The following is a 576,716-nucleotide window of genomic DNA, read 5'->3' as shown; positions in this document are numbered from 1 at the left end:
TAAGTACATATTAAAAATAAAAAATGATAAACGAGAAATTCTGCAAACTCTTTGCAAGGCAGTATTCATAATCATGGCATTACTTCTGTTTCAAGGGTTGCTCTGCGACATGTGTAAGACATAATTATGAAAGTAATGAAAATGCTCTCAAGTAGGTACGAATTAGGTATGCGAGGTAGAAAAACCTAGTATAAAATAGAACCATCAAAAAGATCAGATTCTGTCACCCTAGAAGTCTCTGTCATTTCTTATGACATCTGAATACTTTAGTCATGCACTGACTTGCTGACCTTATAGCCTGTTGGTTCCCATCACCTCTGGAATCACGAAGGTGGGAGATAAGAGCTAAAAGAAGTTGCCTAACAGGAAGACATAAAGCCTATAGGTAGAGTGTGTGTTATTAGTTGTCTGATGTAGGGATGCTCAGTTCACATCCTAAACTTATTAAGTAACCTAACTAACTTAGTAACTAAAACTGAATACAACTCTCAAAGCCAATGAAGTACTAAAGGTTGGATTAAGAATCTCATGAGATGGGGCATTCTAAGAAAATCCTGATTCTTCTGATTTCACTAAGAAAATGAACTTGAAAAACAATTTTTTCTTGACAGAACTGGTTTGCATTATTTTGTCAGTGTACGAATCAAAATTAGAAGTGGAAATGAATTTACCAGATAGAAGGAGCATCAAAAGGTTTGCTGTCCAGGTGTTCTAAGGAAATTTAAAAAGGTGATTCTTGGGACCCTCAAGGAGCAGTACATCATAGTATTCTGTTTTCCAGTGTCTCTAGTTCTAGTTTTGTACTAGAATGCATTTTTGCCATGAAGATTAGAGGGCATGTGCTTTCAGATCTCTTTAACTTTGCATAATTTATTCATGCTTAGCTAATGACAAGTAACTAGTTAACTGGTCTGAAGTGAGATAATTGAAGCCAGGCATTTTACGTATTTTTTACATGAAAGTCTACTGCTTTCATGTAGTTTCCATACATTCTCAATGTGCAATAAAGCTTGTCTGAAAATATCAGCTTTAAGGTATTTACAAGAAGAGCTTTTGTCCACAAGTCAAGATTAGTGAAGTGCCAGTAGGGAGTGAATGACTCAGTTTTGTGACCAAATTACTTGGTCATTTCTATCTAAGGTCTACCTAAGGTCTGTCAGTCTATTGGTCTGCCAAAGTAAAATTGGCACGACTTTGCTGAAATTTGATCCATTCACAGTTTATCATTCCAAAAGAGCAATTCTGTCCATCACAGAGAATTACCAATATACAGCTCACTATTTCAATCACATCTTATGAACTAGAACAAGAAACAATTATTAAAATTTCCTTCCAATCTATAAGGTTGAAATTTAAGCTCTAGGTCTGTTTTGTTATGTTCTATTTGCCAGGATACAATCTGCCTCCTGTTACAATAAACTACTAATAGCCTTGAAATCAGCGAAATACCACCTGCACACCGCTCCTTTTAGGTTATATGCTGCCATGGACACTAGAGAAACTTTCTGCTTCTGAAGGAACTCTTAAGCAGAACTGGGCTCCAAGGGGAAACACTGAAGACAGAATGGGATATTCTGTTATATCACTTCAAAAATGAGCAGCATGTGCCTCTGGCAAGCTTGTGCTGCCAGTTGTGGGAGTGGATAAATCTCATGGCCAAGAAAGCTGCTGAGTGTTTGGTTTTATTTTTGAACACTGAAGAATGTCTTCCCTACAAGACAAAGGGACATATTCTATACAGGCATAGCTCTTGAGTAAGCAAGATCTTCAATTTCTCTAGGCTAGATATGATTTTAATTTGAAGTTGGGATAAGCACAAAACTGGGCAGGATAATCTCTTCCAGTTTTCGGACCAGTGCCTATGAACATGCTTTTATTGATATCATTATTGATCCCCTTTTCTAATATCAGCAGTACTATTTCTAGAGAAGTTATCTGTCCACTGTTCTGCAGTTTTGTTATATTTGGATAAGTGTAAGGAAAAAATTCATATTCTGACTTATGAGTTTTTCTGAAAAGCCTAAATGTTATGATTAGTGCAAAAGTGCTTTGAATGATGGATCTCTGTTCTTTTGCCCTTTTTTATGCAAGTAATCTAAACTACATGACAACCCTCCTGGTAGTTGTCAAGAGTAGCAGTGAGGCCCTGTCAATCAGTGCATGACTTGTGACTGTTTCCTAAACAGCAACAGACAAAGCAAACCCCACAGTGACAGTATTTTCTGCTTACTTATCTTGGCAGTAGCCATCAGCTCTTAGTATTTAAAACATGACTAAAAATATCCACCAATTCAGAGAATGATATAAATCACCTTGCAATGTACCACATAAGCCAACATTACTTATCACCAAAAAGTACAGAGAGGGAGAAGCATTAAGAGCAAATTTTGGTAGAATTAGCTGCACACTAAGTTATCAATAAGCAAATAATTAAAATTAGTAGATTGCCTTAATGTTTTGTTATTGACTAACCTACAGCTTCCTATTTAAAAATAAACCCTGCAAACGTTTGGTTAATGGCTGTTCTCTGGACAACTCTGCTTATATCTTTCAGGGGTATGCTGATTCTCAATATAATTGACATGAAAGATTTATTCTAAAACCCTTCCTTACACTTTTATGGTCGCTAAATTAGAGAGTATTTATTCTTTGGTATAAATCAGAAAGGAAGCATAATCATATTCACCTCATTTGAAGATTTTATAAGGAAACAGGAAAAAGTTCCACAGTACCCATGATGATTTTCATACCTCAGTTAACATTTTGCATCCTGAAACAAGTCTTAGATTACAATATCTCATTCATAAGCAGATCCCCAGGAGCTTGCAATTAGGGCAAGGAATATACATGTTTAATTTATATTCCTGAAAATGTGCTGCTTAAGACTAAAATAACAGTATACTGTTATTTATATACTATATATTATATACTGCAGTATATAATGCAATCACGAATAAACAGTGTAAGATTCATCCCTGGTATTGGAATTGTGAAGGTATGTGAGAATATGGGAGAAAAGGTCAATAAAAACCTCTTTTTGCTACAGAGTCTCAGAAAAGACAAACAGTAAAGGCGGTTAACTCCGAAAATTTCTTGTAAAGCGAAAGTAGGAATAAAGAAAAAATATGAAGAAAAAGTTCTGTTTTTTTTATTATTATTAATTTATTCTCCACATGCATAGCTTTTTAACAGACCTTTACCCCCAGAACAGTTAAGTCAAATCACTTCATGATCACACCTTTCATACTGTATGCAGGCACATTCAATATCACCCCCATTTTAGAGGTGGAGAAATGAGACAAAAGAGTAAATATGGACGTCCTTTTTTTGAAGACCTGATTTTAAAAAAAAGACTAGCGCTGTGTCTCATTATCATCAGTTATTACATTGCTTCATATAAATCTCACTCTCTGACTCTTGAACTGCTCTGAAAATCTAGCTCTTGTCAGGTGATAAGAGAAGAATTCTGTAAAAAGCCTGGCTTCACTCTGAACAGTGTTCAGGACACTGCAGAAGGCTTGATTTCAAGCAACTGATCCAATCTCAGACAAGAAACCTACTGCAGTGATAGAAAGCTTCCATCACTGATCACCAAAATGTAATCGGTCAGCTGCTGAGGTGAGTAGCTCGAGAGAGGACGCCTTCAACACCGGAGCGGGGGGGGGGGAAGGGGTAGATCAGCGTCCAGGAGCCTCAACTCGGAGCGACGAGACCCACCGAGGGAGCCTCAAGTCCTCGACAGGAGCTGCCCGGGAGCCGGCAGCTCAGCTGACGACAGCGAGCAGCTGACTCACACGGGGCGGAGCCTGAAGCAGCGGCGGTTAAAAACCTGCCCCAGGGAGCGCGAGGGACTGGGAGCGCAGCCGAGGCAGTTGCCGGCAGGCGGGCGGGCGGGATGGTGAGCACCCGTCGTGTGAGCAGGGCCCGGTCCGGGAGCTCTGCTCTGGCTGCCCCGGCGGTGGCCGGCGTAAGTACCCAGACAGAGCCGATGAGAGGGGAGGCTGCAGTGCAGAGCTCGGGGTGCAGAGAGGATAGTGCCTGCACTGGTCTGGTGAGGGGAGGGCGCACAATGGGCAGGGCTGCACTCGGTGCTCCCTGGTGGAGGCCCTCCTGCAGCAGGGGCTGAGCTGCGGGATGCTGTTAACAGGCTGCGAGATGTCAGGGAAGCTGAGAGGAAGCAGGAATGCTTGCTCCCGGCCCAAACTGTGCAGGGGCCTCGAGTTTCACCTCTAGCTCATGAAGGAAAGAAGGAGGCCGTTAACCTGGGAAGCTGGGAATTAGTGACAACAAAAAAAAAGAAGGAAAAGGACAACCAAGAGCGAGGGGCTTCCCCCTAAATCCCCTGTCCCCACACAGAACCACTTTGCTGTCCTGCAGGGGGCTAATGAGGAAACGCACTCAAGCCAGAAACAGCCGGCTGGTGCACAGCTAAAGAAGATCTCTACTGGTGCTGCTAGGAAAAAGCGGCGGGTCGTAGTAGTAGGGGACTCTACACTGAAAGGGACAGAAGCACTCGTCTGCCGGCCAGACCCCGCCCCAAGGGAGGTGTGTTGCCTACCGGGGGCACGGATCAGGGATGTGACAGAGAGGCTGCCTGCTCTAGTAAGTCCCACGGACTATTACCCACTCCTGGTGATACATGTGGGTGCTACGGATATAGATAGCAGTAGCCTGGGGAACGTAAAGAAGGACTACAGAGCCCTGGGGGAGGTGGTTAGGGGCTCTGAAGCTCAGACAGTCTTTTCATCAATTCTCCAGGGTACAAGGGAGGACCTAAAAAAAGCTAGGAGGATTGGCCAGGTTAATAAATGGTTAAAAGGGTGGTGTCATAGTCAGGGGGTTGGGTGTCGTGAACATGGGACCCAAGCTTGTAGGCCGGGTCTAGTGGGGGCTGGTGGAGCTGGTCTGATGATAAAGAAGGAAAAGAGCAGTTTTGGTAGGAGGCTTGCCAGACTGGTCAAGGAGGCTTTAAACTAGATGTGCTGGGGGAGGGGGCATCATTTCATTCCAACACACCCAGTCAGTTGCCAGCACCTATAATAAATGCTCGGAGCAATGTAGAGATATCCCAGCCGCTCCAGCCAATGAGCCGGCTTCAGTTGGAGCTCGGCTCAGATGCCTCTGTACAAATGCCTGTATCATGGGGAACAAACAAGAATTAGAGATGTGTGCACGTCTACGGGGGTATGATATAATAGGCATCACAGAAACATGGTGGGATGGCTCCTATGACTGGAGTGTTGGAATGGAAGGTTACAGGCTCTTTAGAAAAGACAGGCCTGGCAGATGGAGAGGGGGAGTTGCCCTTTATGTTAGGGATAGGCTGGAGAGTATGGAACTCTGTCTGGGGACAGGTGAGCAGTCCACAGAGAGTTTGTGGGTCAGGGTTAAAGGGATTATAGCTATGGGAGACATTACTCTGGGGATCTGTTACAGACCACCTGATCAAGGAGAACCTGCGGATGAAGCACTCCATAGACAGATAGGAAAAGCCTCACGCTCGCAGGCCCTTGTTCTCATGGGTGACTTCAACCACCCTGACATCTGTTGAAAGGACGGTACGGCCTGACACAAGCAATCCAGGAGGTTGCTCGATTGTGTGAAAGACAACTTCCTTCTGCAAGTAATAGAGGAGCCGACAAGGAGAGGTGCCATGCTTGACCTCGTGCTCACCAACAGGGAAGGGCTCGTTGGAAATGTGACGCTCCAGGGCAGCCTTGGATGCAGCGATCACAAGATGCTCGAATTTGAGATCCTCAGGACAGTGAGACGAGCTTGCAGCAAGCTCACTGCCCTGGACTTCAAAAGAGCAGACTTTGGCCTCTTCAGGAACCTGCTTAGGAAGGTTCCATGGGATACAGCCCTAGAGGGCAGAGGGGCCCAAGACTGTTGGTCAGTATTCAATGATCACCTGCTACAAGCTCAGGAGTGTTGCATCGTGACCAGAAGGAAGTGCAGCAGGAGGGCCAGGAGACCTCCTTGAATGGATAAGGAGCTTCTGAGGAAAATTCGATTGAAAAAAGAGGGTTATAATAAGTGGAAGCAAGGACAGGTGGCCTGGGAAGAGTACAGGGATGTTCGGGAAGCTAGGGACCAGGTTAGGAAAGCTAAGGCCCAGTTAGAATTAAACTTAGCTAGAGGTATTAAAGATAACAGGAAGGGATTCTACAAGTACATAGCAAATAAAAAACAGCCTAGGGAGAATGTAGGCCCCCTCAGGAAGCTCTCAGGAGAACTGGCTAAGTAGGATTTGGAGAAGGCTGAGGCTCTGAATGACTTCTTTGCCTCTGTCTTCACTGGCAAAGGCTCTGACCAAACCACCCAAGTCTTGGAAGGCAGATGCAGGGACTGTGAGAATGAAGACCTTGCGCCCACTGTAGGAGAGGAACTGGTTCGAGACCATATTAAAAATCTGAATGTGCACAAGTCCATGGGTCCTGATGAAATCCATCCGCAGGTCCTGAAGGAGCTGGTGAATGAAGTTGCTAAGCCGCTGGCCATCCTATTTGAGAAATCATGGCAGTCAGGTGAAGTTCCCGATGACTGGAAAAAGGGAAATATAATCCCCATTTTCAAGAAGGGGAAAATGGATGACCCGGGAAATTACAGACCAGTCAGTCTCACCTCTGTGCCTGGCAAAATCTTGGAGCAGATTCTCCTGGAAGGCATGCTAAGGCACATGAAAATCAACAAAGTGCTTGGTGACCGCCAGCATGGCTTCAGTAAGGGGAAATCCTGCCTGACCAATTTGGTGGCCTTCTATGATGGGGCTACGGAACTGATAGACAGGGGTAGAGCAGTTGATGTCATCTACCTGGACTTGCGTAAAGCGTTCGACACTGTCCCACACGACATCCTTGTCTCTAAACTGGAGAGACATCAATTTGATGGATGGACCACTTGGTGGATAAAGAACTGTCTGGATGGCTGCACACAAAGAGTTGTGGTCAATGGCTCAATGTCCAGCTGGAGACCAGTAAAGAGTGGCGTCCCTTAGGGATCAGTGTTGGGACCGGTCTTGTTTAACATCTTCGTTGCTGACATGGACAGTGGGATTGAGTGCACCCTCAGCAAGTTTGCTGATGACACCAAGCTGTGTGGTTCGGTTGATACGCTGGAGGGAAGGAATGCCATCCAGCGGGACCTCGACACGCTTGTGAGGTGGGCTGATGCCAACCTCATGAAGTTTAACCATGCCAAGTGCAAGGTCCTACGCCCGGGCACAGCTACAGGTTGGGCAGAGAAGAGATTCAGAGCAGCCCTGCAGAGAAGGACTTGGGGGTATTGGTTGATGAGAAAATGAACATGGGCAGGCAGTGTGCGCTCGCAGCCCCGAAAGCCAACTGTATCCTGGGCCGCATCAAAAGGAGCGTGACCAGCAGGTCAAAGGAGGTGATCCTGCCCCTCTACTCTGCTCCTGTGAGACCTCACCTGGAGTATTGCGTGCAGTTCTCGTGTCCTCAACATAAAAAGGAAATGGAACTGTTGGAACAAGTCCAGAGAAGGGCCACGAGGATGGTCAGGGGATGGAGCACTTCCCGTATGAAGACAGGCTTAGGAAGTTGGGGCTGTTCAGCCTGGAGAAGAGAAGGCTGTGTGGAGACCTCATAGCAGCCTCTCAGTATCTGAAGAGGGCCTATAGGGATGCTGGGGAGGGACTCTTTATTAGGGACTGAAGTGATAGGACAAGGGGTAATGGGTTAAAACTTAAACAGGGGAAGTTTAGATTGGATATAAGGAGGAAATTCTTTCCTGTTAGGGTGGTGAGGCACTGGAATGGGTTGCCTAGGGAGTTTGTGAATGCTCCATCCCTGGCAGTGTTCAACACCAGGTTGGACGAGGCCTTGGGTGATATGATTTAGCATAAGGTGTCCCTGCCCACGGCAGGGAGGTTGGAACTAGATGATCTTCAGGTCCTTTTCAACCCTAATTATTCTATGATTCTATGATTCTAATCTCATCTGCCTTTTTTTCTGTAATAACTTACCAGGGAGAAACCAAATTATTTTCCTGCTGTCAGTATGGGTTACACAATAAGATACTATTCTCAGCTTCACCTAAAAAACTTACTAGGAGCAAATCAGAGCTGTAACACACATAAATTTGTAATGCTATAAAATATTACTTTTGCAAAGTAAAATGAAGCATAGTAGAAAAGGTCTATTGATCATCATGCACATTCTTATTATGGCTGTTATTATCACTGTTCAGGGTAAGAGAGAACTCTATCCACCATCATTTTACAATACTCCCTTATTCAGGTTACTGCTTCAATTCAACCAGATTTTGATTCTGGCTAAGCAATTTCATGCCAGTCATCAATAAAATTATTTCTCTTATACCAAGAAAGATTAAAATTACAGGAAAAGTATAAACCAGAAATATTTTAATGATACTGTACTGAATACAGGTTTGCAGTCTAAGAAGTTATAAGAGGAACGCAGCATTTTTTTAATACTGGCAATATCACTACTTCATACAGCCAAGCTCACAATGAAAATGTTTGCTTTTCTTGTTGAATAAACTATATATCTGTCAGTATTGCTGTTGCTGTATTTTAATTATATGTCACCCTTTAGCCTTCAGAATTTGTTTTGAAGCCGCAAAAATTAGTATTTTTTTCCATACTTATTTAATTATTTTGTATCAATAGGTATCACTAATTTTAGTTCTTTTTCTTAATATATATATTAGTTACATGCTTACCATCTTCTTTCAAACTGAAAACTCAGAATTGATGTTTTAGGATAAAGATCCAAGTCAGAATCTCACAGTAATCTGCCAGTTTTAATCTCCAGTCCCAGACCCAAATCAAAATCTTGCTAGAGACTTCATTAGCTTTTTCTTCAAACTCATTTTCAGTTTGTATGCTCAGGAAATTAGGATAATGAGATGCATGTCTCCTGTGTATTTTCACTTTATGCAGACTCCGGTTTTATAACAATATAAGCTCACAGTTGTCTTCCCTGCCTAGGCTAACTGAAAAACACAAAACTCTTTAAACCCTTTAAAACTAAGACTACCTTCAGTTTTTCTGGTGCACTCCGCAAATAGAGAATGACAGGACTGTCTGAATCTCCTTCCATTGGTCTCCCATAGTAGTGTTTAAATTTGATCTCCCATATTTAGAGTTTCATGGAATTTTTAGCTCTTCCATTCTTTCTTTCATGTTCTTCATCCTGGTTTTATTCCTGGTACTATGTGCTATTCAGTTACCAGTTTGCACTGAAGAGTATGAAAGACTGAAGCAGCTCTAATTGCTTCACCTTTCTGTGGTCTCGCCAATGTTCTCCCTATGTCTGCCTGGATGTTAAACCACCTGCAGGTTCAGATCCAGCACCCTGGAATCACTCTCACCATGACACTTGCCTGATTATATCCCTACCTACTTCAGCATTGCTAAGCTCACTAGAAAAGTTAAACTTGTGGAGCTGCACTCCGTGACTTGAACGAGACTCAGTCAGACTGTGACTGGATTCACAGGGCATGTTGTCTGTGTTTCCTTTGTAGGGCTACAGAAGGGGAAGTTCTTATTTGCAGGATACAGCAAAGCTGCTGACTAAGTCAGCAAAAATGGACTTAGGCAACAACCTGCTACTTTTAAGTAATATGAATGCTCAAAAGCATCCTGCTGAGTTTCCCTCAGGGAATCATATCCTGAGGAGTCAGTGTGCTATTAGATACATTGTGATTTGCAATATTAATTAGAAAAACTACAAATGAGAAAATCCCAGGCTCAGTATAAGGTTTGAGAAAGTGAGCTGAGAACATGTCTTTCTTCATGGCTGAAGGACAGCAAGAAAGGACAGCGTTAAGAACTCATTTTGCATTTGAACACTGTCTCAGGGTGTGAAATGAATCATGCACCCAACCTGTCTACCTATCGCAAGCTAACAAATAGGGCATCACAGAATCAGGCTAGTGCTGTATGTTATTCTTGTTCTCAAATACAAAAGCTAAGTCAATAATTACTCTGCCTCTATGTGCGTTTTTTTTTCTTTCACAGCAGACTGAATCCATGTAGCTGCATTGATGTCAATCCCACTGCTAAACTCTTAATCTCTGTATACTCACTTTGTTTCATGCAGTGCCAAAGAGATCAACCCTGGAACCAGTTCTGAGGTGTAGAGGTGGTATAAACTTCTGCTTAGGACCTGGTTGTGGCCTTGGCCCTTCCCTGTCTTTCTGACAGAGCTGTACTCATTTGACAGCTGTCACAGCAGCAGTCACAGCCAAAAAAGCTGGGTTGGCACTTTTCAAGATACTCATGCTCTCTCTAAGGAATATTTGCAGGCCAGAAAGTAAAAGTTGCTTCTTTATTTCTTTTTTATTTCTTTTTTATTTTTTTCCTTCCCAGCAGGGACTGTCTCACAAGTGGAAGGTATTGTTACCTCAAAAATTCTCGTTTTCTTTTTCTAAAAGCAGCTGTGTTGTAAGTCAACATCAGTCTCTATTCGGCATGTACTCAGAGTCAGAGTCTTGCAGACACCAAGGAAATTTGCAAAGGGAGAATGAAGTGGCAAAAGAATAATCTCCTCCCCTTGTGTTTTTCAGAAGTTTGAACGTGTACCAAAGTGGACAAAAGTGCCATGGTGCTTAGAGAATGTTCCATTTGATCTGTAGGAAGGTTTTATTGAAAGACATTTTGTCTTTGTCAACTTTCTGTATATGCTAGAAATGTTTTGGACAAAACCTTTGTCCAGTTCTATCAGGAATATGTGATCTGTTCCTGCCCTTAGAACAGTAAGCATGCCACAAGGCACCTGGGGAGATATAAACCTGTTAAACTTTTTCAAGTAGTCGTTTCAATTCCATTTTCTGATAGAGATTTAAAGAAATTATGTTTATATCCATGCATGTAATATGCATTCTGATATAGGTAATGATGCAATTAAAGGAAGTCTTTAGAAATATAGATTCATGTAGAAACGAGACTAAATTAAGAGTGGTAAAGAACTCAATTTCACAACAGAAATGAAAGTCTTTATAATTGTTTTCTTTTCAATGTTTTGTTTAATCTATTTTTTTTAGAACTGCAGGATTGTTGCCTAAGAAACCTTCCTTGGCAGATTATTTTACTCTAATTATTCTACCTGTCTTTTCTCATATTCCTGCTTTACGTGTATATGACTGTTTGTAGTTTAATGACCTTTATTAATCTGGAATTATTCACCTCTCAATTCTATTATTGCCTCCTAGTGTTTAATTTCTGACCTGTCTTTAATATCTGTGAGTACCAAGATCATAATTTTCTAACCAAAGTCCATTACCACATCATTTGTCTGTTTTAAGGAAATTGCATTCATTTATTAGATAACAGCAGCAAAACCTTACAGATTCACAGATTCATCTAGGTTCTGTAAGCAGTAACCTGGATCTTTATGCAAAATTGAAAATGATCATTGAAATTTGTATCTTGTTTCTATTTTTCTTATCATTTGGCCCCAAACCCATCTTTGGTACTTCAGAATGTGATTCTCTTCCTTCTATGAAAAGAATGACCTCTCCTTCCCTGACATTTGCCTTGCATTGGATATCTTTCAGCTACTGTTAGATGTGTAGACAAGATGTTTAAAGGAATGATAAATGAGAGCTTAGAGGCATTCTGGATGTAATGGCAAGTATAAGGAACCTCTGTCCAGAGTTACCATTCCTTGGCATGTGCTTAGAGATCACAGATGTGAAAGAAAGCAAGCCCTATCTATGCAACTGTACAACACAACTGCAGAGGAAGGTAGTGGCAGTACAGGTCACATATAAGTAGAAGAAAATGAGACTGACTAGCAGAGTAGAAAATGTAGAGCAGGGTTCTGCTTCTGTGTGGAAGGAGCTCCCCTAATGATGGTTCTAACTGCAGAGTATTCATCTAGGCTTGATTAGGAACTTCAGAAATTGCAGTGTTTCTTCAACTGAAAGGTATTTTTCCCAACTGGCTTTAAAGTTAGATAAAACAGACTGTACACTAAAATATAAAACTGTTGGTAGCTTTAAACAGAGTTTTCATGTGATAGCTGGAAAGAGAACTGTGCTGATCTTTCTGAAGCTTTCTTTCAAGACAGGCCAGAGGTGGAAATGATTGCAACTAGTGTTCTCTGTTCAGCACCTTCTGTCTTTCAGTTCTCCCTCACTAAGCCATAAATAAGACCTCTTCCTGAGTATTATGAGAATTTGACAATACAGAATAAGGAGATAGGAATTAGAAATATGAAGGTTCTATTTTCTTTTACTTTTCATATTAAAAATATTTTTCATAAAAGTCACAGAGTCTGATACTATGCAGGAACAGCACAATATACTTTCTTGAACCGCATGTTTTTTTTACCATTTGTATCATTGTGAACAGGGATTTTTTTCATCTAGCTCTGGGGTTTTATGGCTTTTTAAGAGCTCCTTTAGTCCAGTTCCTCCAGAAATGAGCCCCCATGTGTTTAAAGAACCACAACAATGTTGCATGAACAGATAAGGGAAAAGATAAAGTGAGGGAGGGTCTTCAAAATGGGTTCATATTTTTTCTTAACAGAAGTGGCAGAGGTTACAGCCATGGAAGTGGTATGCTAACAGGATATGGTAAAACTTTCCTGTCAAGATAGTAGTGCTTGAAGCTACAAAACAAAGTGCAGACTAGAATGTTTCCAAGCTCAGAAACCATCTCAGACTTACGGTGGAGAAATTCTAATAGTTACAAGAAAATAGTGAACCATTACAAGTCAAGAATCAGCACAGTGTCCTGAAGAATGAGGTACCATAGAAAAAAATATCTTTTCCTAATGAGCACAATGAATGGAAACATATTGTCGTGACCTTTAGCAAAACAGGTGAGAAATGCACAGGAAAAGTAGATACTTAATTGAGTTTGAAGACATATAATTAGTGGTCCAGAAAATGCCATTTGAGATCAACTTCAAAAGACGGGATTGCCTTAAAGTAAAATAGTAGAAACAGTGGTTCACTGTAGTCTAACTTCTCTGTATACACTGACCCTGTCAAGCATGCCACGGGAATTATTTTGTGTCAAGTTATTCTGGAGATACATGTCCTGCACACTGCTGAGAGTGAGCCAGTATATCTATTAAAACCCCTTATTTTCAGATAATATAATCCTATTGTGCTAGGGTTCTATTTTGGATATTCTCTCAAAGTTTCTTATTAATGGTTACGTTAAGTCATTTAATTTGCAGATGCATTTTTTCTTATCTCAGCTGTCCGATATGTCAGTAAATTCAGATTCTCTGTTGGTGATACATAGTCTGTAAACAGAGTAAATGCTCTTTTTAAAGTAGTCCTGTGCAAATAGTATGTAAATAATTCATTATTCCATAATCTCAGTGCAAGACCAGTGTATGATGCTTTGGGAGATTCTAAGACAAACTTCAGAATCACCTTTTGATCTGAAGATTTCTTACCAATGACAATTGCCTTTACTCAGAACCTCAGACCCACCAGAGACTATATAATTTGAAAGTGTTTTAATATGACTCTTTTTTGTTTTTTAAATTGCAGTGTAGATCATGTAGCATAGGTGGACACTGCAGCAAATATTTGTGACAGAATATTTTTCCAGAATTCCTAGGAAACACCTTAATACAATCTCAAGATTCAGAACTATTTAAGCCTTAAAACTCTCCATAAATATTATCCTTAAAATTTTTATGAAAACCTTGGCCGAGCAGGACTACAGTTATTCTATTCTGAGTTTAAAAATAAAATTTCCTCAAGTCAACTGTCAGACATTGATTCCAGCTGGAGCATTCATGATGTGATAAAATTAGAATGCTAAGAAAACACACTCAACACAAAAATTGGATTTATGTAAAAGACTTCACATTTCAGCATCTCTGGTGATATCAGCTGTGCTTCTCTATGTGACATCTGCATGTAGCAGAGTACGCTTCTAATAGTGAAACTGTGTACCAAGCAGAAAACCTTTCTGTGGAGAAGGACAGGCCCAGGGACATATGCCTGGATGTGAGTAGTCTGGTGTTTCCTTAAGCTCTTTCAGCATTCACCAAGTTCGCACCAGGCTACAGGACCTTGAACAAATGTCAGTGTTGAAGCTTCAATGAAGGAAACAATGAAAGCAGAAAGAAAAACAAACACTGAAATTAAAACATTATAACAATTTGATGCCATCCTTTAGAAGAAGGTTAGATTTTTAAAAGAATCTGGTATATTTCTTCTAGTACCGCAGGAATAGGATACTGCAGATTTAGTCTCATGGGCAGCCCTAAAAAGTATTTATCTGAGACTACATATTTGAATTTCCTCTGTCCTGGGCTTTTGCCCTAATCACTTGCTCATTATCTATAAAACTTTGAAATAATACTAAAGGAATAACCAAACCAAAAGAGTGTTTGTAAAAATATTTGTCACCTGGCTAGTACAATATTAAGAAAGAAATCCAGTCTTGAAGAGGTGTCTGGGGCAACAACACCCTGCTCCATGGCTAAGTTCTTTATTACACAGCTTCTTGAGTACAGCACTGTGAAAATGCTCAGTCACTTCAATATGTGGCTTCTTAAATCCTTCTTAAGTCCACTTCTCATTTAATATCAGTGTTCCTCGGAGCAAGAAAACTCTGCTCCAGGTAACAGACACGGCAGGCAGTAAGAAGGAACGAGCTCATACACTATGGTCTTCACCCCTCCTAGGCCCCATTTTTAGTTCTGTCTCAGGAAGAAATGGGAGAGAGGGTCATTCAGTCACCTGTCTGGAAGTTAAGGATTCTTGTATAATAACTTGTTCTGACTCCTGAAATGAGCATCCTTAGCTAAGTGAGACAATCCTCACCAAGCGTATTCTGAAAGAACGTGTTTTAACCATCCAGTCTAGGTTTCCCTGGTTCATCACATACACACACACACACATAGGAGAGTCAAGTGCCTGATTCAAGACATTTTAAAATAGAATAGAAATTAGAAACAAATAAAGCGGAAAAAAAGTAGTTGTCACTTGAAGTGTATGTGTTTGGCAACCAGTCTTTGACATGTTTTTCATATGGATGTATTTGGTTTTGGTTTATATCCCAATTATCTTCAAGGTTCTTCTCCCAGTACAAGATTTTTTTGATAAATTCAGCTGGTAACTTTGCGCAACTTATTCTTTACAAAGAGAGGAATTTTGAGCCTGAAAAAATTACCATGGGCACTAGCCAGTAAAGTTAATATTTTTATAGATGCTTTAATATGAATACATGAAATAGATATTATTAACAGGTTTCTGCTTACTAAAGAGAAGTCTATATACCTGTTAAACATCACTTTATGGCACTTAATAATCTAGCGCAGTAAGATCAATATAGAACGTGCTTTTATCATACAAATGCACTGCATGATTTGTACTTTAAAAATTAATCTTGTTCAAATTCTGAATGTACATCTGTGATGATCAGAGATACACGTATTTTATAAGATTTTTGTATGAATTGTCTTACAGTGATTTCGTCTGATGAAGGAAGCTGTAATGCTTAGAACCCAAAGTCATGTAGCTTAGAAAAAATGTAGGTACTAATAGAGGATCACAGAGAGGTTTTAATCTTTAAAGCAGTTCTCTCAGTGAGCTTAAAGAGAGCAACAGATCTTTGAGCATTTTGACAAGAAAACCCACCATCCAGAGAGGAACAGATTTGTTTGAATATATACAACCCATAAAAAATGAAACCTGCTTAGATGAGCAAGAGTTTAATTTTGTTTTTTTTCCCCCCAAAGTCTTTGACAGAGTCAAAAATGAAACAGACTTTCAAATGCTAGGGAAAAAAAAATGAGAGCAACAGTTTTCTTTTTTTATGTTTAAATACTTCAGATACAACCACCAGGAAACAGATTTTGTTAGCTTAACAAGAGAAGCTGGAAAGGTTTGTTTTCTCTCTCACACAGACGCACAAATATACACCAACAATCAAAAGAGCCAGAGTTTGTGCTTAAGTTCTCCAACCAACTTCTTTTATTTCTTAATCCTGCCACAACTAAATCCTCCCTGACCTTCTGAAGTAGAAAGTGACACTGGATCTGGACTAGACTGACATCATTCAGAGCCAGAGGCACAAGTGCATTCTCCATTTCATGCATCCTCTTTTTTATCTGCTCAGTACTCACAACCATGCTGCAAAACCAGGAATAGCTACTGTAATGTAAGAGTCCCATTGTGTCTCAACCATACAACCTTGACTAAAGATGTTCAGCAGCCAACTACCTCTTCAATTTCCCAGTGAAGTGACTCTATAACTTTCTTCTTAAAATATTCTGTGCTCCCCACTGTGTTCAGGCAACTCCAAAAGCTTCAGAGAGGAGCAAGGCTAGGGGTCTAGTTTCTTAAACAGTCATTTTAGAAAATGCCGAACTCAGTCCAAGAGGAAAAGTAAACTTCAGTCTCTCTGGCTAATGGAGGAGAATTCTCTGGCTGTGAGTTTATTTTTATTCATATAATTTTCTGGTGCACTTACACAAGAACCAGTCATTTTAAGAACTTAAGGTAGGTTACCCTGATTTGACTGTTGGCAAAGCTCTCAGATATAGTAAGCTTGAAAGCGCAGCCCACTCAAACATGCTATTATTAGAACCAGGTGGGAAAAATTTCCCCAATTTAGGAACACTTTTGAAATTATGAAAAAAGAGAAACTCTTTCCACTATAAATTGGGACAAAAAGTCAAAATTTCCACAAAACCTGAAAATTGTAAAACTTGGGAAATCAGTGGAAACAGATACTTTTGATCTGCTTTGCTTATCCTCTAGGTTTTTATTTACATATTCTTCATTACAATTCATTAAAATTTTCAGATGAAAAGTCATTCTGAAATAATAGAAGTAACTCTCAATTTAGAAAATGTTGAAATGAGAAAATTTTTAGTGAATAGTTTAGCAAAATATACCTCATTGCAATTGAAAAAAAATTCTATTCCAATTAAGAACTATTTCAATAGAAAAGTTTTGCATCTGTAAATTCCATACAGCTGTAGTTACTATTGTTATATTCTGTTGAGGATGCAATGCCAAAACAACAGGGCACACTGAAGTGATCAAGTTAGGAAAAAGGATTCAGAAAATGGAGATGTGGTAGAAAACACACTGTAAAAGGCTTTGGTGAAACCATTCTCCTTATAATGATACAAATTAATAATAATTATTCCTAAGGATAAATAAATACATTGGTGAAAATCTGCTATATTTCTTAAAGCATCAGACTCAGAGAGTTCTAATTTTCTTTTTCCTTTAACATTCATATACTTGCTCACAGAAATTGGCTGCAAGGATGATAATATTTCTAACATGGTGTAGATTCAATTTTAGAAATAACAAAAGCAGAATCTCCAGGCTTTCAGACTGAAATTGTTTCATAAAACCCTGAATAAAAAGGTTGAAACAGTACAGGTTCATGTGCCTATTTTTCAGTTTCAAAAAGAAGTACAGTATACCACGAAGCATACGAGAGACTGTGGAAATAAATATCACCTTTGAAATGTGTCTGTATTACATGAATGTGAAGGAGAATTTCAGTCCAGAATATCGGATATCTTGTTAGAACCATACTCCTGGGGAATTTGTACAGGAGCTTTCCCTATCACTTTCTGTGCTAGGCAACTTGACAAAATTGAGTAAAGAACCATACAAATAAAACAACTTCCATCAAAAGCAATTTTTGAAAGTTGTCTAGCAAAAAAAACAATGTGGCTGTCTGTATGCATTTCATGATTTTTTGTTTGGCTGCACAATGTCATATACTGAATACACGGTCAAATTCACCTGTGACATGGGAGGAAAAGTTTGACTGAGATTAATAGGTAATGATCATCTATGCTTGTGTTTAAACTATAATCCCAGCTCATGCATTTTCTTATTACAGAAAAAATACAGACATAGTAAAAATCAAGGTTTGTAACTTCTCCAGTTTTTATGTTGTTCTTCTTTAACACTCCACAGATATTTATGAAATGTAGATTTAAGAATAGTATATTTAAGTAAGCAATGAAATTCTGTTGCTGAGAAAGAATGGCCTTATGGCAGAAACTGTAAAGTTTTCAAGTCTGATGGTGTCGTTTTTTTCACTTCCATGAAAAAAATCCAACATTTTTCTAGTTCTTAGTAACACCTCTACAAGAGCAGCAGAGCAGGATACCCTAAATATCTGCTCTGCTGCTCTTGTACTCAACTTTCAGTGATACTGGGATGGAATAGATGCATACTCTAGTATTAAACTGACTTTTGCCCCAGGATATGGTTATGATGTCAAAAATAGAGCTAGAACAAACAAGTTGGAATCAATAGCATAATTACCCCCATGATTGCAAAGGTAGGTATCAACTAAAGCAACTGAAGTTAATCATGCTGTCTGATTTTTAGTGCTGTTTCTTTTTTTCATGTTAAGGAAAAAAAAAAAACCACAGAAAGGTTTAGTAGAATATCAGGTTAAGGAACCTGGCTTTTAAAAATAATTTTCTGAACATTTTGCCATCAGAGATTTCTAAGGTGACAAAAGGTTTCACAACAGCAGATGATAAATAACAGAGGAGATAGTCTTCAGCATACGTATTTGAAAAACTGACTGCTGTAAACATGTCTAAAAAAAGACAAATGAATCTGATATGCCATAAGAAATATCACCATTTCTTTACTTACATTTTAAAATATTTTGTAGTCAGCCACCTCAGTGTGTTGGAAAGTCTACATACTTTTAAGCAACAAAAGATACTGGTTTTATATGCAGTAACTCTAACATGCTTCTTTACTGTTATTCTGCTAACCTCCTGATTTTTATACGCTGCAATAATCAATCATTCCCCGCTAGAAAGAAACGTGCTATTCCTAACGTTTTATTTTTAACAGCATGTTTCATAATAGATCACATTCAATTCCATTTGTGAGCTCCCCAAAGCCCAAAATAGCTGTTAAAGATGGACAGCTTCTGGGTAGGAAAAATACTTTGCCTGAGCATGTTTACAACTTGGAAATATTTAATCCTTAATAAAATAAAGGCTAACTGCTGTGAAACTGATAATTACAGCTCAGAAATGCTGAGGCTGCCTGCCTGAAATACAGGTCCAGAAGTTCTGTCTATTTTTTTATAAATCTTACTAAATTCTGCAGATGATGATTTGAACCAAGAGGCTAGGGCTGAAAGCATGAAAAGCTATTTTTAGCTCTCATTCCCTGGGAGAGGATCAGAGCAGGGGCTACACAGACCCCAGTAATGGCGCCTTATAAAAAATTAGGATGGGGATAGATGTGAAAGCCAGAAGTACATGTATAGCATGGAAACCTCTGCTCAGTAGACCCATGGTTCTTAAATTGTCCTAAGTAGCTTGGATAACTACTGCAATATGCTAAATTACACTAAATGTATTGTGAGAATGAGCAAAGAGAATATACTACTATTTGAGATTTCTGAATGTTCAGCAACAGGACAGGCCATATTCCTATTTTACATGTGTTTAGTAATACCATAGAGATGACTCAATATACCTTGGCTATCTAGGGTTCAATGACCCTTTGATTTGTACGGTCATCCTGTGTTTCAGTATATTTCATGAAAAAATACAGGCAAAGGAACAAGTTACTACTAGAACTTTAGAGTCATTTTCAAGTCTTTATACTTGGGCACATAAATCAGGTTTTCAAAAAGGCTCACTCTGTCTGGGAGCTCAATACTTCTGAATTCTGATCAGTTAATCTGGTGGTAAAAGTGAGCTGAGCTGAATTTTATTGATAAATTATGACCTACTTATTAGGGATTGAATCAGAAAAAGAAAAATGAAAGCATATATGAAAAACTATACCCAAGTACTGGTAGTCTAAGGTCTGAAGTGTCCAAAGTAATGTGGCCTTACACTAGAGCTTATTATAATTAAACAAAAGGTGGTTAATCATATAGAAATGATGAAATTAATATACTGACCCAAAATAATAGTTATTTGGAATAAAAAAAAGAGGATGGCAACTTTAACCCTCTTAGAACTGTAGAATGCAATTTGAACCCTGTATGAACTTTTAAAAACTGAAATAAGCATGTGTCTGATAGAAGCAGGTAGAGTTTGTATCCCCATACTGTATCCCCATCACGTAACAAAAGAAAATTGTACTGCATCCAGGATTAAACAGGAGAAAAAGTCATTTTAAATATACTTGCAGTGGGTAATTAAATAATGATTTATTTTTCACCTTTTAGCAATGCTTTCTAAAGGATGCTTGATAGTGATTGGCTTTATTTTCATTGGCTAGTCCATAGTTATCTGTAACAAAGTCTGTGAAGTACATTTGAAAATCCCATCTGCTAGATTTATAGTCATGGAGGTAAATTTTCCGTAGATACTCAACATTCACAGTGTTAAAATGCTTTATTTCTATTTTTCAACTTTTTTTTTAGAAGTGATGAAAGAAATTCTTTCCTTCGTGCCTTGCTACTCCACTCTCTTACCTCTTACTTGCAGCTGTTCTAAACATCTATTTGGGCATATGTTTTTGTGGAGTGTCAGGGTTTAAACCCAGACAGACAGCTCGTTCACTCACTCCCCCCATTCTTGCCTTCATAGAATAATAGGTTGGAAGGGACCTCAAGGATCATCTGGTCTAAACCAGTTATACTCACCGTGAAGAATTTTCCCATGGTGTCCAATAGGAATCTCTCCAGAAGCACCTTTAGGTACACATTACCCCTTGCCTTTTCCACGCGATTCCTTGTAAAAAGGGAGTCTCCAGTTGCATTGTAGCCAACCTTTAAATACTAGAACATGGTGATAAGGTCTCCCCTGAGCCTTCTTTTCTCAAAGCTGAACAAACTCACTTCTCTCAGCCTTTCCTCATACAGCTTCCCAGTCCTTTGATCATTTTTGGAAGTTTTTTGGACTCTCTCCAGCCTGTCCTCATCTTCTTTTGTATGGTAGGGACCAAAACTGAATACAGTATTTCAGGTGTGGCCTGACAAGTGCTAAATAGGGTAGAGAATTATCTCTGCTGGTGATGCCTTTGATGTAACCCATCATCCTGTTGGCTTTTATGTGCCAAAGCAAAAAAATACTGCTTAACACCGCTGTGATGTCTTTTTGCTTGGTAGAGTGATCAGATATTTTATAAAAGTACTTAGCAGAGTAAAGCAAATTATCTTCCCTAGCACTGTCTGCTGGACTTGTCAATGGCAAAGTGTCATGTTGTTAGAGATTTCTTCCATGTAATTGGAACAGCTCTAAAACATTTAACAAGCCACTGTCTCCATTCACTAATGAAGCCCTTAACAGAATCTCTTAGATGTGTGCATGTGCTTGGTAAAGGTTTTGGACATTTACAGCAGTCTTAAAAGTGCTTCTGTGTTTTTATGTGACTTTAAACATCTAGAGAATCCTCCTGGAAAAGTCAGATTTGAGCACTTAACAAAACAGAAAAACTGGACTTTATATTTTCCCCCGATATAAAGAAGAAAAATAAATACGTCTCCCTGTTTTATTATGAAATGACATAATAAGTTGTATATCTCAAACCAGCAGAGGCTGACAGAGCAGAGAGTGGGTTTATGCATGCTATATGAGAGTTGTGGGATGTAATGAGAAGCCAAAAGCTCAGTGTATTCTGAAAACCAGAAAATTTCAGTTAGAGTTTAGAGAAATTAGTCTTGAATGCAGACTACTACCTATTTCTTTCTCCTGTGATAGTAAGTGATGTTAAAGCTTTTCTAGAAAGGACTTAGAATATGTCTGCTCTTTTTTGCCCCTCTGACCATTGTTGCAGATAGGTTTAGCAGGAGTTTGTCTCATTTTACCAGTGATGCAAATGAAATTATACATTCAATATATGATCTGGTTGGAAGTCCCTACACTGTTTTACAGATGTCAAATATATCACTCCACTGCAGGATCACACATGTCCATTTGAAAGTCAATTTTTTATACATTTGGTAGAGTTCAGATGTGTGAATGGTATGAATTTTTGTGGCACATTTTCCTTTCAGGAAAACAAACTTGGCTCTTCTGAGAGGTACCTGACTCACAACTCCTAATTCCAATATTTTGACAATAGCAGCCATACAGTCTGTGTGGTCTCCTCATAATGATTCTATACGTTTTCTTTACATTTTCATGCATCCGTAATGCCTATTTCAGGATTTCTCTTAGGCTTGCTTCACTTAATCTAATGAACTTTTATTTTGATTTTTTGCTCATATTTTCTTTCCAGTGACCAAGCTCTTCTAAGACTGCAAAATAATATAAATCACTAGGGAACTTTTTTATCGTTCCAAAATTTTGTTTTGTATTTACATGGGTGTAATGTAAAAGTTATGTATAAATAATATGCGTATATAACAGAAATTTAACACATGATATTTCATAGGTTCCATAAGCATTCTTAATATCGCAGCATTTCTGGAGGCAGGATATTATCATTTGATCTGTTTTACCTTTGAATTGATAACCTTGGCTATGGGAAGTTAATTGAATGGAGCTACTTCTGTAAGGAATGCAGGACTCCACATAATGCCAGGATTGCAGACCTCTTTTCCAGTGAGTTCTCTCCAGCTTTCTGGTGTTAGTGTGTGATACCTGTTAACATATCAATAGTTTTAGATCTAAAAAAATCTTGGTACTGACTTCCTCATTCTGGACCATCTGTTGTCCTCAAATCACATATGCAATTTACTTTTCCCTCCAGCTCTACATTTGTTTCCGCAGTCAATTTGAGCACCAAATCCAGAAGCGATAGGATATAGGAAGCAAAGTATTTGACTTCTGTTGAATTAATTATATGATTGTATTTTGCCAATGATACAGATTTCTGTTAGAATGGAAATTGTATTTTAATGCCCTTGACCAGTGCCAGTTTCAAATACAGCACACTGTTGCAATATTACTTTTCTTTTTTTTTAATGCTATTAACGCAAACCTAAGGAAAATATTTTAAGCTCTTTAAAGATAAATTATGAAATCATGCATCAGAATTATGCTCATACTCCTACAACATTGCAATCTCTATACACACAACAGCAGTGCGTAGGTAAAAGCACAGTCATTATACGCTTTGCAACCTTTTCTCAGTTTAGAAAATACAGATTAGCAAGTAAGGAAAAGAGCAAGCACAGCAGTTTCCTCTTCTGTTGATTCACTGTCATTACCGTGTCAGGTTCTTTGTTTTTCAAGACTGGCCTTTTCCAGCAAAGTGAAATGCCAAATTGATCAAATCATGAGAAATAATCAGAAAGGACTACATTAATTTTAGAGCACTGAGTCAATTTGTAGTGGAAAGTGAGAAAAAAGGGCAGTGTCTCCCCTCTCCAACATAAATGATGTGACTGATTTTTGTCTCAATTATTTTGCTAAGAGAAAGGGTAAATTCTGCTGGAGTCTTCCACGCCATCAGTATTGTGTTACTTTCTTGGAGCTGAGAGGACAAAATGCAAACACATTTTACTGTTGTATTAATCAAAAAGTTGTCTTCATGATTTGGTATGTAGCAATAATCAAAAAATAAGACTATCTTTATTGCTACCAAAGTTTCTATAAAAGAAATGTCTTAATGTTCTTTCATATAGCAAGCAGTTAGGTACCCACAGCGGATGCAGATGACACATCATATACAGTATTACTAGTAAGAAGTTCTATTACTCAGCTTCACTTTGAAAATGACAAGAGAAGTTCAACACTCTACCAGTATTTTATTTTTTTTTCAGGTTAGTTCATCCATACTGTTAAAATAAACTGGCTAGAACAAGGAGGTTATGGGGAACCTAGAATATCATTCTCCACCAAGTGAAGGGAAAAAATACTTGCATAAGAAATTCTTCCTCATTATATAAGCAACGATAGTGACCACACGGTCATTATGTCTGACTTAAAGAATGTGAAACTAGTTCTAACCAAGATTTTAGGATAAAAACTTTCTTCTATCAGTTGTCCTATCTCCAGAAAAAGAAAACAAACAAACAAAAGTAAACAAAAAATAGAACCAAGCAAAAACCAAAACCAACCCCAACAAAAACAACCAAAGACTAAAAAGCTCAAATCCCCAGTCTTTAATTTAAGACTCTTGTAGCAGAAAAACAGCACTGGTTTAAAAGGCAGGACGGAGAAATCCTCTTTCTGAGAAGACTGCATTAAAGCATTAAACTAAAAACTCACCTACCACCCTTTCTCAAATTTCTTTTCACAACAACCTTACTTTTTTTTGCTGGTAGGGTGCCTTTAAAGGCAAGCAGTATTTTTTCTTCTAACGCCTGCTTCATAAGACAAATCACTAAGTGAACTTCTGCTCTGCCTATAGCTCACAAATCAAAGGTTCCCAGCAGAGAAACTGAGCTTCTGCAAAGTAGAAATTGAACATGAGTCTACAAAGTGGCAGAGCAGAGTGCTCAAAATTAAAGTTTCCTCTTTTTTTTTTAACTCCATTCTAGCAAATTTGCTAGTTTAAATCATTCTGATTAAATGAGAAATGTGTCTATGACTCAGATGAACATAATCTATGGAACATTGTCTGGAATGCTCACATGGTTAATTTTGCAGCTAAAATATGAGCTGCAAAAATTTGACAAATTCAAACCTTTGCTAAATCTATATGGCTTTTAATGCCAATGAAGACTGTAGTTTTCTAATTTCTGTAAAGTGTCTCTGTGATCTCGTGAGTATACATCGATTAACCATAAGGATATAATTCAGAATAAAATCTGATTGAAATGAGTGTAATCCTGCCTAATATCAATTCTGTTAGTTAAAACTATTTCCCACTTGCCACTGTGCAAACATCTTAATCAATACCACAAAAAATCTTACACAGAGAGGTTAACCGGCCACAGAGAAAACACAGACTAATTAGTGCTGCAAACACTTTTCCTTTAAATGGTTTATTTCCATTCAACCTTGAAAAGAATCTTATCCAAAATTGAGGTTAATTTAGATAAACACCACCAAAATTTTACATCACCAAGTCATTATTACTGGTTTGGAAATTAGAAGAAAGAAATTAAAAGTTTAGATGCTTGTGGAAGTGAGATTTCCTCCCCTTTAGATCAAGATGAAATTCAAGAAGACCTGTAAGTGAAATGCCATATCCCTGCTCTGTGATTCTCCTTCACTCACAATATTCAGGCTGCTGATTTCACCATACAACATAAAATGTTTATTTTTTAAAATGCTAATTAAATTAGGAGCTCAAATTTTAAAGCATTATAGATAGTATTCATGGTCTAATGTTTGTATTACATAGTGGTGAGATTAATTCTGAGGTTTTCAAACATATACTTTTTGGCTTGTATGTCCACAAAATTTCAAGGTATGGTGTGAATGATGAAGCACTGGAACAGGCTGCCCGGAGAAGTAGTGAATGCTCCATCCCTGGCAGTGTTCAAAACCAGGTTAAACAGAGTCTTGGGTGACATGCTCTAGAATGAGGCTATGATTCCATAAGTGCTTCTTCCAACCTGCCTAGCAGTTTCTCAGGCGGCCTGTTTTGCTCTCTAGTAGTATAGGGATGGAACATCAGTCTCAAGATATAGCAGATAGTCTGCTTAATGTATTCTATGTGCACTGTTGTAGTTGGTGGATAGGTGAGCAAATAGGTGCCTTCCTGAGTAATCAGGTTCAATAATGTTGTCGTGTTTGGTGTTAGATCCAAAAGACTAAGCCAAAACAGCAGAACTTTTTTTTTTTTTAAATCTAATCATATAACCATTACTTTCATAAGGGAAAAAAATCAATTCTTGAATTGCCCATAAATCTCCAGAGAATAAATATGCAAGTATTTCACAGCTATATTCTGCCCTCAGAGTACGTGGGCAGCTCTATTCAATTACAAAGGATACAGATGAAGGGTATGATGTGTCCTGAAGTGATGACAATTTGATGCTTATTGTGTTTGATTTGTAACTCTACCCTTATCATTGAACTTATATTTCTTTTATAAAGCCTGTTTTAATGTGGTTACAGAAAACTTTGTCTCATTTCACCCAAGGCAGAAAATAGCATGTAAGCCTAAAAGCAATATTTTTCTTTCTTCTGACAAAATTAGAGACAGACCATAAGAAAAAAACAGACTTGTCTACAATCTGTCCTCCATTTTCTATTAAGTCCTTGTATACTGAGATGTTCAGATTGCAGTTTAGTAGATCAGGAATTAAATATCCTGATGTGATCCTTTTAAACCTGGAAAAATACTTCATGAAGGTAGATTGTTTTTCACATAAATGTATTGATATGAGGGAATGATTTGTATCAATTTGCAAAACTCTGTTCATTTGAGGAAGGATAGAAACATCCTTCCCTTTCCCTCCAAATCGGAAAGTTGCTTTCAGCTTTGATGGCAAATATTTGGTTCCTCCAGTTCAAAAGGGCATTTTATTTCAAATTTTTAATTGAATTAATACCTGAAATAGCCACAAAATATTTCCTTAGGATGAACCAAAAAAATTACTTCAATATTAGACACAGTCTTTCTTTCTCTTTCTGACATTTTAGAATTGCTAGTGATTGGATGCCCCCCAGCCAGAGAACCACACCGCAAAAAATGTGACTTGTCAGTGAAATGTGACTGTCTCTGATCAGTGATGCTGATTTTCAATTTAATACATACTTTCTAAGCATAAAAAGAAGAACTTCATTGTTCTCATTATGCATGGAAAATCAGTGTTTTAACTGCAGTAACCATAAGCATCCATGTCATATGAAACAATGATTTCTTCCTGAATATTTTAATAGTTTTTAGCAAAATTTCTGCATCACACCAAACAATAAGTTGACAATTCCCATCAAAATAAAATGTAATTTAAGCTAAATCAGGAATCAGAAAAAAATCTGATTTCCTGGCATGAACAGACTGGCCTCAAAGTGTTATTTAAAAATATTTTTTTTTTTTTTTTAAAAAGAACTGCAATAAATGCATAAAACAAAGTAGTTGTAAAATTCAGTCTTATCAGAACTGACTTATAAAATTAATTTCTTTCATTAAATTATGAGATAAATTTTGTAAAACTGACCTTTGGGAGCTTTACCCAGAAAAGCATTGCAGTAACAATAGAACAGCTAGACATTAAACAGGAAAATATTCATGTATTACATTTCATTCAGAAACTTAAATGAGATGTGCATGACTGAAAAGAAAGTGCTGTTAGGCTGTGTACAAGAAAAAATTCTAGACTTGCTGCAAGTTTCTTTCCAGAACCCTATGATTCTATGATTCTATATACATCCTTGGTTTACAGAAACCTTCTAATTTCATTACCAACTTTGAGACTTTTCTTTGTATGATGCTTAGTCTCATTACAATATGCAAGACATATTTTTAGATGTACACAAACATAACAAATAAAATGAGCAGACTACAATTTAATCAATGCTTGCTAAACTTTAATATAAATTTACTGATCCTATCAAACTCAGCAAATTTGACACAGATTTGAAGTCTAAAAAAATTCACCTTTCTTTGGGTAACAAGTAGCTTTCATAGGTAATTAAAGCTTTTTAATAGAATTCACCATTCAAGCAGTGGTTTACCAGGAGAATTACATAAAATAGTAAACCTCTCTGGGCATATGTAGGAAGTGTTGAAGGGAAGACCCTCTCCTTCACATATTTACAAACTCGAGGCCAAGAACTTGCAGTTAGGAATATGTTTTTGAAAGGAACTTGCAGTTAGCAATATGTTTTCTAAAGGAACTTGCAGTTTGGGATTCTTCCATTTTTTCAATGTTCAATTTTAGAAACTTAAAGGCTCATATCAATCCCACAAAGTAGTAAATACTAGTCTGGTGAAAATCCTTCCCTGAGATAGATACTCAAAATTTCATGTGCTTGTGAGGTTTAGTTCATCTATAAATTTTAAGTGATAAATTACAGGACATTCCTCAGTTAACATCAGATGTCTTGGATATGAATGCTCATTTTTTCTTCTCGAATCATACTCCTTGTTAAGCAGGCATATCCAAATCATTATCCAGTGATGATTAAAATACATTAAGAATGTAAATAAAGAGGAATTATAAATTACAAATGACATAGTAATGGGGATGACTGGCCCTCTTTTATGTATCCACTTAACTTCAGAAGCAGGACAATTCTTTTTTTTCAGGTCTTTCAGTTTCTCTAGTCTTTACTTCCTATATGTCTTCACATAATCATAGGAAAATTTCCAAATGTTTCACAGGATTACTTGCAGAGAAGAATTTTTTTTTTGCATTTTGTTTTGCTTTTATATTTCCTTGAGCATTCATTTGACATCATTTAATTTTCCCTGTAATCTATTCTGATTTTCTTTAACATAGATAATGTTTCTGTTGCTGGATGATTTGCTTTGTTCAGTAGCTTCTTTAATAGATAATGTTCATTTGCTTCAATTTTTTATTTTGGCAATTGGTCTCTTAATAGTCTTGAAGATTTTCCAAGTTGTGCAAATAATTTGTCACTTAACACTGGAAGTGCAGTATTTTACTTTTCTTCATTTTCCTAAAGAACAAAGGAATCCCTCTCTCTAGTCAAAACTGCCTTTCAGTTATTAGAAACTGAAGCTGTGATTTGCCCTCAGAAAGATTAGGATAAAAAATTGTAGAATAAAATGAGAGTTAAATTCCAGTTTAATGAATCATTTAGAAACAATATATCTTTCCCAAATAATCAGCAATCTTCAATGTCAAAACATAGCTTTGCCAGGCTTTTAATTTGACATGCTGTTTAAAAGAGACAAAAATGGTATCGTCTCATTTTCTGGTTCTTTTGAAAACTCTTCATTTTGAAGAGAAAAAAATAAGTAATTCATACTTTTCTCATCCATAAATGAATGAGAAGTGAAAATGAAAGCAGAACTGGGTATGTTGCTTGGTTATCACCATCACCATGCTTTGCTCAGTGGCTATGTAGCCAGTCTCCTATTTTCACTTGGAATGTGCAGATTTTGGTATAACAGAGACCATTTCTGCGGTCATTTTCTTTATTAATTGAAGCAAATTGCATTAAAAGTATAATGAACAGTGTCCCTTATTTTCTCCAACAGGAATTGTAGCCTGTCAAGACAAGTTCAGAATTCAGCTTTTCTTCAGAAGCAGTTAACCAAGGGGCCACAGATCATAGAATCATAGAATAGTTAGGGTTGGAAAGGACCTTAAGATCATCAAGTTCCAGCCCTGCTGCCATGAGCAGGGACACCTCACACTAGACCATGTTGCTCAAGGTTCAGTCCAACCTGCCCTTAAACACTGCCAGGGATGGAGCATTCACTTCTTTGGGCAACTTGTTCCAGTGCCTCACCACCCTCACAGTAAAAAGCTTCTTCCTTTTATCTATCGTGAATTTCCCCTGTTGATGTTTAAACCCACTGCCCAGTACTAATGCTACAGTCCCTGATGAAGAGTCCCAGCATCCCTGTAGATAACAAAGGTTATTATTTTCTGTCAAAACTTTGTGAACTATATTCTACAGAGTATTAAAAAAAGTACAAATTAATTCAATGATAACTAATTTTCCTTGAGCAGGTTCTCTTACTCTGCTTTCCTTTATGTGAGTGCTCTGTTTATTTGAGAGTGCTGCTATCTTTCTCATACAGTAGCTAGAGAGCACTGCTCTCCTCACTTCCCTTCAATGAAACCACAGACAAGAACCAATGCAGGTTTCTCCCAAGACAGATTCTACACAAAGAAGCCTGGATGGAGGATTAAATCTAGAACAAGACAAAAGATTTAACAGATGACAATCACAGTTTGCCGAGGTGAGCAGCTCCATAGATGAGCCTTCAACCCTGGAGCGAGAGGGAACACAGCGTCCACCAGCCTCAGTTCTGAGCCACTGAGAGAGCCTCAAACTCTCGCCAGGCCTTGCCTAGCAGCCAGCAGCTCCGCTGAGGCAAGCAGGGACTCAGAGGGGACGGTGCCAGGAGGGACAACACCACCCCGAGTGGGAAAAACACACCCCGGGGAGCATGGGGAGAGGGTTAGTCAGGGTGCGGGTTAACACCCTCTTCTTTTTCTGTCTGCACTATGGTGGATGCTTGTGGGCCCTGCACAGTTTGGGCCTGGAGCAAGCAGTCCAGCTCCCTCTCAGCTTCCCTGACCCCTTTCAGCCACTGACAGTGTCCCGCAGCTCAGCCCCTACTGCAGCAGGACCTCCACCAGCACACGCCAAGCGCAGCCCGGCCCATTGCGCACCCTCACCTTAAGAGAGGGTGCACAGGCACTTTCTGCACCCCAAGCTCTGTGCTGCACCCTCCCCTCTCATCAGCTCTGTCTGGTGCCGATGCTGCCACTGATGGGGCAGCAGGAGCAGAGCGACCAGACTGGGCCTGGCCCTGAGGGAAGCTTTCACCACCCCGGCCGCTGCCCTCTCGCGCTGCGGCACTACCTGCCTCGACATGTGCTGTTTCAGCACTCCCTGGGGGAGGTTGTACCCACTGAGGTCAGTGCCGTCCCTCCTGGCAGAGCTGTCAGCACCTGGGCAAGGCCTTGCAAGGGCTCGAGGCTCCCTTGGTGGCTCTTGCTTCTTAGAACTGAGGCCTGGATGTGGGGTTTCCCCACACACTACCATTGAAGGTTCCTCTCTCGAGTCAAACGCTTTGTACATGACGTCCACTGCTTTACCCCTGTCCCTCAGTTCCGTAGCCCCATCATAGAAGGCCACCAAATTGGTCAGGCAGGATTTCCCCTTAGTGAAGCCATGCTGGCTGTCACCAAGCACTTTGTTGATTTTCATGTGCCTTAGCATGCCTTCCAGGAGAATCTGCTCCAAGATTTTGCCAGGCACAGAGGTGAGACTGACTGGTCTGTAATTCCCCGGGTCATCCATTTTCCCCTTCTTGAAAATGGGGATTATATTTCCCTTGTTCCAGTCGTCGGGAACTTCACCTGACTACCATGATTTTTCAAATATGATGGACGTTGGCTTAGCAACTTCATTCACCAGCTCCTTTAGGTCCCATGAATGGATTTCATCAGGTCCCATGGACTTGGGCACGTTCAGTTTCTTAAGATGGTCTCAAACCTGATCCAGTGGGTCCAAGGTCTTCATTCTCACAGAGCCTGCATCTGCCTTCCAAGACTTGGGGGGTCTGACTGGAGCCTTTGCCAGTGAAGACTGAGACAAAGAAGTCATTGAGAACCTCAGCCTTCTCCAAATCCAGGGTAGCCAGTTCTCCTGATAGCTTCTGGAGGGGGCCTACGTTGTCCCTAGTCTTATTCACGTTGTACCTATATACCTGTTATCTTTCAAATCCCTAGGCGAGTTTAATTCTAACTGGGCCTTAGCTTTCCTAACCTGGTCCCTAGCTTCCCAGACAGAGTCTCTGTACTCTTCCTAGGCAGGCTGTCCTTGCTTCCACCTTTTATAAGCTTCCTTTTAACCCCTCCAATTTTCCTCAGCAGTTCCCTACCCATCCATGGAGGCCTCTTGGCCCTCCTGCTGCATTTCCTCCTAGTTGGCATGTAACACTCCTGAGCTTGTAGCAGGTGATCCTTGAACATCGAGCAACAGTTTTGGGGCCCCCGGCCCTCTAGGGCTATATCCCATGGAACCTTCCTAAGCAGGTTCCTGAAGAGGCCAAAGTCTGCTCTTTTGAAGTCCAGGGAAGTGAGCTTGCTGCACGCTCTTCTCACTGTCCTGAAGATCTCAAATTCAAGCATCTCATGACCGCTGCATCCAAGGCTGCCCTGGAGAGTCACATTCCCCACCAGACCCTCCCTGTTGGTGAGCACGAGGTCAAGCACGGGACCTCTCCTTGTCGGCTCCTCTATTACTTGCAGAAGGAAGTTGTCTTCCACGCGATTGAGGAACCTCCTGGATTGCTTGTGCCGGGCTGTACTGTCCCTCCAACGGATATCAGGGAGGTTGAAGTACCCCATGAGAACAAGGGCCTGCGAGCGTGAAGCTGCTCCTATCCGTCTACAGAGAGCTTCATCCACAGAGTCCTCCTGATCAGGTGATCTGTAACAGATCCCCACAATAATATTCCCCATTGCTGTTCTCACTTTGTCGCTGACCCACAAGCTCTCTGTTGACTCATCACCTGTCCCCGTACAGAGCTCCATACTCCAGGTTATCACTGACATAAATAGCAACTCCCCCCCACCCCCATCTGCTGGGTTTTTCTTTCCTTAAGAGCCTGTAACCCTCCATTCCAACGCTCCAGTCATAGGAGCCATCCCACCATGTTTCTGTGCTGTCAATGATATCATATCCCCGTAGCCATGCACACATGTCTAATTCCTCTTGTTTATTCCCCATACTCCAGGCGTTTATAGAGGCGTTTGAGCCGAGCTCCAAATGAAGCCGACTCATTGGCTGGAGCAGCTGAAATACCTCTGCATTACTCCAAGTATTTATTACAGGTGCTGGCAACTGACTGGGAGTGTTGTGATGGATCGATGCCCCTCTCCCCCAGCACATCTAGTTCAAAGCTGGCAAGTCTCCTGCCAAAACAGTTCTTCCCCTTCATCAGACTAGCTTTCAGAGGTAACTATGGTCATGAAATGTCTGGTGCTTGTCATATTCCATTCAATGGAAGACAGGTGATATAAAGATATAAACTTCAGATGGTTTTAAATCCATTCCACCATAATCTGGCACCCCAATAATGGGTGCCAGGAAATTGAACTGTGTCTTTATAAAGAGACTGATGAAAGCTATCAGTAATGAAACTACTACTAAATGGAATGCTTTTCCCCCCTTAGAAAACAGGGATTTGAGTTTTGAGGCTGAAGATATGAAAACACAGATCTCTGCTACGTTAATTAATCACAACTCAAGGATCACTTGCAGCTATTCATTATAGTGCCCATACATCAGAAAATTTCAATGTGTTCCCAGATTTTTTCAAATTAAAATTGAAAACTGTCTGCAGATTGCACTGGAATTCTTCAAAAATACAGTGTCATGGTTTAATCCCAGCCAACAACTATCACCACACAGCCACTCACTCATTCATGCCACAGCAGGATGAGGGGAAGAGAACTCAAAGGATTAATGAGAAAATTCATGGGTCAACATAAGAACAGCTTAATAATGAAAATAAAATATAATAATGATGATAATAATACTAATGTAATTAAAATAAAAATAACAAAAAGGAATCAGTAAAACCCAAGAAAGACAAGTGATGCAAATGAAAACAATTGCTCACTACCAGCTAACAGATGCCCAGCCAGTCCCTGAGCAGTGGCCCCCTGGCCACTTGTCTCAGAGTTGTGTTGCTGGTCATGATATGCTGCTCATGGTAGTGGGGTTGGAACTTGATGATCTTAAGATCCTTTCCAACCCTAACTATTCTATGATTCTATGATTCTATAATATCATATGCTATGAGATATCCCTTTGCTCAGGTGGGGTTAGCTGTCCCTGTTGTGTCTCCATCCAACTTTTTGCGCGCCTCCAGCCTACTTGCTGGTGAGGCAGTATGAGTAGACAAGGCCTGAACTCTGTGTAAGCACTGATTGGCAGTAACCAAAACATCCCTGCATTATCAACGCTGTTTCTAGCACAAATCCAAAACATAGCCCTATAATAGATACTATGAAGAGATTGAGCTCTACCTCAGTCAAAACCCAGCACACACAGGTACTGTAGTGCCTACGTATCAGTCTAGACAGTTCAGATGGAAATACTTGATTAATGTTAAAATGGAGAGCAGTCCTAAAATGGAAGTCCCATCCATGTTGCTTTCAGCTGAAAAGATCCTCAGTGTAGCTGGTGAACTTTTGCAAATGTAGCTCTCCGTTTATTGCCACAAGCTTTTTTTGTATCTGCACAGATAGCTCAAAATGTTCTGCAGTCACAGGATTTCCCAGTACCTATTATGGGATCTTTTCATCCTTTAGTCCAGCGCGTCAGAACAAAGTGAAGTCCTGCAGGACAAGAGTAAAGGTTTGAGCGGAACAGTGTTCAGTTTGTCATCTCACCTCAAGCTATGCCTAGCTCTGGTCAGTGTAGTCAGCACCACTGGTTTATATCAGTGTCAGCCAATTTAAGAAAAGAAAGAGAGGAAAGAAAGACCACCAATGAAAAGTATGTATTGACATAAGCGTGTGTACAGTATTGTCAGAGAAGGAGCAGGAAACTTGATAATTTCCCCATCTATAGCTATTTCTCTGGATTGTCTCTTAAAACTCCATTCCCAAATAGCAACAGTCTCAGTATTAGTGACTTTTGGCAACAGCATTTCTGTCTTTTGGGACTACATCGATTTTCTCTGGCTTCCCTGTAGCAATTTGGCATCTTATTGACCCAGAGGCACAAAGCGGGCAGTATCACTATCAGCAGGGGACCTTGAGAGACTTTTTTTAGGACAACAAACTAGAACATGAGCTGTTGCAGGCTGCAGTGAAAAAAAACATTCATGCTACTCTCTCAATTCAGGAAGTTCTGGTGGACTGACAGCCATGTTTGGCAGATGGTAGCATTGGGTGGTTTGTCTCAAGATTATTTTGTTAGCCACAGACGGTACTTGGCTTGCTTGTCTTGAACTGTGTGTCCAGGCTCTAAGGGCTTTTGTTTCACTTTGCAAAAATCCAAATGAGTAAATGCTTGTAGAGTTTTTAGAACGTATTAACATAATAACACATAAGAGCACAGAAAGTATGAACACCCTCTCAACTTGGCTTGTTTTCTAGTAATTAGTGAAACATGTCAGGCAGTTCCTAGGGATCTCTTCTATACCTGGACCATGTAATTCTGTACAATTTGTTGGGGTTTTTTTTTAATAAAAATAAATACATACTCCTTTTCCCTGTGCAATGCAATAATTCTGACACCTGTACATGTCTGGAATCCTTGCACGGATTTTCTCTCACAGTGAAATTCTCTTGTGTTCCTGTTTTAAACTGTATGATGCGCCACTTTGCTAAAGTCTTGAAATAGATTGCTTTGAATTACATCTTGTGGAAGAGAGTTTATAGCCATTTAGCCTGATGCCTCAGCCTGGATGATTTTAATCCTGCTGATCTCTATTACTCAGTAATTAAGCTGGTCTAAAACTAAACAGTTTTACAGCCTTTAGAAGACCTACCCCGATGCTTCCCAGGAGCATATCGTTCCCTAAGTACTCTCTGAAATTTCACTTATTATTATATTAAAGGAAACCAAAGCTGATTTGTAGTCTATTTGTGGGAAAACTGTTAACTGTTTACCTTTGTAGTGTTGCAAAGAACAGTATGAGTCATGAGCAAATCACAGCCTTGAGATAACTCCCCTAGATTCTTACCATCACAGCAGGCAATGGGTTCAGTCCTAGAGTAATCTTTCTTTCTTTCACAGCTGTTTTTTAACAGTTATATATACAGCTGTATTAGCTGACAGCATTAAAAGTTATAGCTCAGCATAATATTCAAACTGTACTAAAAAAAAGGAAAAAAAAGACAAAAAAAAAAAATGAACCAAAATTAAGAAAGGTAATTACTAGGCTCAGTGAGAAAATAACATAGAACGTGAGCTGTCTTTCAAAATAATTACTTATTCTGACCAAGAAATGTCTAGGTATGTATATTTCAGTTGAGGGTAAATATTTGTTGAGAACTTGACTTATTATGTAAGTCTTATTTCTGAAGTATTTGTGTATGGACCCAGCTAAAGGAACACAGAAAAGGATTTAGGGCCTAAGGATTACACAGAAAGCATCTGAAAGTTTCATTTTGGTGTTAATATTCTTCTTTCAGTAAGGCAGCAAAATTGCTGGAACCCCACTATTAGAGACTGCTGTATTTTTAAATGCCCAATTTCTTAATCTACTCAGTTGCACTTCTCTCAAATCTCTGCCTGAGGGTTTAAGAATTAGCTACTCCCTGCTACCCATTTTGCAGCTCTTCTTTAGATGTTTAATGCAGTTTTGCACTCCTTTGACATCAGTTTATTCCTGAAAAGCACAAACAAGCATCTGACACAGAATTCAAGTGAGGCACTCCAGGAAATCCTCAGAGCATGAAACGGATATAATGCCTCATTTTTCCAAATCTGCTCATGTATAACAAGGGTTAGGTCACACTTCCTCAGAGTATATTTGTCTTCCGTAAGGCAAGAAAGGAAAAGACTCCAGTGAATTTATTTAATAACTGGTAGTGGAAATAGACTCTAATGAAATTTCCATCATCCAGAAACATGAACTCTACTTTATATATACTGTCATTCGTCTGCTAATAGCTGACTTGGCAGCTTCCTTGAATTCCCTACTTGGACACAAACAGCCAATCCACTCCTGTGATAAAGCTCTGCAAATCCCAAGGAAACCAGAAAGGCACTAGGGCATTGTATGCATTGAGGCTCCACAGCAGCACAAAGAAGCAGATGCTAGGGAAGCCCCATTAGAGATGAACCCTGCTGTGGAAGAAAAACCAGAATGTTTCAGAGTGTATTTATCATTTTCTGTGTAAATTCTTTATGGGCAGGAGTTAGCAGAGGGCTTGGAAAACCTCCATACAAGCTCAGAATCCAGGTCTTTCTTCTGTCCAAGCACTTTTACTACCTACCATTTACACCTAGAAGATTTGTGGGCTGGAAGAAATTCCCAAAATACAATGTCAAACTGATTTCTCCGTATTACCTATTCTGTATTCTTTCTGTATCAAGTGGGAAGTCTCCTGCAGCTGTTGTGTTTTCCTAAGGCACTGACAGGCACTGTGTAACTACTAAGCACTATGTTTTCATATGGCTTGTATGTTTATATAATTTACCTTGAGTAAAAGTGCATGGATATTGTACGTGCTGTGAGAAAGAGGAAGAACATGTTTCTGACTGCAAGCAATCAAATGTTTGGAGATAATGATAATAACTGCTTAATTAAATTTATTTTACAAGAATCACTGCCCTTTCATCTCCTATTTGACCATGTATAAAATTGTAAGAATTCCACTGCTTCTGTCACAGAATCTGAGAACTGTACACAAGCAACACTACATTAAAATAAAAATGTATTTTTATTGCCACTGTAATATTTTTATTTCTGAAGCAGATATTTCCTATCTCTACATTCCACTAGTGTTCCGTCTTTCCAGAAGTAAGTTAAGTGAGAAGAACAAAGGAGAAAAAAAACTACTTGTTTCCTAATAAAGTATTTGTAATCTAATTTGAGGTCTCAAATGTGACATCATCCTAATACCTTTTGTCGTGGTTTAAACCCAGTCAGGTAATTCGTTTGCTCACTTTCCCCCCTTTCTTGCCCTCCCCCTGCTCCCGGAGGGACAGAGAGGAGAATCGAAAAGAATGCAACTCCCACAGGTTGAGATAAGAACAGTTTAGTAACGAAGGTATAACACAAATCACTACTGCTACCACCAATGATAATAATGATAAAGGAGATAACAAGGGAAGAGAATACAACACCTCAGCACCAGCCGACCGATAACTCGCCCCCCTCAGCCCGACCAAGCACCGACCGATACCTCCTCCAACCCTGCAGTCTCCCAGCCCTTCCGGCTAACTCCCAGTTACCTCCTGGGCATGACGTGCTGTGGTATGGAATACCTCTTTGGTCAGTTTGGGTCAGGTGTCCTGTCTCTGCTTCCTCACAGCTTCCCCTCCTCCCTGGCAGAGCATGAGGCTCACAAAGTCCTTGGCCAAACCAAAACATCGCTATCAGCTCTGTTCCCAAGCTGAAAGTCAAAACACTGCACTGCACCAGCTACCAAGAAGGGGAAAAATGACTGCTACTGCTGAACCCAGGACACCTTTACAGAATTTCTCATTGATTTTAGGAGGATTATATTATCCAGGTGTCTCCAGAGCTAGGATCTTTTAAAGCAGTCACATCAAATACTTTCAGAAGACTTTGTTTAATGATAACTTCTCTATCATCAGCTTTGTCATGCAAAAAGTAATTTTATGTGGTTTACAACAGTGCAGCTGTGTCTACAGATATCCAATTTATAGTGAATATTTTACTCTCTACCAGCAGGTGTTCAGTTCAGACTTTATACACCTCCTTAGCCAGAGAGATCTCAGGGCTCAATTTAATTTTCTGTGACAGCTCTGCTCTTCCATGGCTGACTGCACAAGGTTGCTATTGACATAATTCTTCACCTGCTACCCCCAGTAATCAATAGTCTACTGTAATATTTATACTAAGTGAAACACATCAGCCACTTACTGTAGCTTTTATACTACCTGCATGTCAACAACATGTATATATGCATGTATAAATGTCATAAAATAATGCTTTTTATAGTCTCTGATCATTTGGCCCATTTAAATAATTTCTATGTCAAAATAGGAGTTTGTTTCCCTCTCTCCTACTGCTTTTGAAGCACTTGTAAGAGCTCCTAAGATCCGAAGACACTGGGGGATTATAAACATTTCTTAAACTAGAATTAGGAACTCTAGAGGAGCATTCTGTGTGGAAAAATACACCGTACAACACTTGTGTCTATTGCAGTACTGTAATGCAACACGTTCCTATCTGGTTGGTAGCAAGCATCTTCGAGGTCAGAAGCAAAGTGAGCAAATTGAAAATGTGAGCATTATGAACACACAAGAAAAGTAAAAACTTTAGTAATGCTTCAAAGAAACAGAACCACAGCCAAAGCCAAAGGAACTCAATAGCCTCCACTGGTTAGATTGTCTTCCCATTTTGTTTTTTTTTTCCCCTTAAAGTGAGTAAAACCTACTAAGTTCAGTTCCTTTAGGTACAGGGCCACCAAAGTAAATTTAAAATACCATTTCATATACAATTGTAACATAAATAAAAGTATTTTTCCTCCTTGAACAATGTACTAAATAAAACGCAATAGCTAGTAAATGCTATAGAAGCAGTCACACTGCTATCCTTATCCAGCATCATACACTGGCAAAGAAACAGGTGGTCTAAATTGTTAATTGAAATGACAAATCAAATATGGTAAGTACATCAGATACACAATTATCAGTAGGTGAAATTGCTAGTCAACTGCTGACTTTATAAACAGGGTGATAATGTCATTTTTGTTGAGAGACACTCAATGTATTCATATAGTTTAAATATTTTCATCAATATTAAAAAAAACCCAAACACTTGACTGCAATTTATCATTTCAAGCCCTTAAGGAAAGCTTTAATTATTAAAAAATGTTACGGATGAAAACAGAAATACTTTGGTAGCGATTCTTTTCTATTTCCTGCATTCCAAATCATTAATAAATGTCATCAGTTTAGGGTTGATAAGAGACCTTACTTTTATGTATACTTGAGAATGATGTTTCTTTGTGCCTAAGGATGGGATTTACATGACTTTGTTGAAGTCCTTATGATTTGAGGATTAGTTGAAGAAGTAGAATTTGAGGTAGCTAGTTTTGGCTAACTTTCTTAGTCAAAAAGGGTGAACATTTAAAAGGACAATTTTGTGGGCAAATGATGAGATTACAAAATTGCAGAATAACCAAACATCAATTTTTTGATGCATAGGCAGAATTTTTTTTTTTTTCCTTTGAGAAAGATAAGTAATCAATAGGGAAATATGGCACAAACCAACAATTTGGAATTTGAAGAAAACCAAAAATCCTCTGAAGTAACGTTTTAACAGAACAAGAATATTATGATGTGACCATAGCACATACCAACACTGAACGAATTTATTTCAGAATAAACTTCTAATTTGCCATGTTTATTGACATGTTTATAGACCGATAACCATTCTGGTTTTTACATTGCCCTTTGCAATGTGATCTGATAAACATATATGGAGAACTGGTAGGATACCTCACAGCAAAAGCAAGCTCATGCCAAAAACAGGGGGAAATGACTTTTATTTGTTAAGGTTTCACATACAGGGCCCATAGTACTAATTTTTCCTTGCACATACAAACCTTAAATAATTTGAAACAAAATGTGAACAAAAGTTCTAATCTACAAGAAAAAAATATTCTATTTTCATTTAATGCACAGAGTAAAGGTGGGAGAAGACACGAAAAAGCAAGCACTTGGCTAACAGTATTATGCTTTTCCTCTAGTGAAAAGAGAAATCCTGCCCTGCAGATATTTTTTCTCTTGTCATCAATGTGGTAGTATCCTAGATATCTAGATTGTTACAATCATTTATCATATATGCAACAGCTGTGAAACAGTTTAGCAATCATCAAAAGATTTAGCATTTAAATATGATACTGAAAGGTCAGGATGTGCACAAATCAAGCATGGAAGAGCTGTAAGCATGAAAGTGGAATTTAAGATTTGGCAAAGTCTGGTATCATGAAGATTAGGAAAAGTAACTGATGTCTCACAGAGAAGACATCAGCCTTTAACATATGAATGGTTTTGGAAGTGACAGACACTTAGCAACAGATGCAACAGATCCTACAAGCAGGCAGTATTATACAGGTCAAATTATCAGCACTGCAATGGAACAATTAATTCAGCCAATGTTCTCAGCAAAGCAGCAGGAGAAAATCAGGAGAGAAATAAAATATAGGAAACTAAGCACAAATGGAAGTGTTTACCAATTTATTTACAGTGAATATTTCAGAATTATCCTGTAGCTAGTGGAAAATAATCTTCGGAATGCACAGCATAAACATTTTATTTTGACACTAGATAAAGACATTTTGGAGTCACTGGATCTTTGCTGTGTAACTAAGAGGAAGGAGGATGCCAGTCACAGTCCCTTTCCAGCACTGCAAAATGGAAAACATTGTCTAATCTGGAACTCCCCTCATATAAACTAGACTATCTCCATTGATACTAATGGCATTGTAATGATTCACTCATCAACAGATTGATGCATCGAATATTTGAAGATGCTAGACAAAGAATCTCTTTTCCTAAGAATAAGCATGACTGAGTAGTTTTTGTGCTTCCAGATCCCACAAATGAAACTTACCTACGTGTCTGCAGAAGCTGTAACAGGAGTAAGGAATTAAACACGGCGTAGAACATGGTGTCTGTGGTTGCATATCTCTGATTGGTGTATATCCATTTTCAGGACTGCATTTCTTTCTCTCTTCAAATCATAACCCAATCAACTGACGAGACAGCTATCTGTCAAGAGTACTACAGCAAATGGTGAACACTGTGACATGCTCTTATGGAAAGAAGATTAAGTTTCCAAATAGTCTGTAAAACACACTCATTGTGCCTGCTTCCTACTAGGAAAGCACCCTGGGGTTTGCCAGCCACGGCTTTTCCCTTGCCATTGACTGCCTCTCTGTAGCTGGCTTCTGTCTCATAGCACAACAGCTGAGCTCTGAATGTTACTGAGTGGAGGGGCACTGTTGCAGACCCTTTCCTTCTGATGGTAAATTCACAGAAGTCTCTAGACTTCTGAAATTCTTTGGAACAGAACGGGCTCTTCAGTTTGGGGACAAGGTAGAACATGCAATAAAACTGGAGCAGGCCAGGTACATTTATCAATATATGTAGAGGTTAAAAGGCCTGAGAGGATGAATAGGAAAGACTTCCCCCCAAAAAAGGAAAGGAGAAGTGGGTACGCTTTCCTCAAATAAAAAATGAATTTTATACACTTACAAGAGAAACAGAAGAGACCTAGGGATAATTCCCAATTCTCTCTGAGGGTTTCATGACAAAGAAAACTGCAGAGCAAGGAACCCATTCAGGAGCTATTCAGTTTCATTTCGTTAGATCAGGAAAGGTGATACTATAAGTAAATCCTCAGATGGATATATGTGTATCGTGTTACCTAAAAAGTGTGACTCACATTCAGCTACTTGACGGGGCTGGTAGAAATTGGAAACTGTTTCTGAGCTACATGTTCAGGACTAACTGAAAGTCTAAATGTGACAGGAGAATCTACAGAGATTTGGGGTATCCAGGAAAGGAAATATAGTTCTATGCATAGCACAGAGTTTAATCCTGCCATTAAAACCAATGCGTTGTGTGACTTTGGAAATGGCTCAGACTAGAATTATTAAAGAAATAATTAGAATTTAGGAGGTCAGTTTTTCACCTGATTTCAACATAATTGTATTGTCTAATTCCTTTAAACATCAGGAAAAAAATGCCTAAAAAAATCCTAAATTGAAAAGTTGGTATAACGATGTTAAAGCAGAGATGATTTTTCAGTTATTAAATATTCCCACTGCTTTTGTTTGTTTGTGGTATTGTTCTGATGAATGGTGAAGAAGAAGACTGTCAATGCTTGGCATTATTATTATTATTATACAGCAAGAGAAGAAAAACAGCAACTGCCAGACTCATATTTGCTATTGTTCCAAATATAATTTGAAGTTATCACAGAAGTTATATTCGTCTTTAAATAGCAAGAGAATATGGCATTATTTCCATAGTATAGTCTAATGATCTGACAACCAAGCTAAAGGTGTTAGGGCTATAGATATTCTGACTTCTATTTCTGTTTAAAAGTAGATTAATTCTATTGACATTTTCAGGTATGATAAGAGATGACACAAAAAATCTGAAGTATCAAGAGGGTTCAAAGAAAAGCAAGGCAGTATTTGGGCAGAAATTAAATTAGACCAACCTAGCTTTGATCTAACAGACTGTTGTGAGTGGTTAATGACTTAAGGGGAAAAAAACATAGTCTAGTTTGTGCATTCAAAACAGTGAGTTAACAAAATCAGACTTTCTAGATAGAAAACACAATTTACAATTGAACACAGCAAAAATAATTGTGTAAAGATATTTCCATACTCTTGAAACAAGGTACATTCAGCTTAACTTTGGTTCAGCTATTATGTTACTATAGAACGAAGCAAAAAATATTAATTTGTCATTCTATAAAGCCATGAACAAATTGAGATCACATCCCGGTCCTGGGATGATGGACTCTAAACAAAGCAAAACCACTTCTGTTGTGAATGTAACTGGAAGCAAGTCTGCGCCTCCTAGGGTGAATTTCATCAGAAAGAGTAAGATCCATTGGTTAGTGCACAGTAACATGGAGCAAGTTCAGTCTTAAAGGTTCTAATGTTGTTTATCATTGTACCACAATTTCAGACCTAGGGGTTTTCATATTTTATTTTCAGCTAAGAATGCTATTAGAAACATTATGAAGATTAAACTTAAAAGAAATAATGATCTACCATTTTATGTTATTATTATAAAAGATAATGGTAGATAAAAATCTACCGTTTTATGTTATTATTATAAAAGATGCAAAAGTGGAAAATCTTACTAAAAAATAGTTAAAATCAAATTATTGAACCCACTTTTTATATTTAGCCTTTTTTTCTAAAAAAAAAAGAAAGAGTTAAATAGATAAAAACTACTAATAGCTTCAGTTACATGTGTTTATTTTTAATAAATCACATTCAGATCAATCATACATTCCTAAACCTAACCCTCTGTTCATATCCTGAAAAAGGATAATTTCCTTATCTGGGACTGTGTTGAACAAACAGTAGTTTCACCACCAAAATGAAGCATTTCCTAGCACTTCTTACAGAGAGGTGTATTAGAGCAAACATGGCCAGCCCTTTTTAAAAAGCTGGTCTTTCAACAATATGACCATTAACATAGGTTTACATTCAAAGCAATTCATTAGTTTAGCCTCTAACACTCTAACACTAACACATAGTCATGCATGACCATATTTGCACTTAGAAATACCCCATTTTCATTAAAATACAGTAACATGTAATTTGTACCAAAACAATTAATGTCATGTTCCTTTTTTACTTTTAATGCTGATTTTAATGGGTTTTTTTGCATATTCTTGAAGACATTTTTAATAGTAGTAGTTCAACGGGGAAACACTAGCATAACGTATCAATTTCTATAGTCCTGCATTCTTATTTTTATCTTATAAACCATATGGGCATATGTTATGCATAAGGTACAAATTTCTCCTACATAGCATTCAGTAATCTTTCAGTATTGTCCTCTATAAACTCAAGAGGAATGATGCAAATTTCAGCAGCCCTTGCACCTCAGCAGTCTCCCCAGCCACACACAGTAAAGCAGATGGTTAAAACAGTTCCCTTATAATAATATTTTTCTCAGTGCTATGTAAACATCACGTTAGTAATAGAGAATAATTTCAGACAGTAAGTATTTGACTTGCATTTTATAAACTTTTGGAAAATAATGCCTAGGCTTATTACCAAACAGCTGGTATAAAAATATCTTTACACAGTAATTTGAAATGTGCTCACGAAAAAATGCTGTCTATCTTTAAGATGTCCCATTTGAAGTCTACATGCCAAACCAGATTTTTAATAGCAAATCACACCAAGTGCGTTGCCAATTTAGCTCTCATATCAAACTAAGGAAGCTGGAATTACTCATCTTCCAGAAACTGGTCAATAGTTAACCGTTTTGTGCTTCCTATAAGGGTTGGCATTTCTGTTTTATAATTTAATCAAAAGACAGTGACATAGTATTGTTTACCTGTACTTAATAACTAAATAACAGACTCACCCCTGTCATTCATGGAACTTAACTTACTGCATTAAGCACGTGTCCACAGTGCAGCATTTCATCAGAAGCAGAGCAAGTGTTTGCAGTGAGTTGAAACAGGGTCCAGATTTGTAGGATTAGAAATGTCACTGAAAAAAAGAAGCATAATTATTGTGTGTTAATAGCTGCCTCTGAAAGAGATAGGTAGTTTATCATGTAGATAGCTATTTCTGAAAAATCAAAGATCTAAAAGCTAACTTCCAACAAAAAGGAAGAGACTTTTGCTTTATATACTATCTCTGCATACAGCCTAATGGCAATAAAAGATTGATTTTAATTGTAAATTTTATTTAACTGCGAATTAGTTAATTGTAAATTTTATTTAACACTGATTATGGTTATAAATTGAAATTAAAATGTGAATTATGAATTCCTGTAGCAGGAAGGAATGGAGTCAAAATTAGAAAACATATGATGGAAATCTTTAAGTTCCTCAGTGGAAATAACATTATGAGAAATGTCTTTATTATTGCCCTAACCAAATTCTGTGTCATTTCAAAATATGACATTTTATGTGGAAATTAAGTAAAAGCTTCTGTAGTTCAAAAAACTAAAATTAAAAATTCCAGACTGGCATGTAAAAGGTATTATAAAAGTATATTTAAAGTACTCATAATGGAAACTATGAGGGAATCAAACCAAAATTTACTTTTTTTGTCACTGAAAATCTTGAAAATTAGTTTGAAAGTAATTTGTCAGCTTATTTCCCTTACTCTTTTAAATAGTATGGCAGAGTGGGTATATTTATCATACTACATGATTCAGCAATGTTTATTATTATTTGCAAAGAAGTAATATCTGGCCAAGTAGTTAAGCACCTTAAATACTTCTGTGTTTATGATTTATTTATTTATTATAATAGTTGAAGGATGATCATGAATTTCAGATTTCATAATCAGCCTTCAAAGAGAGTGGTTAAGCATTCAAGCATACATGGAATCACAACAGTAGGTTTCTTATTTCCTAACAATAAGCAAACTGGCCTTATTCACAACTAAAGTTTGGAAAATTTATGTTCTTCCACAAATAATTTTATCCACATAAGCCAGTATTGATATTTGGTATTAAATAAGAGTATTTATTATTCATTGTTCATGACTTGTTGTTTATAATTCATTATTCTGTAAAGCTATCTGAGCGGGAAGGGAAAAAAAGTGATACCATTCAACATCATTCACTCATAAGAAATAAGAATTACTCAAAAGATTAAACAAGCAGTCCATCATCTATTAATTTATAGGTAATCTACTTGTCAATAATGAAGCATCACACATACATCTTCCAAAAAATAAAAATGAAATTAAAATCAGAAATTTGTGTACTGAAAAAAAAGGGGTGTTGATTTTTTTTGCCTAGATCTGCAGTGGTATCAACTGAGATGGCAAGCTGAGAAATAGGTTTCTATTTCACTCCCAAAATCTAGGTAGTAGAAGTATAAAATGGAAGCATTAAAAAATCTCTTTTTTTGTGGCAGAAATAACATTGGGGGAGGAGCAGGAAGTTCCCCAACTTTTTTTAAATTTTGTTTTGAATAACTGGATCAGAATTTCTCTCAGTATTTTAAAAATCAGTTAGTTTAAACTCCATTTCGAATGGTATAAAAAAAACCCAACCAACACACAAAAAAGCTTATTTAATTTTATGGCTTCTATTCTAGAAGCCATTTAACATTGAAATGTTAATTTGAAAGTATTTAAAATAGAATTATATTTATAAAGCCTGCTTTATCTGCCCAACAAGCCTTTTATAGTTGACACATACATTTGTGCATACCAAGTCATTTTCAGCAAATCAGAATGTAAGCCAATGCACTGGGAAGAAAGAAAGTCAAATAATAAATTGTCTACGGAAAACTTTTCTGACCCGTGCTAGTCCACTCCTACTAGATATTTTTATCTTAGTTTCCCTAATATTCACGTGCCACTTAGGCTGGCTTCTATGGGCATTTTGAATTTGAATTAACAGCAGAGACCTCTTGTGTGGAGACATGACTGATTGTACATAATAACTCCATAAGCAGAGGTAAATTAGACAACTGCATCAGTTTGCTTTTGTGATGCTCCATCTGTTCAGTTCTGTTTATTTTGCAAAAAGCAAAAAGCAATTTCCACCAGCAAAAGTGCTGTAACATTGAAAAACAAATTGAAAGACCACAGTGGTAGGCAGAAGCAGTACATTTAACTGTCTCTGCAAGACACATGCCCAGACACCATATTAATCAGCTCGTAAGCTTCTGCTGTAGAAACACAATCTCTCATTGTTGGAATGTAAATATTTTTTTCCTGTGAGCTATAGATCCTTAGTAAAAAAATAGCTTTTCTTCAGCATTTCAACATGACTAAAGAGACTTTTGCACACCCTCCCTTTCACATATATTTCCCTCCTGGAGAAAAGGTCTTCCTGAATGCTAATGAGAATTACATTTCAGACTTTGTCCATGTCATTTTCCATTATTTAGGATAACTCTGGACAATGAAAAGTCTTCTTAGTGGTTCCCATGACAACAAGCTTTCAGTTACTAATCCTGAACATATGGTTGGAGTAAAAGGATGTTTCAGGGAGGTGCAGCACTACTTACTAACCTTGGGGATGGCCTTATAAAACTCTGACCAGAGAAATGCCCCTCAGGCTGGGGGTGCTTCGGGACTATTAATTAGTGCAGAAAATTCACCCATTTTGTCTAGTTGACAGATTATTCCAAAACTACTTTCTACATGCAAGAAATGTGTGTTACTTCAGTTGTCTTCCAGAATAAGTACAGCAACAAGTTCGGTGCTAGAAATTTTTGACAGGAGGTTGGCCACAAAATGTTTCAGGAATGACCAGTACACTTGTTGTCACAGATAACTTTATCTAAAGATACAAGCAAATCATGGTTTTCATAGAAAGAAGATACCATGTATTAAACCAACTATTATAGCTGGAAAAAAGAGGGATGACTTTGGTGCACAAAATCTTTTAGAAGACAAAACTGAGTGCGTCCTAAGTATGCAACAGGTGTCTTGGCCCTGTGATTCACTGAACTATAAGCTTATGATGCTGCAGTTTGTCTGCCTTAAGAAAATGCTGCATAAAATTATACCTTTCTCATCGTAAGTATGGCAACTGTCACCTGGACCGCAAGGCTGAACAAAGCATTTATTAAATTACAAAGTCTTAAGCTTGAAATAAGAAATCATAGTTCTTAGCAAAATTTGTAGCAGACCAGTATCCTCAGTGATTCAGACATCTAATGGTGATCTGCTAGTTACATAAGCTTATCTCTAGCTAGAGGATTTGATGATTTAATGTGTGGGTAAAAGGGAAGCTGAAGCTGAATTTTCCCCAGAATACAGTACTCTTAAGAAAACGTTGTATACAATCCTTAAATGTGTATGAAAGTGAATATAATTGACCTCACCCCCATTACTGTCAGATTATCTTCTAATTGATTATCAGCACTTGTAAGTCACAGTGAGATCACTGTCAATAAAGATGTTTAGCATCTCAGAACTTGGCTCTGAAGTAGTGGAAGCTCTAAAATGTTACTGAATTACATGATTGTCCTGGATTCCTCATGATCATCTGAACTTCCATTGTGATGGTATACCTGAATACATAGCATATTCCTGCAATCAGCATTGCATTAAATCTTTCAATTAGCAGGCACAAAATAATTGCATATAGAAAACTTTTGCTGAGAATACAATCGTTTCAGTTACTTCATGATTTTATAGTTGGGTTTGTTTGGGTTTTTTTTTCAGTGTAAGGGGGAGCATACATAAAACACAATATTCTTGCTCTATATTTTTTGTTGCAGAAATAAAACTGCAAGGCAATTTTCTGAAAAAAGTTTGGAACCCCAGTTGCAAAGGTGAACATAAGCAATGAAAAGAATCACAGCACGACTGCCTGAAAAGCCAGAGTAGCCATGATGATGCAAGATGTCTTTCCAGATGTCTTTTAAATATATTTATCCTAACTGAAACATCTTAATTACATGAAAGTACCTCTATTTCACTAAAAATAGGAAATAATAAGTAGTTACCTACATTAGCGCATTTACTTCTTTGCGCATATAAAATGAAAAATGCTTTATCCAGTTGCCTTAATTTTCACCTTACTTGAAGAAAATGGAAGCATCTTTTATCATCTTTGAATGTGGTATACTCAGTGTCCTGGGTTCAGCATTAGCAGTCATTTTTCTCCTTCTTAGTAGCTGGTGCAGTGCTGTGTTTTTGATTTTCCGCCTGGGAGCAACGCTGATAACACCAATGTTTTATTTGTTGATAAGTAATGATTACTCCGATCAAGGACTTTCTGAGCCTCATGCTCTTCCAGGGAGGAGGGGAAGCCAGGAGGAAGCGGAGACAGAACACCTGACCCAAACTAGCCAAAAAGGTATTCCATACCACAGCACGTCATGCCCAGTATATAAAGTGGAGGCAGTTACCTGGAAGGGCTAGATCACTGCTCAGGTCAGGGTGGGTATCGGTCAGTGGGTGGTGAGCACTTGTATTCTCTTTCTTTGTTGTTTCCCTTATCATTATTATTACTGGTGGTAGCAGCAGTGGGTTTGTGTTATACCTTGGTTACTGGAGTGTTCTTATCTCAACCCATGGCAGTTACATTCTTTCTATTCTCCTCCCCATCCCTGCAGGAGCGGGAGGAGAAACAAAGGGGGGAGTGAGCGAGAGGCTGCATGGTTCTGAGTTGCCGGCTGGTCTTAAACCATGACACTGAGTCTCTAAGTATAAAGACTTAGAGTCAATATTACAGAACTAATAAAGGTCCCTGTTAATTTACACTGCTGACTGCAGATTGTTGTCATGTTGAATTTCTATGTAATCTATTCTGATGTTTTTATTTAACCATCTCGAGCTACAGACAGGTTAGGTTTATGGATGGTCCTTGCATCTTAGGTAAAACAGAACCAAAGGTACAAGATCTCTGTTAGTATCCAAAGCTAGCATATGTATGTGCATTTCTCTATCGGTTGCGTATGCCTAACTTTTAACACAAATGTGTTTAGTTGAACTCTGACAATGTATTTTATATAAATACAGTTGAATGGATCCCTTATTTACAAAGCACTCATAGGATGAGATAAATAGAAACATAACTAATTTCTATATGAGCCCTTTGAACTTAATTTGTCTGCAAGAAAATTGGGAAAACTTCTTCCTGTCACTGTCAATTCCATTGCAATGTCAGTGCCAAAGTCTGAAGAACAGAGGACTATACAGCTCAGTTGGATTGAAAAGAATGGTCCTTCCTTTGCTTCCCAGACTCACAAAATTCTTTTTTGCCCAAAGAATAACTACTCTCATTTACTTCAACAGGTTACTGACATAGAGGTCAGTGAGGATAATTTAAATGTTGTTCATTCAAATACATACTGCAAAAAAGAAAATTCTTGCAGAGAACTGCAGTAGGCAACTACTCAAAAACTTAAGATCATCCTAGATTAAAACACAAAGAGCATGAGATTTGTCAGCCTGAATATTGATTAATCTTATTCATCACATTAAGCTAACTGAGAGAGCTATGACTGAAAAATACATCCAACTGTCAACAAAAGAATACAGACAAGTCAATTGTGAGCCTTAATTCTGAGTAGCTTTTTAATATCAGCTAACACATCACACAGGCAGGAAAAGGACATAATGGGTCTGTTTTCCTGAAGGAGAAAGCAAATGGCCAGATATGGAAAAAATACTGCTGAATAGAAATGAACTAATAAAATGTGGTATTTGTTACTTGTATTTGCCTTTCATAGAGTAGGTTTTTCACATTCCAGAGTAAAAATTTGAAGAATTTTCACCATATTCCTTTGGGCAATAGTGCCAAAATGGGTTTGCATTCAAGTTATCACAAAGTGCATACAGAGACAAGATTTGTCAAAACATTTTGAAATGTGTGAATGATGTCTTTAATGCATGTCAAAGAGGTATTGAACTATGAAAAAGTTAAAAAACATGAGCTCTGTTTGATATGCAAAAATGTTGCATACATATCTAAATGGATCTTTCTGTTAAGCTAGTATTCGGCATGACTTCCAGAACCAAACATAATGTAAATAGCAGCTATTAAAACAATCTTTCAAGATTTCTTAATAATAAGATCAGAATACTGGGATTTAAAAGCATCTTGTCCTTTTCACTGGTCACAAAAAATTGCCCATTTACAACATTTAAAGTGAATAAAAACTGTAGTTTGCAGAGTTAATTTAGAAACTGATGGCATCATCTTTGTCATTTATTTAACATTTCCCTACTCATAACGGTGTCTTTTTAAGGTGACAAGATACGGTAATAGTATCTGAATGCTTTGTCATTTATTTCTAGTCTTGAGATTGCAAATAATATTTGTCTATTTTAAAAGTGTGGTTTTGTCATGTTTGACTAATCCTTTTCTTTCTCCTTTCTGGTCAGAAAGGTCACCACTGCGTAATTGTATCTTTTTTCTACCATCAAGAGAGAAAGCAGTTGGAAGAGCTATAATTTTATATTTTTCTTCAGGGAATAAAAAAAAATACATCTAGCTGAAAATTAGTTCTTTCTATGGTGCAGAATTTAGACCATTTACTACATACAAACAGTAAACCAAGATTATTAACGTATGACCTATGAAAGAAAAGTTGATACTCTGTGTAATACTTGCAAGAAAATTAAAATCCTATAGGGAATCAGAGCTCTTGAGGATATAATTCTAATTTTTCAATGGAGAAAGCAGAAAAATAAAATTTGACTCAAGACAAACCTGTATGTGAATACTAATGGTCAGGGTAGGAATACATTTATAAAAGAAATTTAGAAAAATAAATTTGAAATGAGTGTTGAATGCCTACAAGAACATACTGAGCTGACATTCCTAAAGGAACTTATTCCTTTACCTAAATTCCTAAACCACCCAGCTGGCAACCCAGAACCACGCAGCCACTCACTCACTCCCCCCCACTTCCTCCCCCTCAAGGGATGGGGAGGAGAATCGAAAGAATGTAACTCCCACGGGTTGAGATAAGAACAGTCCAGTAACTAAGGCATAACACAAATCACTGCTGCTACCACCAGTAATAATAATGATAAGGGAAATAACAAGGGAAGAGAATACACCTGCTCACCACCTGCCAACCGATACTCAGTCCAACCCAAGCAGTGATCTCACCCTTCCGGGTAACTGCCTCCACTTTATATACTGGGCATGACGTGCTGTGGTATGGAATACCTCTTTGGCTACCTTGGGTTAGATGTCCTGTCTCCGCTTCCTCCTGGCTTCCCCTCCTCCCTGGCAGAGCATGAGACTCAGAAAGTCCTTGGTCAGAGTAAGCATTACTGAGCAACAACTAAAAACATCTGTGTTATCAGCGTTGTTCTCTGGCTGAGAGTCGAAGCACTGCACTGCACAGCATTGCACCAGCTACTAAGAAGGAGAAAAATGTCTGCTACTGCTGAACCCAGGACAGGCACCCTCTAGGACAAATGGTACCTCTGAAATCTTAGTGTTGGTCCCAGGGAGCGAAGGGACCTTTTTGCTCTGTCCCAACATGATAAAAACATGATATAAACTATTATTTTCCTGAAAATAATGACTTTTGCTGTGGATATACTGGTCTAGATTGAACTGTGGTCTGACATTTTCTGACTATTTCATACTACTTTCCTTATGTTCTCTATTTCTGCATCTCTCTTGCATGCACCCTGGCATAATGTTGCATCATGAATTCTTGGGGGCAGATCCTCAGCCACATAATGTCTTTTTTATGCTCTTGTAGCTAGCAAGAAGTAATTCACACTAGCAGGGAAGTTATAGCTTCCTCTTGTACAAGAAATTCTTGAAGTAGCAGAAAACCCAGGCAAGCACCCATCCTACATGAATTAAAAAAAAAATACATGAACATATCATTCCAAAAGCAAATTAAACTTATTGCACTTGCCAACGAAAGTGTACGTTTGAATTAGAACACAGCTCTTTTTCCATACTACTTTGTGCACGGAGGCTCAGTATAAAAATTAGGTCTGTATAACTTATTACAGACATGATCAACTGAACCCAGATTAGAAACTATGTTTTCAAGTTAAAAGTAAAAATTTGTTTCCAAATGTATGATTCTTTCTGGGTTGTCATTGATACATATACACTGCACTGAATTTCTGGTATCAATAGTATGAAGTTGTAGTTCATTTTTAGTCACTTCCTTGAAGCAGGATTTCATATTTAATAGACACAAGACTTTCTTCTGAACTGAAATACTTCACTTGAGCATGAAAATTTATCATTGAAGAAAACCTGAATTCAAATTTTCTTTTTTTTGACTTTTCATTCAACTTTATTCACATTTCATTTTACATCATAGGTGACATTTCATTGTCACCTACAATGTCCCTGAATTTTTCTTTCATATGTACCCATCAGTTTTTCAAAGACTGCTACTTAGAAGGCATTCGATACTAGGTCATTTTTAATTCTGCTACTTCAGCTAAAAAAGAAAAGGGTAATATCAGAGGCCAAGATGAAAGTGAATTTAAAAAAAAAAACACAAAAATCCAACAGAACTGCAAAAGGAATGATGCCACTGAGAAAAGTATCAAAATGTCTACTTACCTGAATGAAGCCAGAATTTCATATTGTCTATCTTGCATACTCTGTTTTTGATAACTGTTGGCTAAACACATAGAAAGCATATCTGGTTCTCTATTAATATCTTATCAAGGCATGAATGGAAATGTGACAGAAAATAGAAATATATTTTAAATTCAGGAAAGGTAAAGCAGCATATTCCTTAATGAACAAAGTTTACTCTACATTTTGAGGATAGGAATTCCATCAGTCATTTGGGTTGATTTTGAATTAAGTGAATCAGAGTTATGTATCAACTGGGCAGTTATTTCCTCAAGCTTTACTAAAGTATTGCTGAAGAACCTGTAATTAAAATAGGGAAGTCTCCTGTTAAGTCCCTGCTGTAACCTCTAAGAATACTGGAAATTTAAAGATGAAATTTGCATTCAAGTCAATGCAAATTTCATTTTAAAAATAAGATTCTTTAGGACAGGGTGTTAACTGAATATTCCTATTGCCAATTAGAAAAGTAGTCAGACTTATCTCTAAAGTTGGCATGGATCTTCAGGAAACAGGCATTTCTGATTAAGATATCACTGTCTCTTGGAGGAGCTGAAGCAAAAGATATTGCCCCAAAACACATTTCTATATTAGTCCAGTTGTTTATGTAGTGCTTTCATTAATATTAAACTGCCATGAAATCTTCAAGATGATCAGACAGGAATTTCTCTGAACACAAAGCTGATTTGGTTAGATCATGAAAAAGTTTAATCTCCTTTAAGTGTTTTCATTTCAAATTGCACTAGAATCTGGCCATAACTGTTCTATGATTATCCTTAAGGTATGATTGCAACTTTGTACTGAAGCTGTCTGAAACCATTTGAGAACCACTGTAAATTATTAATGAAAGAGGGAGCTGCCAAAGAACATACAAGCCAGGTTGGCCAGAGAGGTAAATCCTCAGACTTTGAAGATGGCTATGCTTGTCAGCTGAGTCCAATGAGTTACATATTTTTAATGGGAATGCAAAATTCTTTTGTGTACAGGGTCAGGAAAGTGCAGTGTCTACCCATCTTATTTACAAGGAACATCTTCTGCAATAAAAGATTTTGCTTTGATGAGAGATTCTCTGAAGATAGAGCAAATCTTTTTAGTAGGCAAGTGTATTTTCTGTTTCCTTATCTTTCCCACATGTAAACATGTGAGCAAATGCTCTGCACACTGTAAATACATTTTTATTCTTATAAAATATACAAGCACAGCATAATTCAGATTTGGAATTGGTTTTCAAACTTTTGAAGCTATTTCTAATTTATAGTTAATTAAATAATTCTATCTTATAATTTATTTTGTCTAAATTTCTAAACTCTGGATCCAGAATCTGGCTCAGGACTATCCTCTGTTTCTTGCCTGTCACCAATTCCAGTCAAAATGCTACACTTGACACAGAGAATGATATGAGATGGGTGATTTTACTCAGAAAATAATTTCAATGTTTTTAAAACAAGTTTATTCTGTATTGACTCACCATTAAAAGTTTTAGATTGACACAAAATTATAACCATGTGATGAAGTTGCTGATAGACAAGGAGTATTCTTGAAAATTTGTACTCCACTCTAGCACTGAGCTTTGTTCCTATTTCCTCTAAAGATTTAAACAGTTATGGAGATATGATGCATTTACAGCAAGCAAGCTTAGCACATAGGTCAAGTCAGCCCTGCAGGAAAGTACATGCTGCTGTTTATGATGCATTAAATCTAGGGAAAAGAACATGTTTGGAGCTCATTTAATGATTAATGATCCTTGGTCATTTGATGATCATTTTGATGATTAATGATCCTTTCTCAATTAGAACAGTGCTATGTAGATGAAGGAAAGTGGTAAATTTTATTTTCTCACATCCATCCAGTAAGTACAAAGTATTTCCTTTTCAGAAGAGGAGGAGACAAGGAGCAGTGGCAGAAATACAGCCATGTGCAATCGGCAAATGTTTCATTTACTGTAGACAGAATATGCAAAATGTGTACACCCAAACAAGCATATGCCATTTTAAGAGAACAAGCAAAATAGGATGTCTTCTCCCTAAATACAGGAAATGTATGGAGTATGAGATGAGGAGTGAATGCCTTTTAGAGTAACATTACCACATCTACTTGCAAGCAAAGTATGCTTTCCCATGGTGGAAACCTTTACTTCAGTGAGCAGAATGGAGAAACCAAGGACCTGGAGTTCTTTTATGAAGGCCTGTCCAGTAAAACACTATATGTAGGTCTCATTATTGAAGATTAAAGGTCAGGCTTTGAACTACCTTTTGGCTTTTCTTGCAAAGCTAAAAATACAACCTACCCCAAGTGACAGAAAACATTTTCAATCATGAGACTCATTTATTTCTTCTAAGCATGTGGTATTTTCTTCAAATCAATAAATCTATATTTAGCATCCTAAAAGGAGAGAATAGAAAGTGTGTTTACTAGAAAATAGTTGCATTTGAATGCGTAACTAAAAGTGGCGATCAGATACATTCAAACAAGCATAAAGATACTACGTATACAGTGGCATGAGCCTATTTCTGTGCAGAATGACCTTCCTAGCTTCACTTATCATTAAAGGTATTCAGAATATGACACTATGACTCTAATGACACATAGGTACTCTTACAGTTCCTGACAAATTTCCAATATATGAGGTAACTAACAGTTAATGACTCTCAATCCCTTGCCCAGTACAACTGCTGCTAGCAAATATTCTTAGTGTACCACATAAAATGCAAAGGAAACTTTATTTTATTTAGTTTAGCAGTACTGTTTGTGACAGATTTGTTAATAAATTAGACTGCATCAGCTCTCAAGCTCAACAAGTTCAGAGGAGGGCCATGATGATGATCAGGGGACTGGAGCACCTCCCGTATGAAGACAGGCTGAGAAAGTTGGGACTGTTGAGCCTGGAGAAGAGAAGGCTGTGTGGAGACCTCATAGCAGCCTTCCAGTATCTGAGGGGGGCTATAGGGATGCTATGGAGGGACTCTTCACTAGGGACTGAAGTGATAGGACAAGGGGTAACGGGTTAAAACTTAAACAGGGGAAGTTTAGATTGGATATAAGGAAGAAATTCTTTACTGTAAGGGTGGTGAGGCACTGGAATGGATTGCCCAGGGAAGCTGTGAATGCTCCAACCCTGGCAGTGTTCAAGTCCAGGTTGGACAGAGCCTTGGGTGACATGGTTTAGTGTGAGGTGTCCATGCCCATGGCAGGGGGGTTGGAACTAGATGATCTTAAGGTCCTTTCCAACCCTAACTATTCTATGGTTCTAAGTACTGTAGTACCCACTTGTTCACAGAATATTTTTTTAAATATCTACATATTCCATAAGAATGGTTGTCTGACTGAGAAATCATTTATGAACTGAAAAGAATAATTTAAAAAATCATAAATTCACACTAGTAGTTTAAAATACAGTGTTCTGAGGAAAAAGAAATCTAAAAAATCTACAACAATTTTCCATATTCCAAAATTCCTAAGCATATCCACTTTTGAGATCCTGCAGTTCAGGAGCTTCATACCATGGTATCTTACATTTCCACAGATTGAGAGTTCACTCTAAGCTTCAAGAAGGAAATGTAAAACTCCTTGTTCTTTATCAGCTCATTTCTGTTAATTCCATTCTAAATGGTGCCATACCTTTGGCTACTTTTATGCCTTGATATGTAGAAATGGAAGCTGTGGACTTAAGAGAGGCTGCCCTTCATATAAATACGTATAACCTTTACCTTCTAAATAACATCAGATTTTCCATGACACTCCCAAAGGTGGTAGATGTGAAATCTTCTCAATTTTGCAATTCTTTTCGTTTTTTTAGTCAAATTATTTGCAACAGAAAAGAATGGTCGTGTCTGAACAGCAGTGATACTGTGTAATGAAATGCAGATACACTTAATCATCATTGACACACTGATGAGGATAAAGATGGAAATAACCATTGACTTGCTATTAATACCATACCAAGGGATAAAAATAACCTATTGAGTTTATAAAGAGCATGGGAGGGATGGGAAAGGTGCCTGAAAAGCAGATTTTAGAAGGTAATTCAGTTGCAACAGGAATGTTAAAGTTGAAAGAACTTTGATGCCATCAAGTCCCATCTGCTTCTATTGCAGAGAATCACTCTAAATAATCTGTTTGCTAAACTTACTAAGTTCCAATTTAAACATAATTAGCGGGGTTGGACCAACTGCTTGAAAGGCTGTTTCAGAACTTGATTATTTCCATGATCATGTACCTTTATCTAATTTCCAGCTAGGGTGTGTACCCGAGCCATTAGTAACCATTCTTCTGCTGTTGGTGTTGACTTTGGCTCAAATATTTCTTAGCTCATCACCTTGTGTTTCCACACAGGATTTATCTGCCTTTTTAACCTTCACTTTGTAAGGATACAAATCAGTTTTTCTTAGCAAGATAAGCTGTCATTCCCTTGGCTACCCTTCTTTGCACCTTGAACTTGAGTGCCCAGGTTAGTATGCAACATTTCAGATGAAGCGTCAACAAGGTCTTGTAAAGTGACGTTCATATGGTACCTTATGAAATGCATTTTAGGACCTCATATGCCTTTTACATAGTTTGTTTCCTAATTAGCCACTAGATTAGAGTATCACTGTTGTTGGTGTATGTTGAAAGATATTTGTTCAGAGGACCTGAGTAAAACTACTTTATATATCTGAAAGCAGTTCCAAGACCATAAAATCCACTTCCAAACACCATTCATTCCATAGGTTAGTAGTACACCAGTATACATTTGTGACTAGTTCTCCAGGTCCATTTAGATACCTATTTAACTCACACTTTAGTGATCATACCACTGCTCTTTCCACTCTCTTACCTACTTCATTGATCAATGAAGGAAGCTTCATAAATGTAGATAAGGTATTTTCCAGACATTTTGTAATTAGCATTGCAAGATGAGCTATCATGATTGCTTGCCTGCCAGTACTTTCTCATAATTTATAATGTCTTGATATATAATGCATATCCTGTAATGCATTTCAACCAATCTGTAACTATCGCAGTCAATCATCTTGGAACAGTGTCACAGTATGAGCTGCTTTTAAGTCTACAGTAAGTGTCCTGTTTCAAAATTTTGTTATATTACAATAGGTAGCATTGTTTTACAGCCAGGCCAGCATGAACCCTGCAAGATTTCACTGAATAACTTGTCTCTCCCTGCCGGGTTTCAGTCCTTAAGGGCTAAGCATCAATGAAAGCAATCAAAGAGTAATTCAAAATATACATTTTTCTCCTGTTAGTGGAACATGACTGATGTCAACAACTTTGTTATAAAATGAAAGTTTTATGCTTGCCTAGAAAGCAGTTGAGTTCAGGTTTTTAGCTGAAACTTTCTGACATCTGTTAATATCATCATTTAAGGAATAATCAGCACTGCCTTGGCCAACATATACATAATCATATTGTAGGCACAATACATACAGCTGAGGCAAAATTTAAGCTGGAGTATTTTGTTGCTTGATACTGCCAAAAAAATGCCTGGTGCTGGCAAAAGAACTGACCCTGTATAATCTATTTAATAAGGTAATTAGGACTAACTTTCTGAAAATGATTCTGTAATCATAAACAGCTTGTCATTGATACTGACATTGATAAGTCTTGTTCTCAGTCTGGTTCAAGTGCTTATTCTTGACCCCGTGTTATCCCCTTACACAATGGGATGTATGTCTCTCTAGTGATCTGGAATAGGGAGAACTGAGTTAATATTAGCCAGCCAACAAGCAATTTAAATTTAGTTCACTGTGGTTTCGCACAGTCACACAGTCATTTGTACTTGCGCAAAGGAAGGGGCTGCATTGAGTGGAAATTAGCGGTCCAAGACAGGCCAGGACTGCTTCTGTTTGCAGAAATATTGGCTTATGCTGATGTAAAGCTGCTGCAGAATTTAGCCTTTAGCTGCAGTACCTCAAACTGCTATTCATGTAGATAGTGACTGCTCTTTGAAATTGTTAACACTGTCAAGTAGATAAAAAAATATTTATGGAAAATCTTTCAGTAATGAAGATACTTCTGGAGGTGAGAAACTGTGCTGACTACTAGCAGTTCCTAAGCAAATACATAATTATAATGACCATAATTATAGTATTTAAAACTTTAGTAGCTTTTTACATATTATTTACAAAAAACTCACAAATGTGCAGAAGTTACACATCGCACCAAATGTAATTCCTGTCAGATATTGTTTAAATATGACATAAAAAATTCTCTTGCACAAACCACCAGAACGAGCGTATGATACACATTTTTTCACAGCAAGAATAACTTATGTTCCTAAAAGCAGCAGCCTCAGTAGAAGACTCAGTTCTACCTACTCAGTAGAACTGAGTACCTACACTACTAGCCCAAAGGAAACACAGTCAAATACTCTCATGCTGCATCTTCCTGGAAGACATATGCAACCTTTCTCTCATTACTAAAACTTCTGCGGACAGAAATTCCATTCCAGTCAGGACTGTGAAAGTTTGGAATGTAGCTTTATTCAGGAAACAAAAATGAAGCTGGAAAACTTAGACTTTCTGGGAAGAAACGTCTCCCTCAAAATTTTCAGCAGTCTATCCAAAAGTCTTTCCTTGCAGTTTAATTTTTATTTATTTTTTTTTTTTTAATAGTGCATTCTATTCTATATTGTCAATGCCTCTCTTCCTTCTGAGCAGAAGAACTCTTATCATGGACTTATCCACCTTTCCCCAGAGAAGAAAACCAGCTTTATGACATGATCTAGAAGGGATCTAGAAAGGATAATTCCTTCACTGAAACTGATGGGCCCAGGATGTTCTAGAGTTGTAACTCTAAACAGTTACAGTGAATCTTAGATGCCTAATTACCTAATACTCTTTGAATCTGAGCTTTGAGAAGAATAGCTACAACTGTTGTGACCTGTTTCTCTGAAATCATATTCTTCTCTCTCTATCCTACACAATTCAACCTGCTTTCATTTGTTAACACCTTTTCAAAGTGAAAACACACTTGGAAAATAATATAGGTTTGATCAAATTTTCAAATATTTGCTGCTATCTTTTAACATCTCTCAAACTTGCACTGAAACTAAATAAAACTGGACATCTTTTACATTAAGTCATAAATTATTTCATCCCAAGATGCCCCTGTTTCACATACAGGCTTATGCATTTGAAGAGCAAATTTGTTAACTGGGTATTCCTCTGCTTTGTCAGTATATATTAATAGCTTGTGCATACAGGCAGCCTGAAGTTTCTCTCCTTCTTCCTTCACAGTCACCAGCCTGCTCCTATGTGGCTGCAATTTGTACTGGCTGACCCTCCGTACTGGTTTCATCCGTCAGTATCTAGAATCCTTACTCTACTTTCAAATGTGATAAAAACAAACAGCATATGTAAGAGTGGCCCAGGAGTTTTGCACTACAAAATCGAAGCAAAAATATATTTTAAAGAAAGCAAAAATGACACTGGATGGAAAAAATGCAAATCTAGACTAAGGTGTGGTGGATATCTCATGAGTTAAAACTATTGGCTATAGTAAATAGTAAATAAATAGTAAATAAATAATCTTTTCAGTTTCAATGACTTTCAGTGGGTATATTCTTTCTTGCAAAATAACCAATATGCAACATTCTTTCTTGCAAAATATCTAATATCCAATATTCTTTCTTGCACAACAGCCTGTACTTATTTTGAAATAAAAATTAATATATTTTTGTTGGCTAGTTATTTTTCATTATTCTTCATTTGACAAGAAAATAAATGTTCTTACCCTGGTTTTGTACAACACTGAAATAAAGACCATTTACATTAATTTTCCTGTGGCAAACTACTGTTCATTTCTTCAGTGTTGTGCTTCATTTTGTAAGCCTCCTTCCCCCACGCATCTCTGTAATTGCTTGCTGTTTATTCTTAGGGGTTTTGAGGATGTTCTAGCCAATAGCCTGTATATTGAATTAAGTAACCTTATGGTTAATAAAACTTTATTATGATAGCCTTTTTAACATAAGTATGTAGGACAGGAAGTCTGGTTAAAATGTAGCATTTAATTTGTTATCATGATTGAGTTTGTGTTTTCACTGAAGCAGTATACTATCAGGCAGGAACAGCTGTAAATACATAGTAGTTTGGTGTCTAATTTTCTTCAACTTCAATTGAAAAATAATTGAGAATCAAACACCTAATTGCTATTTCCGTCATTTAATTCCTCTTCCAATATGACTTTGGGGTCATATTTAGATACCAGGGTACCAAGGTGGACAGAAACAGGCAGATGTTAAATGGGATTTTCTTCTGTCAGCACCAATGCTTTCTGAATAGTTATATGGATAGCCTAAAAGGATTATAAATTCAGTTTAATTTACTAACACTACTAGAGTGGAAATTTAAAATTCTTCCAGTGTTGTTCTCTTTCTGAACAGGCTTTTGCACTTAATATCCATGTAAACCAAGTCAGATATATTTTATAAAAAGTACAAGGTATTTCTAAAAGGCAACATCTAGCAAATACAAACAGCTAATCATGCTGGTGTTAAAAATCTTTCCTGTTGAGAAAAAAAAAAAAAATTGCTATCTGGCTACATTTCATCCATAATCAGTACTTTAAGGGCTAAAGGTGATTACTTTGATAAAAGCTTTTTGTATATTTTAATCATATTACAAAACTAATATTTATTAATTACTTATTACTCAAATATTGTAAACAAAACCAGCTAATGCAAACATTAGTTACAGAAAAACATAGATTGGAAAGTATTTCCTGTATGTACAAACTGAACCGAAAAGATCACTGCATGTGCCATAAAAGTCATTGAGCAATGCATGTCTTCCATTGAGTTACCACAAGTCTGAGCCTTTGCATTTGTAGACAGGTTAACCGACAGTGAATCTTTTTCCACATAAAACTACATTTTGTCTCTATTCTTGCTACATTTAAATGCTATTTAAATTCAGGCCCTGCTCAGCTTCTTTCTTGGTCTGTGGAAGCCATAGAATTGGTAAGGAGGTAGGACAGGTTGCATGTATGGGTCTCTTCCCAAAGTACAGGAGTAGGCTGCAGTCAAGATAAGTATCTGCCTAGGAAGGCAGTGGTAATACCAAATACATTTCAGAAATGTTTTCAAGCCAAATTCTGATATGGCCTAAATGGCTAGAGTTCAAGGAAAGAAGCCAAATTGCACATTGTAGTTAGTTATTTGCATGAGAAGAGCTGCTGTAGAGCACCTCAACCACCAAAGCAACACAAGACTGGCAGTCAATTCCTCTTCCATGCCTGTATCTTTGGAAGAAATCTGGTCAGCTGCAAGCTTCCCGAGAGAGGCAGAAAACAGGTGCATATATACTCAGACTCCTGTTGCTAAGCACTCAGCAGAGCTCATATAAGTCCTGTCTGTTTCTGACATTTTGAATAATTACTTGAGACATGAAGCAATGTCAAAACCATCCAACGTAAGTATTTTCATACGAATGTAGAGCACTTTCATAATTCTAAGTAAAATAACTTAGCATGAAAAGAATTCGCTAGTTTACCAAGAGCCAGAACAGTAGACTTTCTTGCTATTGCATAAAACAGACAGAGAAAATAAGAACAGAGTAAAGTGGGACAGAATCCTGAAATTTAATAAAATTGTGGTTGGTAGCTGTGGCTGGAAGCGCTGTCTCACAAATTATGTGTTGTGACTGTCTGTCTGCTGTTAAACATGGAGGAGCTGCAAGCGGGTGGAAACAAAACAGTTTGTCATATCCACTGACCAGCCAAGTAGATTATTCTTAGCTATCTAACTAATATAAAAAAAAAAAAAAAACAAACCAATCACTAGTGTAATCAGGAAAAAAATACGCATCACAGTCTGAATTCCTTACTATTTCCAAACAATACTGTTAAATGGCAAAGGCAAAGAGCTGCTGAAGGGTTAAACAGAACTAAAGGATGGCAACACACAGTCGCATATGCTTATGTATATTCAGCTCAAACCATCTGCTATTCATATGTGGAAGCTGCTAAATATGATATGGCCTCATAGCAGAAATTCTGGGGGGCAGGATATTGACTTCAAGACTAACCCAGTAGAAGAGGGTCAAGCTGTATAACAAATAAGGAAAAAAAAATCCACAGCATATTTAAGAATTTAAGACACAGAAGGATAAAACCATTGAGATGATTTTACCAGTTAACTACCACTCACTGAACTGTCATTACTCAGTTTTCATGAGATGTTCAGACAAATTCTCTTTAGCTATCTACATACTGAAACAACATACTACGAACCCTTTCTACTGAGGTCATATTTTTTAAAATTATCTATACAGATAGCAGGGATGTAATTTTAAAACTTTTGCTAGTACCTTGTACATTTTACAGGTATATAGAGGATTTTGAGAGGCTAAGTACTGTTATTAGTTCTATTAATCTTTTATTTCCTAACACATCTCCACTTTTCTGGGAGAAGGACCAGTATATACTTTTGTTCTAAAATTCTTCCTCCAGTCAAGATTTAGGACTTAGTCTCACAGCTGGAAAACTACTGAGGAAGTTGTTTCTAACTCCATCTCATCTAGCAGGTGATAAAATTTATTAGTCTAACTGACTTGCAAAATAATTTTTATTTCTTTGTTCAGCAGCAGGGAAAAGATTGGAGGGCAAGGTAGGTTGCTGGTTCTGCCATTGTTGCTTTTCAATAGCATGACCAGTTTTCTCACACTGGCAGAAAGCACAGGTGTTACGTGGTCTCTTAGGGGATATTCTGTCCATTTAAGAGGCAAAATTTCAATGTATCTTGACTGTGTAGAAGAGCCTGCTTGTGTTTCCTGAGGGTGTGAATAAAGCTGAACATTTCTGGCAGATGAGAGTTGCAAAGGAAAAAAATAAAGAATAATGATATACTAAATAGTGCTAGACAAAATGAAACAGCCCTGTGTGATTCAGAAAAGGAATGTAGACAGTTATTAATATTTTGTATTTTACTGAATGGCAATTATAGATATGCAGTATTCAGCTGTAATGCAGGCATGAAATTATGAAGAGCTCAGGACTAGAAGTAATTATACATAACTGGATACTATGTATAATAGTATAAATTTATTTTCCCTGCTTTAAGTACCCTGCCAGATCTCAGAAAATCAGGTATCTGCCTAAGCCATTTAAAGGGTACATTTTAGTTTCACACCTACAGAGTTCTAATAAACTAGAAAGAGCTCTGCCACCGCCATGTGAGAAGTAATATGCATCAGATAATAGAAGTCCAAAGGAGACTGGAACGAGCCATACACTGGACTGGAGCTCTGACAGTAATACTTTATTTATAACCAAAAAACCAGTGATACTGGCTCTTCTTTTGGGTGGGAAATATAGGCAACAACAAAACAGAAAGAAGTAACTTACGAATTTTGCTCTAGGGAATAGGATAGGATTAGTGAGATGGATAGAGTGCAAAAGCCATTTAGTGAAGTGCTGCATTCCTATGTTCCTTTCTCCACATTCTAGAGTGTTGCATCAAGATATAACCCATGTGGTACTTCTGCAGAAACAGGTCTAGAAGATCACAGTCTAGCAAAAAATTAGTCCTCAAGTGTTGCATACCATTCTCAGCGTTTCTGAACAGCAATAACACTGTATATCAGAGTTATAGGGCTCCTGTATCAGATGTGGATCTATATAAATATTTTATCAAATAATACAATATTAATTGAATACACAATTATACTAATAAATTATTGCCAGAGATGCTAAAGAATGATGTGCATGTGACCTCCATTATGGAGTTTATTCCACTTCATGAATATTTAATTATAAAATAATCTGTAATGTACTAAAATAATCGATTATGTATATGAATATCACTGATAGTAACATAAATTATTAGGAAAAGAAATTTCTATTATATTTTATAAGTTATTTACAAATATTCCCTTTAGTTTTTTAATAGATTTGCAAAATTTGCATGTCATGTAGACAGGTAAAAAGAATGAAGCTTTCTTGTATTTGCAGGCTTATGCTACTCAAGAGCTTGCATCGTTCTGCTACTCAAGGCCTCCTGGCTTAGGAAGGCATTACATGCAGCATTCAACTGTAGTTCCACATCTGTAATATCAATGATAGGATTTTACTCTTTCTCAAAGTTTGGCATAGACTAGCACTTCACATATCACTTGTGGTTGTAATGAATTAAAACAAGATGCATATTTTATATTGTAACAAAACTTAGAGAGTAACATGAACTGTGCTTTGAATGCTATCAATGTCACCAACTAAAATTTTTCATATGATGGCAAAATCTGGAAATTTAATTTTATCAAATAGTTGAATCACTGAAGACTCAGCCAATCAATACAGCTTCAAGTCCTTTAAACAAGCAAACTCTTGATGTTTCAGATCAGTACCACAAAGATTAGTGGGCAGCAGAAAAATGGACATATCACTAGCATTAATGACAAGGAAAACATCTTTCTTTCTGCCAGGGCTTAAGCAGCAGTTTTCATCCCTTTTCTTGATGAGCAGTCTTTGTAAAGTGCTAATTGCTCAACCTCCCACACTGCACTTCCTGAAACAGGAAGGTGTGCTCTGCAAAGGATACTTTACTGAACATTATGACATGATTTAGTTAAAGACATTTTTCCCTGCAGAGTCTTACATTCTGCATGTAATTCTTGAGTCTTACAAGGCTTTATAAATGTGTCACAGAGAAACAAAAAAGGTTGGTTTCCATGACTTGAGTAAGACTTAGTTTTCACCTTGAAAATCTAAGCAGCTTATGGACACTTTGGTAAGCATGGCCCTTACTAAGCCCGGTTGCTAAAGTGACCTTCATATTCTTCTGAAGTGCCTCACTACCTGGTGTGGTAACTCTGAAGTGGGAGAAGCAGACCCATTCAGATGGGACTTCACTAGGCTTGTGTAATGTCTTAGGGCCCATCCACACAATCATTATAGTTTCAATGTTAGAAATTTACCTTCATTTTGCCTTCTGTGTGTATGAAATTCATCCTTTTCTAACTGTTCCAAGCACAGACATCTCATGCTAGGTATCTGTACAGATAGGAATTTCACTTACGATTTCTGCTGTTATGGTTCAGAGAAGAATTTCCCTCTATCTAATAGTGGCTCCTGACAGACAATTAAAGACCTGTACTATAAAACATTAGAACAGAACAACCATATAGCATAGTTCTAGTGTGCTGATGACTAATAATGTGGCATTAAACAAGGAAAATATTATTCTAAAATACAATTTAACAAGTGAATGCCAGCAAGTGCCTAAGTAAGGATTTTACTACAGGCTTTCTAACATCTTAAAGGAAGACTCATGGGCAAGTAATATCCTTTCCAGATTCTTTAGGGAGGAATAACCATGAAGGCATTGCTATGGTCTATTTCACCACCCCTTAAATACTTCTCTAATAGAAAAGTATAAAGAAGAGAAAAAAAAAAAAAAAAAAAAGCTACAAAATGCTTCATTAAATAACATTAATTTGCAATAGCAAATTTCAGCAAAGCACAGTAATTGAGAGTTGGGCATGCTAACATGTCTCATGGATGTGTTAGAATATATTCCTAGCTGGATCTGAACTGACTTTTTTTTTCAGACATACTTTAATCCTAATTAATGCTTACCTTGTTTTAGGCAATAGGCTTCATCAGGGAAGAGAGAGGAATTTCTTTTCTTTGCCACTGACTCTTACAGACATCTCAATCTGGAATGCTTGCTAGACTTCTATTTGAGCCTGAAAACTGCTGGCTTTCAGGACAGGTAGTGTTCCTACTCTTTTTTTTCATGTGAATAATTTCTGCTTCCGTCCATCTCTTAGTTCCCTTGCCAGTTATGGTTTAGTATGGTTAGCCTTTCTGGTTTTCTCAGATGTCAAATGGAACCACAGAGCTGGGAGAGAGTTTCAGAAGTCCACTGCAGTAATAGCAGAGGATTAGCCAGAACACACAACAAACCTAAACACAGGAACAGTAATATTGCACAACTTCAAAACTATATGGACAAAGTACATTCTTTGAAGTGAAAATAATTTGTTCCTTCCAAGGGGTATATATATTCATTCCAGAGTCATACTGCAGTTGAGTCTTTCTGACTTCAGAGTTGCCTAAGCAAAGGGAACAGCCTGAGAGTAAAACAGCAGGGAGAGAATTTTCAACCCCCCCAAAAAAAACGTTTCCTTAATTGAGGGATGTGAGTTTGGACATGTTATTTAAAACTCCACAGCACAGGTACAGTATATTAGAAACAGTATCTGCAGCTAGTCTTGGATATGCAAAGTTAAAAAACTTGATGGAAGCCCCAAAGCACAGTGCAACTCCAAAATGTATTAAATCTAAAATAATCTAATTTAGAGCTTTTTGGAGAGGAGAAGATTAATGATAAAATTTGTTAAAAAAGAAATTACAGACCAATATTTTCCAAATGAGAAGAAATTAAATCTTTAGATTTACATTGAATCAATGTAGATGGGATTATTTTAGTTTTCTATTTGAAGTTTAGTTGGCTTGGGTTTCCTTTGCAACATTTCTACAGCACTTTGCCTATTTTAAAAGTTACTCGTTCATAAGATATCATGGGAGACATAGCATGGCCAAAGAAGCCAGCAAAACAAGGAGGGTATACTATAAGTGAACTACAATTTACACCTGGCACTGTAGCAGTTTGGTACTTCCCATTTGGAAGATAAAACTTTCACAAAAAACTTTATACTTCTTACTTTCATTTGGTTCTTTTTCCAAGAAAAAATCAAAATTTTTCCCCAGATAACTTAAAAAAAAAAATCTAAATTAGTCAAAACTCTCACAGGAAAGCATTTCTGTAACAGTTTTTCAACCAGTCGTTAGTGCAACTTGGAGTCTCAAAATTGAGATACAAAGCAATTGTGAAATTGATTTTGAAAATGCACAGCATGGTTAGGAAATCCTCTCTCACGTTTTCGCAGATCAAGAGGAACTCATTCAAGATCTATGTTAGTGAAGAAAGATAAAGCTCATCCTTTGGATACTGAAATTAATTTCAAAAGACCTCAATCTTAATTAAATTTTCTGCCTCATGGATAGAAGTAGAGTTCATTTGATGTCTCTTTGCTCAGGGGCACAAAGCTTGATTTACTTCTGAGCTAAAAGAGCACTGTGGTTTCCTTATGCCCAAATTTATAGGGATGTATGGAATGTCCTGTAAAGATAAGCAAACTGACCAGCACAAGCACACAGAGCTGTAAGCTGGAATACAGATATTCTGCTGATCAACAAGACACAATGATGTTCAGGGTGAGATAGTCATGATGCTCACTCAGGGAGTGTGCTTCACAGGGCTGTGGTGCTGCAACAAAAAGGTAGAGGGCTGCAGCTACCTTTTGCTTCCTCTCCCAGAATCAATACCTGATGTAAGCACAAGTGAAATATGAGGAGAAGAGTTCTAACAAGAAGATTTTTTAAGTAGAAAAAAGCCAAGGCAGGAGTTCAGGATTTTTTTCCTAAATATATTTTTCAAGATTTAGTTAATTTCTCTTCCACACAAGTCTTACTAAATATGTGAGTTCTACTGTCATTTCAGATCTCCACAAAGAATAAGATTTTAACTGTAATGTCTAAGCAGTATAAAGTAATAAACAAATTACACATTACTGACAATATTCAGCATGACACTTAAGTCAGTGGGACTTCTCACAAGCTAAAAATTATCATCTACTTAATTGTCTAGTTGAATCCCAGCCAATGGGCCTCATTATACTCTTTATAGGTTTTATCATTTTGACCTTTACTGCACAGTAAAGTTTGCCCTTCTTGTGGTATTTATAACATGTTCTATGCCATACTTGCAAAGGAGATTACCACAGATTTACCCACTACAATTACAAAAAGATGAGATTTCAGTGGACTGTAGTGATTGCACTCTACATAAAAGTGCATACTGTGTATATTAAAAATTATTATCTTTAGACTTTTAAAAATTGTGATATTGTCAGAAATTACATAAGTAGAATTACATTTACACATTTTAATTTCCTGAAATAAAGGTGATTCAATCAGCACGTAAAATCTGTAAGAATCATAAGTCTTTCACAAAAATAATATCATCTCGGACATTTAAGAAAGTAAAAATGGAGGTTTAGGTCTGATCATTCATTTTCCCATGCAGCAAACTTTAACATTACGATGAAGTTATAGTTTTGAATATAATTTTCTCCATTCATGTTTCTCATTCTTATTTTACTATTCTTCATTTTTTTCAACTACTCAGTCCTGCATATTATGAATGAATTATTCAAGGAACCATATAGGGCATTTAACTATTGCCTTTAGGAGCAGTTTCCCTAAGATGAATCTGTAGCCTGTAAAAGAAGATAACTCATAAGACCTGAAGTTGCAAAATTCCTATAAAGTTACAGCTTTGGAGGAAAACAGCCAATATAAAAATTCGAACTGAACAATTCAGCTGTATACAGTAGTTTTACATTAAAAGGTGCCAAACTATTTTGACCATTGATGATCAGAGGGCTGGAGCACCTCTCCTGTGAAGACAGGGTGAGAGAGTTGGGATTGTTCAGCCTGGAGGAGGCTCCAAGGAGACCTGATAGCAGCCTTCCATTACCTAAATGGGGATACAAGAAAGCTGGAGAGAGTTTTTTTACAAGGGCATATAGTGATATAACAAGGGGTAATGCCTTTAAACTTAAAGAGGCTAAATTTAGATTAGACATTAGAAAGAGAGGGTTTGAGACACTGAAACAAGTTGCCCAGAGAAGTCATGGATGCCTGCTCCCTCTCAGTGTTCAAGACCATGTTGGATGGGGCTTTGAGCAACCTGGTCTAGTGCAAGGTGTTCCTACCCATGGCAGGCGGGTTAAAACTAGATGATTTTTAAGATCCCTTATAACCCAATCCATTCTATGATTCTAAGATACTAGTAAGATATATTTTACTCAGTTGCTGAGGGTCATCAGTTTAGCAAGTAGAAAGATAATCAATGCCTCAAGTTATTAAGCTTCAAAATCAAGAAGGACTGAATTCAGCAAATAGACTATATGAGCAAAATGGTTTTTGACTTATATTTGACAGAGTTCTGCTAAAGGATATTTTCAAGACTGGATACATGATGACTTAGCATCAGCCCATTTTATTCTTGACTATTAGCCAGGATTTTGTTGCAATTCAGCCCATACAAATGAGCAAAATTATAAGCAGACTTTATTTCCCATATAGATAATTAAATAAATTATGAAAGTTGTCTTAAGAATCAGCACATGGAAGACACCTTTTGACAGAGTGGACTGTGGATGTGAGCACTGTATTATTTTTTTATTATAAATTCTATTTTGTACCATGCCTGAAGCAGATTATGGCTCAAACACGTTACTGTAATGCATTAGAAACGGATGTCCAAGGAAGGCTGATAGGCTATTACAGAAAATTGAAAGCCAGGATGTCAAATAAAAGGCCTTAAACACAGAGCCCCATTCACTAGTTTTTTTTACAAAAATGTTCACAGGTGGGGTGAATGTGCCAGAGCCTCCCAGAGGAGCCTGTGAGCCAGAGCAGTCTTTCTTTAGACAGCAACCAAATTTTCATCTTCCAGAAAAAGTTAGAAAACGGATCTCGGGAACAACTTTATCCATTTGCAAAGCATTTGTTTTTGAAGTGATTTTGTGTTGAAAATTCCTCTACTACATCTTTGTTTCTTACTTTCCTGTGTTGTCCCCAAGGAGCAAGTCAGAAGCCAAGAGTGTGTCTGTATACTGTACAGTAATGTTTGCCAAGAGATACTAAGGGATCTACAGCCTAATAGGAGCTCTGAGGAAGCATTCATAAGTGATAGGAAGGAGAAGCAGCCGGCAGAGCATCTCATGTGAGAGAGCCTGAGTCAGTAGCTGTAGGGTCTGTAGTGACAGGACTTTGGACTCACCCATTTTGATGAAGTGGGTTAAGCTTGGATGTGTGCTCTGAACTAGATGCCACACAGAAGCAGTTGATAAGCACAGTTTTATTTAGCTATTTAGTCAACAATTGTGTTCAACTTGAAGAAACAAGCTGGAAAAATGAAATCGTGGTAAGGCAGCTGTATCACTATGTGAAGACCACCAAAAATCCATCCCTCCAGGAAGGATACATTTCCAATCCTCTCAATCCTCTTCCATTTAGCACATGAAAACTTAATTCTGGGGTCTGTCAATGGTCTTTCTCATTAATATTATTCATCATTGACCTTTTTTTTTTGTTTTTTGGTACATTTTTCACTTCATCCTAACAAAAAGCAATGTTTTGCTATTAAACTCTTTAGATGTAGATATTCACCTTAGAAAATCCAATTCACTCCATGGAATTACTGTTTTTCTAGGAAAAGAAAAAAAAACAAACAACACCCTAAAGATGTTCTTGATTGCACTGACTATTTCGCCTGAAGCTAATTAGGCAAATATTTTCCATCCATTTTAAAAAGGGGAGTTACAGAACACACATGCATACATCCACACAGACAAGAAGTCACATGAAGTATTAAGTAAGCATTCAGTTCTCAGCCATGTCCTAGGGCAAGAGTCCAATAACTTGTGGGAGGGCACCATGCCAGCCTGACAGATGGACATACATATGGGCAGTCAGGACATCATGTGAAGCCATCAAGTATGGGTACTAAGGGCATGATTCCAACCTAAGAACATGAGCTTTCTGTGAAGGTTAAGGGGATGTCAAGCTGGATTTACTTTAAAAAATAAAGAATAAATTCCACTGCCATGTCCATTAACAGTTACGCTCTTATTTAACCTAGTGAAGTTGCTGGTAGCTAAAAAGAGCAGAATTATTACGAGGTAAAGTTTTAACTCACAAGGGAGATTTCATGCTGACAAATAAATGTGTTATTTGGGGGGAGATGTAGTTAATGATTTTGCATTGGCAGTGCTTTCACCCTGCGTCACCATCTGGCCTGTGCCTTTCCCCTAATGGAGACAGGAAACAACTATTCGAACAGCAAATGCAGCCCAGACAGCCAAATGCATCCTCTAGCAATCATTACTGGGAGGGTCAGAGTTGGGAACTGCTGCCCTTTCCTGATGAGGAGAGAATGAGAAGAACAGAGGCACAACAACTCCACACACATTGCCCTGGAGAGTACTGAGCTACAGTTCTGATGCATCTGAGTGAAAAAACAGGCATGTGCATCCCACAGCCATCTGATGCTATGTCCATTAGAGAAAGACGTTAGGAGTCACACTTTGTGAATTTAATTCACTGCTTCAGCACCATAACCCAAAGATTGGCCAAAGTGTACAGCCACATGTGATCCCACTTCTTACTACGGTCAGAACATCAAAATTTGACTAGATCATGAAAGAGCTGTTTGGAATTTTACCTACTGACTAAGCGTAGCACATGTAATTTTATTCCCGAATACAGGAAGGAGGCAGCATCTCGGTTTATGGAGCACTGTGTATTCACAGCAAAGGTGGACCAGGAAGCACTGAATTCCTCTTTCAATTGAAATGAGGTACACAGAAGAAACATTAGAGCTTTATGAAGATGAATCATACATAGGTTTTGTTGATTAAAAGAACTTGTCTGTTTCTTCCAGTCTTGATCTAAAAACATAAAGAAAGGGAGAACTACTGCTTCCTCTGATGGTTCATTCCAGAGGATACAGCTTGAATTATCTGCTTTCAGCTTCTAGACATTTAAGTTTTTTCTACTAGACTCAACAGCTCCTTACTATTCAGCACTTTCCATGAAGTTACTGATTGCTGTGCAAGTCACTTCTCAAACTACTTTTCACTAAATAACGAAGACTGACATCTTTCAGATTCACACCAAAGGAATTTTCTGAAGAATGCTATTCCTTTGCTCTTTTTTTGTGCCCTCTCCAATTTTTCAATGTCCTTTAAGAATTCAGATGCCAGAAAATACATGCAGTAATCCAGTTTTAATCTCAGCAGTGCTATATATACATAGGGAAAGGCTGACTTCTTATTCTACCTATTTATGGAGGCTTTGCTTGCCATTCTTACGTATTACCCTATTATTTCTTTTGTGGTAATGATTTTGTGAGACAGAGAGAGTATTCCACGATATAGCTACCATTTTTTTAGTTTCGGTCTGTGTGCCCTGGTTCTATAACTGTATGATAAAATTTACAATTTCAGAATGTGGTTTTTTTTTTAATTTAATTTCCCACTTACAGAAGAATCCAAATTCTTCTATTTTGACTCATTACCATGTCATTAGCCATTCACAAGCTTTTGAAGCATCCGTACATAGAAGTTATTTTATATTTCCTCCAGGCCTTTTCAAAACAAATTAATGCAATTCTGGTCATTTCTGTGGACTTACACTAGCAACTGGCATTGAATTGTGATCCTCCATTAATGACATTTTAGAAACTCTTGGTCTGTAAACTGTGTAATTAGCTTTTCATAAATACAGTGCTATTACTTTACTAGAATATTGTATAACAATCAGTAGAACACCTTGCAAAAGCATGTGTCTATAATGGCTACTTAGTTGTTTTTTATACAAAGAATATAATAAATCAGATTTCTTTTCCATTAATAATATCTACTGAGTGACATTAATTATATTCCTGTCAGGTATTCTTTATTAAATTAATCTAACATTATAAGTTTCATTCTTTTGCTTAGAACTGATATCAGACTCACTGCCATACAGTCATTTCAACCACTATTATCCCTTTTATGAATGCTTGCACAATATTAGCTTTGTTCCAGCCTTCTGGGACTTTGCCCAGCAAGATTTGTTCAGAGGTTACATCAGAGCTGTAGACTGCTGAGTTGTAGGCTGAGACCTTTGGTTACAATTTTTCTAAGTTTACTAATATTTTAGATCTAGCAAAGACTTACCACATTTTAGAAATATTTCTTAAAGGATCTATCTGGTTGTTGCATAATCATTATCACATACTTATTAACAAAAAGAACTTTTGTTATTGGGATTTTTATGGACTTTTATTATCATTGGAATTATTTTTTGCTTAATGTAGTTACATACCTACTTACTCTCCTTGCTCTTGCCCTGGTGTTGTCACATTCTTCTGTTTACTTCTTGTATTTCACATCTCTCAGTTTCCACAGATGCGTATTTACATTCTCCTTTCTCCATTCACTATAGGTCTGTTAATTCCTATTTGTTACCTTTACTTTTGCACTCAGTGCAGGTGGACTTGCAGCTAAGATTTCCAGCATCTTTGAATCATTACTTTTTTTATTAGCCAACATTTCAAGAATTCAGATATTTCATTCATATATTTGTCTGATTTTTCCTCCCAATTATTTCCACTTCCATTTTTCTCAACCATAGAAAATTATCCATTTAGAAGAATCAACATTTTACTGCTGGGGAATGTGCTTTGCTTTTCTACACTGACTGCAATTAGGTCACAAAAATCACCCATAGGGCAGTCATGAAAATCACTCCTAGGGCAGTGAAATCACTCCTAGTGATTCTAGTCCAGGAAGTTATTCATATTTATCAATTCTAATGATATCTTAAATTAAAAATACATCATGTTGGGCATGGAAACTTTCCATTAGAAACCTTTTGTTTTTACAAAAATTTTGTCTTTTACTAGTGAGTTTGACAAAACTCCAGCACATAGACCTCCCACCACATTTGTTAATACGCATTCAAAATCCCACAATTTTGTGTTATCAAGAACTCCAGAATGCCATGTCTCTTTTAACTACTTTGTTTGTCCTTGTTCATCCATTTGTTTTATGAGCCCAGTAGCTTGACTAGTCCCATAAGCTTTCAGGATTGGCTTTCTGATTGATGAGGGTTTCGGATCACCATTTTTGTTAACAAGACCTCACAACAGCTATTGCATGCAACAAGAATCTCTCATTTTCTGTCTGTTCTCTCCCTTCACATACACTTTACTAGATTACAATTAAGTACTATAATGCACACATTATGACTTTACATCTCACACTGTATGTGCTTACTTATTTTTTTTTTTCTACAAGTTTGGGTTTTATGCATTTCTAACTGCTCATGATCAATTCTTTTATAAACCATCAGGAAGAACATGTTTCTATGAGTTTCAAGGGTGTGATTTCCATGAGAAAGGAATCGATATTTAGAAAATGGTACTCTTTCCACTTGGCCAGTGGAGTAGGATGAACATTGCACTTGTGAAAGTTTGCAGCAATGACAGCATTTCTCTTTTGCCTCAGGGGACTTGCTGTTGATCTGTTTTTCTATATCACCCTTCATACTGTGTGGTCATTTAATGCCTTCTTCTTTTTGATATCTATTAAAAACTGCATCACCAAAAGAACTTACTGTCCCTAAAACGACACAGTTTGAGTGAGAACAGAATCTGGATCATTCTTTTCCTTCATAGTACATACTGGACAAATACCTTGGACAAATGAAACAAATTACTGAAATGGAGTTCTGGCTTTTTTTTTTTTCCTTTTTTTTTTTCCCCTCCCATTCTGCTTTGTAAAGTTATTCAATTAGTTCTTACAATAGTTTATGTAGTTTAATATTGAGAAATAATTTAGGATACTTCCACAAAACCATCTTAATCTGCATTTTTTCTGCAAGATGGACAATCTGCAACAAACCTGAGATGCCTCTTCTCATGAACATATTAAGACACTTCTCGGTTTAATGCTCAGAGGTGCATAGCTTCTAATGAGGGTTTAGAAAAGAATAGCTTGGGGGGGGGGGGGGGAGGTTGGAAGGGAAAAAAAAAAGAGAGAAAAAAAGAGGAAAAAATAAAGAAAAAAGGCACCTTCAATTTTAGTACATACGGCATACGGTTAAATGCATGCTAACTCTTAGCCAACTAGCTGAAATAGAAGTAAGTAGAACCATTATTTGTCAGCTAGTTGTTTTTTGTAAAGATTTATCTTTAAGGTATAATTAACCTTAACTAAAATCATCACACTTTTTGTAAACAGACACCAAAGCTCTGTACTTTATTTTTCTGTTAAAAAAAAGTGCAAGAATGTTTCTTACCATTGTTTCTCACCTTGAGCTACACGTTATTTGCTGATGCTACACTATAGATAAGCTTAATGAAAAAAGTCAAAGCATTTTCACAACGAAATCCAGTTGTTTTCAAAACTATTCTAATTACATGTAATTCCACTGAATTAATGTAAACTCTACTGCTATGACCTTTCCTAATTAAAAATCTTCTGTCTTGACACAGACTGAAAAATAAGTTAAAATTACTTAAACTAATATGTAAAGGTCTTTTGATAAAACTGAAAACATACTATAACAAACTCATTTTCACAGTGCTTCATTATTATTACTTGGACTAAGTTATTTCATTTGTTTTGACCTACCTCTTCAACTTAAGAGAAGCATCTGATATTTCATAACTGATCTTTCTCAGGTGGTACTGATCGTTGTCCAATGACACTGGACAATGACATTGGACATCAGTAATTTTTTATTGTCTACTGTCAAATATTGAGATGTTCTGTGGTTTATGGCATTACATTCTGATTTCTCCTTTGTTAACGGACATAAACTAGTCAAATATATCTGCATTTTAGTACTTAACAAAAAGCTGTTATTTTAATATGTCCTCAGCTCAAGTATATCATGCAGCTGAACATGAATTTTCTATTCACTGCTAATCATGAAAATTATTTATATATATATATATACAGTGAAATAAACATTTCAAAATATTAATTTTGACACACAAGATCACAGGAATAACTTGTGCATTGTAGAAAAATCACTTTTTCTAGAGACTCTTGATCCTAGTTTCAAAATGGTATTAGTAGATAAGTCACACATTTTTAAAATGTGTCTAGTATCCACACAGAACATTGTACAATTCTTTTTATCTTTTTCCTATGTCTTCTGAGCCATGTCTTTATGTCACCATTTTCAAATTCCATTTGACTGAAAATGAGCTACTTTGTGTGGCAAGAATGGGGAATTCACAAGCTTCCCATTAAACACACTGAACATGTATCAGTATGACTGTCTCTTTTAAAAGATTCATTGCAGAGAACAACCAAAAATAGATGGCAGGTTGAAATGTATTATATCCCTTTTCAATTGAATAGCTATCTTTAAGGGGGATGGGTAGAGACAAGAATATATTTGGCTGATATTTATTAGGGAGCTTACAGTGATTAATGGGACCTGTTCCCTTTGACATTTCACTCCACCCTTCATTTCAAATAGATATTCATTCTGTCACTAAAATTGTTGCTGATACTAAGATATGCTTATAAGACTGATGTAAGTATTGTAAGATATTAAATTACAATGTTTAGAGATGAGGAAAAGAACTCTAGTATGAAGTCAACCTGTTGTGTATGCAGCTACATAGCAAATGGGGAACGGGGAGGAAAGGAACATCCAAGGATAATTCTTTCCTTTAGAGCCAAAGTTCTGACAAAATTTGAATAGAATCATAGAATCATAGAATAGTTAAGGTTGGAAAGGACCTTAAGATCATCCAGTTCCAACTCTCCTGCCATGGGCAGGGACACCTCACACTAAACCATGTCACCCAAGGCTCTATCCAACCTGGACTTGCACATCGCCAGGGATGGAGCATTCACAACTTCCTTGGGCAACCCATTCCAGTGCCTCACCACCCTCACAGTAAAGAACTTCTCCCTTATATCCAATCTAAACTTCCCCTGTTTAAGTTTTAACCCATTACCCCTTGTCCTGTCACTTCAGTCCCTAATGAAGGGTCCCTCTCCGGCATCCATATAGGCCTCCTTCAGATACTGGAAGGCTGCTATGAGGTCTCCACATGGAGCTGCTGGAGCAAGTCCACAGGAGGGCCACGGGGATGATCAGGGGGCTGGAGTATCTACCATATGAAGACAAACTGAGAAATTTGTCTTCAAATTGGGAGGGACTCTTCATTAGGGAAGTACCCTGTTGATATTGGAAGGCTATGAGTTCTCCACACAGCCTTCTCTTCTCCAGGCTGAACAGCCCCAACTTTCTCAGCCTGTCCTCATATGGGAAGTTCTCCAGCCCCCTCATCATCCTCGTGGCGCTCCTCTGGACTTGTTCCAACAGCTCCATGTCTTTTTTATGTTGAGGACACCAGAATTGTACACAATACTCCAAATGAGGTCTCACGAGAGAATAGGGTCTTTACAGGTCAGATATCTCCGCAGAGCTGAATGACATTGAGTGCAAAGATACAAACAGCTGCAGATAAAACCAGACAAAAATATTTGTCTGATATTTCTTTCGTAGGGTTGTTACTGAATTGAGCAAGTAGCTAGGTGGTATCTGTCACCAGTGATCTGATTCTACATCACTAAGGGCTGGGAAATTTTCTCAGGGTAGATTAAGTCACTCTTCCACTCATTTTTATTATATAAACAGGCAAGCTAAGTTGTGAAAATCTGTTAGTAAATAGTTTTAATTGATACAGAAATGGTCTTGCAAAGGCATTTGGAGCCCTTCAACATCATATGAAATTCTTCAGGATTTTTGCATGACTATTCTCAACCTAACACTACAAGAATAGAGTTCTTAGTATGATTTGAGAAAGAAAGCGAACCTTTCTAGTAAGTCCACTGTAAATAAGATTCCTTGTGACATACTGCATTGTTCCTGGCTTGTTCTTGAATAGAAATATAAATGAATAGATTTTCAGCCCTTGATTACTCATGTTGAATCCCCACATCATGATACACATCATCCCTCAATATTTGACAAACTGGCTTTTGCTTGAATATTCAATACACATCCCCAGTGCAACTGTCCCTAAATGTCAACAAAAGCTCAACCAAGTACCCTGTTTGCTTAGAGTGGACCTCAAACCAGAGGTAAATAGGCTTCTGCATTTTAAGCATAAAACGACTTTCTTCAGTGAGAAGTCACAGAAATCCACAAGGCAGAGCAAATATTCACTGGTTACTGCTTTTCTTCTGATTTCCTTTTCTTTGTTTATAACCCTTCAAGGGTACAAGATGCTTTGCTTTTACCGGTCTCATTAGTTAAGTTACAACTAGTTGTTTTCTGGTGTCATTCTTCTGCACCATTCAGTTGATGAGAGCACTTGCTTGCTAAAACAATTTTTTAACACATTTGTTACCAGACTCTTGACAACATGTAGACAAAAAGTTTCGACTTGCTTTCATTTGTTTTCTTAAAGTTCGGCTGAAAGTAGATTTGGAGCAACGGGGAATAAGGTCACAATTTCAGAAGATCACACATGAAGCTGCTTCAAGTAAGAGTATTCTGCTTTTCTTTAGGGCATATCAAGAACCCAGAAGTCTTAGCAGCATGCCAGACAGAGCTTTATTTCACAAGAATTTGTATCCCACTTCCCATCTTGCTTTCTACTCAATTCATCTACCACACAGTCCCTGTGACACTAATACATAGGTCCATATGAGGAGCATGTCTATGTCCTTTATCTGCTGGCATTTGGTAACAAAATAGATTATAAACAGTAATTTGACCAGGAAACAAGATTTGAGTTATCAGCATTTCATATGCTTGTAAGGGGCTTGTTACTACTTGTATTTGCAACACTAAGCATGGTGGGCAAAACCCACAGCTTCAGCTTTTCTGAATGTCTGACAAGCAGGACAGTCTTTCTTTTCCCAAGACCAGAGCATACGTTGAATTTCATTAAATTCCCTTTACTTTCTTCCTGGACAAGAATTGCCCTGTACCTGAATAAACAGAGTAACCTGTCCCAGTCTGGAAGTAGTATAGAGAGATGCCTTTTTTGTCCATTAGGGAGAAATATTGAATTTGGGGAGTTAAGGAGTTAGTAGAAAGCCATGCCTTCGCTTTTCATCCCAAACACAAAGACTCCATGAAGAATGGGCAAAGTCAGAGAAGGTCTTCTGACCTTCTACAGTAATTCTCCCTCAGATTATCTCCCTTTGCTTTTGCCAAAGAACTTCTTATTAACATTGGGAAATCCCCTTGAGCCGTGCTGTGATGTAAGGACAAATAGAGCTGTAAATATGAACACAAGATAGTAACAAAATTCCATTGGTTACATTTTATTACATGGTGTTCTTTGTATTTATGGAAGTCAGCTCTTTCTTAACAGAGAAATGTTAAGTTTCTACTTAGTATAACTGATCAGACTGTAATAATGTCAGAGTAAATAAACAAAAATTAATCTATGAAAACAATGCATATTTCGCATTACTAAAAATATGTAAACTATGCAGACTTCTCTGTGCTCCTTTTCAGTAAAATACTGATAGAATACTAAGCTTAGTACACAATTTAATATGAAGTGCATTTAGTTGCATTTTTAATATAATCGGTAGTTTAAGATTTTAATTTAAAATGTAAGGTATAAACTCTGTGTTTGTGATTAATATGTTCTAAGTCTATGCCTCTGAGAGAAGGGATTTTGAGCATTCATTTTGATGGCAAAATGTGAATTATATTAGGGGAAGTGGAGGGTAATTATTTCCAGAATAAACATGCTGATTATTTAATAAAAGTACAAAGAACACCCAGCTTCCTTCTCTTGTCCCTGTATTATCGTAAAGTTGTCATATTGCAAAAGTGTCTCATTCAGATCTGAATTTAGACAGAGAACAGTACTGCTTGGCTCTGGAAACAGGTACAGCACCTCTGTCTCTAATTTTTAACTGTCTTTGATCTTGTTGTAGTAGGCAAGCTGTTGTTGGCCCTTCTTTTTTGTCCTGTTTTGGTTTATTCCTTCTCACCCTCAATCTTATACAAGCAAAAGTGCCTATGGATTGTAAAGATACCTACACTGTTCTATTTGTAGGTTGCAGCAGTAAAAAAGTATCATAATCCTAGAAAACTCTAGCATAAAGTCAGCCTGTCCAGAAATTTATATATGCACACAGAGGACATACTCATCGTCTTTCTTTATATAGCCTTAGTCAGTTGTCCACAGCAGCTCTGGTAACAAAAAGTAGCTGAGAATTCATAAATGCTTTGGTGCAGGGAGCCAACATTGGCTCCAAAATATGTTGGAACCAGTCTCAGTCCCAGTGAAGGCAGTCCTTAAATCTGGACTAAGGTAGGGAAGTCTGAATCTTTTAATTGTGAAATGCAGATAGCAACTGTCAGACTCATTCAGGGCAACAGGGCTGCAGAGCCATCCTGTAGAACCATGGTGGATTTTCAAGGATCTCTATTTGTGAAACGTGGGGCTTCTGCATAATTAGGACAATTGCCTAAATGCCACGCTGTCTCATTTTCAGAGATCCTTTGAGCTTGGCATATGTAATGGCCTGCGAAAATTTTGTTCCCAGGAAAGCTGAATCAAAATAGTTGCTTGGGATGTGTCATTTCTCAAAGTCTTCTTGTCAGAATTTTTTATACAGGAATGGAGGATCCTTAATTTGGAATGCCTCTACTGTTGTATTAATTGTATTGCCCTCTCCCAATTGCTTATAAAGGAAGCTATTGCAATTCAAATAAATTACTAAAGTTGTATCTAGAAGATACAGCCTGATAAAAATCTTTCCTAAAATCTTCTATAGAAAATCACTGGAAAGGTGAGTAGAACCAGAAAGAACCAGATTGATTGGGTTTGATGTGCCTACTTTGTACTGCTTTCATGAAGCAAGTCAACTTTAAATACTATGCAGCCAGATATTTAAATAGGCTTTCCTTCACCAGAATTGCCAAATGATGCAATATATCCTTATATAACACTAACATATCTTAAATCTTTATTTCTTAAATATTTATTGACACTTATGTATGCATTTTGGTGGTTATTTGTTAAACACCAGCCTGTCTGGTCTTGCGAAAATCACACTGTTGAATGCATAGCTATAGAATCATACATCATGACTGCACAGCGTTTAGGGGACCAGAATCTTTTCTTCACATATGGATGTTTTGCCACTTATTTAACTAGATGAAATAGTAGGCTTTAAAATAGCAGAGACAAAAGAAAACAATCCCTTATAACCATGGAATTCAAGCTGAGAAGAAAATATCCAGCTTTTCTCTTTATCTCCAATGATGATAACAAGAGAGCACAACAGGTATATTTCAATATTATTTCTCAATGGCAGTCTTTAGAAAATCCAGATATATTCCTGGATATTGAATCTTTTAATTATAAAGGTATACTTATTCTGCTTATATCATCCGCTTGCCCTGTTCCATTACATGAGAAATGCAGATTCCAGAAACCTCATTACAATTTTCATTGCTCATCAGAAGCATTCCTTACTCTTGAAATACTCAGTGTAGAGACAGAACAGGGAAAACATGCTGTGTGCAATGAAGAGCAGTGGAATGCCAGAGTGTAAATACCAGATAAGATTATTTATAGACTACTTACTTGCTAATATTTCTTTACTGCCATCAACTACAACTCTGAGCATATCTTTTGAATTTGCTAGTATTCTTTCTTTGCATCCAAATCTTATTTTTCTGTCAACGTAAGATCTTCCTTGTTATTTTGTATTTTGTGTTTCTTTATTGCCATTTCTATAGAGATAGATACTGATAAATGGATAGCAGATAACAGTTTCTGCACTGAAGACAAACACCAACAGTGACTACAACAGGCATTGTATTTTGGTTAATTGTGGAATTCCAATTCCAGTAATTCGCACAACGGAAATATTCTGTGCCTCTTAAAAAGTCTAGATGTCTTGGAAAAACTTAAGGTTAATGAACTACTGGACTCATTCATTTGCATGCTGGTGTAATTGGTCTTCAAAGGAACTCTGTTGAATTATACCAGATATGAATCTTTCCCATTTTTTGTTCCCAAAATATTTCTATATCCAGCTTAAATTTTTAACCCTGTGCTCTTTTTGCCCTGTTCTTAAGCTATAGACTGACAAACAGCTTCTGCATCTCCCCAGAGATATGAATCCGTAGCTCCAGTACAAAAGAGGTTTGTAAATACTTGAGGGCGGAATGTTCTACATAAACGGGAGATAGTGTCATTACTTAGCACTGTGGGGAGCATTTCAAAAGCTGCAAAAAGCAGGAAAGTTTTTAACAAAGCCCTTGTCATCCTCATTTGCAAAACAAATAAATATTTGATCTGCTTGAGTCCAGTGTTCTTCAAGGCAAGGTGTGCCTCAGCCTAGCTCCACTTCCAGTCCTTTGTGTTTGAGGGATATCTCCTCAACCTATAAATCTGCATTTCAAAACATAGCCTATATCGTAAAATAGTGTTTCCTTCCAAACAAATCAATAAATATAATTTTGACTGTTTAAACTCAAAATGTATTTTTATAAGTTAGCTAAAACCACAAAGATTATTTCTAAATTCTTTTCAGACCCTCAGTTTAAGCAGTCTATGTTGCAATGCTTGGCCTGCAGCACTTCTATTTTTAGCTCTAATGGAACAGTCTTAAATTGCTTATTTTCTGTTTACTAAAGTCATTGAGCTTGTAACCATGGCAACTGTGGCAAGTGCCACAGCTTAACTGTTTTATTAAATGGATTGAAGGTACAGCTGCAAAACTTGAAAGGCTAGCATGTCAATTTTATACATAGCTCAAAGTGGCATATATACTACATTATAGCAAGCACTGTATTAAATATGAGGAGCCAGAATCCGACCTTGGTTATAATGATATAAATCTTTAATATCTCTCTCCTCAACAGGAAAAAAAAAAAAAAAGGGAAAAAAAAAAAAAGAAATTATTCTTGTGTAACCCAGATCAGTATCTGTTTTTGTCAGATTGCACAGCCTGTCAAGTTTCAGTGATTACTGCATTTGAATGCATAAATTGCAGATGATGTACATTAAACCAGTCCCTAGTTATCATGGAAATGCATTATCTCACAGTTGTGCTTGCGTGAAGCTTTTAGCACATTATTTGTATTGCTTACAGCATTCACATTATTTTTGGAACCACTATGTTCTGTTAGGTTAATAGAAAGAATTAAATCAAACTAATGATTCTGTCAAATTAAACTTCTTAAGAGTTATACTGGAAGAATTAACACAAAGAATTTTTTAAATCTCTAATTAGGCATTTGAACGAGAACACCCTGAGTACAGAAGTGTTGAGAAGTTAGACTTTCTGTTCATTTCAGTGTAACTTGGATATGCTCCATATATATGAAAACTAGGGTACCTTTAAATTCATACTTCAAATTGTGTATGGCAGTTAAGTCAAATACTTCTGAAGATTATTGAAAATTGTTACCACAGTGTAGAAGTCTTTTGTGAGAATATAAAAGCCCATGGGATCAGATAAGAAATATAACTTTTAACAAAAACTGAAACAACATTATACAGCCCCTGAAAGAGAATAAAGAGTGTTGAGGGTTAAAATAAGGATAGTGATATATTTACACCCATAAATATTTGATGCATGATTCATCCTGTTGTAATAGAATAAAAAGCTCGAAGAATGTGTGACATTTAGAAGAATGGGGTTCTGCTTTCTTCACTAGTGTTGTGTTTGGAACAGTGTTTGCATTGCTACTTTTGGTGCTAAATGTCTCAGATCACAAGTGTGTCTATCTATCTAGATACTCCCAGTGAATAAAAAACAAAAGGTAAAATTGACATTTTAAAGGAGAAATCTTTTAGAAGAGCTAATAATCTAATAAATTATCAAAAAATGTATTTCTTTCTGTGAAAATATTCCTGTTTAAGTATAATGCGCATCATGTTCAATTAGTAAATTTAAAGAAATATTCTTCACTATCGATGTAACTGGAATTACTGGAGTGAAAAAAAAATAGTGAAGTTTTCTTTCATTTATGTATTTTTTTTCTCCATTTGCAGGATCTACTTTCATTTGCAACACCCACATAATTCCAGTGAAAAATCAAGAGGGAGTAGCAATGATGTTTATTATTAACTTTGAGTATGTTACAGATGAAGAGAATGTGGTATCTCCTGAGAAGTGCAAGCCAATATTGCCATCCAAACTTGTAAATCGTAAGTTTTTAAAAGTTGTCAGTTCTCTGCTTACCTCTACTTTTAGCTGGGACAGTAATTAACCTGGACAATAATGATGCCAGAGAAATTACGCAGTTCACATTGCTTGATTCATTTAAGATAAAATTCAAAACAATGATGAGTTATATATAGCAAACCTGATGTAATGTTGGCAAGATAATCTATCAAATCTTTGGTAGCACTAACAGCACAGATCTTGTGAGTACTACTAGGAAATGTAAAATCATTAAAACATTTCAGAGAAATACATTGCCCTTGACAAAAATTATTATGAATAGAAAATTGAAAAAAATAAATCATTATGATACTGCCCAAATATTTCATCTTAGCTTATTCAGAATTGAATATTTCTATCTTCCTTTCTGATTAAAAATAGTTGGTGGAGTGTGTGATAAAAAGGACTAGAAAATATAAATCACAGAATCATAGAATAATTAGTGTTGGAAAGGACCTTAAGATCATCTCGTTCCAACCGCCCTGCCATGGGCAGGGACACCTTACGCTAAACCATATCACCCAAGGCCTCGTCCAACCTGGTCTTGAACACTGCCAGGGATTCACAACCTCCCTGGGCAACCTATTCCAGTGCCTCACCACCCTAACAGGAAAGAATTTCCTCCTTGTATCCAATCTATACTTCCCCTGTTTAAGTTTTAACCCGTTATCCCGTGTCCTATCACTACAGTCTCTAATGAGGAGTCCCTCCCCAGCAATGTGGAAAACCAAGTTAAAACATAATTAAACATTCTGATTTTACCAAATTGAAGTATTTAAATTGGCTTGAAGGATGTGGGTGTTTTCGGTTATACAGAAAAGGCTTTTGTTTCAGTTTTACTCTGGAACATTAAGTATTGTCAAAATCAGAAAACTCTGCACAAAACAAAGTTGATTTCTTACACAGATACACTGTGCAGCTTTCTGTCACACTATCTGCAGAACGTGTGCTCTTTTCCTGACCTTCACTTTGCGCAGAAACAGCACATGATCCTTCTGCTTTGCATCTGCACTCACATAATTGCTCCCACTACAAGATTTCCCAGGACATGTCCCCGTTTGTACAAGCTCTTAGTAAAGCACAGCATGCTCTTATGGTGAGCATTAACACTCTCCCCTGGCTGGCTCAGCAACTGTTGGAAAACACCTTTTCACAATGTAATAATCTTTAATGTTAGTACGATAAAGGGACCTGGAACCTAACTTGCTGATTGTTATATCAACACTTAGCTTTCTCTAGATAGGAGACAAAGACCAGTATGATCTTCACTGCAAGAATCAAGGGGAGAATTTTCCCAATGTAAGCGCTGTGCTACCTGAAGTGATGACATGCTATATTATTTTTCCTGCTAGTTATGTTGAGAAGACTATAAGGAGGAAGCCTGTATCTGTGCATGTAACACCACTACCAGGTTCCTTCTGATGAAAGCAGTCTTTGCCGTTCTTCATAATCTGGATATTCTGCACTATATCTTCTGGACAAAATGCAGGATCTCACTCAAAGCTCTGTAACTTCTGAAAAAAAAATACATAAATTCCCCCCATCATTCACATTTTTAAAAAGTTACAATTTATTTCTATGACTAATTGAGATACTAAGAAATATTGTTTTCAGTAAGCATGGAGAGAGAGTTCTGACTGAATCACTCCAGATGGGCCAAAGTCCTTTCACTTATGTCTGTATAAACCTACAATGGCAGTCAGTGCAAGACTGTGGAAAAGAAAATTCCCATTACTGGAAACTAGCAGTCTGCAGATAATTATTGTTCACCAAATATCACATGATTTCAAAGAGCCTTTGCAAATATTCTTTACAATATGTATTTAAAATCTCGTGCTTTTATGCTTCATTCGCTTATTCTGTTTTGCAGGGGGGGGTTGTTGGTTTGGTTTTTTTTAATTGTTTTTTTTTAATAACCAATACAGCAGTATTTTTAATTTTTCTTGTGATATAAAGAACACATTTTTATTTTTCTAGTAAAGTTATTGGAAAAAATTCCACTAAGGATTATCAGAAAAATAATAAAATTGCATCAGAAAAAAAATTATAAACAATGTATCAAGTAAACCCCACTCATACTCTCTTTATTTCAGGATGCCATGATTTTGTGAATTTTGAACATTTTACTTCCTAGTTTAAAAAAAAAAATAAAAATTGCTGAGCTGTTCCATGCTTAATATGGTTTATTTTATTATGAAAAGTAGAAAGTAAAATACCAATTGGGGGGAGAAGAGCTTTGTGTCCTGAAAAAGAGCTGCTATATGTGAAACATCACTGTACATTTTCAAGTGTTGTCACTTGCTGTATTTTAAAGTGAAAAGCCACTAGAGAGGACATCTGCAAAAAAAAGCAGTCAGAACATCCTCTCTTGGTTTACGGTATTTATGCCTGACATAGACAGAGGATTTCCTTGCTGAGAGTTCTTGAAAAATGAATAGCTGGGGCTCCAAGCTCAGTGCATAATAGAGAAGGATCAAGGTGCAAAAGGAGGCAAAGAGAGGTGACTCGAACCATTTTCGTGCTAGTGGGTACAGCCAGATGCCAGAAACTGGCAGAAACTAGAGCAGGCAAATGGCTGCTCTTACTCCTACCTAGTTGCTTGTGGTTTCAGAGCAGACTGTTGTGTGGGCAGGATGGGAAGAATGGTGATACAAAATATGCTACAAAGCCCAGAATCCTTCTTGGCAGAGAGAATTCTCAAGAAAGAGGACAACCTGTGCAAAAAATGCAGAAATAACTGCAAGATATTGCGCACAGTCCAATGGGAGGTTTGAATTACAAAAACAACCCAAACAAACAAACAGAAGCCTCGAAATTTAGAAAAGACAGAAAGAGACCAATAAGCAACAAAAGTCACAGAAAAGATATATTGTTTACCAGCAAAACCATGTTTTTTAAATCATGTTCTCACCACAAGGCAAATAGCAGATCATCTAGGAGGAAGTCAGTTTTTCGTCATCTTACTTCTATTTGGAACATACATCAGCAGTTAAAGCAGGTGATCTTTTCTCATTGGCTCACACACAAAATGGACAGTGATGGGAATTGGTTCATCAGAGAAGTTGGGGAGAAGCAAAGAAACAAAATCTCTTCAAATCCAGCACCAATTTAGCGGATAAAAATAGAGAGAACCAGCCATATAGCAAATGCAATACATCTCTGATAAACAACCAAGCAATAGCTAATGACAAAAGACAAAAGATTTCAGATTGCATTACCATCTACTACCCCAAAGTACACAGATGAAGAGAAATTTCTTCCAGAGCTCCTCAAATGGAGTTTTCTCATATTAAAGTGTGTTTTCAACATGAGAGTAAATAAAAATGACTGAGTCAGGTTGCAGCAGAGAAGACCAAAAAGTGAATACGAAAGATTATAGTTATTTTCCTGACCCTAGAAAATAAGATAACACTTCCATTGTGTCATTCTTCCTCTAATTGATTTATTAAGAGCTGACATCAAATTTATCGAGTGTAACTTTGAAAAAACTTTCCTTTTTATAAAAGCATCTATACTGCTAGTTGTAGCAAACAGTTTTGAATAAGATTGCTTACCACAGTGCTTCTCACGACTGAAATCTAACACAGTGTAACAAAAGAAGCATTTCAATCGGTCCGTAACATTCTAAGCAGACAAGAGGGATTCCAAACTGTAAAAGGTCTGAGGGCCCTCTGAAGAAATTAAATACCTACAGAAAGCAACTGAAATTTGCTAAGTTATGCTCAGAGACTACATTTAGTTCTGGATAGGCAGAAAATGAAAAGTTACCAGCTGAATACTGACAGATCTTTAAACAGTGTTTGTAAGCTCTTTAGGACAGGAAGCCTGTCTTCTTTTTATGTGCCATTATGATGGCTAACACAGCTAGGTTTTGATTCTGCATTGCACTTGGCAGATTATGATAATAATAGGTTATTAAAAAAAAAAATCAACAGTACACTGCCAGGAGTTTAATGACCACATTTGAGTATAAATACAGTTCTTTCTAGTCTGATGCTTAAGAGCTCCTATCTTATACACACCAAAAAGATGAATAGGAAGTAATGTGAAAAGTGAAGATACTGGCTTCACAATAGCAGTGTAAAAATCCATTCAGTTGATCCTTTTGTACCATTTATTCTTCCCTGAAAGAATTTATCATCAGTTCTCTATGGCAGTCTGACTAGTTTGACTATAATCAAATAGCTAAATTTTGGAAAATCCTAGCATGCACCAAATCTGTAAAGAAATACTAAGTCACAGCCAACTGATTTTTCACTCTTTTCTGTTTCACTGCTTTTGTGATTTGCCACAATTCTATTTTTTAATGTATGCCATTTTACTAGTAAAACAAAGGAAGCATTTGTTCAAATATAACTCTTTTGGGGAAAAAAATCCCCAGACATTTGTAGTATCTTTTCATTTAAACTTCTAACTAAATCTATTTAATATTATGCCTCTTCCATCTTTATTCAGAGAGATGAGGAAATGTCTTCTGTAAGCACTTACTCCATGGCTGGGTAACATCATCTTCTCCAATGAGGACGTGTTTGTACAATGTGCAGTTAAAGTGAGATTTATAGAAAGTAATTTCTGCTACAGGTGTCCATCATCCAATCACTCTTATTCAGTCTTATTTTAAGTCTTTTCTAATAAATTTACTTTTTACACTGCCTTTTCTCAGATTATGTAATGTTTTATAATTCCAGAAATTAACTTCTGTACTCAAAGATGAAAACACTTAATAACTTTACCCCACCTCACTTCATCTGTGAAATGCTTAAAGAGAGAAATACCAGTTTCTCAAGGGGAACAATTTTTGTTTAGCATATTAAAGTGTTTAAATCAAAAGCTTTAACCTAAATAAGCCCTAAAAATGGATTTTACTCATATTGTAGCAGTTCTTATGGACTGTTCTCTACCACATCTGATAACATACTAACATTTGCTTGATTGTCACTATGATGATAAAAAATTATTCCCAAAATTGTTGTTCATAAATTTTCATGAATCTAATAGTTTGCCAAAGTTGTATAAAATGTTTAACTCCAACTGAAATAATACATAAATAATATATATCTAGCAAGACAAAAAGAGAACTCCTTCCTGTTAGACTCACCGCAAAATACTAAATTAAGAAGAGATGTGATTTTGTACTGGCTTAGCAAAAAACTATGTGAACACTACTGAATTATAATTTAAATTTGTATATAGTAACAGTTGCCAACCAAAATAAGATAAAATTCCTGTACAATGTGTTGTACAGACTGCATTAAACTCTTTATTATAAAATGTTAAGCTACTATAACTTCTGCATATAAATATGGCTTTTAAATTATCTATTGAGAAAAGGGAATGTAAGTGTCCAGTTTTATTCCCAAATATGTCAAGCATTCTAATCTGACATGTTCATCTACTCCACTAATTTTATGAGGAATTTTTACATAAATTTACAGAATGAGTGGTATGAATTAATACCTGATTCTCTTCTTCAGAGTGGTATGAATTAATACCTGATTCTCTTCTTCAGACCTGTCAAATACTTTGTGCTTGTAAAGCTAGTAACTGTAAAATATCAACATTAATCATAACACAGAATGAACACAGAGAAAATAAACAGCCATTTCACACTGACAGAAAGTCATAGATTTGAGGATACTGACTTCAATATGAAGAACATAACTGCAAATTTTCTAGTCAAAGTAGACCATTTGTAGGGTTCTAATGTATACATACAGAAGATGAGAAGAATCTCTCAGAGCTTTAATTCTGATTTGCCTTCAAAGACTGCTGTATTTTACTGACCTATAAGTGCTTTTTCTAGCATTTACTCTAGTCCTGTCTGAAGCAAAACTCCTATTAATATATAGGCTAAAATAGTTAAAGTCAGATGAGCCAACTTTATCAAAGGTTTTATTGAATTAACTTCAAAACATTATGACTAGCTAGAAGTACTAACCTATAAGCTAATACTGGTTCCAAAACTCAGTGTTCATTATCTCATGCGAGAAAGCCCAAAAGTTATTTGATTAATCATATAATTACATTCTGCCAGAGAGGGATATTTGAGGATTGTCTTATCATTTTCTCACTTCAAAAATCTATGAGACTATTAAAGACACCCTGGAATAATTTCTCAGGTCTTTTCCTTTAAAGGAAATGAAAGGATGTTATACATCCAATAAACACATACTTTTTGGTTAAGGTTCAAACAAAATGAGCAGGATAATAATATTCTTAAAATAGCTAAATACCTTCCAATCAGTAACATTTTTTAAGGTGCTTACACTTTAACAAGTTTGCCTCTCTCCTGATCCTAGAAATGGAGTTATATTTCAGGATTAAAGATCACTGAATCCACTGAAGTTACAAATAAAACAAGTACATCTGAAATGAAAATCAGGCCTTTAATTCAAAGAGCTAACTCAATAAACAGTATTTGTTTTCCTCTGTGCAGAGCATTTTGCCATATAAGTGAGAGGCAAGAATATATTGTTTTCTAAACATATCTGGAAAACAATGTTGTCATGAAATATTGTATATCGTTTGAGGCATACAAGTTTGCCACATAGAACATGGCATGTATAAGCAATAGTAATCCCCTGACTTTGCCCAAAATGTAATGAGGAATTTGTTCAAAGTCTTATTTTTAGCTGCACCACAGGGAGCAAATTTATCATAAGTGAGGGCTAGTCAAGAAAAATTGTGTCCAGGAGGACAAAGGTTTCTATCTAGCCAACCAGCAAAATAGTTCTGACAGCCCCAGTGTCAATATGTATATTTGTCTGCAAGGTAAATTACTGTGAATGCTAGGTAAACTGAGACTGCGTTGAACTCTTAGCAAAGAAATATAGCCAAAAAGCAATTACCAGTAAAAGACAGAAGAACTTCTAACAGAAGAACAAATACCTAACAGCCTAATTAACAGAATAGCCATTAAGATAAATGAATTCTATTAGTCCTATTTTACAGACAGGAATACAAGTGGCTATATTTCTGTTCCCTCATGATGGTTACTGTTGGGGCTTAGATTAGAAAGGAAGCCTCCCTGGATTCTGTTCAACCACTGTAATTAGCTGTTTGCATTACAGCCTCTACCAGCCAGGATCACACAGCTACTGTGCTATATCTTGTACAAACATTCAGTAAAAAAGGCAATCTATGCTTAAAGAGATTACAAACCCAAATGAGGAATTGACCAAGCTTTCAGTCACATTCAGTGGAGCTGACTTGTGCACATTGAGCAGGATAAGGAACACAAACTGACAATACTCTGGCTATGCAGAGACCCTGCAAATTTTCCTTTTCCTGTTTAAATAAATACATGTCCAGTATGAAAAGTGAGTATGATAAAGAGCCTTAGATTGAACTAGATACAGAAGATTTCTTCCAGTCCTATATTTTTATTCATTTCTAAGAGGTCTCTTATCCATCTGTTCTTTTCAGGACATTTAAAACAGGTGCGTTCTGTGACGTAGCTTGAAGGCTAGGATAGTGATTTTGAAAAGTCATCCCACATTATAATACATGCCCTCAGGAAAGTATAAAGGCAATGAGTTTTACATCATTCTCTGACAGATGAGAGAGTCATCTGTCTCTATTATTCATAATAAGGACTAGCACAGAGAACTTAACATATTTGTGCACTTCTGAAATTGAGTTAGAGATTTTAACCTTGAAGAGGGAGAAATCAAAACAAACAAGCTATCTCAAGCTTAGACAAAGAGGACTCTAATAGGAAGTAGAAAAAAAAATAATTAAATGGATTTAAGCAGCTTTCAGATGGACACTGGTCATAAGGAGTATATTTTGTTATTTATATTACTGAACAGGGAGTAGACATTATTTTAAGGTAAGCAAACAATATAGATCTATAGATAAAAATAAGGGGATTTACTACCACTGCATCTCATTTCTTAGGCATAGATTCCTACCATTATTACTTGATTATATTAAAAAGCATAACACCCAGGCAACTTGAGCATTTCAAAGACCGAAAGCAATCGGCAGAGATGTATAGTCTGACTTCTTCCCATAAGGTCATGAAATAAGTGAGCCTTATCAAGATCATGGAACTTCTCTAATGTCATGCTCTGAACAAGTGTCAGTGAATAGTCTGTTCTTCTTAAGGAGATTATGAATTCTTCAACTTTTCAATAACTTTCTTCCAAACAAAATTGGCATTTCCTAGCAAAGAAATTATCACTAAGAAATTGGAAGAGGTTCCATTTCATGAGAAATAGCATGTTAGTCTGGATACACCTTCTTTAGTTTTCTGCCAACTTTAAAACTCGATAATTGGAAATATATATTGATCTATGCAACAAACTTAGTAATTATAAAAGTACTTCTTAATGGAATAGTTATTACATTTGCCAAATAAAAACGCAATGTACTTTTAGAACAATCCTTCTGCAGATCACATACTTTGTATATGAATTGAAGCTGCCTGAATTTGCTTCTAAAATGTGTGGAAATTTTATATTCTACCAACTTTTCTTAATAGTCTGTTTATTTTTTGAATCTGTGTCTTTTTAAGCTAAAGCTTTTTGTAAATCTAGTTTAATTGTGTTTCAGATGGTAACAACCTTTCGAGTGGCTCTTCTTCAGGTAAATCTATCTTCTAAAATTCTGTCTAATAAAGTCCTTTTATTGCTTTGTTCTGGTTCTATTGTTTCAAGATCTCATTACATTTTATATAACTCTAGAAGACTGCAAGTCAAAATATGGCTCTTGCTCCCACTCTCTAAATACTTATTTCTGCAAAACTATGGATATAACAGCAAAACTATTAAATTTAGTATAATTATATGACATATAAAATCCAAATGTAGTGTTGCTTTTCAGCTTATTATCACTGAAAGTTCTTGTATGCAGAGCATAAAAAAAATTCAATCAATATGAGACAAAACGCGCTGCAGAATTTGGTACTGTTATACAAATTCAGTGTTAAAAAATAAAGATAACTTCTCCAGGCTTCGTGTCTCAGACAAAGGCAATATTTTTTTTATTCTATGAAGCCTGGCAACCACGGTGATGAAGGGTTGAGAATTTCTTGAGAACTTGGTTTAATAGATGGAATGAATTCTTCTTTTTGAGCTATCAAAAAACCCACTATATTCTCAGCAAGACTAAAATACTGAGATACCCAATTTTTTTGCATATAATATTTGTTGTAATGCTTGCTATTTTATTACAGTTATTTACCTTTTTCTTCTTTTCCACTTCTGATTATGTCTAAGAAATAAAAATGCAAGAAGTCTCTTTTTTTAAAGGGACCAAAAATTATTTTTCTTATGGCTTTTTCACAAAAAAACTGTAACTCCTATAATCTTAACATAACAAACAAGATTCAATGTAGTAATATCTCTATCAACAAATGGGAAGAAAACCAGACAGGTAAATGTACAGGGTCATATTAACATCCAAGGATATAACCATTCTGTCTTTTGAGGGAGACCTTGAGAATGTTGTTCAGACTAAATTCACTGGTCAACCACACACAGCATAGCCCTACCTTTAGCCCTAGGCTTCATTCCCTTCCTTTCATGTTTTGACAGGCTGCCTCAGAGGCCTATGTGTAGACAGGAGGATCTGGAACCATATTGTTCTCTTAGCTGTTCTCCTCTTAGGAGAAGCATAGCCTGAAGACAAAAATGTGCCATCATTGGCACAGAGATAAAACCACTTTCTCACTTAGAATGTAAAGAAGACTGCTGTTACTGATAAAACTCAAGTGCAACCTTAAATTTCAGAGAAAACTAAAAGAACTGAAGTGCCAAAATTAAACCATACCAGAAGATTCAGAAAAAAGTGTGTATGCAGTATCTGAGAATTACAAATTTGAACGTATAAAGTTAATAATTGGATATACCTTCCCTTTCCTGTCTGAAAAGAAATGAAGATTATTTCATAGCCACATCATAATTTTCATAATCTTGCAAATCAAGAAAATGACCTACTTATATATGCTTCTCTGCATTTGGGGGGAAAGAACTGAAAAAAAACAACCCAGCAATTGGCCCTTCCTGTAATTCTTTGTCCTAAGACCAGCTGAGCCCAGAAAGAAAATAAGGCAGTATCACTTGCCTCAGTGTTTGCATACAGTACATGCAAGTATTTGCTGCTATTTTAGACTGTCAGCGTTTAGGGATTCCGTTTCTCAAAAGCAATTGTTTCCTTCACTCTATTGCATGAGCTCGTAAATGGTATTTCCAAGTCTTTGAGCAGCAATTTAGTAATTGCCTGTGTCTATATTTCTGATAAACTAGATCCTGAAATTCCTTGACAGTAGACATTCGGTTGTCAGAAAACCTTTCAGCAAAGAGCTGACTCCTGCCTCCTTTGTGAATGTAATTTTGTTCATTGTTTGGGGAAGTTTCAGAACAAAAGTATTGTTGAATTAGCCCATGCTTTGGAGGATAGTCTGCCCTAATCGACCTGCTTTACATGCCTTTGTCAAGGAAATCTGTCTCTGTCTAGAATAAGTTGATCTTTGTGAATATATGTGTTGTATTCTTTAATCTTATAGACTAAAAACGTAACATTTTATACTAAAAAATTAGTAGTGTTTCATATTATAACCAAACCCGTCATCCACTGTGATAAAACTATCCAAGACTTGACTTCTTCAACATTCTACCATGGTTAATAGGTTATACTGGCACATGGGCAGCTCAGAGTTTGGGTTAATTTTCAGCCTAGAACAGGTGGCATGTCGTACCACAGGAAAGAGTTCTGACAGTTTCTACATTTCACTTAATTTATCTTTTGCAAACTTTTTGTGCATTTGAGTGCATTTGATTCTTGAAATTCTAAATCTAGAGAAGCTTGAGAGTTTAATAGACGACTTATCTGAAAGCAGCTTCAGACACTGGTTTCTGGGTACTTACTTCTCTGCATCATCATGAAAGTAACAGTGCTACTAGAGATGCTACAAAAAAAGGCTGAGCAATTCTTTGAGGAGCCATCATGACTTCCCAGCTGCTGTCTCTTAGGGCTACCTTTCTGCAGTGGTCAGGATAGGAAATCAGGAATCCCATATACATTGACATGGCCGAAACAGAATTTGGGATAGCACATAGCATCTACCAGTAGTCCTAAAAATACTAAAGAAAATGTAGTGAAAGTACAGCTGTCTTGGTTGTAGGCATTTCTCCGACTTTGCCATCGTGTCTAGTATGTAAGTATCCATTTTTCATCACTAGAAGTTTGAGCAGTACCTTCACTGTAGCAAGGCAATATTCAGACCAAATATCATTTCCCTTCCTTGTTACAGAATGCTTGCACAGAACAGATAGTGGATTAACTTGCCGTGCAAATGTATTAGGCTACTAAAAAAATCTTCTTATATGTTTTTACTGGAATACGCCACTTTCAAAATGAAATTTGTGTTGATGTGGCAGGAAATTTGCAAACGTGATCATAACTGTTGATAAGGTCTTTGAACTGTCCTGGGTTCAACTGTCATTTTTTTCACTCCTGCAGAATTCTATATGATGGCATATAGTGTTTAAGAATTGCAATTTTCCATCAATGTTAACATTTCCCATTTCAATACTTACAGGAAAGCAAGGCTATTATTTTTTTTCTTATAAAGATGGGGGTTTTCCTACACTTTTTCACAAAACCATTAAACAAAGCATTTTATTTACTATAAATATCTTCTCCTTTGATCTCCCCAGAAATGAAATAGAAATAAAAAATAAACTCTTTCAGGAGGCAAGAAAAGTCAATTTGAACTTGGGACTTTGGAGATAACTATGTCTGCAAACAGTTTAGAAGTGTCCTTTCTTATCTGCAGTATATTTTTGGGCTGAGTTCTACTATTTAGAAACTCTAAGGGTTAGCTGAGCTAGCACAAGGAATAAATGCAGCTAACAGATTATCTCATTTGCATATTGCTTATTCAGAGAAGCAAGGTTTGAAAGGAGGAGGTGGAACATAAGCCTGGAATTGTGACTCAGATTCAACTACTTTCTTCAGTTGCTCTTAGCAAGCCGCGATTATACAAATTTCTGACTCAGCACTAAGAAGAACTTGGCAATCTAGACTCCAACTTCAGTACAATATAAGGATTTTAATGTAATATTATCTGTATATTTATGGCAAATAGCTAGTTGCATCTCAAAAACATTTTAGTATCATAAGCCAAGATAAATCTGCTCTGATATCATAGCTACACAAAGCAGGAGTTGTCCACTTTCAAACAAAAGATTTTCCCCCATACTCAGTATGCCAGGAAAGCTTCCACTTACTTTTCTAGTATGTACTGGAACAGTGGGCCTAAAGCCATGGATTTTCTTCTTGACAAATTGTAATATTACTGTACTGAGTAAGGAAGTGTAACATAGACCAGACAAATTCTGAATGGGCCTCCTGGTAACTTTAGCTGCAGTACTGCAGGAGAGAACTGGATTTCCAACGTCATGTAGCTCATTATCTATGCACTGAAGAAGAGTAACAGTACTCCTCCTCTAAAGCATATTCAAATTAAAAAATAGAAATAGGGATTTTAACTTTGAGACCATTTATTACAGTTAAAGAAGAGCAGCTCATTTAAGCTTTCTATTTTGTGCCCAAGAGTCTTAGCAAGAAGCAAAATTCTCACTGAGTATTCTTTCCAGCTGAACTGCAGTTAGACAGCTAAATCAGTAATGCAGTACAACATGGTCATATTAACTTGGTGAAGCAGAAAAGACCATCTGCACCACCATGAATATGACTAAAACAGAGTGCCAGCAAAAAGCCTTTAATGGTGTCTAATGCCAGAAAACCTTATGAATGGTATTTTTAAGTTCAATGTAATTGATGAAAAAATAATTATAGTATTTGTTTCACTTCTGATGCAATAAGCTTTCAAAATTGATTTAGAAGCTGCTTTATAACTCAATTCTGCATGCATTTTAAAATAATATTTTTTTTTATATACTTTACTAATTTCAATTGTAAGCAATTTGCTAAAGTATACTTAGTAAGTAAAAGAAATACACATGTTCCCAAAGTGCACTCTGCTGATTATCACTATGCAGACTGAAAATTGGCACCTCTAGCTGCTGTTTAAAACATGCATGACTCTGGTTTTATGTCACAGAGGTTTCTGCCTGCTGTACTGTTTGCATGTATATGCATTGGAGCAATAGATTCAATGCTAAACACTGGAATTCAACAAGCTTTTTCAGAAGCTGTCAGGAAAAAAAAAAACAAGAAAAATTGCTACATGGATTTATACTTTAAAGTAGGGGAGGAAAGGGTGGAAATAAATGGCTGGATTTCTAAATACTGAGATGTTACAGGTAGACACTCCCTGGTTCTTTATTATTTAACACATTATTAATTACTTGGATAAAAAATATGCAAGCAGTGAGGGAAGAATGTTTGCAGATATCACAAAATTATTCAGAATATGATATGAGATTTACAGACATATCCTATGATACTGAGCGGCCGAGTGTTAAAACAGGGAACAAAATTTTTTACAGACTAATGATAGACTAATACAGACTAATAATACAGACTAAATTATCTGTTACCAATCAAGAAAGAAATCTCTCAGTTTTTGTGAAAGTATCTAAAATCAGCACAGGCTAGGAAGGTAACTCAAAAAGGCAATCAAATATTAGGAATTACAAGGAAAGGAACTAAGATCAAATCAAAAGCCATTATGACACTACACTGATCCCAACTCTGGAAGTACCTCAGGTCACTGTCAAAATTGCATGCATTAGAAATGAAAAGGAAGTAAGAAGAGTGCAAAGGATGTTCAGAAGTACACAATACAGTTACAGTAGCATTCTTCTGCTTGGAAAGGAGGTATACAAAGAGGAATGCAATAGGTGTATAAAAAGCTATAAACACTACTGAGACTATAAAAAGGGAGCATTTAATAGCTATTTTTCTTATCATAAGAACCACCAAAGCAACAGGTTTATAGCAAGCAAGGAGAAGTACTTTTTCACAAAGGAATGCCAAAAATTATGGAACTGTTTCCCATAGGATCCTTTACAGGTAAAGTACAACTGTGTTTCAAAAACATTGAAACAAAATCATGTAAGGTACACCAAACATTCAGTTCCAACACAATAAAAGTTTCTAACTGCAGATAGACAGAAACTGAGTAAGTTTACTGGGAGAAATAACACAGTGTAGTAGCTCTTAAACAGTGTACTAGATGGACCTGTGTAGTCAGGTAGTATAGCAACTTTAGCTCTTACGCAGGTTTTCCTTTAACAAGTGCAGGGCATTCTCACTTTCATTCACTTAGAATTTAAAATAAATTAAATATTAAATATATAGGACATTCATTTTAAAATATTAAATGATTCAACTGTGTCATCAGTTGCACTACACTTACTGTTGGGCATAGGCACCAACGAAAGACTTTCAAAACATTTCATTATGGGAAGATAAGTTTTAGTGCTAAATATTAATGAACATTAGCAGGTTACGAATGCTGGTGGTTAAAACTGACTGAAAAAAAAATTAAATGTTATCCAAAACAGAAGTTCTTATCCTAGTAAGAGGGAAAACCAAGACATTTCAAAATGTCCTCTGAAAAATAATGTTGCTATTGATTCACTGTGGAAAACACTCATGCAGCAGTGTTGAGCAACAAGAAGTTATTATATAAGTCAGACTTGTTTATGCAATGGCATCTGGTAATTTCAATTATTTTATTTTTCTGTTCTTAAAATATTTCTTTCTCTAAATTATTTACTATGCTTTCTGTACATCAGAAGTCCCTGTGCCTCCATCTGTGAGTTGTGTTACACTATACCTTAAAATATTTGCTATCTGGGCTTATGTTTTTTATGAGAGATAGTCCGTAGATTTTACAGTTCTTTCCTTATATTTTCTTTATTTGCACTATATTTTACACCTCCTCTCAGCTATTGACATTTCTTACCACTACCTCCCCACAGCAGGGCAATTGGATCTAAATGGTCTTTAAGTTCACTTCCAACCCAAACCATTCTATGATTACACAAAGTTGTTTGTTAGTTTTCCACACATTCAGAATAGCCTACCCTGCTATTCAATATACCAAGCCCAACTAAGTCCACTCTCATGCAAAGTACAAAAGATAATTGCATTATACAGGTGCAACTGAGGCTTGAGAGCTGTGTCACGGTTTTTTTCTTCCTGCATGTTCCTTTTCATTTTAAACTCATTCAAAGTACACATCTCATTCAACTGTAAGATGCAAGTATTGGAAAGGATTACGATAAAACTGTTACACAACTTATTTTTCTTCCCTGAAGGATTAACACAAGTATCTTCCTGATTAATTTGTAGCAAAAAAATCAGCAGTTCACTTTTAAGCACACAGAGTTCCACTAATAACAGAGTCCACAAATACCTATTACAGGACAACAGCTACCAAGCAAAGTAGTTTGATGTGTTCTAGCAGCCTTTTATAGATTTATAGATTTTTAATTTAGAAAGGACGATCAGAAACGATACCTTCTCTCTTTTAAAAAGGGGACTGCAGAATAAATGCTGCTAACCTTATCCTGAGTTCAGTAATTTGGGTCTGACTGAAATATTACATCCTTTAAAACCATGACTGTAACAAACTTACAGCTAAATAATATTTCCATATTTACACATCCCATTGCTAAACATTGTAATTTATTAGGAATAGGTCAATTATTTATCACTATAATTATGCATGTTGACTGTGTTTGAAAAAAAGACAATTTTCATGACAAAAAAATAATGTAATATTTTCTTCTTTTTTTATGTATTGACATGTAGGCAGACTTCTTGGGTTCCGGTTACCTGGATTGAGACTTTTAACATACAGAAAGCAGTCTTTACCACAGGAAGACCCCGATGCAGTGATAGTCGATTCATCTAAGCACAGCGACGACTCAGTGGCAATGAAGCACTTTAAATCACCTACAAAAGAAAGCTGTAGTCCTTCAGAAGTGGATGATACAAAAGCACTAATTCAACCCAGTAAATGTTCACCTTTGGTTAATATATCAGGACCTCTTGACCATTCATCACCTAAACAGCAATGGGACAGACTTTACCCTGATATGATACAGACAAGCAATCCACTAACCCATTCCAGATCAAAGGAAAGCATTTGTAGCATACGGCGAGCGTCTTCAGTACATGACATAGAAGGCTTTAACGTCCATCCCAAGAACATTTTTAGGGACCGTCATGCAAGTGAAGGTATGGTAGAAAGTCAATCTAGTATTCCCTGATGTACTAAGAAAATAATTATCATTACTTCGTAAGCAAAACTAAATATAATCACCTGTAACATTCTAAGGCACACTAAAAATATTAAGGTCCCAAATATAACAGGTTTATTTACACCAAATACTGCTTTTCATGTCTACACAGACTAGTGAAATCAAGGGGCTACTCACAGTACCATCTGCCTTCTCTATGCAATATAGCAAAATAGGGCCCAACCTTCCTAAAGCTAATATTGGTATTGGGGAGGGGGAAGGGAGAAAGTCAGGTTATCAAGTTAAAATTGTTTGCATAGTTCTGTCCCATAATCTCATATATTAGATTATCTTTGATGAAACACTACTTCAGAGATTGAACAGTTTATTTTTCTTAAATCTCTAATATGTTCCTTTTTATATTCACCAATCCAACACTTAGATGTGATTTTCTCTCACACTGGACAAAATATCTTTAGCAACTCCACTGAAATACTTTGTGTAAGGCTTAGTGAAATACTCAATGAAATGGCAAAATACTTAGCGTAAAAGTCACGTTAAGTGTGATTTTCTCTTTGTGTTAGTACGCTCTTACAACCAGCAAAATTTACAATGATGTATTCTCTGTCTTTTCTACTGTCTCTCCTAATTATACAAACTCATGGAGTGTGGTCCATGATTTCTTGTTAGAGATGGGGAGTTTGAGAAACCTGGAAAAACATCTTAGCAGAGGTTTGAAAGCCTTGTGAATGGAGAGGCACCTCTGAAACTAGCTTTTGCAGAAAAAGTGCCACATATACAATACTTTAGCAGCTACTGGTGGTCTAATGACTCAAATTGTGTAATTTTTATTCAAGCCAGATGACAAGAAATATATGGGGAGTATTTTAAGATTTCAAACACATATGTCATGGAAGACTGTGTGCAGATACACAAATAAGCAAGAAAATGAATTTTCACTTTCAGTGATTGCCTGTTTTTCTCCTATACATTGACCACAAATATAAAATTCCTTTAAGTTCTCCTGCTTTCCAGAAGATCTGCCTCAAGTGCTCTTTGCTTCTGTACATCTCCTAAAATATAAGTCCGAATGCTTCCCTGCCACCCAGATTAACTCCTAGAATAGCAGAACTAATTATTCCATCCAGTTACTCTTCCTGTATTAAATATAATGGTTAAATACGTCTTTTCTAATTTCTGTTTCTTTTGGACGCTGATTTTTGTCAATTCAGATGAACCCCAAAGTTAAATTAAATCCATCCCAAACCATACCATTTTGCTATATTTTATGTTCACATTCAAGCCAAGATTTCGAAATCAGGATGTGGAGAGTTGAACCTTGGCCTGTCTTTTGGACCACTGCGTAAGCTTTATCTTGGGTTCAATTGACACAGATATATAAAAAAAAAAAAGTTCAAATAAAACATATTTAAAGATATCTGTTATGTCAATTTTTATTTTCAGAACTTATTTTCATTATAGCACTTCTCAATTGTTCAATCTTCATATAGTTCTATGACAAAAAAGTGTAAAAATAAGTTTCTTTGGTTATGGTGGTACAAAGCTCATGCAAAAATCACCACATAATTTAATGCTAGCTGCATTGAGAAGCAAAAATTTCTAGCTTTATTTCACTGAGTAATGTTTTTTCAAATGCTAAAAACTAAGTAAAATAAATTTTACTATGAGGAGTAAATAATTCATTTGAATTCCTATGGTCTCTCATGTAATGTGATAATTTACAGTGTAAATTGATAAAGCACTGACACTCTGACTTCACTCTTCATAAGCTACAAAATAGTAGAGAATTTGGCCCTAATTTTTGGTCATACATGCATATTCTAAGACAGTACAGCAGGACAGAGTATGGCTGTCAGAGTTGCATTAGAATTAGTAACCATACTTGTTGCCATCTGCTTCCGAGCATATTAGAATTTGGCACCTTATGCTGAAAAGATGTTTAAATTTAGCCAGCAAGTCCTGCTTGCCTTACTGAACATTGAGCCATAAACCCCTATTGTTGCTAAAAAATTATCCATGTAAGTTAGGCAACCAAGATTCAGCCTAAGTCGTCTTCTCTGGACTCAAAGATTCTGAGCAGAAGTTGAAGATACTGTGCTGGAGTATGTAAAGACCAAAGCAAAAGTAAAATACAAAAAGCAAAAGTAAACTACAGTCCCAGTGAGCTAAATTACTACACAAGGAAGCACAAAGTTTAATATATTTTCCATTCCATTTTTATTTTGTTTACTGATCCTAATAACGGTGATTTTTCCTGAGTCCACTGAAAACTACTATTCTGTCTGAAAATGCAGTTCAGGACTGCATTTAATTTTTTTTCCACTTCTTCCAGTTCAAGTAATATTAGTTGAACCAGTATAATAGAATTCTGACAGAACAGCATTATTTAGCTCAATATTAACTACAGTAATTCACCCATGGTCAAATTTTTTTCTTGCAAGATAACGCAATTGAGAATACAAATTATTTCATGTGTTAAATTAATTTGTGTAGCCTAGTCGCCTATCACTGTAAAATTATCATAGCTGTGGCACTTACATGCTGAAAGGTATTACAGTAAAAATGACAATTTAGGATTTTAAATTCATTTGAGTGTATTCAATTGAATTCCATTCTAAATTTGCCTATTTACAGCAAAAGAAGCAGGGCAGGAACTGTGTCTCCCACCTACAACCCAAACTCCAAGCAAGCCCTTCTCACCTGAAATGCCAGCAATCCAGATGTTGCAGGCTTGTACCTGTTCACAGGACTCTTCAGAAAGTTTGTTCTCTTCAGAAAGCTCCCTCAGCAACATCCCTGCAGTCTTAAAAGAAAAAGGGGGGGGGAGGGGAACGACACACCAAGCTTTTGAGCGTAACTCAGCCTACAAAATCTGCATTACAGCTCAGTGTCCCAAACTCCCTGGTCCATGGGAAGCTGAGGAAAACCAGAGAGGCAGCAGGTGTGACATAACACCATAGACAAGGCCCAGATTCATCCCAGTTCCCCTCACAAGCAAAGGCCATAGCCTTTCTCCAGAGTGGGGCTGAGGCTAGACCTCTGCAGGGACAAGCCTGCTGCTGGGGTGGACAGGGGCACAGTCACCTCAGCCCTCAGCGGTGGCCTACCAGCGGGGCAAAACTTCAGGTGAATGTCAGTTCGAGCCCAGTGCACCTTTGAAAGCCGGCAACCTGTTCACAGTGGCCAGCGGCACAGAGGGGCAGGGCCATGTCCTGTGACTGGCCCCGGCTCCTTCGCTACCTCACCCAGCATTATATCCATTCTGAGCTGCAGGAGCCAGGTAGGGGGGGCCTGTGGGCCACCTTGTACACCCGTGAATAGCGGTGGTGCTTACCTATCCACATGTGTAGCTTCTTTACAAAAATATTAAATAATAACAACAAGAACAATAATATTCTCCCCAAATAGGGTTGATGTCATGAGAGGATTCAGGGGTGGGTGTGCCTGTGAGGACAGAGCTTTCCCACTGCTACCTTGCAGAAAGGCACCTAAGAGCTGAAGAAGCTTTTAAGATACATCTTTCTCCTCAGTGTTGCTCAGAAAGGTGCTGCTCAGCTTGCTGCTGTGTTAAAAACCTTTCGTCCTGCAGGTCATGGGCATGCATGGGGCCTGTGTAGGGCCACCTGCACAGCCCCACACCCATTCAGTCATCCAGTTTGCACTGCCACCCGCAGCTGGGGTGCCTCAGCCAGTCCTACTACCTGCTGATCTACAACAAACAGTTCTACAGATTATCTCTCAGCTGTCAAAGCGATTTCATTTTAACTAAAAGTCTACATACATATTTTGAAGCAATATTTTCTGCTTTTTCTGATGTAGATTTTAGTTGTCTTTTTTTTCTCTCTTTTTCTTCACTTTTATTATGCTGAAACCCAGATAATGGTCGCAATGTCAAAGGTAAAGTATACATCTAGACTGTACCTTCCAGTGTTTCAGACAGCCACACTTTATGGCATGTTACTTTGCCTGCTGTATGAAATGTTCAAATGCAACATTCTCATTCTGATTTCTCTAGGGCCAAGCGCATCATTTAAATTATGTTTGTTAAACATGTAGTTATTCCCTTAACTATCCTTTGAAAGCACTAACTACCAATCCCTGGAAAAAGTGAAGGCATATCTCTTAAATGGCCATCTGACTTAATTATCAGTTCATTCCAAAAAAAAGGAAGGGAGAGAGATAGAACATAGCATAGTTCTTTACCTCAGTTATTTAACTCAGGTAAAAATATTGAAGCTACTAGGAGTTTTCCTGTCAAAGTTGGGCAGGAGCCACTAACAATCTGTTGGTTTAAGGTGCTTAGTTTTCAGTTAACTATCTCAAAAATGAAGTAGTTGGTAATAAGAAGCCTTGTGGAAGTATCTTCACTTATTCCTCCTTTCTCTCCTTAAAACTAGTTTCACGTTCTTGGATGGCAGGGGGTATGGTTTCAAGCTTCATGTAGTATTAAAATGTGCATGCATGAACTTCATTGCCAATTTCATGTATAAATAATATTTAGTGCAGTTTTTCCTATTCACCAGCACTGAGCTACGTCTTTTGAACATATTTTTAAGTGATTTCCTCCATTTCTAGAAAGCAATTCAGAACAAAAGTATTCAGTTTAATTGCAATGTTTGTAGCTATGTCTGAAAACTGGTTTGTGACTTCATGCATGATGCAAAAAGTGTGTGTACCTAGTAAAGTCTTCTCTCTATAAACTGCATGCAGTGCATGACGTAGATTCTGTAAAGCAATTTGTGGACTACAAAATCATTGCATTTGCTTCATGTGTATGTTGGCAAAATGTTGTGGGGAAAAAAAAATACAGTCTCTGTAATCTAAAACAACTTTTATAAATGTATTTACTGATGGTGGAAGATGATGGATTGACAGCTCAGGAGAGTGAAATCAATTCTCAATGCATTGTGAACGCAGGGACAATGGAATCCTACTGTAAAAACTTAAGTTCAAACTTAACCTTAAAGAATCTCCTTTGTAGGGTAGGCAGAAACATGCCATTCTTCCTGCTCATTCAATTTTTGGCCACTCTGCTGAAACTGTCAATCAGGATGCCAATTAGTGTCAACTGTAATTGTGATTTGTTATTGCCCTCTTTTTCTGCTTCTGCTATGAGAGAGACTAGCAAAGGCCCACTACCTGTCAAGTACCAGCTCAATAGCTGCCAGCCTGGGCTCTACTTAAGCTAGTAATGTCTTTCAATTAATTACCATTATCAATGAGATACATACATACCTATCACCACATTCTAAATCAAAAGAAGGTGGAAAAAAACCCCAAGGTTTTATTCCCATGTGCAGTTAACTTAAGTCTAATGTCACAGGCTAGAGCATGAGTTTTAGGTAGCAAAGGAGAGAATAATTCCCTTTGGAATAGAAGCAATAAAAAATTTAAATCCCAGAAAAGAAAGCTTCAATACCATTTAAACATCTATAGAGTTACTATTAAAAAAATAAATCTTCTACTAATTATGGATTTGCCTAAGCTCCCTTAGCTTCCTCTTACCTTTGAGTTCCCTAAGTATCAAGAATTTTGTTCACCTAACAAACGGCCCCAAATGAGAGCAAGCTCATGTCTAAACCTACTCAATATTCAAAAATTTTTAATTGCTATAACTATGTAGGGAAGTAGAGTTGAAAAGCTGCAATCTGACCCTACATGCATAACACACACCAGCCAGATTAGCCATTTCACTAATTTGTGAGGAGACAGCCCTGATTTATTTTGAAACCCACTTTTGTACAGACTTATGTAGATGACGTAAAAGATAAATTCAAGTTCTACCTGGGCCAAAAGATGTCCAAGCACAATATTCCAATTCCTTGGCACTGTCCTCAGTACCAGGCTTTTTAGGATTGCTTGTGGAAGAAAAGTAGTGCTTTCTTCCTTTTTCCAGTGAAACTGCTCCAAAAATAATATACTAGGTTCATTGGCCTAAGGAGGAAAAGAAGAACTGATTTTGTAGTTTAGTGGTTAGAGCACTTACCCACAACTTTTTGTCTATCTCACATCAGATGATCCTTGGACAAAATAAAGGAAGTCTTGAGAACGGAACCACTGGATTGCTCTCTCCCAGGAGAGTACTCAAATCGTTATCATGCTACCCTTGTTATCTCAAATTCCTTTCTGCACAGTGGCTAAATTCAAAATGGAGTAGTAGCAGATTTCTATCGCTAGCCCAGATTAACATAAAATTAACATGAATTTAAGAGGTAGAAAGCATGTGTATAAATCCTTCTAAGCTAAGAAAGCAAATAAAAAGAAGAAAAAAGAAAAAAAAAGAAAGATGTAAAATTCAGCACTGCCTGATATATTTCCCTCCAGCTATCTGCAGGCAGCTGGTTGCTTTGAATTTCACTTGTTCACACATTACAAACACAATGCAGCTGTTCTGCTGTTGACTCTGCAGTTTACCCCAAAGGCCAAATCCTGTCCCACTGGCTATTCCTTAATCATAGCACCCATACTTGTTTCCCTCTAGGCAGACCAAATAAAGCCCCCTCAAAACAGTCAAAAGGAAAAGCATCACATTTTTGCCTGTAATAGTAGTAGGATGCAGTAAGATTTTCGTGTGGATATGAGAAGTACTGTTGGATCCCAGACACAGACACATTGTAACTGACTCCAACACCTGGATTTTTTCTTAAATACATAACAGGATCCAGTTTTCACTGCCTAAACTTCTTCATAGTTCTTCTGTTACCAGTATTACTCTCAAAAGAAAATCTTTCTTGCTGTGAGTACCTTTGGCTTCTGGACAAAAATTATGAAGAAAGTACAAAACAAGTATTCTAATCTGTTGTATTGTTTTCTTGTTGCACAAAGAACTCTGTCCAATATTGAGAAGAATAATTATAGTGGATATGTACCTCATGAAGTATACAAACTCTGCATTTTTTTATCTATCACGAGGCACTAAAGTAGTATGTTTAAGTGTATATTAAATACTCCAGTAATATTCTACATAAGGGTATCCCTGTTGTTTTCAACATTTTGCTGGCAATGACAATTGAAGAAATAAATTTTGTGAGTTTGTGACATGCCAAAACTAAAGGCTTTTAGGACAATGTGAGGTTAATATTTTTATTGGTTAAGTATGGAGTTACTTGATGAGTCAACAGGGGTAGAGCAGAGGTCTACTCAATTTTCCAGTTTACCGAAAGGTGTTTCTAACTATCATGTAAGCATGAGCAACAGTACAGATGTGATAATAGAGCCCTTGCTCAGTCCAGACACATTTATATAACTGTATCTCATTTCCACTTTTATAAAGAAATGAGAATATAGCCTTTATGTTCAGCCAGCATTACAATGGAGCATACTAGCATATCCAGTAGTATAAAAACAAGTAAGGCTGGATGCATTGCATACTTTGTAATCCACTGACTTTTTAAAAAATATTGAGGGCTCTATGTAAAGGATTTTTTCTATTTACATCCAATACTAGATTTGATTCTCATTAGCAACAGAGTTATTTTTAAAATGTAGATAATTTGTAAAATTATTTATTAACAACTATCTATCCCTTGTCATTTTGACATATTCCACTTAAACATTAATGCTAACTTATTTCTCTGGATTTGTCAGATACTGAGTGTATGTTCTTATTTTTTAGGGCCTTTTAATCATATCAAGTCAAGTCTATTGGGATCCACATCAGATTCAAATCTCAACAAATACAGTACAATCAACAAAATTCCTCAACTCACACTGAACTTTTCAGATATCAAAAGTGAAAAAAAATCTTCATCTCCTCCTTCTTCAGAGAAAGCGATTATTGCACCTAAGGTGAAAGACCGAACGCACAATGTAACAGAGAAGGTTACCCAGGTAAGGTAATACCCATTATTTTAGTTTTGTGGAGGCAATTAGCAGTGTATTCAGTAGATTGATACTTTTTTCATGAATGATTTGCATATTTAAAAGACAATTTGGAGGGCTTAAGTCATTACTTATTTTACCTCCAATTCAGTCACACATGAAATAGTTCATATTACATGATACTGCTAACAAACTTCATTTTTTTTCGTCTGTTTTTCAATGATAAAAGCTGCACAAAGTGCTCCAAATAAGTCCACTAATGTCAGTGATTCCTGTCATTCATAAATGTTAGTTTCATTCTTTTTTCTTTTTCTCAGCTTTACGAATTACTGACTAGTGCAAAGCACATCAGGATAATACATGGTCAGTGATTGTGCCACTATTATGAGGATCACAATTATGTCTTGTAATTTCTGTCCCATTTCTTTGGCTTCTCATAATTGCTCTTTCCTGTGCATCTCTTCTATATGTGTATATCAAAAAGGCTGTTAAAATGGAAAGCAGATACCTGAATGGACTGAATATATGATATATTCTGTCATACTTGGCAATGAGGCATACAATTGAAACAAAACTGAAAACAATTCAAGATAGCATATTTCTTCACTCTAAAACAGATACAATGCCCTCTGAAGGAAATAGAAATATTCAGCTCTATTCAGTGTCATTATTACATTTGTGTTGTAATGTATGTGGAGATTGGCTAGGACAGGTTACCGAAGTACAGCATACTGAAAAAAAATATTAAGACGTGACAGTATCATAGAATCATAGAATAGTTAGGGTTGGAAAGAACCTTAAGATCATCTAGCTCCAATTATAGCCTTAGTAAGCAGAGTGTCGGCCCTGGAAATCATCCACTGACAGGCGGAAAGAAGTTAGTAGCGCTTTGTATTAGAATGAAGATAGAGATTGTACAAGGAAGATCTTGTCAAGAGCAGCTTTTGACTTACTGCTGATCTGCCTTCAGAACAGACTGCAGCTTCTCTACAGTGATACTATGCCAGATGTTGTCCATGCTCTTACTCCTTTGATGGGTATAACAAGGAATGTATTGTACACCCTCCTAGAGAAATAGAGATAAAAGTTCTACCAGTTCTATTTCAAGATCAGTTACTGCCTAAAAAGTAATTGGATTTTTATCTTTTATATATTTTGTCTTTGATACATAACTTGAATCTGCAACCATTGTGCTTTTTTCCCTGGACAGTTGTGAGAGATTTGATCACTTCTGGATCCATTTTGATATGTTTTAAATTATTTATCGTAGTCATACATAAAAATCTTTTCACAGATACTATGGCAAAAAGTCAAGCTTGGTTAAAAAAAATAATTTTTCTAAGTAAGCATAAGCCAAGCTTGATTTATTAGTTAGCTGTTTTTTTTTCTTTTCAAAATTCTAACTGGATATTTAGTGCCAGAGTGCCAAGTTTCTATGTACTAATGAAGCTGTTATGGGTAAAATTAAGTAAATGAATGAATGAATGAATAACTAACAAGTATATTTATTCTCCAAACAACTTAGGTGTTATCAAAAGTTCCAATATAAATGGCTTGGATCAGCTAAACTTTCCAGAAACATTGATGCTAACAAAATTAAATAATTATAAAGAATTTCTCACAGCTGTTCCTTTTTTCTTTTATTATATTCAGTTATCAATGGTTCTAGTTGCAACTGCAGCCTAAACTCTAGGATTAGGGAAGAACTCCTAGAAGATATAAATAAATTTAGGTCTACTGAATTTGATAATCAAAGATCTAGTTAGCTAGCTATTAATGAAATAGATTAGAAATAGACATTTAGAAGACGAAAGTGGTTTATTTTAGTCCTGTTTATGAGTCCTGTTTATGCTTCTAATCCCCAGTGATTTCAATATGTTTTATCAGAGTCAGGCTCTGATAAACTTTGAAGGCTTCACTGCATGTCTGCCTGTAAATCTCTTCATAAAACTCTTCATAGGCCCATAGATCCATTTTGTATCTGCAGAATAACGCAAAAGTGGTTTTGGAAGGTTCTAGCACAGTGTTTAAAACAGAATATGGCAGAAATGTCAGATGAGATAATTAAAATATGTTCACGCTGACATAGTCCACGTAAATCTTTGAAACAGCATCAAAAATGTACAGAGGGCAATATGATTGTAGAGTGGCCATGGTAAGTTAAAAGATCACCGGTAATCAGAGTAGCCTGCAGGGAAGTTCTGCACATGGGATGGTCCTGAATAAGTAGATACCTCAATTACTTGGCCTTTCACCTCGGTCTTTGCTGATCAAGACAAGTAGCATAACATCTTCTGGATGCCCATTTCAGTACAGCAATGACTTTTCCTCAGAAGACTAGCCCAGTAATAGCTGCCATATAAGACCTATTGAAAAATTGGCATTGTCATATCTCAATGTAGGCATTTGTCACTAAAGTAAAATTTAAGTTTCAAATCTGCTTTACTAAAAGCTTTTTCTTTTAATGTTTCACATTATAATTTCCAGAGGTGCTAAGCTAGACTCTCTTCTAAAAGAGTCTCAACTTTTTAAAACAATTTTTTTATTATTACTTTATGTTATTTTTTTATTATACAGTCTGTTCAGGGAGCAGTACAATTTCTGCACTCTTCTGCACTTACAGGTTCATTTGGGGTCCTGACACTGATTGTTAGAAAGAGACACGTCTTTCCTGAAGTATAAAAAGTAGACTTTTAATTAAACAAAGCAGTGGGACAAAAATTTGCCATCTGAACCTTAACATTTTTGATGAATTTTAAAGAAGACTCCTCACCTTCCAATTACAGTGTGTATATGTGCAAGAGTAAGCAGTTTTATACTCTGTTTAATACTGATCTATTTTAAATGTTCTTACACATGCAGTTCATGCTGATTTATGACTCCAAAGCTGTGAATGCTATTGTGGACAGACTCAGAGCATCATGAAAATTACATATGTAGTACATAGATAAGCAGTACGTTTGCTTATATTCAAAGAGAGAATTCCTGAATACCCATAGATTAACACTGGCAACAAACTATAGCTGGACTAGTTAATAAGCTTATAAATTATCTCTTTGTTGTGTAGTTTAAGAAAAACTGCTTTGTGGGCCCTGATCATTAACGTTCAGAGATTATTGATCTCTTTGAAATTTATCACTGTTGAGATATAGCATGTGGTTGAAAGACCCAGCGTGTATCTGTTGTTTATGATTTGTCTCAATAACTGACTTACAGGGAGGTAAAACTCTATGATCCTTAATCATCTTGTAAATAATACTTTTAAAATCGGTTTCATCATCCACCACCTATAGGAAATATATACCGAAACTGGTTATATGGCAGAACTATAAATATATACCTTAATGGACTACACTGATGATTTGAGAATGTAATCTGATTTGCAGGCACGCTGAGCACCCACAGCTCTTCTGTCCTCTCAGTGAAGGTTGAAGTTACGTATGAAGTAACAGACATTGTAGTTTCACTGCATGTTTTTGTAATCTGGCCAGACTCTATTCTGCTCCCCAAAAGATTAAGAAATAAGTAAAAATATCCCCCTAGGCCAGTCTCAGCTGTCGATATAAAAAGAACTATTATGTGATCATGACTTCAAACTGACCTTCAGGTTTTCAGTCTAAAAGAAGACTAGCAGGATCTAGGACAGAGAGGAGCAATATAAGACCTAAATATAAATCAAATTATTGATCTATACTTTTTCAGCAGTCTGATTCAGCTGACACACTACGCTGTTTACAACATCATGCAGTAGCTCACACAAACAACATTTCAAGACTGTTCATTTTGGAATGCAAGCTGACCTGAAGAAGAAAATCCTGAATTAAGGGAAAACAATTTTGATATGTCTTCCAACTACAGAGCCAGGCACATATATAATAATGAAATCAAAGGGTAAGCAGAGCCAAAATTCCCTAGATACTGTATGGAAAGTTTATATTACTGTTTCCTAATGAAGTGAGAATTTTATTTTTTCTATTATTTACTCTTCCTGTTCTCAATCATCAGTTGACATAGCTTATGCAGGAATTATTCCCTTTGTTTACAATCACACTTAGCACCCTCATGCAATAAAATTCCATCTTTTATTGTCATTATAGAATTAATATTTGTAATTACTACAGGTGTATTTATAGAAATAGTTTATGTGTGTGTAATTTCATTACCATTCAGGAGGTGTGACACACTGTATGTGAAAAGTAGAGAACATCATGGTGATGGCAAAACTAATAAAAATACCCCAGTCTTGGGGTAGTTACTTATACCTGTGGAAAGATGTCACCAAAACTGGAGAACAGGTTCTTTACAGCAGAGCAAGTAGCCATGCAAAGTACAAGGAAGCATAAAATAAAGCCCAGTGTTTTGATTAGTTTCAGAAGAAAACGTGGCATTTTCATTGGAGTTACTTGCAATTGCATCAAGTAATAAAATGACCACTATAGTTACATATTCACAGAAACTGGGAAAGACAAAATATTCCTTCCTTCCAATAGAACCTCTTCTCGTTGTGACAGCTGAATAGACTAAGGCATCTGAACTGCTGCAGTGTTTTGAGAAGATTTCACAACATATGGAGCAGTCGGAAAGCCCAGCTGCTTTGAAGCACGTAACCTGGGTGCATCCTTAATTAGTCCATGTCCTTCCCCCAAGATCTACCCTTCTGAAAAAGGGATTGCCTGACTGTGCTGACTTGGGAAAAAGTATCCAGTAACTCCTATGAATCATACTTTTGCGTAATCAGTGTTTTGTGTGATCTCTTTTTTGTTACTACCTTGAACCAAATACTCAGTGATCTGTTCTGTGATGCTAACATGGAATGGAATATATGATTTCTTTTATTATTATTATTAATGCTAGTCCATTTTCCAAAGCAACATTCTTCTTTTGTGTTAAGCGAGGGAGAAGGGGGGGAGGGGGAATAGGCAGACACAGACCATCAGACTGCATTGTAGTTCATTGTAGTTTGCACATAATTAATCTTCTGAGTATGTTGACAGTGTAAGAAATAATGCCCTACAACATAAGCAATACTGATAAAAACAAAGGTGTAGGCAACACTTAGGCAAACCTGATTTCTCTAGACTTGAGTTCTAAAGTCCAGAACTCCCACTTCATGGTGGATTGACTTTGGAAGTTTCTACACTTGGTAGGTTACTGTGTTGAAACCATGGGTTTGACACCCAACAGAACTGTCCCACCAAGAACTGCAATAAATTAAGCCCCTGTTTAGCCCTTGTCAAGCCCCAGTGAGACCCACAGAACTGGCAGAATCCTCTGATCCACTTGGCATTCACATCCTGAAATAATATCTTTCACACATGTGGTTAAAGTTGCCTTATAACAGCCATGAAATGAGTCACAATCTCTTTCACTTAACCTTAGAATGATACAAAAATGTAGTGTGGAAGAGACCTCTAGAGGCCATCTAGCCCAACCTCCTACTCAAACCAGCATAACTTCAAAGTTTATATCAAAGTCAGGAGGCTACCATGTTAACTCAGGAAACAGTTTCTATGTTTATGTCTGTATAAGCATACATTTTCCTAGAGAAAAACACCCAGTGATAGACAGCAATAGCAGCTGGTGTGCAGAAAGAGGGAGGGAAGAAGGTAGAAGGGTAGGGATCTCATGGGCTGGAAGGAGCTGGCGTTTTGCAGGGAACATTGATGGTATAGCTAACATTTAGGGTGCTTACTTAAAAAGAGGCAGTCCCAGAGTATTTTGCCTATTACTTATCTTACATAAATGACCATCTGTTAAAAAATCCACAGAAATAACCTTGGGTACCAGGCACTCAGACTCCAGACTCTTCCTTCCCTGTCTGAGTGTCATTGCCCTTCAAACAGTCTGTGTTCTGAATTCCATTCTGGTGCCAGCCACCTCACGTGTACCCACTGTAGTATCAGTGCTGGATCTAGCCACAAAATGCCACAACCTGGACTGGCAATATTTATCATATACCGAAATTACATATTCACCCCTCTTAAAAGTCATTTTCATCAGACAAAAAAGGCAGATATGTTCTGCTAAGAATTTAATATTCATTCCTTGCAAGTCACACATTTTCCCTTAAATGTAATACTATCTAAAATGCAAAGTGAAAAAATGGCGGGTAATTTGAAAGATTAACTTTTTCAAGGAAATAGTTAGGTTCCTACACATCACTAATGAGAGAAATGAGGAATAAACTAAATATGAGAGCAGAAAGTTGCTGCAATTTGCAGCTAGTAAGGTGATAATTATAAAGCAGTTATCTTCTACTACTGATTAGAAACCAGGTGGCTTTAAGAGTATAAAGGAGAAACAGCAACACAACTATTATTTGTTTGGCTTGGGACGGGGACAGGGAAGAAGCATGTGGATTGGTTGGGTTTGATGTATTGGCATCTGACGAAAATAATTTTTGGTTAGGGTTTATTACAGCTTGGGATTTATTTCATAGGATTAGAAACAGTAAGAAAAAGAAAAGACCATTAAAGCCAAGTCAGCCCAGGATTTTTTTTGATGAATTCTGAGTGCCCCTAAAATTAATAATGTAATTAATAATGTAGCTGGTAATAGAACAGTAGAAAAGTGTGTACTCAGAATAGTTCAGAGACAACACTTTTCAGAAAAAATTGTTTTCATGCAATAGCTTGCTAATCACTGTGATAACATGTAGTTGTGAAGCATTTTTTGAGTGTTATGGGTGGTATAGTTTTGTTACTTATCACAAAATTAATGAGCATTGCACAACAAAAATCTCTAGAAAATATTTACTGAAAGTGGCTAGTTCAAGCCATCTAGAGTATAGGAATATACAATAAAATTCAGATCTATCTGAAATAAAATAACTGAATTGCATGGATATTTATTTGGTATTCACAGTACATGGAGAACTCAAAGAATTTTTTCCTAATATCAGGGTGGTCTTCTATTAGATTTATCTTTGATAAGTCTGTTTTTCTTCAACAGTTGAACAAATATGTCATTCTGCACATGGTGGAATTGTCTTTAAGGTACTTCAGGTGTATTTTCAAGCATAAGTTTACTATTCAAAGGATCGCTAATTTTACATTAAGACAGCATCTTTTTAAATATGAAAATTGCAATAACTACTTTTCATCTTGAAAGCTGGCATGAGAAGATATGTTCAGCTCCAGGCAGCGTGTTCAGATTTCTACTAATAAATGAGAAACATTCATTAAATGAGAAGAAAAGTTCATTTCACAGCTTTTCTTTTTTTTTTTTTTTTTTTTAGTCTAAGTAGCCATCTTCTTTGAAAATTCTATAATTCTATTAATTATGAAGAAACCTACTCTCTTTTGAAACAAAAGAACTACTGTGTGGAATGGTCTCTCATCTGTACCAATCTGTTCTGTTCGCAGAAGCATAGTTCATAGAGTTTGTTGGTGGGTTGACAATAGAAAACTATAATCAAAGGAGAGCCTATTGCTGCAGCTTAGTCTCTAATGATGTTTGGAAGTGAGCAAGAAATCAGTGCCTGTGGTTCATGGTCATCCTATAGAACTTGTTAGAGGCCAGCTAATTTATTTTGATTAATTTTGTTAGGATAGCACGCAGACTGTAGCCTCCTTTTAGGCTTTCAAACAAAGCTTGAAAAATAAGTTCTGTATAGGATAGTAATTTCCAAATATGCTACGCTGTCTACTTTTTGTCTTTACACCTACAATATCAAGTAAGCTAAGGAAACTCAATAGTGAATGACCCATTCTGTAGCTTACACAATGATGCGATAAATTAATCAGTCTAGAAAGCAAAGAATATTAAAGCTTACAGTCAGGCTTCTGTCCTAGGCAATTTTCCACTGGATTGAGCTTTTGATGCCTGCAATCACACATGTGACCAGCCATAGTACTGAAAAGATTCCCATATCTGCCTGGTTAAATCCATAAATAAAAGGTCCTGTTCTTTCCTGAACATGAACTTCATTTAGCATAACACAGGTGAGACAGAGCTTCTCAGGGAGTTATTTTTGGTTCATTGGTGCTGTGCTGACACATTTTGGTTAAAGTACCACAGTAGCTAGTGAGGAATCATCATGAATGTCCTACCTTGTCTTACCACAATTTTCAAAACCAAAAACCAAAATATGTTTTTACATTGAAAAAAAAAAAAGAAAAACCAAAAAAAAATCTAATGTAAGATCAAGCTAGCGGCTGAGGAAAGGCAAGTTTGTCTGCCAGTCTATGGCTACAACTACACCTTTTTGTCTGCCTAACTGGTATGAATTGAATGGGTAGTTCTAGGATTCTGGATCATGCTTTTATAGGTTGGTTTTGCTAGTGAATGTGATTTGTATCATCACGTTGTGTTTACATGTGTATGCAATCTGTTCCATCTCCCCTTGCCAAATGTCTTTTTGATTAGAATGTTACTGACCAAATTTGGTAGAAGTTTGGGTAATACACTAAGCATTCCTACAAGCAGAGTGAAGAGAGGAACCTGAGCAGAATGCTAAGACTAAATGTCTCCTTTAAGTGAATCAGGTTAGCATATGTTCATTAGGCATAAACACTGAAGAGCTACAGGGAAGATGGTCATTTCTAAATTAAGCTTTTCCCCAGCTAATAAAGCAGTTTCAACTGCAGTTCACACCTTTTTAAACACTAAGGTGTCTAATAACAAAATGCAGATTTTCTAGAAACTAAAGTTTGATTATTTTGCTGATTATGGAAAAAGTATTTATTATGAGACTGAAGGTTAAACTTAAATCTGAATGTATTCATATGGATCTTTTCTCCCTTTCTCCTTTACTCCTGACAATCACATCAGTATGTACTATAGACATAAAACCAAACTATGGATGTAGCTGCTTCATTTTCACTTCATGCAATTCAGCTATTCTTACAGCCTTTATGTTCTACATCAAAATGTTTGGCAGCTACCAAACCAGTCTAAATGGAAAATGAAAGATATGTTTTTCATATATATTGTGAGGAAGATGTGATAACACCACTGAGAACAAAATCCTTTTGCTTTTTGGCTATATGATGAACAAGAGATAGAAAATATCCTTTAAGTGACTAAAAACCATTGCAATAATTTAAGCCCTTATTACAAATGTGTCCCTTGATGTTTTGTTGTCAGATACATGAATGTTTGTTAACAGGTTAGTGTTGCCAAAAGAACAACAAATAACTCACAAACTCTTTAGTATTTTGAATGATGGCATTTTCTGTCTTCTGAAATAACACCTTATAGTGAATTTTAAAGAAGATGGTTACACAACTTTTAATACATATTCTGGCATTAACATTTGCTAAAAATAGCCAGTTGTTAATATCTCCTTCTTTGATAATCTGTATATCGCTAATTTAGGACTTAAAGTTCAGTAAAGTGCACTCAGTAAATTTGTATGCTTCTAAGTATTTCTCTGATGATGTATTACCCATTAACATGAAAGTAATTACATACTGACTGGCAGGAAGAGGCTCCTGAGGTTTAAGATCTATAAGCCATTTCTTAATTTTGACATGGAATATAATGGATTGACAATGAACCATAAAAATACTTCCTCTCTTTTAATATATATCTTCATATATCATATGAAAAAATAAGTGATAGGTTAGAGATATGGAGTTTTCTAAATTATTACATGTATTCAAGTTTGGTGAAGCACTTTTGCTTGACAGTAATAACCACATAAATATTATTCTATAAAACTTGCACAATTATACTGAACAAGCATGAGAAGTCTTCTACTGCTTTAATATAATAGCATGCATAATTTTCCTTGACAAGTTGAAGGTTTTGGGTTACTATGTATTTAAATACATTGAATAGATTTACCTTGATAATCTTTAGAAAATGTGACACTTCATGCCCTCAGTGCCTGTAAGGCACTCCGCACTCCCAAGAAGTCCCAGTGCTCTCAGATCCGAGTCAGATTTGGAATTTATTGTCATCACCAAGGAAGGGTGCTACCCTGTAAAATAGACTAATTGAATGAGGAATCTTTGTAAATATTTAAGCCCATGAATAGTTTTGTAATTTGCTTCACATGGAAGGTCAAACTTGATAATGAGGCCTGACTCTTTGCTTGGTAGTGCGGTATTGGTTTTGTTCTCTGGTGTACTATTTAATTTCTGGAGATTTCAGTGTTCATGGATATAATTACTTTTATATGGTGCAAGCACTAGTGAGACTCCAATAACTGTTCAGTACAGCTGCTACAATTTCAGGGCAATCACTGTATGCAGATAGATCATGTCACTGATGAATAGATGTACTGTGTGAGTGTGTGCCTCAGCCATAGGATCAGATCTTAAATTTGTTCTCCATTTCATCATATATTTTAGATGACAGGGTGTAAAGTATTATCATGAGTATGATGAAATGTATTTTAAAGGCATTCCTAAACAGAAAATATGGAGACCAGAGGAGAAACATATACAGGGGGATCCTTTTTAATTCTAAAAATATTAGAATACAAATATATGATACACAGAAGGAGAACCATAAAGGTATTCTGATGTTCAGGCCGATCCTTATATAACTACCTCATTTTACAACCATACACTCTAATTCACATATTTATAGTGGGGTTTTTAATGTGTCTTTTAAAAGACCCTCTATTTCCAGGTCAAAAGCAACTTTCTATTACAGTACTATAACATTGAAGCTACAGGAGACAAAAGTTAAAACTTCAGCCAACAGGGACAGCAAAGAGCCATGTTACGCCCTGTTGGCAACATATTATTTGCACAATGCTGTTTTCCCCAAGCTTCCCCAGCTGGAACACATTTCTCTTCTTTCTTGGAGGAAACAAGTGATTATGAACCAGTTGTTTTGAAGTAGGCTTGAGATGACAGACTTTCAGTCTGAAAAGGCATGCAGCTTCAGCTACACAAAAATTGCACATATTACAATGCAGGAGATAATTAAAGAGAAATCAGAACACCAGAAAGCAGCCATGCAGGCAGCAAAATATTCACCTGTACAAGCGAATCCATATCAAAAGCATAAAAGATGGAATTGTAACTAAACTACCTAAGGCAGAGACAGAGCAATTCAACCAGTGTAACTTGAACAGTCACAGCAGCATTGATTGGTATACTCATACACGACCAAGACCTTTTTAAATCAGTGTCAGTCTATTCTTTGTGGATTTACCAATATCAAATTATCAAGTTTTATGGCAATACATGAAGACTTTAGGTCTCAGAATTTGAGGTGTTTTTTTTTTAAATCTTAACACCATCAAACATGAATAGAATTCAACTTCACTGAGATTTTTTTGATATCTATTATAAAAATTACTTAACACTAAATCAAATAGGGTTTTCATTGCCTGCCAAATCACAGGTCCTTCAAAACACTAATTGACTGAATACCCCAAACCCTTTCCAGTGGTTCTGCTTATCAGTTAGGTTGAGAATGACACAAAGTCTCTCTTTGATGTATTCAATAAAGGTTTATTTATTTGGAGATTGACTTCTGGAACAAAAAAATATTAAAATACCCTCAACTAAGCTTTGAGTTTTCAGCTTCAGCCGATAATAATAAAACTGCTGTTTCAATACCTGCCTCAAATTACATTTGGTGAATATTTGGGCATAGTCCAAAAAAGAAACCAAACTACTGTGTTATTAGTGACCCCACAAACAAAATAATATCTAGCCCATTGTTTAAATAAGAAAGGTTTATATCCTCTTGGATCTGAAGTCCCAAATGGGAAGCATACAGAACAGGCATGGACAAGTCATATTTTCATAAATTAAATTAAATTAATAAGATATGCATAAATGAAAAAGATATGGAAGACATTAAGACACCTGTGTTGCAAGACCTCATGATTATACTTCAAACTGCCTGATAGACTAAGTATCGGCATTATAGGCAAATAACTACATAATTTTAAAATATTTATTACAGACGAAAAAGTAAAACAAGTATGAACATTCCCCAGCAATAGTAATTCTTGGTTTAGATGTTGTTAAGTGGCTATCCTTTGAAAAACATGTCAAAGTATCTTTTATATGTAAAAATGCATTTCCGTGCTAATATGTGAAAGCAGCACGTAATGCTGTGTACACAGGGTGCACTGAATCAAAAGCACTTCAGCTTTTTTTTAGCACTGGTGTAATCTTATCAGTTTTTCATGTCAGCATCAAGGAAGATGATTATCAAGATTACTGCAATATTAAAGAACATTACAGACTTCTGGGGAATTAGGTAATGCCTGCCACCGGAGAACAAATGTTGATTTAATTTCCATTTGCTCACTCGTACTTGTGTAATATTTATATTTTGGTCTTACTATATTCAGAGATCTCTTTAACAGGTCCAGTTTGTAGGGGTCTCATGGTGATGGTGTGAATAGAGAAGATAGGTGAAGAGATGTCCTTGCTAGTTATAGCTTTGTAGCTTTGGTAGAGCTAATACACAGGAGAAAAGAGAGCCAGGAAAGGTTATGTCAAGAGTAGCTCCACAAACCTAATAAAATCTCAAATGCAAAATCATATCCTCTTTTAAAGCTGAAGTAATACTGCTTCAATATTTGAACTGTGCTATCGTTCAGATGTAAGGTCTATGATCATTATAAATAGGGGTAATTATTAGAGAAATATGGATTTAGCTTCTGTTTCTCCTTCATGTTTCTTGGGTTTTTCGTGGTGTTTTTTTTTTTTTATTTCCAAGTTTTCCTGTTCAGTACTGTTATTGGCCTTGCTAATAAAGATCTAGAAATGAGTTTAAAACTTCCTGTTAAAAGGAAGATATTTTACTCAAGGTTTAAGGGGGGTTGGATAATATTGGCAGTGGTCATTCTGCATCATGAACTGCATCAGAGAACAACAGGAATAGTAATTTAGCTTTACTCGAATTTAGCAGATGCTACCTTGATTTTTTAGTCAATCCCAATAAACTTGTACAGAGTTAAAAATACTGCTGGGTAAAAAAAAAAAAAAAAAGAAAGAAAAAAAAGAAAAAAGTCCAAATAGCTGTTAATTTTTGGAGGAAATTACTTAAAGGTAATTGAGATTCATTTAGAATAATAATCTATGGAAATTTCCTATAAAAATGAGAAGGATATGAATGTTCTCATATCACTTCTTGCCTATGTTCATTGAGAAAATAGAACATACTTTAATGTAGTCACCTTCCACTGTTATATTCAGATAGCAAGTATGGATAATTTTTGCTTTCTGATTCAACTTTGAGGTACATTTGGATTAGAAGATCTGAAAAGTCGAAAGATGTTCTGAATTCCGTCTCTTATTTTTACGAGCCACAATAATGCCTCTACTAGAACTATCCTGATTCCATTATCATCTTGTTTACATTATCATGTAAATCTCATAACTTCTCTGCTGAATACACTTTATAAAATGAGACATTTTAAAGTTTCTTCAATACCTACTTAAAGATATTCAAGTCGCTCGACATACAAGAAGCTGACATGTTTCTTGATTTGCTACAGTTTCCCTGACTTAAAGATGAAGGAGTGATCATCCATTCATCTGTCAGGACTGTGCACCTAACGTTGGACTAAGCCCAGCAAGATATTGGCAAAATAATATTTTTTCATGTCACACAGTACTTCCTAGATATAAATCTTTTTAACACTGTATTCCAATGAGTGCACTGGTAGCATCTTACATAGTTTTATGCAAGATGTTTTGTGGTTGAGATAAATGTTTATTTTAAATTCCCCAAGTAATTTGGTACTATATTTATAGTTCGAGTTTTATTATATATTTACAAAATTCTCTTAAAATGAAAGTTGCTATGCAAGAGCTAACCTTGTTAATGAAAGCTTTAATTCATCTGTAACTAAAGCAGAAGTGACAAAACAGTATTTAGTACTGTTTATAACTACATCATTTATATAGTTCATAGGAAACACACTTTGTCATGAGACATAGGAAAGTACCTTTCTGAAAAGCTAATTTATTAAGCATTGCACCCATCAAACTTCCGCATCCACCTTTTTCATAGATATACTCAGTATCCATCTACCTTACAAACGTTGGGTTTCCCTCCACTCCACATACCTCTCATTTTGTCACCTCTAAACATTGCTCTTTCTTCAAATTTTCCAAATGTGCATTAGCTCTGCTGCTGATAAAAGGTCTTACCTACATGGTAAAAATGCTATATATCATTTGTGTGAGCGTACATTAACCATGTATCTGCTGTCTGTTTGGAAATGCACAGGACAAAAATATTGTGAATACCTAGTGAAAGTGCAAAAGCTCCAATGCTTTCTGAATAATTTGCTTATAGCGTGTAGTCCATGCAGTCACAATATCCTCACAGAATAATTTCAGTACATCTTGAAAGCATCAGGCATGCTTTCTTGGTTGTTCTCCATGTTCATGTGCTTTGCATAGCTCTACAGTTGCTTCAAGAGCCATGGTACATCATACAATAACCCTAACCCCACACTTGGCTCTCATGCAGTGCTAGGAAATAGTAAAAGCTAGGAAACCATCATGTAAATCCTTGCAGTGGTTTGACAGAAGTATTTCTTTAACAGTTTGTGGTGATATTCATAACAGATGGCTTATAATTTATTTCATTTATGATTTATTAATGCACTATTATGTTTCTTTGGTTTTAGTTCTTTGGTTTTTACTGTATGCATTTGCATTCCTTAACAAATTTAAATTGAAAATGCCTCAGAACAAAACTTATGAATATGCAAGTGATGGATATCAATATGGGTCTCCGAGTCTCTTGAAACTGTACAGTTTGCATAATAGATAATGAAAACAAAGTGTTTTCATGCAGGAAATAAAAATAAACTGGAAATAAAATAAACCTGATGTCCCCATTAGGTTAAAAATTCAAAATTAAATGCTAAGAGGACAAACACTTGTGTGAATTAATCTTAGAAATAAAAATAATCAACTAAGTTTAGAGGAGTAAGGATGTTGATAATTTATGGTAACTGTTGTGTAATGGCTCCTATTGATGCTTTCCATTCATTATTCTTTGGAAGATGCTTTCAGTTTAGTAAGTAAATATTATCCTTGCCAGAATTTAGACGTTAAATGTCACCTTGCCTAAGATCACTAAGAAATTCAGCGTCAGAGACCAGATCACCCAACATCTTGCCTTGCGTTTTGCCTACATATTCTGTTTTACAAAAGAAATTGTACAGGGAAGAAGTATCTTTGAGAAACTAAGAGCTACCAAATACTTCAGAAAGATAAATCTGCCTAAAACTGTGAGAATCTGTCACATTTACTTTGATCTCACTGCATATTTTATTATGTATCTGGTTGCAGCCCTTCTATAATAAATACTACCTTGAACTTGTGATCTTAGAAAGTGCACACATGAACCTAGAAAGAGCAAAAGATGTTCACCAGCCCTCTCTGCATGAAGCACCTAAAGCAAGACTTCTAGCAAAAAGGGGTTTGAATGAAAAGTCTTCTAACTTGCAGCAGTAATACAGTGAATGGGATAACAGGAACACACAGGAAAAGTTGGATTTTAGATCTTTACTCAAAGGCAAAACACACGCAGTTTCTTTAACTTTGAATTTTTCTGACTGTAAATAGAATAAATCTTATCACCTAATACTGCTTGTAAAACACACCAGTTATAAATACTTTCCCGATCTCGCCAGCAAAACCAGTGTGAGATAGTATTTTGTGAAGGTGGAATACCCCTCAACTTTTTTTAAGAGAAAACCCATTCGAGCTAGTATGGCTTTTGCCACTTCTCATTATAGTCTTCTCTTTAGTAAAATGAAAGGAAGTTTGGCTTTCTTATCATATCATGTACCAAGGTTCAGAGATGTTTTAATATTGCAATACTTTAGTCATCATGTGTCTTACAATCCAAACTATAAGGAAAATTTCACTGTCCAGAAGAGATAAGTTAATAAAATGTCACTAGCAGTAAGTTTGTCAACATTTATTATAGGCAAGTGGCAATGGTAAAGGTCTTTTGACTAGACCACTAAGTACACTTGAAGTCTTCCATCTAGCCATGATGGCCAAGAGTAGCCAACATCAGTACCCAAGCCTTGCAAGTACATTACACAAAGCAAAAGGATAAATTCCATGAACACTGAAACCTCATATTCAATAACTTTTCATTGAAACCACCAACATAAAAAAACAATAATGTGTTTCCACTTTTTTATGGATGTGCAACTGTGATTTTTATTCAAGAAACAAAGTCTCATATTCTTTCTCTTGATCTAGCAAATAAAAATAGTTACATAATGAGCGTTCGTTTTCACTTCTCACTGCATGGGAGCAAACAATGCAAAATGTAAAGCTCTATATCACATTATAAATATAAAACTCACAGCCATCAGTCAGCCTCTGCTTTTGTGTATGTCTAAAAAGATAGCATGGAAAAGTTAGATCCATTTCTGCTATTACAACTTTTATGCTGCTGTTCCCAAATTTTGCCCTATTGGTTTGTTTTGTTGTTTTGTTTTGCTCTTCAGTTTCACCTAGCTCAGCCTAAACCAACCTAAGAGTAAATGTGACTAAAATGAGAAAAGGAGCCATATTTCAGGGGAATAAGTCTAATTTACATTAAGTGTTGCTCTGAAGTGAAGTATACTGGCTGAAATTTTCAAGCAAATGCAAGAAATGTGAAGTAAGCTTTATTGTTCTTGTTGTCTAATCCATTTCCTTCATTGTCTGAAAATCCTGAAAGAGAACACTGACATAAATTTTATAAATGGCAGTTCCCTTGCCATATATACTCACACTGCTCTCAAATACTAGGAAAACATTCTTGTGAACTCACCAGGTGCGGATCTAAAAGTATTAAGACTGCTTAAAAGACTAAGCAATGCCTATGCTTCAGCTTGCTCTCAGCTAGTGTGTTTAATGCACAGAAAAATAGCTAGCGCCGTTAGTTAAGTGCTACTCCTAGTTACAATATGAAAAATAGATGAACAGCCTCTGTCATCACCTCAGCATGGCGCTTAATGGCTGCTTGAAGGTACCATAAAATCTTTCGGATGGCTTAATAGTTCTTTTCTTCACAGTTCAAAAGAGAAGAGTGGTTATTAACCCTGGTGTTCTCACAACATTTTAAGAGTAGAACTTCACTGAATAAGAAGTGCCATTTAGATTATTAAGGATAGAATCTAAGGTTTATACAACACTTGCTTTTGGAAAGGTAAACAGAAAGGAGTGTGCTGACCCTTATAATCTTATACAATTATGTTTGAGGAGTGTGAAATTCCTCAGTCTTGAACAAACTGAAATATCAAATCCCAAACTATTTACTGATAAACAAAAAGCAAATAAAAGCGGACAATGTTGCTGACAACATATTTGTTCTTCCAGTCATCATTTCATTTCAGTATAATAATTCTTTGTAATTACTTTGTTTTTAATTAGCAGGGGGATAAGGAGTAAACAGAAGTAACAGTGGAAAATGGGTATAAGATTTCTTGAATATATCACTTGTCCAAATAGCTAGTAACTGAAGGTAGTCACATGTGATGTTCATTGGTCTGTATAAAATGAAGCGGTAACCTGGGTCCCATAGGCTCTGGAGAGCACTTGCAGCACAGAAGGCAGTAATTAACATCAGTCCTGACAGTCTCTATAACTACACCAAGCATTGAATAAGAACAAAAACTTAGTTTACCTTCTTATCTTTAAAGGTTTTGTTCCTTCATGTCAGAGTTCAGTTAGACTGGAAAAGCAGCCAAAAGAAATTTGTTTTATCTGGTGCCCACACTATACTTGCTCTTTGCAACAAAGCAAACATGTCAGTTTCTAGAGCCAGCAAATCAAGCAGTGCTTACAAACGTAATCCCTTCCAAATAAAATTGAAATCCAACTTAGATAATGCCAACAGGTAACAAATCCATACTTTTAAAGGAATGATAACCAGCTTTAGGCACTGACAAAAGTAGAAGTGGGGTAAAATGGCAATAATTCTGTGCAAGACTTCATCACACTTTAGCTGTATTAGAACTATAGCCTCAGTGAAATTTATCTGTGTGTAAAAGTTTCAAAGAGCTTTCTTTCACTCTTTCATTTCTGGTTGCGTGAACATCGTCTGGTGAGAGTAGACTTGTAACAAATTTAAGCCTATGATAATAGATTCGCTTTGGAGAAAAACCACTACATCACTGCAAGAAATGTCATTCACTGGCTATGAACAGGCTGGCAAGGTTGCCATGTGGTGGATAAATTAATTTGATTACATGCTTAATTATGCAGATTTTATGGACCAGACATGCAACTTATTGGTAGGGAACAAGAATCAACCTACTGTGTAAAATTGTTGATGAATTTATTGAACCTGGCAGAGATCATGAATTTCACAGAAGTTTAGTTTACCAAAACACAACGTAATTGAAGCCTAATCCACAAACCAACAATATATGTTTAAAGTTTGTTCTGTATTTGCTAAGCTTACAGAAAGTAGAAATAGAAACACTGTGTGATTATTGACATAGTATGTTTCTCATTCCAGGTTCTATCCTTAGGGGCTGATGTTCTACCAGAATATAAACTCCAGACACCTCGCATCAATAAGTTTACTATATTGCACTATAGTCCTTTCAAAGCCGTCTGGGACTGGCTCATTCTGTTGCTGGTAATATACACCGCCATATTCACCCCTTACTCTGCTGCCTTCCTTCTGAATGATAGTGAGGAAAGGAAGAGGAGAGAGTGTGGATATTCTTGCAGCCCACTGAATGTTGTAGACTTAATTGTGGATATTATGTTTATCATTGACATTCTGATAAACTTCAGAACAACATATGTGAATCAGAATGAAGAAGTGGTAAGTGACCCAGCAAAAATAGCAATTCACTACTTCAAAGGCTGGTTCCTAATTGACATGGTTGCTGCAATACCTTTTGACCTGCTGATTTTTGGCTCTGGCTCTGAAGAGGTAAGCTTAAATGAATACGAAATCTTAAATCTTAGATCCTAAATTTTTACTTTACTACTATAATCTGTATTTCCTAATATACTTTTTGCTTGCCAGTTAATATCTGTTTAGTAGTTTTGCCCCATCTTTTAAAACAAATTAAACCTTCCTTAATAGAATAATGTAGAATGTTAGCTTTCAATGGCAGGAGGGCAAGTTGAATGATTCAGCTAGTATTTTTCAGTTACACCGCATTTGACACTGATTTTACAAATAATTAAATAAATATATCATTTATGAAGGATTTGTTCAAATGCTTTTATTTAAGAACTGCTTCTTGTATTTGCTGCTTGCTTTTTTAAAACTGTGCATAATGCATAGAAGTGTTTTGTTGGCATTAAAGCATTAAAATAATTTTTCTCTGTTCAAACTCTTTAGGTCAGATGCTTACTCAGTGTGAAACAGAGGAGTTGTAGTGTAAACTATACTAGTTAACAAAAAGATTTGTCTGTTGTCTATTTTATCAAGAATTTGGACTACCAAAAGAAAGAAAAAAGATTATATTGGGTTAACCTTGCCAGACATGACAGATGTCCTCACCCTTTCTGTATGACAGGTTAAAAAAGTACTCAAAATATGCATCCAAAACTTGCCCAAAGATATATAAAGCATACACTATATTCTGGATGCCTGACCCAGTTCTGCCTCCTTCCAAAGGACTTTATTTAATTTAAGAAGGACTAAAGTTATAATATATTTTTTGATGAAAAGTGAACTGACAAGTAGAGAATTAGGGGGTTTTGTGAGGCTTACAATACAGCAGTTAAAAAAAAAAAAAAAAGCAGCAAACCAAGACAAATATGAACCATTCACTTTTCAAAGGGCACAAATCCATTTCTTCAAAATAATGTTTTGTACATATTGACATAAGGGAAGCAGACAGTTCTGTTGACCGTATGTGCATCTCATTAAATGAGAAGAGAAAGGCAAAAAGCTACAAATTAATCAGTAGTTGCGGATTTAGCATGAAAATTTACTGATCTTATTGTAAGCCTCCGTGTCACAATACAGAAATATAAAAATGTTTTCATTTTAAAATTAATTCATTTTTATTGAAGTCATTTGCTGTGACAGCAAATATTTTTATGTCCACCCCAAAAGCCTGATCTGAGCATACTCTAGCTACCCTCATAGATTACATTTAAACTTCATTAAGTATGCCTTTGTAGGTCAGCATAAAACAACTGGCACATACCTACATGCACCTTGACAGTCTTTTGAGTATATTTAGCCTTAAAAATTTCAGAATTAGGATGAACATCAGTCATGCTTTTCTTAAAACCGTTTTCCTAAATTTTATATAATGAGAATGTTTTCCTGTCTCCTGCACTTCTGAAGAATCATTATAATAATGTGGTCTAATTTGGCAGTCATAGAAATCAATAGTAACATTCCTAATGAACTCACAATGTAAATGAGGAATCTGGAGAAACATGTAGGTAATAAAATGCAGTAGAAATAAATTTTGTTAAGGAAATGCAATAAGAAGAGAGACAGTAACATTAAGGACAGAGGAAACGTTAACAGTCTCCCAAAAGAGAACTTTTCTAGTCAGAAGGTGACTAAAAAGCTTAGAGATTCAAGGGAAATTTGATCACCTTTGCATTCATTATCTGTAGTAGGTCTCAGTCTTTCTGCAGATTTTTTTCTGTGGTTTTGATATCACAGACACATGAAAGACAAACATTTTGACAATTACACTGCTTCTAACTTGGACCACATCATTCATCCTCAGGTGTGGTCTGCATCCCTTTCTGATCACTGAGCACTCATCACTGCCAAAAATTACATTCAGTGATTGGAAGTGTGGAAAATCAAGAATTACAACAGGGGCCAATTCCAGAGTTAATTGAAGGAATGCTCTTTTGATTTGACCCTGAACATCATTCTTTTGCACCTCCCCTTGTTACAGATGTTAAGAGTAAAGTGCCAGGTGTTAAATGCTGTTAAAGGGATAACTTTAACATAAGATAATGTTACAGATTAGTAGTAAACAAGTACATTCTGACAGGTGAGTGCACAAATACAGAAACATGAAACTTGTAACAGCAATTATTGGACCATGAAATTACTTTTTCAATATTGAAGGTGCAAGTAAATTAATGCTTTATTCCCTCTAAACCTAGCAATTGAACAGTTTCACTATCTGGAAAACTATTTTGTTTACCGAAGCAGCAATAAAACTATACAGATTATGACCAGTTCACCATGTCATCATGACTTCTCCCTCTCATTCAGGGTGTTGAATATGTCAATCACTTTTTCTAAGCTGCTACTTACTACAGTTTTGTTTCCGACATTACTAACTATAATATTTCCCTTATGATCCCTTTTTGATAATTTAGCAGGAAGAAGCAAACATAAAACTATTACAATGGAGCATTTTTCATTTAATAGAATTTTTTCAGTCATAAGGTTATCTTTTTTATGAAACAGGTCTGTTTTGTTATCTGGAGATTCTTCAAATAAGATCCCCTATGAACAATTGTACTGAATAGTCTTTTTATTAAGCAACATAAGCTCCAAAGAGAGCTGCATGTGTGCTCACCCAACTTTAAAACACCTTGATACCAAACCGAGTCTGGAAAGGGCAGGAGATAATAATCCAAATACCACATGCAGCCCTATCTGAATGCTTCTATTTCAGCCATACTTTATCAGCCAAAGGAAAATAACAGAGTAAGACATTTAACTTTCCAGTTTCTAAAATAAGGAATTAATATAATTTTACATATTTTTTTTTTACTTTCAGTAGACTCAACACAAAATTATCATGGCTGGTAGTAAGCCATTCTCTTTTTTTGTGCGTGCATTGTAAACGTTAAGTGGCATCCCTGATACTTGGGATAGACTTTTTACTTTCTGCTCTTTTTGTAGTTTATTTTTAATGATTCTGCTCAGCTGAGGAGCTTAGGTTAGGTTTTAAATTATAGTTTCAGTGGCTCATATCCTTTAAGCACACACTTAGATGAGATTCATGTACAAGTGGAATGCTGCTGAAGTTTACTAGATATTTTTAGATATATGCATTTAAAATAATGTGCTTTTTAATATATTGATCAGCTTTTCATTTCGAAGACAAGTACACTGAAGGTAAAAATCAGATGGATATATAGATAACCAGAGTTTCTTACCTTTCATCTAGAACCTACTGCAATAAAACATACAAATAAGTGATGGTAATAGCTTCAGCAAGAAAAAAATCATATTTATAGATCTATTAAATTGAGGTCAGAGAGAACATTGTGCTAAAATATGCTGAAAAGCGTATTCCTTTTTCTGTTTTTACAAATAATAGCGATCAAAGCATTTTTACAGAGCTAAAAAGCCTACCAACAGGAAAAGTGATGCCTTAGAAAACAAAAAGAAATACATCATGATGTATCTATCCAGCACAGTAACAAAATTTAAAAGTGAATGTGTCTTGTATTCATAGGAATAAATCAAGAAAATAAATGGGATTTGGCTAAAATGAAGACATATAAATCAAAGTACTCCTCTTAGTTCTGATATCTTCATTACGCAGTACATCTGTTAAAGCAAACTAAAAAGAGCCCCTCATTTCTAGAATTGGGGATTGAACCTCATAGTCCTGACTGCATCTCCACTGATAGAATCAGTACACTATCCCCTTTGAAATTAAAATATATTTGAAAATCAAGCTCAGAAAACATCTCAGGAAGAGATTAATATAGTTTCCTGTGCTCAGTTTAGCAATTCACTGGATGGTGCAGCATTAGGGAAATTATTTCAGTGGCTGGAAATTATTTCAGTGGCTGGCTAATATCAGAAAAGCATTTAGTATCAACTTTTTCTTCCCTTGTTTTTCAAGATGAAGCAAAGAGGAACACCAGCGCAACTTGAGCAGGCAGTTATTTGTAGACCATTTGGAAGTCCTTTATCAATAGCAGTTGAAGTACCAGTACCCTGCTGTAAATAAGAAGTTTGGGTTAGTTGTAATATTTTTGTTTAATTGCTGTTTGTACTAACACTTTCGAAATCATGATCCATACATCATAAAGATCTTCAACAATGACACAGTGCTCAGAAGAGGCTATTTAGGTTATGGATCATAGACCGAAAGACCAAATTCTGGCATGTATTAGAGATTGTTCCAAGACAGAGAAAAGAGTTAACTATGGTTGATGCTATAGTGCTCATGCTTAATAGGTTTATTTACAAGCTGTAAAAAACGTAGATGGTTGACGATGGTTTTAACATAAAATATAGGCAATAGGAAATTGTTGAGAAACTGAGGACCTTACAATACCCAGAAACTGGAGATGAAATACTGTGTAAGCAAATACACATTAATGCACATTGGAAGAGACAGTTTGAGCTACACATACACATCAGGGGGCTATTTGGTTTAAAAAAAGAGACAAAACCAAGATGACACTATAGATTTATACATTAGCAAAAATGGATATCATGAAGAAAGAAATTAAGAAAAAAAACCTAAAGTAAACCTAAGGGTTTGGCCATCAGTGAGTATGTCATGAGTCATAAATGGCTTTTTGCTCAGGCGGAATAATATTTATGCAGATAATTAACTAAGTGATACCAAATCCCTCTCCCAGTCTGATACAATAATAACTTCTGAATTACACTCTGCAATCAAATAGGCTGATGACCTCTTCTTTCAAATCATGATGTAATCAATTGCTGTCCATCAAAATAGGCCACTGCTGTGGTCATTTCAGCATCAGGGCTTGAGAAATTGAGGGTATAAACTAATCTCACTATTAAAAAAAGAAGTCTAATCAGATAATAGGTGATTAAGAATACCTCCTTGTAATATATAAGGATTTTGTAGAATATATGTAAGTATATATATTTCCACATACATATACTTAGAAAATGTATTATCCATGAACTCCCATTTTTAGAAAGTAATTTGTTTCCATGGAAGAGAAAATAATTGACAAACTGTAACCTTTCTCAAGCTTCTAATTAGTAGAACTGAATAATTATTCTAAAACAACTAAAGATGTGGTTCTATCCCTCAGCTTGCAGTACTGACTGATATGGGTCAGGCAAAGAATAAAGTCAAAGCCCTGAATTTTAGGAAAGCAAACTTCCAGCTCTTGAAGGAGTAATTAGGACCCCATAGGAAACTACCCTCAGAGACCAGGGACAAGGCAGCAGAACAGAGCTGGCAGATCTTTAAGGATTATTCTCATAGAGCACAAGAGCTTCCAATCCCCAGGTGTAAGGAATCAGGAAAGGAAAACAACAGACTGGCATGAATCAGTTGAGACCAAACCAAAGGGGCCTAAAAAAACCCAATACACTTCTTAATCAGGACTCCCTCCAGTACTATAGCTAGAAAAAAAACCAAAAGGTATTGAATGAACAAAGAGCAACTAGACAAACTCAAACACAAAAAGGAAGCCTACAGAGGGTGTAGGAAGCAAGGTCAGGTGGCCTGGGAAGTATACAGAGAGATTGCCCAAGCAGCCATGGATCAGGTTAAGAAAGCTAAAGCCCTGATAAAACTAAATATGCCCAGGGACATCAAAGGCAACAAAAAAAGCTTCTATCCATACATCAGAGATAAAAAGAAGGAAAAATGCAGGCCCCCTCTGGAAAGAAATGGGTGACCTGGTTACCCAGGACATGGAGAAGGCTCAGCCTTCCCTGGCAAAAGCTCCAGCCACACTGCACAAGCCACAGAAGGGAAGGACAGGGACTGAGAGAATGAAGAACTGCCCACTGTAGGAGATGATCAGGTTTGAGAACATATAAGGAACCTGAAGGTACACAAGTCCATGAACCCCATGAGATGCATCTGCAGGTTCTGAGGGAATTGGTGGATGAAGTGACTAAGCCATTCTCCATCACATTTGAGAAGTCATGGAAGTCCAGTGAAATTCCCTCTAACTGGAAAAGGGGGAAATATAACACCTATTTTTAGAAAGGGAAAAAAGGAAGACTCAGGGAACTACAGGCTGGTTAGTGTCACCATGGTGCCTGGCAAGATCGTGGAGCACATCCTCCTGGAAGCTATGCTAAGTCACATGGAAAATAAGGAGTTGATCGGTGACAGCCAACATGGCTTCAGTAAGGGCAAATCATGACTGACAAGTTTGGTGGCCTTCTATGATAGGATTACAGCACTGGTAGATAAAGGGAGAGTAACTAACATTATCTACCTGGATTTGTGCAAGGCATTTGGCAGAATGGATTGAGAGCAGTCCTGAGAAGGACTTTGGGGTGCTGGCTGACAAGTAGCTCAACATGTGTGCGTGCCACCCAGAAAGCCAACCGTATCCTGGGATGCATCAAAAGAAGTGTGACCAGCTCGTCAAGGGAGGTGATTCTCCTCCTCTACCCTGCTCTCATGAGACCCCACCTAGAGTACTGTGTTCAGCTCTGAGGTCCCCAGTATATGAAGGACATGGACCTGTTGAAGGTGATCTTAAAGGGGGCATAAAAGAAAGCTGGATGGGGGCTTTTTATAAGGGCATGCAGTGATATAACAAGTGGGAATGGCTTTAAACTGAAAGGGTAGTTTCAGAGTAGGTATTGGGAAGAAATTCTTTACTACAAGGGTGGTGAGGCACTGAACAGCCTCACAGCCCAGAAAGACTGTGGATGCCCCATCCCTGGAAGTGTTCAAGGCCAGTTTGGATGGGACTTTGAGCAACCTGGTCTTGTGAAAGGTGTCTGCCTCTGCTGCCAGCTGTATTTTAGAGTCAAAGCTTCCCCACTGTGTTAAAGAAAATTCAAACTCAGGATGAGTTACTTGATGCTTTAAAGCATATCTACTCCCAGTCATACTGATTTCACCAAAGAGAAATGGAGTTTGCTTATATTATACACCTCCTGCATACCCCAGAGCTCAAACTGATACAGTATCTAAGCATGGTATTGACAGTGAGGATGCATAATATTAGCAAGTCTTACCTTACGAATGGGGTGGAACAGTGTCGACATATTTTGGATTCACAAAATCCTGATCTGTTTAAGGGGCACTGTAAAAATGTTGCCACTTTCATGCTGTAGAGAAATGACTACACCTGTGATAGAATGATTCCAACACCCCACTAACAAAAAATGCTAGATTTTCTTACAATCACTTTCTTCCTTAAGGGATCATAAATATTTAAGCCTGATCTGGCTTACAAAAAGAAAAACCCATACCTAATGGCAATATTCACATGCTGAAGTTCAGCCTAGGCATAGAGTTTTGAAGAATATTGTCTTTCACACTGTTGAGTTCACAATCAGTGAAACAACCGCCTTTATTTGGCAATGAGAAATTCACACTGAAATTACTTTCTGTGTCGTTAAGTTGAACCAAGGAGTGTTACACAGTGTTACCCTACATTACCTTCCTGCTCATTTGCTCAGAAAAATGACTATATTGAGCTATTCACTGACAAATGAAAACAGGAAAACCTCTTTTTTCTTCCAAAGGCTTTTGGATATTACTCAGAAAAATGGTAAAAGCAAGGATCTAATAAAACATAAAAACTACTCTAATAGTCACTTCAAGAAAGCTTTAACATGACACATACTGCCATCAGAGTGGTTTGTAAGGCTTGAAAATTTTTCCAGTTGTGTTATGTAGTATACAGGCATGTTAAAAAAAGGAAGAAAAGAAATATATTGAAAACTTATTCAGTCTTGACATTTACTGAATACTTTAACATATGTTCAGATTTAATGGAGATAAAAAGGTGTCTGAGTTCTTTCTAAAGTCAGGTAGTATTTACAGTGCTTTCCCTCTCTTTTACAAGGAATTCACAGCTACAAGTCACTGAATGAAAATCATAAATTTACATTAAAAACTTCAAAAATATCAGAGCCTCAAAGAAGCTGCAATGAATCATAGTATGGTCTGCACTAAAAATCTTGTAATACATTCCTGGTTTATAACTGACCCGTAGTTTTTTAATGGTGTATTATTTTTATCATTGGCTTCTACTACTACATCTGCAAGCTCCAGGATGAAAGATGCAAAAAGCAAATTAATCTGAGGTCTGGCAACAGTAACTTTTCCATGATTTTCAGTTCACAGTGGTTCATCTTCTTTTACCTGTATAGTGTTCGGACCATTACAAACAGGAAGAATATTTTCAGAATAAGATACTTTTTGAGACATTTCTGCTATATCGATTCTCTTTTATGACATTTGTGCCAGAGTATCACAAGGAGTCTGTAAGTTAAGATCGAATATATGCATAGAATCATAGAATCAAAGAATCATAGAATAGTTTAGGTTGGAAAGGACCTTAAGATCACCTAGTTCCGACTCCCCTGTCATGGTCAGGGATGCCTCACACTAGACTATGTCACCCAAGGCTCTGTCCAGCCTGGCCTTGAACACTGCCAGGGATGGAGCGTTTACCACTTCACATAGCTTTGCTGAAGCATCATAAATACTTTTTACCTACAAGGCCAGTCACATGATTATGAGTAGTTCCAATAACTTACTGACTCCATCATGCCAAAACATCATGAATCCAATGAATCATTCAAGTCCATTAGAGTGGATCCAAGAGTCCAGATGAAGTATAATGTTGAAAATGAAAGAGTATTGAGCAGATAACGACAGCTTTAATATATCTTAATTTAAAATGTGTGTTTCTTATTTTCTTCACTGTTTTTATACTGAAATTGATAGTTTAAAGAAAATCCAATGAAGATTACATTTAAATGGGTTAATCTACTGGTTTTGTTGATTCCCCAAAATAGTTTATTCATGCTGACTACTAATGTGCTACAGATAATTTGCTAACAGATAAAATCAATTTCTATTTTATTTTTACAGACAACAACTTTAATAGGTCTTCTGAAGACAGCTAGACTACTGCGTTTGGTGAGGGTAGCAAGGAAATTGGACAGATATTCAGAATATGGTGCTGCAGTTCTGATGCTCCTTATGTGCATATTTGCATTAATTGCACACTGGCTTGCTTGCATTTGGTATGCCATTGGAAATGTAGAAAGACCTTACCTGGCTCACAAGATTGGCTGGTTGGATTCTTTAGGAGAACAATTAGGAAAACATTACAATAAGAGTGATGCAAGCTCTGGACCATCCATCAAGGACAAATATGTTACAGCACTTTATTTTACCTTCAGCAGTCTGACAAGTGTAGGATTTGGAAATGTGTCTCCAAACACCAACTCAGAGAAAATCTTTTCCATTTGTGTCATGTTGATTGGCTGTAAGTAGTTTTATTTTCTTAATTTTTATGGTTTTTTTCCTCAGTGTTTGAGAAAATGACTTAATAGTCTAATAAGATTATAAAAATGCAGCCAGAAGGGCAAATTCCCAGGGAAAGCCATGTTATATGCAAAATATGTTGTGACTCATGCAGTGTCAGGAAGTAGTCAAGTTGCTTGACTACTCAAAATCTGTTACCCAAACTGTCAGAAGTTTTGCGTTGTGTATCTGTCTGTAAGCAAATCTTATAGAGGGTAGGAAGCAGAGTTTTGAGTGGATTTAGCAAAGTATAGCCCAACAGTTTTTGGATAATCAAATTACATTTTATTTGTCAATTTAAACTCTGATCCTATATATGTGTGTTTAGCTTCTTAACCCTGCTTTTTGTTCTTAACTTGTACTGAATCTTAGTTCCTAGTTCTTAGTTCTACTGAAGTCCATAAAATGAGATTAACCTAATTTACAACATTAAATTGAGGACTACAAATCTCCAAAGAGAAATATTAACAACCTGATTATGATATAGTATTTAAGCTTCATCTGCTGAGTTAGTGCTAATACAATCAAATCAATAGAAAACCTCAGTTAAATCAATTCCACATCTCTGAAAATATTAATAGTCTCATCTAAGATGTTTTACATACAAAGTACATTAAAAGAATTGTTGCATTATCTGCAAAACCCAACGATAAGACTTAAGTAACATATGTTTCTATTTAATCCAGCTCTAATGTATGCTAGCATTTTTGGAAATGTATCTGCAATAATCCAGAGACTCTACTCGGGAACTGCACGCTATCACATGCAGATGCTGCGAGTAAAGGAGTTTATACGCTTTCATCAAATCCCCAACCCTCTGCGGCAGCGACTTGAGGAATACTTCCAGCATGCATGGACATACACCAATGGCATTGACATGAACATGGTATGTTGTTCTGTTTTTCAGGCACAGATAATGAGGAATAGATAAATGCATCAGAATTTAGAAAGATATTGCAAATCTCCATTATTTATGAGCTGTAAAAGTGCAAGCGTAAAAAGGTGGATATTAGCAATTATTGGAAATCAAGCCATTACAAGTTTGGCATCCAAATATTTAACTGCCTAGATTATTACAAACTGTATCAGAAATCTGAACTTGCACTGTGTGTAGGACAGCTTGAGAACTGCATCTGACTATTATAAGCTTAAGACAAGAAAAAAACATTATAGGTTTCATATTTCAGACATAGCTGTTCCAGAATTTTGCTTGTTCTTTGGCCTGATTTTCTACTTCCAGTATCAAATAACAGTACCTTTGTTGCTGTCTACAGAGTTACTCTTCTGTATATCCTGTGCAGATCTTTTTCAAAACACTATTGTATAACTTAGAAGAGGTATATTGGGGAGGGGTGGAAGACAGGAGCAAGCATGTGGATTACCTGGTCTTTTCAGAGTGAAATAGTCTAACCATATGATAGTCTGGACAGAAGTTTGCTTGCATTCATAACCACGTAATTCTGCACTTAAAGTCAACACAGTACCATTTAGCAATCCGCAGTTCTCATTTCTAGGAAGTGGCAACAACCCTCATATTTTCTGTTCTTGATAAAAAAAACTGTAAACACTTCTTATATAAAAATATATTATGTGGCCAGCTAAAAAAGAATAACAATCTGCTAATGAGCGAAAATAAGCATCTCTATTTCTGGATGATTTTCTGAGGACAGCAACATTTTTTCTGAAAAGCTGACATCAGTCTGAAGACACTGAGAGCATTGTGCATCTTAAGGATCTGTGAATCTGTGTCTCTAGTGGGATGCTTTCCAGAGCTATTCTCAGTTATAGACTTTGCAGAGCTCTCCATAAAGCTGGCAAGAACAAGAAAATCTATACATTTTTGTAATAATTTAACTAGAAATCAACCTCAAAAATTTTGACATAAATTGAGACATCTTCCATGTGGTATCTATACATATATTTGTGAATGACTGTCAGAGTGGTACACTTTCATGCAGTGAGCAGAAACAATGGCCTTGATTAAAAGCTTTTATAAAGCTGAATCACTGACAGCCTGACTGTTAATGGTTACCATTAAGTAAAGCAGATCTTAAAACTAAGACAGGAAATTAAATATATTGGGCTTCACATCCCACTTCTGTGAGTGTCCCCTCCAGAGGGATATTATGCCCAGTGCAAGACAAGGATACTTGCACAGACCTCTGCTGGGGATTACTGCAGTGGAAGGCAGCATCAGGAGCTTCATCTTGTGTGGCACTGAATGGGCCTAATTTCCTGTGATGGCAATGGGGTTGTGGGGTACTCAGCACTTTGCAGGATCAGGCCCTTAAGCTGCGGGTGGGTGCAGCCTAAGCCTAAAGTAGCTCATGGAATTATTTCTGAAGATATTACAGAATCATTTACGCCATAACTAATTCATTACCACTAATGGATGTACTAAGAACACCTGTTTCATATGAACTAGTAACTAAAACTTGATGTTGTCAGGTTAAATTTTGTGTAATGAAGGAATTGGTGTACTGGAAGTAGTCTTGGACTTGTAATAAATGTGAAATACTAACTAAATGGATTAAACAGCTCACATTCTGCAATCTGATTGTGAGGAAGTACAGAGGCTTTGTTTTAAATAAAATGTGAAAAAATCTAGTATCTTGCTTTGTTATATTTTATTTCTTATTCTTTTCACAATTCTATCCCTCAAATTTTATGGCAGTCAATTTTCTTTAAAAGTGAGTTGAATATGTTACATCTAGTGCAAGGATAATATAAGAATTATGTGATATATGTTGTACTTATGAAAGATTTATCTCTTTCCTGTCTGCTTCATACCTAAATACATGGAATAACACCACCCACTGGTAAGAGCAGGAGGTATTTATATCAAATTTAATTCCAGTATAAAGTGTGGAGTATATCCATGTTATCTGTCGGGTTTAGAGCTTGTTCAGTGCTTTTCTAGTTTCAACTGTAACTTTTTGCATGATGAAGGGGTAGATAGCAAAGGGAAATATTCCAAGTAAAATCAGATGTGGGGCAAAATGGTCACTAAAAATTAGGCATTAAGAAATGCTAATCTAACCACATTTATTAATCACTGTTTTACCCCACAACTCAAATCATGCTTCTCTGCCCAAAGAAGGTCATGTGCATATTGGTTTGCATCAGATAGTTGCTCTGTAGGAATGCCACTCTGACAAAGTTGCCATGCTGATCATTCTGCATTTTCCTTTGCGTGAATGCTTTTACTTCAAAGCATATATGCATGTTAGCACAAGCAGCAATGAAGTTTTCTTGGCTATAAGCCATGTGCATATGAAATGGACTTGCATGTGGTGTTAACTTAATTTTGCATGAAATATTTGCATTTACACACCAAAGGGCTAATACTGTCCTCAGACAAATGTTTGACTCCTATCGATATTTACTGGGAGTTTTCGCAAATATCTGAAGGCAGAATTTGATCCAGTGTCTTTCTTTTTCATTTCATGACTAAAATCCAAATAAAAATCAGAAACTCAATCCTCTTTCTCCTTCGAAATATGAAATGCACAGATAATTTACATTTTATATATATATGTACATACAATATATAACACACACATATATATATGATATTAGCAAATACATTTCAAAAGATGCTTTTAATTATCATTAGTAATCTAAGAATTCAGGATAAGTGGAAAAAAATGAACAAAATCAACCAAACAAAACCAAACAACCACACCAGCCCCCCAAACAAAAAAAACAAACAACCAAACACAAAAACAACCAAACAACAACAACAACAAAAAAACCACACTACTAAAAAAAAAACCCAAAACCCTTTTGATCTCAGGAATTATACTGCACTAGGACTAAATAAACTTGATTTCCTAAGCAAAGTCTTTCTATGGAAAAACAGAAAATAATAATTTATGCTTGTTTGAAATGGCTGAACTTCAAATTAGCTTTAAAGATCTTCAGGTGAAATATGCCTAGAACTTGTTTATTTTTTTCATTTGTTCCACTCTGCTTCATTTCTACATCTCTTTGATCATGTTTCATTACAGAAAGCATTTTGATAAAAACAGTTCCATACGATTATTCATGGACTGGATAAACAGGATTTGGGATTTATTTTAATCTGGATAAAAATCTTGAGTCTATAGAATAAGCATTATTTAAATAATATCCCTGTGGTACACACTGGCAAAGTTAAATTTAAAAAAAAAATATCTACAGTGTATATTGTTTTGTGAAGGATGTCACCAGTCCCAAAGATTCAAAGACATTACTTTTATTTTTAAAATATCCTGTTCTGTTTTTCCTAAACTCTCTCTGCCTCTTTCCCCCATTCATTCCCATGTTATCAGTCCAGCACTGATAATAGCATGCCTGTGATGCTTACCCTAAAAAGATTACATCTTTCGGTGTTTGAGGTAATTTTTTAAGTTATGCATGTATTTTTACATTCCTCCCCCCTTTTTTCCATGGATCTTCTATTCATCTGGATAGCCTTATTAGTTTATTTTACCTTTAAAAAGAGTTCAAAGAAGTAAGTAAGTGGGACAAGCTTTGGAAAGTGTTTAGCCAAATGTACATGTAATTAAAATTTTGGATGTAGGACAGATGACTTTTTATTTTGGGTTTTACTTAGTGCCATGCAAAAAGAGAGCAATTCAGAATTTTTATGTATAAATTTATGGAACCTTCTCCTGCAAGCATCCAAGCAAAGTGTATGTGACCATCCAAGCGTACGTGACCCTGCACTTGGTCACAGTGATCATGCAAGTACAGCAGAGCACATACCTGTCTTGAAGCTTCAGAGCCAGCTATGCTACTGTATCAAATAAAGGGCAGGCTCACCATTGCTTTGGTAAGGCTTCTTTTGTGAGAAACTGGCCACTGGTCACTGATGACACCACTACCTTTGTTATTCTTGCTTTTCCTCCCACTGTGACTGCTTCTTATGATGAAAAGAGTTCCACCAATAGAACTAGCACCAGTAATAGCTTTGAACCAGAGAATTAAGAAACTACATTAACATTTCAAAAAGAAATAGCAAGACAAAGTTCCTTATACCATCAGAAGGGTAATCCAAATTAGAAGTGTTTGGAACAAAAGCAGTAGCAATTTATTAAACAGAGGGAACATGAAATCATGGTGGAAAGTGGTACTGCTATTTGTTTATATGTCATAGTGGAAATCCTAAAACATACAAGATTATCAGAAAGTACCTCAGATATGGTTAGTGGTAAAGTCGTTCTTTCATTGGAAAGGCGTGGGTCCGGTCAACTTCTAGAGACATTGAACTTTTCTGTTGATGAGGGACTAAACAGTCAAAGAAACTGAAATAATTTTCTGTCCTCCTCACCCAGCAATATATCATATCTCAGAGATCACCTTTCAGATGTAAAAGAAATGGTATTACTCAGAAACTGTAATGAGATTGTAGATGAAGAATGATCCACTGCAGCTCCAGTAATTTCAACATAAAAATGTCACAGAAATCAGTGTCATGGCAATGACTGAAAGCAAGAGATCCTAATTCTTGATAAGGTTGTCAGGCTTCAAATGTCATTAAAAGGTGAATTAGCTCATCATCACACACTGCTTCTCTCTCAGCTGTTGTAAGGACCTCCTTCATATTCTGAAAAATAAAAAAATGAAAAAAAAAACAAAAATCTGCAATATTTTTGTGTATGAAGAAGAGGAATCATCAGAAATAACTCTTATTCTGTGCTAAGCCCAAGAGCTGCTGGAGCAGAATTATTATCACTTGTGACTTTCTCCATTCTTTTCAAAATGGTGAAAGCCCTCAGAAATATTTTGGCCCTCTGCTTATAGCGGTAGTTCATTTCTGTAACTAACTACCATAGAAATACTAAATTCTAAATTCTTTCTAGAAATGGAACTATGTCGAATTACAGCAATTTTTAGTCCAGGTGAAGATGTTATTAAAATCTGAGAGACAATTTTTTGTAACAGAACTAATTCTTGCATTATTCTTTCCATCGGAGGGCACAGCTACTGGGGGACAGAGATCCTAATTCAAAATCTATATGGTGCAATTTGTGCAGCTCATCTCAGATTGTTGCAAAAATTAGGTGGTAGAAAGATGAAAGTTAAAGACATGAGTTATTTGACCAAATACATGAATTACTATGAATTAATTTCACTCACCCTTACAGAACTAAGACAAACAAAATTGTTAATTTTTAATATAAATCCCACTAAAGTGAATGATCCATGGTGTTTGCTCTCAGAAATTAGTTTAAAAATTATGCTCAGATTGTTTGAGAACTTTATTCAGTGTTTAGTGATGTGAATTTCAACATATCCTGAGATCTATATTATGCAGATGACATCCAAATAGAGTTCAAGTATGTGTCTATGAGAGAAAGTATATTTATTCCTGACTCTTTGTACCTTCAGCTGCTCACTATATTTTTGCTAGGTTAGTTTTTGCATGGAACAATTTCTCAAACCATTTCATGAGGAGAGATCAAAACAAGGCAGGAACAAGCAGATAAGGTAGGGAAGGACTAGAACTTCTTTTTCAGTTTATGCCATCTTAAATTGTCAGATTAATTTGAGAGTCTGTCTTTCCCTCTATATGCTGGATACTTGCCACTCATGTATCAGTAAGTCTTACTGATTTAGGACAAGAAAATCTTAGTCAAAATGAGTTTCAACACCCCCCAAACAGACCCACAATACACAAGAGCCCTCTTGTGATCTCCTCAAAAATGTCTTGGCTTTTAATGTTTGGCCCACTATATTTCAATAGAGAAAAATATTATGTGCAGAATTAAAAGATCTTTGACTGCCAGACTGCAAGGACTGAAGTATCTCTCCTACTATGAAAGCCTGAGAGAGGCAGGACTGTTCAGCTTGAAGAAATGAAGGCTCACAGGGGATCTCATCAACACAAACAAATACCTGAAGGGAGGGTGTAAAGAAGATGGAGCCAGGTTTTTGTTCAGTGGTACCTGGTGACAGGACCAGAGTCAATGGGCACAAGCTTTAACAGGAGGTTCCATACAAACATCAGGAAACACTTTTTTACTGTGGGGACAACAGCATTGGCACAGGTTGCCTAGAGAGGGTGTGGAGTCTCTGCCCTTGGAGATTTTCAAAGGCCATCTGGACATTGTCCTGGTATACCTGCTTTAGGTAGCCCTGCTTGAGCAGGAGTTATAAGGATAAGATGACCTCCAGAGGTCCCTTCCAACCTCAACCATTCTGTGATTTTGTTGGTATAGAACATGGTATTTCCATTGTTGCTAATATCCTGCTTTGCTTTAGCTTGGATACTTTCTAAATACCTTCTATGGGACAGATGTCAATACCTGTTCCAGAACAGAGGATAGAAGAACCTAAAAATTGTCATGAATCTTGCAATTTACCCAAACAAAAAAAAAATGATCATTGCCCTAACATTTGATAGTTGTCCGAGGTTAGGATACATAGACGTCTCCAACTGACTTGTTGCAAAGGTGTCTAATACATGTGAGTGAAACGTTGTCACCCTGAAAAGGAGAAGTTAATGAAGCTGAACTCCCTCTCCTCTTGTGAAAGACCACATTCTTCAAGGCAATGTGAAGTGTGTCCCTATTATCCTCACTAAACTTCAATCACTTATTCCACCTAAAATGTTTTTCTGCTCTCTGGCACCTTCCTCCTCTCATGAAAAGTAGATAAACCAACGTTATTTGACAGGGAAAAGTTTTATTCCAGACAGGAGGACAACTGAACTTGGACTTCATAACTACCAGTGAGAAACAACTGGAGTTTATGGTCACAGAATCATAACTGAGTTTCCTTTTCTGTTGTTTTTCTTTTGGTTTGGGGTGGTTGTTTTTTGTTTGTTTTGTTTTGTTTTGTTGTGGGTTTTTTTGGGGGCGGGGAGGGAGGATGAGGGTGAAGCTGATTTTATATTTTGTAACCTGTGTATTTTAGCAAATCTCTGTCTCTTGAATTATGCATAAATTCTGATTCTAAAGATGAATCTAACCATGATAATCCAAGATGTTACTCACCAGGGACCAGTGGAATCGCTAATAAGGATATACTGAGTGTAACAATAGAAGCATGTTGGGAAAGAACAGAGCAATTGAAACCCAACCTGTATTCAAATGATTTATTAATTTTGTATTTCTTATTGACAATAATGTTATTAGAAGAGCAATTCTAGCTTTATAATTTTCAAAACCTTATTGTAATTTTTTTTTTTTTGCATTACCTAGTGCTGTAATTTCAAGATTATGCTGACTTTTAGTTGTTTAGAAAAGCATATTTTAATTTTTTCTTATCACGTTAGAATGGGACTTAAATGTCTCTAAATACTCAGAAATCTCACAACAACTAAACATAAATGAAATGTAATGTTTAGAATTTTATTGCTTTAAAGATAATATGATTTTGAATATTGGATGATTTTCTAATATTTAGCATTGTCAGTATGTGTTTACAGAATATATTGATGCTGACTGCCACATTGTAAGAACTTTATTTTCAATACAATTGCTCCTTCTCTACACAATCAAAGATACCTGTGGGAATCAGATGCTTGTTTATTAATGCATGCTAAAAACAGATGAGTAAAAAATATTTTCTCAAAGTAATTAAAATCTGAATATTGGGAATGTACTTTGGAGGCTTGGGTTGGCAAGAGATTGTCTGTACTGCACAACACGTAACTTAGTTTGGAAAAATCAAATACTGTATAATGTCAGCAGCTGGACTTGGATTACATACCTAACTACAAATAATGTGCACAATATGTTAAGCTTCTTTTAGTAATGTTGTCTACAGGAATGTTTTAACAAATTTATCTTCAAATCAGATTCTTGCTTGCATTTCTAAACTTGCATTAGTGGAGTAATCTCCAAAACTCCATTGGAAATCAATGTTATTTGGGCACCTGTCTTCCTTCTAGCCATTTGACAGTTGTGGTATTCAAGAGTAAATGTTCTTCCTGTCTGATGCATAACATCTGTTTTAGAGTGTAAGCTCCATGGGGCAGGGACATTTTAATCACAGATACTTGAACAGAAGCTAGTGCCTTTCAGATGTTATTGGCATATAAATAGCTATTAACTAATATGCAATGACTTTAGAAAAGTTTCATGTTAAGTATAAATTAATTATCAAACTTTTTGTTTCTTTAAAGAAATACCCAAAGTATCTTCAGAAATATAAATTAACACACGGTCTGCATGGTTTTTGCTTAATGGTAAAATACAATCCCTTCATAAATATGATAAACTGAAGTTGATGTGAAAAAATAATACAATTTATACTAAGGCTGTGCTCTTGTCTTTCTAACAATTCAAATACGTTTTCCTGTATGCACCTCTGAATTGAAAATGTATTTCCTGTTTTGCATTCTATAAAAATGGAGCTCTTCTAAATCATATTCAGATAGATGTATAACAAAAGAAGTAATTCAAAATAGGTCTTTTTTACTCACATGACTATAGAACAATTTTAAAATAAATACCTGCAATTTTTTCCACCCGTATCATTGACCAAATGTATTTGGTCATGAAGTTTCTCAGTATCACTCAGTAAATAAGTTGTTACAACCCACAATACTTTTATTTCAATATAATGACATTAAAATAAAAAAGTAATTGCATAATAAACTATTTCTAGTGGTGTGATAGATATTGTAAACAGAGCAGCACCACAGATGCTTTTCATTTACCATATTTTCCTTTGCTTATTGTTGTTGAATGCTGGCTTTTTCTGAGGATGTGTAAATTTCATTTGGTAATGCCCTATAGCTCATAAAGATTTTGTATTATATGTGTGTTAAAACATTCTGTTTGTTATTTCACAGCACTGATTTCCATTAGCAATCATAGAAACATTTCAACTCAGTTAAAGGTATTGATATTTCATTTGTAAACCATAGCTTGGCTTATTTGGACAGAAGCCTCATACCAAAAATGTGTTCATCTTCTCTGTTAGCAGGGGATATGAGTTGTGAATATCTTTATGCAATCAGAGTGAGTGCACAGACCTTTATTGTGCTGAAGTAAGAATTAATATAGCAAAAAGTGAATGGATTTTATTTTTCTGTGCAGTAATATTTAGGTGTTTATAGAAAAACAGGGCAGAGGATAAACAGGAATGAATTCATAGGCTACTCTGATAACAAAAAGACACATTCTGTTCACACATTTGTAAGACTGGTAGCATCAGTTCATGTTTTGTCCTTCAAAATATGCAACAGATGTAGCAGGTCCCAGGAAAGCATATGACCCATTAATATAATTGACAGCAGATAACAGGATTTAACTGCAAGAAGGGGTGGTACGTAATAATGTCAGGCCCATTCCTTAACACAGTGGGCAGTCACAAGGTGAGCAGAACTCCCATAGAAGTCAGTAGCCGAAATGTTTATTGATTCTAAAAGAATCAGAGGTAATATGATCCTAGACAATTTAGTTCACACATAATGACCATGTTGTAAGTAGCACAATTCTTTCTTCTAAACAAAATTAACATGTTACCATGGTACCCAGGAGGAATCCCAGGGTTCTACTGCAGGCAAACTCCCATTGTTCTGAGTAAGGGATGAGCGAGGACCATAGCAACTAGCCCCGTGGTTTGCTGAACTAATCATCTGCCTGTGTAAATCTGCATAACACCATTGTTTCAGTGGTATGTGTTGCATTTTCTGATAAAAATCTAAATTCTAAACTTGCAAGCAGAATATATTTAACAGAAAAATCCCATTAAAATGCTGTCTTTCTGAAAAAATATTTGATCTTGTTCACAGAGCTCTCATTTAACAGATGTCATGATTACTTCAGCAAAAAAAACTTCCTTATTAAATGTAGTACTTTCATAATTGATATAAAGGAAGTAGACATATTAGTCCAAATAGGTGAATTCAGTAGAGTCTTCCATTAGATGTCTTATTTGTTATTTAACGGCAGTATATACATTCATATACCTTAGTACCATTTCTTGTAATGGGAGAAATCTTAATAATGAATTTTGTAACCACTACATCCACTAGTATGTACATTAGTATTCACACTGTATAAACTTTGCAATATAGATTACACTATGCACTTGTTGAATTGTAAGCCTCTGACAGCTCTTAGGGCCACCTCTATTTGTATGTTACTTCTTTCTGTCCAGGAAGAAAACAAAAATTATATAAAGCAACTTTCATATTATTCACATGAAATCCTTATGCTTATATTTCCAGGTCCTGAAGGGCTTTCCAGAATGCTTACAAGCTGACATTTGTCTGCACCTCAACCAAAATTTACTTCAGAATTGTAAAGCTTTCAGGGGGGCCAGTAAAGGCTGTCTTCGAGCTTTGGCTATGAAATTTAAAACAACACATGCACCTCCTGGAGACACTTTAGTGCACTGTGGAGATGTTCTCACTGCTCTTTACTTTGTGTCAAGAGGCTCCATTGAAATCCTTAAGAGCGACATTGTTGTAGCCATTCTTGGTAAGTACATTGCTACAAGGCATGTTGAAAGAATCAGGGGATTGAAAACAAATATCCATTGTTGTTTCTGGTGAAGGAAAATTGTAAACTTTTTACTCACTGTTATTTAAAATCAAGAAGAGAAATAATTTAAGGAGCAAAGTCTACATTACTGCAACAATTCATGTGCACCAAAGAGCCCATGTCTTTGGATATAAGAGCAGGAATGAGCCAGATTTATCCCTAGTTAAGTGGTAAACTGCAAGTTGAATAAAGAAGATATCAAATTACTCCAGTTCTGATTTTACTGTAAGAACCAAAGTCAAGGACACCCTTTTCTTGAGCAGTGTATGAGGGTTCTGAGGCACACAGACCCCTTATATGCTAGCTGGAGAAAAATATGTATCTACTTCAGGCATTCAAAATGTCTTCTAGAGGTTTTCAGAAATGTCTATTTCTGCCCACTGAGCATATAGAAAAGGAAAGGAATAACAGAGTAATCTGATCTAGATTGACACTTAAGTGAAATAACACGTTTCCCCTATGTTTCTGATTAACACGTTCTTGTTTGTATAGCATAGGGAGTGTCTTGTTTTCTTTCCCAATGACGATGTCTCAGAGCAGTGTTCAGTACAGCTGGGAGTTCACCTGCTCACCTGGTGGTGGCTCATATGAAATCACTAGCCACAGCATTTCAAAAGTAAAATAACTAAAACACTACCTAAACAAGACTACTAATTTGTTTCTCCAATTTAATATCAGGTAATAAGAACACAAAGAATAATTGAGTAGATGAGGAAGGATTTTCCTGTACAGAAACCTACATCAGCTGCATCATCATGCGTATGTTCTCCTTTTTGTTTATCATCCACTATAGGAACTTGAAACCAGAAAAATAGCTGAAACAAAATCTGGATTGGTAGCAGTATGTTGCTATTAATCCACTTGTGACTGAATATTCTGATAGTACTTTGCAGGGTGGATGCAAGAACAGAAATACACAGGTGTGCCTACAGCAATCCTTCCCTAGGTTTAGATGGTGTTATCAAGGTAATTCGCTATCTCACGCTGTTGCATTTCATCAGCTGTACCAACTTCAGGGACAAGCAAAGAGATGATCATCCAAGTATAATACTGTGAGGTTTTTACTTACTTGTGCGTTTTCCATTGATTACGAACAGTGTGGTTCATTGAGGATTTCATCTTTTATATCAAAAAACAGGCAAATTTCTATAGCACTCACAATCAAGAATAAATGACAAGTTTATGAACTCATCAATTTCTTCCTGGACCAAAGATGCAGTCTGTTCAATTTTTGCATGTTAGGCACATCAGATCCCTGTGCTCTCGCACTGCAGCAATGCCATTATGTCTCTTCCAGGCTACAGCTCTTCACACTAGGTGCTGCACTTTGGAGCCTAACTGCCAGGGAATGGTGGGTCAGACAGAAAGGGAGACAACTGTGCACAACTGCACCCAAAAGGAACTGCTCTGTGGGCCCACATGTTGCAGGATCCATGAGGCAAGAGCCTGCCTGATAGCTGACTCCAGTCAATAAATCTGTGGTATCTTGAAGAAATCTGCTACAAAAGAATACAACATAATACAAACAAAAATTACTTTGCAATTGAAATGACACAGAAGCCTAACAAAGATTATCAATACTTAGCAAAATATTTGTAGTTAATTCCTCTTTCTGAAAAACGTACACATAGAAATGGACATAGAAAACATTCAATGTTTTATCCTCTGGGGTTGAAAAGACTTCAGTCCAACAGAGGTAGCATGGATAAAGTTTTCATACTTAACAAGTATTGCAACTTCATCACAGAAATCAGAGCTCTGAGAAATGTTTCTTTTGTTCCCAAGTTTTCCTCAATTTGTTGGCACTGTCTAATGCTGCTGAGTAAGGTCTCATCAGTACTGACTTATGCAGTCTAATGCAATTCTGTGCCAAATCCTTAGAAAACACAATAGCTGTGGACCCTACAGAATCTATCATCTCTTTTAGTTTGCAGGCAAGATATAAAAATACTGTGATCATTCAATAATCATATTGCAGAGAAGGCATTATATACCTTGAATAAGAACCTCTGCATTCATAAACATTAAGATCAGGACTGTTAGACTATATTGGCTAACCTTTGTTATAACTCTGACTCCTGTTATATTTCATATCTTTAACTATCAGTTGTGTCTAATGAACTGTGCTTGATGAAACAAAAGTAAAAGGTTTTGATCTGAAGACATAATGGGATGAAAAAGTGATCACTTTTCTTGGCAGTTTATTTCCATAGTTAATAATTTTTATTGTTAAAAATGTGTGCTTTATTTCCAGTATAAAATAATCTGCTTCAATTCCTTTAATTCCTTTCCATTAGTTCTTGCTATGCATTCGTTATCATATTCTAGAGGCATTTAGTTCCAAGTATTTTTTCCTCTCTATAAGGTCATATGCAGTATAATCAGTTACCTCTTAATCTCCCTGTTGATAAGCTAAACTGACTGTGCTCTTTAAGATGCTCACTGAAATCAGCCCTTAAATTATTTTTTTGCAGCTTTTAACTGCTTGCTCACTGAGTTTTCAGCTTCCTTTATAGAAAATGGAGAAACCAGAACTACTTTTAGTAAGCTTATGTAAAAGCCACAAATGCTTAACAGAAAGGCAAAGTCGCCTGTGTATTTCTTTACTAGTCTCCTGTTACTCAGTTGCTATGACCACTATTCTATTCCACAAGTGTTTTTCTAGTTCCCTTCCAAACGTTATTTTGCAGGTAAGCCCTGCAGCCCTTAGTTTAGAGCATGTTTTCACTGGTCTATGGCTGCAACTGCTCTATGTTGATGAAGGTTAGGTGCAAATCTGGGGTAAATGAGCAATCAAACAGAGAGGGTGATTTTAGCAAACAGGTACTGGAAATGTGTCAACACGGACAGAAAGAATTTTAATAATTTCAAAACAGAGGCAGCTATGTTTAAAGAGGCTCTTCAGAGCAATTTCTGCATCATGGAAGTTTTGCATTCCCTCTGAATAACATAAGAACTAAGCTATTTTCTACTTAAATATATTTGAAGTTTCTTCATGTATTTCCTTGAACACTGCCAGGGATGGAGCATTTACCACTACTTTGGGCAACCTTTTTCAGTGCCTCACCACCCTCACAGTAAAGAACTTCTTCCTTCTATCTAATCTGAACTTCCCCTATTGAAGTTTAAATGCTTTTCCCCTTGTCCTATTGCTACCATCCCTGAATAAGAGTCCCTTTCTAGTATCCTGTTGATATTGGAAGGCTTTGAGGTCTCCACGCAGCCTTCTCTTCTCCAGGCTGAACAGCCCCAACTTTGTTTGACTTCATATGGTAGATACTCCAGCCCTCTGATCATCCCCGTGGCCCTCCTGTGGACTTGCTCCAACAGCTCCATGTGGAGACCTCATAGCAGCCTTCCAGTATCTGAAGGAGGCCTCTAAGGATGCTGGAGAGGGACTCTTCATTAGGGACTGAAGTGATAGGACAAGGGGTAATGGGTTAAAACTTAAACAGGGGAAGTTTAGATTGGATATGAGGGAGAAGTTCTTTACTATGAGGGTGGTGAGGCACTGGAATGGGTTGCCCAAGGAAGTTGTGAATGCTCCATTCCTGGCAGTGTTCAAGGCCAGGTTGGATAGAGCCTTGGGTGACATGGTTTAGTGTGACATGTCCCTGCCCATGGCAGGGGGTTTGGAACTAGATGATCTTAAGGTCCTTTCCAACCGTAACTATTCTATGATTCTATGGTTCTGTGCTTCTTATGCTGAGGACAACAGAACTGTACACAAAACTCAAGGGGGGTCTCATGAGAGCAGAGGGGCAGGATCACCTTCTTCAACCTGCTGGTCATGGTCCTTTTGATGCAGCCCAGTATACTGTTTAAAATAATAATCTCCATTGAATTCTCTTTCTGCAGGGAAAAATGATATTTTTGGAGAGATGGTACATCTTTATGCAAAACCAGGAAAGTCAAATGCAGATGTGAGAGCTTTAACTTACTGTGACTTACATAAGATCCAGCGAGAAGATCTACTAGAAGTTTTGGATATGTACCCTGAATTTTCTGATCTCTTCCTCACCAATCTAGAGCTGACTTTTAATCTGAGAGATGAAACTGCAAAGGTACATACAATAAGTTATTTGTTTTTTTCTTAACACTGGGCTGAATCTGTCCCACAGTAACAAAACTTGAAAACAGCAATTGAAAAAAAAAAAAACAAAAAGGTTAGCAAAATTAAAAGCTAAAAGCTAAGGCCAAATCCTATTTAAAAAAAAATACACTCACCTTATTGCTTCTTCTGAGGTCAGTTAAGCTCAGCAGAAGTCAATGAAATTATTCAGATTATGTTAATCTAACAGGATTTTGTGCTATATTTAAATGTTGGATGTTTTGTGAAAGCCATGGAAAATATGTTTTTTTCAGATGACTATAGCCTGGGTCACCACAAGGGGAACTTTTGACACTAAATATAATTGTACAGCCATAAAATAGAGATAAATCAGATTATCCGCATTCATTTTGTGTCTAACAATAGAAAATATTTAATTGCCTTTCAAACATGAATTGTTAATTCTCTTATCTTGGAGTGCACCCTACCACCTAGGAGACTAAAAGCATACAAGGGATTTTTCAGATTTCACTCAGTCTTCAGATTTGCAGGGATTTCATGGTCTCTTTTTCCCACAGTGATTGTCCTAAGTGTCCCCATTTGCACAGATCCTATCTTCAGGGAAGTAGAAAAATTACCCAGTTTTCGTTTTTTTAGACTGCCAGGATCAGTCTGAATTGGGAAAGAGAGGAGAAGTTTGGCCAGGAAGGGAGAGGGAAAGAGCTGTTGGCCACCTTATGCTACTACTGAAGCTAAAGCTTTCTCTAGAATGTTGCGGGTTACACCAGCACTGGCCACGAACATGGACTATACTGCTCACAGAAAGAACGATCAGTTTATATTTCATTCTTTATGAGATACTGCTGTTTTGTGTTTTCTGACTATACTTTTAAGGAAAAAAGGTTCAGTGAGAAGGAGCTGTCGTAATTTGGCCTCAAAGGCCTTCTGCAAAACAAGGAGGAAAGAATACTAAGGTTTGGGCTGCAAATGATAGGGAAATCTTTGCTAATCATATGTGGATCTTTAGTTTAAAAATCTAAAATAAATGTAACTTCTGACAAGAAATGTCACTTCTTATAATGCTGAGTCTTTTTTATAATATCATTCTGAAAATAGAAGATATTCTATTTTTTATTTTAAAAGTAATCTATTTTGTGTTTATTTAAAGGGCCATCATTATTAATTGCATGTGAAATACAACAAAATGAATTCCTAGTCTAGTGATAAATTTAAGTTAAAACTGAAACTTCACATATTTGAAAAATTCCTTGAAGTTCACATTAACGATTCTAGTCTGAGCAATTGTTTCCCGCAATTACATTGTCATCAATATTTTACCATTATTTTTTCCTTAGATCTGAGATAATTGAAAGAAAACTCCATCCTCTGTGTTGTGGTGTAAAATACACAAAGAAAGGCCTCACTGCTCATGTTTCCTAGAAAATTTTCAGTTGTTATTTTTTTACTGCTGTACCAGGCACTACAAAAAAATCACTAGACTTCATAGAGAAAAGGAAGGGAGGACAGGCTCACCGATGACTCTGAGCTTGCAGCCAATTTTCTCTAGCAGTTCCACTTGCTTTCCACTGTTTATTACAATCCAGAAAATCATCCCCCAAAAGAAGTGATGAGCACATTCTGAACTTCAAAACATCACTCAGATTCAGATCTATTATAAGAATGATAGATGCTTCTGCCTCGACTTCTGCTCTTGTCCTCCTATTTATGTAAAAGTGCCTTTTTCCTCCTGCAGTTTTTCTACCAGTGGGCCACCACTGAAGAACCTTACCCACCAGGTTTACAGTGAAGGAAATAGAGAAAGATGTAAACACTGCCCACTTCTTTCCCTCTGCCCTTCTCCCATACGCAAATCTGCTTACTTAAGTGGTATGGGAAACCTCACTAGCACAGGGAAGTAGGCTGAAGCCAATGCCATGCGCATGTACACAAAGAGCATAAGTGGTGTTATATTTGCTTATTTGTAAATTCCACGGTTTTAAATAAGTAGAAAAAGACTTAAATGTATCTTGCATTTATCATGGGAAAACAAAATCATTTTCTATAAGAAGGATTAATAAAGCCAACATAGTATTCTGCTTTGAAAATAAGTACCTGAATTAAGTGGATCTGATTGAGAGGAAGAGAGGGTCTGGAAAGATGAAATAATGAGGATTTTGCCAGCCTTACTGTTGTAAAATGTAACCTTTATAATCATTACGGTATAGTTAAATATAAATCTAATTGCAATCAGTTACCACATTACTTCTTGCAATAGTATACAGTCTTTGTTAGAGGTTAATTTCTTTTTCTTTAATTTCTCCAAGATTACTCAAACCACATCTGTGCAGTTTCAGAAAACTGGTAACACATAAACTCATGTCTTTCCATGTAAACTTATTATCAGAATACTTTCATTTCACCATCAGGTGGTGACGTTGATGGTTTTGATAGATCAGCATGAACTTTTTGACATTAGCATTGAGCAATGCCATTAGCTGGGGATGAAGAGGTTGATGAATTCTGATTTGTGTAATATTACCTTTCTTAAAGCTTGAATATGATTAACAGTCAATCACCAATTGAAAACCTATTCTATTTAGATGGGACTAATCTCTCATTGTGTTTCATATTTCATTAATCAAGTCTGACCTCGTAATAAGATCACAAACTGCTAATGATATGGATGGAGATAACTGCAAACTACGAAGACGGAAATTGTCCTTTCAAAGTGAAATAGAGGAAGGTAATTAACTTAATTTCTTACATTAGGCAGCACTGCTTCATTATTCATTGGTATTTTACTTGGTAATGCTGGGTACAGGAGGGTCCCATGTTGGCTGTTACTGTAGTAGCTCTTGAGAATCCAGCTGAGAAACAAACACGCTCTCTTCAAATACTAAGCTATCTTATTGGCTTGGAGATGTACAAACATATATGTATATTATGTCTTAATATATATTTTCTGAGACACCATGATTAAAACTGTTTTGAGAAACTAATCTATTGGATTATTGATTAGCAGCACTGATTTTATTCTCTTAGCAAAGGGCTTTGTTGAACTTGATGCTAGGTAGTGTTTCTCCCTAGAATTAAAATAATTTGTTTTCAGGACACTTTAGGTTCACCATGGTCAGATTTTGATTCATGTGGTAATGTGTAAATGGTTGTCCTGGTAAGAGTTCAGATAACATCTTCTGTGCTTACATGCATCTTAGAGGCTTTTAGGAGTAATCCTAATGAAAGAAAATTCAGTGAAATATTAAACTATGTCACCAGTAGTCAATCCTATAAATACCAGGAACTGTAGATAGTTGCTGTGGTCAGACAGCAGCAGTCATGAAGACAGCTAAACTGATACTCACAGGATTTTCATGTTCATGGTACGGAAAGCACAATTCCTTCAATAAGATTACGCTTTCACGGTCCAATGGTTTGTCTGAAAATTACTGTTTCTGATATGTCTGCCTTTCACACTCCACAGTTAAACCCCAACTCTAAATGCAGCATAATACCATTTTATATAGTTTCAGAGTAGCTGATAATAAATGGAAACATTTTAAACATACATAGCAGGTATAATGAAGGAAGACTAATCCAGACTGTGGCTACTCAGAACAGTGACATTGCATTCAATCAAAAAAGCGTCTTTAGGGCAGTAAGCCAAGGCTGACAACAAATCTGTCAGGAAAATGTCCCTATGAAACGTTCAATCTGCTCTTCACGAAGAATCTGTTGACAGAGGCGCTTTGCCTGAATAACCTTCACGTTTCTTATCAGAAAACATATGCTGCCACCTAGTCAAGATAGGAGTGATCCTTCGTGTTGTGCCTGCTGCAGAATTACAAATAGGCCTTCTCAGGTGTCAGCCTGGTACCAAGACCCCCTATGCTTTTATGGTTCTTGCCCAGTAGATCGCACTGAACATCCTCTCGGAGATACTTATTTGAATTACTTTTGAAATAATGTAATTTCCCACAGTTTTATCTTTGAAAAAAAAACCACAAAACCCAAACTTGCACCACTGGGGAAGAAGAGACAAGGCTGGCAACAAGTTCCTTAGTCCTGGTAATGACTGTAAAGTATCTGGTAATGTCCGAGTTAGACACAAGTGTGGTACATTGAAAGTCTGTCTGGTCAGATTCAAGCATAAAAGTCCTTTGCTGAGAATTGTGTAAACCACACTAGCTTACTGCCCCTCTCTGGTACCTTTTCAGATTCTCTATATGTTGCCATAGCCACAGCAGACACCTTGTAGTCATAGATCTTCAGTGTCACTTTTCTGTGGCTCATCCAACATCCTGTATGAGGCTGCAGAGTATACTACACGTTACTACTGGCCTGTAAAATAATATTCTATTGATTTCATCCCTTTAGATATAGAAGGAAGTGGCATCATATTTTGATCCACCATAACTGGTCTATAATGATATATATTTAGGGATGATCCTCCAGAGTGCCTCAGAAGAACTGGAGTAGATAAAATAGAGTTCCTGAACACATATCTGGCAAATTCATTTCTGGTCACAGTATTCCTACAGTAAAAAAAAAATGTGTTGTATAATGAATTTTAACAATCATCTTTTGATTTCCGTAGAATTGTAGAATGATAGAAAGGTCTGGGTTGGAAGGGACATTAAAGATCATCTAGTTCCGTCCCCTGTGCCATGGCCACAAATGCCTTCCACTAGACCAGGTTTCTCAAAGCTACATCCAACCTGTCCTTCAGCAATTCCAGGGATGGGGCACCCGCAGCTTCCTTGGGCAGCCTGTTCCAGTGTCTCACCAGCCTCGCAGTAAATAATTTCTTCCTTATATCTAATCTAAATCTACCCTTTTTCAGTTTAAAACTATTCCCCTTTTTCCTATTACTATCTTCCCTTATAAAACTTTAGAACTATACTTCAAACAGGATAGAGACACCCAGCATTCTGATTTTCTTATTTTGATATTTTACACCTCGCTAAATTCATCTTGATTTGTAAATTTTTTTGGAGGGGAAGGTTGTTCTCAATGAAATGGTCTTCTTGTGGGCATTCTTAACTTTCAGCTGATGACCTACTAGTATATTATGCAGCTTGAAAGTATATTGTTTCTGTCTTTACTGTGATTGTTAGTGATTTTCTCCCTTTTAGAGTGCTAAAAATGGGATTGTGTTATCTCAGCCCTTAGTTCATGCTAGCCTGATTTGGACCTTGTTGCCATGGTAACTCTTTCTGCATGAGTTTTATCAGGGGTTAAACAAAATCAACGCAGCTCTCTGTTATACATCTGCAGTTAGCACCATAACTTTTCCAATTCCATGCAAGACCTTCTCACTCCACCTACACATATTTCCACCATTTTTACCTGTGTTAACAAAATCTGATCACTAATACATTGCACTCTGCCATAATGTGATTCTAAAGGGTGTAAAGCTACTTGAGGGACCAGTTTGTTCTCTGGTTTCCAGAAAGGACTGCAATACCACAAGAGATCCCCTGCAAAATTTAACACATACTACATACCAGCTTGTTCTTGCTCTCACACAAAAGAAATTCACTGCAGGTCTTTCAGCATAATGGATAATATTCCTTGCACAGGTGCAGGTTCAGCCTTAGCCAGTTGCCATAGGTGCTTGACAGTCAGCCAAGAAACTCTCTCATGACTGCTTAAAATGAGCAGGATTCCTGCCTGGCAGTTCCAAACAAAGCTCTCATCTGGATTGGCAAGTTAGTCTCCTGCTGAAAACTAAGGGACAACAGGCTGCTTCATCTATATTGCTGTCTCTTTCAGCAGTGCACAGTGTGATTCTTTCTTGCCCATTTCTCATTTTCCTCTAGTAGTTCTATGGGAGTTAGCCAATTTCAAGGGAAATACATAGGGGCAAGAAGTTTCTTTTGCTCTGCTGTTTCTGAGCATGGATCTGTTATCACATGCTGAACAGCACACAACTATAATTGGTTAGATCAATATGAAATTCAAACATACAGATGAGAGATGCAAAAGTTACAAAAGAGTGAACAATCAGTGAGAGCTTGAAAAAAAATGAAGCTTTGAAAAGATTTTTCTGGGGTTCAAGCATTACTAATCTTGCTAGCAGTTTCTTTAACTTTTTTTAATGTTCGCTCTAATTAATTAAAATACTGGCTAAATCAGCCAGTGGGGACTTACTAACTGGGAATGTAATGATGACCTCAGTGAAATAAATCCTTATTCTGGGTTTTTCGTTGCGATCCATAAAAAAGAAGATCATTCCATGGACTCTAGCTGAAAGGACTAAACGACTAACCAGAGATATAGGTAGCTAGCAATACTTTAACTTTTGTCAGCTCACCAAGGGACCTCATTACAGGGAACTTTTGTTTTCATGGATGTGTTTATAAAAGATCAGAAAAGAAAGTTCTTCTGAAATCTTATTACACAATTGTTTCATGTTGACACATACTGTAACAATCATGTGGGATATAAAATGCATTTTACAGAGTTTCATTTTTAGCATATTGTTAGCTAAATAAACTTATATAGTACTTAATTGTGTTTGAAGAGTTGTGCTCTTTGACCTGACTTTTTACCTACTGATCTATTCTCAAAGTAGGCACAGAAGCCAGAGCTCTAATAAACTTCTAACTCAATCTTGATCACTACAGCTATCTTAAGTGTGCAGTGCTTGTCGGTACTATCTAGGCTAAGAAGCTAAACCATATTAACATAGCTTTATTACAAAAGTTAGCCAGAGGCCATGGCTGGCAATGTAGAAGACAAGGAAATCTTTTGGGGACTGATTCCCCTGCCTGAAAGTATGAGGTGACGCAGTACTGACAGAATGGGAAAAAAAAACCCTCCTCCCATGTCCCTGCTCTATCCCATTCTTGTCCACTTCCACCAGCTGATTTATTTAAATGGCTACTTTATGAATAGATGACTTACCCAAGCAGTGTGCTGTGTCCCCAGCAAGAAAGTAGGATAAGAATCCAGACAAAAATTGAAGCTCTTACATAACTTTGTTAAACTGTTAGTATTATGCTGATGCATTTTCTTTGGACTTAATTAGAAAAGACTTTCTATTATTCAGCTACAGTGTCGGGCAATTAAATAACCAGGAAGCAACTAGTCTCTTGGCAGGCAGCATATGCTTGAAACAAGACCTCATGTCCCCAGAATCTTATCTTCAGCATGAAACCCCTAAAAAGTACATACATGGTCATCAGAGAGCCCATCACTGCAGTGTCCCATCTGCTCCTATTATTGTTATTGTTATTGCTGTTATCACAGTGCCGAGGAGCCACCTCGGGGATCTTCCACAGAAGAGTCTTGTTTCCAGGAGTTGCTCCCAAAGAGGCTGTTTCCAGAGGCCAAATCTGATCGAAATTGTGTATGCAGTCACACATATCCATATCCATCCTTTGAAAAAAGAAAAGGTAATAATAGTACTACAGTGAAAGCTGAATTCCTTGTAAAAAAGAAGACAATTCTAAACTTGATAGGAGAATAGCTCTGGCCTTTGCCCTGAATCCCTTCTGAGGTGCATGTTTATAATTCTTTGTTTCTGATTTTTAAGTACAGTATTATTTCCTGAAGTATAAAGCAAGAACTGTCCTTCCATTATTGCCTGTTTAACATTAAAGTCAATATCAAAGCCAGACAGAGAAAATTCAGAGATAAGGCTGTCACTCCATTCATATCTCATCTCATTGTACTAAAAATGGCAAAAAAGAATAAATGAAGGATTGCATACTTTAACTGTGAAATTCTTGGCTTTTTAAATGTGTCTCAGTTATTCAAATGTAGCTCCTTTCTTAGTCCATTTAAAAAAAAAAAAAAAAAGGAACATGGATCCTTATGGGAAAGTTAGCCAGCGTTTAGTTCAGGATAATCAGGGGAGGTTTCTGCTTTTCCCTATTTCCAGAATCATCCAACATAGCTCAGAGAGGAAACACAACAAAGGACACATTAATTTACTCTCACAGGCAGCACTGAGACCAAATAGTCATTCAAACAGTTCTTTCCAGAACAGTTAATTTTCTCCACCATCACTAACCAACCCACTGGCATCTTTCAGCAAAATTGACAGGACTGTCTATAACAGAGGAATTTCACTACTTCGTTTCTTTAGGTCCCCAGTGAAGACTTAGGGCATCACAAATTATGAATGAACTTTGAATTAAAGGAATCTACTGTCACTAAAAACAATCATAGAAGAACAAAAACTTTAAACCTTTTTTACTACCAGGAGGATAAAATGTTTAACTTTCCTAAAATACCACAAGTAACCTACTTATCCTAGCAATAGGAATATTCCTGCATCAATTTCTAGGCAGACATCATTTTTTCTTGCTGTTAGTCAAATACCACACACACGTGGCAGTACATTCTGTAAGTAGGGGTTCCTAAAGATAGATGGGAAATTTGAAGGGAAGCATAATGAGTGAAAGTGAGGAAGAAGGAGGAAAACAAACATGCACTGAAGAATATAAGGATTTCCACACCCCAGGTTCTAGGAACCATTGTAAGTCTTTGGCATTGTTTCAGATTTTAAGGTCTGATGGGTCTACAGACATCTGCTTTACCAAGGTGCTGAACAAGGACTTACACAAATCCCTGTACCTGGTGGAACTTTAGATAAAACCTTTCTACCAGTTTAAGAAATGTCTCAAAGAAATGTGTGTGCACCTTTAAGAACTTGTCTCTGCCATGTTCTGAAAATGGCCAAACTTTAATATAACGGTATGCGTTTCAAAAGATTATTTTTATGCCCAAAATATCTGATGGAAAATATCTATTTTCACTTGTTCTTTATTTCACCTAAGTTCTGCTGGATATTATGCTGTAGAAGGATGTAGCTATATATGATGTTCACAGAAGGAAAAATAGTAGCAATGTAGCCAGTCTTCATCTTACCATAAAAATCTGGCACTGTTGTTAAATTAAATTGCTAATGAATATGTGATTTCTTCAGGATTGATCATATTGTTTTTTTGTTTCTAAAATTTATAATCCTGTGTTCCTCAAACATGAAGAAATATCTTTATCACTGAGTAGGCACCATGTGCTTTACTACTTCCTCTAATTATAACTAAAAAGCTGCAAATGCAACTTTCTACTTTTAAAAGTGAATTCTAGTGCAACTAACCATCAGAATACTATGTGATTATTTAGATTAACAAAATTAAACAAAGTGTATATGAAAGTCAGCCTTCCTGTTAATTCTCACTGAACTAAACATTTTTACCATATTATATGTTATATATAAATAATTTCCTTCTTCAGAGACCCTTGCTGTAAAAAGTGCTCTGAAGATTTTAACAGCACAGTGTGTTTTCAGATCTTTAGGACCCAGTGCTTCTCCTGAGCATAGCAATTTCTACCTTTTTCAGATTGTTTGGAAATATTTAGATCTGAAGTTTTCAGGCTATCCAATGGGCATTTTACAAAGCTTTCAAACTACTTTGTTTTTTTTTCATGCACACTAAATTTGTGATTTTTCCATAGAGTTTTTGGGCATGAAAACCCATCCAAAAAGTAGGTAATTTTTCTAGTATTAAGAATTAGATATTCTGTGTACTTGAACAGTGTTATAATAATCAATGATGTTTCACCAACAAGCAAGAAAAGCCTCTAGAGATACTAATTTATGCTATCTTATCACTTTGAGTTGTTTGTTATAAGGACGTTTTGACTAAACATTCCTTAAAAGTTTTTGCTTTTTACTGTACTATTTTGTCCTCATGGATGTCTTGGTAATGTTCAGGTGTTGGCGCAAGCTATGCTTTCAGCAGACATTCAAAAATGTCTATGCATGTAGCACTTCTTATTTTCCCTAACCATCAGTCATGAACTGAGCTGATCATGACACAACAGAAGACTGTCCTGACAACAGGCAAATTTCTCTTCAGCTGAAAAATGGTAGAGTGCTTTGTTCAAGTTGTTCATCTTCTGGAATGGACTTTCAGATGTCTCCTTTCCTGGTACATGTTCCTTGTCAGAACATGAGTTAAGGCTGGTTTTGACAAACATCCCGATGTCATGATATACATCAGGACTCTGAGGCTGAGCATAGGCCAAGTTGATTCTGAGAGACAAGAGCTCAATCACAAAAATTCAAGATTTCTAAATGTCAGGTTTGTTTACGTGAATTCAGGGTAAGTTATAGTACCTTATGATGTTTGAGAAGGGTTAAATATCTTTATAGACAGGGCCAAAATTAATCGTTAGACAAAGTTTCTGGTAGCAAAAGTAGAGTAGCTCTCATCTCAAATGTTACATACAACTACAGAGTCCAAAATTTTTCTGTTGCTTGTCATGCATTTGTAAAGATTGGGCAGTTCATATCCTTCTCCCATGGGAAAACAGATCCACTAAAATTCTTCATACTGTTTCCCAAAAGACTTTGCAAATCAGTGTAGTTTTGTCTCTGAAGATTTTAAATTCACCAAAATTAAGCAATAAAGAGTTCACGGAATTTATGAATTAAAAATCCATTCTGAAGTCTGCCATTGGAAGGTTCTTCATGAAGATAATTTTCAAGTAAAAATGTTAATTGCAGATTCAGTTAAGAGACCCAATTAGAAAGACCCAATTCAAAGAAAGGTTGGCAACAGGAACAAAAGTGTCAGACATGATGCCTGTGCATTGCATTGCTATAATATAATGCAAATTAACTTTTTTCATTTATTCATCAATATATGAAAAACATGGCAAAAAGATCTATCTTCACCATAGCATCAGTTATCTGTTGAATGGTCAGCCACTGGGTTGCTTTTCAATTTCATGTTTACAAGCAGTCATCCTCCTTCTTTTTGATATTTTTCCATTACCTAGTCTATCAGAAGGCACTCAGTTATATTTAGTGACATAATCCATACCACTCATATTCAACTAAGTATGAAGCAAACAGCAAGGAAAAATAATTAGGAGCATCTTAATTGGCAGTTTAATAATCCTAAAGTCCCTGATTGGCATTCTATAGAGTAGTTGAACCTGTATAAAACTTGAGTAGACTTCTCTGGAATCACCCCTTATTATATATTGGTCTCGTTCCACAGTACCAGTAACTTTTGAAATAACATAAATACCGTGTGTTGATTATATTGTTTTTACACCACTAAGTGAAAAGCAGTGATTTCAAAAATAAGGATTATCATTTTTCCTGTTTGATTTTATGCCTCTCCCCATCTAAATGATGAAAAACATAGGCATGGGCTGAACATCAGTGTTGAAGTTATGCATCAACTTCTTTTGATTTTTTGAGATTTTTGAGATTTTGCACTTTTTCAACCCTGTTTGTGGTATTGCATTTAACATACTACCCAAAATGCTTGGTTACTCACTTTTAATTCCAAATATTTGCTGCCCTGTGATGCACAGGTGGACACATAAGGCATTTTCCTGTTCTCTGACAAGGTAACTGGCATTTAAAAATTAAAGAACAGATTACAAATAGTCACGATGAGCAGCAAATATTTTATTCATATGTAGGAAAGGCAGCTTGAGCACCACAGGAATATTTGTGAATATCACATAAGAAAGAACTAATAGCAGTTGAACCAAATTACATGCTGGTAATCTGAGTCTGAAGACCTGCAGACCTTTAGAGCAGTCAACCCTCCCTCCTTCCAGGTCACAGTCTGCATTCATCTTACCAAGGAATGTACTTGGTGTCATGTAAGATAATACAGTAGCTTTTTTTGAAGGAAAGAGAAGATGTCATATCTGCTGAACAGATTTATATTTATGAAGATCATGTTAATGATAAGGATTATCTTTCATGGTTTATTATGGTAATCCATAATAAGGATTATGTTTCATGGTTTGGAATATATTTTTTTTTTTTTCTGCAGGGGCGAGGAAGTCATTCACCTCATTTCCTGCACAAAATTGAATTTGTCTAGGCATATTATGGGACTTTTTATTGGATGGCTGAAAAAGGGAGTAAAAATTTACCACCTCCTGAACACTAGGCTATATAACTAGTCAGATTAATGATATTAGTAATATTAGACAATGCTGCTCCAAATGTAATACATTACTGATACTTTCAGCAATATTGTTTGCAGCAGAATAATAGGTTAAGAGGAAAAAGGTCATGCAGACTGACACTGTCTGAATAATACAAAAATAATACTAAAGGCTGACCATGACATACAAAAGAAATTTGTTTGATCTCTGGTAACCATCCCACCAACCTGGATTTTATGCCAGCATTTTTGTGAGTCTATGTCATACCTATATCTCATTGCCGTCATGACAACCCCATTTCTTCCCTTCCTTTGCCAGTCCAAGTGTGAAAAGCAGAGCACAAACCTTCTGATAATTACTATGAAGATTTTGGAATTTGCAGACAGCAAATAACAGAAGACATTGCCCGTAAACTTGGCAGGCGCCCAAAACACACATCAGGCTAAAATAAGTCACATAAAAAATGTAAATGATGTTTGTACATGTTTGGTAAAGCAGGAAGTTACAAAATAATCATCTTCAGCGAAACATAGTTTCTAGCAATCAGAGTCAGAGACCAGAAACCTGGAAGTCTGTGTAGTAGATAGTGAACTTATCCATGCATACACAGATAGAAAACACTTCTTTTCTGAGAAATCCAATCCAAACCAGTGACTGGATTTCATTATAAGAAGAAGGAGAAACTTGAGAAATTCACACTCTGAATTAAGCACTGGGTGGATATTATTTGTAACATATACCCACTGAGCTACAGAGGCACTACTAAGCTGTCAAGCTGAGGTACAGATCTTGCACCATCATCAGGTACTGAAGAGCCAAATAAAAAATGCATTTTCTATTTTAATTCTTACTCTAGGTGCAGAGTATCACAGGATTATTCTCCAGACAGAGGAATCATTAGCATTAAATAAGAGTCTTTTAAAAGGAAAACAACTTGACTCTCTGAATGTAGCCAGATGGCTAACAGATAAAGCAACGGCAGTAAAGCCAAAGATGTATATTTTTAAATCGATCAGCTGATGAGCAAATCTTCTCTGATTTCAATAGGCAAAACCCTACATTCAACAGATCTCTGCTTTCCTTCTGTTGTCAGTGAGTTCTTTATACTTGGACAGCATTTGGAAAAGAATATGTTCCTTTGTTCAGTTATAGATGGAGATTAAATGCAGAGGTATCGATTTAATTATGTTGATTTTACAGCAGTATTATTGTTAGCAGAATCTGGCTTCTGGTTTCTAGATATTTTAGTATTCTATGAATATGACAGATAAGGCAGTCTGCTATACTTCAGCTGCTATGTAATTTTTTTCATTAGAGTCTCAATGACTTCCTCTTAAAATTAGTCCACTGATTGATTTGTATTCCACAGGGCACTCATTACAGCTTCTGTTAGTGCACAAAATCCCATGAATATAAAAAATTACCCTAAAAATGGAAAAGTCAAGCTTTCATTGAAAGGTCTTTTTCACAGGTTGAAGTCAGTCAAGCAGTAAGTAATTAAGACAATTTACTGTAGCATGAGTGTATGTATTTGACCATATATTCCCAAAGGAAAAGCCATGGGAGAGAGCTACATTAGAATTTTCTTGTGAAGCTTTCTTTTGGTTTTGTACTTTTTTGGAGATGGGATTGCAGAGAACATGGCATGATTCTATGATTCTACGGTACTTGACTCTGCAGTCAGAGCATAACCCAAGAGCTGTGTTGATGCCTTCACAGTATCAGAGTACCACCAGTATCACTTATAGCTAGTAATCCTGCCTAACAGAAGCCAAATAAAGTCACTTCATGCCAGTGCTATATTAATTACTCTCAGAGACTCTAGATGGTACAATTACAGGAGGTCTGCTTTGGTATTGGTTTAATTTTGTTCCTCATTACCTGCCCTCACTGTTCACAGATGTCTGGACTCCTGCAGAGTGCTCTCTACAGACACTGCATTCTTTTTATGTGCAGATAAAGAGGGCTATATGAGGCCACAGTTTTATTTCCCTATAGTGACCAGAAAACAGAGAAGAAACCTAGGGAATACACTAGTTGTTGTATTAACCACTGCTGTAGGCTTCAAAGACTACAGACATTCTAGAGCTGTGTTGATTAGTAATTAGCACAAAGCAGATGGGAAATCATGCTGTCTCCCCAGGAAGTTAAGGCAAACTAGTTACAGTATTTATATGTTGTTGAGACTACCCTGCTGAAATGTGTTTTAAATAAATAGCAGAACTGGAATTATCTTGACATTTCAGTTAAAAGTAGGTAAAACCAAATATTGAATTGGAAATTAGCTTCAAGTTTAGTCTGAAAAGAGATTAGGAGCTCTTCATATTCATAATGATCACTCTTGGTTTAAAGTTATATTTAATTTTTACAATATGCTTTTAAAGGCATCTGCTTTAAACTTAGTTTTATTTGCCACTTCTTAGGACTGAATTTGCCTTTCCTCATTACAGATCTTGCATGTGATTAATGAAAGATTAATTCTGAACTTGATTGGTACTCTGCCTCCATATGTATCACAGCATGTTATGTACTTATTCAAAAGTCTGGATGTTCAGAGAATTGCAATTAATTCTAAAGGCTAAGGAATTTGGCCTACTTTGGAAAGTTGTTTTGAGACTATCCCACAAACACAGACAAGAAACCCCCTTCTTGTACCAATAGGATTTCTTTCTACCACATCAATCCTAAATATCGGTTTGACAGTAATGAGCATGGAGAAATATGTTCTCTATTTAGGTGGGCCCAAACATTTTGAGGTTGAGTGGTTGATTAATACATTTGCCTTTTCTGGGAAAAGAATCATCAGCAAAGATGCTCTTATGTGGGCATAATTTAAATGAGTAGTTCTGATACTGAGTCTGACATCCATGACTGTTAGCCTGTCAAGACTATGAGAAATGCCCAAGAATGTGAGAAATTGGAAGAGGGAATGAAATAATAAATTATTTTTAAAAAATTTGGAATATAAAGCTTTCTCAAACCTCATCCTCATCTGGAAAAAGCAGTGAGTAAACAGGAGGATTGTGATGGATAAAACCTTTGCTGTTTTAATATAAGTGACTTTTTGCATGAGTTATGGGTTAGGGACTATGAATCCTTACAATATAGATGCAAATGTCTTCTAGGAATTCAAAAGAAAGAGAAATCTCCTCTGATACAGGAATCAAAAAAGTTGTTAAATTATTCTAATAGATGGTGAACTTCATAACTGATGTAATAATCATCTCTAACCTCAGGCCAGAATAAACTAGAACTGCATTAACTGCATACTACTGTACACAATTATTTCTGTTTAACAGATTATTTCAAAGAGAATGATCAGAGTGATCCTGAACCCTCAGGGGACACCACCAGATACTATCAATCTGTTAAGAAACACTTTGAGGAGAAAAAAAGTGGGTCATCATCTTTTGTATCATCCATTGAAGATGAGCAAAAGCCCCTGTTCTCTGGGACAGCTGATTACCCATCTGTAACAGAGAAAACCACAGAGGTGGACTTTGAAGAAATGGTTCATGCCCCAGAAGAAATTCTTATTGACAAAAGAAGCAATTCTTGCAAAGGTAATCTAGCCGTTGCTATTTTGTAAAGTTTGAGTAGGCATCTCTTTCAGTCTGATTATCAAAAATATTTTTCTGAATGTTACTGTTGAGTCTTTACATAATATTTACTTCTGTGTTTCCTGAAAGTTTAACAAGACAAAATCTTTTAGATCAAAAATTACTATTTCTTAAGAGGATTAATGTAGTTTAACATACTGGCTGTGGGACTGGATGACAGAACCTCCAAAAGATTATTCCAGGCTCTGTTAATAAATCATCTTGTAACTGAACTATCTAAGGAAATTCCTTTAAACAAACTCTTTAAAATTGTTATCTGGCTCTGGACTTTGTTCAGTGCCCATGGATAAAAACTGCAATCAAAGCAGTAAAGAATCCCTCAAAGGCTGTTTGATGTCCCAGGGTTGGGTGACAGCAAAAAATCCCAGCTAATGACAGCTAGATAAACCTTTTGATAGCTGCATATGCACAAAAAAAACATATTTTCAGGTAGCTACTTTAATTCTCTGTATTGACAAGGCAGAAAAAAATATGTGAAAGTGGAAAAAATTTCATAATAGCTTAAAAGGACGTTATCCCATGTTGCTACACTTGCTGGTTAAAAGGAGTGCCATTTCATTGCACAGAACAAATCCTGACTTCCATAAGTAAAACACAGGAACAAAGATTTGAGCTTTTGTATATGACAAATGATCAGAAATTATTACATTGAGTTAAATCACATAATTAAAATTACATCTAATATACTAAAATATTTATTTGCTCAGTAATGTGAAGGGAAATTAATGAAAAGCCCCAGATTAATATATGATTTAAATACTGCTGAAAGTTCATTTGTAATTGTTTCAGTCTGAAGGGAAGAATTACATATTTTCTGCTTAATGCTGTTTTCCCAAGAAGTTTCCATTGAGGCAATTTAACCATTTAACTATCATTCAATAAAATTTAGGCATTTAGGCTATAGTTTTAAATTAACTTAATGATTAATCAGGCAAAATAATATATTTTTTTATATCTCAAAGGTATGAATTTCTGAAGTCTGCTCTTCTCAGGTTAAGGCTATATAAATCTGCACCACCTAAACTTGTTGCATACGTACTGCAATTTGAAAGCTTACCTTTCCCCTACCAATAGCCAGAAATGTGTCCTTGCAGCTATAGCAACGTTTTCCAAGGCAACCTATTGCAGATTTTGTTTGAGCTAAATTTAGCATGTCTAAAGGTTACGTATTTTGATTAAGACCACATTCTTCTTTCATGTTTGTGATCTAGCACTATTGGTAATGTGTATGAAAGCTCTTTACCTTTCTTGCAACTTCCATAAAAACTTGAATAGCAATCAAATAAGATCAGCTTTGACTGATATATGTTTTAAACTAAATTCTTACTCCTGCTGTTAATTAGAGATTGATTTTAACTTACCATAAAGGCAGTTATAAATATAATGCAATTTTGAAATAAACTATGCTTGTATGTATGTTTATAATCCTCATATAGTACCATATAAATCTTGAATGCAAATGCACTTATATAAAGCTACCACTGTGACATACATATTTAATTATCTTTAGTTTTGTTTTAAGCTTCAGTCATTACTGTTGATGAATGGAAAGATTATTAATAATGTATTGTATAATGTGGACAGAAACTGCATAAACCTCTCTTTCACAATCCTAAAATGCAACTTTTACCATTAAAAAAGTATGTCTTTTTTGAGAAGACCTGATAATTTTTCTGGAGCTGGTAATCTATATGTTGCAGAAAAATGCTGTTTTCCATTTTCACTTGGTCATTATTTGGTCATAATCAGTTCATTGATTCTTGAATAGTGAACCTACTTATGCATTTATGAACTAGTTCTTAGTCTAGGATTCTTCAAGACCTGCAAAATCATAGTTGGTTATAAACTTGAAACTGCTGTTAGGCTTTTCTGGGGCTACTCAGGTATGTGGAGGTACCTGAAAAGATGCTTAGAACACTTACGATACTGTTATTTATTGCATGTTAACTTGCTTGAACTTATTTTACAATTTCAGTGCCTATTGTTTTGTCGCATATCAAATGTTTACTGTAATAGTCTACAAATACATATTCTTGGACAAAACCCAGCTGTGATTTCCTCTGGGATAATCCACAGCATTGAAAAATATGTTATTTTTTATTTATTGTGTAAAATAACCAAAAACTTGGGTTTTACAGGACATTAAAAAGCAGTGAAATGTATAGCCTATATTTTTGGTTTCTAATTAATCCTGAAATTCACTGCTTAAATATAAGTCCACTGGATTTACAATATCATTGCACCCACACCCATAGTTTAAAATTTTACCTCTGAATTTGTCACAGTGTGTTCCTTCCACTTTGCCAACAGCTTTCCAGCTTCCTTGGACATGCAAATTGTGCCATGTGTACCTGCTAAAACCGTATTACATGCTTTTGTGACACCGTTTGTGTCTGTTGGCTTAAGTGGCTGACAAGCTGAACAGGTTTCTGTGCAGCCAAGGTGAAATCTCTTTCCCCTTTCTTCTGCCCAGTGCATAAAATCAGTTATAGGTCATGTCACATGAAATCCAAACACCCTTTACAACATCAGGAAACCTTCTACACCTGCTTACCAAAGAATAGTTAATGTAGTAAGTACCATTCTCCAGCAAGAAAAAGAGAAGTCTGCTCCTCCAGTTGGAGTCATGTAGTGAGAGCTCCCCTTCCTGGCTAAACCTACATAAAATATTAAATCTGAGCAGGACTTATTCTTTCCAGGTTTGTTTTTTTTTTAATTTCTTTACTTAGAGCAACACTGCTCAGAAATATGTTCGAAAAGGAGCCGCTAATGGCATTTGGACAAACCTCTCGCATGTCACCCGCGCTGTGGGTTTTATTCTTTTCTTTGAAACATGGCTCTGGCTGCTACGGTTGCTTAGAAAAATTTCACAAGTGTGAAATGAATGTAACCTATGCTGAGTTATGAGTACACAGTGCCAAGTGTTAGAAGAAGCACTGAGCAAACCAATCAGGGACTACTTGGGGCTGTAGGATTCAAATCCAATGGCTTATACAACAGAGGCTGACACTTTATCAGCAGTCAAGGATTTTGTCCACCTGTATCCTGAAGCAGCAGCCTGAGGGAAGTAAGAACTTTTAACACATTCTGCAATTTTGTGTAGTTAAATAATTACAAATACATCTGGAATGGGAGTTGTATTGAGCAGGTGTTAAAGCTTTAACAACCTCTTTTATCACAGCAGAGGAGAATCTGAGTGGCACTAACCAATTTTTGACTGCATGACAACAGGTTGACTCAAAGGAACAAAGGCTTAGGGCAGGGGTATTTGTAGAAAAAGCACTGTTCAACCTGTGTGTTACCTGTAGGCTCTGCAAAACTCACAGCAAGATCTTCATTCTGTATCTGATAAGGATATGTACAACTAGTATATCCCATGATAAATGATTTGTAACCTTTCCAGCTTGGTGAAGAGGAGAAACAGCCTAGAGCCAAGAATGTAAACTGATTAAAATTCCAGAGGTGTGCATTAAGCAAATTGAAACAGGAAGGAGAAATAGCTCAAGCCAGAAATCCAGGCAAAAGCAAGGAGTGCCCCCAAGTTCTGTTTGGGTGGTAAGGTGCAGTGTTTTATCACAGAGATCCAAGAACTGGGAGGGCCAAGAGGCATGGAATTTGGGCAAAGAGGTACAGGGTGAGACCTGGAGTAGTCATCATTATTGTTTTACAAATGGCTGGAAATATAGAAATAAATCTAAATTACTTCTATAAAGAGTAATTTTAAATGCTTTATATATGATATAGACAACATGTAAGGATTAGAAAGGTAATTAAATTCAGCAAGATAGCTGAAACTCTGCAGTAAGGTCCTAATAATGTAACAGGGCTATTTTTAGCTTGAAACATTTTTGTTTTTTTTACTCCATCTTAATCCAAAATTTTATCTGCAGTTCAATCAGAAAATAAAAGAAAAAAGAAAAAAAAAGAATTATTATTTACCATGAAGCTTCATTTAATATCAAAGTGATCTCTGACAGACCCAGCAATGATGATTATTTCATTCTTTTAGGAGTCACAATTTCTTAAAATTAACTGGCACCTTTCACCCCACAGTACTGTAAGAGTCTCTGCGACATGCTTTACACAATGATGCAAGGGCTGGCTTGGAGACTAGTAATGCTAAATGAAAATCAGTTTCCTTTTTGAAAATACTAATTGGTATCCTCTTGCAAGCAGCATGACCTGCATTAGGTGGCCCCGGTCTCAGAGAAAGTGTACTACACTTCACCAACCTTAAGACAAGCAGTGTTACAGTTATCGGTAAGAAAGGCAGCTAGCTGAGGTCTGGCAAATTTCTCTAGAGGAGGCATTCCATTGCACTATAATGCATGCCCAGTGTTGTAAATGCAATGCAGCAAGTCCCCCTTTTACACCAAAAAGCTAAAGTAAATATATTTCAGTAGCATATTATAGTCTTAGCCAGGCCTCTGAAACACACAAAGACATTTAAGTACATTATTGAATGGATTTAGGTTAGAACAAATATTTCTAATCTCAATGACTAATGTATTGCTAAAAACACCTTGAGAAAATTGGAGATTCATTAGTAAAATAATAGAAAACTAAAGAAATAGGAACCATTCTTTGGCAAAACTCTGATGCTGACTAGACAAAGCTGTTACCTGCAGCTTTAAAATGTTATCATAGATGTGACCACATTTGTCTTTCCTTAAAAACAGTAAGGAACAGAGAAAGTTTTTCAGGAAGCTTGCCAATGTACCAATTTGACTTCCAAGGTTTTGAGAAACATGAGTAAGTGGGATGCTTGTGGGATGCCAACCCCTCTCTAATAGGATGTATATAAACATCTATGTTTTGTTTTTCATCAGATATCACTGATAAAAGAACCTGGGAGCAAGAGAACATCCAGGAGTACCAGGACTCTCCAGTTCAGTCAGCATTACCCCATGTTACATGGGGGATCTGTGAAACTGAAAGTGACTTCATATATGGGGAAGTGGAGAATCGATTAGATTTACTTCAAGAGCAACTCAACAGGTAAAACCAGAGATATGACCAGAAAAAGAAACCCATATGTGTGAGAGTATGTAATGCAACTGATATTAATGACACTGCAGGATGAATGAATTTGAACATGAATGAATGAAGTTTCCAAAAGCATTCAGATCTTCAGAAGCTGAAAAGTACAAAAATTGACTCATGGGAATATCACTTTGTTATCTATATTCTGAAAAACCTAAGTTCAGGCTTCCAGATTCTTGGAAAACCTATTCTGGGAATGCTGGATACAAAATTTTTAATTCATTGCCAGAATATTCTTGTCACCTCTATATACTCACAATGTCTACCTTTAATTGCCTTGCAGAAGAGCCTTTCTCCTTGACTGACTGTTTTTTGGGAGACCACCTTTTTATCCAAGAAGCTTTCTGAAGCACCTAGTCTTGTTAAATTTAAATTTTACTTCACCCAGAATGCTGTTTCTAGATATTTACATGTCCACAAAATGACAATTTTCAGTATTCTTCAATATCTGAAGTACTTTTTCTTTCCTGGATACCCAAAGTAAAATAGCTGTCTTCCTTTAAAAAAGTATTACAGACAAATCCTCTTTTTGGTGCATGAACTTATTTTGCAACTGTTCTATCATAAGTAAGGTACAGGAGTATATGAAGGCAAAATACTTACACACACAACAGAACACAGATGCTTTCTGTGTCAGAAACCATTATTATCCTTGCTTAGTATAATGCCTCTTCCTTCTCTCTTTAGAACATATCAGTATATGTTCACATCCGTACATGTTCTCTGATTGATATACTACTGTTCACTGGCAGCTAAGCAGCATAGCTTACAGCATCTTAAAAACATGGTTACAGAATTCTGACCCATCCTGCAAGATAAATTACTATGTAATTTCACTTAATTTTAAATTGCCCTATGCTCAGGTCTGTAGCTTTTTTGTTATTTTAACCCTGCAATTCCATTACTTTCAGTATTTTGCCATGACAAATACTGTGATATGCACTCAACCCTAATTATAGTGTAGTAGCTCTTCATTGGCATTTTGCTATATATTTTAGCAGTTTAAAGCCAGGTTAACTGCATATTGCTTCCTTCATCTACTGTAATAAATCAAACCATAGTAATTTTCACTTCTGAGTACTATATAGTACATTAAAAAAAAAAACATTTTTAACATGTAAGCCTAAATTGATATAATTTCTAATTGCAGTAAAGTCAAGTAATCTAAGTAAATGTAAAAGTCACATAAACAGATGCATGTTCCCCACCAACAGTGTGTAGTCTTTCAGTGACAGTTCTCAGAAATCTTAAGCTCTTGAAACTGAAGTTTTATCTCAAATTTACTCATAGTTTTATCAAATTCTCATTCAAGTTCTCAGTATTTTCTTGAGTGAGAAAATACCACAGTTACTGGAAACTAAAATTTGAATTGTTATTGATTTTATTAAATCATTTTATTCTCTGCCTCTGTTTTATAAAACTTTTCATGCTTTCAGGATTTGGGGCCTTGCTGGGTCTCTTGTGAATGTAGCAGACAACTATTTCCTGTTTTTGTCAGACCTGACCTGATGGACTAAAAAACATGATCACTTCTTCCTAAAATTTTCCATGCCAATTTAGAGGCTTGGCATAACATTCAAACTGTTAAATGGATATAGATGGCTGGAAAGCCATTGTATAAGGAATATGTCACTAGAGCTCTCTCTGTTTCTCCCCTTTAAGCAATCAGAATTTCATGGGAGACTGTGAGGTTCTCCTGTTTGTTCATCGTTGGGTAGCATGACATGAGCTTGTTTTAAGTTTTTGAGAAAGGGAGTTCTGTATGCAATGATGATAAATAAAGACCACCAGAGGTATTCTTTGATTTAAACTACCGAGTGCTAACAAAGTAGGAAGGGAGCAACTTTAGAGTTATTTCAAAGCCAATCATTGATGCAAGTCCTCCAATGCTAAATCCCTTTTACTCATTCAGATATTAAGGCCCAGGTTTAACAGGTGATGGATGGTGGCATGCTGCTGCTGCTGCAGTATTTTCTTTTGTGGCATCAGCATCATGCTTGTGTGAGGCCAGCATATTTGCAAGCAGCAAAGAAACCAGGGGCACTGAACAAGAGGGCAAGTAGGGCATGATTGACTGTAACATCTGGATTTGGACTTCTCTTTATGGGAGCTGGTGCCACAAAACCAGCTTCTCACAATAAAGGAAGTAACAGCATTCTACTATCCTTTGGGCATAGCTTTCAGAGATGCTTTTATAAATAAATGCCAGATGCAATGGGCAACTGCAACATGATAAAAAAATATCAGTGAAGCACCTGGTAAAAACAACTATCTGTCAGCATGGGATCAATTCTACTGCTGGTAGGGAGCCCAAGCAGTAACACTCACATTAAAGACTGCTGACAAAGATTTGTTTACTCTGCCAGAAGATGAGTTGCAGTACAGGGGCTGCATATCTCTATTACAGTCTGTCATAGCATGTTCTGTAGCCTTCCAGCAGCCAGGAGGCATAATAGGCATTACCTATTGCTGAGTTTGTCACAGATCTTGGCAAGACCATTTGGAAATCATTTCAGTGCTATGGAATTGTAGGTATGAACATACAACAATTGTAAGTATGAGCAGCTCAAGTGATTCAGAAGCCATACACATATTTATGAAAAGGGGGGAAAAGAGGAAAAAGCTACTAAATTTGAACATCAGAAATGTTGATGTTAATTCTGAGGACTGAATAAGTCTGAATAAATTTTCACAGTAAGGAGACTTGGGCTGTTGTTTCTTTTAATGATCTTGAAAGCATCTTTCATTTTCTAACTGTGGAAAAACACAAATGTAGTTTTCTGCTTATTTTGGTGCATTGTATTAGCATTGGGAATGTCAGAACTGTCAGATGCATCACAAATAGTGTCCCATCCTCAGCCAGTACAAATCAAGTTATTTACAATGAAGAAGGTACATTTCTTTCAACCAAAGCCCTGGTGCCCAGTGTTACTTTTTGTTGCAAACATAAGGGACAGTAATGAACTCATTCTTAATGTAGCAAAAAGATCAGAGACAAGCATGCAGGTACATTCTGCAAAGGAAAGGGAAACAGAAAGCTTTGGAAGGGCTCAATACTCCCCCTTCTGTTCTTTCCTATTTAAGACATGGTCATGTCATCACAGCGATAGTTCGCTTAATAAACTGCAGGTCTCTCTTGAATGCCTCTGTAATCAGCATTTTTAAATATACCCACTCCTCACCATGAGTTAACTGATTTTGTAATACTTCTCTAGGCTTGAATCCCAAATGACTGCCGATATCCAAACCATCCTGCAGCTTCTGCAAAGGCAGACAACACTCATTCCACCTGCCTATAGCATGGTGACTGCAGGTGCAGAGTACCAACAGCCAGCAATCCGGGTAATACAAAAGCTTCAGCCTGCAGCATCAATTAAAACAGACAGGAGTTTCAGACCTTCATCTCAGGTACGTACATAGCCAATAAAATTAAGACAGGTTTGCTGATCTTTTTAGCTTATGATGGAAGAAATGTGTGCCAATCTAGGTGCTTGTTCACTAGTTTAAATGAACTAGTACACTAGCAATATGAAATTAATATTTTGATCTAGCATCTCCACAATGGACTTAGAGACACAGTTTCAGAGGCCACATTTTCTATGAGGGTTATAGAGATCATACAATGATCTTATAATCAGTCTGATTTACTTTATTTTCCTGATCTTCACAAAAGTTAGCAGAAACAATAAATACTAGACACAGCTGTGAAGCACAGACATTTTCCAAGTATCAGCCTGCCTGCAATGGTGCATCTGCTATAGGTCCCATTCATGAAGTCTTGGGAAGCACCACAACTATGTTTTCCTCAAGGTACAGGCCAGACAAGTCCAGCTGATGCAGCACAATGGTTACATACATACGGAAGTGTGAGGGGCTAAAACCATTCTTATGCCCAGCCCCTTGATACTGCTGGAAATATGAACATACAGAGCTATCGCATACCTGTGCTTCCCATTACATGTTTTCCACCCCAGTTCTGTACAGGCAAAACATTTGGGTTTTCCAGATTTGTTTGGGATTGCTGAAGTTCAACAGCTTGGGCAGAGATGTGGCATATTATTTCCAAACAGGTTGCTCTATGTCTAGGAATCCCAAATCAGTCATGTAGCATACAATCAGTAAATCCATTGTGCTTAGCTGTGTCAGATTCCTCATGCATATGCTGGGACACACGTGGGCACCGTAAGCCCAACACATCCAGAAGGCAACAGTTCACACGCATAAAGATTATACAGCAGATGTATAGAAATAGTTTTGAGGTAAGTGCACTCTGCACATACCTGCACAAACATATACATGTATCTCTGAAATATGGCCACCCTCTGCAAACATCAGCAGGCACAGTGCACACTTCACACAAATTCCAAATTTGAGAGTGAAGAATTACCAGCTGCTGAGACTGGAATCCAAATGGTTATCATGTTCAGAATGATGCAATTCCAGAGTTATGTTCTGAAACAAAACAGCATATTCATAAATGTTGAAATCCATAGTCTTAGATCAGGTATCAAGAATATTCAGTCCGTCAGAAAGCGCAGTTCATTTGTGTATCTTGATGTGCATCTTGAAGTCTGAGGAGGGGACAATATATCCAGGCTTCTACAATTAATCAACAGAATTGCAGTCAATTACATTAAATCAAATGCAGTACAACATAAAAATAGTTCAGTACATTGCTTAATGTTCAAACACAATTTTCCAGCAACCATCTGAATGTGCTAATTTTGAGCAGAACAAGAGCCTTGAAGAGACCAATTTAATTATTACCATCTTGTTTCTTCTCCCTTCCAGTGTCCTGAATTTCTAGACCTTGAAAAAACAAAACTTAAATCCAAAGAATCCCTCTCAAGTGGAGTGCATCTTAACACAGCCTCAGAAGACAACCTGGCTTCTCTTTTAGACCAAGAACGTGACCAGTCTGTAGAGTGTCCCCCACAGCACTGTAAAACTTATCTCCAGCCAATTAGGCATCCTTCCTTGCCAGAATCTTCACTAACCACTGTAGGAATTTTGAGTCTTCATAGGCATGTTTCTGATCCTGGTCTTCCTGGGAAATAATACTTTTGTACTATTAGTTCACATAAAAATGTAAGTGCTTTTAATGGCTGTTTTTCCTTTTTTTTTTTTTTTTTGTATTTAAATCCTCTATACTTGACTCAGGGGCTACAAGGAATATACCATTATATGCAAAAGTACTGTATATTTTCCTAAATCTGAAGCTTGTAAGGTAAAGTTGAGCAGTTCTGATGTAAATATATATATACACACACACACTAAGTGTATGTTCCAAATGTAAAACTGCCAGCATTCTCAAGGCACCTTATTTTTTTTTTTTTAATAACATGCATGTTCTGAAATTACAGGTTACGTTGCATGGATATTACCATTTACTGCTGTCATGGAAATAGTATTTTATTGTGGATATGTGTTCAGAGCAAATAGGAGACCAATAACAATAATTCACATAGAAAAATTCCTTCCTGACCAAGCTAAAATTCAAGCAAAATCTTCTTCTAGCTCAGTTCTGAAAATCAATTTATCTTTCTTGTAGTGAGCTTTTTACAGTCAATCACAATGATTCTGAACCTAGAGAAAAAAGAAGGTAACCCAGTCTTCTAGGTTTAAAACAATTAGGACAGAGAAAACAGCCTGCTTCCAAATCAGTTGAAGTAGAGCAGCACTTTAAAAGACAGGAAAACTCTGCCACATGCTCGAAAGGATCACTGTAGATCACATCCACAAAACTGCAGGAATTGAATAATTTGTTTCCCTTTTTTTATTATTTATTTATTTTTAATTGCATCACAGAAGTTAGCTGCCATGAGCAGGCAGGAACTCTTCATCTGTCACACAAACATAATCAAATGCAATAAATCTCATTTCTGTATAATGCAGAAGACTGTGTTCCTTTTGTTTCATACAAATTATTAACAGTCTGTTTAATTAAAATTACTTTACACATTTTTGATTTCTAATTATGAGGGTGGTTGTTTGCAGTTACCTGTTTTTACTGACTGGCCCCTCCACAATGATCCTAGATAGAGTATATAGGTATGTGGATACACATACACCACACACACATTCCTGTATGTGTGCATGTGTGTATTTTATATATGTACATATGTGTGTATATATGTGCGTATATATTTATACACATGTGTGTATATGTGTATACGTTACTCTATATACACACATACACACAAGTGTGTGCTTATACCTACACTTACATGTAGGAGTATAGATATATAGAGATATATATATGTATATATGTAAAATCACTTTCAGGAACAACTGTAAACTTTCTTATTACAAAATGAGTAAGCTTAGCTTGTGTCCAAAGCTGACTACATTAGAATAAAATGATTTAAGGTCCATAGGCTTTGAATACAGTATGTACCGTATGTGCATAATGCTTTGTGAATACTTAGATTTAATTTTATTAAAATATTATTCTGCTTCAGATGTTGTGTTTATTTTAGAAGGAATTGAACTTTCTATTACTATTTTCAAATATTTGAAAATGTTCACATGATTTTCTATTCCTAAAGCTTTAATGTGAAATTCCTCTAGGAAAAGAACTGGTTTCAGAAAAGCATGTTAGTGGGGGAGCAGTGAAATTTTAGCTAAAACCAAATTAAACTCTGTTCTAAACCAGTGCTACAGAGTAATGCAATAGTAGTTGACCCTCACGTTAATAGATACGTATATTGCATGTTGGGGTCAGAATGATACATAACACTTTCAGTCATACACAGCCGGTAGATAAATCCAAGGTGGCTGAGCCTTCTGTCATTTAAAATCAGCGTGAGTGTTGAGCTACTAAGGAAGGCTCTGCTTTACCTTTCATATAAATATACAAAAATGAATTAACTGAATACCTTTGTAAGCGAAAAGATAAACCAATCCTTCCCATACAAGATCAAATTTCCTATTGCCTCATACTACTGTTGATTGTTGAAAGTTCCAAATGCTGCAGTGGGCTGATGGCTCTTACTTCTACCATGATGACTGGAGGTCTGCACTGCTTAGTGTTTTGCAGGATGACATCCTAGGTGACAGCGACATTGGGCCAGTCAGAATCTGTCTGCATAGACTCCATTGAAACAGGAGTGCTGCATAACACAGTGAAATAGTTTCTGCTTTTATTTTATTTTTTTAAATAGCAAGCATTAAGAACTTCTGCTTTATCTCAGTCTAGTAACTAATATTAATGGCTGTTACAAAGAATAAGCTAGCACATTTTTTCTAGAAAAGTATTTGTGGTTATGCTACATTTTAAAAAGCCTGGTATAAATTAAAAATAAAATTCATAAAAAAGTATAATGCATGAGCATTGCTTTACAAAATGCCTTTTGTACAGTTTTGTCACTTGGTCATTAATCCAAAGAGACTGAGCAAAACAGGTGGACTGGGAAAGGAGTGCTGGGAAAGAGGAAAAAGCATCAACTATTTCTATTACTCCGAGTGAAGGAAAAGCTCCATCCCTTACTCCTTTTCTTGGCTCAGAGAGACTTTGTTCCTTCACTTCTCTTTGTCTGTATTTATCAAGAAGAAAAATCTCAGATGGGGGCAACTAAGGGAGACTTTGCAAATTTACAGAGATTCTAAGTTCCCCAGACATCTGCCAATGAATGAAGAAACAAAACATGAAAGATGACAACTTGGTTGGCTGCCTTGGTTGGCTGGCTGTCCCTACCCTACCAAAGAAACATCTCAGATACCTTCTTTTCTTGTTGAGATACAGTGAAGCACATGAAGACCCACTGCTTAAAAGTTTATTTTTTTCTAGAGACAGGTACAAACAATTGTTTTTTAAAAAGTGTTAATTTTCTAAACAGTAAAAATTGTCTCTAATTTTTGGTTTGTTCTTTTGGGAGAAGGCAAAGAGAAGAAGAGGGCAGAGCTCCCTTTAAGCCCAGTCTGTTTCTGACTTGATAGAAATGGGTCTGTGTTAACCAAATCAGGCTGGGAATGGTAAAAGTGCTACATACCCACACACCACAATACACTGCTATAGAGGCTTGCAGGACTGTAGGAGATAGATACGTTTTGGTCTTACCTGAGCTTAGGAATACCCATCTTGGCTATTTACATTTAAAACCTGTGGCTAAAAATATATATAAATTATAAGCTCTTGATACAGAGAACTATCCTGGAAATTCAAGAATAGCTAATGTAGCTGAAGAATCAAAACAATTGGGACAATCGCTCCAAATGTGAGAGGTGAGATTGTGCAAATCAGCAGAGGTCTTTATGAAATTCATCATCTTCCATCACCAATGGGTCTAGTTCAGCATTTAAAGCAAATGATAGATTGTCATGCTTTTCAATATTTAAACTGTGCAGCAAGCTACACCATGCACATGTTCATCCACATGCACAAATTTACGGTAATACGTGTAAGACCTGTGTCTTGACCTGCATAACACTGTTGTTTCCAGGAAGTCTTTGACCAAGCATGTCTTTCCTGTCACACTCCCACTCTGCTCAGTGAACATATTTTCTGGTCTCCCATTAAACAGCTGCTGCCCATGGATGAACCTGTTTTCCCTTTTCCTGCTGCAGATTGTGTCCTAGCAATCTCTGTGGTGAGCACAGGTCACTCATCAGAGACTCTGCTTGACTCAATACAAGTAACATACAAAAAAACTGGTAAGAACTGCTTTGCATGGCCTTGGGCTGTCTGCTTAGGTGAAGCAACCTGAGCTTTGCCCACAGAGGAACTGTGTGTCCTCCTGTTTGAGAGCTGCTGAGCTAGCCTGGTCATAAACAGGACAATGGAAAACTGGAATAGCGGCACAGCAGAAGGCATGATTCTTCTAATGACCGTTGTATGTAACGCCACTGTCCTGGGTTTACTGCTACTGCTAAACCCAGGACAGTCACACCTGCAGATTAGAAGCTTTGATGTTTCTATTCTCTTCTATTAAATATTCTTACACAGTGAATAGATGTTTATGCAAGTATTTAAGGTTAGTCTCTTCATATGTTGGCTTAAATCAGAAATAATTAATTCCAATGGAGCCAAGAGTTAGATGTTCTCACATTTTTAATCAGATTGGGAACTGGGTCCGGTGGCCACTTCCTCTCCATTCACCTACAGGCTCTCTCTGTATTTATACACAAAATTTTTGTGCCATCAGCAGTACAGTGACATTTTCAGTACTGCTGAAGAATTAAAAATATTATTTTATTAATGAAAAACTAAGAATCTTTCTCCACAAAAACAAATGCACAGACTCCACAAATGTACCACTTAAGTGCAGTATATTTCGATCTAGTTGTACCAGGAAATTACACCTAGCAGTTTGTAATTCATTGCTACCTTGACAACTTTACATACTTGTCATTAAATAATTTTTACATTTTGGGGCACTATTATAGACATTATTTTCCTTCCTCTTACATTTTGCAGAGTCTCAAATTGATGTTATTTGTCACAGCAAAAATAAAAAAGGCTACAATTCCTAGAGTTCTTGGTTCCTGTAGGGCAATATAATCATCTTCAGTCACCTAGAATTGACTAAAATCAAGTAAAATTTTGACAATGAGAGAAATTATGGAACTGAACAGATGATGTATTTTAAAAAGCATTATTAATTATGCTGACATTGTACACAATGTTAGCATCTTCTGATTGTTACAGATACGTTCTGCTGTGTTTTGTTAATTAAGACATTAGGCACAATCAGTTTCTAGCTAGCAAAACTTAACTGATCAAAACCCAAAAAACTGTTAAAGCTGCTGCTTCCAACAAATCTCACTGTTTCTAATAAGTTACTGTAAGACAGTCTCCTTTGGAAAAGATGTTAGATTAATTTCATCTGTGGACACTCCAAGCACAACTCACACTTTCTACTTATGTAAGGTTAAAAAAATCCCTGCATATTTAAACTGACATCAAATGTGATGCATGGAGCAGAAAAATCTGTTCTGCTCAACACAAACAGTTTTTTCTGGTTTTTGTTCAGACAGGCTTTCAGCATTCTTTGAGCCTACATGAAACCAAACCATTACAATATAGGACACCCACAAGAGCTCACGGACAAGCCTCATAGCCAGAAATAAACAGTAGATATCAAAATTTAGTATCTTTTAACATCCTAATCCTTCACAGAGGTTAGAGAAGACATGAGGCAAGCCTAATGGAAGATAACTGCATTTCAAACATTGCCATTTACTCCCCATTTAGAGCCACTAGTTGCCAGCTATTTCCAAGAATGAGAAAGTGGTGGCCCAGCAGATGAGACAGCAGAACTCACACAGCAGGTTTTATATTCAAGGAGGAAATTTTAAGCAACCAACCACACCTCTTCAGTTCTGATTCTCAGTTTGATCTTCTCTTTGACCAATGCTGACATTTCTGAGGCCCAGCACCCTAGCACCAAGCTCTTCCGAGAAGGAAGCAAAGCTTGTCACTGAGCCCTCTTAGTATTCAGGCTATACGTTCACTGCACTACATCTGTTGCAGAATAATGAACTTTCCTTGTAGGAAATTTCTGCCAAATTAATCTTGTGCTGTCATTGGTAGAGCCCAGGTTAATTCAGGTAGCCTTCCCTCCCCTTTTGACAAAGAGCAGTACCGGATTCAGTAAGAGTTAACAGCAGTGTACTAAAAGCATTACAACGACCAACAAACACTGAGCTGGTGCTTATGTTCACCAACAGAAACAACTACAAAGTAAATTGAAATGGGTCTGATAAGCAAGGTCCATGTGCTGAGGCTACTGGTTTGTGGGTTCAGGTTTTTCTGCTTTCTGGCTGTGTTGGGTTTTTTTATTATTTTGGATTGTTCTGAAACTTATTAAATTATTCAAAATTATTAATTTTTCAATTTTTAATTATTATTAAACTTATTAATTATTCAAATATTCGAATTATTCAATAATTATTCAATTATTCAAACCCACATCATTACTTGCAGCTACTCCAAACTGTTGCAATCATGCATTTAATAAATTTCCAGAGTTGGGTGAAGGCATCTTACTCTCCTTATTTGCACATAAGCAGAAATGCAACCTCAATGCTCCCTATTAGTTTACTCTTACCTTATTATCACAAATGCAGACCTCACTAAAATACAGGGGGATGCACTTGTTTGATCTGTAGTATTAGCAGCCGTGCACAAACAGCAAGGGACCTAATCTCATTTTTAAATTTAACACCATTTTTTTAATGAAAATTGTAAAATTGATTCAGAATGGAGGCAGATTTGGTGTGCAGCCATTGCTCTTTTCAACGGATGCTCAGACAGAACTAATTTTTAAGTAGCTTCTTACTCAGAATAAAAAAAGAGCATGCAAAAAGTTTTTTAACATGATTACTCTGAACCTAGAGTTTCCTTCAGTTTTATTAGGAAAGATATGTACTTATACAGCTGTCCCAGTGTCACTTATATACTACATCTACTCAATACACCACTTTTGGAAAATACACTTAAAAAAGAGTGTATTAGAAGTTGAACAGCAAATAGCTTAATGGGAGAAAAGCAAACAAGATCCACAGAGTAGATCACGTATGAAAATCAAGACAACACTGAGTTTTATGAATGATATTAAAGGAGCATGTTCAAGAGTTTGTACCTGCCTGCAGCTTCCCTTCTCTCCTTCTGCCTCTGCATACGAGTAGTAGATAGAACTGCATTATTAATAAAGAAACATTTTTCTTCATTTAGCTATTTGGGTGTGTTTTTTTTAATGCCCACATGGGACATTCTTTGATTACTAATGAATGCAGAATATGGCTATTCTCTTTGGAATGCAAATTAGATGGACCAAATTAAAGCCTCCCACAGGAAGCAGTTTATGCATTATTTACATTTCCTATACTGAAACTTTATGATATTGTAAAGCTGGAAATACAAAGAAAGTTTTGAAAACTTAGTCTACATAAATACTCCAATACTATGAATTGTAGCAAATCCTGTTTGAAGAATGCAGTTAAAGTTATTATTTTGCTTTCAGAAAAGATCGCCTGGAAAACTGTTTACTGTACAAATGAAAGCGCTTGTACAATGTACATATATTTTGTATTTTATGTCACCATGAAAACTTACTTGCAAGAAATCTAAATATGCACAAATAAATGCAATGCACTCATTTCCACCCTAAGCAACAAATGTGAACATTTAATTTGTGACCTACTTGAATTTAGTTATTATGATGCAAACATCACTAACAGGGATTCAAAGAGGCTGAACATAAATCTCTAGCAAAAACGGTGAGAAAAAAAATAATATTTAGTATACTCATAACATCATGGGAATAAACACACAGGATTACATAGGACAGCACGCACTGGCCTGAAGCACGCAGGCTAGAGACACTAAACTAGACCTTTTCAGAAAATCCTATGCACACAGCAATCTCCAGGTATCACATTGATCTCCACCCCTCAAGCAGAACTGGAAGTTATATCCATGTCTATTCCCTCTACCTTCACCGACTGAGGAATTCAAAAATCTAAGATAGCTTCTATTTACAAAATCTGAGTATTAAAGCTAATAATTGCTTCCATTGAAGCCCAGATTTTCCCAAAATATTTTGATCAAAGCTGCTGTCTAAATATCTGTCTTCAAGCCAGACAAATCCATTGCTTGAATCATTTTCTTTTAAAGAATTTAGAGTGAATCATACAACAGGTTTACCAAGCAAGACCTATTCAGCAAGGGATTCTACTGATCCAGATGAATAGTCATTGAAAGGTTTTGAGACAAGATGAGCTCCCTGGGGAAAAGACTTAGGTGGGATTAAACAAACACAAGCAGTTGAAGGCCATTCCACCTGTATTCAAATAGTATTATCTGAGATTGCCTCACCAAAAAAGGCATGACCTATTATGTATGACCATAAGCTTTCACTTTTCATCAAGCTCTTAACACAGAAATTTACTTGTCTGGAATCGTACAGATGAAAAAAAAAAAAAAGCTATCTTCTAAATATAGGAAAATGCAAAAAACTTTTATTGCTTTGAATCATGCACTTAAAAACAAAAGCATTCAACATGCTCTGTCTTATCGAGCAGGAAGTTTAACAATTCTACAACAGCTTCCATTCACAGCAGTTCTTCCAAGCATGAACTCTGACAGGTTGGTGATCCTCTTTTTTCTCCAGCAGTTCAGCATTCCTAATGCCATGGTGCACTGCAAGAACTAGAAGAGGCAGTAACAGGCAAGTCAGTGTTTGGGGATTTTGGAAGTATGACAAATACTATTACAGTAACCGTCCGTGAGATTCAAAAGAAATGGCCCACTTCCATCCTGACAGATGGAGGGACCCACAAGTTTAAATATTAGATGCTACTGCTTCTGGATTTTTAGCAAGAAAACTGATGCCTCAATCTCATTTCATAGTATTAGAGCATGTTCAAAAATTATTTAGTCAACTGATCAGTTCACATCTTGCTACCTATATTCTACCAATAACTCCCACAGTCTACTGCAGTGATCCAGCAACAACTTCCATAATAATAAAGTAACAACACTACTAACAAGCAGGACTATGCACAGTGATAATCTGCAATGGAATAGAAGAGCAGTGATTATCAACGGAAGAATTATGCTTTCAATACTGAGATTCAAATTGAATTATATGTTAATACTAAGGTAAATTATTTCTATAGATGTTTTGACAATTTCATCACAGTTGCATGCATTAAGCTAAACCCACCTTCAGGAATGATAAGCATCCCTTTATGTTCATTTTCCTTTTGAGAAACTACTGAAATTTAATGGAAGCTCCAATTACTAATGCTCATACTGATGGTGGTCAGCTTAACATGAATGAGACCACTCTGTAAAATTACATAGTGCAAGACATGCAAATCAAATAAAGCAGTTATACAGATAATACATCTCCATAACCAGTATCTACACCTCGTTATAAATGCTCAAACAAAACTAGTATCAAAAGTTACCAGTTTAAGAGAATTTAAAATTCAAGTTTCCCGTAATTATCAACAGGTTCAAAGCGATACGAAGATTACACTGAAGTCCTAGTAAGTACAAGGATACGTCTTACATGGATATCATCAGTCTGCAAGTTTTCAATCTGAATGTTGAAAGGGTAATTAATAAAACAATCAGAAGTTTGTAACTGATATGATTTTTAATAGTTTCAGCAATGACAGCAATCAATTGCCTTTTAAAAGAAACCAAAAACATTCAAGTAGCCTGATATTAAACACACATCCCCCCCTTTTTTCTTATTTAAATCTGCCTACTACAGAACCAACAAGTACATTACACTAACTTGCTATCTTGGAGTAGCCTCCTTAACATCATAATTTAATTTTAAAGGGTGTCAGAGTTAGATTAGGCATAAAAGCCTAGTCCTTTCCTCTTTGCACCTCAACTCTTACATACTTTATAACAGTCTTCTAGTACCTAAAGGTGGCCTACAACAAATCTGGAGATGGACTTTTTACAAGAGCATGTGATGACAAGACAAGGGGGAATGGCTTTAACGTGACAGAGATATTCAGGTCAGATATAAGGAAGAAATTCTTTGCGTGAGGGTGGTGAGGCACTGAATAGGTTGCCCTGAGAAGCTGTCGCTGTCCCATCACTGGCAGTGTTCAAGGCCAGGCTGGACAGGGGGCGCTTGTAGCAACCTGGTCTGGTGGAAGATGCCCCTGCCCATGGGAGGGGGTTGAAACTAGATAACCTTTGCCACCCCTGCCATCCCACACCATTCAATGATTCTACGATTCTCCCTCTGAGTTGTATTTTTAAGTGCTTTCACATTTGCTGATGACTCCTACTAGTGTTTCTAGATGTACTGTCAGTCTGTCCTAGAATACTACTTTTACAAAAGATAGCGCAGTGTACGTAAGCATTGTAGTCCCGACCCTGGGCACAAGAAACACCAAATATGATACATTTTACCATCAGGGCAATGACCACGTTACCGGATGCAGGCAGTCCATAAGCAGTGACCCCGCTGCTGCCGCGCTGGGTTTATTCATCACAGGACCCCCGCTCTGCCCACTGGCACAGGGCCCACAGACACCACCGGTCGTTCGGCTGCCATAGTGCAGCCGCTCGCCTCTCCTCGCAGGCCTCCTCCGGCACTGCTCCGCCGGGTAAGCAGCCCGGTTCCGCAGCTGGCGCCGGGAGGAACCCCGCCCCTCCGTCATCCCTAACGGGTGCGCGGCAGAGAGGGGCGGAGAGCCGGGACGGAGCTGGGATGAGCGGGCCCGGCTTCACCGGAACCGCACCGCGAGGGCGGCGCTGCCGAGCCCCGGGGGCAAGTCCCCGAAGAGGGAGGCGACACCCGCCCCTTCTGCGCCGGGCCGGCAGCAACCGCAGCGGCGCCGTCTCCAAGGCAACGCCGCGCCGTCCCCGCGCCTGCTATCGACACAGGCGAAACCGCACCCACCGGCGGCTCCCGCGAGCCCAGAGAGCCCTTTGGGCTGCCTCAGCCGCCCAGCACGTAACCGCGGTGTGTGTGGCGGTTACTGCGTTACCTTGGCGTGCGCTCCACCCGCCGCGTCCGAGCAGTGTGCCCGGCTGCACGCCCGGACTGCTACCGTGCGGGGACGGGAGCTGGCGCCGCGCCTCTGCACAGCCACGGCCGCCCGGTGGGGCAGGCCTGCTGCTCCTCCCGGCCCCTGAACCCCGGGGGCTAACCTCGGCCTTACCTGAAAGGGACAAAGGCCTCAGAAATCAGTGGGTTTATGGGGGTTTGTATCCAGCGAGAGCACGGCCATAGTCGGGATATGTGAGTGATAGGACAAACGGTTTTAAACTAAAAGAGGTGAGATTCAGGCTGGACATGAGGAAAAAGTTCTTCACGATGAGGGTGGTAAAGCCCTGGCACAGGTTGCCCAGAGAGGTGGTGGATGTACCATCCCTTGAGACACTCAAGGCCAGGCTGGCTGTGGTTCTGGGCAACCTGATCTAGTTGAAGATGTCCCTGCTCATTGCAGGGGGATTGGACCTGATGAGCTTTGAAAGTCCCTTCCAACCCAGACTGTCCTATGATATTTGTGTCACCAGTGCACAGAGCAGGAGCTCAGCCATCTGTGCAACCTAGCAGCACCTGGAATAAGTACTGATTGGGGTATAAATAACACTGGGCCTGGTTTACCACTGCTACATACATAACTTGGTAAATGAAGCAAAAAACCAACCTATCTACACACACTACACCCAAGTAACCCATGCAGGCTCCTGAGGCCTGACTAGAAAGACTGACATGTCATCCAAATTAAGTGCTGAAGACAGATGGAGGGGGTGAGGTGGAAAGTAGTGAGACTTTCTTTAGAAAGCATTCAAAGGAAAGTTGCATAAAGCAGTATGATGAAATGAGAGTGAAACTAATAAGGAGAAAGCACAACAATGAAGTGAAAGTAAAACAAATTAAGTTCTTTTACAAGAGAAGCTTCTAACTGAAGCAAGCTCCACCGAGAGCACAATGCTGTAGCACGACAAGCAGCTGAGGGCATGATTTGAGTTACAGGAATGAGGCTGGGAAAGGACCTCTGGAGATACCTGGCTTCCTTCTAAAAGCATGGCATTAAATCAAGGCCCCTGTCAAGTTCTGAATATTTTTTTTGAGGAAACTCCCAATACTGCTCTGGCCAATATATTCCAGTGTCTAATTGTTTTCACAGTGGAGAATATTTTCTCTTTTACCTGGATAGAATTTCTCCAGAAGAAACTTAATCCAGTTGCCGCTTGTGCCGTGTATCCCTGTGAAGAGGGATGCAACTTTTAGGAGTCCGAATGGACCTCCCAAGACTTCTTTTCTCTAGGCTGAATAAACCCAGTTTCTTCAAATACATGTAAGCATTGTGCTGGCTCTTCTCTGGGTCCTTTTCAGTTTTTTACTCTCTCTCTCTCTTGAGCTGTCCAGGTCTGAAACTGAAGACAGTAATCCTGTGTGTTCTCTGTTTACTCTATCATCATGCTACAAACCATGAAATTGAGTCATGAAATTGAGTTACCTCGGAATCACACTGAAGTTCCCTAAAAGCTCACAATATAAACCAAGCCTGCTTCTGAAGCTCAGTGACATCTACCATATGGGGGAAACCACATCTCAATGGGAGACTGTTCCAACAATCTCAGACTATCCAACAAACTCCTCTAGGAAGTTTATCATGTGCCTCCTGCTTTGTATGCAAGGTGAAATCCTTCAAACAAACAAACAAAAAAAAGGCACAAAAATGTAAAAATCTCTTTAAGACATGCCCGAAGTAAACCATTAGCGCATACAAGTAAGCTTTACTTCCTTGATGGCTTCTTGTGGGTGTGTATTCTGCAAAAAGGCTTAACCTGCAAACGATCGAAGACACTCCTGCACCCAAGCGCCTCATTTCCCTGTGGGTGCATACCTGGAGAGGCACCCTGTGGGGACCCCTGACATGCCAGTGACCGGCCTGAGAAACTCATGAGTGATAGTACTCTTGGTTTATGTTTGGTTGTTTTGTTTACCACTGCTACACACACGATTTGACAAATGAAGCAAACATACAAACAACCTGTCTACACACACTGCACCCAAGTAACCTACGCAGGCTTCTGAGGCCTGACAAGAAAAACTGATGTATCGTCCAAATAGGTTAGCTTATGTTTGGTTGGTTTGGTTTTAAACTCGCGGCTTCTGTTAAAGGTTTCCAGGTAAACGCTCAGCAGTAGCAGCACTGCCATGTGCCCGGCCCTGCAGCTGCCGGGAGAGGCAGGCCGGTGCCGTCACATGCCGAACTGGCAAGCGAAACCGAAAGCGGCGCCGGGGTTGGGATAAACCGGGGGTGGCCAGGCGGCAGCCTGAGGAGCCGTGGAACGAAACGGGGCCGCGCTCCTCGCTGACGCCGAGCCGGACCGCCGCCTCCAAAGACCCGTGTCGGAGCAGCAGCAGGCACCTCCCCGCCCCTCCGTCCCCGGTGTCCTGTAGCAGCGCCCCTGGGAGCCGCCAGCGCGGCGATGGCAGCGGAATTGAGAGACGAGCGTTTCCTCTACATGACCTCGTGCTTCAGGCCGCGGCTGAAGCAGTTCATCCGGGTGCAGCCGGTGCTGGACCGGCTCCCTTCGCTTAGCGCGGAGGACAGGGAGAAGGTGCGCGCTGCTGCGCTGCTGGGCTGCAGCGGGACGAGGTGGAAGGGGCGGAGGAGCTGCTGCGGGCCGTGGAGCGGGGACCGCGCGGGTGTGGCTGATTCCACGAGTTCTTGCAGGCGCTTGAGCATGGCGGCTGCAGCATGGCCGCCTGCTACGTGAACCCCAGCCTCAGCCGGCTGCCCTCGCCGGCCGAGGAGGCCGACCACGACCTCTGCGTGCAATTGGTGCAGCTGCTTCACAGCACTCTCGTGGATAGTATGCGGACCGTGCAGGTGGCCGAGAAGTGCCTGCAGATGGGCATCTTCCAGGATGAGGACCTGGATGGTGTAAGTGGCCTGCCCACCAGGCCAGGTACCAAACAGTGCCACAGACACAGGCAGTTCCCAGGAGCTTTGAGGCAGATAAGAAGCCACAACTAGAAATGGCGTTGCAAGTGTAAAAAGAAAAGGGGAGTGCCCAAACTTGAGGTAAAAGATGGTGCTCCAGGTAAGCCAGTGAAGACTTGTGAGCAGCAAGTAGGATGCCAGGTAAGAGCCAGGCCACTGTCAAAGGAATATGGCTGGCTTTGCTGTTATTTACCATTTTCCACAGACTATAGGCTCAAAATATCAGTATCTTCCAGCCCCTGAACCATACCAGAAGTAGTGATGGCCTGTAAAGTCATACAGACTGTTTGAGTTAAAATAATGCAAGTTTCCTTTCCCTTTTTCTGCCATAGTTTCATTAAGGAGTATCATACTAGACACTGAAGCTGAGCAGAAATACCAGTTTGACAAGAAAGCAAAACCATAATGAAAATATTTGCTGGTGTTTACCCCATTTGGCTAAGAATGACTGTCCTGGACTAGTGTGAAACTTAAAAAATGATACCCCAAAAAACTAATACCATGAAACAGAGCTAGAAAAAGAAATTAAAGTAATACTTGCTGTAGCAATAAGGGAGAAACTAGCAGACTAAGCGTGGATTACATCATATTTGCACTCTCAGCTTTTGCATCCGCTTTTTAGGTAGTTCAGTGCTCCATCTCAGTTAAATAACAGTCATATACGTAACTGGCTGGTGACTGCCGGGTAGCAGCAAGGGCCGGCTGCACCCTAGTGGATGAGGAGCCAAGCATGGTAATGTAGCAGGCAGAGGTAAGGTCCTTTTTGGAGGTTACTGGCTCCATTCCCTGGTAGTGGGTTCACCTGTTCCCTCCAGGGTTGTAATTTTTCTGCTGCTATTTCCATTAAGCCCTTTACAATCCTGCTGGTTTCAACAACAGTGGCACCTAGGCCTTCTTAATATGCTTCTATATTCCTTTTTGTTTACTTCTCCCTGCTCCCAATTCCCATGCACTTTCTCATAGTATTCAGTCTCAGTCAGGGCTTCCCACTGCTGTGCCTGCCTGTTGTCTTGCTAATCAGGATGGGTGATTCTTAAGCCTCAAGAAAATTGCCCTTGAGGACTGAACACCTCTCTCAGGCTGCTTTGTTTTTGGGGTGGTCATTTTGTTTCTCATGTGATCACATGTCAATTCCTGCTCTTGACAACCTTGGAACACTTTTCCATAGCTTCTTTGAAGGTAATAGCCGCTTTCTAGGGGCTTACCTGTTGTACCTTTAAGTGGGAATTGAGGTGATAAAGTCAGTTTAAGAAGGAAAATGTTCCATCTTATGTTTGAGGTCGTGTTAGCAGATTAAGTCTGAGCGCTGCTAAGATATGCAACATCATTTCTCCTTAATCAGGATTGTCTGTTCCTTAAACCAATGTGAACACCAATTATTATTCCATATTAATAATTATTATGTAATAGTTATTTTTATAACAATTGTCCAAAACTATCAGTCTCTCCGGTTACATTTCAGCTCTAATAAGTTTTATATTTCCTATCTGAAACCATATGGGATAAATACAAGGTTGGACAAAACTGTAGTATCTGTCTTCTGATAAATGGCAAGCCCACTTTATACCTTTATTAAGTATGTGTTGTAGTTTAACCCCAGTTGGCAACTAAGCACCACACAGCCACTCGCTCACTCCCCCCTCATGGGATGTGGGAGAGATCTGGAAGAGTGAAAGTGAGAAAAATTGTGGATTAAGATAAAGACAGTTTAATAGGTAAATCAAAAGCTGCACTGTAAGCAAAGTAAAACAAGGGATTCAGTCACCACTTCCCTTGGGCATGCAGGTGTTCATCCATTTCTAGGAAAGCAGGGCTCCATCACATGTAATGGTTACTTGGGAAGACAAATGCTGTAACTGTCAGTGTCCCCCAGCCTTCCTCCAATTTTATATGCTGAGCGGGGTGCCATATGGTATGGGATATCCCTTTAGTCAGTTGGGCTCAGTTGTCCCAGCAGTGTCCCCTCCAAACTTCTTGTGCACCCCCAGCCTGCTTGCTGGTGGGGTGGGGTGAGGAGCAGACAAGGCCTGGACTCTGTGGAAGCCCAACTCAGTAGTAACTAAAACGTTCCTGCATTATCAATGCTGTTTTCAAAACAAATCCAAAACATAGCCCCATAATGGCTACTATGAAGAGAATTAACTCCACCCCAGCCTAAACCAGCACAGTATGTTGTAATGATGAGAGGGAAACGCATTTGTACCTCTACAATTCTTACTAACTTCTCTAAACCATTTCCAAAGTCTGTCTCAGGATTGTGTTTGTTTTTTTATTTTTACCACATCCATACTGTTACTGACAGTCGTGGGAACAGAGAAGGTGCAAGGGAGCTATTGAGCAGATTAGTGCAGAAGAAAGATTGGTTCTCTCGTTTTTTGATTGCTCTGCATGAAACCCAACATGGAGGACTTGCAGATGATTCAAGTGGAAATATAGGAGGTAATAATCTTATTTCACTAGCACTAATCTGTGGGTTTTTTTAATACCTCCTTTCTGTTACTCGGGAAACAATGCAGGATTCTCTCTGCATTGAATTCACTATGACATTGAGACTAATGCTTTCACTTGTCTGGGGATTTCAAGATCAAGTTATTTAGCAGCTTATTTGATAGATTCTTAAACACTTAAAATCCTTATAATATCAGAATTACAAGAGTAGGCATGTAGTTGTAATTAAACTGAATCCTTACCTTTTATAACCTATTGGTTTTCAATGTGATGTTTTTATAATAATGAAAAATATCCTGAAGATTAATTTGAACAAACAAAATTAACCTTTTCTATATTTCTCCGTCAACAAAAGGATTAGTGTTTTCCTTTTAGAATGGTTTACAAATATATGCAAGATTTTAAAGTACGCTGCATTATGTCTCCTCGGGGATAAGACAAGTAAGTCTCAAGACATTCTATGAAATTTACTATGAATAACAGAATAATTTAGTAAAGAGATTATTAGCATAAACCTAAAAGAGCTACGACTTTTAATTCTTGTACAATAATTATGATATTGTAAAATGATCCCAGTGCTCCTCTGGATTTTAAAGTATGAAAAAGGAACCAGCCCCCAAATACTCTATCCCTCATTTTTTTTACAGGGCTTCACGTATGTTTTATAAGATTTTTGAGACTAAAGTTTAACAGATTTCCCATTTAGCAGCTTCAGCCTTCTCAAGTTCACCAGAACTATGTACTTTTATTTGCTGTATATGGGACAATGCAGTAAGATTGGGATAAAGAGGGGTGTGAAGGTTCCAGCTGAGGACAAGAATCAACCTGTCTTCTGCCAGATACAAATAAGCAGATAAGATTGAGTTCAGTTGTTCAATGCAATATGTAAATGAATGCATTTATTCCACAGTTTCTCAGTAATCTTGGGCAATGCAGGCCCCAAGATAGTTAATTGCAGATTATTATGTAAAGCATAAATTGTGTTACTCTTACCAGAGGATAAGAAAGTTTCCATGTACACAGTCGTATATGTGTGCAGATATGTAAATTGTCTGATTGCTGTAGCATCCACTGATACAAGGTCATGGAAGGGAACCACTAAGAAAGGTTCATTGGGTACCTTGGAAGGGGAAGAGTGGTGCTACATTTTATCACTCCAGGTTGATTTGTTACAGTGCTGTTAGCAGGCACCTACGTATAGATATAAATTAACTCTATTAAATTCTTTGCACTTAATTTTTAATTGCAGAGTAATTGAATTCCAAATCTGGCAAACCCTGGAATGCAGTCTTAATGCAGTTTGATTTGGTGGTTTTTTTAAAGTTTATGATTTTTTGAACAATTTTTTTTGCCCTTGGAGGATGCCTCGTTCTGCAAGAGCCTAGTAAAAATAAAAGAACAGAGAAGTCAAAGGGAAATTATTCCATAAAAGATAAAAGAAGTGGAAGGAGGCAAAACATTTTGTGAAAGCTTTCTCAGGTATTCTGTTGTGTGGGTAAGTTTTGATGTCCTCTGTAAGATACATCTGTTTGTGAACTTACAAGACCAATGGAATTGAGAAGGTAGCAAACACAGTCTAGTCCACAAATTCAGTTTTCAGATCTTTATCATGACCACAGATATTTGAGATTTATGATCAACAACTTTATTAATAAATATTTATAAAAATATCAAACTTCCAAACTGTCAGTGGAGGTGTTTGAGACCAGGTTGTGTGAGGCTTTGAGCAACCTGATCTAGTGAAAGATGTAGCTGCCCATGGCAGGGGCTTTGGGACTAGTTAATAGTTGAAGGTCCCTTCCTATTCAAACTAGTCTGTGATTCTGTGATGTGTAAATCAAGACTAAGACCACATGTTATGCTATTATGTGTGTGAGGTTTGTTCTATGTTTTCTATGCTCCACACTAAAAGAAATTAGATGGTTTATAGTGCCTTGAAATTTATTTTCTAGGAACAAAGGATAAACAAAATGGGATGAAGAACAGTACAAACGAAGAAACAGAAGTTACAAGCCAACCAGGTTATGCCATAGTGGAGGATTTAAAGCAGGAGGAAAATCTGAATGATAGTTTCAGCAGTGAGAACAATTTATTGGAAACATCTATTGGAAAGAATTCTGTAGTTTCAGGTATGTTTACTTGTGCTGTACCAGTTAAACTTTAGCAACTGAGAGAACGTTCTTGATGCATCAGGAACATATGGTACTGTCAAGGGGAAAAGAATGAATGAAAAAGTAAATCTTGATTTTTTTGGAAGCAGAAAATGCCATATCTTCCTATGAATTAACAGCAGTAGCAATTTCAAGGGCCAGATCTACAAATTTCTTCAGTTCAAAGAGCTGCTGTAGAACAACTATATGTTGTCATACTTGAACTAATTAATCTGAAAAGTAAGAGCTGGTTCAGAAATCGATTTGCTAGCACGGTACTGAATGGCTTAGGAGGACATGGCCCAGAAATCTGATCATGCTATGTACAGCCTTCACGTAGATGTTTTCTGTATCCTGGTTGTAGTGATGACATTTTATATGCTATGGGCTGATTGATTTTCTTATAATTGACCAACATCAGTGATCCTTCCTTTCCTCTTAAATAGCACTTTTAACAACTTTGTATTCTTTTTTTTATTTACTGTGTGAAGAAATTAGTAATTTTCAAACATTTAATATTTTAAATTTAAACTATTTGTATTTTTAAATTCATATTTATATCAAATTATATGAATATATTAAATTAATATCTTATGTCAGATCTATTCATGGTAGGTTTATACTATCCAGTGAAACCATTAGGTTTACATTGACAACTTCCAGTGTAAATCAAGAGGAATGTTTCTGGACCAGTATAACTGCAGCTGTATTGTCATTCATTCTAGAAGTCTTATAATTCTATACTGGAAAACATTTTTGGTTTTGGTCCAACAAGCAATTTTTGTGTTTATTTTAAGTTTTTATATTTACAGAGCATCAAACAACCTTTGTCATTTACATCACATGCTCAGAAGTACATTTTCTAGTACAAATTTTTAGAAATTGTTATGGCCTGTTGTTCATATGGACCCACTTTTAAAAACGTGCCTTGGGAGTTGATTGCGAGCAACAGCAATTATCGGCAACAATTCCCAGACATAGCTGGGAACCAATGTTTCAAACATATGCTGCATGATTAAGGAACCATTCATATGTGTTACAAGTTCAAATGGAGCTCAGACAATAGTTACAACTGAGATAAATCCTGCCTGAAATGATTTTAGTGGGCTTACTCAGCCAAAAGAGTAAGACAGCTAAGGCTGCTCTTTTTTTATCAAACATGAATAAATAAGAAAAAAAAAATTGGCTCTAAAAACTGCAGCCTTTCAGTGTGCAACAGTAGTAGCCTATTTCTCATTTAGCATGATATTAACAGCATATCACAATGTTTTGTAGCAAGTAGTGAATTATTAACTACAGCAAAAATATCTTGGTTTTCCTGGATTAGAACATAATTTGGCAGTATAAAGAAGAGGTGCCAAATATTTAATGATGATATAGAATGGATCAGACTTTTATCCTCACTCTTTCAATCCTTTCAGGGCAAGGGTAAGGCTCTTAATTACAGCCTCACTGAAAGCATGTTGCTGTTAGCCTGACCTTTCACCTGACTCTTGTCAGGTTGAGGGTTACAGATAGCCAGATCTATTCAATATTAACTAACCTGCCACAGGCTAATTCTAGCCTGAAAACTATGGTCTGCTCAACACTGAACTGTGCTTAAATTTAAAAGACAGTGGGTATTAGCAGTTTGTGCAGTTGAGTGGTCAGAGAAATGGTGTTAAGGGCATACATAGTATATGAATTCTAGCGGTTGACTTCAGTCTGGTGTGGACTGTATGCCTGCAGGTGGCTGGAACACACCTAATTTCATTTCAGCTGGCAGGAATTCATTTCTTCTGATCCAAACCAGCTCTGTGATATGAACCAGAGTACTATAAGTGGGAACAATTGATAGGTTCACTGTGAGCATGTGCTTTGAAGTCACACTAAGCTGTCAGAATAGATGCAATGTACCAAGGCTGCCAGGAGACAGTGCTGCATGAAGATGGCTGTAGAGGGTCTGGCTCGCATTGAGCCATCCTGAAGTGCAGTAAGCTTTGATCTCTATGCACTCGTACATACAGACTTAACTGCACTCAAATCCTTTTTCCATTTCCATCCTTTCTGGTGATCTCATAAGATTGTATTTTTAGACCAGGCAGCTGAAAATACAACTGGAGCCCAGATTCTACTTCCAAGTAGGCTGGGAACCCACTTAATTTGCAATTTAATGCTGTCAAGTGTTGTCAGTTTTGCAGCACACTCCCACCATTCCTTCATGTATGGAGAAGGACAATTTTCAAGGAGGGCATATTTCAGGGAGAAATTTTTTCAAGCCACTTGGAATTACTGCTGTGTGCATTGTATCTAGTGTCCTCTTACTGGAGTAGCTTAGGCAGAGGGAGTGTGAAGGTATGAGGGCATTGGGGTCATAAAGATGAAACAGAAATAGATTGCTTAACCTAAGTCAAAAATAGAGACATATTGTGCATGCAAAAGCACAGATAAGAAATTGCACACACAGAAACCAACACAAAAGCAGTAGGTTTGCAGGGTCAGAAGTGAAACGAGTTAAAGCCACAGTTACCTGTATAAACAACAATTTAAATAAATAGCAGGTCTGTTTTTCAAGGCCTGATTCATGAAAAAAGTTGACTGGAACCTGGAACAAATAATTACATTGTAAATAAGACTGGAGATTTCAGTAATGTCTCATGAAATGTCTCTTAATTTTTCAGATAGAAAAACTGCCCATTGAATTGAAAGTAGGACAAATTTTAATAGCCTCTTTATATTTTAGTCCTTCATTTATGTTTTCCAGTGTCTGACACTTATTCTGTGACATAATGTAGCACAGGACAGGAAAGAAAGACTTCTTTAATCTTGCAGAGATCCTTTTTTTTTTCCCCCACTGCATTCCCTTGTCTATTCTTACTTAGTGTAAAGTGACTGAAAATCTTCCTGTGGAATATGCTGCGTTACAATGTGTAAGTAGCACTGTAAGGGAAGACTAGTGAAAGTGGTGAAAACAGCTGTTGGAATAATAACTCTTTCATCTTCATTGCTTTAGAAAGGGTTACTGTTGTATTTATTTATTTATTATAAAAAGAAAGTTGCCATAGTTTACAATGACAACATTATTCTATTCACCTTTCGTTTGGAAGATGAGTATTTTATGTTGTACTTCACCACTGACATTTTCTGTTGAGATATTATTTTATAGTTGTCCTAGGTTCAGCAGTAGCAGTCATTTTTTCTCCTTCTTAGTAGCTGGTGAAGTGCTCTGTTTTTGACTGTATCAGCCTGGGAACAGCGCTGATAACACCGATGTTTTTAGTTGCTCCTCAGTCATGTTTACTCTGACCAAGGACTTTCTGAGTCTCATGCTCTGCCCGGGAGGAGGGGAAGCCGGGAGGAAGCAGAGACAGGACACCTGACCCAAGGTAGCCAAAGAGGTATTCCATACCACAGCACATCATGCCCAGTATATAAACTGGGGCCAGTTACCCAGAAGGGTGGGATCACTGCTCAGGTCAGGCTGGGTATCGGTTGGCGGGTGGTGAGCACTTGTATTGTCTTCCCTTGTTATTTCCCTTATCATTATTATTATTATTGGCAGCAGCAGTGGGTTTATGTTATACCTTAGTTACTGGAGTGTTCTTATCTCATCCTGTGGGAGTTACGTTTCGATTCTCCTCCCCATCCCTCCAGTAGCGGGGAGGGGGAGCGGGGGTAGGAAGCGAGTGGCTGCGTGGTTCTGAGCTACTGGCTGGGCTTAAACCACGACAGTAGTGCATGCTGAACATTGTAATTCAGATAATTATGTAAAAAACACTTTGTAAATGCATAGCATCTGCTGCACATACATCTTTCAATGTGTCATTTTAGATGGGAGACCACATGGAGTAGATACATAAAATTTTAATGAAGTCCTCTCTTTCCTATCCACATGGATTCCTAGAAAGTGAAACAAGAGATTGCAGTTCTTTATAGTTTGAATTCCCACTACTGCTATTTAGTAGCTTGTCGCAGGTCTTTCAACATAGATTATAGCCGGTGAAGTTTTCTTCATTTTTCCAGGACAATGCTGTCTTTTAATGTGATATTAAATGCATAAGAGGGAAATCTTGTATCATGATTCTGCTGAGAATATATTTTGATTGCATTGATTTCTAGGAGACAAGGGTTTTAATTTAGGTAGAACTTATCTCTAACCTGAACTTCCCCCATTTGAGTTTAAACCCATTCCCCCATGTCCTGTCGCTGCAGTCCCTGATGAAGAGTCCCTCCCCAGCATCCCTATAGCCCCCCTTCAGATACTGGAAGGCTGCTATGAGGTCTCTACACAGCCTTCTCTTCTCCAGGCTGAACAGCCCCAACTTTCTCAGCCTGTCTTCATACAGGAGGTACTCCAGCCCCCTGATCATCCTTGTGGCCCTCCTCTGGACTTGTTCCAACAGCTCCATGTCCTTCTTATGTTGAAGACACTAGAAATGCACACAGTACTCCAAGTAGGCTCTCACAAGGGGAGAGTAGAGGGGCAAGATCACCTCCTTCGACCTGCTGGTCACACTGCTTTTGGTGCAGCCCCATATACAACTTTCTATATGCACTATAAGCTCAGTTGCAGCTGCTGCATGTAAGCTGACAGTGTAGGATGAGGCAGATTTTTCCAGAAGAACTGTGTATCTCTTTAGATACTAAAAGGACTAAGTTTTGGAAAATCCACCTATGCAAGTTACACTTGATACTGAAAAAAGTCTGTGTAATATATTGATTGTCCAGCAGAGGGAGATCTTAACATTAGAATGTGTACAGTAAACCTGCCAGATTTTATGTGAAAGTGTCCCCGTATTCTCTTGGGTGCAATGGGATTGTCAGTCTCTGATTTTACTTGTAAACACTTTGGAAAATTTACTAATTCCCTTCTGCTTTTATTTACTGGGAACTGTGTTTTACTCTTTTCATGTTACATGAAGAAACCCTTTAAAAAAAAAATCGCAGTTATTATTTTGAATTTTCTTTGACTACAGATGTAACTCACTTGGCTTGCAGGGAGCAGAAGACAATGTCTTCAGTTTTCCAGCAGCACAGTGTATCCGGTAGGCTAACATGTTTTTCCTTTTTTTTTTATTTTTTTTTATTTTTTTTTATTTTTGGGTTTTTTTGGGTGTGAGGATGTTGGTTCTTCACTCCTCTGAAAAGTTACAGTAAAACAGGACTAGAGGGGATCATGCAGTTGGTCATGTATGGACCCTTGCTTTCAAGCAAACAGAACATAGATGCCTGAAAAAAAATCAACCATGACCCACATTGCCTTACCTCTTCTATGTTTTGTTTTTTCATCTTCCCATCCATATTTTCTTCTATAAGAAAATTCATCATATTGTTCCAGATTTTTTCTTTAACTGAGATAAAGTTTAATAAAGGTAGTTATAGTTCAGACATCTTTGCGAGACATTTGTCTAGCTTATTTTAACAACTTGGGGAGAAAGCAAACAATATGCTTTTGGTGTTTGTATTTGTATAACACATTACTACATTTTTTGTGCTTTTCTTTTAGAGTCAGATGTCTCTATAGGAGCTGGAAGTGTCAGTTACTTGACGGAAAACCTGGGATGGAACTTTACAAGCAGTGATTCAGGTATGTTTCCCTTTTGTTATTTAGTAATTGCAAAAGGAATTTAGAACAAAAATCAAAAGAAGGCTTTCACTGAACTCTAATTCACAGTACGTAGACGCCAGACTTCCTCTTATTTTGTTGGGAAATAGATGCCATTTTTATGGGTCTGGACTTAAGTCCCAGCCCCAAAAGAGCTAATTTACTGAGATCGTCTGAATAAGCCTCTAGGCATCATCATCGCAGAAAATGGTCAGTGATGCAGAATGATAGAAACATATAGACTATAAGGGACTTTCTGAAGTCATCCAGTGCAGTCGGCTGTACAGATACCGATAATGCTGCCACATATATATGCTTCTTTTCCTCTTAGAGAGGAGCTAGATTGTGCCTGGCACCCACATAGGGTGGGAGGAAATAGGACAATGCTTTAGGGGCATCTAAGAGTGAGGAGATGCATTTCCATTGTACTTTCAGAACAGCAATGAAAGTCCACTTTGGACCCAAGTAGTTTAGTAGCCATGTTTGTAAAAGCAACCTAATCAGTGGAGGTTAGTATCTGAAGACATTTGCAAATCTCGCATTTAAACATATTATGCAAGTTCTTGATATAGTTTGAAACTAAATGTTGGGCTGTGTTTACATAATACTGTGCATACAGTTATGAATTTGCTATAAATGTATATATGCACACCCTGAGCCCAATTAAACACTGCTGCTGTAAAAGACATCCCAATTTTAGTTCTTTTTTTTCAGTCTTAGACCTCAGGCAGGCAGAACAAGATTTACAGCTGTCCACTGTGGTGAACAGCCTGAGCATGCCTACGCAGAATTCAAGAGGAACCGCTTACCTTTTGGAGCTTAGCCTTTATAAGGTTTGTGCTGGGACTGTCTTGTACAAGAGCTAGAAACAATCTGGGTATCTTTCAGGCCATCTTTGCCTAATAATGCTAGTATTAGATCAGCAAAGTCAACACAAATATTATAGATCATAATGCCTGCAAAATGTTTATTGTTAATGGTTTTAAAATAGTTTCAAGCTTTTAAAATATTAAAATCCACGTATTTTTTTAAATACACAGAAAATTCAAGATACGTGAAACCTAAACTGCAACCCTCTAGCTAAGATTTTAGCCTATCTATTGCTAACTCTGAAGAATATACCTTGTACTTCTGCATCAACTGGTGACTCATCAGTCACATTGTATTTATTTCCTTACTGTGTCATATGAAATGTCTGAGCACAGAAGTTTCTGTTCTGTGGACAGTCACACTACATTGTCAGGCAGACACAGGCTACTGGTATGGGGCAGCACATAAGTATGTATGGCTTGATCCTTTAAGATTCCTCTTTAAGATTCCTGCAAAAACTCAGTAAACTGGGCATTGCCTATGTCCAGTAGTCCAGCAGTCCAGCAGAAAGAAAAACCTCACTACATTTATGTGAAGAAAGTAGAATAGATTCCCCCCCCCCCCCCCCCCCCCATGTTTACTCACTATCTGTTCTGTTGCTTACATGTGGGCTTTAAAAATAACTAGTGAAAAAAATCATGCTTTTTAATCATGCCTGGTAAACTCAGTGAGAGCAACTATGAGAAAAAAGCTAAGGAGATACAGATGGACTTTGTGATATTTATGGATTTTATAATTTAAAATTTTGCAGTAAGCCTGTTCTGTTAACAGAAATGTTTGGATAGTGTCTTAATGCACTGACATGATTTGGATTTTAATGCAAAAAATCGTGGATTTAGTTGGAGTCTTCTGTGCAAGGATTATTTTACAGAAAAGAAAAATGGTGGAATTAGGACAATAGAAGAATAATTATCATGCTTCTTTTGTCCCAGAGAGGCAATTCATTTGAGCCTTGTACAAAGGCAGATAACTTCCCTAAAGTTATACTGTGCACAATGAAAGTTCTTTAATGGAATCATATCCTGTGAAAAGATTCCTGTATTAGCCTTTCCCTAAACAGTGGCTGAGGAAGCTAGGAGAGAGCTAAGTTAAATATTCTTTAGGCCTGGACAGTTAATTGAGGATGTTAAGGAGCTGAAATTTAACCAAACAGATGGGTGATAAAGTGCTAGTTTCAGTATGATTGAACTATTGAATTTAGCCAACCAGAAAGCAAACAACCTTCTTCTTCAAAAGAGAGTACTAGAAGTCAGATAAGTAACATCAAGTACTCTCTGGTGTGAATTTCCATGTGTTCCAGGTAGTAGTGCACTCACACTAAAAGGCAAAACAAGCAAAAAACACTTAAGAGTGGCATTCAGATGTTTCCATCAGCAGTATTTTATCAAGCTTCATTACTTTTTGTTAGTTTAATTTTATTTAATGGAATCAGGGACACTAGAAAGATACACTTGCTTTGTGTGTAATGTATCAGTGATAATAAAATCCTCATGATCCTTCACTTAAGGATATCATCAGGAAATGAAACTATAGGGTTTTCCCCCTCATTTTTAGTCTCGTAGAATGAATTGTGCCTTTTCTTCACTGAGGACAGTTAATCCTCGGAGGGTGATGTAAACATATCTGCAGGAGAAAAAAAGCCCCAAGCTCCTTTAAAATAAATCCTTCTGATATTCATATATGCAACTTCTGACTTCCTAAATATTTGTAAACTCGTGAGATCTTTTTACGGCCTGAAATAATGCAACAGCATTTTCTACTTTTAACTTTTGAACATTGTTTGTTTCACCTGTGAGCCACAGATTTGAACTCTCTGCCACTGCATTTTATATGATAGATGGAAGGTTTGGGCCTTCATGTGACACATGTATATGGCTTTTTAGCGAACAGCTCAATCGCATTATCTGTGAGTCAGTCTGGAAGCAGCGCAATTTACCATGAATAGGTGTGATACATTCTGCAGTTAGCTCTATCTTGTATGGGCAATTGAATTTTCTTATCTGTTTGATCTTTATATTTTATAACTCCCTTCATCATTTTTTAAGTGGTCCCTGTCTCTCTTTCTTTCTGTGACTCCATCCTTTCTTTCATCCTCTGGGAAGTATTTAAAAAGGTGGCTCACAATCAAATAAATTTCCGTACTGATGAAAGAGAACGTCACATAAGATTGGCTGGTTTATAAATGCTGCAGCTCTGAACACAACCTTTGTTGGTCCCAGTGCTACTGAACTGTGTCATTTGAATTCATACATGATAATAGTTGTGTCAACAGAGATGGCTGAAGACGTACAGTGGCTTATGCTGCCTACCCTGGTTGGTGACTGAATGTAAGCAGTTCTGATTCAGAATTGCACAGGTCCACAGAGCAGCATTGCCTATGCTAATATGCACTATTTATTCAGAAGATGTTTCTGATAGGAAATTAATAATTTTCCCTTTGACATTTGTTGAATAATCTGATAAATGTTCTATGCCTCTTGTTTGATACTTACATTTCTTTGTACCCTCAGATGAAGAGGAGAGCAGAGCTTCACCTGAGCCAGATCTGGTCCTGAGGGATTACCAGATGGAAGTTGCAAAGCCAGCACTGAATGGGGAGAATATTATAATATGTCTCCCTACAGGCAGTGGTAAAACCAGAGTGGCTGTTTACATTACCAAAGATCATTTGGATAAAAAGAAAAGAGCATCAGAGCCTGGAAAAGTTATAGTCCTTGTTAATAAGGTATGTTTGTCCATTTTTTAAAAAACAGTATTTTTTTTAAACCTCATGCACTATTAATACAGAACTTGTAAAATTAATATAAATGCATAACTTGGCTTCTCCAGATCTGGCTATGTTCAAAGGTATACAGCTCTAGGCTGTCATCTCCATTGCACCATCATCATGCTGCAAGCACAATTGGTTTTAGTTTACCCCAATGCAAATGCAAATCTAGATTTTCCCTAATAACCACATTATTGGAAAAAGTACAATTTCATTTTAGAATGAATAGAACTGAAATAATCTTTTAAAAAAAAAATATTTTTCACGTTCTGTGTTTGGATTTGGTAGTGAAGGCCACCTAATGAGTCTCACAGTAGTTAGGAATATTCTGTCAGATTTTCTGCTAATTACTGTAATTTTTACAGTTAAATTTAGTGCATATAATATAAAGTAATATTCTGTTGTAACACTGAAATATGGAAATATATTTATTTTAAAATTTTATAAAACCAATAAAAGGTATGGATATCCTTTTGTAAGAATAAAATTGGTACCATGTTGTAAATTTGGCTTAAGAGCCAGAGCATTCGTGATTTGTTTGTTCTTTCTAAGGCACAGTTACGCCAAAGCTCTTGGACAAAAAGGTTTTGTAGGAGCAGTTGGAGGGGAGGGATTGCTTTGAAAATTTTTAATGCTTGGTTTTGTTTTTCTGTGTTTGCAGTTTTTTTAAATCCTACCCTGCAGAGAATAAAGGGGATGTTTGCTCTTTTAGCGAGGTACATTTTGTGCAAAGTGTGTGTGTTCACCTAACAGCATATCTGGCAAACAGGCATTTAGTTTTTAATCCTATATATGTTCTGATTTAAATTCTTTGGAAACTTTTATTCAGGTACCATTGGTAGAACAGCATTTACGAAAGGAGTTTAGTCCATTCCTGAAGCGCTGGTACCATGTTATTGGTTTAAGTGGTGATTCTCAGCTGAAAATCTCATTTCCTGAAGTTGTCAGAAAAAATAATGTCATCATCTGTACAGCACAGATCCTTGAGAATTCACTGCTAAATGCAGGCAAAGAAGATGAAGAAGGTGTCCACTTATCAGGCAAGCTTTTAATTCTAAAATACTTACAGAAGGGCTAAAAGTATGTCTCTATTCTAGAAAATATTAGATTTGCAAAAGAAGTACTTGCCTGGGTGTTACAAAAAGCAGCAGAGAAACCTGAGGGATCAGTCTGTGTCAGTGCCTAGAGCTGACTGGAGTATTGCTTGATCCAAACTAACTACTACATACAGAGCTGCTTGGGTACCCCAGAATTGCCTCCCCTTCTTCAGATTGCTTTTTTATTATTCTAGGCAGAGCACCAGAGATTTTCTTATACTTACTTCCTTTCCACTGCACCAAACTTAATAAACCTACCCAAATCTGAATCATTTGGGAATGCTTTATAGAGGCACCTGAACAGGAACTGCTGACCTGATCACAATTGGGCTGAGTCCCAGCCAGCTTGTGTTATGAAGTGGCTTTTTGAATGGGTTTCACACCTTGAAGTTCCCTTCATAAGGAGCTATATTTTCTCCAAACTGAGATGGCCCTGCAAACAGGGCCATGTTTCCTTGCTGTTACACCTATGCTAGAAAGTTCAGCTGGACTAAAGCCAAGCAAGCCTGAACAGAGGCAGCCCCATTATGATGGCTATGATTTTGTTAACTTACAGCCTATATAAACCATCCTAATTAGTTATAAAGTTTTTATTCCTAATTTCTGTTCATGCTTTTTTCATCTGTTTTTACAGAGGTCTGCATATATATAACATGAAATTCCAGCCTCAGTGAAATGGAGGAGGCTCTCTTAGTTGTGTTTTACCAAATGTTTAACCTTTTCACTAAGGGCTGAAGTCACTGTGTGGACTTTCCAAAAGCTGTGTATAATTTCTTAGTAGAAGCGCATCTCTCGGTGGGTTAGGTTCTTCCTGAGTAATAATAGGAATATGCATTGCAAAGATAATGGTCAAGATCAGAGGGAGTAATTTCATGTTGGCAAAATAACTGAGTAACTGCCAGCACTGCTTCTGAAGTCTTGTAAAAGTAGAAATCTTAGAAATAAATAGAAATTTGGATTTGTAACCACATCACTGCAGTCCAACTGCCTTCCTGAACCACCTGTGCAAAGAAAATCAGATTTCCCCAGTGACATGGCGCACTAGTTTGTTTTCCTACTTATAGTTGTTGGTTTAGCCTTTAAATAAAATTTCCATTGTTCAGTCTCCACCTTTCTGTAGGTTCTTCAGAGGTGAAGTTACATGATATTTTCTCCAGTAGAAACATGAACTGGGAATGTTCTAGCTCTACATTAATTTCCAACATCTGCTTCCAGTTTTTACAAACCCATTGGTAGTGATACAATTTGAGCACACTAATGTGTAAACAAGACCATGGAAATTATCAGGATTAAAAAAGAAAATAGGGAAAAAAAAAAGAAAAGAGAGTTTAACCCTGATCATTGCAGTGATCTGCTTTACAGTAATTTCTGCAAACATTTGTTGAATTGTAGGAAACAGCATCAAATTAGTTACTAGCCAGCTATGGGAAGAGTGGGAGCTCTATAAACCAGTTTTGCTGTTCAAGAAACAGAGAAATATTCATAAGTCTGTCAGATCAGAACCTTAAAATACATGTCACTGGCTGCATATGCAGGTAGATTAAAAAAAAAAGTTTTCTATATTTGTAAGAAATTGAAAACAAATGAAAAATAATCTTAATTTTCTTTTTCATATAGTACTCTATTTGTTGCATGTAAATATGATCTGTCTAAAAGCACATAATACCTGGCTGAATCTTCATCAGTTTGCTCCACTACAAAAGAAAGATGATTGGTAGTACTCCCACCATCTGTTTTGTTCTTTCCAGTGACACATCCATAAAGCAATATAAATCTTTTAATTGAACAGGAATATGGACGAAATCTCTGTGTTGCTGTAAAATAGAAGCATATTTTGATCAGGACAGGTCTTTCTAGAATGTCTAAAAGGTTGTAACGTATTAGGTATCTTCTCATAAACAAACAGGATGTAGTTTGTCAGATGCAGTTGTAGATATAAAAGATAGGATTGAGTTAAACTGTAATGTGTTCTTACCACTGTTTACTAAAAATATCTCTCTGAAATTCTTTTTACCATCAGGGTTTTTTTTTTGCAAAAATAGAAAAGCTTTTTGCTCTTCATGAAATGTGAAACTACTTGACGTATCAGCACTGCAGCAAAACGTCCAAAATCTGTTAAATATATACAACCTCCATCCATGCCTTCCTCCAGCACTACAAATTTCTTAGTAAGGTAGGGCTCAAACAAACCAATGGGTTATCTTCAACAGTCTCCTTACCTGTAACCTGATTTAGTCACACAAATTCTACATTTGACAGAAAATTAATAATTTGGGGCTAATTTTTTGGAGTTTTGTTTTGTTGTTTTTTTTCCAGATTTTTCACTCATCATTATTGATGAATGTCATCACACTCAAAAGGAAGGTGTCTACAACAACATAATGCGACGTTACGTAAAAGAAAAAAAGAACAGGAAGTTGGCAAAAGAAAACAAACCACTGATCCCACAGCCTCAGATTCTGGGACTTACAGCCTCACCTGGTGTAGGAGGTACAACATCTATTCCAAAGCTGAAGAACATATTCTGAAAGTAAATAGCCCTCACACTTACAAACCATGAAAGAGATTGTCTGGTTCAATTAAAACTTTCAAAGTCAGTGTTAGTCTCCAAATACATAAACTGATTCATCTTTTTCATGTGTATATGGGAGTTCAGCTCACACTATACAACAAATTGACCCACTACAAAGTAATGAAAATCCATGTGCAAATAAAGATTACTTTACAGGGAAGTAGGATTATTGGAAAGGAAAGTGAAAAGATTGTCTCACTTGAAACAATATTCTCAAGATCAGAGGTAAGAAATGCAAAAAATTGTGAGGCTTTAGTTAATAAAATATTATTTTTCCACTGATGGATTAGGATTTGCTGTGTATTCCTAAATCCTAGAGAGAACACACTGTTTTATATCTGTATATCTAGCATGACTAAACTGGGCTTTGGCTGCAAGAAAGTGAAAAATAAATTTGAATACTTAAGCAGAAACCACTTGTGAGATACAGGTAGTATACAAATGTGTTTCTTTACAGCAGTTAGCTGCTCACTGAGAGGGGAGTACTGTGTACTTTCATAAATACCTGACTGAAGATAATTGGTTATATTCTATACTTAAACTATTTTACTTGAAATTCAATGGATTTATGTTAGTAATACAGAAGTAGAGTTTAGCTCAGTACTTCTGTGAAAACTCCTGACTAGCAGATTGCACAAGAACAGAATGTGATATTGAATAGGTAGGCGTGTAAGAAGCTTTTAGGTTCTATGGGTGTAGATAGAATTGTAAGGTATTTTGAGACAAAAACTTTCTGGCAATGGAAAAAGCAGAATTCCTTTTCATCATCTCTGAAATCTCAATGATAGGATATTGGGGTTTATATTGAAAGAAATTAAATTTGAATACGCAAACTCTAATAGATAACTACTGCTGAAGACATTAAAAGGTTGCCTTCCAGACTTCCTTTTCTGTTTTCTCTGCTCATAACAATTTTAAGGTTTGCCATTATTGCTTTAGACTTAGTGACAGAAATGTATGTATTTACTTCTTGGAAGAGATCAAAAGCAAGAGAAGTCCAGTTTAGTTGTGCAGTTAGCAAAAACATTTCCTCCATCTTTTCCAAGAAGGATAATTCAAAATTATCTTCTACTCTCCTGACCAGCTTTGACTTTTACGATTACTCACTAGCAACATTTTTTTTTCTGTTTCATTATTGATTTTGTTTGGTTTGTACTCCAAAATCTACTCTTCCAAAGTATTGATGGCATGTTTTCTTTTTAAAAAATACCTGGCTTGTACCCTGATCTACAAGCTTTTTTCCTGTGTGCAAGGATCACTTATGGCCTAAAAAGTGACTTGTTCAGCTTATCTCAAATGCTTTTCAAAGACTTGACCTTTCTTATGATGGTAGGGTCTGAATCCAATTTTTGTAAGAAGAAAATAAAGTTATATAAACCCCAATATTTAAATGAGAAGCTCTGCTGCATTAATTCATTAGATGGTTCAGTAGTTTTCATTAAATGTTAAATAACATTGTGTTTTCTCTCAGATCTGTGCCAATCTTGATGCATGTAGAATCATGACTGTTGAGGAGCATGCCTCCCAACTGAAGAATCAGGTGAAGGAACCTTTTAAGAAGACTGTGATTGCAGATGACAAAAAAAGGGTATGGTTTTTTTTCAAATAAATCACTGTTCTATTGCCCTTTAAAAGTGTGTCGTACAGTATTGAAAACTTTTGGCTAATGCTCTTTTTCTATAGATTTATGGTGCTAAAAGTGCTGATTTTAATATATGTGTATTTATCTGCTGCTTTCCTCTGTATGGCAAAGTAAAGTAAAGTCAAATAGAACTAATTTTTTGCTTGTTTGAGTTATATTTTTAAGATATCTGGTCAAAAGACTTTCTGAACCATAGTTGAAATGCTTGCACTGGAGTAATATTACATTCACACAAAAAAAAAAAGTTGTTTCACAGTATCATCTTTGTAATATTCTGAACTATTTATTTCCATAACTCTAAGTGCACACAGCAACCTTAGGTTTAACATTTTAAAAAATTACTCTGTGTGGTACGAACGAGTGTTTTTGTTGCCAGAAGATGCTTACTTACTCTAGTAATCAATGTATTTCTAGGATCCATTTAGAGAGAGAATAACTGAGATCATGACAGAGATTCAAAACTATTGCTAGCTTCATCCAAAATCTGAGTTTGGAACTCAGCCTTATGAACAGTGGGTGATTAAAGAAGAGAAAAAAGGTAACTGCATAGCAAAAATACCCCAGCTTTGGATTTCTTTGGGCCATCCTATACACAGGCATGTTTTTGTATTTTTTGTTCACTTTTAGCTGCAAAAGAAGAAAAACGCAAGGAACGTGTCTGTGCAGAGCACCTGAAGAAATATAATGATGCTCTCCAGATTAATGATACCATCCGAATGGTAGATGCGTACAATCACCTGAATAACTTTTATAAGGATGAGAAAAGTAAGAAGACAGTAAGGAGTGCTGCTGATGATGATGCACCAGCAGTATCAAAACAGGATGAAACAGATTTATTTCTGATAGGTTTATTTCACGGTAAGTTAGACATACATTGTGATATTTAATATTTGAAATCCATAGATTATGCATTAACATGATTTTCACGGGCCCATTAATTATTACATCCTAGAGGTTGCCATGTTGTTTATTATGACAGTATCTGATGTTCCAGTTCATACAGTGTGGAGTACGTTAAACAATATAGTGTGATCATATCCCAACATGTAGTATTCTTCAGCTTTGGCCCAAGGGCACTTTATTTTTGCTGAAAGAGTATTTGCTGATCATAAGTAAAAACTATTCTCTGCTTTTCTCCAGTAAAGTGTCCCTGAGGACACTCTGATAGATACTTCGAACATGTAATCCAGTAGACACTCTAGAGGGGCAAAATGTTGAGTAAATGGAATATAAAAGTAATGAAATGACACCTTTTATCCAGTCCTTTCTGCCAAGCTTTGTTTGTCTATATACTAAGAGACGAGAGTGATGGTCCTGTGTAAGTTTCAGGTAAACAGCAATTAGTGAGAGAATTAAACAGAGGATTAAATTGCAAAGACCAAAATTATTTGCTCTTTGTTCATACCATTCAGACCACTGAACTAGGATTCATTTATTCCTTCACACAGTAATCTTTTTTTGCCTCTATTTTGCCCTTTACTGCATTTTCAAGGAGGAAGAAGTAGACAAGTTTGCTCCCCTTCCCTACAGCTCCTGGGCAGTACACAGGAAAATAGATTTTACTATAGCATGTACCCCAGCTTCATGTATCCTATGAACTACAAATTCAGAATCCCATTGTTAAAAAATTCAGGAAATGTTAAAAAAAATCTTTCTGAAAAATAGATTAGATTAAATAATGTCATCGTGGTTTTTAATGACTCTTCATACCCATCTCAAGGTAGAAAATTAACTGTATCCCAGCTGAAACCAGGGCATTAGATTGATTTCATTTCTGCTGGTAAATGAAATTCAAGGAACCTGATACTGAAATTTATTTTTTTTATTTTTTATTTTTTTTATTTTACCACTGAAGGTGGCAGGAGTAGCTTTTTAGAATATCTAAAACTTCTCTTTCCAGCTTTAGAGTGGATTTAATCTTTGGGTGATAAACTCACTGCAGCCCTTGGTATGTTTAACTAAGGGGGCATCATGGGAATTTGTTATATCTACCTACTTTTTGTATGTATTTGTATGTTTGATTACATTCTAAAATATGATAAGAATATAGTTAGAAAGCCACTGCCTAAGTGGCGTAGTAGTTTGTGATACATTGACTACCACTGCATTGGTACTACACCTTCCACTAGACCAGGTTGCTCAAAGCTCCATCCAACCTGGCGTTAAACACTTCCGATGATGAGGCATCCAACAGTTTCTCTGGGCAACCTGTTCCAGTAATTCACCACCCTCACAATAAAGAATGTCTTCATAATATCTAACCTAAATCTACCCTCCTTCAGTTTGAAGCCATCATTCATTTAACATTTCACTGAGCATATTGAAATGCCTTTAAAAAGTACAGTACCAGTACCAGTGTGCCCATCCTGGTGTCTATTACATTGCATGCTTCTAGTGAGGATTCCCGCTTCAGTGAATGTCCCAAGGAGAATTTATGTCTAAATTTATAAAAACATTATCAGCTCTGAGGGCTGTGCATATTAATCTGTTTCCCCTTGAAAAACTTCCTGTTATTTTAAAACTGCTTTGCAGAAATTGTAAGGTGTGATTTAGCTCTTTAATACAGTACACATAACTCTGTGCCACTTCTGATGTGTAGACAGTGTTTTTTTCTTTTGCTTATTTTTACCATGAAATATAGATCAAGTGTATGTTTAAAAGTTAATGATGATTTATTTTGATTGATTAGTGTATTTTTAATAAATGTAAACGTACTTGGAAAAATAATTGGTGTGCCACTGCTCTTCAAACTGGTTGCGAATTAGCCATGCTGGGAGTTGTATAGAAAGCTGGCCTTTCCCTTGTTGTTCTTTTTTTTTTTTTTCTAGAGCTGTTATTTTACATGGTTACTTTTCCTTAATTTATGTCTGCTATTTTTAAAGCAAAAAAGAAACAGCTGAAAGAGTTGGCTAGAATGCCAGAATATGAAAATGAGAAGCTAACACAGTTGCGAAACACTTTAATGGAGGAGTTCACGAAGACTGAGGCACCTAGAGGAATTATTTTCACAAAGACCCGGCTAAGTGCCTTTGCTCTATTCCAGTGAATTAAGGATAACCCAAAATTTGAAGAAGTGGGAATTAAGGCCCATTATCTTATTGGTGCTGGACATAACAGTGAAATGAAACCCATGACTCAGGTACAGAACTATGCACTACAGCATTAAAATCTTGTACATGATTTGAGAAAAGAACTTAGTTTAGTACTAGAAAGCAGACTGAGGTTTGGAACCCTGGAGAGCTCTGGTTTCATACCTGCCAGCAACTTACTTTCATAATCTTCAGGATAGATCAATAACTGTCAGAACAATTCTCTTTCTACAACAAACAAGTTTTTTGGTTTTGGATTCTGTGGCAATAGGAGTAACAGCCAGCCATTTCCTAGAGGAGTATGTAGTCAAAAAGGACAGGAGTTGTAATGAGGCATGGGAAGAAGTGAACAAAATTACAGTAGCAAAAATGCGATAGCTAAATGAAATTATATTTACCGGGACAACAGTAATTCAAATTATATTTAGTCCCTACATTGAAAAAAATTACAATGTTGATTATGCCTGTCTTTTTCTGATACCATCCCTTAATCAACTTACACAGGTTTATATGCATGCTTTACACTGACACATAACCATTGAAAGAGTATTTGCTAAAATTTTCCATTGAAATATCCCAATTGATCACTCAACAGTCCATCTAGTACCATTGTGTTGACTTCATATACAATATCTCTGTGATGATTTATACCTCCAGATTAAACATTTCCAAAACAAAATATGTCAGTATCCTAAAACCTCTTTACTGTTCTGCTTTTTACTGCACATAAAATTGCAACCTCAGCATTTTAAAAAAAATGGTGTGGTTTACTGCTGGTCCATTTCCTTCAGCTGTTCTCAGTTTAAAAAAGAGTTAAGAATTGTTCTCTCAAAGTTTCTTGTTTTCTATTAAAATTTTATATTTAATTTGTGCACCACATTGCACAAACAAAGCCATAGCCTGTACATTTTGAAATTGAATATAGCAGACAGGAAGTTCCTGTCCTATGCTCAAGCTTCTTTGAAATACCTAACTAATTCAGAAGCCTGTGTTTTGGATGCTTTATTTTTGAAGTGTATAATTTTCTGTGCTTTTTGTGCTGCCCAGATCACCCAAATTACAGTCCCCATTTATTACTGGGAATTTTAAGTACTTTGGAACTTGACTTGAAAATGCTGAAGTCTGTACATCAAACTGAAATTACCGAAGTGTTAGAAATCCAGAACCTCTGAATAAGTACTTAAAGAATTCAAAAATGATAGAGCAACTACATTATCAAAACTCCTAGTGCCTATGAAATAGGATACAAATCTCCAAGTTTGGTTACCTTGGAAAGTTTGACGTCTGCTCCCTTATCCCTCAAAAAAGGAACTGAACACCTATTATATTCATAAGAACTCTGTTTGTGATCTTGAAAGATGCTTAAATGCAGCTGTTGAAGCCACTTGATGTCTGGCACTCCACTCTGAAAGGATTGAACTATATTTCTTAAACCTCTTAATTAGAATAAACTGATGACAGAAACTAAAACTGAAAGTTAATGTACTGAGTTTTAGTTTGTTTTTTCATGTACAGAATGAGCAAAGGGAAGTTATTGATAAATTCCAAGGTGGAAATTTGAACTTACTTATTGCTACTACTGTAGCTGAGGAAGGCCTAGACATCAAAGAATGTAACATTGTTATTCGCTACGGCCTCGTCACCAATGAAATTGCTATGGTGCGGGTATGAGTTTACAGATAACTTCTTTTTTTGAAGTGCTTTTCTGCTTGGAATATGCAAGTGGTAAATCATATACCTGGGGTTTGGAGATAACTTGGAAACACTTCCATGCTAAAAGAGAAAATGTTCTTGCAACAAGGTTCATTTCCAGTTGCTATCCTCAGTTTGTATGGAGTATAATATTTGCCTCCACGTGTAAAGGTATAACATCCATTTAAAGCTGTCTCTTAATAGAAAAGCTATGAAAATATGATCAGGAGACTGGTTGATGTAAAAGAAATTTGTACCACCAACAGCAAAAGGAAATAGTTGCATGTCAGAATACCATTTTTTCCATGTTCTCACTAAATTTGTGAACACAAATATTTATACATTTAATATTTAAGTGTATGTTTACTTTTTGGTGAAAAATAGTTTCTGCTTTGCAAAATGCTATGCTAATTACAAACCTCCTGAGTATTATTTTCACAGATATCTTTGATAATGCAGAAACAGTATGTGTTATTCACTGATTCTTTATCTGTCTGAGTGAAGTGGAAGAAAGTCCTCTGTGGGGACACTGCATAAGGAACAGTACATGTCTTGCCTTACAAAACTAGGAAGACATGTTGTGTGGTGGTGGTGTGCTTTTTATGTTGCGTTCCTTGCAAAATTGCAGGCTCGTGGTCGAGCTCGAGCTGATGAGAGCACCTATGCACTTGTGGCTTCCAGTGGCTCAGGAGCTATTGAACGTGAAGATGTTAATATTTTCCGTGAGAAAATGATGTATAAAGCCATTCAGAATGTCCAGAAGATGCCCCAGGAAGAGTATTTAAAGAAGGTATTTACTGCAAGTCTGCACTTTCCCTTTAAAGAAGAGAAAGAAATACTTTCTATTTGAAATCTATTTAGGGGAGGAAAACTTAAAATAATATTAGTTACTACATATTGCCTTGAATTCTTTGCCAGTACTTGTTTTATAATTTATGTTTTCTGGGCCTTTAGAAAAGTAAGCTTTTCCATTGGTAAAGGTGGAAACACGTAAGTCAGGAAAACAGACTAGAAGCCATATTGTTAATGAACTGGGTAAAATAACTGAAAAAGAAAACTGTTACTATTGTTCCACCAGAATATTACAGTGCTCTCACTGATCTGTTTCTAGATTCAGAATTTCCAGTGTCAAAGTATAGTGGAAAAAGAAATGAAGGCAACGAGACATCAGCACAAGACATACAAGAAAAATCCTTCACAAATAACATTCCTATGCAAAAATTGCCACAAGCTGGTATGTTCTGGGGAAGACATACGAGTTATTGAAAACATGCATCATGTCAGTGTGAAAAGAGATTTCCAGTGAGTGTTTATGAACTACTTCATCTCTTTCCAACAGAAACAGATTTTTCTTTTCAGCAGGGTTGCACAGGGCCTGTAACCCTCTAGGCCCTGTGAGGGAAAAAAAAGATTATTCCCATATTGTCAAGTCCTATGCTCTGTGGAGTTTAAAGTTAATGAGTTTGAAGGAAATGTTCATTCTTACCCCTGATTTCAAGGTTGTCCTGGGTTTGGTTGGGATAGCGTTAATTTTTTTCTTAGGTGGTGCAATGCGGTGTTTTGGATTTAGTATGAGAATAATGCTGACAATGCACTGCTGTTTTAGTTGTTACCAAGTAGTGCTTACTCTGAAGTCAAGGACTTCTCAGTTTCCCGTGCTCTGCCAGTGAGGAGGGGCACAAGAAGCCAGGAGGGAGCACAGCCTTACCTGAACTAACCAAAGGGGTATTACATGCCTTAGAGCATCTTGCTCAGCATATAAACTGGGGGAGTTGGCCAAAAGGGGCAGATCACTGCTTGGGGATGGGCTGGGTAGTGAACAATTGTATTGTGCACCACTTGCGTTTCTTAGGGTTTATTCCTGCTCTTTTTTCTTATAATAATAATAATTGACTTTATTTCAATTATTAAACTGTTCTTGTCTCAACCCGTATGGTTTGCCTTTTTCCAACTCCCCTCCCCAGCCCACCCGGCACTGGTGGGGCAGTGAGCAAGGGCTGCATGGTACTTAGTTGCCAGCTGGGGTTAAACCACAACAGGTGAGCAGAGTTTGAAACTTTGGAAAAGGATACAGGGTCTGTGGTAATATTAAGTAGGTCACTTATTATATAATATAGTATGTATTTCACAGTGTAACTAACCAAAGATGAGCACCAGTTAACCACACACTTCCACCAGTAACAGGCCCACGATAAGTGTTTGACTATGACCCGTGACTCAAGCAACATATTGGCCACAAGCTGTGCATTGACAGTTGTATTTTTAGAGGATGTGCATACTGGTGACATACCTCTTTTAGTTCTTCCAGTGTTCTTGCTTCTTAGCTCCACTGCAAGAAATGCAGTCTAGTTTGGTAGACATTTGTGCTAAACTGTTTAACTTTTCCGTGCCATGATGGCAGGAGGTGACTTTTCTCTTACCACTTTTAATGGACATTTAGAGTCCAAGAAAATGTTTTAATTCAACTTCAATTGCATTTGCATACTGTGGGAAATTTGTAATGGGTAGTGTACATTACATATCACTCATGCTTAATTGTCTAACAGACATTATCCTACCAAATTACTGCCTCTAAAGTTTTAGTTTCTTTGAGATATAACTGATCTTTTACAAAAATTTGTAAAGATTTTGTGTCTTTGTGAAGAGTTAGGAGAAATTAGTACCCATATGTTGAAAAAAAATAAAGTTGAGCTGCAGCCCTAAACGTAAAACTTTTACCAGGTTTTACCATGAAATTGTCTTGCCAGCTTAATGTTGCCCTTCAAAATACAGGGTAATAATTCTTACAGTCTCTCTGCACAGGCTAGTAGTAACTAATTGATGTAAGAATGTGCTAGATCTATCCCTGATTATAACAGCCTGCTGCTCCTATTTGAAGGTGTTTAAGGATGGGTGCAGCTCCTGAAATGCTACGAAAGGAGGCATGGAAGACACCTGTATTTCACTATTACATAGAAGCATGAAAGGACCTTGCATTTTCTCCATCTCCTGAATGTTCACAGCAGTCACAGTTTATGACCTTTTACATTTCAGATCTGACTTCAGCAATTGTAGTCACTGTTTAAGTCTATATGTAGCAGCGTATCTGATGCACGCTGTCTGGCTGTTTTTCAGAAGTCTTTACCATACAAGAGAAAATAAGATGCTGCAAGATAAGAATGCTGATTACCAGACAAATGGAGAAGTTATATGTAAAGATAGTGGACAAGTGAGGGAAAACTTATTTTCATACTTTTATGGTGGTGGTGGTGTCTGTATTTATTTTTGCCTAGTGATCTTGTCTATTTTATCTGAAATGTAATTTTCATATACTTGTAGGCTTGGGGAAATATGATGGTTCACCGAGGTCTTGACCTGCCTTGTCTAAAGATTATAAATTTTGTGATTGTGTTTGAAGATAAGAAGACAAGAAAAGAAATTTTTAAGAGATGGAGAGAGCTGCCCATAGAGTTCCCTGGTTTTGATTATGCAGCTCATTGTCCTTCAAGTGATGAAGATTAAGGACTTAAAATGAAAATTAAAAGCCTTTCGTCAGCTTTTCTCTTCCTGCTGATTAGAAGCTCCTTTGTCCCATAAGAAGTGCTGCATCACATACTGTAAAAGCCCCTGGGCCTGAGGAAACTGTCTTGAAGAGGGAAGAGAAAAAAAAAAAAAGGAAGGAGAAGGACGAAGTCACAGGGCTGCTGTTTGCACTCGGATTTGCTCTGGTACTCCATGGAACAAATTCCCATTTCTACTCACTACAGTCCATCAAGGGGTGACAACACTGTCAGAAGTGTGTTAGGTGACCTGTTGTCAAGCATAGACCATAGGACAGATATCTTGAGATGTGCCATGGTGGTCATTTTCTGTTTTTCTTCCTGCTATAACCCTTTTGAAGATAAAATGTTTCAAAAGAGAAGCTGTGTTAAAAGATTAGCTGGGTGTTATTTCTGCATCAGTGTTGCTTCATCAGCATTTTCATGACTGAGTTCTTCCCCTCTTATCTTTAGCCGTAAGCTCATAGGTTTTGACAGACTAAAACTAAGTTTCTGTTAAAAGATATTTCAAAAAATCAAGCCCTTAACCTGACTTGAAATTATTTTACTGTCCAAGAAGCACAATGCCAAGTGACTTTGGGTGTTACTTTAATTGGATTGTTAACTATAATGAGGTATGTACTTTTTTCAATAAATTACTATAATGATTAACTTTTGCCAACTGTGATACTATTTATTCTCTTTCACTGTAAGTATTTTGACAATAATACTACTACAGTTTCACCCTAGAAATTTAAAGGATAGTGGTATTCCAAATGTAAAAATAGCATAATGTATCTCCATATTTATTTCATTGACAGATTTCCCTTTCCCCCTATTTGCAAGTAAGATATTGGAGAGTGGAAAGAGGGTCTGTTTGTTGTTATAACAGTCAGCTTTGCAAATTCAGGATAAAACGGTATGTTTATGAGCATGGACATGTAAATGCTTCAGTAGCCCCAGGTAAAATTTCTAAGTTACAACATAGCTGAAAAGTATATCCCAGCAAAAAAGAATCTTATTATGGCTAGATTTGTAATCGCTGTACATTTTTAAAAGGAATAATACTGTGTACACTTTCTTAAAGTCAGATTTCATTTCATGTTTGCAACAGGACCAGATTTTGGGGGTGCGTGGGATTTTCTTTATATTTTTGGCTTTGTTTCGGGGGGGGGGGTCTAATTTCTGACTGCAATTCAAAGAGCAGCACATTGCGGATATCACCAATTTGATACAGGCCATTTTGGGATTAGAGACTTATAAATGAATTACAACATTATGAAATGAAATAAATATGCATGCTGATGAGTTTTCACTCTAGCAGTCTTGTAGATTAGAAGTCACTTAAATTACAGAAATAGTGGCTGGTTTATAGGTTGAAATTATTCCACAACAGTGATTTATACCAATAATTACCTTTGGACTGTAAAAAGAAATCAGGTGTGTTGAGAGTTAAGAGATTATATATGCGAAGATGTTTCAAGACACAGCAATTTCACAGATATTTTTGAACAATACAACTAATTCACAAAGGCCACTGGGAGACAAGGAGTGTAAGCAGTTTGTAATGTATGTGTTTTGTATTTGTGTATATCTTTTTATAATGCTCTTCTTACCTTTATGTATTGTGCAGGGCAGAACAAATATGAAATTGTCACCAATTTATTTATTCAGCATTAGATACTTAGGTAAAAAAAAAAACAAACGTTCCCCTCATCTATTTTTCTTAGGAACTAAGTTATTCTCTCTTGTATTGTAACACTTTTGCTTAATACTGGAGCTTTTGGCTCCTTCTGGAATCTGATGATTTTGCATTAAGTTCTGGGCAAATTTTACACCTTTTACACACTGATCTAAGAATCTATTTTAAAATGTCAGAGATCACACATGATTGTTATTCAAGATGTAATTTGCTCATGTGCATAGTCCTATCAAATATACTACAAATTCATTATTAGAATAGTCTCTCTTGGTAAATTATCATCATCCACATCATCTCTGGATTTCTGTATTAATTAGTTGCTATAGTTATGTAACTTAATCACTGTGCATAGCATTTTCAGGAGTCTGAAGTAATTTCTTCAGCACTTTTAAAGAAGCATAAAACCCTGGTTGAAAGATTCTATTGTTACATAGGTTTCTGCTGGGTCCTCAATCAAATAATTTTCCATGAGGAGTAGATTTTCTGATATCTGAGCTTTTGACACTTCCCTTTATTTGAAGGAACAAGAGCATATGCAGCTGGATTTCTTCTATATTTAAGTGCAACAGGGTTGTATCGCAAACATGCCTAGTCTTCTTGTAGTTCACCAGTGTGCTGCTGGTACACTCCCAGTTCCTAGCGTGACTCAGCCACATTATCACCAAAGCTTAAAGAGTGTTTGCACAATCTCACTTCAGCATAACGCATTATGAACCTCAGATGAATCCTTCTGGTGTGTAGGATAAGGAATTTCCACTTCGAGTTATTGTCTCTGAATGGGGTTGTAAAGCATGCCTATATTGTTCATGCAGGAAGTATGAAGTTGTAAAATACAAGCTAAATTGCCATATTTTATCTGCTAGTTACTTTTGCATTTATTGCATTTATGGACCCAAAGTCCTCCAGGGAGTGTGACAAAACCTGATTGTATTTTCTACTTACAGCTTTTATTTGTTCACAAATGCGGAAAGAAGAAAAACTATTACTTGCTGGGAATTTGTCTAGCTATGTGTATGGCTACTTAAGAACTAGTTAAGCTTTAGTTACATTTTCATTATTTCATCAACTTTTGTTCTGATGTCATGCACAACTTATATCTGTAAATCTTCGTGTCCTCATCTATGAAATGTAAATACTGAGCAACCTTAGAGTAGTTGCATAACTGGTTGGATAGCTGCTGTACAAACTGAGTATGTTTATCTGTTAATGTATGTGTTATCTGTTCCATAATTTTTCCATTTCTCCAACTGATTCACCCTTTTTCTAACTTTGTTACACTTTTATTTCTATCTTACATTATGGAGTTCTAATGTTGCAGGAGTTAGGAAAAGCTTTGGCTGTTGAAAGAATTGCTGTTTCCTTACTCACTGGTGCTAGCATAAGCAGTTCAGAGAAGGGAGTTCAGGTGTTAAGAGCAACAGATACACAGAATTTGCCAGGTAAATTTTGATTTGCTTCTAATGCTGCGACCTTTGTGAATCTTACTACAGCACATGCCCAAATAATTAGACTTCCAAATTAGAAACAACAAAACAAAACAAAAACCAAAACCCACAAACCATAGTATGCAGCATATAGTAAGTAAAGTCTTTTAGATCATGTGAGTTTGAAGCATTTCCTTTGAGGCATTCTTTAAGTATGCATTTATTAGAGGAAGCTGCAGATTTGGAAGTGAAAAAAAGCCTGATCAAAACCTCCGTTTGCAATTTTGTGATGTTCTGGTTGTCAGAAATAACCAATGGTGGTAGGAAAAAAATCTATTTCTCTGAACTGTGTTATTGAAAATACACATGGCAGCACAGAATGCTAGGAAATAAGTAACTGTTTGGAAATATGAATAAGAAGCACGAGTTACATGGGGAAAAATAATTTGTCACAGTCCTTTTCTGTTTTGGGAATTTTGAGTAGCTGTGGTTTATCTTGTTAGGAACCTATTGTTTTTGAGCTCAGTTCTGCTCTTCATATACAGTGTATCAGTAACAATGTATTTTAGCCTTTTCAGCTCTTTTTCCTTGTATGGCTTATGTCAACAGAATGGATCTTACTCAGAAGCTTCATCTGGTATAATTCGTACTTTGTTGTTGTGACAAGAACTAGGGAGAGCAGGAAACAGGGTTTATGGGAAAACAAGACATGTTTCATATCACTTTTTCAGACAGTTGATTTTACTATCTTTTCAAAAATGCCCCCACCAAGGCTAATATAACATAAGGAATGTTGCCAAAACACTGCCCAGATGAGCTGCTGCCTAACCAAGGCTGGTGTAATGGTTAGGGTTCAAATTCCAGCCCATACTGCTAGGCTAAGGTGGTAACTTCACCATCTTTGTTGGTAATACACTGAGATTTATTTCTCTGGAAAACATTAGTCAGACTTCTGCTGGACAGTTTCATGTGACAGGGAACCTATTTAATCTCATTTTTGATTTTCAAAGAAGCCAGAGGGGTCTACTGAATTTCAGTCAGATATGGGTACTTGGTTCCTTGTTAACCTCCTCTGAAAAATCATAGTCCCCGTGTCTGACTTCACACAGAGGCACCACCATTTTGCACTTCCTTCCTCACCCTCTTATTTTTCCCTTTTTGGTGTTAAGCACAGAAGAGAAATATGAAACTAATGCAGGGAGAAAGGTGAGGTCGTTCAGCAGACTCCACATGCAAAATCAAGAATGCTGAAGCCCAACCTGCGACTTCCAATAAGTGGTCTTTAAGTCTCATGTCAAATCTAGTGACTGTTCTGTTGGTTTATGGCAGCCTTTGATGATTGACATTTGCCACGTAGGCTGAGGCAGCAGCAAGAAGGAAGCTGAGCCTGGCCTGGGGGTGCGGTTGGGACTGGCTGCCTGGAGCAGTCTGTGGAGGCCAAGCAGAGGAAGGCCCACCGCCAGGCACTGTGTCTTCTCTGGCATGGGCACCATGTGTAATGGCTGGGAAGCTACAGGCAATAAGTGGACAACAGGCTTTGTGCTGTAGCTTAGTTCAGCTGCTGCCATACCTGATGCCCTTCTGTACATAACACAAAGCCTGAACCCATGGCTGTGGGGCAGAAGACCCTGCACAGGTCCTTGGTTGGTTGGTTGGTTTGTTTGCTGGTCCTTGGTTTCCTGACAGCACATAGTAAGAATGAATACTTTGAAGAGTATGATACTGCCTCCCTTTAGGTTTGGGGGGTTTTGTTTGCTTGTTTGGGGTTTTTTATCGGTAGTTGGTTGGTTGGTTGGTTTTTTCTAATACATCTGAAATGCGTGGCCTAGACTCATCCTCAGGTTAAGTATCTGAAAGAATGATACTGGCTCTGCGGTAGGAGGACTGGAAGGATTTCCTTTTTGAGACCATCCTTCTGAGACCTGGACATCGGTAATAAGCTATTGTGGATTTCAGGGCATTTGCAGATGTGCTAAACAGCATCCAACCTCGCAGAGCAACGCCAGCAAGCCTGAAAGCATGGGCGGTGCTGGGGAAGAGCAACGAGTGGTGAAGGAAGGATCCGACAGCGCAGAGCGCTCCTGAGGGACCCGGCTACCTGCGGGATAAGGGGCTGTGCGGAGCAGGCTCAGCGCCGCTAGTACCCGAAGACATGGTGCCTCCTTTCAGCCGTTTCTGTCTCTTTTCAGCCCGGATTGAGCCGCTACGGTGCGCACTGCCGCTAGGGGGCAGCGTGCCTGCTTCCCGCAGACCGTTAGTCCCCCCTTCCCGCCCGACCGTTGCTGCCCCCTCACAAGCCCCGCGGCCCCGGCTGGGGGGAGCGGCCTCCCCTTCGCCATCGCTCCCCGGAGCGGCTCTAAGTCACACCGGGAGTAAGGAAACGTGGGTAAAGTCACCCTAATGAGCACGGCATGCTGCTGCTTCCCTTCTGGAGCGATTCTTCTCGCTGCAGAAGTATCTCTTATGTAACTTGACACTGCGGTCACGAGAAGTTTCCCGTTTTCAGTTGATCTCATTTCAGTGAGCTAAATAAAATACGTGCAGTTGGTGGTTGAAGCACTGTTTCAGAATTTGCACTAGGCCTGTGGATATTTACTTCTCTGCGTTCTCCTTACATGGCCTAAATAAGTTTATCGTTTTCTGAGAAAAAATGTAATTCTCCTCACATGTGGAAGACATTAAATTATATGTTTCTGCTTCTTGTTTTGCATTCTTACGCCATCATTTATTATTTCAGAAAGTAAATATACATGAATTATATCTAAACAATAAAGCTGTGGGTTTTTCTTTGAACTTTGCTGTAGAGAGCAGAAATAAGGTCATGATTATGTCCTGAGAATGTGAGGATTGCCAAAATACACAGTAGATACTTTTCAGAGAAAAACAGTGCATATCAAGTAACTGTTGAGTCATAAAACCCTCAAGTTAGTGTAAGCAGATGTTGGTTATAGCTCACATTGGTGGGAAGTATATAATCACCACCCATATAGCCACCCACTGTCCATTTCTGGTCCTAAAACTTCCCCAAAAGCGTGTTTCTAATTTTATGGAAACCTTTTGAAATTTGGCATAGTTTTCAAAAGTATGTAGGGGGGAAAAAAAAAAAAAAAGGGAAAAAGTCTGCCAGAGGTTTAGCCTCCAACTGTGAAAACCGACACTGCCTTTTCAAACTCCTCTCCTAGATCCACTGACCAACACCCAGAAGAGAGAATTTACATTCTTTTAGAATACAGCAGGAAAATGAAGGTCTGTATGCTGCCGTATTCTGCGTTTGGTAACATTTATATCTGTTGTTCTCAACTGTCAGCTCTGTCACATCAGGCCAGGCTCTGATGTGAAAGTATTTGTTTTAAAGAAAAAGGAAACGAAAGTACTCTCAAATGTTTTGCAGGGACGTTTTTGCTTGTTGCTTGTACGAATTGCAGCGGTTTGAGAGAGTGGAAGGATTTAATTATCTAGAAGCCATAGATGCGTGCTTCAGACGATATTAGAAATGTAATTACTGTTTGTTTCTGTCCTACAGACCCGGCTAAAAATAATTTTTGGCATGGTTATATGCCTTTTGCTTTCCTTATTACTGATGTGTATTATACTGCTTCCATCAAGAGGTAAGGCATTTGTAATGTTATGTAGTGCAAAACACAGTATCTTTAGCTATTATGGTTTCTAAAGTTCACAAAAGTTTGTTAAGTCTTCTGTAGGGTTGTCCTGTCTTTTCAGACTTGTTATGGCTTTATCACTTTACAAAAATGTACTGACAGCTGAATATCCTGAAGGTAGGATTGAAATGCCAGCAGATGCTGAAACAAGGAACTCCTTGTAGTGAAAAGCATCTGAATTAACTTTCTTGTGCATGATATATAATATTCTTGGAAGGACTGCAAAAATAATTCTGAGATCTCATATTTTATTATTTTTTATGTTAGAGGTGAAGAGACTCTCCCAAACTGTTAGTAATTTCCTTTAGCTTGGTGAACTTGTATTTGGTTTTAAATTGTTCTGTAATAATTACAGAGGTTCTCTATCCAGTTACAAGTTGAACATTTTGTTGCAGGTAGGGTATGATTGTGAATATACGTAATATTGCATTTAAAAAATAAAGTCAGTGTTGTATAAAATAGGGATGCGCAGTTTGCTCTGTTTATTATTGTTATATACTGTTTTATATATATTTGCTCTAGTATTATTATGCCAGCTGTAGGAAAATTAGTCCTCTACAAAAGTCTGAAGTGCATGTGGTTTGGAATTTAGAGGTTGAGTGGCACTCTCTTTATGGTAATATTTTCTATGAGAGATGTATTAAGGGCAATATAATTATTTATGTGACCCTTTCACTGTAGCAGATTAATTGAATGCCTAAAATAATTAAAATAATAATAAAAAGCCTTCATTCCACTAACAGTATCTATTTAAGGGGTTTTATTTTTTAATTATTATTCTTTGTTCACATGTTGTCAGTGTGACCAAGATTAAGAAATCAGTTTTGCATTTAGAACTAAGTGGTGCAAAATCAGTTATCTACTTGTCTTATGCAAGTTAGACACTGTAGGTAATATGCAGGGTTTGTGAAAGGTGAAATCTCTTTACTACTTTGTATTTCTGTGGAATATAGTCATCATGGGTTGTTTTGTTGAGAGAAGAGATGGAGGTTTCTGAAGCAGTTATGGTTGATCCTGTTATGCAGCATGTGAATATGAAGATAGATCATATCAAGGATAGATCATGGAAGGTACTGTAGGAGGAAGTGAATGTGTTTTTCCCTTCTGAGGTTATCACATACCAGCTCACTAGTCTTATTCTGAGCCTCTTTGGTACCTGGGCCATTACAAAGAACTCATTTCGTCTGTAGTTTCTTGGAATGGTGACTTTGTGTCATATCAAACATCACGTTTAGATTCAGTAAGATGATAAAGGATTTATCTTTCCTTACTGAATGCTTTTGAAAAAGTATTTTAGACAATTGTGGATTAAACAACAGATGATCTTAAGGTCCTTTTCAACCGTAATGATTCTATGATTCTATGTTGAACACAATTATATCGAACACATCTGATTATGTCCTTATTCACAGGTGGAGCTGCAAGTGATGCAGTTACCTGTTAGAATGCCTTTTGAATTCTTTGTAGTGTACTGATCAGTTGTTAATGGAAAAATATGAATTCATTTTGCAGTTATAAATTTTGCAAGTCCAAGACAGGAAATGGCTACAGAAATGGAATGTTGTTTGCACATTCCACCTTTGCTGCTGTTTAACTGAAAGGACGTGGCAATCTAGAAAGACAATTAATTGCATATGATGAATGTATAGACACAGACCAACTAAACTTCTGCGTAAGAAATCAGCAAAGAAACATGTCATATGTAATTCTGAAAGAACTGGAAGAAACATTTAGTTCTGGTTTTGTCTGCTGAGTTTCTAGTAACTTCATATTGCTCAAACATCTCAAGATGTGATAGCTGGTTTTGGTTTACACATGGAAGGGTATAAAACCGTGAAAAATTCTCAAAAGTTGTAGTGGAAAACAATTATCTGTTTGGAGATGACAGTCAGGGGGAAATACTTAGTTACAGTTATACACAGTTTCTGTGGGGCTCAGAAAAGCAAGATGGGCAATCTCAATATAGAGAGTGGCATCTATGCCTAAGAAATTAGTGATGGGGTTTTGACATTTCTTTGAGCTAGGGATGTGCTGAGTGGTTTACCTAACTATGATAACCCAGCTCTAAACTGTTCAGAAAGGTTCTTTTCACTTAAACACTGCCGTATCTAGACCAGTTCTGCAGCATAAACAAGAAAAAAAAATTTGCCTGCAGCTGAAAAGCAATAGCAAAACCATAGGCAGTTACAATTAATTGAATGTATTTCTCAGGCACCAAATTAATCTTTTCTTGTGCTATTTTTAATGAATATTCAGAATCAGAACTGTCATGGTTTAAGCCTAGCTGGCAACTGCATACCACATAGCCACTTGCTCACTCCCCACCCCGAAACCCAAGTGGGATGGGGAGGAGAATCAAGAAAAAAAAAGGCAAAATCCGTTGGTTGACGTAAGAACAGTTTAATAATTGAAATAAAGTAAAATACAATAATAATAATAGGAAATAAAGAGGGAGAGAACAAACAAAAAAATCATAAAAAACAAGCAAGTGGTGCAAGATACAATTGCTCACCACCTTCTGACCAGTGCCCAGCCTGGCCCCCAGTGGCTATCAGTCCCTTCCTGCCCACTGCCCCCAGTTCATACACTGAGCATGTTGTTCTGTGGTATGGAATGCCTCTTTGGCTAGTTCAGGTCAGGTGTCCTGGCTATGCACCCTCCTGGCTTTTTGTACCCCTCACTGGCAGAGAGCATGAGGCTGGAAAGTCCTTAACTTGGGTAAGCGCTGCTTAATAACAACTAAAACATCAGTGTGTTATCAACATTATTCTTAACTAAAGCCAAAAGAGCACTATACCAGCTACTAGGAAGAAAATTAACTCTATCCCAACCAAAACCAGGATAGTACATGTCAATGTTTCTGTCTCCATTGTACACCTAGACCTGAGACCAAGCCCCTTCCTCTGATGTTGCAGATCAGATCAGAGGCCATGCTTCTTAGTCAGGAAGTGGAGCAGCCAGTTTCTTAGGAACAGGTGGTGTTCTTTGCTACACACCAGCCAAATCCATTTTCAATAAATTCTTCCCTGTGTTCTGTTGCAAAGTCAAGCAGGATTGCTTCCATCATTGTGGAGCGGAAGAAAAATGCTTCCAGTCAGGAATTTGGTTCCTGGCATTAAAGTCAGCTAGAGACAATGCTCTTTGTTCCTGTTTTCTGATTTAAATGGGTGTCAGATATTTAACTTAAAACAGAAATAAAGAGAAATTCTCATCTTCTTGGCCATCTATCAAAATTGGCAAGTGACAATTCGAGATTATAAAGTCTCCACTGTTGCTGAAGTTTCTTGTAACTGAAAATCTGTAGATTACTGTGACAGTGTGCTTCCACAAAGATCTGCTGGTTCAGTTTTAGCTACAAGTTCAGGCTCAGATCTAAGTAAGCCTAGCTGCAGTGATCCGTATGCTGGTGGCAGGGAGCTAGCATAAGGTTGTTAGAACAAAATAATAAAAAACAATATTAAGATGGATTAAATTAATTCATACCTCTTCTGTTTGGTACTTCAGACTGCATTAAAAAAAAAAAGTAGGAATTCATGCTAAAATCTTTCTTGATAAACCCTATATTCTCCATTAGTTTATATTCCCTTAAGAGGGTTCAGTCCGCTATGCTTGTACAGCAGCAGTCTGTGACAATACTCCTAGGACTATGAGGTTGGGTGGGCCTTTTCTTTCCAAGTCTGACTAGTGGTTTGAAGAAACTCTTTGTCACTTAGATTCTTAAATTGGCATGAAGTGCCAAAACTGCCAAAACAGACTCTATTAGTTTTCTGTGCATTAATTTTCACATGCTGGTGGCAGAATAAATACTCTGATTTAGGACTATTTTAAAGAGGTTACTAAAACAATCTTTCCAAGTCTATGCTTAGAAATGCAGTATGATGGCTATGATCCAAGATTAAATTTTTATACTAGCTTTTCTTTATATTTTCTGAAAACATTATTTTCAATAACTGAAAGGGATTATAGTGATTCTTTCTTAGTCTATCATTAGAGAGGAGAGCTTTTTCCCTTCCCTAGACCCTTAGCAGTAGAGAGTTAGAGTCTGTAGTAAACTAAACCATTCTCATTCTAGCATGCTTTAGCTTTCTGTACACACTTTCTGTTCCTAACAAGAGCTGTATCATACTGAGGAACATGACTTGTTCAGACTTCATCTTTTCTTCTCATTCCAAAGGGTGTTTTTGAAGTAGCTTTCACTGGGAAACCAGTGTTACACCTCACAAAAAAATGACTGAATGTGATGTGGGTATAGAAATGCAGACTGAGCTGATGTGGAGCTGAGTGTGATCAGAAGTTCTGGAGCAGGATCAGGAGTGTTGGAATTAATTTCTGATGCTGAACTGAGCTGTGGTCTCCTCAAGTGGAAGGCTGTTTTCCTGTGCATGTTGAAGGAACTTGTGCTTTAGATATTCAGCATCAAACAGCAGATATGAGAATGGACAGTCTAATCCAGAAGCAGAATATAATACTGTGATAACCAGTTTGCATTTGCAAGGCATCTTGCCATGTAGCAGTGGATGCTAAATAAAATACATGTAAAAATACATATATATTAATTGCTTACAAATACATATAAAATACCTATATACAATTACATATATAAAAATAAAAAATACAGAAAACTGAATACTTATTATTATGCATACTTTCTTTAATTTGGCAGCAGTAGACACTATTTATATGGATGCACATTAGACCACATTGTAGAATAAGTCAACAGGGCTTTGAAATCTAATGCAAGGGTTGTATTGGTCTAGTGGTCTTTGAAAGAGAATAATCCTGATAATACAAACAGAATTTCATAGTGATGGATTGCTGTGCATAAAGTTAATCTGAGCTTAATATAACTGAAAGTTCATCCTTTTGTGTTTTATTAAGCTCTCTCACAACAGTGAACTGAACAGTAAAGGAGAAGGTGTCTGTCTAAAGCCAGTAACATTTAGTAGATGCTTACAGGCTTTTATCACCATGATTCACATGTATGTCGAATACACTCAAATGCACAAGTGAATAATTATGATCATGGAATATATAAAGCAAGTTAACTGATTTGGTGCAGAAAGAAATAAGAACTACATGCTGTAAATGGATGCAAATGGACCACAAAGGATTAAAACTGAGACAGTGGGGTGGTGAAGGGAAAAGAGCAAAGCTGAAATTTGGTAAGTTTTCATTTCTTTGGTTTGCTCAGCTATTTGCTTCCTTCTCCCTTGGCATCTTTTTTCATCTTTATTTCATAGAGAAACAAAACACAACAAAAGACTTTACCAGGCTCACCAACAGCCATCCAAATCAGTGTCTGTAGAGTGCTACAGACATGTAAAGTAATCTTCATGTTAGGGTTTATTCTGTGAGCAGTGATTTTGAATACTATTATTGAGCCAGTCTTTAGTTTTAGAAGAAAGAATCAGCAACAACTATAGAAAACTATTAAAAATGGTGCCTTTAATTAAAGCATTTAAAACATTTAAAGATAGCTTCTGTTGCCTAGAAACAAGCATTCAAAATTACAAGTAATCAAGTAAGAAATAGTTGTGTTCACATTTTTTGCAGTCCACTGGTAGAAATTCAGATAGGAGTGGACACATTTTGAAAATCATTAGCAGTCATAATAAATTATCACAGAATATTAAGTATGTATGTGAGATGACTAACAGAGTAAAAGTTTAAATTAGAGCTGTGAAAATTAGACCAGAGAAGAGACATTTGTGATATTGCTTGTCTTTTTAGTAAAAAAATCATCTTAATCTGAGGGAAGGAACCAGGAAATTTTACCAAATTAAGGTATCAAAAAGGACTGCAAATATAAGCCTCCTATACACACAGCCATAGAAATAGATCTTAACGGTGGATTTCTTTTGCAAATAGGCATATTTACATGGGGAATTTAAACTGGAAGCTAGTGATAAGTAATAGTATAAATAAAAGTGAATTCTTGTTTGGAATTATTTTCTATGCATTTTTTTAAGAGCTTGACATCTTCTATGCTTATCATTAACATATCAAAGATCTCGAATATACAGTCACGGCATTAGCTAGAAGAATTAACTTCTTATTGAACTTCTTGAGATATTTTCTGGACATACTGCTAGCTCAGAGTCTATACCAATAGGTTTTTGCCTGTGGATTGGCATTCAGTTTTATTTCTCATGACAGCTTTCTTCTGCATTAGTGCAGATAAGGCTAGTGTCAACAGTCAACCTGACATGTGTATTCTACAGTAAGTAATAGTCACTTACCAGAAGAAAACATGTATTATCATTATAAAGTACTATGGAAGAGAATATGAAGAAACATTTCCCAGGAAGTCACTGTGATCTTAACAGAGGAGGCAGCTGTAATGAGGAAGTGATGGAGCATATGAAACCTGAGGGCAACGAGTCATCTTGATTATCTGGCTGTCACCTCATTGCTCTGAAGGAACAGGGGAAGTGGCAGAGATCTACTCAGCTGCAGTGTGACATCACTATCTCTGAAGACTATGGCAAAAGTCCCCTTGATTTTAAAGGAGGAAAGAATAGAATCCAGAATGCCTAGACTTAAAAGCTGCAATTATTGTGGTACTGAACGTTAAAAAATGGCCTTTATCAGAAATGTTCCTATGTCTTTCAAGGATTAAATATTTTGAGTGCTCTTTCTCTTGTGAGCTGCATAGGTTTTTGCCTTTTTTTTTTTTTTACATTTTTGCAAAGGAATTTTTTCACTTTCATGCACTTAGCAAACCAGCATTTTTAACATTACCCAATTCCCATATAAGTGTTTGACCTTAAACTTGTTTTTTAAATTCTGCCCTAGCTTACGGTGTTTAGCGCTGGGAGGAAATATAGTCAAACAAAGGCCACAAAACCAGACACAATTTTATTCCTTATTTTTATGCAGCTATCCAATATGCTTACAAACAAAAGCCACAAAACCAGACACAATTTTATTCCTTATTTTTATGCAGCTGTCCAATATGCTTACAAATCTAATATCAGAGTACCTTTCTTCTCTCCAGAATCATTGCCAATTTTCTTTTGCAGCATGAAATTAAAAGTTGAAGTTCAGGTTCATTCATTCCTTTTCAGCTTTATCAGCATACCTTCATTTATTATTTTTTCATGTAGCTACTAAGAGAAATATGTGAATGTTGATCATTTTGGAAGCCTTATCTCCATCTTCTAACTCTGGTTGATGAGGTATTTATGAAATTTGGCAGTAGGGGTTTATAAGTACATCCTGCTGTTTGAGTCTGCTGAATATGTGCAAATTCCTATTAAAATAGTTGTCTCTACATACCACACAAGTTCATGAAACCGTGCTTTAAAAAAAAACTTTGATTTGTCTTCTGTGTGGAAAAGGCTCTTCTGGGACTCACAGGGTCTACAAGTAAATATATCTGAGTGAAAAAAATGACTGGGTGAACTAAATTAGTTTGTGGTTTTGTGTGGACCTTACCAGAACAGTAACAGAAAACTTTCTGCTGTGCCTACTTTCTGTGTACTTCCAGGATTATGCTATCCTCACTATTCTCTGGTGCTAAATAGAAAAAAAAAAACACTTCACACCGTTGTAGTAACAGAAACTTTCTATTGTCTTAGTTGTCAACACAGATGATGGACCCAGAGCCCTTACACTGGAGGATTACCTGAGTGGAAACTTCCAATATAAAACATTTTTTCCATATTGGGTGTCAGGTAAGTAAAACCTTTCCTCAAAAGTACATAAGCCTTTTTAATATGTATTTCCAAACTGATTTACACAGACGCAGAAATGTATTTTCCTTCCAGCTTTACTGTGAATGAATGCTAACTATGAAATTAAACAATCTGCTAGTCAAAACTTATGGTTGAAATTTACTATTCTGTCAGTCATTCTAGAAATTCCAGGTATTTGGTGTTTCAACAGACATGTTTGAGTCAAGTATAATTTTGCAGAGGCTTTCAGTGTTTTATTTCTTTACTGTCATATTCATTGCAGTAAGTGAAAGAAATATATCAATGTGTCAGCAATCTTCTTCTTTGTGTTTGTCACAGCCCTTTTTCACTTATCATTTGTAATAATTGAGGTAGCCTATCTTACAGGCCCCATTCTCCTTTGTTTTCATGAGTACTTAGCTCTGCAATGAGCCCAGCCGATTTTGTCTCATCTAACAAAATGCTGATACTGCTGAAATTCCAGAGTTCCAAAGAGCTGCACAGAAAATAAAGTTGAGTTTCTGAGTGAGTGTCTTAAGGTAGAAGATAAAGACATGAAGTTAATTGCTGCTGAGATACGTGTCTGTGCATGGCAAGCACCCAAAGGCTTGAGCTAGGCTGGGTTACATTCTAGTACACACACTACCACTCCATCTATGCACTGCTTCAAGCAATTGTTCCTGACTCAAGACAAGAAACATAGTGCCCATTCAGATGCGGTCTTACCGAGTTAGTTTTTACCCACAATTTTTTAACTTAGCTGAAGCTTTCCAGGGCATTGCTTGCAGCAGTTCAAATTTTACAATTAATAATTTGAAGCATATTGACATCACTTGTATGATATAAAAATTAGGTCACCATTTGTTAGAATTCTGTCTGAATGTTTGAAGTATGTAGGCAGCATATCACCTAAACCTAATATTTTCCTTCCCTCTTTATATCCTTCACACTTAGACTTATCTTTCCTCTTAACAGTCACAAAGCTCACACAAAAGTCATGCCATAGATTCCATAGATAGTCATGCCTACAGCATTCCATATGTCTATTTTTCTTCTGAAGCAAGGAGTTAAAATTGACTATCTCTTCCTAAGAGTGCCTGAGATCACCAAAAATGCTGTTAACACAAATCACAGAAGTGAACTCAAAAGATCCAAGGGTGATCCAATTTCCTAAAAATGAACACCTTATACAATGTTTCAGGCTGCCTGTTAAAGTCTCTCTTTCTTTAGCTACACCATGTAATTCCTTCTCTCTGTTTCTAACAGCAAAAATAATAATGTGAAATTAAAATTCTGACCTTCATTTTCTATCAAACCATGGCTCAGGTCTTGAGCACAGGTTGGGTTCAATTCCATTTGCTTTGAAGGTCACTCATCCTCACTGTGTGAGTAAGGGGAGTATCATTTACATAGTGTCAGTTACATGATACCGCTGTTATCTGTGGAATCTGTAGAAATGCGAATGTTCTGGTTTTCTTGAAAACAGCTACATTATGATACTGACCTTCTAATGGGTCTGTCAGTGGTATTCTTGATCAATTACTAAAATGTGGCATGTAATCATAAAGTTAACTAGCTGATTCTTTGTTCAGTGTGTCATATTGACAACATACTCAAGAACCCTGAAAGCAGTTTGTTGACAACTCTGTACTTTGGCATCAATAGGAAAAAAAAAAATTATGTAGATGCCAAAAGAGTTTGCTCAAAGCCTATTCATTGACAGGAGTGTGAATACTTTGATAAATGGATCTTTTCTGTAGTATCTTCTGTGCAAGGTAACAGCCCTTTTATCTTGTTTATAAAGACAATGAATATCTTCATCAGTCTGCAGAAGATGACATTATACTCTACAATGTTGAAATGAACTACCCCACTACCATCATGACTAACAGCACAATGGTACGTACCATTCCAATTAATAAAAAGGCAGCAAAATGCCGTTGCATTTCAAGTACCAGTTTAAAAGTGAGTGGATTAAAACTCATCAAATCCTTTTTTTTTTACTAGAATCTAATCTACTTCTGAATCTTTCAGAAACAAGTGAATGCTTCAAATTATGTGTTGTCATCTGACAAATATTTCATAGCTCTGGAAAGCAATTATTCAAAGGTAATTAATATACCACTTCATGAAATGTTTGGTTTCATTTAGTATTTTGTTTGTTGTGGCTGCTACAGATAAACCTTTCTAAGTACTTTCTCAAGAAATGATCAAGCTATGAAAAGACAGCTGATTACTTTTAGATTATCTTGTCCAAGTCAATAATATTATTTTCCTGCTTAATTTTCGCAGCTGTGGAGATACTCCTATACAGCATCATACCACATTTATGATCTCATATATGGGTAAGGCCACATATCTCTTACAGGGAACTATGGTGAATACCTTGTAGTGATGTGCTTGCATTTCCACTGAAAAACTCCACAGTAATGTGACTACCACCTTGCTTTGCTTTTACCTGAATCTATCAGGTTGGTTGCTTGACAAAAATGGCCTTTAAGAAAATCATACAGTCCTTTCATCTACTCATCTAGGTATCTAGATTGAGTTATATTTCATGCCCTAAAACTTTCACTGCTTAAGATTCTCATACATTTTTCTTCTTTGCATAATTTTCTCCCACCCTATCTTGGATGATTGAGTCTACTTCAGCTTCACACCTGATGTCTCCATGTCATTCTGTTGTCTAATTCATCCTTTTTGTGGTTGATCCAATCTTTAGCTTTCCTAGAACTCTCACATTTCCTTTAGTGCTGCAGTGATCTTGTAACAGTCAGTCCTGGGTTCCTCAAAACTTTACAGCTTCTCCCATGGTATTTGGTCTCTTTCCCAAGATCTTCCTCAAGCCACTACTCTTTCCTCCCAAGTTTGAAGGAGGCCACCTGTCTCCCCAGTGACCTTTTATACCTTAAGTAGTAATGTGACCAAATGCTTCTCAGTTCTGAGCAAAAGGGGCTGCACTGAGCTGCTCCACTCATGCGAAACTGTTGGTTCAAGGTGACAGGAAAAGATTGCTGCAAGCTAATGTGAGTAGAGAGGTGCTGCATGTGGGTCCTGATCCTTAACAAATGTTGCAACTGCTGCTGTTATGGTTGCCTTAGCATGCAATATCCTGAAAGCACATTTCCCAGTAACTTGCTGAGGCTGCAGATGGAGCAAATTACTGTAGATGGTTATGCAGTATTTAGAAAGAGGTGAGGCTGGCTTATTCGGCTGTTGAATGTTTTCAAAAGGTTGAGTTGGAAGGCTTTACCAGCACTGGTGCACACCATCACATTACTGCATGTCTCACTGCCTGCCTTGATTTTGCATGGCTCAAAAAACAATCAGCTGTTAGAAAACATAGCCCTCCATGAATTTTATATGAATTACAGTATAATGATCCATTTTCACTGTGTACAAAAAGTCATCTCAAATTCTTTCTTTTTTTAGTGGTTTTGTAACAGAAAATCAGCTTCCACATAAGATTCAGTATATATCCTGGTCACCCATTGGACACAAATTGGTCAGTAAAGATAACAAAGCACTAAAATTATTTTGCTTTGTGTGGCTAAAAAACATTTGTTTGCCTTTGGTTATTATTTTATTAGGCTATATTTTTGACAGGACTGTGTAATAACTTTGGTTGTAAGCAAGACTGACAAATAAAACAGTTTTAGCTTGTTAAAATTTAGCTTGTCTGTGTCTTGATAGAAGGACTGTGTTCTCAGCTACATTGCGTGTTTCAGTATGCTGGCCAATCTCCTATCAAGAATTGACCAACATAATTGTATATCAGCTTGAATGTAGTTTCAGGGCCTGAAAACCAATGTGTTTTCCTTTGACACTGTGTAATACATGTGTTTACTATGGAGATTTAAAGGAGCAGTGTTTAAAATCTTTTCTAAAATTTTCATCCTAGAAAATGGCTGTCAGGTTCTTATTACAAAGAATGTTATTTTCTTTTCCTTTTAATAGCTACTTGATATCTCAGTAATGATAAAAGACCTATTGCATAGTAATGAGTTTATAAGCTGATTTTATTCTTGGGTCCAAAAGATCAGCCCAATAACAATTAGTGTTTTTTAAGTATTTACCCAGATCGAAAAATATTTGCGCAAAAAAAAAAAATTAAATATCAAACTCATTTCAGAAAATACCCAGGAGTGTGCTACATATGAATGGACAATTTATTAGGAAAATTTCTCCATGTTCTAGGAGAGTATTAATTCTCCCAATTTAGTTAAATATTGTCATTTTGTTATCAAGAATTCTGAAGGCAGTTTCCTATCTTCCTGGTACCAGTAGTCTGTGATGCTTTTATATCCTTGTATCAGATCTGAGAGTTTTAGGAGTTGCTTTTAAATGAAAACATTTAAAGCACAAAGTAGTTAAATGTTACACTGATGTTGCTAACAAATGCTAATAGCTTCAGAAGGCGTGATTTTCTAAGAAAGTGATGTTTCTGTTGCTGGTTTCTTAACTACATGTCCATTCATTTGATTGATTGAAATTTAGAGATATACAAGTCCTGCAAGCATTTCTTGCAAGAACTGTCTTTAATAACTAGTTTATTAGACAAGAACAAAATAACCCAGAGGGAGTAAAACATTTTTTTGTCTCATCTCACATCAGCTAGGCCTTTTGACAGATTTTTAAAAGTCCAATTATATTCATTTTAGTCATTGTGGTTTGGTGGTTTTTTTTTATCTTCTAGTTTTGGTGGAAGCAGATAGAGAAGTCACAAAACACTTTGTCTGGGGGTCATTTATAAAACAGAGCAATTTGAATGAGTTTTTGATTATTTTTTTCTTCCTTATTTTCCAAACCAAAACTTGCCACAAAATCCCCTGAAGTTATTAAATTCAAAGGAGCTGCTAAGGATTTATTCTGACATGGGTGAACATAGAATTTGGCCTGTAATGTAACATTTATTTACTGAGGTACCTACTCTTGCAGAATTTGCAACAGCTTATAGTGTAGCATTTATTTCCCATTTTGTATTCCTTGTGTCTTCTTGTTGGTATAATGTAAGAGCATCGGCTGCAAAAGATCTTACTCTAACCTCTCTTACTGGTGCCTATATTCATAAGAAATACTTTCTTGTCTTTAGGTATATGTATATCAGAATAATATCTATTTGAAACGAAGTCCAAGAGAGGCACCAATTAAAATAACTACTGATGGAAAGCAGAATGAAATATTTAATGGGATTCCTGACTGGGTCTATGAAGGTAAGTAAATCTTGAAGAACGTCAACTAACATGTTAAATGCTTTGTTTAGATTACCTGGTTCTCAAAAAATCCAGTCTAAAATACGTGTGATGATACACTATTTTTGGAGCCCTAAAGATTACTGTATTTCCATATTTTGTTTTCCATACAATGACTGCATTTTGTATTCATAGTGTGTAACCATACTCCTAGGTCTTTTGTTACTGGAACTATATCAGACCTTATATACTGGGCTTCCTTCTGCTGCACAGGTAGTAGTTAGGCATTCAGCTTTAATGGAACTTTTAATTTTGGTAAAAATTTGGCATTTCAGTGCATAAAAAAATAATTTAAGAAACCCCACATACATACAGGAAAAAAAAAAACAACAAGCGAGTTAAATGGGATCTCTGTGCCTTTTTGGGAGTTCTTAAGACCTTTCAGAATTGAGATGCATTGCAATATGTTAAGTGTTATTTATTTAGTATAACTCACTTTATATATCTAAGTGCTAAATGCTAAAATAGATTGGAATGAGAAACAATGATAAACTATTATGATTTGGGTTTTTTTCCTCAGAGGAAATGCTAGCAGCAAAATATGCATTGTGGTGGTCTCCAAGTGGAAAGTATTTAGCATATGTACAATTTAATGATACTGACATACCAGTTATTGAATATTCATATTTTGGTGAGGACCAGTATCCTAGAAAAATAATTATCCCCTACCCAAAGGTATGTTTTATCGTTCTTTTGACTTTCTGTTGATAAATGAGTTATGGGTCATTTGATAAAATTAACTGTGCTTTAAAAATGGTGATATTACAGTGGTTAAATCCATTATGTCCTAAATTTATTCGGCGGGGGAGGGGGGGGGGGAGAAACACAAGGAAAAAAGCAAAAAAACTTAGGCCACGTTCTGAAAAGCTATAGGTACATTCAAAACTGTAGATATTTAATATCAGTGAAATAAATGAAATTACTCATGTAAGTAAAGAGCATGTGTGAGTGTATGCTTGCATGGTCAAGTCTTGTTTTTTCAATTCAGTTTACTTATTGTGATGTGTTAACTATGCTGTTGTTATTTTTCATTACAGTAAATTTTGAAAAATAAAGGCTATAACAGCTTCAGTTTATTTGCACACTTCATAGTGCTTTTTGATCTCAAGGGGATTTGGATTTTAACTGCTTTCAAGTGCCAGATCTAAGGCAAGAAGGTTTTGGTTTGGCATTTCTTCAGCATGTTATTAGCTCTCCTGACTCTTGTCATGCTCATATGATTGCAACTGATCATGTTAATACACCTTAAGAAGTTACTCAACTGTCAGCTGGGTTGCAGTTCTAAAGTAAATCTGGATGTTTTAAACCACACATGGAGGAGAATTAAAAAACTAATAATGTATGCAATGAATAAGCAAGCATGAAATCAGTTTAAGCTAAACCATTTTATTCCACAGCTGGAATGTCAAAGAGCAATTGCAATCATATGAATATACTCCTAGAGTTTTATACCAAAGTAAGCATGTGTGCTGCACAGATCCATAATGGAAATTCAGTGGTGGTTCCCATCAAGTACATTTTCTGTAAGGAAAGGCACTAAATTTGACTGTTTAAAAGGTTTTTGTCTTTGCGTATGAAATGATGCAAAGTACCATAAAACTGTTTTAGTGACATTGTGAGATCTTATAAAACTGTATTTGCCCTGTTATACACAATTGAATATGTATTTTGCACCTTGCCTCCTTTCCTCCAAAAAGTGTTGTTATTTTCCTCATTCTGAATTGTTCAGAGCCTGATTTGAATAACCTGATACATTTTCTTTGAAGGCTGGGGCTAAAAATCCTACTGTTAAAGTGTTTATTGTAGACACTATTAATGCTGAAGCATTTGGTCCTAAGAAGGTGCCAGTTCCTGCAGTCGTAGCATCAAGGTAGTGTGCCCTCAAATATGTCTTTTCTTTAAAAAAAAATAAAATTTTCTATTTGTTTTCAATGTTTGAACTTCTGAGTTGTTTTCTGTTTCTAACAGTGGAGTGCCATATTCATCTCCTAGATGGATCAGAAGCTAACTAGAAATGCATTTTGATTCTCTGTCCAGATGATTCATTGTTGCAAAGGACAAAAAAAAAAAAAAAAAATGCCTAAGACACTGGAAGCTTTGCTGTTGAATCCACAGAACACTATGGGGGATACAATCTGTAGCAGTGCTTCTATATTTTTGTTCTTTAATAACCACTTTTTCTTTCTTTTTTTTAATTATTTTTTAGTGATCACTATTTTACTTGGCTTACTTGGGTAACAGATAGTCGAGTCTGTGTGCAATGGCTAAAGAGAATCCAGAATTTTTCAGTCTTAGCTGTTTGTGACTTCAAAGAGAATTCAAATACATGGGACTGTCCAGAGGTAATATAGTTATAAATATAAGTTTAACATTGCTGAAATTAGCATTTGATTAGGTGGCTTAGCTGTCTATACCTGTATGTAAATCATTACAGATCTCATGTACAGAAGCCTTTCTGAAAAAGCATTTCTTTTAAAGACGTTGTAAAGCCTGGAGACTGTAGACACTGATAAATCCATATAGAACCTGAAGGAAAGAATAACTCTGAATTTCAGTAACTAATACAGAAGTCTCATTTATAGTCTTTTAGTATTGATGGTGTTTGCATATCTTGGTTTTAGAGTTTATGGCACAGAACACTTATAAAAACTAACATTAGGGTGAAACCTGGAACTAATGAGAAGTAAAAGGCAAGAATACTTATAAAAGTGTTCTGTATGATTGATAAATTGTAAATTCAGAGTTGACACAAACTTTCCAAGCTGAAAATAATTTTTATTCCTCTATGATATGACAGTTGTTGTAAATTAATAAAGAAAAAAACAAAAAAACAAACACCCCCCCCCAAAAAAGGGGGATTTTTTTTTTCTAGGATTCTACCACAATCCACCAAAGAACCTTAAAACAAGCTTAACTTTAAGCATGTAAGCAGTTTTATTTATTTCAGTATGTCTATTTATGTGTTTAAGATTAAGCATGTGCTTAATTGCTTTTCTGGAACCAGACCAGAACAATTAACATCTTGCAGGACTGTGTTATTATCCTTGTTTAATTGCATTTCTCCATGAAACCTTATTTATGGAGTCACTACTGACGTTTCTATAACTCTATATTTATACAGTGATACAATGCTTTTATCACATTAAAGTTTGCACAAATGGCCAATTGAAGGAGTGTGAACAGATGGGAGTGCTGCATTAGCTCTATTTGCTGTTAGAAAGTATATCTCTGTGTGTTTCCATTGGCAAAAACAGTTCTCTTGTTGATTTCAGATTAAATTGAGACTAATGCACAATAAATGTGCTAGGCTTTATGTGCTTGAAAATAATAACAAAATGTAATCTACAAGATATTCCTAAAGTGTCGATTCATCAAAAATGTTCACGTTTGAGTCTTGCTCATGTGAATAGACCATCGAAACCAATATGACTTCAGTGGAACTATTCATGTGAGTAAAAGCTAGGCATGTGTTTGTGAAATTGGGATTTCCTATGGAAATGCCAGTTCTCTAATTAAATTCTGTAAATACTTTAATAGACAGAAAAATCCCATAGAGGTCAATTGGACTACTCAAACGAGGGAAGTTAAATATATCCTTAATGGACTATGTCATCAAGATCGGAGCCTTAATTTAAAGAAAGGAAAATAAATTTAGGATGCAGATATAAAACAACATATCCTATTTTTCTTATCTTATAAAAGAAATAGAGTCCATCTTCTGAGTTAATAGCTCAGTGGAGCCACTGTGAAGTACTAAGCAGCCCTCTAAGGGGCAAGTACCTGCAACTTTTTCTCAGATAAATCACTTTGCAGGGACTAAGTTTAAAGGGAGAAAGCATGATTCTGAATGTTAATGAGACTACACTGCGAATAATAAACACAAACCATAGTCTTTAGAAAGCAAATTTGTTGAGTTTATTTCAGACAGTGAAGAAATACTGTATTCAATGAACAGCCTAAAGTTTGTAAGATAAAAAAAGAAATACATTGACTGCAGAATTGTTAAATATTAAATCACTCCATCCAACAAACAAGATATTATACTCTTCAATGAAAAAGTCTTAGGAAAGTATTGAAAATGCACTAGAAACTTTAGAAGTAAAGCATAAATAAAAATGTACCTTCAGCTGCAGGAGGTTCTGATCCATTTATGCTCAGCAGAAGTCTTTTTTAAAATCAGCTTTAAGAATGTTACAAGAGCTTGAGACCTGCTAAACTTATATCCATAGTCACAGGGTATGATAACCTGGTTGATTTTTGCTGCCTAACCCTTAATTCATTTTCTAAATACTTTATTTCTGAGATTTTTTTAAACTGTTGAAAATCAGCTCCTTTAATATCTCTAATCTGAGCACCAGGTACAGAGACCCTTGATTTCTATTTACTTAGATAAAGTCTTTGGTTTGTGGTTTTAAGGTTTGTTTAAAAGATGTACCTATTAGTCACATTATCTGTGTTATAAATCAACATTACAGCTTTGAAATGAAAGGAAATATGTCAAATTAACTAGCTGAGAATCTAACACAGATTTTTAATATTATTATTCCTGAAATTATTTTACTCAGGCTTTTTTTCTGAAAAATTCATGAGATTAAGTAGTTGTTAATTCTTGCTTTCAGTGAAAATGTTGCATAAGGTTAAAAAAAATTACTTCAGCTTTTATTTAGTTCTGATGACAGCTGTTAAAAAAGAAAATTTTAACATAATGGTATTAATACAGTAATATTATTTACCTCAGGAAATCCTCAAGTCCCTGAACATTCACAGCAAGTGTCCTAAAATACATTTTTACAGGTGGCTGTTGATTTTTTATTTTAAGATTTTGAATCTCCATAAACTCATTCTTGAATTTCTTAAAAGATTGTATATTTGGTTTTGTTTTTCAGAATCAACAGCACATAGAAGAGAGTCAAACGGGATGGGCAGGCGGGGTATGTTTTCTTGTTGTATTCCATTTTGATTTAATGAAAAGCTACAGCTTTCTGCATATTCACAGCAGTGAGTTGAAACATGAAGCACCATTCTGTGTCATACAACACTACTGCTTAAACTTCTTGTACTGTAGGATTGAGACTTTATTGCTGTGCTACGCCTAATATCTGGCTACCTCCTTTCCGAGTTTAAAAACTTTTTCTGTCCCCTTTTGCAAATTTTAGACCAACTGATTAGACACTATACTGAAGGGAGGCAAGTAATGACAAGAGGTAAATTCATACTGCGGTGTAATTCTTAGAAGCATCCTGGAGACAAAAATAGATGTAGAATTTCTCTGATGTCATCCAAGAGGGATCAGACATACCATAGCATTTTAAGAATAAAACCTGTCCATTCAGAACACAGTTTCAGTGCCAAGTGCTGCACAAGCTCAGTTAAAGAAGAGCCTTCAAGGTAAAATATCCCACTTAAAATGGTAGTTGACAGTTCTCTGTAGTTACAGTTTAAGAAGTCTGACATAACAGGTTAGAAGTTGTAGTATGTACTGAGTCCAAGATTGAATATCATAGGTAAACACTTGTGCAAAGTACTTTGTCCTGTCTGATTGAATAGTCTTGTTACTTTTAGTGTATGTACTATAATCTGCTGATCAGCTTGGACAGTCTTACTTACCATTTTCCCTCTATTGTTTCAGTTCTTTGTTTCTGCACCACATTTTACATCAGACAGCAGTTCATATTACAAAATTTTTAGTGACAAAAATGGTTATAAGCATATTCATTACATCAATGGCTCTGTGGTAAGTCAAGCAAAGTGTTCTATATTGATCTACTGTAAATTCCTGCAATAATTCTACAATATTCAGTAACTTGTATGTCTTGCTTCACAGGAGAATGCAATCCAAATTACAAGTGGAGAATGGGAAGCAATATACATTTTCAGAGTCACAAATGATGCAATGTAAGTAGCATGAAGAAGAGAATATGTTGTGAGTGTTGTCAGTAAAAGCAACACTTAATCATTTGAACACCATTTGTTAACTCATGAAGTTTTACCTAGGTATAATTTGTTTCTTATCTGAATGTATCCACAACAAATTTGTATGCAGGCAATGCACAGGTTTGCAAACTTTACTTATGCGATATTCTTTGTAAATTTTCTTCATTTTTCTATTTTCAATCACCAATCTTAGAGATACTTTTTTAGAAATACTTAAATTTAATCATGTGGTGAACCCTTAGACACTGTGCATTTACTTCTCTTTTTATGGTCTCTCAGCTTACTGTATAAGTAGATATAGCTTACATAATTACATAATTGGAGAGATTAGCTTGCGAGAATTAAAATAGAATACCTATATATATGGTTTATTTGTCATCTAATCAGAGTTTGAGCAAGATGTAAGGTATATAAGCTTAACTTACTCTTCCACCACATGCAGAAATCTCAAAAAGTCTAAGTTAACTTCGAAAATGGCTTTCTATCTTGATGCTGGTTCATAGGTCATCACTTTACGGATTGTTTACTAACATATAAATGAATTTACAGTTTCTATTCAAGCAATGAATTTGAAGGCTATCCAGGAAGAAGGAATATTTACAAGTAAGTGTTATCAACATTATCTTAATGATACTAAGTTCATAGAAGATAGCTCTGGATTTGTTAATAATTTAGTTTCAAAACGTTTAAAGTACAATTTCATAGGCTACTTTAACTAAATCTTGACCTCAGATTATATCTGAAAATTTAGGACAAATAGCATCTAAATTTTACATATACTCTTGGGAAAAAAAAAAAAAGAAAGGATAAAAAGGGAAAACATTTATTTTTAAATTGAACTGTTCTGAAAATACAGTGCCTTTGTTCTAAAATGCAAGGCAGGCACACGTGACTTTAGTTGTGGCGAAATAAATATTGTTTTGGGTTTTTTTTCCTAGAATCAGTATTGGAAGTAGACCTATCAGAAAACAATGCATTACTTGCAATTTAAGAAAAGAGAGATGCCAGTATTATACAGCAAGGTTCAGTGAACATTCTAAGTATTACGCCTTGATCTGTTACGGTATGTATAGTATGGGAGCAAACATATAATCAGTTGTTCTTTCTATTTTGTCAGGGTTGTAGATAATACTGATTATCCCAAATGGTATCACAAATTTCACAATAACCAGAAAGAAAGTTTTCCATGTCCGAAACCTTTGCGAAGATGTTTCAGAACACTGAAATATTTTCACTTTTTTTTTTTTTAACAAAAATACTGGGATTTTTGGAATTAAAAACAGATTTTTGAAAGTCCTTCATGGCCCAAAACAGATTTTAATGTGTCTCATCAAAATCATGTTTTTCTTGCAGCAACTAGAGCAGGATTTAGAAACACACATATTTCCAATTTATGTGATCAAAGTTAGCAATTAGAGACTATTACAATATGTTTCCCAACTGGAATTATTAAATTTGTGTCAGCCACAAAATGTTGGATATTTACCTGAGAACATTCTTAAGAACTGAACTAAGAAAAATTCAGCTCATCAAGATGCATGATCATTGAAACTACTTGTAAGTTTTAAATGAAGTCTTAACTCTTTTGAAATAAGTTAGGTGATTTCAGTGGTTCAACATTTTATCCATTACTGTAATCAAATAACAGTGAAGTCTGAAGTCACAATTCGAGAAAAGGAAAGAAAAATATCCATGGTTTTCCTTTTGCATACTTCATCTAAATTTTACTGTTCTTCTGATTTTTTTATTGACTGATCATCTGAAGAGTTCCCAAGAACTTCCACTGAGCAGAGAAGCAAATGTAGCAAATAATAACACCTTTCAATCATTCTTGCACAGAGTAGTCAGTGAGGTCATCACCATATGAAAGCCACTCACCTTCACAAATATGATGTGGCGTGTTCTCAGAAGAATGTTTCACATTGTTAATTCTGCATGCACCTTATATAATCACATCTCAGGTATTAACTAGATGTCAGTTCATCTGTAGAGAGGAAGAGTTTGTTAGTAAATTTAAAGTTGTTTTGATTATGCTTGATAAGCAGCTGTATGTATACCTTATTTATTTCATGTAGCAGGGACTAGTGTGTTTGTGTATCAGCTCTGACCTCTTTAACACCTTTCAGTTACCAATCTTAACGTAATATGAACTCCATCATAAAATTCCAGCTTCAAACTATAAACTGCGTTCTTATCATTCTGTGACAGGTCCTGGGATTCCCATTTCTACTCTTTTTGAGAACTACGGTAATAGAGGTACTGCAAATATCTCGCTTATTTCTAAGCAATTTTTTTTCCCATTGATCTTCACTATGCAGGTCCTCTAATCAATATTTGGATTGTGATCAAGGAGTCTTTCATCTTGTTATCAAAATACCTAGTGTCTTTTTAGATTTCTAATTAGTGAAAGCTAAATATTAGTGAACTCACTAATCCAGCACTTTTATAGCATTCTGATGTTTTTCCTGTTTCTATCCTATGGATGCAACATCATGAACATCAGCAGCTCCTTGTCTCCTAAATATTGAGTCAAACTTTGTAGAAAAGATTGTTTTGATTTCCTAACTATTCCTTTTGACATTTGGATGAACACAAGACTTTCTGAGAGTTTTTTTCATGAAGCAAACCTACCCTGTACAAAATGCAGCAGTGTACTATTTAGATTTTGCAGTTTGAGCTATTGTGCTGTGCTAATTAGAATTTGGATCAGTGACTTGCTCTTCAGCCATCAGCAGAGATGTCAGGGAAGAGCAAATGCTCTTTCAGATGATCAGTTTAAATAACTGCTTCAGACAGGGTGAATTATTGATAAAAGATGGGAACTCCAGCAAGAAACATTCAGAACCCTCATTTTTTAAGTAGCCTTTTAGTGAGGACTGTTTGCAACCAGACCAAGCAGAAACTTGCTAACCATGAAAATATTAATTACTGTGCAGTGACTTTTCTCTCTCTGTCCTTTGTTTTTCCCTAAAAAACAATCTCCAACTTACTCAGTCCTGAAGTGTTATGAAAACTAGCATGGTCCTGTAAAACACCTCAGTGATTTGGCATTCCTCCTTTCTTGCCCAGTAACCAGTAGAAATGCAGTGACATTTCTACTTCCAGGGTCTTTACTGCCAGGTCAGCAAGTATTGATAACCCACTGTTCTCAGTGTTGTCTGACCAGAAGACACATGAGGAAGACAAATGCTGCATTACTGTTAAGCTAAATTAATCAGTGGTGATTCATGTAGAAGTCAGTGAATTGCAATGTAAGATTATTTTGACTACAATAGGAGTTGCTACATCTTAGTTTTTAACCAAACTGTTAAATGTTTGCAGATGGAAAAGATTGGTCAACAGCTGTTGCAATTGTGCTATAAAAACACTATGTTATTCTGGCATTTCTTTTGCAGAAGTTTTAAATAGGTTTAACCATTTAGATACAGCTAATGCATGGATTTTTTTCAGATTTAATCCATTGCCATAGCTCACTGTTTTCTATGATTCATTATGACTTTGTGTATCAAGGGCCCCCACTACTTCCTTATCATGGAGTGCAGCGAAGTGCCCAACTACAGATACCTCTGTTTCTTAACCTCTGTGCAAAAGAGAACAGTTTCATTAATGGATCTTCACCACTGGTTTCATGACGCCTCACTCTGTTGTGCTATTATTCTTCAGGAATAAAAGCAAATTCAGGCTTCTCTTTGACTTTTTTCATGACCTTTTTTGGTTTAATTTTCTTTAAGTCCCTTGCTTTCCTAATCTCTTATGTGATGCAAAAACTATTTTTGGTAGATCCATTCTCATTGCAGTTGGCAGCATTTTGAAAATATATGAATTTTAGTAGGCATGCAGTTAAACTAACATACACTTGTTTGGGAGCTGCTTCTAACATGCCTGCAATTTGTGGCAGTGCACAAGTTTCAGGAGTTTTGAGGGGAAGTATTGAAAAGGTTCAGCTGAGTCTGGGTGAGTATCAAGTGCTAGGATGATTTTTCAGCCATAAAACCCCACTTGAATCTGCAAAACTTGTCAAGATTGAAAGAACAAACTCCAGTGTTGTATTTTTGGCATGTTCTGTATACTGTCTAGCTCAAGAAGTGCTAAGAGAAGTACTTTGAGGGTTTGTTTTTTTTTTCTGCTTTTCCAGAAGCAGGAAGTGGTTGCTATTGAAAAAAAAAAAAAAATTTAGAAAAAGAGGCAAACTAACCAAGAAGGGTTTCCATCAGTTCTAAAAGATTCTTTCATTTTTAAATTGAAGTTGAAAGTCACTGATTTCCATTATGTACAATATTCTTCATCCATCACTACTTATGGGAAAGCACATAAACAAACAATACCCAGTAGACTCGTAATACATAATTCTGCAGTCTATGCTGGAAATTATGTAAATTTTAAATAGTAATTTGTAAATCATGTCACTGTAAAATGGGTTTAAAGCAAGTAAAACAAAAATTTAAAATATTTTTTAGATTTTAAAGTAGAAACAACAAACAAAATAATACCCAATAAAACAACAACAGAAGAGGTTCACTAAGTGTGCAGTAATATGAACAGTTGTACATTAAGTTTTGTGTACTGTACAATGGTTAATCAAGGGTTTGCCACAACCCCTTAAGAAACTGAATTTCCTGCATTAGCACAGAAACAAGATATTCCCAAACATCTGTGCACTTCACCATACTGCCCAAGTCTCAGAGGTTAAACTGGTGTTACTGTGGTAAGCAAGGAAGGAAATACAGAACTGTGTTTTACAAGATGGGACAGGTTTTGCATTTACAGCTCCATATTACAAAACTGGGATGAAGGATCTGCAGGAGAAAGGAGTTTATTCATAACATCCAGGACTCTAACACACAGAGGCACCATGTGAAATGATTTGCATTGCAAAATGTACATCCTATTGAAATCTAATGAATATTTGTGTTCTATACATGTGCCTTGCTTTTATTTACCTATGTGGTCAAGCCCAATTAGAAATGTCTGAGTTGATTTCATTGCACTGCTTGTAAAACGCACATATTTCCTTTCTGCTCTAATAACACAAAAAAAAAGGAATCTTAAATAAGGAAGAGGAATTAATAAATTAGTTAATAATTCAGTCATCTCTTCTACTTAGAGCTCAGAGTATTGGAAGACAATTGGGAATTGCAGTCTGCTTTGCAAAATATCCAACTGCCAAAAGAAGAAATTAATAAACTTGAAGTGGATGGTATAAGTAAGAATTATATATCATTATTATACTTTTTATTCATACCATTTTAATATTTTGCCTTCATTTTGTTATAGTATCATTTTTCTGTAGAACATTCTTGTTAGCCTGTCAGACTGGGAAGAGGAGGGCTGGTTCTGTCCTGTTTGACAACACCCAATTTGTCTGTGTCTCAGGGCATCTCTCAGTAAAACAGTAGTTAAAATACATCTCTGCTTCACAATGCTTTTCTTAAAAAAAAAAGATATCTTTAATACTATTGTAAATATTGTGTAAAATCATTATAGGATGGTGATAATAAAATGTGAAATGTAAACTGCTGTCATGTGTTATACATTATATTGACTTGCATACACTGTTGTTTCCATAGTGACTTTATAAACAATATTCCATGGTAATGAGTCAGTATAAAGTTTCCAAAACTCATTTCTGATAATCTTCATAACAGTTACATTCCTAGTTGTGTTTTTCTAGGCACCTGGAAAACTGTGAACCTAGAGTTATGTGAAATAATAATTTTATGCATAGCTAAATTAAAATAAAAGTTGGCATTTTATTTCTTCAAAATTGTTCTTCAACAACTCAATACAGTTATTTGCATCAGTTCTGTGATTCACAGTTCACATGTTTTGTAGTTAGTGCTGATTCATTTTCATATACTATTACACCAAACTCTGGATTATGCTTGGATGAATCATTTTAACCATTAACAATATAATTTTAATATGTCTTTTCTAGCTTTGTGGTACAAAATGCTTCTACCCCCCCAGTTTGATAGATCCAAGAAGTACCCTCTGCTTATTCAGGTGTATGTACCATTTCCTTTGATCATTGCTGTTTTGTTAGAAAACATACTTCTTATAATTTAACGAAACCTAAGACTTTTGCCATATTTAACAGAACAAAAGAAAAAAACACTAAGTTCTGTTTTGTTTATTGTGATGGATTTTTTAATATATTTCTGGAACAGTAATTCAATTAATGGAAATCAATAACATTTTTAATGTTAATCTTAGCAGAGCAAGGATTAGTTCCTCAGAGTCAGGAAAAGGATAAAAACATGCAGGGTATTGCTTGGAGTGCTTGGTTCTCTTGCTGTTTCTGTTTACCATGAAGCAGGCTGACATTATTGATTTCAGCTTTGCTAATGCGGAAAATGCAAAAGCCTGCTTCATTTATTAAGAAGAAAAAAAATATCAAACACCCCCTAAACAGTGCGGACTGGCTTCTTTGACCAGATGTTCTTTCTAAAGAACATTTGACACAGATTTAATTTATTGCAGGCAGGAAAGGCAACAAAAATTGCAGTGGTGCTAAAAATTGAGAGCTGAGTGGACATCATTTTTTACTAATCAGTGATGATCCAAAAGTCCAAGAATGCCAAGTATTTTTGACTTAAGTTTAGAATAGACAATTAAGTCAGTTGTGTCTCAAACATATAATTTGCATTAGGCCATTCTCATGAGGAATGTCTCTCCATTGCTCAGCTATGTGGGGTGTGTTCAACTGCAGCTCCAACAGCACATGATACACTCTATTGAAACAAAGGTGGGGATGTCCAGAAAGTGTAAGGAGCTGTACTTTATTCTCCTCTTTCCTCTGGCATTGCTGAGTGCATGTGGGGGTCAAATAGAGAAAAGCAGTGAAAACTGGTGTTACACCTAAGGAATTTGAAGAGAAGAAAAAGGCATGACTATTCCCAGGATTACCCTTGTGACAAGCACCTGATGCTGCACCCCTTGGTCTGAGCTAAAACTAACAATTTGTCTTAGGCATAAGACCTAAAGGATTTTAATAGATTTTAGATGGCAAAATCTCATAAATATATGAAAATGGTAGTTGAACTGCTTGTCTACTGAGCTCTCTGAGCCACAGCCATGTAACAAAATACTTGTGGAGAAAATGTAAGAAGTACCTATAGTTATAGTCCAGTATCCAGTAATCATATATAAATTTAATAATATGAGTTGAAAACATGTGAATTTTCATCCTCAGGTATGGAGGACCCTGCAGTCAGAATGTAAAGGAAACATTTAGCATTAGCTGGATAACGTATCTTGCAAGCAAAGAGGGAATTATTGTTATTCTAGTGGATGGCAGAGGGACAGCTTATCAAGGTGACAAGATTTTGCATGCAGTATATCGAAGACTTGGAGTCTATGAAGTTGAGGACCAAATCTCAGCAGTGAAGTAAGTAGAATATCTCCCTGTATAACTGTTACATTTGCATACCTACAAGGAGTAATGTGAAAAAAAAAACAACTGAATATGCTACTCAGCCTTTCTTCTGGAGAGCTGAGGTCTCCAGGAAATAAGACAAGAAAACTTGTAGAAATAAAATATCATTGAGGTGCTTGATGTCAGTGAGATTTTGTGTGGTATATTAAAGTCATATACTACTAAGTCCACATTTAGACCTCACCACTTCCATTTTATAAGAGCTTCATCAGAGGCTTCAGTCCTAAGCCTACAGAAATAAAAGTGTCAGTGGTGAGAGGTAAGCCTACATATTGTCCATTATTCTTAAGTTTTCCCTGTAGAAGAAACCTACCTCAGTGACAACACTTATTAGCCAAAGATCGTAGTGATGTACCACAGTGATTAGCTAAAGGTCAAATGTGAACTTTGGAGAAAAAAAAAACTGAATCCTGAATCAAGCTTCCTGAATGTTGTTTGGCCATACAAACTTGCCTTCCATGCTATTTTAGGATAGTTATGAACAACAGAAAGTGTCTGAGGTCCTCTGATAGTTGTTCCCCAACAGTGCTCCTTTTCATAAAAGTGCTTAAAGTTTTCCAAGAAAAAATAATTCCCTAAGCAGAGGTTTTGGGAGGCAGTGAAAGCTGAGATTTTGTAAAGAAAGGCTGCCTGAGAAGCTTACAGACGCAGTAACACTGCTGAAGTGAGCATTTAAAGAAGTTTGAACTCCAGAGATGAACGCAAAGCAGGAATAAGAAATTTAGTCTAGCCTATGGTCTGGAATTTGGCCAATCAGAGCATGGTTAGATTTCCAGGTGCAAGAGTAAATACACTCTTTCCTTCAATATTAGACCTGACTCTGAGTAGCTTAGCTAGAATTGGGATCTAACAGCAGAGGTTCCATCAGTTTTCTCTACTTGTTTGAGAACACAGCCTGTATTTACAAGTGTGTGTGAGAAAGGTGTCTATTCCTTCCTTTTTCTGCTTTGTGATAATTAATTTCCTCCTCAGTTATATGAACACACCATTTTCCTTTTCTGTGATAAATGAAACGGAATTGCTGTCATGTCAGGTTTTTCTATTCATCTATTATTTGATTTTCTTTTTTAAAACTTTTAGCAGAAATGGCATATTTTAAAATATCACCAGAGAGATAATTTTTTTTATTACTCTGAATTGTCACTCAGACATAAAATGTCAGAGACAGGGAACCTAAGCTGATTCTGCATTTGTAAAATCTGCTGAGACAGGCTGTGAAAAAATTACCTCAGAGTTCACACTTCCCAGTTTTCTGTCAGCACCTAGACTAAGTTTTTATTCCGTTAAATGTACTGCATTCCATCTTCCTGATGTAATTCATGGTTTAAGATGTATGATTTTTAGAGAGCATACTATAGTAAGTTCTTGGAGGGACTTTTGCTGTAGGAGGAACCCCAGGGATTAAGACAGCAATATAACAAACCTGAATCATTTTTTGGCTGTTTGAACTTTGTCCCACCCAGATAGTATCCCATATTTTGGGTGTTGTCAGTTGTTCATGCTTGTTATAGTAAAATAAGACTAACATGTACCCAAACCTATTTTGTTTATCTGTCACTCTCAAACCTTTGTGTTTTGCCTTATCCTCTTTTCTTTGCTGTTGCTAATACAGCTCTGGAAATAGTCTTCAGACTCTGATGTGGGATTTTTGTAGGACACCTAATATTTATGATTCTCTTTGCACAGTTTGACTACTGACTGGATAAGGTGCATCTTTCATCTGTTTAAAGCTTATTACCTACTTGGATTATTAGAAGATGCCTTACTCATTATTATTTTATATTATAATAGCAGTATGTGCTCTTCACTTTTCAGGCACATGAAAAGAAAGCTTATTCATTGCTCCAGGGAATCCCTAATCTCAGAGGTTGATATTGTGCCTCTTGAGGGATCAGAGTATCAACCTATAAAGTGACTATGTTGAGCATCTTGCAGGATAAAGTCTGAATATTAATGGCAATCAGCACCTTTGGCATTAAAACAATGAAAATGATAATAGCCTGAGAGAATGTAGAGCTACAGGAAATGAAATGTGGTTATTAGTAGAAATACACAGTTTGAACTTTTTTTTTCTGCACGTTTGTGAGTGTATGCCCGTACATGTGCATATACACATACATATGCACACGTACAACGTGAGTAGAATGTGTGATGTTTAACATGAGTATCATGTATGGTGTTTAATCTAGCCTGGACTAAATATCCAGATGGCTTCTAAGGATAAAAAAATAGAACTTTTTTGCCAAAAAGCCAGTTGGTCAGAGTCCTTATCCACTGGAACAAAAATTATTATGAAGAAAGTATTAATTTCAGCATTTTTATTCTTTCAAGAAATATTCTTCCTTTGTCTCTGAAATATCAATTAATAGAATAACTCATGCTTTGTAGAAATCAGACATGCTATGCTAATTGTCAATTTGCTTAACTTAGTCTAATGTTTGGAAAAAAGTGAAAGAGAATTATTTTTTACTATTTTGTAATAGCATTATCCTTTGTAATAATGCATTTGTTTCTGTGATTTTCTTTTTCACAGGAAATTTATAGAAATGGGTTTTATTGATGAGAAACGAATAGCAATATGGGGCTGGGTAAGTGGTTGGGTTTTTTCTATCTTTAAATAATTCTGCAATATTTTTTTTTATTATTCCTTATTCTGCCCTAGATCCACATAAAGTTTCTTCTGCCAGTGTCTGATGATATTGCCAAAGGGGATAATTCCTGTTGGTGACTATATCATGCAATTGAAACCGTGCAAGCTTCCAAAAAGGGATCTTTGACAGCTCAAGAGGGCATACTGAGAAGTCTAATACATTGTTTGGACTTAAGGAAAATTGAGATGGTTTAATTACCTTTACTTTTAACTTGGGGACTTGCTAGCATGGTGTCAAAGTTCAAGTATGCTCTTTCTGATCTGAGATTAAACTATTCAGAAAATGAGCGCTTGCATTTGTCTGAATCACTGTATACTTGGCTGGCTTTGAAATAGTCAGTATGGATGAATGTGGGTCTTAGGGGTGTACAACGTTGACAGCTTCACCAAGAAGTAGAAAAAATGAGTCTGTATAGGAGTCATTCAAAATAATCAGCCAATCTATTTATCATCACTGATTTTTTCACACACTTTTCTTTGTAAAACACCCAGAACCTTGTATAGCCAGATGCACTGCAAGTCTTTCTTATTAAATGACCACATTCATGTACCCTAAGGCACTGAGAAATAGAGTAGCATAGCTCAACTACATATTTTAGTATAGCACTGCATTCTAATGGAGAAAAATAAAATTTTGGAATAGTTGGGGTTTTTTTTCCTGTGTTATCGACTTCAAGGTAGGACTATTCATAGAAATGGGATGCAGACATACTAGTGGTGTTATGGGAAAGCTGAAGTCAAAATAACTTAATGTCTAGATCAGTTCAGGTTTTGAACTCTCTGTTATAGTGCATAGATTTATCTGCCTGATCCTAATCCTCTACTGTTTAGCCTTGTGGACTGATTTTTAAAATATCAAATAAGCAATCAAATGAACTGGAAAATATTATTGCTTCTATTAGCATATTTCTCACTGTCATTTCAAGCTGGAATGTCAAGAGGAAGGAGGGACTAACTTATTTTTCTACAAAAAAATGCTTAATAGTCTTTCATGTGCTACTGAAGATGTTGATAATCTGCAGACTTCTTCATGAAACACCCCATATTTTTATCCTTCCATCCATTCCAAAGTAAACAGTAACCCATTATTTTTCAAAGACCTTATACAAGTATTTTCCAACCCCAGTTCCACATCCTATAGTCAGCCAAACAAAATGATTTTTATTTACAGAATTTCCCTGTCTCAGCAACTAGCCCCACACAGTTGCACAAATCTCTTCTCATGTCCAGGTGTACTTACTACTTTCCCTGACTTCCAGCTATGAACTTACTCTTCCTTGCTGGGTCCCAGTTTGAGGAATCAGGGCAGAAAATAACAGGATCAGTGGCAGACAGTAGGCAGGAATTGCTTCAATATCAAGTTCCCAAGTAGCTAGCTGAGCCTATTAGTACTGATGATGGGGTTGGTTCAATATGCCAGTGATTAGCAAAAGCTAGGGAGTTTGTTAAGGGAGGAAAGAACTTGTAAATCTTCTTAGGCATGAAAGGATGGAAGACAATGAAAACAAGTTGCCACAAGGCAAGTTTTCTTTCAGTTTTAGGAAAAAAAAATTAATATGAGAGTGATCAGTGTTGAAACATCTGGTAGAAAGACTGTGTAATGTGGATGTGACTCTGATGAACCTCATTTAAATCTGGTTAGCCCTGTTTTGAGATAGAGGTTGCAGTGATTACCTCAAAGGACCCTACCAACTTAAATTTTTCTATGATTCTAAGCAGTAATGTGAGGAGTATCCTGCGTTAAGCATTGAAGAAGTAATAAAAGAGAAGGGATTCAACGAAATTGTCTAATCTGTCTCACAGGAAATAATATCAGATCCATTTGAAGTAAATAAATGAAAGAAATAAAAAGCTTTTGTTGCTTTGTCTTCCATGAGTTCAAAGCAAAATATTTACTTTGGAATTGATTTGTGTAAGTTCAATTCAGAAAAAAAAAGCCCAAATCTTTACCAACTCTTTTAAACTGTGATTTCTCCCTAGTCCTATGGTGGGTACGTGACTTCTTTGGCACTTGGATCTGGCAGTGGAGTATTTAAATGCGGAATGGCTGTGGCTCCTGTTTCCAGCTGGGAATATTACGGTAGGGAAACTTGTCATAAATACTGACTTGGAAAGCAAGATGTAGCATTTAATGACTTTCTAAATTAAATCATTGCAGGAGACTGGCAATATGAAACTTAAAGCACATTGCAATTACCTAGACATAAAACTCTTAGGACCTTAAGTTTAATGTTTTCCTTGCTGAAAATAACTGACTGCAACTGGCAGTTTGGAACAGACTTTGTCACATAGAAGGTATGCCCAGATAATTCCATATGCACATCTGAAACCCAAAGTGTGTAAAGCCCTCTTGATAAACTGCTATACTCAGGAGTGCTCTCCCTAAAAATCCTGTTAAAACAGTAGTACTGAATTCAGAAACAGCTGAAATGATTTTTCTGCCAGTAATGGAATCACAGTGCACTTCAGCTTCATATACTGCAAATTATCTCTGTCAGGAATGAGTATCTCTGATGATTGAAAAGTTATTTCCCAAAAGCAGTGGAAAAGAAAGGGACTCAGTTGTATCTGATGTAATTTTTTTTTAATTCAATATTTTCCCCTTAGATGTTTCTCAGCCACACTTCCAGTGTTGCTGTGTTATGAAACATATTTTTATTTATGTTTATTGACTTAGGCTCCAAACTGTTCAGAGGAAACAACTCTGGGAGTATACTCCCAGGGCCTTACTGTGTGAATAAAGAAGGCACACACTCATGCTTACTTACAGACCTGTTAAGCTTTTGGCATGGTGTAAAGGAACCTTAGTGTAAAAAAGAATCATGGCATGCATGTTTTCAGTGAGCAAAATGTAGCACTTTGAACACATTTACTTAGCATATGGTCGTTTGCTAAGAAGTCTTGGTTATGAGAAAAAAATTTGGTTAAATGGGAAAGATTCCTTCCCTGACTGCTAGCACAGACATTCCTTGTATTTATGGTGTTTTGCAAACAAAGGGGAAAACATTTGTATGACACAGGAAGCATAGTCTTCGTGTTTTCACTGGCATCAAGATTTTTTTAAGACATTTTTGCTCATGATCACAAAATTATTTCCAGAATGCAGGCATAAAGCACTATTTTTGCAGAAGTCCTTCAATAAAAGATTTGTAAACATTTGTCTGCTGCAGAAAATATATGGACTCAATCAGAGATCAATATGATCAGATAAAAACCGTTTATTACAAAGCCTTAACCCCTTAAATACTGTTTCTTACATGCAGTTACAGTGATTTGGCATATTATGATTGGATACATGTCTTGAAGACCCTTTGCAACTAACATATAATAGGTTAAGCACAGGTGTGGGAACTTGACCTCGAAAGCTTGTCAACAGTCTACAGTTCTCATTAACTCGGTGAAATCCAGCTTCTTCTTGTCTTGCTTGTTTAGGCTTCCTCGGGCCTCTCATGGCCTTGCTGTATCTTTCAGGATTTTCAGAGTTTATGTACCAATTATCCATTCTCCTGTGAGAACACTGCCTCCACATTTGTCCAAGCATTAAAAATTGAATTAAGTTTTTAGTTAAGGTAAGACTTAATTGTACACCATTGCAATCCTTGCTTTAGATGAATTTTCATGAAGGAGTTAAAGAATCTTGCTAAAAACACATTGTCAAATCAAACAGGCAAATGTACCTCCACTAAGGAAGGAAGGAAACAGAAGGAAGTTGTGAGTCATAAGTTTTGGCAAACAAATCATGTTAACATTAGGGTGAACGGCGTTAGGGGCAAAACCACAGGATGCTACATATTTGAGTCTCTAAGTAGTCAGAGGATGTACTGGCCCCTAGAGCTTCTAAATTCTCTCCCACCCTCTTTTAGATGCACAGATCGGAGTCTGGGCCATAATCTTTTCTCTGAAACCCTCCCACTCACCTCCATTTTGTGTCAGAGTTAATAACAGCTGAACAGTTACAAGATGGCAAGGGAAATTGTGCCGGGGGACAATGTATAGTTAAAAGCATTAGATCTGTGACTGTTTTATTAAAATTTGCAATTTATCTCCTTTTTCTTCCTCAGTAATTGACAAGCCAAATCTTCCACTCAGTCATTATAATGCAATTCTGCTGACCTCTGTGGACTTGTTGTAGCTATACTGGTAGAAGAGTGGAGAATTTGGCTCAGAATACTGTTGAAATGCCAGCCATTCAAAAAGAGTCTTTTTATTGAAGACTTAAGCCCAATATGGTTGTTTGACACTGTGTTGACAACAGATATTGCACATTTTCTGTTTTCATTGAATGATAAAGGATTTTCATAAAATATAGGCTACTTGGATTTTTTTTTGGTACTTAGTTTATTACAAATTATCTTCAGGAGCCTTAGTTCACTAATCTGGGAGACACAGTACACATTGTTAGCACTCAGTAGTAACATATGTAAAGGATACATAATAAACCATGGGAGCATGAGTATATTGAGTCATTTTCCATTTCTGGGAGGATTCTCATTTCTACTTTTTAATAAAATGATTCTAATGCAGTGTACCAAACTGGACAATAAGGTAGACAATTACATTCCTTATGGATTTCAATGGCCATCACTTCTCTTATGGGAGGAAAATATTCCAGCTCTTGTCAGAAATCCTGACTCTGTTAAATAAATAAAATTCTTGCTATACTGTAGCTTGACTGCTCAATATGTGTCAGTTGCTCTTTCAAGGCAAGGTCATAAGGAAACTAATGTTCTGGTAGTGACAGCTGCTGCATCAGTTTTTCCACAAATTTTCATAATGGCTCTTAGATAAATTACAAATACCCAGACAGCTCATAGATAGCTGTTCCTACTGATTTCTTGGTGATACTGCTCAGTTATTCACATTTGTTTTGTCAAATCTGTTAACAGTCTTTGTCATAGTTAAAAAAAGAACTGAACAGAGACCTGAACAGCAATTGCACCACTTTTTTAGTGCAAGCCTGTATCATTTCCTGCTCCTCCTAATTCCTGCGTATATTCATTCAGTAGGAAATGGACAACATATATATCCATGTTTACTGTAGTTACACATACACATCCAAGGCTGGAATTCTGCTCTGCTAAATTCTTTTCAAGGTGGCAAAAAATAGGCTGTATCATCTTTTCATCATGCTCCTTTATTGGCTTCTTGGATCATTCGACTGACCTGGAGTTCAACCCAATAGCATAAAGCAATATCGGATAATTACCTTTATCCACAAAACATTGTGTTGGTTCCACAGATGAGTATCAAACCAGTATTTCTGCAAGGACATTTTGGAGGATATTTATTTATTAACCTTCATAGTTTATTTTTTAAAATGTGTTTACATTTGGTGTATTATGGGGAAACCAAGCAGAACAGATAGAGTTAAAATAAACAATATTTCATTTGCTACATGTCACTGAAGGCACAAAAATATCTGTACATTCTCTGCCTATAGCTTTTTTCTCCTTTACTATCACAGCATCTATCTACACAGAACGATTTATGGGTCTGCCTGTAGAGTCCGATAATCTTGAGCACTACAAGGTGAGAATTTTCTCTCTGTGTTGATCTGCCTTAAACTTAAATCACACTTCCATGGACAAGTAGAACTGTGAAGAAAGAAAATGACCTGCCAGGTCTCATGGTGGCAGTCCTGTAGCAGCTAAGCTACAGGAAATTCGTATCTCCATAGTTACTTGCAGTTTTGTATTTATAAATCCTAAATATGCTAAATTGAAGGATCCTTATTTTTGCACTTGGACAAGTCAGGCAGTTCTGCCAATGCAAACCATTAGACTAGAGAAGAATTTGTGAGAGAGGTTAAAATGTTGATAAGGCTTTGGTTGGTACTGTTAGCTGTGGTATGCAAACTGCTTCATGTAAATGTAACTCTCTGACAATAATAAGCATACTAAATGGTCAGAACAGCTTCCCCTATGTGGCACAGGTTGCCTTTCTTCTTTTTTTCACATTGATAGACAGTCTATAGCTTCCTCCAGCAGTGCACATACCAGCTCTGCATACAGAGAGGACTGAATTAATGCCCAAAGAAGTTAAGGGACAGACACCTATTAAAAATTTTGGATCCTGTTCTCAGTTCCTATTCTTCATCCCAACAACAGAAATGCTCAAACTGCCTGGTAGATCTGGTAGATCTGCCTAGGAATTATAACATTCAGGGAATGACACAATGGCTAATGCTGTGCTTTTCATGAACTGGCTCTTAGAAAAGGCACTAAATACATATGGTTTCTATTATAATCTCAGGTTGATATGAAGTCACTGCTGTCATTATTATGCCAGTTCAACTGTTTGATTGTTGTTCTACTAGGTAACGAAAGCCTTTCAGCTCTGTGGTTGAGTGGTTTAAATTGAAGCTGCTGAACTGTTCGTTTTTCCTCTCAACAGAATTCAACTGTGATGGCAAGAGCAAAGAATTTCCAAAATGTAGAGTATCTTCTCATCCATGGAACAGCAGATGGTGAGGTTTGCAAATGCAGTACAAATACAGAGCCAGAATCACTTTGTTTGAAAAACATGAAGCATCTTTCTATGCCTTTGATTAGGGTCAGTACTTAGATCTTTGGTAGATTTCCATATGATATAAGATGCTTACTCATTCTTAGTAATGTCAACTGTATCACTTGATAATTAGTGGACACAACTTAATGCACTATAACTTTATGCTTTGCAGTATTTACACATTTCAACAGCCAATTCCTTTTCCTTTTTCAGATAACGTACATTTTCAGAACTCAGCACAAATTGCAAAAGCTCTGGTTAATGCACAGGTGGATTTCCAGGCAATGGTAAATAACAGACTTTTTCATTTTGAACAGTGTTTTATAGCTTTATCAATAAACTTATCTGATATTTGGCAATGTTCTTAAGAACCCAGTTCTACTGAACATGCACCAAAACCTGTCAATTGCTAGTGCTTCTGTTACTCTTCATAAACAATTTCTTGCTCTAAGGATTTGCCTGCTTTCTCCCACCCCCACCTCCCACCACCTCACCCCACTGCACCCCCATGCTTTTCTTCTTGCCATTTGGATGCTAGCAGGATTTCTCTGTTGTCAAGAATAATGTTGAGGCTTTTAAAATGAGCCAGGGAGAAGAATGATAATCCAGCCTCCTTATGAAAGCTGTGATAGCTAGTAAAAGAAAGATGAAGGAGCTGGCTTCTGGGGGCAAAATCATAACTGCTCTGATGGATTCTATCTTTTACTGGACATACCTACCACAGGCACAAGGCGAAACGCACAAAAAGGGTAGAAGGTATCCAAGTAGTATATCCAGCACCAGAAAATACACCAGTTGTCCACAAAACTTGCTTGCAGTGCAGGCAAACACATAAGCAAGAGGTTAGAGGATATAAATGATGAATTTCACGTGAAGCTCTGCTTCTGCACCTTTTTTCTCATAGCTAATGACCAAAGTGTTTGCCTGCTGTCAAATGTACTGGCCTTCTGCCTGAGTCTACTTTCCCAGGACCATGAACCTCCCAAAAAGGGATCACACAGGGATCCCTCTGTACTTGGGGTTTGTAGGCCGTTTTGTGTATTCCACATTCTCTGCCTCCTTCACTGATACTTAGCAAACCATTGTTATTTCTCAAGTATCTGGAATACTGTATAGAGTTATAGTCATTCCAGTTAAGCTATAGAGGAATGGCAGTTATTTCTAAGAGTCAGCAAAATTCATATGTATTTTATTTGCAGTACACGATTCATAATGTTCATGGCCCTGATGTAATGCAGGGTGTTTCAAACAGAATCCCACAACATCTAGCTGAAAGCTTGTTGCTTAGAGCCCAGTATTCCAAAGCAAGACTGTGACCCTAACTGCCAAGGCCATGCAGCAGGTCAAGGCCATTTCATCCCTAAGGGAATCTCAAAGCTTTTTTGGCTGACTTGATACAACTGACTTGTCAGTACTGAGGCAGTAATGATTACTCCTACATTACAGAAGGTTTAGAAACTTTTTTTCAGCAATATGAACATACTGGAAAGTGCTGAAAAGAAAGAAGAGTAGCAAGTCCCTCAGTTTTCTTGAGGCATCCACTTCTATATGGTAATAAAGTTCTTGTATTGATTAACTATTCCAGAATTGAAAACATAACAGCGGTTTATGGCTTTTCTTTTTTTTTTCCAGTGGTATACTGACCAGAACCATGGAATTCCAGGCCTTTCCAGCAAACATCTCTACACACATATGACCCACTTCCTCAAACGATGTTTTTCTTTGTCAGAATGAGTAGATTATTCAGAACATGCCAAGGTATCTAACACATCTCTGGGAGTATGCAATGATAACTGCCCAGGTTATATAGTTTTCAGGTGAATTGATGACAGGAACTTTGAAGCTTTAAATTGATGTTTACGTCTACTTTTGATATTGTATATTAGCACATATTATGCTAATACATGTTTTGGTACATTTAACACCTGCTTGATAGAAAAAATAAAATCAGAATGTAAAACGCCATGTGCATTTCTTGCCATCTTGCTTAAACTTACGGTCTGTAATCCAAAGATAGGTGGTCTATCGCAAAGGCACACTGCCAGATGAATATGCTTGCATTTGTTAACTACAACTGTAAAATGGGAAAGGGCAAAGAAATCAGTGCAAGTACCTAATTAGCATCCTAACAACTGGTTTCACAGAGTTTATTTCCAATTTCTTGGAAAGAATCCAAGCAGGGATAGGAACACACAATATTTAAAGATAAAGTTTGGATAATTATTGAGATTATTGAATGCTGTGTTCAAATTTTATCCAACTCTTATTTGAAATCGTGCTTCTGCAAAACTCAAGTGTTCAGATTTAAACATGAAAGGAGGACATTCATGATAGCTATTTCATCTCAGTATTTTTCTCCCTGTATTCAGAATATGTGAACCATATTAGCCTGTTTTTAATCATCACCTTGGCATTCAAATTAATCTCAGTGTCATTCATCCCAACTGGAGGGGAAGGATCAAAGGATTACACAGGCTTTCTTTGCTTTGTTTTCCAGTGAAACTATTTTAAGGAGTCTTTTAAAAATGCTAGAGGCTAATAGTGATTGGAATACTTGTATTCTTTGGATTAGTAATCAACTCAGTCATGTCACAATATACAAATATGAACAAAATAATTAGCAACAGATCCATTGTAAATGAAATTATTCCCTGGTCACATGTTTAAAAAATTCTGCGTTAACCTGCTGCATAAGAACCGTGGTCTGTTTAAGACAGTAACTGATCTCTGCTATTAGCTGGTGAGAGTACAGAATAACCTGAAAAAGATTGTGGAGCAGCCTTCTCACAAAGCAAGCTGCTTCCTAACTGTCAGCCAGAGACTGGGTGCTGCTGCTTTGTGGAAAAGCAAGGGGTTTCATTTGACCCTCTTGACAAAAACATGGGGTTTAGCCAAAATCATTAAAATGTGGAAGTGATTTGCTATGTAACAGCTTCCTTCATTTTGTTAATGGCAATATCAAATCTAATTTTCCACACATGAGAACATTCCTCAGACACATCTTTATGTAAATGTAGTTGCCAAGCTGTTTGTAATGGTTAAATTATACTTTGATGGGAAGTCTTCAGAAAATACTCAATTAGTTCAGTTTTTTTTGGAAATGCTGCCAATTACGTGATGTTAATGAGTTTTTTGTTGGTAATGTAATTAAAATTCAACTGCTATAACGGTTAAAGGAAAAATATAGCTCTAACAAACTTAACATTAAGCAAATATAACATGAAGTGGGGCTAATTAGATGTTGATTATATGGTCCTACATGCATTTGCTGCACACAACAGTAGTCTCAGTAATGTGGTTATTTGACAGTTAAAATTACTGAGATTTAACTCTCTATTTCTTAAAATACCACAAAACCATTGCAAAAATGCAATAAAAGAGAGAAAAGTCAAGCTCTTATCACAAATGCCTAAGTTTAGATACCTGAATATGTCTAAAATTGGAGTCTCGAGCAATTTTCAAAAACATATGATATCAGCCTCCCAAAAATTTCAATATATTAATTTCTCTTTAAATTTCTGCAGCTTCATTTCTATTTATACTTTTGAAAATCCTACAAATTCTGGAAATTTGGCTAGATAAATTGGCCCTTTGTGGATACTATAACTAATAAAATTATGCAATGTTTTTTTCACACCATGCCCACAGGTCTGTAGTCAGAAGCTTCTGGAAGTATTTGGAATGAGGCACATTTCAGGAAAATGTGTCAAATAAAATAACAGAAGGTACCTCTTTCCCAAGGGATGCATTAGCTGTTTCATTATTAATCTGCCCTTATGTCTGTTTGCTTCCTAAGCAAATCAGAGTACACATCTTCCAAACTGTGCAGCATTTACCTTGGCTTTGAGGAAGCAGTTGTGGGGATAAAGCATGAAAAAAATAAGTACATCATGCTGCTGTCAGTTTTGCTTCATTTTTTTAATGTTTTTAATTTATTTGCCTTACACGGTGCTCTTGCCAAAGAATGGGAATACTTCTTCAGCAGAGTGTGACATTTACACTGACTTGCTGGAGCAGTGTCTAACCTGAAAGCTTTATGATTGAGCAATCATGTATTTTGATGACCTGCAGGAAAATGTCCTAAGATACAGTGAGTGTCAAAAAAAAACAACCCTGTAACAGGTAATGTTGCAGTCATTCATTAGAAATGGTGCAGAGCACTTCAAACATACCACTGCAGTATTGTAGAATCACAGAATGGTTAGGGCTGGAAGGGAACTTTGGAGGTCATTCCATCTCCCTGCTCAAGCAGGGCCACCTACAGCCAGTAGCCTGGGACTATGTCCAGATGGTTTTTGGATATCTAAAAGGTTGGAGACTCCACAACCTCTCTGGGCCACCTCTGCCAGTGCTTGGTCACCCTCATAGTAAAAAAGTGCTTCCTCATGTTAGGACAGAACCTTCTGTGTTTCAGTTTGTGCCTGTTGCCTCTTGTTCTGTCTCTGGCACCACTGAAAAGAGTCTGGCTCCATCTTCTTTACACTGTCCCTTCAGATATTTACATTCAGTGATAAGATCCTCTCGAGCCTTTTCTTATCTAGAAAGAAAACTTTCTGTTCTGCACTGCTGTCTACAATCACCACCCATGTTATAAGCATCACCATCAACTTTCACTGAACAGTTATTTGCCCCATTCCTTTTTAACCTAGCCTACTATATGGGCTCTTCTGTAACAGAGCTTAAACACAGTTCAAGGTGAAAGGGCTTGTCTTAAGAAAACAAGTTGAAGCTGACAAAAATATGTTTAAGGTTTAGCCTTACAGATGAATAAAATGTATATATATCTATACTGCAGACATAGAATATGGCATGTAAGAGTCAACAGTGGGACACAACTTATTATGAAACTAAGAAATTATAGCCTTCATGACAAGATTTTCTAAGCTGATGAATGAATATCCTCAAATTTTGCTTCCTACTGTCAAATATTTTAGAGGATCTGGTTTTCAGAAAATGCTGAGCACTTTCTGCTCCTGTTTTCTCTTTCAAATGAGACTCTCACACTTCAGGTACCCCAAAGACAATGAAACTTAAGTCTTCAAATATCTGCCGCATAAATAAGGTATACAAAGTTCTTAAAACAGGACGTTGTTGTTCTGAATTTAGTAGACAGGCCCTAGATAAATAGCTACAGATCGAGTTCTTTACAAATTTCTTTCCACTATGAATCCTATTTAGCTTTTATAAAATAAAGCTAGAGCTGCAAGGCAAAAACTGCTTTATTCCAGGAACCGAAGTGTACATAAATAGTAGAAAACCAGTGGTTCAACTCCAAACCATTCATTCCCAAACACCTATTTTCATCATCTACCTCAGTCATGCTGTGCAAGTTGTGCGTATCAGTGAACATGCAATCCTCATACCTCAAACATGGAGCTACATGTTTTGCTTCACTCAGGATTACTACAGCTGCAAAGAAAAAAAGGCCTGAAAACAACATTAGTAGAAAACCAAGTATAAGCACAGCCAGGCCCAAGAATATGTTTAGTGTTATACTTATTTTACTCAGATATCAAGTCAAATTCAGACTACATTCAATACTTTGCAGTTTGCCAGTCAGTTCCAATTACAAGGCACAGCTGTTTAGAGCATTTTATAGAGTCATTTGAAGGCTCTATATTTAATCTGAATAATTCATACTATTTGCTAGAGCATTTGGTATTACTTTCAATTATGAACATTGTCTTCTCAGAATGTAAGTAACTAGTACAGACTTGGCCAGCTCTTCTGCTTGCGCAAATTGATGCAGCTCCATTGACTTCAAATGGAGCAATTCCAATTTAGTGAGGAGACAGCGTGGGCTACAGCATAGTTACAATAGCTGTCTTTCCTGAGGTACAAACCCATCTGAATCCACGGCAGTAAGCATGGAGCTGCATGCTGTTGTAAGGCTTAGAGACCGGACCTAACCCTCCATTTCAGAAAGCCATTCTTGCTCTCCAAAGTGTATCCATGGAGTTGTATACATAAATATGCACACATTTGTGTGTGTAATGTATACTCACACATGTATGTATCTAACATGATGCGTGTTTTATATATGTATGTGCTTGCACATATTGTCTTCTTATATATGTTCTCAGAAGGAGAATGCAGGACTCTCTTGATTATCATGTAACAAGGATAGGAAAATAAAACGGGCTGCACAGCCCCTGAACTTAATGGTTGACAAGGTAAGGGAGAGAATGCTTGCTGTGCAGTGTAATAAAGAAAAGGGTGTGGGCCTGTAGTCATACCCCAATTTACATCCTTCTCCTTCACATGTTCTTTAGATATGCAATTTATAATAGCATAATAATATAATAATAACAAATATGAAATGAAGAAATACACAGAAAAATGTGGAGGGTTACTTTTTTGAAAGCATATGCTGGGATTTTTTTTTACTTTTTTACTTTCAAAAGTCAGCAACTTCCTAATTCATTAAACTGTTCAAATCTTGACAATTTAAACTTTTAAAATTATTTTTTTCTTGTACCAATAGTAAAAGAGTTGAGAGAAACTTCCCAGAAAATTATGATATTCGGAGCAGCTAGCCAGTTATTGCTAACACATTGGTCTTATTTTTCTGAAAGGCCATGCCAGAACTGTTACTGCTAAAGCATCAGGTTCAGTGTGCAACTGGTAAGAATTCTGCCCCTCGTTGTACCTCTTCTGTAACTTTTCCCACAGATCTTTTGTCCAGTGAGTGCAGTACACTTTCCTTAATAGCAGCCTTTACCTGGTACTGAGACCATGGTGCAGGAAACTTTGATCAACTCCAAATACAGTGAACTCAAAATAAAGATCTTTTAATGACTCCAAGTGAATCATGAAAAACATTACGATGATACTTTCCTGAAGGCAGGTCAACTTTCAGGTTGTGTCTCTAATCTGACTCAGTTTAAGTACTGTCTCATATGTGAATTATAATACAGAGGAGAGTGAGGTTGCCTTTAAATTTTGTCAAAAGGTGCCATCTACCTATTTTATTTTACAATCTGAGAAAAAAATAGTACGTATTCATATTTCATACACTAGTTACTATTTGCTACTTCTGTTTGGTAGCTTTTGCTTGCTGTGCTCTGGAATGTACTGCTATATATTCGGTTATGGCAACTGAAGGTTGCATTGTTCTTGATGGCAGTTCAGTTTTTTCATGTACTTTTTATTGTCCATGTATCACTTGCAAAACAAGTAATCAGTCTCCTAGATTCTAGATGACCTGCTAGATGATACAGCCTGTTTGACAGGTGCACTAAGCTGCTATGTCTCATATACTTTTTTCTGAAATCAAGAAGATAAAACAGAGCTAAACAAAAAGAAGTGCCTTTTCCTGGAGGGGATGATACTGTCTTACAGCCCATGTTGCCTGTTTCAAAGCCACGTATCTTTAACTCAACAAGCAGAGAGATGATTGTAGCAATCCATTTCAACAAGTGTCTGTGAGTCATCCTGGTCTAAAACAAAGTCTACACGGCCCTTTGATCACCATCTGCTGTCCCGTCGGGGTACTGCAGGGCTGGGCAGCCTGCCTTCTCCCGCAGAGCCGCAAAGCTCACCAACTTCACGGAGACAGTGCCTTCAAATAGTTGGTGCTGCGCTTACATTTAAGCCGTGATTTTGCATCCCTTATATATCGCTCATAAAATTTAAATAGAAAGTAGATTAAAAAGTAATTCTGAGGCAAAAAACTGCAAAGTATCTCAGTGAAATTGGCATCTCATGAAAATAAGCAGATTTGGGGTATAAGGTTGTTTCCAGGCTTACTTTGCCTCCTTTGGCACCATCTCTTACAAGTTACACAGTTGTCTGCCTAGGGAAGGTTGGTATATGGAGATGGTAATTCTGGTCATTTCAGAGAAAAAAAAATCTGAAAAGCCAAGTTTGATAAATACCCATAGAAGTTTGTTTAGCCTATGTCAATCAATGACTGGGAACCCATTACTTTGAACAGATGTGAAAAATACAATTAAGAGCAGGAAGAAAGAGAACATAGGGATCAGACCATGTGGAAAAGAAGCAGTAACTAAAAAGTAATAAAAAGGCAAAAGAAGGCTCTCAGAAGTGACTGAAGGTACAAACAGAAGTCAATGTTGAGAGGAACAGAAACTGTGCTCTTATGTTTTCAGCAGCAGCATTAGTAGACGCTTGCATTATAGATAGAAATGACAAAAATGCACCATGAATCTCAGTAGATGGATCCAAGAGCAGAAAAAAAATTATTACACTAACACAAGAGAAAAAAATATTTAAAAATTATTTGTTGGACTGTGTAGTGAGACAGTGTCTCCCTAAACAAATATTGTATTACTACAGCGAGGAATTTAGGATAGAGCTATAGGAAGGATCCACTAAATTTTGTTTGCCACTCTACTACTAGGATTATTACATGTACAAGCTGCCTCAATTGCATCATATGCGCTATGCCAATCAGGCTGTGGTAAGCCAGCAGAAAATTCCCTGACTGAATATTCTTTGCTGGCTTCATGGAGCAGTGTTAGGGGAAATAAAAGGGTTTGTTGTAATATGCATGCTTTTTGCCACAACTTAGACTATAGACCACACCAGACTGGAGCACAGGCTGTCATTAACATTCAGGGAGATGTTCACTGTGATTCCAGACCCTTTCCTCTACTGAGCAGGACTGAAGATGGAGTCCTTCATATTTTATCTGTCTCCTGGACTGCCTTACATATGTAATAATAATATTTCAGGGTTTGTGCCCTTTTGCATTTTAAATGTATGAAAAAGTCTGTAAAGGAAAACCTCTCCAGGAATTTCTTGAAGGGGGGTATCTCACTTATTGCTTCATACACAGGATAAAAGACCCGTATTTCTGACTGGCAGATTTTTTCATCTGCCAGAACCATTGACAAATTTTGTGTCAATCTCTCCTCCCTGTGGTCACCACATGACTGAACAGTGCTGCCCCATCACAGCTATGAAATTGTCCCTATGACTGAATGGTTTAGGACCCTGATAATAGTTGCATAGAACCTACACAGCCACAAAGCTCAAATCTGTTTTGGTTTTTAGATATTTTTGTCCTTGTAGAGAATGGAGACTAGAGCAAAAGGCTTGTCTTGCATAAATCTGTAGTATGAAACTCAATTTATAATGAATAATTCTCAAGTGGACATTAATTTTTATACAGTAGAATTTGCGAAATTGGAATTTTACATCTAAGGGTAATCAGACATTTTTGTTAGATTTGACCTGTGCCAGGCTTTGCATAGTGGGTAGACATCACTGCAGTACTTCACATCTCTTCATGTTCGTTATATTTGTATGAGATTACTTGAAGAATCATTCAAGGGCTTTGGGGGAGTTATGTTGGTTATTGTTAACTGTGCATTAAATTTATAAACCTTGATTTAAAATTGATTTAAAAGTTGATGCTATTGATATCAACAGGACTGGGATTCTAAATGTTAAATGTGTCAAATCAGAATTTGGAGAAATTGCTGCCTTAATTCCAGGCACCTTAAGCCTACTGTTTGTCATCCTAATGCCCTTCTGTTTGATATTTATTTCTTTGGACATAGCTACCTCACTCCTTTTGCAAATCCATGTTAGCATTGATGTCATAAAGTAAGCAGAATGAATGTGTGAAATTGCTTGTAAAATTATCAAACGAAATGAATAGCAAATATGATGACTTTTTTTTTAAAGTTGAACAAGGAAACTGTCAGCAATGATGCACTCTCATAATGCTTACTAGAGCTGAACAGTATATATATAAGTCTGTGCAAAAGAGGCAGCTAGGCAGATCTCGGGATCCTCAAGGCTTGTCATAGTTCCAGAAGAGAGAGTAGCAGCTCTTTCTGCAACTGCTACATATCACTTCAAAGTACAAAAAGGTAAGACTGATAAGAACTACCAGTACAATCTGTTTGAGCAGGCTAAGTGCATTATCTGAATTGTATTGCCCAAAGTTTGCAACAGAGGTGCAGGATCTTTCAGCAAACTGGTGTTTTCTTCTTTGGTTATCCTCACTGATGTTTGGAGTTAATGACATCATCATTTTAATCTTTTAATGTATTCAATTAGTTCAACAGAGACTGATCCAAAAAAGAGAAATCTACTGTTTGGGTTGCTGAAGCAATTGAAGAAAGGAAGATTAACCATAACAATATGAAAGACATGCATTGTAGTAAGATTTTAAATTGTGAGATATATAAATTATTGAGTTTTGTATTTTTATCTCCTTTAGCATCTTCTCTAGAAATGTTTAATGCACATGAGTTTAAAAATATTCACTCCTTATATATACTGCCTAAATATGAATCAACAGGGATTAAATTGGCAGAATGCAAACAAATTAAGTGGGTTTGTATAGTCACTGATTAAAAACTGTCCAAGATAGATTGTCACTCCATCACCCTACAGAATGCCACTCCACTGCCCTACTTTTAGATAAGTTTGTCTCAAAGCAACTATTATTTTCTTATCACTAAAATCTGAAAGGAAAATTTTATAACACAAAAGTAAAAATTAAAGCCTTTCAGTAGTTGCTGTGATTACTTTACAAAGTTTAATTAAGTCTTCCATCTTACTATGGAACTCCTTAGACTAGAAGCATTATATTATATAGAAGCTTCCATGAGGCATTATAGCATGCTTAGGTAAATTAGATCTAAAATACATCTACCTGAAAAAAGTGATTTCTTTACAATTAGAAATAACTTGCAGTTTCATGTTGATAGAAATTTATTTTATTAGCAGTATCTACTGGTGACCTGAATAATGTAGAGCAAATAAGATCTTTCTTCTGATCAGGAAGTAACTGATTAGCTAAAATAAACTAAGCATACATTATTTTGCTGATTGTCTTTTTCTCTACAAAACATGTTTGCGTTCCTCAGAATAAAATAACAATTTCTTCTTTAAATACTGTAGCTTCTTTAACTTGTCAAAAAAATGCTGATAGTGGTTTGGTTTACCAATAGCAAGTACTAAACACTGACGAAAATAAACTGATTCTTAATTTTTAAAAGAACATATTTGACAGAAGTTTAATACCTTTTGAAAATGCTTATTTTATTAATAAGGATTCTCTTTCTTGAAATAGTATTGCTTTCAAAAAACATTTATTTATACATCTTTCTTTTTAGTAATCTCCCCAGATTTTGATTTTAAAAAATTTACAAAGAAGCTGAACATGCACTTAATTTTAAACGTGTTTTTAAATCATAGAGTAGCCAGTGGAATTGTTCACACCTGGAAGCTGTATGGGCCTGAGGCATAAGAGTTAGATCCATGATATATTGAAATCACTAAAGATCTGTTTACTGATTACAGTGGGCTTTGAATTTGGTTTATTATAAATTTCTCACAAAATAATAGCTTTGGTATCTGGTATTACTATAAGGAGGCTGGATTAATGACTAGACTTTTCCTTTCATTTCCCCTCAATGACTTAGGTTTATGTCTAACCTGTATCAAGGTTTAACAAAGCTACAGGCAGCTGTAAACTGTTTTTATTTAGTGTTTTAGGTTAAGTAAATTATACCAAACTGCTAACATACTGTTAATCAGGGCAAATTCACTTATTTATGGTGCAATAACCAAACCTTATTTGGTGTCTGAATTAATTCATTGGCAGCCATATCAGCTAGCATGGGGGTCACTACATTACAATCAAACCATTTTATAATCACAGCTGCGTCATCACCCAAAGAACAGAGAGAGCTTTTGTTCCATTGTTGGAAGCCTATGAAATGTGAAATTATGCATTCTTTGGGATAGACATTGGATGTCAGTGTTGCACCACCAAATTAGAGCTCCAAATGAAACAGTGTTTGGTACTACAGTTAGGGATACAATAGGACTAACTATATGGCCACTACAGTATTTTTTGGTACTACAGCAAGATATGCGCAAGTGTAGAAATACAATTTCATATATCAAGACATTACAGAAGGCAGAAAAGAGTCTCCATGCACACTGATGAAAAAACGAGCAACATTGGCAGTGGCTGCTGGTGGAGAGAGGGAAATTGATTCCATTGCTTAATAGTACAATAAACAACAACAAAAAAATATATTCAATTATTTATTTTCCCTGTTTTAAGATTTGATTAATATGTTTTGATTGCTTTAAGTATTTTGATACTGCCACTGAGTTATTCTAGTAAAACATATATTATTCATTAAGATTTCTTTAAAAGTTAGGCCTACCAGAGAACCAGAAGCAATGCACTCTTCCTAACCATTGGTAAAATATCTGCCAACAGTCAAGCTTCGCAGCTCCAACTCTAAGTTATTTTTAAATAGACAGAAGAAACAGATTTCTTGAAAACCTGCTCTGAAGCTGGACAGACTACCAGGGCAGTAAGGTTTTTGATGTAGAAGTTTATTTTTCCAGTGATGCTCATCTACGGCCACCTCTACCCTAAACACACCCCCCCCCCCCCCCACACACACACACTTTCACTGCTCAGTGCAGAGACAACTCTAAATCTCAAGACAAAGTAATCTGCACCTTCCCTACACATCATTCCTTCATAACTTTCTTATAGTTTCCTCCAGGCCACAGTGTATTTAAATTCAGCCTATTGTGACAACACGTTAAAATACAGAACCGGTATGTTTTTACTCAGACTGCCTTATTTTATACATCATTGAATTTCAGTCAATAACTCCTCCAGGGGAGCTGGAGGGGTTCAGCAGAGATTACATTTAGTGGGGAGGGTGCTTTTTGATTGGGTCTTACTTTGCCATCTATTGCTTTACTTCAATGCACTCATGTTTTCTATCTCCCTTTGTTTTTCAGACTGTACTATAAAATTCCATAGGAAAGTGTCATGGATGGCAGAAGGGCTTTTTCAAATACACAAGTATCAGGCCAAGTACATGATGAAATTATTTCTAGTGACATTTTGCTGATGTGAACTCATTGCAACTTCTGTTGCTTTACAGCTTATTAATATTGTGATCCATACTGCTTTTATAGTTAGAATGAATATTTACTATTCATCACTCAATGAATGTGCATTTGCCATTGAATGAACGGCATATTCAACCTCTTTGTCAAGGTCAAAAGTACCTACCCAAATTTTAAATTCACTTCCTTTTCTGTACATCCATTCCATAAATGTAAGTGATCCAAAATAATTAAAAATTAACAACCTATGCATTTTGTAAGTAGATTTCCTCTCATTTCCTGTTTATTTAAAATATTTTTGAGTATATCAGTCATTAGCTGCTCATAGTCCCTTTTGCACAGGGTTTCTTGACCCTAAAATGAATAGCATTTCTTTTTTCAACAGTTTTTCCTATAGGGCATTATGTGTGAACAGACTAATAATACTACATTAAATAATGAAAATGGTAGCACACATAATTAGGGGATTAGACAATGCCTTATTGGTGACTATTCACTAAAATCTATAACCATACTACTTGCACGAATAAACGAATCGCTAATGCAAGTAAGGGGTAACAGCTTGGCTGTGGATCACAAAAGCATTTGTACAGACTGTAATACTCTAGTTTATTCTGAATAATCTCACATTAATGTCAGTGAAACTACTCAAGTTATTACAGTGCACATGTTGAAAACACATATAATAAGGTAGCCATTTTTCTTACATGGTCGAAGCCAATAGAATGACCTGAAACAGTAAGAATTGCAGCTGGGATACAATATTTTCTGGTACGATTTATGACCATTAATACGATGTATACACCCCATATCTTTTATATCCTATGCAGCTCCATAATGGAAGCCCTTAGGCTGAAATAAAAGTATTATGTCAATAGTGCAAGAAGCAAAACGACATAGCACTGAACACAAGCCAGTGCGTGGCTTGGTAGTTTGTTTTTTAAGAAATCAAACTTATCAATAAGTCATTATTAAGTCTAGAAGCCTAGCACTGCAATTTTTGTTATTTCAAAACAAACTTTTAAAAGGAGAGTGGAGGGCCAGAAGAATGCAGAGCAGCTAATGTGACAGTATTCTTGACAAAGACTTGCTTTGTTTTTCTCTAGTGAATGAGCTGGAAAAAAAATAAAACTAATGCAAATACCCTAGTTTTGAAAAAAAAAACAATATTATTGAAAGAGATTTAATGTTTGCAATCAGCAGAAAACAGAGCAAAGGGGATACAGACCTTTATCCTCATATTGCAAAAGTGAGGATACAATTGCTCTAAGCTCACCTTGCAGTCTAGAATACAGACCAGAACAGAGACTGTATCTTTTGAATGCCTACCCAAGGCACTGCAGTCTCCATCCACTGGACATAGGCCCCATCCTCACAGGGTCTCAATATCTGTAAGTTTAGATCAGCATTAAAGATGTCTCTTTTCAATGTAATTTATTCAGACAGATGTAAAGATGATTACATTTTTCTTTGTTGCCTTATTTCTGTTTTGACAGGCAATGAAAATGAAAAGCATTTATTTTGTTGCTGGGCTCCTTTTAATGATAGTTCAAGGCAGCTGGCAAAATCCTCTTCAGGATACAGAGGAGAAATCAAGGTAAATTCTTTAGATCAAACTCCTAGAAACACTTGGCCTGAACTTTGTTTTCTTATAGTTTTAAGCAAAATATACTATGACTTAAAGATTTTTTTTATACTATTACACAATATTTAAACTACCAGTTTTTAATATTGCGAAGTATAGCACAGAAGTTTACAAACAGGTATTACAAACAATAGCTGCCTTAGTTATCCAAGATGATCTTTTCATTGCGCAGTATCAAATCTGCTATCTTAATTCATTTTACTAGCCAGCTAGTGATTAGTATGTCACTTGCTTTCACTTTGTGAGAGTTTAAAATAGAATTTTTAAGAGAAGTCAACGCACCTGTAGAATGTACTATAACCATTGACAACTAACAATTACTAAACTTTTCACAGACCACTCAAAGCTTCCCAGTCTGAACCATTAGATGAATCGAGACAGCCGAATGAAGTGAAACGTCACTCACAAGGCACATTCACCAGTGATTACAGCAAGTACTTGGACACTAGACGAGCTCAGGACTTTGTGCAATGGTTAATGAGCACTAAAAGAAATGGGTAAGCATTTTGGTCACATTGCTGTAGAAGTCCATATACAGACACAGCTAAAAATCTAGCTGAATTCAATTTCTTGATTTTAACTTCCCATCACAGACCACGTGTAATCCTCAAATAAGTACTTAAGGAAAATTTATATATAATTTTAACATTATGTGCAAAATCATCAAAAGGATTTGGATAAACTGAGTGAATTTTACCTGTGAATTTACACCATCTAAAAAGACTATCTCAGCCTATTCAGGACAGATTGTTTCAGTGACTTAAGTTCATTAGGAATAAGATATGTAAATATCACGTAAAGGTCTGGGCCATTAGGCCTTAATAAAACTTTCCTATCTATGGATTCTCTAATCCTGGAGTTTCACTGTGAAGAGGAAACTGAGGTTTAAGTTTAAGTTGACCACTGGGTATTCTACCATTGCCACAAGTATACTCTTAAGGCATGAGTTAGCATGTTTTTAAAATACTCTTTGATTAAACACAAGCTACCAAACTGATAGCAAGAATAATGTAAAAAGATGTAAGTCTATGCCCTCTGTTCTAGAGATCTGCCCACAGAATTAACAAATCTATGACATTAATGCTTTTAAATCTCTGAGGGAGTCTTTAAAGTATAAAGTAACAATTTCTAGATATTGTACTAATTTAAACTCATAAGCCTGAAATTATTTATAATTTTCCTCTATCAGTCACGGTCGTTTATCATAATATTTAAATAATAACCAATAAAATCTCATCAGCTTATGCATGTTCTGCAATGTATTGGTAATAATGATCTAATGATTGTGGAATTCCACTACAGGCAACAAGGACAGGAGGCCAAAGAAAATGACAAATTCCCGGACCAACTCTCAAGGTATTCTAGTCACCACAACTTGTTACACAAATAGATTCTGAGATAATTTTCTGTTAAACAAGAAAGAAAACAACTAGTATTATTTACAGTGTTACCGCAATCTAAGAAATACCTATCAAAGACATCATGGTTTTTAAAAGGAAAGAGGAAATGTCTCTTTGTTATTTATTCCTGTACCTGTGTTCTATAGTTATGTGCAGTGGCTTCAAGGAATACAACACAATGAGAACAGATTCCAGAAAAAGACATTTCAAGTAATAAAAGTGATTTGAGAATAACCTAAAGAGAAAAACTTGGTACAGGAAAGGCTGAAGGAAAAAGAAAAAAATAAAAATCTGTTGAGGAAAAGAAAACATGTGAGAAGATTAATAATAATTAATAATGTTTCAGCTTCAATTGAACAGCATATCTCAACAAAATTAATGTTTCATTTAAAATGTTCCAAACAACTCTAGTTAACATGCTGATAAAAAGTGCAGATGGTACTAAATTAGGAGGAATGGTGAAATCCCAAGAAGAAGAAAAATAATAGACCTAGAGCCCCTGAAAAGTGGATAGAAATTAGCAAATTCTGAAATAGAAATGTTACTTGTGGAAAATATTCCATTATATATCTACTTCTAAGTGGAGCTTGTTCTCCTAAGGGCCAGTGTGACATAATTTGCGCTATGCCAGAGGAAGAAGCACAATGAGGTGTAAGAAAGGCAAAACCAATCATCTTTCTCTATTATGCTGAAGGTGAATAGGCTTGACATTGTTCCAAGATTACCACTTGGCCGGATTGATGATTAAAAGGGTTTTCACAAAACATTCAAAATGTAAATTCGATAGGAATTATGTCTCAACAGACTGGCTAAGAAATAATGAAGATGAAGGTAGGAGTGGCTTAATGAAAATTTTTAGGTTAACACAAGAGATAACAAAAAGTATGTCCGTATAATACAATACAGATTGTTGATCATAGCTAATTAATCTAGCAGATGATCATTACAATGCAGCTATAATTGCTTTCAGTACCTGATTTGATTTGTTCAGAACTAGTTCAGGCATCTCTGCACAAAACTATTGTACAGCACAGGCAATGCCCTCAGAACTGTAATATTACCAAGAAAAAAATAATAAGTAATTTGAGAAGCGAAAAAAAACCCTCTCACTAATAAGAAAGACTAGTCTGGTGGGTGAGAAATATAACTCAATAAAGGTTAAAAGAAAAATTAAGTCCTCATGCAGCCTGCTCCTACAGTATTGCTCTTCTTTCAGCAATGCAATCTCCAAGCGTCATGCTGAATACGAGAGACATGCTGAAGGCACCTATACCAGTGATATCACCTCTTATTTGGAAGGTCAAGCTGCCAAAGAGTTCATTGCTTGGTTAGTGAATGGACGAGGAAGAAGAGAGTAAGAATCCATTCCTATTACTAAATTTTGCTTTGCTTTTGGGGTTAGAAATCAAGTCTGATGAAACCTTGATGTATTTTTGATCATTCTTGCTGTACTTCATGTTCTTTTTTTGTAAAAGAAGATATTCTGTGGGTGTTAGGCTTCCACTTTACATTAAGTTTCAGTACCGATTAAAACAACCTGTTCATTATGCTGTTACAGTCTAAAAGGTAAAGTTATAAAGGTCAACATATCTAAAACTAAATCTCTAACATCCTCTACCTACCACCCTTGCCCCTTCACATAAGGTTGCTTAGAGTCTTCATCTATCACTGAGTTGATTCAAGTCAGCATCATCTTAAATTACTTTCTCTTCCCTTTCACAGTCCATCTTTTCCCCTGTAGTATTTCCAAGATGAAATTTTTACAATGTCATCAGCTATAGTCCATACGCTGCTGATCATTCCCAGCAGTGACTGATGACTTTTTCCCTCTCCCCATGCCCCACAAAGTGTCCCCAAGTTGCTGCTGTGAAAATAACTACAACTTCCTACAACTATGAATTATGTTCTTTTTTAAGACACCTCTACTTCTTCTGCTATAGTTCAGAGCTTCCTGGGTGCAGTGCTCCACAGTTTTGACCTACCCGTGTCTCTGGTTTCTTTCATTAATATCTTATTCTTCCCATACTCACTGCAGATTGCTCAAGCCTATTCACTTCATGTACTCATGGCTTTACACCTTTTTTCATGATAGTCTTACACTTAAAATGTCATCGCCTTCAATCTCATCTGTCTCCAACTCTGCATTTTGGAAGCTACACCATGCACATGACACTCCCCACTTTTTACCTGGTCCATACTTATTTGTGCCTTTAGACTGTAAGCTCTTCGGGGCAAGGATTTCAGTTCATCCTCTGATTATATATTCTACCAGCTGTAAAGTACTATGTAAGTCTCTTGCATTATATAAAAATAATAATAATAACAACAATAAAATACAACCTGTAAGACAAGATTGTGTGTTGTAGTCAAGGAAAACTAAATAGGTAGAAGTAACTTTTGCAAATAATGATGATTTCCTGAAAACACAGAGTTAAATAAATGAGGTCAGCTGTCAGCTATATATAGAGAGAACAGAAAGGCTGGTGCCACTTCATAGTGATGTTGAGATTTGCAGTTCTTTTTCTGTCATGCTTTATTTTCATAAGCAGAAATAGGGTATTTCAGTATCCGTAAGACAGAAATACAACCTAGCTGTGATGAACTGCACTCAGAAACCTAGACAATTAAATGTAGATCATCCTTCTGCTTTCCAATACTTAGTATTTTTTGTGGTCAAACTTGTATATAGCCTTCCCTGAAATTATTGCAGGAAAAGAACCAGTTTGCCTGTCATTGGTTCCAGAGCACAGTGTGCTTCAGCATCAGCACACCTTAATGGAACCCATTAAAATATTTGTATCTTTAATGAGATGAAACAAGAGAGAAAAGTTTCTGAATCAGGTTCTTGGCATAATGGTTTTCCAGTGGTCAAAAAAAGGATAGAGCAAGAATAAGGATCTGATTCCAAATATAAAATGCTTTTGTACAGCATATAGATTTTATACTGGTGTTGTAACTGGGTTATTTTACCCCCCCAAAAAAGTTGCTGTTCTTAATATCTAAACACTTACGCAGTATAATTTTAAGTATATAACTAGGACTAGAATACAATTAAAACAGAAAAAAAAATGGAAAAAAGTCTGAAAATATGACTATAATGCTTTAGTAGTGATATTTCTTAAATAATGATTCTTAGTAAATACACTCTGAATTTTATTGATGCTTAGTCTGCTTGGCACAGGCATTTAAGACACATACATTTTTGCATTGGCATAGGCATTTCAGACACATATATTTTTGCATGTATGGCTTTTTCAGAAATGCAAGAGAGGAATTTAGACTCACCTGAAGTCCTCATACAGTAAAGGGAGACTTCCATGCTTTATTCTATTATGAAAATAATGCCTCAAAAGATGTTCTAATATACATCATTCTACACTGAGCCATAACATCAGGCTCAACACTTAACTCCTTAAAATCAGTGGAAATGTGCAGTGTATTAGAATCCTGTCATAAGGTCCTTTTAAACAGTTTCTTTATTTCGATATGCAAATTGTTTGCTAATTTCTTCCCTTTGAAGTTTCCCAGAAAAAGCTCTTGTGGCTGAAGAAATGGGCCGAAGACATGCAGACGGCACTTTCACAAGTGATATCAACAAAGTCCTTGATGACATGGCTGCCAAAGAATTCCTAAAATGGCTGATTAATGCAAAAGTTACCCAAAGGTACCTAAATTTTGATTGTCATTCATAATATATTGTGGGTTTAAATGTATTTGTTACACATAGAGAAAGTACTGCTATTTTTTCTCTAAACTATTGACATAGTATCTAACTGTGTTACAAACTCTATTACAGACAGTGCTTAACAAGGATAAGACACAGAACTCATTCCAAATATAACTTGCGTTTTCCATCAGTAGTGAACCTATATAATAATTTCCTGTGTAACTTCAGGAGAGGTTTGCCACTGAATATTACCAGAAGTAAGGTCATATTAAATTACTGAAAAACTCTCCTTTGCATGGGCATTATGAAATCAAGGAATATTTATGGGTAAAATTACACCAAATTGATTATTTTTTAAAGACTTTGATATAAAACATTGGCTTAAATTGTGGATTGTCAATGGGGTACTGTAACCTGAGTTCCTGAAAGATAACTAATTAAGAACTCCGCTTTAGTGTGCCTGTGTATAGGCAAAAGCTCTTAGCAAAGCAACATTTTCTACGTGAGGTCTGTGAACAGTTTAATATTTAAGAATTGTTAACATTAACAAAGCATTTCAATGCCAACTTAAGGCACATGTGAGTGCCCAGATCTTTTAAAATGTTGGATATCCACTCTGTAAAAATTAATTACTTTTCATATTTGGACTACTACTGAAGCACCCAAAACAATTAGTTGATCTTCGAAATCTGAAACAACTAATATTGTCTCAAAAAGAAAACCTTTAGAAACTATAGTTAAAATACAGGTTTTATTAATATTTTAATACTTTTTTGTGTGTGTTAATAGATCATCATTGAAATAAACTACAAAAAAAATATATTAGAAACTATCCAAAAGCTTTTCCTTTAGGAATTTTTTTTCAGTCTGTTATTACAGAGAGGCATTGAGGGGTCTGTGCAACTAACATCTGCTAACTCTTAAACAGAAAAAATACGTTCCACACATATTTCATAAATCTTTGGTTGTTTATAATATGCCCTAATTGCTGCTGCTTTTTTTCCAGGGACCTTTTGGGAGAATACCAGTAAAAACGCAGAATAAAAATGGGACAAATGAAGATCTTCATTGCAGCAACTGCCAGTTATTAAGAGATTCTGAAATCTGTATTCTGTCATTTGCATTTGGTGTAACAAAACTATGTCACCTTGCATGCCAGGAAATAATTGTACTATAGTTTAGTGTTGCCAAAGGTTTATATATGGAAAACCTACTGTCTAAGGGATGAGTATCTTAACATCTTAAAATGAAAGTTCCATATCTTTATATTTTCCATTTATTAGGACTGAAGTAACTCCATTTATATTTAATGATAAAATTATTTTTCTAAAAAGTGGACTTCTACACACAAAGGATTCAATCATAAACTGTATGTGTTATTTGTAAGGGGCTGGCAGTTACAAATGCCTGAGAAGTGAATATCCCTCTTAAAACCTTTGTTATAAAAAGGCTAAGCTTTAAGGATATTAAATGATAGCCTTAAATAAATTTTTTCAAGCTTCTCGTCTGTTGACTTTTCATGCGTATATTCCTTGTGCCTCTTTGCACTCCGTTTCATTTTACTCTAATATTTTAGTGTTGCTGAGATCTTGGAAGTGGTTTGTTTGGTATGATAAAACAAACTCAACATTTTGTTTTGTCACATTTTCTCTATAATGATTCCCAGAAAAGAGCTGTGTGAACCTTGAATTATCTTTAGCTAAAAAAGAAATCATATAAGATGAAGCTAGAGGGGGGAAACAAGTCTGCCCAGACAAGTACTCTTCACTAGCATAAATTCTGGTTTCTCAGCAAAATGAGGAGGACAGCCTTGACTTTGATAGTAGTAGAAACTGCCATGTAATTTCTTCAAATTTCATAAGATTGCCAAGTAATGCCAACTCAAATGGCTCTGGGGTCACTTTAACCTGTACTGTATTCTTTTCTTCCTTCTTCCTCTCAGAACTGCTTTGTTCACCATGTATTGTGTTCAGCAACATTGTACAGTAACTTATAAGCACAACATTCCTGTAGCCTGAGCCTTCTTATCATGGTGACAGAACATTTGGCTTGCATCTTAAGTGTTTCCAGCAATCCAAACTATTATACTCCCAGCTGGCCAGGGCATGTTTTTGCAGGTGTATGATAGTAGCTACAGCTCCCAAATAGCCATGGGTGCTGGTACGCGCCTCTTACTTCTGATAACGACCCAAACATCCTTTTCTCCCCTTGCTAGAATAGCATTATGCCAGGTGTCTATATTAAAAGGTCCTAAAGAGCAAGTGGTTTAAGTGAAAGCAATGGGTTTAGCAAGTACCTAGTAGAAGTTGATGTGAAGCAGGAGTGCTGTTGAATAAGAATTAGCACCTGTGTCCATTTGTGTTTTAAAGGCATCTGAAACTTTCACTGAGGTCTAGAATTTCTGGACAAATAAGATTAGATTATTCTCCCAAAGTGCTACAAGAACCAATATTCTGATTTCAGATCAGGGCTGATCATATCCAACTTGGCATCTAGAACAGCTTCTCCACAGCAACAGAAAGCTGTTCTAACATCCCAACTTGAAACAATTAAAACTCAATAGAACCTTGCACTAAAAAAGAACAAAACCAAATATAGCATCCAAAATACCACTGGAAATTAAAAAGGGGGAGAGAAAAATGTACACATATCTGTTATTTATTTAGTCCCACTTTTACTCAGTGGTTTCATTCCAAGTGCTTCTAGAATGGAAAAAAAACTTCAGTTACACAAAGTTGGGTCCACATGGTCAAGGCTCAAATGGTGCAGTTAACTCTTCTATTTCCACAGATTTGAGCAACTGTCTTTAAAATGTCCTATTCCATTATGTCCAGAATATTTAGCGCTATGAAGGACAGGCTTCCTGAGCTACAAATCCATTTACTTGCGATGTCTGTCATCAGTGCCTTTGAGCACCTCCTAAAGATGGCTTTGTCAGCTATGAAAATACTGGTTTCCCACATTTTTACAAATTACATGCTTTTAGGAAGAGAAGAGTATAAATTACTTTCTCAAAGTTATGCAGCTTTTCTGGAACACGGCAAAAATATTTAACCTCTCTAAGTCCCAATCTAGATCACGAATCAAAAGACACCCTTTCTTCACAAATGATATGAAGTTGAGCATGTTCCAGAAGTTCCAAACATGTTTTAGCTCAACAGGACTAGGACTTACACATCCTGAAATCACAGAAAAGTCCATTTGGGATCAAAAACAAGGTATGTGCTGGATATTTCTTATGTGCTACATGAAATTCAGTTAATGTTACAAACATAGGGAAAAAAAAAGTACCAGTCACTTATTTAAAAAGTGTCTTTACTGGACAATAGCTACCCATGTCTGCAGGCTGAGAGCAGAATAGCTGCAGCATTAAAGCCTCTAGAGAATTGCTATTTTATGTCTTAGTTTTAATTTTGTGGTCTGGTAAGGGAGAGATATAATTCTAGGCCTTACATCCATGAATGGTACATTGGTAGAGAAATTCACGAACACTGGCCTGAAGATTCCTTTTAAATAATACATGGTTTTCAAAGTCCTCAGGCAATGGAGCAACAGCTGTCAGTTATCATGTTGAATGCATTGCCTGTGGTGCTGCTGCTTGAATAAGGGGGCTTGAATTTGATTTTGGCAAATAAAGGCAAGCAAGTAGCACTGCTTAAGGGAATCATGTTTCAGTATTACCTATGGGACTATGGTCTCATCCACCGTCAGAAACATTGAACTTTCTTCCAGTCAAGGACCCAAACTTGGTATAACTTTTTAACCTCAAATGCCCTGGTGTGTATGAGGGGTCTTGACTGGAATGCTATAAAAAATGGTACTGCTGCGATGCCCTTCTGCACCTGATGCGAGTTTTACATCTAGAAAAGAGTTAGGTTATGGGTTCCATCTTATTTTAAACATATTGTAAATGTATCATACATGCAGTTTATGGTTCATAAAGAGACAATCTGTCAGAGTACCACAAGCACAACCACTGAAGTCATTTTGGAGACCATGGTTATTTTGATCAGACAGGAGGAACTTGAGTTTTTTTTCAAGATGTAGAGAATTACTGCCAGGAACTATTGCAACTAAATGGAAAACATACTCTGCTAAACTGACTCCTACTGGATCACCCAGGTGGTTCTGAGTACAGAATTAGGTCCCATAAGCCCCTCTGGCACGACCAGAGTCAGAAGAACTGCAGATTATTAGACATTCTGATCTAGGCGCAGGAACTCAGATTTCCAAAGGTACCAAAAACTGTTTGCCCACTGAAACTAGCAGAAGTCAGGCATATGATTTGGCAGTGTAGGGTTTTTTTTTATTATTATTTCTTAGAATTAACCACTGAGAAGGATTAAAACCTTGCATACAATCTCTCAAAACATCAATTATTAAGTAACTTGGCTATGAAAAGCTTGGGAACTTTCAGGTACGTTTTATCATTCCATTTATCACAAGACTGAGATTATAACTTGACTGGTTTATACTTCGAGATGCAGGGATGATCACTACTTAGGTATTTAGAAAATAAAGCAGAGATTGGCTGAATTATGTTGCAATTCCCACTCACTGGGAAAAGGAAAATTCACCCCAAGGCATGGGGAGGTGTTTTTTTTATTGTTGGTAAAATGAGTGAGTGCACAGACTAACAGATAGATATTTAAGAGGGGCTATAAAACAATCTGAAATTCTGGTCATGCATCTCACAGCATATATGGCATACTAGTTTGAAAATTAATGTTGAAGACTTCTATTTCACTGTGATTTTACTTTATAAGAGTGGACTTAACAGTACACAGAAATTACCATTAAGCTAGCTGTGAATTTACACCATGTTACATCTGCCACTGTAAACATACAGAGCTGTATGGAACCACTATCAGGGCAAATTAATGGTATTTCTAAGGTAAATCGCTATAGCTAGCACCATATAAATTTAAAAGTAGTACTAACCACTACCTTCAAGCTGAATGGTACACAATAGTGAGCTGAGCATAACACTACTTAGCGATGCTCAGCTTTTCAAACAAATGCTTTATAGTTTCGATCTCCAGGTTATATTCAGTCTTTCCCACTAATTAGTCCTAATACCTCAACACATACTAAAATTCTCCTTGGAGATGGAATTGGCTGATGTGATAAACCAGGGTCATCTTCAGAGCTAGATTTTAAACTTTTATCCTGCGCTTCCCTTTTTCTGGGCATTTAAAATTCCATTTTGCAGACTTACACATCCACCTCTCTCGTATGCCAACAACCAGTGCCAAATAAATAAATACCAGCCCTTCCTGCAATTTTATTAGTCTTTCCATAACTTGCTTGCCAGAGAAAGTTCAAAGAGCAGAAACTTTACAAGAAATGCTGGTGTTATCAGAGCATTAGGAGCTTTGCCGTTAGCGTTCGAAGGCTTTTCACTTCTGGGATCTCTGTGTGGCCGTTATCTGATTTCCTACAGAAATCTTTTCAGTGTCAAAGGTCCCTCCCTTCTATCGTGCAGCCGTGTCACCGCGCTCCAAGGGTTTGAACCGAAGGAGAAAAAGCAGCTCGCAGAACAACACACGAAGCTGCAAAGCCAGCAGGAAAGCCGAGATCTCGCATAAACCCCCGGCTTCTGGCGGTACTTCCTTCCTGCCAGCGGCTGCCGTCTCCAGCCCCCCCGCAGAAAAGACCCGAGGGCAGCAGCAGAAGCACAAAGGCGTAAGCGTGTGCGATCTCCACACGCACCATGCAGGTGGGTGAGAGGGAAGGGGGTCAGCGGACGGGGTGGTGCTGGGGGTCCTGCGCAGCCGCAGCTGCCGCCTGATGGGACTTCTCCTTGCAGACCTTCCTGAAGTGGTTGCTGGGGATCCTGGGGTTTGCTGTCATCGTCACGGCCATAGCCGTGCCCCTCGCCTTGCTCACCGGCAGTAAGTCAGTCCGCGGCGGGGCCGGGCGGGGAGGGCGGTAGGGCTGGGGGGCGCTCCCTGTGGCTGCCGCGCTCTGGGGATCCGCAGCCGCGACACCCATGCGGTGGGGGCTTTTGCGGAAAGTTTGTGCCGTAGGCGACGGGGCTGATGGAGCTGGAGCTCTAGAGTCCTTGGTCTGGAGCTTGGGTACTTGTTCGAGAAGGTGTCGCACCTGAGGGGGGTGTGTGTGTGTCACTTGATTTCTGTGTAAGTTGGGAAAATACTAGTTCTAAGCATTAAGGTTTTCAGTATTTTTCTTGACTGTTGCAGCTGGAGGCTGTAGAACCAGCAGTAAAATCCCAGTTAGTCAATTTCCTAGGGTGTATTGAAGAGATAAGGTTATATTCCCTCTAATTTGCTTTGTTTGCACAACTTTTTTTTAACGTTGCTGAGTGAAATTATATATACAGCACGGTTCCAGAGGTCAGAAAAGTAGGAAAGATTTGGAATGCACTATTGGACTCTGATCCCTTTACACTTCACAGGTTATCCTTGTAACTCTAGATGTTAATGTGAAACATTGCTCATTAAGCAATGCATTGCTTTCAGCTGGCAGGACAGAGCGCCAGGGTAATCTCTCTTGTTGTGTTCTGGTGAACAGCTGAGCAGCTGCAATATGTAGTACTGCAAACTTATGGAAGCAGAGTTTTCTAGACTAGACCTTTGCTTGTCTTCTGCTTGTGAGGTGCACCCCAAGAAATGTGAAGGTGTGTGTCTTAATCTTGGCAGGGTGTTCAAATGCGGACACAGCAATTCTTTATGTGCACAGAAAGCGCCTCTACATACCTTATGGGCTAATACTTGCATCAGTAGATGCTGCCTCCTTTCTGCTATTTTGGGGCAGCTTTTTTCACTTACCTCAATAAATCAAATTTTTGAGGTAATAGAAGATAGTTTCATAAGGTGGGAGAGAAAGAAAAGAGGTCTTGATAATTTACCAGATGTATTTGTGCAGCCTAGTGAAGGTGCGTGTGTCTCACCTAGTTCAGAGGCCTGAACTCTGCTGGAGCTGATGCTTGTCTGCCTTAACACCAATGCCATGTTGTACTGAAAATCACATGTTTTTTCTTCTTTCGTAAGTCGTAGCATAGGAATCTTTTTGCAGTAGAAGTGTCTGCAATTCAGAATCAGTCACTGAGTTATATAGTAAATATATTTTAATTTAACAAAACACTTCTTTTGGATGGCATGCAGAATATCACCATGCTGTCAGCCTTGGCTTGCATATTTTTGCTTGTAAAAGAGTAGGGTACTGTGTCAGCCTCTTTACTGACGTGAAATTAATGCATGGGAAATTACCTGTCACACCCAAGTAGTTTACTAGGTCCCTCTGGATAAAATAAGGATTGAGATGGAGAGGTCCCAGTTAGGAAACTTGAATTCCAGTCTTTTCCCAAATTAGGCCACCAGTAACACCTGGATAACAAATGTGACCATTACAGTTCAGGAACCCCAGGGTGCTTTCGAATTTTTGACTGAAAAATGCTAAACAAATGGGTTTTATTATTAGCAGATGAGCGTATGCAGGTGCTGCACTTACAATTACTCCTTTATATGTCAGAGCACTTAGTCATTAACAAGTTGATTATATGGCTTTTATGAACTCCCTCAGGGTGTGTGAGTCAGCTGAAAATGCCTCCTGTGTCAATACAGGTGCTGGCCTGAGTACAGAATGAAAGGTAGCAAAACTGGGGGGCTTTGGGGAGGAGGAGCACCTCATGTGACTGTGTGAAATCAAGGTCTGCTCTGATAAATGTCATTGTCATTGCAGTCAAGTCTGTTTCATCCGGATGAGTCAAGTATTGTGCAGGGAGTAAAAATAATGCCTATTGATATACACAGATAACTTTGAGTTGAGATTCTTACTTTTGGCCTGCTTAAGGCTCTTACTTAAGCCCAGCTCTTACTTAAGCCCTGCCATGCTTCGCAGTGTACTTAGATTTCATAAGCTTAGACTAATGCATCACAGAATTAGTTTGATAAATGGACTCCAGTGATGTGAAAGACTGAGATTTTGCCACTCCAGAGGAGTTCTGGTTTGTTGGCTGAACTGTAGGCCTGGCACATGGAACTTCTGCTTCTTGTCTTGCAGTATTTAGGGTGGACAAATACTGTAGACTTAAATTTGCAAAGTTTTCGGTGCAGCCCTTCACTAACTACCTTGAGGGTCTTCAGCCAGAACTGTGTAGAAAATTCTATGTTTTTGTTTATACCTACTGCCTATTGTGCCACCTTATTTGTATTTAATAACCACATGGAGCTAGGTGCATCAAATAGTTTAATCTCAAAATAGCCTTGGGGTCGTATTTAAAGTCTGATGAAAGCATTGTTATGCTTTGAGGAGGTATGCAAGTGTTTACCCTTAATCCATGAATATTTTCTGAAAACCTGTGATCTGTCTGATCTTGATTCCATTTATCCCTTTACTTATGTGTCTCCTGTATTTTTTCTTTTTCTCCTGTAAGTTTCCATGCAAAAAGCATATCGAAATGTGCAGTGGCCATACATCTTTATCTCTTGTGTAACAACAGTTCTTGTTCCAGCCAGCTGGGCAGGAAGGCCCAGGGTGAGAGGAAGAGTAGCTAATGCTGACAGCAGGAAGAAGATGGTGCGCTATGCAGTATCATCCTGAGAAAGTCATCAACAGCCTCATAGTGGGAGGTCCTTTACAGTGGTCTGATCACAAAACTGGTTCCTGCATCCACAGGTCTAATTCTCCAAGGGTGAGGTATTCACTGAATGAGAAGGATCATCACCATCATAATTAGGTGATACAATGCTTATGTTTCTATGGTGTGAAGAGGTTGGAAAGGCACAGCAGGTGCTGGGGAACTTACTGATCGTAAGGTGTCTGAGGTTACTTTGTAAGTCTGATGCCTAATTGATGCATTGTGTATTACTAGCAGCTGGTAGAAAGCCACCCTAGAGAGAGGTGTTACTGGCAGCAGAAGACCAGTAAGTTCATGTTGTCATTCTGGACTTGCAGATGAAGAATGTTGGAAGTGCTGAGATGGTTTTGTGCTTCAAGGACTTGGTCAGGCATGTAAGCCTGCTGATTTCCTCACAGTTGTGTTAATGTATAACTGAAAAGAAAAAGAAAGAAAATCTTTAGCTAGCTCTCGTCATTGTTCTGTTGAGGATGGTCATATCTACAGGCTTCCCTGGCTTACCCTATTTGCATTCTGTCTTGAACTAAGCAAATTTGTGACTGGGTGGTGTGGAGGAGTATTTCTTGCCAATGTCAACATGCTGCTTGCAACTGAACAGTGTGTTTAAAATAGAGAGAGGCTTCTGGTTGATGCACAGTCCTTGTGTTTGGAGACTTATGCCACAAAATGAATGAATCTGGCAGCTGTGATCTGTCACAGTTTTCTTGGGAGTAAAGGGGTCCTGTATTATTCCAGTTCCTTTAAGTCATTAGGTTTAAAGGTGTTTTAAGCTAGAAAATCTGTAAGGGAATTTAAATCTGTGGATCATAAATTGGTCTTTGAAGTACAATCTCTTTGGCTCTAGGTTCAGTAAGTAAGGTTTAGATAAGAATCTTGAGTTTTTGTGGGATTTTAGGGTTTGGATTTCTTTCTCTTTTTTTTTCCTTTTTTTTTTTTTTTTGTAAGAGAACTGTTACATGAAGAGTAAGCAGTAGTTAATTCCATTCAGCTACCTTCAAAGGATTTTAATCAAAATTATGGCTGAAATTCTCCCCAGAGTTGAATGGGGGATATAGAAGATTAATTGCCTTGTGAGTATGCCATAGATTTGTCTGACCAAACAGTCTTTTGGCTTGAATTTAACTGTTCTAACTCTTCTCTTTTCCCTGTGTATTCATGTACCTTGGTCTGCATTACAGCTTTCTTGTAGTCCTCATGTTACGTGGAGGTATATTACTTTTCTAGTTAGTGAAGGAAAAGACAGGGAATGGAAATATTTTCCTGCAGTATGTCCTTGTGTTCTGTAACTGTCATTTAATTCTGGTATGTATCTTATTTCCAATGTTGAGTAATGTAGTATAAAAAACAAATATCTGCAGTGGATTGCTATCTGTAGGACACTTCTGCTATTTTTATTTGCTTGCTTTGCATGACATGGGGCAAATTTGAGAAGGATTCCAGAGCTATCGATTTCAAAGTTAATGATTACCTCCCTCTGGGGAAGCCTTTGCAGCCCCAGAGTGTGAACTGTGTGAACTGCCCCAGGAGCACTCACCTGTTACAGTGTCTTCTGGGTGTCCCAGTGTCAGCTACTGGGTATAGGTGGGATTCTGGGATAAGTGAACCTTGGGAGAGTCATTGTTACTTTCTTTGCGGGAATTCCATTTCTGTGCTGTCACTAACCTTAGGCAGTAACTGGGGGCTTGAGTGCTTTCTTACACACATTGGAAGAGAAACAGGGAAGAAGGGAGGTTTGTAAAAAATAGCCTGAAATGGCACTTACTTTTCTGACTAATTACTGAATCAGGCAGGTTTCCCTTCTTGCATCTCTCACGCTGCTCCTGAATTACATTCTTATATAGCAGATTATTCTTGGTCATGTTCTGCTGTCACTTTAAAACAGCAGTACTAGTTCACCTTTTCTGATTTTTATAATTTCTCTGGCCCTTTCTTTCTTATTGTTGCTGAGCATCATGCTTGTACTTGTCTTTTCTTTGTGGTTCATCTAGACTTTCTTGGTAGCAGTGACCATGTAATAAAGCTTTTGTTATTACTGGGTTTATAGTTTTTTTCCCTTTTAAGTTGGTTATGTAATTTCTTGCCCTTTTTTTATTATATATGGAAATTAGTAAAATATGCCTTGATACTGGGGATTAAGCAATACATATACCAGAAGTAATTTGTCAAGAACTTTAGATTTTGGTATGGTGATATGTCATATAATTAACATTACACAGTAGTTAACATCTTGCTTGCTTTACACCTTCAGAAACCGGCTCAATTTTTCCCTTGAAAAAGGATGACATTTTCAAAAAGAAATAATCCAAAATGGAAACTAAATTGTTTATCAACCTTAAATGTGTACTATTTACATAAAAGGCTAAGAGCCTTCTTCCCAGAAGGACTTAGGTTTTGCTTCTGTAACAGAGGTGTTAGCACTTAAATATCTCCAGTATATCATTATGACATCGGAAATGTGGATGAGCTGCTGGGGTAGAGATGAGGAGCTAGTTGTTTGGAATTTAGAAAAATAAGTCTGTATCTGGAATAGTGAAAATAGCAAGAAAATTCAGCCTTCGCAGCCTTTCTGAAGAACCTAAGAGTGAAAGAAGCTGTTTTGCTAAAATATGAACACACATTGACCTGTATCCAATATTCAAAGCCAATAAAATGCTCTTGAATGTCAACAACTACTTTATTTTGTCAAAATAAACCTGTTTGACGCTTTTTTTCAAATGGAATCTGAACAAGAAGTAGCAAAATGCAGAATTCGATGTATGCTGAATATCTTCAGTGGGTACCATAGTGTGGTTAAGTAAGAATATACTGGTAATGGCCGATCTTGCAAATGAAGAAAAGATTTCAACTAGAACTTTTATGAGTATACCCTTACAGCTTGGCGTATGTTTTCATATTCAGTTACTATGTGGAAGGTGTTGACAGAAAATGAAATTTTAATTTTATACGCAGCCAACAAATCTTAATAGTGTCCTGATTTTTAGTAATGAGACCTCAGCAAAATATGTATGTCACCAAGGGGAAAAACATTCATCAGTTTGGAAAAATCCCTAAACCTGTTCATCAGCCACCTGTCTTAAATGGCTCCTCCTTTTCCAAGAGAGAATTTTGTTGCTTTCAGAAGCCCCTCTAATTGTAAATGACACTCAATTAAGGAGAGAAGTGATATTCCCAACTAGACAACTGTGCATGAATATCAAATGTACACTTGTTCAAATCCATCAAATTAAGTATTCAGTTAATATAGAATAATTAACCTGAGGAATTAATATTCTCACAGAAATTTCAGGAGCATGAAATCTAAACTAGTAAATTTTTAGAGCAGTCAAATTTCAGATTGAATTGAGCAAGCAATTCTTTAAAGCTTTGCTGAGCATCTTAGACTAAAATAATTGTTTGTTATGGCTCTTCTATTGCAGCAATGGCTGTACAGTCTGCACTGTACAAGGTGCTTATTATTTGGAAATAAGAGTAGAACTGCAAAAGCTAATATAAGTATCTTCCTGCTGTGTTCCAGATGTCACATGTACTTCCCCTGCATGGAAAGAACCTGTAAATGTTACTGTAAAATGCTTTTCTGTGTGTGCATCCCCAAGGACTTTGCAGCAGTTTTCTTTCTTATCATAATGAAAGAAGAGGTTATCTGTTTAAAAGTATCTGAAAGACTGGGGCTCTTAGAACTGATAGGAGCAGGTTATTATCTTGGTTGATCAGTCGCCACATCTATACTTGAGTGTTTTTATCAGTTGGTTTTGCCCTAAGTCTTTTGGTTTATACTGATAGTAACAAAAAAGGAATGGTTTAGCTGGTTGAAATAAAAATTGCTTCCCTTCTGCACTGTGTAGACTTTTGTGAGGGTAGTTTTTAGGTTTCTATTTAAAAAAGGGCAGGGGAGATATAGGGAGAGAACTGCACACCTGAATTTGAAAATTGTACTCTTTGTTCTCAGAAAAAAAATCACAAAGACTCAAAGACCTATTATTATTATTACTATTATTATACTTTGGAAAGAGCAGCTTGTGCACTGCAGCTAGTAAGAAAGAAATATTTTCATAGAAGTTGACTGCAGTGTGCTGGAGCCGATTACCAAACTCATTAACTGGGTTCAGAGTTTCACTTAATCTTTTCATAGTAACCCAGTTAACTTGGCTTTAATTTTGCAGTCAAAATAGTAATGTTTCAGTAAATATTAAGATACCTTGGTGAAGAACATAGAAAGGGATATATATTTAACTAGTTATTTCATCATAAGCTTATCAGTAGGACTTTGTGAGTTTGTGGTTTAATTTTTTTTTTTTTTTAAATTAGATCTTCCCTGAAAATTTTACTGCTCCTCAGATTTTTTTACTTGAGGCATTCCTGAAATTTGAATTTAATGATAAGCAGATGATTCACAGCTGAGAGGTTCATGAGCAGGAACAACAGTATTACAGAATATGTGATAAAAATACATCAGCTGCTTTAATTTTAGGATATCTTTTGAGGTCTGTACATGTACTTGTGGATGACCCATTTCATTCACCTGGACAACCTTGCCCATCTACCACTCCAACATGAGCATGTACGTCTCTGCTTTGTGTGACTCACCCTGCAATTGATGTCTAATGCAGATATTAGCAGTCAGGGCTCTGTAGCAAAGTTCTCAGTGTGAGCATAGAAGGGAAAGACACTAAGATCACTTCTTTTCAATTTCTGAGCTTTACGACTATGTGTTTCCTGGGATACGAGGGCCAGAGGTCATCTGTTTATTTTTGTCACTGTCTAAAAGGTATTTTCATCTTCACAGAGAGTTTGTTGAGGGATCTCACTGATAGTTCTTTATTTTATGCTTGCTGAATTTATCTTGCAGAAAAGCCTTAGTGCCTTCTCACTGCTAATACTTTAGAGGTGGTTAGCTAAAACACATCAATAACCAGCAACGAAAACCCACTTATTTTACTAGTCAGGTTGAGAAGCTGGGGTGGAACAAGTTGCAGCAACACTGAAATTCCTTCTGTCTCTTTCTTTCAGAAAGTACCACTGAGCCTGATTCACGAAGAACCTACACTCTGCGTAATTACTTGAACAATGACTATAACTACAGAACGTATGATTTGCAGTGGATTTCAGGTAACTCATTTCTGCATAGAGTATAAATATCTAGGAAATCTACTGCCTTCAGTAAACATATATCTTCATGCTGAGGTAACTGCCGTATCCCAAAAAGATAAGGTATAGTATTTTATGGTGCTGTTACAGAATGGTGCATATCTCAAAGGTTTGTAATTTTTTTATTTTTTTTTTTGTCAACTTAGACGTTTGTGTTCATGTCAAGCTATGTTCTCCTACTAATAAAAGAGCATACTTACATCTATGTGTTTTCATGGAAGCATGTTATCTTCTGAAGTATGTCAGCTTCCTGTGCATCAGACTCTCAGGCAACAGAAGGATACAGGGTGCTTTTCCTTTTGAATATGCTTCGTGCTCCAAGGAGAAGAGGTGCCAGTAAGCAGAGGCTGTGAGTCCCAGGACTACACTCTGAACATTCTTGTACTATAAGCATCCTTTCATTACAAAAGTGGGAAACGGCTTTGACGAGTTTTTTTTTATTTCCCACTAAAAAATGTAAGGGAAAGAGGGAAATAACTGATCAGCATTTTACTTACTGTTTATTAGCAACTTTCTTGTTCTTCTAGGAAATCAGTATCTTCACAAAGCATCTAATGGGGACATCCTACTTATCAATGCTGACACTGGAACATCCTCGGTAATCTTGGCGAATACAACATTAGTACGTTGACTTGTATATAATATATATGCAGATACTGGGAAAGGTATTGAGTTTAATATTTTGTTCTGTGCTTTTCTTTGGGATCAATGCTTAATGTGTTCCTTTTGCTCTTTGTTGGCAGGATAAATACAAGGCAACCACAGTTATATTGTCGCCTGACCAAAAGTTTGCTCTTCTGCAGTATAGCTCTACAAAGGTATGAGGGCATTTCTGAGGATGATACTGGGAAATAAAGGTTTGGGAGCAACTGAGAGGCTTGAAAGAATACAAGGGAAATACAGGGGATGGATGAATGAGATGGATGTCTGCAGAGGAACAGTGAAGTTGAGCAGGCAGAAGGAGGGAAGAGAGACTGCTGTTGTCTGTGAGCTTGGCAGAAGAGTTGACTACTGAAGAAAGTAAGATGGGTAAAAAGTGGATGGAGAAATATCACAAGGAGAGTGAGGCTGAGTGATTCATCTGGGAAGACAGGCTGGAAGAGTAGATGGGCATCACTGTCCAAGGAGTTCTGTGAGTAAGGAGAAGCGATGATTAAATATGATTGTAGACACGCGGTTATACATATATGCTATATATATATGCTTATTATGCTGAGATGTTAGGACATAACTTAAAATGATCTGAATGAAAAGCAGCATGTGCTTACAAGAAAAGGTTGTCCTCTTCTGCTTGGAATGGACTCGGGTATCCTTGATGCCTACTGTCAGCAAGCACGTGAAAAAACTCCAGCATAATGCCTCATCCAGGCATGGTGGTTAACTGTTCAACAAAGGTCAACCTATGGTTTAGGCCAGGTGGCATGAAAACCTAGTTCTTCATGCCACATGAGGACAGTTACAGAAAATTAATGGAGACATTACAGTGTGTGCACTGAGAAGCCAGTAACTTTGTTTTCTTTTTTTTAATAGACAGCTGCCTGTTTTGTTTGCAAAAAGTTCAGTGCTGACTTACGCAGTGTACAAATACTCAAGCACTGTGCCACTGAGCTCTGTCTACATGTTCTAGCTTTGCAGTCCAGGAATGTCTCTCTCACTGTGCTAGCCAGAATCTGTGCACTCAGCCATCACTTTTTCAGTTTTAGCTTCCTTGCTAGGTAATATTAAGCCAGTTACCTTTTGTCTTTCCAAATTGTTAATAATTGTCTGGCTTTTCATTGTGTCATTAGTGGCCACAAAATGTTTTGCATATTTCCAGCCACCCTAGACATTCCCTCTACTCATGATGTATTGCTTTATAGTATTTTATCTGTTGCAGTCATAAGAGTTAATTTTATTTTAATGCTGAAGCAAGATCTTTTAACCTTTATGTAATAGTGTGATTGAAAGTTATTAATCTTTACTGCAAGAAAACGGTAACAAAATGAATCATGAGGATGTAGACACTTCTTATGTAATAGCCATCTGGTTGTGTAGTACTAAGTTATTGGTTTATATCTTCATACAAATCTTCCAGAACCATCGTAGAAGGGTAGCATTATTGTAACATGTCAACACCATGGGCTAAATCAAATGTCTTCAGCCCCACATAGTGAGCACATTTAAACATCTGCAGTATCATCATCATCTTTTCTCTGTAAGTGCCTACAGAGTGTTAAGACATTGAAAGGCAGGTTTTTGAAAGAACAGGTTTATTTCTGTGGCAATATGAATGGGAATACGTCACTCTTTAACTGGAGAAACTGCTAGAGAAATATTGCTGGGACTTGTGAGGACTACTGAGTAATAAGATGCCAAGTTAAATAAAACAGCATGGAAAATGAGAAATGAAAACAGCGAGTGCACCAGTAAGGCAGAAGGAGGAGAATTAACCGTGCATAGCTACAATAGTCTGCCATGTAGGTACAAGGATTTCTAAAAATCTGCATCATCTCTGGCCTCTCTGTCTCTGTCCTTAGGCAGTGGCCTCTGTCATAGTATTTAAGTGATGACCCCAGGGGGGTGGCAATTATTTAGTCTCTTCTTAAACCTTGCAGGGATTTGTTACCCTTTTACATTCATTGTGGTTTGTCTGTCTGTCTTAAGCAAAAGCATGAGGAGAGTTTCAGAGGTAATTCAAACTGTAAGGGGTGTGAATCTGGTGAAATTTAATTTCTTAATTTTCATTTTTTTCTTTGCAGTTGTGGAGGCATTCCTATACAGCTTCATATCACATCTATGATTTCAATAGCAGGTCAGTAATTTTTGCACAAGATGTAGTTTTACCAATATTTTCCAATGAGATGACATTTCACTGATTTCTCTTTGCTGCATTTTGGTTTTGTTTTTCCAGTTCAATCTTAGATGATGGACTACTGCCTAATGATACACAATATATATCCTGGTCACCTGCTGGTCACAAACTGGTTAGTAAAGATAAGTGGAACTTATATAAACAGCAGTTTTTGTACACTCACATGGAAGCTCACATTTGTCTGCACCCTTGAGGTTTTGGGAATTTCCTACTGCTGGATAAAGTAGCTGAACTAGTTCCCAAATTGACTGCTGTTGCTGGAAAAACTCCAAAATCCCTGTGTTTTTTGTTTCTTTAATGAAACTGCATTCCTGAAATTAGTAGTGGCCCCAGTAGTCATGAAATGCACAAATGCCCAGGAACTTAGTGTTTTTACAATTGCAGACAGTAGCTCATCCGTTTCAGAGGAGCCGCATTACAATTGTTTTACTCATCCACTGTGATTTTTATCTCTTAATGACATCACAATCAATAAAGTTTTACTTGATGGATGCATGTAACAGGGATTAGAATATCAAAATCTCTCTTGAACTTTTTCCCACTGTGCTTTTTATTTTCCTCCTCTCCATCCCAGTCCATGGTGATGGTGATAGCCACTGTGTTTGCAGGGTTATGGTGAGCATTGGATCTGACTAAAGAGTTGTCACAGGAGCATGTGGCAATTATTTATTCTTATTGCTTGTAGTACAGGAATTATAGAGCCCAACCACATAAGCAAAGGATGTTGAAAAGAGCTTTTTCTGTCTGGGGGCAAAGCTCCAGAACAAAACTGTGCCATTGTTGGAGAGGATGAAATCGGGATGATGAGAGAGGCAAGCAGGTGCTAAAAACTAGAATTTTAAGTGGTAGTGAGGAAATGCACTATCTTTGCAAAGTTTTACCAAAGTACTGATAGTTTTCTTTGAAAGACAAATGAGTGAAAAACAACTCCTAATAAGGGAAAATAAGCTTGTACCTCAGCAGAAAAGGAGTAGCAAAAAAAACCTTTCCAAACTTGATGTGGTACTCATGTCGTTTATCATAGTTGTTTGGTTTTTGCTCCTAGGCTTGAAGTTAGGTTGCTACACATGATTTGTATTAGTAATTCAAGATTGTTACGCGTCAGTGATGTTCAGTGAAACACAGCTTTCAGACAGTCTTTCTCATCTCTTGTAGATTTCCCAGTAGATGAAGCAAAGGAAGGAAGTAGGGTTTACTCTAATAGTAATTGTAAACACAATGATGTTTTGCAGGCATATGTTTGGAATAATAATGTTTATATAAAACCTTCACCGACAGCAGACTCTGTTCAAATCACTCAAAATGGAGAAGAAAATAAAATTTTCAATGGCATACCAGACTGGGTTTACGAAGGTAACTATGTCAAGCATATTTTACTTCGCATAAAACTTTGTTTATTTTAATTATTTTAACTTATTTCTTATAATTGAAAAGTTCAAAAAATGTTCATAGAAGTTCTTATCATTGAAAAGTTCAAAATAATCTGATAATCAACATAATCTAGTCTCTGTTTTAACAGAAGCAGGCATCCTTATCTGAGCTTAATACCTAGCTAGTGTGAGGATCTGAGAATAGAAATGAGTTCACCTAACTTGCAGTACATCACTGTAAGTCAGCTTGAGAATTAACTTCATATGATAGACCTGTAAGCATTGATCTAATGCTGTCAAACAGTCTTCACTTTGGTACCTGAGCTTCAATTGAAAAAATCCTATTAAAAACTGATGAGAACAGTACTTAGGACAAGAGCCAGATTATCAATTATAACCTAAATGCATTTCCATCTCTTTCAGAGGAAATGTTTGGCACCCATTCTGCTCTGTGGTGGTCTCCAAATGGCAATTTTGTGGCATATGCAGCATTTAATGATTCAGAAGTTCCTGTTATAGAGTATTCCTTTTATTCTGAGGACACCTTGCAGTATCCAAAGACCATTAGAATCCCATATCCCAAGGTCTGTGTTATTTATTAAACATGGTTGTTCTGCAGTTTCATTAAGAGAGTAGTCTCATTTAATCAGTTTCTGCTAATGAAAATATTGTCTGTCTCTCCTCAGCAGCTTGCTGTGATTACTCTTTCTGAAGTCAACAGCATCTGGCAATGTTAAAAGTGTTTTATTATCTCCAGGGGAAAGCAAAAAGGAAAAAAAAAGTATGATTTAAGGTTTTGTTGTTTCACCAGACAATTTTGAGGTAGCAAGTATGTGTTGGGAGAGAAAAAAAGTCTTCGGAAGTTGAAATTGGTACAGAGCATTTGGCAGATGTACATGGTGTTAGGGTTTTGCATGGTATTACTAGTAGAAACTTCTCAGCTTCAGTGTAGCGTTTTTAGTTGTTGGATGCTTCTTGTATTGGGGTGAAGCAGAGGAATCTGCTGATGGAGTTTCCTTGTCTAAACATAAAGCTCTTTTAGTCTTAGCTGTTAGAGGGAAGCCTTTAGTGTGTGCAGCTGCTTCCCTCTCCCTTCCTCTCCACATGAATTTGTGCCCACTGCTTGTGGCACAGTTGGCACTGGACTAAATAGTGTGAGAGAGTCCAATATGTTCCAGACAGATTCTCTCAGTTACTTCATAAGTGGAGGGTTTCATGTTTAATACAAGATTTACCTGTATGAAGTTTCTTGAAGTTAGTTATATGGGATTTTGATTTAGTAGGTGCATCATTGCACTTAAAAGACACAAGTACAAAGTACAGCAATTGCACTATACTGCTAAATCGTGACATAAACATGGTTCTCACTGGGGGTCTCCATAACACGCTCACTGCCGCAGTTCTGGGTGTTCCCCTTGCTGGGAAGGAGTTACATGGGTTGAAACCGTTTCAAGCCCATCACTTCCTTCAGTTCCTTTTGTTCATTGTTTGGTTTTTATAGTCTCTGTTGTGCTGAGGCACCTGTGTATGCTCCCACATGCTGGTCTGGCCAGCTCAGGAAGATAGTCTCATTCTTTTGATTAACTGGGGCAGAACAGCTGATACAGTCAACTGATGGCTCAGCTGTTTGTAAAAAGCTGCCCTCTGGTCCTCTTTGTGCCCAGGGTCAGCTTTCTGTGCAGCAGTCGTGGTCAGTCACTTCCTAACTTCAGGAACACATGGCTTTCAGCTGTCCCCTTGGAGCTTCCCCCAGAGAGGTCACTGTTGCTCACAGTGAGGCACTGGGCTTGTGGACCGCTGCAGGTGCTCTGCCCTGAGCGTGCTGCCTGTGAACAGACATAGATGTGGAATGAGCTGCCAATTTAAATTGCACCTTTGATTATTATAAAACCCCTTGTGTTTGGAATATTGCTTGACTTCTGCAGGGGGATCAACTACAGCTGTTTAACCATTATGATGAGGACTTGACTGGTTAAATTCTAGAGAATCCCTTCTTGGCACAGTTACATTACTGTCAGTAATACTACATTAAAAATAATGGGATATGTGCTGCAGTCACAGCTTTGATTGTGATATAGGCAGCTATTACGTGAACACTTAATGTAGGGTTTCCATGAAGAAGTTTTCTATCTGTTAGCAGTGGGTTTGATTCACCATTAGGTACTGTGTGTGGCATGTGGGATGAAATATTGCCCAAAACTGCTTTGGGTACAGCAAGCCCTATGTAGTTACTGGTGTTTCTAAATGTAGTAGTCTTTCTTATCTAGAGATGCATAACTAACACTTCCATATAAAAAAAAAAAACCACAAAAGATAATTTATGTACTGATCTTAAGAACTGCATTAGGAACTTGTCTTTTCAAATGTTTGAAGTTGGCTGGTTCTACCTCACTCTAGTAATTTCTTTGGCTATCGTTTCATACACTTATTTCACAAAGAATATTCTCTCTTCAAAAGTACAATGAAAAATCTTATTTTTAGGCAGGAGCTACAAATCCAACTGTGCAATTCTTTATTGTGGATACCAGATCGCTTCCTGCTTTCCACCCTGTTGAAATTTCTCCACCTGCAGAAATAATATCAGGGTAAGAAATTTTGGTTCAATGTTTGCTTGTTTCTTCTGGTGGGAGAGGAGGAGCTTTGATGTGTGACCACCTTGTATTCAGTTTACGTGGCAGTTTTTCCCAGTCCTGGGGCTCCGGTAGCAACAAGATTTACCAGCGAAAATCTGCTCAGAGATTATCCTCCTAGTGATTATATATAGATGGCATATTCCATGTATGTTATATTCAGAATTTGACAAGTTCTTGGCTCATCACATTCAGTGGAGTCTAACTATGGTGAAGTCATTTCACAGTACAACTTTAATATGAGCAAGTTTTTGTATAATCAAATTATAATATATGTATTCCAATTCACTTGGGGGGGGGGGGGGGGGGTGGGAACAAAACAAAACCTTAATGGTAAGTGGAGATTTGATTTTGTTGGAAGCAGACTCCTTGCTAAGGCAAGGTATGATGACTGATCTTCAAACTTATACTCAAAATGTTTGTTTTCTTTGGAAACATGGTGAAAACCAGCACCTCTCACAGTAAATGGAAAATTGTATTTCTCAAAATGCCACTGGAAATGCACAACATGATATAAATGTATTTGTAAAGAGCAGCTAAATTGATTTAAAATGCATGCACACAGAATTTGGTATCCCAGATCCTGGATTTTGTTTCTTTTTAACAGCACTGTAGAAATTTTTTAGAGCTTTGCACTTACAAACATGGGTATGGAAGCATAGGTTAGAGTGATAAACTTCAGGGAAAAACAAGAGAGGTCTGTTAACTAGTGCATAAAACCAGCATTTTGAACATAGTGGCCAAAAAATTGTAACTGGAATTTCAGTGCTATTCCGTTTCAGTCCTCACCATGGTGTAACTAACATCTCTGCATTAAGCAAGATTTTATGAATTTTATTCTTTATCCTTTATGTACAGTAACGCTGCAATAGCAAGGTGTTATGTAGCTTTTGTATGCTTCAGAATTTCAGTGCCCCAGAAGTAAAAGCCCTATATGGTTTGCTCAATTCTGGTTTAGGTTCTTGCTGTCTTAGAGTCACGTTTTATCTTTTGTTCACACCTAATGAAAGCTGAACAATGCTGCTGTGTGACCTGGGGAGAGTAACCATCATCTCCTTTCCAGCCTTGTATCTATTTGGCTAACATATAGCCCTGAGATTTATATGGAGTTAATCCATGTTTAAATTAATGTAACAGTGTAAACAAGTCTTGAATGATGAGTGCAAGGAATGAAATTTCATCTTTCTCACAACGGCTGCTCCAGGTAATGGTTAAGTCTCGCATGTGTCCTACAAATGTTGAGGTGGCCAGAACAAGTCTTGAGGAATTTTGCAAGAGCAAAAGTACACGAGTAGGAAAAAGCAAGTGATGTGCAATGTTGCTGTTGGGTAGGTTTGCTCCTGGAAGTGCAAAGTAATGGATATTTGCATGGCATGTATATTTATACCGCTGTTTGACAGGAAAGGTTACTTTTTTGTGATAGAAAATTCTATTTTTACTCTCTTGGAGCCAGATTCTGAGTAAAACTAAGTTTGAATTGGTGGCATACCTGACCTGCCTGGGTGGGGATTTCGAGGGGCAATGCCCCAGCAAATGGTTGCCTGTTGCAGCGCTATCCAGAGCTTGTATGCACAGCAGTTGCACCTCCACATTTGAAGGGGGCACAGCACACTTCTGTTTCAGAGGAGAAGTTTTGTCAAGAAAAGCTGCCAAAATCTGGAATGGCAGTGCCACACATCATGGTGGATAAAACCTGATATTTTTTGCGCAAATGACCAGCATGAAATCCATGCAGTGTATAAACACCACTTTTAGAATCATGGGTACAGGGGACTCCTGTTGGCTAATAGGAGGATGAGGGCAGTGGATGCTTCTTGTCTGAAGTGATCTGCCCTAAAATCGGGTCCTCTGAGTAGAGAGCTCCAGACAATTATTGCAGGAACATCCTTTCTCAGCAGCAGATGAGTAAGGGCAATGCAGAACTACTGTATGCTATACTTCATTTCAGCTTAGTTAACATTTGAGGGGCTGTTGAAAACTGAAGGTGCACTCCAAGTCCCTATAATAACCTGAAAATATTTAGTATGTTATAATAACAGTATAATAAATAGTAATTTTGTTGGGGGGATTTACCTTGACAGTCCATCTTGTCTGATAGAGGATTTATAGTCTCCAGAATTAACTTCTCTTACTTTGAGGGAACAAAAACTGTGGGGCTAATTCCCTTTTTTTAAAGAAAGGGGAGCCGGGTGTTACAGGTACATGAGGAGCACAAGGTTTGGGTTTGTTGGGTGAGTTTTGTTTTTTTTTTTTGGGGGGGGGGAAAATCAAACAAGCTCCTGCAGAGTGCTTTTACAGTATTTTTTTGTCAAAAATACACTGTTTGAAGCAGTGACAATAACAATTAAATGACCTACTAACTTCCCAGTCAAATATAAATGCAAAAATAGACCTTTTTCAAATGTGATTTCTAAGCCGCAGTTTAGAAATAAACCTGAAAGTGGTCACCAACCAGTTGGCATATATTTTTAATCCATCCACTCTAATTGTAGTATTTTCTTTTTTATTTTTTCTCCACTTCCCCACCCCCCAGTGATCATGAATATACTCACTCCATCACAAAACTTCCCACACATTTTTGTTAACTAACGGGGGGGGGGGGAAGAACATGAACTTGGAACTAAGTCAAATGTGCAAATTCCAGTTAAAAATGTATACTTGCCTTGGAGGGGAGGTTTGTTTTATTTTTAGTTCATAAGTCTTCTAGGAGATAGGAGAGATCTGAAATAAGAAAAGATGAGTACATCTAACAAATCATAATGGTAAACAAAACCACTAAATTTTATGTGGTGCCTTTTTAAAATTAATATATAGGAATATTCATGAAAATTACAGGGTTTTGGGTTTTTTTTTTTTTTTTAGATACTCCAGTACTTATGTCAACTAGTTGGTATTCTAAAGATGAAAGTAAAATATTCAAATAGTAATAGTTGTTCTGGTATGATCTCTCCCTCCATTCTAAATCATGGAAATAAGTATTAAATTGAGCAAAGATACATATCACTCAGGAAGTCCTTACAAGCAACCAACTTCATGCAGCTAAAGATAAAATTCCAAAGTCTAGGGCCCGTGTAACTCAATATTCAGAAGAATTTCCTCTAGGTGCACATAGTACAAGATTTATGAATAGTCTGGAGTAGCTATTTTATGCATTAGATGATAGTGATCTGGCTGTTAGAATTTAATTTCAGTCTTTCTGAAAGGGGTTATGTACAAAACATCTAATTCTTTATTGTGTTAATGAAAATAACCGAAACATCTACTAGTGACAAAAACAATTGATAAGAAAATGCCTCAATTAGGTTTGCATCCTTGTTTATTGTGGAAGAGTAGATAGAACTGAAAATAGCCAGATGAGTCTCATTCAGTAAATTGCTGAATGCTATTGCGTAGTATGCTATGACAGAGAGGATTTTAAGTGTCTAATGCTATTGCCGTTTTCAGGGATCATTATTTGAGTGTTGTAACATGGGTGACGGATGAAAGGATTTGTCTGCAGTGGCTCAGAAGAATTCAGAATTTTTCAGTCCTCACAGTCTGTGACTTCGAAAGTGCTACTGGAAATTGGTTGTGTCCACAGGTAAGAAAAAGGAGGTGAGAGAGTCACAACGCTTGATAAATGAAATTAGAAAGGAGCAGAATATCCCTGTATAATTGTAGAAACATAGCCTGATGTAAAATAAACATAATTGTTGTGGGATTGTTTTTTATTTCTTAGGAAAGACAGCATACAGAAGAAAGTACAACTGGCTGGATTGGCAGAGTAAGTGTTCAATTTCTAGAACTGTTATGTGCTAAGTAACACTGATAATTAAGAAAATTTCACGCGAGCTTCGCCATTTGCAGTGCCTCTTATGTGTAGGTCTCATCCATTCACTTGTTGCATTTTACATGTAAAGGAAAAAATGGTCTCAAATGGAGCTGCTACAACACCCTGCTCCCGTTTTTAAGATTTTGTGGGTCTGGAGTTTCTGAACTCCCAGGCTGGGCTGACAGTGCAGCATGGGCTGGAGCTGTAACTGTGTCCTCTATGACCTGTGCATCATGTTCAGCTTGCCAAAAAGCAGAGTGCTCCTTCCAGACTCCTTTTTTAATTCTGAGCTACCATTTTGGTAGCAGTAGGTAGGGGAGTGAGGGAGGCAGAATCAGAATTCCCTCTGTTCTGGGGGAGTTGTCAGCTATGCTGGTTTGGCGGCTCTCCAGTCTTCCCGCCACCTCTAGAATGATCTAGGGGATAAAATGTATAGAGAAGTTTATCCTATAACCTTTGAATTCTATTGGAGGAAGTGCATAGAAGACAAAAGTAATTTTTAGCATTTCAGGTTGCAACAAACCATTCTGCATTGTCTTTGGGGCTTTTTATTTATTTATTGTCCCCCCCACCTGAAATACCCATTGAATAGAATGGGGGATGATGCAAATAACTGGACAGATTAAAATCTTCACCAACTTCTGCTAAACCAATTGCTACTGTCTGGATGATGCTTTCAAAGCTGCCTCACAGTCCTTTTGTACATGGTAGAGAGTAGGCACCTAATGAACTACACAGAAGATCTGGGGGAAGTGAAGCAGAGATGCAAAAGTTCAGACTTGGAGGGAGAAATGAGTTTCAGAGTTTTTGATGAGAACACAGAGTACACTTTCCACTCCCGCATTTTCCACACACTGATTATGCTTTAGTCACTAATTCACTTTTGAAGTCAAAAATGAAAGTTTAAAGAAATGCAAAGAGGGAGGCAACAGCAGGGATGAAATCATCCGCAGTATGAAGATGAGAGATCAACCCACCTGCTGTCAAATTTGATATGGAAAGGAAGGCCTTAACGCTGACACATTTTGCTTCTCTGCAGCAAAGGCTTCACAATTAGACAATGTGATGATCAAGCTGCAGACTTTGTAAACAGTTGTGCAAAATGAGAGGGCAAAATGCAAGTCTGTGCCATTAAACTAGGTTGTTGGTTTTTTGTTTCTTTTAAAGAGACAACCCACATCTTAGGAGCTGTTGGAAGAAAAAATAATATCACTATATGATTCTTGGATTTCATAAGGGAGTGGAAAGTAGGATTAAAGAGGGGGTAGGAAAGGTATTTTTTTTTATTGTTACCTACGGATGATAAAATGACATTTGATAAGGGAGATTATATATATATATATATATATATATATATATATATGGGTGTGTGTACGTATATGCACACATACATATGCATACAATTCATATAAGTGTATATGCAAACTTAAGTAAATAGGTGTGTAAAATATAGATATGTAGTTCTCTCTTTGTGTATATATATATATATATAGTGGGTTTTTTTTTCTTTTACGCCCTCTTTCTTTTATTTTTTTTTCCCCTTTCCAAAGTAGAGATGAATTTATGCTTAATCTAAGAATGCTCAGAACAGCCTGTGTTACTGCATAAGGCTTCCAGGTCATGAGTTAAGTTAAAGCTTGCCAGTTGAGTTGAAGGAAAGTCACACTTTGAAAAAGCAAGACTGTGATAAGGGAGAAGCTAGCAAAATATTTGCCAAGTTATTTTTTGCAAAAAATATTACTAGGGATGAAGGAGAGATGATCTGGATCACTTGGGTTAGGAAGACACAAGTTGTCATTGCTTACATTGAGTGACCAGAGGCAAGTCCCTTCATCTTTCTATTTCAACCTCCATTTAAAAAATGGGTATACTGTCTCAGAGGTAATTGCATTGTGTCAGTTGCCTAATTAACATTTAGCTGGTTTGGGCATTTATCACAAAAGTAACTTGTATTTCATTCGACTCAGTTTCATTCCTCTTGTTTTTCTCTTTACCATATGGAGCACATCCAAATGACAGTCAGTAGAAAGAATCCATTCATTTCTGTCACTCCCAATTGATAAGTGGATAGTCCTTTCATGAAAATATCATTCCAGTTTGGGTTCTCTGGCATTCTGTAATCAGTTGGGTTTTTTTTCTACTTAGTAGCAAAATTTCCTCTTGGAAAGCAGCTTGAGCCCTTTAAATAAGGGGGATATTTTTCATTTTCAGGCTAAAAAAAAAAAGAAGAAAAAATTTCAAAGAATTTGTTCACAAGCACATTTTAAAATGGGAAATTTAAGGAAAATATATTTGCAGCATTGACATTGCTATAGGTTACAGCTGCATGTTGTCATTGGGCAGAATAAAACAGTGACTTTATAGATGCACATATCGTGTCCTAAAATGGAAGGAAACTAGGAACAATTGTAGGATTTCAAATTCAAGGAAGGTAGGAGGGGACTTCGATCATTACCAGGACTAATACTCAGGAAATTCTGCTATTGAAGGGAGCAAGAAAATATTTCAAGTGTTTATTTTTAGGGTAGCGGCTACGGGTTCTACCTGTGAAGTAGGCAAAAAAAAAAAAAAATCCCAGTATATTCAGTGATATGTTGTTTTAAGTATTGAAACTCCTGTTTAGCAAAATCAAAACTAAATTTATCATTTTGGAGTTTTGTTGTTTGCTTTAATAGGCATCTCTCTTTTGTTCAAGTTTCAGCCATCTGTCCCTCACTTTGCACCCAACAACATTACCTACTACAGAGTCTTCAGCAATACAGTAGGTTACAAGCACATCCATTACATAAATGGCTCACAGGTAGGTAATAAGGTGTAGGACAGCCGCTGCTGACCTGTGTTTCTCCTGGTGATTGAGGAGCTTCACTTTCTACTTTCTGCCTTGCCTTCCCCACCTCTGCAGGCTCCAGTGCCTATTACTGCAGGAAAATGGGAAGTAATCAGCATAGCAGCTGTAACCAGTAACTTTTTGTAAGTATTGTAATTAAGCTATTGATTCTTATCAGGAGGGCTTGTAACAAGGGTCTAAGCAAGCAGGGAGGGAGAACAGGCAGAAGATGTCATTTAACTCATTGAAAATCTGATCTAAACTTGTAAGATAAATCTTTAAATATTGTAATGTACTGTAAATATTTTATCAAAACCAGTATGTTTTGCTTTTATAGGTACTACATTAGTAATGAAAACGGAATGCCAGGAGGAAGAAATCTTTATAAGTAAGACTTTTTTTCTGCAGTACGAATAAAATATTTGTTAATGAAAAAGAAACTTTAAGAAAAAGCATTGTGAAATGAAAGATTAGGATGTTCACAATCTAATACAGGATCCTTTATAGGATATTAAATGGAAATTAGTGTAGGAGTATAAACTGGAAAAATAACTACAATATTTTTCTATAAATTTAGTTAATATAAGGACAATTGTGAAAAGAATTAGCAACAAATCCCTAAAGAAAACCTCTTACGCTTTTTTTGCTATGACTATAATTCCAGTATTAATTGAACTTAAAAAATTAAAGTCTGTTTTTTCTAATTTTTAAATCGGTAATAACTTTACTCCTGAATTTTAACACACACACACACACAGTATCACAGTATGCTAGAGATTGGAAGGGACCTCAAAAGATCATCTAGTCCAATCCCCCTGCCAGAGCAGGAACACGTAGATAATGTATTTCAAAATCATACCTTAGTTTAGCATATCTTACAAAAAAAAACCAACTTCATCTCTGAAATGAAGCTTGTCTATTTTGCAGAGTGCTCTTGGAAAACAGTCCAAACTCTACTAAATGTGTTAGCTGTGATCTGAATCAAGAAAGGTGCCAGTATTATTCTGTGTCCTTCAGCAGAGATGCACAGTACTATCAACTAAATTGTCATGGTGAGTATATCTCCAATTAACTGACATAAACATGATTCACTGATTAGTTGGGTGGGGAAGTTCACTTCATCAGGATCTTCATATGCACGGTGGAACAATGATATGTGTTGGTATCATTGGATAAATTCATTGGCAGCAGAAAAACTTACTCCTTCCTAGGTTCAAAAGCACCTTGTCAAAAATTACAGGGATAGATCTGTCAAATCTTATCAGTGGTCCTGAAATAGGTGCAAAAGACTCCTGTTCTCTGTGTAGCTCCTCAAGAGCTGCATGGGGAGCTTGTGTCTGTAGAAGGAATTCCCTGTAGAAGGCTCGGGGAACAAGGCAAGCAACAGGCTGGGTAAAGAGAAGTGCTTTATGCATGGCAGTAAAATTGAGATAGATGGTCCTGTTCATAAAAATCTAGTGAACATAGTCATAAGTTAACGCAATGGGACTGTAGTCTGTCTCTGACCTTTAAGTGCTTGTACTAGATACTACAGGGGAAAAATTAATCAAAGGATGGGAAAAATAAAATCTTCTTTGAAATTTCCCTTAAATTGAATTGTATGTTGTTTTTTAAGATGCCAAGGCCTTCCTTGACCTATGGGCTAGAAGGACAGCCAGCCAGCAGGGAGGGAATTGTTCTGCCAAGTTGTAACAATTGGTTGGTTGAAGAAGGCTGCTGTGGTCTCCGTGACAAGGCTTACTGATTTCCAAACTGTGGTCCACAACCAATGGGTAGACTTTGTTCAAGAGTGGAAGTTTAATTCTTCACAACCCTGTGGTTCGCCTGCAAGACACTTTGCATATTTTACAGGATCCTGTGACTTGAGTTTGGGCCCAACTAAAAATCCAGCTTGTGCAGACTGGAGGGGAACGAAATCTGAGCTTTTATGATTCACCCACTTCCAGTTACTTTGAGGGCTGTATTTTGAGACATCATGCAAACATGAAGGTTTCGTGCTCTGTTAACAGGTCCCGGCCTGCCTATATCTACTCTGCACAGAAGTAGTAATGATCAAGGTATGGGATTGTCTTAAAATATAATTTGCATTGACTCAGAAAATTGCACTGTAAATTGCTTAGTATAGTAATTAAAATGTCAGTTATAAAGGGTAAATTTAATTTCAGATGATTAGTATAGTTAACCAGAAGAATAGATTACATAGCTTGGCATACATTTAGTCATAGTTTATTTAATAATATTTTACATTGTGCTAGAAAACAGTGAGTAATGTATGACTTATTTACTGGATAATTGTTCAGTTTTTCTGAAATTGCACTTAGATGAAAAACAGGGAAACCAGCTTTCTGGTTACTAAATTACTGAAGGAAAACTATATTGTAAACATTGAATCTGAGAGGAAAAACAAAAACTGCAGTAAGCTAAAACTGCAGTGTAGGCTGCCATCATCTCAAATTGAATTTTTAAAGTTGTTCACAACTAAAGAGCTATGCATTTGAAAATAATGTTTAATCTTTTATGAACTCTGTTGTTTAGTCCTCAGATACTTGGAAAACAACACTGAACTGGAAAGTTTGTTGGAAGATATTCAGATGCCTTCAAAAAAATTTGGCTCCATTCTTATAGGTGGATACAGTAAGTTCAAAACCATATGCCTTTCTTTCTCCCTTTCACCAAGTGCTTCAAGGTCTCCTGATGAAAACAATTACAGAAGAGGTGGGTGTAGTGGGGATTACTGCGGTTATTCAGAACTTAAAGGCGAGATAAATTTAGGACTTTTTTCTTCTTTTTCTTTTTCTTTTTTTTTTTTTGACATCTCCAAACAGTCTGGGTTGTTTGTTTTATTTTTCCAGAAATCCCAAAATATTCTTAACTAAAATATACTTTTGTCCTCCTGTGATACCTTGACGTACCTTAACTGAAAAACAGAAGTCCCTAGCACCACATTCAGTAAATTACAGGAGTAGGGGTGGGGCACAAAGCTCATAAGCATCGTTGAATTTAAATTAAATTATAAATTCAGTTAAATCTTACTTTACAGGTACAAGTCCCTTTGGTTTGTGTTAGCAGGCTGGCAAGTGGAGAAGTTCAGTTAGTAACAAAAAATGTATGCAGAAACTAAATGGAAAAGCTGACAAAATCCTTTAGGCTACATTTCCACTAGATGACCTTTGACATTGTGTAGGGGAGTATTTGGATTGAACAGTCATGTTCCTAAAAGCGCGTTCATGCTGTAAGACTACATAAACCTTTGAATACAGACTATAATGAAATGGTAAAAAACGCAACTGAGGTGCCCCTCAGAATTTGCATATCTGGGTACAGCAGCTTTCTTGGTATACTTCTAGGCTGAGAAGCCAGCCGTGATAGACAGGCAGTGGGAGGCCTGGTACCTGCCTAATCTGTTCTTGCTGCAGCCTTTACTACTAGCTTTTATCTTTGTGACAAACTTCCTCTTGATAAAAAGAATGAATATTAATAGAATTATATTTTATGAACCGTACTTAGTTCTGTCAGTCATTGTTAACTGCTCTTTTTGATGCCTCCCTCCTTCCATTGTTACCTATCTATATAATAACTTTCTTTATCTTTGTGTTTTCTGTCTTTCTGTCACATTTTTTACTAGGGCTAAAGATGAACTCTTCCAGGCAAGATGGAGGTTTAAAGATGTTCTTCATGCTATCAGTTGTATATTCTTTCTTTTTTCTTATTCCTATTTGTTCTTACTAATTCATCAGGGTAAAAGCTTTTGGGTAAGGGGAATCTCTTTTTTGGTGTCACAAATAGAAGTAAACCCATTTACGTAGTCCTACTTCAGGTTCTGCTCACTAATCCATGTATGTAATCAAAGAAGAAATCTGCTCCTGTGACTATAGAGTATGCAAAAGTAAAACTAGTATTTTCATGTATTCAGTTTAGGTTGTTAATTTTTGTGTGGTTTAATGTCTTACAGAAATTTGTCCAGATATGAATATGCAAGACTTGCACGCTGGCTATTACTGCAGTGCAGTCCATTGCCATTGCTTCCTTTGCAGCACCAGTTCTTTTAGAATTCATGCATGAACAGCCAAGCCAATCATTTTGCAAAACTTACATGGTTTGCATTTAAAATATTCAGCTAACTCTCAGCCAGCTTGGGCGGAAAGAGTAACACGGATGGAACTGGAATCAATGTTTCTTGAGAAATAATAGCTATTTGGATATGTTTCTGGGATGCTTTACAAACTGTCATGCAAATCCTATCTGGCAGGTTCAAAATATTTAAAATTTCTTCTTTGTGTTGGGAGAGGAATTTGAGTAGAGAAACATTTCTGAGCTAGTGTCAGATATACTAGTGTGGAGGCCTACGAAGTTTTACATGTAAGCTTATAATGTAGAATAATGTTACGGGGCAGCATGGTGAGTCCCCTACATTACTGTAGAAACTCCAGTCCCAGACTTTCTGATAGCATAGCTATAAAACATTTTTTTAAATAATTATAAGCCTTAGATTCCTAGGAACATTTACCTGTAGATATTAGGAGAGTTCAGATGAAATTACTCTTAAGGGAGTGACTCAGATGTGCTCTTGTATGAATTGCACTGCATGCCAAATTATTTTGCTGGAGAACTGACCTAAGTCAAACTTCTTTCCCTTTCAGACCTGTGGTATCAAATGATATTGCCTCCCCATTTCGATTCATCAAAGAAGTACCCTCTGCTCCTTGATGTGTAAGTCTTCAAGTTACATGGCAATGTTGTGTTAATAATCACTTTCATCTACTTCAAATGCTCTTAATAAGATCAGGAGACACAAAACTGGCATGTTTTCTAATTACTTCTTGAAGTAGTTTTAAGAGGGAATGAAAAAAATGAAGTGTATCACAATTTGTGATAGATTCCTGTACCCTAAGATGATGTAATGCTTAAGAAGCGCCTATTTTGCTGGTGGCAGAGGCGCAGATGCATTCTGTGTCTGAATAAAAAGCCAGGATGTTAGTATTACCTCCTTCTCTGCTCTTACAGTTCCTTAGATAAAACACTAAATGAAATTATGTTCCAGAATGAAACCCTGGATAATCTGTGTATCCGAAAGCTGAAGCAGTGAGTGTGACATTGCATTTTCTCTGATATTTGACTGCCAGCTGTTGTTGGCAAATGGCATGCTGTGGTCAGGATTGCATTTGTTGGGTTTTTTCATAAATTCAAGACCATTAGCATGTGCTGTTTGGTCCATTCCTCCTTAGCACTTCTGTTCATGACGGTATGTTTCCTTCTAACTGGAGATTACTGAAATTTAGCTGTGCATTAAAATAGTAATGTTAATATTTTCCTTTTTCTACGAAAGGCTGAATCCACAAAAACACTCCTGTTAATTGTTAGATACATCTTTATGTAATGTGATTTGGTAGCACTGTAATACTTTTGATATGCCTGTTGAACTTCTTAATGAGGAGTCAGTGCTCTTTGCTTCTTAGGAATTACTTTGTTTTTCTTTTTTTATTGACTTACCTGGGCCTTTGTCAGGATCGCCTCAGCTTCATGGTGATCAGATATGAATCAGAAATCACTTCAGAAGTGTCAGGATGCATAGTGTGTAAAAAACAAAGCTTGATACAGAGAATTACCAGTTTTTTCTTTGCTTTTAATACTGAGAAAAATGCTTTGTTTTCTTTCTTTTCCTCAGCCTGCATAGGAAAGTTTAGATTGTAGGGAACACTGATAAGGCACTAAAAATGCAGAAAAAGGTCTCTTTCATTTTCCCAGATGAAGGCTATTTCTTGATTTCAGACTTTAACCAAATAAATGATGGGTAACTGGAACAGAAATAGTTGAAGAGTATTGCTTTGAAGCTCAGGTGACTAGATATGCCAACACAAAAAAAACAATTTGATTTGCATTTCTGACAACCTGCTTAAAATCAAAATAATAAAAGTTTCTTATTGGAGCAAAAAGCGGTAACACAAAATCCAGTCTGTTTTCTTGATTAACAGTTGACGTTTTAAAAAAGCGTATTGCTTTTAGTGTGTAGACAAAGCAGCAGTTTGGAGTCGGTGAGTGATGCTTTTCTTGTTTGCTCAGTTTAATTTGTCAGATAATAATCGTCATTACTGGCTGAAAATTGTCAGCAATAATTGTATTTCAAAGGCTTGATACGAGAATATGTGGAGAATTAATGCCTGAATTCTGTGGCATTTTTTCCCAGGTATGCAGGACCCTGTAGTCAGAAAGTGGATTATGTCTTCCGGATCAGCTGGGCTACTTACCTTGCAAGCACCGAGCAGATCATTGTGGCCAGCTTTGATGGCAGAGGAAGTGGATACCAAGGGGATGAAATTATGCACGCAGTAAACCGAAGGCTGGGAACATATGAAGTGGAAGATCAGATAGCAGCAGCGAGGTGAGCTACAGTGAAATGGTCAACATCTGCTCCTTCTTTTCTGTGCTTATTGGGCCGGGGGGGGGCAAAGGTGAAGGTTTTGAACGGTCATCTTGGAATCACTGTCAAAAGCATAACTAAACCCTGCATTAATTCTTTATGCTGAAGTGTGTCATTTGTAGGCAAATCATTGTTTTACACTCAAAAAAGAAGGAAGACTTAATGCTGTAATACAAATTTATTATGTCTCTGATTTTATAGAGAAGATACCTGTCACATCAGTAAAAGAGCATGCTACCAAGGAACTTGGAGCTGGAAGTATTACTCCAAGCTTTTTAAAGATTTCTGTTGTGAAGCATTTATTTGTATGAGCTACTCACCCTTTGTATCATAGTTCATGTTCATCACTTGGTTTATGCTTGTAGAACCTCACTAACTGAATGATGTCAGCATGAAAATCTCAGTATCACAAAGAAGTATTCTTACAGGGTTTGCTTTTGGGGATTATAAAATGTTAAGGAGTCTATAAACAAATAGCATTTCAGAATCTTATTTTATTTTAAACCCTGGCTAGATCTACAGGTGTTGGCCTGTCCCTTACAGCTGCAATTTGGGTGTTGCTCCTCTTTTTAAAAAAATAGTGACAAAAAAAAAGGCAAGGCAGGTGGTGCAACTTAACCTAATACAATACAAATGTCAATGAGTGTAGTTTGAGGGCTTCTACATAGTGTCCAGGGGTTTATATTCACAAGCACAGATGTTTTCCTGACTTTTTTAAAGATACACGTGCCTGAATTATTTTATGTTTTCCTATGCAGTCACTCTGAAGTAGAAAATTACTATTTCTACAATAGGAAGAGGCAGACATGATGGAAAACAGGCATGTCTGTATAATGGCAGATACTTGCAATTTGTTAAGTATTTAATTATTCTGTTTGGTTTTAGAAAATTTTCTGAAATGAGCTTTGTTGATAAGGACAGAATAGCTATTTGGGGTTGGGTAAGTACTCCAATAAGTTTGGTACTTTTTTTTTTACTTAATGGTAACAGCTGTTTGTGGTGGTGTGTGTGTGAGGGTGCTGGAGCACTTAAGTGTGAGGCATCTCTGGGGTCATGGCACAGGACAGTACATGAACTGATGAAGTGCAATGCCTGTATACATTGTCCCTTTGCAAGCGTTAAGGAGGTTTTGAAACAGAAATTAGGATTACTAGAGGGATTAAAAACAAAGGGATACTGCCAAATTCCTGTGTACAAGATGAACCAATATTTTTTAAAAATGACCCAAGTATATATTCATCAGTGTCACTCTGGATTAGTTGAATTATTCTAATTCCTTTTTTTTAAGAAGGTGTAAATTTACATGTGAAGCAGCTGCATGCCATGGTTGTCTTTTTAATAGCAGCCTGAAAATACCAAAATCTGCTATGTTGTTGTGCTTGGCTATATTTTATTTCAGCACTATATTCAAGTAGAGACCAGGTTTCTCTGACTTAATGCGTCTTTAAAACTTGACACAGTAGAGGGGGAGTGTTTAACAGAGTGTACACACCCCTCAGCTGCAAGGCGAAGTGCATATCCAGTGTTAGTGACATCTCTTTGATTCAAACTCTGAACATTTCTGTCCCAGGTAGCTGTTTCAGTGTTTTTTTCTGGTCATGGGGAGTATTCTTGCATGTTCTGTTTAAGCATAGTATGCTTAAGTAAATGCAGATCTTGCATTAAATTGCTAGCTGGAATTTGGTCACTGCTGGTGACAAGCACCAGTGAGTAAATTGCTTGACGGCAGGATGATGATGATACCTTTACTAGCTTTTCTTGTTTGGGTCAACATGTCTGTGCTGCATGAAGTCAAGTGTACTAGTATTAACCTTAGTGGGAGGGAAAAATCTTTCTGCAGAAATGGAGACTAAATGCATTACTATCTTATTCCTTATGAACCCTGGGATAAATAGTGGAATCCTCTTTGGAGCCATGTTGGATTTATGCATCTTGGATGCTGAACCTGTTAGCAAACAGATTTTCTTTATCTCTTGAGTTTTCAGATTCTCAGGCTGTCATTAGGTACATTAATTTTGTTTGCCGTAATCTCAATAATATCTTAGCAATAATATCTTTACTGTGGCTAGGTTAGGTAACGTATGTATATGTGGTTTTAATTACTATGAAGGTGAACTACTTTGCTTATCTCATTGGGAGGACTTCAGTGTGAAATTGGGGCGAACATTTAAGGGCTTTGAACAGTTCCGTTTGCCTGTCATCTGGTTTCAAGACAGGAGTGAGATCCAAAAATTGCTCTTCTTTTTGATGTGGGTGGGCACATTTTCCTAAATAACCCCTTCAGACTATAGTAAGGGCAGTCATTTGGGTGGTCAGTGACATTGTTTAGATATCTTGCTGTCTGGATGCTCAAGTGTGTGTCAGATATTTACTCATCTGTGTATCAAGCTAGCCTATGAGTGATTTTTTTCTGTGCATAGCAAGGAGTGTGTTGGTGCACAGTTCCTCCCACAGACTCTGCAGAAGATCCTTCACTCCCCAGTCACAGTCTTGCTCTCAACGCTTTGGAGGAGAGTTAGCAAGTGAGCTGCCGTAGGCCTGCTCTGAGGGAGTTGTAAATCTTCAGTTGCCTTAGTGCAACTACTCATTGGGCATGTTGTGGGCCTGAGCTCTGCTTCCACCCACTCCCCCAGCACAGAAAGGGACACAGCAGTTCAGCAGTGTCTTGTTTCCTGTTTTTCGCTGCTACCTACGGTGCTACCAAACACTGTCATCCTTAGCTGAGTCACAGTTCAGCAGCGTTTGCACCCTTTTTCCCCAGCAAGTTCTCATTCATCAGCGCCACAGCTGCCATGCACTGTTTGATGCCTTTTTCCCCAACTGAGCAGGTTGGGTGAGATCTGACCCAAATTCAGAATGGAGTTCATTAATATGAAAAACACTGAGCCTATAAATGTCTGATGAACTGTTTAGCAGATGGGCCCCATCCTTTTCTTTCCTACTAAAATAACAGCAATGTTTTCTTCTCAGTCTTATGGGGGATATGTGACCTCCATGGTGCTTGGCTCTGGAAGCGGCGTGTTCAAGTGTGGAATAGCGGTTGCCCCTGTGTCAAGTTGGCAGTATTATGGTATGTGATGGCTTCCTTGTTACAAGGATTCCCATATGTCTTGCAGTGCACATGCTGCAAAGTGTTGATTCATAGCACAGAACTTTGATTAGCTAGTAGATGCCATGTAAATGCCACTTGATCTGTTTTTATGAACTCATGGGTACTGCATTTTGAAATTAAACCACCAATTCCCTAAATCTTATTTTCCATTTTAAAGGTCAGATCCACAGTCCCAGGTAACGTCTTTAACCTCTAATGAAGCAAAACTTATTGTAATTTTGTAGGATTACTGTAATGTGTCTGTGTTTGCTTTCTGAAGCTGCCACATGTTCTGAGCCCAGTATTGTCGGTCAGAAATCCATGGCTATTAGACTTACCTTCTTCAAAATGCTACTTCACTTAGAAGAATGAACTGTGAGGCTTTATATCAAACTTGCATTCTAACTTACTCACTCAAAGTAACAGAATAGGATTTGAATTGTCTTTAGGTTTGTTCCTTTTAGAGTATAAAATTTAGATTTTTATAAAATTAATCTTATGAATAGCTTGATTTGAGGAAAACCTGAACAAGTGGGCAAGTCTGTATGTGCTTCAAGCTTACAGTCTATAAGGCTGTAGTTGCATGAGGCTATGAATACAGTTATAGGGACTCTCCTCCCAGATTAAAAGAATTATATACAGTTAAAAATATAATACCCGCTGGTACAATATGATCACATTTTTACATCTTTTCTGGTTTTGATTTGTCCAAAAATGTTCAAAAAAAAGCTTTTCCTGGCAAACCTCTGCTAAACGAGGCATAATTTATCACTCTGCAGCTAGCACAGAGTCTGTGTAATAGCATATGATATGCTCTGGCTAATTCCACAGATCAAATCGTACTGCCAGGTATTAGCAGTAGTCCATTGAGGCTCTAAGGAAGATTTCATAATGTTTTGGTGTTGGATGTGAATATTACAGCATGGCAGGAATTTTGTGGTGGGTTGGTTTTGGTTTTTTGGGTTTTTTTTATTTAACAAAGATCAGGATCTATAAATTCCACTTTTAGTTGATCAGATAAAGGAAAGGGTTATGGAGGCAAGCATATTCGGCATCAAAAAAAAAACAGCCAGTGCAACAACACTGACACTGATGAGAAGTTAAATGGACATTAGACTATGACAACAGAGCATTGATTTGTATGGCTAAAAATAAAGCAGCAAATCTGCAAAAAAGGGAAATAGACCATGCTGAAGAATCTGGAAAATCAGAGATGCATACTATTTACTGTATATAACATAGAGCTAAGGTGATTCCTAATCTACTGCTACATTTTCATTTTACAGATTTTTAGTAGAAAAATTTAGATAAAATGTGTGTTTTGTCCAATGCTAGTCATTTACTGCAAGATTTTCAGTAATTTTGTTAGGGTTACTGAAAGAATAACAATAAGGTAACACTGACACAAAGTACTTTATTAATATTCAGCATTCAGGTGTCCATGGCAACAAGAAGATTAAATATTCTGAATAATGATGGTTACCTACAAGCCTCATTGTGGAAAACCTGTTTTTATCTTTTTTTCTTCCGTTTTTTTGTATGCATTCTTACTTCTTGTATCAGTGGGTAGACTGGTAGACAGACTGACTGAAAATCAAATCGCAGATTCTGGTTTTGATTTGGTTTTTTGTTTTGTTTTTTTTTATTACAGATTCAATATACACGGAGCGATACATGGGTCTTCCTATAGCAAGTGATAACCTGAACAACTATAATGTAAGAAATACATTACTTTGTTTCTATGAAGTGGTGTTTATATTCTAAACCACTCTGGTTTTCTTTATAGAGTCTAGTTCCTTCCCTGTGGGAAGAAGTAAGTTTTTCTTCTTCCAGCTCTGTTGCATTGTGCTTTTAGAGGCTGTAGTCTCATGTGTTTGGATTTGCATGTGGTAGTTACTCCTTGCTGTATGGTGTGGGTTTTCTGTTGTTTGTTTGGTGTGTTAGGTTTTGGTTTCTTTTACATTCAGCTCCATTTGGCTACTTTGCAGACTGTAAAACAAGCTGTAAAATCTGTTTTATTTTAATCACCAAGAAACAAATTTGTTTTAAAATTTAATATGCTCGTGGGCAAACTATGCTTTATCTTAAACAACATTTCCACCAAAACAAATGTACTCTGGTTCTTTTTGAAATGCAACTTTTAAAAGATGCGTATGGTGTGAACTTTCTTGTTTTGGGAATCTGTGAGCTTCTTTCAGGGAAAGCAAAATCTCCTAAAGACTAGGGAAATTTGACAGGTAGGCAAGACTGTACTGCAATCATAGCAAGCGAATTGCAGACCAAGTTGGAGGTGGAATTTTAGCCCCATCTCTATGAACACAGGGTTTTCAAGGTTTGGTCTAATGTTTGATCAGAAGTGAAAGAATTTCCAGGTCTTCTAATGGTTGAACAATACCTGTGGATCGTTTGTCCTTGCTATGACATGATGAATTGTTTGACTTACTGTTCCTTGTGCCAGCTCTTGTTGTTGTATCAGGGGTTTTCTGAAGTAGATGAGTAATAGCCGGGCATAGGGCAGGGCAGCCCAAGCTTTCTGTAAGGTTTTGTTAAATTTCAGGTCTAGGTGGAAATACAGTGGCTGTTGAAGTGTGATGGATCTGGGGGGTTCTTTGTGCCCTGGTTTTTGGGATGTTTTACAGGGGTGTTCAGCCATGGTGATGCCGGAACCAAAGATGGGTGATGGAGGCAAAGAGGTGAGGCATTCTCAGTGTTTAGGTTGGTAAACAGGCTTAGAAAACAATTTAGCACTTGTGTCTTGATGCTTTGAAGAAGTAATTGTCATGGGAAAGTGGGGGAAAAGAGTGAGGGTTGTTGCATTGATTTAAAAGTATGGTAAAACATACAAATACATACAGATATGGACTGAAACATCTGTTTTGTCATATCGCTACAGCCATCTAGTTTTGTCAGCTGCTATATCAGATACTCCAGTCAAAATTGAGGTCAATACTAGTGACTGCTGGAAGACTTAGAGCTGTGTCCGTCTCTAACCAGCGAGCTACTCGGGCTCACCAGAGACTGACCAGCAGCCCACAGCCACCTGCCTGCCTTTTCCCAAATTTGTTTCTTTAAGGCAGTGGGAACAGTAGGAGGTCTGCGAGGTAGCAATGTAAATAGAAGTTACTGTCGTCGTGCAGAACGAACGTTAACGCTCTGGGTGCACAAAGTCATTCACCAGCTTCACAGCACAGATGGCAACAGAGGACTGTTTAATCCTTTCAAGCCAGGAGTCGGATTTTCTTGGCATAGTATCCATTGCTGGCAATGGCCACGTTGAAACTGCCAGTACCAAAGAGCTAAAGGTTTCAAATGTGTTACTCAGAGGACTAATTGGGAAGAATGGTGGCTGGATGGAGGAGGGGTAATTGCACAGATCAGATTGTCACACTTCACTGCTGCTTCTAGAGATAGGAAAATGCAACCGAAGCCCTCATTAATTGTTAGAAGCCCCAAATAACATACTACTTGGAATTTACTTTTCCATTTGAACCTGGAGGGATGGAGTAGCTCGAGCAGTAAGTTTCTTGCTTTTCATGTAGCATCAGTGGAAGGGCTGTGGGATTCTGTGGATGCTGAGGACCTTACTGCCTTCAGCCCAGCATGTTCCTGGCTTACAGCCCCTTTGTTCAATGTCCCAGTCCCAACAGCCAGCCTCCTGGCCCCCTGTCTCTGATGAGAGCTGTTTTCTGAACTGAATGTTTTTTAGCAAGTAAATGCAAAAACATGTACTGAAAGCTCTCCTAGCTGAAGCTGTTAGAGCCTTTTTGAACTGTTAACTGTACTGTCAGGTTTGTGCACTGCATCAGATATTCTCTGTCCTACTGCACAAGCTCTCTTGAGAAGTGAAAGGTTGCATAAACTCTGTAGGGTGTATGCCCTAACTGAAAAGAAATGAGACTGTCTACAGACCTGCTTAAAGAAGGCGTATGCTGCTAGGTGCCTTCCTAATGCACAGAGTATAATTAATGAGTGAATATTTAGTCTGAAGAAACGAGTTATGGTGAGAGGGGTACACCGTACCTTTGTATTACTGGGACACAGAGCTTCACATTTACTCAAGGAAGAGAATCTGACATGTTAAATGCTCTTTGTCAAGAGACAAGTCTGAGGGATGACTCCCACTCCTTTAAGTTAGCCAATTAGATGTGATTGATTGTGCCTTTTAGGGTAGTTGTGAACTATTAAAAATTAGAGATTTGTGAAAGAAAGGAATAAGCATGGGTGGAGCTCCGAATGGAATTGTGCAGGGATCCTAGGCTGAATGGAGCAGAGGCTGTCTGCCTGGGAGGAAACATCCCTGATGTAAAGACTAAATCATCAGGGCAGAGCTCGGGAGGTCAGATGCAGTAGCCATGTAAAGCATACCAAAGAGACTGTTCAACTTGTGAGAAGATTATTTTGCAGTTCACTCTGAATTTGATATGCTTCTGGCAAGTGTTTGAAACAGTCATAGATTTGGCAATCTTTTTCTAGCAGATTTGAAATGTTCAGTCCTTAAGAACTGCTGCATCATTAGGTTATGCAAAACAGGGTACAATTTTGTAAATATGCCATCTTGTACTGATTTGACATTTGTTCTATTATCTGAGAATATGCTAAAGGGAGAGAGACCTTCAGTTTCAGCCAAACCTTAACTTGTTTGTGGAGTGCTGATAAAATGTTGACTGCTGGGTGATCTTTAGAAGAGGCAGTTACACTCAGCAGGGCCCAATTCTCAGCACTTGTACACATTACCTTTTCAGATCCTTTGTCCCAGCAGTATAATTGTGGATAGGGTAATTTTTTATTTGCTGTCCACTTCAGGTTTGTTTAGCTGATGGAGTTGTTGCTTTGTGCTGTAACTGTGCCTACCTTGAGATTGATCCCAATCTTGCAACCTTTTCTTTTGGCAGTACTCTATCTGTAAAGCATGTTTTATGGGAAGGGACTCTTACTGTTGAATATGGGTACAGCAAGTGAGACATCACTTGTTAAGTGACAAAAAAACTTAGAAGGTATCATCTCCTTTGTGTGTTCCTTCTTTCTGAAGTATTTAGCAAATAAATAGCTTTATTTTGTTTAAGGCTTGGAGAGGAAAAATAACGACATCCTTTCTCAAACTGCTTTTGGAAAGTTGAGTTCGCAGAAGCATAGCTCAAGTCAGGCTCCCACTCACAGAAGGCTGGCTGTCCCTTTAATCAGCACTGATTTGCTGGAAGAAAGCTTGTAAAGGCAACCTATCAAGTTTCCCTCTGCACATGTAGAAAATGATTCACTCAAAGGATACCACTTAGTTTTTCCTGATTTTTTTTGTTTTGTTGTTGGGGTTTTTTGTTTGCTTACTTGCTTGTTTATATCACTGGGCCATTACTTTCTGAGTCATTCTTTTTGTTTGGCTGCTGTACCAATGCTCACTGAATCAAAGGCCTCTCTCCAAATTTTGGCACTCTCATAACTATCTGTTCTTACTCCATGATACCAAGTCATTGCAGTGGATGTCATCCTTCCAGTGTGTGTGGATTACCACCATACATTAGCTGGGATTTCTGGTGCTCTGCAGCCTTTCGCTATTAAAAGAGGGCAATTGCAGTGTTAGGGATTGGAGGGTGCTGTTTTTTCCCCTCTGTATTGAACTTGTTTTTTAAATTTGGTTGAATTAAGGGAAATCAGATCTTTGCAGTGATGAGAGGGTTATGGTAAATCATTCTGCCATTTAATTAATATTCATGCTTGCTTTAAAGATTCATGAGTATACAAGAGACATAAAGAAATTAGAACACTTCTGTGTCTTGGTAATACAATGTTTTGGGGGTACTAAATGAAAATCCATATGCAAGGATACAGCCTTAGTACATGGTGCAGAAGAAATTAAAAAAACTAAACCACAACCAAACCAAAATTATTCTTTTTTTTTTTTCCTAGCCATAGTAGCTTTTAAGGTCTTGTAATACAGAGAAAAGTCCACAGGGATTCAGTTATTTTCATCAGAGAATCCTTATAATGCTGCTAATAGAAAGAAATGTAAATCAGTGTATTTTTGCCCCATTATACTGATTGCCTTGTCAAACCCAAAATACCATCTCTTGTCCCTTGTCGTCTTCCCATTCTCATGGCAGAGCACTATCCCATTCCCTTTCCTTTCCCAAATTAAACATCTTACTTGCAATTCTTACTTTCCTCATTCTTTAGTACCTAGTCACATTATGATCAGGTGGTTATTATGTTTTAGGGAGTATGTTGTTACTGTGTTTTAAGTTTCTTGATTAGTTGCCTTTTTTTTTTTTCATCACCATATTGTCTTTCAGTTCCCAAAATGGAGCTTCACATCTATTTATAGATGTCATCTAGTGTCTCTTCCTTCAGGCATTTCTCTACTGTATTGGGGGAGAGCATTGTTTTAAACTTTGACACCCATTTTTACTTGAGACTGGTGGAATATTAGCTCTGTTGACTTACCTACATGTGAACTAGTGTATGTTTTGGTGGGGAAGATAACACATGTAGGCTCTGCAAGATTTCCTCCTTGCTATCATAGGGTGCACTGTTGCCATGGCAACATTCTTTAACTTGTCTGCAGTCGCACAGGAAACCTATGGCAAGTGGTGTGCTGCAGGCTAACAACATGTTAGCGATGCATTAAATGTGTATCTCACTCGCAAAACTCTTCCCCTCTGGAATTGCCTGTTACTTTGCAGACATAACCCTTGGTAATAATGGCAGATCAGTGCAGAATGGTTTGAGTGCGAGCACAGTGCTGCTGGATATGTGAACATGCTACTTCAGGGTGTGGAGGGGGGAGCAGGGGTGGTTGTTTTTATGTGAAGGACCCCAGACTATGTCAACAGGAATCAAAGTCAGTTGGTAGCAAATCATCTTCTAATAAGTAGCACCTTTTTTCTTCCCCCCTCCTTCCACCCCCCTTTTCTGTAATTTCAGAGTTCAACAGTAATGGCCAGAGCTGAAAAATTCAAGGAAGTTGAATATCTCCTTATTCATGGAACAGCAGATGGTGAGTTGCAGTTAATTAGACATTTTAGTATTACAGACAGGTTCGCAATTCTACTACTGACAAAACAAAACCATGAAGGGGCAAGGCTGTTAAATTTACGTCAATAAAATAATACTGCTTTCTGCAACTGATTTGTGTTTCACTCAGCAGTGCTGGGGAGTTTGCTGTGTTCGTTGCTTTGCTTTTCCCCTAGAGTAATACAGAAGCTATTTTTTGTTTACCTTTTTCTTCTTTCTCTTCCACTTTTCAGATAATGTTCACTTTCAGCAAGCAGCACAGATTTCCAAAGCTCTTGTTGATGCTGAAGTGGATTTTCAGGCAATGGTATGGTTGTTTTGTTTATAATCATAAAAATGGGTTTGTACTATGAGACTAGTAAAAGCTCTCTGTTGTAAGGTTTAAATTAACTGCAGTCTTAAAGTTCACATACTCGTATTTCATTTTCAGTGACTGAAATTTTAACATAACCCATCCATGTATCTTCTGTACAAGACAAAATGTAAAGCAGCAAATTGTATTTGACCCAGCTTACCTAATCTTTCACCTTGTTATTTTTGTGCTCTCAGACAAACAGACAAAACCAATCTTTGCATATACCCGAAGTCCAGTGAATAGTATTTTAGAGATAGATAGCTGAAGTTAAGCCTTCCTTATATCCTAAAGTCCAAGATAATCTGTCCAGGTTATCTTCCTATCCAGAGGTAATGTTTGGTGTTTCTCTGTTGAACTGGTAAGACAAGTAGTTATTTGCCCCTTCTTACGCTGTACATGAAAACTCACAGACTAAGCTGCAAGCTCTTCCTTTCCTCCCTTCTCCCAGCTCATGGGGAGCAGTGCTGAAAACTATGAAATACAGAAGGAAGTGCACCAGTGCGTGGTTGTCATTCAGACAAATACACGGGCCTTACAGGCTCAAGAGATGAGGTGCTGTTCTAAACTGTAGAGCTGCATCTACCCTCCCTTTGGACAAGCCACATATTCATTTCGTACTTTTAGTACGACTAGATGGGGCATCCCACACGCAAAGCGGGGATTGAAGTATCATGCCTCCATGCTGGGCTAATTTTAAAGGGCTGCACATGTTTTTATGTCTCTCTATCTTGTTTGATTTAGATGTAGCTAGAACTAACATTCTCTGTATTTTTCTTTCCCGCAGTGGTACACCGACAAAGACCATGCCATCAGTGGTCAAGCACATAAGCATATTTATACCCACATGAGCCACTTCATAAAGCAGTGTTTCTCACTGCCCTAGCACCAGCAAGTGATGGTACTTCCCTAGAATACTCTCTAGTTAATGTACACTGAGCCAGTATGAATTGAGATAAGGATCAGCTCTTGGGATACCTGTGTACACAACAAAATCCTAATCTTTATAATGATTGATTGCTTTTGTCACGCAGCTACTGCATTTTTATCCATTATGTTTAATTAGGTCTTGTCACCAGAACGCAGGTATGTTGCAGACTTCTGGAAAGCACAGTACTTGCTTGAATCAGTACCTTCTGCTATTTCAGCATAAAACAGAAACAGTCCAGTTTCTATAGTAGGGTAATGAATAATGAAAATGTCACAGAGGAATCAACATGGAGATCAGTTGAAGAACAAATATAATAATGTTTCCCACAAAAAATAAAATTAACCCTGTCATCATTTCTGTGAAAGTACTGATAAAATTTTAACCAGATTTTGCAGAAATTACCTAATGTTTGATCAATTATTATTTTGGAAGTAGTACCAGGAATACTGCAATGTTAATATGCATTCGTATGTTAATATTCTCTATGCAGAATGAAACACTTAGCAGAAAAATACTGACTTGCTTACTGCAGTTCCTTAAGTAAATAATCTCATGTACAATTGTAGAAGCCTTGCAAGGAAGGCATGTAAGCAGCCTTCACCAAAGTTTTTGAATGATACCTGTTCAAACCAGTGGCACTGGATTTCTTTGTTTCCTATCATAGTACTGTGAGTTTTGCTTACTTTATAGTCAGAAAGGCTGCTACTGTGGAAATCTGCCCTGGTAAACTCTTATCTGGGAACTCTAGGACCCCACCATTGTTTCTCTATGGGAGAAAATCGGTTGGTTGGTTGGTTGGTTTGTGGGGTTTTTTTCAAGTTTCCCATTTACTGATGAAAGGATACATTCCTTGCACTCAAAACATAAAACATTACAATGAAAAGTAGCATTCAAGCAAAGGCTGGACTTTCATGTAACTAACTCTCATGTGAACATGCTGCTTAGCAAACTTTCTTTTCTTTGTAGCCTGCCAGTAACCATCTGCTTTATCTTTAGCATTCCAGGTAGACTTCTTCAGCTGATGATTAGTTTTCTTAATTTCATATAGAAAAGATACAACCCACATGTACTACAAACTGTGCTGCTTTTAAATAAAAAAAGATACTAAGTTATGAATAGGCGGTGTAGTCTGTATCATTGAAAATGCTGCTCAAGAAATGAACTCTTAGAATTTAAAAAAAAAATCACTGTTAATTTTGAGAGAATAACAGTGAAACTTCTGCTTTTGTTTAATAGTATCATGTAATGGAGGGTGACATGATTATCTGACATTAAACTTCTTGTTATTAGATGCCAGCATGCAGTCAGGTATGTATTGTGGGTTACTGGGGACACTAGGTTTGGATGTAAAAGTACACGGATAAATGTAAATGCACACAGATAAAGCACAAGGGAGGTGGGGAAGAACATCAAGACAAGTTCATGCAGCTTGTCCTTAAATGAGAAAAAAGAAGGGGTTCATAAACAAACCAAAACCTCCTTGACTCACAAAATAAAGAAGTTTGGGCTCACACTACTAGTCATTCTAATGCAGACTGGCATCACTGTTAAAGCAAGCTCTAGAGGTAGGATGAAGGCTGTCAGTTGTCTCCAAGAGGTTATAACAACCTCATCTCTGATTCTTTTAACTGAAGGGAAAGAAACATAGATCAGTTTGAAGATAGATCACAGCAATGCAGACAGGCTATAAAAAAGATGATCATTATGAACTTCTGGATCACTTGCGAAGCAAGGGGCAATAGTGTCATATAGACCAAAAATAGTATTTCTGTAATCCGACAACTACATTAACTAGGCTCTCGTACTTAAAGAACTACATGTGTTCCCTTACTGTAACCTCTATCAACTACGCACAGCAAGCCACCACTGTTGGCTTGTTTCATGTTTCAGTGACATTTCACTGAGCAGAACTGCACTCTACAGTGAAGCATATTCAAGTGTCAGGTAGACATTTAAAATACTGTACCATATTACATAGGTTTTCTGAGGTTTGCAGTGTGAAAATAAAATTGAAAATTAGTTAGGATAAATATTTATTTTCACATAACATGTCTTGTGAAAAACACAACAGTCTATTCACATGTACACATAAACTTCTGTAATAAATTACATCCAAGAAATTGAGTAATTTTGACCAGGAATATTAAATTAGAAGTAAATATAGCACTACATTTGCTTTATATTGTGTGTGATTTCAGAACGTTAAGATTAACATTGGAATAGCATTTAAATTCACACAAGAACAGAGTGCTTTAAAATAAAACCACTCTGAAATACTGAACAGAAATACAGAATGCCATTGAATATACTGATTTCTTAATATTCTAAGAGTTGGTCAAGTGAAACTAATACATTTTGATTGTATATGTTATCTGTAACAAAGTCAGCAACATATTAAAACACCACCAGGCTGCTCTCGGGACAAACCAGTATTGAACTTCTATACTAATCTTAAAACAATTGGAATCTTACAGTTTATCAAGTACACAAAACAAAGCATTTTAGCTTAATGCATCAGCTTTTTTTTTTTCCTAAATTTACAAACATTGAGTTAAATGTAAATCCTTGTGTCCATTATATTTTTTTTCCTCCATAAAAATGGCTTTAATGGGCTTTGATAATGCAAAGTCAAATTCAAAACAGCAACCCTATTAGTTTGCAGCAAAATGCAGTTATCATTTATGGCTACAGTAGTAAAACATCACACACTCTCGCACACACAGAAACATTAAAAGGAATAATTAAAATGTGATGCATCTGAAATGTTGTTTGCATGAAATCTGTGGAAAGATTATCATATTTTAGAAAGCTGGGGAATGCTAGATTCCTGTAGATGAATTATTACAAAGATTACAAGACTAATTCGTATTGGTAGGATTCAAGGTAATAGCATAATAACGAGAGTTATCTTTCATTTAGTAATTTAAAAACTTACCTTAAAAAAATTTAAAAATCAGTGAATTCCAAATTACTCAACAAAACTGTTTCTCCACATCTCTATGAATTCAATACCTAATCTCACAGTCCTTGTTTTACACAAAAGAATGGCATGAAGGATCAGGCAGTAACAAAATCCATTATGAAAAACATCTTTGCAATAATTTTAAAGCCACATTTTACTTTGTAAAGTTGTTTTTATCTTTTAATCAATGTACTTGATGGAATAGTGAAGAACTGTAACAAAATCAACATCAGCATATTAAGTATTATACACTTAATCTCTGAAATTAAGAGGTTTACAGTTGTTGGTAGAGAGGCCAATATAAATATGCCCTTTATGTGGCTGTATTTTAGGCAATGAAGAAGAAAAACATTGGGCAGGTGATATAACTGCATGTGGGATATAGCTTGTATCTACAAATTTTTCTTTATTATAAAATAATAGATTGATTATTGACATAATTTAGTTGTTTGGCCAACCACAGCAACAGTCATACAATACAAGATAAGATACTGTAATCACAGATTGAATATTAAGAAATACCGTACCCATGTTTCACACATCAAAGGATGTGGTGGAGTTTTTCAACTAAGGTAAGGGAATGTTCTAGTACATATTTTTAAATATATATGACTATGTTCCATCTACATACAAATTTGAATATTAAATACACTGTATTAAATCAAGGAAAATTTCACAAATACAGAATCTAACCCTGCAATCCTCATCGCAAGAGTAATCCATGACTTCAGAAGGACAGCTTGAGGAGGAAAGGATTATCCTTGTTAGTTTGTTCACAGGGTCAGATCAGCTGTTACTTTAAAAACTTCTTTAATGTTTGCTGTCAGTTTGGCTTTCCTGAAATCATTTACGTGAGTTAGGTGGTTTTTAATCTTGAATAAAGATTAGTAAGTATTCTCACACAGAAAAAAGTAGTAAAATACAGTACAAACCTATTACCACTAAAGTTGAATTTGAAAGAAAAATTTGCTTATTAGATTTATGGTACAAACACTGATAAATGGCCAGTATCAGCAAAGAACATAAAGACTTTTTGCACTGGCTACTGCAGACATTTACACAGATACTAGATGATACAGACATGTAGACAAGGTGAAATGAAACAAATATTGCACTACATTACCTGTGCTAGTCTGAGATGAAAGACAAAAGTTACACGGTAAATCATATATATTTAGTGGTTGTGGCACTCCTTTCATTCATTTGTAAAAAAATTAGTTGAAGAACAAGTCATAGACAAGTCTCCCGGTCAACACCTTTCCCTGAGTCAGCTTTCTTCTCTTTTCTGATTTCAGCACTAGGAAAAGAAGGGGGAAAAAAAGAGTTACAGTAGCACTACTGTGTATATTAATGATGTACCTGAAAACCAACACTGCACTGATACTTTAATTTTTCTTTCATGCTGCACAGCACAAACTGGGAAGCAAGTGAAAGTTTGTGCCGAATGGTGCAGAAGACATCAGCCAGCATTTTAGTGATGAGATAGAGAACTTAAGATGTACAAACAGACGTCAGCCAGCATGCAAGCAAAGGCAGACACTTTCTTCTTTTTCTTTTTTTTTTTTGGCAAATACAACTGTTAATTGATTAGATGATGGCAGTGGTACAGTTCTCAGACAATACTGGCATTCTCTTAAATGGCACAAACAAGAGGTCACAAGTACTTCTTGTCTTTAAAATGTATTCTGTTGCTCAATGTAAATTTAGAAGGAATGTCTCTGAACTATAGCGGTGCAAGCCAATTTTCAGCTGTAGTATTTGGCAGGAAAAAGCACGGGGGCTGGGGAGTGACAATATTCCCCATTTTGACCCGTAAAGCCTGAAAGATCTATCAGAAGCCATATCAATAAGAACTCTGAAGCAGAGTTCAGATTTGGATTCAGCTTCCTTCCAGTTATGACACTGTTGATTTGCCTAGAGAAAGCAATATATGTGCAAAGCAGATGATTTTTTTTTTTTTGGTGAAGAGTGTCCTAATTTAAAACAGCATAAATAAATAAAAAATCACGTTCTCGCAATGAGTTCAGTCACACTAGGAAAATGCAAAGAGGCTTCCATGACATGGGCACATCAAGCCTTTAACAAAAGAGTGGCAGGGTATCTAAAAAAAAATAAAGATGGTTCTGAGAACAAACCTGTATCAAGCACATAACCTACCAGGTTTCATGGGAATAATTCCTTAACTAGAATGAATGAGAAATAGGCTGTTACACAAGGTTTAAAAAAAGCAAGATCAATTCTCAAATTCTTAAGGTGATTCATGCACAATTTTACAATCATCTGACATTTTTCTTCACATAAAAATTGCTTTAAGGATACAATTCAGTTCAGCCAAAGCTTACTTCTATGCCTGTGGCAGCTTCCAGAGGTGTTAATGGAAATAGCTAAAGAATACCAACTTCTGCCACTTCAACTGCCAAATCTATCACCTTCTGTAGAACAGTGATAGAATTGGGTATGTTACACTTTCTGCACACAAAGGGTATGCAAACAAATTCCTGGGGGGTGAATTTAAAGTGCAGCAGTACAGCAGGCTGAGAGTTACCTGTGCTTAGTAAAAGCAAACGGTGAAGATGCGTTGTTGCCTTACAGTCTTAAAATATTCCCATGATTTAGGGGCCTCCATGATACCAAGAAAGTCTTCCATCTATTTAGGAAGAGTCACATCCCTGAGCATCACCTGCAGATGTGGGCTTCAGTGTCATGAGAAATTGGAAACTAAGAAAGGACAGGTCCAATATTTTACCAGTAAAACAGATTACTGCTGGATCTGTAAGAGACTTGGCACTCTACTCCTCCCTACTGAGGGAGTAGTCTATCAAGCCTGAGATGGAAGGTTTGGGAAGAGGGATTTGCATCCTGCATCTTTTGTATCATCTCTATCTTCAGGTAGGGAAGGGGACTCACACAGTCTACAAAGTGATAGATTTCTCCAGTACCCTTCCTTCTATACATGGTCAAATCTTCTGCATGTATTTTGACACTGCTGTCTGAAGGGCTTAATATTATAAGCAAAGACAGAGGAATAGTTAATTGTATGTACCAAAGAGGGCTATGTTTCAGATAGGTGCCTAGGTGTTCAGTTTTACCAAGACATGCTCAAAAGGAGAGACCTGTAGGGCCCTAGGAGTTATAACAGTGAAAAATTAAGTTTGGAAAATTGTAAACTATGGTTAAACAACAGCTGATTAAAATTGACAAATGCTGCTGTGAGTCTGGGATGTAACTGTCACACAACTGTACTGCTACACAGATGGTATGATAGGTATTATCCATGCATCAGGCTGAGAAGTCATCTGTGTAGACCCTTCGTGCTTGAAATCTCTTTGAAGATGATCTTAGTTTATTATTGGCCAGTCTTTCATTAGCTTTGTCAACTGAATATTTAATTAGTACCAAGAATTTCCAGATTTTACAAATTCCAGAAATCACCCTATGTTGTTAACTGATCAGTGCCTTACATAAAAGCATAGTACAGAATCATAATTTAATTGTCCCCATTTAGTAGTATGTTGGGATATTAGTATAAGAAAGCAGACCTGACAAGAGGAAAAAGAGTATTAAACAGTGCTGTAGCTGAACTTCAAAAGGCATCAGCAAAATTAGTCAGAAAACAACACAATTTTTTTGCACCTATGGTAAGATACCCTTTCACTGAAGGGAATTGTGTAATGTAATATTGGTCAGTTTGATCATTTGCAAAAATTATCCTTACAACTGCCACCATTCCAAGCTTTCTTTTTCTCAGTACTTAACCTAGGATTGAAATATATCTTCATGTAGTGATACATTCATTTAGGAATATAATGTTTCTTTAGCTCTGTCTCTAGTAAGATTTAAGATTAATGTGTTACGGTTTTGCCTATCAGAGGTTTAAAGTTCTTTGAATCTACTTTTGTCTGGGAATCTGAGACAAGCTAGAGCACGTGAAAAAGCAGGTTTCAGATTCTTTAAGAGGTTGTTCCTTTACAACAGGACACTCATACCTAAAATCATCAAACTGTTCCTTTCCACCTGAGTCTTTGTTTTCACAACCAAAGATAAAAGATTGAAAATGAGCTCATTAGAAAATTAGTTACTATTTTACTGCAGTGGAGAGGCCAAATTTTTTTTGCCAATACTGTCTCAGCCACAGTCTTAGGTAGATGCTCTTTGCTCAAAGGATCTTTGAAAATTTCAGCTAAAACCAGTACATGTTTACGTAATCTATTACACCATCAAAGAAAGCAATATGCACTAGAGAAAAACAGAACTGCTGCATACCCAGTGGCTGCGAATATACCACATCAGTTTCTTCTCTTTCTCCAGGCTTTCACAGCCTGGACAGAGAGGCATATAATGTAAGAAGACCCTACTGTACATTCTTCTCCCATGCACCACATGGATTTCACTGTGACATGGTCTTTTCAGCTGAGAGTGGAAAGCAAATCAGAACTACAGTGCTATTTTGGCTGTCAGTGAAACAGCATTAAAATGATCACATTAATCAGCTGCTCCATGGGTGTCTGAAATGATTTATCTGGTCATCAGCTGATCATTTTGTTTATGCTATTTACGGGTAGGAACAACACTGAAAGGCAGCATGCCATTTTGGGTTAATAACATTTTAAACAATTTATTTTCCTACAGGATTTTTTCTCTTACTGCATGTTTTCACCACAGATCAGTGAGAAGCTGTTTCAAACATGGTGCTTGTTTTGAAAACTAGATATAGAAACGGGCAGAATATAACTTTATATTTTGAAATATTTGATTAAGAGTTCTAAGAATAAATTCCATTTAATATTTAAATATACTACATCTACAGCTTCTATTTTTAATACAAAATAAATTTTAAATTGTAATATTAAGGACTTTAATGAGTATATTTTACATTCCTATTCAAAATTTTTCATTCTCTGTCCCCAAAAACTACAGAAAGTCAAGTCATTTGCGTTCCTAGCTGAAGTTTGAATTCAAAGATACAATCAAGGAAAAGATTGGGAGATAGGGTCTTACCTTTGGGGAATCAGCTTCTAGAGTAATTAGGAAGGGGAGCTTATGACAAAATGTGATATGAAACAATTAAGTAGAAACAGATAAATTTAAAATCTATGAAGAGGAAAATTTATCTTAGGATCCTACTGTGCTTGTGCTTACTATTATTCACATAATAACTATAGCACAGACAGAACATCAGTGCTTCATTTTACATTTGTCTCGACTAAAATTTAAACGTATTTAACTGTTTTGAGTACAAGGCAAGAAGGCAAAAGAAATGAAAGGAAGTAATGCAATCTTGAAAGTATTTTCACTGCAAATATTAGTCAATTGCATTCAGAGTACTGGGTCCTTCATATAAATATTTCCAGGGCAGTGATGGCCACTTATTTTTCAAGAGGAAAGAACAAAAGCAAGCAGAACACACAACAGCTGTTGTGCAATATCCAGGTGTAGGCTGGTGATCCGTCACACAAGCATCACTCATGCTCAACTTCATTTTTCACTGTAGCATAACTAAGTAGCATGCAAATACTTGTGGTCTGGGGTGGTTTTTTTTAAATAAATAGTGCATTTGTGGGTTTGTGAGCTCAGAATATTATGACTGGATGTAAATAAAAAGAAACCTCAAGAAATAAAACTGCAAGATGCTAGAAATCTTTCTAATCCCTAGCACAGTATTCACAATATTCTGATATTGGTTTGACACCAATACATAAAGTACAATGAAGTATAAAAATGTTAAAACCTTTTAGAAGGAAAGCTTGACTCCTTATCTTTTGCATTCTCTGAGGATATCAACAATGTCTTCCACACAGCAGTTTTTGCCATTTCATCCGAAATGTTTATCACAGATGGGTCATCTCTAGGCAAGAATAAAAATAAATACACAATAAAACAATGAGCAATCAGTCTTTGTTACTTATAAACTATAAAAGTCCTTGAAAATTGATAGTGATGACAGTAAGCGCAATGTAAGTTAAGAAATTATGTTTAACTTAAAAAATCCTGAACAATGACTTAAATATTCTCTTAAATCTTAAAACACCTTCGCACTTTTTAGTATTTTCTTCCTCCAACAGCAATTAATCACAGTAATGTCAATAAAATACGTTGTGTAACTTCCAACTAACAGAGAAAAATGAGGAACTGTGAAATTAAATATTGCCCAAGATATCTCAGCATGCCAGTGGTATAGATGGATTAAACAAGAATCCTAAGAGCTCCTATAACAGTTCACAAAGTACTTATGCTCTGAAACTCCATCTGCTTTTAAAACAATTTTAAAAGCAATCAAAAATCTTGACTCCTCCAAATACATATTTATACACTTAAGAATAATAGTCTCAAATGTTTAGAGGGCTTGCTTGTCTTGACTTATATATATATGGACATTCAGTAAGCCCTCAGTAAAATTGTTTGCATATTGTTTTGGGGAACCACTTTATTAACCGGTATCTTGACTTCTTTTTAGCTGTAGGACTGTGACCCTGACAGTAGAGAAAGTCAGGTACTATCCAGGCAACTCTATCAAAAGAAACTACAGATCAATATAGATCACACCTCAAAATAAATTAAGCTAACCACTGCTAATATAAAGTAGAACACAAAGGTATGGACAAAAGAATAAAAAAACAGACCATTTAGGGTGGTGTGATGCATCAAAAGTAAGAAATAGACTGGGATTTTTCAGAGACACAGACTGCTATTTGCCTTAGGAGACCTTAGGGTAACTTTGTGTTAAAATATTACAGAGAAAGCCACTCTGAGATCGTGTTTCTATAAACTGTCATTAATGCAGAGGTTACTATCACCAGATATTTCAAATCTTTATTAAGAACTTTCTGAAAACTGAAAATGAGAGTAAGTCCTTATGGGCTGGCCATGTGTATTATTACTAGCTATAACATGGGTGCTCGTGGTTTTTAAGTTGTGTCAACCCCGCATTATGCTTTATCTACCCTGGACAGATCTTGATTCATTTATTATCTCAAATGGATAGAGTCTTAATTAGAATGTTTTATAATGTAATACTGTAAGAACCTAGCTTTTCTGGGGTGTGTTCAAAACCTTTCCTGGCTCCCTGCTAGCATCAGAGTGAATGGTTTGACCTCCTCTACATCTTCTTTCCCTGCCATGCATGTCAGAAAGCTCGTTATGAATGGCCTGATCCTGCAGTCCTGCCCAAGGGAAAACTTCACCCAATGTGGTATTTTCTTAGGGACCATGAGATCATGTGGAAAGACTAGAAAAGGGTTGAGATTGTTGAATGCTGATGGTTCAGTTCACCCAACTGTACTCTACTACCAAACACCCTAACATTTAGTAAGCATTAAGAATAAATATTGTGGCATGTTTATTTGATTTGTTTAATTGTAACTCACCTAAAAGAGGAAAGGTATATTTTACCTGTAATGTCCTTCCAGTGGTAACTGAACAGTTCCTTCCTCTTCCATTGCTAGCATACTTTGCTCTTCCTAAAAGGAAAAAATTTAGATACGAGACACGATACGATGCTGTGAAATTTATGTACTTTAATCCTCTTTCCGTTTAAGTATTTATCTGAACTTCTTAAAATAACATACTTTTCAACTTTCTTAATGTACATACTTGACATTTAAAACCTCTTCTATTTTAAAGTATGTGTCTTCACCTAATGTTATTTTCCAATGCCAAATAGAGGAGACACTTTTGTAACAAGAAAGAGAAAACTTAGCAACACTAAATGAGCAACAGTATGGCAAATTTTAAATACCATGCATAACAGGATATATGCATTGTAATGCTAACATGCAAAAAAACAGGCAAGTCAAAATTAAGGCTGCACACACAGTTTTAATATTGATGAAGTTTTATTGCAGTGAAAGGTAGTGAAACAAGACACCAAAATCAGTTTTCATAGGAAGGTAGGAAACTTCTCTGAGTAACAGGAAATTAAGACCCCTCTACCAACAATCCTTTTGTGAAATAATTACAAATTTAGAAAATCTGTCTTAGGAGGAGAACAAAGCAACACCCCTCAAACACCACGTCCTGCCTGCAAGAACACAGGAAAAGAGTCTGTCTCTCTGACATCAGCACAAAGCTCCACAGGAGGATTCTCAAGGTTCACACCTCTGTTAGGTCAGGGAAACCACAGCCAAGAGCCTTCACATGAATGTAATGGTCAAATCCTGCCCTAAACTGTTGCACTGTGTATGTGTATGTACGCACTATGAGCATAACAAGACGCCCAGAGACCTCCACATCGTTTTTTCCCTTTATAGGGCTTTGTATCAGTTTACCCTGGTGCCTGTCTGAAAGCGTGAGTAGGCTCTCCCAAAAAGAGAGCTTACCATTTCCTGGCAGACCACCCGAAACCCCACATGCATCACACACACTGAAAAGTTGGTATTAGCTGGAAGAGCCAGTTATCCAAAATAGTAAAATTTAAGTCCTCTATGCACAGATTATTTTTCCCTTCTATGTTTTCCTACTACAGCTATTTTATAAATCACAACGTTCTTTTTCTCCAAATGGGAGAAGCCACTTTGTTCATTCCTAGCTTGAAAAGACTTAATTGGTTAACATCAAAGTGGCTTCCAAAGGAGGTCTGTGAGGAGAAGGCATGTATAATTTCCACTATAAATCTAAAGCCTTGAAAAAACATGGCCTAAAAATACAAAAACAACTTAAGTGATGAAATGAGGATCCAATCAAATAAGTTTCAGATCTTGTCAACTATATTTCTGAATATTCTTGTGGGTAGAATACTTCTATTTTTAAAAGCCGTGTGATAGCAACTCTCCAATTAATTCCTTAGGCTACATGTCAGAAGTTTTATTACTAGTTAATTTTGTCATTTCCAGGCTTCACAGCTTCCTAAGTTTTTGACAGTTGAACAGTTTTAATAATAGCTCCAAATATTTAGAAATGCCAAAATATGTAAAAATAACCTCTCAAAATAGACAGTGAATGAAATAAAGTAACACCAGTATATTTCCCCAGGTTTGTTTTCTGATGCCATCCTATCAAGCATGGGAAGAAAAGTGACATATAACCAAAACGTAAGGATAACAAGGAAATAGTTCCAGTAACTAGAGCCACAAGAAAAGAGCTACTACCTAGGTTACTTCTGGTTACTCTGAATTGTGATGACAACAGATACTGTGATGAAACAACTCTCTTCAATTCAAGGGGGAACACAATGACTCACATATTTTAATTGCAGATGGTAGTTTTACAGGCACATACTAAATAGTAAATAGTCATCATGATGTTTATCACCTTGGTAAAACGTTTACCCCAAAACGTACTCTATGAAACTAGAAAGTTTAATGTGTCAAGAAAAGCAAAGTTATTGTTCTCCAGCTTAAAGATAAGGCAGTGAATTATCAAAGGTCACAGAAGAATCCTAGAGGCAGAGAAATCTAGTTTTCAGAGTTACTTGTTCAAATTATTAGTTCATGTCCTATTTCTGCAAATAGACTTACCAGTGGGAAGCTTTACACACACCAATTCACTAGTCTTGGATCATATCTCAGGGTATCCCTAAGGATAAATTGCTGATCTAGCCATTCACATTGTCTAGTTTTTGCGGTATCACTGTACCACCAAAAGATCAAGTCTCACAGGTCTTTAGGGAAACTTAGAGGTCATGTGCACAACTGTCCCCAGAGCAGTCCCACCTAGAAGTGACCACAGCCTGCCAACACCACATGCCATTATCTACACCTTCACTTCCCACTGCCACCTCAGCCTCACACCATGCTACCATTTAAAAGTGCTGATGCAGAATACACGACTCCCATTTAAAACAGCCTAGCACCAACGTATTCTACCTACTGCTCCTGCACTTAGTGATTGGACCCTCATTTATTTGGGCCCGATACTGATGTTCTCTAACCGTTGACACTGAACAGGTGGCTGATAACCAGGGACAAAGGATGAAGACCTCCATCCTTTGCAAATAAAGTTACTTAGTATTCCCACAGTTTCATGAGATATTCAAACAAGCTGCACAAAGCAGCAACTAGATGAAAATACCATCAAACTGATGAAAAACTGGTTAGAAGGCTACAGTCAGAAAAATCAGTGTTTCACTGTCAAAACACAGGAAATTTCTCAGTAGAAATCTGTAAGAATCTGTCCTGTATCAAGTTTATAAGAAATGATTTTAAATGCATATTCTTTGAAAGAAGACAAGGAGTACAGATCTGAAACAGTCAGCAGTGCCTCAGGCACCTGAGGACTTTCCTACAAGTTCACCCCTGCACTTCATCTGAGCAGATCTCAGACGCAATCCCCAGGAACACTGTAGATACTATCTTATATGATAGTATGGTAGCATAAGAATCTACACCTATTAGACATCCCCACCTAAGTGGGATTAGACCTATTCTAATTAGATTTGCAACCTTAAAAGGACTTCTGTAAAATAGCACGATATTACACTTTGGATAATATTAACAAGTCTGCCTGCTGCATGGAATATGCCTTATTTACAGAATTTTCCCGAAATTTCTTTTTAATGAAGGGGAAACACCAAAAAAAAAACCCTGAAACCATGACTCACCTCTTTCTCAGCATCTTCCAGTTTCTTTTTCTTGCTCTCAGGCATCAAATCATCTAACCAGCTGAGCTCCCGCTTAGTAAAAAAGAAATCCATGAGTTTTCTGACAAACACCAAAGCTAGGACCTGTAAAGATATTAATTCAAACTATTAAGAAATTAAGCAAGTAAAACTGACAAATATGCTTGTAGAGAATTACTTTCAAAAGTGACCATAGTTTACAGGTAGAATTTCACCCTTTAATTTGGACAGGCCAACAGCTGGTCGTCCTTTGTTCAGAGGAAGTCTGACTTGAAACATTTAACAATCACTGAGGTCAGAGATACCTCTTGTTTTGAATTAGTGAGATAATCAGATCTATTAAGCAGCAGAACAGATTTTTATTGCAAGCAAGACACAGAACTATCAGTAAAGTTCCTCAGTGAATGAACAACGTCCTTAATGGGTGAATGTTCCTTTTGTAAAAGGATTAAGCACTACAGCTTGAATAAAAATATCTTTCTTTTTTTTTCCAAGAGAATTCTCCCTAAGAGAATACACACTTGGGCTATCCCCACACATTAACAGAGTGCAACCCAGACTCAAACAAGAGGTGATGTGTAAAATGTTTCCTTAATACAGCATGAACTGTTCTTGAACACTGAGTCGAAGCAATTTTGTAATTATCTGCCCACAATTAATGTTTTTCTTCAATAATAAATATCCACAAGTAAAATAAAAGTCATTTTTAGAAGAATTAAAAGACATTTCATACCATCATAGGAAAGACAATGGCAGCTCTTGAAACCTTTATAATCCACAGAAGCACAAGACAACTCAGCTGAATTATGGTGAAGAGATGGACCTTTCTAAGAGGAACATGCCTCAGATAAATAAAATCTGGCTGGTGCTTTGCAGGCATCCAGAACAACTTTATCCTGTCAAAAAGCTGAAAGATAAAGTTTTTAAAGTTTGCATCTAAATGAGCTGTAGGATCACCTATGCTGACATTCACACACTGACTGAATATCCTTCATTTCTGGCTCATACTAAAGGCAAAAACTGTGCGGAAGTTTAGGAGCACATGAGTCATGAATCTATACTAGTCCAAAGTATATAGTAGTAAAGGACTCATCTTCTTTTCAGCTGAGCCGAAAGAGTAAGAATTTAGTCAGTCATACTTCTTAAGTTCCTTTCAATTTTAATACACATTTGCTTCCTTACATCTTTCTATGTGCTTAGATACTGGATTCCACTGAATTACACTGCATAGTCATATGCCAAGAAACATCCTGCTCATAACTATATAATATGTTATACATAAAGAAAACAGTTACTTTAAAATAATACCGCTAAGATTTCAAGTCAAGAATTCTTAAAGTTAGGCAAAGCCAGACTTCAGAGTAGACATGAATCAATTATGATTCAAACTGAATGGAAGCTCATTGATCCTGCTGGGCAAACCCACTATTACACCATCTTTCTAATACATTCTAAACTCTGTATTTTCAACAACTAAGCTCTGTTTTCTTTAGCACACAAAAAGCTGATCCTGGAGGGATCTCTTCAGTCTTCTAGCTCCTGTGTGTACTTCAGCAGACACTTTATCCCAGGCTGTTCCCTGTTATACTTTGTTCATAAAACCAGGAACAAAACAAAAATACCCAAACAAACCAACCAACCAAAGGAATGCCAGACAGCCGACTGTCATGCTGTTAGGAATGTACATGAGAGGTTATTGTTTTTCAGACCTATTTGGTTCCGCACTGATCCAAGATTTTGTGTCACGTGCTATGGCACAGTGAAGATAGTAATGCACCATTTCTCCTTGCATGGATGAGCTATGCTATATTCAAACAGCCTTCAGAAATTTCAGGCTTCAGGAATTTTTACTGAGCATGTGCAAAATGCGTTTTTTTTAAAGGCAGATAATTTGGCCAGATTTGAGCAGATTTCTTTTTCACAGAAACGGCAAAAAGCACATCCTCCCACAAAATACATCTTATCAAATCTCCACTCCTTGTCCCAGCTTGGGGGAGAGAGGAAGGAAGGGGGATGCTATCACTTTTCCAAGTAAAGGCAGCCAGATTTTAGCATGCCTTAAAACGACTCCTCAATGGAGTACTTTCTCATACCCTTGTTCTGAGAAACAGCTGAACCACATTAAGCTTAAATTATCTAAACCTTAGTAAAAACCAAACTACACTCCTTAGAATATCAAGGAGTTTTATATCAAACGGCAAGAGCTAGGAAAAGTTATAAAAGTCCCTGAACAGAAAAACACTAACCAAAAACTAAGAGATGTTCCCAGCTTTGCCTACAAATAATAGGTTAAAAAAGGCAAGACATTTTTAACTCTCAGCAAAGAATTTAAATATAATGAAAGAAACAATCGGGCATTTTGTTTGCTCTTTGTATTTGACAGCCTCTTGTACAGTACAATTCATGTTTCCATCATGTGATTGTTCTTTCTCCATTGTCTTGGAAAATGTACACTTCCTCAACTTTCAACAAAAACACAATTGAAAATTTGAGTGTGTCAGGCTAAAAGATTTGACAACCATGCCATTTAACACTGCAGTCATCCAGGAGAAATGGTACACAGGATATCATGACCAAACCTGACCTGAATGCTGGAGTGCCTGGTTTTGGTCAGGGACTCCTTAAGGCCACCGCAGGAATGCTGCCCTTCCACTAGACTTGTCCTTCATCCCTGAAGCCAGAAATTAAGTAGTACAGAACTTGCAAGAGTTCCACTTACCATGGAACTTGCAACAGTTCCATTTTCCTGCCCATGCCCTTTATTTGCACAGGAAATACCTTCAAAATGTTAGCTGTGTTAGTTTGAGGGCAACTCAGCCAAAAGCCTCCTAAAGGCAAAGTTCAAGATCAAGTGTACCACTACAAAGACACCACCCTGGAAACTGAAAAGGCAGCAGGCAAGAGTGAACAGGGAGGCAGGGGAGAGGTAAGAACCCCTGATAGATATCAGTTTTTAGGCTCAGCCAAATACCCTTGATAACAAAGGAGAACAGAAAAATCAGCACCTAAGAAATAAAAAATTGGAGCACATTGCCTAAAGGGAATACTCTATTTAGAGAGAATCAACTTTCTTTTGTAAGTGAGCCACTTTCAAGAATTTAAGGTTGGCAATATTCCTTTAAGAGGATACCCAAAAGATAATAAAATAATGCAATAACTACACACTTTATAGAAAGCATCATCAGTAACACACTCTTCATAAATCCATTTTACCTGAATTCCCTTTAGAGATGAAGCACCCATGTAAAGAAATACTCCATAAAGTACCGGCATAGGAATAAACTGCACAAACAAGCAGAGAAAAGGAAGAGCATATTAAATACCATTTATCAATTTGAAATGCTTCTAGAAAGACATTCTAAACAGTTGAAATTCAAAGTGCCATATGCCTGCATTAATCAGACAAGTTGTAAATTCAGAGTCACTCAATTACAAATTAATAATGTTTCTCAGCATAAAGCAAAAGAAGAATCTGGCTCTATAGTTTTGTTTTCCCTTCATAGCCAGTTATTACAAAATACTTTATTCACTATTAGAAAAATTAACAGAACTCTGTGAAAAAAATAAAGGGTTTGATAGATAAATTCCTTACTTAAAAGACTGCTCAGGAGAGTATCTGAATAAAAAGTAAAACTATAATCCTCAGAAAAATCTTCAAGACATACACAAAATACTTCATACTGCTAAAAGAAATGCTCTGTACTGCAAGCATTTAAATATGGGTAAATTACTTAAGGAATGGTTTTGTAAAAGGCTGTTTTAAATGTTCAGCCTCCTAGTGCAGAGTGTGTAGGTAAAGGAATATTTCCACAGATAAGTATCTGTTTTAAATACTAAATACATCAAATGCATGTTTCATGTGTTTTCAAAGTGAAGATTTATGATATACTTAGTAAAATACTACTGAGAAGTACAAGTTCTAAGGGCTTATTGCCTTCACTGTGACAGCATGCAAGGCTAAAGTCTGGCCTTACTGAAGCCAGTGGCCAGATAATTCTTAAAAAACAGTATTATGAATATAGCTGCCATTACATAGACATATAAGTAGACACCCAGTTTCAGGACACTGGTGAGCTGTGTTGTGTATGCAGGCAGCATGAGCAGATTTCCATGTTTGTTTCCAAGAAAGGAGCCACAAAACTTCTCTTGCAACTGTGAAAATATTTTTAAATTATCTAGAAATCACAAAATGTTTTTAAATTTTCTAAATAAATTTACTTCTTGGTACAATTTAGGCAAAACCATTTCATGACAATTTGCCATGGGCCCAAAGTATAAAAAAAGGGCGAATCTCTATATAGTGCAGGTCAATGGCAGAATTCCTTTTGACTTCAGTCAAGCCAGATTTTCATTATAAGGTTTTTGTTTTAAGAATGTTAGATGACCCTGACCATTTTATTATGCAAAATTAGAATTCACTTTAGATTATCATTGTGTAACATGCACTTGTGAGTAACATGCCTGGAGAGGACACTCATTAAAGAATACAGTAATGTCAGTGAAATGTTCAGCGCAGTGCAGTATTCTTTAGCTTTTCCTTACTTCCCCAAATTACCTTCAGGATACTTGTCAAAAAGACAGATGAGCCCATAAGGATAAAAATCATGAGCCCTGTGACTCTTTGCTCACGGATTCCAAGAAATTTTGGCTGCTCCCCTGGAGCAGAGCACTCTGATTCCAGTTTTAAGCTATTCACATGGGAAATAGAGAGGACAGTAGCTGCAACAAACCACGGCAATCCCATAATAGAGCACACTCCAAGCATGACTGCCACCATGAGTAGGTCGAGATGGTATCCACATCCTTTCTGTTAAGAAAAGTAATGACAAGAAGATATAAAATGGTATCTGAATAGAGGAGAACACTCCTCGCTGGCATTCCTAATGAACAGTTAGAGACAATTAAAAGATTTGTGACTTGTAGCAAAAAATAGCTTTACGTGTTATCCAGGTTGGGGCAGTAGTGATGGCAAACTGGTTATCGAAGAGGAATTACTGCTAGCTCACAAGAAATGCTTTATGTTATTAGACTCATTCCAGTTACAAGTTAAGGGCATATATTATAACTCCACTTTACAATGGGTACCAAATACCTTTCCTGCGTATAAAAGAGATACTAGGAAGACAATGGAAAAGATATATATTTTCTGTTTTAACTCAATCTCTTTTGTGGATAACAGTAAGCAGAACATTCAGCCACACTGCCAACTTGTCACTGCACTAATCTTACTAGAAACTCCATCCCTCATTACATAGGAGCTCAAAACAATATGTATTTTGATTCTTTTCTACACAAAAATTCTTTAGTTAATGTTTGCAAAGTCAGTTTATTCTATAAAGAGCCATAAAACCACAGAAATTCTTTTAAAGTTTTTATACATGGTAAGCACATGTATAGAACTTGTATAGCATGGTAAGCACATGTATAGCACATGTATAGCATGGTAAGCACTAATGCACTTTCATCTTCTCTAAGAGCAGATAGCTATAAATTAAAAGAAATTAAACTATAATTAAGCTATACATTAAACAACAAATCAATATTCATCCTCAGGCACTGTTTTACTAGTTTCTCTATTCAATACTTACAAGTTGTATCAAAAATTCACATGAGAAGTCAGCACAAAACCTTTGGGTTTGGATCATCTCTGTAGTAGTCAAATACTCTATAAATTTACCAACAGGATGATGTTGCTTTGCTTTTATAGTAGGGGATAAAACCCTTTGGTAAAATCTTAAGATACATTTATAAACCTGCAAGTACAACCTGCGCTTGAAAATGACCAATGATATGCATCAAGCCTGGTTGTACAGATACCTGTTACCATAGCTGAGAGGGATATTTCTTTTCAATTTTAGGAAGTATCCAGGACCCACACAGCTGCAAGCAGGCACTCAAGCTATCTTCCTTTAAAAAGTCAGGTAGGTAGTTATCTCCACTTAATTTCACAATATGGCAACAAATCCAGTGTCATGGTCTGATGAAACAGTGATGTTCATGCAAACAATGTGAGCATGTTGAACCATAATTCTGCCTGTAAACCCATGCAAATGCCTTTTGACATAAAAAAAGTAACTAAACTAAACTTGGAAGGGTTTGCTACAGAGACTGCCAAAAGCTGAAATGTGCACTATTCAGAATTTGCTATGGGAAGTATAAAAAAAGAGGGGAAAACGAGTTGGAAGCAAACAAATCATTTCTTTCTGAAGACAACTTTTACTTCTAAAATGGGAAGCGTCTGGGTTTATGAAAATGTAAGCCACATATCAAAATGAAAATGCCATCTTATTTGCTTACATTACTTAAAAAGGGGAATTCATGTAAAGAAAACGAAAAGAATCAACTCCAGCAACCTTCCCTCACTCCCGAAAGTGCTTTTGAGTCTTATCTCCATGACACATCCTGACAAACGCTGTGATGTGTCAAACGCAGATATTAGTTACATGCACAATGCACTCAAAGAAAGAGTTTAATTCTAAATCCTAACAGAGACACCTTTTTTTACCTTCTGACACATTTATGAGGAATGTATCTGCTAATGCATACAGAATCCGAGAGCATTTCCTCACATTCATACATGATCTGAGGAACCTGACATATGGGAAGAAAAGGAAGCATAGCAACAGGTGATGCTACACCAGACCCCAGCAAAACTAAAACGCAGCAAGACAAGGGGGCAGCCAGGAGGACCATCTGACTCCCAGATGCCAGTGCTGAAAAAACGCATTCCAAAGCTTGGCAGCAAATTCCTGCATCTGTCAAGTTAACCACATGCAATGCTATGGATTGACATGAAGAGCCAGGCTGACAAAGAGGGCAAAAAAAGAACATATCAAATGTCACAATCATCCAAGAAGAGGCAGTGCAAAGTGAAGGTTGCAAATGCATTTGCTTAAAGCAACTTGGGATTGGATTGCTCCTTATTAAAAGTATGTCAAAAAAAGCCTAAGCTCACTGCATATACATGTACAGAAACCTGCTGCTAGATTTTGCCCAACAGTTTTTCAGAGGGGTGATGTCCCTTTTTCTCTCTCCATCTGTAGGCAACTAAAGTGTTAGAGAACAGAGCAGGAAGTTGTCCTATGCTTTAAGAACCCATTGTGCCTCTAAAGCTCACTTTTATTATTCTCCCTTTTTTAACATAGGAAGGGCATAGAAGAAATTGGACTGGTAGAAACACAGAGAAGGACAAAGAGAGGAGAGGAGATAATTTTATATCACAACATAACCCCTGAATAGTTTTTCAAAATACAATCCAGTGGAACAAGTCAATACCTGAAAAGGCAATTAATATTATGGCACATAAGGAAATTATTAACTTCCAGATTCTTTCAATCTAGGTGAACGGGTATCCTACTCTATTAAAGCATAAAGGATAGCACTTTCTTGATTGAGAATCTCTGTTCTAAGTTACATTCATAGGGACTTCTGTAAGGCAGCAAATCACTGACACAGGGCACAGGTACTACATGCACCAACAGAGAAAAAGCACAATTTAAAAAGGTACTATATAGCATAAATAAACCAGCATATTCAAGTAGATGAAGGCACATTACATAACCTGGAGCAGAAAACAACAGCAAAGATACAACTTTTGACTGAATACCTTCAGTTTGTGTTCTTTTCTATTGATAATGACAGCTGTGATCTGCTGGTCCATAAAGATAAGGATAGTGCAAAGTAGGGCTGGAATTACAGCAGCTATCACTGTCCACCAAGGATTAGGCCCCAAAGGAGTAATAAACCAGCCACGATCATCTCTGGTGGGCTATAAAAACAGTCATGCATGACCAGTCAGAACTCTCAGAATTATTTGCATTCAAACTTCACAAGAATACACACAAGAACATTATTAGGATATGACTTCCTTTAAAATCAATCTATGTAAGAGCACAGAAAAATGCTAAACTTTCTATGATACCAAACAAAGAAGTTATACAATAAAGTCAAAACAGATTTGGTTGGTTTTGACACAATAAGCCCAGAATTTGGAAGGAGATCTAGAACATTACAGCAGTTTACAATTTGGGTAATTTGAGCCATGTTGGTCCTCACATAGAAGACACCAGGAAGCACGAAAGGGCCTGATGGGAGACACTCACTTACGTGGGCCTCTAAACAGAAAGGTTGTGTAGTACTTGGTGAACATGAAAAATTCAGAATAGTATCACTACTCCCTGATGATAAAAAAAAAAACGAATAAACCCACTATAGCCCAGTACTTTGTCAACATAACAATTCTTTTATCGTTTATCAATTACCTTAAAAGCATTCGGAACTTGAAGTTTTGGTGATGGAATCCCAATGGCATAGTCAATTAAAACCATGGACAAAATAGTGAGAAAAACAGCAAAATCGCTGACAACAGATCGTACCTACGGTTATTGAGAGAAACAGCAATTTTAACTAAAACATTCATATGTGATTTAGGATTTCTTTTTCTTCATTACCTTAAGCTATTTTGTGCTTACAGCTAAAACCACGCTTATTCTGATACAATTTCTAACAGTAAAAGATGTGGTGTCCACTTCACCAGCAGTTAACTGAATCTGCAATGCATATGGAATTAATGCTTACACACGACTAACAACAACTTTTGAATCCAAAAAAATGGCACACACCTTTGTTGGGAAGTATCGGCTAGTTTTGAACTGCTTCAGTGTGGATGACAGCGTTACTGTAGAAAAGAATAAGATGACAGACCAGAAGAGGACATCTGGAACATAAGGGCCATGATGTCCACAGGCTCGTCCAACAAACTCTCCATGAAACTTTTTACATTCCTATCAGAGAGAGCAAAGTAGCATTGTTCTGAAAAACACCCATGCTTACACTGATAGTTTCTTTCCTATTACACACCTAAATTGCAGGCAGATTTTATTACTAGGAATATTATTTTAGATATTTATCGTTTTAAAAATTAAAACTCCTAATGCTTGTATCTACTCTGCATGGAAAACTCTCAAACCCTCAAAAGAATCTCTTTTTTTAACCAGTATTAAATGATGAACTCACTAAGACATATCATAATGTCATTAAAAACCAAATATAATAATGTAAAACCAGATTTATTTCAGACACACAAATTTATTTGCTGTTTGCAAGGACAGATTTGCACTTCTACAATTCTTTCTAAGAAAGGAAAGCAAAGCTCAAAAGCTACCAAGAGGGAGGCTGTTCTTGGTGCATTCTCAAGAACTGATTTTTAGTTTTAACTTCACAGGCCAAGCAATTAAAGAAAAAGGTTTTTAGAATGTACAGTATTAGGCTACAAGACGACCAATCCATTTAATACCACACGGGGGCAGCACATTCCACAAATTATCGTTTTCTTTAAAAGCAGCATTCTGATAAAATGCAGCAAAACCCAAAATGTGTAAGATTCATTCTATCCAATATACTATCAAATACACAGGTACAGTAGAGAACATGTCTACAAAAACTCCAATACCATCCTTAGTTGTCTAAAATCATACCTGCTCCAAGTTAACAAGCAGAAGAATTAAGAGTGGCTCTAAAAATGTGAGCTACAAGCTCTGGATTTGCAATCCTTCCCAAATCCTTCCATACCTATTATTAAGCAAAAAGAAATGCAGCAGCCAGAACTAGAGATTCCAGGCAGCAATCTCCTGCCAGATAAGGATCTTTTAGTGACAAATAAACTAGGTCATTGGCTCATCATACTCATGTCACAATACTGTGGCTTGACATGTTATGAGAAACCTGGGCTTTGAACAAAGGCTGGCTTGAAAACAACAGTTAATAGATTTGATGACTGTGAAACAAAGGAGTGCAAAACTTTTTATACTGGTATAGCAATAAACCTGGGATAAACATGATGCACTTCTGATTGATGAAATAAAGGCTTCAGGTGGGGAAACATTTTTCAGGAAATCCAGAAGAAATTCTCAAGATTCTGGGACATCAAATAGAAAACTTGTCCTGGCCTGAGCTAGACCCTGATGCTGGCACAGCACAGAAATGAGAGGATTTTGCAACCGTCGGAATAAGGACTGCCCGCACTCATTTTGTCCTACAGAGGGAAAAAAAAGCTGTTGATGCTACTGTTCTTTTTAAGAGAGAGTGCCAATCTGTATCTTCAAAAGCCTGAAACTTAAATCTGACACAAGAGGAAGAAATGAGTAGTAAAAAAGACAATGGGGGAAAACTGACCAAATATTTACAGACAAGTAGGTCTAATCTTTAACTGCAATTCTCCAGAACAGGAGAATTGAAGTTTCCTGATGATGCTTACAAGAAATAAATACACGAAAGTGCGAAAAACTTCAGTTCTTTCTTTAACAACCATAGGGACTCATGGGAAAAGCTAGTCAGTTATACTGCTACACGTGTAAACTGAAGTTTCAGTAATAAGCTTTTACAGAAGTTTTACAGGGTTTTATATAATGCAGCCGGTCTTTTACATTTATAGTTAAAACAAAATCTGTTATTTTAGATTTCCTCAGATGCAAATGTACTCTGAAAAACACTGTCAGAGATCTGAGAAAGTGAGAGGAGGAGTCTGCCCCTGCACAGATGCTCTTAGAGTGTGCTGCAATTTTGAGAATATTCATTCTGGACTGCTGGAATCTCTCAGGCCAGCAGTTCTCAACTTCCTCTCTGCTGTTGCCACACCAACAGAGTTGAGGAGCAGTCCTTGCTATCAACACAGGGCAGCCACAGAAGGCTCCTCTCGCTTAACTCCTGATTGGAGGACACCAGTTCTGCATTCCTACCTTTGCAAGAAAAAAAAAAAGCACGTGATGGAGACAGTCCACCGGACTGGCTTTTAAGTGTTTCATTTGGTTATGCCTACAATGAGGTTAATGCAGATATATTTTTGCAAGAAGACTTCAATTTGGTGTCTTTTGCACTCAATTCCCTTTGGCTGTGTGTGTAATGAAATAATGTATCTGTGAGGGAAAGAATCAATGCAGTACTTTAATCAAGTTGCATATATTGCTTTAAGGAAGGCAAACCTGAAGTAATAAATCTTTCAAACCTAGAATGCACCATTTTGAAACAGGCTGCATATCCATGCAAGCCCCCCAAACTGTCTGTAGCTTGGCTATTCCCCACAAAAAAAAAAACATGACACAACTGACACAGCTAATACTTAAGGTCTATTTAAGAGATAAATTTGTTCACTTAACAGAAATCGTGACAAAATTTCTTCTCCTACTCTCCTTTATAGCCCATCCCGCTGTAAGAATGTTTTAGAGGAAGTAAATGCATCTGAATATTTCTACTCAAAGGGGCTTTGGTTTTGTCATCTGGCAGAATTTAGGACAAATCCATTGTCATTTGACATGTTTAGACTTAACCCTAGTCAAACTCTTGTGCTAGTGTGTCAAGAAGTTTCCAAAGCAGGGCACAAAATGCACAATACTTGCTCTAATGTGTACCATCAAGGGCTGCAAAATGGTTACAATGAGGTCAAGCTACAAACTGTTAATCTTTGTTTAATTAAATATATTTTATGTTTTAATTGAACAAATATGATCAGAAAAAGTTTGGGGTTTTTTTTCAATATATTTGCTGCTGTAGGAGAGACAAAATTATTTACGCTTATGCCTTTAATTATTAAGTCTCAATATTTCACTTACTGACACAGTTAGGTTCCCCCATGGCACATCAGATGCAGATATATTGTAGTCCTGCCAGTATCGTAAGGTTTTATTGCTAGGATGTTCTGGTTCCACACAATTGCATCTGAAAAGACAAAGTAACATTTTTTCCTTAGTAATAAAAAAAATCTATCAGCTCTTAATCCAAATTATCAACTTTATGACATATTGAAATTGTGCTCTGCTTTGCCAGATAATTTTAGTTCAAAAGAATTCAGGAAACGCATGCTTTGAAGCAGTTTGTAGCTCAGTAGCTGTGCTATTACTAGAGTATAATTTGCCGTGAGGTGCAAATGCATATATAGTACGTAACGTGACATATTTAAACCACTGTCCACAGCAAGTTTTTCTACATATTTTCCTCCTGTTCTATTGATACCTCCAGGCACAGTTTGTAATACTGAGAAAGTGCCAGTCCTGTTCCACCCCCTTATACCTAACACTCCTCTACTACATGGGATATATTTCTCAAAGGCAAACTGTCCGTATCCTCTTTCTCTTTAGCAGAGCACCTTTGCATGCAAAACTGTCAAACTGCCCAGTCAACCATCTCTGCAAGATCACCAGCACCAAAGGTGCTGTGAACTTCTGTGTCCATTGTTTTTTCTTCCCCCACAGCTTTTCATTCTATATTGCATATTTTAGCATACACAACGTGATGAGGCAGCGTGGGAGGACAATACTGCAAATAGGCAATCTGAAATCAAAATTAAGTCTTTAAAGCCTCTGAAGCAACTGTGGGAAGTTTTTTGCTTAACAAAGCCTTTAAAATATGCAGGATACTCAATAGGTTCCAACATGTCAAGTGTGTTTTGCAGTTCTCTTTAATACCACTTTAAAAATTTATAGTACTATCTATCCTGCCAGCATTTTAATGTGCTTATGATGGCTGTAAATAAACTCTGTACTCTCTGATAAAGTCTTCAGGAATAGCTGGGGACAGGACAACATCTGACTATGAAGCGGAGATCCAGTAAGCATGTATTTGCATTCCAGTTCTAGAAGGCTATCAGTTTATTCACTTACCCGTGCCATCTATTTTCTACATGGCTGTTTATATTTCCACAAAAGGACAATTCTCATCTGATTTGTAGTATTTTTGATGTAAGGAATTCTACCATCTACATTATGAGTACAGAATAGTGCCACTGTATTTTGATTACAATACTATACATGTGACAACAGCTGCATTTGTTATATACATAGAGAGAGATGCAGGTTGTCTTTGTGCAGCTCCTTGCTTTTGTTTTAAATGCAGCTATTTACAAAAGAAAGAACAAACCCTTACAGCCCATCAGCAAAAAGCAATTAAAAAAATAAACTAAAATGAAGCAACAGCATTCACAGAAACAGCGGGCCTGAGCCAAAAGTCCTTAAAGAGGACTGATCTTTCAAATGTATTTAATGTTTTGGATCAGGCCCCAGGTGCAGAACGGATGTGTGCTCAATGCATAGTTTAAAATATTACAGAATGGGTCAAATGAAGCACGTCACAACTAGTGAGCTACAGTTAACGTAAAAAAGTCAACAGTATGTCTATGTCATTGCAAGGGAGTATTTGAGGTTCATGCAACAATACAGAGGTGGCTGTTTCAGGTTACTACTGTTTCCTGTGAGCACAGGAGCTCCCTGCCCCCTGACGTCCATCGCTGTTCGCAGACTGGCCAGATGCTAGGCGATGGCCCATTGGGGTTTGATTACAGTAGGCCAAGGTGACGTGGGCTGTTCAATCACAGTCACTTTCTCACTAGAAGGGAAGACTGTGCATGTCACCAAGACTACATGGTACAGCTACACTTACTGCAAATTGCAAAGCTACATTTAAATGTTAAAGGAGTCAAATTTTCTATTACCTTAGTCAGAAACCTGACAATTGAAGCTATAGCTTAACACAGCTCAAGTAATTTACCTTCAAATGAGATCATCACCCTGTTTATTTCTGTATCAATACCACTTTCCTCCTTCACAGCATTCCAGTCTAGCCTTTAACAAATTTCGCAGGCTTACCAATGGCAGATTGCTCATCAGCAATAAGTGACTTGTGCAAACTCCAATCATGCAAGCCAAAATCACCCACACCCAAGCACAGAATTAGGCCCTAACTGTAAAAATCAGATCCTGCCTTCTACTGAGAAGATAATTCAAACAATGACCTCAGTGGTTTTAAACATATACACAAAAATATATATATATAAAAATTACATAGTTTTCAATATTATGCATCCTTTGGCAATACTGACCTTTTGATGTGAGATAGCACCATGGTATAACTGTCTTCTAGCATCACACTAAACGTTTAACTTTACAGAAAAGTGAGACAGTAAGAAATTCCCTATCAAGCCCAAAACCAGCACAATTGGAGGTACCATATGGTGCCAGAACGTAAAAGATTATCTACCAAAATGTGACATTTCATAACAGATGTAACTGCTTTAATGATGGCTATTTCCCAACACAACTGACCTGTAAGGAGAAACTAACATTAGTGAAATAAACTTTCTACTTTAATCTTTTAAAACTTTGATTCTCTTTCATTGTCATTTTTTACTCTGAGAGGTCAGCTCTCAGGAGAAAAGGTAAGCTAGGCTGAACTGTTAACCACTAACACATCTTTCTACTTACTTGACAAAATATTACTCAGAAGGCTGGAAAGAAAAAAACAGATTGCCTCTTGGAGGTTCAAATGCTCTTGAGTTCTTGTAAAGTTGTTTAAAAGTGCCGAGCACTTGCCCACTACAAGATACATGTGGAGTTTATGCTATTATCAATGAGTATATATATACCTGTAAGTATATTTTCTAAGCAACATATTCAGCTCCAAATACAGTACCAACTATTCTAGAGTGAAAAAAAGTCTCTGCTGCCAATCTCGCAATACACTCATTTTATCACACTGATGACAGAACAATTCTTTTTGCATCTTTACATTCTTGGCTGCTGCAAGACATTCTGATCTCCTGGGAGCAATTCAGATATCTGAACATGGGCACCTACATACCCCATGGTATCTGTGACATCTATGATCAGCTGGCACATATGTGAAAGAGTCTATGGTGATTCACGCTTTTGCTTTCAAGCGGATGAAGGCTGAAATGTAAAATGGCACTAGTTACCCAGACACAGGTCACTCTCTACTGCATTTTAAATGTCCATATTCTGTAACCAGGCAGAAATCAGTGGAGCTTGATTTCTTCTAGGGTGTTTAAATATCTAATACAGCCTATTACAAAGTAACTTATAAATCTGAGGTATGAACCAATTCACACAAGACATACTTCAGGAAACTGCAGGAGAAATGCCACAAGATCAGAACTGACAAAAGGAGAAGGTAAGAAAAATAATGGCCTGAACCTGCTAGCTAGAAAAGTAACTACAGCAAGGAGTCTTTATTGCCGTTACATCTTCCAAGATGCTCAAGAAGTCTCTGGCAAATCAAGATGGGGTACAAAGGTAGATTAGAAACAATACACTTCAGGACTGGCTGACAATCTGGTACGATATAGAGTCTGTACCACTCTCCCTTTTACAGGAGGATGATGACTGGAGCTAAATCTTCAGCACCAATCCAACTGTAACAATGTAGGCAGTACAGGTCACTGATGGCACACCCCTTCCCTTCTTAGTCCTTTCGACCTCCCCAAGTTTTTCCTAGCTCTTTTTGCTTTTGTTTCATAAGTCTTAATTTGATAAATTTCATTAACTTGAGGCAGCTATCATACAGTGTGCACCATCTCCTACAACTTGTCCTGTTTTCAAAGAACAGAGCTAGGATCTGATAAGAACAACTTTGGGACATCTCACACAACCAGCAGTGTTCTTTGTTCTGCAAAAGGAACAGATATTGCTGTCCTTAATGGCACTAAAAAGACGGTATGATCCTTCTTTCTATGGACAATCACAGAATCGTAGAATCAACTAGGTTGGAGAAGACCTTTAAGATCACCAAGTCCAACCATTAAATGGGAAAGGGAATATGGGTTAGTAAAATAGGAACCTTTTAGATGTAAAGCCAGTGAGTATTTCCCCCCTCCTTCATAGATTAGCAATAAAAGATAAACATCACTGTTGCACAGCTAGTCAGGTGAAAGGTTCTGCAATAAAAACACTTTCAACCTGACTGCAACTTTCTGTTTACTATAAAAGAAGAAACTTATTCCCTATACCTATTTGTTCAACTGAATTTAACCTGAGTCTGCTGGGGGAATCCCTCAGATTTCCACATCTTACTCCTAGTTCTTCAGGCATGTTCTTCGCCATTTTCTCTCTTCAACCTGTCACGTGCACTCTCCTCCCCATACAGACCTTAAACATGCAGCATGGTGCTAGTCCATTCTGCTGCCATTACAGCCAGTAAAAGAGTTTTGAACAAGAACCTTGTACATTGGTTTTGTGAGTAAATAAAACACACGTAAATGGCGCAGCTTCTCCAAAAGCCCCATGGCCATTCATCCTTAGGCTCTTGCTATTTTTCAATGTGCTGTTTTCAAGACCAGAAGGCACTTACTATTGATTTTTATTCAATTCATAAGGCACTGCTTTGGAGCTCCTATTTTTCCAGCATGTACATACTTCAAGCCACACCTATTTATACTAACTAAGGATCAGATCTATTAAAAGATGCAACTGCAGCTTCTTCATCATTAGCTAACATACCATTTAGCCTCCCTAGAAGAGCAAAATCTCTTTCTGGCTCACTTAAGGTAGAGAATGAGATTTGCTCAATATGAATATTTATCTTATTAAAAAAAAAAAAAAACAACAGGCAAGTATGACAAATAAGGTACAAAACGTGCTTGTTTAAACAATGTCTTGCTGAATACCAAAGCACATATTTGCCACAATGTGTGCCAAAGGACACAGGGTATGCTCTACAAGTGTTCTATGCACTGATTACATAACAGACAGAATAATAAGATGGTATGAAATGGAAGGCAGCATCACTAATTTTGTTTCAAGGTATAAGAATATATGCATAAGTATTCTTATAACTGCCTTTATAGGGTTGAAGGAAAGTACATCAATAGCAGAATGCTATGCATGCTTCAATTGTCTCCAAATACATCATCTTCATGTGAATTATGGACACTCACAGAGTCCTTCTATTTGTCCAACTACTGCTATGGAAAGGAAACAACGATATCACTGAGGATGACTTTTCTCTGTTATCCCTTACCTACAAAAAAAACAAAAAAAAACCAAAAAAAAACCCAAACCTGTATATCCCTAGCATTAAATTTACCATATTCCTTCTCATGTCAGAATTCATAGCGACGATCAAAGTCTCAGTGGAGAAGAGACTGGAAGCAAAATAATTAATACTGATGGGAAATGGACTTGTCAGTTAAATTCTATTCTCAGTATCAAAAAACCCTTTCAAAGTACAGCTGTCATGGCAAGACAAGATTTTTTCTTCATTTATTCATGAGATCTGCCATCCTGAATTAGACCACTGAGTCATTAAGTAGCCCATTTCTGACAATCACGAACATCAGAAGGCATCCATGTACACTATTCTCTGAAGTTGGAAGTATATATAGTTTTGTTAGTGAAGTTCAGGAGGAAGACAGAAAATTCTGTAAAAGTACCTAGACAATGAACTCAGAAGCACAACAATTTCACACATAGAGATAAATCTGAGGGGGTGAAACTCATGTTAGAGTGAGGAAACCTCAAAGAATCAGATTTCTTTGGATAGCACATCAGAAGGAGACTGCTGTTCTGTCAAGGGGAAAGTTCAGAAAACAGATTTTTAATCACACTGGAGCTCTGTTAACCTTGACTTTCACTCATAAATGTTGGCCTTTATTAGCTACCTGGTGCAGTATGCAGTCCGTGCATTCTTAGCAGTACTATGATACGTAACTAACATACACAGACGTTGATGTGCAGAACAGTGTAACTGTGTGATATTGACAATCCATGTAAAACCTTTCACTGAGAAACAGTTCTAGGATGTTGCTTCACCATGTTTCCAAAGTTCAAAGATTCATACACCCAAGGAGAAGAGATTCAGTACAATGCTGGTTCAGAAATAATATAAGGGAACGGAAAAGGAAAATCTATACTCATATTTGAGTTCAAAGAAATCCTTACAGCAACTGGAATTCAATTACATGCCTGGTATCCTAATGAGAAATTCTGTGCTTATCATCACTAACTCTTCTCATTCCACCAGCAGCAGCTTAAGGAATACAGGGTATAAAACAACACAATTTGCATCCGATAATAACGTATTTAGATTTAGTTATTCAGAAAAGAACGATTTAAAACTTGCCTGTGCAAACAGTAGTATGCACAAAATTAAATCTTTGCAATGCCTTCTAGAAGCAATGGTTTCCATAGCCTGCAAAAGATACCAAGATTGACATGATCTTGGCTCCTTAATTACATCAGAGTGGGATTTTCTACTCCTAATGCTTAAGTGCATGTCAATACCAAGACAGATTGCAATATGCATATTACTATGCCAAGAAATCACTTTAAAATTATTCAATGTAATCTGTTAATAATTGAGTAACTTCTGGTAAAGAATTATTAAAAACAACACAAATTCATCACTCTGAAAAAAAAAAAGAATTAATAAAAACCAAACGGTATATGGAGTCCCAAGATCTAAGCAACCTCACACTGAGAAATAACTATCTTCTGTATTCTGAGAGAACTATCTTAAAATGCTTGTATTTTTAAAATACTGGATTGCTATCTAAATCATGTTCCTTTCATTCCATTCCATTCAATGCTTACTTTGTTCTCCTTTTGAGAACCTCTGGTTTTAATCCACCCAGTTGTAGGGTTCTCCTTTCCTAGCAAAAGTGATATCCTAATATTTAAAATTAAAAATCCTAATACTTAAAATTAAGTGAATCCTAAGTGATAGCCTAATATTTAAAATTAAAAGTGATGTGCATCAGTGTTCCAGACAGGATTCACTAACTGGAGATATATTTGCTACAGAGGTAGGAAAAAGCAGGAGGAGGAGAGTGCAGAAATAAGAGTTGCTATGCCAACCCACAAATGCTAATGGCATGAAAAATACAAAAAGGTCACAGAAAAAAAGCGAAAGAAAAGCCCAGATCAGAGTGTATGTGTATTTCATTTACTAAACAACACAGCCACTGTATTTAAAATCCTTCAAAACAATATAATTTGAAAAGAAATTGCAGCACAGTAGCCCATTGAAAATCAGGTTGTCTTTGTCCCTTCTTCTGATCTAACTCTTAAATGCTTTATTCTTTAGAGTCCTTATCGTTAAAATGGTGTTTTAAGGAAAAGTTACATATGAATTAATGGATTGGCCTGCAGGAACACCACCTAATGATTAGGGCAAATATTTCAACACAGAATAGCAAACAAGCATAATAAAGAAAATGAGTTAAAAGTGCATTCAGATTAGTTCTACATTAATTAGATCATGCATAAAGATATTTTTTGTTTTTTTTCGAGACAGAATTCTGTAACAAACTCAGACTCGTATCTCCCACCTAAATGGTAAAATGATAAATACAAATTTTTGAGAAATCTTTTATGAGGACTTTCAGCTGATTTTCAAATATTTGGGTCTGCTTCATTAAAAACAAAAAAAAAAAAAACAAAAACAAAAACAAAAAAAAAAAAAAAACAAAAAAAACACACCAAACAAACAACTGTTCTGTTTTTTCTATACTCTTCTAAGATTTGTTATGGCAGATCCTAGTAGTAACTCCTATACTCAAATATAATTCAAGGAGATGCATGCAGTACAGTCTTTTACATGAAACTCCTGCAACAGAGACTGTTTATGACAGAATTCAAACCCACCCAAAATACAGAATGGGTTTTCTTTCTCACTTGAAATATGGTTCCAATCTGGTTGAAATACCGACCATTTTAAATTACAATTTTCTTTGTTTTTCTAGTACTCTAGTACTAACAGCATGCCAATGACTTTTACCGGGTCAAACTCATGCCTTCTCCAGGGCAAAGGCAACAGTACTGGGATGTAGAAGGACTACCTGAGGACATCATCAGAGTATCCTCAGAAAGCCCATGGGGGAAGAGAGGAGGGCTGGGCCACAGCATACACTTAATGTTTTTGATGTGTACAGTGTCCTGACCTATTTATTATCAACTTTTTGAGTGGGCAGCAGGCAGAACATGGAAAATACAGAAATTCTACAGTATAACCTGAGTTTTCTAGCATAGAGTTGCAGATCCAAGATAAAGTTTTACGTAAGCTTTGGCTGAGCATTCAAAGAGAAATAAGTCGCACAACCTTTTGAAGTTCACTCATCGCTAATTAAAGAACTGCCAAGGCTTTACTAACAATTAAAAACTTGTCTTTAAAATCCCCAAAGAGGAAAATGCAAACAGCTGTTTTAATTAGCAAAACAGCAGATACTAATTAGCTTCTGTAACAGAGTATGCTGGTCCTTTAAGGAAAGGACCAGTTTCAGCCCAAGTTTGCTAGCAATTTAAACTGCAAATAGGACTGGAGTCAGATGCTGCAGAAAAAGCTTCTAATTCCTTGTGAAAGCAATTTCAAGTACACAAAAATGAGATTTTTATTTCAAGTAAGCTTTTATTCCTATTGTTCTTCTCGTGTCTGATCTTTATGGAACTGAGGCGTGTACAGACATTTAAACAGGGATTAAGGGTTATTTGAAATGTCTTTTCTTGTGATGATCCTGTGGGGATGATAACTGTAATATCTTCTGGGCAAATGGCCACTGTGTCTGGACACAGTAATATGTGTGTATCTGCACAGGAAACCCATCCAGTTCAGCAAGCCTGCTGTGAAAGTACGGGTCATTTGGGCAGCCGATGCAGAATTGCTCCAAAAGAGCACATCTTTCTGTTCTCCCAACCTGCCTGGGATGGTTCTGAACAACTAAGAAAAACTCAGATGAAGGAGAAGGGAGGGAAGATAAAAGAGGCTGGAATTATCACCGTGCTGTGTTCAGAGTACAGATCCTTGGAATCAGCACATGTGCTCTTACAAGGTAATTGATGGCATTTCCACCAATTTTAAGGTTAAAAAAAGATAAGCCACATCCCATGAGTTATGTTGCCTATACCTATGTTTAGAGATAAACATTTTGGTATTAGTGGGGTCAGTTGCCATGGACATGATATCAATAATAAAGAGGATATTGCTGCAAGTAGAAGATACAACATAAATGCCAAAAGAGAAATGCAATACAAGAGTTTTAAAGTCAATTTATTTGTACTATCTACATGGAGTGAAAGAATATTTGACACAATAGGTATGAAATGATGGCCTCAAATAACTATAAAATTATTATATCAAATAATTTTGATAGCCATATATGTGTTTGAAACTACCAGGCAGTGGTCAAATCTTTCTTCCAAACATCTGAAAGACACATCTCCTTCAGGAATGGTGTTTGGAAAAATCTAAAACTGTTGTGCCGGTATTCCTACACTGTAGGACATGACAGGTCAACAGCTGTAACTGGAGGAAGAGAATTGCTGCTCTTTTACCATTCTGCATGCTTTGCAGATTCTACATTCAATAAGGAGTTACCAAGGTCAGATGGGAAATAAACGCCACTCTTCAAAAATTAATATGGGATTTTGATTAATGAATGGAATTTTAAATAAAACCAAAACCATTTCTTTGTAAACACAAGGATTGTGATGATAAAATGCTTTCGTAAGATATAGAGAAATGTATGAATGTACCCCCATACAAGCAAGACTGTTAATCTTATTTCTCTGGAATCTCAAGCAGTGTCACAGGATTCAGCTATCCACAAATAAAGCTACATAGCCAGGAATCAGTATTGCTATTTGTGTTTATGCTTTCATGACATATTTTAACATCTCAGCTCTGCCTCCTAAATGGTTTCTGAATAATTTTATGTCTTTGTATAGTATTTCAACACCTGTCTTTCAAAACCATATGAGAACATCTTATTTTCTTTCTCTTTGAGACAAGTACTTTTAAGTAGTTAGGAAAAGAAAACTTAATCCAGAAACACTGTGCTATATGAGGCTCTTCAGAGTAAAATACCAACTTCATAGGATTTAAGTGAAATTAAATGAGACCAGGATATAACCTCACCTGCATACATGGTCTGTTCTTGATGTTTACTGCTTTCTCTTCAAATTAGTATTCCTTTGTCTACTGATTAAACTTTCAGAGATAAATAAGTTTTTCAGCAGGATGAGAGAGTATGTCACAGCAGAACTACAATTTCTGTAATTTAACTTGTTCTGCGTATTAAGGTATATAATGTGCATTCAGAACCAGGATTTTCTAACTATTTTTCTAGTGATAACATATACAAAGCTCAAATGTTTTCTCCGTCACTATGTTTTGTTTTTCCCAGCTTAAAATGCAAATGAGACATTTGGTTGAGACACTCCTGTTTTTCCAGTGAACAGAAGATGTGGCACTGTTCAAGCATTGTTCCTTTTGGGCCCCACCCTGCTCATGAAGAGGGTTCAAATGAGTTCAGTGAAATAACAAAGACATTTCTAGAGGGGAATCTTCTCTGGAAATACTTTTTAATGACATTCTAGTTGCTGAGGTGACCAGGCTTAATTGGCCTCAGGACAGACGAGGATCTTGTCCTTTACTAGAAGGACATTTTTGTTCTCGTATTACAAAAACAAGAGGGTTTACATCTAAATGAAACTGTATTGATTAAAACCATTCACTTTTTTATTCCCCAGGTAGAATAATACCTGTCAAAACTCCACAAATACACTAAAGCTGCTTAAATGGACTTTTATTAAAAATCTTGTTATTAACAACAAACTGATTATGACAAAATCAATCACTGCTGAGAAGCACCTAAGAATTCCAAATCCACTTCAGTTATAGAAGCTTGATCCTTAACTGTGAGAGAGGTTAAAACACAGGAGGAGGAGTTAAAATACATCAAATTATATCCTTTTTAGTTAGATCAATACTTCAGTTTGGGAGGGGAAAACACAACCCAACAACTAAAAAAACAGACAAATATTATATTAAAATGTTGAAGACCCAATAAAATATTATAAATAATGAGTACATGGTTATAGTAACAGATCATTGAACTATACCTCCTTAAACAAAAATGTGAATAAGGACCTACTCTTTCAATCTGTCTTCCCAGTTGCATGTGTGTAAGCTTTTCCAAACTCCAAGTCAAAATATTTTTCACTTATCTTAAGTAAATGCTTACTTCTTGTAAACATACCTCTAAAAATTACTGCTTCCACATGCCAGCATCATGCCTAACTCAAGAGGTTCCACATGTTAAGTTTACAAGTACTGCAAACCTTTCCTGCTGCGCACTGGTTTGCTTTCCTCATAGAGAAAACACAACATATGAAAAAACAAAAACAAAACCGTGTTAACAGAAAAAAGAAAAAAAAATCTTACTTACGAGTACTTTGTCAGCAGATCCAAATTATTATGCATGTTGATTGGATATGTCTCACTGAGATGAAATAGCTTCTCTAAGGCCTCATAAATGAAAATGATGCAGATAAGAGAAGCAAAAGCTTCTTCAGTAAACCGGGTAATGTAGCAGACTAGGGAGCTTGCATCAGTTGCAACAAGGATGATGCACAGGATTGCAGTCCACAGTCCAATGCTAGCTCTCAGAGAAAGGTATGACAATCCGTACTCTCTAAAAATAAAAACAAAACCCAAACAAAAAAAACAACCCCCCACAAAAAAAAACATTAAACACAGTTTATGTTATGTTTTGTCTAGCCATAGTAATGCAAAAGAGATGCCTCCAAAATTTCCTTTGCCTAGGGATGGATGTGTGATTCTGGGGGCAGTCCGAAGTGGAAATTATTTGCCTATTGTGAACTGAAGACACTGTCAAGTCACCTCTTGACCTGAGCTGTCCTCCAAGTTAATGGGATACAAGAGAGCTCTATCTCTACTACAATGAGCGAACAGCTTTGAGAGTAGTCACACTCATGAGGTATGTAAGGTCCACCCACTTTTATCCCATATTCTGGCTTGTGCACAGTCAGCACCTGCCAATTTCTTCTTAAGCTGCGAGAGTAGCTATAATAACAACTTTCATCAAAACCTTGTATGATTATTGAATCTGACAGTAGAGACTCTGTGTTGCGTGACACTATCACAGAGAACTGAAAGGTCTACCTGAAGGTGAGAAAAAAGTTTTTTGGGGTGGTAAGCAGGGTCTCCTACTGTATGTTGCTCAGGAGATTTTGATGAAGAAGTCCCCGTCACAGCAATGAGGCAGAAAAGCAAATATGACTGCAGAGAAGCATGACGGTTGCTGAGATTCAGACATAATTTTTACCCACTCTGTGGCAGAGGTATGTCATGTATAGCGCATTAACGTAAACATGGGGATATGCTGCTCTGGTATGATGCTTCACCCCTTCTTTGTTTAGGTGGAGGGAGGGCATAATTAGTGATTATTGAAAGACGGCACCACTGCCACTGCACTTAATTCCTGGGTGAGAGGTAAAACCTTTTCCATGAGTTAGGGATGAGAAAAACCACAGATTGAAATGTATTGTCTCAGAGTAGAAAATGATACAATAATAAAACAACAACCAAAAACAACAACAAATCAACCTTTTTGCATTAACACCAATTCACTTTTCTCAATTCCTGTGTATTTTTCAGACTTTGAAATCCTAAGCAGTGCACTCAAAAAAAACCTGTTGATCTCATTCTGCAGATGCTGGAACTTTGGGATCAGTGTCTCTACCTAACAACACCCAAGGGATGATGCGTATCAATCTTCACTTACTTGCAAAATTTGAATAAGATCTTCTCGAACACTAAAACTGGTCCTGTGCTTCCAAGTATAGTGAGAGGCTGCCCGCCAAAGAGGGAGTAGGCAATTCCAGTCATGGATGCTCCAAACAGCGATTCTATTGCACTCTGAATATGATACAGAAAGAAGTGTCCATACATTTTTAAACAGATTCTTTTTGCAATATCTTACTCTGTAGCCTTCTAAACATTGAATATAAACAAATATTTAAAGGTGATTCATGCAACAGTAAGCAAATACTAACCACAAACCTAGGAAAATTCGTTTTAAAAGTTCAGATTTAACACATACTATACGACCTTCAGTTGCTTCTCCCAGCAGACCACCAAATGTGATGACAGGAGACATGCAAGCACAGTAGAGAAATAAAAATGATGCCAGACACTGCAGACTGAGAGCATCCCTGAAGTCACTCCAGAAGAAGGGAGCTTTCCTTTTTATATCTAAAATCAATCCTCCAAAAAATCTAAAAAAAATTAGAAGAGGTCAAATTAATGAAAAAGGCATCTCAAACTTTCTTCCATAGTATTGCTTTAAATAAATTGAAGAGAAGTTATTGTTCCTTGATCAAATGATACATACTCTTACAATTCATCTTCCCAGAAAAAAAGCTTCTAGGAACCCTGTCTTGATAACTTTAATCAGGAAATGGCATTTTTAGAACAAACTGATTTGCTTGTTTCTCTCATAAAATCTTCATCTGATCATCCAGATGCAAAGCTTCTGAACAATTGTTAGCTCCCACACATAAAACCTTATTTATTATGTGGAATAATTCTTTCCATTTGTTTAATCAGCCACCACAGTGCCCGCTTGCCTACATGTCTACATATAGAGTTTCACATTATTTATGAACCTGTTCCTCAATACACTTGATGATAGAATTGAATGTAGGCCACAATTTTCCAAGGACAAGAACTGACATCTTTTGTCATTTACACTATGCTAAATATAATCACATATTTAGGAACAGATGCTCCCTTACAATATAGTTAAAGTAAATATCCCCACAATGCTCTTTTTCTCACAGGCACCCGAAGTATCAGATGTTGCTGGGTTAAAGAGGAAGATAAAGTGCTACCATCTCCCTAAATATCAGAACAATCCTTCAAGCCATCAATTACCAGGTTTATTGGTAAGAGAACAGCTTACAGGCCATCACCTCCTTTGCCTCACTGTGCACACCAAAACTGCAGCTGAATCTTTTAGCCTTATGCAGGCAGGAATTGGCAGCAAAGTAAAAGAAAAGCCTATAGCACAACTAGACTGCACTATGGTCCCCACTAACAGCTGATGCGCGTACACCACAAGATATTAGATGAGAGAACTTAAGTATTCCTTGGGGCAAGTTCTTGCTTCTGATGTGTGTATATTGCAGCCACTGTGGTAATCATAGCCTCATGTACCAGGACGTATCATGGCTTACTGAGGTAAAAAACAAACGCTAGAGCAGCACAACCCAGAAACTTCAACTACAAAATAATTGTAAGCATTCGTAACGCATGGCACAAGAATATTCCCAACTTTTCCTTTGTGCTGTGCAACAGTAAGAAATATTAATAAGGCTTAAGAAAGATCTGAACTTTATAAATGAGAAAGCAGCCTGCAATAAATACAATGTGAAAACTCAAATCCTTTTGTCCTCTCTCTCTCTCTGCAAATTAGCATGTAGTGTCATTTTCAACCATGTGGTTCATGAATCAGGAAAAAATGCCCAAATAAAAATCATATGCCAAGCCAGTCACTTGAGCGAGAACCAGACCATTATGATTCATTTGAAGTGCATCACTTAAAACACCTAAACTCTTGCATATGCTTTCACTAACTTTCCAGTGCGTTGCAGTTCTGGTCCAGAGTGTCCTCCAGGTTGCTCTGCTTCCCCATGGGCTGCAGTTCCATTTGGCACGCCTGGGATCTTGCGCTTCTCCTACCAGAAGGAAAAGATATTTTGCATAGGTCTTAGCAACCAAAACATAATTTTAGCAAAGGAAACAGGCTTTGAGAGTTGAAAGACTAAACATGCAAATTTTATTCTAAGAGAAGTTCTTTAACCAGAACAGAAGGAATTGTGGTCTAAGAAATTTAAAGAATTGATCACAGACAATTTTGTATCAGAAAACATTGTAAAGAGTAGCAAGCCAGGCAGCTTTGATCAATTCTTGCAATAAGCTTAGAAGAAAAGTAAACCATGCCTGATCAACATAATCAAAGATCCTTATGACCAATTACCCTTGAATCTTTAGATACAACTATCTGTCTTCATTCAGGAGCGAATTAATATTGATCTACACAAAATGTCATTGCTATACCGTATGCTTGCAAGACAAGGGTTCTTTTAAAGCAAATTAAACAAAAGAGCACACAAAATGTCTATACAGTGACTCTGATAAATGCTAAACTCATGAGACTTAATTCTACCTAGTAAAAATTCATCACAATGTTTAAAAGTGTCTGAATTTTACAGTGTACAAACCTGAGAGGGAACATTTTTTGGTGGTTCTATTCGAATTGTTGGGTCCCACTCTCCGGGAGGGAGAACAGTAACCTGATCAAGAAACTCATCAATTCCAGACACCAAGTCATTGCGGTCTTTTGCTTTGTAAGCAACATCATGGAACACCTGTGAAAAATGGGAGACAAGTACGCGGGAGGAAAAGAGATGGAGAAAGAATACTCTCATAACCTTTTTCACAATGGCCCCTTTTCTCTGGAACAGAAAGCACTTCATACAGCTCCTACCAAACAATCTCGGCTTCAACTGACTATAGAGTTTCTATTAAATAGTTTTCATAGCAGCTCCAGCTGCCATGGAAAAACATCCTTATGGGTGCTAAATGTTATAGAGGTTCTACAGTTTAAATACAATTCAACTAGAAGGTAACTGTGTAAAATGGAATCTTCTCTTTAAGGATAATTTTGCTTATGAACATTGTTTCTCTTTTTGTTATCTCCTTATGGCAGCATAATCTGGGCTGTTACAGAATCATGAAACGAAGTAGAATGCAATTCTGTGCCTCATTAGAATGATTAGCTACATTTCATTTGGACAATTCCACACTGGAGATTCCATATCAAACCTCCTCAGCCAGTACAAAATGACTAAAACCAAGCCATGAATAAAAATACCTCATCTGTCATTAGTGTTGCAATTGATCTTCCAATCTCATGGTACTGTTGCCCTTTACCCAGTGGTCCAAGAAGAATAAACAAAAATCTGGAAATAAAAGGGAAATTGCAATATTTCAAAGGATAGATGATTGAAAGTAACTATATACACTGCCGAAAAACTTAAAAACTGGACTAGAAGAACTTCTAAGACAAATATTATATATAATCTCCTTCAAGATCCTCACACATGCATTTAAACATGAAGCTCTAGTTAGAAAAAAATATGAAAATAACTTCCAAAAATATACCATAAGCTTCACAGTCAGACTTGACTGAGACTATCAAAGCCTCCTTACATAACCTCATCTTACATAATAAATACATGCAATTATAGTCTATGTACAGAACACATTAATTTATTTAATTCTATTAACTCAATAGAATCAACTATTTTCTGATAGGGCTACTTCAGTGCAATATTGGGGAAGTTAAATTACCCTGAATAAAATGAATTTTTAAATCATTCTTACTCCCATTAGGGCTCTGGATAGCATCTACTCTAGGCCTGGGGCTAGTGAGGTTCAATAAAATGTGGAGGATAGGTCCACATGAAATAACTGAAGTTCTCAGATGTGTCTAATAAATGTCTTTGTTAAAGAAAGAACTGAATTCGCAACTCAGTAACTGACAAAAGCTGAAGGTCACATCACCCTGCCTCCACAAACTGAGAAAAACACGAAGAGAAATAAAAACAACTGTACCTCGTTGGAATCGGAACTTCTGCTACTCCTGTAAGCAGCACTGCAGGGGATAACCTAACAAAAGCAACAACCGCACGGTCCAGGAACTCCAGTTCACCAACTAAGATGTTTGATGCTTCAGCTCCAGGCGGTATCTTTTTCATAAAGTGTAGGTCAACCTGGGAAAAGTATATTAAATTATAACCCAAAAGCTATTAACAGGTATTTTTTCCACTATTTGTTGATAAAGACTCTCTGGTCACTGCACTATGATCTTAGACATTTCAATTATACAGTTTCTACTCTTCTTGTCTGTTGAGTATTTTTTTTAAGTAAAAACGTGTCTCAAAACCAAGCAACTGGTCTTTCATCATTTGACTGATTTTTTTCTTGGAAACACAGTTTACATATAGTAGAATTAATTTATAAAGACAAAAAAACACATTTGAAATTTTGTTAGGAATACAATATTAATTTCCTAGTACTACTTTTTATCAAGAACCGTAACAGCATCAGTAATTCGTAACAGAATCGCTAAGTCATAACAGCAGAAGAAATGAAGACACCTAATTTTTCTATAATTAAAAATTCTGGAAATCATGAATTCATACTTCACAGTTCCCACACTATGATCTCAGTGAGAACAAAACCAGGTTCCACTACACGTAATTTTCCTTCTACTACTCTGACTGAGATGTATTTTTGTTTTGGGATTTAATGAAAGATGGTTGCCCTTCTGCTGAAAATAACTGAAAATAAGCTATGACCATGACTGTCTCAGGAGTAAATTGAAAGAACAAAGCAGAATAAAAGCTTTGGAGATTTAAGGCAGTGATGTTGACTTTCTTGGGGACAGCAGAACATCAGGAAAAGACAAACAGCTTCACCATGATGTCGCTACATAAACTCAAAGTATTTGCCTAGGAATGTGTTCATTTGTATTTATTTCCTTCGTATTAGTCCAGAGTTTACTCTGTAACAAAGTTCAACATGCAGTAATAGCATATATAATGTATGTTTGATTTCACTATGCACCAGTATTGTCTACATTTCAAAATGCATGAATTTTGTCATTTGCTTTCCTTTTATTAATCTAAACACAACAACAGCAACCAAATCCAATATAAACTGTTAAAGTGGACCATTTTAATGTCTATCTTACAGCCATCTGTCAGTACTAGTTTGCATAGTTTTTGGTAATATTTAGAAAATTGTTTTCTTGCAAATGGCTCTGGCACTAAATCAGAATTCAGATATAACACAGTTGCCTGTGTAATGAAATCTTATTTTTCTGAAATCACAGAGAGATGTCTAATGCCTTCCAAAAGTAACCTAGAACCATGATCAAACGCCTCATAAAGCTAAACAAGCAACAAATCAACCCAGAAGGTTGGAGACCAAGTACTTTTTCCAGGTAAAGTATCAGTGAGCTAAATTCTATTTCCCACTGAAATCACAAAATAAGTCTTCAGGGTTAAATACAAAACCAACACAGATTCACTCTGCACCTAATTTTGGTGTCATAGATCATTTATAGCTGAGAGAAAGGAAGCAGTCTTTCAAGTCTATAGCAATGTGCATTCAGTACAAATTTTACCTTGTGAACAGTTTTAACACTTAATAACCAATGTCTTATGTACAACATGTTACAGTTGTCACCTTAAGGTCCCACTAACATACAGATCACACAATCAAGATTCAGACCTGAAGGAAAACATTCAGTCTTCTCTCTACCAGAAAGTATTTCCAGTTACGTTTCCTGTACTATTTATCATCTCGAGAATCCACAATATTCTAAGTAGTAAAGGGAGCCCCAGTTAAAAGGAAAGTAGCTGGCAGAGTAGAATCAAACTGGGAAAATACACCTGAAACCCGGGTGTTATTTCCACTACACAACAAGAGCGGAGGTGGCCCTCACGTGAATTTAGGGCAAAGGCAGAATCTGCATCTTTCAAAGGCTTCATCTAACTTATCCATCATACATCCCTTATCACAAGCAGTCTTAAGCTGTAGAGACCTCACGTGGATCTTCATCTGCACCCTAACCTGAGCCACATTTCATGACCTGGCACTAAATAGTCCCAGTACGCTCCAAATAAACATGGAACTAAACAACTGATGTGGAGGCCATTCCACTCCAGGGCAACTCAAGGACTGAAAATGGTGGTGGAGGCCTTCCCCAGAACCAAACATAAACTGACATGAAGACAAACAGAAAATACCCAACATCACTTCTTAGGAAAGCCGTGACACATATTAACCAGACTCATTTATAGGCAAGGCCAACCAGTATTCAAAGCAAGTCAATTATTTCACATGGTGTCTGAAAAAAGCAAACTGTCAGTACGGGATCAGGGTTTAATTCAGAAATAATGTTTCCATGTGGAGCATAGGAATGTTGCCATGAGAAGGGACGAGACTACGGACTCTTCATATATTTTGTATTTAAGGACAAATAGGGTTCCCTTCAGACTCTGGTATAAGAGGCAGAGATCAGCCAGATGCAGTTGTAAACTGCCATCCCTATCTTGCTCAGATACAGGATCAAGTGGTGCTGTGACAGATCACCTCCTTATCACCCCCAAAATACAAAGTCCTAGTGGTGTCCCAAGAGGGAGAGGAGTGACACATTTACAAGTTCAACCACCAGAAACTATGTCTCCCTCTCTGTGCTGCTGAAGTAACATTCAAGACAGCATTTAGTGCCATGCCTTCCATTATTCATAAATAGATGCCAATATAATCAACACAGTCTCAGTGCTGTATTCAGATTAAGTCAGCTTTTTGAATCCACTCCAAAATTTGGAATATTTGAAGTAGCCCAAGGGAGAAAGATTAGCAAGGAGAGAATATGTGAGGTAGTCAAGGGTGCTTTTTTGTAGAAGATAAATGAAATTAATATGTGGAACAAAATTAGAGCAAGAAATCACAATACTCAAGAGAAAATTAGTGTACCGCTCTACTTTCCTCTCAATCTGTGCATATAATTCCAATTATAACCATTGGGAGCTATTGCAATAGCACATTTCAAGGGGAAATTGTACTTATGCATCTTCAAAAGGATAAATGGATCTATTTAAAGGCAGTAAAAAAAGATACTTAGATTACAATCCTTTACTGTTATTTTATTCCTGCAAACAAAAGCTGTTCCTTTCATATTCCTCACTTCCTTGTGGGTATCCAATAATGCCAAAGCTAGTCAAAAAAATTACATGTCTATCTCTTCTCAGGCCAGTTTAAATAGGAAGAGTTCTTTTGATCAGAAAAGATGCAGTACTACTAAAGGATGCAGCTTCCAATCCTACTTGATACAAACATCATGCAGCTAGATAACTGACTGGGATTTTGACCCCACAACACTGAAAGCAACTGGGGAAACATGCAAGAAAAGCACTACTGAAAGTCATGTTGTTCCCATTGGGTTGTTATGAGCCTCACCTCTGCACAGCTTAATTTTGAACAGACAGCTTTATTTATATCCTTTACAAAATTTTGTATCTTGATATTCGAAATCTTGCCAAAACAATTAGCTTTATTTAACACTTTAAATACAAACATTGGGAAAACAAAATCATACTTGACTTTTTAAAGCATCATCATCTTAGTTTTAAATAATTTTAAAGTATTAGCATTACATTTTTAACAACTTGTTGCTGTTTATAGATCTCCCTGCTACCTCTGTAGAAATGTGGTCCATATCCACATCCCCAGCCAGTTTCTTCTGTCTTTGACAAAAAGATCTGTTTCTCATCTTTATTTTAGCCATATACCATTCCTAGTCTGGCATGTTCAGTCAAGAATTCGAATGGTGCAAATAGCTACTGCTGCTAGGAAATAAGTCTGGCACCAGATGGAGCAATCACATAACTCTACTTTTAGCACAGTTGCACTAACATTAAGATTCAACAAAGTGCTGTTCTTCAGAATTTTGGTTTAAATCACCTTTCTTCACTTCCTCAACCTTTGTTGTATTAATGTGTCAGCTGAAGTCATCTACCCCTGTCAGGTCTGTCATCTGTACCTAATGTGACAGTTTGTTTTAGGTACATAGAGACTTCTTAAACAAATTAGGATTCTCCTCTACATTAAAACCTAGAAGCTGTTTGCTTTTCTTTGCTATCTAACATTGAACTGTCATTGCAATCTCCACTACTGCACAGTTAACATCTTTTGTGAAGTGTACTGAAATATCTTGGCTTGCCAGAAGAATTAAGTTATAGGTTTACAGAAACACATTCTGTTTGAGACATCTGGAATCCACGAGTTCAGGTTATAAAAAGCATAGTTTGCATCCAGGCATTACTTCTAAAACAGTAAAAACTTGAGAGGTAAATGTGAATTAAAAGAATTCCGAATTACTTTCCTGCTTAGGTAATTCTGTTAATTTGTAAAAAATCCCCCTAAAAATTGCACACCTAAGATATTGTCATGCAATAAATTTATCCACACTTCTAAACTGTGATTTCCTGTTAACAGTAATTTATCAAGAAAATGAAAACTTTTTTGTTGTATACAACTGTGTTGCCATGCACACAAAACTAATGCTGGAGGAAAATTTGCACTTCATAGCTTTTGCCAATTCACATGGATTCACGTGATTTAATTTAAAAGATCTATTTGGTAGTCAGAAAGCTCTTTTCACTGTCAGCAAACACTCACCTTGCTAAAGTCAACAGTGCTGTTTTCTCTGCTCACATCATTTTTGTTTTCAATACAGGCTGGAGCAGACTGTGGGGAAACAATCTGACCTGCTAAAAAAAGTACCATTATTACAGACTACTAACAATTACTTCAATAAATAAAGCAACATCCAATTTGTTAAAGACCTACATACATTTCATATCACATGTATATGAAGCATCCAAACATGGCATTTTAATTAAATACTTACTGAGAACAGCACATTCTCAAAATACAGAGCATTCATCATGTGCAGTTAGAAATGGGAGAATGTCATTTTAAAAATGTAAAAGATACTCTTTAATATATTGGAAGACAAGCTTTCTATGCCAATTAAAGGTCATGATTTTTAAGATATTACATTTGATGAAAGTCCCACTATTCACATGGGTTTCTTAGCAATTTCAGGAGCTGCCAATTTTGGATAATCTCTGTCTACAAGAATACTCCTCACTGAATAAAACAGGATTATTAGTTTTCATAAATTCACTCATAATAATGCCCTGTTTATACCAACAGCTACAAAACCCAGCATAAAAATGGGCTGCTATAAAAACAGATGTATTGGAAATCAAGATGATTTGAAAACTCGGTATTGAACAATGTGATTATTGTCTTGTGTAAAACAAATGTTTCAGCAAATACATTTTCAAAAAATTCCAGTGAGGCTTTAGTACTTTGTAGAAGTTTTAAAAATATCTCAAGATGAGAAGCGGTTAAACATGCCTCAATCTCATAAGCAAACGGTAAAGCCTTTTGACCAATATATTCTCCCAGCAAAAGCTCAAAAACAGGATTAAGCAACAAGTATATGTCACACAAAGCATATTTTTACTTCATGCCAACATTGCCCCCGTCCGCAGTCACAGGCCACCATCCACACACTAAGGGCACACAAACCCCGCAGGTGGACCATTCCCTGCTTGCCTGCACTCTTCCTCCCTCCCTGGCATGGCAGGAACCGTGCACAGCTCTGAACACCACAACAAAGTACAGGAAAAAGTACTAAATATGTGAGCCAACTATCTCTTACTGCCCTAACGCATACCCAGGAATAACTACAGAGTCCAACTGGCCCAGAGTCAGGATCTCGTGCCCAGCATATATTTGTTTCCATAGCAAATAAAGTCTCTCATATGACTGAGAAATGATGATGTGAAAACATTGGTTCTGGTGAAAATCAACCTAAACTTGCACAGTAACTAAGACCATATGTTCACAATACTTGAAGACAGTCAGAAAGTCCTCAGCTAGGCATGTCGTCTGGGCAATTCAAAAAGCCATGGTGTGTCCCCTCACACCACTGCAAACACATGCTTTCAGTTCAAGCATGTCCTCAGCCACAAACAGGAAACAGAACACTGGATCCAGTCTAAACAGGACCAGAAACTTGCAAGAGGCTCTCAGCCACTGCTAAATTCCTTAACTATCCAGCTTCTGTCACAGCTGAGCACTACGGTATCCTTGTTTAAGCTGGTCATGAATTCCCAGTTGTATCACTTGCTCAGGGAAAAGGTTTGTTTTCATGAAAATCAACATCTCGTTTTCCACTATGCAAATCTCCCATAACACAAAACAGTTTTCAGACCCTTGTGCTGCGTCTTGGTAGCATAGCCAGAGATATTTCACTTTGATTAAGAAGTACAGGAAAAAAATGTTTTCAAATGTATTGCTAGGAATCTTATTTTTAAATGTATCAATCTTAAAAATGCAAATAGTCCAATTTCTGATCCAGGACAAAGACAGATCACAGCAGGAACAGAAATTACGGCTTTTGTTCAGCACTACAGTGAAATAAACAGAGAATGGTAAAAAAAAGCAGACATGACAAGCATGTTAAACTAACCAAGTAGACAAAAATATGTCAGGATTAGAATTTACATATGGCAAGAACAAAGGACTGATTTCAGAAAGCACCATATTAATGTAACTTAAAGGAGTTCACATTAAAAGACTTAATTCCTTAATGTCACAAGATACAACTTTTGTAAATCTGAAGCTAGAAATTATTAAATATGCAAGATGCCTATAAACGGTCATTCAATTTGCCTTTTAATTAGAACGTAAAGAAAAACACTGAGCTCTATCACTGTTACACCATCACCTTTACATTATGTATCTCCATACACTAATTCACACTGTAATTTTTTCTGTATTGTTTATTTAGCAGATTTAGGATTACTTTTACAGAAATAATCCTGTATAACTATTAAAAATAATTAACACAAAAATTTTATTTCAGTACCACTCTGAAAATTTAAAGAATATTAAAAAAAAAACACCAAACTTTCCACTAATTCTAAAAGAGAAGTCTTTAAAATGCTCAGGGAAAATTCCTCCCTTATCTTACTCCCAGAAAACTGTAAATGTAGTAATACTAGTCCTTCTTAACTCTTAACTTCTTCCTTTTACACACTCCTCCATATTTTAGGATCTATATAAAGAGAAATACTTGTAATAATTACTAATACTAATGTACATACTATATTATAAAGATGTTACAAGAAAGCAACAGAAATAGTAGTTCATTATCTTTCTGCTGCTAATTAGAGATTTACATTTATACTTCTTTTTTCTGGAACCAAAATCTCAAGAAAATGAGAGCAGGGATATCTGCCAGGGAGATAAAAATATTGACCAACAAAGGAGTCAGAGCATGGACCACCTGTTACGAATACTGAAACTTTAACATCATAATTGGAGGTGTCAAAAGCCTCTAAGCAATTAGCATAACAGTCCAAAGGCTAGCTTTTAAACATTGTGTCCACTTTTCTTTTAGGAGAAAAACATGTAAAAATATACATGGTAGGAAATAAAAGCCACAACCAGTAAGTATGTGAAGTTTATAAGAATAGCATATGTTCTTATTCTGTGCCAACAGAAGACCTCAAACTTTGATTTACCCATATGCTGGAGTAATCCGAAAGAACATGAGTTTTACCTTGAGGCAGTAAGAGACGTTTAAATAGCTCTGGATCTTGAGACAGCTTTCTGAATCTTGGAACAAGAAGTTTGGGGGGCTTACTGTATTGAATATCAAACAAAATACACGGTAGAGAAGACAGGTAATTTTACTTTTCACATGACAGACACGGAGACAGTTTTTTAAAGAGCATCTTAAACTGCAGGAATGTGTTTCTTGTGCAACAGTAAAGTCAGTAAAATATGAATCTGGAACTAGGTTTCTGCATGGCCCTTCATCAGAAAAGTTAACACTAAAAGTACTGGTTTTTTTGAGACAGTTTTGCTCCTATACACATATAGTTTACTAAATGTCTATATATTTTGCACTACGTAGTAGGTAAATGCTATGGTGACCCACTTCCTAGCAGCAGGACTGCAATGCTACATGGTTGGTTTTATATTGGGTAGCTTCCTCTACTTTTGATTAATGAAGTCATAAAAATTCATAATTTAATTTTATGTATACTTTCATACTGACTTAAAGGAGGTATCTTTGGGGTGAATACTGTGAAGCACATGAGTAACTTTCAATGGGTTAGGACCAGAATCACACTGATGACAACCTAGTGAACACTGGCACCACTATGCTAGACTGGCTTTCCAAAGTCATTAAAAACACTCAGTTTGCTAAAGTATGTTGGTAATTATAGATGTGCTTTATTTTCAAGCCCCTTTTAATTTCAGGAACTGATTTTTTTTTCCTCTGAATTAAGGACACAGTTTTTGGCACCACGATGGTCCCAAGAAGAAACAATCAATTCAAGATATATGTGAATGGAGAGCTATCACATCATATATAGACTACAACAAACCAACCTACTAACCAAACCAAACAACAAAAAACATTTCTTCTCTGATTTCCACCAAAATGTCAGCAGTCACCGCAGCATCAAACTGTCTCTGGAATACAGGTATACTGAATCCATGTTTTCTCCAAATTTAACCTTTATGATATAGGAGCTTTCAAAGCACTATGTGCAAAAAAAAATTATTAAACAAACAAAAAAAACCCACCACCAAACCCTAGCTAGGCTTGAAATACCTGCTCTGAAAAAAAATACTTACAATGGTTTCTTACTTCTTTGAGTCATCAATATAGGGTTTAAGCTGGTAAGAATGGTGAGGGCATAAACTATCAAACTCTAAGAGTAAATAAGAGCAACAACAGCCTTGCCATTTATTAAGCTCTTCCATGCCCTGTCTCTGCTAGTTCTATTCCATCTCTATTGAACAAAATTTATTTACGCATTGTATGGGGTAAATACAGTATTTAAGAGTGCAATGTAGTACTTTGAGTCCTTATAAATCTAAAGTTTAAAAACCTTGATTTATCCTGTAGTCCATATAGATAAAGCATCTGAAGAGCTGCGTTCTTTGAGAATCCATCAAAGAGCCACAGAGTTTTGAAAGTATCAGTCAAACAAATGAACAATGCGGTGCCATTGAAATATTCAGCCGCTAAACAAAGGAACTTAATACCTAACAGAAAACCACACCAAAATGGGTGCTAAAGCTTATGTATGTATTAAAAGGCCAGTATCAGAACAGTTTTTAAAATTGTATTTTCAACTGTATACATAAAAAAGAGTGGTTGTTGGGTTTTTTTTTTTCAGATAATGAGGAATCACCAGAGCTTTGACAAGAGCAAGAATTCACATAAAAATATTATATCCTGCAAAGCCAAGCCACTTAAAAATTGCAATCCATCAAAATAAGGTTAATATTTGTTACACTAATAGAAGTTTGCATTTGATGACAGGTACCACATTTTGAGACTATGAGTCCAGCTGAAAAAAAACCCAGAAAATTAATCTCAGCAAATCAATGTCACATGCAACATACTATTAGCTCCCTAAAACTTAAAGCTCAAGACACTCAACTATGTCTACTGTATTTATTAATCAAAACCCAAGAGGCATCTAGAATGCCAATGACAGACAAGAAGAACAATTTATTCAGATACAAATCAAGGTTAACAGGAACAAACTGGCTGCAACTGACACACCAAAGGAAACTGAATCAGAAAATAAGCTGCTTATTTTTCTAGACTATATGGATTCCTTTCCATTTAGAAAAAAAAAATCTTATTTGCAAGTCAGCTATTACAATCTTCAGTCCAGCGCAGGGCAACTAAGACGATTAAGGGAGTGGAGCATCTCCCTTATGAGGAAAGACTGAGGGAGCTGGGTCTCTATAGTTTGGAGGAGACTGAGGGGTGACCTTATTAGTGTATATAAATCTATAAAGGGGGAGTGTCACGAGGATGGAGCCAGGCTCTACTCAGTGGCAAACAATGATAGGACAAGGGGTAATGGGTACAAACTGGAACACAAGAGGTTCCACTTAAACTTGAGAAGAAACTTCTTCTCAGTGAGGGTGACGGAACACTGGAACAGGCTGCCCAGGGAGGTTGTGGAGTCTCCTTCCCTGGAGACATTCAAAACCCGCCTGGACACATTCCTGCGTAACATTATCTAGGTGTTCCTGCTCCGGCAGGGGGTATTGGACTAGATGATCTTTCGAGGTCCCTTCCAATCTCTAGCATACTGTGATACTGTGTGATACTTACTAATGATACATAATTTAAGAGATTTTACAAGAGAAGTTTTACAAATTGATGCAAGAAAATGAATTTACAAAGAAATGGCATTTTTTCCCCCAAACTCATCACTCCACACAAGCTTCTCTTAAGCGTGCTACAGCTGCTGACAAAGGCCTGAGGTATTTTTTCACTATTTATCACTAGACCAAGAAGTTGCATGCTCAAGAAACTGCAATGAAAACATGGGTCTAACATTTGAAATAACCTGAAGCCCAGGCAAGAATAGGTATTTATACTACCTCTGAACCTTCAGGGAGTTTAGAGAACCCAAAGGATAGGAGATGAAGGAGATACAGAGATGAGCCTGTTAGAGACAGACACAATAAAGACGGCAAAATAAAGAAATGCAAAGGTGAACGATACTGGTTTATATGTACACATTTTATCATGGGAACAAGGAAATGTAGAGAAAGAAATAATAAATATCCAATGAAAATGTTTGTAAATATAAGTTACATATTTTAGTACCAAAACCTGTGGATAAGACAAGTTGATTAACTTATATACATTTGAGAATAATATAAAAGAAGAAATAGATCATTAGCCAATTTAAGCTAGAATTAACTATCTTTGAGTTTGCCTTGTCTTCAAGGAAATCTCTTCAAGCAATCCACCTGATCCAGATCCAATATTGCCAGAAAACTTGGGTACATATATGACATTTGTTGTGACTTATTTCCAAAAAAAGGAAAACTGTCACAAACCTAGCAATGCCTCCCCCTACCCTTTTCATATGGCTCCAAGTAATGTCCATCTGTCTCCACATGGTACTACTGACATCAGAGTTTTACATGCTGTAAACTAGCTCTGAGCTGTGGCATAAATGCTTGAACTGTATTTTACTAGAGATCATAAAACTGAGGAAAGTAACAAACACCATCACATAACTGGTAATACAGATTTATTGAGATACTAATGTGTACTGTCCAAAATTAGCCACTGAAGCTTAGTCTTAAACACCTCCATGTGTGCTCATACTGCCATAAAACAATGAAGAAGGCCAGACCAGCCCATCATGCTAACTGAAACAACTGGGAAAAGGCTTGAAAAAGAGCATCTCTAAATGAACTGCCCCTGCCGCTCATGGTGTTAACTCTGAAATCACAAATTTAATATACCATTGCTTTCTTCAAGCAATTTGGTGTATCAATAAACCTTGGAATTTCAGAATTTCTCAAAATCAGACATCATATGTGGCAAAATGTAATTTTTACACTAATAATGTGTCTGCTCTGACACCAAAGGAGGAAACACAGTTATAAACAGCATATGTACGGAACAGAAAACAGGCACATGCTCATATTATAGATAAAGAACACTTCAGCAAGGTTCATGGACATACAATTTACAAGTCACTTATCCTGCCGTGCTCCTCTCCCCTGGTTACTTCCTCTTTGATTTTAATTATCAAAAAGTCTGTTAGAATTCCTCCCTTACATATATATACATACACACATACTCTGAAGTTTAGACTAGAAGTGAAACAGCCAATCAAAAAAGCTAAAATATTTACATGATGCAAACTTCTTTTTCTAACTACATTTTCATCAAACCAGCTACTTTTTGATGCCACACACACTTATAAAAGGAGAAAGGCTTATGAAATCATTTTAGCACTCTTCCAACAACAGAAAGTTGTAATTTGCAATTGTCTTTGGCTTTTTAGACCATCATGTGAGAATTTACCGACACAGCTCTCAGGTTTCACAGTAAAAAAACCTATTGATCTCAATTAAAATTGCTTTACAAACCAAACTTTTCAAAGTTTACTAATGACAAATATTCATATTTTACCTGCTTTTTACAGTATTCATGCTAAAATTACTTGTCACCCTCTATTTTGGGTATTTGGTGTCAAATTAGACTTAAAAAAAAAAAAATTTTGCTGCTTTTATGCCAAATTTGACTGTCGGTTTTTACTGGAACATCAAAAGCAGGCTTTTAATTCTCACAGTTTTGATGCTTAATGAAAAGTGAAAGTTAAACACAGCATGGCAGCATTAAAAATGCATGGTAAATCCATAGCACCCTGACATCTTAGCCCTGCAGAGGATGTGAAGAAAAGCCATTGTAAACAAAAGATAATACTACTAAATACAAAGCAAATTAATTAGATGGTCTGACACACTCTTAAACAAAGAAAAGATGGAGGGAGAACATATGTACAACTATCTTCCAGCAAAGATATCACAGTGGTCTGTCAGCAGCACAACCATATATTGAATTTAAGTTTACGTGTTTGTTTTCAGGCCTTGCTCCTGACTATCTGAAGATTGATACATTGATTAGCTGCTATAGTCCAGAACTTGGACAAAGAAGGGGTTTTGCATCCTCAGCTGTACCATACAAAGCAGATGGCAAAGACTTTTGGCTCTGAATCACCTATTGTACACACTGCAGACTGCTAAAGATGGTTATTAGTTAAACTCTGAACACTAAACCCGAATTTAACCCAACTCAGTTCCAGAAATAATGTCCAAGTTCCCCTGCCTAATTTCAACAGGGACAAGCAACTGGCCCACCTAAAGCTCCTGGCATTTGCCATTTCTGAGAACTCTGATCTCCGATAGCGGTGAACTGAGCTGTAAGCTTATCAGTAGTACCTGAGATGATCTGGTTTTCTCTCTGCAGTCTTCTAGGTATTAAGCTTCTCATTCAGAAAATAGGAGCAATACAATATTTTACTATTTTAATGCATTTTTATATTAAAATGAGAGAACAATATTGCCACTGTTTGCAATATATGGAACATTTTACATTCATACATTCTACATAATGTTTGTGCACAAATGGGAGTAAGCAGACTAAAATTATGCCTTCATTGCATTTTACCAGTTTGTCCTTAGGTAACAAAGATGTGAGTCTCAGCTCACTCTTGACAATACAATGTGTTTATATCCTTTTGCTTTGCTTTCTTTTATGCATATTTAGCTGATTTTTCTTTTGCTTTCACCTGATCCAAAGTTATATTTTAACAAATCTTATATGTATTATTATGAGAGGCTTGTACAGGCATCCCATAGCAATCTAAAGAGAAATATATAGCTGCAGTGAGCGTAACACTGCAGCTGAACTCTTAGCATTTGGGTCATGAGGCAATGGCAGAAGATCAGAAACCTCGCAGCTACCTCTGGTCAAGTTTCTAAGAACAGCAGAGTTCCTGAAAACAGAGCATTTCAGCATAGAATCATGCATAATTTATATAACATGTACTACAGCAAGTTACTCAGGGTAAAGAAAGAAGTTAGAATATGCCAGAAAAGGTAGCACTCAGTGTGCCTGAAATTAAGCAGCTCTCCAGATCCATCCCTTTCCCCACTCCTTTAACCCTGGTTTAGCGAGGCAATAGTTGCTACTCCATCCCATGTCCTGCTTGTTTGCTGCTGTCCTGAAGAGAAAAAATTGCGATTCCTTTTAAGAACAAAAACTTGGACTGAATATTCCTCTTCTAAACCTAATGCTAATTTTAGTACAATTCAGGCAAATAAAATAAGAATCAGAATTTTAATGTAACAGGGTAATGAATGGCAAAAGAGAAGCTTAAAATAACCCAAGCCCTCTTTGCTTTATTACAGGGCCATCACCTGTTTTGAAAAGGCCAATGCAGAAGATTGCCAAACATGCATTAGCACTTAAAGGATGCAAGCAGAAGAGGAATGCTTTAAACTGATTAAAAAACATCCATGTCCAAAAAGACTGGGTTTGGAACTGTTCACAGTATTTTAGATAAAATGCTGATTCACCTTTATATAAATTTTCCTAAAAAAATTTAGATTTGTACTGTTTAAGGTGCATTTAATTTAAACTAACATAGTGAAAGTGACCAAGTGATTCTTTTATCCTGGGGTTTGAGTGCTCCTAGGTATCTCTACATATGCATGTGAACTAGAATTCAGTGATTTTTCATCTTGCACAATAAGCACAGACAAACAAAAACCAGTAAGAATGTGCCTCCTTACCTACAGAATCACTTAACCACTGAATATATAAAATTAGTGTGCTTAATATGGACTTAGCTGTTGTCCAGAATCTACTCCGGGTGGAATCAGATACAAGATTTAAAGGTTCCCTGAAGAAACTTACGCTAAAGGAAACGTTTCTGTAGAGAACTGCTGCATCAGCTCCACTAACAGTCAGAAAAAACTGAGCTTATGATACTTGCTTGCCCTAAGGGGTCTTTTTAAGGAGATCTGCTGCTAATTTGTTACATAAGATTTAGTGCAAAAAGCTTATGGAATGCAAGTTTCCATCTTGCATTTTGTGCAAATTGAGAAATAGGAATATTATAGCACTTTAAATTTCTCCTGAATATTTGTTTAAAGTCATCATTCATTCGCAACAATTGCACAAATCAACAGGAAAGTTGCCTTTAAAATGATGGATGTTCATCCTACTCGCTTTTACCCTTGTGCATCAATATACATGATCACACACATCCTAATAAATCATAAAATGATTTGGGTTGAAAAGGACCCTTTAAAGATCATCTAGTTCTAACGCCCTGCCATTGGGCAGGGACACCTTCCACTAGACCAGGTTGCTCAAAACTCCATTCAACCTGACCTTGAGCACTTCCAGGGATGGGGCATCCACAACTTCTGTGGATAATCTGTTCCAATAAATAGTATTTTTTCTTTACTGTTAAAATGATATTTTGGCATAACCAATATGTTTCTATTTAACATCCTCTTCAGGTGAAATTATATGTTGCCTTTAGGTCTGAAAGTCTTCCCCTGGGAAGCAGCTAGATTCATAAGTACCTATTAAAACTTCACATGGCAATGACTGAAACAAATGGTCCTTCCTTGAAACCAAGATTAACTTTTATACCAACAGCCCCATCTTTCTACATCAGCTGCACTACTCTTTTCCCTTCCACCCCACACCTGACAGCACACAGCTGACTCTTGCACCCAGCACCTTTCCTCTGCTATGGTTCCTTCCTCACTCCCCACTTCCCAGGATAACAGGAGAGCTCAGTAGGGCCCTAAAGCAGAAAGACAGCAGAAGGGACTGAGATTTTGGTATAGCTAAGGTGATTTCTGGAATAAGAGTCACTATAGTCCAATGGTTTTCAGACAAAAGTGTTGTGGGTATTGTGATGATACTAGATACAGAGGCTCAGTAACACTGCAATGTGTAATTCCACTGAATTAATTGTAAATACTTGCAAAATTTGGCTGAAATTTTCGTAACACAGGCCCATGTTTATGAAAATAAGGAAGAGGCAATCAGAAATGATTTTTCATTATGATTAAACTATAGCAACAATACAGCTTATAAAGGCTTCTGTAAAAGCAAGAAATAAAAAGGTTAAGCCAATATTTTACTGCAGAACAACTCCACAAATGTGCTCTCTCATGTCCATGCACTTGATTTTTCAAAAACTGGTTTTCTGAAAGAATAAGGTATAGTTCTTGCAGCATCCATCTCACCAAAACTGTCATCTCGAAAATGTTCTTCTTATTTTCCAACCCCTCAAACTCAACTATGAAATCTGAAGCACCAGCTGAACACTAGGCTAATGCCACAGAAACTATTCCAACAATCCATTCCATTTTAACTAAATAGGTTCAGATAGTCAACAGAAGTAAAAAACAGTCATATCCCATTTCTGGCACTAATGGAACATGTCCACATGTCCAGAGCAACACTGAGCAAAGATACTCAAGCTCAATCTGAAGGATCACAGAGTTACTAGAGCACCACAAGTGCCCCTGAGCTCTGCTGCACCACAGGTAATGTGCCATGCCAATTATCCAGGAGAGAACGGCACACTAACAGAGCTACCTGCTTCCAACACCCGAGCTAGATCCCTTGAATATCTCTGCACAGCTCTGAATTGTGCAGGATACCTGAATTTCTAATTTAAACAGGTGTGTTACTTAATGCATTAGAGTAACAAGTCTCATGTAGCAGGTACCACTTTCACACAGTAGCTTTTCAGAGCAGAATCACGCCAAGTTCAAGCTTTGGGTACGAAGCACATGCAATACTCAACAGGTAGATATTACTGAAAGTCCAAAACACAAACTAAAGCAATGCATTACCATTTTTATCCATGGAATGAGGCTCCGATTGCTTCTTTCCAATATCAGCAAAGGATCTCACAATTGGGATCCTGTTACTCAGCTTCTTCTGGTTTTGATGGTGATGCTGTTTCAGTAATGCCTCGTGCACTCTGTGACGAACATCCTCGCTGAGCTGCCCAGAACCCACCTGCTGGTCCAGAATCATATCTGAAAACATACATAAACATGATAAAAGAGGGGAAAGTGGAAACACTTAAATTTTTCAATTACAATAATAAGAATTAGTCCTTTAACAAGACAAATTAAATGTTAAGTTTTATCTAGAAGTGTTGCACTCTCAGTAAAAATAAATAAATAAATAAATAGATAAATAAATAAGGTTACTATCAATGGAAAAAAGTCAAGCCCTCAAAAGATATGTAGTTCCCAAATTAAGGTCACCTATGTAGCTTTGAAGTCAGTCCCTAAGCGCTCTTTTTCCTTCTTTCCCCCGCCCCAAAAATAAATGCTACCCTATTTGCTGCAAAGGACTTGTACGCTGTCAGGAAACAACAGGAAACAACTTTTTTGTTCCCTTACACTTATCACAGCACATCACACTTTAGCTCTTTATTTCTTGTCACTATAATTACAATACTTTCAGTACAGTCTAAAGAAATTTCAGATAATACATGAAATTTTGCTGCATCATTTGCAAATACTTAATAGGATCTCATTCTACTGCCAGATGTACATGTTCTTGCAAGAGAATCATTACATAGAGGTGTGAGTGAAACAGATCCCCCTGCTAAGAAATTACAACCATTTTTGCAGTCCATCAGCAGAAAATATTCTTACTTATTCATATTCAAAACTACTGGTAAATATTTACATTATATATTTCAAATGGGAAAGAACCACTCAGAATTTTTCTGTGAATTATTATTTTGGGAAATCCTGCTAGCAACAGTAATAACGCTTAAGAGAAAAAGTAAGAAAAAAAAATCTGTACCAAAGCAAGTAAAACAGCAGCTAAGTACACACTGTCCTTGTACATCAATTTGAAGAAATGCACTGCACAAAAACAGTGATATAATAAGCTGAGTCAAAAACTCCTTGTACTGAAAATTCAGACACATCATGATTGTGTGCTGCAGTCAGATTCTTATCTGCCAGTAAACTCTGTGGGAAAGCAAGCAGAGCAGGGAGAAAAAAAAAGAAAAAGCAGATGCATCATCAGTAGAGACATAATTTGTCAGGTATTTGATAGTTGCCAAGAGCAAGGGAAAGGAAGAGAGATAATAAAAGGCACCCAACAATTATGCTGGTTAAAAGCAGAGTTTAATTGCTAACAGTCAACTGTGCCCTGTGCATACATTTATAAAACACAGCAGTTTTGCTGAATTCTCAATATCCACGTAACAAGCCAATACATCCTATACATAGGCTGCTTTAAGAGCTGAACAACAAATTTCACTTGCTATGTAGAGGCCACCAACAAATCTTACCTCTATGATCACACACACACACATAAAAAGAGAACATTAGGACCACAGATAAATTCAGCTGTCGGCAGATGCAAACATGAGAGATGTATGCACATCTCACAATGAACAGTAATGCAAAGGTTTTTGACACTGCCTTTGACTGTCTCCAGCAATTACATTCTGTGCAGTAGACAGAGCTGACCAAACAGCTAATACTGAAGAGTAGTACTTCCTTGTGGTATGCCTAAAGGAGTAAAACCTGTCTTCAGGGCGCTTCACCTGACTCTGAATGGAACTTTTATCTCCAGGGTCAACTCACCAGCAGGTCAATTACCTCTACACTGGCAGCCTAGACAAACACTGTTATGTTTCCATGACACTTGACTCTAATGGAAGAAATAGAGAGGCATAAAAGCAAGATGAGTGACAGAAAGCCAAAAAAGAAGGTAACACAAGTTTAAGAGAAAGTCTTCAGCAGATTTTTTTGTCAGGAGGAGCCAAGAATTTGCAAAACATGAGAAAAAGAAAAGAAAGCTCCAGCTCCAAGAAAAATGTTCATTTTCCTGCTCAACTCTACTGCCTCTTCAGGAACTGGCTTTGCCCTGAGGATAAGCCCATCTTCCCTTTAGACAGCCTTACTACATGAATTTTCATGTCACAGTTCCCAAAACAGGCCAGTACTTTCTGTAACATGAAAGGTGATCTCTAGAAGATAAAAATAAATAATACATACATAACTTAGGGCATATGTGCTAAAGCACAATTGAATTGATCCTCTCCCCACTCCTTTTAAATTCTGCTCACCAAAAGAAAAATTGTAGAAGATGCAAAACCAAAGATTACCTTCTTTGAGTCGCTCTAAGACAGAAATCAAAAGGAAGAGCTGAAAAAAACGACTCTAGAGCAGCCAAATTTAAAGTTGCAGTCATCACTTTGCTTACAGATCAATGTAACTCTACTAATATGGTGTCATTCCTGGAATTACATTTTCCATAGTAAATATTAAAACATATTAACTGCTGAGGATGATGTCAATATTTAAGATGATTCACTTGAGGAGACACAAAAGCCAGGAAAATCATATCCTTATCCTCTTTCTTGCCTAGATGCTCTGCTAGACTCATTAACAGTCACACAAGCCATGGAGCTAAGTGCCGGTGTGACTAACAATTTTTGTTTCCTGCAAAACTGAGAAGAAAGTGGCTTACCTTAAGTTTTCTCTTTTTTTTAAAAAAAAAACTTCCCCTCTACTTTAGCATCTCTGCCACATGTAAAAAGAGAAGATGCATTCAGATTTGGAAAGAGTGAAGACGTGTTTTCTTGCCTTGATACTCCCCTTCAGTTGTCATTCCTTTAATACAGACCCACTTGCAGTAGCAGCTGTAGGAGTTTAAATGCAGTCAAATTACTGCCAGATTGCTGTATTTTGACCATTTTTTCAAGACATGAACAGATGTGAATAATAATAAGAAAGACTGTCTCCTTCAGCACCTGTCATTATGGGATTCCACTTCAGTTTCTTCTCAAGTTTCTCAACATATCTTTTATAAGCCCAAGCACCTGCAATGTAGTGATAACACTCTTGATTGCAAAGATAAGCTTCAAAACAAGAGCAACACAGTTAAAGCCCAAAAGTAAATGGCAAACAGGAGCATTTTAAACATCTCCTTTTCAAAACAAACTCTATTTCCTTAATCATGTGAGAAGATTCTACATGGTCCCACCAGTTGAAGCTGTATGTTCTTTTCAAAGCCCTGTTTTTGTGTTTTTGTGTCTAGAGCACATGGCCATTTCTCCAAATTCCATGTGACAAAAAGACAGTAAAGAATACAGATCTGAAACTTTACAGCACTGTATCTCGGCTACATTCCTGTGTAGCAACAGAGACTCTCCAGGGTTCCTGTGCTCAGCAACAAAGGTTTAGGGATTGTTTGTTTTAAAGAATTTTCCTCTTGAATGACCTTTTAAATTCCGCAGAGCCAGAGACACAGCTTACCATAAGATTTTTCAAGGATGTTTCACAACCATATGGAGCTTTCAGCAAGATGCAATGTGTGGAATACCCCTCAGCATAGTGTTACCTATTCTACTAATTGCTCACACCTTACCATTTCTGCTGACATCACAAACACTGAAGTAGGATGCTTTTTCCTTAAGGAATCTTGATTCATGCCAGAACCATGAAATCAATTTTTTCTTCAGTTAAGGACAGACATTCCTCCTGCCCTCGTTGTTTGAAAAGATTCAAAGAAACTTGCGGTTTCATATCATTTCAAGAATGTTTTCTTGTTACAGTTACAATACATCATTTACATATAATTGGTTTTGTGAGTACATGTGGGCAATGTGAGAACTTAAACTACTGTAGGAACTCAAATGTAAACCCTCATCACCTTTGAACAATTTACCTCGGATGTGAATTAGAGCATCAGGCAAGAGACACTTCACATCAGTTCAGTACTGCAGCTCATGTGTTGCCCCTCACAGAAAAATGCATCTGTCCCACCTCAAGAGCCAGCAAAGATGCAAAAGCAGGTTGGCCGCTTCCACGCACTCTGGAGATGCCTATCACACACTGCAGTTTTGTAGACAGACATGCAGCCATATCCACATGGAGGCATCCCAGGCCGAAGCAAACAAGCAATATGGAGACACTCAACTGTGGACACAGGTCACAGGTTCACAGTGTGCCCATCACCTTACATACACAAAACTCCCATATAAAACAGAATAAATATATAGAAGGTAGACTGCGCTGTCTGAAAAGAAATTACTAACAGGTAAACAGGCTAAACTGGGCCTGACTTTTGCAGTGGTGAGTAAAGAAACAAGATCTAGAGATGGGTTTTTTGGGTTCAGTTTGCTTTTTTTTTTTGAGCTGTGTACCAGAAGGAATACAAGGTCTTAATTGCTGAGCTCATATTCTCCTGATAAAGGCTGGCACTGACAGTTTACAGCAGAAGAAACTGAACCCAATATATACTGGCAAAATTGCCAGTATTTACACCTTTCAATCTTCCAAATTTTGTAACTGTGCAACTGCAAGACAAAATGAGAGATTAATGACAAAAAATAGAACACATGGGTTTTTGTGTGCGTCATGACTGCCTTGACAGCTGACTACAAAACCTAATTTAAAAGCCAAGGATTGTTCGGTTTTGTGGTTGTTTTCTCTCCCTTAAAGATAGGGGAGAATAAAACACAAGTAAACCTAAGACGGTGCTTTACAGAAGACATTCAGCTGAAATGTTGTCCTTTATTTTAAGCTGTCTCTTATATCAAATATATACTTCCCTAGTGAGTTAAGACACCAGAAGCAAAACTAATTATTAGAATTCTTGGGCTGCACTTGTGAACCAAGACCCATTTACAGTGTTTACAATGGTGACTATAAACAAGGTATCTAAGCCAGTGGATTTAGCCCACTCATCCAAGGAGGCAGAACATTCCAGTGCACCGAGAAACACATTCTATTTCCAGCTCTACCTGAAATTACTTTGTTCAACCTCTCCACTGAATTACTTGAAAGACAAGAAAGTGAACAATCTTTTTTTTCTTTTTAAATTATTAGCAAAGCAATTTTACTGAAGAACAAGAGCAAGTATTTCATAAAATCATAAAATGTAGAGATGAGGCTAAAATTCCCAGCTTGCATCTCAGACAGCAAGCACAGTTCTAAGTCAGAGGTATTCTATCATGCCACAGTGGATGCTACCAAAGGAAGAATGGAGACCTTATAGAACAATATACTTTGCATCTCTAAACAGAGCAAGAGCCATGAGTGATACTGATTAATGTCTCTACACACAAGACGAAAGCTGAGATTGACCTGTGCAAACTAAGAAATTCCCAGGTTTCTGGTTATCATGGGAAAACACTAAACCAAAACACTAGAACACAATTCACCCATGGGCAAAGGAACAAAACCTGACAGGGGTTCCTTTGTAGAGATAATCACTGAATAATAAGCTATAAATAAAGCAAACAAATGGCGAAAACCTGGGTGACTGAGAAGGTGAAAGTTGAACGAAAGACAGGTGTAGGGTCAAACAGAGAAGCAGACTGCTCACAGCCAATTCCATACTTTGTTACAGTGTTGAAGTTAAAGTTACCATACAAGCACTGACAGAAATATAACACAAGTGTTGCAACTGAAACAAAAGGCTCCACGTGAAATAAAATCTAAACTGAAGCCAGTTTAAATATATCATTAATAGCACTTAATATAGCCTAAAGCAAACAGAAGCAAAAGAAGACTTGTTCAGACTGAAAGCTTAACATGATATTACTGAATTCAATAAAACTGCACACTTGGGATGTAATACCCCGAGTTGTTGAGCACAGAGTCGAGTGACCTCAATCACAAGATTAAGCTGTTACACAGACTGAAAATTCGATTGTGAGAAACATACAAAAGACTGAGAAAGGAAAAAAAGATCTCTGGACTGGAAAGCATGGAAATATTTAGAATTTAATTTAAAAAATAAACCATTTTTACATTTAATCTATTTAAAAAAGTGGGACTATCTAATATTTGAAACATGCGTAAGTCCTCAAAGCACTGCTGTGCAACGCTGAGGCCGCAGTTTGTATTTGACAAGGTTTGACATTTGTTCACAGTACACTCTGCACAACTACCAAGAAAACGCAAGATCTGTGATTCATATTGTAAAGAAAGTATTGCCATTAAAGGCTGGACCAAACAGTTTTTGAACCAAACAGCAGAAAATGGCATCATATGTTAAGTAGAAGAACCTTTTGGGTTCATTCAGTGGTTACAATCAAAAAACAGATGGTAATCTGAGAATCTACATGGTTTCAAAGGAATTAAATGAAAATATCAAAAGAGAACATTTTAATCTGCCAACTTGAACAACACTGTGAAGCTGCTCTCTAATGGTGCAGCCAGACACTGGCAAATACCTCCTCAAGAGACAAGTTCCAAAATAAATTGTTTTGATTACATAGATTTTTCAGACTTCCTTTTAGCATATGTTCTATACAGAAGTGATCGATAAAATATTACTACATCAAATGTTCAAAGGAATTCCTTGTGCATGGAGTGCTAGCTTACTGATATAGGAGCCACTGCAAAGACATATGAAAAAAAGAATGTCACATATTAAAAATAGTAACAAAAAACTCTAAAATATGTTTAATAAAAAGCGCATTTTAAAACAGGAAAAATTCAACACAGGAATTGAGCTCTTTTCAAGGAAAAAGTATAATCCATCTTAAAAATATTTAAGAAACTTCAAGAATAAATATGCTGGTTTGCTGCACGATGACAATGTTGGAAATTTATCTCAGAAGTCTCTATTACATTGTGAGTGTGAATTCAGCATCATAGGTACAAATAAGTTCTTTATTGACAAAGAAAATTGGGTGACTGCCCAAAGAAATTTAGATACTTGTAGACCAAGTCATTTTCAATAACACAGTTGGAATGAAAAAGAATCTAATAAAGAATGGACATGCTGGAAGACAAGATGATTTAAAAATTCTCACCACATCACCGGTGCCAAAATATTCTTATGCAGAGCCATCAGAGTTTCCAGGGATGAAATACAAAATGTTCTGGGAGCCATGCAAACAGTATAAAAGACATTTTTCATCTGTAGATTTTGCCACAAGCCCATTAAGGTCTTAAAACATTGGCTTTAATAAAAGAAATTTTCAAGGGCTAAGTGCTGAGAGTTTAATGCCTTAGCGAGTAAGTGTTTACAGATTAAAAGCCTTGACTAAAACAAATAGGAATTCTTTGTCTCAATTTAGCAAGGAAGATTAAGTACACCTCTTTCAAGGATACAAAGACTGGCACTACATTTGCAGAAATGTACTTTGATATTGGAATATAGCCCAGATAGCAAGACATTATCAACAAATACACAACACGCATTTTTCTTCCTAACAAAGTGTTAAGTGTAAAGAAAGTACATGCGCAAAATTATTTATTTGCTCTCAAAAGATATGATGCACTATATAATGCAGTAAAACTGTCAATAGATTGCATTAAAAAACAAAACCCATAATAATAAACTACAAACCAGAAGTACAAGAACCGAAGTTAATTTAGGAGTAACACTTAAAACCGCATGGTATAATCTCTTCTGGCAAATTCTTCTACATGCGGTATACACAGTAGCATTGAAAAGAACAACCAAAAGTGACCTTCAGTATCACGGGACTAGCAACCGTGAGAATGGCTAGCAAGCAAAACGAGGAGAGAGGTAGAAAAAAAAACAATTAAGCCAACAGGTGAGATCAACCATTTCTTTACATTCTAAAGTGCTGAGACTGTCAGATACAAACTGTAATACACAGCAACACCAGAAAACAATTTTGTACTGTGAAGCACACAATAAGTAGGACTGTAACTACTGGCAGTGAATAGCAACTGAGTAGAACAGACAAGAAAGGCTTTCCTGAGAAATACAAGTTCTGTCTAATCTTTAGGTCCAGTAGTCCTTTCTAAGGAAAAAGAGCAGCCTGTCATATTATTTGGAATAACCAAATTTCTAACATACCTAGCACATGTATCTTGGTGGCATACAGTCACCACTCGTATTAGTCTCCTTCTCCCAGCACTGCTTAATGAATGCTACACTCTTTGTAACATTTTGTAAGCACTGGAGAGAATGAACTACATATGTAGTGTTAGACTAACAAGTTACAAAAGAACTTGATTGAGGAAGAGGAAAACAGCATTAGAAGACAAATAAAAATATTAGAGAAAAGCAAACGGAACAGCAACCTTATTTCACAGGGTCAGAGGGAGAAATCTGTTCAAAAAAACCTAACACAGAACGTGGGCAATTTACAGATTCATTCACTTGCCAGAAGAACCTGCTGCAAAATAATTATATCATTCCATATTGAATTGAGGGGCGGGAGAGGAGAGTAGTGGAAATCCTCTGTCACAGACAAAGCAAGACCCATGCAAATTTATTGCATGTCAGATCACCTTCTCAGAAAGGCATGCCTACCAGTTCAAATAAGGCAACAAACAAAATATACCGAAATCTGACAAAACAACGGGTACTTTTAAAGTGAAAATAGCACATGCCCATTCATGAAAGTCATCCTAAAGCCTCTTCTCAGGACACATTTTCCTAATCAACAAATCAAGATACTGTTGTGAATGCTCAAATCTTTGGCCATGTTAACTAAACAAACAAACAAAATTACTATAGCTAATAACTAGGGATTAAGAGATTATAAACATGAATGCATTGTGGTCTTACTATACAGTATCTTCCAAAACCAGGAAAAAAACAGAAGTTTGTTGAAGTTATTTTTATTGCATTAATCCTTACTTTTTTATCTACTTAATTTTGGAAGGGATCTCTTAGTTGACTACAGAAGAAGTTGCAATTTCTAGATTAAAAATGTAAAGCTTGAACTTGAAAATTCTAATGTGCTATTTTAGCAAAAAAAAAAAAAAAAATAAAAATATCAAGCAGCTGACCTAAGTAATTCTTGATTGTTAAAAATATTAATAAAGCAGCATACTGGGACCAACCATTCTATGACTCTATACTGATAAACTTTTGTTCTTTCGAATCATCTGCTTTTTATTCTTCATGTTTATCTTTTCTCATTATAAAGACAAACTTTCAAGCTCTGATTCAGACCATGATTCATGGGAGAATGGGCTCTCAACACAGAACAGAAACCCACACAAGTTTCTGCAGATTTGGATTAATAATATCTTGCGTCAGTTTGACATAAACGATTTGGGAAAGGTAAAGGCAAAAAGCAGCTACCACTACTTGAGCCAATTTTAACTCCACTGTTAAATATAGCCCACTGAACAATATCCCCCTTACCTGATAATAACTAAATAACTAAAATTTTACCTGGCCCTTACATAGACATATATCACCCACAAAGCAGTTTTCCTGATAATTTTAGAATTTTTTCTTGATATCTTTTTTACCTCTACCTAAACAAAAGTCCAGTATTTTTATTTGTGTATTTTACACTCTCTGTTAACATGCTACTTTGCACTTGTGACAAGGCAACAAAAAGGCCCCAACAGCCACTCATGCACCATTTCTCTGTGCAGGTGCTCCTTCCCAAATTTACACCTGTTCAGTCAAGTTTGATCTTCTAGAAAAGTTTGCAGTACGGAGCATACCATAAATCTAATACTGTATTTGTATTAGATAACGAGATTCATGTAATTTGTATGAAGTGTCAAATGTATGATTTACAGATACAGCATCATTTTCAGAAATGTTGTGAAATAGAGTAAGGTAGAAGTAAGGAAAAACATTCAAGTAGATGTAAGATATGTAAGGAAACCAGTCCAGTAACCATCATGAGTGTGAGACTAGCTCATACTAAAGGAAGATAAAAAGAAAATTAGAGACCACAGATTACAAAACAGTACTGGTCTTCGCTCTATGTCTTCTCTGCAGGGAGGGACAGAGATTTTTAAATAACACGACCAAGGACACAGCACTAGAAACCCTCTAGGGAACATGAACCCTTGGACAGGGTGTTAACATTTTAATGACGAGTTTTAAAGTCTAATGCGAATATGTTTATAATACATATATTATCCTTGTCTTGACAGACTACAGAAACCTACTTTATGTTCAGTTCTTGTCTATTAACAAATTTATTTGTAAGTTATCTAAATCTAATTAGCTGCTGTATTTAGGAAGGGAAATTAATATACCAGACTATAGCAATGATCCTAACACAGCTACACAACCTTTGTAGTTTTAGGACTCCCTAAGATCATCTATTACAGGTTTGCACTATACAGCCCATAACAACCTGTTCCATTACAGTAACAAATGCACTGCCATGAAAAAAGGCCCCTGAAGTTAACTAGTTATAAGCCTTATGGGAAACACCAGGAACGCAGAAAATGGCATTCAGTCTCAATCTCACTCATACTCTTAGAAGAATCATCCATTATGTTCTCTCTTGCTTTCTGCTTTTAGGGTTCTCAAAAGCTCTAGAATTGCAACTGCCAAATACACCTTTACTGGAAAAAACACACTAAACTTTAGTTAAAGAAATTAACGTACCTGAAAATTGTTTTAAAAGTTACACTTCGTATTATCGTTCTTGGTTTTACTCTCAACTCAGAGACATGGTTTTTAAACTGTGTTACATAATTATGATGCACACTTCCCTATATATATATATATATACACACATATTTTTTAAGATAGAATGTCTGCAATTAGCATAGCAATAGATTAAGTCTGTGGAAGCTAGCACACACATCATTCACAATGTGAGGTGTCACAGCAAGAGCAGAGAACATGCCAGAGAAATACAGAAATAAATCTCAACTGTCCACTCTGCTTCATTTTAATGTTCCCCTTTACATAAGAATTGATTGTGTAAATAGCGAAGTTTATACAAAAAATATAAATATTTACTAGTTGTGTCAGATATTAGATCTTTTCTAATATATTTTCTAATATATGAGTAAAATATTTCCTAGGACTGATCATTATGCAATAGTTATCTTGTAAGCATTTTATTTTTATTATTTTCATAACTAATAAATGCAGCATCAATACTTACCTGCAATTTCTTCTATGGAATTAGCTCTCATGTCCAAAAGGACTGTGCCATTCAGGATACAGCTCCTCAGCTCAAACAAGCTATGAAGTGACAGCGTGGCAACATAGGGCTTGCTCCACCTCTCTCCACCATCCTCTACATCTTCTTCAAACTTCAACCACCTGTACAAACAACCAATTTTATAACTCCGTTGCTCATAAGAAATTAAGTATCAATTACTTCTACGGATATTGAAAGATCACTGTTAAATGTGTTTGAATTTCACTTTATTCTTCCTTTGTAGGAAATACTAGAATCTTCCCTTGTCTGGTTCTTCCTATATAATGCTGTATTATACCATTTTTGAAGATAAATTCTGATCACACAGATTAAAAGAGAAGCATATTAAGTAATTATTACTGTATTTTACAGAAAATTTGAGCAAATCTTTGGCGTACAATGATATTTCTATAATAAAACAAGTAGTATGAAAAAAATTGAGAATTTCTGGTAGAGAAAAAGAAAAGCTATACATCATCAGAACACAGGATAGAACTTTCTCCAGTTAGTCTTCATTTTGGACTAAACATAACAAAGAGACATATTTCATTTAAAGTAAACATACTGACATATTCACACTTCACAGAATTGCATCCAGTACCATCACCACAAAAGCCTATTATGAACTTGTTTTAAGTTGTTAGTTACTTACCTGCACTAAGCTAATCATAAAGGCAGTTTAAACGTGCAAAATTTAGGCTACTTTTCGCGTAAAAGCTAATTAAAATGAAAAACCTCACAGGCACATACAAGTACACACAAGCAATGTGTAAACACTTGTGAAGTCTTTCAAGCCCCAATTAAGGCCTTATTAAGGTAAAACAGTCACATGAATGGCATGAAATATCACTTCAGACACCAATAATATCATATCTCACTATTCTGAGTCTCGTTCTCCTGTTCTCAGGTTCCATGTAAATCTGCAGAGACAACATGAAACTGGCATGAGAGGATCAAGTCTTTTTTTACTAGCCAGCTGGATGAATTTCTTGCATGACTTTTTAATTTTTTACTAATTGAAATTACACTAAAATGATAAAAGAATACTAAACAAACAAAAAAAAAAGAAAGAAGAAAAGTCTGTTAACATATGCAAAAATGTTTTAAATTAAAGTTATTAAGTCTTTCAAGCATACACAGATGTTGCTGTGTGAAGCCATACAGCCTGCCAGCTTGGCAAGGTCTGAACAGCTACAGCCACAGCACAAGTCACTTGACACAATAGCACGCAGCTATTTCATATGGACCAGGCAGCAGAGGAGCCAAGCTGAGCCTCACACCTTGACAGCACCTTCACACTTACTTCCAGACAGCAGGGAAGTACAGAGCCTTAGGACCTCTGAAGCTAAGCAATTTCCAGTTTTACCAAGCAGCCCAGTAACACACCAAACACAACTGGCCTCTTCTGTTCCCAGCCCACCCGCCTATCTCTGCTCCTACTTGTTAAATATGCCCGTGTACATGTACTCTAGACAATTCTCTCCTTTCAGTCCCTGTGTATCAGACTCTTCCCCTCCTGAGGCCACCCTGCGAGCAACCAATACTTCAGTGACCCCACTCATCATCAGCATATAGGCTCCATTCCTGATGCATTCCATTTCTTCTAACTGTACAGAACATGAAGTTGGAGACTTTAACATGATCTATTTTATAGTCTTTTCTGTCTGCAGCAAAGAGCTGGAGTATACATTCAAAACCCGCTCAAGAGTCAACGTATAAATGTAATCTTACAATCTCCACATGAGTTTTGCCTTCCTATCCCAATTTGAAAATAAACAAGCATATCAGAGACAAAACAGAAGTGACAAACCTAAGTTTTTTGTGACTTAATATCTTTGAAGAATGTTCTGATCCAGTGAAGATGCATTTTCACTTCATAGTTTTTCCCTAGTACATCCATTTATTCTCACTAATAAGTTACTTTCTAACTATGGACAGAGGTTTATTTTCATTAAAACTCAAGCCTAAACACTTTCCTGTTGGTTCCAAAGTGTCTTTCTATTTTCCTTCCTACAATACATTCTTTTCTTTTCCAGAAACATAGCGATATTCTCCCTAAAATTTTCATTTTATATTAGCAGATGAGTCTTAACAGTTTGGGTAAAACTTGCCACAAACCAGGCACTATTTTCCAGCCACGATCACAAGAGGTTATTAGGATAGATTTTAACATGAACTTCTTTCCTAACAGCTGCAATCTGCAACTATACTATTGTGTGTATAAAGTACAACTGGTTTGCGTCAATGTGCTGCTCTACAAGCTTACTGGAGATATTTTTTTCAGAACAGAAACATCATGCATTCTTCACACAAAAAATATTAAAACTGATTTTTATTGATTTTAAAAGAATGTTTCTTCTGGCTTGAAATCAATTAATGGGGGAAAAAATAGTAAATTTTATCACTGTGTCCACATAACTACGTCATTCCATGGATAGGAAAGCCTAAAACAGATCCTGGAATGGAACAGGCTGCAACAGCAGTGCACTTTTTCTTGTTCTTACTAATTAATCTGCAGGAATGCTTTTGCTCATGAGAGATGTTGAGGGTTAGGGGGGGAAACCACCAAGCTTCGGTTAAATCCTATCCATGGTTCCCTTTGATATGTTACTATTTTGATCAAATAAGAACAAAACATCCCAAGTATCTTGAGCAAAAAGCATAAAACCATTTTTTAAAAATTGTAAACCTGAACTGTTTGTGCACTTTCAATCAGACAGAAAATACGAAGATGCGGATTTACTGCATCAGAGTGAACCCACCCCTTCAGTCCATGCAGAGCTTAGTGAAATGAATACAGAATTACTTAGTGCCATCATTCTCATTAAAGACAATTAATGACCTCTATCCTTTGAATTTTAATTCATCTACATGGCATTATGTCCAATGCTAGACAATAAGATTAACAAATACTGCTAGTGGCATTTTTCACACAGGTGGAAAACATGTAATAAGGCTGGAAGAGCAACAAAGGGTGCATCCTTTCCATGCCATGCTTTTAATCAAATTAGTACCTTAGAAATCCTGAATCAACCACTGAAATTGAAAGGGATCCAGTGTATTAGTTTCTAAGTATATGATCTTGCATATTGAACACTGTCCCATTTCTATTACTCAAAGTCTCTTTGCTCTTTGTGTATGATATCCTTATTTCTAGAGTAACAATACCTCCTGATTTCTTATCATCGGCAAGTTTCATTACTACAGTCCTAGTTTTGTCATTCAAGAATAAAGCTATTTATAAAGACTAATTCTTCAGAAGTTAGTTGTCACTACCTTGCACACCAATAGTTTTTAATCTTTCAGCATGACCTACTGCACCTGTTCAGTTAGTTCCTTACCCACTAATACAATTTTACACTAGAACAGTTTAAGTAATAAATTCCCACTGCTGTATCATATCAAATACTTCACTAAAATAAAGATCCACTGTTTCTTTGTCAGAAAAACAAAAATTAATTCTCTGATTAAACAGCATTATTGTTAGTCTGACATGATACACCACTGTACTGCATTTGATCCAATTTTCCAGTTAGCTACAAGTCTACAATTATTATTTCCTTCACATATTGCTCTAAGCCCTGCATAGCTCCAAAATCTGTTCATCCCAACCAATTTTATCTTTTTTTGAACAGTGCTGCTGCATTTGTAGTACAACAATGCACCCGAGAGATTCACAGGAAGACAGGATTTACCATATCCATGAAATACATGTTCTTTCATCTCTCTAGGATGGAAATTATTGCACACTCTTATTTGCACAGATAAAGCACTTCGACTCTTGTTTCAGTTTTGAATTTGGTCATTTCACTGCCATCTCTTCCTGTTCTAACAGCCAGCCACCCCACGTCAAATGCTGTCTGCAATTTTTGGATCCAAAGTGAAGATCATTTATCAGTTCCTTCTGCATGGCAACCAAACTCTTTATTTTCATCTTATTTCTAAAGTTAAAGAAATTTTTAGTATTAGCTATTATACTTCACTTTTGTATTTTCTGAATATAGTTTTCTTGGCTGTGCTTTGATGTCCTTTTTCAACAATCTCATCTTGCTCCTGTTAAACATTTTTGATTCTTTAGTTCCCAAACGACAACTGGAAAGGCTGTACATAGAGACAGATCAAACCGTTTATATAGACAGAAAACCCTTTATTTCACCTATTCCTTTCAAATTCTATCTTATTTATGTTAATAAAAATTGTTCTCATTTTTCAGAAACACAATTCTGCAAAGGATTTTTTTTTTTTAGCTGAACTAAAGAAGCTTTTTCCCTACCTAAAACTAACCTAAGCCATGGTGATTTTTATTTTTAATCACAGTAGAAGCTGATACCCTTCTTGGAAGGTTCTATATATTCTTAATCAGTATGAGAACACTGCAGATGATTAACTTGAATAGATTTACTCTCTCTGAATATTAATAAGATTAGTTAGGAACATTACTACATTAATTTTGCAGCACAACCCCCATATGAGAATTTTGTACATGTTAAGATCTATATTTAGCATCTGTCTATGCCTCTTATAGACAGATAAGGAAAGTGAAGGTCATAGAAAATTCTGTGTCCCTCTTGGAAACCTGGAATTTGCAGTAAAACTAAAGGGAAGCTAACAGCCATATTCATTCTAAGCAGCCCACATATGTAGCTCCTCACAAAATCAAAAAAAGGGGGAGGGGAGAGGAAATAAAAACCTCATACAACCAGAAGAAAAAAAAAAAAAACAAAATAACCCAACATTGAATACTCAAAGTCCCAAAATCAACTGTTCATTGATAGCTAGAATATGTAAAAATTTTATTGCTCCAAAGTAATCTCATTCCTCACTTCAATCTTTTTATAATGGTAACTTTATCTGCTTCTTGAGGATTCAAACAGAATACAAAGTTTGAAAGTTTCTCAAAATGATGAGCTAAAATATTAATAAAATCACTAATTTTTAATTTATATATACAGATGATATGTTTACTTTGATATTTTTTCCCCTTGATATTCACTCTGACCTATATTTCATAAATCCAGATCAAAACATTTGGCTCTGGGAAACAACAAATACAGTTGTAATACTAGCAGTCCAAGGATTAAAATTATGGTTTTATTTAAGCTTTATACCCAAAATCTGTTCCTGATCTCACCACAGCTTTCAAATCATTCTTCAATATGCCAGCAACCAATAGCTACAGATAATTTTTAAAAACTCACGAGAACACTCACCTTGCTGTCTCCCTCCACTCCGCATCCTCTCCTTCACGCCAACAAATTTCATCAAGCTCAGTAAAAAGATCATGAGGAATGTGTTCCTCATCATCGTCTTCTGTACCCAGAATAAACTGCACCCTTTGTGATGGGGTATCTGGGGAAAAACAAAAATATAAACTCCAGAACACCATTTTTACTTTTCCAAGCAAGCAAATATTTAAAATTTCATGAGATTATCACTTAGTGCCACACAGAAAATATGATTATAGTTATACTGTAAAAATATTCATATACAAACACCTTCAGACTGAGGCCTCTTTATTTATCATAGTTGTCTAGTCTGCTAATTAAACAATCTCATCTAAAGATAGAATGTGATGTACAGAAATAGTGATTATTGGAACCTGGAATGTTATCTCACAGAAAATAGCACAGACAGCAGCATAGATGTTGCTGATAAAACTATTTTACTCCAGTGTTACAACTACTCTGCCACATCTTAAGTCTAAATCTACAGATCCAGCTGAGCTCACAAAGCTGGTATACTAAATGTACATTCTTTGTTTTACCTTTTCTGCAGAAAGAAACCGGAAAAAAGCTCTATAATGTCAATATACACTGGGAAGTTCAACAAGAATACATCACCATCTACACACCTACCACTCCCTGCCCCTTTGTAAACTGTTTCTACATGGTTAGGCTGTTACAAATGAAGAAGTCGTTTATCTGTCCCAATTTCTCTATTTTACTCTTCCTATCTCAGTCTTCTCTTTGCTAGTTATTTTTCTTCATAACCTTTCAGTGCAAAACACTAAATGCATTTTAGAGAAATACTATTTGTTTTTCACATCACTCAGAAAATTTCCAGAACTCAAAAGGTACCTTAACATACACGTATATTCAGTGTTCATAGCTCAAATTCTGTAAGGCTCTTTAAGAAAAATAAATCCTATTTGTTTATTTAGATGTAAATCTCAAATGAACAAGCTCCGGAGGAAATCCAGTCTCTCTGAAAATACACAGTTCTTTTTTCTGATAATGTATTTTGTATTTCTAAGAGGAACCAAAAGCCCTTTGTAAGAGCTGATAGGGTCCAGGCTGCCAGTCAACTGAAAAATTGATTATCCAGCAGAACAGCTCAGCGATTCCTTGAACACTCTCTAAATGAAGTTCTGTTCTACAACTGTATTTGTATGACAACCTACAGTATTTTCCATATACCAGTGATGAGCATCAACGCATAGGATCCTCAAGCTCACTGAATTTTGGAAAAACTGAGATAATAGACTCACCAAATGCTAGCTGAAGGGCAAATACAGCTCTAATCAAAAATAATTAAATGGGCAACCGATTCAGAAGATTAAATTCAGCAGTACAGATACCTTTTTTGGTAGCAGTAAATTTGCTATAGCAAAAAAATACAAACAGTACCTGACAGTTTTCACGTAAGGTCTATTTGCTTAAGCAGAGTGTAAAGATATGGTATGGTCTAGGCTACTTACTCCTTCACAAAGCAAGGAAATGAAACCCAGGAAGAAATACTGGAGAGAAAGGAGAGAAAGACAAGCTCAGATACTACTAAGCTTTAGGGGATGGAACTGCAGGAGGACAGGCAAGAGGACAGAAATCACTAGTGGTGAAGCATTGAAGAATACCCTTTCTTTTGTTACTCTCTCTCTTACTCTTCAGTCCTCTCTTTTCTTTAAGGCCATTTCAACCTCTATTCTAGACCCCCTCCAGCCTCTCTTTACATATTTCTGTTTACTTGGGGATTTTTTTAATTCTTTATGTTCTTGATATCCACATGTTGGTATGTTCTAGAGAAGGATAACGTAAACACAAACATCAAGATTTAATCCGAGACTAGATAGCATATTCTGGTCAAGAAGGGTGCAACTTGTTAAGATTATTTCCCAAAAGGAAAAAATTCAGTGACATACGAACTTGCAAAGGGCAAGTGCACATGACAAGTAACAGAACATGGAGAACAAGCTGCTCTGGTAGAGAGCTGGACTGCAGTGAGAATCTGAGAATAAGCATTGCCAGGAACATCCTGTACTCTTGATAAAATCAGCACTAGAACTGATTTAGAGCAACAGCTACTATTAAATAATAAATGAGTAGTGCTATACAGCAGAGCTGCAGTTTTATGAAAGTTATGATACTCATACAAATGCACACTTTCAGCGTGGCAAAGAAAGCAGAGGATCAGAAATCTCTTGAAGTCAGGTGAGCAGTAACAAGGAAACATGTTACTGCTGTGACCTGTTCTTACCAGGTCTTCTGTGTAACACAGCTACTTCACTGACAACAGTGAAGAATCCATATATGAAGCCATATAAGAAGCCATATATGTTAATCCATATATGAAGCCATATAAGAAGCCATATATGTTAATCCATATATGAAGCCATATAAGAAGCCATATATGTTAATCCATATATGAAGCCATATAAGAAGCCATATATGTTAAAATATGCACTAAATTATTTTCATCCTCTCTAAGACAAGAGTAAAACTAGCTTGTAGATTCTGGCTAACTTTCTTTGCTGCTGTAATTTGTACTGTTGTCTGAAACCTGTAAACCATAGGTGGAGTTTCAGATGCCAAGCTGGGGGGGGGGGGGGGGGGGAAGAACCTATTGTTTGCTTCATAGTACAATAATTTTATTTCAAGGGCAAACCCCTAAGAAAATTAAACAATAGGAAAACAATAAAATTAAAAAAGAAAATCTGTTGGTTCCACTTGTAAAACTGAGTTAACAGGATTACTCACGTGAGCAATGCCAGATGGATTTGGCTCTTATTCATCAGAGTAATAAATACCAAATATGTCATTAATGTATTATATGGAAAATGAGTAATCTATGATTCAAAAACAGAATGAAAGAATACTTCAATTGCTGACTGTCAAACTATGATAACTTAATCCACAATCTAGAAGCATAATATCTGCAATTTAGGACACTCAATGTTTTTGAAGTCTGGGAAAACAGAAATCAGCCTGAATACTACCTGTGTCTATCCCTATTTCAAGCAGTACAGCCAACATTAAAAAAATCCTTTATATTATTATTGCTATTTCTAAAAAACAATGAAAGTAATCTAGATTAAGCTAAAAAAATAAAAATAAAATAAATTAATGGTACTCATTTGTTACATTAGTATTTCTATAACTGCAGTTATTTTATATCAGAGCACAGATGTATTAGAAGCAATTAGAACTCGAGTTCCACAGAAAGCAGCTGCTGATTCTCCCAAGTAAATGGCCCATCACCAGCTCAGGAAATCCTCCAGGATCAGCTGGGACTGGGCACAAAGTCTGGTACATGACAGGAGCAGGAGTACCACCAACAACAACCAATGCTTGGCTAATGAGCAATCTCAGTAAGGAAAAGCCAAAGCAGCTTCTGTTTGCTGTGGCTCCACAATGGGAGCCTCCTGCCAGACTCTGTGTTCCTCTGGGCTTGCACCCACATCGTATGTGTAGCACTCACACAGATAACAAAACTACCTCTGATACATCAATTTCATTGCCTGCATAGAAAACCTGAATATTTTAGTTTTAAAAATCTGTATAACTACTGCATTGTCAAAAGGGTAAAAATTAAGGCCTGGTGCATAAGCTCTTGTCAAAAGCACAAATTCACACTGGAGTTCAGAGCCGCAGAAAAGTGACTCTGCAGCAACCTGACATACTGCTCACTACACAGGCTCTTTGTAAAGTCATTAGCAACTCTAAAACGAAAGCAAGATATGGGCACAGACATACCAAAACAGCTGAACTGAAAGCCAGAAATGCTAGTAAGCTGACTCCCAGAGGGCAACACAATGAGCTGCTCCCTGGAACAGCGCTGTATGCAGGTAGCGGGAACAGTGGCCTATATCACCATCACACCTTGCAGAAGACAGGTAGGAAAGAACCATAACTGCCCTTTTCTCCTTTAACATATCCCCAGGTGCAACCACAATTCTGGGTCAGGACTGCTCCCTCTTGCCCAACAGAACAAGGTTTCTGAGATAAGACAGCAGGATCATTCTCTGCCCCTCCACATAAATGCATCCCAGCAAACAACCTGCTCCATTGCACCAGAGTGAGCCACATCTCCTCCTCAGCGAACACCAGGATTTCCCATGAGACAAACCACCCTGCCATCAGTCAGAACTGCACACAATCTGTCCAAGCCATACCACAATAAAAAACACATGGAAAATGTATTGAATTTATATTACAGAAGTTCACACAAGGTAGCAAACATCATAGATAAAATGGAAGGAAGTATTCCCTTGCTTCCTCCTTTGCGACTTCAGCCCTATATGTATAATCTTGTTTCAGGAAGCTCTCTCTGCATTTTCTTCCCATTAATTGTTTCCATCACATCAAGGCTACGACAAATAATCTTATATTTTGGATCTGACAATACGGGCAATTCCCAAGCTTCAATTATCATCTGAAGCATAACTGAAGTTATGGTACTTTATATTAATCCAGATTTCCTGCAATCTGTTCCACAGCTGCCCAAAGATTCAAATTTCTAATTCCATTGTTCAGCAGACAAAGCCTATATAGTTAAGGTTAGGAGTTTCTCTTAACAGCCCTATTCTTTACAAATAATTCAATTTGCACCATTAATACCCCTTCAACATTTGAGGTTAGGTACCAAATTGCCAGCGGAGTCCTTTTATTACGCTTTCTTCAAGCCCCTCTAGTAACCAAGAGAAGTTCCCCTTTGCAATTCATTTTTATTTGCATTACCTTCAAAGAGCCTTTTCTGAACCGTGTGTGCAGTCTTCTGTTAGCATCACCTCCAGAGCTGCTCAGCTTCCCTTGCCACATCCAATAGCATGAATTACAAATTTAAGCCTATTTAAAACTAGAGATTATTAAAGCCAGATTTCTTAACAGAACAAACCAAACCTTGCAAAAGCCCCAACAGTATCTAGTCCTAGAAAACACCACAGGAGAATGAAATCAAACCCCAGTATCCACAGCTGTGTTCACTTCACTCTTACAAAACCTGTCCTTAAAGACACCCTGCTGAGAGCTAAAGTCTTCCTTTTCCAGCCCATTTTAAAACAGAAACATATCTTTAACTCATGAGCGGAAGTACATGAGCAGTTTCACTGATTACAGGCAAAATAACCAGACATCAAGAAAATACTGAATATTGCCACTAAAATCCACACGCATACTGAGCAAGTGCAACCTAACCAGCCAAAGGGAAATCTATTGCAGAATTTCAGCACCGCCATGACCCATAGCACTGACAGAGCAGTCCCAGGCAGCTCGTGGCCATGCAGCCCACCAGGGCTGGCACGCATTGCCCTTCCAACAAGATGCACAAGGAGCTACTCTAGACTAGAAACAGCTTCTTTTTTTTTTTTTTTTGCCAAACTAGTTTTAATTTATATCAACTCCCTAATTCACAGAGCAGTTGAAACACTTGAGCCATGCAAAAAGCTGTGGAGGAGGGGAGCTTAAAGAGGCCATGAAACTGGGTCTTTAATTACAACAGCAGCATTTCAGCTGGAAACAGTAAACCTCTTCAATAAAGCAAACAGTGTTACTGCATTTTTAACCAGAGTGGTAATTTCACTGGATTTCTCTTTTTCTTCCAAAAAATTGTAAGGCAAGTTGGTGGAAATCCAGAATAATGAAATCACTTCGCTTTCAATTTTTACTACCCAAAAAAGCCTCTCCATGAGCAAGCCATGTAATCTGCAAATCACGTGATTCAAAGACACATTGTTATGGCAAAATGGAAACATCTTGCACAACCTCATCTCATCAGGAGGCAACAGACAGACAACAAGAATCAGGTGTGGTGGAAACAGAAATAAAACTTGAGTAACTGATCTGTGCCCCCAAAGGGCACATTACCTATATATTCTTTGTATTATTTGTCTACAAGCTCTGAATCTAAGAGAACACTGAGAATACTCAAGGTACCTTTGAAAAGTGACAGTAGGAGATCAAGAAAAAGCTTATGAGCTGCCGTCAGAATGTTCTAAAAAATCTGTTCTCTGCAAACACTATCTCAGGAAGTAGCTGGTACAGCTTTTCCAGACAGGACTCAAAGAAAGTGACACGAAGCTTCCAGCCGTGGGCATTACACTGAATACAGGGGTTTTCTAGCCATGCTGATGCAAAGAAAACTGTTTAAGAAATTGTTTTTCACTGGGTAGGAACCTGGTGGCACTTGTCCACTGAGTGGGGCCTGCACAGTCTCACAGCACTATGTACTGCACAGCTAATTGAAGCAGTAACAGCAGAGCAAGATCTGCACCTAATGGTACTTCACAGATGAAGTTATAACTTACAAAGTTATAGATTATGACAAAAAATAATGCTTCGCCCCATGCTTGGTTAACTGAGCAGTCTGGAGCACTTCATGTCTGAATATTTCAGGCCTTTACTTGTTCCAGCATCTCTATTATTCAGTTGGTGCATCGTTTATTATAGCTCCTTTCATACTTCACTGCTTCAAAACACTGCTAATTTATTCTCTTGTACGTAGAAATCCAATTTATTTTTCTGACTTATCTCAAGCACGGCTTTCTATCAGCTGCGCCCACAATGCTTATTTTCTCTGTCTTTATTCTTGTACCTGCTCATTGAAACATTTTCTTTCCCTTCCTCCCTCTCAGTTCTCAAGAATACAGCCTCCTACCATTCAACAGAAATATGTTAAAAGGCATCTAGAGAAGAGGCAGCTAAGCATTTCTGCGTGTTCAATTAAATCAGAATGATTCACAAATTAAGGGAATATTTTGGATCCGATCTCTTAGGTAGCAGTACCTCACAGTAAGTTATGCATCAAGAGTAAGAAGTGCATTTGTCTTCCTTGCAACTTCCTTCAGCCTCTGGATACTGATATAACCTTGTGGTCACTGGGAGATGAGAGCTAAGAAGCATTACTGAGGTTTAGTGGATTCAGATTTAGCGTGAGAAGTATCTGTTGCTCCCTCTGAGTAAATAAAAGCATAGAAAAACTATGTTTATATTCTCTTGAAAGGAAATGCTTTTCCCCAGGCAGCACAACCACCTATTTGAAACTCCTGTAAGGAAAATTCACTGTAAAATCAAGGATGTGGATATAGACTATGATTAATCCCTGTATAATTTTGTCTGTCTGTTTGCTCTGTGTTCAACCCCTCCATCACTGTATAACTGTCAGATTTACCTTCGTAAGACAAATCCCTTCCACTGCTGTCTATGCGATGCCACATTTCTGCCTGGCTGGACAGAAGTCAACACTCAAAGTCTGGGTCTCTGGCCAGTCAGTCAAAGGAAAAAACCCTCAAATTTCTCTAAATAGATATTATTTCAGGGTGGAAAAATTGGATACTCCCAGACCTTTCTGAATGTTTGGTAGTTCTGTATTTGGCTTGTTATCACCCAAGTATTTTGCAGAGTATCTTCAGCATTCTGGATCCAGAGATTACTTCTATATCTTATGTGTCCTGGGCTTTTTTATAAAAATAATGATTTATGTTACCTACACACCGCTTAATTCATAGCTGTAATACCTTTACAAGTGAAAATGTGACTTGCAAAAGTGCATTCCTGTTACTTCAAACAAGTACGGCTGTAGAAAAGTGATGTGAACAACATTTTACAAATGCACTTCAAAATGCACTTGCATTTTGCTCACAAATGCTCATTGGAGCATTCTTGAACATAGGTTGATTTCAACAACACAGAGCTGCGTTGATCGGTGCATTTTATTGCACAACTGCCAAAAGACTATTAAGGACACATTCAATCAGGTTTGGGGTTTCGGGCATTTTTGGGTTGCTTTTTTTTTTTGCCTTGGGCCTTTTTTTTTTTTATTTTGACATTAGGAAGGACACAAGCCTAGGTCTCCAGAAGTAGAAAGAACAGAGCTAAGTTCTCAGCCAAAATGTGTCACATACTGGCACTTAAATAAAACCAGATGACTTAACATAAGACATTGCTTCATAGTTTAAGATATCTCACTTCTTGTCTAATGTAACTTTCAATTGTTTCTTTTCAATCTGACATTATATGTATATATGCATATTCTTTTTGAAAACTATTTTAATAATTTATGAACTTTGCTGTTTTACAAGAAACTGGATTCAGTACACTATTGGGTCTTTGTAAATTCAAAATACATTCCAGACAGAAACACCACAGCCAGTATCTACTGAGCCTGAAAAAGGCTTGACTTTGTTTCATTCTCTGTAACCATCAGCACTTATAATCTACTTGCTCCAGATCTTTCTACATACATAATACAAATTTCAGATTAAAATGAAGTCTTATCATTACTATTCTGTAACTTGACATTATATTGGCACATTTCCCTAATGATTTAAAAACATTCTTCTGTTGTACACTGACAAATTGTTTTCTATATAGATTTCTACTATACTTTCAACAGTTACTGGATATTTCAGCACATGGGCTTTTTATTTTTGAACAGCAAATAATATTCGCACATGTTTTGAAACAAAGCTTGACTAATTTATTCATTACTACCTTTTTCTGTTCTCTGTAATGTTTTTTAATTTAAAATTTTGAGAATTTTAGGAGTTTTGTATGAGGTTTGTTAATGGAAAAGTATTTTTTCCTGTTTGATCTCAAGTCCTCAGCAGACTCATCTCACAATGGCACATTATGGTGTCATGTAAGGAAAAGGCAAACACAATCTGGATCATAGTTCACATCTGATAAAACACTGCAGCTTCAGTAACATGGACATTATTACAAAACTAAGTCTAAAGAACCACCACTCCAGCATCCAGCACATTATGGTTTTAGAGGCAAATACTCCAGAGCCTTCACTGAGGGCAGCTGGTGCCATAAAGTGCTCAGTCCTTCTCAATGGTGGTGGAAGTCTACCTTTATGAGAACACTTATGGACTGTCTCCTACAGTCGTAGAAATTACTGAGATTTCTCATGTACTGACTGTCACTGTCTGCTGTTCTTCGTGAGAGGAATAAATCTTGGCTCTCCATCAGAGACTGGAGAGGCTCTGGTGGGTTCTCCAAAACCCCACTGCTAATGGTACTCAAGATGTAACAGGGTAAAGTATGCATAATCAATACTGATGTTTATTATTAAAAGATCTATGCAAAGATAAAATTTATCTTACCAAACGGAGGAGACTCTCTCCCATCTTCTAATCCTGAATCTCGCTCTCTGTCTCTCTTTCTGTGTTTATGCCCACGGTGCCTATGGCGTCGGTGACTTTTTCTTCCACCCAGTGGCACATGAACTCCAATGAACAATGTTCGATGGCCTATGGGGAAAATAAAATTACGTTTTAAAAAGTGGCTGTGGCAACATAATAACAATATTAATAACCATAATAGCATTAGTGGTATAATAATCATTAGAACTGCTTAATCATATAATATTGATTATTCTAATGTCATAACGTTATTGACTACAGTAATGATGATGCAGTGGCACATGTATACAATCCCTTGATAGAGGTCATGCTTGATACAATCCTTATGATGCAGTGTCAGATTTTTAAAGTTTTTTCTTCAAATTTGCATTTCTGTGTGTGAACTTTCATTAAAGCTAGACAGGTGTTCTGTAAAATGTCTTCCAAAACAGTAACATGAAGAGACACATGGATCTCTCTGCGTTGAACATTTGGTGAAGTTGCTGTTTGCTTTGTGTGTACAGGAACTTTACAAAACTCACTGCTATTTATGAGCCAAACCTTGACAGAATTCTTGTGGGAAATTAACCGAAGGGAAAAGAAAAAAGAAAAAAAAAGAACAGAAAAAAAAAAAGATTACTTAAAAAAAAAAATAAAACACTCTGAAAGCTAGACTGCAAAATCCCCATACAATTTTATGCACTCACTTAACAAATACATTGCTGGTAGCTTAGGGTGCTTTCGTTTCTTTTATTTCTTAAGATACATAAGAAGGTATATTGCCATGCCTACCACCATCTTTGAGCCTGAGGAATTTTATGTTGCTGATCAAGCCCAAAAGATTTAGCTCTTAGCTATATGGGATAACAGGATCAGAGCACAGTAAATCATTTAGGAGGGGGAGAGCAGAAGGGAAGCAAGCACAAAGTACCACAAAACAGAACAAATGGGAAAGGAATCATGACTCAACACAGGCAAGTCTCCTACAGTTACTCAGCAGAAAGACACAGTCCAGATTACTCATCTCAAATAACATTTATTTTCTCCTTGAAATAAGCATAACACAGCTAGCAGATAATTGCTGCTTTGCTGTAATCATTCAGCAGTGTCAATCATCTGAGAAAGGTCAAGAACATTAAGCTAAGGTAGCATGTGATCTCTAATCCCATGGAGACTCCAGCAGGGACAGAAAACAGAGCAAGGCAGCATTTGTCACAATACATCAAAGAAATACAAAGCTCATAGGAATTATCTGCAAAGGTGGAGCCAAAACAAGCTGGAGAAAAGGCCTGGACACCCCACCAGTTACCTCCTCAACTCTGATGCATGCAGAGGACACTACAAAGCAGAGGCATCAATTTTTAGGAAACTATTCTTGTAGAGTCAGGAGAGTTTTCAGAAGCAAAGACCATGAACTGAAATTGTTGGGGATTTTTTAATACTTATTTATTAGACTCCTCTTTCTTCGTGTTTATTACATTTAACTCAAGAAATGGTTTAACAAGAACTGATGGCTTTGGTATATTTCAAATATATTGCAAGGAAATATGTATTCCATAAAAAGAATACATTAAAAAGATACCAAAGGACAGTAATGTAGTATTCAACACTTCTTTGTCCCCTTCCTTGGGGAGAAAAGAAACCCAAAATATTTTGAAAGGAATCGGGTTATCTTCCCTAAGATTTAATAATTTCCCGAGGTGCAGATAGATTGCTTTTTTAATTCAGTAATTTAATACGTTCCTGCTGCTTTGTGATAGAAATGGGCATGATGATCCTTCAATTCATGATTGAAGTTCTGTGCCACTTCAATGCTCAGGCTGTACCTGCATCAGGAAATGCAGGTTCAAGTTCACACGCATTAATTTCCAGGGCTGAATCCAAGACCCGAGTCCAGACTGTTCTTTATTCAGTGAACTAGAAAACAGGCCCTAAAATTCCAGAACATTCATCTATGTCTGAATACCACAACAATTTTCCCTATGCAGAAAGAATTGGTTCACACTGAACACAAAAACAGGAACCTGGAAACCGAAATGGATAACCAAGAAATTGCAAAATGGATCTTCTTCCTTCTGTGTGAACCTACTGAGGCCAACAGAGTACCATCAAGGTATAATCTGAATAAACAGAGAGAAGAATCTAGACTCTTGCAACAAGGTTCAGTGAAGCACTACAACAGGTTGACTTTTTACAAGGGCATGTACTGACAGGACAACAGCGAATACTTTTAAACTGAAAGACAGTAGATTTAGATTAGACACATGGAAGAAATTCTCTACTATGGTGTTGGTGAGACAATGGAACAGGCTGCCCAGAGAAGCTGTGGCTGCCTCATCCCCGGAACTGCTCAAGGCCAGGCTGGATGGGGCTTTGAGCACTCTGGTCTAGCGGAAGGTGTCCCTGCCTGTGTCAGGTGGGTTAGATATCAGTGAGCCATAGGATTTTATCCTACGGTCTTCCTGAGCTTTTTCAACTAACCTTACCTTAACATCAATAGAGTTTTATCATGGAAAGACTATAATCTTGTTCCTGCAAAAATGCACTCTGAACTAAAATACTGATTTATTCCAGATGTGCCTCTAGGAAAGCCAAGCATAAACAAGCCAAGCTTAAGTATTTTAAGTATTAGGATTTAGGAGCTAATAATTTTTTAAAACTGAACCTCTGAGAAAATAAATTATTATGAAGTATTATCTACAGTCTGAAAGCTTATTAATGAAATGCAATACACGGAACTGATCCGCTCTGCAATGTCCCCTTTATACAATCTTACCTGTTCTCTGTTAAACTGCATAAATATTGCTTTTTAAAAAAGACTGGTTTTAACCAAATTGCACATAGCTGGGGAACAAAAGCCAGAATATAAAGTTAGTTCAAATCCATGCATTTATAGCATAAGAGGCTTTGACCCCTTGTGGTTTACCTTCAAAGCATCAAAACACTCCTTAGGTAAAAATCTTTTAAGGATTTAAGGCATAATGACCATTTTTATATAGTGTTCTAACTTTTATAGAATTATATTAACAAACCCAAATTATATTATAAAATGTTTAAAAGGAATCATGTTAATTACATTTAATTTTCATACAGATGAAAGTATATAATAGCATATGTAAAAATCAGGATTTCCCCTAAACTTTTGAAGAAAAAGTGTACTGTGCTATAAATATCTCCACTTTGCGGAGGCAAGAATTCTATGCCCTAGAGAAGACAGATATGAAATATGCATTATTAATATGAATACATCTTTGAGACATTTCTCAGAATAAAATCTAAGTAGAAGGGTTGTTTGGGGTTACTGTATTCCAAAGAAGAAATTTTTACTTACACCTAAATTTTATTTTAGGGCCCCAATATTAAATTAACAATCTAAAAAGGCAACCTCGGAAAATAAAATAGGATTTTATCCTACGGTCTTCCTATTTTATTTTATTTTATTTATTTTATTTTATTTATTTTATTTATTTATTTTATTTTATTTATTTTATTTAATCCTATTTTATTTTCGGCACAGCCCTTGAAAATTACAGATGTAACATCTAAAACTGATTTTCAGAACCTGGCATTCTGGGTCATTAAAACAGAAGCTTGCCCTAGCCACTTATCTTATTCATTAAGTAAATGGGAAGGAAAGGAAATGTAGTGGGATTTCTAAAGCCCTGAAAACATGCACCCATTATAATTTATGGCGCTTGATGACTTCACTTAGGAACTTCTGGAAATCTCATTAGAATTGTTTGAATGAATGTGACATTGCAACAGAAAATGGAGATTGAGAGAAAGGGATTCTAAATGTTTCCCTTAATTTAGAGGAATTAAGATCTTTTTAATGGAACGCTAAAAGTACACATATTTTTTGCCCCAGTGCCTACTATTCTTCTTCCAAGCACAAATTTAACACAGAAAAAACACAGCCATCTGGTAAGAAAAAAAAATACAATCTACATTCACCTCCCTGCTTCCCCACCAGTAAAGGTTCCACAGGCCTCCATGCTACACCATTCATGTGGGACTCAAGCAAGTACTTTAATTGCTCCATAGTGAAGGTGATAACTACCGCATAAAAAAGTGACTGCCCTGGATGTGAATGTTTGTAAGTGCCAGGCGCACATGGTACATCTGCCTGCGCTGCCTTCAACCTGGAAGGTTCTGAATCTGTGTTAGGCACCTACTGAGACCAAGCCTTTCAGATCCCTGCTCACAGGCATGACATGAAGGGGCAGATAACGGAACAGATGGGTCTTGAAACACCTCCAGAAGGAGGAAAGGCAGACTTCTGTGACCTACTAAGGAAACACACTGCAAAGTCAAGATGCCTTGAGAGAGAATACTTTGCCAGTGGTTTGAGCCAAGTCTCAAATCACTGCTGACCTCAGCAGGACTAGAGGGCTTTCTTCCTCCTCTGGAAAGAGTGCTTTGAAGCCTCTTTTATGTATTGCCAGCTACAGCTAAACCTAACGCAATTTTCCATCCTCTCAAAAATCAACAGTGAGTAGAGACAGAAATCCAGCAGTCCTTCCTTATAGAAGAAAAAGTGATTATAGTGAATTGTGTAGGAGTAGACAATACATGACTCATGATTCGTTACTGTAGTGTAGCAGGGAGGCAGAGCTAAAGCGAAAGCAGAAAGAACAAAAACAATACTTCCTAAACCAGCAGTTACATTGCTGTTTGTGGTTATGGTCTGCTCAGGGGACATTTTTCACCTTTTTGCCATGCTGGGAGGAACTGCCAAGAAAGCCTTCACAAAATTTTTACATCATGCATGCAACTTATGTTTTAGGTTAAATTACAGCAGAAATTATATAGAAAAAAGAATAAACAACATCCCTGGCTCAAGCAAGCATTAAGGACATACTGAATATGGAGGATAAGCGCATCTCATTGAAGTCATTAAAGTTAAGGACCTTTTAAAGAGCCCTCATCAATCATTGCCATCCAGACAAATCTCTCCTTTTAACGAAACATTTTTCCATTTTGTGGCTGGGTTAAAAAGTCTTTTTAACTGTACTTATGTTCATTCCTGATTTCCTCATGTTGCTCCACAGCAGTTCAGGTGTGCACAGTCCTGTCATGAGATCAGGTCTCAGACCTTGCCAAAAACCTCAGCAGACACAGAATGTGAACATGTCCTGCAGAGTTGTTCATGAATCCTCAAGGCGAACCATCTTCCCACAAACAAGGGACAAGAGACCCATGTGAAGCAACAATATGAAAACAGGCTAAGAAAATTGGGGCTGCTCAGCCTAGAGAAGGAAAGCTGTGTGTGGACCTCCAGCAGTCCTCCAGTATCTGAAGGGGACCTACAAGGATGCCAGAGAGGGATTCTTCATCAGGAACTGTAGTGACAGGACAAGGGGTAATAGATTCAAACTGAAACAGGGGAGATTTAGGTTGGATATAAGGAATAAATTCTTTACTGTGAGGATGGTGAGGCACTGGAAAAGGCTGCTCAAGGCCTGGAGCAACCTGGCCTAGTGGGTGGTGTCCTGGCCCATGACAGGGAGGTTGGAACTAGATGATCTTAAGGTCCTTTCCAACCCTGACTATTCTATGATTCTATGATTTCAGGTGATTGCAGGGCAAGAGTGCAAGCATAGCTCAGGAGAACGCGAGATCTTGACAAATATTGAGAGACACAGCAAAAAGGAGTCAAAAATAGAGAAAGATGTGCCTTAGAAATGACAAATGGAACAAACTAGAGCACGTAATACCTCACAGGCAACAAAATGAAAGAATTTCATGCTTATAAAGCTGACATTACAGGCATAGACTAACCTGAATCTTTCTCCAACTCTTTACTTCCACACTTTATATTCTACCCCTCTAAATCTAACAAACATTGATACAAGGAGCACAGGTAGGTGTGCGTGCACATTAGGATGAATGGGGCATCCAAGGGAAGCAGAGGCAAGGAAGCTTGGAGAGGGGATCTGTACTGATGGGGTAAAAAATTATTCACAATAAGCTATACCAAGCTGTTATTAAAAGGGAGGGGAGATCTTGGTCAGTGTTCCTGTCTAGCCTAGAAGAACTAGTAACTGACTTGCTTCTACATGGGGGCAAAGCAGAATCAAAGCCGGCAAGTTAATAAGATTTATCTCCTCTCAGTCCTGTGAGCTGCTATTAACTCTCAGGTAAATAATGTTAGTGGCAGACAGGTCCACTGTCATGTTATTTCTATTAATAATATATGGCGATTTTACATATATTGACCCTAACTGTGTATAGTGAAATTGTCATCAAAATGATTTTTTTAATTACTGTCACAAATTGGAAGAAATCTAGAAAGTAATAATAACTAAAATAGCCATTTTTAAAAGAGAATAATTAAATACTCCAGGATTTCTCTTTTTTTTGTCAGCAGAACAAAATCTACTACCTAAATCAATCTTCATGCAGGCTGTTAAATACAAAGTATCGCTACAAGCATGCTTAACATTTTGAATTAATTTCTCATTTATTAAGTTTAAATCCTCAGCTTTTGCATCCTATTCAGGGTTGTTTATTTCCTAATTTAGCTTGAAGTCTTTTGCGACTTTCAGTAATCAGTCCACATAATCTAAATTTTGTCAAAAGTTTCAGAATGAATAATCTGATGTACAGCGATTTATATACTGCATACGGCATGTTATGTATCCTGAGAGACATGAAAGATGACAAACTTGATTTCCCATGAGACAAATTTTTCCCACACCACTTAGACAGATAAAATGTATGAAACATAAAAAAGCTTAAGCAAAATCCTGACTTCTCTGAATCAAGGATCATTTTGTGATTTCCTCCAACAGAGCCAGAATTCATCCCTGAACCTCCACATAATAATGCTGTCTTCAGTCATCTCTCTATTGAAGCTTCTTCTCAAACCACAGCAGTTCTGAAATCCTGCCACAAAAATCCGGGATCTGCAGCTGAACACCACTAACAAGGACAGCCATGGAACAGTCACTTTCGTTCTCAGGTAATATGGTGGCTGTAAGCAAAATCCTTCAGTGAGAGTGCACTTAGTGCCAATCCTTTTGCGCACCTATATAGTCCAAAAGTTGCAACACATGGAGATCGATCCAAACATTATTAATCTATGAGAGAAAAAGTAGGTATATACATTTTGTCAGAAAACTGTTACTACTGAACATCCACTGAAGCAATGGCAGACAGCCAGAGATGACAACAGGGAGTAAGCTGAGTGCAACTGTGCACATCTGTTTATGAAAACTTGCCTACCTGCTCCCAGTTCAGGTACATGTACAACCTGTCCTTTTGCAATTAAGTACTTTACTATCCAGAATCAATGCCCAATTCTCATTTAGGAATTTCACCACTGATCTGCGCACATACTGAAAGATAACATGCAAAGTATGTGATTAAAACCAGGAGAGACAGGCTTCTTGGTTTGCTTTTAGAAATGCCTTCTCTGTCCTTTCAATAATGCAACAGTCAGACAAATGATCTCTTTGGTATTAGTGACCGATCTTGACCTTACAATTCAGAACAAAAATATAGAATCATAGAACAGTTAGGGTTGGAAAGGACCTTAAGATCATCTAGTTCCAACCCCCCTGCCATGGGCAGGGACAGCTCCCACTAAACCATGAGCAAAAAAATGAATTACATGATAAAAATCATCCATGCTGAAAATCTGAATGCCAAAGTTCTGCAAACAGTCTACTTCTGAAGCACTTAAATAAAACAATACAATTCAAAGTATATACTGCAAGCATCATTACTGGCATTAAGACAAGCGCCACACCTCTTCTGTTCCTGTAAGTACTGCAGTTCCTGTCCTGTCTCCCCAGATTTTCATTATACTGCTCAGGGAAGATAAAAACACTGATCAAAAGAGACCAAGGCAAAATTCTGATCTTGTGGATGTTCTTCTAGGCAGCATTAATCACCAGGATATTTTCATGCTTTCAGCAAGATTTATACTTATATTTCCTCAGTGGCTGTGCCAAAATACAAATATGTGCTGGGCGAAGAAATTTCAGATAGAAATTTCAGTACACATTTAAATCAGTATTTCTGTCATTTGAATGATGATCGTATAAAATAAAAATATAGAAAAATACTTAAAATTTTAAAATTTCATCAGAAGAAATAGAATAATGATTTTCAGATTTAAAGAACCTTTAGTTCTTCATATGAATTGCAGGTTTGAGGTGTTGTTGATATAAACTTAAACCCTGTCAGAACTAGTCTTTGCTAGAATATTCAGTAACTACCTATTTATATTTTTAAAACATAAAACCAATTAAGTATCTGTCAAAGAACTAATTAGACAATACATATTAATTATCTAATTATATGATTTTTTACTAAGCTATGCAATTAGCACCTGATTATATAATTTCATATTTTATATCTTTTATGTCATTATGAAAAAGGTAAGCTTTCAGCAGAACCCAACACAATGTACATTGGATAAAAATAAGAAAGTGACATTTCTGAGTCACATCCACTGCTTCCAGATGGAAAAGTGCCTCGTTGTCCTGCAAAACAAATGGACATGCTATTAACAGCAACTGGATATTAAATTTTACAATCTCTTATGATCTTTTTATTTCACTTGGTATTTCTGGATGCAGTTATATATTTATACACACACTGATCTGATCTTAGATTGGACATGAAATTTATCTGAGAAAGCTAACCGCATTATGAAGGATTCTATACTGAATGATTGTTAGAACATTAGGGAGCAGTGTGATTTTATTTTAAAGGAAAGCAGACTCATTGGCTAGCTACAAAATGTTTCAGTATTCTAAACAATTTAAACTTACGGAAAGATTGGGGGGGGGGTCACTGTCACGTTCTGATTTCTATTGATAATACCCTCGGAGCAGATTTTTGAAAGAATATTTCACTGGTATTTCACAGGAGCAACTCCATATATATACAAGATGGTGGTGAAAAATAGTAATTACATAGTTTTTTGTCCTGGGTTCAGCTGTAACAGTTATATTTCTATGTGCATAGTGCTGTGTTTCAGCTTTAGCCTGAGAACAATGCTGATAACACACCAATATTTTAGTTGTTACTAAGTAATGCTTACCCCAATCAAGTACTTTTCAGTCTCTCATGCTCTGCCAGTGAAGAGAGGCACAAGAAGCCGGGAAGAAGCAGAGACAGGACACCTGACCCAAACTAGCCAAGGGAGTATTCAATTCCACAGCATGTCATGCCCAATATATAAACTGGGAGGAGTCACCTGGAAGGCCCAGATTGCTGCTCAGGTCAGGCTGGGCATCAGTCAGTGGGTGCTGAGCAATTGTATTGTCCATCACTTGTGTTTATTGCCCAGGGAGGTTGTGAATGCTCCATCCCTGGCAGTGTTCAAGACCAGGCTGGACGAGTCATTAGGTGATATTGTTTAGTGTGAGGTGTCCCTGCCCACGGCAGGGGGGTTGGAACTAGATGATCTTAAGGTCCTTTCCAACCCTAACTATTCTATAATTCTATGATTATTGGTGGTAGCAGCAGCAGTTCTGTGTTATACCTTAGTTACTGGACTGTTCTTATCTCAGCCCGTGCGGTTTACACTCTTTTGATTCTCCTCCCCATCCCACCAGGAGCCAGAGAGGAAGAAAGGGGAAAGTGAGCGAGCGGCTGCTTGGTTCTGAGTTATCAGCTGGGCTTAAACCACAACATTTTTAAACTACATACTTGTTCAAATTTTGAGATGAAGCTTTAGGTTCCATGCAATCACATGCGCAACATCACAGTCATCCTGATTTCCTTAACACCTGAGTCTACCCAGGTGACTGACTTAAAGATGTCATTCTCTAGAAAATTGTACATCTCTATAATGCCACCTTACCATCAACTGTAAAATGACTCAGCAAAAGGAATTTTTGGGGGTAGGATAACCCAACAGAAAATTCTGTGAATCAGCATTATGGAGATGGAGAATGCAGGGAGCTTGCATTCTCTAAGGACACCAGATACAATAGTTTCACTCTGTCCAAAGACACGATCAAGGGACTGAATACTACAGAAGACTAAGCGTTGAGATTCAAAAAAAGGGGTTGCGCTCTTAAGTTCAAAATTGTCATAGCCAGCCTGATCCACTGGTAGCCATTTACCCCATGAAGACACAGAAAAACCCTAAATGCCACTTTGGAAACATGTTACCCGAGATCTACCCTTGCACGTATACAGACTTGCCACAGACTGAGCAGAGAGCTGCCTATCTTGTACATACTACACTGAGCGGCACATCCTTCTGTAAGAGATTACCTCATACAGACTAACACATCCAGGCCCCTTTCAAAATGCTTTTTGAGGCACTGCTGAGGGAAGCAAAACAGGGAGTTGTGCATCATGTTGATATTCACATGAAATCAATATGGCCACCACGTAGCAAAGAACACAAAATTCATACAGCCAGAGTGAAAGGAGAAGAAAAAAAATATGATGAAGTAGTCAAGGGCAGGCATTTAGAAAGCTCAAGTATATGCACAGATAGAGAGAACTCTCTTTAGACATGAGGCAGATAACTTTTCAGATGTAGGAAGTTCAAATACACTCCAGATCTTAGTATTTCACTTTGGCTAGTTCTGGTGGCTGTGTATGACAAATACAAGAACCTTCTACATCCCACCACAAGAAGCTAACAAATAAAACCAGTAAGTTCCAGTCTCTGGGATGGGATATTATATGTGCAACAGAAATTCAGTTTCATCCAGTAGTTATGATCTGGGGGAGGGAGGGGTGTTACACAACTTCATACAACAGTGTAAGTAAAGAATAAGTTTGGGATCCACTAAACAGAGTGAAATGCAACTCTGAGACTATCTGAATTATTAGGCCAATATAATAAGATAGTTCTCACAACTTCTCACTTTCTTCTACATGACGTTAGGTGGTTTCTGGAGTGTGTATTATCAGGTATGTGTAAAATCTGAGTCACTTCAGAATATTTTTGTTCAGCTGAAGATGTGGCAAGGCAACTAGATGGGGATGGTAAAGCAAGCGTAGAAGGCATTATACCCCCTAAATCATCAATCCTGTTTGCATTTACATATTTCGAAACTTAAAGGTAGAAAGACTTATCTAAAGTCATACACACATGCTGACAGGATTTGATTATAGATTACTGAGAACCAGCCAGCTCTTTCCACCATCATCTCTACCTGAGCACCAGTGTGAGAAGAGAGTAGTATTTCTCTTTTTAAAATGAATCGTAGGATTCTACTCTCTTGTTCACTCTTTTTGTACCCATGCTCAAAGTAAGTATACACACTGAAACTGCATTTCAGTACCTTCAGAAAAAAAGAGACAATGTAATGCACAGAAAAACTCTCTCTCACCTTCTAGATCTTCCTTTTCAAAATGTGTCTTGAGAATGGAGCGAGTTCCACCTCTATCCACAACAGCCTCTTCATCATTCCTCTGTAAAACACAAACAAGGACAGGTAAGCTGCTGCTCATCTGGAAAATTTGCAAGCTTGTATAGTATTATGAAACAAAAATGCTTTTAATATTTAATTTTTTCTACTCAGGAACAAAAAAGCTTTTAAGAATATAATTTTTCTTATTAAAATCTATTCTTCATGCCTCAGTTTTTACTGAAGAAAGATTATACCTAACTGACATGTGAAGAAATGTTAAAACCTGCAAAATGATGAATAAACACTGGTTACTGGGAACTAAGAAAAAGATGAGTCAATAGGAAAACAAAACAGATGAGGGAAGAAATGTCTGGTAGAGGCAGCTTTATTCCTGTACTCTTGAAGAAAGGGACTGTACATGTATTTTTGTCTTTTGACCAGGATCCTGAGCTACATATAGAATTTCTAAATCATTAACACAAACACTCCCTATACTTTGGCAAAGCTAGAGAACGATACTCATTGACAACATGGTAAGAAAGAATACTTTAATACCATGAAAACAACTGACTTTGCTTACTGGTGAATTGCAAAGGTTTTGCTTTTCTTTACAAACACCAACTGTAATTACAATTAAGGAAGAGAGAAAAAGTAATAGTAGAAAAGAGAGAAGCTGTTCTTCCTTAAGAACATATATTTCTTGTTTAATTTTATACTGTGATCATACATGCATTTTAGCTATTCTCTACTGCACTGTAAAAGTACCACGTGATGAATTAGTGTATCATGTTTAGTCTAAAAAAATTGCAGAAATTAGTTATTATGGTCACTTCTGACATGAAGAAGGGAAGGGGAGGAAATCACATTTCCCTAAGTAGAGAAATCTTTCGGGATTTCAGTAACAGGGCTAAAACAAATACTGGCTTTACTATGAGCTTGACATCACCAATTGTAAAAATACAGTTACTAAGCACAGCCTATATTTCACAACATGATTTAGTGTTGGTTTCCAGTAAGTTATGATGAAGACAAAAAGATGAATTATACAAAAACATGAACTAATGTATCATGAATACATATTTACTTGTCATTAGTGAAAGGGTTTTAGTAAGCAATAATAGAACTAGAACTGCTTGATTCCAGTGTATAAAATTCGTACTTTAATAGAAGTCTGAAGCAAGGGAATTTGAATATCAATGTTACATGCTAAATATCTGAATCTATATATAGAATGAAACCAAATATAACAAGAAATTAACTACATAAGCATCTCTCCTTAAAGAGCAGATGCCCCAGGCAAAAAGATTCACATCTAGAGCTGGATATCATGCATTCCGGATATAAGTTTTTGTTTCAGGCTCCTCTCTTTTTTAAAAATAGCTATCATGCTGTATCCATGTTATACAGAAAAATCCTGGGAATGTGTCAGCTCCAAGCATCTGGGCTGTTAAAGAAAGAAAGAGAGACTTAGAGTGTTACAGGATCTTTACTAGAGCTTTCCCACAGATAACAGTATGTAACTACAATGTGGCAATGAGAAGAGGCCTTCTATTGAAACCGGTTTGTCTTTTAATAATTTAGAACCTAATAATCTATTAAGGTGTACCAGGGCAGTATAATACAAACAAACCATTTTATCATCTTAGGTAAAAATGAATCCATTATTTTAAGCAGTTTAGACACAACTGGGCGTTCGTTACGTTGGCATGATGCCATGCCCTGGGTGAATGGTTAGGCAGGATGCCAAAGTCCATATTTGTACTGCAGCCGTATCAGAAATAGTGTTATTCTAGTATAAGACAGCCATCAGTATTTTACTGATACCGAAAAGGCCTCATGGAAACAATGTTAGGAGAAATTTACAGTGGGGAACACATTAAATCGCTGGACAGTTTAAAGCCTTTACAGATTATCTAAGTAAATTAAATACAAATTAATTCATTAATATTTATCAAAATATGCTCATACACTTTGACTTCTCCTTTCCCATGTGTTCAATTTTCAGCTTCTGGCAATCTTTTCCTTCCCTGCCTCCTCTTCCTGTAATGTCACAGCAAATCTCAGTCTCGCCTCATTCTCAGAAGTGGGTTTATTCCATTAATATTATAGGGAAAAACAGCTTAATTGGGAGTATTGTGTTGTTGCCAATTCACTTGTCAAAGTCTGAGCAAAGACCAATTAAACAGGCCTTGCACTGTACACTCTCACTTCCAGGGAGCAGTATGAAAGCCACCTTGCATTTACCAGTACAGAAGTTATTTCTGTTATTCCTGTACTACCTCCTTGGAGGAGGGGAGACAGGAGGGAAGGGCTCACTATTAGCTTAGTGCAATTAGGTCTTAATCTTAGTTGGAGGTAAACACTATTGCCATACAAGTAAAAATAGAGGCAGATCCACTCCACTCTCCCATGATGTCTAGAGACTAGAAACCTAATTTTAGTTTATAATCTGCTTTTTATTACCTTTTCAGAAAAACTATAAAATCGTTATTTTTAAGTGTTGCAATAAATGAGAGTTTCAAACCGAAAATGTAGGCAAGACTAACTATAGTCATGGAAGATAGAATTCAGGCTCTGGATGACTTTTAATGTACCAAGCAGTCAACCAACCTCTACACTAATAAAGCCATGAATCCACTGCAGTTTTGCCCATTAGTTTCAGCAGGATCAGAAGTAAGCATGAAAACTCAATGCTTTTCACAGCCATGCGATGCTTATTTCAGAATTCTAACACTTCTCCTTTCACCTATTTGAAGATGATGAAGGTCAGAAATTTTACACAGTGCACAAATCTGCTAGAACTAGGGTATTCAAATCATACTGACTTATTGCAGGAGTCTGCAAAAAAATGTATGGACACACTGACCAGGTACGAGTCCTTGGAACTGTCCATTATTGCAATGAGTTGCTTGCTGAGTCCAGTGAACACTGTGGTCTACTGCTTAAAGCATGGGAGAGGGATCCAGGAAGTCCCCGAGCGCTAATCCTGGATCTGCCACTGACTTGCTGTGTGGCCTTGGGAAATTCACTTAATCTCTGTGCCTCAGCTTCCCCATCTGTAAAATAGGGATAATAATACTTACTTACCTACCTTCCTGACCAGGCTGCTCTGTGCTACAATATATTCACACAGCATTTCAGAACTGTAAAGCACCACAGAAGTGGAAAATCATTCAATTTAGGAAACTCTACCCACGTGAAGATACGATGATAGGAAACCACAGACTGACAAAAATCAACATTTAGGCATAAAGTGTTTTGGGTTTTTTCATCAAACCAATGTATATTAATACCTTCTAATACTTCTAAGGTGCACAGCTTTAACAACTTAACTGGACAAAGTTCACACAAAAATAAGCATACTGGGCTTGCATTCTATTAGCCTAATTCAAAAGCAATCTGCAGAAGAATTATATTTATGTGAAGCTGTAATCAGAGCACAATAAACATGGCATATATTTATAAACAACCTAACACTTCTCTCTCTTTTTAATTGTATTTGTAAATATTTTATTGTTTTATATAGTTATCACACCATGGTTTATTTAAACGTAGGTACAAACCTTTTATTTCCCTAAAGCAATAAAATATCAGCAAACACATAGTAAAAGAAATAATGTATCTGGGATAAAAGAGTAAGTAAAAGCTGAGGCTTTCACGTGGAAACCACAAGCTCCTTGGAAACCAGGGCTCAGCAACTCTACTCAGTCCATGATTTCACCTCTTACATTTTCCAAATGAATGCTGAAATGACCTTCACCACATAGCAGCATCTGCTGCACATATTTCACAGAGAAACCTAACTTAATGAGTCTTACAGACATAGTTGTTACTATTTTTGTCTCCTTACACTAGAAATTTAAATACAGTGGTGAGTATAGAAAAGCAGACAGTAGAGTCATCCTCTGCATCCTTCACAGTGCCACCACACACTGTAACACTGAAACATGTATTTGAACACAATTAAAAGGCAATCAACAACCTTCAAAGACATCTGACTTCCACTTTTTGGTATTCAGTCATGAAGGAAGAAGGTCACCATGAGTGGTAGGAGTACTGCTTTTCAACCTTAGATCAACAACCGGCTTATCAGAGTACAAAGTGAGGCTGCAGCTGTTGCCAGGAATTTTAAGTCAGAAGGAATAGAAAGGCCCATGGTTTAGAAACTTAAATGTCTAAAGTGCCCTTTCTACTAATGTATTGATAAAGATCACTACCCGGGATATTTCAAAGCTGTATAAATGACCTCCTGGAAAGCTTCCCAAAGCTTCCTCTTTAGCTATGATACAGCCCTAACTGTAATTCATCTTGTGTTGCAAAGAGGCTGATCCTTAAACCTGTCACCTCCCAGAACCATGCACTGCCCTTCTACACCTCAGACCACTTAAATTAATGGAGAAACCACACATTTAGAAAAGCTGAGAAGCATCATTGTATGACAGATGCTTTGGGGCATTTTTAGTTCTAGCTCTTGGAAATGTTGGTGCTTTCATCATGTGGTAGATGAATGGAAGGAGGAAAGTACCTCTTTTCAAAGATGGATCCACACTAAAGCATTCTTAAATACCAATGTGCTAACGTAGACACACTTGTAGAAGTTTAGGATATTTCTGGATGATGGAATTAGGACATATTCCACATATTCTAAATGACAAGAAGGTAGATTAAAGTGTAGGTGACAATACACAATTTTTATTATATGTATTTTTATGTGTATTTACTAAAAAAGGAAAACCAACGCATGATCTTAAAAGACACTATTGCTTGTATCATAAAAGCTACCTGAACATTACACAAACATCTACTGAAGATCATCTGCGCTGATCACCACCATAAATATAAATGAATAAATGAACAACAATAAATACACATTAGGAAACAGGAAATTGTTTGGACAACAGAAAATTATTAAACAGTTGCAATAAATATGTCTCGCTGACCTTCCCTTAGTAGGTACTCTGCTCCACCTGTATAGTATTTGGTGCCAATATTTTGAACAATGGATAGCACTAAAATTTTCATTTTACATGGAAAACCAGAAATTACTCATTTTCTTAATCCTTCTTTCTACCTAATTTTCTTCATACCTGGCTACTTTTATTTTCTGTCTCTGATATTTGGTCAGTGTTTTCAATAAACTGGATGATTGATTTACTCTGAAACACAACACAAAAAACAGCTCCAGAGAGTATTAATATTACAGAAAAATTTTCAGCATTTTTATACCTTCAGGTAAAATCCTTTTCCTTTTTAATTACATTCTTAATACACCCACAGCACAAATAAAAACATAACCAAAAAGAATCCTTTTTGGTATACTTTTATACAGCAGAACAGAAGCCATTTTGATCTTTTCCTCAGTAGAAATTCTGTATGACACACCTGATGACTCATAAGAAAAATAATCATGGTATTAATTACTTCTCCATATAAGCCACTTACTGATGATTAGACAACCTACATAATTCTCCAATGCCATCTGGAACTCAGGAACACCTGTCAGCATAAAATATTAAATATTGCATTCCTATGAACAATAGAAAGCTATAATATAAAATTATTCTAGTTATTTCATATTATCAATAAACACAAATTAAAAGATGGAACTCCGTAATATATTATAAAATACATAATCTGAAATAAATAAAGTCAGTGGTGTAAACCTTGTGTATTCAGCTTTCAAATGGTCTGTAATGAAATTCTAAACACTTATCCAGAGATCACATACACACCGTGATTGCCTTCCCAGTCTGAAGATATTCCAGCATTATTGTTTTGTACTGTATTTATTTCGCAGACCCATGACACAATATTTCTATTTTTAAGATCCTTTTGTCAAGTTCAGCTTGACATTTCAGAAAAAAATGGCATTATTAAAAACATAGAAAAGTGAGTTACTGAACTCAGGATCTGCCAAGAGCCTTTTGGAATTATCTTGTAAAGATAATTAACCTAAATGGCTAAAAAGCTGTTTATATGTAGATGGATGCTTCCCTGTTGTAGGATGCAAATCACTGGTGACTGCCATGTTCAGCCTTGTCCTTTAAACTGCCCTTGAACACACACAGCCACACAAAACTAGTTCAGTGTACAATATGTACGCCCACAACTTAGATGCTACAATTCTCTTCACTTTCTGAAGACAAGCACAGGGAAGAAAAAAATACACCCTAACATCCAAACTTTTTTAATAGAATCGCATTTAATTATTTATATTACATATAATCATATTTAGAAATCTTTCGAGGTATGAAGTACAGTGAATTTTATCTTTCTGATTAAATATAATTGCTTTTCTGTTCCACTAGCTTCACTATTATCACCCTTTTCCCTCTCTATCCACCTATCAAGGAAGACCCATCAAAGCACATTTATAATTCAATAAGGTCTGGGTTTGTGGCAGCTTTCTGCAGTAATCACTACTAGTTACCATAAAGCACATACTCCTTTTGGTCAGCCCTACTCCACATAGCCCAGGCTATGCAACAAAATAGAAAGCAATTAGTTTTCATTCCAGATTTGCATCTTCCCCAAGGCTGCATTTCATATGCATAGAAGCACCCTTCTCTGCCTCTTTTTCCCTTTTCTCTTTACAGCAAAAGCCAAGATATTGTTTAGCATGGCTTAGTAAAGAAATACCATCTTCTTCAATCCTGCTAAAAATTGCACTAATCAGCACTAGCTCCAAAGAACTCATTTGCTACTGACCTGAGACTAAGCACACATTTAATGTAATAATGCAATTCCTGTAACATGTAAACATAGATAATCACTGCAGACATTAAATCTAAGCACATACTATTGTTATAAAATTAATGATATGAAACGCATGCAGAAAATGCACACACAAATAACACAAAGCAGTTCTACAGACTAGTAAATGCTCACAAATATATGCAATCCCTGTGTTTATCTACTTTGAATCATCCTGTGCTAGTTATTTACCATTATACGCAATACAGCCAGTAAGAACTGATGCATAAATGGATGCATAATCACTAAAATATTTCCCTATCATTTGATAAGGAATCTTCTTTCTTAGAAAGCCATGTTAGGTAGAAACAATATTTTGTACATTTGCAAGGCAAATATGTTACGTTATCTATTCTTCATACACCTATTGTACTGATAACCGCAGCAACAAAAGGAGGGGAGGGGATCACAAACACACAATGTTCCCACTAAGGCTCGATAAACCTGTTGCAGCATTGGATATTATAAGGAAATAATGAACTTTTAAATTCTTTCTGGATTCCAGTACCTGTTTGAAGCATGCCCATTTAATTGCAGCTGTGCTTGTCATCTTTTGTATGCCTCAGAGTAAAATTATCAGGTATGCCTAAATGATGTGAGCGCCTTACGAAACCTGAAGAAGGCACCTAGCTTATGGTGTTTTTATGAACGCTTGCAGTCATGTTAAGATTCCCGTAACTTCTCCCCTTCCTTCCTACTATATTGTATCTGCTGGTTTTGTAAACTAATCTTTCTTCAGTTGCTAGTCTCAGCTAGACCTCCAAATAAATAAAATAAAGTGTTCCTTGCTGCTAGTTAAGCTGGGTCACATCTGCATGACTGAGATTTTATTCCCTTTGCTTCATATTTTTCTTTACTACACTGTCAAATATTTACAAATTATGAAGGCGAGAACAGCACAGAATTCAACCTGAGGCATGGCTATTTTTTATCTCTGTGATTACTATTCAAATGTCTTACGTCATCCCAGTGAGTCCCGTTAGCTGAAATCCTCTTTTCTCATTCACAGCAATGGCTCTCTCAGATACTACAGAGAAGTCCAACAGCATGAAGATGGATGCGAGGACTTTATCCAAAGCCCAAATGAGATTTACTTTTAGCATGTCTAGGCTCTCTCTTGGCCCAATGCCAGGTGAGGACAGATCCAAAATAACAGCATTATTTCCATGTAGTTAAACACGCTGAGTTTAGCCCACTATGCAACAGGATATTAGATGCTGGGCAGCAAATAGAAAACCGTAAGTTATGTTAATTGCTAGTTTCTTAATCAGCATTAAGATAAATTGGTTTTAAGTTAGATGCATTTCCCACCTCCTAAGATCTGCCTTCAGCCTCGGAAAAGTTGACGTGTTTTGAGACTTCTTTACCTAGAACTAGGGTCAGAGAAAAGAATCATAGAAGGCAGTCTTCTTGCAGCAACTACTCATGCGGAAGTAGCAAGTGCAATGAAGAAAAGAGGTCATGACCAACTTATCAGAATCTGTCTTAGCAGCTAGAACACAGGAGAGAGGTCTTTCTTTACAGCCACAAAAATAATGTAGTCTGGAGTCTGCATCTTTTACATACAAATGTATGCCAACTACAGTTCAACACATCACTTCTGTTTCTCAGACCTATCCACAATTTTCAGTTGACAAACACTCTTGACAAGCACAATACAAGGATTAATTCCATAAAACTTTTGGTAGCTAACTGAAGTTGCCTTAACCAGAGATGACATCACCATCCACTTTTTCAATAATCAATGCAAAGAGATGGGTGCTTCCACCGGATACACAAGATCTTAGGTAGACTGACTGTCACTGAAGATGGGCTGGAAACTGTTGAGACTTAGAACAGTCAAATTACGACTGTCTGGAGAGACAGGGTAGTAAACTAGACGGACTGTTAGTTTGATCAAGTGTGACAATTCATATGTAGCCAAACTCATCACTAACCTTCCAAATAAGTTTGCCAACACTCATGATACTAGTGCTCAACCAGCAGCAAAACCAAACCTGAGGTGTTGAAAAATAATATGGCCCTTTCATCATCCATTGTCAGAAAAAAAAAAACAAACAACTCAGACTACCATACAATTTTCTGTTGCATTTCTGAAGATTAAATTAAATTCCTGTAGTCTTTCAGACTTGTCTTCTATATGATCTATTACTCTTCAGAAGAGAAAAGATGATTGTGTTTGGTTAACTTGGTTTTTTTTTAAATTGAAACATGTAAATAACTTCCTTGAAGACAACTGGTAAATTTTCTTGGCCAAAATGTACAAATTCAAATGGAGGGGTTAGTCTGATGAATTCCCAAATCACCTATATCATCATGGAGTAACTTCAGCAGAAAATCCACAACAAATGACCCAGTACTTTTCATCTCCAAAGATTTAGGTTGATCTATGTGATCTTGTTGTCATGAATGATTTTGTTACCAATGCAACAGTTATTGATGTGATTGGGGGAAAAAAACAAACAAACAAACAAACAAAAAAAAAAAAACCAGATTTGTATCACCCAGAAATATTTGCTGCATACAAACAAACTGTTAACGGAAAAGGAAAGGCCTTTTGCACTGCCTATATAGTCACAGCATAAAACAAGAAAAAAGTCTCCATCTCATAATCAGACAATGACATTCTGACTGTCTTTGCTCTCATTATTCATCTCTCTCAGGGCATCAAGAAGCCATGGTGACTGGGGAGGGCAATGCCAGAGAAAACAGTCAGAAACCACTCTATTCACAAAGATAAAAAATAACTGTGTCCTCCAAGCCACTGATGATATGATCTGCTACCTGAAAGTTCAGATACTCTAATTAATTCACATAGGAATTATGAAAAGCAGTACACAGTGCAGAAGCAGTGGGGAGAAAAGCAAAAGGCAGAAAACAAGTGAGATAATGAAATTGATAATGTGTTCTGAGAAGTAACAGGACAAATAAACAGATCTGAGACACCAATTTTGAAGTTACTTGTGCATCACTTCTGCCCAGGAGATGAAATACTGCACTGTAAAGAGAATTTTTATATCAAAGACTCACTGAAAATATATTGGGAAAGTGATCATGACAATGGACTAGACAATGAGGTATCTGTACAGTTTAAAAGTCTGGACAGCACAAGTGCACAAGATACACATTCAGGAATTTGAACTGCACTGCCAAAAAATCAAAGGTAAATATGAATTATAAATAGTACTTCAACTGGTCTTCCTAACTCTTAGAGATCTAAGAATTAGACTTGTACATATTACACATCTGCTGTAATCTGGAAGCTTTAAACATCATCACCTCCATGACCTTGTTGTTCTAGACTAGTTAAGATATTTGACAATAAAAACAAGCAATAGAAAGTTAGAAACAACTGATACGGCTTTAACGGTGTGCTTTATATAGAAATTACAGAACATAACTTTTAGAAAGGAAAAAGGACAAGTATTACTGTATAGTAGAAAGTAAATGTGAACATGGCATTACCAGCTTATACATGTTTTGTGCTTCTGTATTAAAGGATTTTATTGTTAGAAAAGAGCATCATTTTCATTGTCTATTTTCTCATAATGCTACTCAACCGACAGACTCATAGGCACCTGCAGATAGAGAACAGCAAGGGAAGATAAAACCATCAGAGCTTTGAAAGGTATTAGCTAACCTCTAACTACTCTCTTCCTTCAGAATTTAGGAGTCTTTCTGGTGGTGATAGATACAGTATTTTGAACAGAAAGGCTGTTAGGACTGCATTCCCATTTTGGTAATGGTAAGGAAACTTTTCCAAAGCAATTTTTTTTTCAGCCCTTCTCATAGGCATAGTATTTACTTGTTTATATATTTACTGGATAACTAGTATCCCATTAAATTTCACCTTTCAGACTCCATCTCCCTGATCTAAGTGTCCCCAGTGTTTAGTATTTTGAGAAAATGGCAGAAATTACTAGATACCAAGTATTACTGGCACAACACAAGTAATGAGATTTCTGAATTACATATCACTACTTGTATTTCACTATACTACTCTAAAGTGAAAATAGTTAAAAGCACAATGATGAAAAATAATATTCAGCAGATGCTTTTCATAGCCTTCCTTGCCAAGACAACACCATCTCCTTGTATTAAGGAATTTTTATTCAGTATTTATTTAATTATTATTTCTTTTTATTTGTTAAAGGATTTCTCTGTGATAAATACAAAAAAGAAAATTTTTGTCATATAAACATTATGCCACAAGCTACTTGTAATAAATGAAAGACTGAACCAAGTTTGTATCAGGCTTAGCAGAATAAGCTCCTCCTCTTCTGGCAGGATCTCAACACAGGTACTAAAATAATAATACCTTCTGATCTGTATTTGGCCTTATAAGCATCCCTCCTTATACCTGCAAATTCTGCCTACCTTTTCTTTAACTAGCATTGTTATTAAACACACCATGTGTGGAGAATGAAAAACTGTCTGTGGGCTCTGTTGCTATATATACTGAAATACATGCATGATGTGATAGTCAATACTTCAAATAAATTACCATATTTATAACTATTTCAATGGTCCTATAAAAGACACATTACAGCTTCTAGGCATACAAACAAGATATAGCCTTAAGTTAAGAATTCTTGGCAACTTAAGTATAACAAGATGCACACAACTAACACCTGCCCAGTCATTAACAGGCTATACTTAACTTTACAGACTACAGAAGGAGTTTTGAGGAGGAGCTTCAACAAAGATTGGGCACATTAAGAGCAAGTGTACTAATGACTGTAAAATGAACAGCATTGGAAATCAAAACCAACACTACCAGCAGAGAAAACACAAAATTCAACTTTGTTATAAAATCTCTCCCTTGGAAGGGAAAGGGGAAGGCAAATTTAATGCTTTTCAAAGAAAGAAGTTTGTATTTCAGAAGATGAGTAAATAGACAAAAAAGCAAGTGATGCAGGCAGAATGGTAAGTGAAGATGATATTAACACCAGTAATTAAGTAAAGCAAAGCTGTAAGTAGTAGCGTCAGACAGGCAGATGAGATCATAATAATCACAGTGTTGAGGCAAGCAAGCCTCCAATCTGATTTATGGCTACGTGGACAAACAGGAAATGACAGACCTTGGAACTGCACAGTGCAAGAAAAGCACATGAGGAAAGTAAAGAAAACTCAGTAATTCTTCCTGATATGATTATATTCAGATGACCACGAAAGACCAAGAAAATTCTCTGAGATACGTATAGTTTAACTGGATTGGAGGAAGACCACTAAAAAGCAAAGCAGGGATGCACAAAGAAGCCATGTTTATGGCTACATTAGCTGAAGTAAGGTGTGGAGGAGGATGCAAAGACTGAGGATGGATTCTTGAGAGATCTAAACACACACCTACAGACAAAAAGAGGAAGAGGGGCAGAGAAGACCCACCCTATAAGAAACTGAAAAGAAAGAGAATCAACAAGGACAAAATGACAAATGTCGAAGAACAAGAAATGACAAATATCTAAGAACAACAAAATCTAGTGAAGACTACAACATAGCATCGCAGAGAGATGACAGATGGAGTGGAGGAGAATAAAGGACTAGCCTGGAAATCATCCAGGAAGAAGTGGAACATTAGTGAGACAAATTTCTGTGCAAAAGTCAGAAAACAGAAGTGAGCAGTTCTAGAAAGACAAGTAATTAAGACAATTGTACAAAGCATAGTCAGGGTATGGCGAGATGAGGGAGGTCTAGGGGTAAAATGCTAATCTGGTGAACAGAACCTTCTGAAATTGAGAGTTGTTCTGTGTTGGGTTTTTTTAACATGAAGAGACTCGGATTTCTTGTGTATGCGAAGCAATTCAAGAAGAGAAACGGAGATTGGAAGAAAAAGAACAGCAGAAGGTCAGAAGGTGAATAGGGATAAGGATGGGTTCATTGGAACAGGTTCAAAGACTACAAAACAAAAATTTAATGTCTGTTTCACTAAATGAAGAGGAAGCTTGAATTTCAACATTGGTTGGTTTTAAGAAGTTCACATGGAGAGAGAGGGGAATAGATAAACTGAACGGAATGTATATGATTAATAAAAAAAAATACAGAACTGGCAAAACTGCAAAGAAAGATACTCATAACAGATGATAAAAATCCCAGAGATTAGGAAATGCAGAAAGTCAACAGAATCAAAAGATTTTCACCAGAGATAGTCTGCAGTATCTCTGAAGCATGGCAGATGGCATTAGGAACTGAGAAAGTGGATACTGGGAGTCAGCCAGGACCATGCATTGTCAAAAGGGTTTGGAACTGTATGAGAAGAACAAAAAAATCAGAGCCTGAAGGGAACTGATAAGCTGATAGAGGAAAGTACAGAGGAATAAAGGAAATATGAGCAGAAATGATGTTATTAAGATAGACAAAATGAAAGTTTTGCAAAGTCCCGTTTTTGGGGAGAGGCAGAATAAAAATGGTGAAAGCGTTTAAACAGTTATCACAGAAAAGGAACTCAAAGAACAAGTGCAGAGGAAAGACCAACTTGAGTGTGTAGCTGATTTGGCACAGTTATACAACTCAAATGAGAAACAACAGCACCAAGGCAGCTATAGAGTTGGATGGACATCCCTAAGGAAACTGAAAAGTGAGAAATTATGAATGAAAGTCAGACAGATGAGAATAGGTAGAGTTGTGTGCATACAGACCATAAAAACATCAGCAAAACAGACAGAAGGTAATTCAATTGTTAAATAAAGTAAATTAATAAATAAAGCTGGGAGCAGGCAGAGCTTAAGAATAACAGCAGAGAAGTACCAATTTCCCTGACCTAAATTCACAGTAGATATTGCTGAAGGTAACAGTCTCCACAGAAAGGATCACAGATGATGCCATGTTAATAAACAAGGGAACATACTTCCGTGGGCTGGAGGGAACAGTAGGAGGTAAAAAGACAACCTCCAGGTTCTTTCAGACCAGTAACATTCCAAAACCATCAAGAAAATAGACAGATAATGGAGGAGATGAGGAGCTTTGCATCTGTGGGAAAAAAAGAAGTGACAGGAACACCAGAGAGGAAGCTGAACCAAAGGCAGCTATAACTCAAGGGAGGAAGGACAGAGTATACCAAAGGAAGTGTAGTCTGGGCACAGGCTGATATAAAAGCAGGAAAAGTATCAGAAAGCATAATCAAGTACCAGTAAAGCAATCAAAAAAAACAACAGAAAGGAAACACTACTGTCCTGATTGTTGTTTTCATATACCCTGAAACGTCTATATCTGAAGCTGTTACATATACCCTATCTGACACACATTAGTTGTTTTAACAAATCACATGGTGATTTAAAATTCTAGTTGATAAGGATGATTTGCTATGACGTAGTTACACTAGAAGAGTATTTAATCCACTGAAGTTTATATTGCATGCCAAGTCCATATAAGCAGTACCAGTTGAGGCATTTTATACTTGTATACTCTATAACTGTATTAGAAATTCATGCCAAACATACACTAATAAATCTTTAGTAATGCACAACTGGACTAATCTGAGCCCTGTTTTCCCAGGAATTTTAATTGTATTTATGGATCGTCTGCCAGAATAGCATACTGATTGCCTAATTCTTCACAAGACATAGTACACAAGAGAGTAAACAACATCCCTGGTAAAGTGTTATTCTGCAACCTTGGATGATCAGATGTCTGGGTTCTTTGGAAAGGAGCGTTTGTCATTTTTTTAAGAAGCTTGTATTGTTACTTGGAGCATACTTATTCTTTTCCAAGCTCAACATCACAGCTGGCATGTCTGATACTTATCTTTAGTAGAAGATTTCTGAAGTCAAAGGACTGTAAACAGAAGAATGCCAGCTAATGTATTTTAAACCATACCTATCCCAGGAAGTTACACAGGGCTTTCAGTCCCCAAACAAGGGTGCAACCAGGTGTGCTATATATGGGAAACACAGACTGCAGCTAACACTTAAAGTTCTAGGAGCTGATCTGCCTGAGAAGAAGAAAAAAAGGAAAAAAATAAAAGTGTTACTTGAAATTCACTCCTTCCCTGTCACTCTGCTGCATTATTAAAGTCACAGATACGCACACTTAAAAAACAAAGGGGCATCAGCACTTAGGAAAAAATTAAGAGTTATGTGTAATAATTTTTTTTTTTTAAACCTTTATGCTCTGGTATCATTTCACCTCCTGGTGTAAGCCTGGAAGAATTCAAAACTCAAGGAAACAAGTTTGTAATTCACCAAGACTATAAATCCATTTCCAATTGGAATTCTCAGTAGACCAGATCATGACAGGGATGTTAATCCCCATTAGGTATGCGAAATCCTACATTAACTTGTACCTTGCACAACTCCTGTGTGATCAGCAGGAACCCAGCAGGATGGAAGCTAGTTATGATTCCAGATATTTTTTATTTTAAACTGTAATAGTGCAATGGACTGTAACAGAACACTAAAAAGCACACACCATAAGAGCTTTCCTGTACTAAGAAAAAGAATAAGAGTATTTAAAACTGCAATAGTGTAGAAAAATTCAGTAAGAGACTAGAAGCCATAACAGAAAGAACTGAAATGTCCCTTGAACCTTCGAACGGAGACAGGCCCAAAGCTTTTGTAAGACCACTAAAGACTGAAACTACATCTCCCTGTACAGTTTACGTTTAAACTGAAGAATTTTTCATTGGGGGGGGGAAGAGAGAAACAGAAAAAGCAAATGTCCCCGCTTCTTGTTTTAGCAGTGGATGTAACTTGCACAGGGCAGTCTGGAAACCTGCCCATCCACCTCACAATCACTGGAAGGGGCAGTTTAGCCTAAATATCACACTGTCTATGTCCATTTACTATTCACCTGCTAAAAAATAATAAAGGGTGGGAGTAGCAAGTGACATATTTAATTACTAAGTAAAAGAAGTTTCTCCTTTTCAATATCATAAAGATCAAGTCAACACATCCTGTGCATAGTTCCATTAATAGATACTACTATTATTCCCTTGGAAAATTTATTCATGATTATTCTCGTTCATTTTTCATTACCCTGAATCACAAAAATAATGCCTGTGCCAGAGAACAATAAAAGACAGCAAAGGCACGATGGCTTTTTTAATCTGTCCATGAAAAAAACTGAAACTATGTGACATTATTATCTCACATCTGACTTGTGTTTAAAACACTTTCTGAATGTTTCTGCTTCCTCAATTTTCCTGTTTCTGAAATGCTGCATTACATGGAGATCCAGCCAGCCTAGAAGTAGGCTGGTAATAAATCTGCATATCCTTCCAACAGAACTACTCTCAAGGTATTTTAGTCAACAAAACCAGTTTATAATCCCAAATTCTACAGGTGAGAGACCAAATGTGGCGTGTAACATCCTTCCTTGAAATCACCTCGCATACCTTTGAACTGGATTACTTGAACTCACCTTTGAACTGGAAAACTGCACATATGATGTCAACTACACCAACTACAACAAATCTTCTAAAAAGATTTCTTGTGTTTGTAAACAATCAACCAATAGCCTGTTGCTAGCAATGGGCAGATTTAGAGAAACTGTTACGAAGAATAAAATTGCAGGACACGCAAGTAAGCATGACATACTGGAAAACAATTAATCCAGTGGAATGTTGCAGGGAAACACACATCAACTGACAGAACTGAGGTACATTTGCAGTTCTGCACTGACATTAATCAAGAGGACCCCTGACAACAGACCAGGAATCTGTAAATACACATAAATTCAAACTGAGCAGAATTGCACTAGGAACCTGAATAAGCAAAGAAAACCCTGCCTTCATTAACACAGCCAATCTCCCAAAGTGAGGGTTACTGAGAATGGGGTGCTTCTTGCCTTGGAAATGATGTAACCCCCTGCTGAATTTCAAGAAGGGCAGTTTTGTTTCACAACAGTCCTACGTCACTGTCCATCACTATGAATACCCCAGTAAGTAAACTGAAAACCAAGAGAGGAAGATACATGGTGATAAACATGCTGGAAAGCAGAAGCATCCATTATGGAAACAGCATCAGCTTCAGGGCTTAACCAATTTACTTTACAGGATCCCTGCTGCCCAGTTCTCTACAGAAGCAGATGCCAAAAGTGTCCAAAGTCAAAGAGCCTATCTTGTTTGCTATGACTGAATAAACAGTGCAAGAGATTCTTCAGGTCACCTGAAGAAATTTTATACAGTGCACATTGGAAGATAAAAGTGCTATTCTCTATGTTCCTATATTAAATTACAGATTTACAGGTGTGCACAGTATAGCCAATCAAAGACAGGAAAATTAAAAGGAAATTAAACTAGAAATTGACAATGACATTTATATGGACGTAAAAGGAGGCCCATATGGGAAATAAAGTCTAAGCGACTGCCAAGGAAATTTGTTTACAGCTGATGATACAGACATAGCTAAAACCATAAATTTAATCCCTGTCTCAGCAATTGCAAAGGATAGTAAAAAGGAAACAACTTTACAGTTCTTATCTGTTGAAGCAGACAAGAAAAGGACCCTGAGCATGCCTCAGATCTGTGGTGAGGTTGTTGCTACTGTAGATGCTCGGGACACACGGCAGTGCTAGTAACTACTTCTGACAGCACAGATTACATCTCTCACTGACACCACAGCAAATATGCAACTTTGCATTAGAAGTTAGATGGCTGAGAAATTTCAGCATGTCTGCACCGTACAAAATAGCAAACCATTCCGGAAAGAGGAGGAGGAAAGCAGGAGGCAGACTGGGCAATAACCAAGCCCAGTGAGTCATTGCAAGATGCTCATTAGCAGAAATGAGAAATTCACCCATGACTGCATCCAGAAAGACTGGTGATGGTACACTGAGATCTAGCAGAGGGAAGAAGTCTGGCAAAGGAAACAAGGAAACCAAGCTCCTGAAGAGGTCATCACTTCCTTCCAGAGCAAAAAAAAGAATGCCAGGACAGTTTTTCGTTTCCCCATGTCTCATATTTCATGTAAAGTTAGGTAAAGTTTACCAGCAACATATAGCAACCTCCACTAAATTCTGTGCCCGGGTGATCTAAGGATTTATATTTTTGACATGTATTAGCACAATTACCACAAATGATACACTAAAGTTCCAGCCACAGTTACCAGACACAGTTTCATCCTTAGTAGCACTCACAAATAGGCCTATACTCGCCATATGAAATCTAAGCACCTGGGAATAATCTTCAGCAGAATATACAATGCCATAAGAAATCACTGCATTACATTGTTACAAAACTCTCATTTTGTATTTTCCATACATATTAGATTTTCCTAATGTTCATTGAGTGTACACTCCATTAAAAATGTTACATGGCAGTCAACATGAAGGTAACACCACCCACAACCTCCACTTTATCATATACTAAGAGCTGCCTAAATTTAAATACAAAGTTGTGATATGCACAACTACTGCTTAAGACACATGTACGTGCACAAAGTCCAAAATTTTATATTCATCAAAATTTATTCATGGTACAGAACTTGAAAAGTTAGGTGAACAACGGGGAGAAGAAAAGGGGAAAGAGCAGTCTGATTCCAACACACACACACACACACACACGCACACACACACAGAGAGGTTTTAAGTATTTCAGATAACCTTAGCAGGAAAACAGAAAATGAAGACTTAAATACCTTGAAAAATTGAACTAAAGAATGACAGTGGATGGTGTAACTGACCTGCATGACTAACTCTCAGACAGAAAGCCCCTAAAGCACAGTTAACCCCCTCACATAATAAGCTTGACATGAGGTCTCTACCATGCAAAATCCCATCTCCAGAGCAACTCCACACCCGAATGCAAGTACTCAATTGCAGCTCCCCTTACAAATGCAAGTACAATGTATTTCTCTGCTTCAGGATTCAAGGATTCAGGTACAAAAAGTGACACTGGTTTTCCTGGAAACTTTTTGTCACAGGATTTGGACCTACTTGTTAGAATAGCTTTAACTGCATTAAATGCGGATGCAAACCTTATGGATATGCTTTCTTACACGTATTTTAACGACTCTGTGTGCCTGCACAAAATCTTTAAAAAAGAGAATTTAAACAAGTGAACCCATTATGTTATCAGTAGAGAAAAGGATGAATCTTGAATCACTGAAGTCTCCTATACATATTTTTAGTTTGTTTAAGCAGCCTGGAGGAAAAGGGGGAAGCTATTACAAAAATGAGCAAATTTTTACAATACCACAACACTCCCTCATGTCACTTAATGCCTGTTTTACATTTTCATTCAATGCACCAAGCTGAATATTTTCTGTCACTTGATGGCTGCTGCATCAGCTGAGCACATTTGAGAGCTCTGTGCATGCTCTAAGTTTCTACTAGAAATTAACAAATCATTTTTGGCAAGTTGACTAAAACAAAACTTACGAATCCCTGGAGTTCAGGTTCCCCATAGTTTATTTTTTATCACAGCAGCCTTCCAATATCTGAAAGGGGCCTACAAGTAGACAGAGAGGGACTTTTCATCAGGAACTATAGCGACAGGACAAGGGGCAATGGGTTTAAACTTAAACAGTGGAAGTTCAGGTTAGATATAACGAAGAAGTTCTTTACTGTGAGGGTGGTGAGGCACTGGAACAGGTTGCCCAAATAAGCGGTAAATGCTCCATCCCTGGCAGTGTTCAAGGCCAGGCTGGACGGAGTCTTGGGCAACATGGTCTAGTGTGAAGAGTCCCTGCCCATAGTAGGGGTTTGGAACTATATGATCTTAAGGCCCTTTCCAAACCCAAACCATTCTATGATTCTTTGATTATCAGTGATAGCATACTAGATAATATCTTCTTACTCATAGGTCAAAATATTAAAGCTTAAACTTTCCCCTTAGGCATTAGTCTTTGCTTGTATCAATTCGCACTGGGGGACATAGATTCCACATACGACATTCCAGAACAACAGGAGGTTTCATCACTAAAAAAAACTGCTATGAATTAAGCAAAGCTATTTCAAAGCTTTTCTTCTCCATAAGATTACTGGCAGACAGTATTTATAATTTTCAGTGACTGAAATCCTTATTTTTCAAGGATTCAAGTTTCCTGCATTTCATTGACCAGTTAACAGACAATCCAAATTTCTTTACCAGATAATGTGATTCTGCCTCTCTACTCAGCCCTGCTGAGACATAACTGGGGCACACTGTACAATTCTGGGCTCCCTTCTTGTAAGAAAGACATGGATGTAATGGAGTAAGCCCAGTAAAGAGCCATAAAGGTCACAGAAGAGGAGGCCAAGAGCACTGGGACTCAGCCTAGAGAAGGCTCAGAGGAATCTTATCAGAGCGTATATAAACACGACTGGGGGGGAAGTAGCAAAGGCTTGACCAGACTCTTCTCAGTGGTGCCCAGTGACAGGGCAAGGGGAAATGAGCACAAATTAAATATATGAAGTATCACTTAAGAAAAAAAAAATGCCCTTAATGAAATGGAAATAGCAGTATTACCCCACCATATTATCAGTCACACCCTGTAACATCTTACTGGTATATACATTTTTTAAATTACTCCAGAAAGTGATGCTCTCCCTTTTAAAGGTCACACTGAAATCAGTATAGCACAATGAAGGCATTAGGTAGCTTACTCTGTAGTTTATGTCGATCTTAACTACGAAGTGGCCTATTGGAATTTACCAGAATTATGGTCACTTTCCCTACTACTTCCTCTCAGGTGGTCCCAGAATTTGTTGGGACTAAATGACTATTTAAAATTTAACAGATTACTGTGGTATTATTGTTGTTATTTGTCCACATTTTCATACTGCATCCCAGCAAATCTCCTTTAAAAGGTTTCTATTCAAATGATAAAATAGTGATATTCTTGAAACACTAAATAGAATAGAGCATTCTTGGAATACTAGTCACTTACCTATGTATTTTGTGACCTTACTGTTCACTATTACATATTTATGCTATGTTACTTTATGTTTTAGACCTTTCTGACATGCTGATTCTAAGACCTCTATAATTCAGGTTATGATGCCAAATAACTTGGTAAAAGTACTAAACAAGGAGAATTTGACCACAGAATGGGATCATCTCTTGGGACGAAGACTAACGTAGGACAAAAGGACTTGAATTCTTTCAACTCACTCTGAAAGTACTTTTTACTTCTTGTGTTGCTTTGCTAGTTGTGAATGTTTGGCCACAATCTCCTATTAGTCCTAGTACTGCCATTTCCTTAAAAACTGGCACTGTAACATAGGAAAAAAAGTCAGCAGTGTGGATTCAGAACATCAATCAATAATAAGTAAAACCACTACACAACTGAGTATTGACATGAGTGTGAGCATTCACATTTTTAGTAAAATACACAGATACTGGGCTTCTTGCCAAACTCACTAGTTAACTTTATTCCTAAAACATCCATACAGAGCTCCATTTCCTTTAAGACCTTTATAATCAAGTTCTGTAAATTGAAATGTTTAAAGACAGGGAAACACATACTCGTGGATGTGTATTCATTACGCGTAGTCATAGGGAGAGAATACTTTAGTTAGGGTAATCCTTTTTTACATAGTATTCTTCAAACACTGACAATTGCAATCAACTTACTTCGAAGAGATGGTATAGTTAAGAGAAATAAAAGAAACCCTTCTTGTTGATACCAAGACATTGCCACTGGATTCAATTACTTCAAATTTGTACAATATGACCAAATATCAGCAAACATTTTAAAACTGTCATTTTATTTTTTTTTTTTGGTGGGGGGGGAGGGGGAAGGCACATTTTTAAGCAAGCAAAATAGTTTGTAGTTTTAAGTTTTCAGATCTCCTCAGTCTGATTCCCTGCTCTCATGTGTAAATCTCTACCTTTTAGAAAAGAACCTCACTTCCTTAGTAACTTCCTTTGGGGTAATATTCTTTAGTCCACCAAAATTAAGGAGGACCTATAATGGAACTGAATCCTTTAAGTGAAAAAAAACATATCCAAATTCACTTGCAATAGTCAGTAAAATTACTGTTCAAAAATGGAATGACCTAAACACACACTTCCTCAGGTAAGCATTCTTCACCAATTTTCCTCTGTAAACACAGTTTCTACCCTAACCACGCCGCAATGGATGTTTATCACGCAATTTGGAGATTATTATCAATGATACATTTCAGAAACATGCACAGAACAGTTTGCAGAATTAATATAAATGATGAAATGGAGTCCAGGATAAGCACATGACATACTGCTATAGCTTCCAGTTATGCAAAATTCCATAGAGATCTAATTATTTTCAATGAGCAAAGGAGAGTTCGGAAACAACTTCAAAATGCATGTAAGTCAAGATTTTAAATTACACTTGAATAAAGAAAACAAAAAAGCTAGGGGGAAGGTTCGTCCTAATAAAAAGTCCATAAATACCCTGCAAAGCACCAAAATACCATGAAACCAATACTTTCAGGAATTTCATTCCAATGCCAAGGAACAGAATGTACTCATTGTGACTAATACATTAAAATACTGAAAATGAATTCTAACAGATTAAAAAGATCTTGTAGCAAGTGAAAGGTATAGTTAAATCATTCCAAATCTAATCAAGCTTAATAGCAGGGCAGTCTTTCTCCATTATTAATAAGAACGTAAGCTGGATAAGTACACTGGGAAACTATAAATTATGGCTAATAAAAGTAATACAACACTTTTTTACAAATATGTTTTTAATTAAAAATGAAAAGACAGCCTTTTTTACTGAAGCAATTTGTTGCACGTTCTTAAGTTTGATCTTCTGTGGTCTCCCGCACACATATATTTCCAGCAGAATGTTATTAAATGGGGGTGAAACCAGAATACAGTTTTAAACGCAAAATCAAATCCACATTTTACATGTTTACATTTCTGTGTGGAAATAAGAAAATATTTTTAAATCTTGATCACTTAATCCTGTGCTTTGAGGTCAGGAATTACCACTCACCCCTGCCAATCTGCAGTCCAGTTTTATGTGAAAATTGTTGTTCTACAAGGGTAAAGCAAGTGACAGAAAAATTGCACACTACTTTCAGGCTTCCTTGGAGCTTTTAAAACACATGGCCAAACACGTTGCCATGGTAATGTTCTGCAAATACATCTAGAATTTCTTAAGATGGAGCTGAATATCACTGTTTTAAAATAAACTTCTACAAATTTAAACATAATTGCTCTATGATGTATTCAAGGGAAACAGTGGCTATTATCTAGCATTTGTAACACCTAAAGTTGTAACCGGATGCCCAATTACATTTTGTGCTCCACACGTTAAATCAGGCCACTATCTTCCTATGTAAAATACCCACATACCTGGGGTTTTATGTACTCTGACTGTCCTATCCATCACCACAATGCATTCGCACACACTTTTGTATCAGCCATGCAATAAAGTTGGCAACAGTTAAAAACAAAAATGATGAGACATGCTTAAGTAAAATGAATTTGGTTTTAAACAACGTTCTAAATATTTAAGTTATTCAGCTTCTCATTTACAACCCATTAACTATTAGTTTGTGTCACTAAGTGTAATAATTAAAAAGAGGAACGTTATCATGCCAAACTTCCACTGTTATGCTCAGTGAGCTATTTTTAAACTGATCTGAAATGAAGCAAAAAAGAAAAAAATCCTACTACTGCAAAATACAAAAAAAAAAAAAAAGCAGCAAGATCTGTGCCTGCAGAATAGCTCAGTCCTGTTACACAATGTGATACGTTGTTTTAAATAACCTGCCACTGTAGGTAAACAGTTGCCTTATACTGCATTACATATCACAAACACACACATTCACTATAGCTTTGTGTGCCATGTACAGATAAAGCAAAGCAAAAATGCAATGCAATCTTGTAATTTTACTTTACAGCAGAGGTATAACCTTTACCCTGAATTAGTTAAAAGAAATCATATTCACAATAAAAACAGGTTGAAAATGTATATGGAATAACCTTACATTGTTCAAATAGCAATTAACCACACATTAGATTTCCAAGATATACATTGCTCTGCTTATGTAAACAGTCTACCCGACAAATCCTGTAGCAAATCCAACATGAAACAATTACACAGACAAAGAGATTGTAAACGACCTAAAACTGTAAAACAAACCCTTGTGTTAAAAATATTAGAATAAACTATAAGGTCATACCTGATGACTTAGAGACTGTAATGTCTCACCGGTTCCAAGCTGCATGACCTTTCTATTTCCAGAGACCCCCAAAAATTGCATTTCCTGTCTTACAGAAGTACATCACAGACCCATCTACCTTTCAAAATCTTCAGGGCTAGTGAAGAAAGCATTAACAGCCATTCTGCCCATCAGTAAGTGCTCGAGTCATTACCCTCAAGATATCAGATCTTAAATATAGTTCCCTCCGTGCGATTACAGACATCCAGTAGTCAAGGAGGCTGACACAGCTATATCACTGATGCTGCTAATGCCATCTGAAAACAGTAAGCTTACTGCTTAAAGCAATCCTGCATCATCCAAACAGAACAAGCCACATCCTTCAACTCCTCACTTGCGTTTTTTATAAAATCTAGCGCTGCCATTATGGATTTTGTTTTCATCTGTGGTCAGCTAAAGGAGAAATTAGATATTATGCAACCAGCTTTGCATTAACAAAAGAAAAACAGCAGATGAAGTGACATATCGAGGTTATCACATTTTGCTTGCATGACCACTCCTCAACAAGCACTATCACTATTCAGAAGCAGCATCACAATCTGATCCAAAGGAAAATTACCAGAAAGAAATTATAAACAATTCAGAGGCAGCAAGGCATTTAAATACCTCTGTGGTACTAAAACAGCTATTTTATGCAGCCTTACGAATCCTGAATTAAAAACATTGCTTGCCTAAGAATTTTTAGTGCTTATTTTCAAATAAATTGCATGATCACTGCATTGTTTCCATTACTCCCTGCTAGCAGCCAGAAAACAGCATGCCTTGAGAACGTGCCAGTATTATGACAGCAAAAATGTGTTTTGATATCAAACAAAACAATCATGCATGGTTCTTTTCTGATACAAGAGACCTTTCAAGCTAACAAATGTATAGTATTCTCCTTAGTCATTTTTAAATTATTAAGACTACAAAGTAATAACCAGATTTTTATTAAAACACATACTTGATGCAAATTAATTATCATAAATCACTATTTATGTTTATTGTTGCTATTATTATGGCAACAAATTTATGCAAACAAAAACTTCACAGAACTAAGACAAAATAGTCCCACCAACAAAACGGAAAAAGTTATCATTTAACAGTTCCTCTGCATTCCAGACCCACAGAAAATTTACTGATGTTCACGCACTGAGAAAGTCCTATTGAGGCACTCAGTCCATATCCTTAAACACAGAGGAACATCCCCTGAACACATATTGAAATATATTGCTACCAGTCGAATTTTACAGACAAATAAAACTTGGAGGAAAAAAAATCTTCCTGATATAACTATAGCTTGCATGTTATTTAAATGATTCTGGATGCCCTTCTTTACTTTGAAATATAAGCAGAAGCTGAATCTAGAAGTAAATGGTTCTAAATTAATTCACCCAGATCCTATTCTGTTAGTTTAACATTATTATTATATAGTTGTAGAAGCTGGTCTTTTGAGTAACTTAATCAAATTTGGCTTATAGTCATTCACATTATGGCACTGATAAAAGCAAACTGGTCTCATCCATGAATATCACAGATTTTCCCTTTGAGAGAGAAACTGCTTGCCGTCAATTTTTAATTGATTCACTTTATAGAGCGTGCAACTGCCTCATCTACAGGGAAAAGGAACTCTCCTACATTCTTAGAAGGTCTCCAGTGACATGTCCAGCAGCCCAGCAGAGGCTAGCCACCGAAGCCCAAGGAAGTTTTGAAGTACAGTAGGGAACCATATCAAGCCAGACTTAATGCTGCTTTTCATATTTTCCAGAAAGTTAATCTTGAGACCCAACTACCTGATGCTATCGTCTTACATCAGCTGATAACGGCAGTCAGGGGGCCATTTTGTATATAGTGAATGTTCATTGTGAAAGCTGCCACTTTTAAAGGTTTCCCATAAAAACTCATGAATTCACATTCAACCTACAAAACAGTACCAAATCTATGTGCACAGGATATAAACGCATACACACAAGGAGACAAAAGGCCCTTTAAAAATGGAAAGGAGTGATTTAGCAGTAAAAGAAGGAGAAAATATCTTTCCCTACATCAGTATTAAACAAGAGTATCTCCCAGGGTAATATTTTTATTTCCAAAGATAATTTTATAAAAGATAATAAAACACCAGCATTAAATCTTAATTATTCCTATGCAAACATGCAGTTCTGCAATACTATATTCTGATCAGTAGCTACTTACAACTACATAAGGGAGTACAACCTTGTATCTATAAGTTGCTGGTAACCACTTCCAAGTCCCCACAAACCACCTAGCTAGAATACAAAGGCTAGGAAGATGGTAAGAAGTGACCACATAAAAAAATGTATTTTGCCAAGACACCTTTCATAAATAATACGCATGCTGTCTTTGTGCAAATCTTGAACTATGTAACTCCACCCAAAGAGTGAAAAACACAGAACTAGGAGCTTTAACCACAGCTGCCAGAAACATGTTATGTCGTTTCTGCTCACAAAGAATGCATAATCTCTGCCCAGCTGGACATCTGAGGAATTTACAGGATCATAGAATACTTAGAGTTGGAAAGGACCTTAAGATCATCTAAAATCAATTCAAAAGCTAGCAGAAGATAAAAGACTATTTTCCTGAATTAGGTTCAGATCTCAGTACAGATTGTAAATGCACTCAGAAATATACAGCAGTATGATCATATTTCATTTATATTATCCCAAGTAGGGGAATCTTCTCCCAGAAGTTATACCATGTCTTTCCTCATATCAATACAATTACTCTTTTGCAAAAGTGAAAATTTTAACATTAGAAATGTTAAGAGAGATGGTATAAGTACAATACTATTTTATACAGTATAGTTATTTATTCTGAGAGGTGTTCAAAGCAAGAATATGGTAATCCATTCGCTTTAGAATATCAACAGGTACCACTTTATAGCATACAAAAGTATTACTCTCAAATACAGTTCGCTTTTGTTTCATTTTATTTTTCACACGCACAGGAAAAAAGGGAAAAAAAAAAATCTAGAAAGAGAGAAAAAAACAAATTCAGACTTCCTGTGGATTATGTAAGGTGAAATAATGGTCACTTTGAGTCTATTATGAATCAGCTTCACATAAAAAAACTGACCTACGCAATAAGTGAGCTAACAACAGAAGCCTTGTCAATCAACTGCTTAATTTAAAGTCATGTTTGCTGGTGATAGAGAGCACTTGAGATCAGTGAAAGGTATGACAGATCGTAAAAGTAAGGTGAGATGACACAGTGCTGTACCAAAAGAGCTGGAAGAACAATACTAACACATGTTTCTTGGCATCATTTGGGGGGATCAATTTTACTACATATTTATTAATGACAAGAGCACAAGAAGTATTAATAATACAAAAAAATCTTTTTGGGTTCACTCAAAAATTTCTGATATGGGAAATTGCTGCTCATGTGAGGAACAGAACATCACCAGGAAGACATGGATTACCTTTAGGAAAACTGGGGTAAAATTTAATAATGTGAAATGCAAAGATGTGAACTGATTATTAAGTTTCTGCTAAGAATTGAGAGCTCAGCAGCTGAAAATCACAGTGGATGAAACTGTGGGGACAAAGCTGATCACAGAGTAATTATGAGCTACCAATATGATGTCCCTATGGAAATGGAATGAAATTTTAAAATTATCAGGGAAGATATTTCTAGCAAACAGACATCAGCATTAATGCAATAACACAAAGCTCTATTAAAATCCTACTATTCTTGATTCTCATCATCTATGCCTAGAAAAGGAATTTAAACTGCAAGGGATAAATAAAGGCTTCTACAATGGTCAGGGAAATTTTGAGAGGAAGCTGAAAACATTTGCTTTGTTTAGTTTAATGAAAAAAAGACCAAGGGGAGATCGCTGTAGGTGTTAAGACCGAGATGCCAATGAAAAAGAAATAATATTAATGCAAAAGAAAAATCCTGGAACAAGCACAAATCCATACAAAGCTGTCATTAATGTTTAGTGGGTTTTACATTATCAGAAGTTGAAGGTTTGCAAGAGCAGAAAATCAAACTGAAAGAGCAAAAGCGTGTCTTTCATTCCTATTTCTACTAGAGACGATCATGAAAACACAGACGATTGAAGAAAAAAGTGGAAATTCAAGGTACAGCAGAACTGGTACCAAGAGCAGGACCTAAGGAAAATGGGGAGACTGCCCTGGTGCTCAACAATGATTGGAAATAAGTTTGTAACTCTGAATACAAAACAAAACAACCAACCAAAAAAAAACCCCCACAACTTGGTAACAGTTGGTTTCTCCTGTACTAAAAACACTGAGCTTTTGTCTCAATATCTAGAATGGTATTAACAATATAAATAGCTCAGCAATTTCCTTTAAGCAAGATAGTTCATCAGTTCTTAAATTTCGTCTGACTGCTCAGATCAACACAGATTAAAAAATATCTTTGTACTTGAGTGGAATAAGCTCAAAAGTAACTAATGATAGCCCATTCCCCTTTAATCCTAATGACAGGACTGTTTCTATTACCTCTCTGTAGTCTACCTATGTACCTCTTATTTAATTATCCCACGAAATTATTGAAGTTTTTTTTTGTTATAAAGTGTAAATACCCCTCTCTAGGCAAACAGGAAAACCATTTAGAACATACAAGCTTAGATTTATTTACTTGCTATGTTTTATGTACATATTTACTACATTCTCACAAATGAGGTACTGTTCCAACACTGTTCTTTTGTGATTAGTTCCACAGGCATTACATAAGTCTAATCAGGTCATCTGTGGATAACCACAACTGTGGTTAAAGGAAACTCAAAACCTTTATAAAACAAAATAGGAAACAAGCAAAGGCAGACCTGAACCACAGCTGCATAGTCAAAACCTGAAATGAACCGCTTGCTTCCAATTCTTCAGCATCAAAACCTGCTTTTCCAAGTATCCTGCTGTCAATAGTGTTGTATCCTAGCATTAGAACTCAAGTTGTATCACAGGTCAAACGCTGATGAGCCACATCACTGCACTACATGTTGCCGACAAATTAGAATAAATGCATAATAAGCAGTTCTAAAACAATGAAAAGGAAGAACTATTTCTATCCAGTATTTTATCTTCAAAATCAATTTCAAAATGCCTGGCATACCATTTCCCAGAAGATAATGTAGAAGAAAGCAGACATCTTTTTCTCAGACTGCTGAGAGGCAGTTCTGTACTTAGAGTGTATATAAAAGATGGCTGCTTATAGAATCACAGAACAGTCTGGGTTGGAAGGGACTTTCAAAGCTCATCAGGTCCAATCCCCCTGCAATGAGCAGGGACATCTTCAACTAGATCAGGTTGCCCAGAAACACATCCAGCCTGGCCTTGAACGTCTCCAGGGATGTCACATCCACCACCTCTTTGGGCAACCTGTGCCAGGACTTTACCAACTTCACTGCAAAAAACTTCTTCCTCACATCCAGCCTGAACCTCCCCTCTTTTAGTTTAAAACCATTACCTCTCATCCTGTCACAAAAGGACGTGCTAAAAAGTCTCTCCCCTTTAAGAACTGAAATGGCACAACAAGGTGTCCCTGGAGTCTCCTCTTCTCAAGGCTAAATAGCTCCAACTCTCTCAGAATTTCCTTCTAAGAATGGTGTTCCAGCTCTCTGATTATTTCTGTGGCCCTCTGCTGTTCCCTCTTCAACAAGTCCATGTCTTTCTTTCCTGTTCTGACCACTCCAGAGCTGGATGCAGTACTCCAGGTGGGGGTCTCACCAGAGCAGAGTAGAGGGGCAGAATCACCTCCCTTGACCTTACATTTGCTCTTGGAAAAATACGGAATATAAAGACTAAAAAGTTCGCAGTCACGGATTTATTTTCCTAGCAAAACTATATTTATGTAAATCATGTATTCTAATAAATTATATGTAAAATCAATTGAAATTATAAATTTTATGTGTGTCTAGAAGGTAAACGGGTCCTATTTTAAATGACCATGCCTTTATTTTCTGACTTTAAAGAAGGCAAAGCTTTCCACCTTTTTCAGCATCTAAGCAGTACTGTAACACATGCCACAGTCTGGGAAACCCCTTGTCCTTTTACTCACTAAGAACATGGCTGAGTAAGAGCCTAACCTGCAACCACTGGGGATGCTAGAATTGATTACAGGAAAACATTTTCACCTTCCATCCTGAAGATGGAATTTGGATGCGTTTGTACAGCACAACAGAATTTTATTTTCCTGATAAACAAAGAAATAAAAATTTCACAAAAAAATGCTGGAACCCTTTAGCAAGTGCTTCCACTATTTTTACAGACGGAACAGCAGGACAGGCAATGCTGCTGTGGGTATCTCTCAAATATTACACAATAATGAAATTGCAGCCTAGTTACATTGCACACCTCATAGCTTGCTTTCTTTTGACCCTTTTCATCTCTCTCTTGTCCCTGAAGAGGAATAAAAAAATGCTTAAGAAAATTTTGTCAGTTCACTAATCCTAGCTTCTCATCCGCTTCAGAATAGATCTGACTTTTCTAAATATTTTGCATTAAAAAGTTCTCTTTCAAAGAAGAGAAATGCTAAAATTTGACATATAATTACCATTATCCTCTCTGCTAGCAGAAAATTATGGCAAAATGCCAACTCGCTTGTCTCCTACAGATAAGACATTTCCAAGCTTCCATCCTTCCCTTTAGAGAAAACAGAAGGGGAAGACCAGCCAGGAGAAAGCCTTCCCTGTCAGCTGATCCTGTAAGAAATAAAATTAATATTCTCCTAGCAGAAATCATTTTCCTCTGAGCCTGAGGTAAATGATATGCCTTACCATATGTTATGATGGTCCTTTCAAGAATGACAAATTTGATGAATTTTTCCTGGATGGTCTTTCTCTCATCCAATCTCTTCTCATCACCTCCAGCTTCTGCTGCAGGCAAACTCTCAAGAGGCATAAATCAGCATAGCATCGCCAAATTATATAACTTCTACCCGGTGAGGATTTAGCCACTTCTATTTCAGACTTAGCACCAAAAAAATGCCTGTGCATTCTTCAATAACCTTTTCAATGTGTGTAGAGCTTTAGAGAATTACCCTGACGCATTGCTGAGCTTTGACATCGATATGCCCAGTGTGAGCAGAGAACTAAGTCATTTTTCTTAAAGGAAGAAGTCTGAGATTATGTCAAATTATATCATATTCAGAACTAGCACTAAATCAGACAAAACTCTGCTGCAGTTCAAACAATGGGAAAAAGACAAAAGAGAGTTTCAGACAAGTTCCTCTACTGTATGTAAAACTATAAGCATACTATACTTTTACACAAGCTCAGCTGTGCCCTCCTCCTCATTAATTTATCTATACTTCTAAGCAATCAGAATGCATGAATACCTTTACGAATCCCCAGGTACCAGCTTATTTGCGCATCACTTGTGCACCATGGTCCTTTCAAAGTTTTATCAATAAAATATAGACAGGCAACATAGATATAAACACAGATATTTTTAAAATCCATCCATGCATACACTCCTTTGCTATAAAACATACTGATTCTAAATGAGAATGATAATAAATAAAGATTAATTCTAGCCAACATTATTCGGTCAAAGTGCATACAAAAATAAATTCGCTGGATACATTACTTACTCCAAAATTTTCCAGGCTGCTTTAAATGCTTATTTCAATCATGCAAAACAAGTGGGTTCATATGCTTAAGTATCAGAGCATAAACCTAACATTGATCCTATGCAAAATACCCTTTGGAGTCTTAGAAGACTGTAATATGGGATGAGAGTTTCAAAGGTTGTGAAGAAAAGCCACTGCTTTGAAGGAAAGCTATGGGCAAAGAGCTGTTACACCAGTATATTTTAGGATTAGGTTAGTAGCAGTCTTGACAAAAAACATATGACAGGAAGAAAGCAAGACAGTAAAGAGTGCTTTATAAATGCAATTTATCACATAAATATGCAATATATTAGACAGATTATTACCTAATTTTATCACCCCTACAGCTAAAAAAAAATAGTAATAAATAAAATGATCAAGCACTCTATTCCAAAATCAATTCTGAAATGTGAGCTCTGAAGAAAACATTTGTTTTCTGGCAAGCTTAAAAGGGTGCACACAGACAGCAAACAGACTAAGATTAACTGCACCAGCTCTGCCTTGCTATCCCCTCTCTAGGAGGGGGACACAGAAAAGCTATTGAAGCAGCACACCTCACTAAAAACTAAACATCTTTTTTATGACTTTGCAAGGGCAGGCATCCACAGCCTGAACAGGCACTGGGTTAGAGGCAGCCTCCCTCTGGTTGTTGTAGGAAGAACACAGAAAGGGCTGAAGAAAGAAAAGCCACCCTAAACAAGGAGCAGGCCCCAAAGCTCATGTTGGGATGCTATAGATTAAATTATAAAATTAGGGATACAAACTATAGAAACTAGACAAAATCATATATATTGATGTATAAAACTGGAGAAGAAGGTATCTTTTCCTAGAACAATTCAAAATGCTCTAAAAATCTAATTGCCTGTGTACGTTTCTTTTTTTTTAATATTTAAAACACAATTTTACACTCAATAACACAAGGACATAGATCAAAATGTTTAGATCTCAAAAAAAAAAAAGCCAATGATTGCTTCAAAGATAAAAACTGGGATGAAATACCCAGTGGAACATGCAGAGTCTCCCACAGGAGCTTCAAAAGTCAGACACTGCCAGCTTTTATATTTAAACTGCCTTTCAGCCAAGTACTTCAGTGCAAAGCACTTGTGAAAGAGTAAAAGTGTAAAGGACAAAGAAAGATAAAAGAACACCAAAATGCAGAAAATGTAATACTTAGACGCATTCCAGTAAAGGGGACTTCACCAGTTTTGAAGGGAGTTTGGTGATTCCATATATGCTTGCCTTACTGTGGTAAGAAATGGGAAGAAGAAAGGAGAGGGAGAGGAAGGAGGAGAGGAAGGAGGAGAGGAAGGAGGAGAGGAAGGAGGAGAGGAAGGAGGAGAGGAAGGAGGAGAGGAAGGAGGAGAGGAAGGAGGAGAGGAAGGAGGAGAGGAAGGAGGAGAGGAAGGAGGAGAGGAAGGAGGAGAGGAAGGAGGAGAGGAAGGAGGAGAGGAAGGAGGAGAGGAAGGAGGAGAGGAAGGAGGAGAGGAAGGAGGAGAGGAAGGAGAGGTCGCCTATTCTTGTGAATACTAGTTCTATTAAACACTGTCTCCCACTGTAAGTAAAGAGAATATTGCAAACACCACAGTGAAATTATAATACCTGAAGTGCAACAGCGCATCTTCTGGAATAGCTCCATTGTAAAGACTCTTAAATAAAAATATTAACTATGGTGCTATGAAGCCATCAACTCTGGGTTGGGTTTTTTGCTTGTTTCGGGGTTTTTTTGCCAAAGGTGCAAAGACTTTTATTTCTGTGATTCTTCATAGTAATTCTCTCTTAGGTATATATATATATACACACACCATATATACACACATGAGGACAGTGAATCATTTCTCATCCTATACTACTGCATGAACTTGGCCTGCCTGAGAGTAGCTGTTGTTTGACAGTCTAAAACTTAAGTGATCAGATCTATCATGGTTAAATACACCCAGGATAATAAACGTCCCCTTTGTCCTGAAAGATATATTCAGCAGCAGCCATCTCCACTTTTTCTTTCTCCCTCTCCCGCAGAGAGGGAGAAAACCAGTGATGGGACCATCTCCCCAGAGAGTGACAGCAGACAGACAAAAGATTCCTGAATTAGCCAATTTCTTTCCAACTCTCATCTTCCTCCAGTGATCACCAGTGGAACCACCATACACATCCACCACCAGCACAGCCCTGTTTCAGGCCTTGTAGCAGCTCTCTAAAAGACTTAATGTTTCCTAAGTTGGTGGTAGATAAAACAGGTGAGTTCAGAAGGCTAAGTGAGAAAGAAAAGATGTCAGTCAGTTCTGCAAGAAGCAGTCATTACATACTCTCCACTGCTCAAAACCTTTTTAAAACTTCCTCTCAGGTTACAGCTGTGAGCCAATTTCCATGCAAATTTCAGGGAAAAGGGTAACTATAAAGAAAAACATTCTCACCACAAGACAGTTGTCTGAAGTGAAGCAGAAAATGTGAAAAAACACATGAAGATTTGAGTTAGCTCTAAATAGCTGGAATCCTAATTTCATTAAATACATGTAAGGAATAATATTTTTGTTAGTTCCTCCCAAATCTATTTTTCAAGAACTTCTTGACTGCCTTTCAAGATAATGTATGACGCCACAAATTCCACCTCAAATATATTTCAAGAATTACTGTGTTATTTCAATAGCCTGATTATTCTCAAATCCCTATATACTACTTCTACATAATAATTCTTCATCAAGCCATCAACCCAATTTTTATTTTAAGGGTAAGTTCTGCAGTTTAACATGCTCAGTGTTGTGTGCAAACTCAAACGAGAACAGTATGGAAAAGGAGAATCATGAAAAGAATCATTCAAATTTGCTATTTAACACACATTTCTAGTAAAAATTTTGAACATTTCACCTATCTACAGCATTTTCCAATTGCTGGTCAGAGACAATGTAAATCTCAATCACAGTCTCTGCCTTAACCTACAAACAAGTGTATTTTGAAAACAAATATATGGCAGCCAGCACCCACTTGGCAGTAAGGTGATGAAGACACTTGTAATGGATGGGTACTTAGCTGAGTATTGATTCCCACTTGTGACTAAGAGACATACCAAAGTACATTTTTTGTCAAAGTGTATTTGGTAGAGTATATGGCAGGAAAACACAGGCGTGCAGTTGTTCTGACTTTCGTACTTGGCCACACCAGGGTGCCTGGCCAACACTCTCAATGTGGGCAAAAGTGAGATCATGAGAAACTGCACGGCCCGATCACAGAGCTGGCATAAAGCCCGTTGTTATTCTAAGAGTTTAAAAGCAGGACCCTCTTGCAGCCAAATCAAAAGCCTCACCTATGGGTGGAAGCACCATGTAGGAATTTTCTCAACTACCTGAGACTCCTGGTATTGGCTGCAACGGGGTTTCCCAGCCTGAAGTGTGGGCCTGGATGGTGATTAGGTGGTAACTGGTGATGTATTTCTTCTTAAATCTCTGTTCTCTCTATACAGTAACAATTTGATGCACTGCTGATTTTCCTCTGTGCTGTACATATATATGTATATCTGATTCACTTTACTGTACTTATTTACTATATGTACATAAAGATATGTACCTGATTCGCATTAGTGTGCTTATTCGCTTTAGAGTGCTTGTTTAAATAAACAGTGCATGTTACACGCTAGCGTGTGGTCATTTTATTAAGTACCCTGCCTGTTTGCAGAACAACACCTGTATTGTTTCATAAATTCTTTCTCATTACTAAACTTCTTACACAACTCGTACAAAAGCCAGTTTACCATAAATCATTTTAAATACCACAGCTATAAAATGACTATCCCTATAACTAACTCATTCAAGAAAGTAATTAGCAATAAAAGATTACAAAAACTCACTCAATGACAGGAGCAGAAATATTTAGAATAAATGCAATAGAAATAAGTCATGCTAATGTAAAAAAAAGTACTTTGTATTATGAGCCAAGTAAAGCAGTTCAGACTATATCATATAAAGGAAATTCTCATAAATGTTTCATTTTTTTTAAATTACTTTCTTACTTCACTCAGCCTCCAGCAGTCAATAGACCATAGGCTTATATCCTAAGTCATCCTTGACAAGGAAGAGACAAAAGTAGCTGGGGAAACCAAATCAGCATCTGAATTCAAGGTAGTATTCTAAGTGGGTCTGTTGCCTCTTTATCACCTTGAAAACCAAAAAATGCCTTTCATCATTAAGAGAATCAGGATTTGTCTAACTTGAAGAAATGAGTTCTTTATTCAAACAGATGCTCCATACATTCACCTTATTACTGCTCCCAAAAATATAATGCCTAAAAATGCATTTTAAGTAAAAATCTGAAACTCTCATTCCTAGCACCATCATAATCTATTTCAAGAAAAATGCACTGCTCTCCCTTGCTCATGTTCTCAAGCCCCTCTACCAATTTGACATTTCTAAGTCTAAGCCTATTTTCCAAGTCATCACTATGACCTTTGTGCAAAGCCTTACAGCCACTGGTGTTCATAGCTAGATGGCATTATGCCCACACAGAAACCTGTCTATCACTTTTGCTACTAGTAAGGGCCTTTCAAAAAGTTCTAGACAATTTCAAGCTTTCTAGAGACATTTTCATGTGTCTTAATCACACAGGATATTTTGCAGCACTCCACTCAGAGGGTGCACAAGGCAATGCCAAAGGATAACCACCAGCCTCTCACATGTTTCTGAAGCCAAAAATTCTCATACACTACCAAGCACAACAGGCCATTTCTGGTCAGAGAAAGCACAAAACACATTGGCATAACAAGAGAAAGGCCTATTTCCACTTAGCTAAACCTTTTTTGCAGTTTCGTAATTTTTCTTGTACATAACTTAACCCAAGATATACTGAAGTTCCAGCATCTCTCAGAAGTATTAAAATAGCACATTCTTTTTAAAATTCATTTTCAAGCAGCTTAAAGAATTAGTATTCAGCAGTTATCTTTCTGATTTTAATAGCTCAAGTGCAGGGGTTTGGTTTTTATAAGAAATACCTGTATTGCATTTTATATGAATTATCATTAAGCACTTCTGACTTGAACCAGTGCTACCAGTGAAGCATGAAAGGAGGTATAAGGCACAAAAAGCAGAAGACAGAGCCAAGGACTGCCTTTGCCTCATGACAGCAAGAGAACCTGGACAGATTCAGGAGCACCTGGTGTCAGCAGGGTCCTGATTTCTGTCAAGGTTCATCCTTTCTTTCCTCCCCAAGCAGAGCCATTACAGGGTGCTGCTCTTGCTCCTTGCCCAGCAGATTGCTGCCTGACCCCCCATGTTGAGCACCACCCCACAACACGGTCTGTCAAGCTAGTCCATATACTAAATTAACAAATATACTGTATTAATTATTCATACTGTCCAGTCTGACACATTAGATTGAATGTCATGGTTATCCTGAAGGTGGAATATGTTGAGTTTTACATAACAATCATTAAATGTAGTGAACTAATTAAAGTATGTTAATTAGGTAAGAGACAAAAAGAACTTAGTATCGGGTAGAGACTGGTCACTGTTAATACCTCATGTTGTGTTAATACCTTGGCTGCATTTTTATGCTTAATGAGCAAAAGGAAAAGCTGATTATTCAGAGAGCACAAAAAAGATCACATGTGTTACGTGTTGGAAAAATAGCCTCAGGTGACAGAGGAAATACATACCAAAGGAACTGACACTCTAACAAAGAAAGTATCATTTCAAAGCCCATAAACAATGTGCTGTCACTGGGAATTTTGCATATTCAGACTCTAGGAAGCAATACTTAATTGTTGTTGTTGTTAACAAAATGGAAAAAATCTGATTTGCACAACTTATTTGTTCTCCCTATACTATGTAAAAATTTTTCCCAGGTTTTTACATTTACTTTATGAAAATTGAGACAAAGGCTTTCATAACAAATGTTCTGGCTAGAAAAACAACTGAGAAGCAAGAAATTATTAATTAAATTCCTACTCACATAAATGTTGGTGGGAAATATACATGCATATGCCTGGCACTGGGCCCATGTAATGCTCTACATGCAATTAATACATAATATGGGCTTATGCTGAAACTTTTATTTTTTCATCCCATGTCTTATCCCCCTGCTTTTCACTTGATTTGAAAGGGCATGACCACACCTAGAAAGTGTTTTGATGTACGTGTTAGGAGAAATAAAAAGAATCCAATTAGCACTCAATAAAACAAAGGCTTGTACTTCCTTCAGAAGACTACCGGAATACTTACAGTAACAAAGATGACAGGTACTGGCAATAGTCAACTACTTGGGACAAGAGCCTCTCTTTTTTGTATATACATACAAATTTTATTATATATACAGATATATACATGACATATATATGTGTACTTTGTACATATGAATATTACATATGTATCTATATAAAGATATATATATTTAGTACACACACACACACACACACACACACACACTAAAGTTTCATTTGTGGCTAAGATTCTCCTTGGTCTCAACAAGGCAAAGAAACTTAATGTCTAACCAGAGCCTAAAGCCAGCCAGGGTGCTGTTCTCACATCATATGTGCTCACCCACCTTTCTCAGTTCTTCTCTGAAAAACACGTCCAATGACACAATGACAGTACAGAGATGACTACTGCTTTGTTTTCTAGCAATACTGTAACACCAGCCACCCTTGTTTGTTCCACTTTAATATGAGAGATACAGGTCTGCTTCTTCTCTGACTGAAAGAATTCAGTCACCTCTAGGAAACAGCCCCAGTGTAAACTCTCCTGAGTAAACACAGCAGAAGCACAATGTCATGCTGCTGCAGCAAATGTACCTACAGCTCTGGGTTTATTTTTTCCACACAGAGTCAAAAACACAGGAATCATGTATGCAAATTTTGCCCTAGTGCATTTTTCCATAGCGGGATGGTGGCAATCCTTCAGGCGAGGCTTTAAGAGAACTGCTGGAACCAGCTCAAACTCACAACAGGCTGCGAGGTTCACAAACATTATTACACCCAATGCTCACTGCTTAAGTGTAAGCTTATTAACAACAACTTCTGAGCACTCAGTTGCAAGGTCTTTCACTTCTCCCCAGTTATAACCTTTCTGAGAAAATTCAGTCCCAAGTAAACTTCCTTCAAGAACATACCACGCCACTGCCCAGCACTAATAAATACCTACCCAGAGAGGATAACACAGTAAGTATGCAGGGCAGACCATATTAATGAAAGATACACTCAAATTCACAAGAACCACAACTGCTGTGTAAAGTTTCTTACCCTAAAAATCGACTGAGGTGTCTCAAGAAACAACTTTTTTGCTTATGGTTTGTCCTCCAGAAGAATTTGTGGCATTGGAAGCGCAGAGCTTTTGTCAGGAGAAAGTTGTAATATTTCCTGCAATGCATTTCTGTAATACATGAATAGCATAAACTACAATTAACTTCTCTACCAGTTCATGTATCTCTACTGGCCGAGTATTTCCCTCAGCACATTCACCCTCTCCACTCCCTTCTCTGCGCTTCACGAAGTTACCTGCAAGGAACAAGGGCATTGATTTAATGAAGCCTTGTAGATACACAAAAATCAGAACCCTGAACCAGCCCAAGGACAGATCATTCCCACTTCCGTTTCTGTTCATGTTTTGCCAATACCCATCCTTTGACAGGTGTCCTAAAAGTATTTTACAAATCTCAATAATTTAGGCTGTAGGTCAGGATTTAATTTCTTGAAATTCATCTTTTGTATTTGACTTAAAGAGCCTAGGCAGGTAGAGAGAGATGTATTCAAATGCTCCCCAAAAGTCTCATTAAATCCAGACAGTTAAGTGGTCAACAAATGAGTTCATTTAAGACAGAAGCTATGACAAACATAAAGCTTTAGAGTTTAAGAAGAGATGATAACAAAGTACTACTGAAACCAGGAGCTGAAGAGAATGATTTAGGATGGTTTAAGCAAGTATAATTCAAAGCAACATGAATAAGTTTTCCATTGTAAAATTCAAGTTAAACTTCAGCACGAACTTTCAAACAAGACTGGTAAACACTGTGGAACTCAACAGATTAAATGAAACTGAAAACCCAACTTTCCAGACACCTAGAAGTGCTAGACTGAACATGGTAACAATAAAAATATATGGTAACAGCTGACTCTTCCCTAGTAGAATTAGTAGAAACAATAAAGAAAACCTCTGCATTATCAGAAAGTAAATATCTTCACTCATCCACTTCCCAAATAATGATTTACTGCTATTCAACTTTTAATTGTAAAAGGTAAGAACATTTCTGGCCTAAATGAATCAGGTAAAGAGACTCAATCAAATAACAATTTAGCATTTCAAGCTCTTCATTAGGGACTGTAGCAATAAGACAAGGGGTAACAGGTTAAAACTTAAACAGGGGAAGTTTAGATTGGATATAAGGAGGAAGTTTTTTACTCTAAGTGTGGTGAGGCACTGGAATGGGTTGCCCAAAGAACTTGTGAATGTTCCATCCCTGGCGGTGTTCAAGGCCAGGTTGGACAGAGCCTTGGATGATGTGGTTTAGTCTGAGGTGTCCCTGCCCATGGCAGGGGAGTTGGAACTAGATGATCTTAAGGTTCTTTCCAAAGCTAACTATGATTCTAAGCAGACACTTCTTTGTTCATTCCTTAGCAGGAGATAACCACATAAGAAAAGAAAAATCTTCCTTGATAGGTGACACAAGTTAGAAAACAAATCTAGTCTTGTCAGCAAGACAAGATGGAAATTGAGAAACACTGCTGCAGGGATTTATATGAGGCTCTACAACTTCAGGAAGAAAATTAAATTTGGAAGTATTTCTGAATGGTCATGAATAACATGTAAAATCAAGGGGATGAAGTTACATATTCAGGAGATTTTCAGATGTCATTAAAAATCAATAAGCATCAAAATCACTTAGGCAACATTAAAAATATCTCCATCTTCACATTTCATCATCTAAATTTTATAACAGGGTGCTGGGAATATGCCAAAATCTCTGTTACTAGTGTATCAGAACAATTACTGCTGTGATTCTTCTACTGAAAAATTACAACTGCGATATTTATAACATGGAGACTAAATATAAGTAAGCCCCCAAGCAAAAATACATTATTCAGATGATGTCTTTCACTGCATTTTTTGTCATTTATTGTAATAACAGTTGCCCTATTTTCAGAAACTTTATATCACTCAGCCTTAACAAGTCTTTTCCAGGGAAAGAAAGACTATTAAATCAATTTTCCAATCATAACAAGTTGGAGAAAATTCTGGCTACTTAAGCGAACATATTCCTTTGATATGTGCTTTTCTTTCTTTTAAAGCCTTGGTATTTATGCTAGGAAAATGACCACATTTTCCCTATGTAAACAGTAATTAAGCTAATGTTTCATTTCTATTTTGAAACTATAGTCAATAATCTGCTGTCAAATCATGGACAGCAAACAAAACTGTGTCAGTTCAAAAAATAAACCTATGAACACAATAAGCATGTAAAGAGTATATACTAGTTACTTGAAAATGCTGCCCCTTCCTTCCACTTCAAAATTTGACTATCAAAGTGTTACATTTTCCCTGTCTACCTAGGTTACTGTAGTTTAACGCAACTGATGATGCATGGGTGCAATCCCCCTTTATTGCTAGCTGTCTCAGATTATCTTCATTTAGGCCATCCCTTGCCCATGATCAATTTCTTCAAAACATTTACAATCAACTAACTGAAGACGGTGATCCTAAGTGAATCAAGTATAATGTAGATCAAAGACCGAATGGCTCTGTGAACAGTGTGAAAGCTTCAGCATTCTTTCCTAATGTAGATCACTAAGTGCTTGAGGAAGGAGTGCAAAAATAATTGTAGCTGGAGAGAATCTGATGACAGAATGAACTCCCACAGTAGATCAGCCAAATCACGCACCATTACAAAATTCTGCAGCGTCTTGTTTAACTGAAGCATCTCTACCCTAAAAATCATAGTTACAACACTACACCTCCCTTATGCAATAAAAACCTGCCAACAAGAAACATGCCAAAAAAATAAAATATTATTAAAAAAAAAAAAGCAAACCACGCCACAAAACAACCTCACAGGTTGAAATGTAAGAAAGCACTCAATTATGTTGTCCAATTTTAGTGAAGGAAGATTCTATCAATTACTATAGTAACTGGATGAAGTTCTGCGAATTAAAAATACAGAAACTAATTAAGCAAATTAACACAAAAAGACTCTCAACTCACATTTAATCTATTATGCAACTTTTTCGATGCATTATGCAACAACATGAAACCTCTGCAATGCATTAGTAATCTTCATCTTCTGCATGATACCGTAAAGGTCACTTGCAGATCCAGCTATGATTCACTGGGGTGGATCACTCACTTTGGAAGTGGGAGATATGTGTTCAAGTGCTCTCACAGATGCTGGAGAGAAACTGCAACTAGATCACCCATGCTTTAAGGGATTACTGGGAGGTAAAAAAATAGAGTCCCTCTACTTTTTTTCCTGTTTGTTTTACAAATCCACAAAACATTGTGGAAACACCAGTGGAAATTACAGCAGCAATTCAGGTACTGTATTTCAGAAATATGACCTGAAATTTCCCTACACTCTGTAAAGACTAAGAATTATGAAATATGGATGCTAATTACTTATAATTTTAAGTCTGTCATACTGATATACTCTGATTATAGTCATCCAGAAGATGTTTTCAAGCCACAAATGGACCATCAAGTGTGCACTCCTATTTTAGTCTATGCTCACCTTTGCTACCTCTGACTTATACCTCTCAATATACAAAAAAATAAATGAGAGAACAGGGTGGGTTTTTTTCCCCAAATGAAAACCAGTAGCAGAGAGTATACCATTAGAGGGATCACAAAGAAAGTACGGTTTGAAAACAGACTCATCATTGCTGAAGGGGATGAAAGCTAAAGGTACCTAGAGAAACAAGCATCTTTAAGCATTTGACTAACCAAGCATCCAGCAGACTTTGCCACAGGCATCTTGCCTGCATAACTCTCTCTCCAGGTTCTGCCCTTCTGTACTGTGCCCTAGGCAAAGCAGATCAACTTAAAACTGATATAAACCTTAAATGAGCTTGTAGGTCATTTTACTTAAATAGTCTGTCTTAATCTTGTTTTGCAGTTAGACTTTTAGGTACTTTCCAAAAAAAGAGATCTATTTTCATTGGTTAATAAAACACTGGAAATATAGTGAAGCAGAAACCAAGACATATTAAATCTGGTCCATTTTTAAAAGCCAGGAGGATTCAATATACGCTTACATGTTCCTTACGTGACTGCATATTATCATTTGTTCAGTCTTAATTTTGCATTATTTTGTCAGAAAATCACAGCATTTAACTGCTACTTGTTTTTTTGTTGGGGTTGAGTTTGTTTGGGCTTTTTTAATCAGATTAGTTGCCCAAGAGTCTCAAGTTCAGCGAAAATACTATGCCAAAAGTAGTTACACCTTTTTTTTGAAATCTCAGTCGGAAATTCCATGTATTTTTGATGTCTAGATGTCTTTGAAATTTGCATACGTAGCCCTTAAAATTTCAGGAGTCATCTTCTCCAACATATTCCATGTACATATGTGGAAAAATGGCTTTCTTGCTTTCTCAGCTCCCAGCTGGGTTCTCAACTTTGAATACATCCTGAACTGACCTATCAATCAGCTCTATCACACATCTGCAAGTAATACAGTCTCGGTTTAGCTGGCTGAAAGTGCAGACAGCTGAAGCAGCACAAAACCCAGTGATTAGGATGCCGAGTTTCTAAGTTAATTTCGGGCTGCTGCCATTGTAGCTCTCAGCTGTCAGGATTAGAAAATCAATATTGTACAGAACCATATGCACAATCACGATGAGTGATAATCTACTCCTGATGGTGGGGCACAATGGACAAAGAGAGAATCAAAGAAGAGTAGAAAAACAGAACACAAAATGAAAAGGATAAAGATGTTAGCATATGAAAATGAGATGCTATTACAAGTTTGTGTGAACTGTAAAACTACTACAGAAATACACAGACAGAAATCACGTTTTCAGCTTTTTTGTATAAATCTGGGGCATCTCCATTGGTTTCAATAAAGTTACACTGCACTGCACCTTCCCGAACAGTATTTAGACAAGTCTCATCATGCAATAAACAAAAATACGCATGGAAAAATTCTGTATCAGGACATTTCTTTACTATAGATAAGATTCAAACCCAGATACAGAGATACTGGTAAAAATTCTGAGCTTTTTAGGCCCAAACTTTTAAACCTGAGCATTAACCTTTAAAACAGAATTAGAAGTCAAGCTTCGTTTGTCAGCAAAACACAATCCAAAATGGAGAATTTAATTACTTAATCCTGACACAGGGAATATTTTCTTAGATTTCCTTCTTATGAATTCTCCAACAGAGCATCTAGTCTTACCCAGTCCTGCCAGGAAAATGTTTCATAACATCTCTTTTCTACAGATCTTTGCATCTGATTTCTATTTTAGCATCCCTGAACACTGTTTGAAATGTTATTTTTAAATACTTGCAATGGTGTACATTAGAAACCTGGTTTTCTGTCTCTCCTGATAAATCCAAAGATATATGTGAAATAACAACCATGAACTTTGCATGCAGTGGTAATGTCATAACAATCAGAAAAAAAAAAAAAAATTGCTGATTTTCCAACATATTGAGTGTTTATGCACCTGAAAGATAGATCTTACTAAGAGTGTGCATGACTGAAGTGCTTGATACTAGAAACCAGAATTCTCTTATATGAAATTGCAGACTAAATGGACACCAAAAATTTATCTCGATCTCAGTATTCAAAGACTGCAGCACCAAAACTAGAGGGGAACTATTAAACTACCAAATTTTGTAACTCCCAGAAATGCTACAATGATGTTTTCCCATTACAATAGCCATGTGTTTCCATCATCCAGGCAAGCACACAATAAAGATGTGAAGAAAGCATGCAGAGCAGCAGCAAAGAGACAAACTAGATGCCATCTAGGGCTCACCAGTTGAATTACTCACAGCTGGTAACCAAATGAATCAACCAAGCAAAATCCAATACAATAGTCTGTCATTAATACAATCAAAGTGAAAGCACTTGGCATCCATCATCAGCTCCTCTGATGATTCCCTGGCTCAGTGGCAGCCTTGTGCCCTCCTTTATAGTTCATACTTGAATCTGTAAAAGAACACACAACTATTTGCCCATTGTAAAAAGCAAGTATTTGGCATATCCTGCCAAGCTGTACCCTATAAATTGCCAGGCAGCACATTCCAAAAATTCAGCAAACAGGAGGTGCTTTGGGGAAGAAGAACAGCAGTTTGCAAGGTTGTGAAGATCTCCACATACAGATGGCTCATTTGCTCGCAAGAAAATGTGAATGCATGGACAGAGATGAAAGAGGTTCCTCTTCCTTTGCTACTGAAGACAGTAAGAATACAGTGTGACAGACCTCTCAAGGATCATTGCTGCCCACTGCTGAAACAGAAAATATTTCATGAGTGCTACATTTTCCTCTGTTTGGGACTCCTCAATCAGGAACATCTTTCTCCTGAAACACCAAAAAAATCCAACAGAAAAAACATAAACTCTTCAGCACAAGAAAATAAAGACAGTGCATGGGAAACCCCAATTCATCTTGGACGAGTTACTATTTTTAAATGATCTCATCTACAGATGAACAAGTTATTGGTAAGATCAAAGAGAATTATTTCTCTTTCCACAAAAATACCCAAGACGTAGCCCATGAAGCTAACAATAACAAACCCTATTTCATGGACCCCAGGAACAAAAGCAAAAGCAGAACTGCAGAACTCTCTTAAAATCCATATCTTATCTCAGGCTGCCCCATTACTTGCCCCTTTTAGTACAAGTTAAAATGGAACTAGCAAATGGTCTTTCCTCTGGTATTCAGTCACAGTTTCTGGTAATCGGCAGTTTAAAGTTTTCCTAAGATGGTGATTGCATTTGTTGAATTAGGATCACCATGCTTAATTACCTAATTCCTTTTTAACCTATTTACACTACTGGCCTCCATAATATCCCACATCACTTTAAGTTTTGTACTTGAACTCTATACTTTGTGGAAAGTGTTTCTCTCTTGTTTTTAACTTAGTGAATGATAATTTTATTGAAATTCACTATTTCTGCTATAATGAAATAGTTAGGATTTATTCTGTATTTACTTTTTCTTTATTTTTCATGGTATCTCATCCTCCATCTCCTCCTCCTCATTTCCAGAGCAACTCCTAATCTACATAGCTTTGATCTGAACAGAAACTATTTTCCCAATAGTAATGAAAGGTTGAATGACATTACCTCAAAATATGATCCAGACTTTAGAGTCCTAAAATTGAAAGCTCAGGGAAAGCCCTGTCTCAGGTTAGCAGCACTCAGTACTATCATCAATGGCATCACTAAGCTCAAAAGGAACATGGTCAGCAGGTCAAGGGAGGTGATTCTCCCCCTCTATTCTGCTCTCATGAGATCTCACCTGCATCCAGCTCTTAGGTCCTCCAACATAAGAGGGACGTGGACCTGTTAGAGCAAATCCAGAGGGCCAGGAAGATGATCAGAGGACTGGAGCACCATTCCTATGAAGAAAGTCAGAGAGGGTTGGGGGTGTCCAGCTTAGAGAAGTGAAAGCTCTGGCGAGACCTTAGAGCAGCCTGATCTTATACACAGACAGTGCTTTGACAGGTTTTTTTACATTGTGTCCACATTAGCAGTGACTTGACTGTCACCTCCCCTTAAACACAGGCATGCACTTGTGTGAAGCACAATCCACAGAAGTGCAGGAGTAAACGCCCAAGTAGAGAACAACATCAAAAAGGAGCACAACCTGGACAACAAACATCCTAGACAGCAGAGAGAAAAGCATCCTAGGGAGAAATGGAATTTGTTACAGGAAAAGATACGATACTGAAAGCCAGCTAGAGCACCTAAAAAGCAAGAGATTGGCTGAAAAGATGGGATTTAAAAAGAAGCACACAAACGATGATTTCTGGATTATCAAGATTGATGTTTTCACATTTTCCATCTCCACCATGAGGGCTGATTTGATACTGAATTTTCTTTTAAATTTCTTGCTCTTTTCATTATACTCACAATTCACATGCATGTCTTAGATCACTCATGTTCACATCTGTTATCTTAGCACTTCCAAATGATAAGACACTTTCCTATCATTTCTGTTACTAACTCTACCAATCAAGATACCTTAAATGAAACACTTAAAAATTGAGACTGTGAAGGAAACCCACTGCTAACTGTGAATTGAGTCATCTTCCCATTCCATATAAGAAAAGGAAAGACACTTCTTTTTCTCTTTTTTTTTTAATACCATACATATTTTTTACACAGTAGAAGATGCTTTAAGGCTTGAAATATTGTAATAAATCTCCATGTGATTTTAGTGCCCTGAAGAAGTTCGGTCATCACAAAACAAAACCTGGGTTTATGTAATTCAAATGAAGTACGACTAGTACTAAAACACAGTATTAATAACAAAACCAAAGGAAAAATTACCTAATCTTGTATTTCTTGAAAGCTGGTAACATTCAATTGAATTAAATGTTTGCAACCAGGCAGAAATTTTAAAAAATATTCCCATTATAATGAAATATACTTTCATATTTCCATATATATGGCCACAAAAATCCATAATACCCAAGTAAAGCCTGCTGGAAAAATGCTGAATGTTAGTATTAGGAAAATAATCATTTATGGACTAAAGAAAAAAAGAAGTCAATCACTCTGTAATTACAAATCAATATTACGTTCCTATATAAAAATATAGCAGTAGCAGAAATAAACCTGCTCTTAATAATGAGTTATTAGAAGTTGTACGCTAACTGTAAAGTATTAACAATACTGTATTACAGCTTGCACAGACCATTTATCAATTCTTTTGGTTACACTCAAGACAATCTTGCCAGACATAATTATGTCTTTTGCTTTTTAAAGAATATTCAAAATGGAAATATTATATAAACAGGTATTCCTGCAATCACTGTGAAATGAAAAATTTGAGAATCAAATATCAAAGTATAGCAGAATAACAGTCTCTGGGTTACAGTATTTGAACAAGATTAATCACAATCCTCTAGAATTTTGTAATCTCACATCCATAAACAGCACTTCCCTGAATCCATAAAAGTTACTATTTGTTGTGTAAGAAAATTTAAATTTTTATTGGTTCAAAAAATGTAAATAAAAGCCTAAATTAAGAGGTATTTTTAATTGTCCATTCACCATTTGTAACTATTATCTGCACTCTTAACAGCAAACACTTCATGTGATTACAGCCATAATGGTTATGCTGCAATAGCTCAGTTATTTTCATGAGCAATCAGGAGAGCAACAAACTAAAGAAAAGAAGCAGATTCTATTATTTTTGCATTACCAGAAACTTACTTGCTTAAAATCAAGCCAATAAACAAGTCTGTTATTCACATGTGTTCCGGCCTAGCTCCTGAATTAGCCAGTAATGGACCAGAAACCCTTCATGACAGGCCCTGCATCCATCCAGGACAAAAATACAGTTCTCGTCTCAAAAGGTTCACACCTTTTTGCCTAAACAAATAAACAAAAAATACAACCACCTAAACTTGATGTCTCATTTACAGCATCTTATCCATGCTGTAATAAACTGCTGTGTTTATTCTTACATGATGCCAAGCACAAAGCAGATTACCCCAATTTTATCAAGGGTAAACCTACCTAGCATTTATGTAAAGTCAGCACACGCAACTAAGGAATTAAAAGAGAAGGCTCTGATGCTACCTACCTCACAGCAGGATTTTTTACAGCCACTCTGTATGCAAGCCAAGGGAGACCAGATAGACACAAACAAACATGCAATCATAACTTCTGATGAGTGCCAGAGTTTGCAATTTCAGAAGCCCATCAGTCACCAAGAACTGGTTTTATAGATATTACCTTTTTATAATATTATCATTGAAACACTGCTCAGAATTTTTATATGCCAAGTTGCTCTAAATACCATGGTACTTCTGGAATCACAATTTCTAGACTTCAAGATTAAAAAGAAATGGTTTCAGAATGAGAACACTTCTTTCCTACCAGTCTTTCTCAGACTCTACACTGGATGCTTCATTGAAACCTACATTCTTTGTACTGAACTACCCAAGGCACACAGGTAGTATGAATGTGCGCAAGACTGGATTGTACAGGTCTGAGTCATTCACACAAGAAAAAAAAAAAGTAAAAAAATACATAGCCAAGGTTTACACATTTACATGCTTTGATAACAACTTTCACTAAATGCCTTCACTTTAAGATTTCTATACTCTTCTTTGACAGCTTCTTTTACAAAACTCTGTCTGGTCCCTTTAACTTAACTTTTTTTCACAGACATACATAAACAAGTTTCATACTTATGGAAAAACTGGGGAGGAGGCAGGGCAAAGTAGCTTTGGGATTCTGAGCTTTTTGGCTGTAACTTCTTTGTACTTGCAAGCTATAATCCTGTTACCATGTACGTATCATTGCAACTGTTAATGGGAACACAGTTCCTGTGGCAGAAGCCAGTCCAAGGCAAATCCCTCTTCACGGGTACAGCTGAGACAGCCAGTTCTCAAAACCAACTCTTTTCCTTTGAAACCTGCTTCTGGCAGCTGCATACCTCTTAAGTTTCTCTTCAAAGTGTTTTCTTCACTCCAGAAGTAGCTGCAGCTTTCTGTTGCTCTGGGCAATACTGGTTTGCATTTAGAAACCTCTCATCTACTTTTAATTATGGTCGGGCAAATAGGAAAAAAAAAAAATCGCATGTTTTGCTGGCCAAAGTACATCAATGCTGATACAGCAACACAGTCACAAACTTTTCGACAAGATGAAGTGACACAAACACAATCAAACTCCACAAATTACAGATCACTGGAAAAAAAATTCAATCTCTCCAAAACCAAATTTTTTTTTTCTTTAAAAGTTTCTTTAAAAATTTTTAACCTTTTATTCCAATGTTATTTTAGAACAAAGTCCTGTGAAACATGAGGTTTCAGTGGGTACTTCAGAAAAGGGTTTCTCTCAGTCCAGTCCATTACAGGATAACAACTGGCAGGGACAGATTCCAAAAGCAAGAGGCACATTTGATGCTAGTGAGGAAAGCCAGCTGTATGGCTACAGGAAAAAAATCCTTTTTATGAAACTGGTGAGAATAAGCATGAAGGCTTATGCACTGCACTCAAAATAGTAATTTTGAGAGCATATTCACCTATTCTGGATTCATTCAGTTACTTCTCTCAAAAAAAAAAGATCTAGAATTTACCTATTATTAGAATTTTCACAAGATTCTTGGATGAGTATTAAATACAGCTTTATGAATGCTTTTACAGTTCATTGCCACTTTTAATTTCAAAGCTATTCCAATGTTGCAATAAAAACAAGTGGACATAGTTAAGTATTTCACTACAACACAATCATTAAGAGGAAAAACAGAATAAATTGGAAGCTTTCTAAAAGATAATTATATCATCAATCAAGTTTTAAGTTTGAGCATTTCTATCTTATCTTCAAATAAAGGGAAAGGATGACAGTAATTGAAGAAGATGAGTAATATGGGTTACAGTCGAAGTTATGAAATTTTCTGGAAAAAAAAAGTAAAGTATGTTAAAGTCTCAGAAGAGAGCAGACTTGGAGAGACTGCATAAACATTTGTATTAGTGATGATACTCATATGAATCTCAAACAAGGCAGCAGTAGCCTCAAAAGAACTGGAAACTAAGTTGTTCCTGAGGACTGCATAGATTTGGGGGTGAGACGATGGAAGGGAACGCTACTTTTATTCTATAAATTTATTTTAAACACCAGTACATATAATATCCCTTCTGTCAGTGCAATAATACACTGTTCTGGGACACTGTGGTTCTATTTTGGTACTTACCTAAATAGGTCAAAAAGTGATTAAAAGAAATTCTTAAAGCATGCTGATTTTTCTGAAAAAGGATACAGGTTATCCACATTTTCATGAAATCAAAGCTAGAAGAATGCCTACCTTCTTCCACAGGCAATATGAAATTATCATTTTTGTTACATTCTTCATGTTACAGAGCATACCAGGAGAATACATCCTCTCCCTTATGGATTATCACATCATAAACTTCCAATCTTTTCAATTTTGTATCAATACACTAGAGATGCTTGTAATGCAATCTCACAAAAACACTGTTCTGCATTCTTAGCAGATGATATCCAACTTTATCCATTTCCCACTTGGGCAGAAGAGGTGAGAGGTTTTTTGGTAATAAGGACAACAGTGGTTCAATCACTTCTGTATGGTTATTCAGCAGTCCTTGGGAACAGCATACCTATAAGCTCAACCTTGAGTCCCAAGGTAAAGAACAAATCTTCAGAGCAAATGGGCGGCTAATACTTTTCACTCAAACTCTCATCTTCTCGTTATCATCACTTATCTGCAGTTCAAATGAAAAATACCAACTTCTTAGATTCAGCAAAACATATTTATGGATTTAGCAAAAAAGCTCAAGATTTGCATTTAGTTTACAGCTGTTGCAATAGGCTTTGACTTGTGAGACAAGCAAATTAAATAATTAAATAAGAATGACATCTTCAATTCTACTGAGGCAGGCCTTGAAAAAAGATGTGTATTTCTAGATCTGCAGTTAAGACTTTATTGATAGTTGCATTGGAATTTTGGCAAATTCTTCAAGATTATTTTAGATTTCATTATGCTGCTTAATTCCAAATAGAAAACTTAAATCCTTTTCAGTATATTTCAGTATACATTTCCAAAAAAATAAAAAAGGTCAATATCTTAATTTAGGAGGAAACAGATCGACATTTTTCTTAGTTGAATTTTAATAATCTGACTGGTAGGGTTCCTGTTTGGCTCTTGGGAAACTGTCAAGGATACAGACAGATGATGGATTTATGTTGAAAGCAAAATTCTTTTTCTAGAAATACACTCAAGCACAAATTTATCAACTGCATCTTTGTTCCAACCAGTTCTAGGAGAGACTTCAGGATCTTATCCTGGAATTATTTTTTTCTGTTTCATCTTACAACAAAAATATAGCTTTACAGAACGAAACAGATCCATCTTAGTATTCAGAAGCTTGATGTTTCGGTCCAGTAACAAAACTGAAAATTTTACTGTACCTTGCAAATACTTAACACATCAAAATAATGCAGTCGTTTCTTATTTCTAATTTGTTTTCTACAATTATAATTCCAACTATTCAAATTTACCACTAAAATTTTCCTGAACACCAAAATTAAAACACTTGAGAAGAAGTTATTTTTATTCCCTTATGGATTCTATTCTTCGATTCTATAAAAAAAACAATATGAAAACTACTAGTCAGTACCAACTTGTAATCTGATACACAACCTCCCTGATTGTACCTTTATTTCCTATCAATATTTACAACACTATAAACATCCTTAATTCCAGACAACCAACACAGTGTTTTCAGCATTTTACTGGGAAAGATTCAACATGAAATCACATTCTTTTTATGGCTGCTTTCTTCTAACACAAAAACATGTACACATTCATATACCGGAAAGGAAGTTTACATGTACATATTATCTTCCTCTCCATGGCATTTTGTTACTGAATTTAATGAAATAGTTTGACAGACTAATTACAGTTTAAGTATCTATTTTCTACTTTTACCCAAATCTAACAGCAGGGTTTGGGGTTTTTTTTCCATCCTTACATAGTTTCGGCACTTATGAATATCTAATGCAATTGTTAGTGACTGATACCTGGAACAATCCCTCAGAACAGTGGCTTCAGATCAGTTTTTTCTTAATTTAGATGATTTTGACTACTTTAATACAAGTTTCTATAAAAAGGTGCGAAACCATCCCCATCTCTCTCCAGAATGCAACATGAACATGTAATACTTTCTGGCATTTTTCAGTTCAACAGCTACCAAGTGATTGCTCTCAGTGAAACTTGTCCTGGAACTTCCTGCAGTCCCACTGATGCAGACAGATTTCTATACTCTTTAAAAGCAAACAATGCTTCCTGAAGGCTTAAAAATCTACATCTAAGATTAGCATTTTGCAGATTAGCATTCATAAATAATGTTACATTTTATATTGTTATATGGTTTTAAAACCTGCTTGCAACCACAAAAATCAGATGAATAGTAGGCATCTATCTTTCTAATATAGTCTTTGAATGTGTTCATAGTAAATGTAAATGTTTATAGTAAATTCAAGATTCAGGAGGACATAACTGAAGTTATCAACATTTATAATCCAGATTTATTCTAAATATGCTACTATGCCTATTTCTTCGTAGCAAGTTCCTGCTCCATTTCATTTAAATCAAGAATTTGCAAACCTTGATGTACCTTCCACATCTCCACAGAATTCCAAACCCTATTTATAATCAACTTCGCAATGTCTCATAAATAGCTAATTAAACAAAGTGAAAAGGGTCCAGCAGGTGGACAGGGAAATCAGAAAAGATATGGAAGAATCCTTTCCTGACCCACCTGTACAAGGGCATGAGCTGGCCTTCCTGCTTCTGTTCCTCTGTGACTTTCCCCATGCTGTAACCAAATCAGTTTTCGCTGCATGAAACTTAATCAGCTCTCTCTTCTATTTCATACCACAGCCAGCTACAACATCTTCGATTCTCCAAGTTTGCACAAATCTCTCCACACTCAAAACTTTACCCTTATGTCACCCTGCAACTTCTTTTCCCCTGCCCAAGGCTCTTTTCCTTCTATTTTTACTAATTGCCTTTATCATGTATTCCAACTTTCACCTTGCCTATCCTAATCAAGAGCCTTGTACAATCATGGTTTATATTAATTATGTTTAAATAAGCCAAGCTTATTTTTCATTTCATGAGAATAACTTTTAAACTCCACCAACACTGAAAATTGTGTTGAACACACTAAGTCCTCCATTAAATAACTCCGCCACTAACATAAAAATGGCATTATTATTGCAAAGAGAGTCTTGATGGCATTATTGTTCAAAAGTTTGGGATTTTTACAATGCAGACCCAAATATGTATGTTACAGTGTGTTACAGAAATGAAATGAATGTGCTATGCCTATGGCTTTCTCTTCTGACATCAGATACACAGCTAATTGTTCAAGACAATTTAGAGTGGATTAAGTTTTCCCTCACCTGCTTAAATCCTCTCATCCACTGAGGTTGTAAACATTACTTATTTAAGAAGCATTAAAGGTGTCAGTGGAAGTATTTTGTTTAGAATTGATTCTATTTTTTTTTTTCCCAAAGGAAAGATACAGTTATTAGCAGAGGAAACTGGAAGTGTGTGTTTAACAAGTAGAAGTTGTGGAAAGAACTCAAACCAGACAGAGACACATTAAAGTAACATGATTTCCACACAGGATTCATACTTTTTTCCTGTTTTTTCACAAATATGTATCAGGTTGCCAATTATCCTTAAAAGGTAACACCACAGTATAACATATGATCCAGAGAAATCTTTTAAATCATGACATTGGCAAATATAAGGGGGAGGGGAGGTTCTTAAATAAATACGTGCCCTGATTGTTACTTCATTTCATTCTAGCGTTTTCCTGGAAAAAGATTTTTTTCTTTTCACTCAGAACACGGAATCAAGCAGTAAAAAAGGGAAATCCTCAAAGCAGCAATTCAATCTTAGATTTATACTTACAATTAGGTTTTGGGGTTTTATTATCAACGGTGTTATTATCTCAGTACTCCTGTCTTGAAAATGTAATACTGCTTCTGCATTTTTCCAAAAGAAACACAACATTTCTATAGTCTCTATAAACTTGCCTTAACTGCTGCCATAAACCTAAATTTCGATGAACTGAGAATAAGTACTGCTATGCAAACTGTGGGCTCAGGCTCTGCCATCCATTCTCACAATGAGCAATACATTTCATCTGCAAGTATCGTCGGAGGTCTCACTCAGCATCAACAAAAGCAAGAGAATTTGGCCTGTTAGTGTGAGCAGCTTCCCACACTCACCTGCCACATTAAAAATAGTTACTACCCAAGATCTCGCTATACCATACTCCCACATACGGAGGCCTATGTAGTAGTAACTGCGTGCCACTTGCAGCAGCAACAAGAGTACTCAATTACAAACGGTATCTTACCTATAGCATACATAACATACCATAGTGTATGCATATACATTACATACATGTACCTGTGGGCGTACATCATCAATGTCATGCTTTAAGGTCTTGTACCTACCAGAATTTTAAATAAATAAATAAATAAAACAAAACAGCTTAAAGGTGAGAGAAAACTTAGAAAGGAAAAGTCAACTTGATTTTATATACATGGGTTTCACTGTTAACGTTCAGAAAACACAGGAAAATGACGCGCCCAGCACAAACACACTTAAGAAAATACCTGCACTTGGTCCGTATATGCTCCTTCTACCTGAACCTCCCTGGTTTAAAAGCAAATTTTGACTTGCATACAAGAGAGACCCAGAAAAGACATAAACAAATACAATACAGAGTAACTTTCGCTGTGAACACACTGCCTTAAGTGACCATTTGCAAAACAATTTACGTGCAAAAAAGTACACATGTATGCAGACAAACTAACCATATCTGGTCCTCTGATTAGAAATCAATAAAGTATCTTTGTGGAGAAGATCTGGAGCTTGTTTCTCCCGTTCTGCAAACACATGATGACTCCTCAGCAATCTTTCAATTACTCACAACTATTTTAAAGCACTCTGAATAATCATACTGAAAAAAATATACTTGATGACTGATAAATAAAACATTAGATAATACAGTAAGCATACAAGCCTGCAATTTGTTACCATATTAGTGTATGTATTGAACAATAAAAATAAGACCATATTTGCATTGTCAAAAGCAGTTTAAACAAATTGTTTCCAGGTGAACAATTTCCTTTTACATTTATTTCTACAATATTGCACTTACAGACAATTTGCAATAGAGTTTTAATAATTTTCAGAGGAATTTGGCCACACTGCAAAAAAAATGAGAAGCAGTATCCCAACCGCTAAACAGAGGTGCTGTGGCTGTGTAAATCTCCTTGTTGAAACAGTTCTGTGAAGGGAGACTGGTAAGGAAATCGTTTAACCCCCCCTCCCCTCCCCAGACCACAGTATTTTATCATTTTGCTAGTTGCTAGGGATCGGGGGTTTTAATTAAACGGTTGTATAATAAATCAATAACAACACATGACTAACACTACAGTAAAAATAGATTCCACTTTGTACAAGCTGCGGGATTTTGGTGGGAAATTATATTGAGGCTTCACAATCTCCGAGCACCATTAGAAGATAAAATTAATCAAGGACTACATTTGCTATCTTTTTACTATAAATAACAATTAAACTGCATCATGTGTCACAGTTTCACAAAAAAAAAAAAAATAAATAAACACACTTGCCATTAGACTAAGCTCTTGAAGGAAAAGAGCTCAGCTAGGAGCGCTTCTCTTCAGACCCAGAGTCCACCAAACTGGGACAACATTTAGGAACAGAACTGCATTCGTCTTACAGCTCAGACTCCCATTTGTTTGTTTCAAGTAAAGATGAGGATTGATCCCTAAAACAGAAGCACTTTAAAGGTACCATTATGTCACAGCATTACCTCCCAGGCTAAAAACACTAACATTAGCTCCGATTCCTGCTCCTTAAACTCTGCCGTGACTCCAGGTACAAGACTCTCAACCATGCAAAATCCACTTCTGCCTTCATCACATGCAAGGCTCTAGACACCAGCCAGGCAGAGACTGCCACAGCACATCCACACACTTAATCACCTGACGCAAGAAGAAAATGCCACTAGGACTGCAAAATCTCTAAGACTGAGGGAGCCTATGCCTTCTACCATCACTGTGGCAAGAAAGCAACGTTGCCTTGTTTACCTGCAGAGGCCCTGTCAGAAACCGTGTGAGTAAAGGACAGAGGAAGAGGGCACGCCATGATAAATATTACATGGAGTACAGAAGTCTCCCTTTCCTACTTGAAGCAAGCACAATAGCTGCTTAAGTAAATGGAGGTGGGGAACCAGGACACAAACTTAACAAGCAACAGCACTGATGGGGACCTGCGGCTCTGCAGACAGATACTGCATCGGGCAGGGTGCCGCCAGTCAGAGCTGCAAAGGGAACTGACAACAATTCTCCCCTCATCAGCACACAAGAAATCCTATCTTCTTTGGTCCTCTCAACCACAGCAACAGCCTTTTTTTCCTGTGCACAGCCCTGGAGAAACAAAACTCCAAACCAGACAGCACAAGGCAATCCTGTACATCGCACCTGCTAAAAGCTAATGCCTCTGACTCCCTGTGCAGAGGCCATTGCACAACCAGAGACAACACATATTGGCAAAGCAAGACCAGCACGTAGGCTGCTAGCAAGGTATATGAGCAAGAGCGAGGCTGCCACCGACTGCAGGCTACCTCACTGGTGTGAAACACTGAGGACTAAACCTTTCACAAGAATCAGTGATCACAATGGAAACTGGATTTACACTGAATTGTCTCTCTAAGGAAAGGAAGCGCACAGCCAGTCTGCCAGTGAAAAAGACGGGACCTTCTACTTCAGCACCAGAAAGTGCAAGAGCAGCAAGTAACAGGAATTAGGATTCACAAAAGGTATTGAGAGAGCAACAGGAAAAACTGTCTCTGCCACAAGAAGAAAGGAGATGCCAGGGATAACCTCACACTGTGTAGCAACCTGCCACCTGACTGCAAAATGGACCATGTCAACAAATGATGGGAACAGACTCTACAGAAAACAGGCTTGCCATGAGTGCAGCTCATCAACCTGCAGAGGCTGAGACTTGTCTCATTCAAGCTTTGTCAATGTCGTGCTAACACAGATCCATTGCAGAAGCCAGGGAAGCCTCTGCAGACCTATGCGGTGTGCTCACAGGGATGTGTACGCCTGTCAGACACTAGTGTATGCACATGAAAGGCTTCTCCCTGCTCCAGACACAGTGATTTCCAGTGCAAGGCAGGAACCACCATTCACAAACAGAATCTCAGTAGGCGACGAAGATCGACACCCACCTCACACTTTCTCTATGCCTGCAAACCCTGTGTCTGACGGAAGCCAGGCAGGGAAGAGGGTCCGCACTGATAGAAGAGGTCCCCCACTAACTGATCCCTTTCCTATTATCTGGAGAAACGCTGCCCAGCCGTAACAGTGCAATCACACTGTGCTCAGAGGCAGGGGTGCACCCCGTACCTCCCCACACCAAACAACAATAACCCCCAGATTGCCAACTCCACCACTGAGCACAAGAAACTGCGACACCACGGCACGAAGCGTAGCCGGGAATCCCGGGGGAGAGCTAGACCCCGCGATGCAAGTGCCAGACTTCCGCACATTCCTCTGCGGTCTCCAGGCAAGGGAGGGCCGGGAGCTGCAGGGACAGTCCCAGCCCGGAGCGGGACCCCACGGCGCAGCCCTCAGGTGCCCGCTCCCCAGCGCTGCCCCACCGAGAACGGAGATGTCAGAGACGGGGGAAGCAGAGACAGGGGTACCGAGAGGAAGCGGATGTCTGAAGCGGGGGGAGCCGGAGGGCAGGGTGCTCACCCCGGCGGGACACACACACACACATACACACACACACACGCCCAAACACACCCCGCTTCATCCCCGAGCGCGCTGGCGCCCAGGCAACCCCGCCGCCGCCGCGCCGCCCGGCACCGGAGCGAGCCAACCTGTTTCCACACACACCCGAGAAAACAGCTCCGACGCCCAGCAGAGGCGGGCAGCAAGGCGGCCACCGCGACCCCTCCCCGGCTGCCTCCCTGCGGGGCTCCTCGCACCCCCCTCCCGCAGCCGCGGCCGCGCTGCGGCGGCCGTACCGTGGGCAGCAGCGGCTCCATCTGCGCCCCTTGGTCCTGGGTCTCCATGCGGCGGCGGGGCCGCGGCGGCGCCCTCCCCGCCGCCCGCCCGCCGGGGCGCGCTCCCGGGCGCTGCGGGAGCCGCTGGGCTGCTCCGGGCTCCGCGCGCCGCCGCGCTCCCTCCGCGGATCAGGTGGCGCGGAGGCAGGAAGCGCGCCAGTCACATGGCTCCGCGCCCCGGCGCGGGGGGAGGCACGAGCCGGATCCACCTGCGGGATGCGGCCGGGTCCAGCTGTTGCTGCCGCCCGGGAAGGGCGGCCGGGCCTCGGCCCTGCGCGGCCGAGCCTGAGCACCGGGCCCACCGGAGCCGCTAGTGCCTCCACACGGCACCTTTGCTTGGGTCGGGGATGCCGGTCCCTACGGCCGAAAGGGGAGCGGGCTCCCTCACTGAGCCCGAGGGAGCGGAGGGACCGGACCCCCGAATCCCCGAGTGCCGGGGATTCGCAATAGCAAACCCGATCAGGACACGGCTTCCGAGTTTACCACTTCACATCAGGCTTCAGCCACGGTCTCCCCAGGACTGTTGCTTAAGTGCACTCATGGACCAAGATTTGTTCCGGTCTAAGTCGGCATCCGAAGTACACTGAAAACCAGTGATCTCTGCCTGGACGCTGCCAGGCTTTGGCACTTAAGACACAGGCTGCATCTTCAAAATAGAGAGGTGTCTGTGATCTGAGCGGTTTTCCACTAAAATAACTCCACCATCCCCTTTTACCTGCAAGTTACAAACGCATACCCGATTACCATTTCCTGCTGGATACAGTTAATTCAATGGGAGTACTACCCCTTTCAACCAATTAAATCATCCAAGCCAGGTACACCTTTAACTTATCCTGGTCTGTCTGGCTCTATAACTCAACAGCTACATTCAGCCATACCAAAATCCCAACAAGCTACATGAACAATTGCCAAAGCCCACATCTGACTATCCAAACGAGCATAAAGATAGTTGAGCCCCCACACTACTTGTACTATTAAAGACAGGTACAATGGTGCCTACCAAGACAGCTGAGCTACAGAAGTTCTCATATTCATCACTTCCCAGCACATCTCCCAAAACAACATTCCCATCCACACCTGCGGGCATAAGAATAAAAATGAGCAGAGACCTGACTAGGAAAACTGAGCTAAAAAGTAAATCTCTGTCTCCCTCTTAGCATTGATGGCCTTGCCAAAGCAGCAGGCCATCCCCTACATTTCTGATAGCCTTTGCGGTCTAAAAGTAGATCAACAAATAGTTTTTTCTAAATCTGATTGAATTTCAACTGCCATGAGGCATATTCTTCAAGTCTCCTAAAGATTTTCCAGGTTGATTTGTACATCAGTGTCCTGGGTTTAGCAGTAGCAGTCATTTTTTTCTCCTTCTTAGTAGCTGGTGCAGCGCTGTGTTTTTGACTTCCGGCCTGGGAACAGCACTGATAACACTGATGTTTTAGTCTGACCAAGGACTTTCTGAGTCTCACGCTCTGCCAGGGAGGAGGGGAAGCCGGGAAGAAGCAGAGACAGGACATCTGACCCAAACTGACCAAAGAGGTATTCCATACCACAGCACGTCATGCCTGGGATGTAACTGGGAGGTACCTGGAAGGGCACTCACTGCTTGGTTGGGCTCAGTCAGTGGGTGGTATCGTATTCTCTTCCCTTGTTATTTCCCTTATCATTATTGGTGGTAGGGAAGAAGGGGGGGGGGGGGGCAGAGGGGAAATAGACTGAGTGGCTGACTTGCCGACAGGGTTTAAACCACGACAATCAGGCAGAAAGCTGAGGAGGTAGTATAAAGGAAAGAGAATTCAAGCTGGTTCTCACAAAGGAGCAGACTATTTTTCTGAGTCACAACTGAGAATCTGGTCTCAGTACCAAGTAATACATACGCGTAACACTGTGTAGAAAGACAAACAACACTGTGGTCCAGATTCTGGGGCAGAAGCCAGATGCATATTTTCATAATATGATTACTGACCTATGGTAATTAACATAGGAGGCCATTCAGGTCACTAGAGGTAAGGCTGTGTCAGCATTTATGTAGTAAAACCCTATTTGTAGGAGCTTATAATTAAGCTATAAAAGTCATTATAAAGCTGGGAAAGGAATGTGTTTAAAGAAAAAAAAAGATTTAAAGTGAATACACCACTTGTGAAACCAAAAACCTCCAGTGTACAGGCAGCAATTTCAATGAACATTAATATAAGCATCCTAAGTCTTCTCTGCCTAAATACCTCGAGCTTGCCCAAGAGCATTTTTTAATATCATACTGCAATACATCAAGCTCAATGGCATTTACACATCTTTCACTCCCCAAAAGATTCCCCAAAACACACCCATTCGTACATACACCTCTAAAAGCAAAGCCCAAGGACAAATCAGATTTTACAAAGGCTGTGAGGAAGTGTATCAGCTTACTGTGCATGACACTGTTTCCCAACATTTCACAGCGAGAAACAGGATCAAGACCACAAGCACCATTCACACAAACTACAAGTGAGGTTATTGAATGGGCCAGCAAAAGAGAGTTAGGATCAGTGATGTGATTGCAAAGGTTCTTCGCCAGAGTGCTTTACAGTCAGGAGTTCACCATTATTGAATAATAGACAAAATATGGAAAAACTCTGTTAAATATTCTGTATTGTCCTGCTCCGCTCACGCAAAAACATCACAGACCTCCATAGCTACAAAGCCACAAATTAATAGCCAAAGTGCAAGCAAGTCATTCTTTTCAACAGCTGTGGCAGTACGAAGATCCGAAATGTTGAATTCAAAAGCTCTAAAGCTAAAGGCTTTCCGAATACAAAAGTGGAAGAATATAAAAGACTGAGCTGAAAGTTCTATTTTCAATCAAACGTGACTAAGCTACCAATTTTTTTAGTAACTTCCTAGCTGTATATCACACCAAAGAGAGAAGAAAGAGAAAGTAATATTTATTCTTCAATTGCTTATAATTGAATTTAAATTTAAAGTTGGCTTCTTTCACTGTTGCATCTGATTTGACCCATACTCCCAGACATGCCCAGTAATTTTCTCTTTTTCAGTATTACTCTATTACAGTAGTAATGCCCCTTCCCATCCCAAAATAATTAGTTTTAAAACATAGAATCATGGAATGGTTTGGGTTTGATGGGATCTTAAAGATCACCTAGTTCTAATCCCCCTGGCATGGGCAGGGATGCCTTCCACTGTACCAGGTCATGAGCCAGAGCAGGCTTTAGCATCAAGCTGGAACTACACAACTAGATGATATTTTCAAGCTTTTGTACACGAAGGTTAAGGGAAAAAAGTAAGAGGGGTTTCTCAAGTCATCAAGAATTCAAGAAACTTGAAAACAAGAAGAGCGGTTGTTCTGAAATCATGACATGCAGATACACTTAAGTTTTAAGATTTTAAGAATACTTAGGATATGCTATTGGAATAGATACTTTTGTGACATGTTTATGTCAGACTCTAATTTTGTCTTTATATATCTCTCTAGTGCATTATATAGCAAGGGCTTATACATTTAGTTTTACAATAATAAAGCTCGTATAGCAAACTTCAGTGGGAAAAAGGGGAAACATTTTTCTCATTCAATAATGTTCTGAACTGAAGTTAGAAACTGACCAGATCCCTTTCTGGTGTCATCTTTCAGAAGAAAACAAAGATAGAAAAGTTGACACTTATTCTTCTCATTCCTAAAACTGCCTCTTATCCCTTTGGCCTGCAGCAAGCCAGTAATGCACGTGTTTTGCAGAATGATGATTAATGCTTTAAACCCACTTAACAGAGGTTTCATTCCTTAAAATGTATTCTCAAAGGGTATGTTTTATATATAAGGAGAAATACATTCAGAAGGCTCAGCGCATTCTCAAAGTAGTTTGGAAGGATATATAGCATAGACTTTGGAGGCATGTGGCATATACCTACCTATCTGGGTTTGACATTAAAATGGTCAGGGATGTAAATAATTCCCACTGGCTTACACAGCACAGACATAGCTCTGTATATACAAAAATAGACATAAGATACAGCTCCAAAATGAAGACCTAAAAATTACAGCGTTCAAGCTCATGAGAGATCTTGCAATACTTGCCTTATTATGTCTTTGTAATATAAGTTCTAGTTTCTTACCTAAAGACTTCTCCCTAATTATTAAGAGTGACAGGTAATTCGTCCACCTAAGTTCCAAGAAGGTATTCTGATATAATAAACAATGTTAATTGTATATGTATATTTTAAATATAAATATAAATAAGCTGTCACAGAAGCCTAGGATGACTTATTGACCCAATCCCACTCACATTTTTACTGTCATACCTTTCTGTCAGTTTTCATTTTGTCATCAAAATAAAGCTATGATTTAAAATAAATTTCTCTAAATACAATTTCTGTATTCATGTTCTAGGAAGACATCCTGGGTGTGTTGGCTGTTCTCCCAGTTTAGCCATAAAATATGTTACTCTACCAGGATGGGAGAGGTGGGGGAGAACTGCTGCTGAACAAGAATGAACTCTTGATTTCCACATAGTAGTCAGTTCACAAAACTGATCACGAGAACCACTTACTTTAAAATGTCCCCATAATAGAAGTATGCTTGAAACCTACTTCACTCATTTACATCTATGTCCAATTCTCTTACCATGTTCTTAATTCCAAAAAGAACCTGCACTCTGTCAGACTTAACAAGGTTGCCAGCAGATTTTAGAAGCACAGTGAATAATTTCACACAGTTTTCAAAATCAGAAAGGACTAGGGTGAGATCAGTTTGCCCTCTCTTGATTCTTGCCTAAGGTCGAGCCTCAAATACACTGGTAAATAAAATACATGCACAATACACATTAATTTGAATGCTCATATTGTGCATGTTTATCATAGAAAATATTTCTTTAATGTAGGGAAATCTTTTTTTGAAAACTGCAGGTTATTTTTAGCTTGTTACAGGTATTTCTATTTCAAGTAAAATTGCAAATTAATTTCTGAGCTTTAGAGGGAAAAGAAATCATCAAGCAGCCACAATCCTTTTCACTTATGGTACAAGAATGAAATAGTAATGGGTGGCCCTCTCAAACTGCATTTTATATTAATAGAAGTGAACTACCTCGATATCAAAAGAAACATCCCATCAATATAACCTATTCCAAAGAATTTTTTTTCCTGGCATTAGAAAAACTGTTCTGACAAGAAGGTAACAAAGCAGGGTGGAAAGCAGCAGAAATTCTGGCAGCAGTTTTTCCTCTCTCCATTCTTCCCCCTGTCTGAAAATAAATAACCGTCTGGATCATTGTGTTGCCTTTGTGACAGGTGGTACTCAGTTATGTTTCTCATTTCATTGGAAAGCAGTAATGGCTCTTTCTTATGCTAATATACTCTGTCTGAAATTATTTGACTCTAAGTTAATTCATTTGAAATCTGATCCAAAAAGGTTCAGGATATATGCTTTGATTGTGACATAACCTCTTTTTTAATACTGGCATCAGAAGGAAAAAAAAAGTATTCTAATAATTGTCTCACTAATATAACCTCTCACATTCTTCAGCCAAAGAAAGTAATGCCAATGAAATATGTCTGAGTCCACAAGCCCAATCCTACAACTCCTGTAACAGACAATCTGTGTTGCTAAAGAGCACCAAATATTCAGTTGTTTCCTTAATTTCCCCCACAAGGTATCACCTACCAAAGGCTATGAATTTTATGGTATTCTTCTTCTAAGATGGGCCTTTGAATTTTGCTACTTGCTAATATTAGAGAATACTATTTTAAAATCTAAATAATTAAGAGTTGTTAAAGACTCTACCTAATAAAATAATACAATACATAAAATGAATCAATACATTAGCTTGCTAATTACTAAGATAGCTACCCTTTCTAGGCTTATTTTTCAGGTGAAAGAAATTCCTCAAACATGTCGATTTAATCCAACTTTCTAAATAAAATACATTGAATCAGGCCCTGATTAGTCACTGACCTAAATAATCCCTGAGAAAGATTAAGCTGCCTTAATTTAAAACCTGCAAGGGAAGAATAATACGCTGTTTGCTCAGTTATTCCAGCAGCAAACTATAACTAAATGTGTATCTTGCAGACATAAGACAACATTTGCCTAGACCGAACTTCAGGTCCTTGGATCTTGTTATGTCTCATTTCCAGGCCAAGAAGACGTCTATTTTCTCAATACAGGCAGGTTCTATATTAATACTTCTCTTCCTTTATAGTGCTTTTAATTCCTTACTGCAGAGGAAGACTTTGCACCACTGTCATGGCTCTTCTGACCTATTCCGATTTGCACAGGAGCACCACAATATTCCAAAACTTGGCTTAACAATGTAGCACTCAGGAGACAGGCTATATGCCTTTGACCTTTGGATCATCTCCTGTTTTCCACATCATGAAACACGATCATTCCCTTAAGCACTGAAGCACAAGGAGAACTCCTAGCAGGGGAATCTACAGGGTCAGATAATAGTTAGAGGGAAAGATGGGTAAGACTGTCTGTGATTTTATTTGTTTGTGATACTTCAAATTTGCAAATACATACTAAAGTCAATATTACGAAGTGCATGTACCTTTTACCTTCTAAATCCTAATCACATCCTCTGTCACTTGCCTTAGACTATAAGCACTTCAGCAGGGGGTCTGTCAGCCTCTATAGCAGACCAAACAAATCATGCGGCCTGTGATCAAGCAAAAGGCACAGAACTTCAGCTTTTCCCAGAGATATTCATGTAACTATAAAAGAACTATTCCTCGAGACATGTGCAGTTTACAAACAGTAATATTTTGTACATACATCTAAGACACCAGGGCTATGTATTTTAATCCCAGAAACAGAAGCACTAAGCTGTGAGAACTAGACTGATCTGCACTCAAGCCATGTGGGTCCTTGAAGCAGTGCAGAGTTTGTGTGGTGTCGTGCCTGAGCTGTTAGATTTGGACAGGGAAATTACACAGATCTTTAGCTTTGTCTCACCCGACTAAAAAGTTAAAACTGCATTATCTGGAATACCAGACCAGTATTTAGTTAATGTGGTGTCATAGTCATCACCCCTTCAGGGAGTCTCAAATATGGACTTTTCTTACCCTTCCTAACACATACACTGAGGGTTAATTGCTCCCTCCCTTTGACTTAGCATGGTCCCAGGCAGGGTCTCCACTATTAGCTCCAAAATCAGATTAATATGGAATTATCAATGAGAGTCACAACAAAGACACAGTTAGTAACTTCTGTCCACAAGAGTAAACTCCAGATTTCCACACAGCTTCAGTAAAAAATGTACCCTAATTAATGCCTGCAGTTGAGATCCAATTCTCAAAAATTCATCACATGTTCAGAGCTAAGCTTTCTTAGTATAAAACTGAAGCAATGCCTACACATTTTAAAGTGTCGCAATAGTAGAAATGTTTGAAGTCTACCTAATTAAATCTTTTACGCCTTTCTTATGCACCCTCCACCTTCATAATTCAAAAACCAAAATGCACTCGGAAGGTTGCCAGCCAATTTTAGTAGCAGAGTGAACAATTTCACAAAATATTCAAAAATCAGAAAATGAGAAGGCTAGGATTAGTGCATATTCATCAGAAAAATGTGCCTTTAATAGATGGCTTATTTGCAACCTTTGCAGGTATTTGTATTTCCAGTAAAACAGTGAGTTAATTTCCAAACTTCAGGAATAACAAAACAATGAAAGAAGGCATTTCTGTAAAATGGACTTACATTGATGCAAACCCAGCCAAGCGTAATAATACCAAACAAGAGATGAAGTCTTTGCTGTCAGCTTCTGTGCAGGAAGACCTCACCTCAAAACTTTTACGTTTTTAAGTTTGCACTGATTACTTTTTTCCCGGTACATTTTGAAAAATGCAGTATGAGATGTGCTTTGGTGCAGAAAACAAGTAATGTTTTTTGTTTCTTTGCAATGTTTATGAATGAACTAAACTAATGTTTAACGGAAGGGCTGCTGGCATGAAGCTTTTGTAGGGAAAAATACCCAAACAAACCAACACACAAACAACAAAAAATCCACACACAAGGTAATTTCTTAATTAAAATTTTTTAAACAAAGCTACTAAGGTTATAAATATTCCAATAACAATCCCACTCTAGGTTGTATGTAACACTGAAGTTCCTCAGTAGTCAAACCATTGCTACAGGTAATTTGTGGATGCCGGCAGTCTAGCTCCCTCTCTACTCTACCCACCTTTCAGTAACATCTTGTAGCAGATGCAATTTTTTTCTCCTTCTCTGTGAGCACACTCAGAGATACCAAATACAAATGAACAAACACTAACTCCTACCACATATTCTAATCATGCGTTCCTTCCAGGAATGCTTCAAAATACCACCTTTGTTGGTTTTGCTGCTCTCACCACTACATACAGGACAAACATTCGCTGTGTGCTGTGCTAGTATTAACCTACTAGTGAAACAGAAGTACACATTCATCTTATTTTTCCATGTGATACGTTTCCAGAAAAAAAAATCTCTTACCTGAAATCCAGAATCCAGGATCCTGAGTGTCTTGCAATTTCACGAGACCAGCTGGTATAAACTGGCACAGCTCCAATACAGTCAAATAGGCTTTTGAGATGAAGTGCATTCCTTACTGAAGTACCCTACTCAAAACAAAAATAGGGATTTGAAAAGAATTTCCACTGAATTGCAATTGCTTCTTTCAAACACAGTGCAACACTTACTACAAGGTAGTAACTTTCTCTTTAAAGATAAACACTTAACTTGAGCTTTTAATTCTGCAAAAAAAACAACTTCATCCATGTTCCCCAATAGGCAGGTAATTAGGACACAGAAAATGAAATCTTTACGGAGTTACTGGCCTCACTGAAGTCAATGATAACAATTCCATGGTTTTATAAGAATTTCACAGCATGAAATTTCCCTTAGGAAGGCTACATAGTATGTGGTAGAGCCCTATTTCATTATGTTTGATAATAGTGACAATAATATAAAAGTATACTGGGGTCCCAATACACAACTGTTAATGACATATATTCTGTAAGCTACAACCATACTTCAAAGCATTTGTCCAGAAGCATTCCATAATGAAATGGCTGTATTTGTGGGCAAGGGAAGGGCAAACACTGTCATCCACCCTAACATTAACAAGGCTTTCAATGCAGTGCCCCCATCACATCCTTGCAGGGAAACTGAGGCAGTACTAACTGGATGGGTGAACCACAAAGTCAGTGAGAAGCTGGGCATTTTGGCCCAAAGGCTACTGATTGGTAGTTCAAACTCTAACTGCAGCCAGCTAAAAGTGGTGCCCACCTCCAGTCAGTCAGTCAGTTTTGGGGCTGACCCTAATGCCTCAGGTGTTTAACATCAATGACCCACACAATGGGACAGAAAGAGCCCAGCTGGGGCAAGTGGCTGACAGACTATGGAGGACCAGGCAGCCATTTATGAAGATCTCTGCAAATCGAAGGCATGGGCTGACAGAAACCTCATGAAGTTTAACAATAAATGCAGAGTTATGCATCTGGAATGGGTCAGCTTTATGGGCCAAATTAGTGATACTACAGCAAGCAGGTACAGGTATGTGATTACTCCCCTCTGCTTAGTACTCACTAAGTCACATCTGAATAACATGGCCCCGGTGTTTTGCCCCCAGTACACAGAGGAATATCAATAAACTGGGCTGTTCAAATTGTATCTATATATATATTACAGCACTGGCAGCCTAAAATTCGAGGTGCGAGCTAGACTCATTTTATAGTTTATAGAGAGAAAAAAGCCTTTTCTCAGCTATAGTTCATCTCACCCTAGGGTAAACATTTAAGGTGAATCATGATCTAGGAGTACCTGTTCCTCTCCAGTCACTTCAAAAGGATTTCACACAAGTTGCTTACATACCAATAGACATTCAACACATCTAACTCTGCCACAGTAAACCCCCAAAGAGTCTTGCATTACACCTGAAAAAAAGAGAGATCATTTACAGAGTAAATATCAGCATAAAGTCTGAGCTCCACTTTTTATCCAATTTCAACTGAAGTTAAATACACCAACCACAGAACTGAGCTCAACACTTTTGCTTGGGAAAAGAAACCATAACTGAGCTCAAATACAATTGTACTTTCCTCCTCAAGATGAGGAAAACAAAAGATTAAACTTCCAGGTATAAAGAAAAAACTGAGAAGTATTAATATGGCAATATTACAGGGATTATTTTTGTATTATTAAACACATAGATAAAATTACTTGTGCAAACTCTTACCAGAGCAGTAGAAAACTCTGATAAGAGTTCTCAAAAAATCTTATCTACATGTTTGTGGATCTCTAAGACAGTGAGTGTGGGGCTTCTGTACCTCATCTATTTATAGGGTCTTTAAGCCCATTAAGAGATTTAAAAAAGACAGACAAGCCATTTAGCACATGTAATCTCTTTGCCATTTCTGCAAATACTGCAGTATTTGTAGATTTGTAAGTGTAAGGACACAGGTGTAAATCCACTCCCTAGCCACTGCATTATGCCCAGAAACGCCTGTACTAATGCTCTGGTCTGAGGAATCATTGCCTATTCCTAAAAGTAAGCCAATGTGTTGACACAGGTAAATATGTTACCACCTGCTGGCAGGACCAGAAGCTGCCTAAACTTCCAGAATCCCACTAATACTGTAACTGCACACAAGAAAACGCATTAGAGTGAAAGTGTGAGGTTATCAGGATCACCTGAAGCTTCAAACATAAATATCACACTGACTGAACTGCGCTCCTGGAAATGTACCTTGGGGCACTGCTGCGTAATTTGATGTTGTGATCAGGTTGCAAGTCTTGAAAACAGTGATGGACTGATTAAAACCTTGACCAAAAGTATATCATAAACTGTGCTCAACATCTCAGTAACTTGGACTGTGGGACACAAATGTCTAAGCTGTCTAAAGGACAGAAAACTGCAGCTCATCTCTGAGTGGTTCCCACTCTGACATGCCCATAACAAAGCAAGACTATTGTACCATTTCTCCCCCAGGGCCCTGGTTCTCACAAAGAGGAAACTATAACATGGGGAAGCTGTAGTGTGCTGCAGCCAAGACATATGGGACACCAAGAGCATAGGACTTACCTCAAGTACTCCATGAAACGCTCAAAACAGAGAGACTGGAGGGTGTGTAGAGGCCAGAGCCTTCTCACAAGAACAAATCACTGCCGTACCCCAAGAAAGTCATCAGGATAACACTACAGGTTCTCAGTTACAAGAAATTCACACCTCAATTATCTGGCATCATACCTGTACCACTTTGTAAAACCTACGTTTTGCTTGAGTTTTGCTACCTCTTGCTAGATCTAGTGAAAAGATTACAAGTTCAGAAGTATATCTGTTCTTTACCACCACACTATGAGAGGTGTTTCCTCTCCATACACACTTTGGTTTCTCTCACATCCTCAGGCCAAGCTACAGCTACACAACTGGAGTATGTTTAGTCACTTGAATTGTGTTCAGGGCTGGCAGGAGGTTAACTTGTTTAGGAAAAAGAGCACCTTTCTGCATGTCAATGCTGCTAGCATTGGAGATCATTTATTTTTTACTATATTTCTTGGTGTTATTTCAGATAATGTATTTCTGTTGTTCCAGCACAGACGCTCATATCTGAGCCATGCCTAAATTACTAAGCTAAGATAACACTGGCAGTGGAACTGTGGTAGCACCAAGCATACTTCAAGTTTGTTCAATAGCTGTCCTCCCCTGCAGGAAGTGGTAGTATTGCAAGTCTAATTACCGTAGTCTAACTTCCATTTACCTAGTAATAACTATGAAAGCGTAATAGATGTAAAGTATATTGAGCATAAGCAAAGAGCATGTCCATGTAGGATCTTTCAGGATGCTTTGTGTTTTGAGACCAAACAGAATGAAGATCACGCCAATGCGTTTCCGTATGATTCTGCAGGTCATCTTCAAAGATTTCAAAAATTACTGAAAGGGGGTTTAACAAATTCAGCACAGAAACTTTGCCGTTTCCCTGTGACAAGAAAAATTGTAAGGATGTGTTGATATGTGATTATTAATATTGTATTTCATTCTAAATTTTAGTAACAAAATTTAAAGATATTTTCTAATAACAAAAATTGGAAAAAACTGTATCTCAAAGGGAAATCTAGCCCAAGATACCCTTGAGCCATTTCTTTTTAGCTCACGAACAAGCCCTCAGGTAAGAAGAGTACATTTTCACCTTAGCTGATTGCTGCTGTTTGTCCAAATCGCAAGACTATCATCAATCAGAAAATAATATAAGTTAATACCTAGAGGTAGTAAAAAACAATTTAATGGAAGACATTTTTCTCTTCTTTGTGAAATGTCTGCAATAAATTACCCATTTTCCAGGCAGAACTGTTCAGGAATGACAGTGTGTCACCAGGTTGGCTTAAATATGAGAAAATCATTCACACTGTGGAACAGTAAATACCTGTTTGGGGATACGAAACAGAAGGAAGATAAAGAAGATTCTCCAACTATGAATGAATTTTCAGAATTTGCTGTCAGGAAAGAAAGAATTCTGTATCCAGATTTTGTCTGTAGAAAGAGAATGAAGAACCTCTGACACTTAAGGGGCACTGCCACCATCTATGGTCATTTAAAGCAATTGTGATTATATTACAAGTACAGCTTGTCCAAATCTGCAAAACATATTTTGCACAGCTTTTTGTACCTCTGCAAAGCCACAAGCCATACAGTACAGAGCCTTAGAGTCATGAAAAGGCAATTCCACATTTGTCTGACAATCCACACACTGGTGCACTATCTGAAGCATGACACGCAGAGCTACAAAAGTATGCTAGTCGTGTAACTACAGATGGAGGCCTGATGAGTTCATCAGAACACTTGACATAAGGGCCTTTGTAGTAACTCTCATCTGCCACTGCAGAAGAAGCAAATATCAAAAATACTCCCATTTTGAATAGGAACTCAGTAACATATGAACATATGAAGAAGTTTTCCTACCATATATAACTGATCCTGAAACTTGACCTAGAGAGAAACATTACAACAGGAACCTTGTTGTAATCCCCCTAAGACTCAGACCCCCTGTTTAACAGGGACCATTATTTTTATATTTTAAAAGATCATTTTTATATTTATTTTTTTAGATGGACATTTCTCTTTCTCATCCCAGAAAAATGCAACAAAAACATACAATCTTTGTGGTATATGAGTGCAAGGGATCACATTATTAACTGCATGGCACTATTATGGGATGTTTTTGACAGAAAATATATTGGTTGCTGGTTGTGTTTATGATACTTGCTAGCTACTGGCCAGACACTGCAAAGGAGGTGATCAGCTTGCAGAAGACCCTTTCCATACAGCTGAACAAGGTTCAGATATGGGAAACAAGCATGAGTCATTAAAATTCTGAAGTCTTACCTTCCCATATCTCAAATACAGAACCAGTGAGAAAGTTAACGCAAACCACAGAGTTGAAAGACCCTGGTGGTAGATGAAAGTTGATTTACCATTCTCTGATAAGCTCTGTCCTATGCTCAGGACACAGTAGTCTTCTACAATTACAATTCTGCCTTAAGCTGTGCTTGGACATGAAGTTAAGGTTTTTTCCCCCTCTAAGTTTAGGTAAATCATTATGGAAACTGTCAACTTTTCCAGGTGAAGCCAGATCTTGTCCGGCTGGCTCAGTTTCATTTAACTGGAAAGTCTTACCTGCCTTAAAGTGGTGTGAAGAAACAAGGCAGTGCCACAGCATGCACATGAAAGGTGGCAGAAAGTAATGCTTGCCACTAAACTCCCACACCCATCCTCTTAAAATTCTTCTGTACCTAACAATCATCTGCTAGCTGTGAAGAGAAATAAGGTATTACTCTGATTAGTAATACAAGTCTGATTAGTGACTAAATAAATAGGGCATTCCACTTGTATACACAATTCAATGTCCTGTCATTGGAATGCTTCACTTTTAAACACATACTACAACTATACCTCCTGCACTTCAGGTCAGAGCCAAGAGTGCAGTCATGTCCTCAGCACACTGAATGACGGCAGTGTGCTAGTCTTGAGCTCCAGTGAAAACTGTCAAGCAGAAAGTGCAGCTGTCTAAGGTCAAGTCCCAGGCGTTTTGTTCAAGTAAAGTACAGATGATCTTGACCTCATAAGAAAACTGTAACATGTAACATCATGTCATGAACTACTCACAACGACAGCATTCCTTCAGTAAAAGCAGGAACTATTTTTTGAAGGAAAATTAAAAGCCTTTGATCAAACTGTACCTTTTGAATAAGTAGGAGCAGGGTCTCAACTAACTTCAAATTGTACAAAATTTCGCCAGAACAATGGAGTATTGCAAAATATGAATTGCTGCCCACAAACAATTTTTAGAAACAACATCAAGGTTGTTCAATACCACTTACAGCACTGGGGGTTTTCTACACCTTCTCTGAGCTGAACAAACTAAAAAATTTCTTTTTAACTTCACATTTATGTAGGATTTCCAGACGAATGGCTTTGTTTTAATAAACTGAATGTGCCAGAAGCTAAATAGTAAAGTCAATTAGTTAAAAAAAAAGAAAGGAAAAAGTCAGTTATCATGGTCAGAAAAAATCTCCAATGGTTTCAGAATGATCCCTAGCAAAACTTAAGATAAATTTCTCCTCAAAAATAACTGGAGGGGCAACATGTCCAAGATATGTAATGCCTGTTACAGGTTTGCATCTACAAAACCTCGCTTCCCAGCCAAACAAAAGCCCTCTCATATATGAACTAGTTATTCACTTCCTCCTGAGTTGAGAACCGTTTTGGAATGCCTCGTGTTGCCAGTGACATGGGCTTTAGTGCCACTCAGCGTTCAAATGGCACAACTGCAGGGAGCTGGTGTGCCAGAGCAGCCGGTAGCGTGATGTGCAGTGAAACGATACTGTATTGATTCGTAGAAAATAGCTGCATTTTAGAAGAGAGGATGGTGTTGATGCTTCACTTAATCTCATCCTCGGCCTCAACAGTTCTATTTTGGAACAGCGTGAGAGCCACAGTGGGGTTTTCAGAGGAACTGGACGTTCAGTTGAAATGATACATGAACTGGCAAACTGTCATGGCCATAAGAAGAAATCAACAGCAGAGAGGCACAGTGAAAGAAGTCCGCAGGACACAAAAGACAAGACAAAGTCAGAGGGAGCAAGAAGAAACATTCAGTAATTACGTGCAAGTGAGAGAAGGACAAAGTGAGCACAAAGAGAAGGGGACAATGAAACAAGCCCTTAGGAAGTCAGGTGGGCTATCATAGTCTTTTGGCTCACATGGGGAAAAACTTTTCACCAAAATGCAAATCTTGAATTCAGAGGCATTTCAGCCTAAAGGGTGAGAAGGAGTCCCATATACTATGTTCATTATTATCCTTCTTTTTCCTTTACAATTCCCATTAATTAATTTATATATTTTTAGGTGTTTGTTTGTTTGTTTCAGCCTGAACACCCCCTCGGAGAACAGACTTTTGAAACACCTTGCCAAACCAAGGTAAGGGTTCTGCTATCAATATCCTTTGTGAGTGAAAGGCAAACAAACAACTCTCAGAGAGAGAGGAAAAAAAAAAATTACCAGTTCTATCAACAGTAATTCACACAAAGAGAAATATGAGAATTTCCCATAATATGAATAGGAGTTACAATCAGACCAAGCAAGATATCCTCCCAGGCCAAGAAATGTCAGAAAATTAAATAAAATACAAACAGAAACAAAACCCGAGTAGGAGATACTGCTTATTGTGAAAGAAAATGTTTGCCCAACCAGAGTAAGACAAAGCTGAGAAATATACTGAGAATCAACCGAGCCAAGAACATCATCCAATACCAGAAACAGAGACCACATTTGTATGAGGATGCTAAGGCTGTCCAGAGTTGGACACTGTCACTCTCTGTCCTGCCAGCCTCACCTGACCTGCTCAAATGCTAGTTCTGATGAGAGGTGAAACACCAAGGGGCTGTATTGTGAAAACTGTTAGTTCTAATGCATCGAGGTATCATTTTCCCACACAACAACTAACATGCCACATTGCAATAAAGACAATTCCTTCAGCAGATCAAGCCATCCAAAAATTACCAAATCTCAGAAATACAGACAAGCCCAGAGAGTCCCCCTCAGCTGGCCTGAGGACAACGCAATGTCTACCAGAGGAGGCGGGTTGCTGCAGTATGGCATCACAAAAGGGTGCTGAAGGAACACAAACTGTCTGAGGCTTGTATTCTCTTTTCTGCTTGAATTTATGTAAAACCCCTAATGAATAGAAGTTAATTAGCTTCACTTAAGACTGATACACAACTACAGCCATAGGGAATAAACAGGTTCAGCAGCTGCTGTATTACTCCAACTATACTGTAAATTGCTGCATGCTATTAACATGCTCTCCTGGCTTCAATAAAGAAAATCTTATTGAAATCTGTAGCACACATTTCCTATTTCAGTGAGACATTGCAAAATTAAAATGATATGTAGTAAAAACAATATGTGTGAGCCACCTGCTTACTGTATGATAGAATAGATTGGCATAGAATGACAGCTGCTGCACAGCCAACATTTCAGATACTGTACTACCTTGCCAACTGGACTTAAATTCACACATGATTTCCTTGACTAGCACTGAATGAATTTTTGCTGCTATAAATATGCATTGGCAATTGTGATGAATCATCCTGGATACTAAGGGTCACCATTAATTCAGCTACATCAAGAACTGTATCCAGTGCAAAAAGCCACCAGAGCAGATACTGGCAAGTCAGGACTGTTTTGGTGACCTACATGTAAAGAACATGCCTTGACCCACGAAAAAGAGTTGCCAATAATGAAGATAGCTCATACAGAGTTTGCTGGATACTCACAGTACAAAATGCTAGATATTAAAACCAAAGAGCTAATTAATCATTGCATGCCTCCTCACACTAGCCTGGAGTCCATAAGAGTTACCATGATGACCTTATGGTCTTATTTAGGCACCTAGAGCCAGATACCCATAGCCTAAATTCCACTAAGTTCTTACACCTATCCTAGGCCTATTCTACATCTGCATTTTGGTTTTAGCAGGATCGAAGCACATGTCACAGCTCTACCCTTCAGCTGGACTTTCTGGGTCCCTCTTCAGGCTCATGTGGTTCTCAGCACTGTGCAGTCACAAGGGTTTAATGAAAGGCAGCCAATATCAAATAGATATTGCCTCTAATTCCCACTGATTTCAGTTAGAAGCATGTGTCTAATTACATTTGCAGATGTGCTTTTGCTGATTTTATACTGAAGAGATGCCTAGAAGCAGGAAAGTTTTCTTTTAATCTAACTTTCAATGCTAGCAACTTATGTCTACAGTCACTGTTGACAGGAGCTCTAACAAGGAACCACTGCTTTAGATTTCCCTGGTAATAAAATATTCTTTGCATGTGTAATAATAAATAGTCTGGGTCTGCAATGAGAAATAATTTTATAGGGATGAATGCGATTTACAGTTCTTCCACAAGCGACAATACCACAGTGTTCATAAAAGGGCAGGTTTGGGGTAAAATCAGTAATCTATTTTAACCAATTCAAATGCCAATATCCCATCTGCTAAGTCTCTTTATTTTATATCAGTCTGCCATTTTCTCTTAGTGGTAGCATCAATAAACATTGTTGGTAATCATCTGCTTGTGCTCTAATGTGGCATATTCAGTTTCACTGAACAAAGCCAGGCTGAAGATCTCCAAAGAAAAAAAAAATAGTAGTGACTTGTTTAGCTGTGATTCAGACCCATGTCTCTCATTTAAGAATGACTCAAAGTTGCATCATCACCAAACCTGAACACAAATAGTTTTTATCATATACAAATCTAAATGCTAATAGCAGCTACCTTTTATTTATTCCAAAGAAATTTTCTACTCCATTTTTTTCCCTTGTTTTGCCAAGTGCAGTGGAATATTTCGAAAAAGAAACATCAATTTGAGGAGTTCACCAAACCCAATATTTGTATCTGATGACATGTAACAGGATTCCAGCTGGAGAATACCACTTAGATTTAAGAAAGGGTTTGTTTTGCTATATCTCCTTTCAGATGGTTTAGGAATTCACAGATATGAAAGGCTGGATAACACAGCCTAGATTCAGCCTTCCTTTAGCCGGTATTTGCTAAATTCTCAAATACAACTAGCACCTTCACAGTCTGCAGCCAGAAGCAACCTAAAACACTATTACAAAGGCAGGTTTTGCTTCTCTGGAATTGTAAAACTATAGTTATAATGGGTTAATTATTCACCAGTTACAATAATTTAATTAATCGCAGCCATTCATAGATAAACAGGCATGATAATCAGTGGTGGAAGGAATTATAATAGACCACTTACTCTGAAAAACCTGGAGATGATAAGCCCTGGCTTGCATAGCAACTTCAAAGCCTCACAGTTTTTGAGTTCCCATCAGGCTATTTGAGCTTCTGACAGAGGCAAGGCAACAAGAAACTTGCATCCTTCAGCCTTAAGAGGCTTATCAGTAAGACAGGCAGGATCTGAAACTGTGTACTTGTGAGATCAACCCAATACACAGATTGCCAAAAAGGTGGAAACTGGAACCCCAGGCTCGCAAGGAACCCCCCGGAAATTTGCTCTTTCTTGATCTTTCTTGCTTCTTCAAGCAAATTATCTCCATTAGAAATGACATTTCCAAAAAATCTTCGTTCTCTGATGTGAAAATGTACCATTACAGATTATTACCATGAGGCAGCTTGTCTCATGGGTCACCAGTCCCTGAACAGCCCCATGCTACTGGAGGGTCTCCACATGCAGAAGTGGGAACACAGAACTCAGCACCACTGAGGAACAGGAGCTGCAGGGCAGCTGGAGCAGGCTGTAACCTGCCTGCTTGCAGGGCACAACTTAGGCTAGCTCTGCATCAGGACATACCCAGTAAAATATAAGATTCCCATGCCTGTCAGCTAATATTGTACCCTGCCCTGGCATCATCATGGAAACAGCTATGCTTTCTGAAGGCATCATCTTTGACATGAGACGTAAAACCACACATGTTTGTTGTTTCTATATTTGACATATAGATCTTGAGTCTGGGGAGGAAACAGTAGGTTCTGCTAACTGAGATCAGAAAAGTCTTTTGGGAGGTGGCATGTGTAAAACCACGTCCTCAGAAAATAAGTTTAGCTTTTCGTGAAAACTCTGATGTTAAGAGCACTGCTCCCCCAAGTGATAAGAACCCACTTTTCAAAGGAAAAACTGAAAAAGTACGAATATACTAAGTTTACAAATTGTTCTTGTACATTTGAATCATCTGTATAGACACTGATGACAAAAAATACATGACCTCAGCACAGAACTGCTGTTAAGGTATCAAAATCACCGTAATGATTTATTACATTTATTTTTCAAATAGAGGTATTTTCTTGAACACGTAGAAAAAAAATATTGGGAAAAAGCAAATTTATTTGAAATTTCTAAGCCAAAATGCTCAAATATTGCTGATATTATACAATTAATTTTGTAGGAGTGACTTGATGGCATGCAACATAATGGATTATTTGGATCACAGGCACTGGCAGCTTTGCTGTGGTCCCAACTGGCCTGCTGCCTGCAACCTGGGCTATACATTTTTTGTGCAAGAAATGAGTCCTGCTTTAAAATATTACAAGGGTCTGAGATTTACTCTGGCAGAGTCAGCTACATGAGTGTTCATACACAATGAGGTATTCCTACCAAACACAGCAGGAGCTGGCGCACGGTTCGGTGGCCAGCCCCACGAGAGGGCCCACTAGCACCTGAGGAGGCTCCAGGAGCCATGGAGAGGAAGAGCAGTTCATGTCAGAAAAACAGCAGTAGCACATTTTCCCTATCCCCTCCCCAGTGAAACGAATGTATCATTAGAAGCCAAAAAAGAAATCTATATTAAGATACTGCTAATGTTATAACAAAGTGACACAAACAAGCTTTACACCACTAACAACTCACCTTCTTCCTACTGTAGGTATTTATAGCAATCTCTGAGATTTTACTGATATGCCAGAGTCCATTAATCCTGTTGGTCCCTCCCCTCCACCCTCAAAAAAAAAAAAAAAGGTAAACAAAGAACAAAGTGAAATCTTCAAAATAGAATTTCCTCCCCACAGTTTATTTAAGTTAGATATTTAGGACTGAGCTTATCAAGCCAACTGGTAGGCATCCTGCGCATGGCATAGCACCTAGCACCAGCTCTCTGCGTGTGCTGAATCATGGCGACTGATTTTACAGGAGCCAGTGGTATGTTCACATACCACAAAGCAGGAACAAACCTTTCATTATGACAGTCTCTTAAATAGAAAGTTGTTAATAAACAAAGCTAAAACCAAATTGACCAATTATTTAATGATCTTACAATAAAACATGCTGTTACTGTAGTTGAGCTAGCACAGCACAAGTAAATATCTCTAAAAGAAAAAGCAAAGTCTTCTATGACAGAAACCAATTTGATATGGAAATGGGTCAACAGTTGCTTAAGATGTAGCACAGTTTTGATTTGATCTGCTATATTTGGACTCTGTATGAGGCGCTTCCAGTAACATCGGTATTGCTTATACATGAGACTTTTGCATAATCACTGTATGAAGCATTAGAATTCTTTAAACCGAGAATGATTTTTCAAAAAGACTATACATATCTATGTTAATAATGTGGATACAACAGTATTTGCTGAAGGAAAAGAACAACTGTTTTCTAAAACAATTAGGATTCGTGATATATTGCTTGGCAGACTATTGCTCAGAAGCCCACACAGTCTTTATCCAGAAGCCCAAATGCATCCACGGGCAACAAGTTATGCTTAACACTGAGCTCAGAATACATATGGGTCAAACAAGGAATAGTAAAAAAATTATTGGACATACATTTATTTTACAAATTAAATCCTGTATTTGAAGCAAACTGGTTTTTATATTGTTGTTTTTCAGACATGATCACAGTTTGAGTTCTTCTTGTCTGAAGAAAACAACCAGATTCCATTTTAAGATTTTTCTTTTAAGGATATTGTATAACCTTGTACTTCCACACACCTCAGCTGTTAGCTTTCCAGCCCACCTTATTATTCCTATGCAGTCCCTAGTAATCCTTGTACCACCACAGGAATTAAGTTAATTTCACTCCAGAAAACTATAAAAGATCATTTCACCATGCTTACCACATTAGGGAACCTTTCCCAGCCGGCACTGATTTCTCCTTCTTTTTACTTGCTTGACCTCCACTCACATATACTACAGATATAGTCACATTAGTTCTTCTTCACTCTTGTGTTCTGCTGTCTGACCTTGGGAAGAAGAAGACACGTATGTAATAACAATGCATATAAGCATTCACATCCTAAAAGCCAAGTGCAGGCATTGAAAAATTAGTTATTGATTACTTCAGAGTGATCATACAAAGGAATGTGACTTTGGTCACAGATGGGAGTCATGGTAGCCCTCACAACATACAGCCATGATTAGCTGCTGGGCAAAAGCAACCTTAAAACCACAAATTATAGTGACCATTTTCAGTTGCTCTCTGTATGCTGCTGGACATTGAAAGAGGACACATTCAGATTATGTTAGGATAAGTCCTAACATTAGCATGTTATCTCTGCAGAGACATAAATGACTTACTGTAGCCATAGTAAGCCAGAGGTTTGCTGAAATCCAGGTCTTCACACAGAAAACAAAATGAGACAAAATACCACACTATTTCTGATTAAAAGTAAAGACTCTAAAGACAGTCTATTTGTGATTCATAATAATGACTATAAAACCAACATGACTTATACTTACAGGGGTTACTAACCTTTACAGAGACCATGTCAATATCCATTCGATTCCATTTTCCATTCTGTGTCTGATATACCAACAAACATGATATTCTGAGAACAAGTCTCCACAGTACATGCCTCTGCAAGGGTACAGCCCATTCAGTTGAAGCATATTTTAGCCTAATAATTCCTATAGTATATTGCAATTATTAGGCTAACTGCTATTAGTGAAACCAAACTACTCAATCCTACGTCTGGCTCTGTAACAGATGTCACACGTAATGTTTAACAAGTAGTTCATGTCTCTTGACACCATTTTACCACTTGTAAAATAAGAATGCTTTGGGATCGTTGAATGGTAGGCATTACAGAAGTAGAAAGCATTGACTATTATTTGTTGTATTATTATTATTATTATTTAATGTAACATACGGATGCAAAATTCTGGCTTGTTTGACCAGAAAGACAGCCCTATATGTTTAAAATTAAATTAGCATAGAAAAAAATTAAGCAAACAGACTATCTCAAATAGGAAATGAAATAAACAGTATGGAGCTCTTTAAATACATAACAAGTAATCAGCGAAAGGGCTGTGAACGGAACCTGAGTGGGAAGCTTGTGACCAGCAAGGCTGATACTGCTGGAAGCCTCAATGAAAGTTAAAAGGCTCCATGACTAGGCCAGACTATACAGGCAATTAGAAGTGCTGAATGTTGCCAAGGCATCAGGCCAACAAGAATTACAACTCAACAAACTGAATGAAGGAGAGTGGGGGGAGGGAAAAAAAAAAAAAAAGAAAAAGAAAAAAGAAAAAAAAAAAAGAAAAAAAGGCTTTAATTAAATATTTGAGATCTCACAAGGGATGGGGAAAGTGCCAGGTAACTGGAAGATGGTTAACTAAACAGAGGGAGTCTGTTCGCTCATTAATGCGTGGGGGAATTTACAAGTGTAACTTCTACTACCATTAATTGGAGCTACAGTAAATGAGTGATATCAGTGTATACTGGTGGGCAAAGGCTCCTGTTACCTAGACTGGTCTTCCCTGGTAAGTCTTTACTGAAGAGTTATGGGTTAATTTTTGGATCTGAATGAAAAAGGTCACTAAGATGAAACTTCTTAAAATATAAGCCTTTAGTACTTTAAATGCAGGATGATCCCAAAATAAAGCAATATTTTCATAAGAACTTTTCTTAGCAGCATTTTTTCAGAATTGTGCAGATTTACTTCCCTTTGCCCTACACCTCTGAAATCCCAAAATAACCCTGTGGGACACGCACCAGATTCAAAGTGGATGAAGAATCTTCATTTCTGCAGTTCCTTGTCAGAAGGGTCACTAGTTGAGATGATTTGATTGTGCCTGTGCTGAAGTAAGACAAGGAAATGAAGCCAGCAGGTCACTCACCCGCAAAGAAGCAGTAGGGAAGAGGCGAACAGAAGTACTTGTGAAAGGACCTAACATTGGCAAGGGTAGGGAAAGAACTGCCAGTGTACTATGTCACTGGACCCAATTAGAAACTTTATGGATGTAATTATTTCGGATAAGCATATATACATTTTTATGCAGCCTCAAATTCCATGGTTTTCATATCTATCCCATATCAAATTTTAAATGCATGCTAGTTGTAATACACCGTTTTACCATTCATTGTTCCTCCATTAAATCCAAAGTTTCGTTCAAAACAAAAGCTTAGGCTTCATCGTTCCTATAATACCACAATGAAGTCAGAAATTATTTATTAACCAAAAAAAGGGTTTTCAGCTGCAATCAGGAATTTTGGAATATATAAAAAATAGTTATTTTTAAAGCCCATGAATACAAACCAGAATTAATAGCTTTAGTAACTCCTTCAGGTACATGAAATGGAGAAATAAGGTCCAGGGGCCCGTATTTTCTCAGTATTTTTAACTGAAAAGGAGAAACCATTGGATTTTCAACACATGGCATTAAAAAAGGTGCAGAATTCAGCATCTGTTCTCCACGTGACTCTAGATCATGGGATGGTTTAGAATAAGGAATCTATTAAAAAAAAAAAAATCAAACAAACAAGAAAAGCTCATGAAGGTGGCAGCTAAGAAGGGTACAGGCCTTCATAGTCTTGAGGCCACATAAAATCTTTACAACTCAAACTGCCCTCAGATATTCAAGAACTTGGTCTCTCAAGTGAAATGTGTCTACACAAGCACATTTTAGAAGATTTTGTTTTCTCAACTTTTACTAATGCTTTACCAGAAGAGTGGTCAGGTAGCCTCCTCAATAAGCCCAAAGTTTCTGAAACTTACAGACCAATTTGAACTTGCATTGTTCCTGTAATGAAATAAAAGTCCAATATACCTTAAGGAGTAAAGGAGAGCATTAGCACACTGAATTAAAATTATGACTACCACTAACAGTAAATGAGATATCCGTTAAAGACACAAATCATTTCATATCAGCATCACAGGATTACCTTATAAAAAGGAGCAGCTAAGAGCAATTTGCTTTCTCCTCTTGCCTACCCTCATGAAAATATGAACATCTGTAAAGGACAAAACAGAGCCACATCTACAATTGCTGTGAAAGAGAGCTTATTTCAAATGTACATCCTGTATAGCCATAACAGAATCAAATATTAAACAACAATAAATTCAGCCATTATTTTAATATAAAACTTCAATGCTGTTACAAAAGCCAAAGTCAGTGTTAATAGCCAAATCTGTTAAATTTCTCAAGATTAATATGGGGAAAATGGAGAATTTCACATTAAGGTGGTGGGCTATATCGTAGCTTAATTTATAATTTCCAGGCGTATAAGGCAAGCATAGACAGACCATATGTCTTTTCTTGGCCTTTAAATGCTCCTATTTTCCACTAGACTTGCCTTTTTCTCCATCTATTGGCAGCCATACCATTTGCTATTCAGGTGATTGGCTGTAATGAGCCAACTCCTGTTTCCATATGAATAACCACTTTTTTCCCCAATTACTTAAGCTGCCAGCAAGTCACTGGTGTCATGTTCTTTGATGCAAATCTGACTGTCAATAGAGAACAGGACTACATAAAGAGAGAATTTATGATGATACTCTTAGCTTAATATTTTTCATAAATGCTACTCAGTTTAGCTTCCAGGGAACACAGGGAAGGCAGCAATGGTCCACAGTAAGAAGTAAGAATATCTTTAATTGGCTTTGTGCTCCACATGCCCTTGTAATCAGCCTTCCCATATGGTAGTTTGAAATAAATTTATCGATCTCCATTTATGTATTTATGTCACTTTAAAAGGGCCATTTTAGTCAATATCAAAATCTATAAAAATTTCACATTTAATTTTAAAATTGTATTTTAAAAGTTAAAGCACTAAATACATAGTTTGGTATTTACAATTATTGGAAGTAAGCAGACACACAGAAAAACATGGGGAGCAGGGAAGCTTCTGAGGCCAGCGAACACCAGTTATTAACAATATGATAACTAAATATATAATTTTAACTCACTTTTTTGAAAGGTCACTTTTTATTAATCTTTTTAAAATGGGCTTGGATATTTTTCACTTAAAGGGAAACAGCTTACATTTTGCAAGCCAAGGGACCTTCTATTTGAAATCCACCAGGGTAAGTGTGATCACAGGGTAAGGGGCAGATCCCTTCCTGGAGTTGGCAGGCATGATTGCAAACACCACATCTAACAGTAAATAGCTACAGAGGAAAATTCTTCTCCGTTGAAAAATTGCTGTATTACAATTCCAATGCAAAACAATAAAAGCAACATTACCCAGCATTCAATGCCTAGTCTATTTACTACCTACCTTCAAACCTGTATCATTTCTGGAAGCCTCTCCAGAACTCTATGAAGTAGATTTTCAATGTGTTGCCCACTTTTTCCAGGTGATTCCAATTAAACACCATTTTAAACCCCGGAGTAATTTGCTGACCACCTGCTTCTGCAATATAGATACCAGCAGACAACCTAAAGAGAAAGACATTTTTTAAGTACCTGTTAGAAACTGCTGTTGGCGCTACAAAACTCAGGTTCAGTTCTGCATGTTCCCAGGTACTCTCAATTGGGACTTCACCCATGAGCTAACTGGCTCCTGCAGGAAGATCTTTTTTAACAAGTGTCCTAAACAGCTAGTGCTCTTTTGCTGAAGGGGTTTCTGGGCTGGGATTTTGTTATCATTGACAACACAATAATAGATTATTGTTTACATAAGATTGACAGCGCTCTTTGCAAAGCTGAGACAAAACAAGAAGCCAGCAAAGGGAAAAGAAAAATTATTTAAGTCTGATAAGAATTACATCATCTTTGATTTACAAACAGAAAAGGTCCTGTCTAATCTCTGTAAGGGAAGAAGAAGAGAAAATGGCTGCTGAACCTGAAATTCATTAGTGAAATGCATGTAATATCTAAATGAAACACAACAGTACTGTTAAATGCAGTGTGCCTAATTAAGCTGCAAAAATGCAAATACCTTTTTAAGTTTAATGTTGCTGTTTAATGACAACCTGGTTTTATTATTATTAATAATAATAAAATCTGGTTTTAAATACACACATAAAATCAGAGCAGCTCACAGGTTTCTCTGATTAGTCTGGATGAGTAATGGATTTGACTGTGTACTAAGCAGTGTTTTCTCCCACCATGCTGAAATAGCACATAAATAAAAACAAATTAATATTGTAATTCATTAACTTTGATGCAGGAGTAACTACAATTTGTACAATAATTTTCTACATTTTTTTCCACCAATGCATTTTAACAGGTGTTTTAAGATCATTGGCCATTATGAAGTATATACTCAACAAAATGCTGCCACAAATGCTAAAGGAGCATTGCTGATCACGTACCAGGTCAAAGGCATTTAGACCCTGCAAGGAACAAAAAAATGCCCAATTGGTTTTTCAGAAGTTAAGGTACCTGCCTGCTCTCTAGTTGCCTAAATGCTTTCAGATCTCTTAATAAATACTAATGGACTAATACAAGGCACAGACTAGCTGGAGCCTACATTTGAAATCTGCTCTCAAACCTCATTTGCAGATTGGCCAGATGGTAATTAGTGTGGAGGTGTTCTCCAGGCAGACTTGCTTTCAGGGCAGAGTTTTTTACATTTTATTGGGGTTGGGGGAGGAGAAAAGGAAGTCTCCCCCCCCCACCCCCAGTTAAGATTAGTAACAGCCAGGAAAGGGTGAATAAAAGCTGGGCTACAACAGAATATTCTCTAGTTTGTTATATTTAAGAAAGTGGTTGTGATTTTATCCAGTGAGACCAATAAACAGAAGACTAAAATAAAAAGGCAGAAGGCTGTAGTGTCAAAGTGCTGTTAAAGTACATGAGAAAAGCAATCCACTTGGGGTTCATTGTAACACTTCTAATAATGAGCTTCCCATATTTAGACACAAGAGATAGCAAATTCAAACCCCCTGGAAAGGATACAATGCAGTTATACAACAACATAGCAAACTGTATTTGTTTTGTTATTACTACCTATGCACCCTATGGTTTCTTTAGGGAAGATGAGATGATATCTTTATACTGTGGTGTGTAAAATAGTCTGAAATCTCTCTTTGACACCACTAACGTACCAAAATCCTTCCCAATTTGTGAAAGACCTCCAAGTTGGTGCTAAGCTTGATCTTAAGCATCACTAAAAAAATAATATGTTTTGTTACTGCATTTCTCTCTGAGAGGTTTTCAAAATCCTTCCAGTCAGTACATGAGATAGGATACATATTGTCGGGGATAAGTTGTTAAAGTGAATTTGAAATGTGCTTCTCAAAATATCGTTTACACATTTACCAGATGGTAAAATAAACATGTAAATTGTTATCGAGTATACACCAACTTTATACTACAATTTTACCCACTGTAGAAATGGTGTAAAAATGTTGAATATAGTGTTACTTGTTCATTTAATAGTTTATTAACATTTTAAATACATTTGGAGAATAGGTTAACTTTCAAAGAAAAAAAGATTACTTACAAAATCATCATTTTAAGCCATTCATCAGGCAAAATTAACCTACTTGCTTCCACATTTATCATTTACCTCATCAGTAATATGATTAGCATAATTACAGTTGGTTTCTAAGCATTTGCCTATGCGTAGACGTTACACATGTTTAGTGGAATGGGTTTTAAAAGATAAATTTAAGTTAGACAAACGGCTAAAAAAAGTAATTTTAAAGAAGTAAAGTATGTATCTTAATTAAAGTAGCTGCTATTAGACCAACAGGTCACTTTGCCTCTGGAATTTGCTCTTTCATGAGCCACCATACATGTTCAGAAATATGAGGGCATGAACACTTGATGTATGATGGAATAGAAGGTGTGTGCTAATGAACCCCCATGAACTTCCAAAGAAGAGCCTAATGCATGCACTATTTAGCAATATGCAGGAATTAAAGTCCTCCAGGTCAAAGAGTAATCCTTGTCCTTCTCTAAAATAAAAGGGCCTATGCACGTAATCGCTTGTTAATGACCCTAGTTGGAAGACAACAGGTGAAGGATATTGATGGAGGACTGTTACTTGTACTACCTATGACTGGTCTCTCATTTTGCAGATCTCTTTCTACCAACCCAACACACCAGTTACACTGTGTGATAGGACTTTCTTTCCCACCTCTCTGACTATGCTAGCTCCTTTTCTAAAAAAAAACACTTTGTTATTTTGCTCAGATTTAGGAATTTCCCTCATCCATGAGGACATATATCCACTTGGCATATTTTGTCTCATGCACCCAACAGAATCTGAGCTAATTACCCCTTAAAAGTGAGCATATCAAGTAGTCTTCAAAATACCCAAGGACTTTATTGGTCAATCCACAACAGGGGCTTGGATTCTCACCTGAGGTTTGTCTGAAATTTTTTTTTTAGAGGCTTTTCATAGCATGTAAATTCAACCTCATGCCAGCCATTACCATTAAGCTCCTGTTTACTATTACATTGTGGCTTCACTATTATGTGCCCTCAGCTGTAGGGTGTTTCCACATAAATACAAATAATACATGATTCTTGAACGTAATAGCACAGTTGACTTAAGAGATAAGTTAACTTTATTAGTGAATTCTGGAGGAGCTTGCACATCCAACAAATATCCTATATTAGTAGGTGCCACAACATATAAAATTCCTAACCAAAATTATTTTTAAAGAATGCCCACCCACCTAACCCCCCCCCCCCCCCCCCCCCCATACAGGGAGCTAGCACAAAAGTAACAGATAATAAGCTTTAACAAACCTGTCTGTTTTCTGTGACTGAAGCTATGGGAGCTTGTGATTTAAGACCCAGAAGCCCTGCTGAAAACCAAAGTGCCAAAAACTGCTCCACACTGGGTCCTTGATCAGGGCTCCAGCAGGATCTTCTAGGAGAAGATGAAAAACCAATTTGTGTGTGGGCATTTTTAAAACACCACTTGGAATTTGCTGCTTTACCAACCTACCTTGTGGATTACACTCTGCAGCTGAAGTATTTTTAAAAAAAGATAACGAAATATTTGATGATATTGAAGAAATTGCAATAGGCTTTCATATGGGATTAAATAATAACTTCATTATATACCCCTGAAATCTCTGGAAAGGGCTGGTTTAGAAACCATTAGGCAGAGACGTGAATTCAAACTTTATTGTTTCAATAAATAATTTATTATTTCTTTGTTATTTAAAAAAATAAGCTAAGTGGGATAGGGGGAAGATTGACTATGCAGACAGGAGGTGTTCCACAGCACACATACAATTACAGTACCCTTCTATATATGAACCAAGAAAAATGTGGAGAAGTTTGAATATCTGACTAACAAAATCCTTAGTGCATTCGAGTCATGTCTTGGCTTTGGCATAGAAACATGTACTATAGATGTACTATAGACTAACACACTAAACACAAGGGAAAACTGATGAAGAAAGCATTGTCTTCAGAGCCTGAGCCACAGAGCACCAAACACCTCTGCCAACTAACTTTGAAGCAGAGCCTGAGCCAACACTTCTATAAAGGCAGGGTGAGCACTGGAAACTTGTAGCATATGCTGCTATTTACATAACTAATTGTAGAATGCACAGTCAAAAAACAGCCTCTAGCTTTAGCATACATGTGCAAAATAATTGATTTTATTATGTACAGAAAATTAGAAACTGTCAGAAACAAAGCCACTAGTAACAGCCGCGAGGAAGGATTTAGAAGATGCATCTCCTCGATTGCGGAGGCCAGTCTTCACACAGTTGTGTGGTGTACAGCCAAAATATAAATCTTGACAAGACTCAATGACAGCTGATACCCTAATCCAACCTCTCAGTAAAACTGACATACACACACCATAGTCCGATGCTGGAGATGCTCAAGAAAAATATTCCCTGTCTTAGACGAGCTGTGGTTTGTCATTGTAGACACTGTAATACAAGATGAAACTTCGCAAAGGATACTGTAAATATAAGAATAATAATATAATTTTACATGAAAAAAAAGGAAGAAAAATATTATGCCATAGAATAAAAGCATTAGTCAAGCTGCTCCTAAATCTCTGATGAAATACAGGAGGACACCAAGATGTGTGGAAAAATACAGAAGATGAACTAAAGCTGTCTACTCTTCTGTGGAAAAAAAACCAAACCAAACAATCTAATAAAATGCATAAACCTCAGGACTTCTCAGGCAAAACAGTTTCTTTGTGTAACCCAGAAAAAGTGCCTATAGGTTCTCAAATGTTCTCCTATTAGACAGAAATAACATGATTTGAGACAAGATTTAATCCTATAGTCTTTATTGGCTAGACATGACATTCTTGCAATTACAGAATAGAACAGAAACTCCTACAAGCTTAAATGTTTTTTATAAAATGATAAATTTCAAGCAGGTTATTTTAAGATATCCTCTGGCCGGTAGTCTTTTGGAAAATGGTGTTTAAATTAAATAAATAAATATATGTATGTAAAGCTATGAAGAATCAAACTTAGATCAGCAAAGGCTCCATAGGTTGTAATGAAACACCCATAAAACTAGTTCACCTGTTACATTCTTCTTAATAAAAACAGAAACAGACACCCTGGTTATGAAACTATAAATGCTAAAAATATTTACATTGTTGATTCTTATGTGCCATGTCAAATGCTTTATATGAGTTAAACCCTTCACAATCACAAGAAACTGTATGCAAACATAAATTACGACATTTGGGTACAAAAGAGAGCAGCCTTGCATCGATCTCCTCTTCTTCGCTAATCCTGAGCAGGGCTTTCCTTGTTTAAGCATCCTCCACAGAAGGTGTTAAAAGGAGAGAGCACTCGTCTACATGCTCAAGCTCTAAACAGAACTAGCCGTGAGGAGCCAGTGAAGAGCACACCCCCACCCCCACTCCCACCCCCCCCCAACCCCCCCCACATCCCCCCCCAGTAAGGAAAAGGATGGAGAAGAGCAAGGCAGAGGCTGGAGCTCATGCAAAGCTTTGGAGATCTACCAGGGGAAGAGATCAGAAGCTACTTCGGGACTACTGGTGTATTCGCATCAGGTTGGAGCTCCGCTGCTTCATCACCCAGGAATAAAGCAATACATGCATTACCCAAAACAACTCTGTGAGGGCAAGTTTTGGTTATAGATAAGCCAATCTCGTACCTACCTGCCCGTGAAAGAGATCACAAGCTTCCTGCTGTCCTGCCCTTGCACCCACCAGCCTGGCAGCCTTTCGCATGCAATAGCATCGTCACCATCTAAAGTGACTTACGGGAGCCGAACTGATGGCAAAACAACCCTTGTGAAAAGGGTTGGGTACACAGAACTACACTTAAAATCTCCTAGATCCTTACCCTGAGGCAGCTGTAGATATCAAGATAAAGTAAAAATTAAATATAATCACTGTTTAGCACAGGCTGTATTCAGCACAGGCATCGCCCCTGACCTTATAAAGCTGGGAAATGTGACCACAGTGACAGATCTGCATTTTAATTACCAAGGGGAAAGAAAACATCCCAAACCCCAGAGCAGGTAACACTGCTGAAGCAAAATAGACATAGGCCCTGATCCTGCAAAGATCTATGTGCATGTGTACACTAAGCTTTACACTGTCACAGGACAATTAGTTGTGTTGTTTCTGCAGTTATAATGTGTCTGGAAAATAAGCATATACTGCTAATAGACTACCATGGGGTTTGGCCTTTTAGATTACATCTGTCTGAATGGTGTACAGGAAAATATATTCCTGAAGCAATCTTTTATCCACATGTTTTTAATGTAAATTTTAATGTTCATTTTTAAAAGCCCATTTTTAATTTCTGTTGTTACACCTCATGTTACTTTAGTTTATGTCTACTTATATAAATGAATCAGTTTGTGATTAAAAAAAATCTTTAAATTTTTCATCTATCTCGATTAGAAAGAAGTTATAAGTGAACAGTACATGGAAACAAAACTGATACAGAAATCTTTAAAATATGATACTGGATGTTAACATCACAGGGGTTTTGTGGCATTTAACATAAAGGAAAAAAATAGAGCTAGACTAGATAAGTCTGCAGAGAACATGAAAAAGATTTGGGCATTACAAAATCCCAGACATATACAAGAAGGACTAAAAATATCTGATTAATTTTTTTCCAACTTCTGAATATTTCTTTTATAATAATAGAGTTGGCCTAAATATTACTCCTAAAAAAGGACAAATTCTTGTAAAACACATACCAAGCAAACTGGTTTTCATTTAATTGTGAAGAAAACTAAAGCATCAAAATCAACCTTGACAATAAGCAAAAATGAAGCTTCGACTATTTTTATAATATAAACAGACAGAAATGAAAATGCAAGTACAGTAAGATATCAGTTGATGTTTTTGTAATTATTTTAACACAGGAGAAACAAATGTGCGTATCAAATTGATACTTGGCCCTCTTCATTCCATCAAACAGCACCTGCTTTGGCTAGAGGAAGCTATCAGATGATACAAATCTGTATTGAACCACTGAAGCCAATGAAATGACATAACTGTACACCAGTAGAGGATTTAATCCACACTATTCTGCTCTGCAAAAAAATACTACTGCTCAATGAATATCTGAAATAAATGCTTGATAATGTGCCCAAGAATCAAACTGTAAAAAGCGAGGAAATCCCTTGGAACCACCAGACTGAAGATTTCTCGGTGAGATTTTCATCATTTCTAAACACAGGCAACTGAACCACTCATGGACTTTGAAAAATGCTACTACCCCTCAGCACTTATGCATGATGTTTTCCATAGGAAATTCAGGAACAGCTAATAAACAGCTTTTACCTCTTATTCAATACCTTGCATCTAATCCAAGTGAAATGTTCTCTTCTCCTAATGCAAGAGTAAAGTAAGCTACCAGAAGAGAGCTTACACCAAGCTTAAAGTAATGCCTATGTACAAAACCATCATGCTCTAGAAATATAGTGGTGAGGCAGTGGCAACACAGGGAGAGGTAAGGTGCTTTAAGGGTTTGCTGAAAGGGGACATACATCATGGGAAGCGGTTATTTCTCTGTGTTATTGAACCACAGATCTGATTTACTAAAATGTAGGCACCAACCACAGAACAAAAGGTAAGATGGGAGGCACTGCTGCCAAGCCCTCGGGAGGGAGCCTCAGATGATAGAGGGTGAGCCCCAACTTTCCCCAAGGCCAGAAGGCAGCCACCAAATTTCATCAGTGTCTCCAGCAGGAAGTCTATGGAAGACGGAGATGTGACAGTTCAGCTGTAGTCCACTCCAGATAAATAACGCCTCCCCTTCAGCAAACATTTCCACAAAGGTAAATAAGCTGTAACCAGGGTGTTGATCCATCACCAAAAGCATTTGTTAGCTTACATTTCTGATTTCAGCTTAATTCCTGGTGGGTGGGTGTCTCCTTCTAAACTAGGAGACAACTTTCAGCAACCTGAAATTTCTCTCAACTGAAAATATTGGTGTTGCTCTCTCACCCTTCAGTCCCAGACCAGTATTATCCGCTGCTGTTTCTTCTAAAGCGGTCAATGTGTAACTAAATATAATTCAAGGAAGAAGCCTGTGTAGAAAAACTAATACCATAGCACGGCCCATACAAATTAAGATGCGACTTTTAGAAAGTTTAAATTATGTGTTAGTGCCGTCACTAGCAAGAACAACAGCAACAAAAAAAAATTACAAAAACAAGCAAACAAAAAAATATATTACAAATGATTGAAGTGTGAACCCGTATGATGCGCTTTGGTAACCCATCAATGCAGTGTTTCTACTATATTAAAAAATCAAATTATTAAGTGTATTCTAAATCAGTCAGTCACTTCAAGGTACATGACTATCACAATTATTGAAAAAGGCCTTGATCCTGAAAACATTTATGTCTGTGAATTTTTAGACAAGTGAATAGTCTTTGTAGGACTGACCTCTTGCTTTACGTTGTTCACACATATGAACTTGCATGCACGATCAGAGACTAAGGCAGGAATACACATTTACAAGCTATCAGCATTTTACCTAAAATGTCTCTTAAAACAGATTCAAAGTCATTACCAGCTGTTTCTTATTTAAAGCTTAAGAAATAAATGCCTGTTAATATCAGTGTAACAGTAGAGGTAGTTTATGCACGGAAGTAATGTGCCTGAAGTTTTCATCCATTCAGCCTTCAGTTTGGAAAAATAAAAAATAAAATTGACCTAAAAAGTCAGCTGAAGACCAACAAGATCATTTGTACTCGTATCAGCCCTTTAGCATTAGAAACACTGCAGCTATGAGAAATTGCAGTGATAGCATGAATAAAACATCACAGATTTTATTGCGTAATATATTTTATAAGGCCAAAAGTTACATCTAATCAGCAACAGCAGCCTTGGATCTTTATGAATTCATGGTTATTCTACATCTGTAAGAAGGAAAATAGTACATATGCTCAAAAATTCAAGAGTTACATATATGTGTATATATATTTCAACCCATATATATTTTTTCCAGCTGTATATATTTGAACAAATGGGCAGCTTTCGAGTGATCACGCTCTGAAATAAGCGGTGCTTTTGTTTGTGCATTCCCAGATTAATGTGTACTCTGATAAATGCGTGAAATGTTATCACTAAGCCATGCAGCTCTCTGGACCCACCACAAATATATTACATCTGTTTAGCTGGAAATAACAGGGTACTGAATACAAACAGTCTGCTGCCTTCTACCTACTTATCACTCCTCTATTTCAATCCTTTTTCTTTGCCCTTGCCCCTGTGTCTTAGCAAGTGACACATTCCCCACTGGAGACCACATTCATGACAAGTTCTAATACCCAAACGAAAAACTTGTGTCCATTCTGCACAGAAACAGTACCTGGAAATCATAACTTCCATGCAAAATCCTTTTTTCTGCTTTTCTCAATACACACACATTCTTTTTTTGTATCACAGCAATTTTAAAATTGTCCTATGCAATTTAAACAAGATTTCCAAAAACAGTAACCTTTTGCAGGGATAAATCAGAGCATTTCCAGTTGACAAAGTAATTTGCGAAGGACACACATAGCACCTGAAAAGACAGACTGCGAAGAAAACCATTTTAACTATAGCAACAGCACTCGCTGCATAATGTTATAAGGAAAATTATACAGTTAGGTCTCTTATCAGACTTATGAAAATTCAGATTTATGCCAGTTGGGGGGGGGGGGGGAGGGAGGGGGGGGCAGAGAGGAAATCATTGTTCACCACATCTCCCTTGAGCACTACCTAGGGGAGGGGAGTGATGACCAGACAGCGAAAATTAAGCAGAACATGTCCCACCTTACGCCTATTCTGCCAATCTGTCACGGTTGTTCTTCTAGCTCCATAGGTTTACATCATTTTTTTTCCTATTTTTTTTTCTTTTTGCTGACAAGTAATACAAGACAGATTCTTGCCTTCTTAGGATCTTGCAATCTAGTTTAGACATAGCACGTCAAGTGGTGATGAAAGAAGGTTAGGGTGGGTTTGAAAAGATGAGGATTCCAACAGTAAACGATGCAGAGACATCAGTTTGGTAATGTACACATGTTTTGCATGATTCATTGGACCAAAATGGCCAAAGGAACTTAAAAAGCTGTCAAAGGCATCTTTACCTCTGACCTACCTAGTCATCCATCTGCTTCCTCATACTGTCAATCAAAACCCTCCCATCCTTATCACTATTCTATTACACACATTTTCCACAACCATTTCTCCTCCAGCTCTTAAAAAATATCTTAGCAAACATTTCAATCAGTCATTAAAAACCTTGTTAAAATATGCAATGTGTCATCAAATATGCATAGCATACTCGTGCAAAATCTGCACAGCGTAAATCACTGTATTACATTTGCTATAGTATTAATGTAAAACGTGGTAGAAAGTATTACCGGTAAGAACTTGGAATTACTTGCTACACATCGGAGCTTGATTTTCTGTTATATCAAATAAAGCAAAGAAAGAGCAATGGAATAGATTATTTTACACAATCATTATATTAAAACCCTGTTCAGCATGCCTAGAATAATTGTACAAATTATACTTCATGTAAAATTCATGCAATTAGTTGCTGTTTTAACAAATTCATACAGGGGGGTTTGCTCTGACTAAACCAAGCGCACCACAAGGCTACCATCATTTCCATGTACCGGGTCAAAACCTGCACGTTCGATTCCAGGTGAACGCAAACATTTGAATGTGTCAGTAAACATGTGGTTATCAGACATACAGGTGCACCTCTGATAGTCATCTAAAAAATTAGAATAGTAATAAAGTGACCTACCGATAGGAAATAGCCTTTTTTTACTTCTGCAGCCCTTATCTCTTCCAGTGTCTCGCAGAAATAGTTACGAAATTACCCTGTCGAAATAGTTATGGAATAACATCAACCACACACAGAGGATAGGATTTTGTTCAGACCTGTCACACGTTACGTATTTATTCCACACCTGCTGGGTAACCCCTGCAGAACACGACCCAGCAAAACCACTTCTGAACAGGGCTACCCGCGGTGACCGTCCGCCTCTGCAGTGGGCTCCCCTCGGGAATGTCGTCGGGTCTCCGTCCAGTCCCTTGGCCCTCTCGGGGGGTAATGCATTGGGACGGGTAGCGGCGGAGGGTGGCGGGGGGGGGGAAGGAAACGTGAGGACGGGTTTTGGTGGCCGAGAGCGGGAAGGAGGGCCGAGAACATTTAATTTCCTATAGCCTCGCAGCCCGGGAGGAAGCCGGGCCAGCCCCTCTCCTCGCCGGTGAGGGGGCAGCCGGGTCCGCGGGAGGCGGAGAGTTGTGGGCGAAGAGTGGGGCGACGCGGGCGGTGCCACGGCCCGGACCCGCCACTCGGTGAGAGGCGGATTGGAAGGGCGCGCACCTCCACCGCCCCGGCTGCCCGAGTTTCTTGAGGGGCCCTCAGCCCCTCGACGGCCTGGTCTGCCCCTCCCGAGGAATGCGGCCCCTTTTCGGCAGACGGGTCCCGCCGCTTGAGGGCCGAGTTGCCCTCGGCCCCCACCGCCGCCTCGGGGACAGCACCGTGGGCCCGGCGGCAACCTCAAGGCAGGTACCGGCCCGAAGGCCGCCGCTGCCGTCGCCACAGGCCCGCTGCAGCCGCCACAGGCCCGCTGCAGCCGGCGGAGGCGCTGGGGCCGCAGGGACGCCTCTCAGGTCGAACCCCGCACCTTGTGGAGGAGACGGGGGATAATGCAGAGAAGCTCCTCAGGTGTCCCCTGTCAACACCGAGACAAGACAAACCCCCCGTGGCGGCTCCTCACCCGCGCTTACCCCGGTGACGGATCAAGACTAAAACTGGCTTTTTTACCCCAAATATCTGCGCACCTCGAGCCATGCAGGTGCCGGGGGATGACGTCTCTACTAAAGCCTATGGGTACGTGTTTTTTAAAGGGGGAGAGCGTCCCTCGAAGGCCGGCAGAGAAGGAGGTGGTGCCGCGGGAGCAGGGGCTTCTCTGCCGCTCCTCTGCTCCGCGCCCCCAGAGAGCCCGGCCTGGCCCTTCGCTGCGCCCCCGTCCCGGGAGAGCTGCCGGTGGGCAGCGCTGCGCCCCTCTGCTCTGCTCCGCCAACGGGGCGGCTCCCCCGCAGCAGGGAACCTCTGCCGCCTCCAAAGTGCTGTCAGGGGGTCTAAGAGTCAAAGACGCATAATTACAAACATCTAAAACCCGAAGGGGTTTTATCTCCCGATGTCTCCGACTGCAAACCTCCACGCTTGGCCATGCGGTGCGTAAACTCTCCCCTATGTCCCCTTTTCACCTGCCCAAAAAAAAAAAAAAAAAAAAAAAAAAAAAAAAAAAAAAGAGAGACGAAGCTGGGGGGCAGCTAAGGCAGAACTGGCGTCGCCCAACTTGGGACGTGCAGAACGGCAAAGTGCTCTCCGACACGGCGTGAACGTTTTGCCAGGTTTATTTTACTTGTTATACACAGACGATACAAACGGGCAAAAACCGAAACATTTCTCAATGGAGCATGTACTGGTATAAATTATTCAGTTCCACAGACGTAACAGAACAAATATAAAAATCACAACATTCGATTTACAGAAGAGTCAAAAATATACACACGTTTATGACCCTGAATTTCTATTAGGAAATTTCCCCGTCGAGTGTAATCTAAACTGAATATTTAGCCTGATGCATATTTCAGTTTGTAATTGTGTTGGTTTGTTTTTTTTTCCTCTATATAAAAATGCGTTAATTGTATAGATTTGCTACTCAAAATTCGAAGACTTACTATTCTGCTTCGCCGGGGGGACAGACCTGGAGGGATATTAGTTCCTTCATGAAATTAGTAACAGGTTTACAGGAAAGATCGCTCTTACTTTTGATGTGCATTTGATTCCCCAGGAAGTCAGATCTCGGTTAGCTACTTTATGAAAAAGTCAATTCCAAAACTAAATGCAGTAAAATATACAACTCACAATTCATCTTCACTGGACTACACTATGGTTACCAACAATTCAGTCGTCTATATCTTTTTTTTTCTTTTTTTTTCCCTTTTTTTTCTTTTTTTTTTTTTTAAGATTATTCATTACAAAGATTTACAGCAATATAAAGAAAGAGGGGAAAACTGCAAAGAAATTTGAAAAGAGTTTGTCAGCATATTTGGCACCTGCAGGGACCAGTAATGGATTTGGCACTTGGGGGCGGGGGGGAGGGGGAGGAGGAATACCACAAAAATAATAATATTGCTGATGTCGAGCTATTCCTTTTAAAGAAAAAATACAGAGGCAGTTAATTTTGCTTTTGGAAGGCGTCATGCTACTTTAATCGACTTTCCTACGAGACGTATTTCTGTTCTTTTGAAGGGAAAGCTGAGCTATTCTTTAGCTGTGTTAGCCCAGGGCACGGCGTAATTATTTCATGCGAAGAATTGCAGAGAAAGTGAGAAACCCATTACTCGCTGCCGCAGCTACGGGCCCGCTCTGCACTTCCAGAGGCATTTAGAAAGAGTGTTTACCGGGGGGGGGGAAGGTTGCTGCGAGGAGGGGACACGGGGAGAAGGAGCAAAGGTGGAGGGAGAAATTTAAACAGGATCTAAGTTTTGTGACTTAACGATGAAAACAAAAAGAAAATTCAAACAAATAAGAAAGCAACAGAACCAAAGAAAAGTAGTCGGTTACAATAAATTAAGTACTATGTACAGGCATTTCACAGGCTCTTTTCCCCCACTATTACTGTTATCCCCTAGTATCCATCCGTGGTAAAAGGAAGGAAGCGCTGTACGGTTTGAGAGTCTAAGCATCCTACTTATCAGTGGGTTTCGGAGCAGCGGTGCCCCCCGCGCCCCCGGGCCGGGCCGGGCCGGGCCGGGCCAGGAGCGGGGCGGGGAGACGGCGGCAGCCGCAGCTCTGCCTCCCTGCGTGCCTGCGGGCCGGGCCGGGGACACGGATGGGCAGCTAGGGGCGGGGGTCAGTGCGCTAACGCGGAGGAGTTATTGTGCAAAAGGACGGCGGGGCCGGGCGGCCGCGCCTAGCTGTGCGAGTAGAAGCCGTAGTAGCCGATGTCCTTGGCGCAGGTCTTTTCGCAGTCCCGCTGGGTGAGCACCTCGCTCTTGAGAGGCGAGGAGCTCTCGGACACCGGGGTGTCCGACGGGGAGATCCGTCTCCTTTTGGCCTGCTCGTAAATCCCAGAATCGGTGGAGTCGATGGACTTAATGGACGACGGCGTCTCGATCCAGCTGGAGTCGGACAAATCTTTGGGCTTGGAGTCCTCTGCGCCCGGCAAGGGGGACCGCTCTGGGGCCAGGCTCTCCGCCTCCTCCCCCAGGTAGGGGTTCCCGGCGGCCATGCGCGCAGCCGCCGCGCTGTTAGGCCAGCAGGAGAGCACGGAGCCGGATTTGCTGCAGTACTGCGGGGGGCTGCGGGCCCCCCAGCCAGAGGGGTCGGCGTAGTAGCCCAGCGGTCGCCCGGCACAGCCGGCAGCCTGCAGCGGCAGCGCCTTGACGCCGGCGGCCGCGTAGGAAAGCAGCGTGGCCGCGTTGCCGGCGAAGTCGGTGGCCGTGTCGTAGGCGGAGGCGGCGAAGTCGAGGCGGTTGTTGGCGGGCGCGACGAACCAACGCTGCGGCGAAGGGGCCCCCGGGTCCTCGGCTTGCTGTGGGGAGAGCAGCCCGTTGGTGTGGGGCACGCTGCGGTCGGCGCCGGGCCCCGGGCCGGCTCCTGCCCCGGGGTGGAAGCGGGACTTGGCGTAGTTACTCACGAACTGGTCCTGGAGGAAGGAGCCGGCCATGGCGTAGCGGGCCCCGGGCACAATTTGAGAGCGGGGTGAGTCGTTGGGGGAAGGTGTCAGCCGGTCCATGTCGCAGCCCGTGTAGATCCTGCCCAAGAGAAGGGGAGAGAGCTGGGTGTCCGCCGCAGCCCGCCGCCCTCCTCGGGGCGGCAACCGGACTACTGCAGCCCTCTGGGAGAGACGGGAAGGGACCGAACGGGCCGGCGGCTGCCTCAGCGCGCTCCTGTGCTGCCCGCGGCCTGCGCTCCGCTCCGGCCTCGGTCTGCGGCGCTGGGAGCGCCAAGGGCCTTAATAGGGAAGGGGCAGGGAAGGCACGAAGAGCGCACTTTCTGGGACCGATTGGCCATTCAGTGACGGGTGAGAGATCTCTTGCTCCTGCCCGAAACCGGCGTGAAACCGGCGTGAAAACCCGAGCCGTGACACATTGACCGCTCCCGCCATATGCGCACCAGGCAACGCGGTCATTTGCAGCGAACAGCGTGAATGGCAGACTACGGAATTCTATCGGCTGTTTATCACTTATTGGGAGTCTCAGACGAACCATCAACATTATACCGAGTTTAAATTAAACACCTACTTGAAGGAAATGTAAAACCAGACACATCCAGTGTTCCCTGCGTGGCCTATATATAATTCTCCCATGCTGGGCTGCAATTTGCGATTATAAAAACTTTAATGGATGAATAACTACTATCTGTATTTAATTCAGGCTAAAACTGTGCTTTAATTAACCCTCCACGCCTCCTGGAATTTCTTATCCAAAATAAACTTGGCCCTTAAACAAATTCAACGTGCTAGACAACATTGAAGCTTCCCCCTCCCCCCGTCTCCTTTCAAGTGACTCCCTGTAAAGGTTTTTTTCCTATTAAAAAGGGAAAAGCAATGGCAGCTGGGGGCGAAGGCCATGCAGCCTTCCTAAAGGCCGCGCATCTTTCCTGCAGAGCTTCCAAGTGAGCAGCCATGCCCTGCGTCCGCCCTTCATGACACGGGAAGGGACCGAAGCTCCCTTCCCACCGCCGCCCGGGACCCCGACACAGCCGCCACGACCCCCGCCCGTAGGGGACAGCGCCTGCATCACCAGCCTCTCCCAGGGGAGAGTCTGTGCTCGGCTCCGGGCCCCCTTCACACTAGTTCAGGCCTCGGTATCGTTTCTACCCTTGGACTGAAATCCCGCTGCTGGGGGATGCTGGGCCGCCGTCGGAGGTCAGGGAGCTTTAAGCCGGCGAGGAAGTTACGCGCAGGCTTAAGCACTCCCAGGGAGGCCGCTCCTCGCCGCAGTTGAGAGAGTCGAAAGGAGGTTTCCCTCTCAAAGCCGAGGCTTACAGAGGGGCAGGTTAGCTCAGAGGCCGGTCAGACTGGCTGCCCTGGCTCGCCGCTTCCCGCCGGCCCATCTGGGCAGACCCTGCAGGCGGGCGGCCCCCGGCCGGGTGTCCCGGCGAGCTGGGGAGTCGGGGTCTGGTGCCCCTCTAACCGCCTTAGGGGCGGCATCAGCCACAGGTCCCAGAGGGACACTCTTCGGTGGGTCTGGCGCCTGGGCCTGAGCGGGGACAAACCGCGACCAAAAATCTTCGGAGGCCTTAGCTCCACCCTGAACGGGGGGAGAGGGTGGGGTAAAAAAATATAAATTCCAACCGCAGAGAAGAACAAAACAAGACGAAACAACTTTTCTCCGGACGCGGGTTCTGTGGACCCCGGGATTACCCGAACCCTGAGGGGTACTCGGTGACTGAGCCCGGTTTTGCCCGGGTGCCTCTTTCGGAGCCTTTGCGTGCAGGTGAAACAGAAACTTGGTCAGGGTCGCAAAAATGCGTGCCAGGAAACACCAGCAATAAAACCGCCAAAGTGCAAAAGCGAGATGTGGGTGCGGGCAGCACAGCCCCAGGCGTGGAGGTGAGCGCAGGCTGCGCAGGACTGCGCGGAGCGCTGCCGCAGGAACACCCTCTCCGCGGCCCTGCCAGGGCAGCCTGCGGGTGCCTCCCTCCCGGAGGGCTCTGGAAAAGCCCAACACGGCGCGTTTTCGGTGTGAAACGAAGCCAGCCTGCATCCCAAAGCTTTTCCCTGACGTGTGTGCAGCGGAAGAAGGGAAATAAATCCTCTTTACTTACGTGTCATAATTGTCTCTGAAACCTTTTGCGAAAGGATTGTGGTCTATTTTCAGCTGTGTGATCTAAGGAAAGAAAGGACCAGAGTTGTGAAAGCCTGAAAAATACATCCTACTGCAGCCAACACATATTTAAAGTCAAGCTTTAAACCAGTCGGTCGAATTGCCTTTAAAACGTGAAAAATAAAGATCTGGTATGCTTGTACATATCAGGGTCTAATTTTAAGATGTACTTTATTGGAAAAAGTACGGCAAAAAAAATATTTAACCCCATGTTTTGAGATGTGTCAGTATTGCTACTGCATGGGTATGAATATATTTAAATCCAGAAATTAGGCAGACCGTACCGCAGAACGGTAGCTAGAGTTTACATTTGCATCGAGCAAAATAATTGAAGCGAGAATGTGGACTGAACATATGTCAGTTGAAAAAGGGGACACCAGTCTGTAGCAAAGCCAGACCACTCCGAAACGTAGCCAGGCATTAACGAGCTTTTAATTTGAGGAAGTTGCTCCGTCACCCCCGGCGCAATCAATGAGGTTGTTAATTGATCTTTGCAGGCTTAAAGCTTAAGCTAACAGCTAACTGAGCTGTTTCCGACTGGAAGAGAAGTGCGGCGAATGAACGCCCAGCTCCGGGCGGAGCGGCAACACTGGTGCAGGGCACCCGAGGCAGGCGCGGGCAGCTCCTGCCGCGCTCGGCGCTCAGCAGCCCCGACCAGGGCAGGGTGGCACAAAGGGGCAGATAGGGATCCCCATCTCCCGGCGCCGCAGACCCGAGGGGGAAGTGCCACGGCCTCGGTGGCCTCGGCGGGATGCGCTGCAGAGAGCGCAGGAGACCGCGAGAGGAATAAACCCGGGAGCTCTTTACATCGGTGTTTTGGTAGGCGGTGACCGCTATGAACTGCGTCTCGGGGAAGGTGAAGGTCTGCACTCTGCCCGGCTGGTTGGTATCCTCCGTCCCGTCTTCGTTCACCTCCACCACATGCAAGCGTGGCTGGTACTTGTGGAGGGACTGCAAAACCACCATCTGTCGGGCAGAGGAAAAGCAGGGAGGGGGCCGAGGGCAAAGGAGGAAATTAGAGCAAGAAGGATGGGGAGCGTGATGCCCGCAGGCAACGGGACCCCGCTGCTACCTCCCCGGGCCGCCTGCGGCTCCCCCGGCCAAGCCGGGCCCACTCGGGCGACGCGCTCAGGATCAGCGAGACCCGTGGCAAAATTAACGGGAGGGCTCCCCACCCCCCACCCACCCCCCCCGTTTTACTGTCACCTAACTACACGATCTAAAGAAATACACGTTCTTTCCGTAACTGTAGGATTTTGCCTGAAGCAATAAAAATAAGCCTGGCAGAGCGGCTGCGTCTTCCCCACTAACCTGCCCGTTGTTGTTTGATGCTCCTTTATTGTTTGTAAGTTTTAGCTTCCCAAAGGAGATTTCCTGGCGCATCCAGTGTGCTCCCGTGTTGGGGGAGTCGGGGTGCATGTACACCCGGTTTCCTAAGCAAAACAGCGAAATACAACCACATCACAGCTCTCGCGGACACCCCGGTTCTGCCACCGCAGCAGCACACGAGGTCGAAGGATCCCGTTAAGCCAGCGGCATTTTACTGTCAAAACCCCATTTATTTTCACTGCGGACTAAACCAGCGTTTTCCGAACACCTCTTACTTTCTTTTCCACCCTCCTTTTTTTTTCTCAAAAAAAAAAATCATTGGCTCATTCGCGTTTAAGAAGTCGCCAGAGCCAGTCCACAAAGGCTTTAATTAATCATTCTCACCTACATATGTGTCGGGAAAAGTGTTAATTGGAGGAACTTGCCTTGTACATTGGTGTCCGCCTTGCCGCAAGGAACCCATTTGCCTCCTTGAAATCTCCAGTGGTTTGGATCCGCCAAAATTACATCCACAAAAATATTGTAGTGAGCCGTGGGGTCGAGACCAGAAATATTAAAACTCAGGAAAGGGAACATGCGCCTATAAAAAAGGAAAGGGGAAAATGAAATATAATAAAGGGAAGGAGGGAAGCAAGCCCCCGGCAGCGATAGGCACACGCGGCGGAGCCAGCCCGTTGTGTTTTTATTCTCACGGCTCCCGGTAGCGACAGGGAGATAAAAATCAAAAGAAACTCCCTCCCCGAAACGTCGAGCTTTCCGCGGGAAAGGGATGAGGGCAGCGCGGACCCGCGGGAACGCTGCCCCGGCGGGGACCGGCACCGGCGCTGCCGGCTCCCGGCGCCCGGCTCAGGGGCCCCGGCGGGCGGGCGGGCGGCTCCCTCGGGGCGGTGGAGGCTCCGGGCGGCTCCCCCGGCGGAGCCTGCAGCTCAGCCCCGACCCCCGGCGAGGCGAGGGTCCGCGCGGTGGCTTACCTCCCCTGCTTCGTGATGATCATCTCCGTCTGGTGCCGGTGAAATTTTAGCCAGAGTGGCCTGTTGCACAGGTAGACCTGAGCCTTACCGGGAACCAGCCCCGGCTGGGTAGAGGAGAACTGGTAGAAAGGTGCCCCTTGGTAGGAATGACCATACTGCTGGGGGTACGGGTAGCCCGCCGTGGGGTAACCTTGTGGAGAAGAGTTGGACAGGAGGCTGTTGTAAGCTCCGTTGGTGATCACAGGATGGTGAGCCATGTAGCGGCTGGGGCTGGCGATGGAGAAGGCTGGGTGAGCAGGTCCATGCTGGCTGGGGTAAGGGAACATGGTACTAGGAGCAGAAGCAGCAGACTGGGGCTGGCTGGACTGAGAGAGCAGATAGCGATCTGCAGCAGATCCATCGAAACTGTGACGAAGCTCAGAGACCCCGTCCAAGACGGGAGAGAGTTTATTTCTCTGGACGTCCCCTGGTGTGTCCTTGGAGTCAGGAAAATTGTCTGTATCTGACTGATTCGTCATCCCCCTGGTAATTTTTTTCAAAGGTGAACTTCTCTCCAGGTTGTCAGTGGTCGAGATAATGGGATGATCATGCAAGGCAAGCTCAGATCCGCCTGCATGTGGGTAACTGCTGCTCACATTGAGAAATTTCTTGGAGAGCATGATAGAGGGAGAAAGACAATGCTCCAGCTGCATAGCTCTAGCACCACAGTAATAACCCTTCAGTCCCTGGATCTGAAAGGGCTCCTCAGTATCAGAAGCTAGACATCCTGGGACCCTCGCTAGGCAGAAAGCAGCACTTCATCCACCAAATGCTTCCCAAACGTTTGATTTACTTTTTTTTTTTTTTTTTTTTTTTTTTTTTTTTCCCTTCCCTGGGAGAAGAGATTGGCCAATTGACACTATGCAGCAATCAGGAAAGACTCACTTTTGATCTCGCTGCTTGTGGAGAGGATGAAACGGCTTCTGCCATTGGTTAACCGCTGACAGTAATTTAATTAGATAGACATTAATTAGGATAATCACCTGGCTCCTGGTCGCGACGATCATGGCAAATTGAAGGAGATGATTTTATTGTGAGATAGAAGGAAGGGGGAAGGGAAGAATGTGTTTGCTGTAAGTGCTCATTATTATGTGACCTTTCCAGATTTTTAATTTTTTTTTTCACTACGACTGGAAAATAAATCCAAACCCCTGCGATTCCCCAAATGTGCGCTGGTGTCCCCTGCCTTTGTGTGCTAGGGAGGGGACGTGGGCCGGGGACTTCGGGGACGGGCACGGGGGGAGTGCAGAGCCGGGCCGGGGGCCGCTGCCATCCGCTCACCTCCGCGAGCTGCCTCCCCTTCGGGGCCAACCTCCCCCCCCCCCCCTTCCCACCCGTGCCTGCTTCGCGGGGGAAAATGCACAGCTGAAAGCGGTCGCCCATCATCTCTTTTAAGTTCTGAAATAATCGTAAGCCCCGCAAACGAAGTGCCCTAATGTATTTGCCGCGGTGTTTACGGGTTCTTTAGTACATGAATATTTTATCTGGGAGCCGTAATGCCAGAGATTACCAGCAAAGCAGGGTGGAAGGCATCCACCTACCCACCCGGCGCCCGGTTCCTCTCCCCTCGCTGCCTGCTCTACCTCCGTGACTCAGTCCCGCAGGCAGCGCCGGGCGGGAGCGCTGCTTCTGCAGCACCGTTTGTAGTGAGCCATGAGCTGCCTCGCCCGCGGCTCGGCCGGCGAGGCCAGGGCGGGACCGGAGAAGCCCAAACCACGGTAGTGCTGCGGTATCAGCCGCCGGCCCCCTCTGCCCGGGGCGCCCCGCAAGAGCCGGCCTCTGGACCCGAGCCCTGGCTGCGCCCGCCCGGGACCCCGTCAGCTGGAGGGACCGGCCAGCGGGTCCGTTTGAGCCTCGGGCTAATTGGAAGCAGGACCCTCCGAGACGTGAAGATGCACCTAAGGAGCTCAGGGGACGCGTTTGCCACTCCGCCTCTGCCAGGCACCAGTCCCAGTTTCCATTCTAGGCACACTTGTGACTTCTTAAAAGCCCCGTTTTTTTGCCCAGGGAGGAGCTCTCCCGTTCCATTTTTCCTGGTATTTTCCCCTCAGCGGTTTGGACTACAGGTATTTTACAGACCACATTTCTTTCCATGTGACATCAGCAGCCAGCTTCAAATTCCACCCGTAACAGAGCCTGGACCATTGCATAACAAACCCAAGACCAGTGTATAATCATCCGAAGCCAGGCTGAAACTTTGCAAACTCATATCCAGACAAGAACAGAAACAGCATGACTTGTGATAACATGTATTTCAACACTCTGAAAGTCCACAGCCATTTATTTTTCCATTGCTTAGCCGTGAGCTAGTTTGGTTATTTGGGGTTTCACAGAAGCCAGCATACATACACTCTCTGCAAGAAAATTATTCTAATAAAATAATTTATGAGGCCAAAAGCAAGCAGTTCACCGTTTTACACACAGTTGGGTGGTACAACACATGCAACTTTCCATGCTACACCTTCTCCTTTTGGAGCTAAGAAAATAGTTTTATTAGTAGAAGTTCTAACTGGTGGCTCTAGCACTTGTTTCACCAGAGTGCTCACCCTCCCCTTTCCTTGCTTGAAACCTATGGAAAGGTAATGGACTTTTATAGGCAGGAGATGGGTCGAAACAGATAAACCCGAGGAAACGCTGCCCTGAATTTCAGAGCTACACCCATATAGATGCAGAGCTGCAATGAATTCAGTGGTACACTGCCAATCACATGGAAGTGCTAATATATGCCAAAAATCTTCAGTGCACAACTCCTAAACTGGTATAATAGGGGGAAATGCCGTGGCAGGTGGTGTTATAGAATCGTCATAGAAAGAGGGAGAGAGGTTTGCTAATACAATATGCCCATCCTTCATGATGACAGGTGATGAGGGGTCAAGCTGCTAATGAAGGTCTGCTCCGTTGCGGCTGGAGGCTCAGAAGGTGGCTGCTTGAAAACCTCTTTCTTCTTCCAAGATGGTATATGGACTGCTGCGTTTCAGGTTACTGCATGTACACGTTCTTCCAAATCCTCTGTGTTGCTCCCAAAGCACTGGACAAAAATGAGGAGAGATGCCCCAAAAAACCCAGCCTTTTGATTATTCATGAAACATCTCAGTAAATGGAAAATTGCGCCTTCAGTTCAAACTGAGGAGTGGATCGAAAGCAGGGTACCACAGCACAAGCTCATTCTACAGGAGATACACATCCCCAACAGTCTCCTTTCAGCTACCCTCTGCAAGATGTAGTTGTCAAAATTAATTTAGAATATGCAAGACTGGCTGTTTGTCTCCCTGCTTACACTGGCCTTTCAGGCATGTACACACTGCAGCACTGCGATAGCTCCTCTCCTGTTCTGCAGTACCATGTTACCCCACGACCTGCCAAACTGTGGCTCCCTCGTGGTGCTACACGTGCGAGTGGGAGTAGGGAGTGGCAGGGATGCAGAGCCCCGCGGGCAGATGAGCCTGGGGCACGTCCCCCCATGATCTCCTGCCCCATTTCACCCTGGGGTGCACACATGGGACAACGGCATCCTCGACGATACGCAGGTTTTCAGTGAGCATCACCAGAAAGCACTTCCATTTGACTGTATGCTGGCAAATGTGGTTTGGTTTGTCTCCATTTTCCCAGCCTGATATTCTACTGCCTACTGTGGGGGCAGAGGGAAGGCCATAAGGAGGGCAGCTGCAAAAATCTGCATGTTCCCCTCTGAAGTTAGTGCATGCTAAATATACTTTCAGAGAGTGTTATTCTAAAATAGTAAATTAAAAAGCCTAAATAAGAAATTCCAAACAAAAGAAAAACCTTTCAATGGGAATGAGTAAGTAAATAGAAAATTACTGGGCACAAAATGGAAAACAAGACAATTGTATGGGTTATTTCTTTACTATCAAGTAAGAAGTAAAATAAATTGGAAAAAAAAAAAATCTTCAACACCAAAAGATGGATCTAGTTTTAAATATTTGCCTGCCACAACTGTTGCCATTTACTTAAAAAAAAAAACAACAAACCAGTGAACAAAATATTGTGACACAGAAAGAGAACACTTATGCCCAGACAAAACAATCAAATCAACCTCAGTACCACCCAATACTTACACAAAAAAACCTAACTGGGTCCCCTGCCTAAAATCCAAAATCACTCCCAAGCCCAGGTTTTTGGCTTTGCCTGCTTAAAATGAAGCAGCCAACTCACATGCCTTCTTGCAAGTTTTCCCTCTAGTCAGTGGAAATGGTTTTAAATGTGGTATTCCAGTTGGGACTCTTTCCATATATTTTCATATATGGACATCTTGTGTACGTTCTCTTTCACAGGAGGGAGGGTTCATATAATCTAGAACAGCTTCTATCACTTTAATGTTTATTCTCAGAATACTGCTATTTATGACACCATTTGTGAAAGTTGTGTGATTCAGTTATCAGCATAACTGAATTCATTTTCTTAAGGTCAATTGTCTTCTGCGAATATGAGGGCTTGAATAATATTGAAAGGGAGCTGGCAGGGGAATTTTCAGCATTTTGGGTTTTGTACATCCTCCGAATTCAGCGCTATGACAATTTTGATTTTATGGGTTTTTTTTAATCTCTATGTGAGTATCTGGCAATCAATGGGAACCAAATTTCATTAGAGAATTTTTGCTGTCCTAGCAATTCAGCTCAGTAGTTTTACAGTGGGTAGAAATAAACCTTTACCAACATTTCTCCTACACTGTTAATTCCCACCGTCCTTTCTTCAAAAAAAGACCTTCCAGAACGTAGACAGGTTTGTAAATGTATTTTTATTATGTTGCAACAATCAAAATATATATGTACTACTGATTTTTCCCCCAAATATTAAATGAAAATGTAATACATTTTTGCCCACGTTGTGTTCTTGAATACTTTGGAATCTGTAAAGACCCTGACATAAAGAAACCGAAGAAACTGAAGCAACTGCACAATTAGAGACTGAAAGGTGTTATAGTGCTGCACTTACATTGCAAATGAAGTCAGATGTCTCTTCCATCAAGTATAGCCTCAACAGTCTCTGTTTTGTGAGTATTAGAAACAATAAACAAATATACACAGAAAGCATCACAAACAGTAAATTGGTTATTTAAATACAACTGTATCCAACATAGCAGCTAAACACTGGACAATGTTTGAGGTCATCAGCACATCCACGTGCTCTTCTAAATGACGTTTGGGGTCCTGAAACACAAAGGATGCCATGAGAGAAATGAATGAAAGACATCTCTGAAAGACTTCATTTACTTCAGGTCTATTTAAGATGAGTGTGAGTTAAGGAACACAGGCCAGTAAAGCTCCTAAAATGTTTCATTCAAACAAGAGCTAGCAAATGACTGAATTTCCATGAGTAAGGTTTTATTAGTCCATACTAAGTTGAGAATAGGTTTAGGAAGTAAATTCCTGCCCAGCATCTGAAGAGTAACCATGACAGCTGTGATTTTTTAGGATGACACACAATATGTAGAACTTACTATACGTCTTACTAAGGCCAATATTTTAATCTCAGTTCTGGAACACTGCAGTTTGTTTTGAGATCATTGTACAAATGGGTGTTTTAATCCTGTAAAGACTCTAGCATGATTTAACACAGTATTTGAATAGTTGACTGCAAAAAACTTAGAATACTTATACCCATAAAAATTACTATTTTTTTTTAAAACACAATGCTATGTTGAAATGTTCAAAAAAAAAAAGAATGTTAAGCCTGAGCAGTGCTCTGAAAATACACATCCCCACACACTATTACTCAATTGATGTGGGCATTTGTGGGCATCTGCATAGAACAATAAGATTATTTCTGGTCAAAATCCATGCTCATGCACTTCTTCGGTTTCAGAATTCGGATTAAGAAATTAATCTCCGAATACTGCAAAATTACAGGCACATTAAAACCCACATCTTTAAACTTTACTGAAGTATTACTGTAGCATTCTTGTGTGTATAAAAATTAAAATATGGAAAACAATCGTGGGAATTTGAAGTTTTAAAAAAAGAATTGCTGTCAAAATCTAATGAACCTATTTAAATTCACACAAAAGTGCACTAGAAAATCTGTGTAAGCTGTCCTTCTTAAATAACTAATTTTCAAAGATCATACAGTTCTTCAGTATTCTCTATGTTCCTAGCAAATTATGCAGCTTAATAACATCCCTATTGTGAGCAGCTGTTTGTTTGCAAAGCTTTTTATACAAGCTGCATAAAAAACCCAAATGGAATTACTTAACTGAACAATTTTGTAATTAAAGAATTTTATCAGGAAAAAAAATTTCTTTTTAATGGAACGCTATGGAAATTTTTTTCTTTTTTTCACCTATGCATAATGATTTAAAGAACTAGTGGAGCTCAAGTTCTGTTTGAGATGACATCATAACCCTTAAAATACAACCCCTCTTAAATATTTTATACATATATTTATGTATGTGTAGGTGGGCATAAACTCTATTGTTCTGAATGATACAGAAATACACAAGCGACTGCACAATAGTGCAGATGTGTTATGACATTGCTGCTAGAAGCTGACACATAAGAGCAATCCAGAATCCTTTAAATTCTACTGCTACTAGCAATACAATGAATACTGGTTCTTTAAGGACACACTGCATATTTTTAAAGCCATTTCTTGTTTCCATTGCCCTTCTGGAACTTGAACACCTCTTACAAACTTGCTTTGCTCTCCTCTTGCCCACCAAAGCACATTTCCGCAACCTTTATATTCAAAACAAATGGATAAATAGTTTTCTGTCAAGTTTTCTACAAGGACATTACATTCCCATACACTGCAAAGGGACAGAATGAATTGAGTGGGTATTTTCAGTTCCAGCTATGGTCCTAAACATTTTTCCTTCAACATCAATACAAAGAAATGCAGCTCACTTGCATATGTGCGTATTGGAGCTGAACACCGACTGTGTGTTCATGAACTAAAGATAGGGATAAGCCGGTTCTTCAGCCATCATAACGCATGAACAACACTCCCACCTTTTCTCAGTTACTACTATTTTTTAAGCCTCCATACCTTTGGCCTCTCTGACAGAGACTTGGATATCTTTATGCCTCTTCTTGCAAAGAGGTAAAAAAGAAAAAAGAAAGGCAAAAAGAGAAACTACCAAATTTCACCACTGCTCCTCAGCATGTAATACAAGCACATGTAGAACAACTTGCAGATATTCTGCCGATATTCTGTCAAAAGCCTTGTTCCTTACACAACAGTCTTCGACAAAAAGATATTACCTGGAGCATTGAGAATATCTTGCACATAGAACTAAAATCACCTATGCACATGTAAGAAAAATTAATATTTAGAATGAACGAAGCATATCATTCCACCTCACTCTAATTCATCACACCTCACCTGCTTGCCAACATTTTTTATTGCCAGCTGTTCAGGTGTCATCTTATCTTCTTCTTCAACAGCCTGTGAAAGAAACACAGAAAAGGTCAGTGTTTCAGATTTCATTTACTTGCTCCCCAAGCCACAAGACTCTCAAAATACAGTTCTCTAAAAAAAAAATAAAATAAATCATCAAATGACAATACATTTCAGAAAGTCAAAAGGTACTTCAGCTTTTCAGCAGACGTGGTTTTAATTACTGAGTGCTAGTGCAAAAGATCAAGGCAAATACTCATGAATGGTTTTATTGTCAGATATTCACAAACCTGTTTTTAAGCAAAAATCTTAAATGCGCAGTATCAATAGTTAAAGATAGTTGAAGATAAACTAGAAAAGCACAACCTAAATAACATTACCTACATTGTTTCACTTACTGGAGACTTGATCTCAATAAATCCTTATACTGTTTAAGGTCACTTATTTTAATACATTTTTATAATGTTCTGTTGCCTTCAAACACAGTGTCTTTACAAAGTAAATCCACTAACTTATCTCGTAAATGGAATATTGAATTTTGGTTTTTAGGACTTTCAGCAAATTAAAACAGAATAGCACAGGTTTACTACTCAGAGTGCTTGCTGAGATCTAGTATTAATTAAAAATATTTCTAAATGTGAGTGCTAGTATTAAAAACAGTACAGATAACTCCGATTCCTCTTTTTTACAACAACAATACTAATTTTGTTGTCTAAAAAGTACTTTGAGGTCTAGAATGTGTTCTAAATACTTAGCATCTATCTACTGGAATGACACAGATAAATAACCTTTATTCTGCTACACTGGTCAAGTAGTTCGTGACTGAGGGAATGAAGAACACAACATTTATTTTCATCTACAATGATCTTATATTCTCTTCACTAAGTAAAAACACAATGTAATGACTCACATTTCAAAGCAAAACATGTAATTAAATTCTTTGCTAGTTCAGGGCAAAAAGTCAGATGGTAAAGGCTGAAGAGCTAATAGGCAACTTCACATAGAAACTATACATAGTTGATTAATAGGAAACACAGTCTCCACAAGGCCATTAAAGCCACACTTGTGCCTAATTTAAGGAAAACCCAAGAAACTCTTTGCTGAAAACAGATTATAAAAATCAAAATCCCACCAAAAGAGTTCCTGCCACAGTTGTCTAGTCCTTTCACAAGTCATTCTGAACAAAGCTTGTGATAATCAACTTCTTACTTCTGATATTAAGTAATGAATTTCTTCACTTCATAAACACAGCTACAGTTAAACTTTCATTATGGGATACAAGTACCTTGTTATAATTCTTAGCTAATTCTAACATCTCCTTCACTACTGTTTCGTTGAGTTTGCAGTGTTCACTGTAGTCTTGAAGTGTCAAACCTTCCATCCAACTCTTCTTATGCAAATTTAGCAACATCTGCAAAACAAAATCTCTTTAGAGCATTCATCATAAAATACATTTGTAATACTGTGAAGATCTTGGACAGAAAAACTAAGTTACTAATAGTAGGAATAATAAAAATCATTCATCTTACAATGGTTAAACACAGGAAATACAATAGTCAACTAGACAGGCTGAGAATATTGAGGCTATTCAGCCTGGAAAAGAGAAGGCTGCGTGAAGACCCCATAGCAGCCTTCCAGTATCTGATGGGGGCCTATAAGGATGCTGGGGAGGGACTTTTCATTAGGGACTGTAGTGACAGTACAAGGGGTAACGGGTTAAAACTTAAGCAGGGGAAGTTTAGATTGGATATAAGGAAGAAATGCTTTCCTGTTAGGGTGGTGAGGCACTGGAATAGGTTGCCCAAATAAGTTGTGAATGCTCCATCCCTGGCAATGTTCAAGGCCGGGCTGGACAAAGCCTTGGGTGACATGGTTTAGTGTGAGGTGTCCCTGCCTATGGCAAGGGGGTTGGAACTAGACGATCTTAAGATCCTTTCCAACCCTAACTATTCTATGATTCCATGATTCTGATAGAGCAGATAAGAGATTTTGCATAAGTTTTTAAAGACCAAACTCTTTGAACCCTAAATATGAAAATGAGGCATGGAAACCAGGGCCACATTACCTTTGACAGGAATACTTAGGTTTTTCTTTTGGGTTGTTTCGTGGTTTTTTGTTTTGGTTTGGTTTGGGTTTTTTTGTTGGTTTTATTTATTTATTTATTCTGTAGCTGAGAATGCACAATTGCATTGTAGGAGAGCTAACAGAACTGTTTTAACTGCCAAATAAGGAATTGTTGAAGCTCCTGGCCTATAACAAAGTTGGAAAATATTTTAATGCTTGGATTAAATGCATGAAGTAGTTATTTAGGCTTCACTGATTATCCTGAACTATATGCAAGCAGCTGCCACAGTTGTGAAGAAGTGAACTTCAAAAGAAACCAAAGCATGACTTGTGTGTATTTGTCCTCAGACAAAGTAAACAGCCCTAAAAACAACATGATAAAGTGATGCAGAGTTTTGATGGTGATAAACATGGGGACTATTAGAAATATCTGAAATGTTTTACTTGACACTCTGATGTTATTCTTTAAAGAGTGAAGGAATAGCTACAAAGGCAATTTCATAATTTTCATCAGTAGAGAAAGCGTATTTTGTGACTCTTCTGCACAGTTGAGGACTGTGGGGAGGACCCTTTCAGCAAGCAGTTTCAGCTTTCCTTTGATCTGCAAATATTTACTATAGCCATCTTTGAGAGTCCATAAACTCTGCAATTGCTACCACCTGAATAAAAGTGCCTGTTACATCCTATACACAGTTCCCAAAGAAACTTGGCTTTGGAACATACGAGCCGAGTTGAAAGTTTGTGTCATAATTTGTATTAGCAAGATCTCAGTTACTGACAGAAGGAGTTGTAGGCAAACTGCATATGGACAGTTTAGCTAGGCTATCTGGGTTTTGTAATTATGGTTTGGTGTGATGGGCTCCTCATCTAATACATGAAGCATGTACTTTTACTACAGATGGAGCTAACAGATCACCACCACCATGAGGGGGTTTTGAGATATATATGAACCTGCCTTATGAAAGATGTGTGGAGATAGTTGCCGGCTCACACATTAAAGTTTTCCTAACTCGGTCAAGATTATGCTCCTACTTGCAAAGGTAATAAAACTTACATATGTAAAGCCATTAAAGCAAATGCACACTTGGAACTCAAGAAAGACTGTATTGGCCACACTTGTATCTGAACAGAAACAGTAACCTCTGCAAGCTTCACGGACATTTCCTGAGAAAGCTGGTTATGTTGAATCAGCTACTATTTTCATTAACTGCAAGATTTTGCAATTCTGATACTGTCCATAAAAAGGGTTATGCATTTCACAAATTCTTTTCAACTCCCTGACTTGCATGGATACTCTTTCATTGTTCAAACTTGAGTTTTCTTATTACTTCTACCCCTCTGAAAGTCAAACTAAGAAAACTATTCTGACTATTTCACCATGAACTCCCAACTTACCAGCTGGGCTATCAGTTTATAGCCCTTACAAGGCCATGAACATACACAGGCATAACTGAGGACAGAATCTGGCTCTTCAAGAATTAACTTCCATAGGTAAATAAGCTTTTTTCTTTTTGCTTTCTTGGTTGAAACTGTCAACCTGTATTTTACTTGTAATTGAGAAAGTTTGACACAAAAGTAACTGATGCTATTTGCTGTCACTAACTGCACAGTATTTTTTCTGTAAATGCAGGGCATCACCACTTCCTGATGCTCGGTGAAGTCTTGGGAAGCTCTATTCATACCAATTGGAAGCACCTTCTGTTGAAGTGATTATAGACAATTAAAACCTGAGATTCCTTGGTTATACAATTCCATTTTGTAAAATATGGTCTTCTAGCTTCAGGAATTCCAGTCTGTGAAAACCTAAGGCAGCTAGTGTGTCTTTCAGCTTGAAACTCTGCACAAACCTGTTAAGTGCAGAGAACAGCATGAGAACTTTCCATAAAACACAGGGACAAAAATGTTGTCAAACTATTTATATAAAAGTTTAGAATGTGGTTTTGGAAGGTTTCAACATCATGACTACCCGTGTTTTTGGAAGAGAAGACATCTATTCCAGGAGTTAAAACATCTACTGAAAAGTATCAGCAGTTGAAATCAGAATTTTGCCACAAATCTTAAATACATAGTGTATATAGTGTTCTTTGTCCTCTGAATAAAAGCTAAAACAATTACCTTCTGTTCTAGTTCATTCTTCCTGTAGTTGATGGTGATGGAATAGTAATGTCTGTTTAGTCCATGAATTAGTGCCTGTAAAATTCAGGGGAAAGGTTACACAAAAAATTATCCCCACTGAAATGAAGAAATATTATAAGGGAAGAGTTAATTAAAATATAGCCATCATCAAACATCACTTAAATAAAAACCACAAAGAAATAAATACACAGAGACTATAAGCAGGTATTAAGTAAATATACCTGTTCCTATTTCTCGTCAGTCTCTGACAGTTATACTTTATATTTCTAAACCACATATTTTTTCACACAGTAACAACTATCATAGGAAAACGTGGTAACTGCCTGCAAACATTTGACCGATACATATGCACAAACATATTTCTCTCAAATCCTTCCTCTCTCAATAAATTTGGTTATCACTTCCATTAAAATAAGGCTCTTTCTTTTACAAACAAAGGAATGATGGCTATCTATTTACAACAATTGCCAACATTCCCAACTTAATTCTCTAAGGTACAATACAAAGAGTACCTGAAACGGTGATTAAACATGTCTGGTATTGGTTAGATTATGTGCATCAAATTAACCTTGTATAGTAAAGCTAATTCTGTTTTTGAAATGTCAATTAAAAAAAAATTAAAAACCCACCAAACCTCTCTCATTATAACTATGCCCTTTGCACATTTGGCCTTAAACTCTTAAACACGTACATCACAATCTGATTGACTGAGATTAGGTTAAGTGACAGCTACCTGCGTATCTTCTATTTTGCTCATGTGCATTGCATCATTTATTATGTGCATTTATGACTTCAGGGGGAGCTGGATTAATATTTGGGGGACACGGCAGCTTAAGAAAATTCTATAGTAAAACATCACATCTAAAGCTGTTTATTTTTCATGTAAAATTTTGCACATGAAGTACACATTTAAAAATGAGGTATGATAAATCATACATCAAATACACAGAATTAGTGATAAATATTGTTTATATTTAAATCATTGCACCTATTTATGTTTAAATATATTCTTTAGAGCTATACAGAACGTGTATTTGCATCTTATGCAACTTAATATTTCAGCATTCCAAAATGATCTGTATGAAAGCTGAAAATGTTCTCATACATACATTTTTAAAGAGATTTCTTCTGTAGACACACATACAAAGATACAAAGCTACTTTAAGGGTTACATTTATGAGAACCAGCAGTTCCAGATTACCATTACTTGTGCCACTTACTGTAATTAAAATTGTAAAATAGAGAGTTTATCATCAATAAAGTAATTTATGGCTGAAACTATTAGCAGTAAGTAGTTCCACTGCCATCTTCTTATCCCACTCAAAATGACTGTATATGAGGTTTTGGGGTTTGTGTTTAAATTCACTTGTAGATGTTTAGGGAGTTTTCCACAATTCCTAAAATTTCACAAACATCTTTGTCTTCCCCAACTATCCTTTCTCTTCTGTCTCCTCTTCTGAAACCACTCCTTAAAACAGTGGACAAATGCAAAAGGTAAGCAACTATTCCACTTCAATCCTGAAGAGTAGTTGTAGTTTAGCCACTGCAACAGGTTAAATGAAAGCCCACAGAACACTTTAAAGCAAAGCTTGCTCTTCATGTTTTGTTTTTTTTTTTTTTTTCAAATTAAGAACATCATTCCAAAAAGCGTTTCAAATCACACACACAAAGAGCAAGTAATAAAACTGTTGATAAGGGAACCCAGAACACCCCCTCCCCCCCCAAAAGAAAAAACCCAACCCCCCCCCCCCCAAAAAAACCAAACCAGAAAAAGGCATGAATTCAAACCATGTACTATTCTTATTCCTGAGATTTTAATTAATGTCTTAAAATCCTTGCTCCTAGCCCAGCTGAAATCAATATTAAGTTTGCTGCTGACCCCCACTGGGTCAGAATTTTATTCATAACCTTAGAATAAAAGCAAAACAAACTGCAAGAGCCCTTACAGAGTTTCATTCTAAACTGTGATTTTTAAGCTTAACACTGCCAAATTGAGAAAAACCCCACACAAACAAAAAATACCCACTCTAACAACAGAAACCCAAAATTTGCATGGCCAAAATGTCATGTTGTAGCAACAGTGATTTTAAAATAATGAAGTTAAAACAATACTACAGGGGTTTACAAAGGAGATCATTGCACACAGTCCAGAGAAACCAGTTAGAAAAGCCCTGAAACATGCAAGCATGGGCTTGCCTATATCCGATCAAGAGTATTAGCTGCTTATTTCATACTCATGATAGTTTCCAGTTTTTACTGATTCAAAAATCAAAAGTCAAACACAACCATCTCCTGAAGCAGACACTCTAACTACCTGATTTTTCTGGCTAGCATTCTTGTAAAGGGTTTCAATGCATTAGTAATAAAAACAACTATCTTTTGTAAGACAGGGGTATGGTGATGACTCTATTACAGCAGAAATTTAGCCCTTTTTTAGTTCTACTGTGACTAGTGTAGGGTCTTTTTCTTAGCTACTTATCTCAGAAATATTACTTTTATTGTTCAAGTAATGGATACATATTAAGCAAGAGCAAATATAAGCATACAGTGGAAGGACAAGATTATTAATGATGAGGGAACTTTTTCTATAATAATTTACCTCTAGAAAAGCCGAGATGTTAATAAGCAGCAATTTTAAATTGCAGCACTGAAACCAGTATCTACATTGCGTCACATGACATGACATCAATTGTCACTTTTAAAAGTCTGCATTTCCATAAATCTGTACTTTAACCTTTGCTGTATATACTTATACATACATTCACACTTAGGTAGCTAATTTAGGGCTCAATTTTAAACCCTTCACATATACAAGTCCACTGATGAATCACATCAATTATAAATGCATGCAGAAAAATGCTAGAGAGAAAAATAAACAATTTGTATCTTACTGGTTTTAGGTACTTTTCCCCAAAACCGTGGAATTAATCTTGCAATTTACAGGACTATCAACACTAGGTTTACCTGGATAGATGGCTTGTTTAAGTGACCCAGATTTGAAGTTGTTTGTCTTGGTTCATGTCCCAAGACCATCATATTAGCATTGATCAGTCTGAAGGCATCAATAACAACCTGTAAAAAACAAGATGTCAAGTCAATTCTTCTTAGAAAATGCAACTAATAGTGCCAAGCAACAGTGGACAAGGCACAATCAACTCTCATCTGGTTTTGGCCTTTATCCAGAAAATCATTTAATTATAATATTAATAAAAAAGAGCCTCCTGCCGGCTATGCTATCAGCACAGTACACTACCTTGTACTGTACGGTGACACCAATTATTACCTTTTCCGCAGAGCTGTAAGTTTTATATACATGATATCATCATACAACATGGAATTTTTCTGTATGCTTACTCTAAGCTTCAACAGTATGCATATGTTTGTCACCTAAATCTTACCCAATCAAAATGAATGACAGAGAGAGACTAAAACTGAAAGTGAGCACAAGCTAAGGGACCAAGTCTAAAGCCCAGTCCTGTCACATCAATTATACTACCACAATACTTGAAATGACAACAAAATTATAGCCAGCAAGGAACTTGCCCCATGTATTCCCTTCTAGTCAGATGCTTTTTGCTTCTTGTGACTACGAAAGGGTCTATAAACTGTCTGATGGATTAAAAAGTCCTTGTCAGTGTCATGCTCAGGAGTAAAAAACAGAGTAAAAGTAAACCAAGGTCATTTATGATTTAAAGGTACACAGTAGGTAGTATTCGGTGCTATTTCACTACAAAGAAAATAAAACCATCACTGCTTTTTGTTGTGTCCTGTGCTGAATTTTTCCATTAAAATCTTTGGAAATAGGATTTCATGGCCCCACACAATAAAACCCATACCCCTATCCAAGACCTGCGAGATGAAACAGAACTGACAACATACCAACAACATACCCAAACCCACCCTTACTGGGTACCTGCCATTACAGGTTTGTAATTTTACGATAAATTTGCTTGCTTAGGGCCCAGTGTTTTAACTGGACAAGTGCCCATACAGCCTTGTACATCCACAGAAATAGGACAGGCACAGTTCGCAGGCATCTTGTCTGCATATGTTTGAAGAGTTATTCCAGTTCATTAAACCAAACACTTTAAATCTCATTTTAACATCTTTTCTACAATCATTATTATTCTCTTCCTCTCCATACTATGGGCTGGACACTAACAGATGCATTTATATGGCTGGTTTGGTATTTTGAAGAATTAGACCTGAATCAATTTTTTTATGTTGAACAAACAAATCACTGACACTGAAAGGAGGCAGAGAAAGCTAGAGTCTCCACTTTGTGCTAGCATTTTCCCCTCCATTTACACCAATATAACTAAACACATATGCAATTTGGTAGGATTACAACATAAATATTGAAGTCATTCATGTGGAAGTAAGGTTAATTGGCAAGTGTTTATAGCGAAAGAAATTACCCAAGCATAAATTGCAAAAGACTAATAACTTATCACCTGTTGTATTTACTTCTGAGACCCAACCATTTCAGTTGTGTTGACTCAATGCCACTAAGGGCTATTGCCTAGACCCTCAGCTGACTGGCCAGACCCATCTGCATGTGTCACATCTTAAAACTGCATGTATAAAATGTACCAAATAATCTTCTTCATTAAAAATGTTAGGTTGTGACCCAATTACAGTGAGTTAACAGTGACTTTTCTTTCTGAACATTAATCAAACCAAAACACTATTCAGATTTAATATGCAGCTACAGCATGCCATCTGATACTAATGCTACAAAAAAGGAATTAAAATTTGAAGAAAACTTAATTCTCAAAAAAATCTGAAAGTTTCTATATATTTATACATTTTTTGTGGTAACATACAAAGCAATTGTATTTTTTCCTTTTTTTTTTTTTTATTGCTAGTAGATTTTTCTCCATCTCAAAAACACTCCTGACAAGCTTTTCTATGTGTCTGTGTTCCATTTTAACCAGATGCTCTAATTTATGAGCACCTGGAAATGCCCAAGTGCAACAAACAGGCAGGATAAATTAAAGAGTCAAGGAAAGCAAAAAAATTCCACATCACAAATTCTCCAGAGACTATCTAAATAAAGGGAAAAAAAGCCAAGCAAGTAAAAATTTATCCTGAGGAGCAAGGAACATGAACTTGGCAGTATACTATTATCACAAGGAGCTGCTTTATAACTTACTAGTGGCCATGTCTCTAGATTTGAGTCTAACTGAAAGAACTTCACTACATAATGTTGAGCTTATCCAAGAACGAATGCCATTGTCCAGCATGGATTTGTTTTGAGACTCGAGTCATAAAAATTACATAAAAATTAATAATAAAAAAAGTTGGGTTTGATAATAAATTCAACATTGCAGTTGGTGCTCTCAAGGTTATGTTTGGATAAATTTCACATTAAAATATGAGAACTAGCTGCTAAAATATTTCTGAGTGATACTGAATATTACTCTAGCATCTTAGTTCTGACTAAAGTAATTTTTGCTATGCTTCAGGTACTATCTGTGTGGAAAAGGACTGCTCGATCTATCTGTCCTCCTGAAGGAATGAAATGCAAGTATTTCCTAAGTAGAACAAATATTAACCTAACAGAAAGTGGTATGAAAAATTAAAATCACAAATATTAAGCTTTAAAAATGGATGAAATTGCAATTTCTACAATCTCAGAGGAGCACAAAAAGTGTGTGAATTATATTTCTTGTCTCAGTCGCACTGTGACGACCAATGGTAACCAAATACTTTAACTACACTAAGATTAAAGGAATTTGCTGCTATCACTATAGCAACCATCTTAAAGAAACTAACATGCTCAACAACCTGGCGACTAAATTTAGAGCTAACACACAATAAAAACATAAATACAACAATAAATCCTACATATTCATTTTTACGAAATGCAATTGATTTTTTCACAGTGAACACAGACCAGCCCCTGTTTTAGAGGATTATCTCAAAATAAATAGACTCATTAATGTCCAGTGTACTAATGAGCAATGGGTGAAGTAGGTGTTAATTATGCCACAGTAAGATTCAAGAAAAAAGCCATGGTGAGCACTTGGAGGTGTGTACAAGCCAAAGTCTCCTCTCCATGTTTGGGCATTTTGAAGTAAAGCATGATGCAATAAGATGACAGCAACATGGTCACCCCGTATTCTACAATGGAAACTTTAGACACAGTATTTTGAACAAAAAAACCCTTCCAAGTATTAATTAAAAGCAGCATAAAACGCTACTCAGTTACTTAGATTCTTGTTGTCAGTATTTGTCATCCACAAATTTTAAGCTTTCATTGCACTTAAACTGACTAACGGAGCATGCCCTGTTTTAGTAAAAACTACAAGTTCCAAGCTTCATGCTAAATTCCCTTTCTGTAAAAACATTAAAAAGTTAAACAAAAGTCTATGCCATTGGGATATTTTCCAGAAATATGAAGGTAGAGATCTTCTTTTCCAAATTCACTTCCAAGTGCAACTCTTTCACCACTCTGACCATTTAATTTTTCCTAGTATAAGTGTCTTCAGACTTTTCAGAGGTCATTTCCACAGCAGACAGCTTATAACAAAACCATTAGCAGTTTGGCTAGCTTAAGGAAACCTCTTACTTTCCTTTTTTGTTTATTATCACTGCATGAATCTGCAGCATATGAGAGTTTATAATTTCTCAGGCTTGTTAAATTCATGTTAAAGGTCTGTTTTCTTGTTGAATAAATTTTGTTCATATAATGCTGCCTATTTCATATACTGAGTCTTTAATAGCACCTTTGGTCTATGCGCAACTCACAGATCAAAACAGAGGACTAAAATAGGGGTTGATGATGCTATTTACATGTGTGATTCCTGCTGTCTTCTTGTTAGTAGCTTTAATATAATAGAAGACCTTGTCTGTTTTGTAATTAACACATCTTTACTGGAGAGATATTTGGAAGTGATTGCTGTGAATATACTGGTTAGTAAAATAAACACAATCACACACCACTTTCTGTTATCAGACAAATTTGTGAATTGTACACATTATACTCCAGATCAACAAACTGTGATATAACAGCCAAGTAGAAGACACATTTATATAACCCTTTATTTTTCTGAAAATATGTATTCAATCTGACCTTGCAAATATAATTAGCTTGTGGGATGTGTGGATTTCAGTACCATGGATGCTTTACTAATTGCAGCTCTTGGAAATAGATACTAAATATTTGGAAGCTGCCAATACAAAATAAAAACTGCATCTTTTTGTACATCTGTCTTAGCTTCAAAAAGCATAATAATCTAAAAAGACAATAACTATACAGCAATTTTTTAAGCATTTCCCTGGGGTCAACAACCCACAGTAGAGCCTGCATAATGTATTTTTAGAAACAAAATTTACAATTATCTGCAGTGTATTTAACAAATTTGAGGATAGCTATAATTAATATGATACATAGTTATTCACAATCTAGGACAAGCACTGGATGCCTCAATTGCTTACTACATAAAAACCTGGCTTTTTCTAGTCTACATAGTTATTAAAAATAATGGCTTGATTAAAATTTAGGATGCTTAGTATCCAGACTTATTTTAGCTGCTTCTGAGAAAGTGAATGCCATATAAATATTAACACGTTTTCTAAAATAGTCTTCATAAATTTGTGGGGTAGTTAAAAAAACAAAACACAAAAAAGAGAATTTCAAGAGCACTTTACAGATTGAATTCTTAAATGCCACCAGTATCAAATCTACCAACAATACTGAAAGAAGCAGTCCTGTTGTGCAAGACCCACTTGTTTCAATGGTAAACTTCAGTTAGAAATAAGTCAGCCTTTTTTTTTTGTTTAAATTTAAAGCATTTCTAACATCAATATTTTTTCCAGTGAAGAATCTGTGACATATGGTGACTATCTTTAAAAATGTATTGTGTCCCTGGAATTCAAATAGCAATGTATTGTTTATGCCATATGTTTATGAACAAACATACCAGTACTTAAAGACAACTCTGTGAAGGATATCATGGGGTTATGCCAGGTGTGGCAAAAGAAGTAATGTCCCATCTAAAATCTCTTTTATCACCTGCAACTGACCTGTTATCAACTGCTTAGTTTGTTTCTGGATTCTTTAAAAATGAAATGGAACATGTGACCTGAGAAGTGCAGCTTGGCTTTATGACCATTTCGTTATTTATGCTGCCATGCACTGTTAGACAACTGCAAGTGAAGAACATCTTCTGTCCCCTGTAAGCCCACAACATAAAAAATTCAAAGAAATCTTACTTTTTATGCCATTTCCAATGAAAAGCACTAAGAACTGAAACTGACTCATGCCAAATGCATATCACTGAATTGCTGTGATTGTGAGTTTGAAGTTTGCAACATGGAAATTATTTATAAAATGTCAATTTTAGCTCCGGAAAATATATTCCTAGGAGTATGTGCATTTTCCTTTTCCATCCTTAGAGAATTGCTTACTTGTGGTCAAATCCGCAATACAACTTCAATATCATACTGGGAGGAGAGAGAACTACAGTATAATACATTTATTTTGACAAGTGAGTGCATGCGTCCATAACTCCCAAGTAGCGAAACTACAAGTTTTAAAGCTATATGCCTTAATGAAGATAAATGGACTATTCTACATCCACCACAGCAAAAGGAAATTAAACATTTAATACTTTTCAACAAGAAGTCTTCTTGGAACTTTTTTTGTCTCAAGAAAGGGCATGAACTGAAGTAACCTATGCAAATTTTGGTAGGTTGACATACATCACTTAATTGGACCACAGCAAGTTCAAAAGATGTTCCCTAGCAAATTTTAGAACAGCAGCATTGATGTTAACAGTTTTGGCATCCCAGAAAAAATTACTAATATGCAAAATGTTATTCTCAATTTGTGCAAATCTATTAAAAAAAAGCGCTGATTTTCAAACAAAACAGTAACAAAACAGTGGTATACTGGCAGTAGTAAAACAGTTCAATACTCCTTAGTTTATGCCTAGGTTTAGAAAAACACATCCTGAACTGAAAACACTGTAGTGCAGATGCAATTAATCTCTTACAAATGTGATTCTTTAGGAAAAAAAGAGCATCAATCCTTATTGAACCAACAGTAATCAAGCCCAGCACAAACATAGATTTACCTCCTTCTTCTCCAAATCAGTCTTCTATTGAAACTCATTTTTTGCCTAGATCAAGTCAGGATGTTTCTGCCTCTGATATGCACGTTACTGCACCAAATGCTCTGTTCAGTCACCATTTAGAAATATCACAGTACTGTAACACTATCTAAATATACTAGACATTATACAAAATGTACAGAAATGTACCCTTGAAATTTTAACTTTACAATATGTAATTTTGGCTATCTTCTCCATTTTAGAATCTTCCCTTTACAATAGAAAAGTGTTAGCATGTCCAGTTCTAATAACAGAAGTTGCTCCAGGCATAAAATACTCCAACATAAAATTGTAGGTATCACATGTTTTAAAACACATTTTCTTGTAAAATATTATCTGCATAATAATTCACAATAAAAAGACATGTCTCCAAAGCAATAGTGAAGAAATAGTCAATTTACTGGCTTGTTAACACTTTCAAACTGTACCCCAATGACTGCTGAATTCACTTGTGTCTGGGGAAGATTTATTAAGATAAAGGTTACTAAGACAAATGCATGAAGTGGGGAGGGGGAGTTTGGTATACAAAGAAAATCTTGTTAGGTGGCTCAAATCTACTCACAAACTTAATTTTTAATGGGCTATTTTAAATGACAAATTTCAGGGATGACACACCAGTCTCTCCACACATCTCAAGGACTGTTCTTTTTCCCTGTCTTCTTAAAAAAGTCACCATCTCCTCCAATCCTGTGGTTAATTCAAACAAACAAGGGAAAAGGACAGGTTCAAAGTAGTATCGCTAATAAAAGAGTGAAGGTCCGAAAACGTGGCATCATTCGGAAAACTAGCATAAAACATGTTCAGCTGAAGAATATTCTCAAGGCTAGATGGCAATTCCAATGTTCACAGTAGTAATTGTTAAATATGTCCGCTTTTGGTTTCAGTCTTTTAGACTGTCAAGTTACAAAACCATTCACCATACCGATTCGTCTTTCTAAGATGGGAGGATCTGCAACACAAAACCTGTTTTGGAAAAGGAGTTAGTTTGCTTTTCCCCACAGCCAGAAAATTGAGGTAATGTAGTGTATAGAAAACTTCATCTAAACTGGAATGTAAATGTAGCAGGAGATCTCAAAAGTATTTACAAAGCACTATTCTTATGGTCAGCACTCAACAAAATGACCATCTATTACTCTGGAGAATTAAAAACTGAAATCAGGTATTAACAAAACCATATTGCTCATATACACAACTACTTACACACAGGTTGTCACCTAGATTTGGAAGTATCAATGGGCAAAAAAAGAGGAAGAGAAGTGTTTTATGGAACAGGTCTCCAGAGCTGGTCATCCAGCAGATGGAAAACAAAGCTCTGATCAATCACTGATTTTGCAGGAGCATTTTATCCTATGCCTACCTAAATTCTGTCCATTTTGAAAAATGGACAAAATCTCATTAGCACAATAAGAATTAAAAATATGCTGGAATGCTACATTTCAAAGTACAGTATTTGAGCCACCATACTTTTATGATAGGTGTAGACTGCTTTACCATTCTAAATAGAAATTTAAGTATTTGAAGATATTTTTCTTTGTTAACATCTTAAAGGACTTTGAGATCTTCATCTTGCTCAGGATGACCTCGGCTTTGGACAGACACACCTTTGCTATGGACCTCTGGCAGCAACTCCACTAAGCTCTCGTCTCCACAGCTCTTTATTTGTACAAGAAGGATATAACATCTTTCTCACCAGACAATACCTATTTTAGGACAAATAATACTTTATCTCCCTTTTTTTTTTTTAAACATACAGTGTAACTGTCCCTCTTTAGGACTTCCAGAAGCATCATAAGAATATTTTTTTCACACTTTAAAAATGAGTAAAGGAACAAATGATAAAGTCATCACATTTGTTACTCCTTTTAGAATAAAATTCTAAAGATCTCATAAATCGAATAAAAGAAAGCAACTTACAACTTCCACTGAAAAGAAACTGCTTCAACAAAATGGTTTCAGACTACAGCCCACATTCTGGCTAATACATGAAGTATCAAACCTTCAATTCCAGAAGAGGTTACCTGGACTACAGAATAAGGTTCGTCTAAGTGTATGCGGCAGGACACAGTAATAAACTGAAATGGGAGCTGCTTACTGCAGAAAAAAAAAAACAAACCAAAAAACCAACAACAACAAAAACCAAACTAACTGCAAGAAAAATAAAGTATCAAATAAAAATACAGCAGGTATTTCTAGGAGACTGTTGCATCTCAAGGCTCAAGTGGACAAAATCCTAAGTGAGGTGGTCTGAACTATGTTGACACTATCAATGCAGTGGACTAGGCCCACAAAGTTGGACTACATGATCTCCTGAAATCATTTACAACTGGAATGATACTGATTCACTTGGCTACCCAAACATACATGTTTTTTTCTCATTGTATCCTCTGAATGAGGGTAAGATAAGGATAAAATACCACTGTAAAAATCTTTTAATCAAAGTGGCAGGATATGGTTTAAGCACAAGATAAAGATGCATAGCAGATTTGCTTTAATCAGTCAGAAGGTGATTAACATGCAAAGTAGAATTTATAAAAAAATTATCAGAAAGACAAGTCTTTTCCTCAGCAACCAAAAGCAAAACAAAACCAACAGATCTTCCTACAAATAATTCTGACAGTACCTTGCTAGAAAAAATTATGGTATAATGGACATTAAATTTTTCTGTATGAATAAGAGATTGTGCTACATATCCTACGAAGCACCACAAGCTCAATAAATTACTCAGATGTACAAAATGGACTTGTGACAAATTTGGATATTTTACTAATCTTTATGCCAGCAATTATTAATCAAGGGAAACCAGTGAACTACCCCAGAAAAACAAACTGGTTCAAATGGTGACTCTTTTATAATAAAGATTTAAATTTTAAAGCAGTTAAGAAAAAAACAAAACAAAACCCCAAAACCACCACATTTTTTCCTACTGCCTGTGGAGTTAAAGATACTATGTTTACAGTAAGTTTAGTGTAGTTATATTTTCCTTAAGAGGTGAGGAACAGCTGTTAAGTTAAAGTCCAAAAAAATTTATTTTTAACTTTTGGCAAAGGTATATAGCTCACTGTACAGACATTTCAAAATGTATGTGGGAAATAAATATGAAATGTCAATATTTAGCTTGCTGCAGATCTTTAATGAAATTACTGCTTCTGCGGAATATTCTAAATATGAATTACAACTTCCAGTGCACAGACTGGAACACTGGAGGGAATAAAAGAAAGGTTTATTAGTAAGTACAAGATGAAGCAACAGCTAGCCAGGTTGCCCCACTGGCTATATTTCAGCAGGTTTTACTTTGACTTCATTCATAGTAATCAAACAGCTAAACAAAAAAAAAAAAAAAAACAAAATAAAACAACAAACCAAAGATTTTTCTCTCTGGGTCCCGATAACACTGACCTTCAGTTAAAATTCACTGATCTGTTGTTAGTTTATTTCACAGACCACTAGTACATTGTTAGCCTAAAAATTGCTATATGTGGTACACAGTCATGAAAAAGCATACTGCATGTGCAAGAATATGTATGGAAAATAATAAGATCAGTATTTAGAATTACATGCCCTTCATGTGTCCTACTATGTTTATGTAATAATATCAGTCTTAAAATGGCCACTAAAGCACTTGGCATTTAATCCACAGATCTATAAGAGGGTTTTATTTTTCTATAAGAATTTTATATGACTATTTTTTGCTCATTTGCTTTAGTAAGACATAAAATAACTTCTTTTTTTTGTTTGTTAACTGATAAGAATTGTATATATTCTAATCTTTAAATTACAATCATGCATCGTCACCATCCCTAGGTGTTTGGAACATGTGTGTCCAGATGAGGACAGCTAACAAAGAAGTTAAGTTTTCACTTTCTAGCAGTAATAGGGCAAACTGCTTTTTAATGCTTTAGCCAGTCAAACTGAACCTGAGGTTTCTCATCAGAATTCACTTCAACTTCCTGACACATGAAAATAACCTCTGCCCTGGTTATTCTTCACCAGCACAACCATGACTGCTTCACTGACTATAAGACATAGCAATTTTATACGGGCATGGACCTGCCCCAAGGCAGGTTTAAAATTAGCTAACGTGTTATTTTGGAATTTGTTTTTAAATACATCTAATCTCAGTCAAAACACACCATATTAAAATCTTCTATGCCACATGTTCACTATAATTTTTTTGCCAGACAGTTATGCTAGTAAAAGGTATAACGAGGAATCCTGGACTCAATAGCTACATACATGAGCAAAAGCCCACCAGTATAGTGGCAACTGCACCAGCAAAATTACCTCTGCAAGCAGTTCTGCTTTTGTTGGCACTGAGAAAAAACAGGTACTTTTCTGCAATCATCTTGGCTTGAGTTACCTAACATATGAAGAGGCACTGGAGGCCATACTGAGGTGTCCATGCACATGAAGCAGCCAAACCCAACCTAAGAAATCCCCTTGTGCTCTAATGTATCTGTTCTCTCAGTTCATTTAAAATCAAAACAGGTTTTAATATCAGTGATCTTGCCAATCAGGATCATAAATCATACGTATTCCATAGCCTAATCTCACTCCCCAAATCATGAAATTAATTAGTAGTGGAATTCATAATTTGGCGATTCCTTTTATTTCAAAGCTTTTAAGAATGCACTTGCCAGAAAAATGACAGATGTAAACTTTCTTTTTTTTTAATGTGAAACCTGAGACTATAATTTTATCTGACTGTAGCAGCTAGACATGTATGAAAAACAAACATTACAAGACTTCCAGTTGTCTCAAGTACTGTCAGGAATGACATAAGAGCTATGATCGAGAAATGTTTAGATGGACAAAAATTTATTCGCATTCAAAATAAACACACAAAAGATTATTTACTTGAAGAGAACAAAGACCCTCGAAGATGACATCTGTGTCAAACAGTAGCAGAAAAAAAAAACAAAAAACAAACAACAAACAACTAAAAAGCATTTAGTGTCCTTTAGTGTCCAAGTGTGGTATAACAGTAGTATGACTTACTGGGAAGCTTTTCTTCTTGAAGGATTTCATAGCTATTAGGTCTGAACTAATTATTAGTGTAGCCCTGAAAATTGTATTTCGACAAACTAAAGAGAATCCTATTTCATCATTTCCACTGGAGTGGGAAAATAAGAAAAAGCAAAACGAAAAAAGTTATAGAAAAAGTCAGGAGCAATTAAATATTCTACTGTTTGGTCTCCCTCCAACCCCCTCAAAACTACCTACATTTTTTTCTACTCATTATGCAATTTAAAAGGGAGCAAAACTGATTTAGATGTCTAATAGCTTCCAAAAAACCAGAAGCTATTAAATTTTTATTTCCTGTTACATAAACAACTTTGCTATGAAAATCAGAATTAGAAAAATCCCAACTGAAAATGCAACTGTAGCTTCCAAATACTCTATTATGAAATAAAGGGAACCCTTAGTGAAATTGTTTGGTAGCTTTAATATGATCTGTCTCACAGGAAATATGATACTACAGCTTTACAGAAGATGAACACTTCCTTTTAAAATATTTATAAATTTACATTAATATCATCCATACATACCATGACGCATTTCAATAATTATTCTACAATACAATGGGTGCATGCTCAAACAAAACACCTCAGCAGTATTTTAAAGCAGTAAACCACCTAGCCAATTTCTGTACATTCTGTAGTTTTTCTAATCCACTCTCCCTGTGGTTGAGCAAAATCGAATTGCCTCTCACATTTGCAGACAGCTCTGTGAAGGTGATAATAGAGCTGCTCCCTGCTGTCATGAGGCAGGAAATAGGAAAATGGCATATGGGGCTAGAAAGAAATAAAAAGAGAACTAAACAAGAACAAAAGAGATTTCAACAAAGGATAACTATAACCCAATATGCTTTGCAAGTTAATCTCTTTTCATTATCATTTAACATACTTAATCATTCATCTGCACACTTCTCAAAAACTCAAATGCTTGAAACCAAGTCTTCTGTAAAGTTTTATTTCGCAAAACATTTGCAATAGAAATGATACTAAAAGCCATCATATGCAATGCCTATAAATCAATGCCTTCTTAGTGCCCATGATAAGGGGCTCAACCTATTCCAATCTGTTAGTAATTGATCTTAGATTTTGTGGCTGAAATGTAATACCTGAAACAATGCATACTTGGATTATCAGTTGCATCCATGTTGAATGACACCTGAACAGCAAAATATTAAGGGAGGATTATGACTGGCTATGTGTACTCAAAACATTGAAGATGCCCAGTCTATTTAAGGACTACTGATGTAAGATGCAGAACAAACTAAAAATTATCTTTTCATTTACAATAACATTTTTTTTTCTTAAAGGCCTTGGAAAAAGATCAGGAACTTGCACATATTTGCAGCGCTTCTATATTAAATCTTCCTGAAGTTTCTTTAAAAAAAAAAAAAGAAATAAAAAAAAAATAAATGGCAGCAAGCCTACTATACCTTTCCTTTTACACTCTGAATGGGATCCACCACCACAGCAACAGCTCTTTCTGATAAGGCTTCAAAGCTCTGCTGAGTATTGATATCTACACCAGACAACCAACAGCCAAAGCCAGGGTGACTATGATACCAACCAACTACCATTTCAGGTCTGAAACAAAAAAAACACGAAACAAGACATCAAGATTCTTAAAAACAAAACCACGCAACACAAGAAATAGTAATGTATCGGGGCATAAATTAGGATGAGCTGTGAAAAAAACACGATTAGAAATATTTAAATTACTCACCATAGTATGGTGAAAACATGAATAAATGCGACAAAAGAGGGCTATCATTAAGGGATGCACATTAACAGTGGTAGATCATGCTTTCAGTTTTTCACCCTGTTACCACACCTTTCCTGAACCAGTTTTTACCCTTTCAGCACTTGAGTAAATATCTACTCTTTAACTCCTTGGCGTCGAGGGTTGAATTTTCACGGCAGAAAGTCCATTTCAGACATGGACAACGGGAACCAACAGTGGGAAAGGATTAAATATCAATTAAACCAGCAGTAGAACTAGGAACTCAGTCGAAAAGCAATTTGCACTGTTCTGTTCAGCTGCTGAGCTTTTTGCTAACATTAATTTTGAAGTTTTTCCCACAGTTAAAGAATTTGAGCAAGCAGGCGACAACTGTTGAGAGGCAGGAGTGAAATAAAGATTTATTAAAATACTATGATCTTTCACAAAATTATTTCCCCTTTTCATTAAAATTGCTCATAAGTAAGTTACAACTTCATGGGCTTTATCTTAATTAAAAGAAATCAAAAAATCAATCTTGTAAGCAGATACGGTCTAGTAACTGTCTATACTAAATTGAGCAGCATTCTAATCTTTCTGTGCAATAATCAAAGCTGTAGGTTTAACATCAGTAACAGCCTCCTGACAATCGAAACACATGAAGTGGACTGAATTACATGCTATGCTATTTACCTGATTTCTGGGCCAATTATTTCTTTTTAAACATTTCTAATAGCCCCTAGATCACTACTGTTGCGGGAAGCCAGCTGTACCTCCTAAACAACATGCAGGGAGTAACTGTCAGCCCTCTTTAGGGTTACTTACCTTCCTGTCTGTTTCAGCATATCCAACATTTTTGCTTGAAATACAGGATCAACTGCCTCCACACTGACACCCTGATATAGAAGACAAACAAAAACCACAGTAGTTCTACATAAAGCAATATTTTTAACTTTTTCCTTTCCACAAATTTAAACACCATTCATAAGCATCTGCCTATGTCGGGCAACCCATCTACATTAAAACTACCTGACAGAACACCCTTAAATGTAAAATACAATTTTTATAAATGTATTTAAATGTAATTTTTAAAATGCTGAAAGAGGAGTTTGAATTACTATTTAAGTAATCTCTACTATGAGTAAACATGATTAAATAGGTATAGGATTTCATCTTTTCCTTCTCTTTTTGTTCTGCAGACTCTGGCCTGTGGTATCTCTACAGGTTTAGTCAAGATTCTGTTTTTCGTAGATTCTAGTTGTACTATGCACATGCACAGAATAAACCCAGGATAAAATAATTTAAAAATTTCAATTATAAATTCCAATTTTACCCACTGGTTCATGATCTCTCTAAAATATCTTTATAATATGAATATCTTACTCAAAATTAAAATAAATAATCTTTTCACATCACAAAAATATTATTTAAGAAACATATCACTCTAAGATCTCTCAAAGAGAGCATGTCTGAAATTTATCTATAGCACCATCACAACTGAGGGCATGATACACTTCTAATCAAACCTTTTACATTTTGAATCCTTCCCTTGGCTCACAGTATGAGTTCTTCAAGTTATCAACTTATAAATCTTATAAGTGATGCTATACCAATATATTTATACATAAAAATATAATATCTCCATATATCGTTACACACACTTATGTACTAGTGTTTGCTAAAAAAAAACAAAGCAAAACACCTCTGAATTATTTTTTCTACTGAAACACTTAAATCTATTAGACATGTTCGAATTATACCTCATACATTATACTTTAAGATTGCATGAATGAGGTAAAGCACTAAAAGCTTCTAAAAAATATTCACCATACAGAAAAAAAAACACAGAAGCAAACAAAATAACCAAGGTCTAGCAGCAAAGAACTCACCGTTCCCGACTGTGGCATTGCAAAAACATCAATCACTCTCACAGTGTAATCATCAACAAATTCCCCGAGCATCAGACCCATAACTTCCATAGGGACACCAGCACGGCCATGCTTCAACATCTGGAATTAAGACCAAATGACACTGCACGTTTAACAGGAGGTTCAAGTTTGACTTGGGAAAGTTCTTTCAGCCTTTGTTGATAATCTGCCTCTTGTAGCACTTTTGGAAACTGTAAGGAACTATAAAATAGTAAAAAGCCAATAAAATAGAAGTAATTAAAATCAGTTTCTCACTAAGTGCTCCAAAGAGCATTAACTTATTTTAAAAATTAGTCTATCCAGCACATAAGGAGCACAAGTCCATAAACTTTGGAAAAGTGTCAGGTGCCCTATCTCCAACAGTATACACAGATGCAGTACACACAGAACACTTACTTTCAGCAGTGCAAGCGAAGAGATATAAACCTGTTCCGCTGTATCGACTGCAGGAGCATCTGTCGGTGGCCCCTATGAAAGGAATAAATAATTATTTTCTACACCGTTGTTGTTCTGCAGTTTATAATAATTTTCTTTTGTTTTTCCATATTACAAAATTTACAGGAAAATGCATACATAAGTGTGACTTTGTGTGTTAGATACAGTTCTTGCAAACAAAACCAAAAAAAAGCACACCCAAGCCTCAAACGCTTCTTCACAGCACCTTCCTTCACTAACCTATTTTGTAATACAAGTCACCTAGTCATCCTTCCCTGTTTCCCCCCACCCAAAACAATACCAATCTAAAGAGCAAACTTATCAAAATAATCAAATAAACTGACAACTAGGTACAAACCTGCTACAAGGCACACAGGCTAAGAGTCAGGTAAGTTTCCATTATTCAGCCTTGCCACAATGCTAACCTTCGTCAGCTGTAAAATACGGCCAGTTCTCCAATTAACTATGTGTTTCTTACAGTGGTGTGAATGTAAATGCTGCTGGGCTAGCATGATTAACTGGCACCAACACAAACAGCAATTTCCCTTTGCTTCATCAGCTTTCAGCTAAGGAGGACTTGCAGATAAAGGCTATGGGAGTACTTTGCAGATACACTGGTACAGTGAGAGAAAAAATGGACCTCCGATCCCTAGGTGGAAAAGCTGTGAACAAAATACTTTGCTCTTTGCCTTACAAGTAGTTATTCAAAAATTAGCACAACTGTCCCAGGTGTGAATGATTGGTTGAAACAGGTTCTGTGTACTGTTGAAAATGAAAAACACAGGAGGCAGCAATTTAAACGTCCCTTTCTCAAGAAGCAAGACATATTGCTCTTACTTACATAATTTCATACAAGCATACCTCCTTACTGCCAATTAACAGTACATTCATTACTTTATTACCAAGTTGTATACAACAAATTTCCATTGAAAGGACAAAAGGTTACTTCTGTACTAAATGATGTAAACTTAGAAGGGCAACAAAACAACTATGAAATATGGTAAAAAGATACTCCACCTTAAGATCAAAGAGGAAAAAATGTCCTTTCAGAAATATTTTAAGATTTAGAACTTTGATTACACAGGCATAAGCAAAATTTGGGGAAAAAAGTTTTGAGTAAATTCTTGATTTTTCATTTCAAGTGGAAAAATTTGGTGCAACATGCATCCACACAACATCAAACAGAAATAGCAATCAACACAAGCTATCACCTCCAGAAGATAACCCCAGGAATGCAAGCAATCAGCATATTAAATTTGTATAGCAATTGTTCTTTCTGCATACTTTCACTTTTAAACATACAGAAAAACATCATCTAGTTTTCAGAATGCTTTAAAGACAGTAACAAAATTCAGCTGTTTTTATTTCCCCCCTCCCCATGTCAATTAATTCCTTCTCTATTCGCTCCAGATTCAATCTTTATAATTTAAATCCTATCTTTGTATTTTGAAACTCACATAAATGCATGGATCTGTGTCAACCACAACTGCTTTCTAATACCTTCAAACCTTCATTTCCAACTTTGATACCACGGATCACCACCTTGTGCTATTTGCTTTTCCTTACTTCTTACTACTCACTGCTAATTCTTGTGACTTCGGCCTTTCCATCATCAATTTTCCATCAGGTTTAACTTTTCACTTTCTATAACATCCTTGCCAAAGGTCCATTTTTAATCAATTCCACCACTCCACTGGCTATTTCCCTGACTAGCCATAGCCCAACAGTGAGATGTTCCAGTGGAGAAGTGTTCCTATAACATTTAACAATGAAGAACTACTCTAGGAACAGCTCTTCAAAACATTTCAGGTGCACAAGGCACCTGAACCGCTTATTCCAGATTTACTACAAATTGTTTGACTGACAAAGTTTCAAACACCGAATGATTTTCTCACACTATTACTATGGAGTTTCCTCCATAAACATGTAGGTTCACTTTCTTAACTATATCTCCCCTGCTTTAAGTCTATTCTAAATTATCTTTTCACTTAAAAGCTTTAATACTTGGAAAAGCACAAAGACTCATATTTCTATTTGATCACTGCTAAGAATAAAGGACACGTAAGTTGCGTTTTAATTAAAAAAAACCCAACATCCTAGTTTGAAAACAACCCCCTTTTTCCACCCATAAAGCTTTCTTCCCATTTTCTACCAGCTGTAGACCAGAGAGAGTCTGAAGTGAGGGTAAAAGTACAAAACCAGTAACAGTCTGCTTTAGGAAGAACCATAATATCTACACTGTGATCACCATGCATAGTCTACATTTGTCCAAGATTTTAACATTCCATTGTAAGTAGGCATCCTATTAAAGCACTTTTTTTTTGTTTTCCTTTTTTTCAAATAGCATTAAAAAAGGAAAAAAGATCTCCCCAAAACTAGTGTAAGTAGTTCTGTGATTTCTGAAAAGCTAATGATAACATTTGATTGAGACTAGCTTCTCAAAAACTAGGAGCTTGAACTAAAGTTTATTCCACAAACTGTGTCTCTTAAGCAGGCTCTCCTGTACAGGACCTTTAACATCTGTTAAGATGAAGATCACACTGACACCCTTCCTCCAGCCAAGGCATTAATTTCATCTTTGTCCTGTATGCAGACAACTGTGTTCACAGCTTGTAAGAGTTCATCCTTCATAACTTTGCCCATTTTAAGATCTATTTAAAAATCAGTCAGTAGATTCAACACTGATAGGGAGGACACAAATATTAGTACATTTTGTTTCTGTAACAAGGCAATTAAATTACCTTTCTTTTTAAGCAAAGGTAAGAACTGAAGCAGGGTGTTATCCTACTGTACTCATTCCTAATCTTTCCTTCTTTTATTATTTCTATACTCCTTGGAGCTTTCAAATGCTCATTTACCTTGGTGATGGTCCTGAAGAGGGAACAGTACACTAAATTGTTTGACTGACAAAGTTTCAAACGCCCAAATAATTTTCTGATTGTTACTATGTTTTTTTTTCCTCAATAAACTTATCAATACTTCAGGCATTTGATGAGAAGAGTAGGTTCTTCTTTCAAAACTTAAAGTTCTCCTGCCAGCATCCATAGTCAACAATTCATTTTCAGAACAGGCAACACTGCTAATTCATAAAGGAATGCCTCATTGGTACGAATCAACTTGCTTAGTTGTGGAGTTTTGTTTGTTTGTTTGTTTTTTAAACCATAGTATTCACTGAGAATGATTCTGCTCGTTAGATGTGAACTTAAATACATAGTGTTAGGAAATATTAACTGCAAACTTCACTGTTCTGTTGTAAGCACATGAATGATAGCAAAAATAAAGATTAGCTTCCACACTTATATAACCAGACAATTACCTGAAATCTTAAAATTTAGCTAATGGTAGCATACAATGCAAAAATAATGTAGGTTTATTCATTCTCAGTCTTACAAAATACAGCACATACTAAGTAATTTTTTGGTCACAGATACTTCTTTTGTGAAGACCTCGCTATATCCTTTCAGTCTGCTCTGTTCTCCAGATTAATTATAATTAACAGCACTGTACCAATTATGTGTATTAATTCTCATGTTAATATTCCTTCCTTTGTTTGAATATAAATTAGAACGAGGTGCTCAGAGTTCTGAAATTGTTCTGATATTGTTCTGAAGAACCAGTTCAAGAATTTTGAGGAGGAAAGGATCCATATGTCAAAAACTATCAAGAATCGACATATAAACCAGATCTAGTTTAACATTCTTTTTCTACCAAACATTAACTGGCACATAAAATACTACAAGCATATATTTGTCTTTCTACAAAAAATTATAACCCCAAAGTTCAAATTCTTAACCTAAAACTTTTAACAGTTAAAACAGAATAGAACTTGGGTCTTCCAAGTAGTTCACTTGGCTTTAGAAAACGCCACTTGAAAAACAGACTTTAGGAAACTGTAACTGCTTTACTTCAATCTCTGACCACTTCCTTTTCCATAAATGGCTGATAAACCAACAGAGTCTTGAAGTGACAGTTGCAGCTCCTGCATGCTAGCTGCACAGTATGTGGGAGCTAGCAATGGGTTACATGTTTTGAGATTTCTTTGGCCTGTTTCTGCTAGTCTTCCACAGAAGTTTATGTATTTTTTTCATTAAGCAAAGAGGAAGAAAGATTTTATTAGCTAATCTCTACATGGAGGCAAAGTATTTTACACTGACCCTCCACAGCATGTGCTGTTATCACTGTTTATAAACTTCGCTGCCTGCCAACTTTAACAAAGAACCACCATCCTTATGAAGCAGAGCACCAAATTAAATTAACTGGTGTCAGAAAACCAAACAAGAAAACATTTGTATCTGCAATGCAAGAGATATGCTTGTATTTTTGGTTACATTGCGGTATTTAAAGGTCAGACAGCTCTCCCACTGCACAGAGTTCTGTAAGTCTGTCCATCCCACTGCAGAACAGCAAATATTGCCTTCCTTATGCCTGCCCGCAGCTTTTTCTCCAGGGGACTGGAGAAAAATGCAATCTGAAAACTACAAGGAATTATTATTTTCTCCAAGCTTTCCTACATAAACTGGATACAGAGATTAATAAAATTCAAAACCTGTTCTCAAATAATAATGTTACTATGTTACTTACTGAAAATGGATGTTTTTCTGAATCAACTATACATGCTGTCAGTCAGGGAAATGAGCTGCCTGGTGGCCAGCCATCTCTTAAACCCCAACCAAATTCTGGTTTTGTTTTTTGTTTACAGTGGCAGAATCCTAATTTTAATAATAATTAGTAAAATTAAGTTACCACTATTAAAATACTTTTCTTCCCCTTACATTTTCTCAGTAAGACTTGTAATGGAAAACTAATCATGTTCAAGATATGAACAGAAGATTACATTGTAATATTAAATTATGCATGATACTATTTTTGTTTCAGTTAGGGAGATGATCCAATATAAAAAGCAGCCCTTTACTTGGGCAGCCCTTGTTGACGAAGTGTTAAAGGCATTTGCCATTCTAACAGGATAAAAACTAACGCCTTGAAGTGTTAGCTACTCAGGCCTTTTAGCAAATTTGTTAACACTTTTAGGTATATTACTCCACCTTTCTCTTAGTGTGAACTGGTATCAATTATTTAGCCAATTTTATTATGTTATTAAAATACCTGCTGATTAAATGTGAACTAAAGTGTCATTTTAGAGCACTGCTCTTTATTTGTACTATTTCACATTTATTCCAATAGGTATAGAAAGTGGACTTGATTAATTACACAAGCAACTGAGAAATATTCCACAAATGGATCCGCTTTCTACTGTTTAAGTGGATCTTAAACACTGCTCTGGTGTCACACTAATAGTGCAAAAGGCGATTTTTGAAATACAACATAGCTATTTCAACAAATAAACACAGTTTTGCAAGGGTAATTGTACTAAAAAAAAAAAAAAGGCAGTGAACTTAGGTGCTGTAGAGCAAATCTAAACTTTATTGCAAAAAACATATTTCTGATTAAAATATAAGAACTGCTACAATCATTACTACTTTATTTTTTGCAACTGGAACAATTCAAATGTGAACATAGAACACACAAGCGAACAGTGACTGCTATAGTGTTTATTTCTTTCCCAGTAAGGCAAGAAAAAACCTTTTAATAGTTTAATTTTGTGAGTATTAAACAACTAGTGTGAAAAACAAGCTGCATGTAAACTATTTCTACTGCCTCTGCTTCAATGACTAGCTGAGGCAACCTGTTATAGGAGGTGTTAATTGGCAATAGGAGTACAAGTCAGAAGCATGTTCCCCATCGTCCTAACCCAGCAAGGCTAGGTCATTAAAGTGGAAATGAATTCTTTCATGCCGACTTAACCCTTTCAGTACATATTTTCAGCTGTTACATCTAAAGACTATTGAGAAAGATTAACTAATAGAAAACGGAAACCTACAAAAAATTGCATTACTTCTAAAAAAGTATTCACCCTCCCCCCCTTTTTCTTTACTTCCTTTCTTTACCTCCTCCAAGACAATTATTTCAGGTAATAATAACTTTTATCATGTAAGTATGGGGGGGTGGGGAGATGGAGGACTGGAAATAGCAACTGGGGTATAAATGCAACAACAATCATTGTGAAATAATAATTTATCATATTAAAGGATGCATACAAAGATCAGACACTTAAAGAGAGCTTACAACTACCATTTCATGGAGGTAAATCCAACAGTGAGCGTATAGTTTAGTATGGGGAGGGGGGGAGAAACCCCAAGCATTACAAAGTACTACCTGCAGAGAGGACAAACTCAGACAAAGCAGTGATAACAAAAAGACCTTAAAAGTTCACCAGGGTACCACTGTTCATCTCTACTTACCCTTTGTCAGTAAGTAGCATAACATGATGATATACTGACATAAAGAATAAAGAATTTCTTAGATGAGCATAATGCTTTTTACTCATCACTAAGCCTAAAAATCTAAATCAAACTGACTGTGGAGCAGTTTTTCCCTGTATTGAGACAATACAGAAAATACCAATTTGTACATATTCCATCAGTGGAAGCAGCAAAGGGAGTTAAGCCACATTCACAGATCTCAATGGTTCTAGCAACATTGTCATGACAAACACCAGAAGCCATGTATTGCATTTTCAACAGTACAGGAAGTTAACGTGATCAGTCATGACACAGAAAATTATCCAGTTCATTTAAAAAATTTAAAAAAAATTGTAAGAGTTCATAAAAAGGGAAAAATATATTACTTTGCACTGTGAATCACACTAATTACTAGCAACTGGAAATTCTATTGCAGTTTTCAAGCTAGTACACACAGAACTTTATAGTTAATTCCACATCAACAGGATTATATTTTGAAGCTAGCATTATGTCTAAACAGTTTGTATGTTTAGGCCCATTTTTATACCAATTATAATCAAGCATACATAACAGACCACAAAATACCATAAGTCTCAACAAACAGCCTAGACTTCTGAAAGGATCACATTGTCTTGTTACACCATATGTCAGATGAAATAAAAATTGTAGAAATATGTTTAGTCTCATAGACAGTCTCAGACTCCAGAATGGAGTGGGGATACTAGGGAAATATTATGGCACCAACTGGTACTTTAAATTACAAATACCGGGGGGAAGGGGGGGGGAGGGGAAGAACCCACCAAAAAAAAACCAAACCCAACTTTAACAGGCTAGACTAGAAAAGAATAAAAGAAGAAAAAAAGAAAAAAAACAAAGCTCCAGTACATTTTACAAAATCCTATTTCCTAAAAAATCTGTATCCAGGTTCATGTTTACAACAGAACTCTATAAACAGCAATACAGATGGACTTGGAATATATAAGGTTTCCCATCTCCCCTCCTTTAAAAAAAAATCAAAACCAAAAAAAACAACCCAGTTTTGAGCAGTTGGTTAAATGGGTTGGGATCACCAGTTTGCAAACACCTCTTCAGTGCAGAGCCAAAAATCTACTGCTTACTTTTTGTTTGGAGGGTTTGTTTCTATGGGGTTTTTGTTGGTTTTTTTGTTTTTTTTTTTTTTTTTTTTAATTAAGCAAAACTTCAAACAAAAATAATCTCTAGTTCACTGGGAATCTCCACAGAGAAACTCAGAGTTTTAGTTAAAGAAAGAATGCCACTGAAGTTTTAGGTTATGTTTCTAATCTATCCATCTATCAGTAATCTCTTGTGAAGTTTCATGGAAGAGGTACAGTCATCCACCAACATGGGTGCATGCAGGATTTCACATCTACCTGTAGGATAGATGAGCAAAGCCTATTACAACTGCCAAAAATTGTCAAAAAACTAAGAGGTGTTTTACAGAAAATTCATGTTTTCCAATACTACCATTGAAATGTTCTTGTAGACTGAGGCTTAAAGCTTACTAAGAAAAATATGTGTTTACCAGGAATTGGCACCAAATGATGCTAGCTGAATTTATTTTGAGGTCCGATAAGCTTAATTTTACCACAATGTACTTTACAGAAAGTTATTCTACTTAGTCTATTTTTTATTAGAAATCAGTATTTATTAACCAATATTAACATGCATTCATGATACAAAATTGTTTATATACATATCACCTTGATATAATTTGCAGTAATCAGACTTTTTGCACTGTTCCCAACAACTCTTGCATGAAATGGCCTCTTAAGCGTAATCTTCCCTAGTTCTAGTGCTTTTTCTAGACAAATTCAAGACAAACAAAAAAGCATGGGAAGGTATGCTGCATCACTGCAATGAATATTCCTTATTATCAAGCATAAGGATAAGCGGGACTACATGATCTTTAAAGGTCCCTTCCAACCCAAACCTTTCTACGAGTCTATGACAACATTATTGTTAACAAAAAGCCATAAGATCCTCAGTAACATTGTACATATTTTTGAAAAGAACTGTTTTTTCCAACCTCAAACTACTGGGTAAAAAGAAAATCCAGAAAATACGAAGGTCAGTTTCACTCCAGAATAAGCCCAGGACTAACCCGTTTTCTATTCCTAGCACTATCATATTGGGTAGTGGGCACTGGGATTTAGAAACAAGAGCCTCAAGGCAGATAACAAGTCAGCATTTGCAGATTTGGTCTATCTCTGGAAGTCTTGTTCTAATGCAGATTTTTAATTACCTTATTCTAAACAGCAGCTCTGCCAAGAAGGTAAAGTAGTCCTTAGCAGGTGCTGTCTGAGGTCACCCTAAAGTACACTTCGTACGGCAGAGCAGTTACAAGGGATTTACTCAATATGTAAATGAAAGCACTCGGCTCTTTCTGTATGCCTCTTCCCTGTTGTGAAGAGCTGGTCCTCTGGAGACAAGCAGGTGAACTGGAAGACTCAGTGGCAGTATGTAGGAAGGTGAGTTGTTTGAAAAACAAAACACACACCCCCAAAAACCAAACTAAACTAAACATAAAACAAAGTCAAAACCCCATACCACTATTAATACATCACTTCAAACTTCCAGGAAAAAGAGAAGAGGACTCTTCAACACCACAGGAATTAAACAGAAGCTCTTGTTTAAAAGTGATACACAGTAGCACTATAACTTGGAATATTAAATAGCATGGGATTTCAGAAAGAAGAAACAATTTCCAAGAGAAATAAATTAGATTTGTAACTGTAAGAGGGCTATTTCCTGCTTACAGAAAGGAACATTACAAGTGAACAGGTGTAAAACAAAAGGCACAAAGATATCTTCTCTTATTTAGGCTTCCCCCTCCCCTTTCTTTCTCATTATGGCTACACTCATTTCCTTGTCCAAGCTCCTTTGTCTCTTCTGGGGAAAGTAGGCTGGTCTACACTAGCAATTAAATTGAGGAGAGAGAAGCTAATTGCCTAATTATTAGAAATAAGGAAGTTGAAGATCTGAGGCCAAGAGAAGGCAGGTAAAAATGATCTCCAGAGTTTACAGGAAAATCGCAGATCAGAGGAAACTGAAAATGCCCAGGTACAACCCACTAGCTTTGTTATTTTTAGGTTTATGTCTGTTCGCAATTAATATGCAAGGTATAGCTGTGGTGCAGCTCATCATAGCTTACAACGGCTTTTATAACACAAAGTATAAACCATGTTGTAAGTACAATCCTATGACTGTTCCCAAACCTATTCTAGCATGCTTCTCTCTCCCTCTTCCATTGGCACTTTTGGCTATAAATCACACTACAATCACTCAACCATGTTTCAAATGTAGGAAAACTACACCCAGCTTTTAGCAATTCCCAATAACTTTCAAATAAGCCTACACCACCCATGGAGCTATGATCATTTCCAATATAAGCAGACTCAGGCTACATCATATTCCCTAGATTTCATATGAAGCTTTCAGTTGAACAGCCCTGTATTAAAACACTAACCAATGCAGTAAAATACTTACCCCAGACCATGCAAGTAAAAAAGTTTCTATATCTAAGGTATATTTTTTTCCTTAAACCAAAATCATATATTTCTACAGAAGATGGTACAGGCAATCTATAAAGTCATTTGAACTTTTTATGGGAGTTAACATTGGATATTTTTAATAGATAAAAAATGTTTTGTCACTGAAAAAATGTTTCTAATTTTTAAATGGGTTCACAGCTTCCGAGGAAAAAAGTAAAACTGAAATAACCCACCCAAATTGTACACCATCTCATCTACTGGGAGGTACATTGGAATTCCAGAAATACTAACATTCTTAGTACTTGAGAACTTTGCTGGAAAATGTCTTAGAAGCAATGGCACGGAAATGATGCACAACTTTAAGAACTTTAATTCAGATTTATTCCCCTTAAGGTATTCTCAGAAGGAATGTATGAAGCTTCAGATACATGTGAAAAACAGACAATAGAGTATCACCACAATTCAAACCACAAAGCATGTACACCCAGGAGATACAGGAAGGAAAAAGTCATTGAGACAGTAAAACATTCTACAGCTTTCCAAAGGAAAGAAGCACTTCATTAAATAAAACACATTTGCACCCTTCAAACTAAAATCCAATGTGGTTCAAAAACCAATGAACTAAAACAATTTTCAGTAAGATGTTATGGTCTTGTTTTGTTTGTTTGTTTGTTTTTTCTGGTTGGGTTTTGGGGGGTTGTTTTCTGGGGGTTGGAGAGGTGTTTATTTGGATTTGATTTGGTTTGGTTTTGAGGGTTTTGGTTGGTTGGGTTTTATGTGTGGTTTTTGATTGGTTGGGGTTTTGAGTGTGTTTATTTTTGTTTTATCACATACAGAATCTTTGGACGCAGATTAGCCAGATAGAACGCATCACTTACTTTAGGAGGCACATCATCTTAATGAAGTAATTCAAGATAACTTGCACTTAATTCTTAATTGGGAATGATATACACTAAGCCTGACCTTCCTTTGCCTGCCAAATCACCAACTCTTATTTCTGAAGCTCCACAGAATAAGGAGTCAGCAGTGCTCTTTTCTAACAACCATTCTGGCTAGATCAGCAGATGAAACATAACTTTAGATCAGTAGCAGGTCTCCCAAGTTCCCACGGTGCCATAGATGTACTAAATGGGACAAGCATATTCTAAAAAACCATGATAATATGAGGGAAAAAGGTTCCACAGCATCAAGCAGTACAATGCTTGAAACCTCACAATCAAAGTGACAGTTTTCAAGTGCCATTTACAATGCCCTAATCTGGAAACATCCCAGCTAACCCATCTGATCAACTATTTCACAGATGGAAGCACTTGATGGCTAATTGGCAAGTCCATTATTCAAATAAACCAGCTATCTGCACTTCTATTTTCTATATTCCAAGTCAAGGTGTAAACACTCCCTAGAAGACACAGGTCATTTCTCTGTCTCTCCCTCCCTTCCCATTTGGATTTTTTCCCTTCCCCTCTGCCATCAAATATGTTAAATCAGAAATAGAGAATCAGTTTTATTTTCCATTTATTGCACTAGAACAGTTGTCTGCACCAACAGAGCAATGTAAATGAGTATTTAAAAAAAAAAAAAAATCAATCAAGTAATAAAAAAGAATTTCAACATGTTTTAAAAGTGTCATTATTTCACTGCTTCCTATCACATCTGGATTCATGGACAAGAACCTGGATTATTGTTCTGAAAGTGTTGAAGAGAGAGAGCTCTGCTAAAAATGCACTTTATTTGCTCACACTCTTTAACTGTATCCAGTAGGATTGCCTAATAGAGGCATATGTGGCACTGTAGCAAACAATAGCTCAGCATACAAAATGAAGAGGAGTATTGCTCCAAATTCCTGCCTGCTACATAAGTATAATGCTTTTACGTACCCCACAAAGCCTGTTAATTTCTCTGCAGCAAATGTACAATGCAAGTGAAGTATTAAATCACTAGTGAAATTCTGTGGTGGGCAGTATTCCAGGGTGGATGAACAGAGAGACAAAGAATGAACCAGGAGGATAACTAAAAAACATGACAAGGGGCAGGAGGAAGGGAGGAGCCCATACAAAAGAAGGAAAACAAGGGCATTGCCAAAATCTGAACTTCCATGAACAACAGAACGGAAATTAAAGTAATAAGCATTTTGTTTGGCACATTACAACACTTTCAAACTTCTACCATTCCCCCATACCTTTTTTTAAAATCACTCAGGTTTTTTATATATGTTATCATAGGGCAAAATAAAAATGCCTACAATACCCAGCAGGCAAAACAATTTCTGCATAAAGTAGTGTTGCAAAGAAGGCCTTATCTACTACATCAAGTTCAAAACTAAACATGGGTGCCTTCCCACACAAAGAACACAAAGTTAATGACCAAGTTCACTGCCAGGAAATACTGTGGATGGCTTATGTGATGCCAAAAGCTATCAGATTCTCTTCCCTCTTCTCTTGTCCACCTGCTGCCTCATGAAGACAGGCTCTTGTTCATCTAAGACTAAAAGAGAGGAAATGGCTCAAAGTTTCTAAGCCACAAAGTCAGTGGAGAGAAAGTTTATTGTTGAAATATCACCTTAAGATCACTTCCTTAAAGGTATGTTTATTAGCCATATAAAGACAGGCTTAGGGTCAGTGGAATTCAGCACAATCCACCTCTGGACAATTTAACACTGAAGACCAATCAATCAGCCACTCAACAGCATGCTCAGAGAGCAAGTATTACAAAAAGAAAACCACCATGAAATCACTGAAAGGATTTTTCAAGTGGAATACAAGACACAAAAATACTTGAAAGTTGTAAAAACATTAATCCAAAGAGCACTTGGGACAACACATTGAGTTTGGAAGTGAAGAAAAACAAACAAGAAGAGGTGTTTTTACCAAGGTGAATTAGTAATGAGTAATTGCTATTGGAGAAACTAAGGCAAGCCTCTGAGAAATAATTTCTTGGCAGAGATCAAATAGGAACTGTGCTGACCAAGCATTTGCTGTTACTTGAACGTTAGTTACAAAGCAAATCAAACAGACTGTTAGCAGACCTTATGCGATTCACTCCTCTTGCTAAGCAAATCCCCAGAAACAAGAAAAAAAATAATCCCCAAATTGTTATAAAATTACTTTGAAAATTATTCTCTTTCTATGAGACTATACACACAGATGATTCTTATGTCAGCAAGAATGACTCGGATGTTTTTACTATGCTCAACTTTAAAAGCAAAACCTTCAAAGGGAGAACAACTGTGACACAGCAGTAAGAAAAACAAAAAGCTTTGTACAACTGTTTAAAACCTTCTCGTATGAACAAATGGTAACAACTTTGTTTACTTTCTAGCAGGACAAAGCACATCCAAAAAATATCCAACTTCTCTCTTCTACCTCAAAGCCAGTTGAATCCAGAATCAGATATCAATCAATCAATACTCGGAACAAAAGTGATCTTTGAAGATCCATTGAAACTGTATTTTGAGGACTTATTCTTTTTGAACAGCCTTCCTGCTTATTCAATAAACCAAAACACTACAAAAGTAGCCAAGATATCCAGTGCAAGCAGCAGCTTGCATGAAGAGCAATTCAGTTTTCTGCCCTTATTTTTTTTAATCCAACACGTACTCATCAATTAATTTAAGAACAAATTCCACATTTAAACACAGAGCAGTTCTGCAGACCAAAGCTGCTACAGGAGTTCTGCAAGCTTTTGAATGTTATGCTCTATTGTCTGCCACAATCTTCTAGCAAGCTTTAAGTTAAAGCTGAGAAATTCAGAAAGCAGCAGAGAGTTAACTGTAAATTTGAAAAACAGCTTTGATATGCGTCAAGTTCAGAGAGGACTAAGAAGTGAAAGCTCGAGTGATTAGACTGCGCAGATGTTAAAAAAATGAAGAGTCATGAAGCAGGCTGGCAGCTCAGAGGAACAAGAGAAATAACTGTTTAAGAAAGTAAAACTAAAAATAACTGAGGACTGCTTGAAGATTCGCTAAGAGAGCGTGAATAGAATTTCAGCTATAAAAAGGAAAAAAAAACTATGCACCAAAAGTTACAGTTTATTTGGCAAAACACCTAGAGGCTGTAAATCAGCCTACAATATTTCACCAAATGCTTCAGTATTAAAACAATCCTTTCCCTAGTTATACTGGACACGAACACACTACATACAACCAAAAGAACCTGTGGGTTTAGCAATTTCAGTCATCCCAGAAGCAAACTCACACACACATCATGAAGCCTAAGACAAACAGAACTGATTCCTCCAGGACAAGAGTCTGTATTCTCAATGCAGAACAGAGCCCTGGAGGCAAATGAGGAAAGCCGAGAAAGGCCAGCTACTATGGCCAGCCAGGACTAGAAAGGAAATTACACCGAAGCTCTTTCCTTAAGGAAATAATTCTTCCTACAAGCTTCAGACAAAGAAGTTCCTAATGTTTGGGTGGTTTTTTTCTCCCTATATCCACAGTAGTCACCACAATGTAGTAAGATCAGCCTGGTTTAATTTTCAAGACCACCTGCCCTATCAATAGGCCGAGAAGTACTAGGACTTGCTCTACTGGTAGCAGAAGTCATACAATGTGTGTAGGTCTCCCACTGGAACAAGGGGAGCTGCCAGAAGGCCTTTTTGCTGCGAGCATAGTTACAATAGTGAGGACTACAGAAGAAATGAAGAAACAAACACACGTATCTGTAGCTGTAACTACCTGCAAGTGATAAAATTAACTCAAATTACATCCTAAAATTTACATATACTTCAGTGTCTTACAATGCCAATCATGATGTGATCCAAGGACTTAAGTACATCATTTATGAAGGAGCAAGTGGAAAAAAAAAATATGCACCAAAGGAGCTCAGCTATTCAGAACAATCTTTATGTTCTGAAAATCCATATAATTTGAATTTTTTTATTTTATTCTGTGTTTCCAATGTTTTTCCATCCAAAATTTAAAATGTTCAGATGCCAAATGAAAGGTTTATAAACATTCTGTATACTCAGCACCAACACAAGAGGTCATACTGACAAAAAAAAAAACCAGTCAGACTGTAACAATAATTTGCATACACTTGCATAGCATCTCTAGAGTCAGAGATTATTACTATGAACCTTTTTTTTTCATGTTGTTTAAATACAGTAAATGGAATATTTCAGAATTTATTAAAATTAGAGAAGATATTAACAAGCTATATACTAACCTGTCCCAGCCCCGGCATACCACCTCCAAGTCGCAGAAGTCTATCCATATTTCTAGAAAAACAGAAACAAAGGAAAAATGTTCCCAATCTCTGAAGTGTTTACTAAATTGCTATCTACATAATTCACCTTCAGTCACTCAGTATGTCAAAAATATTGGTGGTAATTACAACACAACATCAGACTTCCTGTTAATTAACACCACATATTAATTCAAGAAGCTGTCTTCCATGCTAATTAACAGACTTTGTTTTATTGCTTTGGTTTTGGGTTATCCCCATTTCTGAAGACAAGCACTCTTGACAAACTTTTCAAAACTTTCCTCTCATTCAATTAATTGGGGGATTTTTATTGCTTAAAACAGCACCTACGTCCAGGAAGTGCCTAAAACTTATTAGATATACAATCAAGTTTACCCCAATTTGTTCAGAAAGCATCAATAAAAACGTGAAAGTAAGGATTTTAAGCATCCTCATTAGTAAGTTCTGTGCTAATTAACTTACAGCTTGTCAGTTATTATCAAAACTCCATATAAAAGACACTGAGCAGATTATGGATCTCTGAATTATCATCAAAAGCTTTTTTTTTTAATGAACTCATTATACTAAAAAGAAATACTGTAAAGTAAACATTTAATGTGTATATAGTTAGAACACCAGTGACAATACTGTCATTTAATACATTTCCAGTGTTGCATGTGCCATTGCTTTAGTGCAAGATTATTCCAATCAATGCAACTAACTCATTACTTAAAGGAGTAAAAAAAAATAAAATAAAAAAAAGCAGCAGCTTTTCTACCCTGCAACTTTCAAAGGAGTGACCTCCAGGAATAAAAACTATTAAGGTACTCAACTAAAAAAAAATTACACTAATGTTTATTCACTTTCTGTTGTTGAAAAGCACTCTAGCAATCTACAATTTAATTGTGTATATCTAAGTAAAGGTTTTGTCCCTGCTGTAACAGACCTTTATCTTGCTTACTTATCTTTAGTTTTTTAAAACTCAGTGATAAAGCAAACAAAAAACCTACTGAACACTACTTTTTAAACAGCTGCTTTCAGCAAATAAAGCCATTTCCAAAGGTTATAGAAATGAGTAAACTTTACTGGCTTATTTTATTTGCGAATTATTAGAAAATACTAAGTAATCAGAAACTTAATTGCACAAGTCTTCATGCAACACAACAAAGGCTGTTCAGGTGATACAAAAGCAATTAAGAAGTAGTAACAATACTTCCAATAAACATACTCCAAATGGATGTTACACATAACAGAATTATACACATAATTTCAACAGATGACATTAATATTAATTCAAGAAGCTTTTAAAAAAATTAGTTATGCAAAAGAACTTTGAACTTCAAGAAAAATAATTTGCTTTGTGTATTGAAAGTGTGTTGAAGGTTAATGTCATCTCATTATTCCTTTGAAATTTGCTACCATTTTTTTATGGCTAGATACTAACAGGCTTTATTTTAGTTGAAGTTTGTAACAGGTATTTTAAGCTTCTTGATAACACACAAACAGGCAGTATTTGAATTTACCACTACACAAGATTATCTAACTCCTACTTTATTCATGCATGGAACTTCACCCATTTCAAACAACAATATCTAAGACACATGGATCTATATCACTTGCTCTATTTGCTAATTTCACTTTCCTAGTTTAATGCACTAGCAAGCTATTATCTTCGTATGATTCATTCGCTTGATTTTGTAGAACATGCAAACCCAGCAACTGGGGCCTCAAATAACATCAAGTACTTTCTTACATCTAACTTGGCACTATAAGAATTAAAAGGGATTTATTAAAGGGTCAGTGGCTATGCTTTTCTTTTCAGACAATCACTGAAACCAAGCTTCTTTATTACAGGCAAAGGCTACACATAAAGCATACATACTTTTCTATCCTGAACTATAATAAATTCCAAATCAAGTTGTAGGATTTCCATTGAAAGGTTAAGTTGCTGTTTAAAGCTATTATGTAAGCACATGGTAAATGGCTTCAAGTCACAAGTACAAAGCAACACCAACTTCATTTTACCCCTCTGTGGTAGATACTCCTCCATTGAAACCCACAATGACTCATCTTTCATGACACTAATGAGGGCTGAAGAGTAGCTGAGAATTAGATTTTAGTAACTAAAATTATGATCAATCATGGCTGCACATTTATTTTAAGAAACTCAGTCTCTACAACTGGTAACCATAAAACTGGTCTTGCCTATAACTACAACTTCCATAAGATGATGAGGTGTATTACCTCTGTACATTTAAGAGGTAATATTGAATAACAAATCTTATACCTACTTACATTTCACTTTATTAGTGAAAAGACGTTATTTCTAGTTCATTCATATTTACATAATTCATTCCAACTTCTAACCCAACCGAATAAATAGTACATAACTTATAAAAGCATATTTTGTCATATTAAAGTTGGATTAGAATAATTGGTTACACAAACTGAAACAAGAAAATCTCATTGTCTTACAGAACTAGAGGGATATAACATTTCCCACCCAGCACAGACTAGCCACTGAAAGGAATATGTTCTGATTCTCAAGACAACAGCACAAAGGAAAAAAAAAAATAAATATTCACAAACCAGTTCTAGATGTACAGCAAATTATTTCACTACTGCTGTGTTCTGACTCTGGTTAGAGTTCTGGCAACTAATACTTTTCTTCCTTATTTGTAACTGAACATGGTTTAGTTAGTTATAGTATATTTATACCTAATCATATTTGTTTACTCCGCATAAAGCTTTGAAGAATTTAGGCTAGTGTTCCAAATTAAAATAAATTTTAGTTTTTGTTAATCCACTGTGCTCAAGTATTTCACCCATAAGTTCAGTTTATGAAAGAATGCTTTTGTAAACCTTCAAACAGCTTGAGCAAAATTTTTAGGTCTTAATTAAGATAACTTTAACATTTACAAATAAAGCAAATACGCATTTCTAACCTGGTGCTCAGAAAGAGGTGACAGCAGACAAAACTCAGCAGCAGCTCCCACTTATTGACTATAAAGATGATGCCAGGAAGTCTCTTACCTGTAGAAAAAATAGAAAGGAGGGAAAGGGCAGAAACACGGTAAAATTTAGAAACAGTAGTATATGTAAAATGAAATGTTACACTGATGACCTACAAAAGGACAAAGCACCACTGAAGAATAACCCAAAGAATGCCTTTTATTTTTTTTCCCCTCCTTGTACTATGTAATTCCTGGAAGCTGTACATGCCATGTCTTGCCTAAGTATCTGTAACACTAAAATAAGTACCCAAGTTTCTCAGAATTCCATGCAAGAGTGAGGTATTTTAATAACCTGTTTAAGTAATTTAATGCTAACAAATGATTAAAAATGCTGTTGCAAACTGGAACTATGATCCTTTGTTACTAGTTTTGAAAATTTTGCCATAGTTAAGATTACCTAAGCACAAAGGTAAAGCACATTCCACAGGTATGGAGAGTTTTCCTATTTGCTTCTGCAAGACCAGTTGGCTTCACTGGCAATGTCACAGAGGCCTTCAGGTTTGCCTAAATTCAGGTTAAGAAAAGGCGCTTCACATGCAGTTTAGGAGTTAAAAGTCTCCTCCCCGAGTATTGTGCCCACTAATTCAATCCACTCAACCATTTGTAGTGCAGTGTTTTAAAACAGATCTGTGAAATGATCTGTGGCCATGATTTGATAGACATTTTTTTCAATGTCAATGTTAACATAAGGAGCAGTGGGGAAGCTGCTGCTGCTGCTTACCAACTTGATGCTGCTTTCTCACTACTGCCAGGACAGCCATTTGTGCAGCCTTGCAGTAAACTGATAGGCTAACAAAAATGTTGGTTTTAACCCTCTTCACTTCACAGAGGATTCACACTGCATCCCAGAAACAGTTGTCTTGGCATAACAGAAAGAGGTCTTGGAAAAGCTGATTGCTTCTAACATTAATCCAGACCTCAGAAGACGTTTATGTCAAATCATTCTTTAAGCTGATGCTGCCCAAAGAATGTCTCTGGAGTTGGATTTTATTTATTTTTATTTTATTAGGAACAGAGGGAACTTAACAAAGACCATCCTGAACCTTAAGTACAAGAAGAGGAAGAACAAAACAGTTTCCTGGTGCTGAGAGGCTGGGATGGAATTCCACTAAAAAGTCAAAAGAAAAATGTGACTACATTTCTGCTGGCTCTGAAAAAGGAAATGATCCAGATCAGACAAGACAGGACCACAACAGCAGCAGTTATATTAGCCGAGGCTGCAACAGAACTGCAACCAGTTCACAAGTGGGCTTCAGAGTTGCAACCCAATTCAGTTTTAGCCAGCTGGCCACCCAGGAGTCTTGCACCCCCTTCCCCACTTCCTACAATGATATTAAAGAGAGATGTCTGAGAGCTTAGTGGGTTGCCTGCGGCAGGCACACAACATTGTAACTTACAGATGAGAATTTTTCCCCTCTCTGCTGCAAAGTGCAAAAGGCTCGTTTTAATTACACACTTATCTGATGGTCTTCCCCCTATACACATACTTAAAGATATATATAAAAACCATGGAAGACTAAACAAACAGTTCCATATCAGAAAGTTGCAGAAAGCTGCAAAAAGCCAGTTATAATCATAATAAACTTGCACTTTAGTGGGACAAAACACAACCAAACAAAAGACCCTAGCTAAGTAGATTCTCTGTGTATGTCCATGCTTGAAACACCTCAGCTAAAAAGCCCTGGACATAGGATGGTATTTAAAAAAAAAAACCCAACCTCCACTGTAATTTTTTTAAACTCTCCTGGCTTCAGAAGGGAAAAGTTTTTTGCTATTAATCATGTGGTATAGTATATACTTCATATATATATATATATATAGTATATATTTTATGTCGAAGTATGCACAGAGCATCTCACAACTGACCTGAAAAAAGACTTTCTTTTTTTAAATCATGTCTAATATGTGTTCATAATACTACTGTTAGGTAACTAACAATTGGCAAAAGCTGTCCATTTGGAGAGCTCTGGTTCACCATTCAGTTGTTGCTTGCTACTTTCAAGTCACTTGAATGTTCATTTAAACGCTGATTTTTAATAATGAAAATATTTTTAGTAAGGTAACATAGGGATGAAATTATATAAGCGCATTATGCACAAATGTATACATACACACAGGTATAAACCGATATCTACTGTGCTTATACTTGACAAGTTTCAGGACATATTTTGAAACTGACTTGAAATAGTCTTAAATTACTGTATCTTTTTGCATGAGACAAATTTCACACTACAGTGCACTATTTTTATCTAGCATTAACATTCCATGATGCAGTCCCTCAGGGAAAGAGGGTTCTCCCAGGTTGACAAATTCTGAGATATTACAAAAAAAAAAATAATCAGAAATAGCTTCAACATACATGGAAAAACACTGGCTACTAAACTACCCAATTAGTGGACAGAGTATCAGGCTAGACTTGGGTGACAGCAATTTATTCCACACTTTGCAATTTGTACACTGAATGACTTAGTGCAAATCATTTCATATTTGGTAATTCAGTTTCTTCACCTGAGTCTACATACTAAGCTTTTTATAAGCACTTCCAGATCTCCTGTTGACAAATTCCACATAGCAGATGGATTAACAACTTTAACAGCACTTTAAAAAGTGGTTTAAAGCTTTTTGCTGCAACTATAACAGTTTCAACTTCACTAGGGATGACAAAGAGCTATGAAGGTAAATTAATGGAGAAACTCCATCTTGCAGAGAAACTTCATTTCACCAAGAACAAAACCTCACTGCAGATAAAGTCACCAAATGCTGAATGAAAGAAACTTCACATGTGACAAGGGGGATGGGTCTATGTTTCTATACTTTCTGTATGAAAAGAGAGAGAAAAAAACCCACCAACATTAATTTGTAGTAATCTGTTCATTAAAGCTAAAGATTAACCATGCCATAAACAAATGCAGTCTCAGTAGTGCAAGTCCAGAGCTACATGACTATTTTGCTTCCATAACGTGCTTAGCTCTGTAAACCCAATGTTTCTGGACTGTACAGACCTGTATCTCAATAGACCTGAGCTGACTAGAAGGTATGCAGCTTAGCTTCTCAGACTCTGCCTTCTGATTTCCAGAAGCACAGCAAACCGAGTTCTAACTCTATTAATTGCTGAGCTAGAGTCATGAAAGTAACCCAGACCCAAGCAGGCTACTCTAAAGCTACTTAAGTACATCCACACCAAAGTTGCAGTTAAGGGGGAAAAAAAAAAAAAAAAAAATCACAACATCACAGAAACCCACAAAAATAATTTTAATTTTATGCTATAAATAAAGTAATGAGCTTCTCTGAACTCTACGTAAGTGTGGGTACTGTGGAACTATCCCCTGCCACAAACTCACAGAAACATAGAATAGTTAGGGTTGGAAAGGACCTTAAGATCATCTAGTTCCAACCCCCTGCCATGGGCAGGGACACCATACACTAAGCCACGTCACCCAAGACTCCATCATCACACCAACCTCCTATTATTCCTAACTACCTGTTTTTTCCCATCATCCTAGATGTCAGGAGATAATTGTAGCTACTGTCAGAATACACTCCATAATGTTTGTCGAGGTTGAACTGCTTCTAAGAAAATTTAGAAGCTAACATTAAATAATACCAAAATATAAAATACTTTTGAACTATGTTCTAACTTCTCATTTTCTTAACCACAGGTATCAAATTAATATCCCTGACATGGCACATTAGAACACCTGACAGAACACAAATTTCCCATAAAGCTATAGGCAAAACCTAGCTGCTCAAAGACACACTGATTCAGAAACAATTCATCTGCAGGCCAATTTCCTGATTTCTTCACAATCACTGGTCTTTTATGTTTCCATAACACAATCTCACAAACAGTGCTCTTCTCAGCAGAATATTCTTCCAAGCGTTCTCCCCGTGTGCAAGCATTACAGCACACCTTGGGCTCACGGGGATGAAAGCTTTTAAGACTAATACAAAGCTATGAGACCTTTCAGATAGCCTAGTACCATTTCGGCTACATACAGCTTTCAAATATATTTGCATAAAATTTTTTAAAAGTCAAGCTGAATCCTTGTTGTTTTCCTGGTTTCTACAGTGTACTGGAAACAAGTACAATTTTAAATGATGACATCAGCATACACTCATTTATCAACTATTTACAAGTATCCAACTACAACACATGACTTGTTCTGAAAACGATACTTAGGTCTGCTGTATACCAGAAACTGCTCTGTTAATTCTGATTATAGCTCTATTTCTACGCAATTGTGCTTCATCCTTTCTTACGCGGATTAAAGACTCCTTCTCGTGTCCCAGCCAGAGCTCCCCCTCTCCATGGGCACTCGAACCGCACACCGCCGGGCACTGCTGCAGCGCTTCACTCCAGAAGCAGCGGTTTCAGTCCGCGAAGTCCTCAAAATGAGAAGCGACGGCTGCGTCCGGGGTACAAACCCGCGCTGGGGGCACGGCCCACGACACCAGCCAGCAGCTGCGATCCAGGCGCTGCCGAGCGAGACGCGACGGCTGCTCTCGGCTGGGAGGGGAGAAGCAGAGCCGCCTGGGCCTCTCAAGCGCTGAGGCCCAGACGGGCCGCTGCCCTGCTCCCCGCAGCTCCCGAGGGCCGTGCCGCCTTCTGCCGCCTCGCTCCGCCTGTTTCCAGCCCCACCATCGCTGCCCGAAATTGCCCAAACTTTCTCCGGTCGCAGCCAGCACAAACATAGGCAGGCATCGCCGACCCCATGGGGCCCTACGTGCCTCCCGCCCGGGGAGCAAACCGGCCCCCAGATCTGCTCCGTCTTCACTCCCAGGGAGGGCACGCCACCGCTGCAGGGTCGTCCCCCCCTCGCCTAAACCTCGGGCCCCAGTCCCGCCGCCACCATGCAGAGGCCACCTCACGCCGCGGCGAAGCCCATACAGGCCGCACCGGGCTCCCAAGAACGCCAGTGCCGAGGGCGCCAGTCGCGTCGAATCCTCACCTCTGCGCGGAGCCGTTCCCGGCTGCGCCACCTCGGTCTGGGCCGCGGTGAATCAGCCGGATTTCATTCAAACCAAGTCCGCCCAGGCCTCCGCAACCACTTCCCGGTTCAAAGGGCACGTGGCTGGGGCTTCCGGTCCCACAGCCCAGGAAGTGCCGGGGAGGGGGGGGGGAGGGAATTGGGAGCCATGGCAACGGTGCGTGCCGCCGATGAGTCTGGGAGCAGTTGCGGCCGTTAAACCTGCTGTGGCCCGGCCGCAGGTGGCCTTGGCAGCCGCCGGCTTCCCTCGGGGAGGTGGAGCTAGGAGGGAGACCTCGCCCGATATCTCGGTGGCGCTGAGGCCGCAAGTAGCCGCGGCGGTCCTCGGGACCGTGAGACTAGAGGGCGAGTTGAGGCCGGTCTGGGCCTGAGGCCCCCTGAGGGCCTGGCGGCGCCAGTAAGGAAGAGCTTGAGAAGCCGCTGAGGCAGGGGTTCGCACCCGCGTTTTGCTGTGTTTGCTGGATTGTGCGCTAGCAAATCTGTAACACAGTTACTTCGAGGTTTTGGAAGTGGAGGCCTTCAAACGCTGCTTCTTAGGTGTCAATGGAAAGTGGTACAAAGCCCTTA

General features: G+C 37.3%; 8 protein-coding genes and 1 long non-coding RNA gene across 28 annotated transcripts in view; 5 read left to right on the top strand and 4 right to left on the bottom strand.

Annotated features, from left to right (window-relative positions):
* The window catches only part of KCNH7 (potassium voltage-gated channel subfamily H member 7), a 240,819-nt gene extending 61,472 nt beyond the window's left edge, over nucleotides 1–179,347 (top strand). Inside the window, exons 3-17 of one of the 4 annotated variants that reach the window (XM_061452012.1) lie at nucleotides 84,481–84,636; nucleotides 93,209–93,241; nucleotides 100,388–100,816; nucleotides 104,716–104,736; nucleotides 108,455–108,669; nucleotides 127,072–127,497; nucleotides 136,316–136,715; nucleotides 137,440–137,639; nucleotides 147,933–148,176; nucleotides 152,098–152,303; nucleotides 154,934–155,033; nucleotides 167,524–167,787; nucleotides 172,674–172,842; nucleotides 176,103–176,295; nucleotides 177,679–179,347. In XM_061452012.1, the coding sequence (XP_061307996.1) occupies nucleotides 84,481–84,636; nucleotides 93,209–93,241; nucleotides 100,388–100,816; nucleotides 104,716–104,736; nucleotides 108,455–108,669; nucleotides 127,072–127,497; nucleotides 136,316–136,715; nucleotides 137,440–137,639; nucleotides 147,933–148,176; nucleotides 152,098–152,303; nucleotides 154,934–155,033; nucleotides 167,524–167,787; nucleotides 172,674–172,842; nucleotides 176,103–176,295; nucleotides 177,679–177,945 (3,323 nt within the window). In that variant the 3' untranslated portion in view covers nucleotides 177,946–179,347. Of the gene's footprint in view, nucleotides 1–84,480; nucleotides 84,637–93,208; nucleotides 93,242–100,387; nucleotides 100,817–104,715; nucleotides 104,737–108,454; nucleotides 108,670–127,071; nucleotides 127,498–136,315; nucleotides 136,716–137,439; nucleotides 137,640–147,923; nucleotides 148,177–152,097; nucleotides 152,304–154,933; nucleotides 155,034–167,523; nucleotides 167,788–172,673; nucleotides 172,843–176,102; nucleotides 176,296–177,678 lie in introns of all 4 variants that reach the window. The other 3 variants (XM_061452004.1, XM_061452031.1, XM_061452021.1) reach the window with 3 other exon arrangements.
* An 11,340-nt stretch (nucleotides 179,348–190,687) lies between these two features.
* On the top strand, nucleotides 190,688–219,432 carry IFIH1 (interferon induced with helicase C domain 1). Its single transcript, XM_061451990.1, is given in 18 exon segments — nucleotides 190,688–190,966; nucleotides 190,969–191,269; nucleotides 193,585–193,770; nucleotides 195,732–195,908; nucleotides 201,415–201,495; nucleotides 204,894–205,108; nucleotides 205,980–206,190; nucleotides 208,564–208,746; nucleotides 208,749–208,777; nucleotides 210,291–210,407; nucleotides 210,876–210,999; nucleotides 211,089–211,319; nucleotides 213,344–213,600; nucleotides 215,066–215,215; nucleotides 215,871–216,032; nucleotides 216,354–216,544; nucleotides 218,357–218,450; nucleotides 218,561–219,432. Coding segments are annotated over 18 exon segments (3,045 nt in total). The 5' UTR covers nucleotides 190,688–190,813; the 3' UTR covers nucleotides 218,744–219,432.
* Nucleotides 219,433–224,802: 5,370 nt separating this feature from the next.
* Nucleotides 224,803–262,962, top strand: LOC133268590 (prolyl endopeptidase FAP-like). Of its 6 annotated transcripts, none has more exons than XM_061451952.1 (26): nucleotides 224,821–225,132; nucleotides 225,410–225,494; nucleotides 233,126–233,221; nucleotides 235,026–235,120; nucleotides 235,256–235,330; nucleotides 235,514–235,566; nucleotides 236,654–236,726; nucleotides 238,314–238,434; nucleotides 238,994–239,148; nucleotides 240,240–240,343; nucleotides 240,680–240,815; nucleotides 243,360–243,404; nucleotides 244,103–244,207; nucleotides 244,298–244,368; nucleotides 244,957–245,010; nucleotides 245,346–245,470; nucleotides 246,616–246,663; nucleotides 249,512–249,610; nucleotides 250,343–250,412; nucleotides 251,600–251,794; nucleotides 254,376–254,430; nucleotides 256,473–256,572; nucleotides 259,957–260,021; nucleotides 260,886–260,958; nucleotides 261,213–261,286; nucleotides 261,589–261,858. In XM_061451952.1, the coding sequence occupies exons 1-26, from the start codon at nucleotides 225,127–225,129 to the stop codon at nucleotides 261,598–261,600; spliced, it is 2,190 nt and encodes a 729-aa protein (XP_061307936.1). In that variant the 5' UTR covers nucleotides 224,821–225,126; the 3' UTR covers nucleotides 261,601–261,858. The 6 variants fall into 6 exon arrangements, 4 of the variants coding, with proteins under 4 accessions (XP_061307936.1, XP_061307926.1, XP_061307917.1 ...); XM_061451933.1 differs by lacking the exon at nucleotides 261,589–261,858 and adding an exon at nucleotides 262,632–262,962 and having other exon boundaries at nucleotides 224,835–225,132; XR_009743113.1 differs by lacking the exon at nucleotides 259,957–260,021 and having other exon boundaries at nucleotides 224,803–225,132.
* A 7,723-nt stretch (nucleotides 262,963–270,685) lies between these two features.
* GCG (glucagon) lies at nucleotides 270,686–282,080 on the top strand. 4 transcript variants are annotated; one of them, XM_061451827.1, is made up of 8 exons: nucleotides 270,753–270,841; nucleotides 273,756–273,831; nucleotides 275,363–275,463; nucleotides 275,847–276,008; nucleotides 276,814–276,867; nucleotides 278,128–278,265; nucleotides 280,432–280,575; nucleotides 281,585–282,080. In XM_061451827.1, the coding sequence occupies exons 2-8, from the start codon at nucleotides 273,787–273,789 to the stop codon at nucleotides 281,607–281,609; spliced, it is 669 nt and encodes a 222-aa protein (XP_061307811.1). In that variant the 5' UTR covers nucleotides 270,753–270,841; nucleotides 273,756–273,786; the 3' UTR covers nucleotides 281,610–282,080. The 4 variants fall into 4 exon arrangements, with proteins under 4 accessions (XP_061307819.1, XP_061307836.1, XP_061307811.1 ...); XM_061451835.1 differs by lacking the exon at nucleotides 273,756–273,831 and having other exon boundaries at nucleotides 270,686–270,841; XM_061451852.1 differs by lacking the exon at nucleotides 276,814–276,867 and having other exon boundaries at nucleotides 270,736–270,841.
* Nucleotides 282,081–284,269: 2,189 nt separating this feature from the next.
* LOC133265130 (dipeptidyl peptidase 4-like) lies at nucleotides 284,270–326,926 on the top strand. Its single transcript, XM_061445789.1, has 28 exons — nucleotides 284,270–284,327; nucleotides 286,064–286,297; nucleotides 286,380–286,472; nucleotides 294,188–294,286; nucleotides 294,853–294,947; nucleotides 295,069–295,143; nucleotides 297,064–297,116; nucleotides 297,216–297,288; nucleotides 298,409–298,529; nucleotides 298,970–299,130; nucleotides 301,028–301,131; nucleotides 304,621–304,756; nucleotides 304,895–304,939; nucleotides 307,683–307,787; nucleotides 307,890–307,957; nucleotides 308,152–308,202; nucleotides 308,742–308,866; nucleotides 309,824–309,871; nucleotides 310,350–310,448; nucleotides 312,455–312,524; nucleotides 313,999–314,193; nucleotides 315,118–315,172; nucleotides 317,203–317,302; nucleotides 318,975–319,039; nucleotides 324,239–324,311; nucleotides 324,562–324,635; nucleotides 325,468–326,393; nucleotides 326,431–326,926. The coding sequence occupies exons 1-27, from the start codon at nucleotides 284,270–284,272 to the stop codon at nucleotides 325,564–325,566; spliced, it is 2,574 nt and encodes an 857-aa protein (XP_061301773.1). The 3' UTR covers nucleotides 325,567–326,393; nucleotides 326,431–326,926.
* A 701-nt stretch (nucleotides 326,927–327,627) lies between these two features.
* SLC4A10 (solute carrier family 4 member 10) lies at nucleotides 327,628–478,676 on the bottom strand. Of its 8 annotated transcripts, XR_009743105.1 has the most exons (27): nucleotides 444,152–444,590; nucleotides 420,344–420,425; nucleotides 409,014–409,160; nucleotides 399,907–400,045; nucleotides 394,658–394,818; nucleotides 383,658–383,846; nucleotides 372,021–372,112; nucleotides 367,383–367,540; nucleotides 366,640–366,727; nucleotides 365,987–366,133; nucleotides 365,340–365,440; nucleotides 363,805–363,979; nucleotides 363,487–363,620; nucleotides 362,128–362,373; nucleotides 350,732–350,837; nucleotides 347,747–347,908; nucleotides 347,387–347,500; nucleotides 346,732–346,893; nucleotides 343,681–343,932; nucleotides 342,339–342,407; nucleotides 339,859–340,032; nucleotides 339,108–339,230; nucleotides 335,963–336,030; nucleotides 334,302–334,418; nucleotides 333,572–333,610; nucleotides 330,731–330,756; nucleotides 327,628–329,870 (listed from the first exon to the last, which is right to left on the bottom strand). XR_009743105.1 is itself a non-coding variant. In XM_061451910.1 (26 exons), exons 2-26 carry the CDS (start codon nucleotides 423,255–423,257, stop codon nucleotides 329,804–329,806), a joined length of 3,300 nt encoding a protein of 1,099 aa, XP_061307894.1. In that variant the 5' UTR covers nucleotides 423,258–423,420; nucleotides 478,525–478,676; the 3' UTR covers nucleotides 327,628–329,803. The 8 variants fall into 8 exon arrangements, 6 of the variants coding, with proteins under 6 accessions (XP_061307894.1, XP_061307885.1, XP_061307904.1 ...); XR_009743103.1 differs by lacking the exons at nucleotides 330,731–330,756; nucleotides 333,572–333,610 and having other exon boundaries at nucleotides 327,628–329,410; nucleotides 329,697–329,870; XM_061451910.1 differs by lacking the exons at nucleotides 330,731–330,756; nucleotides 333,572–333,610; nucleotides 444,152–444,590 and adding exons at nucleotides 423,231–423,420; nucleotides 478,525–478,676.
* Nucleotides 478,677–502,131: 23,455 nt separating this feature from the next.
* LOC133268611 (uncharacterized) lies at nucleotides 502,132–507,586 on the bottom strand. The gene is made up of 3 exons (XR_009743116.1): nucleotides 507,460–507,586; nucleotides 504,032–504,192; nucleotides 502,132–502,765 (listed from the first exon to the last, which is right to left on the bottom strand). It is a non-coding gene; the product is annotated as an uncharacterized LOC133268611 (long non-coding RNA).
* An 8,963-nt stretch (nucleotides 507,587–516,549) lies between these two features.
* TBR1 (T-box brain transcription factor 1) lies at nucleotides 516,550–524,227 on the bottom strand. 2 transcript variants are annotated; one of them, XM_061451798.1, is made up of 7 exons: nucleotides 523,351–524,223; nucleotides 522,805–522,959; nucleotides 522,362–522,483; nucleotides 521,858–522,016; nucleotides 520,992–521,053; nucleotides 518,857–518,974; nucleotides 516,550–518,751 (listed from the first exon to the last, which is right to left on the bottom strand). In XM_061451798.1, the coding sequence occupies exons 1-7, from the start codon at nucleotides 524,040–524,042 to the stop codon at nucleotides 518,131–518,133; spliced, it is 1,929 nt and encodes a 642-aa protein (XP_061307782.1). In that variant the 5' UTR covers nucleotides 524,043–524,223; the 3' UTR covers nucleotides 516,550–518,130. The 2 variants fall into 2 exon arrangements, with proteins under 2 accessions (XP_061307782.1, XP_061307774.1); XM_061451790.1 differs by having other exon boundaries at nucleotides 516,550–518,974; nucleotides 523,351–524,227.
* Nucleotides 524,228–528,126: 3,899 nt separating this feature from the next.
* PSMD14 (proteasome 26S subunit, non-ATPase 14) lies at nucleotides 528,127–576,267 on the bottom strand. Its single transcript, XM_061451811.1, has 12 exons — nucleotides 576,111–576,267; nucleotides 571,093–571,180; nucleotides 568,130–568,181; nucleotides 553,115–553,186; nucleotides 552,680–552,799; nucleotides 551,616–551,686; nucleotides 550,507–550,657; nucleotides 537,907–538,014; nucleotides 534,922–534,996; nucleotides 532,028–532,153; nucleotides 530,728–530,790; nucleotides 528,127–528,557 (listed from the first exon to the last, which is right to left on the bottom strand). The coding sequence occupies exons 3-12, from the start codon at nucleotides 568,175–568,177 to the stop codon at nucleotides 528,459–528,461; spliced, it is 933 nt and encodes a 310-aa protein (XP_061307795.1). The 5' UTR covers nucleotides 568,178–568,181; nucleotides 571,093–571,180; nucleotides 576,111–576,267; the 3' UTR covers nucleotides 528,127–528,458.
* Between the last annotated feature and the right edge of the window lie 449 nt (nucleotides 576,268–576,716).

Source organism: Pezoporus flaviventris, unplaced genomic scaffold, assembly GCF_033815535.1.
Source record: "Pezoporus flaviventris isolate CSIRO_AGI_PZ_B2104156 unplaced genomic scaffold, CSIRO_AGI_Pfla_v1 ptg000001l, whole genome shotgun sequence".
NCBI classification, from domain to species: domain Eukaryota; kingdom Metazoa; phylum Chordata; class Aves; order Psittaciformes; family Psittacidae; genus Pezoporus; species Pezoporus flaviventris.
Note: the sequence above shows the minus strand (reverse complement) of the source record. Positions and strands in the feature narration are given on the sequence as shown.

Excerpts from the sequence above, each read along its gene's own strand:
- SLC4A10 (XM_061451865.1), bottom strand. The coding sequence starts at position 444,232 with ATGCAATTTTTGGGGGTCTCTGGAAATAGAAAGGTCATGCAGCTTGGA. Across the intron at positions 383,847-394,657 it reads TTCCATAGAAGAAATTGCAG|ATATGATTCTGGACCAGCAG; the intron begins GTAAGTATTGAT and ends GTATGTTTTCAG. Across the intron at positions 365,441-365,986 it reads CAAAAAATGTTCCCTCTCAG|GAGAAGCGCAAGATCCCAGG; the intron begins GTTTGTACACTG and ends TCCTTCTGGTAG.
- PSMD14 (XM_061451811.1), bottom strand. The coding sequence starts at position 568,177 with ATGGATAGACTTCTGCGACTTGGAGGTGGTATGCCGGGGCTGGGACAG. Across the intron at positions 550,658-551,615 it reads ATGCTGAAACAGACAGGAAG|ACCTGAAATGGTAGTTGGTT; the intron begins GTAAGTAACCCT and ends TTTTTGTTTCAG. Across the intron at positions 538,015-550,506 it reads TTCAGAGTGTAAAAGGAAAG|GTTGTTATTGATGCCTTCAG; the intron begins GTATAGTAGGCT and ends TGTTTTTTACAG.
- LOC133265130 (XM_061445789.1), top strand. The coding sequence starts at position 284,270 with ATGGTCTCATCCACCGTCAGAAACATTGAACTTTCTTCCAGTCAAGGA. Across the intron at positions 286,473-294,187 it reads CCTCGCCTTGCTCACCGGCA|AAAGTACCACTGAGCCTGAT; the intron begins GTAAGTCAGTCC and ends TCTTTCTTTCAG. Across the intron at positions 324,312-324,561 it reads TATTCATGGAACAGCAGATG|ATAATGTTCACTTTCAGCAA; the intron begins GTGAGTTGCAGT and ends TCCACTTTTCAG.
- GCG (XM_061451827.1), top strand. The coding sequence starts at position 273,787 with ATGGATGGCAGAAGGGCTTTTTCAAATACACAAGTATCAGGCCAA. Across the intron at positions 273,832-275,362 it reads ATACACAAGTATCAGGCCAA|GCAATGAAAATGAAAAGCAT; the intron begins GTACATGATGAA and ends CTGTTTTGACAG. Across the intron at positions 276,009-276,813 it reads ATGAGCACTAAAAGAAATGG|GCAACAAGGACAGGAGGCCA; the intron begins GTAAGCATTTTG and ends ATTCCACTACAG.
- LOC133268590 (XM_061451933.1), top strand. Across the intron at positions 238,435-238,993 it reads TCCTGACTGGGTCTATGAAG|AGGAAATGCTAGCAGCAAAA; the intron begins GTAAGTAAATCT and ends TTTTTTCCTCAG. Across the intron at positions 240,816-243,359 it reads ATACATGGGACTGTCCAGAG|AATCAACAGCACATAGAAGA; the intron begins GTAATATAGTTA and ends TTTGTTTTTCAG.
- TBR1 (XM_061451790.1), bottom strand. The coding sequence starts at position 524,042 with ATGCAGCTGGAGCATTGTCTTTCTCCCTCTATCATGCTCTCCAAGAAA. Across the intron at positions 522,960-523,350 it reads ATCATCACGAAGCAGGGGAG|GCGCATGTTCCCTTTCCTGA; the intron begins GTAAGCCACCGC and ends CCTTTTTTATAG. Across the intron at positions 522,484-522,804 it reads GGCGGACACCAATGTACAAG|GAAACCGGGTGTACATGCAC; the intron begins GCAAGTTCCTCC and ends TGTTTTGCTTAG.